At 37.7% G+C, this 427,761-nt stretch overlaps 2 protein-coding genes across 3 annotated transcripts; both read right to left on the reverse strand.

Annotated features, from left to right (window-relative positions):
* Positions 1–28,191: 28,191 nt before the first annotated feature.
* Positions 28,192–319,766, reverse strand: ADGRA1 (adhesion G protein-coupled receptor A1). 2 transcript variants are annotated; one of them, XM_064463875.1, is made up of 19 exons: positions 319,535–319,766; positions 271,282–271,353; positions 214,480–214,551; positions 210,611–210,682; positions 200,803–200,874; positions 199,852–200,015; positions 184,421–184,634; positions 170,564–170,728; positions 166,981–167,179; positions 165,483–165,632; positions 162,235–162,396; positions 157,325–157,540; positions 82,527–82,734; positions 81,388–81,596; positions 71,939–72,066; positions 70,871–70,994; positions 63,275–63,420; positions 35,499–35,594; positions 28,192–32,285 (listed from the first exon to the last, which is right to left on the reverse strand). In XM_064463875.1, exons 1-19 carry the CDS (start codon positions 319,753–319,755, stop codon positions 31,064–31,066), a joined length of 3,912 nt encoding a protein of 1,303 aa, XP_064319945.1. In that variant the 5' UTR covers positions 319,756–319,766; the 3' UTR covers positions 28,192–31,063. The 2 variants fall into 2 exon arrangements, with proteins under 2 accessions (XP_064319945.1, XP_064319946.1); XM_064463876.1 differs by lacking the exons at positions 162,235–162,396; positions 165,483–165,632; positions 166,981–167,179; ... (6 more) ...; positions 271,282–271,353; positions 319,535–319,766 and adding an exon at positions 134,784–134,866 and having other exon boundaries at positions 157,325–157,441.
* A 61,365-nt stretch (positions 319,767–381,131) lies between these two features.
* On the reverse strand, positions 381,132–421,240 carry LOC104046829 (gamma-aminobutyric acid receptor subunit pi-like). Its single transcript, XM_064464499.1, has 9 exons — positions 421,175–421,240; positions 414,542–414,645; positions 406,238–406,305; positions 403,831–404,048; positions 403,099–403,181; positions 398,542–398,679; positions 388,316–388,468; positions 387,267–387,460; positions 381,132–381,792 (listed from the first exon to the last, which is right to left on the reverse strand). The coding sequence occupies exons 1-9, from the start codon at positions 421,228–421,230 to the stop codon at positions 381,481–381,483; spliced, it is 1,326 nt and encodes a 441-aa protein (XP_064320569.1). The 5' UTR covers positions 421,231–421,240; the 3' UTR covers positions 381,132–381,480.
* Positions 421,241–427,761: the final 6,521 nt, after the last annotated feature.

A 427,761-nucleotide genomic window follows, 5' to 3' on the forward strand; every position in this document is an offset into this window, starting at 1 on the left:
CACTGAGCGCTTGATTTCCCTTTTTCAGATCTCTTTTAAATGTTACAGAAAAACTTAATGAAAAATATAAATTCCCCCAAAGGATTTGCATTTTTCCATATCAGTAACAGCTTATGAAACAAAAAAAGCCTACTTTAAGAACTTTGCACAACTAAGTTCTCACTTGCTAATATACAGTTTTGACCTCTTTGATTTCAAAATATATAAATCCACTATAAATGAAAACACGTATAAAAAGAATTATATGATCTATATACTTTCTATTCAAAGTTTAAACATTTAAAATGAATGAATTCTGAAAGGAACAGCTTTGAATGTTATTGACTGAAAAGCAGATGGTGCAAGGATACATTAGTGTCACAGAGCATTACCTTCATCCTTAGGAGCAGAGATGGCATCTCAATGGATGTGCTGGGCTTTTTTCATTGCTTTCTAGACGGTTCAAGTCATAAAACATAAACCCCCCTGCTTCTTGCTGAAGTTGTGTACTGAAGAAATTAATGTATCTCTGATTTACTCTTTGCATATAGATTGCTTCTCTAAGGGGAAAATTCAGCTTAAGGCTGATAAGTAATTTAAGTCTCACCTAAAACCTTAAAATAGAGTGTAAGTATGACTTAAATTATACATGAACCTTGAGCTAGCCTTTGCAGAAGGGTAAACTCAGTTTCTTTAACCCTCACACATTAGACTTGGCCTGTTTTCAATTATAAGGAGGATGAAGGTTTGGCACATGAAGACACTTAGTTGTCTTTTTCAACTTACTCTCTTTCCAGAGGCCCAAATCTTTTTCCATCACATACCCATGTGAAACATCCTCATAAAAATAATTCCTGAGTTTTCTGATCACAATATTTACACTTATCCAAATCCTGTCATAACATACTGTGGAAATCAGTGCCAGCCCCAGAGCAAATTCTCCAGGGGTCACAGCGCCTTGCCCCAGGCTCTGCCATGCTTCCAGGGGTTCCCCAACCCAGGGAGCAGAAGCCAGGATGAGGCAGAGGCAGCCACCTTCTCTCCTACCTAGCCAAGTATTTTTTCTAGAAAAAAAAACCCTAGAAGAAGAGATGAACAAAACAGTAAAAAGGATCCTATTCATCACAGAAATATATTTGATAAAAGTAAAATTATTTTCATTAAGCACGTTATCCTCAGTTTACTTTAGAACCGTCTCAGGACAAGATATTTTGCTAGAGGGACTGGAGGAGTATTAAATACTTAACTTTTTCTGGCTTCACTCTAAGGTCACCCTTGCCTCTTATACCATTATCCATCTTCTCAAACACACAGGAATGGACAAGCCTGTGTGGGGCCTCACTGTGCGAGTGTGACAGACCCAGGAAGCGTTCCCACTCCAGTATGACATTTTAGTCTCCATTAATTTTCACCGACTTTAAAAAAGACTCCTCTGGACCAAGTTCAACATTCAAAGTCTGTGTAAGCATTCCCTGGGGTTTTCTGTTCAGCCAGACGTTGAACGTGTGTCTGGATGGCACCTCATGGAGAACAGCTGTACGTCAGCAGGGAGAAGGAGCTAGACAATCTCACAAGTCTTTTGCTGGTCTGAGTGCTGCTTCTTGATCAAGGTTAAAGTAATTTATACCAAGCTGCCATCTGAGGCTGGGCCTTGGTCCAAGCATGCACACCACACTATCCTTTTGCTAAAGAAGATGCTGTGAGTGCAGAGACTTGGCCTCAGTATAGAGAAATAGTCCATGCTCCTGCCTACCTCTGAATTTCTCATGGCTTTCAGAAGAGAAGGGGACATACAAACATGCCTGTGGCTGCACAAACGCCTTTGGAACTGGGATGCACCCACTCCGGGAACCCTCAGAAAGACAAAGAGCACAGCTATCTTGTAGACATAGAAAGGGAGACGTCTGCAGGCTGTCCAGCCCTGCTCTGCACCATTTGTCTCCCTGCGCTAATTAGGATCCATTCACAGAGGAACTTCCACAAGGCTGTAGAGGAGAATCACTTGTTCCAGTATATCTGTCATACCTGACTTTTGTATCACAGCTGTGGGAACATACAGGAGCAATAGGGAGGAGAACTTTAATTTGGGACACTATCTTTGAAAATAATTTATTTACTTTAGCTGCAGGAACATGCTAAAGTAGAATTAAAAAAAAAACAAGGAAAGAAAAATTAGCAGGATTTTTGAATGATGACATGACTTGAGCAGAACTGTTGAGAAATGGTAAAACTGAAATTAGTCACCTGACAGAGCTCACTGGGTTCAAAATGGCCAGTGGCTTCATTTTATTTGGCAAAAATACTGAATAACTCTGGAAGTTTACAGACTTCAAACATGCTGTTGTTTATATATTACTATGCATTTACATGACGGCAGAGGATTTGTTTGCTTGCCTTTAAAGGTGTAAGTCGATAACACAGAAAAAAAATTATCAAACGAGAAAGCGTTCCTGTAATAACTCAACTAGCGGGTGCCAGATAATTCAGGCTTGGTGCAAAGTGTCCATGTGTCAATACATGGCTATAGCAACGTCTATGCATACGAGCATTACAGGCAGCCGCAGTGAGCGCAACTGGATACTCTTCTCACTGTTATTCTAATAAATGGAACCAAAACAATCCCCTTTGAAGCTGCAAACATACATGCTTCGAATAATCCAGTCAGCCCTAGTCAAACTTGCAGATGAGCTTTTGGAGTCTGTCAACACAGGCTGAAAAAGAGCAGCTTATTTATTTATTTAATATTGAAATGAGAGAAGGCAAGAAGAGAAAATGAGGTCCCAGATACCAATTTTTTTATGGGTCCAGTTATGACTCTGAAATTATGAGTTGCTGGTAAAAGGGAAGAGATGGGGAAATGTTTTTTTAATAGACACCTCTCTGAGTATCTGGTAAGCAGGCACGGACCCCAGGTTCTGTGTTAACCTCTGATTAAAGGTAGGATTCATCTCATCTACTTTAGCCTGTGGAAAGTCAGGCATAAGGTATGAGCCACTTGCTAGGTTGTCTTTATACTCAGTGGAGAGAACAAGGCTCTCAGGGAAGGCGATTAGTCCTGCGTATCTCAGGAAGAGATGAATTACTGATTGAAATTCCTGTCTTTTGCCTATAAGGTCAGCTGTTGTCTCTGTAAGTGATAAGCTTGGTTTAGATACCTAACATTTAAATATCTGTAATTAGTAGATATTAATCCTTTAAATGGTCCAGCTGCTTAATAAAGTAAAGGCTCTTCCTCTTCTAAAAGCCAGGTCTGTCAGTGACAGTATGTGCTACAGGTTTCAGCTGATGCTGAAATACATGTCAATGCTGCACACTGCCTGTCCATTGCGAGTCCCAGCTCAGGCACCAGGGGATGTTGAGGTCCAAAATGTTGGTAAGTGGTGGCATTCTGACTCCTCCTATATTGGTCAGTCCTGGAGGTAATGCCGTGTCACAAGGAAGTCCCATCTTATGTATCAAAAAAAACCCCAAACGCACGTCACATCAAGTATTTATAAATCTAATGTTTCAGGCTTGGTTTTTTTCTTTTTTTCTAGTGACAACTTAGACAAGTGGAAATTGGCTGGCCACTTGAGCAGAAATTAAATGAAACATGGTGAGAAGTGGCAGGTTTCCTCTTCTGTGTGGGTTAATGAGCCCCTGTAGGACAGCAAGAAGGTGGTTTTAACTGTTCTGATTAGCTTGACCTAAAAGCCACTTTATGATTCACACACAGAAAATGTAATTTAAAATGATCAAATTGATGATCAAATACAGACTAGTTAATAATAAAGATTTTAAAATACCCTCTTCACAGCATCATCTGCTCCTTCCAACCCCATGCCAGGTTTTATTGAATATAATGTCCTGGGCTGTGAACAACTCCCACCAGAAATCTTGTACGTTTTAACACACAGGATACTTTTTCAGCACTCTTTCAAGTGACATCTTTAAATGCACTGGATATAAATTCAGGACAACCACGTCTCACCCTTTCTTCTCCCTCCTTCCTGACCTCCAAAGAAGTGCTCTCTCCGGGGTGCCCTGTGCTTAGCTTGCTGGCACAGTCTGTCTGGGAAGGAGCTTGCTGAAAGCCTTCACTGCGTGGGAGTGCACTGCTGGATGTCTGCTTTGGGGGAGCTGTCCTAGAAACCCTCCGGGAATTCTCGTTATAGACCAACACTGTCCACACTAGATTTTCCCCCTATTGCTAGCTATTTTTGTTGGTGGTGCAACTTCATTACTGATGAGGAACCATTGGCATTTTAATCAGGGGCATCTCATTCTAATTTAACTGCTGGAGAAAAGGCGAAAAAAAGCAGAATTCTTCCTGTTGAATACTACAGAGCCAGAGAGGTAAGACTCTTCAGATGATTAGAGGGAGGATTTGAAACTCAATTCTACAAACAGTAGTTTGAAATGGAGCCTAAGCTGCAGGTTCTGCTATAATGAGACCAACAGGTTGGAAAAGTGAGAGAAAGATGCGAGACATATATGTAAGGTAAATCAGCACATTAAGTAATCTTTGCACTTGTAAAGGACTCCTTTTATATGCATTAGAAATGTATTTGGAAAAGGGATACCAAACAGCATAGGAGTCGGTTCCTCCCCCCCCGCCGCCCCTCCCAGTATGTAGCCTGAAGTCTTTTCTAAGCCAGAAAAAACACATCCCCTTAACGCAGTCATTGTCCTATAGCACATCAGTAGACATCATCAAATAATCCATTCTACTGAAGGCCGTTTCCAATCTATCTCATTAGCACAATGTTCAATCCAGTTAAAGTTGGGTCAAACCAAAGTGAGCGAATAACGAACTGAAACAGCGCAGGGTTTTTTGAATAAAAGTTTCTGAACTCACAAATGTAGCATCTCATATTCAAGACCAAATGATAGATTGTAGCATTTTGAGAAGGACTTTAAAAAATAGGTTATAATGTATCTAGACCTTATTTCTTCTGGGAGACAAAGATGGTATAAAGGGATTATATTGACAAGACACAGCAAAGGCTGAGTTAAATCACAAGTTATAACTTGGAAAAAATGAATGGGTTTTTTGTGAGTCTGAACATCATAAAAGTAGTGATAAAAGGGATAACCCCACCAAATACCTTCCAGGTCATGTTTAAATTTGAAAGCGACAACAAACAGCTTGTAATCTACGCAGAATTTAAAACAATACAGGCTCTGGCACACATTCCTATTTGCACCTACAATGCCAAGTTTACCAGCAAATCACTGACAAGACTTATATATCTTTACTCATGATATTTACTTGCGTGAGGTATGTTTTACACTTGCATGTGCAAAACAGGCACAGAGTCTCGTACTTCAGTCTGGACATGATCACACAGTGCTCTTCTGAACTCCTGGCTACTAATATCTATACTGGTATCACAAATGAGTGATCAGAGTTCTGCAGGGGTCCCAGGATATGTTTAGCACACATCTACTCACTCAGTTACAGGCAGACATTAGGTTGCTCTGCCAAGCCAGTGGGAGGCAAATGAAATCTCTCTAGACAAGCTGGCAATTTGCTTTGCCTGAGGTAGTAGACTGTGCAATTCACTCTGTGGACATATGCAGGGTGGACATATGCATGACCATGTAATTTCTCATTTCAGAACTGTTGCTTAACTTAAATAGCTTTCACAAGAAGAAAAAAAAAGGCTGTGCTGTTCTCCTTGAAATTGTCTTGAAAATTGGCTAAAACTGACCCTATAAATACAAGTTAATTAGTGAATAGAAGCATGAGAGTGTTTTATATCCAGCAAGCAATATGAGAGAGATACAGACTATTGTACAGTCCTGATGCCCCACATAAAAAAAAAACACGCGAAGCAGCTGCAAAACCAGAATCACAGTAATCATGGTAGGACTGCAGAAAATACCAAACAACTTAGTGAAGCAAATGTACTTAGCTTATCCAAAAGTAAATTAAAACTTTGATTTTTAATATGTTTACCTCTAAAAAGGCAAACTTCTGCTCACTAAAAATAGTCTTAGCAGGAATCAAAAATACTCACTGGAAATGGAAGAGAAAATTCACATTGTAAAGGCAGCACAGATTTGACATTAACTACTGCAACAAGTGATGCTGAAAAGTGGCAATTTGCTTTCTAGAGGATATCCTTTAATCAGAAATAATTATTGGACCCTGATGTATTTGTCAGTGTAGGTAGTCACTGCTGGCCTTCAGACTCTGAAAATATGAGTTATAAGCACCTGGTCTCAGGAGCGGGTAGTTTAGCAATACCAGCATTTCATTCTTTGCTAAGGGTGCCCAGAGTTTGGAAATGCCACAAATAGCAAGGAGGAGAGATGGCTACGCGCTCTCTCTCTCTTTGGCAAATTTGTGCAGATAAATCCTAACCTTAATTTATATAGATGCTTTCTTAAAACAGTGTGGAGATTATAACTCGTGGGTCAGGTAGGAAAAGTTGCACCTCACTTTGTCCGTAAAATATAATTAGAGCTTCACATAGTAAGAGGTAGCCAAAGAGCTGGATTTTTAGAGGTATTTGGTACAATGTTTCTCATCAGAACTGCTTTTGATATACAACTGTAAATTTTATACATAATCGTGATATTGGCTGAGGTCAATTGTATGAGGTTTAACAAGGCCAAGTGCCGAGTCCTGCACTTTGGTCACAACAACCCCTGCAACGCTACAGGCCTGGGGAGGAGTGGCTGGAGAGCTGCCCGACAGAGAAGGCCCTGGGGGTGCTGGCTGACAGCCGGCTGGGCATGAGCCAGCAGTGCCCGGGTGGCCAAGGAGGCCAACGGCATCCTGACTTGTATCAGCAATGGTGTGGCCAGCAGGAGCCAGGCAGGGAGGTGATCGTGCCCCTGTACTCGGCACTGGTGAGGCTGCACCTTGAGTACTACGTGCAGTTTTGGGCCCCTCAGTACAAGAAGGACATCAAGGTGCTGGAGCGTGTCCAGAGAAGGGCAACAGAGCTGGGGCAGGGTCTGGAGAGCAGGTCTGATGTGGAGCGGCTGAGGGAGCTGGGGTTGTTTAGCCTGGAGAAGGGGAGGCTGAGGGGAGACCTTATCGTTCTCTACAACTACCTGAAAGGAGGGTGTAGTGAGATGGGGGTTGGTCCCTTCTCCCAAGTTACTAGTGATAGGATGAGAGGAAATGGCTTCAAGCTGTGTCAGGAGAGGTTTAGATTGGATATTAGGAAAAATTTCTTTACTGAAAGAGCGATGAGGCATTGGAACAGGCTGCCCAGAGAGGTGGAGGAGCCACCATCCCTGGAGGTATTCAAAAGATGCGTAGACGCGGCACTTCAGGGCATGGTTTAGGAGACATGGTGGTGTTGGGTTGACAGTTGGACTTGATGATCCTAGAGGTCTTTTCCAACCTTAATGATTCTATGATATGTCAAATTTGGGGCCTTCCTAAGATCTTTGAAAATATGAAGCCGTCGGTATATCTGGGGTTTAATTAAGCATTAACAAATTCTTTGTGCAAGAAAACCTTCATGTTCCTAAAAGCTGATTTTCAAACTATAGCTGTAAGAAAATATTTTTGTCCTTGATAAACTTACAATGAAAATTTGCTTCTTAATTTAACGTGTTTTTCCCCACTTATTTATAACAACAGAAATGGAATGTTTTCCAGATGTAAATTGCCCACAGTATTTCTTGGAAAAATGTCTATTTTGTTCTAAATTTATGTTGGGGGAAAAAAAGGAATCCTGTGAGAAAAGGAATCCTTTGAGAAGGTCTAGTTATAATGTCAGTGTTTGTAGATTATTTTTGTGGTGTTTTTTTGTTGTTGGGGGGGGTTTGGTGTTTTTGTTTTCTTTTATTTTGCAGGACAGATATCCTTTCTTTGTCTTGAATAATGACCAAGTTGTTTGTCTCCATGTTCAGCTTCTATCGTTTGACATTTCAGGGGGAATGACTTACAGTTCAGAGGCATTAAAGTTATGATCATCACAAGCTTTTATTTTGGTGAAATAAACACATTTCTCTGTTCTCCCTCTCGCCTGCCAGCACTGACGACGATAGGTATGCCGACAACTGTCAGGACTATTAATGTGCTTTGGGGAAAGACAAAGGAAAGGACATAGCAAAGAGCTCTTTGCTATTGTTGTCAGAAAATTTCTTAAACCAGTATCAAAATCCAGTAAGTTAGAACCCCTGTTTTCACAGTTATAGCACTTCTATCATTCAAATGAAATTTGTGCAGTCTGCCTCCACGCTGGCACCTATCAAGACTAAATGGGGGAAAAAAAAAGCAACCCCAAACCTGATAGCATTTAGGAATGAGACTTTTCCCTGTGTACAATGGAGTTTCTTGCAGTGCAGTAAAGTTAATGAAATTCAAGTAACTTTTTAAATGACCCAGCCTCCTGGTTACTACACCTGTCCCTGTCAGCAAAGTCCAAAAGCCAGTGTGCTGGAACCTCCTGTTCAAATTTCATGCTTCCTCTGTATTTCCATCAATGTGACCTTTCAGTGTCTCACAACAGACTAAATGGCCTTTAGTGGACTAATATGCCACAGTCTGTAGGTTTAACTATGCCTGTACGTCACTGTGTAGCTGCATTACTCTTTTTACATACAAGATGCCCAGGTTTGCTCTTGATAAGTGTTTCAGCACTGTTCACTTTAATACTAACAACATTTTTTCCCCCCAATGTGTTGCCAAGGAAAAAAAGGATGAAAGCAAACCCAGTGCTTCCATGCCTGCAAGACAGACAGCACAGTCAGCAAGATACTGTGTTGGTGACAGACTGAGGAAACCTTGGCTGGATAATGCAAGGCACAAAACAAGCCAACATTCACCCTTCGCTATCACAAAACACATATATATGATATTTTTCCATATTCTACTCATCATATTGCGTACCTTAGTGCTTTGTTCTCTATAGCAGTTACCACCAGTGTTCATAAATTCTGACCTCTGTCGTATGACAGGACCGTGGGTTTTTTTTAATCCTGGAACAGGTCAGGTACCTGAGGGCAAAAAATAAAGGTCAATTGTCTCTTTGCATCATTCCTGTAAACCACAGTACTATTACAGCAGTCTAGGTAGTTTAAACCAACCATAAGGAGAGATTCTGCTAGAGCTGCTTCTGCAGTCCTGATTTCAGCTCTAGGAGACAAACAAATCTGCATGTCAGAGGCAACACACAAAAAAAGGACCTCTCTCATAATAGCAGTCTATTAAACTAGGCGTAAAATAAGAAAGGAAGGGGAATGGGAAGGGCAGGAAGAGAAGAAGTAGTTTCATCCATTATTGTATCTCCTCTTTATAACTTCAAGTTTGCATTAACAAAATACAGTTGAGCTCATCATTACTAAAGAACCCTTGAAACACTCACATAATTTTCCTCTCCCCTGTAGTTTCCATGAAACAGATGCATGTGCATATTAAGTTATATTTTACGATTCTTCTGGGGCAACTTAGCCGAGACATATCTTTCTGTTTCCTACAAGAACAGCCTGGACTGAATTTTTTCAGCAAATAAATTCTTCGTGAATGACAGAGTAAGGACTTTAGTTCCCAAAGCTGCAAAATTATTTCTTCTACCGCATGGCAAGCCAAAGCAATGCATAGCCAGGTTCTCAAAAGCTATCAGGGTACAATCTTAAGGTCACATGTCCTGACTCCACTTAATGCATTAACAGAAAACATCCCCATAGTATGGAGCAAAATAGGCTCAGCTGTGGGGTGGGATCTTCAATTGACATTTTGCGTGTGGCTCTCAAAGGGTTGCAGCTTCTTGCTAGCCACCAACTCACTAACTTAATTTTGAAGCCTTCCTAATGTGTCTGAATGCTCCACTTCTGCACGGTGATGCTGAAAGAGCCCAGACAGTGATAGCTGATGAAGTCAGCCCTGAGTTTTAGCAGTAAGATCATGGCTAGAATAAAAGTATAGAGGAGCTTCTGTAGTGCTACAGGGGTGATGGGCCACAGATGCTGCAAGGTCATCAGTCCTGGCCACTGCCCAGGGCACACCTGGTACTAACAATGTGAGATTGTTTTTAGTGAAGACAGAGTAAATTAGGTTGCCTTATTAACAAAGAACTTAGATTTAGATAAAGCACAGCCAGCTGAGTGCTGGGAAAGACCTAGCTGGTTATTCTGTTGCTCAAGTTATTTTCCCTGTCTCTAGCATTAGCTTAAGAGTCTTGAACAGCAGAGATTCCACTCCATTACGTTATACATCTGCAACATAAAAAGTTCCACAAGCAGGTCTGCAACAGACAGGTCATTAAAGTTTACTGTGATCGAAAAAGGCAATGGGTTTATAGACCTTGTCATATACTATAGTGGGAGTTATTTTTTGTATAGTATTGTTTATGTAACAAGTCCTGGGATGCTTCATGAAACTTCAAGGCTCTCGCACTTGATGTTTGAAATACTGTGTATACAGTCATATGCTGGGTAATTGAATTCCTGGTTTTTTGCAGATTGCCAGATAATTGTGCCACACTAGCTCAGCTTTCACTGAAAAATACTGACTCCTACTTCTAGGGGCAAAACTGCCTTTAGTAATGCTAAGTAAGTAATTCGGAGCTGTCTGAAGCACTGGTTCTAAAACCAGCGAGAATCACATCTGTTCATGTCCCATTTATTGAACTTCAAAGGGAAATAACAGCAATTAAGTAATATCTTTCTTTTACAATTATTTCCTCAGAAACATTACAGCCATAAGTGTATCCATTTTAACTCCCTTTTATTATATGAGTACGAGAGTGTTCATCTATCTAACCAAATGCCTTTTTTCTCTCAATAACATATTGTATCTCCATAGTAACATCATATAAATAAAAGAACATTACATTTTGAAAATTCTATTTTTAATCAAATAATTCTTTTTCCTTTTCCATTTTTCTTCTAAATGCATTCAAGAATATATAAAAAAATAAATTTGTGCCAAGATGTAGTTATTGTAAGAGCATATATTGTCGCATAGTCCAAATTACTGACAAGGTATGTAAGATCAGGGAATAATGAAATGAAACCACCTGACATCCAAACTGGCAATCACTCTTTTCCGTAAATTATGCAAAATCTCCAGATAAAATATCTCAATTGTTAGTCAGTGCCAAGAGTCAAAATCATCTCATCTCTCCTGGATGCCAGGGTCACCTGAAGTGACCGTCTCAATTATCAAATCGCAGTTTTACATCTTCATTGTGCTCTTTGCCTTTACCTTGGTGTGTCTGAGAAATAAAATCTTCCAGTGATTAAGGATCTTTTATCCTTTACTTGTACTAGCATTGGTCCAGTTGATTTTATGCCAATGTTATAATTTATGCTTCAATAATTCCTTTCTTTCCCTTGTGTTACTACCCCCTCCAGCCTTGATTTATTGTCTCTAAACAAGCCAAGATAATTTTTTTATCAAACCTTATTCTGCCTTCAAATGTTGTTACATATTGTCCATCTGTGCTCTTCAGCTCAAATAATAAAAGATGTCTACCATCAAACTGGTTAGCAGGATACCTTTTTTTTTTAAGTACGGGTAACCAGGACTGCTTATTGTGTTATAGATACATTCTAACTAGTGCCTGTGGGGTTTTTTTAGCTTGCCTGATATGTCTGAGCACAGTTTTTACTTTTTCTCTATTACACAAGGGACTCACAGATATGCTGTGACTGTCAAGTTTTCAAATGTTTAAGCCCAAATGCATAATTAGTGCTTTTCTTCCTAAATGCATAGCTTTGTCATACCTCCTTTGTTCAGTGAAAAAATCGTCTACTTACTATGGCTAGATATTCCTACATTCTGCCATTATTAGTAATATTTGTTCTAAAGCCTGTTTCTGGAAGGTCAAAATCTCCCATAAAGACAGTAAATCTTCCCTAATGCTAATATTTCTCTTTCCAATAACATTATGGAGATCTTTATCCAGCGCAAATTAAACTCTAGGGGCCTAAAGCAGACATCCAACATTATCCAAACCTTTTTATGATCCTTCCTTAAATTGTTTTTTTACTCAAACTTATACATTCTATCATGTTATCCCATTTTTTTTTAAGTTTAGCACATTATGAATATATAATAGTCTTTCACTACCCTGCCTTTTATTTCTAGCTTTTCTGAACAATGTGTACTCCTCCTGTTTATGTTGCAGCCTATTATTATTATCCTACCTCAGCTGAGTTACCCTAATTATACCTGGCATGACACCCTGCACCATAATTCCGCTTCCTCTCTTTTGTCGTCCACATGATTTTAATTCCTATACTGATATTTCCATTGCTTCTCAGTAGCCCCACATGATTTCCTAGCCAGATTAGGGATAGTTTGTTCATGGCATTGCTCACCTGACTATTGCTGTCACCAGCTTTTTCTCCTTCAGATTCCTCAAAAGACTCCTTCCTTGCAGCATCTTCACTGACCCTCTGTGTCACTGCCTGTGGCGTACTGAGCAGCCCGGGGTGGAGTAAAACTGCCCAGAAAGCGAATATCCACTCCCTTCCCTTGTGAGAGGCCCACATGTGTGAAAGGACCCACAGAAAGAAGAAAATATATTGAAATTCAAAGTCAGTCATTTCAAAAGGGTGTCACTTGCTGATAAGATAACTCATGTGAGGAGAGAGCTGGTGGCCTCCTCTCCCCCGCCACGTGATTCACCTGCTGAGGGTTTCCGTGGTCCCTGGAACTGGTCTCCTTTCATCCCCCGCTGCATAGGAGCTGTGTATGGGGGTAACGTGGGTTTGACAGAGCTCTGGCTTTGATGTTAGGAACAATGGAAACCCAGGTGTTCCCCCAGATTTCCTTAACACAATGATCAAGTATATTGGTCAGTTAATAAACGTATCTCTGGGAATACCAGGCTTTCAGAAACGAAACCAGTGCCTGTGATGCTGCATAATTGCATTGTAAGGGGCTACTTTAAGTTGCTCTCAGTAGGCAAAACCTTGCAGTGGCAGGAAAATGGCAACATGTGCAATGGATTTTTCCTGCCTAGCGTCCATATTGCTACATTTGAAGACGTGAGAAAGTTATATATTACAGATGTTGCATTGGCCTCAGAGCTGTGGTTTGGGTTTGGTTTTTTTTATTTATTCTGTAAAACTCTGTGACACAAATACCTTGAAATTGAAGTGAAGAAATGAATTCTAAAAAAAAATCCAAAGATCTGATACTGGAGCAAAATCTAACATTTGGGAGAAGAGGGATTTCTTACGGGACTTGCATCCCAGGGAGCAAAAATGAACTATGGAGTCAGATGAAGGCAAACAGAGAAGTTGTAGCTGACACTGAGGATAAAAATGGTAGGATTTATTCTTTGTGCAAACAGTCAAGCAAGAAATATTGTTTTGGTAGGAAATGAATGGGATAAATCTGACCTTCATTATTCCAGCTCCTCTGAACTATTAAATAGGATACGTACTGAAATAAGGATTAAGGCTATTTTTGCTGCCACTGGAGCAGCACAAAACTGTCTTAGTGGGGACTGAGATCCAGCCGTAGGACTCTGTTAATTAAAATAGCCACTATTAAGATATTTACTGTCCCTAATAATCAGAGCTATACAATTTGTACTACTGAGTAAACAAATCATGCTTTAGAAGTTCCCAACTGGCTATTACAGCCTAGTCTGTCAACTGTCATTTAGTTACAAAACCAATTTTCCATGTAGTTTATTTGCATAAACAACATTTTTTTTCAAAGAGCTTCATGGAAAAAGAAATCACATTAAACAAAATGAAAATTAGGTTAAAATAATGTTAATAATCTGACAAGCTCCCTAAAGCCAAACTAGTCAAAGATTTTGTTAAAATTTCATGCTGAGTTTTTTTGATGTGTTCACCTCTCTAGGCAGACTTACACTGTGTTGAAAGAATGATCATTACCGCGCCTTGAATCCTGTTAATTATGCATGCGCGCGTGTGTGTAATTGGTCCCTCTCCAGATATTCTCTCATCTCTGTCTGTTTTCATGAAAACTTAAAAAATATCCATGCCTACTATCATTTACTCACCAATATCTCTCTGTTTGTACGTCAGGTGTCCTGTACTGACATGGCCCAGATTGGACAGATATTAGGACATTCATTTTCTTTGGATGGACGGGTTGCACCTGCCAACATTGCGTTATTGGGTCATCAACTGTTTTTAACATATTACCACAGTAGACAAGGCAGTGCTTACACATGCAACAAACTTCTAGTTTAAATACAGAACACTTTTCAGAACTTGCATATACAGCTTAATATATTAAACCTAGTTGGATAAGACAGAGGCCTCGTACAAGGCACCTGAGGACCTTTCGTAGAGTCAGAAGCCACGGGGGTTCATACTCCACTGTAGGCCTTCAGTGAGCAAATCAGGTGGTTGCTTGCTCTTCGTAGCCTGTTACAACAGCTACAGTCTTCCCCTGGTCTTCATTAACACTGTCTATGTGCCTTCACATCTTGTAACATGTACTGTAGCTATCTTTTCAAGGTAGGCGCAATACTTCAGTCTCCTACATATAAGATTTATTTTATTTTAAAGTAATATAAGCTTTTTCTTCATGTATTATCCCAGTATCTTGCATTTCACCCATGCCATTGAAACACTATTGTTTTCACTGAAGAAAATTCTACCCCTGAGATATTAATCTGACCAAAGATTGTAGGTTAGGCAACACCGCGGGGAATCCCATTTCAGTTGGAGCAGCTAAAACATTGTTTTCCACTGAAAAAGACTGAAGGGTGGGCTTGCAAAATCTGCACATTTCTGCTGAAATCTCTTTTAATGTGCACCAACTGCCCTGCAGGACCTGAAAGAATTTTTAACAAGTAAGTTTTAGATAATATCTGATCGCTTTTATAAAATTTGCATTACTCTACAATCCCCAGTGAGCTTTTACATTTATAATGTCAGAAGAGGTTTACTGAAAAGAGAAAATATTGAAGCTGCTGACTAAATAAATACAGATAGGTGTCCGTGCACCTTTCTCCTGATGACACTGATACGATGAAAATTTGTCAGTGAAGGTAGTGTTTGCAGGTATAGCCGAGTTGCAGAGAACTAGAAAGGTCTTAAACTGCCATGAATGGCTTTACCTTTGGGGAAAGAGAGACTTCTGGTTTTTATAGGATATTATTTTTTCACATGTCATTCAGCATATACTTATGCAACCAAAACTGGTCTCGTTATTTATATTTCACGATATTTCATGCCAGCATTTTCTTTTCTTCCCCAGAGCTTTAGCTGAGCTGCTCTTGCTTGACTGCCTCTGAACCTGCATCTGATTCCTCAGTGAATGTGCTTTCAAACTGCTCAGATAAAGGGCTTTCACTGCCGTCATGACTTGCATGGGGTTGGATATTATACCTTTCTTACGTCTAGACTTGCAGAGATGACGACATGCTGATTCATCTATGAAAATCAAAATGAGCTTTCAGTCTCAAAAATAGACTTGCTCACTTCTGTTAACCCCAAGATGCCTGAACGATACTGAGATGTGGGAAAAAAAAGTCACAATATGCGCTGTGTAGAAATGTACATATGTGTTGTAAACGTGATTGGAACATAAGAATGGGGGGGATAAGGTTTAACTAAAAACTGCATGCAAAAACTGGAGTTTACAAGTCTCTTTTTGAGGGACACAGCCAGTTATGGCTTTCAGCATCCAGCTGAACAGATCATCCTTTCATTCTCATTGCTGCTATTTTGACCGACAACTCACCATTGAATCATATGAATTCAATTTTGCAGTATTAATTTCTCATTTAGACTACTTCACATGCATTAAAAATTGGAGAACTTTTTTTCTTAAACTTCTTTATTAAAGTCTACCCTTGACCTTGAATAAATACTTTTTAAAATGAAATTAAATGCTTGAGCATTGGCCAGTGAGGAGAGGGGCACGCTGGACACTTGCTGGCTTTTATGCAGTAGTAGCTTACGGCAGGACACAGCAGCTGGGCAACTTGGAACAGCTACAGATCTATTTCCCCACCCCCAGGCTACTGTCCCAACAGAATGAGGTGAGCTTGAATTGAAAGACATTTATTTCCATAATGTTTTCATTTCAGCATCAACAGCAAGGGATAAACTTTCACAATTTGTCTGGGAGACTGATGAGTGCCTTTTGCTTAAAAATCTGCCTGAAGACATTTCGCCCCCCCCCCGTACCTCCCAAGCAATGTGTCTACAGATTGATGTGCATCCTTAGTTTTATTGAAAAAAGTCATATCAGCCAGTATCTGGAATTTACTGTTTATAAATTGAAAGATTTTATCAGTACTTGAGGAAAAAAAAAAAAGCTAGATATGTGGGGTGTCACTTCAATTTTGTTATTACTTCTCAGATGATATATCTTGTATTCTTCTAATGGTCAGCCAAAACGATCGTTGTGTTTTTATTTACTGTTACAATTAGTTTTAGAAAAGCATCTTGTGTCCAGTACTTTTTTATATTAAAGTTTACAATTAATGTATTCTGAAGACCTTTAAAATAAAGAACTGGCCTCTATCCAAATTACATGTTTCTGTGAGGCCCTCTGCACTGCTGATTTTTTTCATTTGTTTTACACTTTACAGACACTGAAGTAACGTGACCTTCCATTACATAGACTGCGATGAAGCTTAGCGGTGGCCTTGGGCACCGGTATCAGCTGCACCTCAATTCAGTAATCTTATTGTCTCTCTCAAAATTAGGGCATCCGAGAGCCAAGTCCTGGCTCTTGCCTGTAGGGATATTACATACCATATATTTCTATACAAAAAGATTTAGATGGAACTCTCCACCCAGTATTTGAATAGACTCAGATTAACAGAAGTCATTTTTTTCTACAAACGCCGGGAAACTGCATTATTACTTGTGATGAAATAATACAGTATCTGGCTTATGCTGAGATTCCGTGCAGCGACTGTGTATCGTCCTTGTATACACGAGAAAAATACAAAACGATCTGCTGACCCTCAGCTTTGTACTTAATAGCCGTGTGACATATTCCATGAAAACTAGCATGTGTAAAGGATCATGTTATTATATACAGCTGTTAAAGACCTAGAAAGCGAACAATGTGCTACTGACACATAAATAATACCTTCTGTGCACAGTTAAACATTGGTGCTATTTTTGCCAGATTTTAAGCTCTTTTGAGGCCAACTGGAACAGCTGAAATAGAACATTAAAAAAATGTTTTGATGCTGGGGCACAGATGGCAGTAGCCCAATGTGTCAAAATAAATGTTTCATTTTTGGTCTAAAGCGGGAAAAATAGACCTTGTCAATTACTCCAATAATCGTAGGTGCAATAAATGCACTCTGTAGCTAAGAAGAGCTATTTCAGATGGGCATTCAGAGAAATTCTATGTATCCTACTTCCAACAGCCTGAAAAGGTAAATTACCTTAGGCCAATGACTTACTGCCTTTGAAAGGGCTCTAACAGCCGCAATCAAGCCTGAAGCTTTAATCCTTTATTTTGCACCTGAATTTTACAAACACAGGATTGCTTCCTTTGAGAGACAGTTTGAGAAGGTGCTGTAGACAATGGGTCTGTTGACTTTAAATCAATGACATCTCTATGTTTAGGAAATTTAGAATGGCATGAACAGACTTCAGTGCATTTTGTGGAAGGCTTTGATGGCAAGCAGAACAAACAGAAGAGCCAATCAAATGTAAGAAAATTGTTTTCACTGCTAACACCTGCCCAGACGTTACATGTCATTGGCATTGAAGAGACAACATCCACCTTTCGAAAGGGACAATCCACCAAGACACCCCCCTGAAATGTTCAAGTGCTCTGAGGAGAAACTTCCGACAACCCACAGATAACACAGCGTGGGAGAAGACACCAGCTAGTTACGGGACAACATTTAAAATGGCTTCAGCTGCCGATACTCTGCACTGCTTGGTTACAACTAAGACGCAGGGCTTTGTCTGTAAGATGGAGCGAAGTTACAAAGAGTGAATGATAATCCTTATGCTACAGCACAACAGTAAAATGAGTCACATTCTCTTACCCAATATTTTACTTCGCATGTGAAATTTAAATCTGCTCCAGCTGGTGCAGTCATGGTCCTCACAGTCTGCGTGGCCAGTGAGGAGGGCGAGGAGGAGGAAAGCAAAGTAAAGCAGACTTATAACTGCATCCAGAAGACATCTCTTATTTTCCCAGGACCGTGCCCTTCCAAGCAGCTCTACAGCTTGCTGTTGCAGAACTGTGGCTTTGCATTTTGTTGTCTGCAGTGAGACTGCTGCATTCCTGCTGAAGAGGCAGGATTGTCACTTTTCCCTGAGCACTGCAGCACAGACAGCAATGTACAGTTTTTGGCTATGAGGAACCTGCAAGGATTGAAAAGCCTGAAAAAGCCTTTGAATACTATTGCAGTATTCCTTGTCATAATCTAAACTGCCCAATTTCTTTCATGCCTCTTTTTTAATCTGCTTACGATGTTCCATGTACCTCAAACCATTACTTTTCAATGGGTTTAATTTTGTTTTCTAGAAAAAAAAATATTTGGACCAAAATCAGGTATTTTTAAATAACCCCTAGGGCTCATTCTCTGCTTGAGGATCAAGTGATAGGTGTGTGTTTTATATGGGTTACCCAAGAGAAAGGAGTAAAAAGAAGGGTGCACACAAGAGGTGACTTTTAGGCTTTTAAAGTGTCTTTCATGAGCGTAAAACCAGGATGATAACTAAAACTCTGGCCCACAAAGGTATTTCAAGGAGAGCTATGGATGTGTAAGAAGGTCTGGGATGTTTACTTCCTACTTTCAAAGAGCCAGCACGAGGAGGGACAGAAAGCAGTAAAAGTAGTAGACACCCCAATCCCTTATGTCTGGGAGATGGACATTCTCCAGAGGAGCCACAAATAGCAGAGTGCTTCAACTTCAGGTTGTCACGATAGCTGGCATGCATCTGCAGCCACAGAATCAATTCTGTCTTCATTCTGCTTTAATTCCAGATGGATAATTTAGGGTCAGCAGACAATGAAGCAGCAGTGACTGGTAAATGACCCAAATAAACTAGGCCAACAAGAAAATTTCCAAATGGAGAGTTGTTAGAGCCACAAAACTTGCTAGAGGCATAGTGAAGTTGTTGGGTGAGTTAATTGTCAGCATCCCTCAAGTTATTATAGACTATTCTAAAGTTAAGGTTGAGCAATTCAACCTCTCTTATGTATGAGAAACATAGCACTTACTCAAGAAAATTACAGCACTTATTCTGAGTACAGAATTTAATTTCCAAGGATTAACAAGTAAACACCTTAATTAATGTATGACTTTAAAATAATTAAAATAAGTCCTTTAAGAGATTTAACATCTTTTTCAGTCTTTTATTTGTCCTGAATGATCTTCAGAATAATAATTATGCAAGCATTTCATATTTGCAATCTTCTGCACCAGCCACTGTCAAAAGAGTGATTATAATCAAATTAAATTACTTATGTTTTCTGCCTCTAATTGTTATGATTAGATAGACTGTGGTCTGACTCTTTTAACTCTTAACTGGAGAAACTCATCAATATCTTATGGTTTATGGGGGAGAAACCATGACAGTAAACTACATGCAACTGAAATAATATTAATTTGAAGCATGAGGTTTCAATTCTCTATACATATCAGCCAGTAGTATTCTTTGCTAACAAATCAAGACATTTCCCTGGAAGAGAAATTTGTTAAAAGGAACTTAAAGTTGCTAATGCATATCAGAAACACAATACATGGTCTAATTTTGTCCAGCCTGTGCAAAATTGTGTTAAAAATATCACTATTAGGAATCTCCTGCTTCTCTCAGACTAATTGTACGAGTGGCAACTTTCCTGTACCTCTGGGGAGGTACTTACAATGCAAGTGAAAGAGCAACTACAGCCACTGAAAAAGCTTCTGAGGTTTTAAATGGTTTGTTTGTTTTACACAGAGTTGGAATACCTGTAACACTTGGAAAATTGTAGGTTCCATTTAAAACCAGTAGGACATACTGCAAATACCAGTAATACTTCAGATTCAGAACATATTCTGAAAACACAGGTGGCTTGCTCAGAACAGAGGGAGGCAGTAACAAGCACTAAGTTATAAGTTATAAGTTATATATATATAAGCACTCTAATATTCTCCACAGTTCATTTATATGTGTGTGTATCTCTGCACATACAAATCATATGTGTGTACACATGCATACGTACACATGTATATAATTTAGAGCCTTACAGCTCATGTGCCAGCGAAAGGAAAAATAACTTCTCTGCTTTGAACAGTCTTTTCAGGTCAGCTTCATCCTCTTGTGCGCGACAACAGTGGGGCTCTTTCCAGAAAGGACCGACTTCAGGAGGCGACCATCTGGATGCTGTCTGAGCCACACAGAGCAAAGTGTGAGAGGGAGAATGAAAACCAAGAAACAGCAAGAAGCTTTAGGGGCAACGCAGAAGTGGAAAATGAAGAACTAAGGCAAGTGCCTTAAAAGAGGAATGATACTTCTTGGTAGATTTGCACAGCACTGGTGCTTCTGCGGAACGTCAGCAGGGGACATTCCCAGGTTGGCTGTGGTGCTTATGTTTCAGTAGTCATAAACCATCGGTTACTAGAGAAATAGAATAATTACTGTGAGAAAGAGCAGAAATCGTTCCAATCACTTTGCCACAGGTTTGTAATCAGAACAGCCCTTCCTCTATGTGGATGTTTCACAACAAATATACAAAACCAAGCAGAGCTACATGCTGCGCAGCAGAAGCATTTTCAGAAGGGAAGAATAAAGAAGAGGACAGTGTGGATGCCTGGCACTGAAGTTACACAACATGCCTGAGAAAGGACATGGGTGATCATACGTCAGGACCCAGCACGCTGCAGCAGGCAGGAGGAATGGAGAGGGTGGGGGGAGCGCAGCGTAATTACCTCCCTGGATAAACCCACATCCAGGAGGAGAGAAAAAAAAGACAGCAAAGCGCATTTCAGATCACAGCCACGACCTGGGGCTGCCAGGTAAGCTGAGGGCAGCACTGAACCTGTGCTGCCTTTCCACAAGGACGAGAAAGAAGTGAGTGGAATAACAGCAACGTGTCTGAGTGCACAAAACAAAGTCGGGCAATGGGAAATAGGAGGATAGGAGAACCACTGTGTACGAGGCTGGAAGGGGGAAAAAAAAAGGTCTCGCACACAGCCCAGGAACAGCTTCATCCTGTTCATCACACTCTGAAGTACAGATCAGCACAGGTACAAATGCTGGGACTTTGTACAAACAGTATGTGCAAAATCAGGGCTATCTCTACCTAGAAAATGCCAGTCTCTGTGCAGTAAGTTGGGATCCTAACACACGGTTGCTTTACCTTTGTTCCCAACAGACTAAAGGCTCAATCATTTTACATCAAGATCAGGTAAACACACAAAATGTGGAAGATGAAAATTTGGACCTAGAAGCTGAAATAAGGTTTTGGGAAACTTTAGAGATCCTCAATTTTTCTGCTACTGGGAATGTGAAATTTGGATGTTACCAATTTTACTGGAAAGGCAGAAAAATAGAAGATTATAAAGAACATATTCTAGTATAGGCAACACCCTGGGAAGTTTGTGAGGAAGGAATTCAATTAGAAAGACCAAATTCTTAATGCAGCTCAAAGTTTGGCCATTAGGTGCTGGAGAGGAGATAAGGAAGAATTTGATTTAATGCAGACTGTTACAGGATATACTGATAACATCTAATTAAGCAAGCACCATTCTGGTTTTAGTCAACAGTTAATGGAGCTTTTAATTTAAAGCAGTAAATAACTTCATTATGTTGCAGAGTATGAAGATTTTCCATTCAAGTACACAGTTTACAAACAACCTGGAATCATAAGCATTAAAATGGTGCTTACACTGAACAGTGCCACAAAGGCCAAAGTCAAGGTGTTTGAGAGCAACACAATTTCCTAGGTTCTACGTAGGCAGGTTGAGACACTCTCCTTTCTATTCCCCTCTACAATACTTATCTGAAAGTAGGATTTCTCCAAGGCTAAGTCTCCTGAATATCAAGTATAATGTAAACTGCCTGGAAAATTCTACCCTGTAGTTCCTGTAGCACCAAGGTCAAAAATTTGTGTTTGAAGTGAAATGAATTTCTAAAAGATTCGCTCTCTTGAGCTAAAAATTTCAACTTACCATATCCCTAAAGAATTGTTATGAAGTTAATTACTTTTGCAAATTAAAGGGCAAGCCCTACTTTCAGTTTTCAGCTCCTAATCACTGGATCTTTTCATACCTTTGCTGCTAGATTAAAGACCCTTCTGTACGGTAGTTTCTGCCCTTATAGGTACCTGTGGACAGTGATCAAACCACTTCGCTATCCCCACCCCCTGCTTTTTCTTCACAACCCAAACACATTACATGCCTTTACCTTGAAGCATATTTCCAGTTTTCAGCTTGTCTTCAAAGCTACTTTCCAAATATCATCCAATCTTTCGGCATGTTCCCTGAATGAGCACCACAACAGAAACAGGCTCACCTGTGCATCCCTCTTAGTCCTACTCAATACACTCCTTTAGCCATCCAGGCCCTGCGGTCTCTCTCGTGCTCGCACCATTTCAGCAGGCACGCGTGCTCATTCAGTTATCCATCACAACACCCTCGTCCCCTTTATGCCCCATTTCTCCTTCATTTCTACCCACTTTTCCTCCAGGTCCTTCCCGCTCTGGATGCACGTCAGGACACGCGACCCCATGCTACGACAGAAAGCCTCCATTTAATGAGGTTTGCAGTTTGTCGGTTTTCAGATTAGTTTCTGAACCATACACCACGGCTTTTCTATTCGCTGTGCATTCAGCCTAGGACCCATGGATGGAAAGGTTCCTGCCTGTGATTTCAGCTCTACAGCTTATTGCTCTAAAGTGAAGAAAGTTTGACTAAAGACTGCATAAATGAAACATTTCCTTGCGTCTAGCGGTGGTTACACAAGGCGGGAAAGCCTGTGATGAGCTGTTCAAAATGCCACTTTGTTGGTCTCTTTCATCATTTCACTGATTTAAATTCAAACCTCCTTATATCCTACATAAGATATTTTATCCTTACTTTGTCTAAGTAAAAGGACTTCTGCTAAAGATTTTTCATCCTACAGCTCCAGGGCCTTTGAAATCATATCCTGTATGTTTTGTCTCTATCAGCAGTTTCCCCGCATCAATCTACAATGAACTACGTAAGCCACTTATAGCAGAGACTGTTCCAGTCACGCTGGATTTGATTGGCATATTCTGATCTCCCTGGTTTTGTTAGGCAAGTTGAACCTTAATAACACACTGAGAAGATAAATGGGCTAATGAAGAAGATCGCACGATCTGGAATTGTTCCCTTGCAGGTAAAGTTCTGAGCCGCTAACAGCAAGAGGATTTTTTTTCCCATTACTTTTTGCTCTTGGTACAATGCTCTGTTATGCAGCTGTCTGGCTCTGTTAGCCACATACTGAAGAAAAAATAACACTTCAGTGTAATACTGATGATTAACTTTTTGTGTAAGTAAAAAAAACAAAGTAACTTTCTGTCTTTCCACTTCAATATTATAACAACATTTTAAGTGCATGTCCACACTAAATGGATCCTTAGTCTAAAACAGTCCACCAGTGTATCAAAGGATGCAGAAAATACTTCCACAGTACAACTGTGTACAGCTTATTTTTACCCAGGGGAAAAGCACTGAAGCACTGTGGGTGAAATATAGTTACTTTCAATGTACTATAGCCCTTGACTGTATGTCACATTGCTTGCGCTGTGCTGTCAGGTGGAATACGACATTGCTATAATGCTAGAATTAAGGCTTCTGTACTAACGTAGAATGGCTGGGGGTTTGTTTTGGTTTTTGCAGCTCTTAAACTATTCCCCTTACTATCCCAGAAGGGATTACCTGGTTGTTTAACTCTCTCCTCCCTGCTTTTTTCTCATGTATGAGCACAGGGACAGTTTCAATAGGTTTTACACAAGACAGAGAGAAGCCAGCCCTCCATGCTGGTGTCGCATGCTCATGCCATCTTATCAAGGGGACTGGGGCTTTCCAGCTTCTGGCTTGGGCAGTGGGCTCAGGTTTAGCAATGAAGTGTGAGTTTTTGAAGGGAAGGGACCTTCCTGGAGCTCACAGCAGAATGGCCTTTGTATAATGACAGGGGCTAAAACTCACACGTGCATTGAAACTCCCTCCTGGCGCATAAGGCTAGCCAGCGGTTGGCTTGAGGAGGCCATTGTGCAGTGCCAGAGGCAAAAGTACATCCATCCCTCACCAGCCAAACCGGCACATCCTGTAGTTGGGAGGGACTGGGTATGTGGTGCCCTTCTCAGCAGCCCCAGGTACCTTCCCCATGGGAGGCTATACAGAAAAGGCTCCATTGCAGGAGAACATGGGATTTACAGGCAGCCTGTACATCAGTGTGAATTATCATAGTTATTGTACAGGCTTCCTACAGAAAGTAATACAGCTGCACAGAGCCAGGGCAGGGATTTCTTGACTTCAGCCTGCTCCTTCAAACACTCCTACATCCTCATAGCAATGACAACACTTGGAACAATTATACCGCTACTTAAATATTTCGGAAAAGAACCCCAAATAAGGGGAAGCTCAAAGGAAAGTCTTTCAAGCCACTTCCTTTCTAGCACTCAGCAAGAGTAGAAAAGCAGGGTCTGTGTCATTAGAAGGCTTCAATATCAAAATTCTTCTGAGAAGGCTTTGTTTAAAAGTTCCAGAAAAAAACATGGAAAAAAAGATGGAAAAGAAAGCTTACAGTGAAATGACTGGCTTAACTCTAGGTGTACACAAAACCACACATTTCAAGACCACCAAATACACAGCATCAAAGCAAAGGTGTTAGAAAGCAGTGTGCACTCAAATAGTTAAAAAATGACATAAAAAGACAGACCAAAGCTGTAAAAGGAAGTTCCACATTTATATTAACGGAATAGGGACAGCACTAATGCACTTATTTTCTACAAGGACCAACATTACAAGCTAATAGCCATTTTTATGGCTATTATTACGGCAGAGGAATCATAAAGCTTGGCTTACATACCCAACCTGGAAACAGACATGGATGTAATTGTTTCACCCTACTCCCCCTCTCCCCCATGACCAATTTGGTCCTAGTTTCTTCCAGCCTTCAAGTCCCTCTTTTCAATTTTGTGAGCCTCCTTTCCCTCCCAGCCAGCCCCAAGCCAGCTTGTTGCAGCTTCCTGCTCTTACCAGACTCTCTCCTTCTGGCCAGCTTGTTCCATTCAACTTGATCCACTGCTAGAAGCTCAGTCTTTTCTTTTTGGTGTCCTCTAGTGCAGCATTTGTCTCTCTCATACAAATCAGATAGTTCCCTCCTCCACTCCATCATGGTGTCTATGAGGGAGAGACAAGCTGAGAGCTTGGCAGAGAGCAGAAGAATCAAGGCTCCCTGCTTTCCATCTTAACCCTAGCTGAGAGCAGCTGAAGTCAATCAGTTATAGGGCAGGTCCTTTACAGCCCCTATGGCTTGCATCAGCACATGGTCAGTGAGTGTAGCCCCAGACAGGGCCTACACATCCCAAGAAGAAGGGAGACTATTCACAGTAGTATACTGGGATATTTTTAGTGGCTAAAACTGGCAACTATACTGAACTGCTTACTTTGTAGAAACAGCAAGAAGTGCCCATTTCTCTTCTTAGAATAGCCATCCTTCTCCAAGTTCTTAAATACTGGGTCTTGAAGATGGAACTATTAAAAAAAAATCACGGAAAGGTGTTAATCATGGACAAACATACTTTCCTCAAGTCTCTTTGCTGAGAACGTTGTGACCATTTTGGCTGAACTCTTTAAAATCATCCATCTGAGGGCAGTAACTGCTGAGGGTATAAATCAAGCTAAATGCTTAACTTTCAGCTATGCTCTAATTAGTAGAGAACAAGGGCTTACAATAGAAAGAATCAGGGAATAAATGGCTGTAACTGCTTACAGCTCAGTAACGAATGGGCTACAACAGAAAGTACTGCGAGAAGAATATGAATAATGTGTAAACTCAATCAGGTTTTATTGCTTACTCTTCTCCCAGAGTTTCCCCCTAAGCCCAGAATAAGGTCCTTCTGCTGCCTTCCTTAGGTGTTATTGAGTAGCAGGGAAAAAAATAAAGGAATGAAAGAAAACACTGACTATGCTGGTCAATCTCAGTCAAGTGTGCTGCAGGTTAAGGGGAACAGTTGGAGCAGAGTGACAGGCTGATGGGAACAGTTGGTCATTTTGTTGCTCCGACTGCAAGGTGCTACAGCATTCAAAGAGATCAAAATGTAAAGAGGCAGTAGCACCTATGGGGTACATAGACACCATGTTTACAAAAAAATACCCTTACCTCTCAGGCATGGCCAGCTGCATAACCTTAAGGCAGGGTGCTGTTCTGAGGTTGAACTGCTCTAGAGTTTGCAAACCAAATTTCAGCCCTCCTTGTGGAGAAGTGAGCCCTATAACACTGCCCTGAATTCACTGCTGCTTCTTTCTTTGGCTCCTGAAAGACTCAGGCTGGTAGGATAAGGGAATAGGGGCTCACTCGAACCTTCTCACACCTAGTAACAGGAAACAAAAAGCCATGGTTTATATAGTCAAGGTAATTTGCAGAATAAGCTGTTCTAGCAATTCAACTGCTAATTAAAAAATGGTCAGCTGGGCACAGCAAGAAAACAAACAACCAAAAGCTCCCTTCTCTGGAGAGGTAACTAAGCAAGTAAAAGCTGTCTAGAGCACCAAGTTACTACTGGAACTGCTTGACTGAAGTCTGCCAGCCAGCCTTTAGACCCAGCTAACGGATTCTGATTGATCCAGCTGCCTCCTACAGCTTCTTTCTGAACTGGAGGATGCTGGTACAGGAATGTGAATCTGTTCTGGTAAGGAAGCTGCTGAACTGCTAATAACTTCATAGGCCTGACATTTGTCATAGGTAATAAAAACTTAGTGAGAGTACAGGTGATCTTCTTTACAGAGAACCACACCCATCTCTCTTTTTCCTGTGTCCATGCAAAGAAGGTCCTATGTTAAAAAAGTTACTGGCCGTATCCCGATGGCAAGTTTTCTTTTTTTTTTTTCCAAATAGTCAAGTGGACAAGTGTCCTGTGTCAGACAATCTCTTCATTGTAAAAAGGCATATAATTTACAGAGGAAGTTACCTCCAAATTTGTGGCGTTACAGTCAGCTTTGTAAGCTTTAACAGTGTCTGCACAAGAGCAATTTCAGATCTTAAGGGCATCCAGGATGGTTAGACCCATGTCCACACACATGATGACCCTGAAGCAGCTTTGTGACAAAGCACCCAAAAAGGTTTCCTCCAGCTTGGCTTTTCTCACCGTTAGCTCCATTGTGCCGTTTCACTCGCATTTCAGCTAACCAGGAATTTTAGGTAAGCTGACTAATTTTGCCCGGATTTGTCCGGACGTGGCAGATGTCTGTAGGCAGCAGGCCTCCTAGGCCAGTAGTTTAGGCAGAGAGCTGGAGGGAGGAGGAGTTATATTGCTTAAAGCCACTTCCATTAGGTTTATCTGCCTTCAGCCCTTAGTGTTTGCATGGAGGTTGCCCAATTGCCTGTGTTGTCTATCAAAGGTGGCCTTGACTTTGCTTTAAGCACAGACTGTGTTTTTGGTTTAGACAGCAAGAATGCTTTAGAGCCGCAGTGAAGGCTCCCTCGGTGGGTTAACATCTGGATAGGGTGCCCACAGGGTAGCTGGCAGACAGCTGTGTGGTGAAGGAGAACATGTGTTTATGGCCACTGACAGAGGCTGCTCGGTCGTATTAGTGCAGACACAACCAACAGACTTCTGGGGAACTGCACATATGATCAGGCATAACGTGCAAAAATGTATGCTTTATTTTGACACCAAGGCTCTTTATACGAAGCTGGGTAGGAAGCCTTCTTGTAAACAGTCTATGTCACTTAAAATGGAGTCACTTAGATGATCATGAAAACTGGAATTTCTATATGCAGAGAAGAACACTACAGCATCAGAATGTATTTTTATCCTGGTAGTACTGTAATAACAACCCTTCAGATTTCTGTTGATTGCATCTTTCTCCAGCAAATTATCTTTTTTGGATGAAATTTCTCTTGCTTGATCTCAGATAGAGAGTGAACAGTAAAAATCTGTTCAGTCATTTTTATGTTATCGATGAATCACCAAAACTAATACTGTCTTTGAAGCATGTTACGTGTGTATGTCCAAGAGGAATTTACTAGGACAATATATTTCTTATACTCCAGTTATTTCACTGACTTTATTTTTATAGGAAAGAAAATCAGGTAAAGTAGTAATGGTTCACTGACTATAATTGACCAAAACCCCACAAGAAAACAAAGCCAGACTCCCAAAGCATTGAAATTATCTCATTTATCTTAAGGGAAAAAAAAGTCAAAAGCACAAAAAGCATTTTGGTCAAATTTGATGTTACAAAACATTTTTATATTTATTTAATATCATGTTCTCCTACTCTGTAGTTATACTGTATATTTTTCTGAAAAAATAATATGCAAACAGATTATTGCATAACACATCTCTTCCAAATTAGCCCAGAAATATTCACTGAATTAATTTTTTAACACAATAAGAAAAGTGTTTTAATATTTTACGTTTAAATTCCAAAGAGGTTTATCACATAAGATATTCTGTGGAAAGCAGCACCTATTTACTTCTTTGTAAGCCATTATGAAGATGGATCTAGCCTCTCAGACAAAATAACAGAGGTGATTAAAACACAAGCTGAATAAAGAAGCTCACCGAGTGGGTTCTTGCAGAGTGAGTATTTCACTTGGCTCTGTGTGTGGAATATTTTGCATAATGGTCTACAGACCTCCTAGGATTTTGCTATTACAGAATATACATATACATAGTGCTGAGACACAGAGAAGTGGTATTTCACATTATGTCTATGCTTGTTTAGGGCTCACTGTCTACGTGGAATGAGTAAAAGTAATATTAAAAGAAAATAATTATTAAACGAAAATATTTCATTATGCAAAAAAAGAAAAATACTGTATTTTAGTTTAGAGACAGTTCAAGCATATACAGCATATACATAATAAAGCTCAGGCATTTCTTTTTTTCGTATTAGCTAAAGCAGTCATGAAACTGTTGTATATTGGCTTAAACCTTGACAACCACCTAGTGCATTCTTCTTGCTCACCTTTTAAAAATACACAATCTGAGATGGATACATTGCACTGCTGGAGTTTACAATATATATTTCAAATTTACAAAAATACAGAAAAACAAGATTTCTTGCACTCAGATACTGAGCATTAACCCTTTGAGTACTAATTCCCACCTGCAACACTGCAGAACACATTCATCTGACTTACATGTTTTTACAACATTCTAACAATTGTAATTGTCGTCTTTATGTACACTATTAGGAAACGTATTCCCACATACTAAAAAAAAAAGGTAGACACTAATAAACTGCTAATAACCGAAGAATAATGAGTTGAAGTATGTGAAGGTTTCTGCAACATATACACAGAGCATCGCAGACTGATGATCTCTCAAGGGAATTTTCTATTCCTCTCTGCAGCGATGTAGCAATTACATAAGCCTGTGTAAGACACAACAGCAAACTTCCTCATGTGGCCATACAGAATTGTGCTTTTTCTCTTATTTCTTCTCTTATTTATGGATGCACTGCTCACTTTCCACTGTAGACTTTTTCCTCTCTCAGCTTTACGCTCCTATTCACTTTCTGCGATCCCTTATTATTCTGCAGCCTTCCTATTGAAAAAAGTGGTTTTATTTCATATAGGGATAATTAAGATGCAGTTCTGTACTGTGAGTTGCTGCTTTGTGTCCAGATGTTCATGGAAACATGAAAAAAAATTCTTGCCAAGAGGCCTGTTAATAGAGGATGGTACTGACCCTGGAATGCCCTACAATTCAGCAGAAATCACGAACGTAAAGAACTTCTCTGAAGGTCAAATTTGCATTAAAGGATGAAGGCAATTGGAAATTTGCTAGGGGAGGAAATGGGTTTTCAGAAAGCAAGTGGTGAAATAAATAGATGGACTCTAAGAAGGTGTGTTTGGAAAATGACTGAACTTTCTCTTTCCTGACAACTCTGGACTACATTGATCATGTAACTAAATAGACAATATCATATATACAGTGTCTCTGAACTAGAATAAGCTATTTTAAGAAAATAACTGTAGTCCTCAAAGAGTTAATGATAAAACTGCTCTACCTAACAGATGTGGAAGGGTTATCGAGAAACAGCTTACAGCTTTGTTCAAAAGGCATACTTTACAAAGAAGTGTAAAACTTGTTGAGACAATTGCTATTACACTGCACGGTGTCACATACAATGAGTAGTGCATGCTCTGTAAAGACATTAGAGTGGACCCTTATCAAAGCTATCATATAACCTTATACAAAGGATTGTGCCACTTAAACTAGTGCAGAGTGATTTTTTTTCTGTAGATTTATAATGCTCTAGATTAATATCAATAGGGTTTTTCACAGCCTTGTACAACACTTTTTTTGTTCTTTTTTTTTAAACACATGTAACACTAGAAAACAGCAAATGGTATATCCTGACATATGTCATGCAAAATACAACCAATACAGCACCATAGATGTAACAGAGACATTACCGAGCACTTCTCTCCAACAAGAAAAAGGACAGAACAGAGACTGTACATTACACGACTTTACAGGCCATATGCTACAGAAGGTCTTTAGAGGCAGTATCACTTTTGTAGATCTAAAAAGCTGTAATTTTATAAAATCCTATTTGTCATTTCTACCATAGTCACTTCTGATTAAAATCCATGGCACAGTAATAATATTTTGCTACAAAAATAAATAAGTAAAAGTTTAAGATGCTGATATGTTTATAAAAAGTGTCTGAAGTCACTACAGAACAAAAGTGAAAACAATGAATGAAAATGATGTATTTCTAAAGAAGTGTTGTTCTGTGTAACAAAAGGATATTGCCTCTCATATTCAATTGTCTAGACTTCATTTTCTAATTATCCTGAAAGGATAATTGTATGACTTTCTTTTAAAAATAACTTTGCTTTAAAACTGTCACTATCTCTCTCTCTCTTAGACTCTTATTAAGAAAACGGAAATAAAGATGGAAAAGCTGTACAATTTACTGTAGAGCTACACAAATATGTCGTCTCATTTAGTTTGGAGTAAACACAAAGATAATGATGGTTTAGGGGGAAAAACCACATTATGATGGCCCATGAACTACACAGTAGTTTCATTTTTCCAAGGGCCAGTTTTGATATTTCCTGTACTATCTGAGCTGTATATCATGGCTTCATGCATGTTTCCCTTGAGAATTCCATTGTGATTCGTCGTATTAAATGGCAATGACTGTGTCCGTGGGTGCATTTCAAAATGAGCTGGATGGTGCACAGTGTCACTTTCTGGCATTTTAGCACAACTATATATTACAGTACTTGCGTCGCTACTTTCAGGCTGGTTGACAGTAGGATATGGATCACTTTTTGAGCAGCAGGCCCGTCTGTGACCTGACTGGCTATCATGCGTACTGTGGGGACTGTCTGTGTGTGAGCTGTGGATGCTGCCATCAATACTTGAAGGAATGTGATAGGCGTATTCCCTTTCACCTGCGGATCTATGCCGACTGAAATACCGTGGCTTAGTTCTGCCTTTCAGACATCTATGAATGTGCATATTGGGTCTGAAGGTTCCCTCGTTGTGGACATGAACGTGAGCTTCATCATCGAGTAGCTGATCGCAGTGCATTTTTGCACAACAGGGTGTCACAGGCGAAAGGCAGTTAACATGATTTTGAACTGCTTGTAGGTTAGTAAGTTTGCAGTGGCTAGCCGCTGGATGATTAAACACAGCTGTTTTGTTGGGACATGGTGATTCCTGAAGACAAGGTGCGTGAACTTGAGTGTCACCATTGACATTAACCTTTGGGCGCACATTAACTTGGACGGAATAGGTGTTTCTTCTAGATGGGCAACAGGACCACCAGCAATGCCACACATCATCTCGCTTTGCACAGTGATGGATCAGGATAAAAAGCCCCAAGGTCACACAGAAGGCTCCGTAAAGACAGCTAAATATCATATCCAGGAAATGACCTTGAGATACTGCAAGTGCTCCGAAGGTCCAAGTGGCAGTAAACAGGAACAAAGTGAATGCTGCGGCTCGAAGCTGAGCCTTAAATGAATGCTCGTTTTCCAATAAGGACGAAGAAATCATGGAGCAGGTTGCCTGGGGGACGGGCACAGGGTCTGTAATATGACCATGGCCCACCTCAGTACTTGGCATTCTCTGCGGGTCTTCTGTCTTTTCCTTTAACTCATACTTGCGTTCAGGATGGCGCTTCAGTTGCACGTACGTGCAGAGGAAGTAAACACAGGTGACAAGCACAATGAATGCTACTGGCCCATAAAAAGCACCAAGACTAGGCTCCCATGCCATCCAGCAACTGAAAACAACAAAAAAAGAGAGTCAAGAACATTTTATAGCCCACATAGATGTGATGGACAACTGACTGACGTGAAACTGGGCTTTCTGACTAACTTGCATGACACAACAGTGCCTCAGAAGTTCAGATATGTTTGTTGTGGACAAAGGGAGCGTGTCTTTAATATCAATTAAGCTGAGGCATCACTTTCATATTTCTTAATAGAATAAAATGTCTTGTATAATTTACAGGATATTAAAGCTGAAAATTTCCAAGAAATGTAGGTCAGTTTAGAATCTAGGATTGCAGTGAAGTATTAGACCATTTATGTCAACCCTTTTTTCGACTATTAAAAATGTCAGCAGTAATACTTTGATTAAAAAGCAAATGAGGCATGGTTTATACAATCTGTGTGAGCAATAGAAATGTACAGATTTCAATGGCTTGTATCAAAGAACACTGATACAAACTCTTAAGCCTGAAGATTGTTCTTGACTTTTTTTTGTTGCCAAAGTAGAGAACAGCTTGAATAAAAGAGAGGCTGAAAATAGACTTCCAGTTGAACAGTCCTTTCTGCAGTGAGCGGACCCAAAAGATATATGTCATTTCTGAATTTTCCACTGTTTCTGAAATTCCTGGGAGTTAATTTACATCAATTTGAATGTCCTCAGAAAAATTAAGGAACCTGGTCGTCTCTTTGTGGTACGCCGGTAGCATAATACTATTGTAACATGGATCATTGTTTTCTATCCTTTAAGTAATATAACCATAACTGTTTTAGAGCAGCTTAAAGTAGTTCACAGGCCAGTATGAGCTGAATAGGCCTCAGTTAGCTGCATAATTTTGTAGCAGTCTTAACAGGACTGTCCTGGGGATGAATGATCTAATGAAATAAACATGGGAGAAGAAAACACTTCTAGCTAATGAAATCCCAGATGGAAACTGGGAGAACTTGGGTCAGGGGGAGAATAAGTATTTGCCTAGTTTTTACTTTTCTCTATGACCTGCTTTTAGCCATGGTTACAGACAGGCTACTGAGTTGGTGGTATAAGCTAGTACAGCTGTTGTTAGGTTCTGATATTCTAAATGTTGTATGGATTTCTGGAAAGAGGAATAAGTTACTTTCCTTATCTGTTGAACTAGGACAAGAGGTAATGGGCTTGAACTGCAGCAAGAAAGATTTAAATTAGATTTTCAAAAAGTTTCCTAGCTGTTAGGATTATTAGGATAATAAGCCGTAGGAATAGTGTCATGTAACCATTATTGGAGCATTTAAAGCACCTCAGATAAATAACTGTCAGGAATGGTTTGGATATAGCTAATTTCCCACTGGGTCAGAAAGGCAGACCAGGTGATCTGTCATGATCCATTCCAGCTCTAAATGTGATGCTGTGTGGCACTTCATACTCATTTCGGTGTGTGTGATTGGTTGCAATCCCTCCAATACAGTGAGGAGTCTTCTGATATCATATTCCTGTCAAGCCAGGAATCATCTACCACTTACTATGAAAAGGGTGGAATGAATTTTTCTCCCAGGCTGAGAGCATCTCAGCTAAAAAGAGGCAGCCCCCCTGGGTACTTATCACAAGAAACTGCCGCATAACTGCTTTAAATTTTTAAAATCAGAACCTTAAATAAAATCATACAGACATTTGTTAATGAACTTAGAAACACTTCAAGGAGTATATATTATGCTGTCAGACATGCGCATGAAAAGATTACCTGAAAAAATCTGTGAAAATATAGGTAAGTCACCACCGATATTTAATGGGATAAGCAGAGAGCACAAAGCTACAGGAATACTTGAGTACATTTGAATGCTGCATATCTGATGCAAAGTGGAGAATGGAATGCTCCCCAGTGGAACAGTCCCTGGGGATGCTCTTATTTCAAGTGGAATCTCAATGTGGATCACTTAAAAAATCAGTTCCGTAAAAATAAGTTCAAGTTTGTGCATCTGCATTTACTTTACTAATACTATTAAAAATGAATAAGGCATATGACTCGCTATGCTGTTGTTGAGCTGTCTTTTTACCCAGTCATATAACCATCCCTCACCTGTGCCTCGTTTTCTGTATGGGCTGTTGTACCAGGTATTGATTGGCTACGATTAACATGATTAAAGAAGTATAACCTCTGTAACTGTGCCAAAATGAAAAGCATCTCACATTTATGAACATAAATAATCGAGTCTTTTAATATACTGTTGATTATAAGTGATTGTCTAATTGGATAAGTTTGAATAAATATGTGAATATGAGTTGAGCCCTAGGCAGAGCAAACAGTTAGCCACGGTATGTACTAATTTATTACCAGAATTTAAATTTCAATTACCTATAAAAATGCCTTTAAGAAGCCAAATGCGCACTTACAAACCATTATCCTTTGTTTCCACTTTTCTGACCCAGAACATAATTATTTTCAAATGTATTACAACAGATGCTCAAAGCACAAACTAAGAGTGATGTCCTCCTGAATACTAGTGCTGGCAGAGTACTCGTGCACCCATTAGTGTGCCGGTCATTGCCATGCTGATCTTTTACACAGAATGTATTTAACTTTGCAGTCTGATTCACTTTCTGCTACACTTTTATGGAAAGACTTATTGTATTTTATTGATATCTCATGTTTCATGCCAAGAATTAATAACAACGTGATGCCTGGACAGCTTGTGGAGGTATGCTGAACACTAATGCACTAGTACACGAGACGGCTATGTCAGGATTGCAAGACATTGTGACTGGAACATTTCCAGGTGGTGAAAATCCAAAATAATTGGTTTTTAAGGGAGGGATGGGGGTGGAGGAGGTGGGGGAAGGATTTCTATTTGTCCTTTTTTCACATAATTATTTGTAAATTACTTTAGCTAAGTCACCTGAAGGACATCAATTCAAGGTAGATAATGAATTGAAAGTATGTAATTAATCGGTAGCTCCATTAAATATGCTATTCATTATGTATTTTTAATATCCTTGCACTTACGCAGATGTAAATGAAGAGTAAGCCTTTAAAGGAAAAGTGATTCTATTGACAGTAATAGAGTCAAATTGGTAGAGGTGAAGCAGCAAGCCCCAGATTAAGCCATTGCTCTTTCATAGCTATTATTTAATAAAATTTCGTAACAAACGTCATCCCAAGTGGCATGCCTGTACTCTTTATGAAGTCAGTTATATTTATCGGCATAAGAAAAAGAATGTTTTCTTTAAAAGTTTTATGACAATAGTTTATACTTACTATGGTGCATTGCCTTCAATCCCATAATTATTGATATTGGTTGCTGCTGTAATCCCACATATAATGAAAGGAACGCCACCACTAATCAGGTAAAATCTGTTGAGAGATAATAACTGATATTTTAATTTGTCTGTCTTGTAGTTGAGTACTGCTTTTTAAATAATTGTATCTTCTTGAAGTATTTGGAATATACAATATTGCTCAAACATTAAACATGTCCCTAAAGCCAGAAAAGAAAAGAATGAAGTATTGTCACAATAAACACTTTATGAAGCAAACAGCAGAAAGCTTCATATTTAATATTTATATGGATGAACTCTTAACAATCTCTTGACTTTCGTGTTTAGTAAATGTGGTTACCCTTGCAGCCATACGAAGAAAAAGCCTTGCCTAATGAAAGAACCTACCTCCTAAATAAAGTTATTCAACTCACCTAGATACTTATATTTAATAGTTATTAAATATGTAAGCATTATAAATTAAAAATATTCAGGCAGAGCAGCTATATTCACTTTAGCCTGAAAATGTTCCCAGGGAAATTCAGTGAAATCACAGAAACATTTTCCTATCTCCCGGAAGAGAAGAGAAACACAGTTCAGTTAAGCAAAGAGAAAAGGGGCAGTCCACTTGGCAAAATGTTGGTGGTTTTTCTTTTTTTTCCTGCACAGAGGAGCACTCTGGACAAACCAGGAGGATTAAATATCTTTTTGCATACACCACACTTTCCTTCACTCATTCAATATCCAGCAAAATCAATGCAAATGCATTAAAATGTGAGGGCCTCTAAGACTTCAGCAAGATCTCATAAATATCCAAGAAGAGTGTTAACCTAAGTGTTAATCTTTCCGTAAAGACTTGTATTCTAAGACTGAAAGCACATATTTTCATACCCCTTTAACCAGTTAAATGCCATTGAACTACTTGGAAGCAGCAGTCTTTCCAATGTATGATCATTAGTCTACATTAAAGTCCATGGGGATGTCTCACTGAAGTTGGCATCCTGCATGCCTATGTCCAAATTCAGCAAAACAAACTATCATCATATTTGCCATTTATACAAATCCTGACATAAGCAAAACATAGTATTATTCATGGAGCACAGCACTTCCACTGCTGCGGCCTCTGAGGTGGAGGGCACCAGCCCCGGTGTATGTGAGGCTACAGCTGGAAGGAATGCTGCTCAGTGACAAAAGGGAAAATGTTCCACCACACCTAGAAGCTCAGCTGGTTCTCTGAACATCCTGACTAATTTCCTGGTTTAACCAATGCTTTTCTGTCAGTAGACAAAATTGGGTTCTTTTCAAGCCACTCCTCTGGTGTGGGAAAGAGTATGCAGGGATACAGATGCTTCTCCATCACTGCTGTTATGTTGTTCATCAGGACTAGGAGGAACGCGGCAATATGCGGGACACGTTCTGACCAGCAACCGGCTGCTAGTTTTCTATAAGTGTTATAAATATTGGGAAATTTCACAGTCACTGCAAGGCAGGATTTTTACAGAAACAGAGTTATAGTAAGATTAAATCAATCAGCATTTAAGTCAAACCCAGAATCGGTGTTAGAATTTCTTAACCTCTTTTCCCCACCTCCTTCCAAAGCAGAATTAGAGGCCAGGCCTCAGAAAGTTTCATGCTAACATTTACAGTCAATCTTTGTCCTAATGGCCTAAACTGTAAACAGAGCAGAGAAAATCATCCTCCACATTCATCAAAAAGCCCTTCAGATTTTATAACTTCAAAGTTATTAAGTATATATATTTTTATTTCAAACTTGGCTTATTCTGTAGAGCTCAACAAATTCCAATGAACAAGCTGCCTCCTTACAAAATCCTTTCATTCATTGCAGTTTAATGATTGTACGTATCTTTTGACTTGAGCATGTTGAATAAGCTAGTTTGGTAGCTTATTATTATTTTTAACAAAGACATGTTCAATGACATTTTTGAAATTCAGGAAATGACTAGGGTAAGCAATGAGGCATAGAAAAGTTAATCCCAATTTATCTAAGAAATAGTAAAAAGCAGAAGTATAGGAATACAGAAGCGTAGGGAACTGCACTTCGAACTCAACTGAAGTGATTACACCATAGAATTTACCTACAATGCAACCTATAATTTCAGTTTTTGCAGTGCCACCACTTTCTACAGATTGGATACATGCCTTCAAATTGTATCCTTATCTCAAGTCACATACAAGCCAGTATTTGGGTGTTAGATAATCTGCTTCATTTCTCACACTTTCAGCAGGCTGCTGAACACTACAACAGTAGCATCAGATGGTCTGGAAGCTCTTAGCTACACAGTGCTTCAGAAATGTGGCAAAATCTAGCCAAATTCCTGTTCTGGCTCATTGCTAAGAGAAAATACATTCTAGAAGCGACATAAGGTGAAGTCAAATGGTTTCAGTGTACCTGAGGTGCACTGTACTGATATCCAGCAAAGCACACTGCCTGCCCTGTCTCATTGGAAAAAAAAAGTAAAATAGCAAATAGGAATGACAGTGTATACAAGGATTCTTCATTGGTGGATTCGGGTTTCCTGAAGGGTGAAGGGAAAAATAGTCTGCCAAATAGAAGAAAAGTCAGCAAGAGAGGAATGGGATTAAAATAGAACAAACAGAAAATATAATCAAAGACATGGAAGTTAAATTGTAAGAGCAGGAGTGCGTGGTCTTGCCCATTTGTGTGAGCTCATGGATACCTTAAACAGTATATAAAGAAGAAAAGACCACACTGGAAAGTCACCAAAGAGAAGAAATATTGTTCAAGAAGGTTCATATACATGTTATTTGTGAGGAAGTACACTTAAAATTAAGACATTTAGACCAGTCTTTCCAAACATTAGTTTCTATGCAATCATTAGTTTTTATCAATTCCTTCTTTTTCACCCAGATGGGACAATTAGGACAAATAGTTTTGAAGAAAAAGCTGATGTAGAATTGATAGGGCATGAATAAAAAATGAAGAAAATGCAGATAATAAATAGCAGTGCTTCATACTTCTAGAAAACCTTTTATCTAAGAGAATCAAAGTACTTTATAACATTAATTAATTTAGCCTTACAGCCCCCTGTGTGGTCGATAAACATTATTATCCCTGTTGTACAGATGAGAAAACAAGCAAGGAAAGATTAAGTGTTCAAGGTCACATAGAAAGAAAATCTGTTTCAGAACCAGACTTCTTAATTCCCATCCTATGTTGAAACACAAGGCACCTCTCTATTACTGTAAATGAAGGGACTGGGCAAATCATGGCATCCAGGAGTTGGTCTCCAGGCCCAAGACACACGATTGCCTCTGTGAGTTTGAGCAGGAGCAAGAAGAATATCATCTTATCTGAAGGATCCCCTGGTTAGTGGGGGAATGTCTCCCAGTATTCACTAAGCCTTGCCAATACCTGTCTGCCTGTTACTCCTTACAAAGGAGGAGCCTGTGTGTGCTGTTCCCTGTGCAGCCCCAATACTAGCATCCACTGATGTTTCATATAGCACTGCCTGGGCATATACACAGAGCAGATTTTCCAGACCAGTTAAAGCGGTCTGAGTGTAAGGACTGTAACTGGAGAGGCACTGGGTTCTGCTGCTTTTGCTGCTGCAGCCGACTTCGGCTGTCTTTCAGTCATACAAGAGCAAAAGTAAGGGGTGATGCTCCTGTCCGGTAATGCTCATTCACAGAACAACAGCAGTAAAGGAGTACCCGAAGGATAAACCTTGTAAATTGAGCAAGTACATGCTTTTCGACCATCTCCTTCGCTCCCAACTATATTTTCTCATTTTGAAAATTATTTTTCCTACACTGCCTAACTTACAGTTACTGCTTCCTCTCATGACTACCTTTTGCTTTTAAAGCTTTAAAGGTCTGTATCCTTTGGTTCAGTAACCAGCTCTCGCCTTCCAATTACCTTTTCTTCTTCTGAGTGAATTTTCTAATTTTTCTCATTAAGCCAGTGGGCTGCCTCCCCTTCACAAAAGAACATGCAGTATCTCAGGACCCAGAGTCAATTTAATCTACTTGTGTTACTCTTTTACCATTCAAGATTGAAATGGTGATACTCAGGCTACCAGTAATGGAGCTCTGTAGGCAGCGGTAAGAAGCCTGCTCTGACAGATGTGACTGTTACGATGGAGCCAGCTAACGCCGATAGGAAGACAGCCGTGCATGCAAATCTTTAAAGACTGGGAAACCACAGGGAGGAAATTAGAACTTATTTTCAGCTAAAATTTCATCTTGACAAGCAGTTAATTTATATAATATTTTAAAATTGTTTTACAGGGAAAACTGTAAACCATCTGTGGGATGATTTGGGGCTTTGAAGCAATTGCCAAGATGTTGCTTCAATAGCCCTTGGGAAGAGTTTTTAAAATTTGTACGCTGTTGTTGCTGGCCACCCAGGGATGTCCTGATGATACCTAGCAGGCTTTCACATCAGCATACATTTATTTACTGAAGCTCATTCTATCACATCTTCATTAATATTGTTATCCAAGCTAATTAGATTAAAGCTAGCCTGGTAGGCCTCAGCACTCTGCACTTGCACCTCTTAGCTGCAGCATAGGCAACACCTACGGCCTGAAAACCAGGCTCTGCAGACACGCTGAAATGACATGCAGTAATTTGTGGGGGGAGGAATCATACTCATTGACCATTAGAGGGAACCCCTAAGTTCCTGCTGCAGCTGCCTAAGACCAGTAAGTACAATGTGTCTTATTACATGCGCTGACATAAACACAAAAAACCCCCCAACAGAGCAGCAGACACTGCTTGAGGTGATGCCCCTCCATTGACATCATGGCTTACTGTTTTCCAGCTTCCTTTCAGCAAGAACTCCTCTTGTAAGGCAAACCTTACCACAAAATACTGGGAGCTACATAGCCAGTCTGAAACAAACAGGATAATGTCAGCAAGAATGACTGCAATAGCCTGCAGACAGCATCCATTCTGCTAACTTAACATACAGCCTACTTGTTTATTTCCACAAATATTACTCAGTAAGTCAGCATGTAAAAGGAGAGTTCTACCCAGTGATGAACTTCTTGCTTGAGTGTCTGGCTATTCTCTAGCCCAAAATTGCTTCCAGATTAAGAACCTTGACTCTGGAATGAATTCTTCCAAAAAGGACCTGACCTTGGCTTTGTGGGTGTAATGCAAGGCTGATTTTAAGTTGTTTTTTTTCTGCAGAGGTTGGAAGAACAGCAAGCAATGTATGAGTAAGTGATTTAATGCCTTCAAATAGTCTTTATTGCAGACATTACTTGATTAAAACGTATTTATATTTAAAAGTGTTCCTCTCTGCATGCATAAGTCTAGAGAAGTACATGTTAGATATATAAAGATACCAGTGAAACACTAATTTCTTTCCTTTTCCTCAGTACAAAAAAAGATTCACCTATTTAGCTCTACTTACTTCTAGGGCATGCTTCATACAGGAAGAGATGTCTATTAGCCACTTGCAAAATAAACATGAAAATAAAAGATGAGTCACAGCAAGATGACTTTCCCTTTTATTTTTCCTTGAGCTGGGATTTGATTTTAACATCTTTGTGAAAATAATCCATATAGAAAATGGTCATTAACTTCTGAGCTAACCAGATGCCACAGTTCAAGTACCCGGCAGGCAGGCAGGCAGGCAGATAAGTAGCTGCTCTGTAGAAAGCTGAATTTATGAGACTGATTTTCAAATTATTCTTCCTGATTTTTCATGCATCACATCATTTCATGGTCATTTTTCCTGGGAATTTTGATAAAATAAAAAAAAGACTTTGTAGAAATGATGGGATTTTGAAAATGTACTTTTCATTTAAGAAAAAGAAAAAATTGTCATTTTGAATCCTATTCCCAGATAGACTTGACTTATGAATGTATTCACAAATACCATGTTAGTTTTGCTTCATGGCCTTGCTGAAGAGGAAAAGCCTATGTTTCTTAAGTGCTTTTTCCATGCCTGCAAAGCAGAATATAAACACAAAAAAAAAAAAAAGAGAAAACCAATCTACTAATAAAGCTAAAATAAACTTTAATATTGCAAGTCAGACTCTAAGTAAATAATAACAGAAGTAACAACTGTGTGAAAACTCAATTTGGCACCTTTATGTGGCAATATTGTTATTCTTTTTAACTGCCTGTTCACAGTCCATTTTTTTTTTCCATAAGGCACTTCACTCATTCAGCATGGAAGGAACAAAGATCACTGGATAGGTAGTTATTAATTTTTTTATATATCCCTTCTTTCTACCTCTTACTGCAAATTAAGAGATTCACAAACATTAATTAATTAATCTTCATAACGTCCTTGTAAGAATATGTATAATCTTCTCCATTTAGAGGCAGAGACTAACACACAGAGAGACGAATGCCGAAACCATTAAGAAATGTCTCTGCAGATTTGTTTGCTCAACTTAAGATGTGCGGGCCTCCATTTGACAAAACCTGGCTCTAATTTTTTATTAAAATTGGCCATGACATATGACATAGGAGTTTAAATACTTTTCTAGATCTGCTCTTAGAGACTCATAATATGGGAACCTGGGCAATAGAGTGGGAGAAAGGTAGTCAGTGTCAGAAGATATGAAACCTACCTATCAAATGGCTTCAAAAACACTTGCCTCTCTCATGTGAACCATTGCACTAGGTATTCTTACTGAGCTTCTCTTCCTTTCCATCTATGACTGATGATGTCTCACGGACTGCCATTTATGTAGTGTTTTAGGCCCTGCTAGTGGAGGAAGTCAGGAGGATGTGCTGAAGCTATTTCCATTCAACTTCCTTGGTTAACGCCCTTCATGGCTAGTGCAGCCATTATGTCTACTGGAGCATTTTGCAGATGAAAAGGAATTTACAGACTGGCAGTACAGTTACAGTTTGCTTTACCATGACCCTGTAAGACAGTCTGAGTCAGCAGAGAGAACAGAGAAACAAAAATGCATATAACAAAAAAATAAATAAATTCAAGAACTCAAAAAAATGTTTACAGAAAATTCAAATGAAAAAGAATGGCATTTCATTTACATAGGGATAGCTCTATTGTCTCTTGGTAAGCTAGATCAAGTTGAAGAGCCATTGTATCCAAGACCTTGCCTTTTTTTTTTTTCTTCCTATGTTATTTGACAATGCCTTGGAGGCTGTTGGAAATCAAAGAGAGAGATGATTCTTACAATGCATTCCATGCTGCAGTTTAGCTCTATTGACTTCTACTCCTGCTCAGGCTTAATGAATAAATAACTTAAGTCAGGCTAAGGAGGTACTCAAGCTGAATATACTTCTGAAGAAAAGCAAGTAAGTAAAATATTAAGCAGCGTGTAGAAAGAAAATGTATTTATTAGCACTCTTCAAGAATCTATATTTTTAAAAGTTTAAAAGAGCATGGATGTCACAGAGAGAAAACATTTTGTTAGTGCTCAGGTAGAAACTATAAGAGGATAAATAATCTCATGCTTTGAGTATTTTCTCTTTACACAATCATTTTATCCCTAGGGAACACAACAGGCCTTTCTGTTTCCACAGTTAATTTCTAGTAGTGATGGCTGATGCTCTTGTTCTGAGCAATTCATTGCTACCTCTTTTTTCCATGCATTTGACTATTCTGGCGTAGAGCTGTTAGCTGAAATTATTTTGCGGTTCCAGCCTACTGAATCAAACCCAACTGCTTCACCGAGCATTGCAGTACACCTTTAGAAAGTAATTCACCATCAAGATGTCCTTCTGACTTTCAAAGGGGAGAAAAGAACCATTAACCCATCAACCCTCATCAAGACAAGAAATTCTGATAACAGCCTATATATGACAATACCATTTTATATAATATGAAAGTGAAATGAAAAGTAAAGCATGCAAAGAGAGTGATAATAAGTCCTCTACCCGCATATCATCACATATTTAGTACTCGATTCACGTTATATTAGCATCAATGTTTTACGACTGTCAGTAGAATCACCTTGAATTTTAAATAGAAAATATGGATTTCTTTCATTTTACTTGATGTAATATTTCATTAAGCCTGCCAAAGGAACCAAATGGAACTACTAGCAGGAGGAAATATATTTTCATTTAGATCAACTGTGAAAGTCACTGACGGGGGGGGTTCTGGTCTATGTTCTCCTATGACTAAATTTTGAAAAGGAATTTATGCCAATCCCATATTTTATAATTGCAGTCACCAACACAGCCTCCTGAATCCCACTGTGTTTTATGTATTGTTCAGTTTGATGCTTACTTGCTTTGTAGGCAACTTTTTATTGTCAAGAAGAATTCTTTTTCTTCTGCAGTAATTTTTTACAATTTCAAACACACCAGTCAAGTCCTTGTTTTGTAATTTTTACATCACTAGAAAACACACTATTTTCAACATTCACAGGGGGGGAACCTTTGGAGAATTTATTCAGAGGTCATTTATTCACTACTTGGTATGGTTTTGGTTTTAGGTATGAAATCTATTTGTTGTATTAAAAAGAGATAGTCTGAGACCTTATTTTTTATTATGAACTATATTGCCAATTTAGAGCTAAATAATTTCTATTGCATGAGTTTCACAGGGAGTATGTGGAACTGCCCATTTTCTAGAGAATAATACACTTAGTTTTATTTTCTGTGAAGTTCTTTTGCTGTACATGCACTGAATGATTCAGAAGATATTAATGACCAAGCAATCAATGTCATGAAGATAGGGACATTACTGGTGGGCCCAGGTGGCTTGTTCTTGGATTTGCTCAGTTGAGCAATCAAGACAGATGTGTGCAAACAGGCAATGAAAAGAGAATACTGGAACTCCTGGGAAGTATCTCCAGGGAGGACACATTAATTCTCTTCTCCTAAATTCATGTCTTCTTTTCCTTTTTCTCTTATATAAATCAATGATCTTATATGAAGGGCAAGATTTTTGCCCATAGTGCCAGAGGGAGCTGAAATTGTTCAGAAGAAAGAGAAAAATAGAAGAAGTACTTTGGAGATGTGAATTTCCACAAAAACTACATTGTTAATTTGCACTTTTTTTTTGCAAGCCTTGTATCTTGTGACACAATATTAAGCCCCAGTTTCAGATGGGAGGTGATAAAGAATCTCAGCTTTATTTGCTGAACTTTTATGTGGGCACAGAAACAAATGAAATCTGATTTCCTACAGATTTTTTCTTATGATTGTCTTTGGCGTCTATAAGGGTACAAGGTCCTCTTGAGATATTTCCCATAGTTGTTCCATCTCTATCATTTCAGCATTCCCTTATTTTGAGATATTTATCTTTGTCATTCACCTGCCCATCTAGTCATGTGAAATTTACAGGAGCTTAATGATCGTTACCCATCTCAGGTTGACTAGCCAGTTATTAGACAAGGAAAGTCCCAGCAACAGCCACATACTTAAACAAACTGTTCCTTTAAGGAGATCATAATAAGAATAAATTTCCATTTTTCCATTACAGGTAATTATAGGCAAAATGTGAAAAATGTGAACTTTAATGGTTCAAAAAGACTACCAGACAAACAGGAATCTTAAACTCACTGTTTTTAAAAAATGTCCTGTTTTTTACACTGATACCACAAGTTTTGCTTCAGTTTACTGATCCTTGAATGATGAATGTTGGTGTTACTATTTACAGAGAGAAAACAGTAGCAAGAAAGCACAGCTCCAACACACTAAAAAGCATTTTTATCTTCTGCTGGCCCTGAAACATTTCAAGCATCTTATAAAGCCTGTTGGATTGATATAGGCCATTAAAATAATGTGTTTAGGAAATGTAATGTTGCCCCATGAAACCTGCCATTTCTGAAAGAAAAAAAAAATTGCCTTTCTTCAATGTAAATGAAAATTCCAGCTTCACACAGAATTGTATGTAAAGCTGCTGAATGCATCAGCTGGTTTCTGCCACAGAACAGTGATTGGGTGGTGACTGTTATACAGAGTGCTCTCAGAAATATGTTAAAGTTGTACATGTTCTGGTCACCGTGTAACATACATATTTTAATCTTTAACAGATTAATATTTAATATATATTCATGTGTCCTTACAAAGTGCTTTGTTATGAAGTTTACAGAACAATGGTAAATTCACCTAGATTTGTTCAGCATATCCTATGCATATTCTTAAATGATATCCACCAACAATACTCAAGACATATTTATACCGTCTGTGTATAGAGAATTTATGGAGGAGCTCTATTGGATTTTAAATACTAAAACTTCAAGCTATGAAAGCATTCTTACTGTTTCTGAGGATTTTACCAATAAGGTAATAAACCCTCCATCTTTAAAATATTTTTAAGGATTAGGTGCTACATCACTAAAATTAATCAGAACTAGCATTTCAGGCTTTTGCATCTCTGGCTTTACAATTATGTGCTAATCACAATTTACTTCTACCTTCCATCTATCTTGGTAATTGGGTTTATTTTCAACTGCATGTATCTAAAATCTAATCACACAGCTAGAGAAAGATGTAACCTCAGGCAAAGTGAGAGAACAAACAGTCTTGTTTAAGACATGAAGAAACCACACACTAAATAAAAATAATATCATTTTGATTATTAAATCTTCTTGGTCTACGAGAAGTATTCAGTCACAAACCCAGAGGGCCATTTAAAATCAAAAAGCATTTACACAGAAGATCCATGGAAACCACAAAACCCTTTCTGCTGAATCTTTCCAGCTACCAAGCTTTTGTCATCGACAAATCAAACCCACATTTTTAGAGAAAAGAGGAAACAGTTTCCTGAAAGGAATTGTTTCTGATTTGAAAGGCATACAACCAGATTTTGAATTCCTCTAAAGTCCATATTCAGTGCACAGTAAAGGAAGGGTCTCTGCTTTATTTTGGCTCCCATTTTAAAATATTTCAATTAATTTTTTTGAATAGTTCTAATATTTTTAGGGTTTGCCACAGGTCATCAGTTAATGAGGGGGCATTCCTGAAAGTTAAGAAAAATTAGTACCTCAAACATCAAAGATATGATTTTCACTCATACAGAATACTGCTTTCAATTATAAAGAAATCCATACAGAAACATTTTCAGGTGAAGTCAGTGCAAAGCACGGGTGTTAACAACCTAAGAGACACCCTAGATGACTTGATATATCGATTCTGAAGGCACCACATTTTTGCTTTATTTACCAAGACCGCACAACAAAAAAAATCTAAGAAGAAGTATTCTGTGGAAGGTGTCTGTAGAATTTAAACACTGGGCTTTTTCTTTTTTGCATTTCTACTCTTACATTGTCTTTGTTCAGAAATATGTGCTGGGAAAAAAATATCTCAGTATTTATATAGAGCAGCAGAACAGGATAGAGTGCCTACCTCAAGAATTGACTTGCACTCCACAAAGAATAGAGTTACTGAGAAATTTAAAAGGGAAGCTGCAAAATATAGCTCAGGTAAAAAAACCAAACTATCAAGATGAAAAATTTCCATTTTTTTCCAACCAGAAATTCTTCTGAGTATCTATTACCTAATCAATTCGAAATATTGTCTATAATTTCCTTTTCAGAACAAGAAGATATACAAAAGATGCTGGCATCTCCTGTGAATGATAATTCAGTTTTACAGCTGGCCACATTTGGACAGGCATACATAGTATATGCAACCACTACTTACACCTCTACAGACTCGTACAGAAAGAAAACATTAGAAATCCTAAACCTATTAATTTGATTAATTGTGAATAACTACTCGCCTTGACTTGGTAATTAGTAACATTTAGTAACATTTTTTAAAGCACATTTTATTACTTCCTGTCGTTTTTCACTGAGAAATCCTTAGTAATGGCAGCTTCACTTTCATGTATTTCAACACTGTAGTATATTTCTCAGTTTTGCTATTTGAAAGAAAGCTGCATTTCCTTTTCTTCATGGCTTAAGATTAGCTGGACCAAATAATTTTAAACCCATGTAACAATGATTAATGTATTCAAACAACAACAACAGCCTTCACATAACTGAATACATCACATTTTTGTTAAGGCATAACAGGAGTTCCCGACCTTCTCAATGCTGCATGCATTGACTGCTCAGTGTGCAGTGACCAAGGTGTGCAAAAAACCTGCTATTCATAACAACATGTCCCAAGGCAAGAAACAATTTTAAGTTTACTTTGGTATAGTGAACTATTATACCAAGTGAACCTGCTACTTTCAGTGATAGTGAGAGAAAACCATCTCAATAATCTAAATACTCAATAATCAGGTGCCTGGACTCTCTTCTGTGGCGGGAAAGGCAAATTCTCTTTGTTTGAATTAGATGATTGAGGGTCACACCTGACTGCTGTGAGCGCTAGATATTCAGTATCCCATTATTAGCACAAATGATACTAACTTCCTTATGAGGTAGAGATACTTTCAGTTGCAGGAATGGAAAATCACTTCCATCACAACTCTATTTTATTCTTATTTCTGCAGTTTTTTAGAAATCTGTTAAACTTCTGGAAAGACTGAAAGAATCGGGACTAGAGATCAGAATCAGAGTCCTCATGGACTGCAGCAGAATGAGGTGGCCACCACATGATGAGTTTCTTTTGCTATCCCTTATATTCTCTCATCAATAGTTTAGATTCATCAAATAGCACATAGTGTGAATTACTTGTGTTTATAAAGATGATATTTATATACTTTACACTATGTAGCTATGAATTTTAACTTCATGTTATATACCTATGAATTTTAATGATGTTCTGTTAAACTCATGGGTTTTTTCAGGGGATTAAGAGTGGTTTTTTGTGCTTTATTTCAGAACAGGTTACAGCCCTTACATTTCACATTTGTGGTCCATTCAAGATGAAAGCTAAACGGAAACAGAACTAGGATGTGAGGAGGAAATAAGGTCCTCAGAGATTTGCAAAACTTGACTGGATGAGGCCCTGCACTAACTTTTAAGTTGGATCTGCTTTGAGCAGAGTTAAATTAGATGACTTACAGATGTTTCTTCCAAACTATTATCTTTATGATTCTATGATTAACTTATTATTCACTGTTATTTTTCAGTCTTATGAGGATACATCCATACCAGCTGTTGCTGCCAAGAGAAAGGCTCTTTAGACCTACTGCTCTTCTAGCTTATATCACTCTGTAAATTGACACATATGCACTACTCAGAGGAGACTGATTCAAGGTGAGCGAGCATAGCTTGAAAATTCCTATAATTAGAAGTCTGTGCCTAGAGTTCTTCAGAAGAGTACAATGCATTATTACAGCGTAACTGAGATAGTACAGGGCTGAGGTCAGAAAAAGACCCCACTTCACATCCCATCAACAGTGCCTACAGCTGTGACTGTAGCCAAGAATAGTTGTGACAAAAGAAAAAATTGTTATGTATAAAATCTATTGTATCAGATAAGTTCTGCATCCATGACTTATGTAAGTGTTCCCACTGACTTTGGTCAAGCTCCAAATGAGTGAGGTGCAGACTTGCATGATTTTGTACTACACAATTGCATTATTCTTTTGCAGAGACTAATCTATGCTCTAAAGAATCTTAGCAAAGTTACATCCTTGCAGTTGGGTAAAAGGAAAAAGCTTACTTTTCCATGTTTGTTTTCATGGAGGGAAATCTTATATTAGGATTTATCTAATGTTACCCACTTCTACAACTTCCAATTTATCATCTTGACTGATATCCAGGTACCCATGAACTTAAAATCTTACCAAGTAGGTGTTATTGAATGTAACAAGCAGCAGTGAAGCATTAAAGCATGATGGAAATAACTTTCCCTGTTGGTTTTAGACTTTTGGCTTCTTTCTGGAATACTTTCTCCTTCATATTCCACAGTATATAATTCAATATGCTAATCTAGAGGCAGCAGAAAGCACTCCCTTTTAATGCTATACATAAAAGAAAGATAATGGATTATCCTACTATTAAATCATAGGCAAACCGTATTCAATTGATGACTTGACTCCACAAAACCATGGAAATTTAGATTTATTGGTAAAAAATTCAGGTTGACATTTGGTCCTTAATTCACCCTATTGAACAGTAAGAAACAAAGGTACAATTGCATGAGATCATGAGTGTCAACCCCAATTTTTATCTTTAATGTGGAGGTTTTTTTGCTGTTGTTGGTTTTAGTCTTACTAAGTTGGACTATGGGAAATATTATATATATGATGATGGCATGAACATTCGCTTTTTCCTGTTGTTTAAAACCTGACATACACAGTAATCTATTTTTGGTGTTCCCTATCCTGGATTTTAACCAGAAGCAAAAACAAAGCTTTTTCCATCCACTATAAAAAGGTCAAAGGGTAAGTTTCTAAAAAATCACAGGGTTTCTTGCAGCACTCAGCCAGAAGTGATCATGAAACTTTGAAAGAAAAGGACAAGCAGAGATAGAGGAGAGTTATCTTTATAAATAAATAATAGAGGAAATATTAATTAAAAGCTAAAAATGACATGTCATTTACAGAATGTTACTGTGTTAGTAATGTAGAAAAAGGAGACCTGAAAAGGAGTGAACAGCAGTCATTGCCATCTTCACAAAACTGTAAGAGCATCTCGTTGCTCAACTTTCCAGGTCAGAAGGCTGCCTAGCTGTGCTAGGTACAATCATCGTTATTGGATTTGGCAATGCCAGAACCGCAGAAAGAAGTGAAGTGGTCTCTCTAGTCGGAAAACACTCTCTTAAATGAATGAAGAGGGAATATAGCTAATTGGTTGCTTCTTCAATATCACTAGCGGAAGACTAAGAGCCTAGATGAGCAGACAAGTTTAATGTCATTCTTATGATAGGTATGATAAGTCATATTAAATAGTCCAAAATGCCTTACATATGAATTACAGCCAGCATGCGGAACCATTTCTGAAAATAACAGTGGAGTAATTTGCCCCTGATTGCTGTTCCTTACCTTTCTGATTCATCAGAATGAGTTTTGCTGACATCAGCAATCCCAGAAATCAAATTCCAAAGTCGTATGCATAAATATTTCTTGGACATGAACTCTGCCTGTATAGGTATTTTTTTCTGGAGATGACTGTAAATTCATCTAATGTGAAGATGCAGCAAGATCCTATAATTGACCACTCATGACTCATGTAGTCAGCAAACACCACAAATTCAGTATCTCTCCATAATCAACATATAAAACTAATGATTGCAAAAGTAAAAGACTGGGAGATAAATTAAAGCAATAATTATATCTGAAGAAATTGTAATCTGCTCACGGATTTATAGGCATAAATTTGTGGATAATGTTCTTGGTGAGTTACCTCTATCTACTGACGTAACTAATTGTAATAAGTATAGCTACCAGTCAAGGCATGTTGGAACAGGGAACTATTTCTTACATTTAATATATTTTCCACAAAAATCATATAGAATATTTGAAGGAAAATCTCTGAAATCTCCGATTTCTTGGCATTGCTCATAAATATTGAGAAGCAAACACAACTGATCCTCAGTAATCATAGTTCTCCTACCTCCTAAATCAATAGGTCAAACCATAACTAGGTATCTCTCATAATCAATAGATAAGTCAGGTATCTCATGGGCTCAGGTGTTCTTCCACAGAAAACCTAAGCTAATGTTCATTTTCAGATAAACTATTAATCTTCAGTGATTCCCTGAGTACCAAGTGTGATCTAATAATAATGGCACCATCCCTTTATCTGAGTGAGTACTTAATCAATACAGGCACAAAATTTAATCTGGACATTCTATTTTGTTAAGGTATATTAAATATATATTTAAATTCTTTTAATATCTATCATTAAAATTCCAGGGAATTTACTGAATTTTATTTGTAAGTAGCAATAATTTTCATCTATGAACAAAAATCTTCCTGTGATTATATACGTGTAACTCCCAGCGATTCACTGAAAACCCATTGTGGGTGTGGACATTTCAGAGCAGAAGCTGGCCAAAGTTTTTGTTATGTTTCATATAGTAATGCGGTACCTGAATAAAAATACCTGGAGGATCAGCAGCCAGTTTCTACAAGACTCATAACATTTCCAAACACTAAAGGCATATTTGGAACACATTAGTTTCAAAGTCTCTTCTGTCAGAATTTGCTTGCATAATAAAACACAAGAGTTCTTACGAGACCAGGAAGGCTGTAGGAATTCAGCAGTAAATAAAGGTTTGAAAAATGAGAACGCTGTTAGGAAAAATGCTTGTTTTAAGAATAAAAGAATTGTAAGGTGCGAATGAATGTCAAGAGGTCATTCAGTCCACTCAAAAGCTCTGAGGCAGGGTCATGATAAACACCTATCATGACTGGCTTAGGTTTGTCTGATCTATGGTAACAAATTGCGTCCCAGGTAACCTCTTTTAATTGTCAACTATACTTACAGTTTAAAATCTTTTTTCCACTATCAACCTCTTTACCCCTTACTGCAACTTAAGTTTATTATTTACTGTCCTGTCTTCAGTAATTCCAGAGAATTTTATTATTAATACATTTTAAACCTCTTATCAGTGTTGTTATTAACACTCATAATTAGCAGTGAGGGTCCACGCTTTCAAGTGATTTGAGTTCATGTATTCCTTCTTTATTCATGTTTACAACTATCATTGCAAACAAGGAGTCAGAACCTTTCCTTAAAATGTTTAGGATGAGGGTTTCAAACAAAATCACACAAGTCCAGAAGGTCAAGCTCTAAACAGAATATGAAATATCGTGATTTTTCTGATGGTACTGCAGAGATATTATCTTTTTCCTTTCCTGCCCTATCAACTATGGAGCCTCTCAAAGGGTGTGTCTCTGTCTCACCAACAGGGTGGTGATTTACTATTCCATTAATAAAGATCAGGAATAGGGTTGGAACAGAAGTGACAAACGACAGATAAGGATAGATATATACTTTAAAAATACATGATAAATTTTTTGCCTAACTTGAGTTTACTTGCCTCTTACCTTGCTGGAGGCCAGCGTTTTTCCCTTTCCATCTCCTTTATTAATATTATCACCATCTCAGATGTCCTTGTGACTTCTCCTTTCCTGTGTTAGAGTCTGACTGATCGCTGAGATTTTCTACAGTTCTCTGAAAGTGTGTATATTGGTCTGCACTTTGCTTCAAGACCCATCCTTTGGTTAGATTTCTTTAAAGCTTTCTTTGGACACTTTTTGTGTCATTTTCACACTGATTCCCTATTTTATCCTGAGTCAAAATTTCACCTCCTAATGGACCTTTTGAAGTAGAGGTACTTTCAATCATTCCACTCTCATTTATAATGTTTGCTGTTCTCCACAGGCAATTGTTCAACTACCACTGTAAGACACAACATATACTCATAGCAACACATAGCACTTTATACCAGTGCAAGACAAAGGTAGAAAAATCAGAAGATCAATAGACAGGAAATTCAGAATGCAAATCCCGAAAACCTTGGCTGTACTGGAAGTGTAATTTTTTCGATGGAAAAATATAAATTTTAAAGTGTTCAGTAGAAACAGGAGAGAAAATACTATGTATGTACACAACCTGTTCTACAGATAAGACCTGCCTCCCCTCCCCTATCATTTATGAACCATTGTAGGGAACTCCACGGTAAGTAATTTTGAAGTAATTGATCCAGAAAATGATACTTTTACCCCAACAGTCAATGGCTGGCTTTTAATCTAATGTACGAGAGCTCCATCTACTCTGGAAGTGATTCTTAGTATGTACCTTATTCTTTACTCAGAAAACTAAAATTATAAAAGTTACATAGGAAATCTTATATTTCCCAGTCTGCATTAACCGAGCCACTGTGATTCGTTCTTCTGTTTATGTTAAAAGGAAAAGCGGTGATAAAAGCAAAAGGTAAAACTCCGAGGCACTGCTGTACGAGATGTAGCTTTGAACAATCTTTTACTCTACAATTTATGCACCCTGCTCCTGAAGATGATTTCACTACTTACAGCCTTAGCAGTTGAAAGACAACTAAAATTGGTCCAAAGCCTAATCAAAGTTCTGAACTGGTCTACTTTTATAGCATTTTGAAAATCAAACTAAAAATACTCAGTCATACCCCAGGAGGATGCTAACTTTAAACATTCCTTCTTTAAAACAGTGTGATTTTCTCTTCAATGTCTTTTCATTTGGAGTTTTTAATGAAGGCTAAGTTGAAAAGAATCATCCATGTGTCCAGTAACGGCTTTCAACTATTTAGAATGTACAAGGTCAAGGAGATCAACAGAAGTGAAGGTGATTTTTCCGTGGTCTCCCAACAAAAAAACAAGTGAATTAATCTAATGCAATGTTTCCTCCAAAGACTTTTAAGCCCTCCTTCCAAACAGGCATAAGCCAGAGATTATCACACATATTTGGCAGGAAGTATGCATGGAACGAGTCAGGTCCAAAGCTGAATTTACAACAGCTACACTTAAATTTGCTACAGCGTATTTAATTTAATATCCATATCTGTAGATTTCACCAGTCTTGTTTGTCCAAGGAATATATTTTTATTTCCCTGAACCTTTCCATTCATTAGGAAAGAAAAATATACTGAAATGTTAAAAGCATGCATTTAAAACTATAATTGCTAAAAACATTTATATGTACATAAAAGGACATATTTGGTTTTTATTGATAGTTTATTTCAAGATAACCCACGTGCTTTTTATTGTTATAATTTGCTTTCGGAATCTAATATCTTTTAGCCAAAATTACTTTATGGAACAGTGGCAAAGTATTGCTAAATGCAATAACCTAATAAGACCCATGCCATGCTATAATGTAAATGCATAGTGGTTGTACTGTGCCGCAGTTGTTAGGGACTGTTGACTAATTCTATATTATACTAGTTGGTTGCCTGCAGGCTTCTAGTTTCTGTGGCATCGCTGTTCATCAGTCTGCACAGCACACTTCACAACTCTTCATGTTATGTTTTCTTGCAACACCGCTGTTTTCATTACAGTTAAGCTGGATGTACACAGACACCCTCTTAAAAGAGAGGTGCCCTGTAACAAGCTTTAAGTTCTGTCTTTCTCATATAACAATTTTCATAAGAAAGAATTTGTACCTAATGTTACTCTGCCTTTATTTAAATAAAACAAATTATTCATTTTTAAATCTTCATAATAATAAATGAGTACAGTCAACCACAATGAAAAGTCAGATAGCCTTTTCTGTGACTGTGGTGAATATTATTTCATGCAGATGGGAATGCTTAGTACTTTGTCCATACTATGGCAATAGACACATTTAAAATTATTCTATGCATTTCTCTTTACAGATTTTTGCATAATCAAGTTTAATCTATATGACACCAGAGAATTATCTGAGAAAATACTAGCTCTTTCAAATCTGATAAAGTTTCCTACAAAGCCCCAGTTGGAGTTTGAATATATTATCTTCAAGGATTTTTAGAACTTACAAAATTTCCAATCAGCGTTTTACATTTTGCCTGGAGCAGCATATCAAAGCATGGAGCATTTTATCAAGCTTACCCTACCCTCTAACTCATCCTCTACAATTATGTATATGACTAGCTTGAATTCTAGAAAATGTTGAGGCAAGGAATAGTGTGACAAGAATTCTGAATTTCCAGGAAATACCTAGATGTGAACTCATGATAAAAGCAGCTGAAAATTCAACCTAATACAGTTCTGCAGATCAGCATGTTACAGTTATAGCCTTTCAAACCTGAAAATATCATAGGAATCATTATAAGTGTCCCTGAAGCTCACAACTTTGCACGCTTGCAAATGCCATAACTCATGTTCTTAACTATTTTTAAATCCCAAGATATTAATTCCCTCATTAAGTGACCAGCTATCACTCAGATGTTGTTTTCTTTTTTTGGCTATGTTTGTCAATAGCTTTAACACTGGGGGGAGATTCTATTGAAAGTCTTGATACATGACATGCTATGCTGTTTAATAGCTTATTTACAAGTAATAAGTTGCCATACTTTTCTTTTTCAAAAACCATAAACCATTTCTTTTCATCTATGCTAAGTGGCTCAGCCCCTGTTCTTTAAACATAGAGGACAAAACTTCACCTTCTACATCAACATCTCTTAAAGATTTGGTATTATTGGATTTCTACTCTGGAAAGTATCAACATCATCTGTATGTCACCTGTACCCTAGTTAATGAAGTTACGGCAGTAACAAAATCCTTTTCTACTTTGTAACATACTCTTCAAATAAGATCAAATCAAAGAGGAACCTCTGTTCTAGGCATCATTCACTTAAAGCACTTGATACTGCATTAAGGGCAGATTTGAAAAATAATTTTGCCAACTAGAAAATGAGAACAAACTTTTGAAATACTTCCAGTTTGATGCTTGATTCACAAGCCAGATGAAGTGAAGCTAAAAGTAATGCAGGTGGCTCTGTTACCATTTTGCTCTTAAAAACACAAGAATTCACTCACTCACCTTGAAGGTGGATAAGCAAAGTTCTAATCACTTCGCGTTTGATTCAGAGCAAGTAGGAAAATACCTCCACACTATGACACCATACGCTGGCAATCCAATGCCGTCTGCAATGAATATTTACATGGCCTATGCAAAGTGCAACGGTATTCTCAGGGTAATACTGACAATATATTGCCACTATGAATCTCCTTACCGTTTTAATATTTTGTTTTACTGAAAACGGTCTTTTGTGGAACAATTAATTCAAAGCTGGTTTAAACATTTTCTTTGACCTAAGATAATTTTTGCCCATATGATGGAAATGCATTTAGCTTCAGGCTGAAATTGAATAAGAAGAATTCATGAAAATGTTTCCCTTGTCACCATTTTATACCCTTTTTCACTGCAGATCTTTCAGTTACATTGCTAGCTAGCAATAAAATGGCTCTGGCTATAATCCATTACTCCATCTGACCATGTATCAGCCTTTTAAGAGCAGTCATATTAAATAGCTTGTAATATCAACAGCTTTTATACCTCAGGTGGCAGAATATTTCTGGTCATTCTGGCTAAGGTCCCAGCATTACAATACTTTTTTGTTTGTTTGTTTGTTTGTTTGGGTTTTTTTTGAGAACTGGCCTAAATTGGTGGGCTGATAAGACACAGTTTAGTCTGACAGATAAGATCAGCATTTCTGGTGGTACTGTTTTATTATTAGCTGTGTCATCTTTGAATGTCAGAGTTATTAAGATTGTCTTCAGAATACAGCATTGTTCAAGAGATTAGCGCTATAATTAAACCATACTAAAATTTTGAAATGGCTCTTATCCTTAGATTATTTTAATAACCAATATAATACATATTAACTTATTTTGATGTTGAATATAGGACTTATTTTGGTGAATAAAACTAAAACATTAGCTAGAAGGAAAACATGGCTTCTCTTATGTTTAATTTTTATCAAATGCAAAATTTAAAAAATGGTATTTTAGCAATACGGCCTTTCTCCTTCCTGGAAAATATAATGAGTATTAAAACCAGAAACATGGGAATGATGATTTGCAGATAATATGTATGAAAGCACCTGTTACACACTATGTTCTTTACAGGAACTGACAGTATTGATGCTATACAGCGGCCTTGCAAATACATGAGAATTGCAAAAAACTGCCATTGTTCAATAATGAATCAAACTGATTACAGCACAATTTGAAAATTATCTAAAAATACATATTGGAAAAGATAATTCTTTACTCTTAACTTTCAATAACTAAAATAAGAATAATTGAGGATAATATCAGAGATATTTGTTAAACTTCCTGATGACTGACCCAGGCCACACTGAGATATTCTGTCCTCTAAGCAAAGAATGCAATCGAGTATTTAAATTATGGCCAACCTCCCTGAGCATGGTACAGATTTTCAGTGACACTGCTGGCTTATTTTACCACAGCCCATCCAACTGGCAAAAACCTCACTCGCAGGGAAATATAACTTCCACTTTCTCTCCAATGACAGAACCGCGTCTACGCTAATAGTAAAGAGTGAACTACAGAGATTTCCTCAGGGCTTCTGAGAATTCTGCCCTGTGGCATTTCCCATTTGTTTCAACATATACAAACTATAGGCAGTTGTTAAGGAAAAGACAGATAATCCCTTGTGATAATCAGGCCTAAATTTAAACTTTATAGAGGAGGTTTAGTATGTTCACTGAGGGGAGGAAAAATTGGTTTCTATGGAGTAACATTAGGGAAATCAATATTTAAGGGGATACTATAAAGAAGAAAACAATAGACTGTAATTGATACTTTTCATCTGACCTCTTCCTCTCTCCCCCTCTCTCAATCATTATTTGATACAGGAAGACACGAATTCATGAAAGCCAGTGCTAATGAAAAATGCACTAGAACTTAACTGCATTTCAGAGCTGCTGGTGTCAAGGGAACAAGTAATGCCTGTGTCTGTCAGAATGTAAATTAAGTTGCTTCATGTGATTCACACTCAAGATCCAGAGAAGAACACGGCCAAGAAAATGACACAACATATTTGGCAAACTTGACATTTAATAGAGAATTTATCTTGGTCAAATTTTGATCCCCAATTACGGTGCTATTATGTTGCAATAAATTACTGGCAACTTATTATAACCGATAGGGGAAATTTTCTAGACCCTGGGAGTAACAAAGATCATTTTCTGAAGACCCTTTCAACCTCAAGAATATTAGAAACCATTAGTTCTTTTTATTCTAGGGATTTTCCCTGGTAAAGAACATAATAATTCTTTAAAAAACTAAATGTAAGAAGTCTTTAGTCTTTATTACTGGAGTGTTTTTATTACCTCCATTATGGTGCGAAAATATCATGTGCCAATTTTCAATGACACAAACAATATTGTTGTGTGCAACTCACATTCAGGAAATAGCCTGCTTTATTGGTAACTTATTCAGTAAAAATTGCCATATCATCAATTTGTGATGGAAGTCACAACCCTTCCAGCCAGGCTCTCTTGGGAGCTGCAGTTAGGCAAATACAGCACTACATAGCAGTAGGTCCATTCGTGCCCATGAGTTGGTTTCCAGCTTGTGAGAATTCAGATCAAGCACCTAAATGTTCATCCTGAGACAAGCAGGGTTAACACTGTGAGCAACGCACTAAGCAGATGCCATGACTTCTGTGTTACCATGCAAGTCTGTAATATCTCCTCACTTCGGGGCAAGAGGCTCATCGCAGGATTTGTCTCCACAAACGGAAGAGGAGGATTTTCCTGGATGTGAACGTTTAGTGTGGTTTCTCTTTTTTTTCAGTGAAATAATTTAATATAATTCAGTGTCACAAAGATACTTAGCTACTGTTTAGCTGGATACTACTGATTAATGTTTGAGTGGCTGACATAACGAGCAAGGCAATGACTGTGAAGAGCTGCCACCACCACATTCACAGGAGAGGGGGAGGATGCATGTGATCAGGGTGTAGGTTGTTAGTCATTGCTATACCATAAACACAGCCCACAAAGACAGACCCCTGTTGTTGCTACTTCCAAGCCATCACTCAGTACCATGTAAGTGTATGGGTGACGCATGGCTACTTGCCCATATAGAAACACATACAGAATAGCACACAGACACACAAGCACACACATTATGCATGTGCACGTCCATTAGCAGACATTACAGTTCAGCTGAGCTATTTCAATTCTGACCTGCTATTTCGAGGTCTGTTCTGTGTGCAAGTTGAAGGACAGTTTCTAAGAAACAGTTAAGACATTTCAAAATATATGAAATATACAAACAGCTTTCTTGTTCTAAAAATAATTCTTAACTTTTAAAATTATTTGAAGTTAAAAACAATACGAGTTTTGGAATTGAAGCCAGTCATATTGACTGTAGGTGATGAAAACTAATTTAATTTGCCTGATTTATGATCTTCCCAAAATTCTCTATGTTGATTTTTAATAGCCACAGTACTAAGCCTAGTACTTTGAATACAAAGGGAAGGACGCACAATCCATTCCTGAATTGCTACAACAGCTAGATACACAATTTTCCTAAGGCACTGCATGAGGTACTTTTTCTAGAAGCTCCACAACTTTCATAAGAACCTTTTAAAAAGCTTATCAAGATACATTACATAATAAACAAGATGAAGTTCAGCAGAGACAGTGACATCACCTGTTACCCACTTCGCAGTTGATTCTGCAGCCCTTATTTATGTACATTGGATGTTTTTTCATGACAGATATAGGATATTGGATTCTCAGTAATCTGAAGTTTGCCATATTAGTTGGCCTGCAAGATGCTCATTGGATAAAAGAGAATGGAGGAAATTAGGGCACATATTTGTACCTAACCCTGAGATCACATGTAACTTAATTATCTCTCTCCTTAACACCAATCTCTGGCCCAGCTGGCAGCTTATTTATTTTTTATTTTAGATGTTTACAGTGCAGTTGTGCTCAGTAGTTATCTTACTAAAAATTGTATTAGTTTAATTTTTTTCTCTCTTTCTGGGAAGGAATGATTTTAACAGAATACCTTTCAGGAATATTTTCTGCTCTGTCTGTGCTCCTGTCTAATCTGTATGTGCACACAGCACCACATGAAAAATGCATGCGCATATCGGGGATAAAAACTAATACTACCTGTGCCTCAGCTTGGGCTGGTGAGAAGTTCTGTACATTGCAAGTAATAGCTGAATTCTACATGCCCCTTTGCCTTTGCTGGCAAAATCTGACTTCAGATGAGCCAGAAGACAAAACTCTGCCAGGATTAACAAATGTCCACAGAGAATGAACAGACAGAATTATTTATTTCTATTAAGAATACCAGAGAGTATATTTACAGGAAGTAATTTCATTATCTGTTGAAGTGCTAGGGTTAAGCATTTCAATATACAAAATTCAATGATGCGTTAATTTGATCCGCCTCATTAGTGTCCAGGCACATTTAGTGAAAAATACCAGAATTGTTACAGTTGGTTCCAGTCATCGAAGTGATAGGCCCCAAGAGTTTTAACTCTATAATTAACAGATAATACATACATAAATCATGTATAATATATAATGAAACATATAGTGCATAAAATATATAAGGTATCATGTAATGTATAAAAAGAGGCAATATTCAAAGTCATATTGCCATGAAGAACGAGTTTCAGTAAAATTACACTGCAAAAAGATTTCAAGTTTGATCACTATCTAGAAACAGAAAAAGCTAATGGAGAACCACAATTTTACTTAATAGGATACATCTTGCCATAGCTCAAGGAAAACTAAGAGGAAAAGTTCAGGTGTACCTCATCTCTCTTCTGCAAATGAGTATGCAAAGAGCAGGCAGAGAAACTGAAGCAACTGTTCAAGCAAACATCCTTTTCTACTAGCAGGTAAAGTCTCCTTTTAGATATTTTGGTACTTATTTTCACTGTCTCAGCTACTTTTTAGAGTGGATCAAGCTCCTTGGAAAGAAACGTGGTGAGAGAATTTTTATAATTTCTTGGTAAATCCCATGTCATAGATCTATGTATTGATTTTTGGCAATAGTCCCCACTTACTGACTTGCAAAAGCTATCGTTATGTCTCATATAGCAAGTGCACATACAAGGAGTACAAAACCACTCCATTACCAGAAAAGACCAAGGGAGAACAGCAAGCGGTACAGTTCTTGCCAAACACATTCATATATTTATGTACAACAAAACTTGAACGCAAGTCAAACTAGGTCTATAGACAGGGAATACTGGTAAACTACCTCTTGTTTAAAAGTGTCTTGCAGTCCATATTATATGCTTCCTAGCACTGGTGGTCCTGATATATAAAAAAGCTTAACTCAATCTCCATTTGAACAAACTTTATATCGTTTAGCTACCTGCTGGTGTCAAATGGAGGCCAAAATTAACATTCCCTCACCCAAACCCAGACCCAGACACACTGCGAGGTTATTGCTTATGTGCCTGAGGCACAATATGTATAAAGGCTGGCATCAGCTCATAGATACAAGAACACTGTCTAGTTAAAACATTTCTTATAAATGACTACACTGAAATATAAGCATCTTAAATGGCTTTTATGGAAATATTATGATACAGAATAATTCTGATTTTAATTTTATTAAAACCAGGAAAGTTAAAATGCCATAAAAATGATCATTATCATGCTAAAAGAACAACAATTACTAATTATGTGTTTGGCATTCTCTTGCTTAAAGCGATTTTTAATTTTCCATATACTATGCCCATTTTCTACATGAAATGAAATTGATCCTTACTACTTTGAATCTAATACTAATCATTATGAAATCATATTAGACATTTCAGTGCCTGTGTCTCTAGGACATATGGTATCCTGAGTGAGAACAATAATTCAGAATCATTTTACTTAGCTGTTATCAATTATACTCATGTTCTCTTACAGCGAAAAGGAGGTTTATCATTTATATTACTAAACTTAAAATATCTACTGTTTACTTTCACTGCCCAAGAACCTCAACGTGACTCATACAACAAAGATTCTAATTAGAGTAATCTTTTCTACAACCTGATTGTTGTTTTCTAACTCAAACAAGATTTGAATTTGAAGATGATATACTCTGCTGGGTCTTTGTAACCTGTAACAATTTTCTATCTTAATAGCTACACTGTGGCATTTGAAAATTGGCAATTATTCATTTTGCCATGAGCTAGTAACTAAAAGAGTGAAACTCCTATCTGTGAGGAATGATATAGTAAATAACGGATTAGCAAAGTCAGGCACTCAGTGACAGTATATCCTCTTGCTTACACCTAACAAAGCAAATGTTCAGTATGGCTTTTCTCTTCACTATACAAATTTTATGTTCACTTTAATCAATTCCATCTCTAGAAAGAAAATATTTTAAAAAGCAGAAAACTAATCATGTTAATAAAGATTTCACTCAGCAGAAGCAGAGAGCAAAACATAATTCATCTCCCTCTAGATTTTTAACAAGTTGTGACAACCTCACACAGCCATCTATAAACGCTACTTAATAAACATTTTGTGTTCAAAATAAAATAAGTCTGTTTATAAGAATACACTAATCTGGATTTTTCACAGCAAAGACATAAAAAGTACAATTTGTATTTCTTGTCCTTCACTATAAAACTGAGGTCTTTAGTCTAAATTGACCATTCAGGTTTTTCCATGAGCTGTGGGGAAAGGCAGCCACCTCCATAAGACAATTCATCCTGTCCTCACACAAACATCCAAGACAGATGGGAGGAACTGTTCTCTGGAAGTAGCTCTCTGTCTCAGTCTCCCTCCAGATCTGTACAGGGACACTAGATAACTTTGACCAATACCTAACTTTTTGATAGCTAAATTCAAAAAAGATGAATCCATCTTCTCATGCCTTTCGTTGGAAATCTTAGTTTGTGGTAAGTTTTTTTTTTTTTTTTTAATCAATGCAGACTGACTGTTTTGGCTTGAAGCTTCAGCATCTCATAGGCATCTGGTTAAAATTCCTACTGCATTACACCTGCCCTGCTGTCAGAGACACGTTAGTTAGTCTGCTCCATCTAGAAAGCTGATAGGGAGTCCAGATTTTCAGTTGCTCCTGTAATAGTATTAGATCTCTGATGTGGAACGAGGAAAGTTGCTATCAGGTTACTAGGCAATCAATACAAGTGTGGGCAAGATTTACAGCAGAACAGATAAGGGTAAAGGGAGAGCCATTATAGCATAGATTCTGATGATTAAGTAGTGCCTTAACCCGGAAGCAAGCCAGGTTTTTTTTCCTCCGTAAGAAACCAACAGAAACATTTGCATTGTTTCTGTTCAGATAAAGGTGTCTGAACCTAGCCTGCCAGTTCCGCATACTTCCATCTCCTGAGTAGAGTTAACTATTAGCAAACAATAAATGTACAGATTTTTATATACCCTTAAGTGACTCAATTCTTTAAGGATCCTATTTATAGTCTTTAAAATAGTAAAGAATACAGAAATAAAAGTGAGAGTTTGTTTAAAATTTATATGTTTTAGGAACACATTAAAAATAATATTGCTGACATTCCATACCTGAGTAGTGGTTGCTTTGGATAAGAAGGTTGGTCACTGTTTTGGCATGGTTGAGGTTTTTTTGTGACTTGCTTATAAATATTCCTGGCAGTTACTCCAATCCACAGCATAGTAGAGAGTGTAGAATAATGTAGTACTATGCCAACCTAAAAAAATAGAGTGGACAGTTAAACAAGTCAGTAAATGGATCAGTAAAACAAGAGTTCTAGAAGAATCTTAATGCATAAGTGTGCAAGCAGATTTTTTTTTGTTATTGAATTTGTAAGTGCATCAATTTTTTCTTTCTCTCTGGTTATTTCTAACCAGGGAAAACACTTTTAAAAAGCAGATGGAATCTGTTATTTAATCTATCATAGATAATATCTGTGATACCAGATGGTATGTTATGAAACCGAGACTGTAAAGACATTTGTTGTCCAAGAACCTGATTAATGACAACTTTTTACACCTGGATTTAAAGTGATGTGAAGCTTAGTTTGTGTTGCAAGCTTTGTTAGCTGATCAAGACAATGCAATTTAAAAATTAATGAGGTCAGCATTTTTGCTTGCTATTATGCTCCTATTTCCTTTCATTTTTCAGGAATATCCTGCTGCAGTTCCCTCGCAGCTGCATATAGCCAAGGTTAACTTCTTGTTATGGGATCAGTTCTATTTGCCTAAAACCAGATTACTTTCAGACGTATTTTAAGGAACTTATAAACTTGGCCATAAAACTTTTAAAATTAAATGACAGATCTTGGTATCCTCACTTAAAAGGAAATACCAACTCTCAATAGTGTTGTTATAATTTTGTCTCCAAGAAACTGGTGTGTTTAGCATTGAAAGTAAAATAAAGTACAAACACCTCTAAAATATAACATCTTTGTTATGTCAGTAATTGTTATTCATTACTATGGAAACAGTAATTGGAATTTTATCCAATCTCCAATGCTTTATTACATCAGCTAAGTCTCCATCTGATTATATAAAATGAGGTTACCTTTGAAGCAATAACCTGACATTTTGCAGTGACAAGTAAAATATTGCTATAATTGGAAAGCACATAAATGTTTAACGAATACAGAGAATTGCTGAATAAAGCTAACACAAATCTATTATAATGATTTATTTGAACCAGTGTTCATTTTTGCTCTACTTAAAACAAAATAATTGATGAATAAAAAAAAATTTCCATGAATTTTGTTTATATTTAGTAATAGAGCACAAAACTTGAAGATAGCAGCAAATATCATCAACAGAAAACCCTTTGTAATTTTCTCTGGGACTTGTCTGACACATTAGACAAGGGAGTATAAAGCCTTCGTAGCTGTTGTCGCTTGAGGTAAAAGAAGCAGAAGTAAAAGAATGAGACAACTTTGTACCATCAGCTGGCAGATGTTGCCAGTTCAGTGGCTAGTGCTGTCTGGAGTTAGTTCATATGCAGTTTGCAGCATTTCTGTGGGGATACAGTGAACATGACTATGAGCTGGGGCAGGGGGGTGAAGGAGTCAGGCAGGAAGGAGAGGAGGGGGAGGAGAAAGGCGGAGAGAAAGAGGGAGAAAAAGGAGGTGGGAACCATGAGAAAGAACTGGAAAAATTCTAGAGGTTTAGTTCATAACCTCTTTCTCATTTCAGCATACCACTGCTACTACGTAGTGTATAATTATTCTACAGAAGTATGTCAGAGTCCATAGGAATATGAACAGCATGGATTAATTCCCTGTGAGGAGGCACCTACATGTGAAATTCTAACAACATATATGGCCATATATAGAGAAATGATCAGCCACTTAAATGAATGAGATTCCTAAAAATAGACCAGTAAAACAATTGTATTGAACTTTCAAGGAGGCAGCTGAACTGAAAGCACCATTGCTATGCCACACCTTAGTCACATTAATTTTCATCATAGTATGGTCATATTTCACCAACTTAGTTCCTTCTTACATATGGACAAATTGAACAAACATGGACAAGAGAGAAATGTTATCATCTTCTGTACTAACTCTTTAATAATATGCCTCTCTCTCAAAAAATATATCCATTTGCATTTCTTGCTTAAAGGAAAAGAGGATATATCCTGATCATCCAGGACCTTTTCATGACAGATTCGGAGGATAATGGTGACAATCTAGAGATAAAACATATATGATACCACAAAAAATGTGGAACTTGGAAGGGTGTGCTGAGCTGTTATACTAAATTCCAAAGGAAAGAATACCTTTTTTTCCTGTGTGGTGATGATTTTGTTTATCACTTCCCATCACAAAATATGCTTTCTGGACTAGAATTTTTGTTCTTATTCACTCCCTAATAATAATTAGTAAAGAAATGCTTTTCACACCTCGTCTTGAAAATTTAGTGTTTCAAAGCAGTGGGCTTTGCTCTCTGCCTCTTCCTTCCCCATATCTCCATACTGACATCAGTCATGCCACAGAGATGCATTTTCCTCACCGCTGCACTTAGGGACTGTAGCTGCATGCTCTTTTGTCTCCTTCAGTGGGACCACCTCTTTCTAGCTCTCTAAGCCAGGGGGACATTTGAGCCCTATGCTAGAAATACATGAGATACCAGCTCATGACATGGAAGGGGAAGACAAGGCTCGACAGAAAGAAGAACAGGACAAAGACAGTTTTGCTCAGTAAACTCTCGCTTGACTCTGTTAGCAGAGGTAAACCTTAGCTTTATGCGCTAAAGGTCCAGGGTACAAATGTATCTGTGTATATCTTGTTACTGTATTTGTGCCTCTGTAAAGTCTAAGAGGCCAATAAAAGATATAAATTAAATATCCAAGTGTTCACTTACAACTATTTTCACTGTAAGTAGAACTTTTGTATTTCACATAAAATTGTGCGGGAAGGGTCGAGCTTTCCACACAGAACAAAGGGTTATGATTGAATATATTAAAGTGATGATTCTTAATCATAAGAAGGTTTTCCACTGACAGGCCAAATGGTACAGAAAGAACTGTCAGGACATGTGCATTGAAGACAGCATTGCACCGAAAGCTATTTAATAACTGCAGTTACATGGTGAAAATTTTCTTGTTTCCTTGGACTCCTTTTTTCCATGCATTTGTGTTCTTAGAACTCTTACCTTTGGGAATAAGCACCAGCCAACTGAATAGAAGGTTATGGTGTTATACAGTAAGAAGATGATGGCTGCATGTGCTCCTTCAATAAATTTCAGCACGTTAGAGGTAACTTAAGTTCCACACCATGCAGTTATCACAGTAATGACTAGAATACGCATTTATGCAAAGCATTTCGGCAAAAAAATCTCTCTTGATCAGCTTTAAATTGTGCGTAAATGTCTTTGTTTTCCCCTAGTTTTTAATGTCTTTTTTTTTTTTTAAAATTGTAATAATATTTCAGATAAGATTGTCCTTCTTCAGACAGTTCTATTCGAAGGAGGATATGGATATGCACTGACATTCCATTTAAACTAACAATCCTACACTGAAAGTGATTCTTTTCAGTGAGGTGAAGGGATCCAGGAATTTCTTTGTGGTCTATACCATCACTGGATGGGAATATTTCATGATCTTCAAACATGTAGCCTCAGAACAGCCCCATGCTCCCTTCACAGGTGAAAAAAATTCGAGCAAGAGGTTGAGATCCACAAATCAGGTACCTGAGACCAGGAAGGACAATCTTCAGCACAGCATGCACACCTAACTCCATAGCGTGCAGAGTCTTTAGTTGTCATAGGTTGCTGCTAGTGAAGTTTCTAGCCACCTAAAGTCCTGCTTGTGCATATGACTAGCTCTGTTCCTGCCTCAGCAGAGCTGAACAGTGTAACACCTTCCTCACCAAAGACCACTCAAGCTCTTAAATAGCATTCTTCACTTGCAACATCCTAACTGGCAAACTTGATCACAGTACATTAATTTTACACCCATGCTTTAAAAAAAATATATAGCTAGAGCAGAAAGAACGGCTTCTTTCTTCCTCTTTCTATATTATTTTTGTTTCCACAGCTCTTACCCGAGATGTGGTGCATAGCTCTAGGACCTCCTTAGTTCAACAGAATTCAAATCCAAATTTCAAGCTTCCAAGGGTAGTATTCTAACTTCCAGGTTACTGGCTAGTATGGAACTGGCTTCACCTTTCTGCTGAAAAATTACTGCCCTGCATAAAGGAATTCACAAGCAGTTTCACATATGACACTCATCAGGAAGGAGGAAGATTTGAGCCTTGCCAAATTTTACATGGAAACTTTTATTTGATAAACCGTGTAGGAGGTTCTTGGAGATGTGCTGGAAGTGATCATGCCACTCAGTGACTGGCTACTAGGATAAAAAAAATTATAATTCTGTCTCACTCCCTAACTTTTCTGTCTCCTCAGCCTTGTGCCCCTAAGCCTATTCTTCATGCTTCAACATATTGAACTGATGATTTCACCCCCTAGCATCCATAGCCTCATGGCTACTGTGCTGTCCTGGAAAGCAGGGGCTACGCGACTGAAATCTTTCACACTGAGGGTACAGAACCAATGCCTTCCACACACGGCACATCCAGCTAAAACTGTGTCTCCTTCTGTCTCAATCTTACATGAAAAGAATGAAAGATTTTGCCATAAACTCAAGACCCTGGATTCTACAGCCAGCATTCAGTGACAGAGTCAGATTCATGGATAATCTACACAGTTCATAGATATAATAATTCACAGGAAATCTGTGAAGAAGCAATCAACTCTTCCAGACCAGCACTCTAACACCAGTTTTCTTTATAAATCATAAAGACTGCATACCACATATACAAGTGAGACTGTCTATACAAAATCCTCTCTGAAACAGGGATGCAGGTTTAAAAGGGAGTTTTAGATTTCAGATAAACATAAATATCTTAACCATCTCTGAAAACACTTTTCTTTTTTGTGCAATTACTTTGCCTTCAAGGGGATATGAAGGTTCTTCCAGCTATTTATCACAGAAAATGGGTACCTTCCATAGCCCTAACTCCTGCTGCTTAAAATTAGCCTGGGACGCCTCATTTAAAGGGAGAAGGCAATCCAACTGAAGTTATTTTAGAACCACCAGTTTTGCTTAATTATGAAGAATAAAAGTTAACTCAGTCTATTATTTCACTTCAGTAAGGAGGTTGCAAGTGTGTGAAATTTGTGTGAAATTTTTAGGGACAATTACAAAAAGAAAGGCGGAGGTGCACTAGCTTTGACACCACATTTCCGTGATTAGGACAGAAAATGCTTGCACTTGGAATCTTCCTCTATGCACTCCAGAAACAAAAAGTGCAAATTACATCGCTGCAGGGTGAAGCTCTGTTTTGAACTGTAGCAGATGGAAAGATACCTGTGCTATAGCAACACTGATAGTGTTACACACCGAGTATAACTAATACTGCTTGAAGCAGTAATATTTTCACAAATATATTTTTAAACTGTAATATGACACTTTCTTCCCAGAGTTGGAGAAAAAAAAACAAAAACAAACCATGAGAAGGAGACAAAACTTAGACTTGAGGGACACACAAGCCGAAAACAACTATATAAATATACCTTTCATTAGGCTGAGTGATTTAAAGAATTGCTATATTCCATACTCAGAAGAAAAGGAGTGCTGTCCAGCCCACCACCACTTATGCAAGCTATGGGAAATGTTCAAATAAATTAGCTTCTCAGGAAAGCATTAGTAGGTCTGGCCTCCCTACCTCCTAGCTGTGGCACCCTGAATATTAATTCACAGAGTAATCCTCTCAGGGTTATTATCACAGGAAGAGACAGCCACTGGCACTCAGAATTTTGAAAAATATTGCTGTCGGTAGACAAGAAAGGGTCTGTGGCGGGGTACAACTTTCTGGGAGTGAACATTTCTTTGGCCTGTGTTACCAGCCATAGGAGTCTTGTCTTAGATTGTTTGGACTGTTGCATCCATTAAACCTACCTAATTACATCAGACAATTTCTACCAGGAAATAGAGGACTGTGTGTGTCTTGTATGTCCTGTAGCTTTCCTATATTGTAACTGTTGATGATATTGTCTGTTGACGTAGCATGGTGTCAGGTAAATAAGTGACTTTATGAAACTGATTAGAAGCCATACGTGAATGGATCCATTCAGTTTCTCTAAGTGCGCATGCTTCTCAGCAGCTCTGCAATCTGGCCCTATACCATAGCAAGAAACAGCTGTCGCTGATAATGCATTTTATGAATATACCCCAGTAGTATATGTATTACTCGTAACGGATTATTAATAAATCATTTATCTCAATCAATTTCTCATTATTGCTGTTAATACTGCATTGTTACCATGCAATCTGCAAAGTAAATAACCAGACAATGACTGTAACAACAGATGGCCGTTTGTGATCGTGTAATTACACAGCCATGGCTGCCCTACAAACTAATCTGCTACCCTTACTTGCAAGCTGCAGATAAAGACAATGGAAAGTGATATTTCAATTTGCTAGAACTCACAGATTAATTATGAGACAATACATTAGACATTGTGAGATATTTATCTCAGAAAAATCTAGTGGACAACTGTGTCATTTAAATGAATACTATGTAATATACATAGGTAGACTTTGCACGTGGAATGTTCCAGGTGCTTACAGATCTACATACGCTGTTTATTGATGGGCATGCACAAGTATACACAAAAGGCTTCCAAAGCATCTCACTGAAAATTAGAGTAATAACTCTTACACTAGTTATGCAAGTTTTGCAAAGACTCTGCTGTTGGCTGGCGACTCCTGCTGTTTACACCCATTCAAGCCCATCAAAAGAACGAGATTAGTGACAGGTAAAATATCTGGGAGAATGTTGGCTTAACGTGGGCTTAATTTACCACTTTATTAAGTGGTAAATACCAACAACATTCATGAGAACTGGAGCAATTCTACAAAATCCAAGAGGAATGAACATTTAAGACAGACAAATTGCAACTAGCCCTTATCAGGTGTTACAGAAGATGACTGAAATGACTCTCTTTATGCACTGTACAGACTTGGTCTCTATATTCAGAGCAGCTGAAGTCATGCCCTCTCTGTCCATGTCATGGCACTATATATCCAGAAAGGATGAAACAAGAGATGTGAAAGACGTGAAATAGTCCAGCAGTGCAAACAGGGGTCCATAAATCATAAGTCTCCTTAGCTTGAGTTGTAATTAAAATCCATAATCATACTATAACCATTAAGCTTCCCAAGTATATATTTAGGGATCACCCAGTAAAGCTAGGGCCACCCTCAGGAAAAATGGCATATATATTACAAAAAAGCAGCAGTAATTTTAGTTCCACACATACAATCCAAAGATCAGAAATGACATTAGAAATATTTGGGAATCATATTTTTCAACTACTCTGTAGAACAGAGAAATAATATGATTTTCAGGGATTTTTTTTTAAAATAAGGAAATCTGAGCTGCAGAGAAGTTAATGCACTGGTCAGCCTCTCACAGAAACTCAGGTGACAACCAAACACTGAACACTCCCAGTGCTGATCTTTAAAAGACGTGCCTATAATGATGACTTATTTTGAAGAATTTAAGGTCCAGGAACAGTATATGAATAGAAATAGAGCCATCAGTATTATGTTAAAAGATGCAGTTTCAGGTTTTAATTCAATTAGTAAGAATTACTAAGACAGATACTTACAGCTTGACATATGATCGGATATTTAATGCGATTGATTCCACCAGCAAAAACAGCAAACGTAAGAGCGGTATGGAAACAAAAGTTGAGAAGCATGTGCCATCCTTTTCTACTTATTCGGATTGTGCTGTTGAAAAAAATTACATTTTAAAATTAAAAAACAACATATCTATTATGAAAATTATGCTTTGGAAAAAAATGCTTAATATGATAGAATTAAATTGTCTGATTCTTGAATACCTACTTGGCAATTTACCCATAGGACGGAGTCTGATTTATACAGCATTGAAATCAATGGTAAAGGGTAAAATCAATAGTAAAAATTGTAGAGTCTACTAAAGGAGTCTACTGCCTCAAAGTTTCCTCCATCTAATCAAGCATTTAAAGTAGAGTAATAAAAGTAAAAGGCTTCTTGCATAGCTGCAGATATGCGGAACCGTAACAAGACATCTCTAAAGGATTAAATGGAAGCTGAAGATCAGAAGTCATTGCATTAAGTTCACTTAATTAATATTTAGCAGCTTCTACAGTACAATACATTCCTACTTTTAAAAATTGCTAATGGTCTTTAACAGAAGTACGTAGTTAAAATGGCATTTATATAAATCTTTCATATAAAGGAAAACACAAGTTTTCTAAAACAAAGAAGATTTAGAAGTCAAAGAAAGTTTCTTTTGCCCAATGGTAGTTACCAAGTCTTTCAACCAAACATGGTGATAGAAGCCAAGAGTGCCAGCATAGCTGCCTGAAGTGCTCCTCTTTGACTGGAACTTGCCAGACAGCAAGTTGGTAGTGCTCGTAGTTGCATATTGAGTTGTCAAGTTTGAAATCTTAGGAACAGCGTGAAACCATTTAGAGATACATCTCAGGGAAGATACAGCTGGGGAACAGCTTGAGAAATGTTGACATAACCTTTTTTTGATTTCTCTGGTGTAAATCACATTGCTGATACTACTATCCAACAGTAATTCAGATAATTTTAATTTATCTTTTCAGTGAGGGTTAGAAAAATTGAGGTACCTCAGCATAATGCCGACCGTTTAACACAAGTGCTTAAAATTGAATTCTTACCTGTGATGGACAATGTAGGTGATAATGGAAGCAAACAGGCACAACAACATAACTGCAGTACATGCATATACCACAGGGTGCAGAAACTCCCCTGGGTACTGGGGGAAAGACAGCACTGTCTTAAAATCCTATGGAGAAAGCAAAATGATTTAACATTGTTAGGCATGTGTGAAAATCTGAGACTTGTTTTCAATACGTCCTGTCATTTCTAGCTGTTCCCTTTCAAGAGCAGGAAAATAAGATGATGAACTTTTTATGTAGGTATAGTTTGTGAATTTACAATAACACTGGACTGCTCTTTCCTTATCTGCGTACACTTTGCAAGACAGAAATTAACCTTTTTGAACAAGCAGATATATCCTAATTGAAAAAGTGGTCTGAAAAAGTACACAGAACATTACATCTTCCAGGCATTAGCAATATCTGTTCCTTCTGATAACATGAACTTTATGTGTGTATTTTACTAGGATATTAAGTACAAAATATCAAATTATCATAAAGGTCTCTAAATGGCGTATACACGGCTACAGAAGAATGACTCAAAGAAACAAGTCATGAGAATACACCCAAAATATTGACTGACTTGCTCCTATATTAAAATGTAATTCCCAGTTGATACAGCTCCTCTGACCCCATGACCTTCACACTTAGTTGCAAATTCTCTACTACCTACGTCAATACAAAAGCAGCTTGACAGCTATATTAACAGCAAAGATCCATGCATTCCTTTTGGACCTGCTAGTGCCTACTGACACCATTCTTCATGAAAAACATAATGGAAAACTTAATTTCTTTGTAAAATTAACAGTATCAAATTCCCATTCTCAGTTACTGGATCTCGCAAGTAAGAAGTAAAGAGAGCTATATCTGCAGGTATGATAGATGTTTCCATCTATGGAAAGGATGCAAAGGAAAGGCAAAAGGAGCCCATTACAGAACACAGTATGTCTTCAGACTACCTGAATTAAGCCAAACATTAGAGGCTCACTGTAATACATTAAGCCACATTTGTTAGTGGCACTGTATTTTCTGCAAACAAGTGCTATAAATTAGATACATAAACTATCACCTGGGTGCAAACAAAGTGTCCTCTACCTGCCGGTATCCATGTGCAGAGGTGCTAACTGTGCACACAAAAATGTAGATACATCCGAGCACACAAAAAGATAAAATCTGAAAAAGTACTGAATGTGACAAGCCAGCAAACTCTAACACTAAAAATACTGGCATAGATTTAAAAGACTTTTTCTTACTTGTCAGTTTTAGGGTCTCCTGGAAGAAGTTTCAATACATTGTTTTCCTGAGGTGAAATCTCCCCTTTGGAGACTGGGATTGTAACGCTAATACATTTTTTAAATTTCATTTGCATGCAGGGAGCTGATTTCCAGCACCATTGTTTATGTATATGAACTTGTCCATGTACAAGCAGCTAATGGTCATGAGTGTATGCAATTATTAAATCAGGGGGGAAAGGTACTGTTCTGTTTACCTTCCAGAAAGATCCTTACAAGTAACAGATGCCCTAGGACTCATTATTTTTCTTCATACTAGCTTTAAAGTTCCTAAGATTGATTGTACCAGTTTCTCCAGATGCATATTAATGTCAGGTCTAAAACAGAGCAGCTTATGACAGATATCAAATAACATATGAACAAGATGGCAAATACATGTCATCGCATCCCATTTCTCCAAGTACTTCCTCAGCTTGCCTGTGTACCTCGGTTAAACCTCCTTAGTCAGCACTTGCCCCACACAAGTCCCCTCTCAGCCCTGCTGAGTTCACTAAGACTTCAAGTCAGAGGTGGAGTCACTTGTCACAGGGGTACTCTTACACTGTCCCCTAACATCTCTTGCTACTTTACCCTCAACCTCAAGTGGAATAGAAGAGGAAAAGAACTCTGTCTTTTGATGTGGTAGCTTTTTAATGTGACAGAACTATGCTCTTGAGGCCTTCTCTTGATTTTGTGAATTTTAGTATGCATGAATATACATTCAGGATATACTGAATTAACAAATTTCAAATAATTCTTTAAAAGTCTATTGGCTCAGAACTGCCACTGAATGTCTACTCAAACGCCCCCCTTTTGATCATGTTTTCTCCCATGTCTTTATTTGCATCATCTCCCCATTAATTCTTTTACAGGCTGAATTTCTTGAGGTAGACTATTATTTACCAGAAATGTTCAGAACAATTTTGGCTCATGTTAGTAGGGTAGTAATGTAAATAAACATAAATACTCTGCTAAAAATGATAAAATATTTACTCCTAGCTCTTGCTCATACAATCATATTTTGCTATACCAGTAGTACACTTTGTCATAATTTTATGCACACACTTGCTTCAGTTCTGTGCATTAAGAAAACTGTTATTGTAACTAATATAGTAGTAACAGTGCACTTATTTAAAGAAATTAATATATTGAATATTTCTGAAAAAATACTCTGAAAAATTAACGAAGTTGTGAAAAGGGAAGCACAGAAAAGCTACGCATTTATATAGCAACAAATTAAAGCCATTTTACTTGAGTTAGCATCATTCAGTGTACTAAAGAACTAGCCTTTAATAGTGTAAATGCAAGGATCAACGAATCACTGTGTTTGAACATCAGTCTAAAAGCAAATGCCATATGCTTTACAGGAATACAGCCATTTTCCCTGCAGAAGAATTAAGAACAATCAGCATCTTACAGCTAATTCTATTTTAAAATATTCATTTTTTTATTATTATCTATTTTCTAATCTTGTACAGTAAACGAGTGGTAAAACTTTTGCATCATAATACATTATTGCCAACATAGAATATGCTTTTTAAGAGTTTTGTATATTGAAAACCGATTTCATTATAGATATATAATAAATTTATCTTGTCTGCTTGTTGATGATAATTAAACCTTATTGATCTGCCAACCTCCCCTGAGTAATCCTCTGGGGAAGACAGCATGCAGAAAACAAAGTTGTTTTTTTTTTTTTCACACTGTACACAAAGCAGCATAATTGTATGTTACATTTTAAAAAGGTGGGTTTGATTTTATTTCCTAGAGGGGATTCAAATGATGATGATATTGAAAATGGCAGGAATATCTACAGGAAAATTAATACAGACAGGACTTTGATCATTACAAACCGCTGCCTACAACTACAAGGCCAGTAAAGTGTTCTCTAATGAGGAATTGTCATTCATTCACCCTTATAGGAAGGTGTGAAACCAGCTTCCTTCAGCTGCAAATGCCACCATAGTATGAAAGGCATAATAGAAATTAGTGATGGAAATTAGTGACAGAAAAGGCTTTTTATCAGCTATTTAATCCAACAATCAGAATTATAAAAACATCAGGGTGCAAATGGGACTGTTTCACTTTTACTTCAGACTCCATTCTACAAATCGACTGAAAGACACATCTTTACTGATCAGTTAAAACTCAATATGAAAGTATAAAGATGTATAGACAAACTACATACCAAAGGCAGCCCTGAGACATCTAGTAGGAGATGCTGAGAAAGCTGAGGGGAACATATAGTGAGCTAATACTAAATATCTGGTACTTTCACAAAATCACAGCTGCTAAAAACAGTCTAGCTTGTGTTGTAAATTTTTGTAATCCATCTACTTATATTGGCAAATTAAACATTATTAATATATTAATATTAATATATAGAATGACTTTAGAGAGTGTAGTCTAACTGGTTTCTGTGTTTAAAGCAGGACATCTGAAATTATGTTCCCCAAGAAGGTGGTATTGAAGCACCACAGAGACTTAGAAATACAAGTGCATTTGAGAAATCAGTCATGGTGAGATTTAGATTCCTCCTGCTTAAACAAAACAAAACTTAAAAACTAGCAGCCAAGTATTAGGATGTTTAGGAGCACCAGAATATGGAAATTATCCATAGATTTGGGTTTCTGTGGAGAGCTGAAAACACTGCAATGCACATTGAGTGGAGCAGTTGATGTGCTGGAGGGCAGGACTGCCATTTGGCAAGATCTCAACAGGCTGGAGGAATGGGTTTACAGGAACCTCATGAAGTTCAATGGAGAGAAATAAAAAGTTCCTGTCTCTGGAACAAAGTAACCACCCCATCAGCAGTACAGGCTGGGGGACGACTGACTGGAAAGAAGCTCTGCAGAAAAGGATCAGAGGGTCCTAGTGGACAATAAACTGAAAGCAAGCCGGTGGTGAGCCCTTGTGGCACATGAGGTGAACCTATTCAGCCATAGTAGCAAGAGTGCAGGCAGCAGGCTGAGGGAAGTGATTATTCCCACCTATTCACCACTTGTGAGACCAAGTCTTGACTAGTGTGTCCAGTTTGGGGCACTTCAGTATGGAAAAGACATTGACAAATTGGAAGGAGTCCAGTAGAAACCACCAAGACAATAAAATGGCTGAAGACCTGGATTCTAGGTCTTTAACTTAAATCTCCATTCTCCCAAGAATCGGCTCATTTTACTGAGCTCCTTGATAGTCTGGATCCCTTTACCCTCTGGTTGAAGCTGCATCCCCAAGAATGCAAGATCCATTAAGCCAAAAGAAAGCAAGAGCGAATAGAAAGAAAGAGCTTGAGCCAGAGGCTTGATTTGTTATGACGTTAGTGCATTTTGAAGGAGATGAGCCTGGATTTTTGTCCCCAGTACCAAGCCAGTTTATGCATTTTACAGAGAAAACAACACGTCATTAGGTCTAATTTAATAAAAAGTAGATATAATCCAAGGAGAAAAATTAAAATATTGATATACAGCTCAGTTCACAAGAGTATAATAGTATAAAAGCCAGATCTTGCTCCTATGAGTACTCTAACTCCAAGGTTTTATGCAAAAGATAGGCATGTTCAGGAACTTTCTGAAAAAAGCAACCTTTTCTGGGAAGCTGGACTCAGTACTGTCCACATGGGCTAAGTATTCTCTGTTAGATGAGCAGTACATGCCAGCTGAGGACTGAGGTGAAGAGTATGTACCTCTTTTCCAGGTCGCTGAATGACAGCAGAGCTTAGAAATCTAGCTCTTCACACTGGGAAGCATCTATGCGCGTGCAGAGGAATCTAATTCCAGGAATTTTGCACTTCCCACTACAACAAATGTTAATTTTGCAGATAGCAGGTAAACTTTCTGGATCACTTTCATAGTCTTTGGTGCTTAAGCTCTGCTAAGGTCTATTCTGTCGGTGTAAAAGTGGTGTTTAGATGCACACACACAAAAAAGTTCATTCTTAAACCTCTCTTTATAAGCAGCCTGATTTTTTAAAGTACTGAAACACATTTCCACAGCCTGTTATGAGAAAACTCTTTGTTCTCTATAGGGAAAATGTCAAATACTATAATTATGTCAACCTTCTAAATGACATCTCTGTAATACTTCCCCATCTTATGAATTAATTTCTCAAAAGGCTTAGACAGGCTGTTTAATTTGGAGACGACCTGAAACGTGGAAGTTTAGGAGACTGTTTTCAGAATCGAACTTCATGAATAGGCCTAAGAAATTCTACAGTTGTCTCCAGTCACGCTGAAAATATTGAAACGTAGCTTTTGTGGGACTGTGATCCTACCAATTTGGAAAGACTTAAAAGATTCAGGGAATGCTTTTAAAACACCAGAAGAAAAATCCTGTTAACTTTTAGCATGATCCATTCCTACTATCTCGCTCCTCCTCAATTTCTCATTCACAGTTTTCCAAGGTTTACTTCCAGAATAGTTTCAAATTTGCTGTTTTTGTCAGCTCAGCCTCCTCAGCCCTAATTATCTCAAATAGCCATCCACTGAATGTATGCTACTTTTGCATATGACGACTCCTTACACTCACAAAGAAAAAAAAATCCAACAAAACCCCACCTACGTTGTTTGAAACAGAGATACATTGTGACAAAACAGAAAAGGAGTTGTTTATGATTTTATGTTCATTTAACCTTCAGGGTTACAATTAAAAATGCTAACAGTATTTATTAATCCATTTGATGTGAATTGAGAAGTAGATCCTTAGATGTAATAATTTTACTAGTGGGTTTTTTTTGTAGATTTGAGGAAATTACTATTGACAAAGCAGTCAGAGGGGGAAAACAAAGTGCTGTAAACAATTACAGACATATCTATCACTATTGAATTGCCATTATGTTCTAAGAAAAATGAAAGGAAGAAAAAAGGACAATGTATGTCAAAACATATTCAGCAAATTTTGAAATACAATGTTGCTGTTGGATATTCTTGTTATCCCCTAAAGAGTTTTTACTCAGATATACTATGGCTACAGGGCACTACATTGACCATAACATACATAAACATTGTCTTGAAAAATGAAAACATTGCTCTACAGCTCAGTTACGTATACCAAAGCTTCAGAATACATAAGATCATGATTTTACTCTAAACCAGAAAATCATGTTGCAGAGGTTCATGGTTCAAGACCCTAGAGGGCTTTGGCCACCTCCAAAAGAAGCTGGAGTGTGACTGTCTCTCTTCCTCCTACAGATAACAGGAGAGAAGACAAAATAGGGGACTGGTCTAAACACACATGAAGGGAAAGGTGGGAATATAACTCGAAAGTCTAATTCACAGTATTTTAGTCTCACCCTTAGGACATACCATTCAAAAGCTGATCAGGAAAAGATAATGCTGTATGAGGTTTGACGCTACTATTTTACTTCCATCCAGTGGCCTAACCCAGAGCAGAATGAAAGTGTGAGAGCAGTGTCAGGGAAGGAGCTCATACCTCCTTTCCACCCCAGCCTCCAAACCGTACTCTCTCCCTCATTGACATCACTTGAACAACTGTCACAGACAGAAATGAAATGGCTCTACATGAATACTTTCACTTGAAGTATGCTGATGCTTATTAATTATCAATCATGGTTGATAAATCCTTGATTACTGCCTTTCTAAAAAAGGACTCTACGAAACCTTTATTTTAACCCTTTCAAGGTTCATAGGCAGAAACAGCTTCTATAAAAGCAGTTCAGGAAACACTGTCTTACTATTTTAAAAGACGACAAATCAGAATACATGCTGACTAGCTATAAAATGGACAGTTGGATTAACTGAGGCTTCTATTTCATCTTGTTCCACAGCGGGATATACATTATTCTGATGGTAATGTAAACCTTCATCACTCTTGCTTTATTGCTGCTCTTCAGTTTACAGATGCTACTTTAGATCTCTACTATTACCCCAAAACATAATAATGAACTATGAATTTTTATGGTTTAATAGATTAGAGAATTATAGATTAATGACATGTATCATGATATTCTAGCTAAATTCATTGGCTACATACCATATGCTAGCTATTTTGAATTGGCTGTCAGTTTGTTAGTATTTTAAAATTCATTAGGCACTCAGGTGTGAATTAAGAAGATACACATGGGCACTTCATATTGTTCATATCATAGATTAATAGCTAAGCAGAACAATAAAATATTTTTCATTTCTGGTACGAGAATTGAACTGCCCAGAAAAGGGTAGTCTCTCTCAAATGAAACAATCCCTGACTTTATACTACAAAACACTGATTAAGAAATAACACTTGAATGAAAATGATTACACATAATGAAGCTATAAAAGTTTTCCAACAGCTGTTTAGAAAGACAGCTGTTGGAAGATACATTTGTATGTGTGTATTTATATATATTAAAATGACTTACGGTCAAGCACCTTTTGTCTTAAAAGTGACTGCGAAACAGGCTAAGGAACACATCACATTATTTGCTACCATATCAGTTGCAAAGCAAGGGTGAGGCTAAGATTCTATTTTCTTGTCTTACACAGATAAAAATGGGAGATGCACACAGGAAAAACTGCAAAGTTGAATTACTGCGACAAAACAAACACAAGACCTAACACAGAAATACGTACCAGATGCAAAAGCTGCAGTAAAAGGTGCCTCAAGTTGCCTTTACAGTTGTAGAAAAACCAATCTGCTACATCTTATCAGAGATAAATGTGCATTTGGCTTTACAAACCAAAAATTAATTGTAGCCCTTATGTCGCTACACGATTTTTGCAAACAAAATGAAACCATGTAATTTGTTGCTTGCAAGCAATTAGTTAACATTTAGTAAGTGCCCAAAGTTTAAGAAGAACAGGCTGAACCCAAGCAGTTGAAGGGGGAGGAAGCCATTTTGGGTGTGGCACCTGCAAAGTCAACAGGTGCTTTCTTTAATTAATTTAAAAAAACACCCTCAAAGCAAAATTATGTTTCACATTTGGGGAAACAAGCGGCTCAGGGAAAAAGGGGAACTCAAAGAAACTGTAGAAAATGAGGTATATTTGATGTCATCAAACCTTAGGAACAGCTCTTAAATTCTGAACAATTCTGGAATGGGTGAAAAAATGTTCAAGTAACTCTGAGGGAAATCAGTTCTTACGAAGTGGACGATAATATCCGCATTTAACTCGTGGGTACCACAGCCTTGTGCTATGATTGGCTGCCATCTGGGCTCCATCTGACAGCAGCAGATTGGTATTCTCTGCACATGTCCTCGCAATTCCTGTCGCCTATGTTTGCTGTCCCTTACACATACACACAATACATTATTTACTCAACTATAAACATTTCTCTAATGTACACAAGCAGCATCTACAGTGCAATCATGCACCAGCATTCAGGATCAATCTGGTATTGATAGTACACATCTGGCTAATCTTTTTACAACTGGTTTATAAAAAATATTTTAAATTGTGCAAACATTTTCCCACCTATATGTGTTAGAAACCTCTCATTTTTTTGTTTGCTTTCCTTTAATCCCTGAATAACAACAGGTCATTACTGCATGCATAATATTTTTGCTTTCATGAAGGTAACTTTCTGTTAAGCAGGACAGTTAAATAACTGCAATGGGAACTGTAAGTGTGACTGAGAACAGACCAAAGCAGGCTGATGTGTTAGCACTGCACAGAAATATTTTTCTTCACCAACAGCAATTTTGCAAGAAGGCTATCAGCATTGGTATAAAAAATAAAAGTCCTACAGGATCAACAAGGACAGCACTGTCCTTACTTAAAAGAGCAGAAGATGTTATTCCTCTCCATTTATTAAATGATTCAACATTGCGGTATGCCTGCAACTAATTAGTATGATCAACACAGTGCAGGGCAGGAACAAAAGCAGACCAGCCTCTGAGATGTGCTGATGTAAAAGCACACAGGAGTATACATTTTTAAATCCTGTCCTATAATTTATAACCATTACATACTAATTGTTCCTTGATGGAACTTTCATTTGTAAGACTGAATTTAATGTCATTTCTGATTAGGCCTGTCTCTGGATATTAAAACTGACCACCAGGTTTATTCACTTACTAGCAGTTAAATAACTAACTTTCTTTAAGACTGTCTTATACTAAACATTATAGAAAACGGAAGGTCAGTTACCCACAAGTAAGAATAATACAGATGCATGTAAAAAGAATAGATATGTGTGGCAAAAGAGAGAGAGAAATATAGGTATATTTGCTAAGTCATATACTTACCATTAGCACTGCAAAGTTACTGAAGCGTGTACTCTGAATGGTGGTAATATTGCCTGCAGAACTAATTATGTGGCACCCTTCTCCCCACCAGCCTCCATGTCCATCTAGAAGGTCAAAATCCCAGAAGGCTGCAATGGGGTCTATACCCCGTGCAAAGTGCCTCAACCCTATAGTAAGAGGGCTGGTGAGGTTTCCGAAACTGCACCCATCTGCAAAAGCAATAAACTGAATCAGAGATGGAGTGGAAAACCCTTTACTGATGAATGCTGTGTAAAGAGATCAAATGGAGTGAATTACGGGGGGAAAAGCAATAGACATACTCTTAATGGTCAAAATCAAAGGTAGTACTCCCATTCAGAAAAGTTTGCAATAGTATAAATAAATCTTATCATTTCAGTCCCATAATGTGTCCAAATAATCTAATCATCCTTCACAAAGCAGACTGTTTTTTGTTTCAGACTCTTCAGTTACGACCAGTGTTACACTATTGCCCATGTAACTGCAGAAATGGCTCAGTTTCACGGTATGATTAATAGCTGAGGCAATTCTGCACTTTGAAAGTCACATTTAAACCTTTAAAAAATGTTAATAGAAATGAGAGCATCATTCAGTATTAAACAAAATTAGTAAAATTGCCTGGGTGAATAATTAATCAAAATAATGACTCACTAGCACATACAATATATCACATTTAGACAAAAGCCTTTAACAACACCTGTTTTACGTCCATCGTATCGGAAAGTATACTGGTGAGTATCGATACATGCAACAGGGCACTACTCCCACTCCAAAAGCCTTATTTTAATCAGTGTCTAGGACGTTAACGTTGCAATTTTCATTGTAAAGAGTAAAACAAGGTTCTTTCCTATAGCACCGTGCTTTAAGAAACAAGCATCTGTAACAACGCTGTCAACAAACAGTAGTCCAAAATTTGAATTCTAGTCATACAGCAAGTGCATTTCTTTATTTGCAGGGTAATTTGAATAAAATCATGCAGATAGGAACAATTGCAAACATTTGTACTAAAGAGACTGTTTCCAGCCTCTCTGCACACTGTACACTCTACTCCTCTATTCTCTACATAATCAAGTATACCATAGCTTTTAGATTAAAGGAAATAATGCATAACAACTCCTCACCTATTTTAGCAAAAACAGCTGGTGTGGCAACCGTCCTACGTTTCCCATCATCTGCAAGATTTGATGAGTTTCCTGTGCTAGGAAAGAGTTTTCCATTCCGAAAGACAATAAACTGTAGCTTGCAAGTGGAGTTATCAACAGATTGCCAGGCTGAAGACTGAGAGAAGACAGACTGTGGCAAATGAACTGAAGCTACTGCTACAGCATTCTGTACAATGAGAAAAAAAAAGAAACATTTAAAATGCAAATCACAACAGGGTTGCTTTCATGATGTTTAAAACTCCTGTACAAGAAATGTATGCTGCCTTCCTTTTCCAACAGACTGGAAGCAACCAAGGAAGCACGAGCTGTAACCATGGGAATAGGATTGGTACAGTGCATATTAAAAGGGAAAACGTTTTGATTGAATGTGAGAGTCTATATGGTCAAGCTCCCTGCTGCAGAGGTGAGAATGGTTCTTACCGTGCCTGCTAGAGGGTCCATCAACACTGCAGATCTGATTTAAAGAGACAACCTCTACCAGGTTTTCTCCTTCACTTAAAACAGAATCAGACAACTTACATTACGACATTTCTCTGAAAGGGTACTTAAAGAGTATAAAAATAATGTTATTAATACAAAAAATTACATCAGCAGAGAGCTGCAAGCGCAGTAAACAGCACATTTTATGAATATGTTTTTCTTGGAAAAAATACAAAGAAAATCAGTTAACTCTGTTTTAGTAATGTGGAATTAAAAAATATTACAAGCGCTAATCTAACAGAAGAAAAAAAGACAGCACTAGGAGAAAATGAATGAAGACTGTCAGCTCACTATAATGGCTTTGAGTTGTGAGTGTGTTATACACCCTTTTACAAGCAGATAATTCGCTTACAGCAGAGCTATAAAATACACCAAACATTATGTTCTGAGGACTTCACTCATCAAGCATCTTTTTCCTGCCGAAGTAGCAAACTAATCATTAAAGGCTGAGATATTTACAAGAAAAAACAAGTGATGAGCAATGGGAAAATAAACAGGGAGTCTGTCCTGAGCCTTGAATCGAAAAGTGTATGTATTTAAAAACAAACAAACTACAAAATGTTCTAATTTGCATTTCCCCCAAGGGCAAAGTATAGCTTCTGTGCACATAATTTACATAGATTATCACACAGCTTCATCACAGCACATGTGCGCTACCTCTTTGAGAACTAAAAAAATAGTCTCCACGATCATGTAAGCAAACATGACATTAATATATGTCCATGTGCTGGGAGAAATACACATGTGAGAGAGATAAGGTACAACCGAGATCAGTGAACTAAAATGAATATGAGAAGTATCTAGTGACCTCATGACAAATATGGAAGAAAAGCATGAGTAATCCGTGATGTCACTGGGATGCTAAATAAACAGATAAATGCTTCTGTACAATTTTCTCTTTATTACCATGTATATTTTGGAACAGTTTTGTGATTTTTAATAATAAAACCACCCAAAATTCCTGTTTAAAATAAGTATGCAATCTAGGTGATGCCACTTATTTAAAATACTCAGGAAAAACAGAGCAAATAACAACAGGACATTTCTATATTAGATTTTAAAATTACTATGAAGGCTGTAATTGGAATTAACTGAGCTAAACATCAAGCACTCTTCCTTAGATTGTTTCCACTGCCTAATTCACTAAAGCTGTCATAACTGGCTTTATCTCTATGCTTCTGAAAAAGACGTATTTTACTCTATGATATATCAAAGTATCTGTATATGCTGAACATCTGATGATACCATTTTGGCTGTAAAATTGTTATCAATAAGTACGTACAGAAATTTTTAGGAGTGTCATTTGCCAAACCACAGGTCACTGTTGAGGACTTATCTGGAGATGTACAGAAGTGTAAGAGAAGTTACATTGTGATTAACTTTATATTTATATTGGATTTTTATTATTATTCTGTGCTGGAAAAAGCAACAACAATGACATATTAAATTACACTAATTACTTATTATACACAAAAAGAGAAAGCTAGGAGCATCTGAATCAGCTTATGATAATGAAACCAACAGCTAAAGGCGCTGGGATAAGCACAACGTCTATGAGTTGACAGAAGCAGTCCTACACAAGCCAGAGAAAACAACAGGTTTACAATGCTTTTGCTAAGGGGAAATTGTATAATTCATTGTGGTTCTCCAATTTCTTCTCCACTGGGACTTACTGATACCAATGGGGAAAAGTAATAGAGTAGACAGAGTTTGGCGGGGAGGCTGGGGAGGCGCAGAGAAGAGGCTGCACACATCTGAGGGACAGAGGGTTGGGCGGCAGGTCTGATGACAGGTTGCACAGCTGGTGAAAGACCGAGGTGATGTCCACCCTTCACCTCCTCACTATCGCCCCATCTCTGCCCACGCAGAGACCCTTCACTACGTAGCATAAAAGAAAGGAATCCGATCATGATGCCCCAAGTCTTACCCACAAATTACAGCTTCGCCTCACAGGGGCAAAGTAGAACGTAGCGAAGAAAAGCTGTGCACAGCCTAAAAATGGACTTAATGTGGACTGGTTGCCCTCCTCGGGCTGACTGAGCAAATCTCACACATGCAGCAACATCAAATTACTCACATGACAAAAAGACACATTTACAGAAAATTATTTCCTCATTAGACTTCAGGAAAATGTTCCTCCCTATTTGTCTCCTCAAAATGTACCAAGAATATGAATACCCATAGCATTAACTATTTAATAATCTCCGCTAAATAATGTCTACAGTCACTTCCTGGGATACAATTTAATTATGAATACTGGCCTTTGTATGCCTGTTATTTCAAACAATTTCTTTTGAGTGCAGGCAGTCTTGCAGAGCAAAAGGCAAAGGGACAGGGCTGTCTCTTGACTGGACAAATGTACACTTAAAATCAAACTACTCACTGTGCATCAAATATTTACTTTATGTAGAAATTCCTCAGAATTAAACATCAAACTGTCTGCCACAGCAACATGCCTGCCAACAAGCGCCTGTGCTAGGATACTAATTGAAAATGCACACATTGAGAGTGCCCACACATTCACAATGCTGTTTAAAAATATGAATAAATATTTGTGAACAATTTTTACATATAAGATATGTGAGAATCTTCTTTTCTAATAGCATTAGTCATTATTCACAGGAGAGAGATGATCTGAGCACTCAGGCAATCCCTGTTATTGTGGTAGAGGATGGACAGAGCCTGCCTGGATGCTCAGTCTTGGATTCTGCTACTCTTATGTGTGGTGATGAATAAGTCAGTTCCCCACTCTTGCCTCAGTTTCCCTCTCACTTAGTGAAATAAAAATGATGGGTTTGTTTTTTTGTTTTTTTTTTTTGCTCTGTAAGGTGCTCCAGAGTCCAGAGATGAGAACAGATTATTATAAAACCAAAGACAGTAACATCAAATTCTGAGTGAATGACTGTGCTTCACATGTTTCAAAGTCCACATAAATCACGTAATTTAAAAATATTTTATTTGGACACCACATCACATAGGAAGTGACATTTCCAAGCGTGCTAGTGGCAGCATCTCAGGAAGCTGCTCCACCTCTAAGAGGGGAGAAAGAGCACTAGAGGCAGAGCCACCATCAAGTGTCCTGCAGAGGAGCTGCGGCTTTGCAATGACACAGGTCAGCACTGGCATCTCATATTTTCCCTGGAAAAGCTTAGAGTCTGTGTCAGCAATTTACTAAGTTAGGATTTAGACATTCTGTGAGCGTTTTCAAAACAGAATGTCAATAATCCCTTCATGACTCCATTTCACTTTTAGTCCTATTAACTGGATTGGACTGGCATTCATTAGAAGAAAAGGAAATCCTGAACATACTGTAGATTTTTCTATTTTTCTGCTGGAAAACACCAATGTTTTAAAACAAAAACTATCCACAGAGATCCACCCATTTGTGTATAAATAAGAGAGAAACAATGCAAATTTCAAAACCTCCTAGTTATCTTCCATGTCATCTACCCAGATATTAAAAAATCTGCTGTGTGACCTGCAGCCAGAGAAAGAGGGCTTATCAGCTCTAAGCCAGCTCTGAGGATTTTCTGGGAGGGCTGCTAGGACTCCTGGCTTCCAAGACTTCTTGGAACCCAGGAAACTTTCCAAAAAGCCAAATGAAAGGTCATTTGGAAGACTCTGAATCATAATTTGGAAAGTACAGTTTTGTAAGTACTTCTAAAGTTTCAGTTTTTGTTTCCATTTAAGAGCTATTTTTTATGTGTGTGTGGAATTTTTCAAAGTATCTGAGGAAGAGAAACAGCACAAATAAATCCAACCGGATCCCAAATGTGTTAAATTTGAATGGAAAACCTAATTGTAAAGAGGAAATTGTCCTCAGGAAATTGTGAGCTATGGACTTTTGACATGTTTGCAGCTTATGCATGTGTGACCCTTATTAAAAACATTTTAAGGGGAAAATAAAAGATTTAAAGTGGAGTTTTTCCCCAGGTAATTTTATTCTGGTCAGCAGTCCATTCCTTATAATCAATGCTAGCATTTACAAGGAGTTGTTAAGTGTTTAGAGAAGATGGCCTCTTGACTTAGGTGCCTTTCTGATATGTTGGCCCTTCTACTTTCATTGTTCTTTAAAGAGACCTGCTCCCATTTTCAACATTGCTTCCCCCATTATCTCATTCTACCTGTCTAAAATTTAACATAATATTGAAAGAATATACCCAGTATCAGACAATCATTATCAAGGAGGATACTTGGTAACCACCATGAAATGACACAAACCAAATTATTTCAGTAGCTATTATTTGCATATGTCTTGATACTAGATTAATTTGGAGTTCAAGCACAGTGTTTCTATTTGAGATAAAATATATTTCACAGGGGAGCCTCCAATTCTGAGATCCCAGAACAGTCATCAGGTATGTTTTTCCAGTTGGCAATTTCCTTACCTTAAAAACAACACCTTAACAAGAGGTCAGAAGAAAACTGGAGGGAAAAAAAAAAGGAGTAAATGAACGCCTGAACACTTGGCAGAGAACTGGAAAAGCAGCTCCACTGCTTCCAGATCTTAAACAATCTGATGAGGTGTTTTATAGATTCAGGTGCAAGATGCCATGTACTATATTATTAAAGATCCAAGGGTGTTGCCAAAATAGGCACAAGCTAGATAAGGTTACTGTAGCAGTAAAAAAAGAGTAGAAACTAAGATCTACAGATAAAAGCCTATATTACTAAATAGGTACTGACTGAGTTAACAGAGTGGTCATCATCATAAAATCAAGCAAATAAAGTATTTATACATATACAATAGATTTTATTTAGGCCCTCAAACAAAACAGCACCCCCTTAGAAGCAACTGAAGATTTCAGTTTGGAGATTATGTTAAAGGTTTGGTGGTTAACATAACAGAAAAGGTGCTAAACTGTTTTTTAAAGCTGTCTCTCCTGGTAGATAAATAACTCTCCTTTGGAATTATCTCAGCACTTGACATATGAGATAAGGACAGGCATTTGGCCCAGCGCTGTGAGGCTTCAGGTAGACTGTACATGAGTACTGATGTCTTTTTCTGATATGAAAGGTATCAAAAAAACCCAAAACTAAACCCAAAACCAAACCAAACCAAAATTGAGACTATCTGGGAAAATGCCAAATAAAGGTTCTGTAAAAAGAATGGAAACAATGCCAGCCTGAAGAAATATGGTTATACAAGACACATACTCAATGATAAACAATTTGACAGGTCCTAAAAGAGATAGGATTTGGGTTTTTTTTGTGTTGATATATTTTTGTGTGTGTGGTGTTTTTTTTGTTTGTTTGTTAAAATGGGAAGATACCAAGCAAGGGAAGTTGGAGATCCCCAGCTGTGTAACTTTTCTACATAACCTTGCTCCTGATTTGTCACAGGTTAGACTGCTTTTTAGATTGCTGTTTAAACAAAAGTCTGGAAAGGCTCAGGGAAGACTAGCAAGTGAAAAGCAAAATTAATATAGATTCCTAGAACTTAAGAGGTACCTCCAAAAATGCAACCTAAAATCACCTGGCTATTGAGATAAAATTGCTAAGCATGTTAGGATTATTGTGTGATAAAGTCATTACGTAGTAATGCTGCAGTCGACATCCATCTCAATATCTGGAAACCTAAGTAGAGTCCAATATATCTTTGTTCGAGCCAGGCATAAATGCTGTTTTAATGAATAGTGAAAATATGGCATCAATAACAAATCTAGGCAAATCATATGAAAAGGTACAAAACCATGTTAATGGGTGTTTAAAGTTATCACTAATTAATAATAAGGGTTTTCTAAAGTCATGCTATAGAAATGTTAGATTTAGCAAATAGCATGGGAATTTTAGAAAAGCTGGTAATATAAAATGATCTTGAAAACCTGATCGTCAGTAAACCTTTTCTAATAAAAGTAAAAAATAAATGTCTCCATGTTAGGTTTTTGTATTTAAAATTTGAAAACTTGGCAAACTCAGGAAATTCATTGATAAAAGTTAACAGGGCTTACAAGATCAAAAATGGAAGGGCATATCAAAAAGGACAATGAGTATAATCAGAAAGCTTATGAAAAGAAAAAAAAAACCAAAAATCACTGATCAGTGAAACAAAATAGTATTTTAAGTTTTAAGAAAAGGATGGATACAATGAAAATTGCCAAAACCATTTTACATGCAGCAGTAAGTTCTTCAGAGCTCTGTGAAAAAAAGGACAAAGAAAGTAGAGCTGCCATGTCGAAAGAATCAGGTAGAGACAAAACAAACTAGAAAAAAATCAGGAAATACATTTTTTTATTTAACTCCAATGAAAGTATTGGTGTTTACATGGAGACAATGGTAGGATCAATAATGAGAAGAAGAATATGAGAATTACCACAAATGTCAAGGCAAAAATTCAATAAGAGCTGAATATTGTCATACAAATCTTTGAAAGAACTGACATATAAAATCAAAAGACCATTATAATTTTTTTTTTTTTTTTTTTTTGGAATGTACCAAGTCGGTATTAGAGCAATGATGACGGCTCTGTAAAATGATCTACAGTTAGGGTGAGTGTGTGAACCAAGTTTGGCATGCAGATAATGGTATAGACCAATGCACAAATGAACAACTTCATTGCACAGGTCACAACATCACTCACAGCTGCTGCTGTCGTATTTTCTGCTTCTGTGTCCAAAGACAGGCCTCTTTTAATGAGTTCGAAAGAGTTGACTGGTAAATTGCATGAAAATGTAGTGTCCTTCAGGCACATCTATATGGGCCAATATGTCACTATTTCTGTGTTCCAGTGTGATGCGTTGAGGTTGCTTATGCATTCATGCATTATTCCTCCAAACCATAGGTCAGCATTTAGGACTTCATTATTAATGCATCCATGAAAATATGGTCAGAAAATGTAATACTTTATTTTCTAAGAAAAGGAAAATGTGTGGAATTCTGCAAGCAGTAACTGACCTGCTAATTTGATATTGGGAGCGAAAAAAAGAGGAGGAGAAAAAAAAATCAAAGACGAAGATAACACAAAGGGAGAGAAGGTAGGTTTACCAAAGGTAAATTATGCCAGACTCACATGATAGTCCTCCTTGATAACTGTTTTTCTGGAGACAAGGCGATACAATTCCCCTAGTTTCTTTGGTCTTCAATAAAATACTGGATGCTACATAGAAAACTGTTAGCTGAGTTGAGACATTGAGAATTAGTAAGAAATAGTGTCAGATGAATAAGGGACAAGATAAAATTGATAATACAATTATTTACTTTGAAAGGGGAAGAGAGGCTGGGGTGAATATATCCAAAGTTTCTATGAAAATCAGTTTGGGGACTTCCAATTTTCATTTGATGACCTTGAAGAAAAGAGGAATGTCACTTAAGACAATGTTCAAAATCATATATTTTACAGATTTATAATGAGAATTTCTATTATAAGCTGGTGAAACAGACCACTTTGGAAAGCAACAGACAAGGGAAAGGACCTGAAAGCACTGGCTGATCACAGGATGACTCAGAGCCACTATGATTTAACAATAAAAAAAAAAAAAAAAAGACAAATGCAGTCCAGAATATACAAGATGATGCATTTCCATTAGATAGGGAAACACTCTGATTTTAAAGGTCTAATCAGAAATACGCTACATGATATAGATCAATGGGGCTCAGGAAAAATCAGTCCAGAATAGAATGGGTGTAGAGGATGGTTAATAGGGTCACCATTGGAATTACTACTTTGTTTCACAAGTGCAGAGTAAAAGAGTTTAGCTTTATTAGCCTAGCAAAATGAAAGAGGCTGTGCCTGCTGTCTTTAAAAATACCAGCGGAATAGCATGTAGTGAGGAAGAAGAGTCATGTGAGCGAATAGCCAGCATGAGCACAAGGACAACTAGGATGTTGGTAAAGAGCAAAAACACAGACTTAGAAGTATGAAAATGTGTCCTAGCCTTTGTAACAGAGAGGACAGGGTAGCTTTCAAAGACTATAGACACACATACACACAAAAAATTACCTACTTTTGAGAGAGTATTCTAAAGCTTTATGATAGAATTACACAATTTAGTTTTGGTTTATTTCTCTGTTTTACAAGAAGTGTCTAACATTTCTTTTGAGAACTCATTACTTCCCTGAATAAAGGAATTCCTGAACTTCTTACTTCTACTTACATCCCCAGTATACAGTTAATAGAGTTCATAAAAATCTCACTAAGAAGAAAAAGAGTTTTAAAAAACTATACAATCATGGTAGATTCAAGTGACTCACATCTGCAGTAAAAGAACACTGAGCATGGTAATGATATCATTTTTTTGAGAAAGAAGAAAAAATTCTACACACATGTAAGAGCTGCAGTCAGCAAACTTGAAAACTGAACCACTTATTTAATGTAGACACCTATTTTAGAAATCTTAAAATAAATGTCTAAAAACAGAACAATTAAACATAGATCTCACATAGAATAGTAAAAATGAAGACATAGGTGTATTTCTATTACTTTTCTTCCCACTATTTTTCCTTAAAATTGAAGAGATGTGTAGTGCTTTAGTTTCAAGAGCTCAGTCTCCTATACTGCGTGATGGTCAAGACAGCAATACCCATCACGGATAACCATTAACTACTGACACTCAGATGAACATCCCTAATATAGGATCCCATAAAAACAGAACCACCCTAATCACTACGCTACCATTCCTAAACAAGAACCCCAGATTTATGATACCTGAAATAGAATATAAAATGAAAGTATCATTCATTTGTGGTAGCATCAGTAGTAGCACGAGTGGGTAACCTTGTGGCTCTGAATAAAAGACAAACCCCTTTCTTCACACTGTTGGATCGGCTAGCAATCTCCCATACACTCAGGCTGCACCTATAGGTAGGGCCATAATCCTTAACTCCAAATTGTGGTGACTTCAAACAAAGGCTTTGAAGCAACTTGGTGTCAGTTGAAAGAGGTGTTTCTGCAAAAGCCTCAGAAAACACAGTGAATCTGGAGGCAACCTCAAACATTATTGCTCCTGTAGATACATTGTATGAAAAAGGATTAAGAACCACATTGGTAAATTATTTACTCCTGATAAGTTGTCAGTATACTTTCCATGTATTCCAAAACTCCACATAAGCAATGTCATTTTAAAATTTCCAAATTTTATCCAAGTTTTCACCTTTTATGACAACGTGTCTTTTATGGTAATCTTTCTGTTGACAACAGAAAACACACTGTAAAGCACAACAAAAATCAGTAATGAGGGAACAACATTATATCAATTGAGTTTTATATAAGAAGCACAAAACAATTTTGTTATAAAATTAATTATTTGTTTTTATATTTAATTTAGATTGGTTTTATTTTAAGGATCTTTTTAGATTTCTCAGACAGTGCTACATGACTGCTCCAATCCAGGGTGCCCTATTACAAATCAAGCACAGTCTGCAATAGACTTTGAATTTGAAGGTTTTTTTTGTGGGAAGGTCCTTGAAGTCTTAAAGGATTTTGGACACACCCCAAAATTCACACTGTAGCTTTCCATTGTTTTCCGCTGGACCTACAGAGACTCACTGCAGCTTCATTTTTAAAAAGGATGGCTTCTGGCAGTGCGTTCTACAGGAAGAGTCACCCTCTTCAGAGTTTGGTTCACTGGGCCCTTCAGCGATGCATTAGCTCCTAGAAATACTACATTTTCCTCTGAGCAGCCTGGGATGAAGTAGTATTTTTCCTTTTTATTTAGAAGCTCAGTTTATCTTCAGGCATTAAATATGTGAGATCTTTCTGGAAAGATGATAAGCATATTTGATTTTATTATTACATTGATGAGACTGTGGTTTTAACTGTTGCAGATGCACTCAGAGGATGGGATGGGCATATGCTAAATTGTTAGAATTTTTAAATATAAAGTCACAGTAAATAATCTCATGAGCTGTCTAGCTGTCATTCAGCCACATAATTACAAAACTATCACCATGGATCTTAGGAAGGGCATCATAATTATACAGAATACCTAACTAACCAAATACCTTTTACAGCTCATTGACCACTGAATTAAATTATATGTAAGTACTACCAGTTTAAAAGAAGGAATCGTGTGAATTCTAGCTTCTGGCATACATGAGGGTTTTTTGCCATGACCACTTTTAATTTATTTTTTGAACTAGGTGAATTGTGTTAATATCGGCCTCACAACAGTCTTAGTTTCTGCATGGTCCATAGCTTAGTAATTATCATACATAAACTATTAGGAATGGGAACAAAAAGAATATTTCCCACTCCTCTGACATAAAGTGTTAACAAAGATTTTTCTAAAGTTGGAGAAACACAATTTGATTAAAAGGAGAAGGGATATTAAATGGCTTACACACGTAAGAAAAACTACTGTGTACTAAATGAAATTCATATGCATTTTGATAGAGTGTGGTACATACCATTATGGATTTTATGTCTTTTCTAAAGTCTTAGAAAATTTGTGTATATCCATTTATTGAATATGAGTACACAGTGATGCAACCATTACGTAATACAGTCAATCAAATGACCGAATATTGCAACTATTTAATCATACCAAATAATAGGATTTCTAATTTCACTGATGTGGTATTCACACTTAGTTAAGCTAAATAAATATAAAGTTCATTTAGTAACATAAGTAGGAATGTAGTGAAAAAGGTTCGTTCTGAAATTTTTAATAAACTATTTTGATATAATTTTCCTGAGGCAAAGTGAGCTTCTATATTGCATAAAATGTACAGAAATCCAAGTATTAAGTGTTTTTCTGGTGCTGTCTTTTCAGAAAGATGACTCAATGAAATGCTGACATTGCTGCTTGATGACTACTGAAACATTGCCCCTGTCTGATAACGGAGGACAGCTGAAACTGCTGAAAATAATTTTTGCAATTTAGGTCTTTTAGGAAGTGAATTTAAAAGTTCCACACCATGAAATGACTCAATATTCAGCAGATTTTGAATGATTTGGATGTTATCCTCAGGAATGATCCATATTGCCTATAGCCACTAATCAGTTCAGACAGACCCAGCATTACTCTTGCAAGCCATACCTTGGGCAAGGCTCACATTTCTAGAAGCGATGCGAGATCACTACATTCCTTTGCTTTGCTATATAGAGACAGTTACGTATTTGAAAAAATGGTAAGACTGCTTTTTTCTTTAGTTCATGTATGCGCAATCGCACTTTCCTTCACTCTATTACAAGACACAACTTCGCTATCCTCACAATAGCTGAGAAAATACGCCTCCTCAAGAAGAGCAAATATGATTTCTTCCCTCCTTCTGTTCCCAAACTCAGTTTTCCATTTTGAAAACCTGATATATTTTAGTCTCCAACTTGCCAAAACAATAATCTGCTTCCTGAATTTCAGTCACTCAGTCAATTTATTAGCTTCTACAGTACAGTCAGAAAGCATGTGTCATAAGAAGAAATGTAAAAGGAGTGAGTATAGTTACACTGGCAAGAGAGAGGTTCTGAGTCACAGAACTGTCTTCGCATTTGGATGAAACTGCCCAAGGTGTCTAGACCCTTGAGTTGCATGGTGGTAAAGTGGATGTATATCAATGATGGCAAGTGACATTTTAAGAGAATTCTTACAACTGAGATGTTGTGCATGAAGGAGAAGACAGATATTCCACTACTGCTAGTGCCTGTAGTTGTTAGTAGCTGCTGCTCCCCAAAGCTCCCATGCAAAATCAGGTACCCTGCTCTGCAGGTCTCACACACATCTTCAGGATTCTGATGCACCCAGTGTGGACACAAAAGACAAGATATTGAGCTCATTATGACAATGAAATGCTAACGTCAGAATTTCACCTTTGAAGTTCAGTTCTGGCCAAATGCCGTGCTCAACATCTAGTTATTGCCAAACCAAACACAGGTTTGGTACATGTGTTTGTGTGTGAAATAAGAGACCATAGATACTAAAGTAAAGGGATTTATCCAAGGCTGCACTTCCATGAGATAATTATCAGCACTAGTGGGTCCAAATTTGTGCCACAGTGCTGATGTAAGCCTTTGTTTCTGTCCTACTTTCTTGACAACTGAACAGAAAAGGAATGGAGGAAAGGAGTCCATCTGGAAAGTAAGCTGTCAATTCGTTAAGAGTATTAACATACTTTAGTACTACTTAAAAAGAGTACCTTTTCCCAAGCCATTCTAATTTTGGCTTTTATATAGAAAACGGTTATTGTCTGATGTATAGTGTATTCCCCCATTCCGTTTTAAAATAAACCATATAAGTTGTTCTCCTTGCAAGTAATATATTTGCAGATATGTTTTCACCAACAATCCAAACTAGAGTCATGAGGAAGCTTTTAAAATAAAACATTGCGGGATGTGTATGTAAGTATATTGTATGAATACTTCATGTGAAAAATCTGTTGTGTTGGTCCCTTGGTTCAGCAGAAAGCATTCAGAGCTAAATAGAACACTTCCACCTCCAGCCGAATCACACGTACTCTCATTGTCCTCATCATAGATTACTAGTTTATCTGGACAGGCTCCTTAGCCACCTGTTCTAATGAGTGCTTAGGGACAATCTATCTTGATTCATTCTACGAAGGTTTTCTAAGGGATTTGCCACAGAGTTATGTGAACATCAAAGATATTTGCTGGCATTATCCACAGTAAAATCCAGTAACAACCACAATGGAAGTGAGGTCAGAGTGAACCTTCCATCAGACCACGTCTCCACTGATCTATTGATCACTTTATACAGTCCTTTTAGTTGGAGAATGTTGGAAGAAACCTAACACTTATTTCTTAATATTTCAGAGATGCTAAGAAACCACCTAGACACGTGTGCAAATTTTGCTTTGTTACTGCAAAAATAGTCACTTGACATAGTAAATCTTAGGCATTTCATTTCTGAAAGCTGACTGAATCAAAATGTTAATCCTCTAATCACATCAAGTTTTGTAGCTCAGCTGCTATGAAACAGTGATGACGTTCTCCTGATTAAGATTTTAAAATACTAACATACATTATCAGTTCTTGCCATCAGTCATCACTACATGAAAACTCATGGTTTATATTGGGTGAGGATGGTTTTATATTTCTGAGGCAGTACGTGCTGTATTGCTCTCCCTCAAGCAAGCACCTTTGGGCTGAAATGTCAGAGGTCACTTTAGATTTTTTACATAGTGCATGAACCCAGTTGAGGTCTGAACAAACCCCAGGAGAGCATCCCCTCATTCCCATTCAGTGACTGGTGAGGATGAATATTCCTAGTATAATATAGTAAATTGCTAATATAATAGATTCCTTTAAATATTCAGATAGGTGCTAACCTAGGCTAGTTAGATGGGATGAAACTCAGTAACAACTGAAGACTGAGAACTAAGAACTTACATAAGTCTTCTCTCCCCATTCCTTTGATAAACAGAAGGGAATAACAATAATCCTAATTCTTCCAAATGCAAAGCTGCTTTCAGTTTGCAATGTACTACAGGAGTGGATGGGAAAGCATAGCCTTTTTGTTTTGCTCATGGCTTTTGAACTAACACAAGTTTTCAAGTATTACTGCTGCAGGGCCTATATACTGAAAAAGCAACAGCAACATACTCATTAAAAATAGCGGTCTATATGCCATGAAGTGTTCACTTTTTAAATCTTGTAAACTAGTTATATAAGCATCAAATTTGCAATTAAATCAGTAGAAAATGAATTGTTTTACATTGTTATATGTAAGCATTCACAACGGTTTGAATATTTTTGGTCTTCCCCTGATTTTCTTATCTTTTTCAGTAAAGGTCAATTCTTCTGGCATCAGTATATTTAGTGTGCTCACAAATTTGTACCAAAGGCCTTTGTTCTAAAGGGCTTCATTTTTATCAGTCAGACACATCAACAGTGTGTATATTTCAGACTTTCTCAAGGGCTTCCACTGCCAAATTTGAGTGATTTTTTTTCCTAAGTGTGTTATCGTTCTTGCTGAATCACTTCCAGTCTCCTATTAACTGATATGCCTTTATTTTAGGCAGTAGCAATGTTCGTTTTCTAACATAAAAGCTTAATACGTTCACCATTGCACTCTCTTTCTCTTCTGGACTCCCCAGCTTTACTTTCTGCATTAAATAGGATGGGAGTACTTTGCTGAATCCCACACATGCATTTCTGGACTCTTACTACTGCTACTACGAGATGCTGATATGAGTACCTGAGTGTATGAATTAATTATTTAGGAGCAAGGGTCTGAAAGAAATGTGCTCAAGGAGGGAAAAGGAAAGAAAATCAATACAGAAAAAAAATTGAGTCTCTTATGCCAACTGAAGGACTAACATCATGTACAAAATTAATAACTAACATTATTAGCGGAAAGACAGTGTACTTGAGGAAAAATGGCACAGTCTCAAATTTTCTATCTCAGCAACGAGAAAGACTTCCTGTTTTTTATCATTGGGAATTCCGAGTCCTGGAAGCTCTATATATCTACAACGATATGGAAACACGGCTACGAAGGGCACTGACTCTCCTAAAAACTGTATTCCCATTTTCCTCTATTGTCCAACATTAGGAAAAATTATTTTTATAACAAGTATGAGGGCCTAGATAAAACTATAAAAGACTAATTTAGCAAACTAATGAACTGATTTTGATCCTACTTCTCCAACTACACCTAGACTTACTGTGTTTTGTTCCTTTCATACAGGATGCATTACCTGAAAAGCAAAGGTCTTCTCTTGAAAACAGCATTAAGTAAATGTCTCAACTTTAATAAAATGAAATAACTTCAGTTCATGTCCTATTTTTTCCATACATAAACACAAAAATAAAAATTGATTGGCCACTTTGTGTTTTTCTGCCTTTCTAAGTTTTGCTATTCCCACATTTCTTCAATAGATCTACATTAAAAACAGAATGACAAATACATTCAATAAGAAAACAAAACAGTATTCACTAGCTATAAATATCTTACAGTCTGTCTCTTAATTTTATCACCTTGTTGGGGCTTTTTGAGGGAACCCACCAAAAACATATTCTTTGTATAGTTTTGATATCCTCTAGCTTTTTAGGTTATTTTTAAGTCTCTGTTCAAAAGCAATAAGCCTAAAATGATGCAGTCTGCATGTCTGAACAGCATCATTTTCTTGCTTTGTAACCTTGACATGGAGAATGCAAGATACTTGTACTTGCTAAGCCATGGTCTGCTCAGCATCATTGTGTTAGCATTACTCACCAAGTGGAATTAAAAACTGCACTACAGTTACCATGACAACCAGCTGTCTCCCACATACAGCATCAGTTTGCATTTGTGCAGACCATTTCTAACAATGATTTAAGTCAACAAATTCAGTATTACCCTAAGGTAAAAATCTGGTTTAAGAACAAATAAATATTTTCAGTTTCATAATATTACTTAGCTCAATACATTAATTCCAAGTATGACTTGGGAGATCTTCAGAGGGCTGCAGTGACTTTTCTCAGAAATTAAAGATGAATGGTAATCTTCTGGTCAATATACAGTTGAGGGCCACTGAAATTCTTGACCCAATGAACATGTAAGAAGCAATATTCTATAGGACGTTCTATTATAAGCAATATTTTAAAATTTCTAGTAAATCATCTTTGTAAAACTGACTCAATATAGTAAGTGATGGAAGAAGAACACTGTACTCTCTTAGACAGATTTTACATTTTTTTAGTTTTGATTTTATGGCCTTCTTTAAACTCTAAACTCCAAAGAAGCAGCAGCGTATGATTTGTTGTCTGTTGCTTATGGAGAAGAGAAGGTGTAACATTCATAGAAGAGTTTGTGGGGAAAATGCATTAGAATATTTATTTAATCATTTTCTAAAATTTACATTTGAATGAACTGGTTGATTACCTTGGGTAGTATAACTACCATCATCAGCGTATGCTCGCTATACAGATTCTTACTAGAAAATAAAGTATAATCTGCATTCATCCAAAAGTATCAGCTGGCAATTCTCCATTGGGAAAATAATCTGAAACTGGAATACAGTTTATGGGCCGGGGAATTCTAAAATAAGTTCATTTTCTAGTAAACTTGCAGGGTTTTTTTGGTTTTGTTCTTATTTTGTTTGTTTGCTTGTTTTAATAATCAGTTTAAATGCAAAGAGAAGGCCCAGTTGCTTTTGAAACAGATGAGCTATAAAGGAGAGAGAGAGAACAGGAGTATACAAAATTTATATCATATTTACAATGTCCGGTGAAACATCATACAATTGCATACTGGCCATCAGTATGAAGTAGCCACCTGGCAGTTTTCAGATCCTTTTGATCACCAAGCATGCTTTCGGCAGAGAACGGTTGGTTTTGATTGCCATTGCACAAACACATAACGGCAACGATGGCCAGGTCTTCTTGCAGCACAGTAGGATGTATTGTTATGAAGAGAGGGCAAACAAGAACCTCCAAAACAACATAAAAACCACATATCAATTGTGCGTTTGTATAGTGAGCGTGGGGAGAGGGGGGAAAGTAAATGCTGAAAAAAAAGATGGTTAATCTATTAAAAATGTAAAAGGTAATGAAGTAGTAACTATTTTTTAATGTAAGGAAGTATTAAAAAATTCAAAGACAGGAAACTTAGAGTCTGTATTTACTAAAGAAACTGCTAATGTTACATATGAAGTATATACATATTAATGATACTTCCCACACTCACTCATTTTTCTGGAAGCAAGTGCCACAACTAAACATTACTGCACATTTCCCCATTTGGTACCTGGTATAGCACTTGTTGCATCACAGAACTTAAATACTGGACAAAGAAATGTAATGCATTTAAAATTAAAACATTCAGAGGCTATAAGGAATCTGATGCTGTTATAAGAAGTTTTAATCTGTGATTGAGAGTTATTGAATCCTAACCCTGAGGAAAATACATAATAATAAAAAGTTTTCATTTGAATAGAATGCTTTCAGTTTTAAATAAATTCATTTATGTGGGAATGCTGGTCAGAGGACAAAGACAGCAAAATAAGTATAATCACAGAATCATATCTAAAAGATTGAGGAAGGAAGTAGCACGGAAATGCATTCAGTCCTGGATCACTGTGGACACATTTGTTATCAGTGACAGGCAATGTGAAATCAAGCACAAACTGAAATCAAACCCTTCTTTAAGGTTACGCTAAACCGAACTGACAAGGAACACCACATGCAAGAAAGAAAAAGAAATGGATTTCTATATAGCACTTCGACCTTCAGCAATGGGAGTGCATAATGTTTAAATGTAAAAACAGAAGAATTCAAGGCAGAAAAGGGGTAGAAAACAAAAGAAGGAATAAAATATAACCTGGGGCTCCAAATCCACAAACCCAGACAGGAACAATTTTTTTGCTAGCAAAAAGGCTGCAGTCAAAGGTAAATGACAATGGGAAAACAAATATGATTGTAACTGAAATTTAACAGATCTGTAACAATCCATTAACTCCTAGATTGAGCTGCAATGTAATATCGTAAAATAAAATACAAATTAAAAGTAAATCAAGATGACAACATAGGCAGATGTGAATCATTTTGCCCTGAGGCTGAGTCTATACCCTTGTGTCAAAGATGCCTTAATGGGGTTAAAGTAGCATTTGCTAACAATTAATAGATGTTTTCTTGTTACATTTCAAAAAAATTTTGATGGCGCCATCAAAAAAAATGAAGACGGTTATTAATTCTAGAGTCAGGGAAAAGGTCTTTCAGATAGTAATTTAAGAAAAAAATAAACAGTCTCACCACTGTGTTCCTCTAAAATAGGACTCACCAAATTTTTTCAATCAGCTTGCTAGATCCATGCTTCTTGAGTACAGGAGACTTGTGGGTGTGTCTGTATTAACATTTTAGTTTAGATCTGGAACACTTGTCTGATATTCAGATATTGCTTTCATCCTATCACATTCGTATCTGACTGCCAGTTTTCAGACAAATAGAGATGGGATCTCTATTGCCATGCTTTCACAAGGTACTCTCACATCCGTTTGGATGGAACAGTCACAAAATACAACTGATGAGGTACATAGGACCATTCTAGAGTCATGGAGTTTCAACACACCAAAGTTGATCTGGAATCACAGAACAAACGCCCTCAAATACATATAAAATTGCTGTTGGATTCTCAGGACCACCTGTTTGCTCCACAGATTTGCACCTATTGCATTGCACTACTTACTAAGGTGGGATTAATTCTCACCTTTTACAGATTTCTTCCCTTCTGTGACTCTAGTCTCTTCTGGTTCTCTTCCTCTTAAGAGTAACTGATATCTGTCTTCATCTAAGCCTTAGAATGAGCTAAAATGGAGCCCTTGCTCTTTCCTACAACATAACCCTCCCCTTTTTCTCCTTCTTTCCAAAACTACGGATAACTCTGCAACCCCCACAGTCATTTAAACCACATATAACAACTAGAACTTCTATAGACTCATCATTATGGCTTATAACAGGTAACTTCACCTGTTGTTTCATTCAAGGACAACTAACTGAACTGCAACTGAGTGGCTTTTCCAAATCAAAGGAAGTCAAGAAACCTAAACTGAGATGGAAAGCTTCATGTCTAGAAAATAGTGGCCAGTAACTCTCCAGAAATAGATCTCAATCAGGCAGTTAAAACCTATTGAAAAAGACAGTATGAAAAAGAAACAGGAAACAAGCCATGTGTGGCTCCCCAGATGGTATAGGGACAGCTGATCTGACCTGCTTGTGAGAATGATTTTATTAGAATAACGGCATTCTGATGCAAAACCTTCTACTCTACATATTCAGGTGACCAATACAATACAAGCTTCTTTAAGAAAAGTGCCTTAACAAGATCTTGTCTAAGCTCTCATTTCAGAACAAATTCAGCCCCCTTTTGTGGGCCCTGAAGTTAACCAAATGTGCTGTAACTGCTGCTTTTAGCTTTAGATGGAAGAACTCAGATGGAGAAAGGGAAAGCAAGCTCACCACTCTCCATAAGAAACATCATGGTCTGGCTTTAAGATAAATGTAGGATAACATTTGAAAAGGCCTGGTTAAAAGCTGGAGCAAAAGCAGCTTCACTCTGTTTCTCCTGATTTAGATCTGCAAAATGCAAGAAAAGGTCTCCCCTTTCCACAGAATACATAGTTCAATAAGAAGGAAATAACATGTTTATTTGAACGCTAAGGAAAGAAAAGCTAATGCTTGACATTCCAGCAGTTTTTCACCTTGTACGGAAGTTCTAGATTTGTTTCTGAGGCAAAAATGCACTCCAGCAACCCCTGCTAACCCAAAAGCTGAAGAAACTTGCAATGACTTGAGTTTTTGTCTTCACTCTATTCGAACTACTATTGTTATGCTGTTCAGCAAGCAGAGATTTGAATAGCCCTCTTTTGTCTACAGAGGCTAGCATTTCCTCTCCAAATATAAATACTCTTAAAAAAAAAAAAAAGCTATTTTCATTGCTGATTAACTGCTGAAGGTAGACAGAGTGCCTCAATCAGTCTCAGAGCCCTTAAAAACACTAAGCTTTTTAATATTTTAAGGTATGTATTTGTTTGGTCACATTTTAATCTAATCCTGAAATATATTTTCTTATGAGGCAAGGGAATGGCAATAATTTAAAACGCACATTTTGAAAGAAGTTGTGATGTCTGGCTACTTAGTAGATTGAACCAAAGAACTGAGTAAACTAAAAATGTTTATTTTCTTCTGACCAGTTAACCTCTTCTCAGATATGCTTAAAGGAATTGATACAATTTAGTTTGGCACTTCCACTCATACAGTGAAAATAAGATTTTCTGTTGTGGACATAATCAAATAGGATATTTTTAAGACTTGGCTGACTGAAGCAATTAAGCCAATTCAAACATTGTGGTTTAGATAGGTGAGTACATAATGAACTGAGAGCTCCTGAGAGATATCCATAACTATCTAGGGTGGGGAGAAGTGGACAGTAAGACTGAGTCTGCAGGCAAGAATTGTTGTATGTACCAATTTGAAAATCTAACACAAAACTTTTGCGTTTATTACCTTTGCGCATTTCACAGAAGGTTTAGAACAGAATGTTATAAGGCATTACAAAGGTTTTAAAATGTGTAATTATTTTTTCTTTTCTATTAGGCTTCTATATCCTTTTTTCATTCATGGTTTTAGGAAGAGGTATCGGAATTTGTCCCCTTTTCAAGAGCTTAATTAGTCTTTTCAGCCTATTATTGTTCACAGTGCTCTTCTGCTACTTAACACATGAATATATCTGTTGGTTATGGTTAAGCTAAAATCCCCACCATGATGTAAAACACTTGTTTCAATGCAGCCCAGAGACATTTGCTCCACAACTTGCTATCTGGCAGTAATCCTCTCCAAATAAAGGTCCTGCAACAAATGAGGGTCTATAAGGAATTCCATCCATGGCTCATTTTTCTCAAATATATTTTCTCTTTTTCTTCCTCTGAAATAATGTCAGATATCTACAATAATATAGCTGTGTACTCAGGTTTTAATTCTGAAACACTAGAAAATATTAATATCTAAGACCTTTACTTTATACAAAAGGAGAGTCTTAAAACCAATGAAAACTTATTTTATGAAATCTAGGGTTTGATTATCCAATGGCACAAGCACCCAGCACCACTGCACTCCTGCAATGACCCTTTGCAAGCCAAACATCTATCTACCGGACAACAAACTAATGTTTTAGGCTTTTAAGACTGCATCATGGTGTTCAGGCCTACAGAATTTACAAAACAGTGTGCTTCTTATTAATGCAATCATTATTCTGAGTTATTTAATTATATTTCTTGAAAAAGATTCATCTTTTCACATTCTAAAGTATATACATGAATAATAGGATTATATGTCTACTTAGATTGATTTCTATAATCACATTTGATAAGTATATAGGAAAATATTATACTAATACTTATAATTCCATGGTGCTTATTACAATAATCTTGTCAACTACATTCTTTTCAGACAGTATTGCTTCCTTGGAATCAATTCAATGAATAAAACAATTGGTTATGAAAGTAGCACAGCATTATTTAACAATAGACTTCACCTGAAATTTAAAAAAAATAATTACATGCAAAGCCCTACTCTACCTCTTTAAAATACATGTAGGTAAACATTTGTATAAAATAGCATATTAAGTTAAAATTGAAAGTTAAACAACAGAAAACCTGCAAATAGCAACTTTTTAAATTGAAAAATATGTTCTTAGAATAGGTGAAAAAGCACTTTTTCGAACATTCAATTGAAAAAAGCAACAGAGAAAGATCTTGTATATAAAAGGCATGTACCATATACATTTTGCAGCAACTCGATACCCTGCTGAAAATGTACCATAAGCTTTAGTTAAATAATATAGCTGGATTTGCACCAAGCAAAAGCTTCAGCTAGGTGTAAATCTGGCGGAGTCTGATTCATAAAAAACTTTAATTTTGCAGTTTGCTGTATAGCACACATCCTTTCTGTTGGGTGTGAAGAAGAGTTAGCAATTTCACACTGTGAATGTTAATTATCACTTGCCTGTATATATACCTCATGGAAACAAAATCATCTAACAAAACGAACAGAATACATGCAAGCTCATATTTGCCTATTTTTTTAAAAAAAGAGAAAACATGTACTGTCCACTCAGGAAATACTGACAAATGGCACCAATTCAAGAAAGTATGCAGCAGTTCATCAGCCACTCAAAACTACACTGCTGTGCTAATTTACAGCAGTTAAGGGCTTGCTGCAGTCTCTTTTCTGCTTTTCAGTGAACATATGGGAGTTTGGAAAAATGTTGCATGATTTCAAATCCAGACTCTGTATTTTCACTTGCTGTAATTTTCAGCAACAAGTAGGACGCTTATCCTAAACATTGAGGGTCTTTCCTGCTTAATCAATGAGCAACTTCCACTGATATTGAAAGAGGCAGAAGCACTGAGTGTAGGCTAAAGTTTATGTAAGATAGAATCATTTATTGTTGAAAACCAAATTTCTTTACTTCAGCGAAACAGTGATGGAGGGGATGGCTACATGGATTATGACAGGCTAGAGAATAGATTTACTATCTATGTTTCAATCCAGGAGAACCTCCAGTGTGCATCCTTTTGCTCGCATGGTAAATGACCAATTGATTTTCTCGTCTCTATTCAGTAGTAAATAACCTTACATACACCACAAGGTAAGGCATACATCCAGAAAGTCACGGTTTTGTGCAGACATTTGTGTTTACCTCACAGTAATCAGGTGTCAGAGTCGCACCACGAGCAGCTGAAACAAATCAGGAGCGGAGGCTTCCTCTCAGTACTGCAATAGGGTAAAAATGCCTGTGATATGAAATAAACCATCCTTTGAAATAGTTTTTCTACAGATCTAAAAAGGTTGTAATTTTCATACATTCCATCATACTGGATATACACATTGGCTCTGCTAGCCTCTATGCTGTCATTATGTCAATTCATTGCAGATCACACCAACATATGTCCAGTATTACAGAGGCTCAGCCCCTTTCATAAGCTCCAAAGCTCCCAAGCTCCCCACCGTTTAGCTCCCACAAGCTAAACAACAGATATTCATTAAAATAAAACACACTGAATTTAAGCGGGAGATGCAAAACCGCAATTTTAAAGTTCATACTTAAAACCTATAATCCAGACAGCGAACTATACAGTTTACTAGCTCTTTAACAATGGATCAGTTAGAAAGGACAAGTGCTCCTATATTTATATATTGTCTCACAACATTCTGATTTTTTGAAAACATGTATCAAAGGATCACTGTTCTCATAGGAATACACAATACCGAAGCTCAAAATCATGGGGTAGATGTCAGAAAAAAATTTTCCCTACTGCTCTTTTAGAGTATTTAATGTGTTGCATGGAGGATTATATGACAAGAGATAAAAGAGAGGGATCGTCTCTATGGAAACACAATGGTCTACTTCACCGGTAATGGATAGCTCAGAAATGAACTATCCAAATATTACAAGGCAGTCCAGTAATATAATGATTTGAAACTAGTGCCTACATAACCAAACGGAACTATAAAACGGTTCACACAAATTGCCTGGGAGATTTTACCAGCCATAACCACCACAGAGGTGATTAAACCTTTAATTATTCTTTGGCCTTACAGTGCATAAAGCCCCTGAAGTTCCTTTCGCTATACTGTCTGTTTCAAGAATTAGAAGTAAACTGTCATAGCATCATTTTTGACAGATGACTTCATTTTACACATTTAGTACAGTCTCAGTTACTGACTAGCTAATTTCAGCTGTAAATTATGAGTATTTGAAATTAAATTCCACTCAAAGAATCAAAGAATAAAAAAAAAAGGACCATGCTAAAATGGCATTGTTCTAATCAACAGCTTGACTTTTAGTCATGCTTATTCAGGATGCAATTTCTTAGTCTGGTGCCAAGGCGTTATTTCTGATTTTGTATTTTCATCAGCCCAGATACAACACAGGAAAAGAGAGCAAACTAGCTTCTGCTTCTCCTAGTGCATCACCAGACTGTACAGTAGTGTCTGATTAGCTGAAACTACAAAAAACCCATTTAAGACAGCAGCATCAGTAGAGGCCTCATCTGTGCTGTTAAAAAAAAACAGGTTTTGATTTAAATATACAAACCCATATTTTAAAGTACTTCACAACTGGCAATGGCTAAGACCAAATAAAAGTTTAGTAATTGGTACAGATTCAAAGTGCTGTACAAGAACACATTAACTGGTCCTTATTTTTATAAGGACTAGCTAACATGTCTGAAGATTGGGATGAGTTAAAACAACAGAACTGGAAAAAGGACACCCAGAAGACAGAAGCAGGACTTGGCAAAGTTAATAGAGAAAATGAGAGCTAGGAATAGACGAAGTATATTCAATTACATGCTTTTGCTGAATTAATTTTGGTCTTGTCCCCCATATCTCTTCCATCTGTCTGCTGCACTCAGTGATAGGTTCTGTAACTGATATACTGCATACTGTTTTTATAGTTGCCAGCAAAGATGGTGATTATAGCGTGCACAATTATCTTAAATCTCAAATCCAAGATTTAGCATAACTAAATTTTACTTCAAATGTTAACTAAATGTCCTCTTTCTTTTTCACTACATCAAACATTTTTACAGGTCTGCAGCTTAGGGATAATGCTACTTTGGCATAAAGAACACTGCAACTATTTCACTTTCTTGTATTTGTGTGGTGCATTTAAGGTCTAACAAATTTATATAATGATAGAGTTTACTAAAAGAATCGTAGAAGAAGAAATCCTGCCTACACTGAAGTTCACATGAATTTTACTGTGGCTTCATCCAAAAGTATTTCATCCATTCTTCTTCTGTTTCTCAAGGTTTAAGAATACCACTGCATAGTTAGCTTTCTTCTAATCCGAGTTCAAAACCAGCTACTTGATGTTTCAAATTTCAGTTATCAGTGAGAAACATATCTTTATTATGTTCAATGATAATTTGGTATGAAGGTGTTGGGAAATCATTCCTTTATAATAATATAAATATTAATAATAAATTAAAATAATAAGAAAATAAAAATATTTTTTCTGAAGATGTCTGAATGCCTCTGCCTTAATTAAGGGTCTGATGAAAGGTAAACCTGAGCTCTCTCTACCTTAACACTGTTTCAATCTCTTGCACTATTTATTACAGATTACATATGGGTTTTAGGTCTGATATGCACATCAAAAACCAGAGATTTTTATAGCAGTTACAGATAAGTAGACTGTGCCTTGGGGAAAATTATCCTGCTCATACAACTGAAAATTTTATTTTCAAATTATCAGTTTACAGTGTTCCTTTTCTAGGAATTTATAAGGAATTTAAAAAAACGTTACGGAACACATAACATTCAAGACCAGGAAAACAATGGCAGGGTGAAAAACCATGTTCAAGTCTTCCATCATACATAGTAATTAAGCCCATTAAATAAATATGGCATTTCTTAAGAAAATCAGAATGCTGACACAAAGTTAATAGCAGAGACCTTCACAAAGAGAGATATTTTCTATTACAAATCTGATCAGTACTTGGTATCCAAGGATTCTTAATTATAATGAAGCATAGTTAGAATGGGTATTTGGAGACGTTCAAGTGCTCACATTTTAACTGGAAAATTTTGGACAGAAATGAAACTCTGAGTTGCAGTTATATCCCTTGTTTATGAGAAGATCTAAATTGATGGGCAATCCACACCCACATGGTTTTCGGGTACTTAAAACTTCAAAACTCTATTGAAACAAAAATCTATTTGAGGCCCACAAGAGTTCTTTGTGAGCTGCAGTTTGACTTTGCATCAGTTTGCCCATCGCATTTACATTGTGCCAATTTAGTGGGCATACATTGGATTCAAAGCTTTGCAGATGCAGATTTAGACCTATATTTATACTACGATTTTTAATTTATCCAATAGGCTGTATGAAATAACCAGTAAGTTGTGTTGGCGCTTTCTAGGGTACTAAGTTGACTACATCTGGGTCAGAAATAATCATCTATGCGGCTTAATTACATCTTTCTGTACATTATATTCTTTTTATATGAGTTGCTTTCTTGGGAATTACAAAATGAAAACTGGATGCCATCAACCGTTTCTGTTTTTATTACTTTTGCTGTCATTTACATGATGCTTTTTATTTTTGGTATAGTTTCTATGTATGTTATCTATTTGAACGGGTACTTACATGTATAATCAGTCTATGCACACTATCAGTCTATGCATTCATAATTAAAGTACTCCTCAATTGTCTAAGAGATAATGGTTATGGAATCTACATCTACTTTTAATTAGGCGGGGTACTAGATAGCCTGCTGTGTTCTTGACCAGTTATCCTCTACCTGTGTCCATCTTAAGATGGAGGATCTGATTTCTGATTGAATCTCCGTACTATATGGTAAAAATCAGAGAAAACTGAGAGGGCATCAAAAAACCAGACTCCAAAGTTGTCAAACTTAGTGCTGTCAGCGTGACATAACTGGCAAGCATTAAAACACCTGGGGCAATTAGAAGATGTGATACCGAGTAGTTCCTAATACACTCAAGCAAACCTGCAAACACCTAGCATTTAAAAAGACCAAGAACATGCTGTATGTAGTCTTGTTTATGATGGAAGTATCTGGCGTGTGATAATCCATCACAGAAGTCCAAACAGAACCATATGATATGTTTAAGTATAAATAGCAGTAGTAACGAAATCCGAGGATAGAAAGGTAAGTGGCACAAAACATAGTTGCATGTCAGAGAAGTACTGGCATGCACCCAGTTAAAACCATGATTCAGTCAATCACTGAAGCAAACAAGACTATGAATTGCAGGTAGCTGGTATACAATGTGAGTAAACCAGCCTAAAGCTATCTGTCATATTGACAGAAAAAGTCTTAATCCAATGTATGAATGGTGTTAAAAGGCATTTGCAGACCTTGTGATACATCCTTCCTCATTGGTACTATGAACAGGTGCAGTAAGTGATGGAACGGATACCGTCTTGGGCATTTATGAGGCAACATCAATAGAAGATGCAAGATGTACAAGAAAGGTTTAATGTAAACTTTCACTTTGGGAATCCAGGTGCAAGTCACAAGAAATAAAAGTGGAGACAAATGTATAGGAAGGCAAGGTTCACTGAGCCAAAGGATGGTGAGAAAAAGGGTTCGTGGGGTTAATCCATGCAAAAAATCTTCTTGAACCACCGCTGAGTACCTCTGATTTCACCTAACTGGAGACCACTAGTATAAATTAAACTTCTCAAATAATCTCAAGAAGAGGAAGACACATGAATTACTTGCCTTGAATGTTGAGTATAGAACAGTTCTAATCACTTCTGAAGACACTAGTGTCTTTGCACTTTGCCTTCAGTTCAGTAATGACACATCTGAGTGAGAGTATCAGGTAGTTATAACAGATAAATACAGAATACAGAGGCACTGATATGGAAGCCCTCTCACTTGAGATGATACGTCACTGAGCACTGACTGGTCTGCACAGCTCTGGCATTCAACATTGTTAGTACTTTTGCAGGTGAGAGAAAGACGCAGGCCTTAAAAGCTGTGCAGGAGAAGTAGCAATATCAAACTTTTCCAAGATGGAGGCTTTCACACTTTGAAAAAACTCACATGCCATATATATATATATCTCTATCTCCTCAGAAGACCAATAATTGATTAAAAAAAAAATGCTAACTTACCTGTGGCAAAAAAATGTGACTTACTTCAGTAAGCATTTGTTAAGCAAAGACCAATTACTCCAACATGCACTGTGTGCAAGCTATCGACAGGAAGAATTCAAGATGAACTCACTCTATTGGATTCAAAAGTTAAAAATAATTAAAAGCTAAAAAGAATTTAGCATTTTGTAGATAATGAGATCACCAGCACTCAAACCTGTCTTGAAGCATATGAATGCTAAGTATCCTCATTCCTGAGAAGTCAAAATGTATGTATTTAAAATGAAGCGCATAGATCAGATAATAATGGTGCTGTTTGTTTAATATATATGTGTTGCATTACAAGTGCCTTAAAACGTCAGTAGCATACTTCCATCAAGGAAAACATTATCTTATTTGCTTGTGGTACATTTAAACAATGAACATAATTGTTAGTACCTTGTTTGAACTTCAGATCTCATTTTGAGGAATAAATACTTAAAGTTTACTTAATTTAATACAAAATAAATTTATCACCACATTAAAGAATGTTGTCATTACACATGCAATTACCGATACTCAGCCATCATTCAGCAAAGTTTATCAGAGCTAAACAAATTCAGTAAACATAAATGTTTTCAGAACAAATTTTCCACTCCACACAGTACCAATAATTGAAATTTCTGATCTTGGCTTATTAGCTGCTAGCAACAGCAAGCGTGCATCCAAAGGAATTAGTGTTAAAAAACCCTTTTTTATTTGATATGTGGCTGGCAGATATAAACCTAATTGTACATACTGACATGTCTTTCTCATCATGCAACATGACTCTGTGAAAGAGCATGTTATATAAATTACACTGGCTTTCAACATACTCCAGCATTTCAGACACCATTTAGTCAACTGATTAGTTGTAATTTATGCAAACTGATTGTAGATATTTTTCATCTGCTATTTGGCTCATTATGATATTAATAATAACACAGATATTTGTTAACTTTATAATGAAAGGGTCTAGAGCAGAATTAATAATACTAATAAATAAAAATACTGAATAAAAGAAAATTAAGCCTTACTTGTTTAGGGCTTGGTTTTTTTGTGTGGTGTGTTTTGTTTGTTTGGTCTTTTTCCCCCAGAATTTATGCATAAGATGAGAAGTATTCTATGAGTTTTTGTTTGACCAAAGCATTACTTTGTTGGGAATGATGGCAAATAACAGCTTTTATGATTGGGATGGCATGGGACATCTGAAAAAAACCAAACACCTTAAGAATAGGGGTTTGACTGAAGAAAAGAAGAATAAAATACAAATCACTCATATAACCAGTTTGAACCACCACGCAGAGCCAACGTGAAGAATAAAAGAAAGACACAGAGGGAACATGGGAGACACACATTTTCCTTTGGATATATTCCAGATTTGAACAATGCTTTTAACTGATTAAAAGGGTTTTAACTCAGAACTGCTAACTAGCTTAGACTTATGTATGACATAGTTTAGGACAATACATGCTCTATGTGAAAGAAAAATACCTCAGTTTAATGTTGATTGTAACACCTTTCTCAGCAATGCAGTGAAACCCAGTGAAACTCAGGAAAAGGTGAGATGACAGCTCTAAGTACAGAGATACGGATAGAGGAATTCCTTCCTGACTCTTTTGTGAAATCACAAATTAGCTTTTGCAAGTGAGTCCTTAAGATGGGAGAACAGCAGCACACTGTGGGAATGTGCCAGGTCAGATATTCTGGAAGATCATGTGCTTCATAGCAAAGAATATGGTTTTGCCAATTTGTTTGCAAATTATGCTGAATTTTTGCATGGTTATGTTGGTGCAGCCAATTACTCCCCAGAAGCAATAAAACCACATGTAGCAATTAATCTTATTAGAAGAAGCTGTATTGATATACTACAGATAATATCACAATTGCAGAATTATGCTCTTTAAAAATGTTAATAGAGAACAGAAATGACAGGTGAAACAAAGTGATTTGCTTAGCCAGCAATGCTGAACTTTGTCTTTTAACAAAGGCAAAGTCACAGATCAGAATATAAATTTCAAGCTGCGAATGTTGCTGTGCTTTCTTCACTAGTGGGAAACAAAGCCAGTCAGATTTTGGATCTTTTACTTGCTGGATATTTTGGTATTTCAAAAATTCTTTTGATTCTCTGTCATGAGAATCACATTTCTTCCTTAAGGATCTCCAAAACTAACAGTGGCCTAAGCAGCTACAATTGGTATGAAGATGATAAAGATTCAGGACAAGATGAAGAAAAAGCACTGATGAAATGGTCACTCACATAAGGACAAATGTACAGTTCGAATGTGGAGCCACCAAAGGTGATATATTTGTCAAGAGCCAGAAAAGCAACCTACATATAAATCTTTATGATAGTGGTTTTGGTCCTACTCCAAACCTGTAGTGCTCTCACTGAGTAACTTAAACAAATACATGAAGCACTTCATGATGAAATCTCCCAAACAATTCTGGAAACACAGACAGAGAAGACGGAAGCCAAACTTCAGAATTTACATCATCCTGTTACCGTGTTCAACACTCTCATGGCTACAAGGGAACAAAGTGTCCAACCTTTTCTGGGGGCAGGAAATTGGAGAAAAATGATTATTTTCCTAATAACACTTTAAAAAAACCCCACTTTTATTGCTCCAAGGTAGAACTTCCTAGCATGAAATTAGAATGTTGACAAAAGACATTGACTCAATATAGAAGACTGAGCACAACTGTGGTTTGTTAGAAGTCACCCCAACTCCTATACATAAATAATGAAAATCAACAACACACATTTGGTTCCAAAGACACAACATAGAGCTTTTTTGGGAACTAGTAGCATATATATTTTAATACAAGATGGGGAGATTATGCATTTGATTTCTAGGAGACCTTAATGGAATTTAAGACCCAAGATATCTGGTTAATTGTAACTTACATCTGACTTCAGGGTGCCAGATCTACAATGCTGTATAAAAGTAGTCATGAAGCTGGATTTGAGAATGGATTCACAGTTTGTCTGCACCGTTTACCGATCAGTGCATTTTTGCGGCAAGCTTTATCAGGAGACCCAGCCAAGCTCCTGGGCACTTGGCTAGGCAACATGCCTACCTGCCTCACCATGTTCCGCCTGTCTTTTTGCTGACATGATGAGACTGATGTCACAGATAGTGATTCTGGCATAGGCAGTCAGAGTAGACATAGCTAGAACAACACTGCTTTTATAAAACACAGGATAAGGGGATCTGCACTTAATACCAGAAATCCGTTGATCCTTCAAGCAGAAATATCTCCCAAGTAGTTGCCTTGGTATTCAAGACATAAAAGCACAGGTTTAGAAAAAGTGAAATATGATCCTAAAAATCAGACTACAAGCTCTGCTTAGGATCCATACTGAGCAGGACCTACACACTCTAATGTATGAATGTGCAGAGAAAATTCTTGAGTGACTATAAAATAATAATGATATCATTCTGCTGAGTGAGGTGTGTATTCTTTCGATTCACACTTCTTTTCACTTGAGAGAATTTGCAACTTGCAGTCTCATATTTAACTGCAATAAAGCAAAGTAATTCACACCCCTATATCTTGCTATCTAAAGATAACCACTGGCAACAGTATTTATGCAAAATAAAAAAAGTTAGGCAATTTTAGCCCAGGACTATCTTAATTTAAGGCAGTTCATAGACACTGGGAACAAGCATAGCACAAATATAGGCAGAAAGCATTTCCTCATCTGACAAAAGTGTGATCAAATAGGAATGCAAAATTTCTATTACAGAACTTTACATGCCTAATACATCTGTTTCCCTTGAAGTCTTGCAGTTGTCAGAGAGCATAAATTTATGTCATTATCTGAATTACTGTAGTTGTTCTTACAGTGAAGATAAGGAAGTTCATATTGTATATTCTGAAGTTAAATTATTTACATAGTTTTATGAAGTTTTGCAAGACTGGCAAGCGTGACCTTGTAAATTACTTTTTATAAATATTTAACTGTCATGAACTCATGGATTTGTCCAGCATCTCAGTGGAATAATTTGCAGTCAGACGCAACAAGCACCGAACACCGAACACCGAACTTCAGCACCACAAAAATCTATTTATATTGAAAGAATACTTTCCATCCCTATAGCGTATTCTATTCAAACGTTTGAAAGTGCTTCATTAACATTTCACATAATCTTACAGGGTAATAATTATCCCTTAATTGCTCAGTTGTAGAACTGAGTCTCAAAGAACTCAGGTGATTTAAGCAGCATCATCCAGAAAATGGTGTGCAGGCAAAATTACAAGCCAGCCCACCCGTGTGCTAGTCTGAAGCCTTACCCGAAAGCCCACATCTGTATTTATCTTGTGCCTTGTGTTAAACTAAACAGCTGAGGTACTGAAAACTATCTAGCCATAAAGCTCTCTATACATACCATTAGTACTGCTTTCCTATTGCTCCCTATCTTTTCCATGGCCAGTCCCTTATTCATCTTTACCTGTTGCCGACTCAGTATGTCGATGTTCTTGTACTGGAGAGCCAAGTCCTGGACGCAGCACTCCAGCTGTGGTCTTACTAGTACTGAGAGGATCATATGATGCAGACAGACAGTAGTATCTAGCTGGGGCATTCATGATGCCTCATACAGCCTAATGATCCTAGTCCTGCTAGAGTGTTGAGCACACTAAAAATACCTCTACAAGCCTCCTTAGGGAGATGGCTGACTAGACAATGGAAAATTTAAGAGGCAAATGCAACTAATGCTAAAAAAAGTGCTAGCATTCAAGCACTAAACTTCATCCCATTTTTACAGAAAAGTGCTGGAATGGGCACGAGGGCTGTTTCTGCTTAGAACAGTAAGCTCCTACTCTTCTAGTTAAGTTGTCATAAAAGAATCATGGGATTTAGCGATATTTCTGTCGTTGATCTTTTAAATGATGAATGTAGATGAAAGACCATCTTCAGTCCCCATACTCTGGAAGCTTGGAAGGAATTTGCAATAACTATCAAATATGCACTCAGATCTGGAGAGAAATGGATGATTATGAATATACTGTATATAGGTTTTCACTCAGTCCCAAAAGTTTGAGAACATACCCCCTCATATCTCTTTGCTGTTCATCAATGTTTACTCACTGTTCAGTGCTATTTGTTAAAGTGTTGCTTAAACAAGAATGTTAAAATGTTACAAACTGACAGCTATACAATTAAAAAAATGCATAATAAATGCAGTGGAAAGAAACATTGGAATTTTTTAATAGATATTTTGAATATACTGGTATTTGGTGAATGCTGACATACTTTTTCTTAGTTATGTATATCATATAACATTTTTCCCAAAAAGCCTTTCTCTTTTTTTTAAAAAAAAGGAGGGAGGCCCAAAATTTGTCTGAGACTGTAGTCTGGAAGTCTATGTTTTGATTGAAAAAATATCTCTTTGAGTAATAACTATGAACAGCCCTACTGAAGTCACTGGGTGGTATGGGTTTGTAATGATAATGCAGCATGGCCTCTAATGCACAGGAAACAACATAAAATTCCCTAGATTGAAAAATATTGTTAATAAACTCCTGAAGATAAAAAACCAAGTAAGTGGGGAATGGTAGAAGTAAGGATACTCAAGTCTCCTATAAAACCAAAGTGTGTGCTTTATATTTACTATTGAAAAAAAGAACAGTAATTCAAAAAGCTATATGGCTTCTTATCTGATGAGGTGTACTACATATGTAATATGCGATGCAGCATATATGTTATTATTCTTGAATTATACATTTTGTATAGTGAGATTTTCACAGACTAACAATCTGAAGTAGTACACACATTATTATGTAACAGGTCCCCAAACTCTTATTGTTAGAGAGACCTGTAATTCTTAGGAAGCACTTCAGAAAAAGGTAACGAAGGCAATAAAAAGTCAGTCTCTTCACCACAGTAAAAACATACATATTGGCTTCAGAGATATTAAATAAAACCATATATAAACTATAAGAGAGTCCCTTTATGACCTTATAAAACAGATGTTTACACTTCAAAGAATATTTGTGGAAGGAAACAACCACTGATATAACCACATAAAGAATTTTGAATGGCTATTACAAATGTATATGACGTGTACGTGACCATGTACAAATTTTGAGTTAATTTTCTGTTCATAAGAGAAATTTCACTTTCAAGTAAGTATTTAGAAGCAAACTCCAGATAGCCTTGCAATCCAAGTAAATTAGCCCTACGTACCGCAGAGTAAAAGGAGAGAGCAAATTCCTCCCCTAGGGTTCATAGCACTAGAGCAGCTGTTCTGCAGTCATTACTGCAGTCCATAAGCAGCAGCAGCCACAGCTGTTATACATTACCCTAAACAGGCATCTTGGACAGTAGATTCATGTAATCATAGACTTAACGGTCATCTTCCCTCCCCTCAAACTCATTAACTCCTCCTCACTGTTACATTGGGGAAAACACTTAGAGATTATCCCAGTGTAAACAAGGAACACAGAATTCCTGGTATGCTTTTGATGGCTTTCTCTTTAGCAAAATATTCCACACGTACTGCCACGTGCATTGCACCAAACAACGGAAATTTGCTTTCTATGCAATATCTTCAGTCTACATCATCTTAATTTCCCCTTTCTTTTTCTGTATAAGCAAACTTTGTTTTTGAAGTGTACATACATTTTTTTTATTATGTACTGGAGATGTATTTGAAATGTGCCCTCTAATCTGCTCAATAAATGGAATAATTAGCCAATACTTATTGCTAATCTGCACATGCATTTCATATCCAATCCTATTTAAAATTCCTGTCAACAAAGCAATTCTCTTTCAGATTTCAATTCTATTTTTTAATTATTCATTATAATAGACTCCAATAATTTAATGCCCCATATTCAGACCTGTTAGAATCTTTCTAGCTGATCTTACAATTTCTAAGCAGTGTCTTCGTACGTTTCTAGTTTCTGCCCTTTTCTCAGTATTGGACATGCCCTTAGAAGACTAATGATGTTCTCTTTCCTCAACCAGGCTTCTTTTCTCTTTTCTTTCTCCTGTCACAAATGCTGTACTCAACACATTGATCATGATATACTTCCCAGTCATTTAGCACAGTTCACTAAAGTAACCAGATTTCAGTTCATGAGCTCAGATATTTTTTCCTTTTAAATAAAATGTAATAGCATTCTATCAATATATTACTGTGATACAATATCTCTTCAAGTTATAAATAAACCTCTCCTTAAGAAAGGACATATGAGTGACAAATGGAGGCAGAGATGCACCATATAGGTATGATGAATATACAGTCTCAGCTGTTTAAGAACAGGTGTGCTTAAGACCTAGTAGAGACTTTTGGATAATGATAAAAGGGAAGGAAGACTGGATGAATCTCATGATAGGGATCAGTGATATATCAAATCCAGTCAGAGGGTGAATAACTTTTCCAGAGCCGTTAACAGAAGCAATCAAATGATAGGAAGTGGTGACGATGGCAAACTGACTACCCTAACTCTGCTAGGTAAGTAATGCTGGAAGATATGAATTGTCTAACAAGTTCTTTGTATTTCCTGGAAATAGCCTCAGAAAGCCTAACAAGTAAGTAGGTACCAGTAAGGACTGCTGTTTCAATTCCTATTTATGTAGAGAAGTTGGTCAGGAGTATAAGGGACCATGTAGTTTGAGTGAAAGTTACCATAAAACAATCAGAGATCTTAAATACTAGGAAAGGAAGGAATTGCCACAGAGTCACAGAATGGTGGGGGTTGGAAGGGACCTCTGGAGATCATCTCATCCAACCCCCTGCTTGAGCGGGCACACCCAGAGCAGGGGGCACAGGAACACATCCAGGCGGGGTGTGAATGTCTCCAGGGAAGGGACCCCACAGCCTCTCTGGGCAGCCTGTGCCCCTGCTCTGGCACCCACATAGGGAAGGGTTTTTTTCTCATATTGAGGTGGAACTTTCTGTGTTCCAACTTGTGCCCGTTGTCCCTTGGCCTGTTATTGGGCACCACTGAAAAGAGCCTAGTCCCATCCTCCTGACATCCACCCTTTAGATATTTATAAGTATTTATGAAATCCCCCCTCAGTCTTCTCTTCTCCAGGCTGAAAAAAACCAAGTCTCTCAGCCTTTCCTCATAAGGGAGATGCTCCTGTCCCCTGATCATCTTGGTAGCTCTCCGCTGGGCTTGCTCATTCCTTCTTAAACATTCCTTCTTAAACTGGGGGGCCCACAACTGGACACAACACTCCAAATGTGGCCTCACTGTGGCAGAGTAGAGGGGTAGGATAACCCCTCTCGACCTGCTGGCCACACTCCTTTTAATGCACCCCAGGATACCGTTGGCCTTCTTGGCCACAAGAGCACAGTGCTGGCTCAGGGTCAACTTGTCTTCCAGCACTCCCAGGTCCTTCTCAACCTTCTCAGCTTCTTTCCAGTAGTTCAGCTCCCAGCCTGTACCAGCGCATGGGGTTGTTCCTCCCCAGGACCTTGCGCTTGCTCTTGTTGAATTCCATGAGGTTCCCCTCAGCCCAGCTCTCCAGCCTGTCCAGGTCCCGTTGGATGGCAGCATAGCCTTCTGGTGCATCAGCCACTCCTCACAGCTTGATATCACCAGTGAACTTGCTGATGTAACATGAGGTAATGTGGTGAGGTAACATACCACATTAAGAACAATGACATTCCAAACCCAGACTTTAACAAATGGAGGAAACAGAAGATAAGATCTCTTAGGCAAACTTTTGAAACCTTTTTTCGTTTTAATGAAAAAAGAAAGGTTCAGGAGAATGGGAAGTTTTAAATAGAACCAGTTCTAGAGGCAAAAAACCCAACCTATCCCAAACAGGAAGATAAAAATGAAGTACATGAAGAGACTCAAAAGCCTAAATCAAGATCTCTTGAATGACCGACATTTAAAAAAGAATGGTACCCAGACCGTAAACAATATCATCTATAAAGGAATAGCATCAATTTCTCAGGTAGGGTGGTGGATTAAGATGCTAAGTAAGATAAGTTTAATGCACCTAACAACAGGTAAGGTACATTAAACCAGAAAGCTAAAACATTTGCTAAATACTAAAGCATTTTTTTCTCTTTAGAAAGCAACTAATTGTGCCCAAGCACTTAGCATAATTTTAATAAAAGGGACAGCACAGCAGACAAGAAAAAGGGGAAAGGAAAAGAGTAAAACAATATTTAGATTTCCAATTCAGCAGGACTTAGCAATTTAAGAGAGGTGCCATCAACTGAAACAAAACTTTAGCTGTTAGGCCTGACAACATGTGGAGGAGGGGGAGGTCTCAGTATTAAGGCAGCAAAACTAGTACTTATATTTTTTCCCCTCCTTTTTATATGTATCTTGGGATTCACAGACTAGCTGATTAAACTGGGATATCTGAAAACTCACCAGAACAAATTATTCAAAAATCAATTTCCAAGCACCTGGGGATAATAAGATAATAAACAGACAACACAGATTTGTCAAGAACAAATCTTATTAAACCGACCTAATTTAATTTTTTTTGGTCAGAGTAATAAATGGATAACAAGGAAGAAATATTTGCAATGTAGCTTAACCTAAGCAAATAAGGGAGCTACAGTTTAGCTGAAAGTGCTCTAAGATGAGCACACATGGGCTGGAAATAAGGAATGCGAAGAGCAGATTTTGACACAAGATTACAGCAGAGAACATTTCTGCCTGAATTCCAAAAGGCCTGTTTGGGTCAGTCATCATTATGTACTGGCACGAATGATTTAGATATTGTATAGAAGACCTCAACATTCTAAATAATTTAAGAATAGATTATTCTAAGAATATATAAAATTATCTTGATAAATTCTGGAACAAGAAGTGAGAAAGTTCATGAAAGCGTATGTAAACTATTACATTTTAAAATAAAACACTTATAAACACAAAGGTGATTTAACTGGTTAATTCAATAGAAACAAAAAATGGGAAGTTACCTTACACCTGAAACAGGTGACATTAGGTATCTGAAGTGTCATATGAAGATGCAAAATTGCTATTTCACTTTGTTTGAAGTTTTTGAGGCCTCAGCTAGAGTCTATTGTGGGGCATCCCTCTTCCAGAAGACAAATCATCGGATAAAATGACTGTTGATGTGATTTGATTTGTTAAATCTAAAAAAAGGGAAGGCTGAAAAGCAACATGGAAATAAAGTGTGTTTCATATTGCACGTGATAAATAATTTCCATTATATGAAGGGAAAGCTGGCTTATTTGCAACAAAGACGATATAGTTCTGATATCAGGAAAACCTTTGCAACTGTTAGAAGAAATAAGTTCATCACTAGTTGGGTGAGGCTGTGATCTTCAATGGCTCTTATCAAAATAAATAAATTTGTCAGGATAGTCTACATATACTTGAAGTTGCCAAGAAGGAGGAATTATGTAGACGTAATGTCTCTGAGGTCACTTGCTGCTTTCTTTTTCTTTCTCTGTAGTCAAGAAGTTTGATCTTAGCTAATTTTGGGTTTTTTTAAAGATTGTTTCAGCAAAAAATGAAATAACTTCTCTAGAAGAGCTTTGTACTTTCAAAACCAACAAATGCCATGGTCAATGGACAGATCAACAGGCCAGAGAGGGAGAAGGAACTAACTAGCTAGCTTTCAGGAAGAAACGACTTCTTCAAAGAAGCATGTAGTACTGCTGAGTTGAGAAAGACTCCCAGCTGGGAGCTCCATACTCTCATCGCTCCCTCCTGCTACAGCATCTAGAACCAACATACTGAGAGTCACTGAAGCTGAAACAAAGCCAGACTGCATAAGAAGTACGGTCATTCAGCCTGTGGAATGAAATTCATACTGCTTGTTCAACTGTAAATTTTTTGAGGGTGACATTTGGAATGAGGCTGCTACAGCACAGAGTACTTTGGTCGTATGATGCACCTTTTCAGTTTACAAGTAGATGATATGCTGTGAAACCATTAACAAAAATTCCAAATGCCCCAACTCCCAATTAGATGTCTGGAATTCTTTTGTAAATTGAAATTTTACAAAGGAACAATCCAATTCAGAGAGATACAGAATACCTCACCACCTACCTACTGGTCAGCTCAGGCTATTGCTTGTCTAGCCAAAGTATGCTTAGACGACGGAACTAAAAAAGACTATTTTAAAGACCTTGTAGCTGAGTACATGTTCAAAGTACATATACTCATTAAAAAGAAACAAATTAAAAATGACAGGCATTTTGTTAATGCTGGAAGTGAGTTTTGGTAACACTATTTAAAGATAGAGATATAGAGATTGGAGTATATATATTGAAAAAACTGTTGTGCATAACAAAGATTCATGAAATGAAAAAAGAAAACTTTCAGCTTTAAAGCCTAAAGTTTTGAATAAAGCATATGTCTGGAATTTAAACAAATGGAACTCCTTTGTCAGATTTTGTTAAAATATTTGAAGGTCGTCCTTTAAGAGACTGAAGACAGCATGTGTCAAATTGAAACATCAAAAAGCTTTGATTGTATTTAGGTCTACTAGATAATCAGATGACTTCAAGAGATCTCAGCATCTTTATCCAATGCACTCAGATCTTCATCAAAAGTATTTATTTTCAAAAGTTAATCAAATGACAAAACACAGAGTAAACTCCAACTTTGAACATAAATAGTCTTACCATTCTATAGCTATCCCTCTACTGCATGAATAAGCGCTGTGCTAACTGCTATGACAAGCTCTTTGCTTTATGGTTCTTACCAGTGAAACATCTGTATTCTGACCATAAAGACTAAATCCTGTCCAAAAGTAAATTCAATTTATCCCAGCTGCAGTGTGGCTGTTTATGAATTTGTGCCAGCTTGTGCATAGGTCTGCACTGGAATAGAAAAACTAACACAATCAGAAGTTTATATATATTACAGATTTTTTCCAATATTTTAATACATCAGTTACAGCTGATAAGAACATCTTAACGGTTTAAGAGGCATGTTCCATACCATGTTGTATTGCCTGAACATGAGAAAATAGTTTATACCACTTAATTACTTCTTTGTAAAAACTGGGGTGCTTTCAATACAGACAATTCTAGACCTTTTATTCATATCAACTTTATGTGTTTCCTGGTCACATTTTGTAATCTTACAGGTCTATCTTGCAAATGGTTACTTAACACAAATTAGTCTAGGACTCTCTTTCTGAGTACAAATTACTCAAGGAAGAGGTAACAGGGAGAGAAACATATTATTATTACATGGTAATAACACCCCAATCAGCCATTTCTGCATAGCAGGTAAATACACTTTATTTTAGAAGGTTTACAATTGCTTTATTGCAATCCATATATTTATCAAAAGCTAAAATACTAGCTTTTTAGAGGCTAGCTTTTTATTCCATAACATTTTTTTTTTTTTAATTCAAGGAAGCAGCATTTTTTAACATGCCATACATTAAAGAAGGATCATTGTCTGTTCTGGGAAATATCTTCACAGTATTAACTGTGCACTATCTATATTTTGAGTTCTTATCCTGCACAAATAGTTGCTTGCTCCTTTGATTAGAAAGGTGGATTTGATTACATTTCAGATAGGAGTAATCTAAGCATTTTGTCCCAAAGAATCTCCATGCCTTACTGGTTAAGGATTATACAACAAAACTATTTTTTTTAATTGTTTAGTTCGGCAGAGAAAACCCTATATTTTTTCCTCTGGGTCTTTCTGATATGATATGTAGCTTTGGTGCTAATTTTATTCAATGTTTATTTATGCATTAAAATGCGAATTCTATGTTTGTGTGTATATATATATTTAATAATTTGTAGATAAGAAGCAAAAAATTATTCTGAAGGTACAGCTACAGGACAATGTAGCAGAAGACCTAGATATTTCTAAACCATAGTCACTCCGTGTCAGTTAACAAGCAAGTCTGTGTGATTAAGGAAAGTTCCGCTGGAGAGATCACAAACCACATATTACCAAAAAAGGCAATGGAATACAGAAATAAGTTACTTAACTTGAGATAACATGCAAGCAAATGATAATTGAGAATACTCTGCAACATCAACAGGATTTGGCAGTTAGGGTACATTTTAACAAATCTTCAACTCAGACAATGTTCCCATCATACCATATGGATCTCATAGCTAGAAATTCATCAGCAGTGCCAACAGATGTCAAAAAGCTTTCAAAGCAACTGCCTTAGAAAAGATTATATGTATTAACTTAAAACAATTTATAAACATGCCAAAATTTCTCAGAGTTCATCAACCTTCTCTCCTCCCTGCGCTTGCAGTGAAAGACCATGAAAATATTCTGAGGCTCACATGAAGAATGAAGCCTAGGTATTTTCAACTGCAGGGCAGCAAAATGAAGATGCAATGGGCCAAATGAAATTCTCTACAAATGAGAGTTCTTGGAATAGAAAAAATAAGTGAATTTAGCAACACATAAAAAAGATCTCAACAGGACAGAGGTGGCATGACCTTATTAGTGCCATAAGCAACATTTTATTCTGTGGGAAAGACTGAACAGAACAAAAACGTTACATAAATGCTAATATTATGCTGGAGGAATCTGCACTTTTCAGCCTTTTCAACAAAACTTTCTGAAGAAGAGTGTATTCAGGCAGAGAAAAAAAAAGCCAATTTCTCTTTTTTTGGCTAACACCCAGAAATGTTTCTCTTAGTGGTGTATAAATGTTCCCTCCCTCCCACGCCATGCAGACCAAAAACTTTCTGACCAATTTAGTAGCCTCAGATGGAAAAAAGTAATTTGACATCAACTGAGAGAAGACAGAAATGTTTCCCCCACTCCCACCCCCCCAATCTATTCACTAAAATATGGCTTTTTGTCTCATGAGAAAATATGGAAAATTCTCCTGAAATATAATAAAGTATTTCTAAATACAGCATTTCTGTTTGCTGCATAAGACTTCACAATAATCTTTGTATTAATTCTATGGAAATACTGAAACCTGTTTTGCATCTGCTCTTAAAAGAAGAAATTCTTAATAAGTCTGTGGAAGTAAAATATAACATTAAGATACACTGGTGTGACCACATGGAACATAACTGAATAATCTAAAGTAATTAAATCTTTGACATTTATCTTTAGAATAAGATGGACAGAATGAAAATTTACCTGTCTTAATAAAATACAATAAAGGAAATACCTGCCTGCACAGAAAATCAACGCAGAGGTCATTGTAGTGTTTTTGTTTTTCCCTTTCTCTGAGAAACTACTGTCTTACCTTCTCAAGCAAAGGAGATAAACAATAATATTGTCAGGAGACTATTTTTTTACAATTAATGGATGTCTTTTGATAGCAGTCTTCTCTATATAGGACACTTGAGGTTTAGGATATGTCATTCTCACAGAGTGGAAGCTAATTATTAATAATTACAGGCTTCCAATATCAAAATCTACGTTTCACTCAAATAACTGAAGTACTTATTAATTAAATAATGAATGATATAGAACTAAGCAATCATGGATTTTGGGAGGGGGAGCATTCCTTTTAAAGAGACTTTAGAAGGTTCAGAAGATGACAGTCAGAAAAGACTAAGGATCTACTGTTACATGAAGAACAATTTCTAGTAATAATCCCTGGGTAAGAATTTTATATGCTCTTTACTGGGACACTTACTCTTCCTGGACAGAGAAGACCACTGTCAGGGTATTGTAACTCAATATATACAACTTATGGCCTACCAGAGTGAAGTGCAGTATTTTGCAGTTGGTTGTAAAATGAATTTGTCAAAGGGTATCGAGAAGAGTTGAGTCCATTTTTATAGAAAAGCAATTGTGTTTTACGATTCATTGAAGCAACCATCTATTTGATACAAAACATGTCAGTTTTATAAAAGGCAAGCTAGAGAACTAAAAATGCTCCATCTGAAAGTACGGAAAGCTTATAAAAGCTGATGTGTTTTAAAAAAATATTGATGCTGCTAGTCCAAGAGAAAAAAATATGAAGAGAGCTAATTTTGCCTCTTCCCTATCAGCCTTCTTCACAGGCAAAAAGCCTGTGAAACCTAAGTTTCATTGCCTGGCTAGCTGAAGAATTATGTCAACCCTATTTAGTCAACAGGTTTGAACACATAGACTCTGGGTCCCTAATAATCTGTGGGCTATTTCTGAGAGGTCTATAAAAAAGTACTAAGAAAAATAAATTCATAGATACTGTACACCAGTAAAGGTTCTAAGTTTGTCTACACCACCAGTGAAAATATACCAAAGTCACCGGAACCAGAACAGCTGAAATCACTGGTACTTGAACCTGAAGGGTCACATCATAGGATTGTATATATGATGCTTGTACATAGCATTAAAATTAATTTCCCAAAATAATAAATAGTAATATAAATATTTTAGTCTATGTTTTCCATTTCCTGATCTGCTGAAAGAGAGTACAATCTTGGAGTATGTCTAAAATGCTACCCAAATAAAATCAAATAGTCAGATTATCCAAAAGAGTAAGACCTCATCTTAGCTACCAACAAATCATGATGAAATATCAGTGGAGAAAGTGACTATGACATCAATATTTCTTAAACCATGAAGCTATTCAGGAGCATATTTGCGAATGGTCAAGATTAAGCATAAGTTTTTATACTTTTGCTATTATCATACTTACATATATAGGTATTTAAGTGTGTGTGTATATATATATGTGTGTGGGTGTATATATATTTCAAAAAGCCCAAGTCAAAATTCTCAGGGAGTGTTACACAGAAGCAAAAAAATTTTTACAGAACACAGGAAACAGTGTGTCATTGAATCTTTACCATATTTTATAATACAGAGTAAGCCTTGTAAAATTCAAAATAGCCGCACTGGCTTTGAAATATTTCAAAGATTATTTTTAGCTACCCATGTTAAGTAGTCATTTCTAGAAGCCTACAAGAATGGCACAATTAGTTCTAATGTAATAATTAATATTTTAGTGATATTAATTTAGTGATTATTAAATTAATTTCTCAACACAGGAACACTATAAGGTTTCTTTAGGACCTTAGGTTCTAAAATAAGAAAAAGTAAGTACATATGAGAAGCAGCTCCTTTGGCATAGTTCTGTCATGACCATTTACAGGCAGGGCAGGGTATATCAGGCCCTTCAGCCAAGTGCATCAGATCACACAAGATGCTGAATACTAGACCTTAAGTATACTATTTTGGCAGAATATGCAGTATGCAATACTGAAAGTACTGTAACCTTCATCAGTAACAGTAAGACTTTCAGAAATCTCCTCATTTTCTATCTGTCATTTACTGAAACACAAACATTATTACAGATTCGATGTCTGACTTTCACTGAAGTCCGGTGTTGTACTGCCTTCTCTTGCTGAGCTGTTATTAGTACAAAAGAGTACAACAGTAAGCCTGACAGTCACGGACCAAATCTGTGCTTCACCTGAAGTTTAAACCATAGTTTATTCTAAGTCACAGTTCTGCCTTTTTCTCTAAGAAGAAAGCCCCTAATAATAACAACTCATTATACAATATTTCCCTAGTCAAGACTGCGCAATAAAACCTAGTGCTGCAAACTGGCAGAGGCTGGAGAATTGTTCTGGGACACCCTTTCTTCAGGCTAGCCCTGTTCTGACACCCTTCCCTTAGCGCTTGCTTTTAGCCACTGACAAAGACTACATAACAAATTGATTAATCTTTAGTCTGGGCTATTTGTATGTTCTTAGTTCTTTACTGATGTATCCTAGGTTCAGCATCAGTTAGTTAAGGATGATATTTATACAGTCTAAATACTGTATCTTTAGGGAGGCCTTTGAAATTCATGAGCTGTATCCTACATAAAGAAATGAGCACAGGCTGCTTAGAAGACCTACCTCCTGCCATAGTCTACACACAGGTTGTGATTTCTCAAGATCTTCAGGGGAGCAGGAGGAGGATATGCTGTTGTGAAAGAGCTGAGGCTGTTTTCACTCAGGCTATTTTCACTGTCTGTACTCCCCAGTGCAGAAAAACATGCCCAGACCATGACTATGACACTCAAGCGTGTTTGTAGTTGACAGGCATTACAGTGCTCTAGACTGTACTCAGGGAAGGCTGTAGATGTAAACAAGCTATCTGTTAAGTCATTTCTGAGGGAAACGTGGATATGAAAACCATTAGCAAAAACTGCAAAGGAACTAGTGGGTAGATTTAATTTTGTGAATATTATTAATGTTGGGATATTTAGACTGTGACATTAAACACAAACCTGTCTTTTACTTTTTTGCTTTCTTTTTTTTACTGACAAACCGTTACTTCTTTGATTAGTATTTCCTTCCCTAGATATGGGGACACATTCTCCAGTCAGCAGTATTTTTGCATAGGTGTTTAAAGTCCAGGAGGAAGTTCAACTTCTAGCTACACTTCACATGCGTGTATGCCTGCACTTGACTTCCTCAGTACTGACACCTGCAGCTCTTTCTTTTGGAAACTTGATCAGTTTGAACCTTCAATAAGATGGTAAATACAGCATGCATTTACGTTCTTAACCATTCACATAACTGAAGGTCCAGCCTATGAGACTCACTTCAGGTCGCATCAATTATCCCTACCATTGAAGGTGATGTAACTACGATTCCAGCTAAGTCTGTAACATTGAGATAGAGTGCTTAATAAGGCGCAACATGGGAGAATCGTTAACTCTGTCAGTCGTCTTTGTAATAATGCATTTTGTCATATAAACAGCCCAACAGCCTAAGATCTGCAGATTTGCATTTGGGTGCCTTTTTCTTATAGGCATAGACAGATGTGTTCCTCTTGTGGTAAAATATCCTTCAATGGCATTGCACTACATATATCCTAATATTGAAAAAGGTAAAGCTTATTATACATTCTAGAAATAATTTATCACCTGCAAGCAAGAAAACCAGAGGAATACCCTCCAAGCAGCATCTAGTTAATAACTATAAACAGAGGAGTATCTGTCCAGTGATTCCTAGCAATCAGTGTTAATTTTCACTGTCTTTGCATAGCTGTAGATAATCACATTCTTGTTAATTTACAGCTATGTTCTAATCCTTAATTTAAAACTCTACTGAGGTTTTGATTTTAGCACCTGGACAATCATTTGACAGTGTGCAAAGTGGCAGAATACCACCGGAAAACCTGAGACCTAGGTTTTGTCCAAGGGTATTCAATGTATAAAAGCAAACAAATTACCTAACTAACGGGGCATCCCAGCAACGACCCCATATAAGGGTGGCTGGTCATAACCTAGCCCATGCATGTGGTTATACAGCCTTCTTCCATCTTTCTGGTCTCTGGTCACACCATCTGGAATGATATAGATGCTGGAGTTTAGAAAAGCTGAGAACACTTTTTTTCCTTTCTGGGGAGGACTGGGAAAATTCCTGCACTTTTTCTTTGTCCCAGAGCTCAGGAATCAGTTATGCCAACTGACTGAGGTAATTAGATGCGGACTCAGATCTACTTGAAATACATATTAGAGGTGAGCTGGACCACAGCACTATATGGTTGTCCAGAGTTTCAAAGCTGGACTACACTGTCTTGTAAGTTATGGTTAAAGTTTTTTGAAATTAAAATGGGAACAGTTTGAATTATGAATCAAACCCAGAATAAACCTAAATTTGATGTATAGTGTAAATGTAGCAATCACAGTTTTAGTCTTTACAGATGGAAATTCCACTGGTATAAACAGATTAATATCATTGACTACATATACGAGTTAAAGATGTGGTTCTAAAAATCTACAATGAAACAAGATCTGACATGGGAAGTTCTACACATTCTATTGATGTATTTACATAAAAGTTTTCATTTAAAATCACTAGGACAGGCGACCTTATTTTCCTATATTTTAATGATGTCTGCGCAATAGTATTAATATTAAATATTACTAATTCAGTAATTTCTAGTTAATGAGGCAGGACTTTGTGCTGTCTTACTCATTTGGGATGTTATTCAACTGACATTTAACATGAAATAGTAATTATATCTTCTAAACATAAATGTACTTCTACAGTAGCACTCAAGTTAAAGTACAGGGATTGCAAAACCCTTCTGTCAAGCTTTCTATGACAAATTAGCATTTGACCCTTGGCACCAGCAGAGTGCCATTAATTATGCTTAGACAGCACAACAAAGACAACAGGTGCTTGTAGGAAGGTCATACAAAGGGCTTCACAGGGAACTAAGAAGTGATTGTTATTATAGCGCAAAGCGATATACATTCTGAAGAATGTATTTCCTGAAAATTGTTAATGGTTCTAAACAAGGAAAAATTAGCCAGTATCCCCAAGAATATTAGTGGCTTTTAGATTAAATGTACTACTAATAAAAAAAAAGCACAGATGTACCAAGCTGATCCAGCTTGAGGAAATAAAACATTTCATTAAAGATGTTGCAACTTTGTCTTCTTAAACTGGCTTTAACTAGAACTTTCTTTAATGTACAGAAGAAAGTCTTACACTATGGATAAACAGCAGCTTTTAAGATTTATTCTGCCGATCTGAACATGTTACAAAAGTGATGAGCAGTACTTACCAGCAAGAAATAAGGGAGGCCTACTTTGCTACTAAATTTTTACTAAAGACGAAATGATTAGTTAATTCATCTGTCCATGAGACAAGAAAGCTTGAAAAAGAGGTTTGATGAATACAACTGTGTTTGTATAGCTGGGGGAGACTCCTCATCAAAAGGCAGAAGGGACACCAGGAATATTATTGACATGGCTACAACTATATTATGCAATTAGAAGTACTTGGCAGCCCTTCTCGTTTTCATCTGTTCCATGTTACAGTAACAGATCGCTCCTGTTCCACCCATCTCATGCCCACTGCAGACTTCTCTAAATTTATTTTCCAAAAGACGTCATACCAGATCTTTTTTCTAGTAGTTATAGAATTTGACTGTTATTTGGCTCCTTCTTATGCTCAAGCTCCTGTCCTGACCATTTTCTACAACTGTGATGAAACACAGCTCAAATACCAGACTCATGTTTAAAGCATTTTGTGTTGCCTGTTGTACAGACAGCACAACAGACATTCGGTTGTAAAACCAAAAGGCAACTTCTCTCTTGCATCCCATTAACAGGCATACAGAGATCATGATTATTCTGGTGATGCTAAGTCACAAAACCAGTCTGTACGATGGTATCTTGCAGTGGAGCATGATTCTGAACAACCAACTATGCCTTTATAATAAAGGCCAAGTTGTACTTGGAATAGCCAAGATGATGTGGTTTGTAGCTCTACCTTATTAGTCCTCTCAATTTTTTAGCAAGAATTAAAAGGAAGAGATAATAGGCCAAAAATTTTCTTTCCCCTGGTGACCCACACAAATGACTACCCCATCACCTCCACCTCTGACACCATGGGCGAGAGCACATTTCTACCCTGTGAATGAGCAGGCCAACTTTATCCTAACTAAAGAATGAGTATGCCATCTTGATTTCCTAAGCAGTGAGACTGGCTAGTATGTTATCACCAACTGGTACATAATATGGGCTGCTAAAATCCCAACACTACCTTCACTTCTGTTTAAAAAAAAAAAAAAAAGAGATTGTCTTAAAACAAGTATTGAATATTTGTTAAAAATCTCCTCTTTATAAACAGATTAACATATTTAAAATTGTGAGTCTGCTGCCCTCCTTCAGGCAAACCACTTTCAAAATCATTAATATTAAAGTGTGAAATACAGCTGAGCTGATATTTCAGCAGATAACTCAATTTTAAAAAATGAAATATACTTGTCCCAGTTTAGATGAGCTTCTAACAAAAGCATTTTACCTTTCTTCAAGGTTCCTGGGACACCTGAGATGGGAGAGCCACCAAAAAGAACTGCAAGTCTACCATGCATAAAAGTACAGAGATCCTTACAAAGGATCCCTTATTAAGGTCTGGTAGACTCTTGTTCACTTGGAATCTTATTCATTCTGTGAATAAACAGGCCACAACAATGGAAATCAAAGGAGCTGTGATGGTAGCAATGGGAAAATAAGGACTTGAGGAGTAGGTGATGTGACCCAAGGTTACCATTATGTGGTAGCTTTTTTCTGAAGTACTTTATCATATGGTACAATCCCACTTTCTAGAAGGATGATATTTAAGGTTCCTGTATCTTAAACCAAGAATGCAAGCAAACCACCACAGATCCCTAGATATTTCTGTGATTTATCTACTGTACTATATAAGCTCTTGATCTGGGCATTTAAAATAATCACAATAAAGCCATGACCAATATATATATATTCATCTTTCATGACTATATCAATATTAAACTTCTGTTTTTATGCAGTGATGATGCCCAAAGTATTATTTTTAGTGAACTATTAAGATATATTTTTAAATCAATAACAAGACTGACATACAATATATATTATAAAAGATCCATAAAAACATATTTGAGATTTCACTGTCTTTCACCAGGACAGTAAATGGCAACTAGTTCTGCCATTAGAGCAAAATATGTGCAAGTTTAATTGAATGCATACTAAATATTCAATTTCTATGAAAGAGAGGTGAAAGATAACATCAGCCTTTATAAATTAGTGTCCCTACACAGAAAAAAGCAAGGTTATTTGTAAGGACTACAATGGCTATATAAATGACTTTATGGCTACTTATGATTTTGTTATATCTCTAGTATTTTTATGACCTATAATCATTCTCATCATTCTTTCAAACTTCGGAAGCAGAAGTTCCAAAAAAACCCCCTTCGTCTTGGCTTTAGTACCAGAAACATAGGAGGGACAGGAAGAATTATGTCCTCTCTTCTTGAGTATCTCTCATTTAGTCTTGACTGGAAAGCGCTTGAACCCTTGATCACTTACGTCAATCCTCTTCGTATCAAACAGGCTTCATCTTCTCAATTTAAAAAAACAAGGATAAATAACACTTACTAGCATCCCAGAGGTATTTTGAGACTACCTGGTTAACCCTTACATAATGTCTTAATAATTAATATATCGTTACATGTTCACTTACTATGCATAATCACCACCTACATTAAAGGAGGTTTGCCTACTGGCAAAATAGTTATTTCTATGTTTAATGGAAAGGTAAATGAAAGCAAGAAAATGCATAAACAGCTATTTCATATATGAAAGATGGAATATGAGAATTTAAAATCACTCTGATAAAGATTTGGATTGCAACTCAGTGATTCACCCCCACTTATTTCATTTTAATCCACTTTTAAAGCACATTCTACAAGAAAGGAAGCTCTTACTCCTGTGGGAGATAAGAGTAAGAGCAAAAATGGAACAGATCCTGGCAACATTAAAATTAATGTTGTCTGAGAAATCATTATGGTTATAAACCCTGAGCCTGACAGTTTTAATTCAAGGCTCACAAAAACTGAGAAACAGTTATATTTAACTTCAGTTTATTAACTGAAGGACCAGATGGTCTGAGCCTTTAGGGGATTCACTACAGACAGATAAATTGGGAAACAGGAGTCAACAGTCAGAAACTAAAGATATTCTGAAGTGTTTTGAAGGGTCTGATTTCTGATGAAAAACTTGAGAAGACCATTTTTCTAGAGAAAAAAAAAATCATGTTCCTGGAGACTGGTTTTCTAAGATGTTCTTCAAAACTTATATTCCAAAAGGTTCAGTTTTTATATCTCTATGGCCAAGTTCATATCCCTGAAAGGAGTTATTTTCATAAGAAAAGGCATCAAGACTTATATTTGTAAAAGGAGGAATAAAATTTCTTACCTCTTTGGTTGGATTTGTAACTGGTTTAATAAATAACATGATTAATGACCAGGGTGCCAAGTAAGAAGATTGAAACACTGAAGATTTAAATTAAATGCAGTCTATTATTTTATTAAGTTAAGTAGCTCCAGTGAAGGACATGTATAGGAATTAGTTTTAATTAATTACCCCAAACTCTTTAGCCTTGAAAGGGGAATTTGCATATTACCTTGCCTCTCCTATTTAATTTCCAGCTGGATTTAAAAAAAAAAAAAAAAAAGAAAGAAAGAAAAACCAGAAGTAGTGTCACACCTGCATATGAAGGATTATTTACTTCGTGGTTGTGTTCTCACTACAGAAGAGAACCATATTCTACTGAAATCCTTCAGGTTGCATAATGCCATGGAAACTGAAGATTAAGGTAATAAGACTCTGACTTCCTTTGTAAATATGACAGCTAGCACTATCTTTTGAAAAAGTTACTTTTATTTTCAAAGTAGCTGAAAATAATTTGAAATTACCAAATTTTATTTTTAATTTGAAAAGGATATTCTGATAACAATGTGGCATTAATTTAAATTTTGTCAGTACACTTTGAGCTTTAAAAAGATTATTTCTAGAGTCTATATCTTCAAGTAAGAGTAGGCCTTTCAGAGTGTAAGTAGCTATTCTGTCATACCTCCTTCTTCACAGGGGAGCAGAAGTGACAAAAAGAGACAGCCTCTTTCAGTATTTGTCTGCTAGAGATGAAAATATTCAGGAATTCTCATGTTCATACTACCAGACTGAATCTAGCTTTAAAAGTAGTAGTCAAAAATCTTAATCACCTAGCCTGTTCTATCAATGTTCCGTATAAAATTATTTACATGTTTTCTCATGTGGCTTTTTTTTTTTTTTTTTTAATTCTTACTGTTCATTTGTCCACACAGAAAGAAAACATTGTCACAACTGGATCTGGCAACCATACTGCCACTCTTGTCAGAAAAAACAAAGATTAAATGGGTACGAAAACTGAATTACCATTTCAGTCTTTAGGGGGCTCTCTTCAGGTCAGAACTCAAGCATTTTAGTGACAGTGTTGGGAAGCCTCTATTCTAGGAGCTTGCCCGTGGGCTTTGTCTGTTGTTCCTTACATATGCAAATTATTTCACTTTCTAGGACTTCAGTTGTGACAAACTTCTCTGCAGTTGGAACATAACATAAAACTTAAATTTCGTTCAACCTTTAGCACTGATAATTATAGGCAAACAGAATGTCTTTAAAGTCATTATAATCTCAGAAAAATATGTGAGACTGGAAAAATTATGCTACATTTTCCTGATGAAAAAGAAAAAGAGAGTAATTTAGTTCAGATGTCTAAGACAGGTCACTAATGATAGATAATGCATCAGTGACTCATTAAAAAAAACCAGCATTTTTTAGCAAATGTAGTCTCACCACTGAACTCTGATAACATCATTCCCAGTAATAAAAATCAGTCAATAAGAATATCTACCCAATTTTGTTCCTAAATGGTACAGACTGAAACAAATTCTCTCCAATACATTCTTCTGTCTCTATTGAGAGGCAAACAAAACAAGCTGTGTATTTAAACTTTCATTGTGTCTTCTGACTTATAAAACTATGGAAAAAAAGTCAGCTAGTACAAAAGCTAATATTTTAATTTTTCAATCAAACTTACCAGGAAGAGATTAGGATAATAAATTCTGGTATATATGTGGTCATCTTGCCTGGACTCCTCCTTTGATGCAACTGCTGTATCTATTTATCTTCCAACAGTTCAAAAAAGCAGGTTATTTTCTGTTACAAGGGGTGGGGTTTTTTGTTTATTTGTTTTTGAACATGCTGTCCAACAGCTCAAAATTCACAAAATAGCACAAGCACGGAAGATGACTTCTGGTTAGTGGAATATAGGGTAAGAAAGAGGGAGTCTGGGAGGAGATTCACCAGTCCCTTTGTAATACTTTGAGCTTACAGCAAGAATAGACCAAGAAATAGACAAGGAGTAAGAATTCCTGCTAATTCTGCAGACTTAGAAAAGTGTGAAAGGAAGTTGCCTTTTTAAAGGAAGCTATTCTGTTATGTTGTTTGTGACCAGTAAGAGGAATAAGAAGCCAGAAAACAAAATTAAAGCATGGGAAGACTCACCCCTGTGATGGCCTGAGAAGTGTTACAAGGGTGGCACAGGAGCCCAGATGGGTTCACCATCAAGAAACATTATCTACACCATTCTGGAAGACATTAAACATCAAAATGAAAGTACTCAACTGTTTATTTCAAAACTGGTGAACAATTTGACCAGTTAGTAAGTAGGGCCGATAATATTGAAATTCAACCACAGAAAGAAGAGAATGGCCTGAAACTAACCACTAAAGAGTATCCATGACTTTAAATAAATAAAAAAGAATCAAGAACCACCAACCAAAACCCCAAGCCCTGCAAACAAAACTAAAATTATACTAGCAGAAGCCGAAATGCAGAAAATCCAAGTTAGGGTAAACTTTTTAATTTCTTTGGGGCAAATGCAGATGATCCAAAAGATATAGGGCAGCCCTTAATTATTCTCTGTTTTGATTTTTTGGATTATTTTGTTTGTTTGTATGTGGTTTTGTTTAAAAAGAAGGATTTACCAGTAAGGTCATCTGTACTGAAAAGGAACACAATAGCACTAGTGAGGTCCCTCGTGTTCAGTATTGGCACAACAGGGTACAAAATTATTAAGATTTAATTTAAATCCCTGGAACAGACTTTTCATCAAGTATCTCTCTTGCACATACACACACACATATATGTATACAAATACATATTACATAACAAAAATCTAAATAATTCTAAAAATGAAAGTTTTGTTACTGCTTCCCCAGTTTAGTATGACTGCAGGTAGACAAATATTTTATTCAGTTTCCAGTCCCTGTGTTCCTTATTGTCACTAGTAACGTCTACAAGTCTGTCTCTCCTAGAGGGAGACAAAATCACGTCTCTTCCCCTGCCTGCCCCCCACCCCCCACCCTACTTGCCTGACAAGTAAATACATGCTGCCATAAGATGCTAACCAAAAAAGGAAAATCAATGTCCCTTGAAGTGTTTAGAAAAAATGGTCCCCAAAATTTATAAATCACTTGTGGTACTTTCAGACTTCAACATCAAATAGATTTTGATAAAAGGGACTAATTAGTTTTTCTTTTCTTGGTGACTTTTAAGACAGAATTTTGAATTTTAATATATTAGGACAGATATGTAACTGTTGGTTCCTTCTCTTATCCCACTATGTTTCTCACAACTTCTTTATGTATTATGGTAAAACACAAAGCATTGAATAGTGAATATGTTCCAAGCTTTCAAAAAGCCATGGAACTAATCTAAACACATGGAAGAAAGGGTAGCAGTAAAATTTCCTGTTCTATGAGATTGTTAGCTGCTCACGGTGTTAAAGTAGATAGGGCATACTATAATTCGTATTATATAAATATTTTACATCAAACCTATGCCAACCACAACAGTAAGGATATTATTTACAGAAAACTTAAGATAAATTCTAATGTTTTTTTCCTGTGAACAGGCCTCAATTTCATTTGCATATCCATCATTCACCCCTTTCAAAACGAACACGTTCGATGCATCATTTATAGGCTAACTACTGCAAGAATATTTCAATACTTTCAACTCCTATTTTCCGTTAGTGCAAACTAATTTTCTGTAAGTAGTTTTGAAAACAGCTGTCTGACAACAGACAGGCCTAAACCATGTATAGATATATATGATTTCACAATAACAGGCCTGCTCACACCTGAGTCCCTTGATTCATAATATGAAAAGGAAGGTAGATATTTCTAGAGACAAAAGGCAGTGATAAATATCTCACTTCTTAAAAAACTGTGGGTATCTAAAACTCAGATTTATTTCTCTGATAACAGTTAGCAATATTGAGGCTTTAGGAGAGGTTATATTTTACTTCATAACATAATTTTGTCCGTCAGTTGGCCTCACTGATACTAAATCTCTTTGATCCTGATAAGGTCAGCACAGAATGCATCAGCCACACCAAGTAAATAATTATTTATTTCAGCCTCTCCACCTAAAATTGATCTAGTGAACATTTCAGAAAAAGTAGAAAAATTCAGACCACTTCTAACAAGATTAATGACACAACAGGCCTCTATTTTCTACAACCTGCAGTGGTAAGAAGAGCAGAAAGCACCAGCACAGTTATTGCTTGCTGTTCATGCTAATGTCAACAATGCAAACAAACCAAGAGCAGGCACACCTTCATCAACTGCAGGCCTTTCAAGAAAAGGATTTGTGGTTTATAATGTTGGGAATATGAGTAATTTTTCCCCACACATTACTACATTACCAATAATCAGGAAAATAAAAGGTTTACTATTTCTCTTTAGCCAACTCGCATGTATATCTAACACTTGAAAATTATTAGCCTGATATGAAGTAACCTCTGTAAAAGAAAAGCAGAAAAATATGCAAGTGCTGATTATCATAATTTACCACATCTAAACTGAATTGTTGCAAATAATCAGAGATCAAAGTACCTACAGAAGGACTAGTAAATTACAAAATAACAAAAGAAAGCTCTTCTATTGTTTAAATACATGACTGCAGGAGATCTGACTGGCAGAATGACATGTCAGATGTTTTCAATAACTGTACAATACATGAATGCTTGTACTCTGTTGGTCAGTTCTTGTAGCACCTGCAGAGGGCTTTTTACGATTATTTTCTAGTAAACTATGCACAGTAAATGCACTGTGAATGTGCACATCTTTTATCCTATTTCATGACAATAACACATTTGATTTATCTGTATATTTAGGACTGCAACATGTTATTAAAAAACTCTGAAATATAATGAGTGAAGTTTTATTTAGCTTCTCTTAACTTATGGCAGTGGTAGTAGTTATTGTAATTTAGGTATTTATAAAACTTAATGGAACAGTTGCTGAGATACCTGTACATTGTTTATATTGCACATATTTAAATAATGCAAAAACTTTGCTGAGAAAAAAGAACCGATAGCAATTCAACCCTAAAAAGAACTTCTGGCTCAATATGTACTATGTATCATTTTTTTCTAATTATCTAATCTAGTTGTTTTCTAATTATCTAGCCAGTTGTTACTGAGATGGTCTCCAAGGAGTCTGTCTAATGATTATTTATTAAATTTCTTTAATTTGGAGGAAAATAATTATTGCTTTCACAACAAAACCACCAGTGATGCAAAAGTAAAAAGGTGAATACTAAAGACATGAATTGAAGGCTGCTTGGTCAATGTTGTACATGACACGGGTGTAATATTTTGGCTGGTTTTCCAAGTTGGCGGCAAAGATTTCAATGCAAGCTGTAAAATTTACTTTACTTGTGAAGCTTGAAAGTCTCATCTACATATTGTTATCTTGGTTGAACTATCATGAAGATCATGGAAAAAAGAAAAAGAATAGAGCTTCTACAAAAGGGAACTGAGGAAAGATGTAAAGGGTAAAATATACTATAATTTTCATTGATCATTAGAATTTTGATATCTGTCAAAATTCATGCTGCCTTTTCTCTTTTTCAAATGGAAGCTAAAGTAAATTGCACACAATTTAACGTTATTACTTGTATTTAAGTTTTTAATTCCTTTATTACTGAAATATACTTTGCATATGGCTCCTACCTCTCCAGTTCTCCCAAAACATCTGGAAACACCACTTTCTATCCATTGAAGTCCTTCACCTGAAGTCCTGGAAAGGGGTATTGCTGGTGCACAGCAACAGCAGTTTCCCCTTTTTTTTCCCATTATACTAGACATGCACGATTTCTCATCACACTGAGGCCACAGGTCAATCTTTATATAAAATTACTGGAATGGTATCAGTAGGTTAAACTCTTAACTATTTTGCTAGGAGATTGGTCCATGCCTCTCTCACAAACTTCTTGAATCAGAATGACATCCTATTTCCTGAATTCAGATTTTAATCTGAAACTGCATTTTAAGAAACCTTGTTAAACTATGCTTAATTTGAGAGTGTGATTTGATAACCTAGGCAGCTAATAAAATCCTCCTCCCTTTCTCACAGTGATGCATGTTTCTTGTCAAAAAAAATGAAGTTGCGTCTCCATTACTCGAAGCTTACCATATATTTACCAGAGGTAAAAATGGACTCATTCTCTTGAAGCAAGAAACTTCCCTTGTGTCCTCCAAGCAGCAGTAGCTTTTATCTCAGCATCAATCTGTTTTCAAAGCACTTGACAAAACCAGTTAAGACTTACACCTTTAATCTAGTTTACACGCATTATCCAGTGCAAGTACAATTTTAAAAGCATATATACATTGCTGAGTAGAATGCTAATAAAGATATTGCTGTGTTCAGAGATAATTTGATTCTTTTTCTTAAAGACACAGGTCATTTATTGTAATACCAGACCTGTATGCTTTCAACATTTTAATAACTTTGTCAATGATATACTGGCCTTTGTCAATATCTTATATTGGCTGTGAAAAGGAACTCTTGACAAGATTCATTACCTAACAACGTGTATGAGGTTTTCATTGTATTAAAAAAAATATAGTATTAATACTAGAGTATAATGCAGGGTTCTTTAATTTCTGTCTTTTGAAAATTGAGATCAGAATGATGAGACAGTGCAACTATTTTATTTGGGAAGCTCAAGGAAATGGTTAGGTGACATGAAGAGTCCTCTGCAGAGATTTACACAGAGGCAACTGTGTATTACCTTGTTGCTGTTACTACCATTGCTTGTCAAGGGAAATGTCTCTGCTCAGTTAGGAGGAGTCTTCCTGTTCATAAATTCTTTTCCAGCAATGACATTGTTTTATTTTGATTGTGGGCTAAGCAAACACTCAAGACAAGAAAAAAGCCAAACTGCCTTTCACCCCCGCCCCCCCAGCAACCAGACATCCTTTTACTTTACCAAATACAAACATGATACACAGTCTGCCTACTATTTTGTATAGTATTATATTTGCTCACAGAATCACGGGAAGAATATTCAAATAATTAAAAATTATTGTAAAAACTTTTGCCGAAATATTTCATCTATCATGTCTAAAATTGTTTAGATTTTAATTTAAAAATCCCACGTTCAAAACGATTTTAACCTTGGGCAATCACAACTATCAATTTTTATAGTTACTGAAAATATAAATATTTTAGCAAACATTCACTTTTTATTAAGAAAAAAATCAGAAAACCCCATAACATAGACCTCTCAAATACTTTTCTGCCTAAGGTAGCTACACAGCAGTCAACAGATGACATTCTTTCTTTATATGATAATAAACCACCAATTCCTTAAAAATTTCTGCACTGCAAAAATGGAAATTTGTATTCAGCCCTTACCAGAACCAGCTTTATCATGAGGTTTTCTGCCTATTATACATTGGCAGTCACCTTATCTGCAGAGCATAAGCAGAAGCATCACAAGCAGCTGAAGGGCAAGATGTGCCTGACAGCTTCTTTTGTCAAGAGACGAGAAAGGAAAAATTTAAAACTGGCCCAAAATATAAAAAGATTAGTTTAAGTGATAAGCAGTGCATTAGTACATTATTGGGAAAAGAAACACATTACCTGATTAGTTTCTAATGCATTGCCTTCCTCTAGAGAAAACAGAATCAATGGAAAAATGAATCCTAAGAGAAGGGACATAATAAACAATAAAGGAAAGAGAAATAAAAATGTCATAGAAGAGATTGAAAAAGTAGTGAGAGAGAAATGGGTGAAAACAGTCCTGATTGTATTAATTTGTAGTGATTTCTTCTAGATTAGCTCAATCAATAAGCAAATTCCTCACAGGCAAGGCTTCAGAAGGTCTGATTTAACTTCTAAGGAATTCTTAGGCAAAAAAAAATAGTGACAGATTATTTTTTAAAAAGACATTATTCAAAACATTGTAAGGAGTAGTATTTAAAAAAGAAAGAGGATGACATTGTGATTTGCTGTCAGAGCACATGGATTTCACAGAGTAGATGGTCTTAAAACAAACTGTAACTCCTTCATACAAGATTATTCTCTTGTTATGGATTTGTGTATATCCAATGCTCTGGGAAGTCAATCAGGAGAGATGGCCTGTCCATCCTCTGGCAATAATCACTGAAGCAGGATTTACTACTGTAATGCTCCCGTACTTTGCCATGGATTGGATAACAGGTACAGGTCTGATGGCTTCACTACTCTAACTCTCTTCCTACTCTACAAGTCTCACAACCTGTAGGAATACAACAAATTCCAACAAGTTTGTCTGACTACACTTAGATATGATCAACCTGAAAATGCAGACGCTTCTTTCAAACAGCGTGAGATTTATGCCTTTTAACAAAACATAGCCACATAACCAGCAAAGCTTTCTGTGATCAGGCAGGCAGGAAGAGGATTTACTCCAACAAACAGTAGTCTAACACTAAACATTTATCTTGCTGCTTAAGGGTTATAAGGTGCTTGTACTTCAAAATAAGTACTTAGGAGCCAATACCATAGGAAAATATAAACAGATATAAGATGACAAAAGCAGCTGGGTATCTTGACACGTGCTGTCAGCAGCTTTATGAAAATTTTATGCACCTGAGGCTCCTCACTGATAAGTTTTTCTTCATTCAGCTCTGTAGACTTACATGCTTGTTTACTCTACAGAGATAATATCTGAGGAATTAATATGTATTTTTATTAAATTTTATGCTGCGCTCTGCCTGGCTTGGCTGTACAACCCTGTTATGGGACATAGTTCCAGTAAATTTATACTCACTTCATTTCAATTTTATTGCTGTTTATCCATCATAAAAAATACCTGAATAATTTCTCATATCCTTTCATTTTATTATTTTTTCATTTTAAATTTATTTTTGTTTAAGGGTGCAAAGGACTGTAGGATAATTACTAAGAGAGCTACTATTATGTAACAGTACGAAACTGTATAAAGACATCTCAAAGATGTCATGGTCAAGCAAATTACCCTAAGTATGCATTTAGACTCTGAAACCTTCCTAGCAATTTCTGCACATTGCATTTTGCAGATGTCCCTTTCAGCTGTAACACAGCTTTTGGAGCTATAGCAATGCCATGTGATAAAAAGGGTACAGCATTTTTCAATATGTAGTTCCACAATTAAAATGATCTACCTTACTCCTTATTGGGATAATGAGAGGTCAGCCAGTCCTCCTGCATGGCTTCACAGAAGAAAACACTCAACCAGAATGAAATAACAAGGTGAGATGGAGAAAAAGGGAGAGGAAAAATGTCTATGTTTTCAAGACTGATTAAGCAAATAAAGACAAAGTTATTCTACATGGCAGAAGTATTATAGAATGAGCCTCTTACACTCCACAGGAAAATTTTTGGGAAAATCTGGAGAGTGTACATGTGTTAAGAATGTGTACAAGGGACAATCAAGAAAAATTAGAATAAGTTATTAAAAGTCTTAATTTAAAGTAAATGAATAAACTGTACTCAGACATTTCTGTTGATACTTTTCTTCATAACTAAGTGGCCTGAATTCAATTTGGCTGAGTTAATTCAATTCAGCTGAACTGAATTAAAGCTACTTTGATTCTGGATAAAGATGCCTACTTAGGGTTTCATTTAAACACTTTCAAAATTCATTCAGGTTAATCTTCCCCAGTGTCTGCATGTAGACCATACCCTTAACCTGAGTACAAAGGGAAATGAAGCAATAATGCATGGAGTGCCACTATAAACTGTTATGTCTAAAATAATCTCTTCAGCAACTCAGAACTTATTGCTTTTTAATGAATTTTAATGCATTATTTTGATTTTGATGCATTATTTCAATACATATATACATATATGACACCTATAGAGGGGAGAGGGGAGAGGCTTGCGCTCTCTCAAGCCCTTTCAACAGTTAAGAAAAATGGAGTTGGTTCCATTATTTCTTCTTTGCAAATCAGCATGGTCTGCTTTCACAACAGCACAAGAGAATGCACTAGCAAAGCTCATGACATGAGAAAAGGAGTTCTTAAGAGTTCTAGCACTAGAAAAATGTTCCTACACTTTTTTCTTCTTCATAGTTGTGTGAAGACATCACCATAGCTGTACATGAAATCTGTAGCCTGTTCCCTTCTTGCACTGATGATGATTAATTTAGTGTCCTAAGGTTGTGAACCTCACTCCAGTACTTGTTCACTGAGCTGAATAAACATCTCCTCCCTGACTCCCCAGGTTATATAACAACTACACATGACACATCTGCACATTTTGCCTACAGAAGGTATATTTAATTTTTTGATTCTCCTACCCACAGCCCAGTTGCAGAAAACCCATTTCATTTCAAAAGAAGTTTATTCTCAGATCCTAATAATTATAAAAGCTTCCATTATTTCGACTGAAATATAAGGCCAATCAATTTTACTATTGTACCACTTAAAAGGATACTGCAAAATCAGCAAATACATGGTGGCTTCTATCAACTGTATCCATGTTCCTGAAAAAGGAAGGCATATTGGCAAGAAAATCATCATCTAGGTGCCTTACTCTTCCTAGTGGTAACAGTGTTTTAGAAGAAACAGGATTGCCAGGACATGTCTGCTACATAAACAACTGCTACTAGCATAAGCCTGATCAAAGACATTATCGTCTATCAAGGATAAGCAGATAATTATGAGAAGCAACTGGTTACCAGTTCACGCTTATAGTGTCTCGATAGTTACTGAATTATCTAACTTTCACTGATTTAAGTTTGACATCCCTGAGCCTAATGCTAGGAAAAAAAAGACAACCTTTTAGAGTTTTTAAAATTAAGGTAAAAAGCAGTGCCCTAGTCACTTTATGTTTACTTTGTTTTTTATAAAGTGATAACAAACTGGGTACGATATTCCCAGGAACTCACAGATCATTAGCTAAACTAAACAGAAACTCCTTTTTCAGTGCAGTGATTCCATTGGGATTATACAACAGTAAATCAAGACAAAATAGTACAGCAGTAGGTTTTCTGAGTATTTATTGCAGATAGTCAGCTACCAATAGATTTTAACATTCACTGCTAGTTTTCAATTATATCTAGAGCGATGTTCCACGCTTAAATGAATCACCAAGATAAAAACCACTGAGAACCACTGTAGTAAATGGTACCCAGTGAGTCTGATCCTCTGAAAGTTCCTTCCTTAAAGAAACTCTAGCAATTGCACTGTGGAGAAAAACTTAATGCTGAAGCTTGATTCTGCCGTTTGATTTGATTTGTTATTTGGCAGAATTAAGCTAAACTACTCTAAGGGTAAGATGCACTTTATTTCAAATACACTACATACATTCTCACATACACTCCCATTAGACTTTTACTTACTACAGACTTCACTTAAATCAAACATGAAATTTCTGAAAAGGAAGGATTAAAATATAGATGCCAAATCAATCAAGTACACTTAAAGCCTACAGAGACTGAAAACCATCGTTCTAGTGAACAGGAGCTGTTAATAAATAATAAATAGTTTGGAATGCATGTTTAATCCTATTTTATGTGGAAATTAAGAATGTACACATTTAAATGATCAGTACCACTTAAATAGTGTATTTGATGTTCTGTGGCATTTCTGTAGATGAGTGCTATCATCGGAAGTGTGGCAATAAAGGCCGAAGAAACACAACGTAGCTGTAAATAACTCTTCAGTTCAGCAAGTCTGATAATTATATGCAACTTGGATAGTCTATATTTAGTAAGAATTTCAAATCTGTTAGACACTTTACACAGTACTGATCAAAGTGGGCTTACGAAATACAGGAGGCTTTCTGTAATAAAATGTCACAGGAATGGGATTTTTTTTTTTTTAAAGTGTCAAGTCCGAAGTTTACTCTTTTTCTTTCAGAGTAGCAGCATATGCTGGTCAGTGAAGCATATACTACACAGCTGTTACATCTATGTCTGACCTGTACATATTGAATTAGCCATTGTGTTTTTCAACCCTGGTTCATCAGAATTTTGGTCTGAGGGGCTGTAATCTACATTTAGCAACAGAAAACAATTCAGTGTTATCTTGCCTATCCATAATTCATAGCCTCCAGTCTGTTTTGATCTAAAACAATTGGCCAACTTTTTTTTTTATTATTTTAAACAGTAACACAGGGCATATGAAAAGATTCAGTACAAGGATTAATGGCAGAAAACATTCAGGACTGCAGTTTGATATTGTATAAATATATATGTGCACGCACACAGAGAGGATGTTAACAGTGTGGGATTTTTAACAATCACTCAGGTTTCTACATTTGCATTCATGGCACATTAAGAAAGAGAATTATTTCTATGTCTAAGAACAAATAAGAATATACAATAACTCAGTGAATAAATGAAAACAAGTATGGTACTGTAAGATCTGGTCCATTAAGATGTCTCAAAACTTCAGATATTTTTTTTTTCCCAAAGAAGGAACCAGTTTCCTGTATTGACAATCTTCCGGATATAGTCTGTTCAGGAAATCAATAAAGCATACAAAGGTGGATATAAAAAGAGAAATACTACTGCGTTTCCTTTTCTTTCTATGTTTTTTTCCCAAAGCATCTAGCCTACTAGATTCCTACTAGAGGCAGGAAACAAGGCTAAGCTGAGCTTTGGACTGACCCTTTGTGTCTCTGCTTATATCCCTAAATTCAACACCTTTCACAAACATTTAACAGAACATTAGATTCAAGTTTCTTACTGAAGTACTGAATATTTCTAGCTATCGTAAGTACAGTTGTAACTTCTGATTAGTATTTTTTAAATTACTTTTTAGTAACTCATCAATAACAATAGAAAAAAATGGTGCAAGGCCTGGATGAAGAGTAATTTAAGATCTCTCAAGTTCATTAAGGAAATCTAATTGTCTGTATTGCATCATTAAGTTCTCTCACAAACTCTCAGAAACAAAGCAAAGCTGCGTATGAGTTTCAATCCCTAAAAAAAGGTAGAGAAGCAAATTAACTTCACTTAGAATGGCTGTGTATAAATCCATACAGTTAATATCTATTTAGAATTCCTTCCTCTGTAAAACAGAGCATAAGTGCTTCATTAAAAACTACTCTGGCATTAAAACCAGCAAGTTCCTTCGCTGATGATTTGGAAACTCAATTAACACCTGTAAATTCCTGCACTGACAGTTTGGGAGTACAATAACAATAATTTAGAATAAGGAATGAATTCTTATGTAGAACTATGGAATTTTGAGATGTGATTTTTATAACTCACAGTCAGGAAGTTATGCTATGATCAGACCTGTACTTTTTCAGGTCCGTATGTACTATGTTAAATAACAGTACAACTAATTTACAACCTTTCCTTTATCTATTTAATACATATTATGCTAACCTTATATAAATCAATAATGCGGGAAGAGATCCCACTATGATCATGAATCAGCATATCAACATTCATTAGTTAAAAGTCAATTTCTCATTGAGATTTGCTCAAGAAATGCTATGCACAACTTTGTGAGACGCCCACTGGGACAGTAGTCGTGCAGTAACACATGGCATTCAGTCTAAAATGGCAGACAAGAATGAACAATGACAGTCTCAGTCAACCCTCCTAATAACACAAGTCTTGTCATCAGGTTTTGTTTGTGGTTTTTTTTTTTTTTTAAACAAATAAAAAACTCTCTCCTCCCCCATCACCAAACCTCTCCATCTTCCCACACCCTTCAACAATACACATTTTAACAGAACAGAGAGCGATCTCATGATGACTGTAAACCAACAAACTGATTCAACTGAGATAACTATTTCCCCCCTCTCCTTCCCTCACTCTTTTCTGTTCTGTTTCCCCTCTTTATTTTTTCAGGATACATCCCCAAAGTTCAGAAAATAGATCAAACTCAAATACCTTACAGGCACCATAAACACATAATATTACTTGTCCATGTGTGCACGATTCCTTCCCAGAATAACTTGTGCTAACCTCATACACACAGGAACCAGGACTCCAGTCCCCAAAACCATAAAATCTGCTTAAAAATGCTGTGATAAAATTGTTTATAGACACGGAGGTGTATGTGCATATGTGCTCATAGATGCACACAAGTTTACCATTCTTTTCATACAGTAGAGAATGCCAGAACTTTACCTTGATTTTTAAAACACTTTTAAAAATGTCTCACATCATTATTTCATCTGTATACTTTTAATGACTATCACTGTATTACATCAACAACTACTGCCAGAAAATTTTTTACTTCACAGATTTTTATATATGTTTTTAGACTGATGAGTCAGAATATGCTAGATACTTCTGGATTCACCATGATACAAAACATCTCTCAAGAACTACAAAGTGATAACAGTCAATAAAATAAGGAAATATTGAATCCTTTAACCCAAAAAAGAAACTTGACAGATTTCTACTAGTATTGTCATGCCTTTTTTTGGAAATAACAAAAAAATAGGGGAGAATTCCTTCTCCCAGCTAAGCTCACCAAAAACACAGAAACAGCATTCTGCCCAATTTCCTTGTAAGCAGGAAGGCAATATTGGCAGTAGTATTTTAACTCCGATTTCACTTCCAGTGTCATGAAGACAGTTCTGAAACATACTAGTCTTTTCATGAATCAACTCATTGATATAGTAGTCTCTTCATAAGTCAGTTTAAAAGAGGTATTCTACGTAATTGCACCCCTGGGTCTACACTGTGCTTAAAATACAGAGATAACACACCCACTTCCTGGACTGAAACATTGCATTCTGTTAATGACTTCAACTACATATTCAGTAATGACTATCTATCTGGATATATATATATATATATATATATATGTATATATATAGCCTCTGGAAAACTCACACAACAGAAAAATTATAGCATCTTAACTACCACATAGAAAATGGCACAGATTAATTTCTCTACATCCACAAAACCCAAAAAACAATCTTTGATACATGACCTCATATACTGTTGCATTTTCCCTGAGCAGGTCAGATCCTTAAGAGGAGCTCCAGCCAACACTGTCACTTTTGTAAGGAAAAAGACTGTACCTTTCACGTGAGCACCTTTATGCCATGTGCAGGGTTTGAATCCTCCAAAAGGAACCTCCTCACCTCTGTGCCACTGGCCATTTTCCCCTGATTATCATATACAGCTGGAGACTGGAAAGTCAGGAAACAATTAGAGTTTCTAGGAGATGAACCCACATTCAGAAAAAAAATTCCAGCCATATCACCTGCTAATCATCAAGGCAATCTATTTGAGTGAACTCTCTCTCATTGTCAAACTATTTGTAGTCCAACATAAGCCAACAAGAATCAAACCAACCCAGAAAAAAACCACCACCTTTACACACACTTCTACAGTTACTAAAACTATCCCTTTAGAAACGTGAAATGCCATCTGTAACAACAAAATAGGTAACAATTAGCTAAACAACCGTGTAGTAAAAAAGTTTTTGAGAAACAAAGTGTAATGATTTATTTTATGTTGAAGTATGTTCTCTTAGCCAGCATCAATTTCCTCAGTGAAAATAAAATAGGCATTAAAACAAATAATTTAGAAAAGAGTAGCTGAAAATATTCAACTGATATACAATTCTATTAAAAAAAGTAAAATGTTGATTAACAGCATAGTAAGAAAATTAGAGTTGGGGTATAATTCCTCAAATGTCAATTCAGACATGGGAATTTCACTAGTACTCAGTATTCTGCTTATTCATTATTACTTTTGTACCATTAAGTTAACTTAAAAGACATTCTAACAACTAATGTACTGTGTTATTAACTGTTACAGTGTCAGTGTGCTTTTGTTATGAGATTTATCTTAATTACTGTACAAACTATTATTTAACAGAAGAATGCACACGAAGGACTCCGATAGTTTATAACCAGGAAACTAATCTTACAGTGCCCTTTGGGAAATCCCAAAGAGAACTTTTCTGTAACAAGAGCAATGGTGCAGAAAATCAGAAGGAAACAGTCTTTTACCCAACTACTGTGGATGAGAGAGTGACAGCATATCTCTCAGATATATATTGACAGCATACATAAAATCAAAATGATTCATGTCTGTCCAGGAACAGAGAAGAAAGCAAATGTGAGTTGAAATAACAGAATTTTATATCAAATACAAGTTGGTAATTTTCACAGGCTTGTATTTAATCTCTTAACAGTCCAAACTGTACCTAGCGTTAAAAGAGAACCAGTTAAATAACTTTAAGTTTTAAACATAATACATGTCTCTGAAACATCAATACCATAAACAATGAAATTCAGAAAACATTTCCAAATGGCTGATGTTATTTGCAGAATAAGCTTTTTTTCTGCTGAAAGAGAAGTGGCAAAGGGCATGATAAGAAAATAAGGGACATGAACTTGTAATTACACATTTTAAAGTTTGTTCTAAGCACCTATGAAACAGAAAAAAATGATACAATAAATTTTTCCTACTTTCAAAAAACATAATGTATATTAATTTTTACATGTTAAAACCTATGTTAAACAAATATAAGAATTGTAGAAACCCTTCTGTATACCTCACATAGTTGACATTTTTCATACATGCATGCGTAGTATTTTGGCAGTCTTTCATTTTCTCAATGTTTAGAAAGGTCTGCAGGAGCAGGGGAGCCATCCACGTTATAAAAGACTATGGAACCATGTGCAGAGAAAAGAAGGTACATTGAACACAGAACACCAAACTACAAATGCTGATGATGTCATAGTAGGCATAAGTATATAAAGACATTGTTTGAGAAGGAATAGTAGTAAAAGGTACATATACACAAATGTGTGATTTCGTTATTCTGGAAGAAAGAGGGGCAGTTTGTCTTGTCTGATTTTGATTTTGAAGTTAAACCCTTCTACTCAACTGAACGACAGACATGTCAGCCTTTTCCATAGCTAGTTCTCAATGGGCAATCTAAATACACCTGCAAGCAAATTAATGCCTGCACAGAAAGTAGTAGTTTATATATCATATAGCAGTAATTCAAATAAGTGGCATTTCTTCCCAGATCTTTTCTTAATATTAAATGCTTTTACTTAGTTTAAATTTATTTTAAAACAAGGACTCAATGGCTGTAATAAGAGAGATGCCAACAGCTACTTTCCTATACCTCCTAGATATTATGTCTAAGAATGAAGAAAATAATGTAAAAACCATAATTAATACGATTATTTAGAATATTGAATAGACACTATACGTCTAGATAAATTCTAAATCATAATAAAACCCATTATAGGATACAATTTAGAACTATATTTTAAAGATAAAAAATAAATATAAAAGGGTGGGACATGTAAAATATAATAAACTTTAAAAACCCTACATCACACAGGGCCAACAACCTACCCATGGAGAAAGAAGCACAGACCTAAATTCCCAGAGCAAATTCTGAAATTAATATCAATATCCAATACAAAAAGAGCAAAACGCTTTGGGCGCTAAGACATACAAAGAAAAGAACAGGGAAAAGAGAAAAATGGGCAAAAATAGACAGTTCCTAAAGGAAAAGTAACAGGGCAAATACTGATGTGTAACACGAAGTGTCTTGGTCTGGATGCTTAATCATTACATCTTTTACGATACTTGGAGGAAAAATATTTTGAAACCAAAATAAGCTATGTTGTTATGTGTTGTGTATGCATTGACCCCAGTGTCTCACTATAATATGCCAACATACACATATAAAACTGAGAAAATAACTTTTGTTTGGTGGTGCCCAGCCTCACTTGGCAGTGTTTTTTTTATTGCATGTTTTCTGCAGTTGTAAAAACTACAGTTTCAGAAAAAGAAAACGATAATCTTGTACTAATCTGTATGACACAGACATACTCAAAGTTCATCATGTTTGATGAGGGAAGTGCTGTAATACTCTCTAAGAAGCAATGTGTGCTGGGAAATTAGAGGAAGTCATGATGGAAATGATGATGCCAACATTATTCATGTTACATTTATGACAGCTATCAATTTACTAGTTATTAAACTCTAGAGGAAAAAAAACACACAAACTACCCTAACGAGATACTGTGGCACCCTGTAGTATAGTAGTATTTTGTTGGGTATGTTGCCTGGTATTTTGTTAAAATGGTGTATGTGGTTATGGAACATTTCAGTGTGAAACTTCTCAAGACGAGACTGAAAAACATTTGTGCAATTTTTTAGTGTAGAAGTGAATGAAAGAAGATCTGGACTGGGAACATTTGGTCTGATAGATTGGACTAGAAAAATTAATCAAAAGTAGCCATCTCCTGTGCAAGCTGCAGGAAGTATTTTCATTTGGTTTTACTTTTTAATTGTGTTCACAAATTCTATACATCACTTTGAATTCTAAATTTAGCTGATCTTATTGCCTTGAAAAATTCTGTACACGTGCATCCTGAACATGGAAAAATGTATCTTAAATGGATAAGCAACTCAATGAGATGAGTAACAATAGGCACATGCTTAAAGGAAAGTACTTTCCTAACCAGGTTCACAGGTGGTTAGAATATACATACCATTACTAATTGCCAGTGCAAGAGGAAGGTCCCTGTTAATGAAAATGTATGATATAAGTAGGTAGAAGAGAAGTTTTTAAATGCTATTATTGCTTTTGTTTCACTGAAAGAGGACAAAGTATCGCTCAAATCTTAGTCAAAACTAATTGGTTTTGCTGAAGTACAGTAGGAAACCATTTTGAAACCTATGGCTGCATAACTGCACATCTTACACCCTGGCTTTGACACTTCCAATATAAATTTTAATCATTATTTCTATAAGAATTAGTTTTTGCATTAATGAGAAAGTTATAATTATTGCACACTCTACTAAGCAGCTTCCAGATGGATATAATTAACTATTTATACAGATCGTGAACATTTCACATATAGTGGATTGCAGGACCTATCTTCTGCACCTTCAAACTTTCCTCTTCACAATTCCTTTTTGGGTTTTTAATTTTGTGCTTTATCCTACCCCAAATGCTTTGTCACTTGTTGGTGGAAATTTTGCATTAAGTTCTTTTCCACACTCCTGTTAACTTTTACGTATGAATTTATTATAGTTTATACATTATTTGTATGGTCTGACATTCAAAATTTATTTTATGCTAGAAAAAACCTTTTCTTACATACTGATTGTATATTTTCCATTAAGTATTCGAGACAAGAATATTTCTAAAATTATATAATATCTCAAAGCGGCATAAGCAAGTAAACATAGGATTTTGTCAAAGCCCTTAAGAATTTTTTTTGTGGTTTGCATGTCTAGTAGCAATCACAGTACCGATTTAACTTTTAACATTTTATCAGACGGACATCACCTGTAATACAACCTGACAAATCAAAAGGTCAGTCTGGATCAGAGCAAGAAATAAATAGAATTGAAAAGTTAAATGGAATACATGGAGAATATTATGAGGAATTCAAATTTCAGAAGTCAGGGATTACATGTGAAAATAGAGATTTTTGAAACTTTGAAACTTAACTTGCTAATTCATTCATGTGTCGGAAGAATAACCAAAGAGAGGAGAATACTTCCTTTTTGACATTTTCAATGAAGCTGAAACTGTAAATTATATTAACAAAATGCTTTCTTTTAAGTCCAAGCATGAACACTGAATCTACGGTCCCCTCTAAACTACACACTTCATTATGATAGTACAGGAGGTCTAAAAGTTCATTTTATGTTGCAGTAATTTTAGTGAGTCAAAGAAGGGTTAACTGTATATAACTGATTATCTTTGCACTGGAGATAGTTTAGAGGATGAGGCTGGAACAGAGATTAGGTTCAAAGTATGCTTCAGGTCTAATATCAAATGGGAACCAGACACTGGATTCGTACTGAATGGCACTAAAATTTCATAAGCTGTTCTCACATTGTCTGAGTGCAAATGTTACAGCAGCCTTGTTGGTGTGTCATTATTGCGATGTCCTTCCACCACAGCCAAGTCACGGGACAGAGCTGTGCCTTGGGAGCATTCCTGTGACAGGATCTCTGTCCAGAGTCCCAGTCTGGGAAGATGCCCTTCAGCCTACTTAAACAGAGGTGAAAACAACCACTGTGTCAAAATACATCACTGTATCAAAAATTAGGAAGATATATCAGCCATTTTTTTTCACCCAGTAGAGTCCTGTCAGGCAGCAAAAGTCCTTACTAACAGCAGAAACGGGATCCACTAGAAGGCATCGGGGTCTAAATCAGAAGAAACTTTTGATTTGCAATAGTGATAAATGATTCTTTTCAAAGTTTAAGAGTCAGCATTAGATTTAAAGATAAAAATTTGCATATAAAACTGCAATAATATTTTGCTTTAGGGTATTTGGAAACCCTGCAAGTTAGTCTATAAAAGACCTACCACATATTTGAAAAATAAGTGGATATACATATATTTTCACAGTTATCTCCTGAATTCCTCTGAATGGTGAATCTCTTTCAGTGCCTTTTAAATTATTTAATTTTCAAAGTTTATTCTTTTTCAACTGTTTTTTTACCTAATTCTTCCCTTTTTGGGGGCCCTCTATCCCATAATAACTGGATCAGGTTAAATTGTGTAGACACCCACTGACTAAATTTGTATCAGTTTCCTACCATTGCCAGGAAATATCACTATGGGTAAACTAAAAAAGCTTTCATTGTATTATTAACATAGTTTGTGATCATCTGCTTCAGTCTTCTCCCAACAACTACCCACAAATTGCTTAATGAGTATTCACTTTTTTAAGTTATTACTGTAATTGGTTAGCAACAGACAGATGGCATAAACAATTGTTTATGCTTAGGAGCAGAAGATTTACAATATTCTGTATTTGAAGAGGGCTACGCTTTTTAGCACAAAAATATAGAAACATTCTCTTTTATTAAGGTTTTTAAGGACAACTTTTCACATTTTTATTAGAAGTAAACTAGATTTTTAATTACCATTTCTACTTAGTGAATTTCATTACATTTTTTTTCTTCTTTATGATTAATCCTATGCTAAATAGTGGAAGATTCTAAGAATAATTTCAGCATCTAAGATGAAGTTCTAGAGAGTCAGACATAATAATGAGTATTACTTTACAATATAGTGACTAAATGTTGGTAAATATAACAAGCAACTCCCACCTCCATCTTAAATTCTCTATTTTCCTGAACTTTACAATGGACAATCAAGTAGGTTTAATCTTTGCCTCTATTGAGCAAATATAGAAATCATTTTGCTAGTGGATGATGAAAGAATCCCATTTTTTGTTATCGTTACAATTCTACAGATCATTCTATTAAACAATGAAGAAATGCAACCCATTTCAGAATGAATTATAGGAGTGCTTAGCCTAAAAGTTCCAGAGAACAACAGTGAATGAAAACATCTTGTTTTTCAGGATTAAGTAAAAGCAATGTATTCAGTCTGTTTATTCACATATCACATTTAAAATCTGAGTAAGCCTTAGGGTTCAAACCTAAAGCCATGCAACTAACATTTAGCTGAATCTAGAATCTCCTGTATAATATTATATTTATAATATTTACAATTTCATATACAGGTGATAATTGGTGATCCACCTAATAAAGTCACTTCTGTCAGAAGATCCATCACGTACTTCAAAATTGCTTTGCATTGTAATAAGTTTATTTTCTTTCTTTTAGCTTCTTTCTTTGTGTAGCCAGTAGAGTTTCACTCTACTATTCAGCTAGGTTCAAAATACATTATGAAAGATTTTATTAAGATCTTTATATAGTGACATACTGCCAACCTATTAGAAAGCGGCTTCAAAGAAATATTCTAACTTATTCTGTGTATTTGACACATGCATGCTGATAGGAGAGAAGAGAAATTAGCATTTATGGTAGAACTCTTTATAACAGGAGAGAGACACAATTGCTTGACCAGCAAACTTTCAAGACATTCATTTACTAGAAATTATGGTACTCAGTATTTGAAGGAATACAAAATATATTAGTAGCGCTGATAAAGAAAACTTTCCAATTCATAATCTGTTGGACGCGGAGGGGAACATCTCCACCGAGGATGAGGAAAAGGCTGAGGTACTTAATGCCTCCTTTGCCTCAGCCTTTAACAGTCAGACCAGTTATCCCCAGGGTATTCAGCCCCCTGAGCTGGACGGCAGGGATGGATTGCAGAATAAACCCCCCCATAATCCAGGAGGAAGCAGTTTACGACCTGCTGCTCCACCTGGACACGCACAAGTCTATGGGGCCAGATGGGATCCACACAAGAGCACTGAGGGAGCTGGTGGAGGACCTCACCAAGCCACCCTCCATCATTTACCAGCAGTCCTGGTTAACAGGGAGGTCCCAGATGACTGGAGGCTTGCCAGTGTGACACCCAACTACAGAAAGGGCCAAGAGGAGGATCCAGGGAACTACAGGCCTGTCAGCCTGACCTCGGTACCAGGGGAGATTATGGAGAGGTTCATCTTGAGTGAGCTCACCAGGCCAGTGCAGGACAACCACGGGATCAGGCCCAGCCAGCAGGGCTTCAGGAAAGGCAGGTCCTGCCTGGCCAACCTGATCTCCTTCTATGACCAGGTGACCCACCTGGTGGATGAGGGAAAGGCTGTGGATGTGTCTACCTGGGCTTTAGCAAAGCGTTTGATACTGTCTCCCACAGCATCCTGCTAGAGAAGCTGGCAGCTCATGGCTTGGACGGGTGTACTCTTTGCTGGGTAAAAAACTGGCTGGATGGCCGAGCCCAGAGCGTTGTGGTGAACGGAGCTAAATCCAGTTGGCGGCCAGTCATGAGTGGGGTTCCCCAGGGCTCAGTGTTGGGGCCAGTCTCGTTTAATGTCTTTATCAGTGTTCTGGATGTGGGGATCTAGTGCACCCTCAGTCAGTTTGCAGATGACACCAAGTTGGGTGGGAGTGTGGATCTGCTCGAGGGTAGGAAGGCTCTGCAGAGGGACCTGGACAGGCTGTATTGATGGACTGAGGTCAACTGTATGAGGTTCAACAAGGCCAAGTGCCAAGTCCTGCATTTGGGTCACAACAACCCCTGCAATGCTACAGGCTTGGGGAGGAGTGGCTGGAGAGCTGCCTGGCAGAGAAGGCCCTAGGGGTGCTGGCTGACAGCCGGCTGGGCATGAGCCAGCAGTGCCCAGGTGGTCAAGAAGGCCAACAGCATCCTGGCTTGTATCAGGAATAGTGTGGTCAGCAGGAGCAGGGCAGTGATCGTGCCCCTGTACTTGGCACCGCAAATGCTGTGTTCAGTTTGGGCCCCTCACTACAAGAAGAACATTGAGGTGCTGGAGCATGTCCAGGGAAGGGCAATGGAGCTGGGGCAGGGTCTGGAGAGCAGGTCTGATGAGGAGCAGCTGAGGGAGCTGGGGTTGTTTAGCCTGGAGAAGGGGAGGCTGAGGGGAGACCTTATCGCTCTCTACAACTACCTGAAAGGAGGTTGTAGTGAGGTGGGGGTTGGTCTCTTCTCCCAGGTCACTAGTCATGGAATGAGAGGAAACGGCCTCAAGCTGCATCAGGGGAGGTTTAGATTGGATATTAGGAAGAATTTCTTCACTGAAAGAGTGGTCAGGCACTGGAACAGGCTGCCCAGAGATGTGGTGGAGTCACCATCCCTGGAGGTATTTAAAAGACGTGTAGACGTGGCACTTCAGGGCATGGTTTAGGAGACATGGTAGTGTTGGGTAAACAGTTGGACTTGATGATCCTAGAGGTATTTTCCAACCTTAATGGTTCTATGATTCTATATAACCCCATATATATTTCTGTATTGATAATACTATCCCTTACATTGCAGAGTGTTTCAGGGTTGCGTCTTGCAGAAATCTTGTATCTTTTAGATCTCTGACATTTGGTTTTCATCTTATGGATGTCAAACGCTTCTCTTTTCAGAGGTAACGTTCTCTTTTCTATGGATAGACATGATAACAGTGTACACAGAAGAAATGATCTGCATTGCAGGAAACAAATTAAACCTGTTCTTCTATTATTAAGATGACTCCTTTTTACCAGAAGATCCTGAGAGCACAAACTACCATATCACTGACTGCATAGTCCATACAGAAGATTAAAATGCACCAAAGAGAAAATAATTTCAATCAAAATACTTGCAAAGTTCAATAAAATAGTAATATTATCCAGAAAAGTATCATTTTGTCATAGGAAGTGTTTCAATATGCCTATTAAACTGAGATTTAGCTGAAGGATAAAAAAAATTCAACTCTGCAATACTTAAATTTAATAACATGCTCAGCCAAATGCAAAATTCCATTTCCTGGTAGATCAAAATTTAATTGTTCCACTTCATTATTTGATAATAACAATGTATTTGATTAAAAGGCTTATTTATTATTGGTTTTCTTCAGCTACTACTCAAAAACTCCAATGTAACACTCTCCCTCCATATAAAGCTCAGAAGATAGAGAATGTAATATTATTTAGTGGAAGTAAAGATAATTTCCCTAAAAAACCACATTTTTGAAATGTAAAATCCCCTGACAACACCTCACTAAAACGAGTATTTCCAAATTATTTTAAAGAGCTTGCTTACACAGAGAATTTTGCAGAACTGGACCCAGAGATAGAAAGAGCAAAACATTTACTCATTTCTATTCACATCCTGCATTCCTGCATTCTGCCTGATTGCATCAATGGGATATCCGTTAGCACAACAAAATATGCTACACCAGTTTAAGGCCACTTATATGTTGGGATTATTCACCAGTTTACAATGCTAACAACACATGAAACATACGTTTTCCAAATCAGTATTCTGCTTAAAGGTACTACTGAAAATAAACTGAAATAGATAAGTTATATTCACGATTGTACTGACTTACCCTGGTAGAAGAATTCACCAAGGAACTGTTCAGATTGCCAGTGTTGCACTTGAAATTCAAATGTTGCTCAGGGTGGTGATTTGCTTCCCAGCTTCCCAAATCATGCACCACTGACTTGTCAGAATTTGCAGATATTTTCTGGAAGGCAGTGCAAGTCATTCCTGTGAAGCTAGATGGCTTGATCATAAAGGCCTCCAGAGCAATATTACGAGATACCTGTGAAAACATTGAAAAGCAGATATGTCGCTAACTCATTAAGCATAATTGCATTATTATATGTGCGTTGTGTATTTACTGTATATACTTTATAAAGGACGGTGCATGCACACACTTCCATACATATTCATAGGCTAAGAAAGAAAACGGAACTTATTTCAAAAACTGACCTAGATTTCTACAACAACATAGTGGGTTTGCTTGAATCTTCTTTAGGAATATATCAGTTAATATCAGTCACTATTATATCTGTTTTGCAATTGTGTCATTATCAGCTTCAATTAAATCAATCCTGATTTAAAGCAATACAGTTATAAAGATAACTAGCAACAGCAGCAGTAGGAATGGTTTAAAAAAAAAGAACAAGGATGTGCTTTGTACCTCAGAAATGAAACAGAAAGCTTCTTAGCTATTTGGTGGATGGATTGGTTTTTTACAGATCTTGTTCCATTAGAATATTGAACAGGAATGACTATATGGTTCAATGCAACACCACGTTATAGGTCTTTGACCTGCCGTTTAGTGAGGTGATGTGTCTAGATGGAGATTGTAGCACAGGGCAGAGATATGCATCTCTATCCTTAAACTAGTATATTCATTCAGCACAGTCCTGTGCATGAGATAAATAGCTCATGTTATAATCAGGTTGACTAGCTTAGACGGGCACCACACTGGTTGGAATATCTGGTTTCTGCTTCCAGGCATAGATTGTTTTGTGTTCTGAGTGTATGTATTTAGCACGTTGATTGCAATGCAATGTAAATGTAACCTAAGTTAAGCCACAAACTAGCAGGTTTATCAGAAGGATAATGTACAAACATAGCAGTTTTATATTGTACTTTCCTTCTGTTTTGCAAGCTAGCAATATAGAAGTACCTTAAATCCACCTAGTAAAAACTGGTGTGAATCTTTCAGAATTTGGGGCATCTTACGAGTTGTGCTGACAAGAAATTACTTCACTGAAGAAAATCACATTAATTCATACTAGTAAATGAATCCGACCAAAATATTTTGCATTAAAAAATGAGGGCAGGGTAGAAGGTAGCCTAACTGCGTAAAAGTCATGGTACCAGAACAAATTAAACCTTACTATGAGACACAGTGCATGACTTGCTGGTGTTCTTTTGAACTTACAAAAAGGTTTTTAAATACACTTTCTTCAGTCAGTGATGACTTGCTGGTGTTCTTTTGGACTTACAAAAAGGTTTTTAAATACACTTTCTTCAGTCACTGATGACTCTGCATATGTCCAAAATGAAAGTACTGAAGTCTCATTAAGCCATTTGTTTTACTTTTTGTCAAAATCAGACAGATCCAGAAGCTTTCAGTATATTTTTTATACTTGACAAATAAAAGTTATATATCTATTATTTTTATATAAATTATATGTATATAAGCAATATATATATTACTTCTAAAGTAAAAGTAGCCTGAAGATTCTTTTCAACTGTTTATAAATTCCTAAAACATCACTTCTTTAGATTAAATTTCCACCTCTTCTGTCCTTGCCTGAAGGTGATTTTTTTTTTTAATATGCTTGAATAAAAATGCCAAAGATCATTAAGAATCAAATAATTTTTGTATTAAAAATCCAGTGGCTGTTTATTAAAAAGTCCTAAAACCTGAAACTAGGTTTACATGGATAATTTTTTGTACCATTTGCAGATGGCCTTTCAAGGAGATAAAAAATTTACTGCTTGCAGAATACTATTATCCATGTGATGGGAATCAAGCTATATGACTCAGCTAAAACTCCTGTATGGTAACAGATTTTCTTTAATCTTGGGAAAAGCCACTTAATTATTCATAACTTCATTTTTTATGCTGTAGAATGGAACCCTAGTTCCTTATTACACATTTGTGAGGTGATGGTGAATAAGATGTTTGCTAGATAATGTTGTAATGAGGATTAAAGTGATTTCACAAGAGTAAGCCCTATTTTTAAAATTTTGAATATTAAATTCTTTAAATACTTGGGGTTTTCTGCTCTCAAAATATACCCGTAAAGGCTTGACAATGTTCAAACAGTGTGAAAATGCCATTCTTAGCATATAGAAACAGATGGGTAAAATGCAAGGTAAAACTGTTCATTATGTAGGACTGTAAAATGAATACAAATGGAAACAAGCCATGGTCAGGTACATGTTACAAAAAGCCACAAGCTAATCTTGTCTCTAAGCCGTACAGATACAGAAAATGATGATTTGGCTTCCATTTCCTAAACCTTGGATAAAGGCACCACTCAGTAGAAGGGCCAAAGGGGATTGTTACCTGGGTAAGCCGAGAGCAGTGCCAAAGGCTGCAAAGACTGAGAACACAAACAAAAAGCCATGTTGCTTTAAATATTCTGACAGTCTCGCTGGCTGGAGAATGAAATGAAAACTCTTCAGAAGTGGGTTTGAAAACTACTGCACGTGCCTGACACAGGACCGTTGAGATAAGTTTTATAATCAGCTGGAAATCTTCCTTTTCAAACTGCACATCTGACATGTATACACAGAAATAAAATAAAAGCAGGAGCAAAGAAGCACCTCCAAACAATACTGAAGGGAAATTAATTTGGGGGTGCTGAGGTATACAGATCCACCCTGGGAGCTCTCAGTTGCCCAGGGCACCCCCTGCCTTTCTGGCTGTGCCCATTACCTCTGAGGGGGCTCCATCCCCTTCCCTCTGGCCCAGTGTCAAGCTGAGGCTCCTCCAAGGCTTCACTTGCACTCTGTGGTGGCTGCATTGCAGCCTGGCCACCGGCCCTTTTGCCCCAGGCCCACCATTGACCTGGGGCCCGCCTCCTCGCCACGGCCTGGCCTGGCAACCACCGGGCTGTGACTGGGTCTGGTCACCACCACCAGACCCGATCCCCACCTTGATCGGCTGCCTCGTGTTCCCCGCCTGGCCTCATCACCACCACTGAGGCCGTGCCCTGGGCTGGGCCTCCTGACAAGAGCCTTCTGTCTATATGACTTATCTAGGTTTTTAAATACCATATAGTAAAATAACATCTTCTTTGCTTTACTGTTCTATGGTTATTAAATGAAACATTAAATATACAATATTGTTAATATGTGTGTGTATATATATAGGAAATTATCTAGCATTTGAAAGCTGCTACTGGCCATTCTTCCCTCAGCATGTTTTTTCTGCCATTTGACAGCAAGGGAGACTTAAGAAGATCTAAACAAAGGCATCCATCCTGGTGTTTTTCTGACTTTGAAATTAGTCATTACACAACCTTATGGAACTGGAAAAACATTTTTGTCTTCCAAAAATGATGTAAAATGACAGTCATGGCTCCCAAGTAGCCTGTCAATGTGTAAGAACACAACCATGCATAAGTTGTGCGACTAACAGAGTTTACAGAGGTTCCTTTTTTTCAGGAATTGTATCATCAGCTAGCAGCTACCTAAGCTTTGAGGGTTTTATTTGCTGTAAAGCATGGCAAAAAGGTTAGTGACACAGATCTACATCTGAGTACACGGAATTACCGTTTACAGTAATGTCAACAGCTTCCTGAAGCAGTGACAAGAAAAAAATCACCTTTGGCACTTGACATTTAAACAACAGAGCCCCCCTAACTGCCACATTGCAAAATACTTCTAAAAGGCACATTATTGTCTCTATGTATTTAATATAAAAAATAAATATTTTCAGCAAATTTCATTCTTTTATGTAAATAGGAATTAATTAAAAAACTTTCTTTAGAAAACAGTCCAATACATTTTTGTCTTTGTCTGAAAGACTGCTTTTCTAAAAAGATACAGTGAAGGAACTAGGGCTATTTGGCTCAGCCTGTAATTTGGCTTAGCCTGTAGTTCCTTATACCTTATTGCTGTAATTGAAACTAGCACCGAATTCACTTTTAAATAGTGTCTTCATGTAAATACAGTGGACAATTGAGAAAATAATAAAGGTTGCTTAAAATCAAGCAAGCAATGAAACCAACCCAAGGAGCGATAAGGCTTTAAAATATTTACCTAAAATTCTGAAAGGATAAGCTTCAAGCTTCTTATTTAGATTCACTTCTGCTGTTTAGATGTTGAAACTGGCAAAAAGACAGTTTCTCAGTATCCACATGACAACCCCTCAGTATATAAATGACAAATTCATGTAGGTGGAGGCCAAGGAATAAGAACAATTGCTTCATACTGCTACAGCTTGCTTTAAAATCTAAAACTAACCACAAATTAGTAACCTTTACGACAAGATCATATTTTGATAATTTTCTACATGATAAGCAAATATTGTCTAGAATCCTCTCTGAAAGGCAAAAGTCTTCAGGCAACAAGGGAGCATGTTGTCTTTTATTAAAAATTTCACTCATTCAACGTAGACCTTTCAAAATTAATCCATATACTATAGGGAAAAGAACAGAAACTGAGTGAATGGTAGGAACACTAGAAAGATAGTGTTGTGAACAACCTATTGTAAGAATAAATACAATAAATCAAAGTCAAGAATAAACACTTTTTAATACCATCAGTGATACTAAAAATATATATTTTGGTCTTCTAAATAGAATCCAACAGAAGAAAAGAAAAAATAATCACAGAATCCAAGGATATCTATGGAAATCAGCTATGCTGTGTATCTGGTTTACACAATCATGTTTCTCTAAATTAGTTGGTTGCAAAATTGTGAAGAAAAATGACATTTTAAAAATAAATTCTGACAAAAAGCTTTGTAATTTTATGAAGTACCTTTGATATTACTTGAATATTGCTGGTCAGTATTTGACTTGCAATGTGTTCCACACATCGTACAATCCTGGTGCAGGCTTTGTCTTCCTTTTGAGCCATCCACAACACATGGTCATCGACCAACATTATATTGCTGGCAATTTCAATAAGAGCGTCCCCAATCTGGAAGAGAAAAAAAAAACACATCAAAAAAACAAAAAATGGTATTGTCTGGAAAACTCACAAAAATAGAAGAGTACACAAGAGTACCACTGAAAGCAGGCACCTTATTTCTCTTAGTAACCATCATTCAGAGACAGTTCTGATTTTATTAAGAAAATTAAATGGACTGAAAAATAAAGACCATGAAAAGAAAAATGCAACTGAGTTCAAGGAAAAGCCTTTTTATTCACAATTTTAAAGCTTATCTTCAACATACACCACAAAAATTGAGTCTCTCATTGGGCAATAAATGGAATCCCAGAATTACCACCCTCTTTCTTAAACTAATTAAAATTGACCATGCCCCTCTAAAGAACTGCTTCATGTTTAATCAAAGGGCCTTTTTGGGGAAAAAAATTAAGAGGGAAAAAATATATGAAAGACATTTTTGTTAGAGACATAGTGGGGTAAATCTGAGATATAACTCAGGCACTGATACAATCCTGTATCATCTCATTGGCTATAGAGCAAGTGTGGGCTTATAGCTTTGGATGTTTTAATTCACACTTGTGGCTAACCCAAAGTGATAAATCTTTGTTTTGCCAGATAACATTTTGCAGATTTTGGTAAGTATGACTATGTGTTTCAAATTTGTATTAGCATTTTACGTTTAGAAGAATAAGCATCACTGTGAATATTTTTGGTGATTATTTAAAATTAAAATTAAAATTAAATTTTTTTAGTATTCTAAAACTTAGTCTGAGTGAGATTTCAAAATTAACATTACCATTATTTTTTACAGCAAAGATACACCAAAGATATACAAGGTTGTCACAACTATACCTAAATAAAAAGATATATAGAAGAGACAAAAATGACCGAGAGAAATATAGCTAAAGAATAGTTCAAGAGGCTAAAAAGTCATACTAATAGAAACAGAAAATAAGGCAAATCTACAGATAATTCAGTGGGAAGGAAAAAAAGATTCAGCAATGGTGAAAAGGTTTAAGGAATGACTGAGGTTATGATGTTAGTCCTGCATTTTCAATAAAATATACATAAATTTCACATGCATAGCAAGGGACACAAGTAATTAGACTATATGTGAAATTTTATGTGACTGTTTTTGAAATACTCTATTTTTGAGAACATAATTAGTAGATAATTCTACTATGGCTTTTGACAATGTGACAAACAGAGTTATGGATACAATGAATAATAATAAGAAATTATATGAGAAATTATAGGAAAAAGATGAGAAATTATTAAAGCATACACCAATCAGCCACACAGTAACTTGCTGAGGGCAGAACAATAGTCTATAAATATACAAAAGGAGAGGAATCAGAAAAGAAAGTAATTAATATTATAATTAAATGCATTAATGAAGAGTAAAGGCATGGCATTAAAAAATACAAAAATTTGGCCTAATAGGTGTACATCTTCCTGGCAAAATGTTGTAGGATATTGCAAATATGTCCCCAGTGCAGCTGTTGCACCTCTTTTGTTTAAGAGGTGAACCACCAGGTGGGACAAAGTACCACTAAGTTGTATAAAAATGAATAATCCTGTGCTGACTGGGAGAGGCACTCCCCAGAGGAGATGTACAGACACTGTACTAGTTTAGCTAAAACAGTTTTTAAATTATTTTGACAAATCACAGAAAACCACTGTGTATGTATTTTCACTACTTTCTAATGGTTTTATATGACTGTAGTTTCAGATGCTAGTCAACTCCAACCTAATAAACCTTTGTTCATATGTTCCCTTATTCAACAAGGAATGAAGTTCAATCCTATTTACAATTACATGAGTTCAGCGTCATGTGTGAAACTACTGAAACTTTAATTTCATGTGTATTTTTGTACCTTATGAGTAAGAGTTAAGAAAAGGGTGTTAGTAAAGAGCTCAATGAATGAGGAACCTACTTAGTGAACTTGAGATACAGGAAAAAGTGTAAACTTCAAAATAGAAGAACGAAACTGAGACAAATTTGGAGAAATATTCTAAATCATGAAAACAATAAGGGATTACAAAGTGAAACATGTAGAGATAAGTGGTGGAGATGGAGATGTTTTGAGACCAAAAACCAGAAAATGAAACCTATCTGAAAGGTGGAAGAAATAAATTAAAAGATTAGAGATGGCGCTCAGTTTTAACGGATAATGAATCAGCTGCTAGAAAAATGAAGAGGCTTTATGGTAAATCCAGCTGTTTCTGTTGGATGGTAAATTTTTGTTTTTCAGAAAGCAGTAAGGTCTTATCAGGATTTTGAGCCGAAATGCAGTTGTAGCTTTGAAACATGATTCTTGGAGAGCACTTAATAATACACTTTAGGTCTGTCGTATAATGATGAAATTGAAGTTGGAGGCTTTCTCAAATTGGCACTAAAATGTTAACTGTTACAATCCCCAGAGCCAGAATGGAACAAACATTGCCAAACCAAAAGAAAAGAAATGTTTGAACTATAGCTATCATGTGTACAAAAATTACAGGTTATGAAATCTTTATGCAAGCAGTTACTCTGAGAATTAACAGTAAAAACTATGATGAACATTGCTGTTCTCTATAAAACCTATTTTTCCCATAGGATTTGCATAACTTTCTGATTAGATGTCCCTGTAAAAATGCCATACATTATGCTAAAAGTTTCTGTAGGAAGTTGCACTTAAAGACACATTATCTTCTCTTCACATGAAAGGATACATGCTTTCAAAACTCAGTGAAAACCTCCTGATGAAATAGAGAAAACAAAAGAAGCATGTGTAACTCCAGTGGACAGATGGAGAGGCACCTTGAGTTCATTCTAATAATTTAGACATGGTGGAAATTAAAACGAAAAAGACAATTAAAGAAGTGGCTTATTGATAACCGACTTTTATTCCTTAGCAGCAATGGCTTTGCCAGTCAGATGAGATGTCTTTAGCTGTCCTTTTTGGCATAAGAAAACATATCACAGTATATGCAGAACATTTGCAATCAGAATACCAGCAATCAGTTTTAGAAGCTACCCTTCAGTGTGTGCCTGCATACAGTAAGAACATGGCCATATGTGAAGACTTCACTTCTAAGTGATACTTTTTTTCAGCATAGAGAAGATATCTTACATCTTCAACTTCATCCACGAAGACAATTAACTTTTCCATTATATAAGCCAAATATATTACATCCATTTTATCCGCAAAGTGGGAAGCACCTCTTGTGTAGGCTGTCAGCTGGCGGGAAAATTCAAGCACGGTTGTCAAATTGATGTGCATCTGAAAATACATCAGAATTGTTAGGTGTAATAAATTAGATAGCTTCATTCTCTTTTAAAAACTGGAGATCACGTCCATTTCTATAATGCTTGCTATAATTTCACATGTGTTTATATGCACCAGTAGTTCCACGGACATGAATTTCAGGGGCATATGAATGTGTCATCAGCCTTAGGTCTTAGAATTCACTGCTGTTATCTGAAGACACCAGCACAACAGGCCAACAAATTTTGAAGATTTTATTCTACTTTTTCTAGACTGCAACTAACTGACCTCATAAAATATTATGCCAAGCTACTAACCTTGCCTTGCCTATATCTTTAGATCATCATGACAACAGTATCAGCGAGGGTTCATATATACAGTGGTTAATGGTGGGAGAACAAGGGACAATGGTAGTCGATTGAAAGAAGAGAAAGTCAGACTGGTTATGAAGAAGATCTCTTCTGCCATGAGGATAATCAGGCATTTGAACAGGTTACCCCCTGAGGTTGTGTAGAGTTACCTCAGAGGTTTTAAAGACATGAGTGGTTAAAGCCTTGAAAAACCTGGCCTAACTTCATTGCTTACAGAAGAATGGACTAGATTCTAGAGACCTTCCTAATTATTTTATTATCCTGTAACTGCATTGGCTCTCTTAATAGAATCATTATTCCTATTTAAGTAATTATTCTTATTTAAGTATCAACACATCTGAAAACAAACTTCCTGTGGTATCTAGCACTACTGACTGTGAAGAAATCATCAAGGAAACTGAAAGTTGTAAAAGTTAGTATGGCAGTTACAGGTCCGTGCCATCCTCCATGCTGTTCCCTGTTATCCTCTTTTTTTCTCATTAACTTCTATCCATTTACATTTTTATCTCATTCTCCCCTTTATTTATCCATCAGAACCCATTAAGTACTGCTTTTTTTGGAAGACATCAAAAAGACATTCTGAAGTGGGCTTCATTTCTGCAGCTCTTTTAAATATGTTACAGACAATGGCAATGGGGAAAGGCACTTCAGCCGACAAAACTCTCATACAGGACTTCAAGAGAAATTAACAACTTTCTGGTGAAAATGCATGAGGGGAAGATAAAGAAGGAACTGAAGTGAAGCACTGATGACCTTGCCAACATTACTAATGGTCGTCTAGACTCCAGGCAACCAGAAAAAAAAGAAAAAGGCAATAAATGTGTGCATTTGTTCCTACTACAACTTCAATTACCAAGCAAACATTGTTTTTCAAGTAAAACATTTTATTAAAAGTCCAGCTACCCCAAACTTGTGGCTGAAGAGATATTTCTTGCAAGCTATTCAATAAAATCAGTACTAGAGAAGGGAAGCCCTAGAATTTGTAATGTTACCTGACTAAAAGCATGAAGAACTTGAGTTACTTCCTGTGAATAAGGACATTCAGAATAGTTTTCTTCATCCCAACGTCCAGTTCGATTACATTTACGCCATGCCTTAGACTCTTCTGCACCATTGTGAAAGGCAATGGAGTTAAATGAATACTGGAGACAGGGATGGTAAGCAGTTATCCCGGCCAAAGTTTTGGGCCATCTATGAACAACATGATAAAAAAATTACAATGTGAAACTTCTTGTTTAAAGACAACTTACAGTATAGCAACAACATACAGAATACATGAGAAAAAAGGCTGTTTTAAATTTTACCTCATTATGTTCTATAATGAAATACTTTTTTTCCTAGGAAAATGTCAAAATTATACAGGTTCAACTCTGGCTGGTTACACATTTATTCTGCATTAATTCCAGAAAGGTGTTTGGTGTTAAGGAAAAAAATATGTATGGCGTTTTCCCTACATTCATCTTTGCAGACTGCACAAAGCAGAGCAGTAAGTCCATAAAGCAAAAAAACCCAAACCCTATTACTAAATGCTGTAAAAGGTAAATGCTAAAAATGTACCGGAGAATCTTTGCTTTGAATTTTGACCCAACACTACAAAGCCCTCTCTGCCACAAAGCCCCAAAAAGCAAAAATCCCTGAATGTATCAGAAACCAATAAGCAAGATTTCAGCAGAGATTATGTCTCATAGAGGGGGAAGGAACTAGCCCTCAATAATTAACCATTTAGGTATACATGATTTATGTAGTGTGATTCCAAAACAGCCTTTGAAAACAAACTATAAATCAAGAGCAGCCAGAATTATTCTATTTAGTTCATGGGTCTATTAAACAATACTCTTTTTCTGTATATCTGCTGCATTCTCTAGAATGACAGAACAGGATCTGTTTCTTTTGGTACAAAATCTATTGTCATTTCCAGGCTGCCACTGACATAGCAGGATCAGGTAATTGGAAGAAATCAAACAAAACCAGAAATATATTGTCAGCCTGTCTGGAAAGGATATGGTTCTTACTTTAATCACACTGATGTAATGATAAAACCCAACCCATCGTAAAAATATTCCGCCTGCCAGTGAACCCACACCTTGACAATCAACCTTTTCTCAAACATACATATTGGCCCCTCTTAGTTATACAGTGCAGGTCCATTTGGACATTGTTACACAATATACTGACAGGCTTTGGGCTACGTAAGTTTTCCTCATTTCAAAGAAAAGGTAAGAAGAAAAATATTCTTATATGTCATAGCTAACTGTCACTGGTTGTGATGTAAAAAGAGTTGATGCAAAATGAACCATGAAAGGAGCTTCACAACAAAACCAAAATAGGTACAGTAGCATATTCTCCTTTTGCCTCTGGGCTGAAATATTATTTTTAGTAAAATGTTTGCATCAATGCAATTGGGCCACACTGAGTAGCAACTTGCCTCAAAAGTAAAGCTAAAGAGAGAATTCTGAAACCAGTGTTAGCACAGGTAGCAGAACCTGGCCTTTACAAAAAGGAATGACAGGACAAAACATCATACCATTTGCATTTCAGAATGATCCTACAGAGAGCTGAAAAAGCAAAAAATGAGCAAAATATGGCCATCATAGAGAAAAACTCTTAATACATAAGGCCAGGTCATTCTGACTCACAGTGCCTAATTCTTACTGCAGTTGTGCAATTATAAATACCACCTAGGCTGGGCAACTGAAAGAACCACACTTCCCTAACAGTTGATGCTTTTTTCCTTTGACACAATGAAAGAACTGTTCTTTTTAGCATTGCTTTTATGGTTCAACTCTTTCCACTTACATACTTGCTATGTTACCGAAACTTCAAAGGCGTCTGTAAGAAAAATTGCTGGTCTGATAGCTGCACCTCTGAGTGTAAGCCTATGGAACAATTTCAAGTGCTAATGCTGAGTTTGAGCCTGATAAATTCTCTATAATTGTAAACTCGTTCCCTCAAATGCCAAAAGAACCTATGGGCTTTGCATCCTTTTGATGTACATTTTAAAAGTAAATTTATATGGATTTCTAGAAAGATGATCAATAGGGAGAGAAATGTGCACTCCTGTTCTTTTGATGTGTATAAAATGACAAAAATGCCCCTGATGTTAGTTTGTACAATCTGTAGCTTTTATATATATTTATTTATGAAGAAAAGGATATTATATTATGGCAAGAACATGGACTTCATAAAGTTGCCATCTAAAAGATTCAGCACGTGTTATCTGATAGGAAGTATATATATTTTTAAAAGATCTTATTAAAATACATTTAAGCCCATCCAATATGAGAAAATACAATGGCACTTTTTGTGGTGACAAAAAAAAAATCTATAGCTGAGATTGTCAAAGATCTTTAATGGATATATGGATTAAATATGGAATTTAAATATATATATTTAAATAAAAATATCTATGGATTAAATAGGTACATAAATATATATTCAGCAAATGTGGTGCACTCACTGGAACTGAGGTTAACACATAATAAAATAGCTTCATAGTAAAGAGAAAACGTATTATGTGAGTGTGTTTCTCCACTTCTTTCTAATTCATTCCTTTATTTTTATTCAAACACAAGAAATATTAATAAAAGGCCTTTGAAAAAGTTTTAAAGGTAAGTTAAAAATTAAGAGAGGCTTTCAGGTCAGAAGTATTTGCAGAAAGTTCTAGTGTTTAAGAGAAGCTTCCTCTCACGTCTACTTTTCCTTTCATTAACTGTTCTGATTATAATTCACTTGGTAACAAATTACCGTCTTGATTTCTCAATGGGAATGCCATCATACATCAGTGTTATTGTCAAGCAGGTAATTATATTTTGTTTAAGAGCTTTATGCATATCATTGAAGTATTTTAGAACTAACTGAAAACAATACCAAATTCCACAGAATCCTTAATTTTTTCTTCAGTTCCTGAGGACTAAAATTATAAAAAAACCCACCACCGTATGTAGATAAAAGTAAAGATGAAACAAAAATTACATTTAGTCAACAAAATTGTGCAGACTCTACGATTCGGATGTATTTTCTAATCATGTGATATATTGGTGGAACTCTGTGTCCTTTAACTCACCTCAAACGATGTATTTGTTTTCCTAGTGTTACTCGCTATTTTGAGTCTCTTCAGTAAAATATTTTACTAACAGTTTTATGTCATTTGTTACCTTTAATCTCAGCTGAAGAAAACTAGAACTGGAACAGATTAGAAAAGAACTGAAGATTTAAGCTTCTAATGCTTTAATGCACTGTTATCACATTCTAAAATTTACAAAAGACCAATAACAGTTCTGAATCCTCTCTCATTTAGCTGTAAAGAGCCTACATCTTTTGAAATTTTCCATAATCTCACACTGAGGAATTAGAAGAAAGATTCTATGACTTTCACAAACCTCTGCTGATCTTGAAGCACTAACTGCCATTTGCCACAAATGTTCCCACACAGTGCCCCTCCTTCCTACTATATTACATTAAAATGACAAGTAAAATAAATATCTTTGTAACTGACACTGAAGTATCATGTAAGCATGAATATAATCTGTATCTATATTAGTACATGAAACACATTCCAAAACCAGAAAATCATACCTGAAATCTCCCTTGTTGTTAATAACTCTTTCTGCAGGGCAGTAAGGTGCAGCTGTTTCAAGTACCACAATTTCTACTTGTTTAGTGCTATTCCCATAGGAATTGTTGACTAGACACTCCCAATCTCCAGTTGCATCAATGTCAATGCTGGATAGGATAAGTTCACTGTAAAAATAAAAGATTAATTATTGTACATACTTAATTATATAGAGATTGAGTCCTGGTTTCGGCTGAGATAGAGTTAATTTTCTTTCTAGTAGCTGGTACAGTGCTGTGTTTTGCATTTACTATGAGAATAATGTTGATAACACACTGATGTTTTAGCTGTTGCTAAGTGCTTACACTAGTCAAGGACTTTTCCAGCTTCCCATGTTCTGCCGGGTGCACAAAAAGCCGGGAGGGGAGGGGGCACAGCCAAGACAGCTGATCCAAACTGGCCAAAGGGATATTCTATACCATACGATGTTATGCTCCATATATTAACCAGGGGGAGTTGGCCGGGGTGGGGGGCAGCGATCACGGCTCGGGGACTGGCAGCGTTGGTCAGTGGGTGGTGAGCAGTTGCATCACCTTTTTTTTCCCCTAGGTTTCACCTCTCTCTCTTTCTCATTGTTTTCCTTTTCATTACATTTATTATTATTATTATATTTTAATTACTAACCTGTTCTTATCTCAACCCATGAGTTTCCTTACTTTTGCCCTTCCGATTCTCTTCCCCACCCCCTGGGGAGGGGGGAGTGAGCAAGCGTCTGTGTGGTGCATAGTTGCTGGCTAGGCTTAAACCACATTTACCTTCAGAGATTTTCTATGAAAATATAAAAACAGGTTTTCTTCTGTGTTATTATAGGAACAGACAATACGTGAGTGATTGGCATTAAGCTTTTAGCAGCAGCAATTTGGACTGACCACTCAAGATCATGACAGGCTATAACACAGATAACCGATATACTTTTGTGACGATTGGTAACGTATCAATGCCCCATGTCCCCTACACCCAGTATTGTAAAATGGATGGGTTTGTTGCAGAAAAAAACACTTGAAAGACAGAAATTAATTTCAAGTTGACAACGCAGCCAATTCAGAGAAAATGCTTCCCTTCAGCTGCAGCTGCAGCTCCTACGGCATTTCAGTAGCAGAACCTGCTGCTCCTGTGGCAGCATGGGAAAATTTTTACACTAGCCATTGACTTCGGAAGCCGTATGTAATTTTCCTGATGAATGCAAAATGAGATGAGGCAAATGTTGATACCTCTTTCAGTACCTATCTACTCACAAACTTCTTTCACACTGTCCCCCACTGAATATGAAATGTAGTTATTAATATCAATAAATTAAGGTTGCATTAACTCTTTATAATGAGTGTTAGACAAGTTAAATATAGGCACACTTTGTGGTTCTCTTACAATACAAACGTTCTGCATGACTGCACCACACCAATATTTAGCTGCCTGAGCTAAATATTCTATGTATAATTAGAGAAGGAGGAAATAATTTCAGAAACATTTAAAGTTGTCTAGAACTGCTCTGGCTATTATTTTCTGTATATTTTAAATCAGGTGAGAAGCTTTACTTCATCTAATGGGTGTAACCCAGGCCCTAATGAAATCCATAAAGTTTAATTCTTCAATTGACTTCGTCAGGGATAGAATTTTCTCCAATTACTGTAACCCCATAGATCTTATAGACAAAAATAATGCTAACTACTACATTTTAAGAAAGTAATACATTATATCTTAAATCTACTATTGGGCTAGTAATAAATTTTACTACACTTTTAAAGAAAGTACAGCTTTTCAAAGTAGTTGGCAGAGGAAAAAAAGTAGTAATTATGTAAAATATTTACTTTGCTTTACAGAAATGGCTTGTTTTTGAATATGCCTTGTGGCTTAGACAATTAGAAATTATGTGGGAAGAAATGGAGTACAGTCAGAGAGGGGAAAAAGGTACACTATAAAAAGAGCACAGAATTCAAAAGTTACTAAATTGATTTCAAATCTCTATTTAAAACATAGATCTTTAAAAATTGTACTTGTGGACTTGGCACTTCTGTAAAAAGCCTAACATTTTGAAAAATACACAGAGAATAATTATATATACTTTATTTTTATTTTTCGGTCTTTTAAACTTCTCTAAAAATGTCATCCTTTTTCAGCTTAAACCTCTATATTATACATGCACCTTTATTAACTTAGCTACAAGAAAGGATTGGATCTTATCTCCTTGTATATAGACTACTTCTGATACACATGCAAGTAGATGACAGTCAAGGTAGGAAGTGATTAGGCAGCTGCATATGTAAATTTCCCTTTGAAATATGCACACAACGAAGGACGATTTTCTCAAGTACTTACTACAGGCCCATTATCTTGATCCCCAGAAAACAAGCAAACCATGGTAAATGGCCTTTGATTTAAATTAACTGGCTTCAGAATTTGTGTGCAGTTCTCCAGATATTCAGTCAAATTTATCATCAAACAGTAACTTCAAAAATCTCGCACTGTTCCTATTTATCTTGGCTTTGAGCTCCAAGTACCTTGGAACCTTCACTTCTACAACAAATTCTAAAAAGTTTTTATTGCAGAAAATATAGAAAAAGCCATTCTTAGACAGAGTAGCTGAATATTTTCATGTCAAAAGAAGCAATTGTTCTCTTAAGAAGTCTCATATGAGAAAGCCCAATAACAGCAGCCTGTTAGCTAACGTTATGTCTTACATTCAGGTTGAAAAACTTGAGTGAATTTAGCCAGCTGATAAAATTTTTTTAATTAAATCTTCAATTTCATATGTCAAAACAATCTCACATCATCTTTATAGACATCTGAGAAAGAATAAATTCCTAGAGCTGATTAAAACATTTATCCATTAAAGCTCTTTTTCTCAGAAACTATAGGCAATATAAATATTAACCTGGGGCATCAACACCCGGAGACTTCCCAAGTAAATAGAACGTATGGAAGATGTGCTGATCTTTTGGTATATTCCATGTAAAGTATCTATAATCGTCATTAAAACTACATATTCGATAAAACTGGGATTTTAGGTAAATGCAATACTTGAACATATCCATTTTACGGGTAATCAATATGAAGATAAGTAAATATGAAGAAAATGAATACATTTTCCAGTTATTTAATTGCTGAAGTGTGTTCTGATGCAAATTTCTCTGCCACTGAACAGATCTCCTGCCATTTGATGAAGTTTCCCAGTTTCAGAAACAAATATTTATTGATACATCAGTACTGCTTCTCGTAGAGATGCAATACTTGAACATGGGTTCAAGTTCTCTAAAATGATGAGTAAATCCTCACATTCACACTTTTAATCTCCTATGGCCCTTTCTTCAGATGGTGAACCAAAATAAGCCAGAATAGGTTTCTGCAATATAGAAGAAGCTGCATAATGACTAAAACATGGAATTGTCTTCTGAATTGCCATCTGGCCACTGTAAATGATGCATTAATTTATATTCCTCTAGGAATATTTTGGGTAGCACGCCCAATGGTGAAACTGTTCATTTACTTACCATCTGGATATGACAAATGACAAATTGATCTTATAGCCCTGGAGAATTTGGGGGACTGGATTAAAAAAAAATAAAAAGACTTTTAATTCTCAAAAAGTTGATCCTTTAACATTTTCTCTGATAATAATCCTTGTTGACGTCACAGTCCTGGCAGACCAAAGGAAGGGTGGGCCTGTACAGAATTTTAAACCTCTTTATAGTTTTCTAGTAGGTCAGTTACATATTTTAAGGCTGTGCCTCGAGTACTGTGTTCCGTTTTGGGCCCCTTGGTACAAGAAAGGCATTTAAGTGCTGGAGCGTGTCTGAAGAAGGGCAATGAAGCTGGTGAAGGGTCTGGAGAGCAGGTTTTATAAGGAGAGGTTGAAGGAACTGGGGTTGTTTAGCCTGGAGAAGAGGAGGCTGAGGGGAGACCTTATCATCTCTGCAAATACCTGAAAGGAGGTTGTAGCAAAGTGGGGGTCAGTCTTTTCTCCCTAACAACAAGTGATAGGACGAGAGGAAATGGCCTCACACTGCACAAGGGAGGTTTAGATTGGATATTAGGAAATATTACTTCACTGAAAGGGTCGTCAGAGATTGGAACAGGCTGCCCAGGGAAGTGGTTGAGTCTCCATCCCTGGAGGTACTTAAAAGATGTTTGGATGTGATGCTTAGGGACATGGTTCAGCAGTGAGCTGGCAGTGTTAGGATTACGGCTGGGCTCAATCTTAAAGGTATTTTCCAACCTATACTATTCTGTGTATTCTGTGTAAGTCTTGGAACTGTTACTTTATCATGCCCAGAAATTCCATTGTTTTTCTTACTCTTAGTAAAATGGCATTCTTGATCACTCTGGGCCATGGCAACAAGCCTTGACAAAAAGCAAGAACTCTCTTGTGACTTGCGAACACGGCAGGACTCTCTGGTTTAGGAGCTTGACAAGCACAACAGAATTAAGAGAGGATGGCACCTTTGACTGGGTAATTTCCTTGATTATCCTATCTCACAGAGCTAATAAATGTCAGGCCACAAGTGAAACAATCTTGCCTCTACTGTGCAGCTTTCCTAAGGAGGGAGTATGAGTCAGAAAGAGTTTCTACTTCCTCTACATTAGCAATCATATCCTGCTCCTCAGAGGTATGATAGTTGCTACTTTTGTGGAAATTTTTGACCTACGAAGACATAAAACAAAGTCAGACATTCATGAGATGTGTCAAGGCAAACGGAATATGAAAATTGCTGCCTGATGAGAACAAAATGATGACTAGCAAGCTTTTCTCAAGTTTTCTTTTGAAATTATAGCAGCCTTTTCAGTGAAAACATTGAAAAGAAGAAAGAGAATATACATATTTCTTCTTTATACTGGGGAATTTCATGCATGGTAGGATTCCTTTTTCAAATACAATTACTGGCATATTGAAACATTAATTAAAATTTACAGCTGATGCAATTGTATGAAAAAGTTTTTATAACATTCAATAGAAGACCATGGCGTTGGTCATTACAAAGAGAGGAAGCATAAAGCAGGCGGAAGCCATGCTCATGTAATCAAGTAACCTGTGACAATAGATTTCTAATTGAGGCATAGTTTTGCATTGCAACAGCTATGCATAACTAATTAGACAATCAGAAGTAGGTCTCATTATGCAAAGTTACTCAACCATGTCTTGAAGTAATACCTTAGCGACATTTACTGTATGCCCCAGCAGTCATTTGCATGCCAGGAAAGAGAGTAACAAATAAAGAGGAGTCTTTAACATCATATTTTGGTTGGCTTTCCACAAGAAAGGCTTTGAAGTGTGACTTGAGTTGCTGTAAGACTTGGGAAGAACCAACTGCTCTTCCTGAAGAAAAATAAAAATTTATTACTCACACACAGACAACATTTAGGTTTCTTCATGTTCTTCTTCAGACAGATAAATAGTGAATGCTTTTCTGCAGCTCAGGCAGAAGTCCTGCATAACCTGCCTCCAACCCATGCCACCTTAAATTGTGAATAATAACACAGAATTTAAAAAATGAGTGTCAGTCTCCAGAGTACACTGCTGCTTGGAATGTAACCTTTCACAGGGGATAAAAGGTTAAAACATGGAAAATGAAGAGAGAATGTGTAAATCTAAAGTTAACTGAACTTAAATTGTAGTCTGATCTCTCTGACAAAATTATTTATTTACCCATGAAAGAAACAGCTTTAGAAGGCTGGTGGCCTTTAAAAAACTTGTGTCCAGGCAACAGCAAGACAAAAGGCAGATTAAAGATTAAATTTGGTACTCATTTTATGCCAGATGTCTAGCAAATATTTTCAGGTGTAATTAACTTGCCATATATGTGAAAATTCAATACCCATAATTTTCTGTTTCTTCTGATTGAATATAAAGACAAGGTATAACTTGCCATTTAATGCCATCTGTAGCTACCTAAGAAACATAATGTGCTATAATGTTCTTTTACTATAACTTATCTATCAGCTAATTTGTTCATATAGGCATGCTAGGACCATGACAACACTTTTTGATTTGACTTCAGAGATGTCAATGGAGAGGACCTAATTTTAATGACAATATATCAACAGAAAAAAAACCCAAGCCCAAAACCTACTTCCAAAACAGGAGGAAAAGACCCATATGTCAGTTAGAAAACCATCTTGCTTTATTTTCATTTTTGTTGCTCAAATTACTTTGACTGAAATGCAAATGTTCAAAAAAGTTGTCACAGGCTGATATTATCTATTTGTTATGTAAACGTTCGCCCAACAGTGAGGTGTGTTTTCTGTAAGTGGATGTCAAAGAACCTGTGAGCTACGTTTACATGCCCTCAGTTTGTTTCTTAAAATTGAGAAAACAAATACTAGTAAGAGTGGCTAAACCAAATCACCTTCAGAAACGGAGCCAGAAATCTAAATAGCTCTACAACATACCACAACAGGTTTGGTTTCTTGTATGATCCTTTTCCCTCTCATTGAGGTTGTCTCAGGTAGAGACAGGCTATCAGCTACTGTGCTGCATTGAAGGGTGTGCATAAAGATGTTTGCATTATCTTCATACTCCCACAGTCCTAGAGTAAATACGTGGCAGTCTAGCTGAGAATGTAAAGTGGGGAGGGAAGAGGGGAAAAAACAAAGGTACCAACAGCTCTAGAGCACTCAAAGCTTCTTGCTGGAGAAACCTTCAGCCAGCTGGCAGGTCTGTGATGGCACAGTGCTAAAGAGCTATCTGAAGAGAGTACACATGGGCCAGGACTTATTTAAAGTACTTCATGCATCAGTTGTCTATCATCCAGCTGCTTTGTCAGGTGGTGAAAGGTTTGGGGATGCTCAAACCTATTTATTGTTATTAATTTTGTTCTACCAGCAAACTGCTTGACTGCAGGATGTATACAACCGCGGTCTTCTGGGGAAATGGTGCTACACCTGCGGTGTGCCTTTCATCTGCCCTTAAGTAATCTGTACGCTGCAATGTTATATCCAGCATTTAAAGCATTTAAAGCAGAATATTTCCCAGATGATTTGGAAGTGATAACCTCCTTATGACAATTCTTGCTTATTTGATTACGTGCCACCGGGACCAGCAAAAAAACCCAACCCAAACCAAAAAACAAAACAAAACAAACAAACAAAAAAACCCAAACCCAAGCCCCACAAAACCCCCAACCAACACACAAAAGAAAACAAACTAAAAACCTACTACATTAGTTTTACAACCTCAAATTATTTGTCAAATGCACACTACTTCGACAGAATTTTCTACTCTCTCTAGTCAGTGGTGATGCTACAAATTCAGAAATTAATTATTTCATGAATACTTTATGGGGCAGAGTAGCTGTATATTAGAGCTAGAATACTGACCTGTTTCATCTGCTGACCTGCATGAAATTTGGGAAGATCTAAAAAAGAGGTAAAACACAGTAGATTCCTACATAAGAACTTCAGGAACAATCTCTATTCTTTCTCCAATATATGGTGTATCTCCAACAGTGGAGATTTTACTTTGTGATGGCCAGGTGTCATCCAATCAAAATACCACAAACAATTAAAAATAGGGTTCTTTTATCCTGTAGGGAGAAAGAAGGGGAGGGGTAGGACCTATTTTCATGGAATTCCATCATGCTAATGGAGTAAAAATATTTCTATATTTTTTCTTTCTTTCCTTTCCTTTAAGTCCATAGGAATACATCCTACATGTTCCCTATATTGAACAGATTGAAATACATGGAAAGATGTAATTCAGATATTTGTTTTAATAGTTCTAACATGTTTTGCTTTAAAGAAATGGTTTGCTTCACCAGTATCCAAGGTGGTTGACTTGGTAGGAGTACATCAGAGTCTGGACATAAGTCAGAATGCTCTGATAATCAGAGCTGATATGCAGTAGCTTGTAAGCTACTGCCTGGACTGAGAGAAAATGTATAATTATACCTTATATTGGTGTTGATAGGAAAAGTAATTTAAAAAAAAGCCAGTCCTGGGATGTCCACTCCAAACTGCTGCTGCAGTGCAGCATCTCCTCAGCTGTATAGCTGCAGCTGTTTGAAGGGCCACATTAAAATCATTCTGGCCCTAAAATGTCAAAGCAAAACTCTATTGATTCCTCTTTACGGGGTGGTGGGGGAGTGCAAATTTTTGGTCTTAATATTGAGCTTAACATTTCATTTCAGTGGTCTGGCTGGATGGACACATACATAGCTGCAGGAAATAAGCAGAGATGGAAGTAAGAGGTCAACATGTAGTGCCAGGCATCTTGTCTCAACATCACAAAAAGGGTACTCTCTTAAAGTTCTTCAGGAAGGACTCTGACAAAATTTTTTTACAGTTCTGACTTACTATTTTTCTAGGGCCCAAAATACTTAAATATGTTTTCTGTGAAGATATCTATTTCTCAAACACTTTTCAATAAGCAGTTACCCCAAGTGAGTCTACAATTTTTATGGCACAGCACAATTCTTACATAATTATCTGTTCCTTTAATGGTAGAGAGTATTGTAGTTGCTGCTTATGCTTTTCATAGTATTGGTATACTTTTTCACAGGTTATATTTTAAATTATTCCCCAAACTGATTAGTAGTAAAACTGTCATTGGGTTTTATTCAGATAATCGAAAGATTTTTAGAGAAAAGGCCTATGTTTAATTAACCTTCCAAATTAATTCACATGAATATTCTCTTAATCTCAGATAATCAAACCCTTAGCCTGTGCATTTAATAATATTCTGCAGTAATTTAAAATATTATCTTCCTGTTGACATATAAGAATGTTGCTGGTAAAGGTGCATCTGTTACTAGGCTTTTGTTGCCTACAATGCCTGAAGTAAGCTGTAGACCATTGAATACTGCAATTAAAGTTATCTCAAAACAATACAGAAACATCGATTTACAATTTAAATGGTTATTTTGCTTCATTTCTTTCCTAGCTGTTTGACTACCAAGGGTCAAACACAGTCGGTTAGGTGAACCAACAAAATATCAGTACTAAACAATTTCTGCTGATTTCCCTGGGCTTCTCAGTATGACCCTCAGCTGCTCATTTCCAAATCTCATGACAGCAGAACACAAAGCACTTGTGAAACTGCATTTCTGAATCAGATTCCTTGGATTTGTTCTAACATATTTTTAACCTTGCACAGAGTGACTTTCCAATATTTTGCCATGAACTGGGACATATCTGAACATCCGGTTGTGTGTCCAACCTGGTAACATGTTCAGCAGCAATATACCATTTTCAGACTGTTCTTAACCTACTATTGGTCCAAAACACTATCACTTGCGTCATATCTTTTCCAGATGTATTCTTGCCACAAACCATTAAGAGAGTTCAGGGGTCATTCAGGTTCTTTCCAGGAAAGAACAGGCACAGAATTTCTGCCTTTCTCCCAGAATTTCTGGAAGTTCTGTTCTTTCTTACATGGTATGCCTGCCTGGATCTCAAACTTGCCATGATACCACCTGTCTACTCCTGGAATCGATTTATACTCATATTTATTTATCTCAGTAATCATATCTTAAACTACCCTGATTCTTTTGGATAAGCCATGTCTCAGGACATAGTTTAGGAAGCACATTGGTGTTGGTTCGATGGTCTTTTCCAACCTCAATGATTCTATTCTATGATTCTTTTAGTGAACCCGTCTCAGTCGATCCAAATTCTTTACTAACAGCTGCACTGATAATTTCAAACACTTAATTAATAGGATTCAAAACTGCCTTTCAATTACAAAAATTGTTATAAGAATTTTTAATCCACAACAGTGCATTCCTTTTGATTTTTCTTCCAGTTTCTTCACTATTTCAGTACAAGTGGATTATGATTTGAAACTCTTCCTTGAAATCAGATGTGTCTTTTGCAGATGAAAGTTTTGAAGATTTTCACATAATCACGTACCTCTAAAATCAAATTTCAGAAATTAATATACACATCTCATAAATTTTAAAATCAGTTTTCTTACTACTTCCCCTATCCCTGTTATGCCTAAAGGATCGGACAGAGTTTCATAATTGTCTTATTCATTACTATGCCTTTCATTATTTACTTATGACCATCCCATATTGGCACTGACCACTGTCAACATGTAAGGAACTACTAGATGCTTACGCTTACTTTTGTTGTTGTTGGTTTTGTTATTGTTGTTGAGGTTTTGGTTTGTTTTTTGTTTGTTTGTTTGTTTTTTTAAGAACTGCATTTGGCAGCCGTATTTGGAAGACTGAAATACATAGGACAGAATTTAAGAGAAAAACACTGTTTGTTGGGGATCACAGCTGAGAACTAATAGTCTGTATTTTCAGTGGCAAATCTATCTACATAACATAACAAAAATTAAATCTGAAAAATACATCTGGTACTACACCTTCTATCCCAGGTTTAGTTAAGAGCATGCTAGTTACTCCAGTTGTAACACTCCTTTTCATGGGCTCTTAACTTTCTGCACAGTTTAATGTTTTCAGAAAGAGCACTTGTGAACTGCAATGGTCCCAGAGCAGCCATTACATCTGTCAGAGACATAAGCACTGTTAAACGCTCTACACCAGTATTTACGGAATAGAACTAAAAAGACTTTAAAATTGTCATTATAGTCTATGTGGTAAATAAGAAACTTCCTGAAAATTAAAGTCTCTCTACTGCTGTAGAGTTGCTTAGTTCATAAAACCAAAATATTTTCATTTTTTAGTTTAATAGTCTAATAACTGTCCTGTTAGCCTCTCCAAACACTGAAAGGGAACACTGGGGAAGTTGGGAAAGATGCTGTGCTGCAGACAATCATACACAATCTGCCTTCTATGTGGCTTCGGGGATATGGATTGTTTCATTGCCACTTATTGTGATCAAACTGATAATCTAATATTCCAGGATTAAGAAATTAGGTTGTCTTCATGGAAACACAAGTCACAATTTCAGCTAGATCCATTCACAGATGTTAGGAAATTAGTTCCACATTACATTTACATTTTCATGTATGACTATGACATTTATACACAGGCATAATGACAGAAAATTCAACATGAGCAAAATCAAATATTATTATCATTGGCAAGAAATGGTAAATGTGAGCTAGCAGCAGAATTGAAAACACCTTCTCAAGATCTCCTATAAGGGAATACCATTTGCCAAGAAAAATGCCACAGGCCGGAATACAGTTCAAAACTTTAGTTTAATTATTGTAACAAAAACATTTATTTTAGTTTATTCTGCTTTATCATAGGAGACAAAATATACACATTTGGATATTTTATCCTTTTACTGTGGCAGTTAATAAAACAGAAGGGTTTAGTATGATATTTGTGTTATAAATCCACATCCAGAAATATCTGGAACTACCCAATAAAATAACCATCTAAGAATGTTTGAATAAGCAGCTTTTGGAACAGGGCTTCACCTCTTTGTTCAAAACTAGCTTCAGAAATCTTTAAATTGCTAAGCAGCACTAGCCAAAGCCTGTCCTTTAGTGCATCGCAGAAAGCCACAGAGAGTGGACATTTGCTGTAAGGAGTAGGTATAGGAAGGCAAAATCAGGCACCGCAAGAACTGATTTTAAATTACCTCTATTTTTACTCCAAATCTTATACTTAACATATGACAACCTCAGTCCTTCTGATGTTTCACAGTGCCTCATACAACTGTGATTTAGCCTTAAGAACTACCACAAATTAGTGTGTAACAGCATGTAACAAGCATATTAACACATACCCTTGCAGCAGGTTGCAAGCATGCTATTACATATTATTTTAACATGTAATAATATAACTGGAGTTACAGTAAACATGGTCATGATGATAGGATTAAAATTAAGAAATGCTGAAGAGAGTTTTTACAATCATAACTTGACCAATGTTTTCTCATTTTCACCATGAAGAGACAATACATCTCTACAATTTCTAGTAAAAAAATAATTGGCTTCAAAATAGTACATTTTTTGAAAGCTAGTTTCAAAAGTATAGGTCTCTCAAGCCTTTAGTTACTTTGAATCAGTTGCTTCATCGAGGCAGAGGCATGATTTCTTGAGTATTAACATTTTTGACTGGATAAGGCCCATGTTATATCGTAAATGCAGCGTTGATGCCCTACTATATTGTAATGTGAATCAGACAGCTCAAATAAATGAGAAATTAAAATGTTTTAGACTTTTCAATAGCTGTTTAAAGATTGTGAGTTTAATTCAAAAAATATTTTGTCTCATTTTGACAGTCTGTGTCATGTAGCTTGGACAAGTCAAAGTATTTTTCCAGTCTATAACAGCAAATATGATGATGTATTTAGAGACCATTCTTTCTGAGTACCTGGTCCCAGTGCGTACTGCAACATGAGAATCAAGGTCACCTATTTAATGGCACAGTAAATGATCAACCATCCTTATTAAAATATTCCTATGGTAGATGATGATTTTTTTTTTATATTCTGGCAAATATTAAGCAATATAAGGTAAAATTCAGCCAGGCTACTTTTAAAGTAGCTTTTTAAAATGGATAGCTATTTTGAAAATCTTAAAATTTTTAGGCAATTTATTTCAGTTTATTACTATGCTCTACAAATTACTTATATAGTGCAAAATATAGTTCAGTTGAAAAATATAATGAGATTAACAGCATGTCTTTTAATTTTGATATCACAGAAATAAGAAGAACATGCTTTAATTTAAGTGACTCGGCGGTTATATAATAGCTCATGCAGTTGGCATTACCATACTAATTGGTCTAATAGTCTTTTTCATTATCCACTACAGCCATACATATTGGTATTAGAAGAAAGCCAGTAGCTGTGAGAATAGGTCAGATCTACGCCTCTAGGTCTAGAGGACTCCAAAAGGGATCAATTAATCAGAAAGTAGATGACATCAAAATCAATAAAGCCAAAAGACCCCAGTGGAGAGGAATTAATTTGACTCCCTTCATAACTTTCATTTGATAGTTCAAGAAGCATTTCAGGTCAATTATATTAATAGAAACTCAATGAGTGAAAAGATGTTAATGATGATCCAGAGCTAATTAGCATAGCAGTTTTCAATCCATCTTCTACAAAGAGAAAGGCAGAACACAGACACAGAATCAGGCTCTTTTTTTATCAATGATGGAAGTTGGCAGAGGACAAAAGGATGTGCGCAACAGCTTAGCAGCTTTTAGTGACAAGCCCATACTCTATGATGAAAACCAAAAATAAACACAGAGATTTATAACAAATTATTAAATTAGATTTAAAAAGGAAAACTGAAGCAGAACTGGAACGGTATGTTCATTCCCAAATATTAGTCGCTACTTCTTTCATAGAAGCCTATCCTACCTCATTCCTCTTGCATTTTTCACATCAGCAAAGGTTTCTGTAGATCACTGTCTCTCAGGCACGCAGAGGCACACGGATGGTAAAAGCCATAGAAAGTTTTTAATTTAAAAAATTTAATAAAAACCAAATATGAGATTACTTAACTAAAGAATATAGGATCCAGTATATTGGAGCCTACAAAAATTAATCCAAGCCTTTTAAACTGATAGTTCTTCCCAGGGAGATCACTATGGTAGATCAATGTTCTAGATGGTGTCAGGAAGAAGTAGTTTGGCTGTAAGTCACTCTCATATGCTACTGAAGCTATCCTAAGTTCAGGATTTTTCACAGTTTACTGTATAAGAAACTCTGGTTTTATCTGTTTCAAATCCATAGTTGCTCAAATGTGGATACTTAGGCACAAGACACATGGTTTGGAACCACAGTCATTCATAGCCATGAAAAACCTATACCTCTGTGTGTTCTGATTCAAGCTTGCAACTAAATTACTTCAAATAAAACAACTCCTGATATATGTTTTAATGAAGCTTACTGTAAAAATACTGCATTTATTCACCTTGCCTACAAGTCTGATTATTACAAGGAGTATACTTTACCGTGTAATTAAGCAGCAGTCATGAATGATGCTGTCCTCTACAAATATGCCACTCTCTTCATCTGTTTCGATCAGGTGACCAGCATGGTACCAATGTACTTGGGTGGTATTGTCAACATATGTTGCAGTACACTGAAACGGCAAGCGGTCCCCATGAAAAACCACTTGTCTCTGCGATGGGATCAGCTCAAAAAGAGGAAGTTCCAGAGGCCCAGCTGCAGGGAAAACAAAACAACAACAAAAAGGAAAAACCCCTCACAATTAATTCCTCTCGTGAATATTGTGAACTAATTGTATACAATTCCAGCTTCCTAGATCTTAGCTTTCAAGCACTAACATAAGACATATGCCCTCAAACCACCCACTTAAGTCCGATCATGTTGTTAATTCTAGAGATCACATTTCTTTCATTAGTGTGAGCCCAGATAATTACAAGATTACTAGAATATCTACAAAAAATTAGTTTCACAGAATAGTTCACAGTACGAGTGAGGTTGGAAAGGATCTCTTTAGATGCTCCAGTCCAGCCTCCTACTCAAAGGAGGATGCTTTAGTCCAGAGGAAAAAAAACCACACCAGTCTTCCAATTAAAAAAAAGGCAGCTATTAACATAGGTGTAGTTAACATTTATAAGACAACTTCACTGTCAATGGATGAAATTCCCACTGTGCTCCAGAACAAAATTTACTTGCTGTACAGAGCCTAAAGTATCTTGTGTGCTGTGGTGGGTTGACCCTGGCTGGATGCCGGGTGCCCACCAAAGCCCCTCTGTCACTCCCCTCCTCAGCTGGACGGGGAGAGAAAATATAATGAAAGGCTCATGGGTCAAGATAAGGACAGGGAGAGATCACTCACCAGTTACCATCATGGGCACAACAGACTCAACTTGGGGAAATCAGCTTAATTTATTAACAATCAAAGCAGAGTAGGGTAATAAAAAAAACCCAAGTCTAAAAACACTTTCCCCCACCCCTCCCTTCTTCCTTGGCTTAACTTTACTCCCAATTTTCTCTACCTCCTCCTCCCAGCAGCACAGGGGGACGAGGTATGGGGGTTGCGGTCAGTTCATCACACGCTGTCTCTGCCGCTCCTTGCCCCTCAGGGGGAGGACTCCTCACACTCTTCCCCTGCTCCAGCATGGGGTCCCTCCCACGGGAGGCAGCTCCCCACAAACTTCTCCAACGTGGGTCCTTCCCACGGGCTGCAGTTCTTCACAAACTGCTCCAGTGTGGGTCCCTTCCATGGGTGCATCCTTCAGGAACAGACTGCTCCAGCCTGGGTCCCCTGCGGGGTCACAGCTCCTGCCAGCAAACCTGCTCCAGCGTGCGCTTCCCACAGGGCCACAGCCTCCTTCGGGCACATCCACCTGCCCTGGTGTGGGGTCCTCCACGGGCTGCAGGGGGATATCTGCTCCACCGCTAACCTCCACGGGCTGCAGGGGCCCAGCCTGCCTCACCATGGTCTTCCCCACGGGCTGCAGGGGAATCTCTGCTCCAGCGCCTGGAACACCTCCGCCCCTCCTTCTTCACTGACCTTGGTGTCTGCAGGGCTGTTCCTCCCACATATTCTTATTCCTCTCTTCGGCTGCAGTTCTGCAGGTTTTTTTCCACCCTCCTGAAATACGTTATCCCAGAGGTGCTACCACCGTCGCTGATGGGCTTGGCCTTGGCCAGGAGCGGGACTGTCTTGGAGCTGGCTGTCATTGCCTCTGTCGGACATCAGGGAAGCTTCTGGCAACTTCTCACAGAAGCCGCCCCAGCAGCCCCCAGCTACCAAGCCATGCCACTTTCCCCTGAAGTTCAGCTGTCCCTATGATTTCTCCTTTCCCTGTCCCTACTTCCTTCTGCCTCTTCCAGAAGTCATCTTTACTCTCTAGATATTTACTCAACATTAAATATTTATCTAAATAGATCTTCTAATTTTTAATAGTGGAGTACATTTCACCATCTTTATTTTATTAATTTTATCTCTCCTGTCTTTCTCCAATAAATACCTCAATAATAAGGATATAGCATATTCTTATTCTAAGCAGAATCTTATAAAAAACAGCTGCCATCATCACATACCCAAATGCCTAACCACAATTAAAAAATAGTGTTGTAAATTTGGAAGGCATATATCTTTTTGGGAATGCTGAAAGTCTGCTAATTTCATAGATTTGACAGTGATTGAAGGCTATATCCTTCAATCCTACAGTCCCTGTAGAGACTGAATCTCTAGACAGTATTCATTTTCTTCCATTTCTATTTCTAGATCCTGAAACTACCTTAACACAATTTCTGTCAAATATTTTCTATACATTGTGAGATTAATACTATTTCCTTAAATTGGTAGCATTGAAAAGGAGCATTTTAGGAAAGGTAATTGAAATAGATTCTCTCCATCTAAAGAAAGAAAATAATCTTTTATAGCATAATAAGGAATAAAGGAAAAGCTTATTTTCTTTTTTTCTGATACAGTCTCCTTAGGCAGGACAAGAAAATTACTACCTGTGATACTTTGTTATCATTGCACAAAATTCTAATGGTAATAAAAATACTAAGGACTCACATATGTGATTGTATTTTAGGAATTATTGTCCAAGATGTTCATGGTAGTGTGTTCATCAACCTTTTGACCTCAGCCTACAATGCCAAAAGAATTGAGTGAGCCTGGGTCACTTTGTAACTTCACTACTGCAGTTGCAGACACAATGTCTACAGTCTTGCACCTTGGAAACCCTTCTACCTTGAGGAAAGAGAATTTTTAAGCTAGATCATCTTCTCCCATATTTTTCTTCTGTTTTCATTTAAAGGCCTCTCATCATCAATATCTCTGAATCTTTCAGGGCTGTCAGCTGAAAGGTCACCCTTCCACAATTGCACCACTAGTAACAATCTCAAACATCTATTTTTCTGACAAGTACTTGAACATTTTTTTTCCATTTCACTGCACACCATTTTATCTTCCTTAAACTTTCTCCTCAAAATCCTCCATTGCCCATAATAAATACAGATTAACCTAACCATGCATGATTATGCAAGCCATAATCACTGGTTCTACAATTGCTAAAATTTGTGGACAACCAGTAGTGTTTGTTCCTCTCCTTACTCAGCATCGCACCCCAACATGCTCCTTTATGTCGTTCAGATGTTGTCTTTGGAGCACTTAAATTGTGAGAAGCTGCATTTATAAACCTGGCTTTGGGGCCTCAACACTATCGGGGAATTTAAATATTAAATATTATATTCATCACCTGCTTTGAATAAACAGTGAGAGGGATCACTTCTACATTTTGTAGAGGAAGAATGCTGGCCAGCGTAATACACAGGATTTGTACGTGAGTGACTATGTGATATTGCTGTCTGGGAGAAGTGCACAGAGGATTAAGGGGCTAGCTACTATCTACCAAAATGCTGTAAGTCTCTGTGACTATGAAGGGCAGGCTTCCAGATATCCTTGCTTGTGTATACACCCTGTCATTTAACTTCTGATTGCACCTATTATTTGTGGGCGTGGATGCATTACTAAAAATTCCTTGAAATATACCTAGTATTTCCATATGATCTTTGGCTTCTAACTTCTTTTAAGAAGAGAAGGTAAACCAGATTAATACCTCATTCATAATAGCTGCAGGCTTGGTCTCAGTCATTTACATTAAAGGTTTCTACTAGAAGATGGAGAGAACCTCTCTGTCCAAAAGGCTGAAATCTTTGTGTTGCATTATGAAGTCAGTTATGGAGTGTAAGGAAAAGTTATGTTTATTTAGCCATAAATTAACTGAACGATTATGAAAATGGAGTCCAGAAAAATTAAACATACTGTCAGGAGTACAACAGAAACATACACTACTTACAGAAATAAAATGTTTCTCATGAATACAGTACTTTTTAACGGAGGATATTGTATCTTGTCAAATGTTTTTACTCACGCATTGAGTGACACATTGTGTCATGAGGCTATGAAGTAGTAAGAATGTCAGCTATAGTATCAATATTTCTTAAGTCAAGCTAGATAACTTGCCGGGCATACAGATGCCGTGTAACACTATCACTTTGAATTTATCTCTGCCTTTATAGCTAGTCTTTAAGCTCTCCCATTATCACTTCTGTTGCTCAGCCTTGGGAATCACCAAACCCAGAAATGGAGTAGGAATGACGCATTCTGTGAAGATTTTGTCAAGTAATGACCAAAAGTCAGTGAAACCTTTTTTAACTGCAGCATGTCAGAAAAGGATAAATTGACCCTTTGATTGACATCAGTCATATCAACAGCCTGCTCACTTTCTTTTTCTTTGCCAGTTCTTCTAAGTTCCAAGAAAGATGCAAAGTGAATGAAACACCCTTGGTTTACCATTAGGGTGGGATACCCTTCTGACAAGCTGAACCCTTTCACATGTACATATTTGGGTTGGTCAAATTGACAAATAATGTTGAAAAGTCTTTTTCAAAGTGAAATGAGTAAAATTTCTATGGATTATGACATTTGCACAGCAAGGATGGTACACTTAGGTATCCTACAAAACATCTGCTTTTGATCTGTATGATGTCTACAAAAATTATTATCAGAGCTAATTTTCAGTTGTTTTTCAGGGATAATCATGATGTAAATGACTGAGGCTGGTTCTGCAACTACTACTCATGCAAAAGTTCCAGTTGACTTTGGTAACACAGCTCACAAATGTAAGGATTAATTGCATCAATAACAGTTTCAGGATTAGGGCCAATACCCTTTATCCTGAATGGCTATAAAATGATGGCATAGTTCCATCAGCATCAGCTGGAAATACTTATTTTAAATCCATAATCCAACAATCCTTCAAATTCAGAATAAAAATAAAAGTATTTACTAATGCTGTTCACATGTTTTCAGGCTTGACTTTGAGAATAAAGTAAGAAATAAGACTTAAGAAATTCTGAAAGTATTTGGAATGGTTTTGGCATTGATTTGGCAGCACTTGAAATATAACAGCTCTGGCAAGCATAACCTTATGCAAGAGAAATTTTGTCTTTGAGTATGTGATTACCGAAGACCAAATAAATACATATAATCTCTGACGCTCATACATATATAGATATGGGTCTATGTGTATATGTGTATACATATGGCAGATACAATAGCCCCATAAGATTAAAAATAATTTATAGTTTACTATTACATCCTGGGAGCAAGGGACTAACTTCAGGGGGTTTTATTTGTTTAGTTTTTTCACATGTGAATAATATTCCAAGATTCTCCTTCCAAGACAATCTGCTTTGCTGCCCTCATGTTTGGAGCAGCACCACCATCTGCAGCTGAGAGGTGTGTCTCCCCTTGAAGGCATTTAGATCAAGGGCTGCTGAAGTGTTTTACAGTCTTTACCTGTCTTGACTCTCTAGTCATTGCTAAACCATGATTGCAGCAGAGCACAGGAATCACTGATTGCAGCACGAATCTAAAGATCTAACCCGTCATTACAGTAATTACATCTTTTTCTTTATCTTTCACTTCTCAGCAGAAAAGGGTTTTGTTGACTGAAGGCCAGATTCTTTATGCAATTCAGTCTTGCATTGCAGATTAGCTCTAGACTAGAATACTGAGGACATATGGAGGAGGATTTAGGTTACATCAATACCACTGAATTAGAATATCACTTAAGAGTCCCTCTCACAGAAGGTATATCCATGCACATTTTAATGCATGCAGTGCCCCAAGATGTATGTAAAGTTGAAAAAGAAAATAGAAATTATTTCAATAACCATTAGCTAAAACAGAAAAACAGCAAGGTGCACTGAAGCTCTAAGGAAATTTTCCAATGTGTATGCCCTTATTATCTTTATAAAACAATTTATCACATACACATGCACACACATTAAATACTTCCTGCCTTTTTCCTTACAAATCAGTTCTTGAGATTTTCAGAATAGTTCGATTTTGGCCTTTGTTTCTGTTTACTCTTTTAAAAGATGGAAAGGAGAAGAATGTGAAGGGAATACTGCTGTCACTGGATATATGTGGAATACAAATGTTTGTAAAAGATGTCACATACAAAGCACCTCTAACCTGTACTTTAGTTACATTTTAAATATAATATGATCACATTTAAAATGTATGCACTTACAATGAATGGACACTACCATTTTCTGGATGAATGATCAGAAGCAAATCTGTAAGCACAGAAGTTGGCCCATGCAATAGGTTTGTCTAAACACTACAGAAAGTTGGTTAGTCATTGGCCAACACGACCAGGACAAGATACTGGAGACATGATCAGAATAAAATGAAACTACATCCTACCTCCGGCCAGATTTGTTGTATTTCCTCCTGCAAAACGAATAACCTGGGCAGCACAACTCCACAGCTAAGTAGCTACTAAGTTCATAATCCTGGTTATTACACTAGAGCATTCTGCAGTTCAGTTTACCATAGATACAGTTTTCTGCTACACATTTTGCACTCCTCATTAACTGGCTTTGTTTGACACTGGCAGTTTTTACACAGTCAGAAATAGGAAAATCCACAGGTTCCTCCACGCTGCCCACACATCAGTGCAGTATTACAGTGCTCATGTCTCAGGAACCACCACTGACTTCTGCCTCTTGGTAGAAAATTCAGTCTGCTACAGTGCACCACAAGCTTTTGGGACAGAAAAAAATCAGAGGTTGGCATTTTCCCTCTTGTTAATCACTTGATTTATTGTCTTGCCAATGGGCTTTTTATCTGAACTGAGTGTGCCTACAGAGTGCAGCACATCCTGCTGACAAAAGTGAGAGTTAGAGCTCTAATATTTGTATACAGTCTCAGTGGGAGAGAAATGTGCATGGAAAGCACAGTGGGGGGAAGCTGGAAGTGAGGATGAAGTAAAGGAATCGGTCCAATAACAAGGGCAAATGAAATGAGGAAAAAACAATTGAAAAACATTAGCTAAAAATTTGAATTGCTGACACAGCAAATATATCTGTTGATATTTACTGAATGGAACTGAAGGAAACAGAGTGATCTGAATTGCTCTGAAGGCCAGTTCTGCCAAGAAGGGGAGGTGCCAGTACACCAATGCCAATTTCAGTATTGTAAAATCTGCTGACAACAACGAAAGGTTTGGTGTAGAAGGTCACAGACAGTGCTATATGCCAAGGAAGTCAAGAATGAATACAGAACCAAAGCCAAGCTTCAGTTTTAATAAAAGCTTGCCTGGCTCCAATTTTAACATAATATCAAGAAAATACAGATGCCAACATGTACTAAACACATCAAAATAAGATAAGTCTCTTGGGCTTGGGACAAGAAGGCTTTGTACTGCATTCGTTGACTACACACTGCAGAAGAAGTAGAGCTTCTGTTTGTGTAACAGCTTCTTATTTCCACCAACTTCATAAAGCTGGCAGGGCAAGGAATATTGCACACCATTTTATCAGTCCCTTTCACCCTCATACATGCTTTTCAGATAGGAACATAAAGTAGATGTAATTTTTGCAGCATCTCATAATTAAATCACAGGTCTATGTTTATTTTGTAATGTTAAGAGCTCCACTGAAATGTTAGCTACTAACCAAAGAGCAAGTCTTCAGACATGTATACTGTTTGTATTATATTTTACTCCTGCAAACTTCTGTAAAGCCACCAAAGCTGAGAAATAAAGAGAGAGAAAGGGTGCATGTTTCGAGAGCAGGCATAGCAGAGTCAGTGGACTGAGGCACTGATAAGAATGTAGATGCTGCTGCAGGGAGCTGGACAGAAGTAGCGGTCCCAGGATTTACCCTGAGTTAGAAGTACAGTGAGCCCAGGCTGTCACTGCCCACTGCTACTGATGCTTCAGTTATCTGGGTTAGCCAGCCTCATAAATATACTCTATATCTACAAAACAGAAGATTAAAGTCAGCACAGTTATGCCAAGAAGAGCTACCATCATAGCTCTGGATGACAGCCTCCCTGAGAAGCACTTGGATTCCGTAACTTCTCACACTTATTTAATTAAAATAAGTTACACCTGTGTAGAAACTAAGGACAGCTGAGCTGGAAAATGTACAATTCAAATCTAGTCACTTTCAGCAAATCTAACTCATACGGGTTTCAGCCAGCACTCAGCAGTTATTTAACTCGTCTTTCTCTACTGCAGTTTCCCCCGGATTTTTAAGCCCCTGTGAAAATAAATTATCAGTTGTGCACTGGGTCTAGGGACTGATGCGTGCTGTGTCCATTACAACCATTTTAAGTGAGGGAGCAGTGGTAAAACACTTTCTTATTTACTGACGATAGCAGTGACTTACTTGGTAGGAAAGTAGAGGTATAGAAATACTGAGGCAGTAGGATTCACTTAATAGCATTTAACATAAATGCTAAATATCATAACATTAATTTTTAAAATGGGAAGAGCTACTTGAAAATGTCCACATTAGGAAATTCAAAGTTTCATTCTAGTGAAAAAATTAATAAAAAATATTATCGGCATGCAGGCAAAATAAACTCCACGTCTTGCATTGGCACATCTAGCAGAAATTTAAAAGTATAGGCAAAGAGTTTTTTCATCACTGATTTTTTCCTTATCAAATAAAACCGCTGCCACTTTTCAATTTCTTATTTTCAAATTGTCCCATGAGTCTACTTTAGAAGCTGGGGAGCATTTGATTATTTACCACATCCTGAAACTTGAAGACCATGACATATTGACAGTTATGGTATTGGAAGATTCATCAACACAAATCCCTTCACTGGCAAGAATCAGGAGCCATTGCTAGAAAGCTAATTTTTATTACTCAAATTGTCCTTATGGCAAGCAAGCTGGCAGGCTCATGGCTATGCGCACGAATTAAAGGTTGCAGTTAAACTGGCTGAGCTGTAGCTAGCTCTGCAAAATACATTGATTAGCTTTATCTGTCTGAGAAGGGCAGTGGTAGCACTCATCTTCCAAACCTTAAGCACCACTAGCCACCTTCTGTTTATCTTCATATGATTACTGCACACTCCGACCAAGGGAGCATGGCAGCAGGAAGGTCCCAAGAGTGGCAGTGATTGCCCCTAATTGCCCGGAGTCCAGCAGGCTGCATGGGTACCCACGTATGCTGCAAAAGTGCCAAACTAAAGAGAAATGTAAAAGTCATGAAAGATGCTGAAGTGACAGTTCTGTTGAAGTAAGAACTCATCCCCATCATTGTACGAAATTCCATTCCCAACTCCTCTCAGCTCAGCCCACACTGTCAGAAACTGCAGCTCCTACAGCCATTTTTATACATATATTAAAGAAAGTGATGTATAATTAAATGTGCTATAAAATGTGAAATATCACTATGGTATACTCCACTTAATTAGAACAGAGGATGTTAGGAGGGATGCTTTATAAGGAACTTTCCCATGAGACCAATTAAATTAACTACAACAAACCATAATCAGTGCTCTTAACTGGACAATATTAATACAGGTTTGGCAAAGAAGCTTATATAATTTTATCTAGGAATTACCAGTATAAAATGTAACCCTAGCCTTTTAATGTACGTGTTACCATGTTAAGAATAAAGAATATATCTTCTGGGATACTCCATGGGCCTTAGTCAAGGCTAGCTGCCTTACCATTGCTTTGCTCATGAGTAACTAGCTTTTGGAGATGGCCAGTCAAGTCTCCAAGGGCAGAAGTTTTGAAGATTAAAGAAGCTTCTTTTCACTGATATTCTCCTCGCTACATCTTGGCTAATTTTTCCTTTAGTTATTTTGCATGCTTTTTGGAAGAATCAGGCAAAGACAATGTAGAAAATCAGACAAAACTGTACATTAAAAACTGCTGATGTAGTTTAAGACAAGCTATGGGAATAAAAATAAATTTGGTACATTTCCAGCATCTAAATCAGCAAGATTCCAGGGGTGAAAAGTTCTGTTGAACTATATTTTCATGTGTGAGCACAGATGCAAGAAAATACATAGTAAAACCTCATCCTTTAAGTTTCTCAAATGACTGTTTTATTATTTCTGTTATTTCACATTTATAGGTCTTAAATGTTATTAATTTTGTGCCCCAACCTTGCAGCAGTGTTCTAACAAAGGAACCAGGAAATAAATTAGATAGTAATATTTAATATTAAATGTAGGACACCACATTTGGGCTTGTGGGGTTTTTTTGTTCGGTTCCCCCCCCCAGTTTGAGACTGATCATATTAGGATGAGAAATCTTGAATTTGGAGCCAAAAGGTTAGAGCATTGCTGGTTTCATACTACCAAATGGTTATCTATTGAAAACTAATCCTTAATAACTATAGCCCCTCCCTCCCAATATATTATTTACATTTCCTATGAAACATTTAATAAAATGTATTGCAGAATACAGAAGCCAGAAAAGGATCTATCCCTCTGAGTTTTATCCCTCCCATAGAGGTACCCCTCCTAAGTAGGGAGTCTATTATACCAAAAAAGGTGCATTTCAATAATATTTTATGAGTCATAACTTGCTAATTTCACTCATGAACTAACACTTTAAACTAAGGTAGTTCACAGATTTCAGAGACTGAGTATTAATTCAAACACCGTTGGATGCTCACAACTTCTAGCTATTCTCTTCCACTGTTTCTCACCTCTATTTTCAGTGGGGTGGATTTTTATTCTTCTTCAGTGTTAACACTTTTCTCATAGACAGCCCCCAAAGGCATGCTAGAAACCTAATCTTACAGATCTTACACAGATAAAAATCCAGCTCTATTTTTGAGTCCTCATTCCCTGTCATCCATAGTGAAAGTCCTAACTGACTATTAAAGCTATGAGTAAATTTTGAACCAACCCAAACAATTTCTTACTATAAGTTTGATGTAAAGAGTTACAACTCTATTCTTCACAACCAACAGGCACACTACCTACGAATAGCATAAACGTTTTGTCATAATACACACTTTCAGAATAATGTACTGTAACAACCCCTCTAAGCCAGGCGAAACACCTGCAGTTGGTTTCCATGAACGTGGAGCACCCAGAGCAACAACAGAATTTGAAAAAAGTTTCTGGACGCTCACAGGCTCCTGAGCCTAGGGAGGCCACCCTACCCCCATCAGGGTAGATGAGGTACTACATAAAACCAGATGCTATCTCAGCCATGTTAATACAAGAAAGGAAAATGACTCGGCTGGCGTATTTTGTTTCCTGTTACCCTGTGCTTCGCAAGTTTCTGACATATCTTCCCCTGAGACTGCATCTTAAAATGAATGTATCTAACATTTGAGCTTATGTCTGTTTCCTTACTCTGGAAGTTTCTTGACTGAGGATGGTATATGAAGAACATTAACACTAGCTTTTCTAATTGTATCTGTTTGCCCTTGTTCGTTGTAATCATTGAAACAGCACAGTTTTTCAGAGATATGCACAATATTGGTGAATAAATAATGCTGTATCTTAGAACTTCTTTTCGCTCTTGTCCTACAGTTCTGTGTTGAAGCAGTTCAACCTGCAAGGATATGTTCTCACATTCAATACAACCTAGCAAATAAGGAAGTGGGAAACTAAGAAAAATTTGGGTCGGAAGCAATAAAGATAAAAGCAACTGATTCATTTCTTCCAAGGAAAAGATTCGTGTAGGTGTTTCCATCACAGATAAAGAGGGTAAACATAGTTTTGGGGGACTACATTTAGCCCGTTCCTCATGAAAGGGTCAGACGCAAAGGGCTGGAACGAGCTCTGCGAACACGGCCTGAGAGCCACCCAAGGCTGTTGCACATTGCTTTACCAGACTCCCTGCCAGACTCCCTACGGCACACTGCTGAGGAAGGTAAGGACAACAGGAACAGGAAAGGTGACATGTGGCAAAACTAGCTTGCCTGAAAGCCCTGTGATGAGGTGGTGCAGACGTGTGTGTATCAAACCACCTGCTCAAGTACAGAAAAGAGGCTTCGGAAAAAATCTAGGCTTCTCTACATTTAGACTTCCTGAGAACTGACAAGATACTACATCTAGTTCTTTTAACCTGTCTGCTTTATAGGAAAAAAGTCCACACAACAATATGATGACCACGATCGGACAGAAGACAAGCCGAAAAGCTACTGACACCAAGAAAGGAACTAAACCTATCCACTCTCTGCACAGAAAAATGCATAATGCTAAGGAATAAAAATGTAATCAATTATGTTTAAATGCATTACACTCTAAGCAAAAAAACGTATTTTTCAGTATGCTCCTATATATTCTTACGTTTAAATAATTTTTTTTTTTAATTCAAAGAAGGTGATAGCATGGTCCCAATTATTTATTTATAAACATCTGTAGAGAAAACATATATTAAAAAAACAATATTTCACTTTCTAGGAGACCTGCATGAGAAACGATATTGTGTCCCAGGAGAATTATGTCATTTTCTTTGTGGTGGAAATAAATAAATAATTATGTCTTAAAGCACTATAACATTATTTTTATATTTTGACCTTCGCAATATTTTTTGTATAATTTAGTAAATTTTACACCTTTTTCAGCCAAATCATTTATTTAAAAAATATTGATATTATGCCAACTACTTTCTAAACTTTAAAAAAAGTCTAATTGGGGGAGACAAGAAAGTCAGCACTCTTTCAAACATCTGTTTTGATGAGTCAACATTTTCTAACAGAAAAAGGCTTCATCAGAATTATATGTCAATTGTAATTTGCAGAACAAATGAACTTTTACTGCTTAGTGCTGTGAGTTCAATAGATCAATACAGCTTTGAGACTGAGAAACTAAATTCTAATATCTCAATTCATCAGTGTAAGTAATCAAAACCCAGCTTTAAGAGCAATCTTTCATAATCTCCTTAAGACAAAACCTCATACAGGTCTTTCCTGAGTGAAGAATTTGGCCTACAGAATCCATTTCTGACGCTGATGTGTGCAAGGGAAAACCACTGACTGCTCTCAGACCTCAGGTGGAATTTATAGCACTGGTATTCAGGAAAATGTAATTTTCCTCCTGTAAATGGAGTAAGTTTATCTGGAGTCATGGAGAAACAGTAATAAGGCACTGCATGAAGCCAATTTCACAATCACTTTCCAGAAATATACTCGGTCCTTACTGTTGTGAATTCACTGCAGTCTCTCGTAATTAAGGCAAAGGCAAAACTATCTTTTATCATCACATTATTTTTCCTTATTCCCAACATTGTCAAAAACTGTTTTCTAGCTGAACATTTCTGGGAGTTGGAAAGTTTTTTAAAGAATATTTAAGTAGCTCTTATAATCTGTTAATGAACTACGCAAGCAGAATCCTGTGAATTTCAAAATTGTGGAGTTAAATTGACTCTTATAAAAACATCAAAGCAGGTTTTTAACTGTTTTCAATGGGTGATTTCTTTAACTATCTTGAGTTCTCAGATGCATGAGAAAGATTTGCCAGAGAGAAATTTGAAAGATTATTTATTCTCCCATCAAACTGTAAAATAAATCTAAAAAGCTCATGGCAAACTGCCCCCTGCAGTTATTCAGAATTTTTTTTTACTGTCTTGCTTCCTCTTCACATGGACCCTGCCTGCAAAGATCTTTGCCATTTCCCTTCTATTTTTATTTTTATGTTTTCCCTTCCATTCTTCTTTTCTTTGCTCATCCTGTGACCATGATACCTCATGACCTCTTATGGCATGTAGAATGAAGACCAGTAACAATAAATACAAATGTCTGACAGTATTGAAGATGTTCACATGCAGGAGTTTTTCATTTTTAAACCACTTCCTAATATTTTCTTTAAGATATCTTTCATTTTATTAGTTCTGTATATATTTCAACAGATATTCATAGAATCATAGAATGTTCTTAAAACCTTCTCAATAGTTGCTATTATTTTGGTGCCAGGCAGCCTTCTATTATACCTAAGTTCAAATTAAGTTACTGAAAATGAAATTGCTAAATGTTGTGGGTACCATGAGCTGCCCAACAGATATTTGAGCACCGTGAAGTACCTGGCAGACACTACAGAGCTGGTGGAAGGCTCAGCAAATATAATCACTGTGAAGATCTCTGTGGATATTAAAAGCGGTGTCAAGCTATTGGCAGTCATTAGAAACCTTGCCAAGTGTTCTGTGGACATTAAAAATAGCAGTGGGAACTAGACAGGCCTTATAAATTCTGTATCAGAAGTGTGGCAAGGAGTCCTATTAGGAATTAAAATATGAAATTCTGAGAAATGGCTTTCATTTCCCCTCTAAAATTCACAGGCTCATATTCATTGGCAACCTGGAAATACCAATTAACAGTCCTTAATTGATTCTTCTGATCACTCCAGCATTTTCAGAAAGGACTTTTCCTGCTGGGAAATGGATCTCTACAAAGCTGCCCATGCTGGGTCTCTATAAAATGGCAGCTTGATGGTTGAGATGCATTGCAGATTTTCAAATGTTCAATAATACAGGCTACTGGAAGCTCCTCTGCCTTTTGCTGGCAAGAGCTCGTTCCTTATTTGCCTCCAGACACTTATCTGTGTTTCCTTAACAATTCAGCCAATGGAACGTCTGTAGCTGGTATTCACATCCTTTCACGTCTCTCCCAACTTGTAAATATCTGTAGTTGTTGTTGTTAAAACCAAATTTTTTGTTATTGCTCCAGTCAACCCTCATCCCCCCTGTGCTATAAATGTGTTAGCAACACACACCGTTCCTCTTGTGGTTATTAGGATAAAAGCATGACTTTCCTTTTGTTTCTGTAAGTCATTAGCAAAGTCACAGTCCCAGCAATTTTCTGTCATTCAGGAAAGTCAAAGATTCAAAGACTCTGTGATTAATGAAGTATGTGTGAAATTATACTTCTGATTACGGAGCCTACCAGCATCATCTTAGGCAAAGATTTTTTCTCTGCAGTATGTGATACTTTTAGAATTTCTGGGTTTGTCTGTTCTTTGCTAGACAGTGCTCAGTGTGAGAGGAATTTTCTTTACTCGTTCATATTTTTTCTGTTTCCTTCCTCACACCATATCAGTCAGGTTTGCTATGGTGCAAAATCTTTTTCAAAAAGTGATTCACTTATAGATCTTCAAACACAGAATTCGCCTAACTGAAGCTTACTGTAAAATTCTTATCATCTCCAGGATGCAATGCTAAAATGTATAGCTACAGGTTTATAAAAATGAAAAATACAAGAATGAAATCTGACATTTATGCCGCACTGTCAGAGACAGAACCTGAAAGCAACACTCTGTAAATCCCCGTAGGAATCCTCAGTTTTGTGCAGCACTCAAATGTACAGCTACCCTCGTGGGTTAACGTTTTAAATCATAATTACATGTTACCTAATACATAGACAGGACAGTGGTGTTCTTGCAATATATATATATATATATCATATTGTGTGAAATAAGAAACTTGTATTTTTTTCCATTCTCTTTCAATCTTAGTTGTATTTTCTGTGCCATATAGCTGAATTTCTTGTTCCTATAAGCAAGTCAGATTTATTACTCTTTCTATTTTTTTTTTTCCCCCACATCATTTCTGGTTTTTAGTATTTGCTCTGGACTCCACTTCGATCTGTAACGTTAAATGAGAGTACAGCTTACCACATATCAGCTGGTTTTCCTTCAGGTTACGAAATGACAGTCCTTGTAAAGCGCTGGGGTAAGCACAAACTGTTTCCTCCGCTATTCGAACGGAAGCATTTCTGGCCCATTGCAAGACCCATTTTAGATTACAGTCACAAATGAGTGAATCGGTGTTGAAATGTCTAGAAAGGCAAAGAAAGATCACAAGTTGTACACATGCAATTTTCATAAACGTACGTTCTTCTGCTAGATTCAGATTATCTAACTCCAACGAGAACTAATTCTAGATAGATGCATAACTATGGAAGTATAATTATAGATGTAAAACTATAACAATGTCCTAGGAGAACTAATACACACTGTCCCACTGTTAATGACTTCCAAGACATTCTGCCAAAATTCTGCTTTTACTTACAGAACAGCATCACCGACCACTGAATTAAATTTGAGTATGTGCTACTGTAGAAAGTCACACTATAATATACTTTCACTTACTAAAAACTCTTTTAAGTAGAAACTTGACCATGGAAGCACCCAGTATACATTTTTAGATCTCAGAGAGGTACATTTAATATAAATAACTGGGAATTGTTATTATAATTGCAGGAAAAATATTTAACATGAATGGTTTTGTGTATTTAGAGTTATTATATGATGTAATGCATTAAAATATGGACAGGTAAAAGATCATAATGGAAAAAAAAACCCAGGGATGCTAGTCAGGATGGCTAGGCTGGGCTAGTCAGGAACAGCGTCAAGTCGTCAGCACTGTCCATTTCACTGGACAGGGAGAAGATGGCAGCTCACCAACAGTGAGACAGACGTTGATAACAAAATGCCACACATTTTGCAGCTGGAATTCATTGCTAGAAACAACCTTTTTGATTTCATATTCAATTCTGCTATGTTTATTCTAATGTCTTTCTTGAATATTTCAGAAGATTTCCGAACATAAGGAAACATACTTACAGTGCTTTCAGAGCTAGCAGCTCAGAAAAAAGTCCATTCATGAGACTTGAAAAAATATTCCCTGACAAATTCCTAGAAAAAAGCAAATTACAGTCAGTTATGACAAATACAAGAAGAAAACAAAATTGTTATAGAGTATAATTTTCCCAATGCTAATTAAAAAATTCTGCTTTCCTGACAAGAGTAAAAACATTTAAATTTTTACATTGCTTTCTTGTAAATGACAGCAATATTCAAACCAAATCATACACTTTTACTACTTTCATTTTCAGAGCAGGTATACATACAATTCACTTAGTCTAACAAACAGGAATATTTCTACATATTTAATTGAATTCTAGGAGAGACTATTCTAGAATTTAACTGAAAATGTTCACACAATGATCAGTCAGTGAGACCTATGTTGTATTTTTATAGCGGATGTAGAATGACACTTCAAGGTAAATAAATAAAAACAGTGTCTTAATTTAGCAACGCTCAGAAGAACTCAAGCAATTCCCTAAAACAGTAACGGCTTTTCAAAGTAACTACACAAATAGTTTTATTACAAAGGACTATAACCAAACTGACTTTTCCCTTCCTTAAATTAAGGACGTTTCCATTTTAACTACCGTTTTATTATTTCTTGTCCTGATGGCTGAATGGATTAAGCTGAATACTTGCAAACAGATGCAACTTAAGTTTGCCTGGTTTAATGGTGTTCCTCTGCCAGTGCCTTAACAGTATAAAAGGTAAATGCTTACTGTCAAGTAATACCGTCTTTTTCTATGCCAGTCAACTGAAAAATTAGTGCAGTATCCAAGACTGATATATGTTGCTTTCTATCCAGTGCCTGAAGCCTACATTTCTGAATTTAAGGATTGCTACAAAATTCATCTATCAGCGAAATTTCAGATCTCTTCACTGGACGTTTGTTGTTACATATAAAAAAAATTAATGTAGACTGGCAAAGAAAACGGTTTCATGACTTTTTCATTAAAAAGGGTGGTTTTATAATTATCGATTTTAATTCTCTTATGTCTACAAAGTAAAGAACGTATACCAAATTGAAGTTAGAAACTCAGATTGGGAGCAGTGTTCCACCAGTGAGGAATCTACCAAGCTGCAAAAGATCTGAGGCAGCTTCGTAAAGTAAGGAAGAACAAAAATCTCATAAACCATGCATTCTACAGAAACCTGTACAGATACATATGAATCAATGAATTCAAGAAAGAAGATAAAATATTGCTAATTCATAAATTACTTTCTTAAAGTTCTGGAGCATTCTTGAAACAATAACTAATCTTATTTTTGTACACAATTAATTTTTCACCACTGAAATAATGAAAAAAACTAAAAGGAAAATTAACTTTGAACACTTCAAATTTTCATGGTAGTTTAAAGCAAAATTCTACTAATACAGAAAAATGAACTGGCTCAGCAATGTTAAGTGAAATTATTTCTCATTTTATTGAGTGATGATGAGATGTGTTGATATGATTGACGTTGTGGTGCAAATCTTTTGGGAATGGAAAAGCTTTCAAGTGTCTCTTCAAGTGTAGTTATGTCTAAAGGTGGAAAAGAATGTTTGCGTGTAGCTACCTATCCCTATAACCTTTAATATTTTGGATTTACCACCAGGAACTAAAAATATTGAGCATTTTACAAAGACTCAGTTACCTCTTTACTTAAAATTAAATGGATCTACTCATGTGCTTATTGGATATTAGCTCTGACCAGGCATATGCTGATGCAGCTCAGTGAACCGGGACGTTATACGGACTAAATCAGAAACTGATAACCCTGACATTTACACTGAGGTAAGTCAGAAGCGTTTCCACTAATAGGAAAGCAGTTACAGCAGTATAAACCTTCTGACAGAGGACAATCATGGGGAACTGAAGGATGGGGAAAGTAACCTGCCCAGGCTTGCATGGACGGCAGCCAGAGGGCAGAAATACGAGGGGTTTCTTTTCTCTGCCTCACCCCACTGCAGTAGGACAACACTTCCCATCTGATGCAAGTCCCCTCTTTTCCATTAAATAGCTATCTGGGCTTCATACAACAAAACAAACGCAACACCAAATCTGAAGTTTGGTAATTCTGTTTGGACCAAAGGAAGGCTTTACGTCTGGTCAATATTTTGGGAATCAGGAAAAAACTGTAAGCCATTTCCACAGCTGATGTAGCAGTGTTCAGCAGATGTATGGTAACTATGTGCCTGCCAGTGATGCCCGTTCTGTATCTACTGAATCTATGTACCTTCCATACGTCCTGCCAAATGCACCAACATGTCTAGCCAGAACTGACCTATGCTGTGTTAACCTAAAAATTCCTGACTGATGTTCCACGTACAGATTTATGGTTTCTTTTTATCATGACAGAGAAGTATGTAACCATTTTCTTCGGTGGTTTTGCCAAGTGCTGGAATAATTGAGTCTCTGACAGTTCAATAGTCAGCACAAAGCCAGCAAGCCAATATTCCATATTCTTTCATATTCTTCTAGCAATGACCTGGTTTCAAGTTTTTGTATTGATACTAATAATTAGCAAACTAGGATCATGTTCACAGTGCTCTGTAAGTCATAAAGGAATACATTTCTATGCCCAAGAAACACATAATTACAATATCTGGATCTCCAGCAGTGGGAATAGATTCTTCTCTAACAAAACTTTCAGAAATCTTCTCAAATCACCCCACTAACACATGCATTTCTGACCTAGATATCTGCAGCACCCTGCAAATGCCTGTTTCTGTCAGTTCACGTAAATTATGTTATATATTAAAATATCTCCAAATGCAGTGTTGTGAAATTCTGCCATTTCAGATATCCTAAAAACCCAGCCTAGCTTGATTTAAAAGGACATTTGTTCTGAAAACATCTGTATCACCTAGTTTGCAAACATTTCCAACATAACAAATTAATGCACTCTAAAGCTGATAGCACTTACTGTGCCATTAACTTACTCCATTAACAGAACCATGTGCTTTCTGTTATATCAGAGGTAAAACATTTTAGTCTTACGTATAAGGTCCTACACTTATTTTTTTCATATACCAAATACTCCTGTGCTTTTACAGAAATTAATAAAACACTTTTATGAAAAGCTTTAATATAAATGACAAATGCCATAAAACAGTCAAAGGGAGTTACATGTCTCAAAGGACTGTTTTGAGGCAAAATATGTGTTTCTGCTGGTTTTGGCTGGGATAGAGTTAATTTTCTTCCTGGTAGCTAGCATGGGGCTGTGTTTTGGATTTGTGCTGAAAACAGTGTTGGTAGCACAGGGGTGTTTTAGTTCCTGCTGAGCAGGGCTTACACGGAGTCAAGGTCTTTTCTGCCTCTCACCCCACCCCGCCAGCGAGGGGGGGGTGCACAGGGAGCTGGGAGGGGACACAGCCGGGACAGTGACCCCAACGGACCCAAGGGGTGTCCCACACCATATGACGTCATGCTCAACGTATAAGGCTGGGGGAAGGAGGAGGATGGGGGGTGGGGGATGTTCAGAGCAATGGCATTTGTCTTCCCAAGTAACCGTTACGCGTGATGGAGCCCTGCTTTCCCTGAGACAGCTGAACACCTCCTGCCCATGGGAAGTAGTGAATGAATTCCTTGTCTTGCTTCGCTTGTGTGCGTGGCGCTTCTTTACCTGTTAAACTGTCTTTATCTCAACCCATGAGTTGCTTCACTTTACTCTTCTAATTCTCTCCCCCATCCCGCTGCAGGAGACTGACTGAGCGGCTGTGTGGGGCTTAGCTGCCGGCTGGGGTTAAACCACAACAAGGTAGAAGCAGGAGTATATGACTATGAAGGATGCTTCACTCTTATGAGCAGTATTAAAAAGCAAAAGCTGAATGCAAGGGTGACAGACTGATCTTCTGTGCAAAAAGGCTGGGATAGGAGGGGAGAAGAATGACAACAGAAATACAGAGAGGGCAGGTTACGGTGCATATATTCTTGGGGTCTGTTTGATTCGCTATGTTGCTGGTTTTGTACATTATCTCTGGCACCAAACAAAGTGGTTAGTTGCTTCAATGACAGCAAGAAAGTCACACAAGAATTTATGGTATAATATTATCATAAAGCTAACTGCTGCTGCTGATTCAGAGGCAGGATGAAGAATAAATCAGATGTACTTTAATCAAACAGTTGGAAGGAAGGAGGAAGTCCTGTTTTGAACTTCCAAAAGGAAGATCCAGCAGTACCTGCTTGTTGACACAAGTTTAAGGCTGCAGCATTTCAAAACCTGAAGGGCTAGCTTATGGGGGACTGAAAAAAAATGAAATCTGGTGTATCAGTACAGTGGCACCATCTCAGTATTCCACAGCTCCTGATACTTAGATTAAATATAAACAGAATTAATGTGGATGGCAGCTCCATTACCTAGCAGAAATATATTTGCATACATAACTCTGGAACAAAGCACTGAAACATGGCCACTGAGGGGCCAAAGGAGATTTGGAAGATTTGTTGCATTCAATTATGTCACTCCTAGTTAGAATATGTGCACCTCATCACAGCGTAAACACAGCCAAAGGGTAATATATAAACAAAAAAAGTTAAGCTAATATCTTAGAAGACATAATAAATCTTCTCTTTACACTGTCTGAGGCACTGTCAGCAGCATGTGCCATATGATATGAAAGCATTTTGGAATCATCTTCCAGAGTACAAATCACCAAATCCAAGAAGGTGTAAAAATTAGATCAGTCTCAAGGAACATAATCACAACTCACTGGCTGCAGTAATTTCAGGAGCAGTGTGAAATTTTAGATTTCATTAGTAACTTCAAATTCAATTCGTTTTCAATGAAATATGCATCCTGACTGCAATCTGCATAAAACTCCCTTTCTACATTATCAAGAAGCTTAACATTTTTGTGGTTTCTCTATGTGCACATGTTTTCAAAACAATACTAGATGATTCAACTAATTCATTTTTTATTAATTCAAGAATCCTGGAGGTTGTCCTGTTCTAAAATAGACTGCACAGAATCACCAAGCCCTTTGAAGAGTGTTTGCATTATCCCTGGAAGCTGAGGCAGTTCTCATCCTTCATTTTAGTGAGTGTTTAAACATACCTTCACCCTACTCAGTTTAGATATATGCATCACAGCATTTGGTTAAATATCCTATGTCGGTTTGGGCACAGAGCTGATATTTCAGCTCTAATTCAATTTTTTTTCAAACTGAATTAGACTTATAAGATTGAGTGAAACGTGTTATTTTGTTTCACCTCATTTTGTGCTTGTAAACAGTATAAGAAAACCTCACCTCTGTACTTCACAGAAGGTGCATGAAAAGATTTATGTCCTTTGCTCCTTCCAGCGGACTCACGGCTCTCCCTACTGGTTTTGATAACAGCCTGCAAAGATCCTTCTGTACTTCATCTCTACACTAAAGTAACACGGGAGAGCTCTAATTACCACAATCAACAACTACATAAATCAACGCATTTGTATATATCTTTATATTGCTCCTTCAGTAATCTAAACCACACTTGATGGCTCTAAAACCAGTTCCATGTTTAAGAACTTGGCATCTTTCCTTGATTCAATTAAATACACTGATGTTACACTAAGCAAACGCTTATCCATAACCTTTTCCAAGAATAGCTTCCTCATACCCCTGAAATGACAAGTAAACCCCATGCAGAGTTATCAGTAAAAATGGAAAGGTGACTTATTGTATTCTAAAATGATAAAAAGTTTCACGTGGGAAGTTTGTATGAAATTCCAAGGGGAAAAAAGCTAGAAGGTGTTAGAGAAGTACCAGGTGGCATTGGCTTACAGGCAATGAGCAATCACCAGTTCTTACACCAGAGGCAAACTGAGATCCCTGCTCAAATAATTACTATCAGCATTATTATACGAGATTTCTGAGATCGAGGAACAAATGATACTATGAACAGCAGGGAACAGTTCCTCTTGATTGAGATTCTGGTTGTATTTCTTCACAAAATAATCACTGACCCAACAAGAGTAATGGTAGTCTTGACTTTGGTTTGGTAAGGAGGACAGTCCCTATAAAAGAGAAAGCCATAATTTTTCACTTAGCAATCATGAACTGTTTTACTCCAGATGAAAGGGGAATTTAGATTTATCTATTACCATGCTTCTGATTTCCAAAGGACAGACTTTTGAAATAAAAAAAATAATAAATGAAGTAACTAGTGAAGAACTGCTAAAGTACATGAACTGGAATGCAGGATGGCTCCATTTGTTAAGTCGGTGGTAGGAAGGCAATTTGAAACCCAAATAAAAAAAATGGAAGATAGACTAAATGGATCGATAACCAAATCTTAAATCTTGAAAATAAAATCAAGTTTTAAAAAGATCAAAGAATTAGAGAGAGTATAATGAACAGGAAGAACTTAGCAAAAAGATACGAATCATAGAATTACCAAAAACTAAGCTGAACATTGAGAGTATACTAAAATAAGGTGCAAAAGACACTTTAACAATGCTACTATACTATAAGTAAGAAAATGAATAAAAAGTAGGTATTATATATGGCCTTAATATATCCCATTACTACTGTTTTCTATTCTGTTCAGTAAGTTGGTCATTTAGACTATAGGTGTTTATGGGAAAAGCATTCATTAAATTCTGGAAATGATCCTTCCCAAGACCACCTACAGTATAACTACTGATCTGCAGAACTAGTTAAAATCCAAAAAATACCTGGGCAACTAGAGGCCTTCTAGGCTAATTCCACTCACACGAAAACACTTGTATAAATTTTCATTGGTTTTGACTGCTTATGCATTATTATGTTAGGTGTATACTAAAATCAGTAAATTATTTTCCTTGTCTAGAAAATTAGTGATCTTTTTATATGACTACATGATACATATTCAATAGATGCATATTGATTTTTTCCTCATTTGCCAACCTCTTTTTCCATTTTTCTTTCTTTCAAAACTCTCTCAGTTACTGCATCAAATACAACTAGGCCAGACTAACAGGTCTACAGTTACCAGAATCATCATTTTTTCCACTGACACGTGGTCATAACATCCATAAAAGTGTGAAGAACCTGGCATTAAATACATTTATTGTAAGGCACTGTAGGATAATGGACAGGATAGAGGGAGGGGAGTGAGCCATTACTGGTGTTTTGTGGAGACAGTCTTGTGACGGATTGAATTTTGTGCTTTCAGTAATGACTCTGACTCAGCAATCTAAGCATGTGAAAATGAAATCTGGTAATAACAAAACCAAGGACTGGTGAATCTTAAGAGAAATACAAGAAGAGGTGAATGTTCTTGAAGATGAGAGGTCTACTATTTTCATTAAATAATATTATTAAAATGAAGGGTGTAACAAGACCGTCACTTAAGTAGTACCTTTAAGAATGGTGTAATTTGAATTTCTGCTATAAACTGGGGCCTCAGAAGGAAAACGGTACAGAAAGCCCTGGAACTACACCCACTTGGAAAGGAAAGTCAGCCCCAACTTGAAGAAAAGGTAAATATTATTTAGGATACACAAAAAGATTAGATGAAAGAAAATACAGCGCTAAGGATAGCGTAGAGGAAACTGGTGGGACTTTCTCTGGATCTACATGCTCAGAAAAGATTCACCAGCACTGGGACAGGTACAGGTTACTAGAACAAGCAGGGATATGGCAAATCGGTTTTACAAAATGAAACTGTAATGGTGTGGGGTTTGATCAGCCTGGTAACTAGACGGCATTTCGCAAGCTTCTCGTGCCTCTTTCTGACACCTCTGGTATCAGTGAGGGATGCAGAGATGTCCTGGCCTTCAGAGGAAAGGGATAGTACAGCCAAACACTGTCACAGATGACATGTTGTACGCTCACTGTGACTGAATTTGTTCCTTACCATCTCCAGTCTGAAGTTCTGTATTTAACTTCTAATTAGTTTTTCAGATGGAGTCTGGAAGATTCACGAATGGAATTTTTTGACATGTTTTCCTGAGAGAGCAGGGACTTGAACAGTTTCTACTGAGGTTGTTCCTAGCATCTAGAAGTACCTTCTACTTAATAAGTTAACTTCACCATTTTGAATTAAACATACCTCCTGTGGTAATCTGGCTATAGTCACAGTCACGTTCACTGTGCGCAACAAAAGGAGAGCCAGCAACCCTCGGTAGGTGAGTTGGGATTGCCCGGTTTGACAACTCATCCAAGATGAGTAAAAAGAGGGGCAGTCCATACCTGTTCATCAACATGCCATCAAGGCTGTTCCCATCATCTGTTCTCCCCTCTTTTCATCAGAGAAGATTTGGCATAGTTACTCGCCAGAGAAGATTTGGCGATCAGTAAGTATGCCAGATTTCAGCATTTTACTTGGTGTTATCTTGACCTCCTGGCAGATCTTTCTAGAAAGATTTCCCTGTTCTATCCAGGAAATGCCAGAACTGGCGGGAGAGGAAGACAATAAAGGATGAGATTTGTAACGCACTGTGATGCAGTATAGGAATTTATTTCCCATTCAGGAATGAGGACACATGTGAAAGAAGATACAGAGCCTTCCCGGGTCTGGCCAAATGTCCATTTAAACCAGGACCCTTCCTGCAAATTGTCCCTTTCCCAGCCAGGAAAGTTGCAGCCACCTTACTCGTTCCGAGTATTTACCTATGCTGTACCACAACTTCGGCCATTCCTTTTTGTCCTTCTCTGAACCCTTTCTAGTTTTGGCCATCTTTTTGAGATGAGCAGACAGGAATCTCCCACATTATTAAAAATGCAGGTTCTTTGCTTTTTGTTGTATAACAATGGATGCTCTCTGATTTGTTCTCTCTTCCTTTAATAATACTCTCTAATATATTTTTAAATGATACTGAGCAGATGCTTTCATGGCATTATCCCCTATAATCTCAGAATATCTTTCCTGTATTTTAATGGTTAGCCCAGAACAGATTGGTTTTTCTTCCTGTCATCACTTAATATTTATCTTCATTAAATTTCAGCTGCCATTTTACTGCCTAGTCATGGAGCCCTGTATGTTACTTCTGTCCTTTGAAGTCAATCCTTGTCTCTAATTCCCTGGTTAAGTTAGTATCTACTAGCAAACTTCGCCATCGCACTTTTTACCTCTTCTTCCAGGTCATCTGATTCTCCCTAAAACTGAACAGCCTGGGTATACTATCAAAATCTCATGTTTTCTGAGTGCTCTTTCTAGAATAACCTGATAATCTACTGATCGCACGGGCTCTCTGGCATGCTTATGGATATGTAAGTTGATTGCTTTGCTCTCTAGAGCATATTCCAGTGCAGCTGCATGCAATAAACTAATGACTCAGAAAGTACCACGACAAATAAAGCATACAACACAATGAACAGTCTAAATTGATATTTTTAAAGCAATTTGAACTACCCTGATATGCCAAATTTTTACTTGATACTTCTTACATTGCTTTCTCAGTATATGCTTACTTTTTGCTGTAATACACTTCAGAAAAAAAAAAAGTTATGAAATTCTGATTTATCTGTAATGAATCGAAAGAGCAGCGCAGTCTTTTTAACCAGTGTAAGTCTCATTTGTGTGCTTGACCGCTGATTGTTTCCAAGACACAAATAAAGGAACGTGTTCAAACAGAAACGTCACATTCAGCCTCTTTTCAATATGGAAACAAAATATATTCAATTTAATTCTTTCAATTCTGATAGCTTTTACAATTACAAATAGAAACAACAGCTTTAAAATACCAAGTTATAACAATTAAAGGCTCAGAGAAGGGGGTTTTTTAGTACAAAACCTATAATTATCTTAAAATGAAAGTCTACTCCCAACTGTACTCAGGTAAGTCATGTGACAGTTTGGATTTCTCCTGTTTAAAACAAAAGTGGTATTATACTCACAGTTTGTGGAGGCTGTTAAGTCCAACAAACATTTCTGGTGTTAGGCAACCAATTCTATTATTTGAAAGGTCTCTGAAACAGACAAAAAAAAGTGAAACTTTAGGTCTGTCTTATTCATATACACACCTACATACTCATATACAGCCTCTATTTTTAACAATTAGGGATTTAGAGACAAACGAGAAATAACACCTTTGTCTGTAACGTAACCTACCTGAATTAAATAGATTTAACAACTTTTATAACATTATTGAGCAATGTTCCACAATTAAACATACCATACTGCAACTTATACTAATTGCGTTGAAAAGTGATTTTATATATGTAGCAAATAAAAAAAACAACCAAACAAAAAATTCCAACATAAAGAATTTTCTTTATCAAAATTACTCACAACTGTTTGTTTACTTATGAAAAATACTATGCATTTTGTTGCATGCAATATTCATCCAAAATTGACACATTTTTATTGTTTACTAATGCCTCATCTCACCGACGGCATCCTTTCTTGCTGAAGAAATCACAGAAACCAGATGGCAATTAATTTCTGAGCTAGTAAGAAGGTCAGTCTTGATAAGCACTTGGCAAGCTCTTCTAAGAGCAATACTGTGGCTGTCTCAGACCACAAATTGTACAAGGTATTATGTTTCATAACTCTTGTCTGCAGAAAGGTGAGATGTCTTCTGTACCCATCATGCTTACCACATAATGTATAGGTTACTTACAGGAAGGAGCAAAAAATACGTATGAACAGTTATATTGTGATAATAAATTAATACTGTCCCTTGGTGCATTCTGAACTAGTGTTTAATTGTCACAGGTTTTGTTTTCGACCTTGACTCAAATTTTCCTTCTTATCAAGTACGTTTTTTTAAATAATTGCAGTAACGTAAGTATTTTAAGCGATTATACATCCATTAAAATGTTAAAATTGTTCTGACTATGTTTTTGTTTTAGAATCAGTGGTAGTCATCTGACTCCTTTGTTACACTGTGCAGATGCCCTACTTTTCTATTGTTACACGAGAACACTAAAGTAACCAAACAGGAGAATAAAGATTGTAGTTTGACAAATCCAGTTATTGCTTTCATGGTGACATACCCAATTAGCCAGAACGTGAAGGCAATATCTTTGAATTCACTACAAAATCTTCTTCTATCAGATAAAGAATGTATTGTTGTACAATTAAACGATGAAACATTGCATTAGAACGAAAATATTTCTTAAATGCTTGTCAGGGATACTAAGTAGGCAACAGCTGAGAAAATAGTGTGGATAACAATATACGCCAATAATTGCATATAAGTGTTATTCTTTAAGTTTTCCTAATGAAAGCTCCATAGAAAATCTAAAAATGCAAGTTTAAGACAAACATTCATACATATATGTATAGATCTATCTTTCTTTAGAAGAGGTAAATGTTAAGCAAGAACCTACCCAGACTTCTTAGATGGGTAATGCTTTACTTCTGCCTAAGCAAAGTCTGAGCACGTAAGGAAGAAATGCTTCACTGGGTGGGACATAATTTGTGTAGCAAAAGTAAATTTCTCTAAACTAATCAAAACAAGTGCATATTTCTCGAAGTGTGGCACACAGTGCAATGGTATTTTTAACAAAGCAAAAGGCTACACCCCCTTTTCTCAAAGTTTATTTCAATGGGTGTTATTTTCACAGTAAGATATATGTCGGCGGCTGAAATCTCTGTATTGTAAAGCACGTTTTCTAAAAAAAGCATTAGCTAAAAGGAAAGACGGTTTGCTGCACATTCCTCAACACTAATACACGTTATATTGGACATAATTCAATTTGTAATGTACAAAGCTGGTGTTCCTTTTCAGTAGTAAGACATTTAACTTACTAATGCTGACTTGTAAAATCAATGTCAGAGAAAAAAAAATTCTCCCCTGTTGAATAACCAAGTACTATAATTTTAGTGCTTCATAAATTTTCAGTTTTCATCAATTTTGTGTGTACCTTTTTGAGTAAACCCTTGAAATAATCCAGTTTGTCATTCAAATACAGATTATAACAGTTTTCCAGATCATTCACAGAAAACATTTTGATGTTGACAGCCTGGGGTTTGTCTGACTTGCCATAGCTAGTATCTCTAGCAGTTGCCCATATTACAACAGCTTCTGCTTTTCACAGCATCATTTTTATTTTACATGTGAAATAAGAATACGTGAATGTAAAGTATGCTTTTAAAGTAATTACTGTATTCAGCATTCAACAGGAGTTTACACTATTCATTCCTTTTGCTCAACTGCCTGCTGCCCAACAGCTGCACAGTGAAGGAGTGCGGAGGTATTCTTGTTTACCATGAAATGACACCGGTTTGTACCAAACATGTGGCAGTCTAGTAATTAATCGATTTCCTGTCGCTAGATTGCTCCCAGTGTTACTTGTTCATACCAGTAATGAGGGTTTCTCTGAAATCTAGCATGATAAATCTCAACGTTGCCATTGCCAGTTTGCTGAAGGGTCTTTTCTTCTCACTTTTCCCCGTGCCTAATGACTTCCTCTGCCTTGACTTGTCTCTCCTGGCTGACCCAAGGCTCCACCTGTGCCGTCTTCAGATGTGCGGCCCATGACTTGCACAGGTTTCCTGGTTTACCCACAAGAGGTCAGGGTTGTGTTATTACAGTATGCGGCCAAAGCAACAATTAGCGCTCATTTTGATCATTTCGTTGTATTGTCACCCCTGTATACACAGTGAGCAAGGAAGTTTCAACCTAATGCTTTCGTTTGTGTTAAAAATGTCCTACTCTGACTTCATCATTATTATGTCATTAGCTTTCTACCCAAACGCACTAAAACTTAGTGGCTGGTATTAGAAAATACTGCTACCTGATCAGAGATGGAAATCTTTTAGTTAGGTTGTGCAGTGCTCCCTGTACGTAGCAGTTCGGGAATTTAACCTCAGAGAAAACCAGGGGGATTTGTAAATTTATTTTTCTAGGGATTTGCATTCCTTCTCATCTAAATCTTCCCATCCCACAAAAATGATCCTTTTTTTCTCACAGGCTTTCTCCTCACACATAAGCGAGTGTACATGATGGCTAGGCAGATTTCTGGCGTGTGCTGTCAGCCAGCACACAGACCTTTGGATGCTGTCACTTGGAAAAGTGTGATTAAAAAATGGGTTGATCTCTCTTTTCCTTTAGGCTGAGTAGAACTTAGGAGGGTCTGTAGCCCTTGTTAATTCAAAGCAAAAAGGCCCACTTGTAGGATCTTAGTAACTTAGATAACATAGCTTAAAGGTCAGCCAGTGCTTTCAAAAGTACTATGAGAATATTTTCAAAGGGAGGAATGCGAGAATGATGGACAGGGAATATATTGCATAAGTCTCGTTTCCTTAGATAACCATGCTAAAACTAAAAAATAACAAGCAGAATCAATGCGAGAGGCATGAAAATGGTAGACGGTATCTAAAGCATGAGAAAATTTCCTTTCTAGGAATTTATTTTATAGACCTTGTCTATGATAAAAGTAAAGCAGAACTCGTGTAACAAAAAAACGTAGCATAGCACATATATTGAAACCACTTAGGCTTATTTCTGATTAATGTCTATAGTGATATATTGTCTGCTAAGTCATTAATTAAATGTGGTTTTTAACTTTGTAGATGTACCTGTTAGAACATTTATTGGAGAGCAGACAGATAATTTTAAATGGGAAAAGGTAAAAAAAGAAGGGAAAGAAGAAGAAAAAGGCACGGTAAATTTAAAAAGCACAGTGTGTGATTTTTTAAATTTTACTGCCAGTGTCCTTATGTGATTATTGCTTGGTGGCATATTTGAGTTGCCCAAGGATAGAAATGTCGATACAAACACAATTTTCAGAATAATCCAAATGGAATTAACACTTACAGGCGCTTCAGTTCTGAAAGTCCATGGAACGCCCCTGGCTCAATTGTGCTGATCAAATTATTCTTCAGATCTCTAGAGAGACATAATAGGAGGAGCAATTAATTACCACTTTACCTACTGTACTACTGCTATATACAAGGATTGTGAAATGCAATGCAGTTCTGACCTTTGTTTCTCCCAGCTAAAACTGAGAATTAATTTATTTTAAATAGTGACACCAAAAGCATTACATTGTTTGCAGTTTTTAAAAATGTATTTTTCCAAGTAAGACGGTTAAGATTAGATGTTAAAAAGAATTTGCTTGTTTTAAATTCTGTCCTATTTGTACTTTTCAAAACAAGTTTACCAGCCATTCTTGCCCCAGGAAAAATGTTTTAATCAATGAGTGAATAAAATAATCAGTCAGCAGAGCAAGAGCCTTTTAGTTTGCTTATTCATTGTGTTGTGCACTTTACACTTAATAAATTTATCATTTCCACCTAAAGCAGGCAAAGCAGCTGGCATGTGAGACATAAACAGATAGGTCAGGTTTCTGTCCTGAAATACAAGCAATTTCTCATATTTGGCAGATAAGTGCTTCATTCTGCACTTGGTGACAATCCAGAGGATCGGTTGTTGTGCAGATAAAGAATATTTCACTGGCATTAGTAATCTCATCTGCGCTTGGCACAGCGCGTGGGGCCATGACATTGCTCTCAGCTCAGTCCCCACAGAGATTTACTACTGAATTGTCTCAAGACCCTTCACGATGTGAGCCCCGAGGAAATGCCTTCAGTGCAATTAGATAAGCAGGCCTAGTAGATAAGTGCTGTAAATTCTCGTAGAGTCAGTGTTCATCTTCTGACAATTTGCAATTCGTAGTGAACGACTGGTGCGCAATAATATCGGTGCTGTTTCTCAGACTGGCCACTTCCAGCATATTACAGCGCATGCATTGCTTGACTCTGCCAAAGTATGGATGTATCAACACCCACATGAGTCATCTTACCTATTACTTTTTATTTTAGTGCAAATAAAAAGCACAGTAGGTGAAATCTCGGTTCCACTACCCGCAATTGCCCTCAACGGGGCAAGATTTCATGCCAAATGTTTAGTTCACTGTAGGATATATAATAATTTCAAAGTCAAAATCATAAATAAATATTTCGGTGTTGTGGTAGTCATTTTTTGCAGATCATTTGAATAGTTCCAAAACTTTGTGTGTCATACCCATTTTGGTTTAGTGACGATGATGACGATGAGTGATCTGTCCCTAACAAAGATCTCAGTCAGACCCTTAACAGTCAAGTTCAGCTTTCAGCTTGCAACATGCAACGCTCAGAGTCCTTAAGAAGGCGATAAGAGATTCTGATTCCTTATGTACAAGACCTTTTGTCTTATATATATGAAATGCAGAACTATCAAATGCACAGCAGACCAAGATTGCAGTTTTGAAGGAGAAAAATCCCAGAAGTCCTTATCATCTCAGTTTAGAAAGATACCTAGATATTCAGTTGCTTTATGTTGTAAAATCCTAACTGTAAACAAGGTTCTAGATAATCACTTCACGTTTTTTAAAGTCTAGTAAGCTCAAAGCTTATGCCGCATAATTGCCAAGGTATGACGCGCAAGTATGTCACATGGCAACATCACTTGTCCAATATTTTTAGATTACCATTTCTTCTTTGTTCCAGCTTGCTCTATTTAGCGCTTTCATCATGAATATGTGTTGCTCCTGATCTTGTGACATGATTGAAAAAAGCAAAGGTCCAGGAGAAAGTTAATAAGGGAGCTATTTATTTAAAATTGAAATCAAACCACAGGCTATGCTTTAAGTCTTTTAAAATGCAAGTACTGCAAAGCACACAGGTATAATTATTAAGAGTACCTGCGATTAAGTAACTTATCTGAAGTTACAAGCATTCATAAAACTTTGAAATATATTAGGAAATTTTTCAGCCATGCATGTCTGAAACCCAGTGGTTTAGTTTCTTACTGGTTTTATCTTACTTTGCTTTAGATACCTCAAAGTTCCTCTTTTTTAGTTGCTATTTTTAAAAATAAACCATTATCTGTTCATTATGCAAATAAAATTCACTTGATAAAATATGCTAATCTCAGCCCAACACAAATACAATGGATATTACAAGAACATATTAGAACTGCACCAATTATTCCAGTTGTCCAGTACAGATGTAACTTTTGAACAGCGATGCATGAACATATGCATATACAAATACTTTAAGCATACGCATTACATGCCATGTCATGCCTATTTGCCTAAGCCACAATGGCAGTAGCTCACTCGTTGCTAAGCTAGTAAAAAGCACAAAACCCAGAAATTCTCGCTTTTCCCTGCTACTCTGCAGCACGGAGATAAGTATGTCTATACTGCCGGGGAAAAGGAGTCAGTCAGAGCCCGTGAAATTCCCCATAGTCTCAAGAAAACACCAACACGAGCCAGAGCCAGGAGAAGAAAAGGTGGCACAGAGGAGGGAAATAAAAAAGGACGGTGTTGGTTCAGGAGACAGGTAAAGGTGCCAGAAAGGGGCAGAGCTTAGGCAAGGACCTTGATGATGATTTGAGCATTCATAAGAAAGCTGCACAATCTATGACTAGTTTTAGGCATAGGCCTAAGCTCTTTCTCCTGGAAAAATTGTAAGCAAAAAAATGGCAGAAATACAGATGTCAAGGTTGATGCTTGCACCAATTCATATCCGGTAAAGCAGACGACAACCCCATGGACAACAGAGGGGAAGGCTACAACACCCCCTCCATGACAACAGGAGGGATACAGCCATCTTCCTGCGGGTATTCTGCCCTTCTCCCTATTCCCCAACCCAGGCAAAGCAGTTTTCTCCCTTGCTTTGTCCTCTTCTACTGCATTTGGATGAAAGTGAGAGTAACTGATGGAACCATAAATGAAATACAAAGGATGATGTTTGTTATCATGAAAACACTCTCTAAGAATTGGAAACATTTTTCCAATTCCAGTATTTTTCAAAAATTTTGTCAAACATTTTCACCTTAGTTCCCTGGTACCAGCAGTAGCTTCTAGATTCGTCTTTCTTCTGCCTTCATCTGGTCAAGAAGTCGTGACAACTCCTTCAGATAGAATTTCCCACACCCTCTCATAAAGAAAAAGGTTTGTACAAAAATTCTGCAGTCTCTTCTCCAGAGTCCCAACTTGCAAAGACAAGTCAATATGTTTGGTAAATATTAATCTACATGAGTGTATTTTCCTTTGATGGTTTAGGATGAGGCAAACACCTCTTTTTTTTTTTTCTTTAAACCTTCAAATACTCAACACTAAACAGTTTGGTCTACTCTGATTCTGTTCACACCAAACATCTGGCCTTAGCTTTCTCTGGGCAGCACTACTGTCAATATCTTCATGAATGAAATGTAGGTCCTTTTGCTTGTACAGTATGTTATATGTAACTACTCAGGTTGAAGGAAGTTCTTTAGCTTGCAGAGCCCACATGGGTAAGACTGAAAAGACACTGTCTCATGTGAACTTCTTATTCTGAAAACTTGAAAGACAAACAAATGAAAACAAAACAAAGCCTCACACCCAATATAGATCCTTTGGATGTATGCTGACTTATCTCAGGCTTTACACTGGGACGCATTTGAAAACCACTTAGAGGCACAGGTCAGAGCAAATGTCCTCATTTTAGGCAGGGGAAACTGACAATTTTAACAATTAACTTTTATAACAATTACACACATTCTGCGTTAACTAACAACTCATCTAAGTGCTCTGCAAGTCGTAATTAGGTGAAGTGATCATCTCCTCTATCCAAAAGTGGTAACAGTTCATGACAAATATAAAAGAGTCAGTACAGGTGACAAACTGTTGGCAGGTGAGTTTTAATGCCAGTCAAAATAACCAAGCAGACAAAAGGTCTTCCATTTACTGACATCCTCTACGTTCTAGTTTATGGAAACTCTGCTGTGCTTCCCCGTAACTTGTAACCGCATAGGAAAAAACAGGATAATCTTAAACTATCACCTACAGGAAGGAAAAAGGCCAGTTTAATGTTAGTAGAAGCCAAACCATTTCAAGGAACAGTGTCCATCAGTTGCACTGTCCCAAACAAAGACATCTGTTATCCTTATTTTGGAAATTACGCTTAAATTAGGGAGGTTATTTTAGTAAGGATATTCTCAGAAAATTGTAGATGATTATACTACCCACAATCCTGGCACTTTCTTAGTAATTAGTATTATTCCATAACGTTTCCATATACTTCTGGCCTAACAAAATAGGCATTTTCTTCCTTGTTGTCCTTTAAGACAAAAATGTCTTTAAAATAAATAGATAGAATTATCAGATGTGTTAATCATGATTCTTACTTCTACATTACAAGAACCTATTGCCTAGCCTCCCACTTGTATTTTTTACAAAATTACTGTTATTAAAATATTAAATGAGCTTCCCCATTTTTTAATTTAGCAAAGAGTTTGTTATACCCAAGCCTTATAGCAATAAGTATCAGCTTTCACCAAGCTAAATAAAGAAACCAGGGTAAATTTGGTTGTATGTTTACATTTTTTCCCCAAGAGCTACTGCTGAGGTTTGGCAAAAGGTTATGATCCAAGGCATGCCAAACAGCAGCCCAGGCTGGGCCACACACATGCACACATGTGTACGTACCATGCAAGTGATTTTATCGTCAACCAAAAGTAAAAGAGGGAAAGAACCCCAGTATCATAATATTGAATGACCACAGTGTGACCCAGTTAAAGCCCATAAAGAAAGCATTTTCTAACTAACAGTTATGGTTTTGCATCATTTCTGATGCAGCATTCTAACTTTAAAGTATCTATTCTGAATCTGAATGACGTGTCATTAGTGGTGTGGGTGTATATATCTAGTGGCGTGACCTGAAAATAAATCAAAACCAAGTGCCTTGTACACGTACAGATAGATGGAAGCTACATGAAGTTAGCTGTAGTCATAACAACTGTAGCACTTATATCAAGGCTTCACAGCTGCACAAAAATAAAATACTTCAATATTTATTGAAATATGTTTCCCCTAATTTTATTACAGTTGCTAGATATACTTGCTGCATGGTACTCTGATCTCAAATAGACCTGAACAGGAAAAAGAACAACACAGAATGGACCATGTTGTCATTAAAAACAAATGGAAAATGATTACAAGTAAGTTAATAGAGGAGAGTTTCCATTTCACTTACAAGTCTGAACTTACATGAATTACATAAAACAACCATTAAGCACTGTCTTCCTTCAGGTATGTATATGCAAATAATAGTCCCACAGGTAAAAACACTCAAGGATTCTTTTACTAAGTAACACGAGCTGCTGGAAATTTATCATCTTACACATTAATCTTTGAATTGACTTTTACTTACTAAAGACATTTAAGAGGAGTTACCTCAACGAAACAGCTGCCTTACAGAGGGGAGATCTGTGTTTGAAATACTCACTTCCTGATGGCTTAGCTGAGAGGTAAATGAAACAAGAGGAAGAGGCTAATATGGGACTTTGCAAGAACATTTCATAGGCACTCCAGGCCTTTCAGCTATTACACATCTTCTGTGGCCAAATCCCTGATTATCTAAATGTGTTCTTGAGATTCTTGATGCTTTAAGTTCACAGTATGCACTTACACAGTACAAAACATAGTGGGAAAAATCACTTAAAATATACACAGTCTATTTACAAAAGAATAAATTTATCTTAAGCTACATTCTCACATTTTGGGCATTTTGTATCGGCATCTATGCCTTCAGACGCTGCAGATTCTTCCCCCAACTTACAATATATGTACTGTAGATATTTTGAATACATATTCATAACAAGAATGTTCAACTAATTCCAGTACTTCGTTCAAATTCCTGACATCGATACATCTTTCATAAAAAATTATAGGTTGTACCAAGAGGACATCTGTGTTTAGAAAGCTGTCATTATGGTGCTGCAAACTTTCCAAAAAAGCTCTGAGAAGAGCAATCAGTTGTTGAGCAGACGCCAAATACCAGTGAAATATGACTGACTTTCCACATTTTGCGTATTACTATGAAACAACAACAACAGAAAAAAAATAAATAAGGTCACATCTTCCACTTCTTTCTCATGTGAAATATTCCAGCTAAACTAAATGGCATCTTTGCCCAAGATATGAATGTACAGTCAGAAGCCCTAAAGAAGATTCACTTTTAAAACATCATTATGGTCACGGTGGTAGGAAAGAGGCATAGGCAATGGTGAAAGACCACAGTTAGCACCTATCCTGCAGTCACGGTAGTGACTCTCAGGGTTAGCAGCCCTGGACGCAGGAACAAAGAGTTAAGATTATATTGGTAACTGAAGACACTTAAAGCACACCCATCTCTACTGAGCCTATCAGGAGACAGTGACTCAGTATCATACTTTGATGGCCTCAGTATAATCAAAACTATTTTCACCCCCATCGTTGGTGAGTGCATTGCCAGTCACACACTGTAAACCAAGGAACAGGCAGGTTAAGCGATACCCGTTACCTGGTATCATCATCAACTAAAGCGCTCCCATGAAACTCCAGAACTTATTTGTTGGTTTTTTTTTATGATGAGTGGATATTTAATCTATTTTCCAGAATCCGAAAAATTATGGTTCATTGCAGTTAAATTTCAAGACATAAGGATAAATCTTTCCTTAGATTATTCCCATGAGAACATACACACGCATATAAACATGGACAATAATTGTCCAATAATCGTTTGCCTTTGCAGACACAGAGGCTATGAGTCTTTTGCTTGTTTAGCATGTAGATGCATGTTGATTACGTATTTTCCTTTAATTTTCCTTTTTAATCCAAGCCATGACTGGTTGGATTACCTGAAACAATAGACCCTAAGGACAGGACAAAAAAAATAACTGCTGCCTGTTCAAGGTACTAATGAATGATCGGAAGTTTCAAACCGGTCACTTGATGGCAATAATCACATATAGAACAACAGAAAGGTCTCCACATTTTTGTTTTTTAATTTAAGGATGATGACTCATTCACATCAAATGTGCTTTGGTAATTTGGCAGTTATACATTATTTAGGAACATGCCTAAAAATGTTAAACAAAGTGCCAATAAAGGCAGCTGAACCAAAACAGATACAGGCTTTATGGCAGTTTGCTTGCTCAAAGTATGCACAGAATGTTATAATGTGTTTCATTTTAATGGTAATAATCACAGAGCAAGAATATAAGGCTCAGAGTATTTTAACTGAAGGAGCAGTACGCAAATACGGAGAAGCGAGTAAAAAGCTTGGTAAAGCAATTTTCATTGCAAATTTTTTGTTGATATATTTTTCTACATGTGCATATTAGAAAATAACATTTTAAAGGATTCATTTATCCAGTATAAACTCAAGTTTTATGCTAGATATAGCATCAACCAATCAGAATCTGGGATGAGGATGCAAAGACATTTGGTACCTACCTTTGGTTTAGCATTTTGAAACTGATAGCTCAAAAGGAAATGCATTTTCTAATAAACAAAACTCACTACGCTTTCCAGATTCTTTTTATTTGGCCTGTTTTCAAGAAGAAATAATTCAGCAAAATATTCAAATTCCAGACTGACACAAATGTTCCTATACGTGTTTTCTTTTCCTTGAAAATGCCACAAAAGCAGAGCTATATGGCAGGGTCGCATTAGGTCTTAAAGTTGTCGGCTACGTAGGTGCAGAAGTACATGCTCGGCAGTTGTAACGTGGGGCGTCGAGTCGGAGTGGCTGTGCTGCCCAGCAGAAAGAGTCCTGTGGATCAGTTCCATGGGGCTCAAACAAGACTGAAAGGTCAGAAGCCATAAAAGCTGAGGGAAGCACATAAAGTGGATCTCAGCGTCCACGGCTTTGCGGGCAGCTCTGCAGTGCCAGCAGCAATTCCGTCCCTGAGCGCCGGCAATCATGCCGCGATGTACAGCGATAGACTCAGCGTATCACTGATCACGATAGCAGAGCTGGTGCCTACCCATAACTGTGCAGAGTTGTGACAAGCACAGAAACCTTTGGTGGCTGAAGAGAGCCAGAGAGCCAGGGACTTCCTACACCATTGGGACTTCTCTGTGTGCTCATGCCTAGAAGGCAGCTCAGCATGGGCTAGGCTTCCTGACACGTGATCCACTCCTTTTGAAAGAAGGGTAACCGGTGGGCGGGGGAGAAGAAAAAAAAAAAAAAGAAAAAAAAGTTGTGAGCAGAATTCCAACCTGCGAGAAAACTGTTTGCAAAGAAAGTGGAAAAATAGGGGGGAAAAGTATACTCAATTTTTTTTTAAGTGAAGTGCACAGCCAAAACAATATGTAAAACAAACACTTTCTACTGAGAAAGGCTTAAACGCCAGTGTAGGAGTTGTTATTCCACATTCTAAGACTGCACTTATTTGCCTGTTACAGATTTCCAGCAATGTGCATTCAACATCCCTAGGGTAAATTTCAAGCTCTGCAATCACAGTTTAACAGCATAATTACAATTTTGGAAATGAAATATTGTATATTTATCCAGTATTTTCAGAAGTTCATCTGATTTAATTTTCCATAGTAGTTTGCATTTTTACACTAAATTATCAGAGGTATCTGGGTAATGAAAATGTGTTTTATTAGCTAGGAGTACCATAAAATATACAAACCATTGTACCCTGGAGTTTTGGGTGGGATTTTTTTTTTAAAGGAAATATTCTGTTACTTGGAATATTGACTTGGAAGAATAAACCAATTCTACATTGAATTTTAATTTGAACTTCAGATAAATATTTTCTTCCATGGCTTAAAACATCCAAGGAGAAGAAGAAAGAATTCCTCCCTGAGCTGTAAAGGAAAGATAAGTACCTGCAGATGGCCCATAGGTTAGCTTAGAGTAGTTTTGAGCCAAAACCAGGATAGTTTATTACTCAATGTAAATCAATAAAATAAAAATAATCTTTCGTATATTGTTTATTTTATTGTAGTGTTTTCATAAGACAGAAGTAGAACACTCTTAAAAATAAGGTGATTCAATTATAAAATGTCAAGGAGGGACTCCATCTTTCTGCCTGCTTACTACTTCTATGTAATCTCATTAAAAGAATAAGAAACTTAATTAACAATATCACAGAGAACACAGTCACTGATGATACGTGGAATCCTGAGCAATCTGCAGTCATTATTTAGCTCATGCTGGGGGATGGGCAGGACAACACTGCAACAACCTTCACCCATCTCCAGGAAGGAGCACACTCAAAGCCATTCTTCCTACACACCTGGGAATATAGCAATGCCCAGATACATTCGAGCATCACCTAGAGCAGGAAGCCTTTTCCAGGTAAGGAAGGGAAAAAAATTAAAAATAGAGTCCATCTGAACATTTAATTCAGCCAGTATTAGAGGGAACATTAATTACACAGAAATCCTGTCACTTTAAGCTGTCGATACGAATTGGTTTAAGGGTAACAGAGTAAAATTGTCTCTAAGCAGTTTAGCTCAGAGGAATTAAATCTTGGTGAAAGAGTGGTCTGAGAATCCTTCCCCGGAAGTCCCTGTTTTATATAAACTGGGGTTTTGGGAATAACTTACAGAAATTTAAGTAATTTAAAAAACAGCCATGTGTGCCAATAAGAAAACCTGCAGAATTGTCCTCTGCAGAAATCAGGGTTAGTGAGTACCCTCTTCAGTGACTCTGAAGGATTCCTGGAGCCTTTTCACTGCACAGTTTTTACATTTACACTTTCCTGCAGGCACTTGCAGAAATTAAAATAATTTTTGCTAAAATTTCATATGAAATATGGATGAATGATAAAGAAAACTAGAAGGCTGAAAAGTAAGGAGACCAGACTATCTACATGAATGTACAATTTCTACACATTCCTTAATCTCACCGCCATACACTTTATATGCTATACAATGAGTATGTTTTAAAGTAAAAATTATTTTAAACAAACAGAACAAATTATATTTCTTCTACCTCAGAAGTGCCAGACTGATATTAATTTCAAGCCAAAATCTCTGCTATTTAAAGTAATAAGAAGTTGGCACATACTTTAAAACTTGTCCCTGGTGGTCTCACTTGAAATGTCCTTCTTCAATGATTTCCATGCTTTGTTGTTTTTTTCATAGTGTTTCAGACAAAATTACAGATTTTTAAAATAAATTTTCTTTTGTTTATATAAATGTCTCAGTTATTCAGCTGTAGAATATGCAAAGATTATTAAAACACCCAACAAAAACCAACAGAGCCATAATAACAAACAACAGTAGCTGGAGCCACAGGAACACCCAACAGGTCTTCAAGCCCTGAAAGTATACCAAAAAATGGAGGAAACAGGAAAGACAGTAGAAAAAAAGGATGTGGGGAAAGGAGAAGTACGTTACTGTTGGAGATAATTATTGCTGAACACTGTTAGTATGTTTTATTTAGTTAGATATCACATCCTTTTCTATCCTTCTCACCACATAGAGCAATAAAACATCTTTTCCCAGCTTGTTTTTTTCATACTTTCCTCCATGGCATCTCTTATCCTACCTTCTTCACACTGAATCTCCCTCAGCCCCTTGGAAACAGTGCTTTGTTCCCACAGATCTCCTATGGGCCAGGGACCCACCTATTTTCTCACGTAAATAATTCGGTTTATTCGTCAAAACCTCATTCAGGCATGAAGGGGCCAGAAAAGCTCATAGGTGCTTTGGGGAGCCACAACCCAATTTCTCTGCTCCCTGCCCAGCCAGCTGTGCCGTGCCGGTTTCCTAACAGGTTATTCTATTTTCAGTTAGCTCTGTAAGTGAATTCAGGACTGTGTTTCTCAGTAAAGTGCACAAGCTGTATTAAGAATAAAAGCATACAGACAGGGGATTAATCAGTAATGGATATCTCACTTTAAAGCTCAGAATCACACCCTTGTACGATAAATCCTAATACAACTGTTTCCCTACCAAAAAAACCTGTTAGTACCTCCTGGTGCTGCTCGAGCTACAAGTATTAAGGAAGAAACTTGGGTGGCAGCAAAGGTGCTTTCTGGTTGCTATTTTAACACATATATTTACAAATCTGCACTTGATACGTCTTCTTAAAGGATGACAGCATCTGACACAAATCATGTGTTATCGTAATGACATCACTGTATAACACGTCAGATGAGTATATCACACAGCCGAGATGGCTGGCTGCGCAGCAGACTAACCGAACTCTTTGTGGCCCTAATGGGAAACAGGAGCCTAGATGCTCATAAATTCAACTAAGTGACTTCCTAAAATACAGCTAAACTTCACGTTACATAAATTAAAAAAAAAAATTTAAAAATATTGTCTGTGATTTAAACATCTCTATAAACTAACTTTACAAGTTAATTTTATATTACTGTCATTTGACTACTAATATTGACTTTTTATATAGAGCACCTTATATAATTTTTCTAATGTGCAGCGCCCTAATAAATCTATTCATGACTGTTCTATGGCAAAAATAATCTTAGTGTCTAATCAACCAGCTTGTTCAAGTATACGAGTAACAATTTATATTGCGACAAAATGATGGCTTAACAGCAAGCGTCCAGGCAAGACTCCTAAATACAACGCAAAGTGTTTTTACATACCTGCATTTTAAGAGATGTATAAAAATAATTCCTTATAACAATAACTCTTACATGTAATAAATGTATCTAAACTGGCAGGCCCTGAGACTGTTCTGGGTTAGGAATACAGCTGCGGCTGACCCTGAGGAGCTGGCATTGTACTTAAATGTACAGGTGCTTTGCACTGACTGACAACACAGGAAAGATGCTTTTCATTGACAGCAAAAGTGATTTGCAAATTATGACCTTTCATTCCAGCCTGCAATTGTCTAATACAACTTACTTTCACTCTGTTTCTAAACAATTCGCTCCCTTTCAATCACTAGCGATTTTCCCAGTATTTCTTTCCCTTTGCTTACATTGCTGTCCACTGAATTTCAAGCAGAAGTTCCTGGCTTTTGTCATGTTCTGCACATTTTGTATTCACGCAACAACAACTGCAATAATTTTGAAGATGTTTTTCCAATAAAATTTTTCCCTAGGATTATATTTATTAAAAATGCCTTACATTTATTCCTCCCTCTTTGAAACACTTTTATCTTTTACACCGGGAAAGATACATAAAATATGTTTTGCCTTTTTAAGAAGGCAATACCTACTCATAAAACACATCACAGTACTAGATGGTGATCTAAATGCTTTTTAGCCAAAAATTTAAAAAGCTTCTTAATATTTTTATCCAGTAAAATGAATTATTGAATTGTGGATTATGACCATCACTTGCAAATATCATTCTTACTAAACAAATCTAATAATATTTTCTGTAGTCCTGTTATGAACTGTTTCAATACTAGGATAATTAATATAATATAAGTGACTATATAAAGGCACAAATACCTTGATTATATGACAGACATATGGAGCACAAAGATGATAACCACTGCACCAGTAAAATACGATGGCATGGAGAACTCATTCCAAGTATTTCAATTACATACTACAACCCATTTGAATAATTATTTAAGTACTGATCAAGTCAAATCAGACTTTGTATTCCAAATGTCTCCTGTATCTCTTCATGAAGGAAACTTTTGCAGATAAGGCTTTACTAGTCCTTTGTAAACTAAGCTTCATATTTCTGTACATCAACAGGACTACACCTTCCTTATCTCAAAGTCTCAAATAGTATGACCAACAGAATAACATCCATCTATGGAAAATTTAGAAAGTATTGTAAATTTTATTATTTTATGTTGATTTAGTTAGAAAATTATATTATTTTATTTGAAAAAATATTTACCATTTAGTATGTAGTTTGCGTGGCAGTACATAAACCTCTCAACTGCTCTTCTGCAAAAGCATCTCTCTTCAATGGCTATTTCACTCGTCAAGAAAACAAAACCTGACCCTGGACCCTGCTGTGTCTCGCTCTCATGCAAAAACACTAAAATATTTCTTCTTTTAGGAGAGTTTTATTAATGGGGAAACAACACTGTGTTAAACCAGCATTTCCTTTCTACGTTGCCATTTGTTTAAAGCAATCTCAAACCTTCTTAGCTGATATCCAACTAACAACTCTGTGCTTCATGCTGATTCCAGTTCTAGGTAATTGTGAATTAAAGTTCACTATAATTATTTATGAACTAGCAAAATATGACCTTTTTTAATAAAAGACCACTGTGAATCTCCCTAATAGATGGCCTAACGTGAAACTGGTTTATAGGGGAGCAGGTCACTCTGGCTTTTTTAAGGTCAATATGGAATTTTGAATTCACCCTTTTCCTGAGAATGCTGAAAATAACTCAGCTCAACAGACCAGCAACAGTTGCCAGAAAGCTCAATAAATAATGCATATGTTGTTCTTTGTAGATTCTTCTTTTTGTTGGTTATTTTCATTTAACCACTAGTGAGACATAAAAAATCTGTTGTATTTCGACAAGCAGTACCAGTAAAGAATGTGGGGGGACAGCTAGTCAAATCACGTAACGTATTTACAAACAGGAGTACAAGCAGTTCTGAAATAAAAAGCAGGACTGGATAATCTCTTCTTCAAATCAATTGACCTGAATGGCAGAAGTAGTTTTCAACACTTTTAAATACTCAAAGCATGTCAAACTCAGAAATGACTTAACGCCTAGCAGAACCACAATAATATATACTGGCCACCCGAAGCATGATGGGAAAAGCGTTGGCCTAGGTCCAAAAAAGCACTTAGGCCGTCTAAAGTGAAACTTAAGTGGAACGTAGGTACTGAGTCCCAGAGTGCAACTCACAGCTCCCTCTTCACCTCCCACATGTCTGAATGGCTGCAGGTACCTTAGTCTTCACTTTTCAATTTCCCAAAGCACAGAAATAGTGCTGGGCCTGCCAAACAAGTCAGAGCTGGTCCCGTACAAAAGCTCTTTTGGGATTTGTAGGCAAGACCTGCCCACACCACAGCTCTCTGCGGGGCCAGGCAGGCTAAGGGGATGCACTCAGCAAAGCCAGAAAAACAAGGCACAGCCCAGCATCCCAGAGAAGAGCGAAGGGGTGAGGAAGTGTTGCCATCCATCTTTTCTATGACAACCTAGTGATTGGAGCTGGGGAAATGAAAGACACTGTTTCAGTGCCACCCCTGCCCAGAAGGGATGTGTACCTACATTTAAAGCACACAGGACCCGAAGAAACCAACAGGAATCTCTGTTCCTACAACAGTATTTCTGTATTTTATCAAATGAATGTTTATAGCAAAAACCATTTTCTCCTTGTTGATTAAATACCCTTGGCATTTGACCGCTATGGTTTTTTTTTGTTTGTTTCTGGCATCATAAATCTTAAACGCTTGACTGCGTATTGGCACAATTCCACTTCAGCCAGTTCTACACCCCAGTTAAGGCCTTCCCCACAGAGGCAGCAAATGTGTGACATGCTCAGGCTGAAGAGGATGAACTTGAGTCCTTCTCTTCCCAAGCAGGTACTCCAGCCAGTAGGCTAGCAGAGAAAGAACAAAAGCACAATTACTTTCTTTTATGACCAGGTTTCAAAAGAAAATATGGAGTCAGTTATGCCTATGAAGAAGAATGGCTTCAGAAGAAGCATTAGGTTTCAAAACCCCGTCCCACAAAGGCTTCTACCTTAGGGCTGCACAGGAGAAAAGGATTCAGCACTTATGTAAGCTATTCAGTGCCTGTTTAGTCCCTCAGTACGATGGCTGGTTTGGATCCTCTTCTTATACAGCTAATTCTCCCCATTCGTTGTATGAAGAGCTTCGACCTCCAAAGAATAGATGAGAATTATATTTTGGAAGCTAAATATCTGCATTACACATGACAGCGCTGAGAACCACTAAGTCTACTATATCTTGTTACTGATGAGAGTCTTAGTGACTTCCTCAGCTAGCAAGCTGCTAAATCTTCTGTTGAAGAGATGTATGTATTATTTACTATCCATTTGGCTGAGGCTTAGTTTGTTTTTAGCTGTTTTCAGATGGCTTTGAAATAGGCCAAGGCTAGAATCAACTGTCTCTTCAACCCAGCAACCAAAAGCCAAACAAGACACTAGTAGCAAACTGGAGCAGAGAGCATAATTAATGTAGCACGTGCTCCTTCCAGTGCAGAGAGCTAAGGTACACGTTTGGGGTTGCAACTCACATCTCTAAGAGCTAATGGCACAGTGCACTACCCCGAAGAAACACTGCAGGCAATACTTTGAAAACAAATAATTCTTTTTTAATTTCAAAAAGACATGGAGCATAAGGCTAAATATGATTTTGCATTTCCTTTCCCATATAGAGTATTTTAAAAAGGTTAATACTGGACAACAGTGTTTTCCTGCGGAACAATATACACTGTGCACGTATTCCACTCTTATCCCTTCCCCTCTGCCGATAAGTGGTGGGAACGGGCAACTCAGAAAAAATGTCATCCCATGTCTGTCTCCCACTCAGCACACACTAACCCAATTCTCCAAAATCTCATCACTGTATTACAGCTCATTAAATTCAGCTGAAGGATGAGAACCGAGCTGCACCCCTAAATGTGCACAGTTTGTGTTTACCAGCAAGAACACTGTATGTAGTGTTGCTTACAACATACCCTGTAATATGGAAGCATTCTTGTTGGCAGCTTTGACAATTTATGTATTCATATCAAAGTGAAACAGAGGCTGCTTTAAAACTGTTGCTCCTTGTCCTAATCGGGAAAGAAGAATATTAAAAACTATTACAGTGAAATCTCTGTTGCCATCAAAAGGTCGTTGATTCAACAGACAAACAACCTAGTGTTAACGATTTAACAAAACATTTTTCACACAGATTACATGCTCATCCGTCTATATATAATATTTTTCACATCAAGAAAATAAAGATAATTTCCTTTTAAAATGCCAGTTACAAAGAATTGTGTGCAAATCAAATACAATGCTTAAGTAATTATGTTTTTACCTAAATAAATTAATTAAAAACACAATTAAAAAAGAAAATGTTGGTGTTGTTTGAAAGTAGACTCATTAGCAAGAGAATTGTCCTAAAAAGAGAACGATATTGTTTTACAACTTGTTCAGCAGCCCCTTGATTTGAATAGAGCTATATTCAGGGAAACATATAGGCCTGGATTTCTTCACTCCCTTGTCTCTTTTTTGAGCGTGTACACATGTGAGGGAGAGAAACTAAGAGGCTGATTTTGACTTCATGGAAGTAAGTAGACCACCACATTCCTGCCAAGTAGTATATGAAATAAAATAAACATTACATGTCATTTCAACCATTCTAAATTTAAGAGAAATGAAACTCACACAACAACCAAAACAGTAAAAAGCAGTTGACTTTCTAACCTACTTTGAAAATGAGTTTTTGAGCTCAAGAAATGTATGTTAAGAATACGGTGACTCTGAAACCGTCAGCATAATAAAAAAAAAAGCGTATGGACATATCTGCTATTGTACGTACAGAACCACAAAATGAGAAGCTTATCTCTTTCTCTACCTTGAAGCCTCAAAACAAAATATCCCTCAAATTTTCTGGAAATTAAAAAAATATATTTATAAATGTGTGTTAATCACATAATAGCCTCAAATGCAACCTCCATATTATTTTAACATTATATTGACAATATCCTGCACTATCTCTGATATTATATTGTTTTCAGGAAATTAAAATGTAAATGATTTCTCAACACATGTGTAGTCAACAAGTGAAAGGGATAATGGGAATGTCCTTATGCAGGCTTCAAAAATACTTTGCAGATAACAAAGTCAAAATCGATAAGTTAAAACCCATCATCAGTCAAATTTAGCCGTTTTAGCTGCAACCGTGTTTATGAATTTCTCCATAATTGATGATGGCAACACGCTTGTTTATTATGTATGAAATATAAGATTTATGGTGTATTTAACTATTCATTTTATTGCTTTTAAGTGCTGGGTTGGTGACTGCTGCTATTAAAAAATTGTAAGTGTTGAAAATGTTAGGTGAGGTGGTTCTTTTTTGTTTTCTTTTAAATGAAGGCTCCTCGCATGTAGAGCTAAATATAGATAATAATTCCAGCTTTGAATCTATGTAACATATGGGTGACTGATCCAAAAAAAATGTTATATAGGTGGTATCAATTCAAAATCATTCCCTGACATACTACCTACAAGTGCAGAGAGATACAGAATTAAGTAATTCAAAAAAGTGATTTCCACACACCAGTAGACTCTGAAAGAGTATGAACTGAACTGTGCATGAATTTCAGCACAGAATTTAAATTGTCTCTTGGCAAGATATTAGAAATAACCCATTTCCACCTGTGATTTCCCGCTTTTGTATTTTGATCGTTATTTCAGTGTGGGAAGTTTTCAGGAGGTATAATACTTCATCTAGAAACGTTTGTCAACATTTGGAGTGAGTTGTTATGCTTGACTTACAGGTTGGGGTAGTACTAGTCTTGTACAAGCTAACCATCTAAAACCACAGGGCTAGACATGACTAGAGACTGCTACATTCTACTAAGCTGATAACTCTGGCCATTCACCTATTAAATAAAATACAGAGGCTGATATCCAGAATAATTTCAGCATTTGCATCAATATGAGTTGAACTGGAAGCATTCTTGTACCGTTGCATATTTTTGGCTCAATGACTTGTTTCCAGGAACAACAACAACAGAAAATATTTTATCTTACAGAAGCCTCCAGAAGGTCCCAGTCAGGGCTGGAGCTCTTGTGTGCTGCACAAACACTTTTTTTTTGTGATTCTGGATATATATGGAATGACTGGACATAAGCTCACCCATATACAGTCATTTGCAGGATCAGACACAGCTGTTATGTTCCCTGCCCTAAAGAGATCAAATTCATAGGAGTTTTGTCACAGACCTCTGAGAGACCAGAATGAAATAAAAGATATTTCTGTTTTACAACTATTACAAATGCAACGGAAATACAAACTAGCAGTTGAAAAAAAACTTAAATAAAACATAATTTAAACAAATGAAAATGGCCCAGAGTGCTCTGATGTTGGAGGAATGCTCACTCTGTGAGCATTTGTCTGGGCACAGACTCCTCGTGATACTGATTCTACTAAAAATCTCCTTCCCAACCAATCTGCTCGTCCTGACTTAGCTAATGTATTTATGACACCAGTATTTAAGGATCTGCACAAGATTTATAGGCTACCACAGCATGATCTCTTGCCAGTAAAGTCTTAATTACTTTCAGAAAAAGGGGGAATATGATGACCATGTTTATTGTTATAACCTTTTTTCTTTTGAACTAATCAAATACAGCTTAAAGCATTCACTGGGAAGACAAATTATTCATAAAAATTCTACAAGACAGTAATTACTGAAGAAAGTATCAGAAATTTGCAGCTGTCCCAGTAGCAGAAAATGCCTGTCTCGTTTCTGGAGAAAAAAAAAAAACCCAAACGAAAAAAAAAAACCACACAAAAAACCAACCCACAAAAAAAAATCCCCACCACAAAACAACTGGCATAGACCAACATTTCTGGCATTTATAAATGTCTACAGTGTCACCCAGAAAACAGATAACTACTGTATAGCGTATTAAGATCCTTCGTCCAGCTGGTCCATTTTTTCTAAACTTTAAAAACCATTTCCAAAAATACAAAGCATTTTTAATGGATTTCAATGGTCTCTTTCTTCTTTTACATAAAATCACTCAGAAGAAGGATGTTTTCTTAAAAACAATCTGCTATCCAGGTCCACCCTCCCAGGCATGTCCCTTGGAGCTGTTCCCAAACTATCCCCAGAGCACTAGCATTTCGGTGACTGGAATGACAACTTCTTTTTAATTGTTTGAGATCCTGCAGGCTTCTATCTGAGAACAAAGCATGCTCATAAAGCGCATTCTATGGCTATGATTCAAGTTCTTTTGAAAATAAATGATATACTGAAACAATGCTATGTTATATAAAGCAGTCTATCTGACACCGGGTGCTCAGCGTTACACCAGATCGCAGCCAAGTTCATTTCCCACCCATGCAATTGGACATACTAGAAGTGCAATAAAACTTGCATAAAGCAACTTTTTCATTATGTGAAACATAAAGTGTTTGGTTGAAGTTTGAAGGGACTTTACCACGAAGAAGAAAAGATGAAGTCTGTTTAGGAATAGACAAATGAATCAAACACAACAGTCTATTTGATAGTTGGTAGTGATACTTTTTAATATGACAAGAACAAGGAGTATCTGAAGAAGTTCAAAAGCAATATATTTAAAGCTGACAGAAGGAAGCACTCTAACACAATATGTAATTAACCTGCAGTCTCATTACCGAAACATATCATTGAGGTCAAGAGCTTAGTAGATTCACTAACAGTATTAGGAATTATAAGCCTAATGTGGACATTCACATGCACATAAGACAGGGTTTCTGAGGACACAGTATAAAAAAAGAAAGTATCTTTTATAGATTTGTTATTCTTTAATTGCCTTTTCTGAAGTTTTGATCTTATTATACATCTGAGCTGAAATCCTGACTGCACAAGATGGGTAATGGAGCCACTAACTTCAGTGGGGTAGGATGCTCATCGCTGGCACTGGCAAAGGGCAAAACCTTGGAGAAATTGCACAAATGTTCTGATTTACAGCATGATGACTTAAAATCTTGTAATCCAACCAATAAAAGCCATAATGTAAATGCATTAAGAGCACTTGATAACTGCTTAACTACATGTAACTTCGTAAGCAAATTACAGAATTAACTTAAGTACATTTAAACAATTTCTAAATGAAATTAAGTTTGTGTATTTACAAAGACACAGCATTTCTTCCACACAGCCCTTCAACAACAGCACTGATGTACATCATTCATTCGTCCCTTCTTAGTTCTTGTATCTATCCATCTACCAGTTATTAATACTTTTTACAGGACAAATGGTTCAACCAGAATGTAAACTTGTGATAATTGATTTTGTAATTTAAAGCAAGGGTTTGGGCTGTTGTTCTTTTTTTCTTTTTTCTCAGAGTTGGCATGCATTTCCCATGCAATATAGTGAACATCACATTTATTAAATTAAGCCTTAGGCTTTCAGAAGACTTTACAAAAGGTTATGTTTGTAATCTTCAGTGTTTATTTTACTATGAAACCAACACATTCAGCAATAAGTCAGATTTATTGTGAAAATAAACACATTAGGACCTTATAAATAGCTGTTAGAAAAGTTCCGTATGGTCTGCCAAAAGCCCCAAATGATTGGTTCATGAACTTTTCCTCTGTATGCTCTAATGGCTTAAAAAAATTGTTTATTTTTGACTGGTTATGAATAGATGAGGATTATATTTCATCTACAGCCTACATTAAAGTAACAGAATTTAGAAAACTTCCAAACTTTTAAGAAACTCACATTGAAAAAAATAAACTGTTGACAGCAAATATACATAATGAAATGGCAAAGTGGAGCGTTATTTTAAAGCTGCATTTACACAGTGAGTTTCTCAATTACCTGATCATATCCCCTAAAAAGAAAAAAATAAATTGTTCCTCAAAAATACTGCAAGACTAACAGTTTATCTAAATGCCTATAGCAATTGCTGCAGCATGGGTTAATGCAAAGGACTGCCTCCACTTTATCAAGAAGGATTTTACATTGCCTTATACTTGCAGCGAATATGCTTTAACAGGAGTAGGAGTCTTTTGGTGAGAGGTTGGACTCATACCTAGCTGCTCATGATCCCTGAATCCTTTGGTATGCACTTGGTTCCGTGGGAATGACAACACTTTCCCCAGCATCAAGGAGTCAGCTCTGATTTCCAAATCACTCAGACATTTTCAGGTCTTTCCAGCACACAATCTGCACACAGAGGCCAAGATGCTGCCTTCTAAAATGGGGATGGAGAATTGTTCCTCTAAAGTGCAGCCATCTTTCTACAACTGTACAGAAAGATCAAAATCCTCATCCTCAAACCTTAAAAGAATAGCTGCAAAATTACACCCCAGTGTTTCTGCAAGTATGAAACCAGCCATCACTACTTTAATAAAAAGCACGTCTGGGTGGACACTCTATTAGAGAAAGGTTTCTCAGTAGTGCTAACTAATACAGTAATGAAAGGGAGGGCCAGGAAAACATTTTGATTTCATGAAAACTGAAGGCTTGGTATTATTTTTCTCATTGAACAATAGAAAAGGAAATCAGTTTCTCAATATTTTTGAGGGAAATAGGAGAGATGGAGAACAGCTGAGAGCCCAGCAGGCAGGACACGCCTTGTGACAGGGAAGGGCCACTGTTGCCCAGTGTGGAGCAAACATTTGAATCTAACACTTCCCTCATCCTAGGCAGTTTTAGTTGTCCAAACTGTTCCTTTTTCTGTGTACAAAATAAACACTGTCTGCACTGGACTAGTTCAACGGTACCTCAGGTACAGCAGTGAGTCCCAGCGACCCGCTGCAGTTCCAGCCCTCGCACTGAAAGTGCCACCAACGCATATATAAAAAGATCTTCAGTTTTGAATTAGAAAAAATACCCCTCCCTAGTTTTGAAAACAAATGTAGGACTCTAATGTCACCTGATATCCATCAGAAATTAGATGACATTCCAACTACGGAAAAAAACATGCAGCAGGATTCCTCATAAGTGAGCAGAGTTACCTCCTCCTAAGTAAAAGGGTCTTTGTTGTTGTTGTTTGTTTAGTTACTTTTGCATGCTACAGCAGATGTACCACATTTTGTATTGGTTTCTGCCTGAATGAGTAATGGAGACATGAGCACTTGTATAAACATGGAAAAGTATTTAACGAACATATTATACATACTAAAGAGGCTGCTTTCTGTTGCAAGAGTGTAGAATGCATTCCTCCAAGTGCATGAAAACCCCATATTAATGATGCATGAATTTTCTATGAACCGGGCCAGGCATAAACTGTCAACTGCATTTAAAACACTGAATCAAACCTGATAATTGCTCATTTCAACATTAAAAAAAAAAAATCCAAACCCCACAGAAAACAGACGATGTCTAAAATGATACTATTATTTTTACATAGTTTTTCATTAAAGATCATTTGTTTGTATTTCTATTTTGAAAATTCAAGCTTGTGGGTCCCAGATGAATGCGTTCCTCTAGAACTGCAATTTGTTTCATCATGTTTTCATTCATTTTCGTTCTCTTCATGAGCAACAGTGACATGTGCAAAACCAAAAGAAAAGGACAGAGTTGTTGGAACCTTGTATTTACAGCGTATTTATAGCATTTGGCACGTTGGACACAGTTTTCTGAAAGATATTATTAGATTTGTCAGTGAGCGTCCTACTGCTTTTTCAGGACTCCGTGGGTTCAATCTATGACGGCAAGTGCTGAGGCTTTAAATGCCCGGCTGCAGCCAGAGCCTCGAGTGGAGCGCTTTGGCTTCCTATGCAACAGCAGCACAAGAACTACCAGGCAGGACAAGGCAAAGTCCATCTAGCCAAGAGTCCTGTATCCAGCTGTGGCTAGTAGTGGAAACTCATAATAAATGTTTACGAGAAACAGAGTGACGCTTCCCTCATGTACTCTCCCAGCTTAGAGCTGGATGCACCACATGTATTTCATCACCGTTTAGTCACTGAGAGGAGACAGCGGCATGCCCGGATACAGGGATTACAGAGACAGCATGCTGACATGATGAAACAGAGCTGGCTGATGCGATGGGAGGTTGCTATGACTTTTCCTGTGGTTACTGGGAGGTCAGAAGTATGGCAGCAAGCACAGGAGGTGGGAGCTACATCGTCCCACTGAAATGGTCATCAGCATTTCAGACCTCGCGCATGCATGAAGCTGTGAAAAAAACTTCTCGAGCACCAAGTTCACAGGTAAGGGAGGCTGTCTCAGTTTTGAAGGCATTTTTTTGCAACCTACTGGCACAGGCTACCAAAAACAATGACATAAATTTGGTTTAGTAGTTTGAGACTAGCAAGTCAAACAGCAGGCGTTGTGTGGACAGATATTTGGGTGACAATGACTTGTGGCTTTCAAACCTAGTGAAAGGAGAGGAAATACTAAAATCCACAGCTGGCATTCCCGAACTATGAGAGCTTTCCAAAGTTGCTCCCGCAAAGTGCAAATACTTTGGTTAATCAGAGATAATACCATTCATCATCACACAAACTTCCCTTCACACTGGACCGCAGGGAAGGTAATTCCCCATTCACAGCCTTTACGCACAGCTTTTCCCAAAGAGAAGACGGTGACAGCGATGCTCTCTCCCTTCTAGTTTAGCAAACGCACACCTATTTCCAATACATAAGATCTCAATTGTCATCAACCTTCCAAATATCCTCCTTAGCCAGGTATTTGATGTCCTCCTTATGGGATTTCTAAATCCCTGTCATTGAAGTTTTCCACTCTAGCATTAAACAACTCTTCATCAAATTAAAAAAGTAAAGTAGTCATAACCGTATTGGTGATGCATTCAACAGCCTTTCCTGACTTGCACACAACCACAAACTGAAGCCTTAAGGTTATAAATTGCCTCTGTCACGCAAAAGAGTACCTCTAAAACCAGACAGAAAAGCTCAGAGATAACTCAGCAATATTTCATTGCCTTTCTTTTTCTTTTTTTTAGCAAATATGTGACAAGCACAGCAGATTCTCCACCAATTGGCTGAACAGCGCTGTATTTCATTAGTACAGCTTTGTATTTCATTTTAAGTCTTCAAGGAAGTGGTTACAGAATTTGTAATTTGTAAATATTTTTTGTAATCTGCCAGGATTTCATTGCAGACAGTTGAAACTTCAACATTAAATCTGGGTCTAATCTGCTGGTTAATTAAAAAAAAAAAGAAAAAAAGAAAAAGAAAAAAGTTGCTAGATGGATATCCCCAAACCATATGCATACCCTAGTGAGAAAGCACCATTAAATATGTAAGAATATACCACAGAGGCTGCTACTGAATCTAAATGAAACTGTAAAAATTATAAAATAAATAAAAATTGTTTAGACTTGTAAATACTTTCCTAAGACAAGAAACTATTAATTAGCAGCTTGAGCAAACAGTTCAGGAAGGTGATAATTTGCCTTACCCGTCAGAAAAGACACTACTGAAAATATTTCACGGGTGTCCTCAACTAATTTACATATTAATGTGAGATAAAACACAAGAGAAAACACAAGTCTTTAGACACAGGGACTATAAATACCTGGTGTAGCTGACATTACCCAGCTATATAAACTATTAAAATAATGGGTTTCAATCCTTTTTTTTTTTCCCCTCCTTTCCCCCCAAAGAGTCTGTTCAAATTAATCTGTTCAATCAAACCCCACACAACCAAAAAGCTCTTGTATCTCACTTCTATCAGACAGACAAGTAGGTTGGACATAAAACTCTTTGAATTAACATCTTGTTTTTGATGCTTGTACGTAACAAACTTGCACGTGGTTTGGCAAAATTTACCCTTACTTAATACAACACATGAGGCAACAAGAGCAACCAGAGACCCAGTACAGCAATGATTTATCCTGATTTCATGATTTATCTCGCACAGGACTTTTCTGCTTCTTCTTAAACCCATTGTTCATTACTTTTGCACAGAGACTTGTGCATCTATTTTAAAGTCCAGAAGTTTGATGTATATAAACAGCAGCCCTGTAACAGTTATTACTGTGACCTAGAAACAGAAGCAAAGAGGTTCATCACAGCAATTAGAGGGCAGCAAATGAACTTCGTTTAATTCGATGTTTTATTGGAAAGAGCAGACTTCAGTGCCTCAGTCATGCAGCAGCAATGTCTAGGAAAAAAATTGCTAGAGGCCCATTAACTAAACAGTTATGAAGGGGCAACGTGACCTTTTAGTTTCCAAGTGTTTATAATTATTTTTTTAAAAAGACTGAATAATAATTTAATTATATACAAATATATAGAAAATATGATCAGTTGTACATACTTTATCATAACAGAAGAGCAGCAGAAATGTTCTAAATTTTATGTTGCTCTCTTTCAATTACGAGCTATCAGCTGAGAGTGAGAGACCATCATCATTAACTGAATCCAATCTTACATTGATAAAATCGATCCTATTAAAATAAACCTACTGGCACAAAAGGCAACTTTCACTGCTTCTTTCCAATCAGCCACGAGGGAAAGGGAAAGGAGGCTCAATCTATTTCTACTTTGCTCAATAAGCTCTTTAAATGGCATCCGCTGCGTTCCGCACCGAGGCTGACCTCTGGAGAACCATCCTGCAATTTTAATCACGCAGAGACCAAAAGAAAGCCAGTAATTTTCTTTACCCCACAGAGCTCTATGCCTCTTCTCTGCACCATCTTCTTAGACCTCACCACCATCAGCATTAACCAGATATAAGTAAAATTCTCTACATGCCTCAAAGTTTTGCACAAATAGTGGAAGCAGTAGATCTGTTCTGGTCAAACATGCCAGCAACATCAAAACAGATTTTAGACTTCAACTGGTTAGGAGACTCTAAAGGCTAACTACTGAGTGACAAGAAGCTATTAAATCAAAAGGTTTTCTTTGCCAAACTGTCATCTGCATGAGCTCAGCAATATTAAGTCATGCACTTATAAACAGTAATTCTACTGTGTCCAAAACCTTTGCAAGAGGCAGTTAAGAAATGTATCAGGACCAGAAAGTGGTTTACTCAGCTGCTCCCTTTAGTGGCTCTGCCTAGGGAAGCACAGTTTAAGGCTTGGACTTCTTTTCTAGTATTTTACATGGTCATATCATCTTAAATGAGCAACAGTTACACAACTCAACTCTACGCCCCACATCACTTTCAAGAACTAACTGCCTGGAACAGAAGTCTACACTATCAAACGAACAGAACAGGTTTATATATGCACAACTTCCCAATTTTACTTAATTTTAAAGAACCAGACAGGCTATTCTACAATGTAAAACCAAAACTATACATAGCAAGTTTGACACACATCTATTGAATAGTTAGTGGGTGTTTTCAGAGTAGAACTACTAAACAGTACCAAAAGTATTCAAAATATTGTGGTTCCAGGCATTTTTGCAGGCTTGCATAAAAGAGAGGGTTACACCCTGAAGACCTCTGAAATTTGTACAGATGTTCTTACTTCTTTCTATTTAACCAGGCCATGCCTATTACTTAGCAGAAAAGATAATGTGAGAGAAAGTATTTTCATGCCTTAATCACATTAGCCGAGTTCCAAATTAATTGCTACCTCTAGGCATTACTTTTAGTTACAGACAACAGAGTTGCTTTTCTTTTTTTAACATGATGCAATCACATGTATCAAAATATTAATTCATTCATAAAGTTAATAAATAATAAGTAAATAATAAAATACAAAGCACTGATGCTAAATAATTTTTATAAATACATTTAAACCAGTACAAAGTTAAATACAAAAGTTTTAATAGGCAATAAGGAGTGGGTATATGGCACATCTAATATAATGTCTACTATTGCCACAGATGTATCACCCTATTCACAGGTATTTACAAATGTTATTGCTATTTCCTAATGTTTCTCTGTTTTTATGCGAAAATAAGAATCTTCTGTATTAGTGTACATTTTAATAGTGGAACAATTTTTATATGCCATTTTCACATTAAAAAGTCTTTATCATTCTAGCCATTAGAAAGATAGTATTTCTTTGGTCCTCTGAACACTGACACAGTGCACAGAGTTAACTGACACATTTAGGGTTCTACTATAACTCTTAATCAAAATAAAAAACTGATAAAGGCTTCTCCATTAAATCCTGTTCAGCTGTGGCTGAACATCACTTAGACAAAGCCAAAACATCTGTGGCATTCGGTGCAGGATGCAACACTGCCCCTCACCTTGACCTTTTTCATCTCTGCTGTATTTACAGAAGGAACAAATTTCAAATATGATTAATTTTTTAGTTTAGAAAAAATCAAAGGGAAGCTTTTAAATCGTAAGTCTAAAATGTGTGGTATGGATGAAAAATCTATGGTGGTGAAAAAAGTCATATTTAGTCAAGTTTTTAAAAAGCAGCAAATACAAAGTATGTTGCATAACGTGCTGGGGTGTGTGCTTCTTCCTATTATCTGAAACCCAACCTGCCGAAGGTTATTAAAGCCGAGATGCAGAAAACATAACTATCTCATTTGGAAAGCTGCAGATAGGAAAAGTAGAAGCTACCATTCACTTTGTCTGAAGATGTGCAGGCATAATATCATTATGAAAGGAGTTAGATCCAAATTTCAAAAAGAGCAGTGGGCGGGAAGTGAAGGAAGAGTTTTCTAAGTAGAAGGTGGATTAGGAAGAGAAGGTAAATAAGCATTACCAGGTAGCATCAGGTCGTCACCTCTGAATGAGTTAAATCAGTGAGATGCAAAAAGTCTGATCTGCAGTCAAAAGATGAAAATTCAATAGCCTGAAATATCCTAGATTGCTGTGCAGCATAATGAATTTATATCTGTCACTACCAGGAAATGGGAAACATAGTTGACACCAGGTGATAAAGGTCAGGAAACACAAATCAGTCTAATAGCACTTTTGTCATATTTTCCATATTACATACTATCAAGAATTACTTCCCACACAGTTTTTCTTCGTTACTGTAACATTCCACGTCTACACAATTTCCTGCCCCAAAATCTAAAATTTTGCTTGACACAATGGAAAACGTGGCATCTGCAACACCCCAGTAAGATTACTGTTAATGAAAGGCAAGAAAATAAAATGTTTCAAACTCTTTGAGCTATTGTAAATAGAGCATAGCTCCAGAATAAATAGGTTCACTGATAGCTGCCCTCAGCGCACATACATGAGGTGCATTGACACGTTGAGTACCACTGTCTTTCCTTACTGCATCCTTCAGAGTTTTAAAAGACTAATTTTATATAGTTGTAATTACTTTTATTTTTTTAAAGCAATCCTGTTAGCTGGTCTCAAGAGCATGTCCAACACAAGGTTTTTATGGGAGTAGTTAACTCTGCATCTCCACTGCTTTACTACTGTGTGTGCATGCACACCACACAGAGAAAACTGCCCCCAATCCTGTTCGTTAACTAGTAACATACTTGCTCTTCTTACCTTTGGGTGAACTGAGAAACAAACATAGTTAAACCATCATGAATATTCAAGACTATGACCTTGCATTAATCAGCTAAAATACTTAAGGAAACGGAGGAAATTCCTGTATTTTTAAACTTCCAGTCTTAAATTGTGTGTCAGTTCACAGACAGTAAGATCTGCAAAACTGTATACAAGTTTTTTGGAAAACACCAGAAATTCCATTTCGTATGAGAAACAGAGAGGCAAAATGTGGAATATTTTTAAAGTAAATTGAAGCTCGGTCTCAACAGGAGACTTCCTGGGCAAACATTCATTAGAACTGAAAGACATACTATCAAGCAACATCACGCCTAAGAAAAGATGAGCTTGAACAGGTTCCCACATCCCTTCCCCTTTCCTGTATCTATCCATCTGACCACCATGTGCCATCAAATTCAGTACAGTCTCTAATCCGGGGCAAAGGGGACTGCAGAGACTGCACGATAGGAAATTTGGCTAATAAGTGAGATAACGTGTAGTTAATACACAGAAATGCAGTTCCATCAATTTAGAAGTCTTTGCTACTCAGATGTCTTTGCAATGCCCTTCCCAGGACGCTGGTTTTCAGAAAGACTGAGTATACACACAGTACTGTACTTATCCCTATGCGTGTTTACTTTGCTGTCACACACTTGAAAATTTATTATCTCTGAGTCACATTTCTGAGTGCTCCCAGGTCCAGCAGAGATCCAGCACACATTCTGAGCTCCAGCTTTGTGCCACACAAAACTATGATGGTGCCTGTGAATTCATAGCTGTCAAAGCCATATAGCTGCAACCCTACACTGCTCTGCTCAAACTAATACATATTGCAGAAATAATCTGCAATGCAGATTATCTACTCATGGATAAACAAAAGCTGTCCGTATTTAAAGAGAGGAGCGTTTTCAGGGATCAGCAAAATATTCTACAGGAGTCCCAAAGAAGGAAGAAGTTGCTTAATTGACAAAAATCTCATTAAAATAGTTAAAATGGAAAGGCTAAAAGTGATAAAGAGCTATTTTCTGATTTTCTTCAACATTTATAGCATTCACTTGAAGCAGTGCTTTCTGGAAATCCAGGAGCAGAATATATCTTTTATGTTAAAAGCAACACTTTCCATTACAAGTAAGACCCCAGTCCAGTGAACAGGGTGATTGGTACACTGTCACGTTGTTTCATTATAGCAGTGGGGAACCTACCTTAGAGCAATACTTGGTGCCTGTTTTTCTTTGTAGGCTTTTGAGAAACACTAATCATTTTCACTAAAATAACATTTTTCTCTTAGCGACAGTTTTCTCAGGGGATGGAAGTACAACAACATAGGAAAAGAGTTATTTCTTTAGGGAACAGAAGGTGGGGGGTTCCCCCCCCAATAGCAAGGTAACATGACAGATTTCATAAATTGAGGAAATGAACATAAAATTCAATCTGTTTTCCCATATAAAATACTATTAATGATATATTAACTTATATAACCAAGACCATCGCAATAAACTTTCCAATTATTTTTGAAGTATTCTTGGAGATTGACATCATTAATACCAATGAAAATTAATGGGAATTCCACAATGTTCTTTAGTGCATCCACAGAACATTCCCCAAGGGAATTATTAAGGAGTACTTATATTTAGTAGTAATATAAAAGAAAATGGTTAGAAAAGATCTGGCACTTCACCAGTCCTTCATAATACTAGAAGTTCACTTCCTCCATTTTTCTTTAAAGGTCTTTCAGTAGGAATACAAAGGGTAATTTTTTATTTGTTAACAGGGCAACTATAAATTTAATTTGGAATACATGATTCTAGGAAAGTTGGCTATAATCAAAACGTAAGCAGCAAAAGAACAGATGGCATACAGTGCTTCAGCGAATAATGCTTTCCTGTGAGTGGAAGAATCTTTAGCAACTTTAACTAAAGCTGAATATGCATTACATCCATCACCCTGTTAACGACTACAGGGAAACAGGCACACGCTTGTTTAGGTCCGAGGTCTCCTGCCTAGAGACTTTTTCCTTCTTTCTCTTTCCTAATTTAGGAAAGATTCTGTTTTCTATTAATTCCAAATTAAATTTGACCAGTAAAACAGCAGAATATGGGCAAAAGATCCTGCAGTGCAAAATCTATCCGAAGTGGTAACTTCAACAACGTGTGAGGTAATCTAGCAGAGTCTCCTGCTTTCCAACTGTAAAACTACTATTATTTTTTTTTTGGTAATCAGTCACTTCTCCCCTGGGACGTCAGTAAAACGGTGAGTGCACTGAGAGGTACGAGAGGGTGGCTGGGAGCACAAAGAAGGTACTCACACACTCTTCCACACTCTGTGCTCCCATGTGCTTCCCCAGCTACATTCTTTTGCAAGTCTGTATATATAGCTAGCCAGGACTAATTTAAAATTCCTTACTTAGACAATGCATTCTTGCCCAAGTGGCACACAGCTGCTGCAGTCAGTCAGAATATTTCGCAGGAGGTTGGTTTTGCTTACACGTGGACATCTTCCCCGATGTCTGCTATAAATTAGCCTATGAGTGTAAATAAAGGGAGTTTTATTGTATTATCTTTGGTGAGTTTCCTTGTGAGAAAATGATCAACAACAAAAAAGAAAAATTAGCCCAACAATAACACCGTTTTGAGTGTATGTATTTCTGGGAATTGTATTTGCAAGCGTAATAATGAACAGCAGTCTCTGTCAACGCAAGTCTTGCTTCTGTTGGGAAACCAGGGAATGGGAAATGGTAGGTGGGTGTATTTTATCTATAAAACCATAGTCTCATAGGTATCCGTAAATATTGTTATACATCATTAACATATTGCATTATATATATTACATTTTACATTATTTACATATACATAATATTATTAATAGAATGCATTATTCCTGTAATATACGGGTAACTGAAAGCTGTAGCTAGGCATTCTTAGTGTTCATATAATCAAGATTTATTTAGTAAACTTTTAAAAACATATTTGCTTGCAATGTTTTGAATGGTTAAACAGCTGCTTGAATGGGAAAACATGTAACTTCCTGCTACAGTGGTGCATTTTAATTCACAAATTCCTGATTTTATTTCCTTGGATTCAGAGCACCACAACTACACTTAAAAAAAAAAATAATCCAGAGCTAATTAGTTTTTAAGCCAGAGTCTTATTTTAAATTTCCACCTTATAAAACTGCTTTGTAATATGAAAATATAAACAGATGAGAAACTATTTAGGTCAGTTAACTGTCCAAATACCTTTTTGCAAGGACAACAACAACAGTGCTCAATATCATACCAATTAATACCAACATAGCTGTGTGGCTCACAAGTAACAAAAAAAAAAATCAGATTTAAAGCCACCCACCGAGCTGCAAATATTTAGAATTACAACTGTAGCATGCTATAACGAAGGATTTCACAAGCTTTATATCCTTATTGCAGACAGCTCGTACATTAAACATTTGATGATGTGAGAAAAACAGAACGCACTGTCTGTGCAAAAACCTTCTGTCTAGCATAGCAACAAAAATAAATATTTCATTGAAAAACCCTCAAACCTGTAAGCGAAGCTACTTTTACTACTTATACAGTATCAGCTTTATCTTCTGGGTGGCCAAGTATGCACTAGGCAAAAGAAAATGAAGAAGTTTTGCAAAAAAACCCTAAACTTTCTCATTCCTTTCAGTTGGACTGCTTGGAATACTAAGCCCTCCCTGAAAATATGGGTTATATTTCAATACCTTGTAAAACACTGCGTACAACCTGGCACAACACACACCAGAGAGGGTTTGTCACACACCAAACTCTTTGGCATTTCAAAACCTTTAAAAGGCAACCTACTGACATATGACAAACTTCCACGGACAGCAGCAGCTGCACGGCCTGGTGCTGTTGCCACTATTAACCTCAGTTACAATCTGATGGCTGAATTAAGTTGTCTGCCAGCAGTTCCAGCTGGCATAATACATTACTATTTGGTGTCACGCTGCTTAGCTATGGTCAGTGTTGTGACATGCTGAGCTCCATGTGTTTATCCTCTTTTTACAGATAAAGCTTAAATCCCGGAACTTCATGCAAAGTAATGATTTCAAGACATAGCAAATCCAAGTCCTATCAGGTATGGTTTTATATAAATTTCAGCAAAATAAACTTACAAACAAATTAAATTCTCTCATCTCTGCGCACTCTTGTACCATATATGACAAGACTTGGGAAAAGGATGGTCCAGAGACACAGCTAAATGGCACGTTGGGGGCACATAAAGTTTCATATCTTTGTGTTTGTTCAGCCTGGAGAATATGTTTATATTGTTCAGCCTGGAGAAGAGAAGGCTCCAGAGAGACCTTATTGCAGCCCTTCAATACTTAAAGCAGACTTATAAGAAAGATGGCGATAGATTTTTTAGTAGGGCCTGTAGTGGTTAGACAAGGGGTAATGGTTTTAAACTAAAAGAGGGTAGATTTAGATTAGGTATAAAGAAGTGGTTTTTTACAATGCAAGTGATGAAGCGCTGGCACAGGCTGCCCAAAGAGATGGTCGATGCCCCATCCCTGGAAACACTCAAGGTCAGGCTGGACGGGGCTCTGAGCAACCTGATCTAGTTGAAGATGTCCCTGTTCACTGCAGGGGGGTTGGACTAGATGGCCTCTCAAGGTCCCTTCCACCCTAAACCATTTCCAGGTTCTATATTTCCAGGCTTTCAGATTGCTGCAAGAGCTGAAACAGTCCCTGGGAGAACAGTACAAACTCAGGGTAATCTCCTGCAGCCTAGTTTTGGATGACACCTAACCTTGATCCCACAAAGGTGCACAATCCCATCCCACCTCCAGCTTCCACGTGTCCTAGATTTTAAGTATTATTCAAAGATGCATTTGCAGAATACCAAAAAGAATATAATTTGAGCAGAGACAAGCACATATGTAAAGTAACAAATGTCGTTGCTAATGCCCACCCTTTTAAAGCAAAGGTGCCCGATTTATTGTTCACAGGCACAAGCAATCCTCCCCTGGAGTGCTGTTTTCTGAGGTCAGCACCTGCAGGTGGGTCAGGCTGTAGACCTCCTCGTCCCATTGTCACAACAAACAAAAACTAACCTGCTTCCCTTCTCTTACCATTTAATGGATATCTGCTGTAACACAAATAGGAGAACCCTAAAACAGTGTGTTTTGTTGTATTCAGTATTCAGAGCAAAGCTGTATTGCTCTGAATATTATATTTATTTCTAACACACTAAGTCTGAAACCACATACAGCTATGACTTCAAACAGATTTCAGAATCTGAAGAATAGTGATAAAGGAGCAATTCCATTGTCATGGCTCATTTTGAGACACTGGGAATACTTCACAGTGGTATTTTTATTAACAGCTTGTTGTTTGAGAAACAACTATTTCTGGTCCTCTCCAGAGGCAAAACTAAGCTTAAGGGTTTTTTTCTAGATTTCATTGTGTTATACATCCATCTTCACGAACACTATTATGTTTATTACTGGGAAGCTTTATTAAGGACAAAAAAACCCCACAAACTAAAAAAATGTTTCTTGTTCCATTTCAAAGTGTATTAATTTCTCTAGTTTCTTTCAGTTTCCTTTCCTCAAAAATAGAAATACACTTTAATGTCAATGAATTCTTGAAACATAGACAATGAAGCAAGGACAACCTTCCTGAGCAAAGCAAATTAATAAAAAGGCTGGGATTTTATACAGTCCTGTGATTATTGATCGTATTCACCACATAGTTAGCTCCAAATACAAGGAAACCCTTTCATCACTATTATACTAAAATCACAAATTTAGCAGGTTTTGAGATTTTTCCTGCAAGATAGCTTTTTACCCGTGCACTATTTTTAATGGCATTGACCTGTATTATTTTCAATACTGAATCCGAACGAGGCGGCTGTTACGTGCGGTCCCATGCGGAGTCAACAGGAAGCATCCTCGCCCCTGCCATTTCGCTGGCCTCCCGGGACGGGACTCGCCGATTTCGCCTGCTCTGAGGGTGGGCACGCTTTGTCCCCCTCCCCAACCACAGCAGCAACTACAATGAAACATTATAACATTACTAGCTAGCCCTGCCACAACACAGTGCCTCATCACTTCTAAAAGGTCACCTTCTTTGCAGTTACAATAATTGTCTCTCAGCTGTTCCTCAATCCATATCAAAAGCCCAGAGAATAATCAAGAAACAAACTCTTTATACGTTTTTCTGAGATCAAAATGAGTTTTAAATGGAGTTTTGGTTGTGTTATGTGGGGCTTTTTTGGGAGGAAGGGGGTGATGTCTTTCAATTAACGTGAATGAGAGTCTCTCCCAAGCAAGCAAAATGTGTAAGGAATGCAGAACGGAGCCCTTGAGGTATTTGGGGGATGGTGAGGGAAACAAAATTAAAAGTGACTGAGGTGCCTCTGTTAAAACCATCTACTTTGTACGCACAGGAACATTTTCTCATTAAAGATTCATAAGGACTTTATAGTTTTAATGCACATGTGGCCAGTGTTACAGTTCAATAGCCAGAACTCTTAAAAAGAAAAGGGGAAAAAAAAAACCAAAAAAGAAGATACTCTACTGTTTTTTAACTGATTCCCTTTTCAAGGGAGATAGAAACTTCCTTTTTTAAACACCAAAGCACAAATGCTGCAAAAGCCTGCCATTCTAAGAAAGGTCTGAACAGATGAAAAACAAAACGGTATTTCTGTTGTCATTCATATTCACAACCACTGCCCATTTCCTACTTCTGAATTTCTGCATTTTCCTGCCCCAACAAAGGATGAAATCACGTCCCTTAGTCACAAACCTTTTCTACAGTCACCAAGCTGTCGGTAAGGAGCACCCTGAATGGCTCCTTAGCTGCAAAGGATAATAAGGCAAAAAAGTAGAAAAGGATTAGGGAAGGGAGAGAAGAGCCTTGTCTGTATCAAGTTGAACGTTTGAACACGGAAGGCTCGGCACTGGATTTCTGTAGGTCAGCCTAGGCTAAGTGCGACTTCAGCAGGATCCACCTGCTGTTTAAGAATGCACTGATTGTTTGCTTTATGATCATTTTTTCTGGTGCAGGTTATACTGCCGTTCTGCTACAGCCTTGAATTTCAAAGGCGGAGACATCTTTTCAAGGGTGGGCATAACGGGGATGTGTCTCACAAGCTGGGTAAGGTTGACATCTCCCATCCTATTACATTATTTTTGCTGGAAAGGTGAAGAGCTTTCTGCTGCCCTTTTCCTTGTCATTTTCTTTTGTGCTCCAAATGACCCATCTGACTTCTCAGGGGTTCCTTTATTTTTCTCTTTGCCAAGAAGATATCAGCACCCGGTAAAAAGCACTGACTTTAGGCAGAAGACAGGCAGGCATCACCAAACCCTCAGCAAACTACCCAAGCTTCTATCGGGGACTGAGGGAGGACTGAGTTACATGTCATCAGACCTCTGGCGTAGTTTTGCAAAGGAAAAGTTTTGCAATGAAGCAAATAACTGTGTAAGGATTGCCCTGCAGAGGAATTAGTTTTTAACTTGATTTTTTTCCCCCCAAGACACTCCTAAACCATTTTTTCCAATGCAGCGTGGACCATCCACTCATTGGCCAGATTCCCCCTTCAGTGCCCTGCAAAGCATACCAGAAGTGTATTATTTTTAAGCATTGTAAATTATTTCCTCCTCCTCCTCTGCTGTGTGGAGCGTGTGACTCCCTCTGCAGTATTCACCACTCATTCCAGGGATGAGGAACACAAAACAAACATCTATACACAGGTTTCCTAGACCAGGCCTAGCCAGCCCGCTCCAGTAACGCCACATGCCTGTGGTTTAAGCAGATTCAGAGCAATGAATTTTTCTCCTTTTTCAGCAGCTCTTTGGTACTCCCACTGTGTTAGTGTCAGCATCCCATCACTCAGTCACAGGTGTCCTGTATTTACATCTTCTCAAGCTACCTCCACTGTGGCACCAACCTAAATTTTCCAACCCTGCTCTTTCCATCTTGATTTTCATTTAATCTTATACTCCATTTCTCCTGCTCCTATTTTTATCTTCTCTTTTACCCTTTCCACTAATCTTTTTAAAAGCAGAGGTCTTAGTCAGCGTACTTTAAGTCTTAATAACAATATTACCATCTATGAAGATCACCTTCACCTCCAGTTCGTTGGAGCACGCGTGGTTCCCTGATATTGGTTAATGTGCTACTTGGCTTAGTGCTGTGACACTTCAGTGCAGATCAGCAGTTCAAAAGGTATTGCTCTGTGCTACATCCAGGACATGTAAATCCCTGCTAAAATAAAGCAGCCTTCCTATACACTGATTTCCAATTCTGTCCAGCTTCTTATTATAATAAATCCAGCGCTAGCATCCCTACATTAGTAAAATATTTAGTGTTCTCTGACTTTCATTCCGCAGAACTATTTGGCAAGAAAAGTCTCTATATCCCAAGACAATTATCTCACTGTTGGCTTCAGGAAGACAGAATATTTTTATAATGAATGAACACATCTCTACCATGTCAGGCTTTGTTAGAGATTAATAATAGGTACAACTATTCTACCTCCAAACTTTCATGTTATCTAACGCAGTATCTAACAGCCACATTAAGGGTGACAGATTAGCTCATATACTTACGATAAATGCCAGTTGCAAAAGCATGCAACTTAGCTGGTAGCAGCAACAAACTTCTGGCAAGACAGGCAAAGTGTAAATTTGATCAATGTAAGTTTATTGTATTATATTGCTTGAACTTTGGCTCAGTATAAGCTTACTTTGTTATATATTTTTCTAATTAGAGCTTGTTTTATTATTAAGTATTCCATTGGATTATACAGAATTTATTCATGTTCTTATGCCCACATCTATCATGGGCAAAGACAATCAGGCTGACAACTATACTGACGGATACCATAACAGCAAGAGCAATTCCCATTATGACACCTGGACTTTGGAGGGGGGGAGGGGGGGAAGGTATTTGATACCCCTCAGTATCAGGTATTTGACACTTCACTATGAGGAAAATTCCCAGGTTTCTCATGATGACATTCTATACCCTACAGCCACAGAAACCCTTAAAACACCATTTCTTAAAAATCCTTTAATAAGTAAAATCAACATGAAAAGACAGACAAATCTATACTACAACTGTCTTTTTTTATCATCTTACGCGTAATTTTTCCTAATTCATTCTGTTAAGATCAGAGGCGCTGCTGTCATTATCTAGTCTGACTTGCTTATAACAAAATAATTATTTTAACAATTGATTCTTATGTTGTTAAGCTCAAATAGGTCATGCAACACACTGAAACTGAAGCTTTCTTAATACCACAAGACCAAACCCTGACATATGGCAATCTTGCAATTGTATTTTACCTTTCTTTTTTTAGTTCTTCCTTGTTTTTATAAAAATAAAAAAAAGGAAAATTTTTGCCCAATTGGCTAGGTTCAAAGGCTCACTGCACTTGCTAAATTTATGGGTTTTTTTTAATGAAATGACATATGATATTAGTTTTTCAAGTGAGAATTTTTTTTTAATAAATGTTTTGTATTGAGTTCATTGTACAACTGATATTCATTTATAAGCACTCTAAGCCACTGATATTATAATTCCATTATCATGTGCATCAGCTTGGTAATCAGAATTCTCCTACTCCAGTCCCCAATTAGTGAAGCTACAATTTTTTCCATCAATATGCTTCATTCACATATGCTATTGTTAATCATAGTCCAGAGCCCTGTACATTTCTTTGAACTCTTTTCCCTTATTTTCTTTAGGCACACAAATCCAGCAAGTTACTCTAAGAATGGCTTTTACTGGGAATTTCCACAGTGTTTATATATGATACACACGCATATAAAATGTACCAAGTGAATGTTGTTAAATCATTGATGTCATTGTTTAATATAAATCTTTGCACAAATGTAACATATATTGTTTAAAAGCTTGCATCTCAGCCAAATGAGCACAGATCATTATTGAACTGTGCAAGACCACATCTGAAACAGAGGGGAAAATCTCTGCCAGATTTCAAGTCTGAGTATTTCAAATCTCAACATAAAAGTGTTAAGGGAGGAGAGGGGAGTGGATAAAAATCTCAATTTTGCATAATTTCTTTAAATCTTGGCCAAAACACTTTTCCATTTGTCCTCAGAAAGAACACAGCTGCTTTTTAATGAATCTCTGTAAGAAGTTAACCCCTGGCTTAACCTAAAATGAACCAAACAACAACCAAAAGATCTGGTTAAATTATTCGGACTAGAGATTAAAAATACAGAATTAGAACAAATCTGTACTAAGCTTTAAGAAGAGACACTTTTGTATAGGGGAAGAGAAAAAAAGATCTCAGCATTGAAGTTTTAACCTTTTAAATGTTTTCCTGGCATTTTGGAAGATATTTAAAGGAAAGGATGGCAACACTACTTTTAATAAAAGTATCTGTTACATTCTAGGAACATACTGTATACAACTCTACTGAAGAGTTATAAAAATAGTGCATAAAACATATTTAGAAAGAGTTCTATGGTAGAGTAAATTAGATACTTTTTCTTAAAAAGGGAATTTATGACCCATATTCATCACGCAACCAAGTAAACCAAGAATGTGTACCCAGACTCATGACTGTTTAGAGTATATAAAAAAGCAAAGTGATTCAGAAGTATGAGAAACATGTAGAAACTGGACTGTTGAGCATTATTCTAAGCAAAAATCATGCAGATCAAATGATTCCTGATGTACTTGTTGCTGATGAAAATTTTGTTACATCAAGAATAGACTGACCTCCAGCATCACTTCAGAGAGAGGTTTGCATAGGTTAAGATAAAGGATACTACTTTGGCTCTGGTAATACCCAATTAATTTTAAGACGACAATCACTGATTGGCTTTCAAAAAAAAAAAAAAGAACAACCAAACTTCTGATAAAGGTTACCTGCCAACAACAGACAAAACAGCCACCTTCAATTTAGTTCTATAAAGTCAGGTAAGATAAAACTAAATGGATACACTTAGGCAAATACAACAGTAATAAAAAATAACACTCAGTAACCCCTTGTTTTCAGCAATACAATAAAATGAAATAAATATATGATTAGGAAAACACAAGCGAATAAGCCAGAAAACAAAGCTTACACATTCCCAACCTTCACATACAGAAAATGCACAGAGCAGCCAACAGTCAAAAGGAGAAATGCCAGTAAAGAACAAACAATTGCTTTGACATTGAGCATTCTGGGAGGCGGATAGCTTGCTGGGTAACTGACTGACTGTTCTGCTAACTTTCTGGGCGAGTGGTGGAGCAGCCAAGCTGCCCTCCTCCAGGCTCACCGCTGGCAAATTGGCACCAATATTATACACACATGCACCTGCATTCCCTTTTTAAAATTTCTTTGAATCCATGCTCATTTCTCTTACACAAGAACTTGAAACTTCAATGGGAGGTGAAAGGCAATTGTATTTAGGAGAAATATTGCCAAACGGGCAGTATTGTTCTGATCTATTAGTTCATACTTAACTAACCTGACTTTATCCTAGCAACTGATGTAAACAGTACACTCCTGTGTAGCTCTAAGTTAGAAATTCATGATGATTCGTGCTATTCTTAATGTCAGAATGCAGACTTAAGAGCTAGAGGTAATACCACCAAAATAATATTGCATACAAGAGGATTGGTCAAGATCAATACAAGCTGCCCAGCACTACCTCTATCTCAATATTGATATTGAGAAAGAATATTGAATTGAGAAAGAAAAGGTACTATTTCTTGTTTCAGTTCAGCCTGTAGATTGAAGTAGGAAAGTCAGCAGCTGCTGCTCTCGCAGCTTACTCTTTTTATATTAGCACATTACTAAAGCTTGACAGTGAAACCTGTAAGCTAGTAGAAAAGGTTCTTTCAGTCATTTTGTAAGACTGATACTACTTGTGTGATCCTGTCTGCTTTTTGCTGTCTCACTACACTTCATTAGGGTTTGTTTTTCATACACCACATAAATCATCTTTTAAGTGTTGCTGAACTACACAATAACTTAAGTAGGTCATCAGAAAAGCTTTGGATTCAGAAAATTTTCTTCATTTCATAGAAGTCTGACTATGGATCATGAAGAACTGTACATGCTGTTTAACCTTCCCAGCTATTTTATTAGTTTTAAGTGTTATGTAAACCCAGTTAATAAAAACAGTATCTACACCTGCTTTTATATGTGGCTAACTTACCAGGAAAATTGGGAAATCAATGGGACTTCTTCGTAGTGTACCACCAGTGACTTCAGTAGTGCACACTAAAGCAACAGATTTACCACCTCTGAAACATGCAAGCGTTAAAACAAATAAATAAAAAGCACACAGCTAATGCTCTACAGTTCATTAAAAATGCTAGCGTTTTAGTCCATTGAACCTCAACCTCACTAAGACACATCAAGTATTTAAAGAAATTAATTTGCCAGGTTCATTTAGCAAAAGAAGGTGTGGTATGCCACGTGTTAGCACGTTACACACATTGAAGCAACAGCAGCAACAATGACACGCCTGTATCGACTTTTGCACACATTGGCATGGGCCCAGAGTCCTGAACAGTTCATGTTCTGGTTGCTGGCAAATGCTCAACTTCATGTGTCCAGTATACATCCTTCAGAAATTATGGTTCTATATTCTTTGCAGATATCAGCCAGAGTTTCCCTTCCCAGCCTGCACCTACCTTTTTTGCTAAAATGCCGGCTATGAAATGGCTGCCCCGTGGCATGCCCAGCTATCTTTTCTGAAGAAACATGGGCTGTTCCCGTGAAAAAGAGCGGAGCATTGGGGAATAGCACCTCCATAACATGGAGGCGTAGAAAGCCACAAGGGCTACTGAGAGGCATAGGTGGGCTGAAGAAATGAAAACTTGGCTGAGCTCACTTATGTGCGAATTAAACCCTAACTTTTTCATTGAGGAATTGTCACATGAAAATGTTTTACTGAATTTGTGGGGGAATGGGTCAAAAGTAAGTAAGAATATGGGCTTTCATGTGTATTTATGGAACTGTTGTCAGTATGACTGAAAGAAGAACATCTGCATGAAGACCCTTTTCCAACACATGCTATTGCTAAGCCCTTCCAAACACTTAGGTGCCTTCCCATGTTCCACGTGTGTCCTCCATCCCTCTGCTAATATTTATGATTTTATGATACCATTTTTCTACTTTTGCTAAATTTTTTCCTTTCATTGTCACTGCTTAACGTAAAGTAGGATGAGGCAAATAGAGAAGTAGGAAATGACTGAATGAAAGAGAAATTATGTCAGAACTATTAGTTAAGATGAATTTTCTTCTCTGACAGTAAGACAGGATCTGAATACATGAGTAGATAGGTATATGAAACCAGGAGGCAGCTGCTGTGCAATAACATAGTTGATAGGAAAAAAAAAAAAAATGTCTTGTTTTGCTTCTGAAGGAAAAGCATTTAATTTGATTTATACAAATAAACTACAAAGAAATCATCACAGACCACCACATACACCTGAATGCAAGGAAATTGGGAGAGAAGGCCTGCAATAAAGGTCTATATTTTACCCCCTATCTCTGTGTAGATGACAGTTTGAATAAAAAAAAACCAAAAAACCAACACATCTGAATTCTCATTTCTAGAGAAGGCAAAAAGAACTGAATCTTGCCCACTCATCCAGTACTCTCAGCACCTAACCTGAAAATTGGGACAACAGAAATAAAAATAGGAAGAAAAGCAGGAATCAATTCAATGTCATCAGCAAAAGACCTTAAAGTTTCATTGGGCTTCTCTAAGTGACAACTCAGTCAGCACTGGCTAGTTACACAAGACCAGAGGAAGCAGCTTTATACAGACTTTCTAAGGCCTAAAATCCCAGTGATTTTCCCAAGGCTATTTAGTGCATGTAGATGCTCCAGAGGGTTCTTCCTTCTATTCAGCCATATGGGAGTTTTACAACATGAACATCACTTCCGAATGTTAAACTGAGCTGAAATTGTACTTGTCTGAGTATTTAATAAACTGCATTCAAATCCATTTTTTAGACTATTAAAAAAATAGAAAGTACATTGTCATTACATACAAAATAAATCTTTGCAGATAACTTTGTTTTTAGATACATTTCAGGCTTTGTGCCCATAAACATTTTTTTAAGGAAGTATATATTTCATGGTTATTTTCATGATGTCACTAAGAGATTATCATATTTTTGGCTTGCTTAGACAAGCAAAATCAGTATTACACCATTGTTTGTAAACGGTGAACCCTACAACGAGAAAAGAAATAGTTTAGGTTAAAGGATAACAGTACTATACAATCATATGGATAAAAATAGGCTATGAATACATTTAGATCACAGACTAGAAAAAGCAGAAATTGAAAGAAATTTAGCTATTACAGAAATAAAGATTCAGAGCAGCCTTCAAATTGTTTGTTCAAAATTGTTACAGAAACGGTTTTATGCCTGGACAGGGCTTACTAGATCAGAAATGGCAGCTTGTGACATGAATTTTTGCAAACCCAGAGCTGAATCCTCTCTGGACATCTGGAAGGACCAGCAAAATTTTTTTGTTTCTTGCTTGATGCAGAACACAACTTCAGGAGCTTCCCCCGCTCCTCCCTTTTCACCAAAAAAGGCCGAGAGAGGGAACATTGGATAGGTTAAGACGGCAACCTGAACTGGTCCAGTACTGAAAAGATTTCAGGTGTCTGAGCTGGTGTACCTTGCTGGCATACTCACAGTTAAAGTAACTGTCAGATTTGGACTGATGAGGATTTATTGGTTACAGTGGCAAAGGCACGTAAAAAGAAAATTTAAAAAAACCCTGTGACATATTACAATTTCTTCTCCTCTGACACGTTATAATTTTTAGGGACATTATTTTGAACTGAAGTTTCAGTGTTCTTAATGGAGTGCTGGAAAGCAATTAATGGAGTGGTTAGTTTATGGTGTATATGATGGGAGGGAGAGTTGAACAAATTTTCTTTTTATCCCTGGAAACTCAGCCTGGCTGCAACCCTTCCTGGTCTTACATTCCTAAATATTTTTGTAAGTTCACACAACTCTGTACAGTAGGAAAGCTTAACACAGTACTCAAACTTCACTCAAATGGGAGAATTGTCCCTTGTGAGGCACTTGCACTTCTCAGAAATACCTAAAAGCATTTAATGGTACAAAGGGAAAAAAAAGCTATCAAATTCTCAACTTAGCTGCTGACACAGTACAGAAAACACTGTTTTGTTCTGAACACAATGCACTTTAAACTCCCATTTCAGCTGAAAAGCATGTCTTTAAGGTCTTTAAAAAAGTATTAACTTACTTTGCATTAAGAAAAAATGTGAATATTGAACATAAAAAAATTGAAAGAACACTTGGTGAAAATAACAAATACACCATGTGTCTGGGGAATGTACATTAGCTGTAATAGTTTCTTTCGTTGGCTATTAGTTACAGCATCATAGCAAAAGTGTTACAGTTATGGTTCAAAGGGTATGCTTTTTAAACAAATCTGGTTTTTTCAGATACCTACGACTACAATCTTCTTTCCTCATTTAGCATATTTCTTATTTTTTTCATAGAAAGAAATTAATTGATTTTAAGAGTGTCAAGCTCCCCTTTTGGCAGTTTTCTGAGTTATAAAGGCAGGATAAAAACATTTTATTTATGCTTCAACAAGTTTCTGCATTATGCCAACTCAAGTGGCCTATTTTTAACTCAAACTGCTTATTTCTGCAAGATGAAGCTCACTATCATTGCGTAGAACAATTTTATTTTATTCTTTCATGTTCACAAGCAAATAAAAATACACATTTTTATTCCAGCACAATGTTTCTCTCTGTATTCTCCTCAGAAAAACGCTTTCTAAAGCAGAGCATAGAGGAATTTTGTAATTCTTTTTTTCACAGAATATGTGCATAGCTCAGACTATACAAACATCCTCTATAGCTCTCCCAGTCACTTTCCATTTCAAGAACGAGGCAATTTGTGTTAACACAAGACAGCTTATCATGTGCTAAGTCTGCATGCAATTTTCTCGTGAGAACAACCATTTTGTACCTACTTGACACACCACGCAGCACTATACTACACCCAACTAATCAATTCTTTCTATATTAAGAAGCGGGGAGAAAAACTGCCCACAGCTGTTATATTACATCAGCTTTCCTAACTACTTCAGACAACCCATTTTGGGGATTTGTTTTTTTAAACTGAATTGGCATAAAACATAGCCCTTCTTTCTATTTCTTTTCAAGTACATTCTTTTTTTTTTTTTTTTATTTTGCCTTCTCAGAGATTATTGGTGAAGTACAAGTGTCAGGGAATAAGCTATGCTTTCTGCTGGCACCCCCAGAAGTTCTGAGGGCAACAAGCTCCCAGGGTCATTGGGTACCCTCGGAGGACTCATGGACCAGCATGATATGAACGAGTAATACCATGTTTTCATCAGAGATCTCACAGGCTCGTCTACAGACATGAACTTTTGGAAGAGACTAACTGTATATATAATTTTTTTTCTTTTAAGTAAGCAAATAAGAAATGTCTGACAATTGATATTGAGTCAGAAATAGGCAAGAAAAGGTATCAGTAGGCCCCAGAAAACTCTCTGGGAGGGAAGGATGGAGTTTGGAGCTTTTCTTCTGATACTGACTCTTACCTGAGCACACCGTGACATTGAGGAGATGCTCCTATTCAGAACTTGAGGTCTGTCACATTTTAAGTCTAGATACTATCAGATGAGGCATCAAACTTTGTTCTTCTTAACCATAAACATGCTGAAGACCACATTGCATATGAATACAGGAAATATAATTTTTTTTGAGTTTGAGAACATTATTCCATCAGTAGCTTACAGCTGAGGGATCAAAACCATAAAATATTGAACACAGGGACCCTGCTATCAACTTACCTCACAGCTTACTTTGCAAGATTAGCTCAGTTATTGACCAACTGACACTAATTTTTACCAGCTTGGCTTCCCAGCATGCTGCTCTGTGAGTTCATACAAACCGCCTATAAACCACATTTCTGTTTTATCTACTTCTCCAGCCAGTCTGCCATTTCTTTATAGAAAAGATATACAGCTTGCATCAGTCCTAAGTGCAATGGTTCAGTTTTATCGTTCCAAAATATTCTATTTTGTGAACACAAAAGAGTTGAAATGAAATACTGACATCTGACAAAGATGTTCCCAAAACTGTTGTGTCCCCAGAAAACGTTTTTATTTTGTTATGCTAGCATTTCCAACAGCAATCTGTTTTGTGCACATGATTGGGAAAAGCCAACATGGCTTCACTAAGGGCAGATCATGCTTGACAAACCTGGTGGCTTTCTACGACAAAGTGACTTCCCTGGTTGACATGGGGCGGGCAGTGGACATTGTCTACCTGGACTTCTCCAAGGCCTTTGATACGGTCCCCCACAGTCTCCTCCTGGAGAAATTAATGTGTTATGGCCTAGACAAGTGGTCTGTGCAGTGGGTGGGGAACTGGCTGACAGGCCGCACCCAAAGGGTGGTGGTAAATAGCTCTTTCTCAAACTGGCAACCTGTCACTAGTGGAGTCCCCAGGGATCAATATTGGGCCCAATGTTATTCAATATCTTTATAAGTGACCTGGATAATGGCATCAAGTGTAGCCTGATGAAGTCTCCTGATGACACCAAGTTGAGTGGGGAAGTAGACACTCCAGAAGGGCGAGCTGCTCTGCAGGGAGATCTGGATAGGCTGGAGGAGTGGGCCAGCAAGAACCTTACGAAGTTCAACAAGAAAAAGTGTAAGATCATGCACCTGGGAAAACATAATCTGGGAGTGCAGCACAGACTGGGATGCACCTGGCTGGAGAGCAGCTCTGTGGGAAGGGACCTGGGGGTCCTGGTGGGGGGAAGCTCAACATGAGCGAACAGTGTCTGCTGCGGCCAAGAAGGCCAACAGGATGCTGGGTTGCATCAAAAAGGGCATCGCCAGCAGAGATAAAGAAGTCATTATCCCGCTCTACTCAGCGCTTGTCAGGCCACACCTGGAGTCCTGTGCACAGTTCTGGTCCCCGCTGTACAAAAAGGATGTGGACAGGCTGGAAGGGGTCCAGAGAAGGGCCACCAAGATGATCCAAGGACTGGGAAGCTGCCATACGAGGATAGGCTGGGAGAGCTGGGTTTGTTCAGCCTTGAGAAAAGGAGGCTCAGAGGGGATCTCATCCCCATGTACCAGTACTTAAGGGGTAGCTACAAAGAAGATGGAGACTCCCTTTTTACACGGAGTCCAATGAGAGGACAAGGGGGATGGACACAAGTTGCTCTTGGGGCGATTCCGACTGGACACGAGAGGAAAATTTTCACAGTGAGGACAGTCACCATTGGAATAATCTCCCCAGAGAAGGGGTTGACTTGGCCACGTTGGACACTTTCAAGAGTCAGCTGGACAGGGAGCTGGGCCACCTTGTCTAGGCTGGGCTCTTCCTAGAAAGGTTGGACTAGATGATCCCTGAGGTCCCTTCCAACCTGTGATTCTGTTGGGGCAAAAATGCAAATAGTTACACTCAAAAGTATGGCAATGCAACCTGGCAAACGCTGATGTCTTAAATACCATTACGGTACCAAACACATACCAGCAGTTGACAACTTTGTGCCTAAGCTGAAACCACGGTTTCACACCAGAACTGGAGGCATGCAATCCCAGCAGCACATTCAGAATGTCATAAATGCCCATCACGCCAACGAGCGGTGCCTGCAAGGGAATGCAGTGCTGGCAAGTCTTATGTCTCATTATAAAGCATGGAATTAAGAGCAAAGACATGGCCTGGTAGGCCACGTTGTTTCTGACAGGGGAGAAAAAATACCAAAGGAACCAGAGAAATTAATGTGACAGTTTAGAAGACAAACAAAAGACAGGTTTAAGGTAAAAAGAAAAGATGGGGAACACACTTGGTTCTGGACCCCCACACTAAAATTATGGGATTGATTTTACTTATCTGTTTTTCAGAGTTTTAAACAGCACTGTAATATCCAAAAGGAAACATCCTCTCTTTTTACAATTTCTCGGGGGTTTGCACATTATGGTGTAGCAGCTCTAGACATGTCTACCCTGTACACATGCAGGGTATTCTTCTGTTGACTCATCCTCTAAAATATCATGTGATGTCTATAGTCTGTATTGTGACTTTGTACTGGAAAATAACAAATGACTAGATGAAAAAAACCACATCTTTGTGTCAGATTACAAGTGCCTTGATAGTTCATTCTTGTAAGACTTATGGTACGTATGCCTATTAGAAAGAGGGTAATGTAATTTTCCTTTTAACTTCCAGTGCTTCTGTTTCTGATAGTCATACTAAGAATAACAGTGATTTTATATAACGCTAAATCTCTCCTTGATACTGCACACTAGGACATAATAGTTTCTGCAGTGATGAGTTTGGGGAGGTTTTTTGTTTTCTTGTTTGTGGGTTGGGTTTTTCGGGGTATGTTAAAAAAATGCATATAGTCAGCTTTTGCATTACTAAATGAGTAACTTATTATTAGTCACAGGATGTAATCAAGAGATCCATAAAGGACCACAGAATTAAAATGAAAAGGTGATTATTAACTAAGTTTGCCCAGTTTGACTAGTGACATTGATCCTGCCTCTGTTTCTCCTCTGCTTTCTCAAAATCTTTGTGCAAGAATTGCAAATTAGATATCCTCCTTCTGTGCAATTCATTAAATACTGCCTGCAGCCAAATAATATTTACTTTGAAATACATTTCACCTTTCATTGCTTTACTTCTACATGAGAACCAACAGTGGTTTTTCTAAGTCAAATTTTCTGTTCTATGATGTTTTCAAAGGATCCCTCAGGTCGGCTGTTGCCCCTTGCTGCTTATGTAACCAGGCAGGTATTTTCATCAAGCTGTAATAGTCAGGGCATCCATGGCACTCTCTCATTTTATACTTAGAACAGTGAACCCAGAAAATACACTTTTATATTGGTTTTGATGACAGTACTAGGAAAAGGGGAGTAATCAATTCTGCAAACTCAAACTCCTAATGCTGGGTCAGGATTTTGTTCGTTACGTTAACTCTTACCTGGCATATTTCTAATTTAATATTGTTCACAGAAAAAAAATTACATTCAATAGGACAGCTACATCTGTCTTCCATCTATTTAAAAAAAAAGAAAGAAAAAATAGAAATGTTTACAAGTAGACCTATTTGGTAGCAGGATTCTATCAATTTTTAATGACAGTATGTTAATACAAGTGTTTTATATCTGGATCTATCTTATTTGTATTTTTCCCTGTGATACATGATTACCCCAGATTATATTACTGGAAGAATAGACCAAATTTATGTCTGGACTAAAACTGAGCCCAAAAAGTCTATCAAGAAGACAGCGAGAGGGTGACCTCAGCCACATACCCTGCAGCCCTGCTAGCATTTGTCAGAGTCCTCTCATGTACAGAGACGTGCCAGCACTGCCTTGGTCCTGTCACTAAGACAGCCTGGTTACCAAAGACAACAGGCTAAGAATCGTCTCCATCCTTGCCTAACACCGATGCACACCCTATGCGATTCAGCCCACACCATGCTTGGATTGGCTCCATAGGATTTAGTGAGAGTTACTTCGATTGCGGTCAAAGCTAAAAATTTTTTCTGATATAGGACAATTTTCTGCTACCAAACATGCCTTTTCACTGTTTACAAAAAAGCAAGGCTTATATTTGCTACTAAACTTAGCTAACAACTGAATTTTTGCAATGCATGGAGCTGCACAAAATACATCAACTGAGCATCAGTACCCTGTATCTGAACTCATGTATTTGTGTCCATTAAGACTGATTCCCAGTCAGACTAGAAGGAATGCGTCCAAAGTAAATAAATGACTCAATCTATAGAAAAGTAAAAAAAATTGATACTACATAATCATCATTGTACTTTTTCTTAAAACATCTTTTCTCTCAAGATCCATTGAGATCCTCCAGTATTACTAGATTTGGAAATACTAGCTAAGCAATACTATTTCACAGACGAAAAACACAGAGATGTAGAGAGAGATCAAATGATGTGACAAAACTTGAATGAAATTTATGGCAAAATTAATGAGGAATCCATATTTGATGCTAAAAAAAAATCCTCAAAGTGAGGAACTGAAGGTATTATGGTGCTACAAGGATCATTTTTGCATCTCCTTTCAGCCTGATATCAGACTCATACCAATCTCACAATTCATGCCATTAATATTGTAAGGTATTAAAATGATGTTATAGAAATCGGATTTTATAAAACTAAATTTATTTTATGGGAAACACTTTTTTTCTGACATGCATTTAATTACTTAGCAATAACTCCTTTAAGTGTTACAAACTTCATTGACAAATACATGAAGTTGGATATTTCATGAACACATTAATTTAAATGGACATGTCTATATTCTGTCTGTATCAGAATAAATGTGACATTGGTGTTACTGAATAACATGACCAAAATTACCATAATGGCAGAGGACCAAGAACCAAAGGGAGGCAAAACCCCTGGGCAAGCTGGGCTGTTACCTCCACAGAGGAAGACTGGCAGCAGCAGATGTGGAAGGAGCCCCAAGATGGGTAAGGAAGCAGGTCCTAACCCAGGGATATGGTGCAAGCCCCTTGTCCGATCTCAGCAGGCCCTACCAAAAAGTTTGTCCCCATCTTTCTTATAAGTCCACTTTAAGTATTGAAAGGCCTCAACTATGTCTCCCTGCAGCCTTCTCTTCTCCAGGATGAACAATCCCAACTGTGTCAACCTTTCCTCATAGGAGAGGTCTGATTATTTTTGTAGCCTCCTCTGGACCTGCTCCAACAGATCCATGTCTTTCCTCTGCTGAGGACTCCAGGTGGGGTCTCACCAGAGCGGAGTAGAGGAGCAGGTGGCCATGATTCTTCTGATGCAGCCCTTTCTGGGCTGTGAGCACACATTTCCTGGTCCTGTCCAGCTTTTCATCCACCAGCACCCCCAAGTCCTCCTCCACAGGGCTGCTCTCAATCCCTTCATCCCCCAGCCCTCCCAGGGCTGACCTTTCCCAGGTGCAGGACCTTGCACTTGACCTTGTTGAAATTTAGGAGGTTCACTTGGGCCCACTTCTCAAGCCTGTCCAGGTCCCCCTGGGTGGCATCCTGTCCACCAGGCATGTCAACTGCACCGCTCAGCTTGGTGTCATCTGCAAACTTGTTGAGGGTGCACTCGATCCCACTGCCTATGTCATTGATCAAGATATTAAACATATTTCTCTGTTTAGACAATAGATGTCTCTCTGGAAGCACAGTTACCTGAACTTCAGTAATTAATGAATTTTCAGAGCTTTCCTTTTTGAGCTCAATGTTTATAATTGCCTTAGTACTGAATATATTGCAGCAAGCATACTTAACATTGATTTTAAAAGTTCCAGCTATATTAGCTGCTTCTAGAAGTGACAAAGGAAACTGTCCTGCTTCATGCAAACACTAGCATCACTGTAATTAGAAAGACAATCTCTTAGTCTGACACTGAAACCAAAAGGGTAACTCAAAGTTCAATGAGCACCAAGAGGAATATGAATTGTTTTCAGTCTGGTTTAGAGTATGTGCACAAAGTGCAGATAGTCTCGCTCCAGGAGGAAAATCATTCCCCATGGCTACCCTCATCCTTCCTCACCTACTGCAATATGCTCAACCACTTCAAATCGTAATGCAGTGTAATTAGGGTTTTTGTAAACAATTAAAACAAGCCAACACAATAAGAAATTTAACACGACAAATTGCTTAGATTTCCCCAGGACTCTTAGACATATTACTAGATGAGGAAAAATAATGGTTGGAGCATTTGTATTTTTGTTTTTTTGAGAATATTTAAGGTGAAATTAAACAAAGAACTCATTTGTTATCATTATCAACTAGATCTAGAGAATTTACTAAATCCATGTACAATACAAGAAAAACAAGAAATACAAGAAGAAGCGGCAAGAAAATGTAGATGTTTGAAAGGCACTTGTACTGATTTTCTTTCCTCCAGGTTTTTCCAAATAAAACAAAAATAGATAAAACCAGACAGTTTCAATCATGCCAGGACTACTTACACAACAGACAGCTCTAAGAAACAGATTTTAGAATGGCCCTTTCCCTAAGTAACATCACAACATTTCTCTAAACATGACTACGTGGCATTTGAGATGAATTAATGTGGTCATTTGAGGTCTCCAAGATTATTAATCTGTTTTCTGTTAAAAGTACTTGGATGAAGTTAGGGGCACACTCCTTAGCTGCAACCCTTCAGACAAAAAAAAAAAAAAAAAGTTGTACAATTGGCGTCTGAAATATTGGTTAACAATAATTGTATTTTTCAATTTTTAAAGCAATCTAAAAGAGAACAAGTAATTCTGAATTTAATTTATAAAGTTTCTAACTTTAAAGATGTCATACATATCTGTTGAAAAGAAAATTGTTTAACAATTTCTTTAAGCATATATCCAATCCTTCATGGTGCCTAGGAAGAACATCTCTGGTTTTTCATATGTGTGTGCACGCGCACACATTTCAAAAGTATAGGCAGGGAAAGAAACGAAGTGGCCAGTAATTTAAAGAACTTAAATTGCATGTTTAAAGAAGCACATAAGTATATAAAAATGCAAAACCTTTATATTTTACCATTTCATCACCTGAGTTTTGCTGGGGAACATCTAAATACCATATTTTTATACCAGCTGTTTAACAACATGGTTTTTTCCTATGGTCTAATTTTTGCTTGCCTTTCCTGCCCTTTCATTCCCTCAAGTTAATGTGTTATTACTTCAATTGCACAGCACAATATATAGTTCAGAATGCCATACTGAAATCTACAGAAAGTAGGTTTTATGCAATCTTATCTAATAATAACTGAGGACAACATGTGGCTGCATAGCACTGCCACACAGTCAGTAACTTTAAGGTACAGCACCACTTAATGAAAGGACACATAATCTAAGTGAGACCTGGGCGGGTAAGACTGATCTATACAGCTAAAAAAAATGAAGTCAAAACAAAAAATAAATTCAATACTAAATTCTTACAAATACTTTGGTATTATTTTCCTTTGTCTAGAAACGTGTCTAGGAATATTGGGAAAATGTAACAGCAAGTTTCCGTAAGACACTCATTGTTGAAGCATTAGTGCCTGGCATGCTTTTCTTCTGGGTCAACTGTGAAAAAATATGTGCAATCTTGCTTAGTGATCTTTCACCCTGATTTCCCAAGGAAAAACTGCTTATGCCGTCAAGGTCTGTTTGCGTATGTTATTTTTTTTTTATTTGCTGGTTCCCTCCAAATAACTTCTGAACCTGCTAAAGAGTTTCAGCCACAGGGGAAAAAGGAGCAACAGTCTCAGAGGTAATTATGCTCCTATAAACTTCATGAAAAAGTACATTTGGTTGTGAAATAGGGAGCGACAGACTTCATACACCCACTTTACACACACTGCCAGATCAGCTCTATTAAGCACCAGGAAGCCCACAGCAGAGAAGCTGCTATGAGAGATTGCCCCCAGCTAGAGGTAACATGGGGAGTTAGTGCAGGACGGGGGCTACCCAGGCAGTCGTGATGCAGTGGTTGCTGTGGAGGGTAAGAAAATGAGTACTGTGGATAATAGCTCAGATACACACTTTTTTGTGCCAGCTGACATTGGGATGAGGGAATAAGATTTAGTTTCCTTGTCTAGATCTTGACTTGGGGTCCAGCACTCCTTGTCCCCAGAAGCAGCGTGTGGACTGCGCCATTTTCCAGAAGAGATATTTAGAGGCCAGATATTCTCAAGCATAAGCAGACTTGCCACAGCTGTTACTACTGATATGACTTTGACACACGCTGTTGAGAGACTGCAATGTCTTTGGATCAGAGTCCCTACCATACACTGCCTATGATACCTTGGGTAGTAGTAATGGTTAACCCCACTGCCCATAACTTTAGAATAAATAAATATTTATTTTTTAATCAAACTGTAACCCACAGGCTTTTCTATAATTGTACCATCAAATTACACAGGCTCCTAATTTTTCAGTTGTTCAGGCCCTCAGGATTACTATAAGTAAATGAGAGCTGCTGAATCGCTGAAACTTACTTGAAAGGACTATCTTACTGTTTCATGGCCTCGACAACCCACTTCCCTTTGTCTACAATAACTGACACTGTCCTGCTTAGATCAATGCATCTCCCAAGAACATAAGACACTGACTACAAACGGGGAAGGTACTGAAATGGAAACCATTACACGCTGTCAAGTCTTTGCCCCAAGCTTCAAATCTAAACTGAACTCTCAGCCTCCTGAATATGAAGCCATCTCTACAGGATGCATCACAGAAATGGGTTCAAGGCTCACTCCCATCTGTAGAACCTGTGGTCTGTAGTTCTCCTCTGATTAAATTCCATAAAGCTCTCCACATTTTAAGAGACAGTTTCATTACTACACTTGCTTCAAAAAAGTTTATTCAGTTTCTTACCTACGCTTCTGATTTTCATCCAAATCAAGTGAGTAGTCAAGGCCAATATAACTCAGCACCAAACCCAATTTTACAGAAAGTTTTTATTTTCACACGGTATTAAAGGAATGGTATTCACTTCTTAATGCCTCTTGTTGGTACTACAAAGTAAGCCCAGTGGCACAGAGGTGCATCATGATCCAGACCCCATAACACACTTGTGAGTCAACCTTTCCAAACCAGAACGAGGCAGTAATTCTTAGTTTCAGAAAACTCAAACTCAGTGCAGAGAGAGTGCCATCTCTACAGACCACTCGTGGGTCGCTGTTCACATACATACAAAACACAGAAAAAGTACCTCTTTTGAGACTGTGTTTGTCAAAGCATTTTTATAAACTGCCCGGTAAAAATACTAATATTTTATAAATTTATTTTGATCACTATTAGTTATATATTTTTATTACAGACATTACTATATGTTTCATTTTTAATATTAATAAAGTATTAGTAAACATAGGATTATCTTTCTAGTACTAAAAGGGAAATAACTGTATCCACAAACACGTTTTTTTTCCTGGCTGGCTGGTTGTATCCCCTGAAAACCCGATTCCAGATTTCTTTTTACAGCAGTAGCACAAATTCAGACAATCTGAAATAAAAACCTTGTATTATTCATTCTATGGTTGGAAAAAAAAAAAAAAAGCTATATTCTGAGAAGTCTGCAGAAACAAGTACAAACTAGGTCCAACTATATTTTGAAATAATGGCATTTCATGCACGATATAAGAGTTCTATGATAGTCTTAGCTTTAGAGAAATCAATTCTGTCTTACTCTTAAAATGGACAGTTAAGGGGCAAACAACTTATGTTTCGCAGTTTGTTTGATTACAGTTGCATAAAATGAGGAGTCCTAGTCTGAGACAACTCTTCAGTGAGGTCTCTCACTTGTGTAACACACTGTTGAGAAATCACCAGAACTTGGGAAGACTGACACTTCTGTAATCCGATTCCTGTTGTGACATGCATTGAAAACCAAAATAATAAGGGTGAAGTTGTCACTAGTTATTGGAGTAGGGCTTCAAATTGCTTTCTGCTCAAAAAGTGGGTTTGAGCACTCCAGGACAGGAAACAGCCAGAATATACAAGTCACTCAGTTCCACCTGAAATTTTACTTCCCTTCTAAAGTTTTCAAGTTTGACATTGAATGATTTCATTTTCCACATAAGCTAACACTCTTCTGGCTCATGATCTCATGGTAACCACAAAAGAATTACAGACAGGCATGATTCTTGTCTCTATGGCATTCACATTACTAAATTTTTTGTTCCGCAGGACCACAAGGAGTACAAAGCCAAATTAAATGAGTAATCCTTAACTCCAGCACACCCGCATTTCTAAGCACCTGATCTTCTAAACTTAATGTTATCTTAAAGGAAGCTGGATTTTCCTGCTACTGTATTTCATAAGATTTTCTCTACTTTCCCTTTCAGGCAAGGAATAAAAATTCTTTTTGGTCCATTTTGATGAGCCATGAACATCAACAGCATTTGCTGTCGTAGTTCTCCACTTTAAGCACCTGAAGTACCACTCTGAACTGGCTTGTGTGGAGAAGGCAAAGCTGGGAAAACTTTTGTCCAAGGGTCTGGAGCACTCATTCGGCTGTAGTTCATTCACACCCACTGGCTTCCACATCCTAGTAGACTATTCCTCTGTTCTCACTACCCCCAGCTGAAACAGAGCCTTTGCAGATATTGATAAAAAGCATATGGCACCAGAGAACAAGAGACAGAGCATCTGAATGTGATGATAATGTCATCACTTGAATTGTAGTCTTTGCTTCAAGGATCGCTTATGGATTTTCTATTAATGTCATGGCCAAATAGCACCATATACAGTGATACACACCGATTTTATCTGTAATGTTGCAAAACCTCAATACAATAAAATTAAGAAGGTTTAGATGGCAATGATACTTGAGGGGACACACTGTTTTTAATATTGTTTGCAATGTCTCTTCAGGTTGAAGTATTTATCTAACCAGACACCTGCTCAGTATCATTCCCCAATGTAAATTAAACCTAACATCAACAACAACATCAAAAACCAAAACACACCGCAAAACCAACCCACCCCCCAACCCCCCAACAAAAAACAAACCCAGAGGAAGTGTTTTCCTGTTTCTAAACACTAATGCTTTACTTGCAGTACATAGAATTTAATTTAGTAATTTTGTTTCTTGCAGTAAATTTGTAAACTTATCCCCTATTTTTTTTTCTAAAATATTTGTGAACTTCTTTATAAACCTCACATCATTGTTACATCTAAGATTAAACCAGGTAGTAAATAATACACAACTACTCTTCATTCGATACAATGTAATATTGCCAATATTAAAGAAGTGCTTGTTACATCTATAACTATATGCAGAGAAAATTCAGTATTCCTTTACATAACTGTTCAGACAGTTAGCTTTACCCTCACTCTTCAGCGTGCCTAAGGGATTCCTCCAGACCTTGAAATACATTATTTTTAAATTGCAGTTAGAACATTCAAACACCTCAGTATCATATACTTACCCACCTCATTACACAACCATGAACAGCATGCATGTCACACACATATATAGCAAAATATCAGCTAAAGGTGATTTTAACATGTAATTTTTTTGCGTATGGAAACAATCATACAACATAGAATATATTCATGAATGTAGCAACTGCTTTAAATCAACAGCTCTACATAATGAATGCATTCTTAGAAAGCAATATAAAAATAATTTACCTTAAGCTGCATGCCTACTTTAAAATAGGCATGATACAATTACTCATTTTAGGTGCACTGGCAAAGTAAGTTTCCCATAGATATAAAAAAAATACAAGCTTTTGGACTTTTTCATGTGATTATTCTCAGATGGGTGACCTATGTATACAGAAAGAAGTGTTATTGCAGTAGAGCTGTTACTGCCCATTTATTGCATCGAAGTTGCAAAATGTTTTCTTCCTTACTCAATAGCTGATCCTGAGCAAACCATATGGAAACCTCGGTCCTTTTCCCTCCTCCAAATATTGACTAGAAATACACTGTCATGGAGCTTTATCAATATCATCATCTGCTCTGGTGATAAATGTTGTCCAATTTCTTTAGAATATAATTAAAATAAAAAAGAGAATTAAAATCAGAATAGAACTGAAGTGGAATTTTCGGGGACCAATGAGTTAAATAACCAAAACTATACATCGGGTACATTAGTGTTACCATTACATATACCAGCCTTCACTGTGATAGTGTATATAGTGTAGTACAAGTCTTTGACTGGATGTTTATTTTAGTTCCAGATTGATGGCAGTGCTTTCCTGTATTTTCCACGTCCATCCCCATTCACTCATTTCTATGCTGCTTCTTAACTTGCTGACTGCCTAGAAACTCTACTGTGCCATACAATTCAGAACATTTCAACTTTATTATTTGATGTTTGTTTTTATACTTAAAATACAAAGACTTTCTAATTGAAGGTGGAATGAGCGCGATCAGTTACTCACAATCTCTCCAGGGATCTCAATCCAAAGAAAGAGCCATTCTTCAACCATAAGATCTTGTTGTTACTCAGAATCCTACAAGAAGTCAGGAAAGAATCTAGTTAATGGAACAGCGTAATTCCACTGATTAAAAACATGTAATTATAGTAAATGGCTGCTCTGTAAAATACTAATCACAAAATTCTCTGCTTCATTTGCATTTCCCCACCATAGCAGTAAATAAAGATTACCATTTCCTGAAGTGCATAGTTTCATCTTTATTAAATAAAAGCACATTCAAGAAATATGTCAACACAGGAATTTTGGCTTCAACTTGAAAAGTATAACACTGATAAATGCCCACACCTCACTAGTAGATTCTAAATTACCACTGCCAAAGGTACTTATTAGGCTTCCCAGACAGAAAAAAGGCTGATGAAGCAAGGGACGTGTTAAAAACTGTTCCACTAGATTAGAGGACAAGCCAGTCACTTTGCAGTGGCTACTATAGCAGGGATGTACAAAGAATGGTATCATCAATGGCTGATAAATACGGAGAAAGTATTTAATTTTCTATAGGAGACACAAAAAAACCCCCTACCCCTTTACCACAAAAACAGACTAGTTCAAAAATGTTTTCCTGTGGTAACCTCTGCATAGTAGAAATTCAGTATTTAAGCTATGCCTGGCCCATCAAGTACCACCACCATCGAGTACACATGCAAACTGGCCCTACATGCACGCCGTTGAAAAAGTTGTCTATTCTCGCTCTTCTTGTTAAACTACTGTTGACGTCACAAGTGGCTCTTTCTAGTTTAGTGATTTCTCATCGCTATATTTTCCCAGCTATTTCAGAAGCAATACAATATGCACCCATTCTGAAGATGTTACCACTTAAAAACCTTACAACAAAAGAAACGCAATATTTTAGAAGCTCAAGAAATCTTTTTTTATAAACAGATCTAATGATTATGCAATGTGCAGAAGAAATGTTTGTCTCTGGAAAAAATCTAATTCCAACTGCTTGAGAAATAAATCTTTTAATGTAACACAATAAATTCTACTTCTCTAGTGCACAAAATTAAATTTCAAAATGAGACAACTTCAATGAAGATAGAAATAAAACAAATTTTCAAAAGAAATTTTATGTACTTAACTAGCAAACTTGAGACTACATGAATCAACTTTTTACTTTTGTGAAGTTTTAAAACAATATGTTGCACAAGACTATCTTAATGTTCCTCGCTCTTAGCATTTCCCATTGTATATGAACAGTAAGGGCTTCGCCCCAGCATACACCTATTACATAAAATTGGAAGTCTAGGTGCAAAAGACAACCCATAACACTGACCCATAGTGAAACAGAAAATACTTGTTGACACAGGAAATTTAAAATACTGTAATGTTAGTAAGATCTGGAGATTTTTGCATGTTATTTCTAAAATTCATCAATAAACATGTGTAAATGTATTTCGATGAGATATGATGGCCCACTGTCAGAGAACATGGACAACAGAGCAGCTCGGATCTGGCCTGTATGTTGTTACACTATGTTGTTACTGAATACAGTTGTGCAGCGACATTACTCCTCACCCAGAACCACTCAGTATAACCCCTAAGTGGCAATTTGGGATCAGTCATCAACCCTTAAACCCAAGCATCTGAAAGCACACAGAAGCCTACGTTTACGACAAAAATTAAATGTGGTTCAATATATGCATAGTCTATTGCCATCAACTACGAAACTCCACATCTCACAAGGTCTTCCTTCTATTTCTCAGACTAAAAATCATATGTATGACATTAAATATTTCTCTAATCTACCAACACTTCTACTACCATCTTAGCAATATATTTCAGCAGTGACTTGATGAAAGACCACAAACTTTTCAATTTGTCTTGTTTGTCAGATTTTCTGAACTTTTTAGGTGCCCATACAGTGACTAAATTGGAAAAGTCTTCTAAAATTCTGAATATATAAACTAGAAAATGTAAATAAATTAGATGTTCTATTTTATTCTGTTCATTCATTCACCTTGTATTCTGAGGCCACACAGAGCTTGCGTCAGTTAAGAAAGAATGAAGTCCCAAAATTAAAATTGACTGGGCTTGGAAAGACTAACATCAGAAATTCCACTTCATATTGGGTCATTTGGTTACATGCTCTGTTACAGAGAGACCATCCTTGAATTCTATTACAATGACATTAGATATAAATATTATATTTGGACTGTTCTGCATAGCCTGATTTGCAAAGATATGCGCACTTCAGAACTCTCATCTGGCTTAGATACAAGTAGCTCTGTCTTTGAAAAATTTTCATGGTGCCAATTTGTTTTTCTAGCCTTCTATTCATTCTGCCCAGAAAAAGAGGGCAGTCTGAACTTTGCTGGCAACGGCATGAAAACTCAGCACACGTCAGCAGCACATGGGTCTCCTACTCTGTGCCTCTGGGTTTCCTGTACAGCCCCAAGCACGTAGACTGAACCCAGTATCATTAATCCACATAAAACAAACTCCTAGAAATTAGAGAGAACTATCTAACAAATAATAAACTACAACATTAAGCAGAACATTTAATTCACAAATGGAACACTCAGTAAACACAGCTCACGTTCTGCAATGCTGAAATCTCATGTAGTCATTTGCTTTTATTTTTCTGAAGGATAAACTGAATCTTGAAAAATATAAGAGACACCACAATTTAAAAAAAACGATTAAAAATCATAGAACTTAACTATGCAAATTTGAGTTTCTAAATGAAACCTTTTGAATCTTTATACCAGACTTCTGCAGAGACTTTCACACAGAGATCAGGTTTCAAAAATTAAGTTTCCTTCAGGGCCTTCTCTATTCTACAGTGCCAACTAAAATTCAGGTTTTATAAACAAAGTAATACGGGTATTATAGTTAAAATATGACTCTTCTTCAGATCAGAGCCACAACTTTAGAGAAGCCTAGCATTCCAATAAGCTCTGTGGGGGAAAAGAAAAAAATCTTCTCTAACAATATAAGTTATCTAGATTTCATTCAGCTGGTTGGTACACTCCATGGGAAGAATCCACCTGTTTTTAATTAGCTTTAGTGATGTCCAAGAACTTGCAATAGGCTGTTATCAAGAAGGATTTGGTTTGTACTGAAGACCAATTCTGTAAATACTACGGACAACTTCACTGGCAAGCTGAAATCACATTATTTTTCATACAGTAATGAATCAGTTGTTAAGCTTTTGATGCAGCTCATAAAATCTTCCCTTCTGAGGACATTTGCTGTGGGAATGAGGCTAGAAGGAAGGAAAGTTTTGGTTACAATGTTCAATATACTAACTCATAAATGAAGCTTAACTACAGATGACAAAGAATACGCAAGTAATCAATGCCTGGTCAAATTGTGGCTCTTACTTTTGATGTTGAAATTACACTAAATAATTTTGTGTATTACTTCTTCAGAGAAGTAGCAGAATGGACATGAAATATATGAAGTATGGCTGTAAAAGGTCTCTTTTCCCTTGAATATAGTGCGTCTGCTTACAGAGAGATTTTTTCGATTAGAGACCTGCAGAAATTTTGCAGGAAAACAGAGACACGAAGAGCATCCTTTTCTTGTACTTACAGATGCAAAAGTTGGTGGATAAATACATGGAAAAAGGTGCTATTCATGTATTTGATTTTGGATAGCTTATAATATAATTATAACATTCAGATGTAAGAGAAACTGAGTCATTTATTTTAATAAAAGATTAAATATTGTTTGGATTCTTAAAACAAATCACCACGATGCACCCACTATGATTAATTACTTCTCAGATTTTATTTATTCACAGCATTTTCACTTCTCTTTTTTTTCTGATGTGCTAGTGAATCACAGCAATAAATAATGCTACATATCACAACTAGGCAGCTGGTTTAAATAATTATCAGTTTCTAGCCATGTGCTGAGAATCTCACATTTTAAATATTTTATTCTGAGGATAGAAATGTTAAGAGAAGGAGCACGCTTTATCTCAGTGAAGCTATTTTCCAAAATCAAAATAAGTTTTACTTTTGTTTAAAAAAAATCCTGGAGAAGCCTTCTGAGAAGGTATTTATTTTAAAGTTCAGATAGCAAACTGTCCTTGCGCTACATATAATGCTCCAAACCCTAATTAACTGGAGGTTAAAATGGTGGTAATTTCAGCCCTAGCCCTCATGGGACTCATCTAACTAAAACAGTCCTGGGGAGTAAGCCACTAGCCAGCACCACTCTGCGGATCAGATGCATTATGAACTGTTTGCCCACTTCTTATGCCTCTGCTGCCTCTTCTCCAAGACACTTTAGGCAGCAGTTTATCCCAGGGAACATGTTCAGAAGACATTAACTCTACAGCAGGTTTGTCCTTCCTGGCCCTGTGAAGCCCTCCAGGACTATTCCTGCAGACTCTGAAGGCTTATCCTCCAAACACTCTCTCATGACCTACCATAACACCTTAAAGTATGTAATCCGTATGTTTCACGATGCAAACATAGTTCTCTAGGGGGCTGTAGCACAGGCTGCAGGCTATTTCATTCATCCTGCACTGGAAACAAACCAACCAACCTCACGTGTACACAGGACAAAAATCAGGCTAAGGAGCATGCTAACAACTGAGAAGAATAGATGGTCAATGAGACAATGCTCCCACTCTCTCCTGGATGTTTTTCTTTAGCAGTATAGACATACCTAAAAGGATTAATTGTTCTTATGGGCTACAAGCCACCTCTGATTTTCTTTCTGGTTCTTCCAGAATCTGAGTCACATGGAGAGGACAAGGGGGAATGGACACAAGTTGCTCTTGGGGAGATTCTGACTGGACATGAGAGGGAAATTTTTCACAGTGAGGACAGTCACCATTGGAACAATCTCCCCAGGGAAGGGGTTGACTTGGCCACGTTGGACACTTTCAAGAGTCAGCTGGACAGGGTGCTGGGCCATCTTGTTTAGATTCTGCTCTTCCTAGAAAGGTTGGACTAGATGATCCCTGAGGTCCCTTCCAACCTGGGATTCTGTGATTCCATTAAAAATAAACACTCACAAATCTTATCACTGTTTGCTTAAATGGATGCTATGATTTTTGCTTTAGTGAAACTATGAAAAAGTGCAAAAAGACATAATCCTGTGCAACAAAGTCTCATTCAGGTATAAAACAAGCCCACTATAAGAGAATCAACTGTAGCATTTTAAAAAGTATCAAATAAAAAGCTCTTGATCATAATGCAAACAAACATCGACTTCCTACAACCCCTCAAGCAGAGAGGAAGAATCTTTCTACCATGCCTTCAAAGTCAGTGGACTTGGGTTCACTCAAAGTTAGAGAGGAAACAAATTCTACATCTGATGCTTCTTCAGTGAGATGGTACTGCATCCCACCCAGTACAGCCTAAAGATTGTGAACTCACACAGCAATGCATCCACAGAGAATTTATATCTCAAATAACCAAATCTAAGACACACAAGACATTTGGACGATGCCTGCTATTCCCAAATACATAGTGAACATAGAAGGCAGTGTAACACATTACTGAAAATATGTATTTCCTCTGATAATATTCACAGGAGAAAATAAACAAAAACAAACCACTAACGAAAAACCCCACACAAACTTCTTGAAAAAACAGTAACATGTCAACTTCCACCTGATTTTCTGAAGGGCATCCCAGGAACTGGTTCAGACCAGATTCGACCCAGTCCTGTGTCTAGCAGATAGAGGAGGGCTTCTGTCCACTCTGAGGGGGACAGAGGGCCCAATATGCCAACCAGACCCATCCCACAGGGAAGGATGCTGCCTCCCTGGGGCTCAGGTCAGAGATGTCACTAGGAAACTCCCTGGTCTGGTATGGCCCTCTGATTACTGCCCGCTATTGGTTGTGCAGGTGGGCAGAGATGAGGTTGTGGAGACAAGACCAAGAGCAATCAAAAGTGTACTGAGGCAACTGGTTGAAGGATCAGGAGCACAAGTAGTGTTTTCCTCAATCCCATCAGTGGCAGGGAAGAATAATACTGAAAGGAATAGGAAGACTCGTCTGATTAACACATGGCTCAGAGGCTGGTGCTATCAGTGGAATTTTGGATTTTTTGATCATGGGGAGGTTTACCTGGCACCGGGCCTGCTGGTGGCAGACGGAGTTCACCTAACTCAAAGGGGGAAAAGGATTCTTGCAAATGAGTTGGTGGGGCTCACTGAGAGGGCTTTAAACTAGGTTCAAAGGGGATGTAGCCAGGCCCACCAGAGAGGAGCCTAGGGGTGGCATGCCAGGGCTGGAGGTGAAACTGATATCCCAGCTCAAGTGCACCTATGCCAATGCATGCAGCATGGGCAACAAACAGGAGGAACTGGAAGCCATTGTGCAGTGGGATAGCTATGACTTAGTTGCCGTCACAGAGACACGGTGGGATGACTCTTGCACTGGAGTGCTGCAATGGATGGCTATAAGCTCTTCCAAAGGGATAGACAAGGAAGGATATGTGGTGGGGTGGCTCTGTATGTTAGGGAGTGCTTCAATTGCATAGAGCTTAGCGTATTTGATGACAAGGTCGAGTGTTTATGGGTAAGGATGAGGGGGAAGGCCAACAAGGCAGATATCCTGCTGGGGGTCTGTTACAGACCACCAAACCAGGATGAAAAGGTAGATGAACTGTTCTACAAGCAGCTGAAGAAAGTAACACAATTGGTTGCCCTTGTTCTAGCGGGGGCTTAAATTTACCTGTCTGCTGGAAATACAACACAGCAGAGAAGAAACAGTCTAGGAGGTTCCTGGAATGTGTGGAAGATGACTTCCTCACACAGCTCTAAGTGAACCTACCAGGGGAGGTGCCTCGCTCAACCTCCTGTTCACAAGCAGAGAAGGACTAGCGGGAGATGTGGTGGTCGGAGGCCGTCTTGGGCTTAGTGGCCATGATATGATTGAGTTCTTGATTCTTGGCAAAGGAAGAAGAGGGGTCAGCAGAGCCACTACCATGGACCTTCAGAGGGCAAACTTTGGACTGTTCAGGGCACTGGCTGGGAGAGTCCTTTGGGAGGAAGTCCTGAGGGCAAAGGAGACCAGAAAGGCTGGGCTTTCTTCAAGAAGGAAGTCTTGCCGGCGCAGGAGCCAGGCTGTCCCCAAGTGCCGCAAGACGAACCGGTGGGGAAGACGACTGGCCTGGCTGAGCAGGGAGCTTCTGCTGACACTTAGGGAAAAAAGGAGAGTTTCTGCTTTTGGAAGAAGGGCCAGGTAAGACAAGAAGAGTACAGAGACCTTGTTAGGTTTTGCAGGGAGAAAATTAGGCAAGCAAAAGCCCAGCTAGAACTCAAACTGACCACTGCTGTAAGGGATAACAAAAAATGTTTTTACAAATATATCAACAACAGAAAGAGAAACAAAAAGAATCTCAATCCTCTACTGGACACGGAGGGGAACATTACTACTGAGGATGAGGAAAAGGCTGAGGTACTTAATGCCTCCTTTGCCTCAGCCTTTAACAGTCAGACCAGTTATCCCCAGGGTATTCAGCCCCCTGAGCTGGACGGCAGGGATGGATTGCAGAATAAACCCCCCCATAATCCAGGAGGAAGCAGTTTACGACCTGCTGCTCCACCTGGACACGCACAAGTCTATGGGGCCAGATGGGATCCACACAAGAGCACTGAGGGAGCTGGTGGAGGACCTCACCAAGCCACCCTCCATCATTTACCAGCAGTCCTGGTTAACAGGGAGGTCCCAGACGACTGGAGGCTTGCCAGTGTGACACCCAACTACAGAAGAGGCCAAGAGGAGGATCCAGGGAACTACAGGCCTGTCAGCCTGACCTCGGTACCAGGGGAGATTATGGAGAGGTTCATCTTGAGTGAGCTCACCAGGCAACTGCAGGACAACCAGGGGATCAGGCCCAGCCAACAGGGCTTCAGGAAAGGCAGGTCCTGCCTGACCAACCTGATCTCCTTCTGTGACCAGGTGACCCACCTGGTGGATGAGGGAAAGGCTGTGGATGTGTCTACCTGGGCTTTAGCAAAGCCTTTCACACTGTCTCCCACAGCACCCTCCTGGAGAAGCTGGCGGCTCATGGCTTGGACGGGTGTACTCTTTGCTGGGTAAAAAACTGGCTGGATGGCCGAGCCCAGAGCGTTGTGGTGAATGGAGCTAAATCCAGTTGGCGGCCAGTCATGGGTGGGGTTCCCCAGGGCTCAGTGCTGGGGCCAGTCTCGTTTAATATCTTTATCAGTGATCTGGACGAGGGGACTGAGGGCACCCTCAGTCAGTTTGCAGATGACACCAAGTTGGGTGGGAGTGTTGACCTGCTCGAGGGTAGGAAGGCTCTGCGGAGGGACCTGGACAGGCTGTATTGACGGGCTGAGGTCAACTGTATGAGGTTCAACAAGGCCAAGTGCCGGGTCCTGCACTTTGGTCACAACAACCCCAGGCAACGCTACAGGCTTGGGGAGGAGTGGCTGGAGAGCTGCCTGGCAGAGAAGGCCCTTGGGGTGCTGGCTGACAGCCGGCTGGGCATGAGCCAGCAGTGGGCCCAGGTGGCCAAGAAGGCCAACAGCATCCTGGCTTGTATCAGGAATAGTTTGGCCAGCAGGAGCAGGGCAGTGATCGTGCCCCTGTACTTGACACTGGTGAGGCCGCACCTCGAATGCTGGGCTCAGTTTTTTTGAGGTGCTGGAGCGTGTCCAGAGAAGGGCAATGGAGCTGCTGAAGAGTCTGGAGAGCAGGTCTGATGAGGAGCGGCTGAGGGAGCTGGGGTTGTTTAGCCTGGAGAAGAGGAGGCTGAGGGGAGACCTTACTGCTCTCTACAGCTACGTGAAAGGAGGTTGTAGCAAGGTGGGTGTTGGTCTCTTCTCCCAAGTCACTGATGATAGAACAAGAGTAAATAGCCTCAAGCTGCATCAGGGGAGGTTTAGATTGGATATTAGGAAGAATTTCTTCACTGAAAGAGTGGTCAGGCATTGGAACAGGCTGCCCAGAGAGGTGGTGGAGTCACCATCCCTGGAGGTATTTAAAAGACATGTAGACGTGGCACTTCAGGGCATGGTTTAGGAGACATGATAGTGTTGGCTGGACGGTTCGACTTGATGATCCTAGAGGTCTTTTCGAACCTTAATGATTCTATGATTCTAAACTGAACAACTAATGTTTAGTAAATTAATCCCTCTGAACTCCTTTAAGGTCCAGTCACTGAGATCAGCTGAAGGGGCACTGAAATACTACAGGAGGGACCAACCAAGAGACCAACCACACCTGTCTCTGCTCTTCAGTTTTCCACTTCTCAAGTAAAAAGGTGTGTTAGATGGATATCCAAGATAATTTGACAAAAGACAGAAAGCTCAGTCCATAAGATTATGCATCTGGGACCTCTCTGTTGTGGTTAAGAAATTGTATTTCAGGTTCTGCTGTTTCTCTTACATGCTAATTTCAGTTTAAGCAGACGGGAATATCTTCTCTTTTAAAATAAAAATTTAAGACTTTTAGTAGTTAATCACTTCACACAGAAGTCTCTTAGCAGCTGATGTTGCAGTTTAAGCTGTTTGTCCTCTTTACACAAGGTCTGTGGTTAGATATAAAAGGAGTGTAAGCAGACATCCTAGGAAATCCTTTGACACAGTGGTGGGAAAAAATGTATTTAATTTCTTTATGGCATCAGAATAAGACTAGAATAATTTATATTGAAATGCTGCAGTGTAAAATTAAAAACTATTTTTAAGGTTTTAAAATCCTTCTCAGTAAACCAGAATATTGTTTATTCCCACAACATCCATAATTCAGTGAAAGTTGCACCATAAAAACAAATTAAGAAGGAGCTTGCACCACAAAAATGGCAGGAACAGAAAAGAAAAAAGAATGCCTGCTTTTTGTGCCACAAATATAGAGACATATGGAGCTATCATAAAATACAGGTAGTAATTGCACTTCCCCCCCCCCCCCCCCCCCAAACTGAAGACCACAGCTCAGCAACTACCTAGGGCTTCAACAGATGTCAGAACTATAGAGATTAACTGGGAGCAAAGTCATAGAACAATAATGAAACTGGCTAAACAAGTGAAGAAAGAAAAATGGCTGAAAACAGTACTGACAGCTCACTAGATGAACTGGGTATGGCAGATGCCTACATAGTTTGATAACCAAAGAGAAAGGAGGAAAAACATGTAGAAATATGAGAATTGTTTATCAATTCACTATATATCCCTATTTGTGTACAGTAATTCATAGTGCCTGCTCCTCTGTCCAACTTTAAGAATATCAAAACTTAAAAAAGCATAAAGATAAGTTATGCTTCTTTAGTGTTCTGATAACAGTCTCAAGTGACACCTCTCTTCCCTAAGGTGATTGTGGCCCATTGTACTGTCCTTTTGAACTAAAGAGTGTTGTCAACATCCTTAAAAGGAATCATATAAAAATCCAGTAGAAAGCAGTAAAACCTAGTCATTTAGCACCCCTAATTCCAGCTGGTTTTATCATTATCTTCAGTATATACCAGCTTTTGTTAAGCCCATTCACTTGCAGCATAGCCAATCCCAACCTTTAGTGAAAACATAAAAGTATGCAAAAGTGACCTTCCATTGTAGATAGTGTATTACACACGGCGAAAAGCCCCGAACAGCTAGAGCCAAAGCAGAAACAACAGTGTACTAATTATCCTTCTAATTAGAACAGTACCAGCAGAACAGATATTTCCAGATCTTGACACTATTTAATGATAGCAAAAGAAGCAATGAAACTATAAGCACCAAGAAATTTCCTTGTAGGTAATTATTTATTTAAATGAAAGACCTTCCAGAAGTGCAATGAAATGCTAATAGTCTGTCACACATTTAATGGAACGTAGGAGAAACTGTAGCTGACCACTCATGTTGTGGAAACACGATATGATTCTTCTGGAAAATCACTGCTCGATAGCCTCACTTTCAGTAATTCAAATATAAGGTAAAACTCCTATTTTTGTTGCTTTGGTGTTCCTACTGGTAGCTTTTCATCAATAGTCCTCTTGGGTAATACAAGAGATGGCTAAGTCACATTCAAAATAACAAAGCCAGAGACTTCTTGCATAAATCATCACACCAACCAATTTCATTAACTAAAATCATATTCCAGAGTACTTTTGTGTAAGCAACATCACAATTCGAACAGTAAAACAAAACAGTATCATCACTAGCAGGACACACAACCCATCCTCTCCCTAATACTGCTTCAGTGGGATTAATGTAATAATAAAAAGAAGCAGCAAGGTCACCCTCAAGTAGAAATCTTAGTATGAATTCATAACAGTGGGGGAGTTACAGAGCTCCCAGCTTTTGAAATGAGCCCCCTCCACTACAGGGTGATATTCAGTGAGCAGGACAAGAAGCAGCAGGAATCAAAGCATTACTAATAGGGCTGTAAGTACTTCAGAAAAGAAATGTGGTTGTCTATTTTATGACTTCTGTCAAGCACCAGCAAGTTTCTGAACTAGATGATCCTCTTAAGTAAAACATTTTTTTCCACAAGAATTTTAAGAAGTAAAGGTTACATCTATAGATCAGCAAAGACTCAAAGTATCACACAGGATTCTATGCTCAAAATTTAATCAATTGTACTCAATAAAGTCAACACCTGCAAAACTTATGTCAGTAGTGGATGACTGTAGAAAAAGAGTTGATAACAGTACGTAGAATAAAATTGTGCAGTGCTATTTCCTGAAATCACAGAATATTGAACAGCTGAGGATATAAACATGTGATGAATCATTACTATTTTACTACAACATGTACATGTATTTATAACATCATTAAACTGTCCAGATAAATCTTGCTTTTAGAGGTTTTGAGATAGTTTTTTTAGATTACATTTGAAAAAGTTAACACATGATCTTTCGATAGGCAGCATTTTCATTACATCTTTTGAAAAAGAGATCATTTTATCTAAGTGAACTTTTGGCCTCTGTCACTATACCTACCATGTGTATGGTCTTTAGTTGAGAGATAGTTATGCTGTATTTAACTTTCCGTGATGGATCCTACTGAGCCTAGCAGAACTATTTACATGAATTAAATTTATCATGGGCATTAGTTTTTGAAGATCAAAGATTCTATTGTCAACATTTTCTTTGGAGAAAGGGAGGAATTGTTCAAAGCTCTCTCTACAATGAGAAGGAAATCCTTAGGTCTGAACTTTCAATAAAACACCATTTCTAAAAGCATATGCAGGCAATTGGTGACAGCACGGGTCTGCCCGCCTTGTTGTTCCTGGTTTTGCCTTTGACTCTCTGCACAGCCTTCATTCAATTAACATATATTTAAAATGCATTTTTAGTGCAAAAAAAATGAGACTGATACAAAATATAAAAAAAAATAACAAGTTCTTCACTGAGTAAGCTGGTGTACTATGCAAATGGATTTAATGAAGTGATTGTTTACAGGAGAATTAGCTTTTGATTTGCTTGTCATTCAACTCAGTTGATATTATGGAGAAATTACATTATTATATGTGTTTCTCATTCAAACTTTTATACAATTCACTGATAGCTACAGTGCAAACAACACCAGGAGGAGCAGAGCAGCTGAGTGAACAATGTACAAGAACAATGTGCAGATTTGAGCATTTCAGTGTGCTTGGCACCAATTAGACAGACAAGAGCTCAGAAGCATCTTTATCCTGTAGGACAGGAATTTTTCCACTCACTTCAGTGGGACTAAGGAGTTCATTTAGGTTCCCCATTTCAAAATGGTTACTGCAAGTAATTTGCCATGATGATTCATGGCAAGGTCGACGTAACAGCACGCCCTTCCTTTCTCCTGGGTTTACCCTCTACTGCTCAGCCAAATAACAATCAGCGTCCCAATCTGCCTTGCAGCTCTTGCAGGTGGGTCAAACCTGTTGTTTATGTCACCTGTGATACATTCAGGTAGCTTTATTCTACAAATAAATTCTGAATCCTTGTTTAAGTTGAAGAATTTTAATAAGATTAATTTAATTTTAATAATTTATTTGGTCAAAATTTGTTAAGAAATAATTCACCTTTATTTGGATTTTACTACATCTTACTTTCTTCTAAGTAATTTTGGAAAACGATTAACAATTTCTGAGTCACCATTCCTTGTTAATTACCATTTTTATATTACCTTTTACTTCCTTCATAAGATCTTTCCAGCATTACTCCTATCCAGTCCACTGCTGCTCTTCTAAACCCTGAAGCACCTGTTCTGCTTTTCCCAGTTTTCCTGGTTTTGTATGTATTTCTAAACTAGCATCGTGAAGTTTCCATATTGTTTCTGAAAAATATGCTCAGAATTGTCTTCAAAATACTCATGTGTTTCAGTTACTACAACAGATAAGCAGTAACAATTGCTGAATATAAATCCAGAAGAACAGTGAAAATTTTTCACTGTAGTAATTTATTTTTATTTCCCTCCAAATTGGTTAGTTTTTATAGTGGTTATATCTTAATTCATAGGTTCTGCTGGGACTGTAACTGTGTTTTGTGAAAGAGATATCTGCAGTAGTATTTTTTTTAAATGATGATGTATATCATCTGGTAATTCAATAAAATACAAAACTCATTCAGGATCCTTTGGGTAATATATCTGAAGACTGAAAGCCTGAAAAAAAGACTGGTCTGACAACACAAAATAATTCCTAACTGAATTTGAAGAGAAAGTCTTTTCTCATAAGGAGGCATTTTAAAGAGCTAGGTTATTAAATCTAAATTGTTTATTCTATTTTGCCTCAACCAGTGGAACTGCATGTCAGAATGCTTCTTAGTCCTCCATTTGGTTTCAAAGACTGAGAGAAATGGAGATTTAATAGCTAATAGGGAGTGACAAAGAAGTTTTTCTAAAGTACTTCAGACAACTACTGATACATGCTCTGGCAGAATGAGATTCCCTAAATTTGAAACAGTTGGTGATTACTCAGATTTAATTCAGGGAGCAAGCGACCCCGTGTAATGCGTACAGGCCATCATATCAGTTTACAGTTCTTTTGGTGGTGCTGCAAGGCTTGAAAATGGTTTTTAAAACTGAGATTTGGATCGCATCCAGTTGAGGTAGAAAACAAAGGGCCACAGCTAACTTACAATCTCTGAGTCACCTAGATCGGAAGGCACCTCTAGAGGTCATCTAGTCCCACCTCCTGCCCAAAGCAGAGCCGGTTAGATCAGGGCACCACTTAGAGTCTTGAAATGGTGACATTTTTTTGTAATGGAGACATTAGCCACTGTGGATTATTTTGGCCTTAAGCACTATTTATAAAGTGGACTACAAGAGATTAAACAATCCCTGAAGAACTCAAATTCAGAAGTTAAACCTAGGCAGCACAGAGGTACTCTGCTCTATACCTACTGCAGAGACCAGACATTTATGGCAAAAACCAGGATTGTCACAACAAGTATCAGACTGAGGAACCCTAAACATGAAGATGCAGACCTTAAGCCTTACCTGAATCTCATTCTGCTTTACCCAACATGGGTCCCTAATCAGGCCAAGAATATTTGTACAAGGGGTTATAGAGCAAAACCACCAATGTGTAGCCTTCCAGTTGGATGTGTTTTATTTCTGTGACAGTGCCTTCCTTTTAAGTAGTCTTTTTCAGAATCCATATGTCACCAGTGAGACCATGACAGCAACCTCTATCATATCAAATTCTAGTTCTATATTGCCCACCAAGTCAAACTGGAAAACTCTCAAAATGTAACATTTATTGCAAATAATCTGTATAGAATTTCCATTGTTTCAAGTACTAATTCATATTATTAAAGGGTTCACTTCAAAAAGTCTCTCTGTTATTACTGAATATATATACAGAAAGGAACAAACGTTTCATGTCTTCTGAAAATAACTAAGCTGTAAGCCAGCTTTTTATTTGCAATTTGAAATATATTAAGGTGTACCAAATCAGTAAACAGATTTAATAATTAATTATTACAGGTAGAAGACTCAATTTACTTAGTTAAAAGTACTAATTTTAAGCCTAGGCAATGTTCTTGTGTCCTATCTCTCAATGAGATTTTGCACTGGTGAACGACAACATGGTTACCTTAAGAAAATGGGCTAAAAGATAAGATTCTCATAAGACATTTGGGAAGGCAGTTCTCACCCCATGTAATGAATGTAACACAGGAGCAAACATCTGCAAGTGCATCTACCCCTCATCTTCCAAGCTAAAATGGTCAACGACAATCTCACTAGTGATTTGGCTTTTTTTAATCTTAGCCTCAAATGCTATCTATCAGCTCAGGTACTTAAAATTATCTTCCCAAGGCTGTGTTGTTCAATATTTGATGTTCTTTCCATTTTAGTTATATCTGCAATCTTTGAAATAAAGCTTTCAGCACAACTGTTCAAAACACCAGTATAAATAATACAAACAAAGAAACCTAACATTTGATCCAACTTCCACCACACAGCTAATTTTTTCCTACCTTGCTCTGTCTTTGTTTCTTTCACATTAGTCAATGTTCAGCCTATTCAACCACCTTTTGTTTGACACTTGATTATGAATATTCAGCTTTACCTCGCAGGATGCATTTCTGCCAAATGGCTCCTAAAACATTTAGCTGTAAAATAACTGTAGCCGACTGCATTGCTTTTACACTAATAAACTCTGGCAGCAATATCCACAAGGAATTCCAAAGCCTTTGTAGGGAATAATGTCCTAAGCTATCACAGCTATGTTAAATGATGCTCGGTTATTCCTAATGGTTTCCCAATTCATTTATTTTAGTGGTTTTAAAAGTTTTCCTAAAATAATGATGACAGAATAATTTATTCATTTTTCAGAAGTGTATTCAGGTCCTTGAATAAATAATGAGAGTGATAGCACCTTTTAGGGATGCCTGAAATGATACGAAAGGAGCTTGCTTAAGTGAGACCAGTTGCACTTACTTATTTTTTAAAAACAGAGACTACCTAAAGGAAGAACAAAAGAAATAAAAGGCACAAAAGACAAAAAGCATGCACAAGGAAGAGAGTATAACTATGAGTATTAACGAAGAAAAACAACTAAAGGAAAGTAAGATAAAGATTGTCTCTTCTAGTACACATACAATTAATCAGATATTTATTAAACTGGTCTACAAGTGATACACAGCTTTTGTTCTTTGGGAAAGCAGCGTGACCTGTTTGAAGTTAAGCAGAATGACAAAAAAGGAGCAGGTCCTTAAATATTTCCTAAAATAAATAGCACAGACATTCATTCTTTGGGCAAGCCACTGTTAGAGCAATGGACAGTTGGGTGTACCAATATGGAAAATGCATCATCCATCAAAAACAAGAAGGTCCGAGAACCTACAGACCACAACAGACAGTTCTAGTAACAGCCAAAATCAGCACAATCATCCATTTCTTTTCCATTAAAATGACGTTTTCTCATTTATAACTGTACTACATGCAACACGCAGTGATTATTTCTTTACTGATCACCTGCTGAAGTGACACTCATCAGATCATCATCTGGGGCTCACTTGATGGCATATGAGATGACTAACGTATTTCAGGCAGCACGTTCCTAGGACAGGTACGCTAGTCCCATTATTGGACTTTGATTGAAAACTTGTAATATTTCCTAAAGGCTGCCAAGTGCCAGCCAGATGACAAAAAAAAAAAAAATATTATCTGTATTAGAAAGAAAAGTCTGTAACATACACTTTTGGGATTATCAAATAATATTTGCAACATTAAGCCTGAATATTTCAATGTTGTTTCAATCTGTTTTCCCCCTACACTCTGGTATTACAATGACTAAAGAGAGAGTAAATATAATTTTCCTTCATATTCATTTATGTATACATTTCTGCTGTGTTTTCTGTATTGAATTTAGCTAACTTTGGTATTTCTTGCTAGTTAGGCCCCTTTCTCTAAAATTTGTTTACTTACCTATCATCAGGTAAGCTTCCATTTAGCTTCAATAAGTGCCACAGAACAGTTAATCAATATCAAAAGATCTCTACAAAGCTTTCTGGATGATGTGTATTAAAGATTAGGTAAAAGCAGGAGTTTCATCCCCACAAATAAACTCTTTCAAAACTGTAACACTAGACCCAATATATACTTCAAAAATGGCTACGCATTGGAATCTTTGTATCAGGCATTTTTTTGACTAGTAAAACCAGCCTCATTCTAAGGCCTTCACAGAAGTCAAGCAAACACGAACTAATTGCTCCTGAGCAAAACCAGTTATATTCAGTATAGACTAGGGAAAAAATGAATAAGAATAGCTCAATGTCTTAATTATATAGGATTCTGGTCTAACCAATTTGAATCTATATGTAGAATAAGAGAAGAGTACCTTAAAGCATTTCATGGCAAGATAATCACACACTCCCATAACAACAATATACCTGAAACCAAGCTTAACACATCCACATCAGCTGTCTACCTTCAGCAATATTATCTACTGTGTCATGCTCTGATTTTCTTTTCCATTCATTTTCAAACACTTTTCTATACATATAAAATACATCTTATTTCAAGATGACAACTGTGGAAAGGAATTATTTTTTGAGGGATTTGGCACTTTTTAAAATCTCCATCTCTGAGAAGTCTGGTTGTCAACTTTCTTTAAAACATGAGGTTTCCAGACATCATGGATACACACACAAAAAAAGCAGCAGCTGACCCAAGTGTATGATGAGGTACACCAGAGGAATCCTTGGAAAAAAGAGATCTTTTTGTTTTCCAACCAAAACCTGACTCCTGACTTCCAAGCGATGGATTCGACAGCAATGTTTCCTTCCCCCCACCTTCAAACTCCATCACCGTAAGGACTTATTGTAACAGACCCTGGAATCACAAAGCACGATAATCTCCTTGAAATAGCAGGGAGCTGTGTACGTCCCTGCCGCAGGAGGGCACAGGCAGTTACCTCTGCAGTATGCTCCATTCCTCTGGAGCCCACAGCAAACCTTTGGGGTTGCCACCTCTTGTGAAGGGAAGGAAGCCAGGGCTCCCAGACTGGGCGAGCAGCGGTGCACAGCCTCCATGGCTGTAGGACTGGAAAAGCGTCAGGGAGCTGCTGATGACTGAGCCCGCATCAACAGGACATTCATGATCACCCTGAGCTTTCTCCAGGTAGCAAAAGTCAGGAGAGTAAGAATTTGGGAATCTCATCGAGCAGCTTCATTTTGAGTGCCCACGGTTCCCTGAGGGCGCTTCTTACAGCGAAATATTCAGATCATTAGCTCCAAAGCACTTCTCAACTAAAAGCTATACAATTGCTGCTAAATAATGTGATACTCTATACAGGCATGACTTTATATTCCTATACTAAATAAATAGAAAATAGGTTTTCCAGATGCTATTTTTACAGTTCTATCTACAAAGACTCTATTTGTAAATTTACTTCATTTTGGAGTTTCACATGCTGTTGATGAACAACTCGGAAATGTTCCTTTATCAGACTGATCACTCCTAGAGAGGGGATGTTTCACCTTTCAGACACTGTTGTGTAGATATTCAGGCACTATCTTGGGATCCAGCAGAGCCAAGATAACTGGAGTTTTAAATTGCTTTTGAGGTTTCTTACATCTACAGTAATGAATGACATATCAGCTATCTGGTGTGATACACGTGCATCTGGAGACCATTATCATGCTGTGTGTACTGAATTTTTTTCTGTATGTTAAAGTGCTAAACTAAACTGGCTTCGTCTAGGCAGGACCAAAAGGGAGCTGTAGATAAACAAAAGGCAGTATCTTCTTGTGTTCTTTTCTATGATTCCAATATCCATACTAGAGGATGTATAAACATACCATTCCTTACTCTGAAAGGTATTTTCCTTGGCCAACAGAATTTTCTTAACCTTCTTTAAGGCAACAGATTTTCAGATATTTAAAATGGCAAACTGTTTTATGAATGATGCTGAATGTCAAAGGTTATTTTTCATTGCAGAGCTTTCTCCCACTGGTTTTAGAAGAATGGAACTAAGTATTTTTATTTTGCAATAATCTATCTGGGTGAGAGCACAGGACATGAATACACACAGGATTTCAAGTTCCCTCCACTTCCAGTGCAAAACAACACAGGTATAGAGAACAGTGAGATCGCAAGCAAAGGAATAATGGAAATAGAAATATTTAAACTTTCACACAGGCTTTATGATCAAAGACAAAATCCAGAATGGTGTAGTAGAAACAAAAAATGAGATGATCTTCATTAGGGCCCTACCACTAGAAGCTGCATTGTGCTTTGTTTTATAAAGCGCATCTGAGTATTCTTTACCCTTAAAATTACACCCATTTATGTAAGTATTATTATTTCACAGACAGTGAATCAAAGTACCAGAAAGAGAACTATTCATGTGGTTTTGGACTTGTGGCTGAGTTGGCAACAAAATCAAATTTCCGGCATTTCAGGCTACAACTCTGAGCAAGCAATTCTCCTTCCCACTTCACTGATTTCAACCTGAGCATTCGGTTGAATGAGAATTACATAGCTGAGAATTACCACGAGAGCAAAAATTGTGAGCAAGAATTAGCTGAGATGCATGAGTCAACTTAGGAAAGCTTAAGACAACTCCAGCTGCACTTTTAGGCAAAGCTAATTTCACCCCTAAGACTGAGCTTCTTATTAAATCACTACATATGAAAACCAACACACACATATACATTCATTTTACAGATTCCATTAAACCAGTTACGTTTCAGTAAAGCACTAGCTCATCTCTCTGGGAAAGCTTTGTTGGTGCTTTTCCTGTTAAGCGTGAAACAGCTGAAACATCAAGCTCAGTTGATTTTCACAACACCTCTCTGAGCAGAAGGGCAGTGAAAGTAGTGATTCCTCCCAGGGACACCCAACGACCCTGCGATGGATGGGAGGGGGCTTTTCTGGGCAGAGACAGAGAAAACCTCAGAGCAAAGACCAAGTTCATTTTGTCTGTATACCACCATCCAACATGAAAGTTAAATACCTACCTTAGGTGTTTGCTCAGGTGATACACCTCAGAGAATAATATACCACAATAAAAACTGCTAGCATCATTTCAGCAAGCATCTGTATTCCTAGAGGGGAAGATGGTCACTTCAGTTTTGTCAGCATTAAGCTACATACAGATCAGTGGCCTTAAAAACTGTTACACACAAGGTATCTTGCCAGATAACAACTCCGTTAATGCCAGAGAACAAACGTTTTACCGGCCTCTTTAGAAAACCAGTATCTTCTCTGTGTTGTCAAACCCCAAGGAATATTTGACTGAGTTTTAAAGGTGCATTCACTAATTTTAACTGGTATGATTTGATAGAAAGTCAGGGATAGCTTGACACAATCTGAGCAGACAAGATTAAAAGGATGGGAATACACCACAGAGAGTATTGACTTGGCAAAGTCAAGCTGTAAAAAGCCTGAAAACACTTCCACTTAACAGAGGTTGTGTACCAAAAGACCTAAAATCCAGTACAAGAAAATCTGACCGCTGATCCGCACAGTTCTTCATAACCTTAAAGGCAGCAGCAAACAAATCCTGCCTGAGAACACATCTACAGAACTCCATCAAGGTGTCAGATGTCTGCTGTACTCTCAGCTCCCTCTTCGGTGTAGGACATAAAAGAAGATTGCTGGACTCGACGGCATCTTTAGAGAGTGCTTTAAGTACTTGGGTTTGAAAGGAGGACTTTGACTGTCAAAATTTCTTTACATATAATCTCTACATATATTTAAAGGGCACAAGGCTGGAAAATTTATGGCCATTCCTGTAGATTAAGATGACAACTGAACCCAGCTAGCGATGAGTACTTTCATTTAATGGGTACTGACGGAGTTAGTTTCACGGCATCGGTGCCACAGCTCCCAGCAGTGACTGAATTTGGAACTGGTGCAGGAAGGGTTCGATCAGTTGCCACTTGGTGAAATTCTGACATTGACTTTTATGTAGATACTTGGTTACCAAAAGCAATGAAAAACTGTGGTGGCGTTCATTCACCTTCCATCCACACCTAATACCGTCTGACAGAAAGACTTAACTCAGTCTGTCAATTATAAATTGCCACTCTGATCAACAAAACCATTTTTGATATTAAAACCAAAAAAGATCTCTCTATACCTACAGTGGCATTAAGTCTCATGAAAACATTCACTGTTGGATAAGGTTTTGAGCTTGCACCAACCTTTTACAGCTGTGATAAATCACTGTTACTACGGTTTGTCTGACCGCGAATTTATCTTAAATGTAGATGAAATTGCATTTGCAGTTATGGCTTGTACTCGAAAATAAGACGGTTACTCTTGTAAACCTTTTAAAGACTATTTCTATAGTTGATTTCAGAACTTTAAGGACCTACTACTAGCACCGGAGCCTGAAATCAGATACCTTCACAGCTATAGCATCTGTTTGAATTCAACTATCAAGACAATGGGAGGGGGAGAATAATAATAACAAAATAGCAAAATGAATGCGTAACAACGTCCTGAAATACCTTAGACTTGATCTGAATAAAACAGTTAAATATCAATCTCATTTGGAGAATACCAACAAAATATAAAAACCATTCAGAATGCAGTTAACACTACCTGACTGAGCACACAAATATCTTCAAGATTTTAGAGATTTCACCACAAACACTGATTCTGTCTATAACGGATTAGTGCTTTTCAAAATACCAAACTTGGAGATATATTTTTTTCTTCAGTTTATCTCTATATTATATATTTATAAAGCTATTGACATTATTAAACAGCAAGCAATACAAGTTACAACGTTCCTTTGCACATGACTATAAAGCAACAATGCTAAGGCTGCTCTGTACCTTGAACTTTGCTATTTGCCATTTTTTTTTTAACCTTTTTTTTATCTTGGGTATTATTTCTGCTTTTGTACTTTTACAGACTGAAAAGAATCATTTTAAAAAGAGATTTAAAAATTACAACAAGAATTACTTCGTTCCTGAACCTGCCACTTTCAATCATGATAAATTATACTGATTTAATACTTGAGTCTGCCACTCTTATTCACATTGAATATCACCAACTAGCTATGCAAGTCTCACTGAAACCTAGAAGGTCAGTTTATAAATCTCTTTTTCACATATCTAGGCAATTGCTCACCAAAATAAACTCATCACAGAGCTAGAATATTCTCAGAGTACCCATTTTATCAATGCCCACGTCACCAATGCAGAGTATCAACGTATGTGCTTTAGAAACCATCATCAGAGCAAGCTCTCGGTTTAGCGCCTGCAGAAGTCTCTCACCACCTACAGTAAAATGTGGAAGACAGGTCCTGGTCTCAGCAAACAGCCGGAAGAGGGTGAGGGGAGAAGACCCAGCACAGAGGTGCCTAAGGAAAATACTTAACTGGATCAGATTTAAATTAACTTTTTATCACTTTCTCAAACATTTTAGATTTCAGTATTCTCTTCAGAAATGCCCGAGAGATAGACGTTTCAATGAAAGTCCCAGCAGGTTTCACCATATTCACCGTACTCAAATGAAGAACAGATTTAGTAACCTTACCAGAGGTACCCTACTTTAACCGCTTGACCACCCTTCTTCTAAAGTATCCATGGTTGTAATTTTATCCAAATGATATACCAGAAGTAGGAAAAGCTCCTTGGCCTACAATCATCTCACTCCCATCTGTAAATCATCAGCTAACCACTGACCAGTCAGCAGTTACACATTTTAGGTAGCAATTTATTACATAATTTTTTAAAAATATATACAAAATTATTGTGGGCTTTAAGAGGCATGCAAGAATAAGATTAAGAGATTTCTTATTTAGCTTGAATATAACTTAAATTACATGACATCGTCTGTATCAGAATAGAACTTGAATGACATTATATCAACAAGCTTATAGAGTACATGTGATATTATTTCATTTATATTTCTTTAACCTTGCAACAAGATTTTATAATCTGTATTGGCCCAAGGCACATAATGTTCATAAGACGAGTAAAATTTCTAGCTGCACAGTTTCTATTGCCTAATTTTGTAGCTGCACAGTTTCAGAAAGAATGAACGGCAAAAATCAACTGCAAACCACCCCTAGCCTCATTCATTCCCAAATAAGTTATGGTTTAAAAAAATGAAAATTCCAGTATCTCACTTTCTAACATACAGCGTAACTTAACAATACACTGTTTGCTTTCCAACTGGACTCAGGACTTTACTGCATTCACTCTGTCCCCCGGAGAAAGCTATCGAGCTCCTAATAGTTCCATAAGCTCAAAATAAAAGTGGAGCTCTTGGCCATACTGCCTTGGAATGTTAAGTCTGTAAACTAGGCAAAGATTTTGTATACTTAGGGGTGGTTTTGATTCTATAATAAAAGGAATTCAAACGCCTAAGTCCTATGGTGTTATTATGAGCCTTCAAGACAGTATTCTAAACTTCAACAATGCGCCTTTATCTTTAAATTCCTTAAGCTTTCCTACTACGTTTAAAGAGAAAGAACTTTCATAAGGCTGATTAAAATTTTCCTAAGATATATAGTTTCATAAATATGTTTTTATGAAGAAAGAAGAGCCCTTGAACTTGAGATGGGCAGCTTTTGAACCTAGAAATTCAATTTCCTTAGAGAATATCCGAAAGCCACATTACAGGAAGCTATCGTTCCTGATTTAAGGGAAGTGGAGGGAAGGAAAAAGTAAAATAACAAAATATGCAGCTGATCTCAACCTGCCAAAATGCAAAATAAATATTACTGTGCATATATTGTCCTGAGCACACATTATATTAAAACAGCAGCTGACGTGCACCAATAAAAAAAGAGAGTATGAACTTTAATATGCCAACACTTAGCAAATTATCAAAAGAAAGGCAGCAGTGTAAGCTAACTACTTTTATCAGCATTCATGAGGGTTTTCTTGCATTTTCTTAGCATTTAAAATACATTTATGATTGCTTTTGGTAGTAAAAAACACACAAATATAGGAATTACCTTGCTGATCAATATCTTTTATTGTACATTGACAGCCCTGTTTCTGACCGTGTGAAGTACCGCATGCTTCAAAGGAATGAAAAAACCCACATTGTTTAAAGTCTGTCCTCAGTAAGCTTATTTCTCCGTAACATCAATTAATGGATGCCTGCAGCCCTTTAAATCTACTCCAGTGTAAACAGATTTTCTCATTATACATTTTCTTTTCCAAAATTCCTTTTAAAGCATTACATGACCTGCTTTGACAGTTTCACTCCCTGCATTTAGATAACGTTTATATTAGTTGGTTTTACCAATTTTGTCTTTCATATCAACTAAATTTACTGTTTCATTTAGCTATTTCTACTTCATTCACAGAACTTTGTCTCAGACTATTTCACTTGTTTTTATTATTTTATACTGCAGTGGTAAACTTTTTGAAAATAATGTTGTTTTCATAAGTAATATTTGAGCCATACTTAAATTTTACTTCCTTCACCTCCTCTCCAATTTCATTAAAAGCTCCCTCTTCAGTTCAGTGCTGATGATACCCAGTCAATGTGTGTGTTTGCTCTTTATGCTGATGCATCCACGTTATTCGCTCTTTGCTTACTGGGAATTATGTTTCTAATCACACTCCAGAGTTCCTAGTATTGAGGTTTTCTAGTTTCATTTGTGTCAAAACGAGGTATGAAGAGCAAAGTAGATGTTATATAGTCCAAATGTAAAAATGATCAGATGACATTTTTTGTTAGAGCTCAAAAAAATATTATCACAGCGCAGACAAGGAAAAATGGCAGCTTTGTCTTTTCTAGGTAACTGATCCAGTAACATTATTTAAACGGAGACTTGTTTTTAAAAAGACAAACTTATATTCCAAAAATTGTATATAAAAAAGTTAAAGTAAAGGTTGTTGTGTTTGGGGTTTTTTGTTTGTTTGTTTGTTTGATTTTTTTAATCCAAGAGTGCCTAACAGGCAAATACTAATTTTTCATTAACTCTCAGTAGATACAAGTGCAAAACACGAACAGTTTAAAAATACCAAGTGTGGACCAAATCCTGCCAACCCTTATGCCTGCCAAGGGTAACATTTGGCCCTGCCTCATCTCTCCTGAGGAATCAAAAAAAAATTTTACTTTTTCTGGGTTCAATGCATAAGCATCTAATAAAAGTATCAAAAACAATATATGACATATGATAATGAATCGTGTGTTAAGAAACAGCCCTGCCACTAAAGTATTTTAAAATACATCCTTCATTTAATTCTCTCTCCTAATGCAGACAGTCAAAATCCATGTTCTTACAATTGTATCATAATAAAATTAAAGCTAATTTTTATATACCAGCATCCAGGAGGTTTCTTATTTCTTTTTACTTGAATTTTTTCTTTGAAGGTTAATTCATTGGAACTGTCGGCTTCCTTCTCAGAATAATTTTTTTCTGGTCTCCAGACTTTCACAATATTATTACTGTAATTAACATGTATTTGAAGACTTGATATTCCTGCATTGCCTTCAAAGTCTACGGAATACCTTGTACCAATCAACTTATTCATGGGATTAAATGACTGAGGCAATCTCAGAACCATGTTGATCCAATACAGCAATCCAGCAGCTCTCATATATAAATCCACCCAAAAGAAGATGTTATTTTGTTCTTCAGTAAGAACTGCCGAACTGAACCAGTACTTAAAAATCCTTGATAATTTTAGCAGATTTGCCTCCCCTTCTACTTCTCAGATTATTTATGAAATCCAGCACATCTTCATGGTACTTTATAAATAAACAATAATAATGACTTTTCATGCAGAAACAGTTGAATCACCATAGCATATTTCTTCACACCCATTACATTCTTATCCTTAACTGACACTGAGGACTGCACCTGTTATTTTTAATACATCACTGACCATCTGAAGACATCACTGTCACTCCCCTTATGCTTATTTTCCCATCAGAAGCTGTCTCCAGATCAACACTTTGATGCACAGAGTGGCCACACAGAGGGAATTCAGAGGCCACACAGTCTGGATTCAGACAGTCAGGAATGGACTTCAAAGCTGATCGAGGAGGACTCAAAACCTTATTGAAATGGGATGTGATCCCAGTTTCTTCAGAAGATGAGAACAACTGGCCAGCAAACACATGAACTGGATAAGAACTTCCCAAAATGCAAAACAGGGCATAAGTATTTCTCTTAAGTGTGTTACACAAATTCTAATGGACAATTACCAAGTACTCCTGTGGCTGGCAGGTTTATTTTTAGACTTACTTTGCTGCAGGTAGTAGGCCAGACTTACAGTGGCTAGTGCCAGCTACAGCTAGAAGACCATCTAGAAGTGTTAGATAAGTTTCAACTAAAACCATTCCAGAAGGCAAGGAGAAAAAAATGAAAGAAATGGGGGAAAATATACTTGAAAAAGAAAAGTGCTTTCCTACCATCTTCTATGAAATACAATTCTTTTACAAATGGAGAAATATATCAGCTCCCTTTCCCAACTAATGAAACTTTGCAAGAAAAGCAGCATGTAACAACTTGAAAATGAATGTATTTGTTTAAATGTTATCCATTTAAAACATGCAGCTCTAAAGGTAAAGGTCCTATTTCAAAAGTGCCCTGCAGGGCAGGTTGAGAGGCAACAGTGACTTTTGAGACTCTGTCCATGGCTTAAACAAACTAGGACAAACCTAATCCCCTGAATTCTTGCCTGGAGTAGTACAAGACTTGAATTTTCCAGTGACATAATGCTCCTTACAATAATTTATTTTTTTCAGTAGAAGGATGTTTAACATATACATGTCAGTTCAAATACTCCATGTACCTTGTATCTGATGTAACATGATGTTAAAATTAAAATTCACTGTAGTAAATCAAGCTATTATGAATTAATCTGTCCTAAGAATCCATTAAGTGTCAAAGTCAGAAGGTTGTCAGAGGTCTTAAGTAACAGCTGTGATTAACCTGTTCTTTGTTTTGCTGTTCCACACTTTGTTCCTTTTATCCACGCAGCCTTTTAGTTTATGTCCTGGTCATAATTACTTCAGCTGAAATAATAGGAAATAATGCTGTTGCCAAGACATAAAGCATTTTGAAAATAGAACTAGTTCCTTCCCTTTTCAAATACCTTAATAATTTCAAAATGCACTATCCATAATACTGGCAAACAAAAATAAGTTAGCTGAAATTTTTTAAACATTTCTGAGCGCCTGTCAGTGCTGCTATTTCTTATTGTATTCAATAAAACTTTCTGTGAACATTTCAGAATTGATGCTAGTAAATATCCAAACTTATTTCATCCCAGGCACTTGCAAGGTATATGATTAGTTCACTTTCATGAGCTCAGTCATGTCATAGCATAAACCAGAGATGCACAAAAATACCACACAGGCTATCAAGAACACTGAGGAATTTTGTGTACAGTAATAATGTAGAATCCCTCTGAATTTCTGAACTAATATATAAAACAATTTCAAGTAATTTTCATGTATGTGTGACAGGGCTGAGTTGGCCGGAACTTTGGAGATCTGCCTAGTCCATTCGCTCCCCAAAAAGAACTCAAAGGTCTTTTTACTATGGAAGACAGAATACAAAAAAGAAGGGGTTTAAACCAGACCTCCCCCTGGTCTTTGCTTCCATACAGTTAGTTGGGGAATTTGGTGCAGAATTTTCTTTTTTCTGTTTGTTTGAGAATCGGGTTTTGGAAATCCATTGCATTTGGCTTGCATCAAAATCTTCACCATCCCTTCTGGTCTTTCAGCAACCACCACAGCATCTCCATGCTGGTGTCCTCTTGAGTTCAGTACACTTTAAAGGGAATCCTGCTTGTCCCCTCTTCTGTGCTTTGGTTTGCAGCACAAAGCAGCCTCCAAGCACATTGACTGGATTCCCGCTCTAGGAATGCACCTAATACCTTTCAGAAGGAGAGGAGCATTCAGTCTGTGAGACCAGACTAGAGCTAGTCTGAAATTAAATACAAACACGCACTCCCTCTCGTCCCCAAAGTATGTATAATAGAGTTCTACAGCAGCATTTAATACTCCAAAGTAACAACTGAAACCTCTCTAGGAGGGACATCCAGTCCTCAGCACCAGCTCTTTCACCCTGCGGATCCACAGCACTGCCCACCATGGAGCCCTGCACAAACATCCTGGGCCGCCAGGTGCCTGCTCACTGTCACCCCTCCTGCCCGGCTGCCAGGTACCTGGAAATCCAGGAAAAAAGCCAGTTTTATCTCAGAAAAAATTTCCAGGCAGATTAAGGCACTACACATTCCCCTCCTCAGGCATCATCACTGCAGCTTTTACATTTTACGTAGTGATGAGGGCAAGGAAATACTTCCTTCTGGTCATCACCACCCCTATCCTGGGAGATGTCAGATGAAAGTACAGACAGAGCACGGCAGATGCTCAGTTAATTTACTATTACATTACTGAGCTTCTGTGCTTGGCAGGAACTTCTTGTAAACACTGAAAACTCAGGACAACCGACCTCTCCAAACCCACCCCCCCACACACCTCTGCCACGAGCCCTACAAGCCATTCGGGCCTGGGAAAGCAATGCAGCAATGCATCAGTTTGTTCATCATCAGGAGCTACTGCCATTTTATCATGTTATCCATAACTTTTCATGCATAAAAGAATAAATTTTTTGGCCATTTCCCTTACAACATGTGCAAGAAACCCACCATAATAATTCTTTCTATTACTGTAATGGAAGAAAATGGTAATAACGTGGTAGGTCGGTGTGAAAATGCAACAGGAGTGAAAGGAAGTGCAGACAAATCATTAAGCATTCTCTCTGCAACTAAAGAAATTTCCATTATTTACTTGAAGGATGGTATTTTACTGCATTGACAACATTCATCTGAATCTGTATGATATTTAGCAGTTTACTGCTTTCCTACAAGCTACGCATCATATCACTGCTTCCTCTGATTTTTCTTTTTTTCCCCCCATAATCTCAAAAATTATAATTCTGCAACCTAAATTCAGACTTTTCAAATGACAGAATTTAGAGGCATAACATTTGCCTAGAGGACCATCAGTCTGACTCAGTTAGGTATTTTGTTTTGTGTGGCTTTTTACTGTTCCTAAACATAGAATGTCATTTATGAACAACTTCAACATGTATCTTACTAGCACAAAAACAATAGAGTGAGCTATCAAAATACAACATGAACTTTGATCCCCCAAATCATTCATATCATAAATACAACAAAATCATAGAATGGGTTTGGTTGGAAGGGACCTTAAAGATTACCTAGTTCCAACCCCCCTGCCATGGCCAGGGACACCTTCCACTGGACCAGGTTGCTCAAAGCCCCATCCAGCCTGGCCTTGAACACTTCCAGGGATGGGGCAGCCACAGCTTCTCTAGGCAACCTCTTCCAGTGCCTCACCACCCTCAGAGTGAAGAATTTCCTCCTTATATCTAATCTAAATCTACCCTCTTTCAGTTTAAAGCCATCACTCTTTGTCCTACCATTACATGTCCTCGTAAAAAGTCCCTCTCCAGCTTTCTTGTAGGCCCCCTTCAGGTACTGGAGGCTGCTATAAGGTCTCCACAGAGCCTTCTTTTCCCCAGGCTGAACACGCCCAACTCTCTCAGCCTTTCCTCATCGGAAAGGTGTTGCAGCTCCCTGATGATCTTTGTGGTCCTCCTCTGGACTCGCTCCAACAGGTCCATGTCCTTCTTACGTTGGGAGGCCCCAGAGCTGAACGCAGCACCTCAGGCAGGGTCTCACGAGAGCAGAGGGGGAGAATCACCTCCCTCGTCCTGCTGGTCATGCTTCTTTTGATGCAGCCCAGGATACCACTGGTTTTCTGGGCTGCAAGCGCGCATTTCCAGGTCACGTTTAACTTCGCATCAACCAACACCCCCAAGTCCTTCTCAGGGCTGCTCTCAGTCCATTCTCCACTCAGCCTGTATTTGTACTTGGGATTTCCCTGACCCATGTGCGGGATTTTGCACTTGACCTTGCTGAACTTTATGGGGTTCACATGGGCCCACACCTCAAGTTTGTCCAGGTCCCTCCAGATGGCATCCCCTCCCTCCAGCATGTGAACCGCACCACCACACAGCTTGATGTTATTGGCAAACTTGCTGAGGGTTCGTTCAATCCCACCATCCGTGTCGCCAAAGGTGTTGGACAGTGCCAGTCCCAGTACTGACCCCTGAGGAACGCCACTCATCACTGGTCTCCTCTTGGACATCAAGCCATTGACCACAGCTTTTTGAGTGCAACCATCCAGCCAATTCCTTATTCACTCTGTGCAACCATCCATCAAATCCACGTCTCTCCATTTTAGAGATAAGTGTGTTGTGCAGGATATTGTCAAATGCTTTGCACAAGTCCAGTAGATGACATCAGTTGCCACTTGTTTTGACTCCTAAATTTTCACTTCTTTTCAACAACACACTCAGAACAAATATTGCAGATAAAAACAGCATAAATTTCTCTTTAGACCAGGCTACAGATTCTGGTAAATTCTAAAATTGACTTGCACATTGTCCAGGATACTCAAACCAGAAAACAAATACTATAATATTGCATTTTTGTCACAGACTACACAAAATATTTCTTACGGGTACCTTAAAATTTTAGTATCTTCAACAATAGCAAAGCAATGAACATTATTTTAAAACATGGATCTTAACTTTGAATACTGGACCAATTATACAGAGCTGATTTCTTACTATAGAAAATGTGAATTCATCTCTCACATACATGATTAAAATGAATCAAGTACCACGCTGTCATCTTGCACTAAAGAATCTATTGATGTATTTCTGTCAGACTTGTATGAGTTTCCCCTTTCTATAGTCACTAAAGTAAAATAAGATTTTATTCACCTTGAAAGAACACAGAACATGTTCTCCGAGCTCTGTTCTTGACACAAGTCCCAAAACCTGCAGTTTCTTCAGACTCATAATTTAAAAGCCTAAATAAAATATTGTACAATTGATGTGACCTGGGTATAATTAAATTCACAAAAAGATTGGTTTAAGTCATTCAATATCTTTTTATTTTATTAGAAATCCCCAGAGTATAAATTTTGCTATTCATGTGCCAGCTCCTCTTGTTAGTTTGTGTTTTCTCAGTTTGGCTGTTGTCAAGATTTATTGACAATAACATTTGGATATATACTCCATCAAAATGCTGTATATATACATATTGCATTAAAGAAGGCTAACAACCTTTGATCATACGTGCTATACCATAACCCTGTCACATACAGACCGCATTAACAGTGCCGTTAAACTGATGCGACTTAGGCTTTTTCTGTCAAAATGCTACCTGTTTGCAGAAATGGGCAGCAATCGTTTTTACCAACGTCAGAGTATGAGGATAGCATCTGGAGACGCTGCAGATGAAGTGAAGAGCTCTGAACAGAACAAGGGAACAGCAGCTTCCTTTAATGCCTGCAGCACGGATGCCATAAAAACATTTCAAGATCTTGCTACCAAATTCTGGCAAAGGACTTCGCTCTTGAATACTTTTATAATAGTTTGCACATTGTCTAGGTAAGCCAGTCATGCAGCCTTAAGTTACCAAGGAGAAAAAAGCTCACTGGTTTTAAGTCTTTTATTTATAAGCATAACGCCTCCTCGCAGCAGCTATGCATCATATTCTGATTTAATTCCAAATGATTAGTGGTGCTGTTTTACATAGAAGAAAGCTGAAAGCTAGCTGCATTGGGAAACCTCCTCCAAATATCTTTACTTTACAAATTGAAGCAACAGTAATTTAACTGTCTAGAACTCATCTGTGATTAAAGAATTGTCATCATGAAGATTTCTCCTTTCCCCTAATACCTTGGATTACTCCTTTGGGCTTAGAATTTTGGTGTAATATAATGTATATACTTATACCTGTTACACAAGAGATTATCCATCAATAGTACAAAAATAATCCTAGATTACATAAGAATTTACCAGTGAATCCTCAGGCCGATTAATATGTTCTTTCAAACAGTTGTCATTTCAGTAAGTAAAACATACTCATTTCACACACACAAGCTGTAGCTGTAGGTTCTCCAGCTAGCTGTAAACTTGATTGAAAGTGATGTGAAGAGAGCAGACTTGTTTAGCCTGTCTATAAATTGTAACATACTACTTTCATTGTTGTATAAATTATATAAGAAAAAAAAAAAAACACTAAGAAAGATCAAGAGGAAATCTTTTTAATATGGCTGAAAGGTTGCACTTCCTAGTACAGGAAAGAAACAGTGCCAAATTACAGAAATCCCTTTTTTTTTTTTAAGTTTAAAATACAGGGTGCAGGGGAAGACTTTAAAAAACAGTAGCTACTGAAACATTAAACTTAATGAGTAACTTAAAGATCAAAGGACGGTAACATTCAAATCACAAAGCTCTTCATGACTTTCATCTCTGCAATAAAGCTGCTATACACTGACTTAGAGCTATATCGGTTTTTAGTAGCATCCCTTTTACCAACACCCACCACCCAATAAAAATCCTACTGGCAGCAACAGACAGGGAAAACGGAAATACAGTTCATTAAAGAAGCATGCAGGCACAGTCTGATTATTTTTAAACTGCAACTTCTTTTTTGTTGTCAATATTTTGTAGGTAAAGTGGTGGGGATTAAATTTGAAGGAGAAATTGAATTAGTTGGGTAACATCAAATAATAAACACTAAAATCACTGGGTTCAACATCAAGAGTTAAATTAGAATCAGAGTATTTGGCAGAATTCAAAGCAGAAGAGCTATTCACAGATGAAGTACACCTGGTGAACACGTTTGCCGGTGTCAAGCCAAAAGACACTTAGAAACTACCCAGTGTTGAGTATTTCCAAATGTACAGCGTACTACTGTACAGTCAACAAAATTATTTTGAAACTACCATGATTCTACTTCTGTATTAAAAAATAAGTGTATTTTTACAAGTATTATACTAGATGGCAGCTTCTCCCGTAAGGATAAAACATTGCGTAGATTCTCGTGACGTTTCTATGTCCATTCCCAAAACCACTTAAATCATGGTTTTGATGGTATTCATATAGTCAGAATACATACTAGAAGTAGATTTTCACCAGTTCATTTATTTTAATGCCCAGAAGAGACCAATGTGATCATGTCACATAATGCAAAGAAACTCTCCCAGTAAAAGCCACGTCAAGCCACTAACTTCTTGTTGAGCTTTTACAATATTCAGTCTTAAGAAGGAATGAAGTATCCATTACAGTTGCTATGTCTTCCAAAGGTTAATTACTCTCACTTAGATTTCCACTAGCATTCTTATTCTGAAAGCATTTGGTTTGAGCTCTCAATGACTGTATCTCATTATTTTCAAAATTAAATTATCTTTGATACCAGACATCTTTTTTCTGTGTACACACCTATGGGACATGATCAAATAACCTCTTAACCTCAAACAAGTAAGAGAGATTTAAGAGAACACACGTATGGATACAGCACATATTTTCTAGTTCTTAAATCATCCTTGAAATTTTGAAATATATTTATAACATCTTTTTCTAGTCATCTTTTTCTCAGTAGCAGCAAACAAAAGTAATAATTACTCCTTAATTCTGTTTTTTATTCCCTGCTTTGGGATCCAAGACGATATTATCAGTGCACTTCTAGTAATATCTCACCAGGAACAGATGTTTAACTGATTATGCACTATTATAATTAACTGCTTTTCTGTGACACAATCTTGGAACTGTTCTCTGGAACGTGCAAGTGCAAACTACTTTCTTTGTTCTGGATACATGACAACGTTCTTGGCCATGTTAAAATGAATGTTGATCTATCGAGTCCAGCTCGCCAAGTGATCCCGGTTACTCTACAGAGCTGCCCCAGGCTGTAATCATTCCTCCCGACTCTGTCTTCTGAGAACTTTATATTTTCCATCTGGATCATGAATAAACTGAACAGCAACAAGTCGTCAGGAGCAGGTCAGACAGGAGTCTGTTTAGCTCACTGTCCTGTCTTTGACATGTCAAGAGAAGATCCATGAATATAAAAACAACAGCAAGAAGCTCTGCAGAGAGCCTACTTTTTATTTCTTATGAAACTCCAATCCAATAATTTGTTGCCTCCTTGGTCCTATACCATGGAAAACAGTGAATAACATACCATAGCAGTTTTCAGGATAAAACTCTCTCAGCTATTCATCATTCCTCACACGCAAGTTTTTCCGTATCCCTGCACATTTCTGTACCTCCTTTTGTCCAGTTATGCCCTTTTGGACATGGAAGAACCAGAACTGTACGCAGCATCCAAGATGCAGATGCATTACTGTGGGCTTACACAGTGGGAACAGGATGTTTCGTCCCATGACATGCATTGACTACTGCTGAGCTGTCATTTTCACAGGGTGCATCATACCTCCAGAGTATCACTCCTGCAGATAACAAGTACCTAGTTCAGAGTCAATCGATGCATAAGCGAAGTTCAGATGTTCCACACACCCTTTTTTACTTAGCATTTATCAATACTGAATTTTATCTTGATTTTATAGGAATATTCTTCTTAATCACAGAAAATCACAGAAAAGTAGAGCAGGAAAAGACTAGGACAGCTAATGGAGTATTCATAAGTTCAAGACCAGCTCATAGTCTCACCCAATTCATTATCCTTTCAAGCACTCGCAAACTAACCTTAATAAAACATTATTTGTTCAATGATCAATGTCTCTTTCTGCAGAATAACTTCTATTACAACACAGCGCAAAACCAGACAAAAACTGCTATTTGAAGCTAACAACTGCAAGCTCAAAGTGAGTAGCCATTTCCCTATAACCACATCCTCATTCAGGGCTGGGGAACCCATCAGCTTCCCACAGCATCCTACAGGGCTGCGGGATAGCCTTCGGCTGTGACTCACTGTCAGCAATGGACACATTTCTCCAGACACGTAGAAAGTGTTTGGCAGAGCAGATCTGTCTCTGATGACTGGGCAGGATCTCCTCTGTGAGGTCTGTAAATCTTCAAACCAGGCACACAGGTCGATACAGGGAAGAAGTAATCAGAAAAGCATTTTGCCCTACTGTAAGAAGTCCTGATCCAGTTGATGGGGTGTAAGTATCTTATAACTCTGTCTCTAATCATCTCCTCTTTCAGGGTCAATCTGGCAGACACTGGACACCCTGAATGGTCAACAATGGCAAAGACTTTCCTACTAAAGGCTGAAGGAAAGGACTTTCCTGCTGGGAAGGTGGATCCCATAATTTCCAGGTTAAAACAAAACAAAACAAAACCCAAAACAAAACAAATTAAAAAAACACCACGCACCAAACCCAGATTAAAAAGAAACAGTCAGCAGTATGGCAGGAAATCAGCAAAATGGTGCAGAACAAAGTAACAAATGAAAGGAGAAAGCATAGTAGCCTGCCCTAAGCCCAGAGGCAGGGATGAAACACAGGTTTTGTGGCCAGCCTACACAAAACAATGGATGTTCAGAGAGCATCAGCCTCATGCATGTCCTGCAGATATAATGTGGAGAGACTGTCTCAAAGAGAGAGCATTACAAAAAGACAACTGCTAGATCAGCTTAAAAAAAAAAAGAAAAAAGAGTAATCCAGTTTAAAATAATATTGTCAATATTTTTACCTTTGTTTCCTCCAAATCAAAAAATTCAAGCTCAAAATGTGAATTTCCCATTTCCTTCTGGTCTCAGATTAATGGAGTGGTGACCCGGACTCAGTAAGTAACAAAATCTACTAAACTGTTATCAGGATGTTACAAGGCTCAGAGCTGTGAACTAAAGAATACACAGAAAGACAAAACTGAAGCTTAACTCAAGCGAAGTGGCTATCAAGCAGGAGAGCCATGCTGCAGTCTTTCTGAACAAATGCACTACCAGCATCAATACCAATGAAAATTATTTTTTAACAGAAAAAAAAAATTTAACAGGACCAATCAACCAGCACTCGGTACCTTTTAAAGCCATTTACCTCCTCCAAAACCTTTTTTCACTGGCATGATGTTATTACAATTTAAGTTTTTTTCTCTTGGCCAGACCTTTTCCCTCTCTCCTTTCCACAGTGCCAACAACTAAACAAAGCACAAAATATTGGCCTCAACACACAAGGAAAATTGAAGATGCACTTATTGTTTAGGAATACAGAGGAAGCAGGAAAATCTATCAATCTGCCATGAGAAAACTAGGCCAATGAGAAAGCTGACTTCAAGCTTTTATTCATTTTTCATCAATCCAAAATGTTAAAAACAGGAGTAGAGCTTCCTTTTTTTTCCCTAGACCACCAATGCATTTCCCCATGGATTGAGTTAAATGTAATGATTTTGGTTATAAAAAAAAGTTTTATTACTGCTCTCTTTTCATAAAGTTAAACACAACATTGATTACAAACAAGAAAGCATACTATTAATACTATAAATTAATTTTACGTCTTGAAATTTCATCACGACCCTGTCGTTCAGCTTACTGACATAGACTAAAGGTAACAAGAAAAAGCAGAGAGGCGGGTTCCCCCATTCAGGGCAGAACCTGGTCCATTTCCCTGAGTTTGATAACCACGTCAGCTTTGGCTGAAACAAATCAGAAAGAGTTTTCAGCTCTTAAACCTCAAAAATAAACAGGAGGACATTCCTTGCCAGTGTACAACTGACGGGTGGTACTTCTTGCCACAGCAGGCTCCAAATGCAGGGATCTGGCACGGGTTCTGAGGGGGGCTGGACTGTGGAAAAACAGCCCATTTTGATAAATTAAGTATACAGGAACAACAACTGTGAGACGGGATGGAGGCTAGAAGATCCTGGTGAGAAACATCACACTGTTACTCTTCTACCCTAGGCACCTGCTTTTAAACACTTTCAAACTGGGGGCACGGTTCTGGGTTACATCATGGCTGTTTGGCCTGGTCCAGAAGAGCCACTTATATTTTTATTGATGGTCCAGACTGCAGAAAATGAAAAGCTGTGTAACCATAAACATTTTTAAGGTTTATGTATCATAATTTACAGATTCCAAAACAACATCAGTAACTGAAAATTCATACAAAACAGCAAAGCAGCAAGTGAAAACAGACGGGAAACCCAGCTGCCCAAGTTCTTCAGCCTAAAGCTTCTTCTGAAGCTTTATTAGCTATTCCAATTTCAAAAAAGAAACACCAGCCAACTGAAAAGTCTTATAGACTAACTAATCATATGGAACCACTGGCTCAACATATAATTCAATACCACCATTTTGACAGCTGCTTTCAGAGAAAAAAAAAATCTTGACTTCAGTGCTATTTAATAAATGATTACTTGAGGGATTTTATTTGTTTAAAACAATCACTCTGCCTCAGCTAAAGCAGTATTCTGGAAAGCTAGCATTAAGAAATTATTTGCTCTAATCTATTCCAAACTGGGGCTTGGCATCCAATCCCTCCTCATTACCAAATAGCTTGGTAACCAAGTATTCCATTTGTAAAGAAGCCATAATAATGATACCAAAGAGTTGACCTGAGTTATTCAAAGGTACCTACAGAAAATAACTTCAACAACATTTAATTACAGGGAGATTCAAGCAACCAACTCCCTTAGTCTTATTAACAATACATGAAAAAATATGGAGGATATTTTCATTTAAAGTAATTTTGTCCAATTAGCAATACTGCTGTATTATTTATACAAAAAAGATGTCGTCTTCATCAGCAATTTACTGTTTAACTGTGTAAAATAGTTATGAAGACCATTTTAGGGGCCAATTCACTAATGGACTAGCTATTAAATATAGGCACGAATCAATTCATGAGAATTGATTCAGAAAGAATAGTTTATTAGAAACAGGTTTATAATGATAATCAATAAGCACGAAGTACTTTAAAGCGGTAACTTCATTTGCTCTATATGCAGAACACTAGGATTTATTACATTTACTTAGCTCTTAGAGTTATTTTTTGCTTCATCAATCTATATTGTTGACTCTTTACATCATTATTTATAACATGTAATTGTGCATAAAGTGGAGAGAATTACGAATAGTAAAACAATAAGTGACCATTAAGGGGGGGGGGAGGGGAGGGTCCACATTTTAAGCGTTAGGGATTTTGTTATTCATCCTTTTATTATAGAAGTAAAGGGAAAGACAAAGAAAAGTGTTAGAAAAAAATCACTTTCCCTTTTTTTGTAAATCTCACTGTTTCTTTTTCTGTTTCAACTAAAGACATTAGCGCTAGAATATCTGCTATAGCTCCACGAGGACTAGCAAGTATATAAATATTCCAGGTAAGTCTTTATTTAACATGAACAGCAGTTGGCATTCATTTAATACACATGTTAAATCATACGAATACATAAATACCAAGCACCTATGACTTACAACATGTCATTTTCTCATGTTCAAATCTCAAATGTGTCCTCCTCTGCTCTTCCGCAGGTATGCCTGGGGGCCACAAAAAACAGATCCTCAAATCATAAGAACTTAATGTGACCCTATCAGCACTGTTGCTAAAGAAAGGAAAGGAAAGCAAAGGAAAGAATGACCATCAGGAAAAAAAAAAAAAAACCTTAAAGATGGCTTTCTGCTCACACTGGATGGACTTACATTTTCACCCAAAGTCTCCCAACATTAAAGGAAGAAATTATGGAACTTCCCTTCACAAGACTCCTATATGATATAAGCAAGGGAAAGAGCAGATAAACTTTCTGAGTGCCTATTGTTACCAAACATGGAGGAAAAACTCCCCATAAAGAAACTAACTACAGATATTTTTCTCATGTGCACCAGTAGTTTAACAGCTACCTGAATATCTGGTGTCAAAAATCCCACAACTTGACTCCATTTTCTGAACACCATGTAATCCAAATTCCTTTAAACAATCATGATAACTTTGAAGTTACCTGAAGCACAATATGAAAAAATTTTACCATTCTGCCTCTAAAGATAATCACCTTGCTATAGATGAGATGATATATGACTCCATCAGGGACTCTAGTAATAAATAAGTCTAATGATGAAAGTGGTGGTACAATACGATACACAAAATGTGTGCCCAACACAAAAGCCTCATAATGAGGACATTCGTTACCGAGGGAGCAACGTGTTGTTTTCTTGTTTTGTGCATTTTGACTGTGTTTCCTTTCCTGCATCTCATATGAAGCAGGGATGGAAAACTGTGGCTTTTGCAAAATTAGTATGGGGTTTGTCAACTGCTACAGCCATGGCTGAGAGCAGTTCATTAACTTGATCTAATTTAAGATAGACCTATATGATAAACTCAAAATGTGCATAATACTAGCTATAACACAGGAGAAAGGAATACAGTCCCTTTCCCTTAAGCTTAGGTTTGCATGCATATTGAAAAGTCTCGTTTTCTGGCTCAGGAACTGCAATGAGAATAACAGCACACATTAAGATTTCATCTTTATCACTATAATTATTTGTGTTATTTCACAGTTCTGGAAGGACAGTTGCAGTATTGTTTGAATGTTGTCACAAAGGTGTAGAGAAAACTGGAAATTAAGCTTTTCCTCTTCCCTTCTAAACAATACACAATGCTGAGGATGGAAAACAAATCTGATCACCACGACCGTTCCCTCTGATCATCAGCAACATGTTTGGTGAGTCAATATAAAATTACTGCTTGACAGAACCACATTCGGACTTCACTCTGCTGGCTGCAGTTTTAATGATTAACTCTGTAAGGAGGTAGAGCTGAAGATTCAAACGCTTTTCTTGTTTGTAAGTTGTGTAATAGGATCAACTCCTGCCTGGCCCCAATTCCAGGCACTGCTGAACTCCAGGACTTAATTCAAACCTCTCTGAGGGCCCATATTCACTCATTTCAGTTCCACTCAGTAAGTTCAGAAGAGAAGGATAAAATGAGTCAAGGATCAAAGGTGATGAGGGAAGATGTAATGGAGGGTTTTAGAAAAGGAGAAGGAACTGGAAAGTCATGTAAGACTAAAGTGGTGGAGACCGTGAGCTGGAAGCAGAGGCTGCAGCACACAGCAGCGGAAGGGCAGAGGCTGCCAGAGAAGTGGAGCATGCCAGAGGACCAAGAGCAGAGCTCATGAAGAAGGAGATAAGTTTTTTCCTTTTTTAGAAATGCATTTGCATTAAAGTGTGCAATACATGTAAGCAGTGAACAGAAATAAGACACAGATGAGAAGAAAAAATGGGGAGAAGTATCAATGTAATAACAACAGTAATAATAGTAATAAAAAGGAAAGTGCAGAATCAACAGGTTCTGGGAACAACAGGAAATGGGTCCAAGCACAGTCGATGGCCCACGGAAGATAGAGGATTAAGCATTTTTCTGAGTGTGCAAAGCTCCCCTGATAGGACATATGTTAATGTGTAAAAATTCAGTTACTTAGGAGTGCTGGTAAATTTGATCCCTCAAAATTGGTAATAAATTTTATTTTTCTTCTCCCTCCCTCTTAAATGCTGGTAGGTTTTCTGTTGCACCAGATTGTTAGCACGTTCCATTAGAGGAACCTAACATTTCAGTATACTTCCTCGGAAACACCTATAAAATCTACTGTACTAATAAAGTTGCTCACAGACGGGTTATGCTCTTCTTCCACCCCTCTGCTCTCAAACAAATTGATACCATGCACATTAATTTGTAATGCAGATATCAAAATAACTTTTGCCAGGGAACTACTAATGAATAGTAGTGTGAATTGTTCAATTCTTTCAGTAAATCTATGCTTTTCTTCAAAATTTCCAGGCCTAATTTATTTATTACTAGTTTTAACCTTCTTTCCATTCTTTTTTTGTTGTTGTTCTTCAGTTTCTGTAGTTTATTCTTTTCTCAAGTTACAGTACACATACAACCTCTACCCTCCCAATTTATTCTTTTGTCTGTAAAACATGCACTCTCTGGGACAGTCTATCCCATAACGTAAAGGTAAGGGTTTTATGGGGAGACACTGTCTTTGGATTGCTATTCGAAGGAAGAAATCACAGTAATTCTGGGAATAAACAAGGAGAATCATAGATGTCCATAATTTAGAATTTGGAGGCCTTGACTTATCAGGTTACTCAAAAACCATAATGATACCTTAATAACGCAGAAAATCCATTAAACTTCATTTTGTGTTATACAACGCCTACAGTATATATGCTGAAAATGCATGCCAGTGCCTTTATACCTTCATGAGCTCTGATGAATAGCCATTTCAGAAGACAGCCACTCACCAAGTGAAAGCTTAAAATACATGTTTAAAAGAATTTGCTTACTTATGCATAGCTATCAGCAAATCTAAATTCTATATGATCTAGGAATAAATCTCAGGTTTTTAGAAAGATTTATAGGTCTATGAGCATAACACCCATAAACCACTGTGTGCTGACTTTATTGGCAGAACAATTTATACGTTTGACATACTGCTGTTCAGATAAGATTATATTCAACCAAGTACAGAAAAGAAACTGTCAACAACTCTGTAAGACTATAATAGAAACTGCAAAAGAGGAGTTTTCATATGTCTAGCCATACCTTCAGAGTACTCCCAAATCAGTCCCAGGCATGAAAACACAGTTGGAACTGCTTTTAAGAGAAGGGTGAAGAATGGCACGTTGCCACAAAAGAAAGAACTGTGTGTTCCCTGAATTATGTAATTGCCAAAGCACATGGAAAAAAAAATGTTAATATTATAAATAATACAGAGTTTTTAGCCAGATAATATTCAGGAAGGCTAGAACTAGACGGCAAACTTGTGATTGACCAAAGTTAATCGTAGTTGATTAGAGAAGCGCATACCCCACCTTTTCATGTTTTGTACACTTTTACTGCTGTGAGGGTTTGGATATTCTACCAGGAAGACAGAAAGGGAGGAAACTTAGAAATCAACAGGCAATTTTTCCTCAAAAATCTAAGTCAAATAGTATAAATAGTGATTCTTGAAAACATGCACCAATATTATTAAGTAGAGAAAACCAAGCTGGCACAAAGCTCTGACTCTCAAACGTGCACGAAGGAAGCATGTAAGCTTCATTTATATGAATGTATGTTTCCTCCTGGCTGTTAGAGCAGAACCTCTGCCTCAGTAAAGATACTCTGCCCTTTGACTTCCAGATTTATGCCAGCTCAGTGTTACAAAAACAGAACAAAAGACAGCAGTGAGGAAAGTAGGGGTGGGTTATCTGGAACAAGGTTGGATCCAACAGCTGTAAAGTTTGTGATGACACGGGGTCCCAAACAGGGAGAAACTTCGCACAAGAAAGCAGTGTTACCCTGGCTAGTTCCACCCGGAAAGTTTCTGGGTCTGTGTTAATGCCAAAGGAATAAATGGGCTTCCAGAGTCACAGGGGTTAATATGACCCTATTATTGTACAGCATCAAACAATTAAATAAGATTTGTGATCTTAAACTTCTGAAGATACAGAAAGAGGAGAATGTATACAATATTAAGCCTTTACAGCTTCATTTTAATAACATTCTTCAGACCCTTTCCTTCTGGCTATTCAGATCTGTTTTAAGAACGTCCTTTCCTCCCTTCTTCATCTCTCTCCCCACCGCTCCGACGCTTCCCCCTCTTCACCTGACCTCACATCTTACAATGCTGTTGGGATATTTAGAATGGGACAAGGAAAGAAAAATGTGTTTTGAGAAAACATTTCAGTATGCCTTCTAAAAAAAAGAAAAGCTACGTTTTCAAATCTTTACAGAACAGTCCATTTTAAGGGCTGACAGTACTTCGGTCCCGAGGGGCAGCAACTCATAGAGCTTCCTATAAAGGCAAATTTCACATTCATAAATCGCCTCCTCCCTGGACACTACCTCACTGCAACAGATGAGAATACCTATACTTCAGAAACAAATGTAGGTTACACATATCTTCTGATAGTTCAAATTAAATAGGTTTTATGAATATTAGGCCAACATTAAAAAAAAAAGAGCCAATGACATATACTAAATCTCTTCCTGCTTAAGGCAAACAAGGTCAGTCGCTAACCAACTGACAAATTATACCATAACGTAAAACCCCAACTTCATTTAGGACTTCTCAATAGGTATCACATATATACTTATATGATAAAACTCCCTTCCCACATACATTACTATCCTCACCAGTTTATTTTTACCTCTGGAATGAAACTAAGTGTAAGATCACAATACTGCAAATTTCCCAGTTTGCAGCAAAAAAAAGGACTTGTTTTCTACATGAAGGTACCAAATTAATAAACTGTGCAATAATGTAAAATAAATGTATCTGTTTCCAAAAATTCTCATCCCATTCTCTTGCACAAACAGCTTTCCTCAAAGCAAGTTACACTGAGGACTAAAAAGCACCAGGATGGTCTATGGCACTGTTTTAACCTATGACATTTAAAGATTAATAATAATAGAGAGAGAAAGACACTTCAGCATGATTCATAACTTTAAAAAGTTAATCTGGTAACTACTAAAGCAGCCTTTATTGTATTTTGGGCATTATTTGCAAAGAGAATTCTATTTTGCTTAACAGAATTTTCTTCACCCTCCTCTCACATCAAAACTTCCAGTAATGCCAATGCATCAGTTTCATTCAAAGAAAGTCACCACCTGGAAGCGGCCATAGTCCTTCCTGCTACTGGCAAGTAGACAAGAGAATCCAGGTGCAGGTATTTCCTCGTCAGAAATAAGATGAAGAAAAACAATTTTCAGTTAAGGTATTTTATGGCTGCTATAGCTGAATCTATAACATGAAATGTCAAGGAAGGTTAGACTCATATCTAAAGACTTTTCGTCTCTAGTGTTCTTCTCTTCTCGTTATTTTGCTGTCCCCAACCATCTGTCCCAGACCTTCCAAGTCTTATGTGTATTTTAACGTCTGTTTGCTTTATGTTAAGAGTTTCTTGCTTTTTTTTTTTTTTTTAATAGTTTTGGAGAAAACATGTATAAATATGTATACACACATAAATAATGGAGCAGAAAACCTGGGTTTTATTCTTTTTTTCTGCCACTTTGAATGAACACAGGAAGCTAACCAAGGTGAAGATGTTTGGGAAAACCTTTATCATCAGAATTAGCCTACCTTCTTTAATAACACCATTTTTTACAAATTAGCATTGCTACTTGAGTTATATCAATAAAGAAAAAGATGTGAGTTTTAAAATGGGGAAAACTAGTGAATAATTTTTTTTTCATCCTTTCTTCAATTCTTCCTTGTTTGCTTTGGCTAGCTTAAGCTCTACGCTCTCTCGAACATAAGGAATATTTTTGTGATCTATTTTTACAGCAAGATGCTTCTGTTAAATAAACCATATTGATATATCCTAAACTGGATATAGGAGTGTCAAAGACAAGACTGGACATGAAACAAATACAGTAATGTAATAACTTTGAATAAATTCCAGTAGACGTGACATAAATGAATGTGACATAAAAGTAATTCAGGGACAGAGAAAAGCGTGGCGATGCTGCTTTCAGAAGGCTACTTAATGTTTATGAAGTGCTTTGAAGATGAAACCCCTACATACGTATTATGGATTCCCACTGGAGTCACGTAGTCTCACTCTGAAATTGAGAATCTGAGGCATTTGAGACAACCTTCAATTTAAAGTCAGAAGAAATGCATAGATATAAAACACATGATGAGTCCTATATGATATGGAATTGCTATGAGCCACAAACCACCCTAAATTTTCTCTATTTCTATCATGACAGTTAAAACAGCAGATTTCCATAGGTGCACCTGAGGGTAAAATTTGTAAAATAACAACCTTCAGTATAAATGTTGGGCTTCATTTTGAATTGAGGGAGGGAAAAAAAATAGCAATGCTACTATCAGAAACTGCTGGCATTCATAACCTCAGAGTGTGTTCTGCCCAGCGATGTCAAGACTTCTGTTGAACTGAGAACTTTTAAGACCAAAAGGATAAACTTTTTAACACCAGTTGACAGGGGAAAATAAAAATACAGAAAGCAAGTAACCTACCAGCATACTGTCTAGTTTACATGGAATAACTCAGAAGATAATCTAATCTGCTAATTCCTGAAATTTCATATTGTGGGACTTCTGTATTGCAAAAAGCGGCAACACAATTTTCACTATCATATTCCATATAGCCCAAATTTCAGCAAGTCAGTCAAAAAAAAAGTCAATACAACTAAAATTTCCATTAGCATAGAAGACAAAGAAAATTGCAAATAATCTTTTTCTCTAGAGTTACACTTTAACAACCCAATCACACAGTTGGAAAAAAAAAACGTGTAAAATATTGATTCAATATAAGAACTACCAAGTGTTTAGCCATAAAGTCTAATTATATTATCCTGAAGGGATATGACTCTTACTTGTTGGGTCTACGCTTCCACACCTACCAAGAGCGAAGTGGGGAGATCAGATCCCATAAACTAATGATTCAATAGTTGTGTTCTTCATGGGGAGGAAAACAAAAAAAAAAAAAAAAAGAGGAGAAGAAAACTCCCTTACTCCACCCCTGCCCCAAGGCACAGAAATACATGTTGCAAATCAATAAGGGCTAGAATTCCTTTTAACAGGATACATGCAAATACTTTGTGAAGCTACAGCTAAGTTCTTTTCTTTTGATCCACATCAAGCACCTGAATCCCATTTCCAAAGCAGTAAAATACTAAATGAAGACAGTGAAACAGAGTCCAGAGCAAGGGTTTTTTTTTTTGTTGGCTTTGTTTTTTAATATAAAATAAAGAGGAGGGGATAGTTGCTTTATCAGCTTATATTTTAATTTTATTTCTAGTGTGATTCTTTATTATTGGGAACATTCAGACAGTACTGAATAGCTCTAGTGTTCATATGATTTCAAAGAAACTATGCAAACTTCCCCACCTCATAGATGGAAATAATTGGTCTGGACCTGTCAAGAATAAGCAGTTCTTCAGTGACTTCACACTAGTTTGTAGTCACTGTGTGTGACTGTGTCAGAAGTACTTTCAGTAGCGACACTTTTAGTACATATACACTGTAACGAGCCTAAATCATCAAACTCAGCCAAGGTCCATGGTCACTTCCATGAAAAAAAACCATTAAGCTAACAAATCATAACTTCTTAAATTTGCTGATAAGCAACATTACCTAGCACATAAATGAAGTGCTACGCATCCACAGCTTCATTTCTTAATGGCTATAGAGATACAGCAGAGGTAATTCCTCTGTCATCTTTGCAGAACAGTTAGAAGAGTTTGGCTTCGATCTTCCCTTCCAAAAGGAGACAGCACTAGGGAAGCAGCATCCCTACATAATAAATGTATATATATATACACACACACACGAGAAGATTACTTAATCTGCCCAAAACCCCAAACTGTTTGTTATATTGTTTCGTTACAGTGTTGCTGCATCTGAATATACATTCCTCTTATTCACCTCTGTATTGCTTAATTGTTAAAGCAATCCAAAAGGTTATATTCCATATGTTGAAGCTCTCTTTCTCTCCACGGGCCCATAAAACTGAACGGAAGTAGGCAGCATCTACCAGAATATTCTATTTTGCCCAAGTCTTCCATGCAGCTACAAAAACAAATGTAAAAGCACTAGTGTTTGAGCTTTTCATCATTATTTTCTGCAGCCATCCAAATCTCACAAGTGTGATCTAATTAATCAAAACCAGTTTCTCCTGGAAAGTCTTTGACACATTCAATCAAGTTGTCATCTGTGTCTTCCAGCTACTAAAAATTATTATGTCCCTAACACAGACTTCAAACTTTTTTCCTATTTACCTTCAAGATTTAGCCCTAAATTTACTTACTGAGAAGAAAAAAAACTGAGAAGACAGACCATGAGAGGAAAGGGATAAGTTTAGGTGATACATGGTACTGCTCTTGTCCACATGAAATACAAAAAACCCCAATGTTTTGTATGTTTTATATTAACTAATAGCAGCTAATCAGCGCTCAGGTCAATGGGTACTTGTAATGAAGTTAAAAAAACCCTAGTGTGGTATCGTTCTAATGAGTATGAGCAAGAGTTACCTGAAATGCACGTGTTTAGGGTGATAGGATCAAATTTGCTACTGGTGCCTGAAATCTTATGTGTAAGTGAGCAAATCCTCCCACCTACCACTTCAAATGCACCACCTCTCCCGTTCATCTTGTCTCACTTCTGTTTCCAATTCAATTTCTTTTCATTACAGTGAATACATACTTCTGTTGATCTTATGGTCAGCTGGATTCACCTACTGGTACTTACCCCATTAAAAGTTTCTTCGGGGAAAAAAAAAAAACCCAAACCACTAAATAAGACTTTGTAAATCAATTCTTAAGAAGAAAAATCTTTGCAGACATGCTGAGTGTGAGAGTTTCTACAGATCTTTAACCAGTGGGAAAAAATAGTTTCTGCCTGCCCAAGATGTTGACATTTTATACTTTTGGGGGAGTACAAGCTATAACTATACAGCCAGTTAATAAACCAGAAAAGTAGCAGTGAATTTATCACCTAAGTCAAAACTTATGTTGATGGAACAATTTTATTCTAAACCAACCCATTAAAATTTAGCAGGAAGTGGAATTAATGTATCTTGCATAGTAACAAGCCAAAGTTTCCCAAATGCATAATCTGCACACAGCTAATCTGCATCAGGTCACTCAACAGTTCTAGCTGAAACTGAACGGCAGCACAGGCAGCACATCTGTACGTTTACAAGCACAAGCTCCCCAGATGTTATAAATTACTATCTTCACCAGTTGTCTCCTAAAAGTGTTGACCTAAAGGAAATGCAGCGAACAGTGGAGATGTTCACAGCAGGAATTGTCAACAGAACTAAATTCAACAGTAAAAGGTCTGTTGATACGTGCGTGATCTAAAGGGTAAATGTCACAGAGCTATCGCTGCTTGGGTCCATTACAGGGATGTTACTTTCACCTATACTTGATGATACAGTTACAAAAAGTTCTACTACTTCACTTACGATCCATCCCATTTATTCAAGTTTAGCTACGTGCAACAGGCAGCAAGTCACTTTAAAAAAAAAAAAGGCAAAACAGGATGAGTCATTTTCAATTGCCAGACGACTGGAGATTCGGTCCTTTCAAATGGTTCTACACAGGCGCTTGTTCACAAAGGAGACATCAAATTCCCAACTTTATTCAGAAGAGACAAGAGAGAAGGGGGGCACCAGCTAACCACACAGACCTCCAGAAGAGAGTTTACCGTTATCGATACCATTCATTTATTGCCTGGGTAGTTTGAGCCCATCCCGTCGCCGGCGGAAAGGTGCACCAGCGAGCTCCGTCAGCTCTGCTAGCACTGACATTTTCCAAACCACCGTACACAGCAGCGTGCCATGTACAGCAGGGGAAGCCCAGCTGCCCCAGACCGACCAACACGCCGGCGAGAGTTTCCAAACCGAGTACAAAAAAAAAATAAAAAAAAAAAAAAAGGAAAAAAGAAACCACCACCCAAACTCTCACATACTTTTTAAAAGCCGGAGCAGGGTCATAATCTGCGCGGCGCGGTTCTGCCCGCTCCTGCGGCAGCGGGCGCGGCCGCGCCGAGGGGTCCCCCCGCAACCCCCCGCCCCGGGGCACCCCCCGCGGCCAGGTGCGCGCTGCCCCGCGGGCCGTACTCACAGGGACACGGTGCGGTTGGGCAAGACGGCGGGTTGCAAAGTTTCCACCAAGTCGCCGCCGCTGCAGACCACTTTGATGCGCAGGGCCGGGCGGCCGGGGCCCTTGGCGCGCTCGGCGGCGCAGAGGCAGCGGTCCACGATGAGGTCGGGGCAGTTCCTGCTGCCCCCGCACAGCCCCAGCACGGCGGCCAGCAGGCAGAGGCGGCGGCACAGCCCGCGCATCCTGAGCCTGCTGCCGCCGCGCCGCGCAGCGCCCCGCTCCGCTCCACGCCTCCTGCGCCCACCCCGCCCCGCCGCGCCTCTCGCTGCGACCGGCTCCGCTCGCAGGGACCCCCCCCTTCCTCCTCCTCCTCCTCCTCCTCCTCGGAGCCGCCGCTCCTTTCCTGCCGCAGCCCGCGCGGCGGCGGCGCGGGGCGGGCCCCCTCCTCCCGCCACCACCCACCCACCCACCCACCCACCGGGCCCCCGCCCCCCCCCCCCGGGCAGCTACCTGCCCCGACCCCCGGTGCTGTCAGCCCGAGGTGGGTCTCCGGTAATTAAGGGGGGGTGGAAGGAACTGGAAGATGCGCCAAGGACGAGGCTCGCTGCGGAGCGGGTGCGATCAGTCTAGGCACAGGTTGGAGCATCAGGAGCTCGAGAACGTGTGCTGGGAATCTAGTTTTGAAAGTAGCCACCTCTCCATCGCTCTTGAGGAACCCGCGTGCGAAGCGCCATTCGCACGCGTGGCGGTGGGCAAGGGGTTTCAGGCCGTGGGCGAAGGTCAGCCCAGACCGGGAGACAGGACCGTCCCCCAGGCAGCTCCGTGCTGACCGGCCGCGGCCGTCACGGAGGGCCCACACACCTGCCTGACTTCAGACACCTCAGCTAATGCTGTGGACGTGACCTAAACCAAAGGTTTCATCTGTAATCAATGACTGCCTCATCATCCAGGTCAACGAGCAGATTTCTTTCTTTTCTACTTGTATTTGTGTGTTATTTATGGCAGTCTACAGCTTTGGAGGATTCTCGACAATATTTTATGTAATATGATTAGTAAATCTTAGGGCAGATTTTCAGCATCAACTGCGAATTACCCTGTCTTTTTGCTAAAAGTGAACTAAAACTCCTATTTGTAACAGGGACTTACATTTTTAATGGGCTTTTACAAAAAGCTCAAGCTTTTGCCTTCTCTTACTCAATGGAGCCTCACAATGCACATTTTCATTGCAGGATCTAGGCCAAAGTTAGTAATAGCCTGCCATGGCTGTAAAGCTATTTTAAGAAATTACTAGATTTTTTTATAAACAATATTGTATTGTAGTCCCTTAGGGATGATTTGTCTTGCACATTTACAGCGCCTGTTATCACTGCATTCTAATACCTAATTGGAGCCTTTAGGCACTAAGTTTATTAATAAAGTGGGAGAAAGGTTAGTGCCCTTGTGAAATTCCAGGCTAATAGGAACTTTCCCAGGAACAATCTTTTTCTTCACAGCTGTTGATTTAAAGAATCATAAATATTACAACCTCTGTTCTTCTATTTTTAAAGGCAAAGTTGAATAAGGCTTACTGGCAAACAGCAAAACGGACTGTTACGCGAGACCACTCAACATTGTAGTGGTTGCATGCGGTTCTTTAGCATAAAGAAACTCTGTAGCATTTAAATTTGCAAAAACTTTTTTAGCTTTGAAGAACTCTGACTTATCTATACTGTTTTTGAAAGCACAAACACACACATTGAGACATAGCGTGGGCTCCATTCAGTGTTAACCTTGCTGAGGAGGAGCAGAACTTTGCAGTCAAACTCAGCCCTAAACACACGCTAGCAGAATTTTAACATTTTTTCTAACTCACTGATCCTGAAAATTTTTGAAAAGTATTGTTTTATTAAGGAACAAGAAGGTTTACACCCACATTGAAGCCATCTAGCAAATCCTACAGTAAATGCAGGAGCTGTTATTCCTAACACTAGAGGTGAAAAGTAAGGAGAGTTTCCTCTCCAGTTCCCAGTGCATCTGATCCTTTTTTTTCTTGCTTTATTACAAAGAAACAAAAAAGTCTTGCTCACCTTCCCCTTCCTTCACTGTCATCTTCAAATATGAAGTAAAATTTGTATGATGATTTACAAGCACAGGGGAATCATTCCTGCCCTGAGAGGTCACAGTCTAAACAGGTCTGATGGAAGAAAGGACCTGGGCACCTACAAAGCTCAGTACTGCTTCAGTTGTCACCAGCCAGCACAGCAGAGCACAGTCTTGGTGGTGGATAACCATTTTTCCAGACTTCAGAAGATGCAACTTCAACCAGCTCATGACACGCAAGCAACTGAATTTCCCCGTGTCTTGGGGCAGGGGCACAACCCCAGATTCCCTTGTAATACGGGAAGAAAAAGAAGCTGTGGCACTACAACTTGAAAAGCAGCCAACACTGCACTCTCTGGGTTCCAAAACTGCCAGTTCTAGACAGACTGTGTGCCTGCAGCTTGGGTGCCTTTGCACACTTACACAGCAGATAGCATATGATAGGGTGTGAGCTCCTTAGGTGAATTTTGGTGTGTGCAAAAAGATTTATGGGTTTACAGTGTATATTAAAGTCAAAGATACTTGGAGAATTCAGGTGTCTGTGCTGTTAAACAGAACTGAGTGAGGATTTTTTAATTTATAGTTGACCTTGGACCCTTCAATTTCTCTTCAATCTTTTTAAATACAGCCCAAGGCTATTGCATACGTATATTAGAAGAAACACACTCTAGGACATCTCTCCTTACAGTTTTCTCTCTTGGTTTGGTCAGCAGCCAGAATGTGATTTGTGCTTTTGCCCACAGAGCCAACCAGGAAAACTTAAGAACCACTTAAGGAGTCCTAGAATGCCAGGTCCTGCTCAGATGAACCTTCTGGCAGGCAGAAGACCAGAGGTTCACTTAAAACATTAAATAATTCTTAATTTTAATAATTTCTTTACAGTTAAATTCTTTCCTTACTTATTTGATTAAATCATAGAAGTGAGGGATACATTTTCTTAGATCAGGGAGTAAGAAGATTACTATATGCAGCTATTTTCTTTTTATTTTTATTTCTGTACATCAAAAGTCTTAAGGATTTTAAATAGGCCTGTCTGTGTATGCATACTCCATGACCTTACAACAGTACTTGAGAGAGACATTTTATCCTGTGGCTGAACGTGTAAGTGTTAAAAAGGAATGTAAATAAATTTAGGAAGATAATCCTAAAACAGTACTAGCCTGAATGATTCTGAACAATATAGAAACGAATCAGAATTTAGAGATACAGGTGATTCATTAAACTACAGGTTTACATTACATTTGGATCATGTTCGTAAGTACAAAACAGCAGCAGCACCTGCTTGGCATCACAGGACATTGCACAGCAATTAAGTAACGAGCATGTGTTATACAATAATAGGAAATATGGGGAGGCAGAATGTAAATAAGTCAATTTGAATTTTGTCAGGATTTCAAAATTGTATGTTAGTATTGGAAGAGAGCCATGGAAACTTTAATAACCGCAAACTGTCAGGGCTTTTGTTTTATTTCTTATCCAGAAGTTGGCACTCTATCAGCCCCCTAATTCCTTGAACATTGACCCTTTATTGACAGTAGTGAAACAATGAATCATTCACCCCATTTCCTCCAGCACCTCTGTATCCCAACACCGTTATGCCGTCATGACTGTATCTCATGCTGCTCTTCACATCAGCATAACACCATGTTATGTCTGTAAGCCTTTGCAGTGAAATGATTAAAAAAACAAGCCTAGAAGAGATTTGGCCTAGAAAAAGAATAGGTAAAGTAACAGGGAGAAAAACAGTCCAGAGCAGATTTCCACTGGGACGCTTGGAATTCTGTGAAAAGACATTATTTGAAAGGTGATAGAGGAAAACAGCAGAATGCATAAAAGCACACGGTACAACACTCACATCGAGAGAACCCAATGATTTTTAGCTTCACACATAGTGAACTAATACATCAGTATTAGAGGTAGGATAGTCCTGTTCCACAAAGAGCTCATATGTGGCACTGATTATTTCAAAACAAAGATAATAAAACAATAAAAGCAAAATTGTTCAGAATTGTTATCAATCACTAGAATTAATTGGATAAAACTAGGCGCGGAAACAGACTCTTGGCAAAACGGTCCTGAACCTATTTCACAGGCTGAGCAATCATTTAAGGAAACGTGGAAACTGTGTCATTCAGGACGGAGTAATCAGAGCAGGGAATTGCGTACCAGGGGAACAATGCTGTGTTAGGAAGAACTGACAAAACAGGATTTCCATTTCTGCTATTCGGCATTAGCACAGTGAGAAACACCTCTGTGTTGTTTTTATGTTAAGAAATCATAATGTAAGAAGCCTTCAAATATTATTGCATTGTTTTCCCTCCACTTATATTTTGCATCATATTTACAGTTATAAATATAGTATTGTATCTGAAATCAAAGTGGTTTTGTCCACTTCTGTCCTTGCAGGGTGACAGGTTTCCAAAAAAGTTGCACTAAACTTCTCATTGAAATAAGGAGGCCCTTGAAGTTAGAGACCTCTTGTGAAAAAAATGTGCCTTTATTTGTTCCGCAGCAGAGCGGAGACCAATGCAAAATTCTGTTAGAAACTGAGAATGTAGCTCCAAAGTCATGCACAAATAATGATCGGCTATCAGTGGGGAGTAGAATAATGATCACAAAATTATCAACAGTGAAATAAATAAATAATATTTGGAGGAAAAAAAGCTAGTGTGTTAGCTGTTTCTCAAAGCTGAGACAAGTTTTTTCCAATGAATAATTCAGAGTCATTGCAAATTATATAAACACACACACCCCCACCAAAAAATCATACCTTCATGGGAATATATGTCGGTGTAAATTTCTGATGACAACCAAGCACAACTCCAACTGTTAGAGATTCCCTCAGCTGCCTCAGAAAATAGACTGAAATTGTTGAGAAATGCTAATAATGGCACATATTTTTTAGCATTCTAGCCTTCATCTCTTCATGCTGTTTTATTTACTTGCACAAGAGCAGAAGGATCACACTTTTGCATGGTCAACCAAAGGAGAAGCAGCTTTTTTAAAAATTTGTATCTTCCGAGGTCTCACATGGCACAAGGTTCATACTGCAAAACTGCACAGAAAACTGAAACTCTGTCGGGCAGAAGGCAGAGCACAAAGTGCAGAGGGGACAGCAGCTGCTTCTTGTCCCACAGACCCAGGCATCTATTCCTGCACGAACATAGGGCTTTTGGGAGAGCCACCCTCTTTCTCTCACACCGTTTTAAGAGGAACTGGGAGGACATATTTTTGGATGTTGATGTACACATGCCAGTGGTCCCTCTGCAGAGCCTTCCTACCCTCGAGCAGGTCAACACTCCCACCCAACTTGGTGTCATCTGCAAACTGACTGAGGGTGCCCTCAGTCCCCTCGTCCAGATCACTGATAAAGATATTAAACGAGACTGGCCCCAGCACTGAGCCCTGGGGAACCCCACTCATGACTGGCCGCCAACTGGATTTAGCTCCATTCACCACAACGCTCTGGGCTCGGCCATCCAGCCAGTTTTTTACCCAGCAAAGAGTACACCCGTCCAAGCCATGAGCTGCCAGCTTCTCTAGCAGGATGCTGTGGGAGACAGTGTGAAAGGCTTTGCTAAAGCCCAGGTAGACACATCCACAGCCTTTCCCTCATCCACCAGGTGGGTCACCTGGTCACAGAAGGAGATCAGGTTGGTCAGGCAGGACCTGCCTTTCCTGAAGCCCTGCTGGCTGGGCCTGATCCCCTGGTTGTCCTGCAGTTGCCTGGTGAGCTCACTCAAGATGAACCTCTCCATAATCTCCCCTGGTACCGAGGTCAGGCTGACAGGCCTGTAGTTCCCCGGATCCTCCTCTTGGCCCTTTCTGTAGTTGGGTGTCACACTGGCAAGCCTCCAGTCATCTGGGACCTCCCTGTTAACCAGGACTGCTGGTAAATGGAGGGTGGCTTGGTGAGGTCCTCCACCAGCTCCCTCAGTGCTCTTGTGTGGATCCCATCTGGCCCCATAGACTTGTGCGTGTCCAGGTGGAGCAGCAGGTCGTAAACTGCTTCCTCCTGGATTATGGGGGGTTATTCTGCAATCCATCCCTGCCGTCCAGCTCAGGGGGCTGAATACCCTGGGGATAACTGGTCTGACTGTTAAAGGCTGAGGCAGAGAAGTCATACAAAAATGTTTTTTCTCTCTGTATCTCCCTGCATAAAGAAAGTCAAATGAGTCTTTTCCTCACCCTCCTGAATTGTGAGGGTCTCTTAATACCCTCCTTTGTACTTCTAGAGGTGGCAGGTTAGGTACTGTCTTCACTGCATAAGAGACAAAATCGTATAGTGGATTTTCTAAGGTCAGGAAGATGACAGTGGTCATAGACGTAAATAGCAGAAGCAATACCTATTTGTGCAACATCATTAATGGCCTTTAAATACAATTTATAGTCACTGTTAGTATTTTGAGTTTGAAGCACAGTCAGAGAATGACAGAATGATTTATGTCATAAGGGAGCTCTGGACATCACCTGGTCCAAGACCCCAGTTAAAACAGTGCCAGCTTCAAAAGTAATTGGTTACTCAGGCCTTGTCCAGTGACATTTTGAACTGCTACACAGACAGGGATTTCATATCCTCTGGGCCCACTCCAGTGGTTGGCCATTCTTGCTGCAAAGTTTTTTTCTTTCCTTAACTCTTAAAATAATTTCCCTTGCTGCAAATTGTACCTATTCCCTCTTTTTCTTTTGCTGTGTACCTCTGGAAAAAAGTCTATCTGCCATCCTCTCTTCAACTGCCCATTTGATAATTGAAGGTAGCATTAAGATCCTCCCTTTGCATCCTCTTCTCCACGCAGAACGAAACCCTACTCTCTCCCCCTCCTTACGTGTCGGGTGCTGTAGCCCCCCAGCAATCTCACTGACCCTCCGATGAATTAAAGCCAATTTATCAATGTCTTTTTTTATATGACTGTACCATCTTGTGACACTATATGAATGGTGCAAAATAAAAGTAGTTATTACTCTATTATTTCCCTTCTTAATCAACTTAATGGCAATGATATTCAGTGAATTTCTGGGTTATTTGCTCTCATGCATTCAGTGAATTAAAATGACATACTAACCTAACCTGTACTTCACTGCTTACTGTTTTATTCACTGGGAAGAAAAGGGAAAATAACATTTTAATCATTGCCATTCAGATTATAAATTAAGAATCCCATGATACAATAGATGCTTAAGATAGTAAAATGTTGCATTGTCTGTTTCATTTTGTCCTTGTCACTCAGTTATGTGGAATCCTATCTGAATGCCAACAGTAGCATTATAGAGAAGATTTCATGCATAGCTAGTGGTTCTAATAACTAACTTGTTTTTAAATGGCCAATTGCAAACGTAGGGAAAGCAAATAAAGACTGAGAACTCTCATTTATGCATGAACAGAGTTTTAAAAAATAAACCATAGCATGGCTTGAACTAATTTTGTAGAGGATTTAAGTAGATTGGTATTTTGAGGCCAAGTTAGAAAGTCCATCGATAGACGCCCTAACATGAAAAGCCAACAAATCCAGTTATCACTAACAGCTGTGCAACAATTCTACTAATATCAATAATCCTGAAGTCCAACTAAATTCTAACATGCTTCCATCTTTCTCTAAAGTCCTTCTGTCAAAACAAATTTTTGCCCCTGATGCCTTACAAGCAGAAGGTTGCATCTATTATTTTCTGTCTGCATATTCCCATTTTAATTTAATTTCCCCACTTCAAGCCACTTGAAATTGTGTCAGTCACTGTTACGTACTGTTTCTTTCAAGGTCCTTTGGAGAACTCGTGTTTTCCTCAAACAATTATTTTCCTCAACCTAAAGGTGGCTTAGAAACCAGCCTTCTCTTCGATCAGGTGGATGCATTCTTCCCTCTATTTCCAATGTTTTTCAGGTTTGTCAGTAATTCTGGGGTTTGCTTTTATGCTTTCTATGCATTCTTTGAGAACTGGAATGTTGCCTTGGTCTCCTCATGCAAAAAAAGAATAACACATCCCCTCCATAATGTTTTAGTCACCATCCTGTTTTTTTAAGATGCATTATGCCCTTTTATATCATTCATCTTGGTACTTTTAGAAAGGAAAACCTTCAGCGTTAAAACACAAAGTACTATGTAACTACAGTTCTACACACAGCACCAGGAGCAAATGTCAACCAAAACAACACTTAAAAGTAGTAGTATTACAGGCATGAAAAATAGAAAGCATGTGTATTTGCAAGTCTTAATTGCTGTTAAGCATAGCATAGAAGGTACATGAAAACATTAGAGCTTTTAAAGGGATCCACCTACATCTCAATGTTATGATATCAGGACTAGATGCTAAGAATGTAGCTGTTGCCTTAAAACTCAGAAATGCTGATACCCAAAAAGCCTACTGTGAAAACAATGTCACCAAAAAAAATCCTTCTAAAGCTCTGTAAAACGGGGTGATAAAGAATATTAGAACCAATTTAAGCATCTATAATTAAAACCCCATAACTATACTACTTGAATAAGGATAACATTCAGGAAAATAAAATAACTGGCAAAGATCACTGAAATTATTTCTATTTCTAATTTGTAAAGCTCTGTGTTGCACAGGTATTAACTAGTATCAGACACTAAACCTACCACAAAACAAGCTGGTGAGGGCTGGTTTTTAAATGAAGACTTCTAGCTCCTCAGAATCACTAAGAAGCTATTATTCTTTATTCTTTCCTTGTAAAATGTACTGTTTTCCCACTCTGTTTCCTAACCTCCTCTCTTAATATGCAAGCACATTTGGAATACTGAATCACACTCCAGAATGGCAGCAATTGGTATGCACACGGTGTTAATTGAGTCAGGAAACATTCCTTACCCGATGGATATGGATTTTTGTGAATGCATAATGGTCCTTTAAGAAGCTTAATAGAAAAGTATGAAACCTTTTACAAACAGCATTCCAAAGCAAGATTGCCAAAAGCAAGTGCACATAAATAGCTCAGATAATTGGAGCCGTATTCCTGCACCCATCGCCAGCGACGGAGGGGGGCTGCTGACCATGCCCCGTGGTTTGTATTAGCTTCCTAGTCTGGGTTGATCCTTAAGTTGCTCTCGTCTTCTTTCAAACATCAGAAATTTAGGTTTTGCACTCTTTGCCAGAGCTTTAGCACTGGTCAGTCACTGAACGTAGCTTCCTGCTTTCACGCAGGAGGAGATTTCTTTAAATCCTGCACTTGTTACAGAAGCAGCTACAGGCTGGTCGGTACAAGGACCTGGGCCCACCGTGCTACACATGCCTTCTCCAGGCACAGCGAGTCCTGTCCCCAAACCAAATAAAAGAGGAAAAGGAGATGAAATCCAGCAGGACAGTGGTAACACAAGCACCTTAATTTTACATTCTTCACTGGGCAAAGGGACACAACTGCTTTCTGATACTATTAAATGATAATGGTAGTTTCGATGAGTCTCCTGTAAAGAGGCATCTACATAGTACTATTCATTGTCTGTTTTCTTTATCTACATTTTCAAAAACATGTGCATGGCATATGTTTCTCATCATTGACTATGATCTTTGTTTATTTATAGTTTTGAAAACTCTGACTACTGCCAGACACTATTAAAAATAAACACTTTTAATTGTTTTCATGTTTTATCCTCTCCTCCCCTTTCTACCCAAGTTTGACAGGATGAAACATTGTTTTTGCTTGGGATATAGCTACTTCTGCTGCGAGAAGGAAGAGGACTAGAAGGAAGTTGTATACATATTATCAGAATAGTTTTATATTCAACAGTCTGGAGACAAAGAAAACTACCATCTCCCAGCCCCCGTTCATATAGGTCTCCCCATTCCCAGGATCTATCTTCAGCTGAGGGGGCAGAAATGAGTCCTGAACTGCTCTCCTGCCAACCAAACCTAGCTCCTCCTTCCCAGCAGCACAGCCTCAACACAAGGGGCCATCTTCATTCCCCATATAAACAAATAGGCGGACTGTTCAGTGCAAGGTGGGTTTTTGTTTCCTCAAGCATAAAAAAAACCTTCTACATCCAAAACGAACTGCTTTAACAACTAGAATAAATGATGAGAATGTCACAATGGTGCCATACCTGGTTTTGTCTTTGGAAACAGACACTTCTAGTTTTTTTGTTCTGTTTTAGTTTGGTTTTTTTCATCGGTTTAAGAATCTGATGCCAGACCTAGACAAAAGGGGTACAAAATACCTGGAAAAAGTTAAAACATAACTTTTTTACAGTCTCTCTGACCAGCTGACTTTTGTGATTTGTCACTGAGATCAGTCTTTTCTGTAAACCTAATTTTGGGGTACAAAGTCATGTTCAGGAAACTGGGATGCCTCCTTGGCACCATGCATTTACTGCATGAAATCCACCACTCTAAGAGATTTAGGCTCTGCTACACTATTAGGCAGTATGCTGGTGAACAGGATAGAAATACATTAAAGGTGCTCCTAAATCTCCTGCAATATTATCTACAATTCTTGGTGTACCTACCATAAACAGCAAGTACCAGACTTTTTCGACACCTGCCATACCTCCTTTTCTAAAGTAGCTTTCTACTGTATTTCTTAGTCAACAGTAATGACAATGTTTTAGAGAAGCCACTAGGCTGAATCAGTTTCCCAGTGTGAGCAGGGGTAGATCATACTATGCATCTCAGTTTTCCTTTCTTCCATAATTCTTCCATTTGCTTTTTTAAATTTAAAGCTCCTTAGACAAAGCCATTCCTTAGTAGGTCTTTGTACACTGCCTGGCACAAGGGACCCCAAACAGAGTTGGTGCCCTGCAGCAGGTGCAGTTTTTGCAAAGCAGTGTAGGAGCAGAATCACAGAATCACATAACATGTTCTGAAGCGGAAAACAAAGGACCACAAAGAAACCCCTTACCTTTGGGGGGAGAAATAAAAAAAAAAGGGAGTGGAAACAAAGGATGTAGGTGACCCTCATGCTCCACCCCTGTTACGGTTTCCAGCTCTTCCTTCTCCTGCTTTGCAACTGCATGGTGAGGTAAAACCTCCCTGGTGAAAACACCAAGTGAAGGAAAAACAGACAACTGACTGGGATATTGACGGACAGCTTGTCGGATGGTGAAGAAGTACAGTCCTGATGAAGAGATGATCCCACAAATAAGGCTACTAACATGCATTTTCTCCGGAAAGGTTTCTCCCTTTGCTCCCAGACAAAGAGGGGGGACAAACATTCTCAGCCCTTAGTAAAAACTAAGAGTGAATGAGTGTGTCTGGGGCAGTGGGGGTGTTCAAAGAGGGAACTGATGGAAGTTTTTGCATTCCTCCTGACGTGTCTGGGGACTAGGTAGAAAACAGAAAGAACAGTTAAAGACAAAGCAATTACATGTTTCTTTGCTCAGTTTTGTTTTGTTTGGATGATTACTTCTCTGTCTGTGATCAGAAATTCCTTCTGAATATATTATTTCCTTGCTCCTTTTCTGCTCTCTATGTTAGATCCCTTCTTACAAAAGGCTGCAAGTGGAATTTCTGATCTCTTCTCTCCTTCTCTGTCTTTAGCTAGATCTTGACATCAGAAGTAAGTGAAATCAACCTTCTCTGCAGGTGGGAAAGTCAATGTCCATGGCCTAAATTAGCGATCCATGATTCAGATATTTGTTCCTCCATCTTATCTCAGCAGGTGGTACAACGCCAAAGTACCAGTGTCAGCCTTATTCCCTCCTGGGACAGCAGTTATGCAGTGTTGATGGATCCAGCCTTGTCTATGCTGACTGGAAAGGTAAAAATTACTCCTCAACAGGAATAGTAGAACATTTGACTGCAGAAATTTCCAGCCTATGGCACCGTCAGTACCACTGTGCTTGGGAACTGCTGCTGTGGTAAGGTAAAAGATAAGCTCTGAATTTCCAGAAAAACTGCAAAATTCAGGCACCTTCATCTGCTGATGCTGCTGTTCACACTTCCTCTCTCAAACGCACTGAATGGATGTTCTGGATCGCATATGCCCCATGAACCACGGCGAGCAGCACGGCTGAATGCAGCCTCCTTGCTGTTTGCAGAGGAGTAAAATCCTGCTTTCATCTCCTGACTATACCATCTTTTAAAAAATAATAATTTATAATCCCATTTCATAATCCAGAATAACTACTGGGTATTTTACTCCCCCAGGCAAATAAAATGTTGCAAAGTTATGGTATAATTTAAATTAGCGACAGTATTTCCACTGAACTCAACATAGTCAGGCTTTTGCCCGCTAAATCTTGTCAATATAGCAGAGCATTTATTAGTAATCAGGGAGTCCACTGGTGCTCTGACAGCCTGATCTCCTGCATAAGAGAAACTCTAGGAGTTTCCTGAATTATATGCTAAATCGAAAGAAAATAACCATTCAAGAAAAGAAAGATATCCAAATTTTTGTGTTCCCTGTAATGGAAAACCTATTCTTGTCTTTACTAAAATTGGCATAAAGGTTATTTACTGTCATTTCTAGATAATATGCACCTTCTTTACAATAATTTCCTTAGCTTCACACTGCAAATATTGAACTTTGTTCTAATTAATCAATAAGAGAAGCATATCTATTTTCAAGACCCTATTTGTTATAGATTGGAAAAAAATACCTTTAGCCTACACATGACAAAGTAAAGAGATTGAACTTCTTGAGGTTTTATATGAAGTTTTACATCCTCTTCTTCATTCTTGTGATTCCTGTCTGACCATTCCAACATTTTCCTGTAGGAACTGGGAACCTGATATTCAGGCAGCTAACACACAAGCTGATACTGCTCCTCCTTGAAACCACACATTTCCGCTAACTTTGGTGCGGGCTTGTAGCAAACTGGCTCGAGTGATTAAGCAGATGTTCTAGAAATAAAGTGCTCTTAAAAAAAACCTGAAAGCTTAAACCAAAATTAGACCATTGCAAAGGAACTTCATTGTGCTTTGCTGAGGAAGGCAGGCAAATGCTAATTCAGCACATCTTATCAATACAAATATTGAGTTACATTAAGATATGATGTATTCTGGAAAATTTACTAAGTGGAAGACGAAAGAAGCCAAAAATTGTTCAACTATAAAATAAAGTAAGTTTTTACTTTTTAACCAAAACCTGATCTTCCTGCGATATTTCCCGTGCAGACAGAATTATGCAACGGAAGTAAATAATTAGATGCCTAGATTCTGCATGGGTGTGTTTAGAGAGGATCTAGTATTTGTCAAAAACCTCAAAGTATTATTGGGTGTACAAGACTTCAATTCTCATTAGTTGCAAACAAGTCAAATAGGTACAAACAGCTCTGACTCTTGTAAACAATCTAGAAGTTACACATACAAATTTTTAGAGGCAGGGTAAAAGTTCTCCCACTTTATTTATAGAGGTGGAGAGAGACAAGGATATCCTTTGGACTACTGCAGCTCAAAACTCAGAAAGAGTTTCCTGCTTCCAACTGTGTCACTAGGAAACAGGAAAAGCAAAAAAGAATATTTAACCAGAAAAATATTCTTCTAGTTTTTGTATATGTTATATCAAACTTCTGTTCCTACTGGCCATGAGAAAGAAGTTTAACATCTAGTCTTTCTTGACTTTAGGATATTTATTATCATAGATTTACACTTCTTAAAGCATAGTTAACAGCAGAGTTCCTCTGTGTTCAGAGCACATTTATAGGCTAGGAATAGCTATTGTCAGAGGAAATAAGAGGGTCAGGGGACAAGCAAATTAAAAACAAACCCAAAATAACCCAAGGATGTACTGCTTTGGTAAATATAAACCTGTTTTAAATGCTGTTCTTGTAAAGAGCATGTCTATATTGGATCAATAAAAAGATATTTATTGAAAGTCACATGAATCCATGAGGTATTTCTTTTCATGTGAAACACAGGCCTGAAATCTGTGAAGGTGACAAGGAGAATTAATAATGCATTCCCCACCACCCAATGTGTGTTAATCCCAATTAATCCCAATTTTAATGATATTTTACAGCCTGAATTTTTTAAGTTGTTACCACAACACTCAGCAAATCCTTAGCATGGCTGCCAAATTGATCTAATCCTTTACTTCATTTTAAGTAAAAATAGTAGCAGTATTCAATGTTTTCTTCCATTACAGGAAACAAACCTAGCTACCTTTTGCTGAAGATGCACAACTATATTAAGGCTCATTAGGAGGATCACCTACTAGCCTGTTTTCCAGCAGAGATCACACAAGTGGTATTAGATTATTTTCAGAAACCATTTCGTTATGTCATTCCAAAAGGTACCACAGTATAAGTAACCCTCGATATAGGCGAACTCATTCCATATGCAGTAGGAAGGTAGGTTTCATGATTAATTTTGTAAACTTGTGGTGAGTGGTTTTCTAAAACCAATAAAAAATAAACCCACCCCAAGCCCAACAGCAAACCACAAACAACTTCCCCCCCTCCCAACACACACACCAAAATGCCACCACACAATCAAAAAAACCCACCACACCCACACATAAAATGTCAGAATTATCTTTTTTAAGAAGTCAGGTGCCAGAAAAAAAAAAAGACAGTTTTTTGCTTAGCTATGGCCTAATCTGGAATCTTCAGACAAAGTTTGAAAGAGACGTTATGCAGAAACATAAGCCAGGTGACATCTTTCTTCTATTTTCCATAGTAGACACAAGCACAGCACCACTGCAAGAGTGTCAGATAAGCTTATCTCAGCTGGAACTGCTGGACCGCCACACACTCACAGCTTTGCTGCAGTTCCTTCTCTGTAAAGGCGTAACCTTCCCACATTTCAAACAGGTATTTGAAGGCACGTTACTGCCACCAATATTTGGACCTAAATTCATTCAAAAGGTTAATTCTCCTGGCCAGGCTTTCAGTATGGTATAGTAAAGTATGCTCTAAAATAAGCCAAGTGATCCAACTTGCTTTGAATGAGGTAAGCAAACAATATTTTCTTATCAGTCCATGCTAGATAAAGAACTTGTTTGACATTTAAAATTATTGGATACCTATGTAAACTAATGGTTGGCTGTGAATACTGATCATGAAGAAGTTCAAATATTGTCATAAGCGATAAAACTTTTAGATGGTTGTATGGTTGGGCTGTTACAATAACAGTCAACCTTAAAAAATAATACTTTTTAAAATATTCTCTTCATCTACTCTCCATTTCCCCCCTCAGTCTAAGTACTTGTATATTCCAGAGAATGGTTTAAGCATTAGGAATGCCTTCTGAAGCCAATTTTCTTGTCTTTATTTTCCATACTTAAAAAAGTCTACAACTTCAATGTATTATTTCTCCTCTTGCGCAATGGGCGTTCCTACTACAGAACTGGAAACCTTACCAAAGCACTGCCAGCACTGTCCCCCAGATTAAGCCTTTTGTCTGGGTAGCTCCATCACTAACAGTTTCAGTCACCCCTCCATCCTTCCTGCCAAACATTTCAATATTTCATGGCAATGTCAAATATCAGTTGAACACATCTTTGCAGAGGGAGCATGAAAGTCTCCCATGTCTTCCCACAGGATGTTAGAGTCATCTGGTCACTTCTAAAAGTAGAAAAAAAGCTTGCCCTCTTTGATTCTTTCCTTCCCCCCCAACCGCTTTTCTTTTTCCCCTTAATGATCAAGGCAGCGGTGATTTTGCTGATATACCAATAACCTGACATGGCATAAACTCCAGAGCAGGAAAACATCTTCAAGACATGTTAGGTTGAAAGGTAGGGTCTCTGCTGGCAAAGGCAGCATAGCCCCAGTAGGGCACCCTGTGCTTCAGCAGAGTTGTGCTGAAATGCAGACTGTGCAACAGCACCACGCAGTTGTCCTCCTGGTCCATTTTCAGCCTATTTCCCAACACAAAGCAAAACACCCAGCATCCCTAGGAGTTTCCTCTAACTCTACAAAGGGGAGATCAGAAATTAATATCCTTTTTTCAGAAGGTCATATGTGCATTTCACCACATCGCTTAGGAGCACATTAAAGAGTAGAGTCGAAAATTAATCCAGTACTCACTTTAGTAGCCAACAAAATAAAAAAGGAGGTATACATTTTAAAACTTGCACATATTTCCTGAATGCTCCTGAAGTACAGTTACAGTAGCAAGAATAAAACCACTGAGTGTGGTGATTAAGCATTACTTCTCCCTTCTGTTTTCTGTAATCATTTGGAGGAAAGGGCCCATAGGAAAAATAAAGGCTTTTTCCCTAGAGTCTGCATAACATGAACAATCAGGTTTTAACTTTCTCACATGATTTGAATAAAATTTGGTTTTACATTATTTTAAAATAATGGCCTTGTGTACGACAAATGTATACCAAGCAAACGCTTGCAACAGTCATCAGTATAGCAGAGGCTTTGCTTTCGAGTATCAAAATTCTGCAGGATGGTTATGGAAGCTGGAGACATCTGATGCTCCTGTTTCATAATTTCTTCACAGGACTACCCAGGAACTAACTCAGAGAAGCCCCGACCGACTGACCTAGCCCATTTAAGATTCAGTCAACAACTTTGTTAAGTTCCTATTTGTCTAATGTCCTAAGGCAGCCTGGTGTTCTGCTGGTTACCAGAAACTTCTTTTAGAAGCAGAAGGAAAAAGTCTACTCCGTGAAAGACAGAATAAAATGGAAGTGAGTGCTCACAGGGCCCTCAAAGGGAATTAAAATAAATGCTCCATGTCACTCCACTTACACCGAGGAATAAGACTCTGGAAGTAAAACAGCAAGAAAAGCTTGTCCTTTGCCCCTGTTTTTACTTACTTGCTCCTTCTTACCCAAATGAATTATTTCTGAGTAGGTAAATTGATCTCAAGAAAAAAGATAGTTATAACACATAGGGTGTTTATAATAAAACTGAATTACTGAATACTTAAAACATATAAATCATAAATGCACCGTAACTGTGACACACACGGTCTCCCATACTAACATTCAGAGGCTTCATCAGTATTGCACCAGATTAGATAATGATTCCTGCTGTCCCCTTTATTTACTAATGCAAAAAGTATTAAACACCTTACAATTGTTTTACTCTACTGGTAGGTAGTTTTCTAAGTCCACTAGTCACACATAGATCATCATCTTGCAGCAGATTACATTAAAAACAGTTATTTTAGAGGATCCAATTTTTCATCTTTTTTTTAATAGAGTAACCTTTTAAAGAAACTCAAATCAAGATTATTCCAAAACAACAGTAACATCAAAATCTAGCCATCATCATTTCAGTTCACTTTACCCTTCCCTACTAGCATTAGGCTTCCTTGAATTTGTGCAAAAGGGAAAGCTTTGGGGTACCACCTAAAGGCAGTTAACTCTTAGTGTAAGAAAATAAATTTTATTCCAAAAGAAGTTTAGGACTGTGGATCGGCTGGAGTTCATGAAGTTGCAGAATAATTGGGAAATTCAAAACGGTCAGACTAAGCTGGCTTCTCTAACTTGTCCCCTATTTTCCATATCACCCACAGAATGTATATGCAATTGTATCAGACCACTGTCCTTTCTCCGAACCAGACCATTAACAGTAACACATAAAATATCATAAACCCAGGAATTATAAAACTCTGTAAACATACTAGTTTCAGAGAGGTGATCTTCTGCTCTAGGATATTACAGTGAAAATACTTCCCCAAGAAATAATTGGCCAATATAGATGTGTGAATTTCCACACTAAACCTTCCTGAAATAGGTTAAGACACTTGTTAAAGAAATATAGGATGAAAGACAGAATTGCTTTGCTTTGTTAATTCTTTGCAGAAAATTACTTTGAGGGACACTCATTCAGATATTTTACAGTTGTATGTAATAAAGGAGCACAGCAGGGCTTGAAAGAGCTGCAATCTATCCCTGGCTTAGTGGGAAATCTTGCCACATAGCCTTCCATGTCTATGATTTAGTTCCCTTGCAGGTCTTTTTTAAGTGCTTTGCAATTTACTAGCAAGAAGATATCAGAGTTGTTATTTCTATTACACACTTGGTGATTTTAATGTTAATCCTTCTTCCAGTTTGAGTGTCAAAAGTCCTCACTGATCTCAGCAGAAGCAGGATCAAGACTTCTGGCAACAATTTTGGGGAGCTTAGGGTTTTTCTGATGCTGAGCTAACAGTTTCCATCAGAGTTGAGGTAGGCCAGATAAATATTTGTCAATGGGTCTTTCTAAATGAGTTGTATGATTGAGGCTAAGGGGTTTTTTGTTGGATTTGGGGTGGGGTTTTTTGGGTGGTTTGGTTATTTTTAAATCCATTGCTCTATCTGTAGAAGATGGACAGACTCAGATTTTTATTTCTACCAATCCAGCATCCACCATCTGTAGAGGTAACAACTACTTAAACTACTGCCCTTTAGCTTTCTGAAAACTGCTATTATATCTGTTGTCTACCAGCTAACCCAAACTTATTTGAATGTGCACTAAGTGATTTTTAGAAGCAGGCAGCAGTGCTTTATTTTAACTGTTCCTTCACTTTCTCAGCTTTCATTCTATCATTCAGTAATTGGTTGCAAGACCTGTTGTACAAACTACAACTTGTCCTATACTGCAAAAAATGGCATTACATTACTTAATTTTGCACTATATTCTTATGGGAATCCCAGCTCATTTGGAAAGGATGCCTGCCTGAGAGCCACCACTTTCTTTCTATGGTGTAGCACAATTGGTCCTTTTCGATCCTCAGTGACAAAACCTGCAAATTTAAGAAATAAAGCCTACTTAGAAATTAGTTCAGTTTGCATTAGCCAAGCAGTAGAAGAATAGAACTTAAAGGTGCAGGTGTAGAATATCTGAAAAGAAAATAGCATAGACTAAAATTAAGCAAACAGGTTATTGGAGCTGTCTGTGTCCTAGGAAATGCATGTACCTCCTGGCATTCATCGTTAGCGCTATGGATTAGCTGAAGTTTTTAAAGCACTTCAAAATGTCAACAGCAGCCGGTTTCATAACTAAGACATAGGTGAGAAATGCGGGGTGGGGAAGAGAAATCCATTCAAACATTCAAGCTACTGTCTGCTCATTCCAGCAGCTCTCCCTGCTCACGACCCATAGATCTTTAAAATGCTTTGTTTAAATATCCTCAAATTTATTTTAAAAAAATAGTTGTCAGCTGGCCACAGACCACACATTCCAGAACTGAAGTAGAAAGGAATGTGAATGGGTGGGTGGGGGAGAGGAAGGAAATCAGATTTAGTATTGAAAACAAGACTAAACTGAGAAGCAGCTGATGTGCACTCAAGCAGTTGCAGTGTGCAAGACTATTTTTGTTCATAGTACCTCATGTTCAGAAAAATAAGTGGTGAATAGCTATTTACTCTTTTCTTTGGAGGTTTTATTTTTACTTCATCAGTATAACATCATTTATGAGATACCAAAGACAAGAAGTAAATTCAGATAAGCTGCAGGCCATCTACATGTCAAAATGATGGTTAATATTTCTTTATTCAGAATTAAATTATATTTCAAGAGATATTGATAGATTAATTCATTTAACCAAAGGCTAAGCAAGGATAGACTCCCAAAGGCAATGAGAAGCATAAAAGATTATGAAATAAACCAGTCAGTTTGAAGATGGAGACCAAAGGTTTGCCAATGTAAAACTATTCCAAGGATTTTTGCATTTGGTGTTAGACTATTAGTAGGTGTGTTGGAAAAATGACGGTGCCTAACCCAGCTACTTTTACTATTACCTATCTTTACCTTGGGAGAAGAGAGAGAAGTAGTCAGGAAGATAAGAGCCTTATTAGCTTTTCAGTTTGATCAGTATTTAGTCTATAAATTTATTCTCTAGAAATTCTGTAGATGACATAGACATAAAAATACTTCTCACTTTCTACCACTGCTTCTCAGATCTAAGTCAGCCTTTTTTTCTATTGCTGGAAGAATCTCAGTGTAAGACCCCAGCTGGTCTGTAGTAGAGTCAGAGAAAGGCCAAGAGAAAAGATCTAGAAAGGTCTGTAAGAAACAGCCTAGGCAAAGAAATGAAGCCAGAAAATAAATAAATTAGAAGCATGTATTGCTACAAGGACTGTCAGGGTATTTACTTGGCTGACAAAAGAAGGAATTGGGATTTTCAGAAGAAACACTATATTTTCTTTTGTGCCAAAGACCTTAATATGTTTGAAAATATACTCTGCCTATCTTTTTTTTTAAAGACTTCTAAGATTAAATTGCTACTGTTCGTCCAACATCTGTGTTGGTTCAGCTGGTTCTGGGCCCTCATACTGGAGTCGGACACATCACTCGGTATTGGGCATTATAGCACACTTGATTGTGGGAATCAAAACTGGAAAGAGTGGGCCAGACATCCTGTGATGGGAAGATTTCATTAAACTAAGGAGGAAAAGGTGGAAATATCTTCTGTAGAATGAGGTGGCAGGGCAGCCCTCTGTCCCCAGAGGAGGAAAGCTCTGATTCGGGTAGGGAATGATCACAGAGTCAGCTCTTCCGTGAACCCAGTTCTCTCTGCTATTCAGCTGGCCACAAAGTTCTTCCAAGAAGCCAGCCCTTTGATCTGGTCAAAGACGGGCCATCAGTCTCATCAGCACTAGTTATATCAACTGGACTCTTAGTAATGGGGAAAATAATATAAGCCTCCTTCACTGGCTAAACAACAGGTCACTGGAGGGAAGACAGTCACACCAAATTGTCCCAAAAATGGTAGTTCTGAGGAAAGGCTGGTCCTAACTAACTACTCTGCATCTGAGCTTTCTGTATCACCCTTCCTCATCATTGTTTGTAGATTCCTCTTCAGAAGCCTTTATAATAGTGACAGCATTATATTAGTACTGTTAAATGCTTCAGAAATGCCACAGCGAATGGAATGGGAAATTTGTGTTTGTTTTTGCTGGCCTTGTTCCCTTTTTTTGGGGTGGGGCGGGGGGGAATCATCAACAAGGTTTGAATTTGGAGCAGGTTTATGTGACCATCACCACATTTATCATTTTAAGTTCCAAAACATGGCTTTTGCATCTCCCTTCCCTCAAATCTCTAGCATAAATAGTTCTGAAAAAGGTTTATAGAGGAGCCAAAGTTTCCCTGATTATGGGAAAAGTAAACAACAAAAAAAAAACCTCCAAAACCAAAAAGGCAGAAGGAGTTGCCTTATTTAACTGTTCGTGGATAGTTATAAAATGTTTCACACACACTTTTTTTTCCCATTCCTGAAATTTCTGTCAAACACCTCCCATGAGCAAAAAATGAAATACGGTGTTTAATTGACATTATTATATTAAAACCTACACATAACTCACATCCGTAAAAAAAAAAAAAGAGGTAAATCAAATATCAAACACACAGATCTCAGGGTTTATACTCTTAGATTGTAGGTACCATAATAACTGCACTTTCCTACTTTCATCCATTTCTCATCATAAAATTTAAAATAAACACGTTCATATAAGATAATAGGAAGTTAGGAATATCAAGCTAAAACAATAGGAAGAAAAATGATACCGAGCAGAGGAAATGTTTTACTCAAGGAAATATTTTGGTTTGCTACTGTTTCCTGTATGTCATTCTACTGTTCTCCTCAAAGATTATTCAGAAAGGTAATTCTAGTGTTCCCTCATAAAAGTCTATTAAAGATGGTGGGTTTTTGTCATTCATTTTCTCCTACTAATGGGATTAATATAAAGATTATCAGATAATAGAATAGATAAAACAGGCTGAAGGAGAAAAAGTAGGAAATAAACTCACGGTTTGAGTTGCGTAATTCTCCATCCCCATTATACAGCATTCCATCAATACCCCAAAAGCTTTCCTCAGCCTTGCTCTTTCCTAATAAAAGCTCACTTCCCTGCCCCTGAATCAAACTTCAGCCTAAGGCACCTGAGATTAATTTCCTAAAATAAGGAGCACCTTACAGCTCGTCTCTGTGGCACACAGCTGTAGCAGGCTCATGCAGTAATGTAGGAATGAAGTTAAATAAAGGTGTCATTGTTAACAGGAGAGAAGCATTAGGCTTTGCAGAGTATAGGGAGATAATTATTTAAAAACCTTATTTTTATTACAAGGATACAATGCTCAGTTGTGTGATTTTGTACTTTATAATAGGAGCCGTATACATGTATGTTCCTTATTCACCTGCAGACTATGTCTATGCTTTGTGAAAGTCATCTTGCCCTTTGTTTAAATAACTTTAAAATGCTTCTACTTTCTATCACAACTGCAACATATTTAGTTGTAAAATTATACAATCTAAAACTACCTCTAATAGATTGTAATATTAGATTTTACTGGGCTTAGGAGAAAACAAAATTAAAACCACTTAGACCTGATATGTTTTGATGATGAAATGTTTCTAACCAGATCAATAAATCCAGGAAAGAAGCTAACATAAACATGGAATATTCTACATAATATATTGTAGAAGCTAATAAGAAAATAAAACACAGTAAAAAGAGTAGATATTATGCTTAAGTAGGTAAAACTTCTGAATTTCTAAATGTTTCCTAAGCAAAAGCCTTAATGAGGCAACACAGTATAACTAAAAAATCCTATGGTAGATTTTTTGTTGAAAGGAGGATCAAATATCACATATCCAGCTATGTCTTCACTTTCTAATTGTTTAATTTCATCATATTTCATGGGCCGGTAGCTCTTAACTCATTAGTATCATTAATTATTATTTGGTGTCTGCAGTCTTCCTTTCACCTGCATCACTTTGTGCATGAGCCTCTTATAATTGAAACCAGTCAGCCTCCCATGTGGGCTGAAGGAATTCAAGGCTGAGAGTTTTCAAAGTAGTCTAGGGGATTTAATTTCAATAACCAATATGCATCTAAATCCCCTAGAGTGAAGTGAATAGTCTCAGCTCAAAATCCAAGCGTGCTGAATCTCAGGTGAATCTATTAATTACATTGGTCTGTTTGCTTAAGGAAGGGGTATTCGGTTTATTACAAATAAATACTTTCTCAAGCTTTTTCCCCTGGAATTCTTCTTCATTTTAATTTTGGTACTATGTCTTTGTGTGAATCAGATATTCAAAAGTTTCCAGAACATTAAACTTGACATAAGTTTAAACAGCAACTGTGATTCCCAACAATGGTTACTAAAACTGTATGGAATTACCTCTAGTTTTAATACCATCCATTTAGTTTAGTTCTCTACAATCTGAGCTAAAGACAAGGTTAAAAGACTGTATTCTAGGTTCAGCTGTTATCTTAGCTGTGATCATTTCTTCTGCTCAAGAATGTAAGCAAATGTCACCATTTTCTCTACAAAGTGAATGTAACTGCCGTGGAGATCACTGTTCAGTACACTGCATATCTCTTCTGTAATCTGTACATTAAAGCAGCATCTAGAAAGTGTTACATAAAAATTTTGCTGTCGCGGCTGAATGCATATTGGATGCTGTTAAATGTCAGTTGGCAATATAACGTGCATTCTACTGCATGAGTGATCACCGGAGGCAATGCCTTTCACCATCAATCTAAAAATGGTGATAAGATAAAGCTAATACTTACACGTGTAGGTCTGGAGACAGACCTCCTTTTTATTTACATGGGGAAACAAATGATCTCAGAGCATGTGTATATTTCAGAAAAACAAAGAGAGGAATCTTTTTTCCAGTCCTTGCAATGAGACTGGGTTTGTTCACATTAAAATATGACCCTACAACACATGCCAGTGAAATCACGTTTATTTTTAATTCAGTAAAAAAGGAGGTACTTGTCTTTCCGAATGCAGATATTTTTTGCAGTACATTCTGACTGCAGACAGAGACTGGAATGGATTAGTTATCTAGGGACTATGGAAAATGAAATGTCCTTTAAAGTGTGAGTTAAGTACCACAGAGGTTAGGATAGCGTGTAATTGTAATGACTCACAGCTATTGCTTGTGATAACTCCACAGTGCCATGAGATGAAGAGGAAAACTGTTGACATTATTATGGCTTATCTTGAGAGGATGAAAATGCATATGTTCAGATTGCTGTTATTATTACCATAACTATCGTTGTAGGGCTGAGTAGGCATAACCATTTTGTGCTAATCATTGTACAAACACACACAAAAATATCCTTAACCAAAGTGCAACAGTCTTAAGAAAAGAGAGAAGCAAAAACTGTAACGGCAGCAAAGCAGAAAGACACAAAGTACAAGGATGACAAGACAACTCAGCACTATAAGGTGGTTGTTTCAGGACATCAAAAGCATAATTATTTTCAAGTACCTATTTTTTTAAGAGAAGAAGCAAGTGACTTGTCACCTATAGTACTTTATAGTAGAAATGGAGATGCATAAGCCTCTTGTGAGACCTCCTCTAGAAGATGCGAACGTTTCTTGCCACAAGTGTTCAAGATTATCCTGAGGATAATCAAAGGAAAAAGATCTTGTTTCATGAGAACAGATTAAAAGATTAGATCTTTGTTTGTTTTGCCTAATAAAACGTGGGGGATAGTATTGCTGCCTATAAATATATCATGGGTAAACGCTAGAAGAGAGGGAAGGGTTTTACAATATTAGACACTGTTAGTACAGGTATAAATAGTTTCAGAGTTGATGGGCAATCTGTAGCCATGAGTGAAGAAAAATTCTGGAATAGCTCCCCAAAAGAAGGTTAGTTGGAGCCTGAACTAATTATTTTTAAGATTGCATTCAATCCATTTTATATAACATGACTTCGATAGCGGTTTGGTTGCCTATATTTAATATCATAAAGAGAAGTGCCTTCCCTTCACTTTTTGCAGTGTGATTATTGGCCCAGATTTTACTTGGTTGAAATGGGGTGAAATTAAGTCCCTACTCCCTTCTTTATATATACACAGTTTTATCATCATATCAACAGTAGGAAAACTATACTGGAGTTAGACATGAGCAGGCATCAGCCACTGAAATCAATGGGGCTCCATGGGATGTAAATACCTGCTTACATGGATTAAAGTGTCGTGCAGGATTACAGATTACAGTCTCTGACGTGTTTAAAGGGGGGAAAAAAGCTTACAACATATCCTGCACTTCCATGGAATTAGTGACGTTAATGTTAGGCTTCCACAGACAGTAATTCATCATTTTTCCTTGTGAATGAATGGGTTGTATATGATTAATGATGCTTACAGATGACCTGCGATGCATGTTACATAACACAAGGTCTGGTACATTCCCAGGGATTGGCAAAATCAATCATTTTACTTATGCTTCATTACTGCTAATAGTTTTATAGCCACCTTGAAAAAACTATGAAATAGTAAGGGATAACTTTTCAGCTTGACAGAATAGTTTAATAATTTAAGAATAAATACTTAGTCATGCCCTCCAAGCTGTAATGTTTATCCTTTAGTCCATTTATTTGTTTTTTCTCTGCTATATAATTTGTGTGCCCCAGGTTTTACACTTTCTCCTAACTTTCTAGGACCCTATAAACCATGAAGAAGAATGGCATTTCAGGAACCACGCTGCGTACCTTTACCATGCAAAAGTTTATTTTAAACAAATCCTAGCAAAAAAATAAATTCAGTTACCTAAATTTTTAGCTTTTTCTTCTGCTTAGATACGTTAATTTGTGATCGTATGAATAACAGTAGGCATCTAATAAACAAAGTGTAACAATGTAGGTATGTCTTCATGTTTCCAGAAGTACAGAAGTAATCCTGTACCTTCTAATCACTTGAAATATGGTTTTCACTAAAATCCCTTATTATTCCATTGAAATATTCATGACCAAGTTAAAAAAATGTATATAATTTTTTAGATATGAGAAATTATTCTGAAAAAAATAAATTATCTGTGTCCAGGAGGTTGTTGTATTTTAGGGTGGGAGGGGTTGTTTGTTTTAAGTCTGTGTTCTATTCACGCCCAGATAGAGACAGTGAATTTCTGGTTTAGATGCTTCCCTTACTGAGAACCCTTGCTCATTTATACTGAAGGAACTAGGATTTTTTCTTATGACTGTAGGAGAAAAAGAAAGTGCCTACAGGGGAAAAAAAAATACAAGAAAAAAAAAGAATACATGGAGTGGAAGGGGACAGTTTGAAGAAAACACCAGGTGATTCATTGGTGGTGTTCACTGGTTAATGTTCTTTTCTGCAATGGAGGCTGGCTCCCTACATCACTCACTGACTTAAATGGTTTCATTAGTTTGACGTTTATGACACTACGGCATTCAAAAGGCATGTTTTGATGCTGAACTCCCAGCTCCACATAATCACGATGACCCAAATGGCATCAGATTTGACAGTTTATCCCCCTTGTCTCATGTGTTACAAGGCCTCCATGAGTGGATTTTCGAGTTGATAAACCTATCTGTCTTTCATGATTACTTATTTTTCCTTATTTTACTGTTGATTCATGTCTGAAATGTCTACATGTGTTTCTCTACCAGACTGATTCAAATTTAAAAAAAAATTTTAAAAAAAGTGTTTCAGGTATCTGGGATGTCCACAAAAGCATTAGAAGTTTTTGGTTAGTACTGTTTTCCCCTTCTTAACCTCAGCTTATTAGATATTTTCAGGATGTTGCAGATCAATTCTCTTGTGGATTATGACTAAGAGCATTCATTAAATCCAGAAGATCACCTCTAAATTAAACATTGAATAATGTGTCTTTTGGATCCCTCTCTGCAGGTGCCCTCTGTTGACAGAGGTATTTTATCTCTGCATAGATTTTTGTTAGTCACTTTTTCATTTGGATGTATACTTTTCAGACTGAAATTCAGAAGAGGGAATTTGTTTGAGAGGGGGCATGGCTCAGCCTAAGTAATAAACGAAACACAAAATGGACGCTTCCTCCCACTAAATTTTGTGTTTAAAAGCTAGAGCATATGTGGAATAGAGCAGTATGGAATTATTGACTAAGTGCAATAAGCCACACAGAACGGCTGAAAAAAATCCCACGCAAAACCTTGGCTTTTAAGTTTATGTTACCTCAGTATTTTTCTAGAGGATGCCAACTTTTCTTCTATACTTGTTTTATGTATCTCTTCGTCCAAACCCTATTAATGGATTGATGTGTCTGACATCTGGTATAATGCTGCATCAGTCAGAGAGAGCATCTCCTCACCAGTTCTCCAGCTGAATGTGATGCGGTTGAACATAGTTGAATGTAACGGAGAGAAAGAAAAAGGAGAAAAAGGTGAGTTAAATAACGCATGAAGAACCACTCCTTGAAGGATTTCTGAAATGGTATTATAACAATATTCTCAAGGAATTTCTGGCATAATGGGCAGGTAATAGTTTCTTACCTTTCTCTGACCTCTACAGTTTATTAGTTTAATGCTGTGCTTTGCTGACATTTCTTAAAAACTCAATGAGAAACTTCCATGAAAATTCTAATCATTAGCACACGCGAGGTTGGAGGGTGGTGATAACAAACAGGCTTCCAGAGGCCACTTGTGTCTCCTGATCTCTGACAAACAGCCTGCAACTACCTCCTGGAGCCATTTCCAACAGCATTTGCAGTAATGTCTACACCAAACATGCAACAAGACAGAGAAGGAGTTTGAGCGCTAACACCAGTCAGTCGAGCAAAAAAACTGAAGGTTCTCAAGAAAGAAATAGTTAAAGTACTTGACAGAGTGAAGAATTTACTGATGAGTCTTATAATTTATACAGAATCCTTTTCACGTTACCATGGAAGTTGCAGCTGGAAAATGAACCTCGGTGTTACTTGCTGCCACGAAGCCAAAGGACAACACAGAGCATGAAAGAAATGCTTTCCCTGAACACAGCACAGCCCGAGTACCTGCAGGATCCTATTAGACACAGCCGAGTTTTCCCTATATGCACAGATCCTGGATACCTTTTGTTTGGAGCGTGTGCCAGTTTTTAAGAGAAAAATCAATCTCCATAAATCAACAAAACAATTAACTACAGCAATGGGTAAAATTCATTGTAAGTAAATGGCAACTGAATAATACCCTCACCACGGCTCTGCAAAATATCGGTGCTCTTACAATCCCATATGAAGTGGTGTAATAAATGGCTACGTGTCGCAAGGGGCAAACAGACATTGTGCATTTATTGAGGAAACTGGCTTCCAAGTGGCAGAGGATGTGGATGTCCTTCTGTACAGGAAAATAAATCTGAAGAGCGGATCTCATATAGAGGAAAGCCAAGATAGCCACACAGTGACGAATTTCATTGCAAAAGTTGCAAGTTGTGGTTTAACTGTAGTGTAATTGTATGTAATTTTGTTTGAGACCTTGGTCTCTGGTGTCCGGTGAATATGCGAGAGTCTCGACTCTCATTTTCACAGTAGTGCCTTGTCCTGACCTGATGAGAGCGAGGTTTGAAATTGTGGACTCTGAAAGTGCTGAGATAAGACTGAGTTAGGTACTGAGATAATAAGACATGTTCAAATAGCATAATCTCAGACTACTTTTATTATTTTTTGTATCGACTCATAATCATGAGTTTGATTAGTTCTGATTATTTTAGGTCTTAATAGATTGAATCAAGAACATAAGAGCTGATACTGAGCTGTAAGAAACGGTCTTCTGCCTATTATAATCTTCAATAATGTTGAAAAAATAAAGAAAATACATAGTTTTTACCGTTAATCAACAGAGATTAGATTTCTTTTCCTGAGATAAAATGAAATAAATCTCAGAGGACTCCTACTTTGCTTGTTCTGGAGGGCTTGCATGGTAATATAAGAAACTTGTTTTTACTTTTTAAACATCCCCCTTTTTATTTTTATGGGAACCACAACACAGCTATGGTAATGTAAAAATGCCACTTCCTCACAGATAGGAAGAATTGAAAAAAAGTAAATTATCAGGCAAGATGCTGTCTCTAGCACTTATCTCTCGTCGGGGAACTTTGCAGTTGCTTTTTTCACCTAACAATAAGCTAGAAGGCTAATTCGGTTGTTAGGAGAGAAGCACAGCTTTCTGCCTGGGTATCTAAGATGCCACCATTTCCCTAATGAGACGTTAGTTGATGTCTCCTTTTCTCAGATTTTTGTCTTTTGAAATCAATGTCTTAGCAGCAAAAGGTAGCTTAACTACTCATAGGAAATTACAGTATTTTATGAATCATTAAATGAGAATGGCAGAGGCTGAGGTTTATTAACTAAGACAGCAAATGCCTTTGACAGTAAATATTTATGACTATACTGAATTGCAACAAGCTGAAGGAAAAAGGGTTCAAATAACCTTCTGTCCATTTCTTGTAAGAGGAGATACCAGCCTAGCCTTAGTCTGTGTGTCCTTCCTGAACACATGCATGGAGATAAATAATCCCTTAGCACAAGTACATTAGAACTGTCAGCAGTCCCGAGAGTAACTGAGCAAAGTCAGAGTCAGGGATTTGTTTCACATCCATATTGATCTGCAGAGTCAGGGCAGAGCTAAGGAGAAAAGCTTTCGCTCTCCTACAGCTTTCCCCAGCCACTCTTGAGGGCACTATTAAGGTTTATTGCACGAACATTTCATTTCTAAATGTTCATTTGACTGGTCATTGTAAATTAAGACCACAGAACCCCTTTCAAAGAATAATATATCTGAGCTTTCGTGAACAGATTTTAAATATCCATTTAGAAATAGTCTTTATTATTTAGGTTATACATTCTTGCTCAGGAGAAAAAAACCCTCATTGTGGATGCAACATAAGTACAGTCAAAATTAATTTCGTGGTCAGATCTATTTAAAAAACATGTTAAAGGATACCATAGTATTTATATGATGGTACAAATACAAACTTTCAAAAGTCAAACAGCAATAAATTGCTATAGGATTTGTAAGTCTATATAGCAAGACAATTTTTAATAATATGAAATATATTTTATTTTTTATTTTGTTTTATTCTTGCAGTCTCATTCATGAATAAAATCAAAACCAAAAAGCTGAAATTTATGTGCATGGTTTCCCATTGGGCATTTGCTGCCCTTGCTACTTGGTTTTAGTTATTCTGGAGTCAGAAGAGAATAATTAATTCTTTTCTTGTGATAACCCTTTTAATGGTCATCTCTGTGAGAAAGCCAGATGGGTAATATGAGTCACAGCAATGACAAAGAGGGCAAGATGAATGGTGAAATTGCTACAGATGCAAAGAGAAGCAGATTTTAGCATGCCAAGCGGTAATACAGGAGATCATGGAGGATACGGTGCCTATAAAAATGGGCCATGAAAAAGGGATCACGTTAACATCTTTTCCCAGTGTTAAAAACAGGCCATGTATAAGCCATTGCATATGAAATCGTGTTAACAGCTGTCAGAGAAGGGGAGGTGGCAAAATATGAGGTTTAATCTTCTCCTTCAGCTTTGCTTTATGTGGGATTTGACAATAAAGACAGATCTTTCCCGAACACCTGCAAAGGCTGATCACTGTGCCTTTACATCTGAAACTTCCAAATAGCTCCTTAAATAATCTTTTTCTTTATTGCCTTTTAAAGTTGATTGATGACATACGAGTCTGAACTTACGTTCTGATTAAGCATCAGAACAGATGATACACCAGGCGATTTGTTTAGCTTTTTATTAATACAAACACACCCAGACTGCAGAGAGGACGGTAAGACCATAGGATTCAAAAAGTGGCTTTTTGAAAGCCAAAGAAGAACTTTAGGTACGCAGAATTTTAATGAACTTTTTTCTGCCAGACAGTAACAAAAATTTTGGGCATTTTTTTTATGGCCTATAAGTTAAATTGTCCAAACTACCCTTTGTTATCTGAATTATACCGCCTAAGTGATTTAAGTGCTTTTGGACCTTAGCCAGTAGCTCTACAGGCTGTTTGGTCTCTATAGCTTGCAAATACCAGAATACAGCCCAGAATTTCAGACAATGAATAAGGGTGAGATTAAGGAGCATGTACATTCACACAAGTATCTTGAAATTACCAAGAGTTTTTTATAAGCAGTGGACCTAGTGAAGCCCATCTTCTTTAGGCCTTCCTGCCCTTTAGTCTTACACTTCCTGACCTTCCCAATAATTCCAGCTTGCTTTCTCATTTCTACTGTGGCATCACCCTCTGCAATATTGACCATCCCTCTGGAAGTACCCTAGCTCTCAGCACCTTCCTTGACTCCTATCTCCACAAGAAGCAAGGTATGCTTCTTTTTTCACCAGGAAGTATTGTCTTGTCTTTTTTTTTTTTTTTTCTTTGATGGGCAAAACCTTAATCTCTCCATATAATCTATTATTGCTGTTCTACCATGTTGTTTATTATCCTACAAAGTAAAGAAGGAGGTTTCAGAGCGCACATGAAGATGCTGCAGCCATGGAGGCAGTCAAAAGCAGGGATCTTTGCTGACTCATTGTTCCATCCATCATTAGGTTCATTCTGGACCTGAAGGAGAGAGGGAACAGTAAGATAGGAGTGTTCTCACCTCCCATGAGCATCTTCAAATTGAGAGAGCTCAGCTCCCTGGGATCAGGGTGATAAATAAGCATATGTGATTTGGAAATGTTGGTGAGGTGGATAAGCAGTTCAGTGAGACTAATAAACATTTCATATTGTCATTTAGAGCTAAGTATGACAGATGTCGATGAGGCTGGTGCTAGTTTTCAGTCTATATTATGATCAATTGGATAGACAACCTACTGGTGTAGTAGCGCTAAGACATTCATTGTGGGTGGTCATTTTTCAGGATTGTCTCCTAAGCTTTCGGCTTAGAAAAGCTTCCAGTAACCTCAATGGCAGTGTAAAGGAAGAACTGAATAAAGCACCAAGAGATGTAAGTTTCCTTTCTCCTACTTATTGAGAGTGCCTAAATCTTTAGAAGAGTAACATTCAAGAAGTCCAGTGTGTTCTTGTTTGTTCTCAATCTATGAAAAACCTTCTCTAAGATGTCTGCGCAGTTTGAAGAGCAAGAGCAGGAAAGAAGCAGATAGGTTTTCTGTAAATCCTGGGGAGGAAAAAAATATGTTAATAATGTACGAAGACTTGTTAGTTCCCCAGTGGTTTGGATCTCTGCTTACAACTTTCTCTGGAGCTTTCTTGTATGGTGGGTACCTTGGGTAACATTAACATCATAGTCTCACCCACCTAGATTGCCCAGCAGCTACGGTGGGTGTGAGGAGTTCAAGAAGAGAGCTTTTCTAAGTGAACTGTGAACCTTCATGTGTCCCCAGGCTTCAGCAGGCATCAGATGACTGACAGTTATGAAGGTTAGACTTTTTGCTCTGCTTTGTTCTCTTGTCTAGAGATACAACACTTTTTTCTCTATACATATGTAGATTATTCCCATGTAGGAGAGGTCAGAATTATTCTTCTGTTACTATATTATCTCTGTGCAGGATTTTTTGTTAAATTATAATTAAATGCAATCAAAAGTTTTAGAAGTGCTTATTTCAGCACAAATATTGGATCTCCCCTCTGATAGAAGGCAACATTTAGTACCTCCACATGCTGAGCAGGAGTCAATGTTTAATCACGCACTAAGCCAGTAAATACTGTTAAATTCCCTTACATTTACTATTTTATATACTCTTGATTGAAATGTCCCATGTTCTAAAATAGAAATCATTAGTGAACCTGTTAGTTCCTCTGACCTTAATAACGTGTAACCAGAATTAATTATCACATTGAAGCATTTGCTGTAACTTGTCATTAAGTGATTATTGCAGAGCAAGAATGCAGAATCCCAGTGAATTAATCAGTGACCTATATTTTCTGGTGCTTCTGCTTAAATTTAGCCTTGGTCAGAATGACGGAAGATCTGTCCAATTGCATTCTTGTTAAATGTTCTCAACTGAATAAGTCTGGTTATTGTCATTCAGCGAATAAAGGAGTGCTTTCTTCACAATGCTGTCACACATGGATTGGTATATTGATGGGAACTTTTAATTCATTCAGCTGTGTCCACACGAGTCTCCCCAAACCCTGTGTAGGAAACAGGACCCTGCTGTCCTTACAGCAATGAGAGCTTTGCCACTGAGTACCCTGGGAGCAAGTTTGAAATGTAAATTATTAATCTACTTTTACTTCAGGGCACTCAGCGATGGAAAAAAATGTTTCTCTGGGAGCAAACCCGTTTGAATACTGTGATAGACACCAGTAATTCAGCAATTTAGAATCAATGTGCTGCAGCAATTTACTTGCACGATAATGTATGCCCAGGAGGATGGAAAAAGTGATAACCTCATGGTAAATGACAGTTTCTGACAATAAACAAAAAGGTTATGGTTATTCTGAGAGAGAACTTTTTCCTCAGCCATATTTAATACACAACCTATCAGAAAAATAAATTACATCAGAAACAACAGGAAAGCAATTTTTAAATAAAAACCACTGCACGAGTGTGGTATTAATACTATATAGTTATACCTCCCCCCAGCAGAAAATATAAGGACCATCATCAACAATGAGGTACATTTTGAACACTGAAGTATAAGATTTAGGACAAAATAACCATTTATTTGGATCCAGTTTGTGTGTGAGAGGAGAAAAGATGTGGGAAGAATAAAACAGGTTGAGGCAGGTTATGGAAAGTGGAGACTACATAGCTAGGAGAGCAAATCTAAAAGGTAAAATGTATATATACTGCTGGCTCTTTGACCAATAAAACTGCAGAGCTGCAGAAAAAGAGAGGGCAAACATATAGGACAGGTTCACATTTTGATGTCATTTTAAGGTTTTTTTTTTAAATATAGAGCCTAGATGTAAGGATCAAGAATAAAATGGACAGGTTGAGGTTTAAATGGGGAAGTTGAAGGTCAAGATTAGAGGTGCAAGAAACGGGATTTTTCTGCATCTTTTATTTATCAACCTTGAAGCTAGAAAATATGTTAGGTGGGACCCATCTGACAAAGTGGGGCAAGACCATTTTTTCCAGTAGGCTTTACTAACGTCATGAGCCTGGCTTTAAACAATTTGGGGGGGGAGCTTTAAGTCTGAAGAGAAATGGAAGAACAGGGGATGAGAAAGGGTGACTGGGGGACCACCCAGTGGGGGAGGCTGTCGTACACCCCCTGAGAAAGAATCACGAGCAGGGACCATTTTCAAGTGCCGGTCCGCACATGCCCACAGTGTGGGAAACAGACAGGAGTTAGAAATCTGTGCAGAGCCACATAGCCCAGTATTTCTGGAATCAGAGCGATACAGCACTGTGATGGAAAGACACAGGCTTTTTAGGTAGGACCTAAAGTTAGGTTAGTTTAGGATTCAGTCAGGGAACTGGTAGACAAGATCTCTCAGGAGGCTGCCCTAAAGGGCAAAGGGCCCAGGAGATCTATTTGGTTGAGCTCTAAGAACAACCTCTTCAGAGCAGAACAGTGTCCTGATGGGCAGGAAGCTGAGGATGCCTGGGAGGAGAGACAAGGAACTCCTGACTGGGCTCCAACACAAAAGGAACCATACAGGGGGTAAACGTGGGGACAGGCTACAGAAACATAACCTGGGCACGCAGGGCCAGAGCCAGGCATGCCAAATGTCTCCTGGGGACAAAACTGGTGAGAGATGAGAAAGGCAGCAAGGAAGACTCCTACAGGGTCATTGGAGCAAGAGGAAGGCTAAGATGAGGCTGCTCTGTCCTAGTGACAAAAGATACAGAAAAGGCTGAATTGCTCAGCACCTCCTTTGCCTTTATTGACAAGGTTTTCTTTCAGGCCTTTCAGCTCTAACTGGCTTGTCGCAGAGTCCAGAGGGTGACTTCCTACCCACAGTAAACAAAAATTGTCGGGTTTCTGGCGGGTTGTGGCAGTCAGGGGGATCCCTGGTGACTGAGTAAAGAAAGACGTCACTCACATTCAAGAAGAAGAATCCAGGAAACTACAGGTTTGCTGTCCTATTGCTTGGTCATTGTTGCTGAGCAAAAAGTCAGTTTAAAATTTAATTAAACTAGCTTTGCTTTTTAAGAGTTAAAATTAAATCAGTGTTTTCTTTAATAGAGTGAAAAAACCCTGTCACCAATTGAATTCCAATTGAATTCTGCCTTCAAAGTCTCAGTAGAAACCTTTCAATATTTTGCACATTAACACAAAAGTCACGAATGTCTCCTATATTCGTATAGATCAGCCGAATATCTGTGCACCTCACATACTGGAACACATACTAATTACACAAAACAAAGAGTCATCCTTCGACTACAGATACTGAAAAAAATCTGATAAAATGAAACAGGGTGGAGAAAGAAGAAAGAAGCTTGTCTCCTCAGAGCATAGAGTTTACATTATGTAGATTTTTACTTTTTTCTCAGCAAGTCTGTTTCCTATTTCACTACATACTTATCTGCTTTGTTGAAACAGCTGTATCTTCTCAGCCCAGTGTGAGGGAAGATCACAAATAATATTTGCACAGCAATTTTTAACTACTGTACAAACAGAAATAATCACTCTCTTAATTGTCTTTTTCTTTCTTTATGTACAGTACATTCTTTATTCTTAAAAGAGGTGATGGCACTATGAAAGCCCACCAGAGTGAAAAAGTACATCTTCTATTATTAATTACGTGAAGATTCTTTCTTTCACTGATTTGTCTTGCAGTTAAAAATACAAAAAGCTTCTCACTTTATAATAAATAACTTATGCCCGTATCTGCAAGAATGATGGTACCATCTACCACTTACTGAAGTACCTGGAACACAAGAGCAGCTGAGGTGGATCAGACCAAAGACCCACCTAACACGCAGTCACTACAGATGCTTAGGAAACGGTGCAACTATAGAGTGATTATTCTCGTGGTTCATACTCCCAGCTTTCATGTATCTGTAAGTTTGTGTCAGTATAACTCTGCTTAATAGCCTCAGTGGGTCTTCTTTCATCGCTGTGCTAATTAGCCTATGAACCCATTAATAATTCCGCATTTACTAAGTGGGGTGACAATGAGTTCCAAAGTTAAATTGCACGTTGTGAGAAACAGTGTTCCTTTTGCTTATTTGGGGTCTGCTGCCAGACAACTTTATTAGGCCTCCCTGATTGTCAGGATTTATTAATACTCTTCTTGTTACTTTCTTCTCAAAGCAGTTCTGTGGACACTGCAGTCGGACAGCTCCTCAAATATACCCCCCTGCGGTCAGAATTTCCTCAAGCCCCTTTTTTCTTAAGCACCAATGCAAAAAGATTAATTTAACTCCTCTACTTGCACTTTTTCTTTTGTCCTTTTGAGATGCCTCTACACACATTAATCCTTGCCATCCTTCCCACGTCTCCAGTAGGTGCGCTGCCTTGTCATTCTAGCTGCCTGCTCGCCGCCCCCAGCGGGTCACGTAGTACCGTTACTATACCTTTTCTACATTGGTATGGAATTTCGGTCCACGGGGACGGTGCATAACTGATGCACAACGTTTAGAGCCATGCCAACTTTGTTACTTTGTACAGTACATATACATCCCTGACATCGTCCGTTGCAGTTATGGTAATACATGACCAACTTCCCGTGATAACAGTATATCACACAGATGACAGGAGCCTGCTCATCAAAATAACATATCTATTCTAAGGATGAAAACCCACTGTAAATCTATTTGCACATTTCCTGTTAACATCAGTAAATTATGCACGGGAGTAATTATTTTATGGTCTTTGATATGAAATAGAGATAATTGCTTTCTTAGAGTAATTTAAAGCTTCTCTCTACTACTAAAGTAATACAGGGCTCCACCTGGTAGAGTGGGACAGTATTTAGCTATTTGCAGCCTCCGATGTAGAAGGAAATATTTTATATGGGTTGAAAGGGACTGGACAAGTTAACGAAAGGGAAAACAGAGAAAAAATTTAACAGTCCATCGAGGATTACAAATGTCTGATTCAGAAAGGTCCTGAATTGCAAGCGGTTAGAGACTCTCAGAGGGAAGTATCCTACATGCTTGCCCTGCCTGACGTTATATTCTGGACATCTGCTTTTTCTAGGCAGTGTGAGACAGATAGGGAACTTTGATCTGACCTAATGCAGCTGCTCTCATGTTCCTGTATTTAGTGGCAACCTGAATATTAACACAACCAGTCTCCAAAATGCATACAGTTGTACAAAATAAGACAGCAAATCCTACTGGCAGGTATAACCTACAGTGTGGTGTTGTGGGACTCTAAGTGCTAGTTATATTTGCTTCAAGTTTGCAAATATGTATCGTTTACTTACAGATGTCTGATCATTTTTGCATCTTTCCATCTCAGGCTTCGTTCTACAGACTTCCATTGTCCTCTAACTTCTTCCAGGAACATGATGCTTTCACAGTTGTCGAAAAAGAATTTACTGTTGGGCTAACGCCATATGGGGCTTGGAAAGTCCCAATTCTTAAACATCTGCTCTTTTAAAGTAAAATTGGGCACATTTTCAGCTTAATGAGTGTGATACATTTGTAATATCAGCTGAAAGTGGAGAGTGTATCCTGCAGACAGGTGCTGGAATCCATAACCTTTTAGATTTTAAATCCTCATCAGAATAGAGGGAAAATTTCTTAAGATAGAAAGATATCCATGAGAGAAGATGAAGCAACTAAAACTTGTCACCTTACTGCCAATTTATAACTAGGTATATCAAAGAGTTATATAAATATAAATTAAATCTCACAAAACCTAATGATCATGAGTGTATCTGGTCTACAGATGGGTGGAAGACTTGCACTTTGAGTAGGACGTATGTTAAACCTCCCAGCTGTTGCCTCTGTATTTCAGGTGAAACTATAAAAGCTTATAAAAAACTGAGTCTGTTTTAGCTGCAGTGTGTATATATATTTACTTTTCCTAACCAAAGGGTTATGTGACGGTTTGGTGCTCATTTTGTGGAAACCTGTGGCTGTAGCAGGAGGAAGTGTTCAAAAATAATTTTCAGAGGAAAGTAACTTACTAGAGTTTAATTTTGTTCCCCAGCTTATGGGTGAAGAGAGGGATTGGATTCTAGAAGGGATGTGTAATATCTGTTAATGATATCTGTGATACGTCACTTGTGTAGAGATCTATCTATTTGTGTAAACATTCATGCATTTGATTCAGCACTTCTTTAGTCAAACATATGGTTCATCATGCATACTTAGGGTCCTCTGTTTGACTTAATGAATTCACACAGATTTGGTTCCCTCTTTGAGCAAATAACTTGTGGTGTTTCTAAGGAATGGCACATCTGCACTTGAGATTTAGAAATCACATAACAGGATGCAATTTTTCACCAGGATTGCAGCTGAGGGACTTGGTCCAAAACCTGATGAAAGTGTTAGCCATGGAAATATATCTTCATAAGCTTCCTTTCATGACTTTTTTTTTCCAAGTTCACTTGACATTTCTGTTACCTGATGGAGAAAAGTACAGTCTTTCCCAAACACTTTAAGCAATTGCTGTGCAAACACACTATTCTTTGTAGCTGCTTGTCAGCAGCACACAAGCGCCAGCTACAAAATAACTTTAATTTAGTTGACAAGAATCCACTCCAGAGCACTGTAACATATTTAAACAAATCAGTTTTAAAACACACAGAGAACAAAACATACCTCTGTTAAGCGCCCCATACACACATTTTGAATTATTTTATACGTAGGGAGAGATTTCTCAGTTGCACTGGAAAATGTGATTCCAAATAAACACCAGAAAATCATGCTGCCCCAGAAACGATTCACTTGGTATTTTAGGTATGTATAAAGAAAATCAGGGCTACAACTCTTTTTCATGTCATGGTGTACAAAATGTAATTTCTGTTTGCGTTATGCTTCCTGATTTGTGACCCATCCACAGAAAATATAACTGTCGCCTAGTTCTTAGGGACACTAATACCCATGAATGTCAGGGCATTAGGTGCTGCTGGCCAACACAGTAAGAAAGTGTCTGCACCCTTAGAAGACTTTAAAAAACAACATTAGCAGCTTTCTGCTAAATTAATGTTACAAAATGGGTTAAAAAAGGAGAAAAGTATAGATTCATTTAATAAATTGTCCTTTTATAGGGCTGTGAAGGGTTCTAACATTTATTATAAAATATGTAATCCTGATGACAGGCTTTTGTCTGAAAATGTAGCAATCAAAGTGATGCACAAAAAAACTCAATTTAAGAAACTGCAGTAAAAATGGTGCTGTTTCTGTGATGATTCACATTCTGAATTTTATTCACAACAGGTGTATAAACTAAATTTTAAAATAAACATACCTTAGCAATTAAGGTACCTAACTTGAGCTATAGAGGCCATTTGCTCTAGTCTAAGCAACCAAGGAGAAACTCTTCTTGAACATCTATATCTTAGGTCTAGTCCCCTTAGTGTCCAGGAGCCAGGACATCTATTTGAGTTTAGTTTGAGGAAGTTGCTGGAAAATTTGCCTTTTCTCTTGTGAAGGAAAAATAAACAAGGGCCTCTATAGGAGTGTGTAACCTGTAAGGTCCCAGAGTACTTTCTGCCTCTGATTCTGGCTTGTCTCCTGCTTTTCTGTTATGATACCCCTGGCGTGTGCTTTGATTTCTGCATGCCTACTTTTCCTGCACAGGCAAGAAAAGGAGTCGAGATGCGGTGTCGTGTCCCTGTTAACAGACATGAAGACAAGGACAGCAGGATACATGGAGAACATTTGTTCCACAGATTCGATGCAGCCTATGGACATTATAATGCTTAGATGGGTAGCTTGGCAAGTTTCATAGAGTTTGGTCCTTCATGGTCTATACCCAGAATATCATAGAATCGTAGAATGGTTTGGGCTGGAAGGGACCTTTAGAGGCCATCTAGCCCAACCCCCCTGCAGTGAACAGGGACATCTTCAACTAGATCAGGTTGCTCAGAGCCCCGTCCAGCCTGACCTTGGATGTTTCCAGGGATGGAGCATCGACCATCTCTCTGGGCAGCCTGTGCCAATGTTTCACCACGCTCACTGTAAAAAACTTCTTCCTTATATCTAGTCTGAATCTACTCTCAGTTTAAAACCATTACTCCTTGTCTTATTGCTACAGGCCCTACTAAAAAGTCTGTCTCTATCTTTCTTATAAGCCCCCTTTAAGTATTGAAAGGCCTCAGTTAGGTCTCCCCGCAGCCACCTTCTCTCCAGGTTAAACAACCCCAACTATCTACAAGTTTGCCCTAAAAATCTAGGAAGAAACACCTAATGGAAAGCTTTACCCCAGTGTCTCCATGCAACTCAGCACACTGAAGCTCAGACTTTAGTCTTCTCCAAGGAAGAAAAGCCAGAAGAGGAGCTGCTCTGGGCTGCAGGGTAACTGCTCCCAGGAAGGACGGATGGCTCCAAGTGCAGGAGGCAGGTTAGAGCATTGCTTTTGTGTCTGCTTCTGTAGTATAAATAAACATAAACAGAGAAATAACAACAAGAGGAAGTAAAACCAAAATGAAACAGTCTTACAAATTTTTGTTCCCCTGGGGAGACACTGAGTGTACAAACAACACAAGACAGATGTGGGGATGCTGGATTTTTTTCCCCCTCAGTGTGGTTCTGAAAGGAGCTTCCAAAATTATGAACCCAAGCATTATATAGGAAACCATATAGAAAATGACAGAGGAAAACCAGTTTCCTGCCTGTATAACTGCATTTCACTGCCAGTTTTGTACTGGATGGTTATACATAGATGCTGCAAGAATTTGGTCCTGAAGCTGGTTCTTTGCCAGCTGCAACAACTGAAGAATTAGATCAGCTTCAGTACAGTGCCATAAAATGAACAATGGCTGTTGTAATACCATATCTTACAGATTCTTCCATGTGTTCATTTTTTCTGAACGATGAATTTAAATATTAAAATGCCGTGATATTTTTAAACTTGGCTTTAGAATACTGGAGTGGCTCTGTGGGAAAATCATTTGTCCCTGGCTGTGTAACAATCGCTTTCCACCAGTCAAAACTCTGGCTACAATCTGTTTCTAATTAATCAGTAAGACAAGACAGGGCGAGTCTTGTACTTAGCCAATGTCATGTATAGTGGACTCACTGTAAAGCACGCCAGACAAAGATGTGTTTAGTGCACTAAAAGGAACTGTCTGATTATCAGCTCAATGCTCAAGTCTTAATTTTTTTAAAAAAAAAAACAACGCACATTAAAGCATAGCAAATAATCTGGTTACAGTGAAACATGTAAAGCAAAATAGCAATGCCTGGGCCAAACCGGAATATATAGAATTTTATCATAAAATTATCTAATTCTTCCAGAAGCCCTGCAGAGTACAGGAAGTTCAGAACTGTTGAAAATCTAGCTCCATGTTCAAAGCTAGATCTTTGACTATTTACCTTCAATAACTTTTAGAGCTGACAGAGCCGAAATAGTTTTTACAGCTTGCAGAGTAAAAGATGTGATGCTCCAAAAGATAATGGAAATAGAGAAGTTTTAAAAAAAAATAGTGTGTGAAAGCTGCTTGTATTTTTTTGGCCAGCACTAGCTCTTAGCTGCTGAATAGAGCTCTCTCTTGCAAACCTTACTAACGCAGATGGTTCAGCTAAAGTAAGGGGAAGCATTCATCTATCAGCTATGTGCAGGGGCAGATCATAAGAGAGAAAAATGATTTACTTTAGAAGATGGGAGTAATGGAAAGTCTGTCCATGTTCACTTCTATTTTGCTCTTGTTCCTTTTATTCCTGATGTGAGGAGCGCTGTAGCAAGTGCTGTGTGTCATTGCTCTTTGGGATGCTGGAAATAGAATAGGAATTGTTCCAGCAACTGAGCTTAGAAATGATAGTCAGCGAGTGTGTTTGTGAAAGAGGAGTTATGTCTGTTTATTATTCTGTCTTCTTTTGATGAAGACCAGAGCTGTCCTATAATCTCTTAAAATTAAACTCTTTTCAAGCTCTTTCCAGAAAAGTATTTCTGTTTTTATTGTAAATATGAATAGATGTCCAGGGTACTGTTTCTGTACTTAAAACAAAATAATGGTCTGTTATTTCTAGATGGATAAAGCGGTGAAATAACCCATAGGCTTCTTTAACTTCTGTTCATGCTATAGCACAGCTCTGTCAGATAGAGGGACATTCTGAGCGCCTGAATTTAGCTGAAGGGTTGACGTTATGTTGCAGGTTAAAATCACAGATGAAGGGAAGACCTACAGGTTGTTTTGTGTACCACTGACAGAGAGTTCAGCTGACTTTTACATATGAAGCAGTTCTCGTGAGTGGGTGGGCTTTGTGGGCAGGAACTCTCACAAGTCTGAGATCTCACTTGATAAGCTGGCTCCGGATGGAAAAATGTTAGCCATTGGAAATTTAATCCAGCAAGGGCCTTCTTTTTCTTTCTAATATTCCACCTATGCAGGACATATGCTTTTCCTCTACCCTTTTCCTCCGACCCCTCAAGGTCTGCTTCCTTGTCAGGAAAATACACAAAATGGATTTGTTACAGGTTTGTTTTGCAAGTTTCTCATCATTGACATGAGCACATGAACAATATATATCTTAATTAGACCACTCTGATAACTTTTAACTTTTGGTCTTCAGTAACTTTCCCTGTCGCTGCACTCTGATCAGAATTAGGCTGTATGTTCTTTGGGGATAAGAATTTCTATGAAAATACTAGTTACATTGAATATAAAGATAGTTTTGCACTCTAGGATATTACTACTTGCTCTTCTACCTGTAATGCAAGGCACCTAGTCTGCCTTTGGGCTATAAAAATGTGAATAATAATAGTAATTCACAGGGAAAAAGTAATTGTAACTGAAATTGGAGAGTAAAACCATAATAAGGTCTGCTGAGGCTAAACTAAATTGCATGAGTCATTTTTCAACAGGAACTATTTCTATGATGCGCGCTGAGCACAGGATGCTAGGGCCAAGAAAACTCATTGTGGATACCTGGGAGGGATCAGCATTGTTGCAAGACAAAAAGAAAGTTTTACTAAATAAAGTAAAGTTTTCACCATCAAAAAACAAAAAACCCACACCACCATCAAGCACCAAAAGCCAACTGAGAGGGTCAACGACTGCCAGGTACCTTTCATCAGTCATTCTCAGCTATGGCTGTGACTCACCAGTGGCCTGGGAAGTCCTTCCTGCAGGTTGTTGAAAATATGTTAGTCTCCTGGGGTTGGCTTTTTGGGTTTCAGCTTCTAAACTCAATTAAAATAGAATAAAAATAGGAGGGAGCACCTCTCCAGTGCTGTGACTGTTGCTCTCACGGCGTGGCTAGCAGCCCTAGGGAGGCAGGCGCAGAGAGGTCACAGCAGTCTGCGTCGGACAGCCCCGCTCCACAGAGCGCTGCGGGGGCTCTGGCTTTGGTCTGTAAGATTTTCGGGGCAGGGACTTTGCTGCGTGTGTTTGCTACCTCTGAATAGCATACCTGTTTGAAACTACTGACGGTATTAAGCGGCAAGACCCTGTTCCAAGACAAAGTATTTACATCACTTATTAAGTTTTATATACAATTCCTACAAAGATTTTTATATGGCTGTTGTAATTAAATACAAATATAATAAATATTTTTCTTAAAATCAAGAGGATTATGGTTTTATTAGAATTACATGAGCTTCTGAAATATGTGCAATTATATTAATTGGCATTGGCTGTGAAATCCATACGGGAGGTAAAGTTTTCATGAACAGAAGCACAATCAGTACAATTTCTCAGTTAAGTAATAGTAGGAACTTAGGGTTTCATTGTAATTATACTACATTTTGCTATCAGAAACATGATGTAAGTTTAATTTTAAAAAGTTTATACCCAATCATTTCACTTATTATATCTTCACCTGGTTATTAAAAACATTGCAAACAAGCTAGACATTTTCTTCCCATAATGGACAGACTTGGATACTCTTGTTTCCATTTCTAGAATACGCAGATATCACGGAAAGGAGTTCACCCAAACACAAAAGACTGGAACAATTCTTCTTTTTACTGACAGCTCTGTTGCCTCTTTCTCTTCTAAAGACCTTCTGACCCCACGGCAATTATTATCTCCTCTCCCATGCTTGATAAGCATATTTCAGATTAGACAAAGATACTCAGTTGCCTCACTGTTTGTAACCTAAACCGCAATTCATGGTAGTTGAAGCACATACTCTAACTTGTTTTAATGTATTTAAAAAACAAAACAAAACTCACGGAGGGCATTTTATGATTTTATATTTTAAAGAGGGATAGCACAATAAAAAAGGCAGCTATCTGAATAGCTAACAAGAATGTGAAAATACAATACCAAGGAAACAACAGCCCCACAGAACTAACCCTGCCAAACAGAAATAGCATGAAACTCCAATGCTAGACGAGAAGTTCACTGTGTAAAAAATTTGCTGTGGTTTCCCCAGGAATTGAACTGAGCATCTGTGGCTTGAACTTTAGGTGTATGGACAGCCAGTCCTCAAATAGCATTAACAGACAGTGCGGTGGGGGGGGGGGTGTGGATTGTTGGTAGGCTGTTTTGGGTTTGGGAGGTGACTTTTGATGGATTTATCACATTTATTATTTCATCTCTTTTTTAAGGGAAAGGAATTGAGGAAGAAAAACAACAGAGGAGAATGGGCTGAACATGGAGAAATGTTGTTTTATTCTTAGCTTTATTGTGAGTTTTCTGCTGTCCTCAAGGCACAGATAAACTTCAGCAGCTCTGCTGTGACTGCCCAGGTATGTGTCCTTGCACAGTAACGAATACAAGGTCATTTGAGATAGTGTGAAACCTGTTAAGGAGAGAGAAACTGTGAGACGTCGTCTTTCCACCAACATTAACTGTGCTCCTGTGTAAGCTAACTTGTTGACAATTATGTTTGCCAAGTGCTGAGTAAGTTTGTTCCAGATCTTATGGATTTACAGTCGCATATCAGCATTAAAACAAGTTTATACAAGTCCTTGAAATTAACCTTTTCTTTAAAATTTCTCAGTGGTATACTTAAAAACAAAATGGTTTTGTAAATCCATTAGGCTGTACTGGCAAGAGTACTCCTATGTCTGATAATTTATTGTTTATGTAAACAGAAAAGAGATTTCACTGCTTATTTTTACTCTGCCTTTTAAAGCAGAAATAAAAATAATTATTTTAGGAATTCTGAATTTACTTACTGAAGCCCAAAGTCATCCTGTGAAATGCTATCATAAGCTTTCGGGAAAGTGGGAAAGCCTATAGGAGATCCTGGTATCTTCTCAATAAAGTTTCTGAACAAACATGTCAGGGATTCATTAATGCAAAAAGAAAAGAGCATGTTTGCAATTATTCTGAAATTAAGTAGCCATGAGCATTACTGACTGAAGTTGCACTTTTCCGTGTGAATCAGTTGTACCTGCACTTAAACACTGTACGTGCCTGGTTAACTGGCACTTAAGCAGTTTGTCAGTAACATTTTCGGTCTGCAGCTTGTTTTCGTCTGCAGTAGTCCAGCTAAAGGAGAAAAGAAGTGACATAACCACTCAAGTCCTTCTTACATGCACGCAACAATTAATTGTTTGAAGACTGATCTTTGAGCTAGATTCCTTCAAGTTCATTGTAACTAAACAGCATTTTTGTATTGTTCACAGAGGACCCATTGTGGACTCCTTCCCAGGAAAGCTGCACAGCGACGCCATGTGAAAAACCCACAGGCTAATGGGATAATTTCCTGTTAAATTAAATGACATCACAAACATAATTAATATCCAAACAACCTGAAGCCGTCAAAGTACTGGCCATTTAGGAAAGTAAGAGATTAGGCAATTCCGCTGAACTTTCATGAATTCTTATTCCTGATTATGACAAGGTACTAAAAAGGAAAATTTGACAGTCTCTAAATTGTTTCATGAAGATCACGCATCTATGAAACAAGCTGTAATTAGATATTCACACCTAATTACAGAAGAGAAAGTGTGTTAAACCTATGGATGTGCAGACCCTGGGAGGAATGTCTTTAACCCATATCCCTTCACCTCTTGATGCCGGCTACCTGGATTTCCCAATCCATCAGCAAATTTCACTGCATTATTGTTCATCCTTTGGAAATTCCAAAGGCTAAATCCAAGCAATTAATGTGAAATGTTGCCTTAATTATATTTCTGCCAGCCTGAGCAGATCCAAGAAATTGAATGCTTTCATATGTTTCAAGCTGAAGTAGGCAGGCACATGCGTCTCCTCTAGATGCTCAATTATAAAGCTTTTGCTTTATATTCAGTTACACATGAATTGTTACCCAAATGCTACTTCTCAGTGTCTGTCAGGTTGAAAAAAATGCCTCGCAGCCTTAATTTCCTCAGTGAGTTCACTAGTGGGTTAATTAACATTTAGAGACAGAGACTAACAGAGATATTTAACGGTGGCACATACTATTGGGTATTAAGGGTAAAAAACAGTTATTCATTTTAGCACAGGGGCAAAGAATGGCAGAGAACGTGAGTACATAAGCATGCTAAGCAGTATTTCTACCACTACTAATAAAACTGGGTATAAGAGAGACACAAAAGAAGAGTTTCAGAACTAGTGCGATGCGTGGCACTAACTCTCAATGTCAATGCATTTGTGCGCACGGTAATTAAAAAGTGATAAACCAAGGTCTGTGAAGCTTTCTGTTGAGCACATTTCACATCAAGTGGTGCATTTTCGAAATAAATTCAGAGTAAGTCATGCATGGAAGTCTTTGGGGCATGCAGAATGCTTTACAGTATGGCTCTCCTCATGTCAGTCTCTTGCACGTGGGCAAAAAGGGTATTAAGCCTGATAGGTTCTGTTTATCAGATACATTTAGTAACATCTGTTGTTGCAGATATATTTCAGACCTTAAACTTAAGAAGTTTAAGCAAGAGCTTGCTCATTCACATTAACATACTCCTTCCACATAGGTTAATTTGCTTGGAGGCTTGAGAGTCTGACGAAACTTTAATTGAAGTCAAACAAAGATTTCCATTACCTCCATTGGAAATTCAATGAGGAATTTGGTCTGCAAATAACATGGATCTATGCATAATCAGTCGTATTTTTCTTTACTTTACTATTTACCACATGTCCTGTGACTAACTTTTAAATGACTTGTATGAGAAACAATATTTGAAAAGGATGTGATATAATAAGCAAAACTATTGACATTTTTCTGGAATCTTATTACACTTGATGGCTTTCAGTAAAGAGGATGATCTATATTCGCTCAGTAAGTACACTGAGTTATGTATGTTAGAAGACTATTTAAGTAGAATACAGCGAACACTCTATAGAAACAGTCTTATCATTAACACCAAGATGGGTTGCAAAGATTTAAGTGCTTATCTCGGTATACACCAAATACATACACAAAAGCAAATAAGAATAGTGACTTATATCAGTAGTCCAAACCCTTCCTTAGGCAGACTATGCTGCAAACCCACCCCTTCTCCTCCTCGGTTCCCTACATAACCTGCTGGGCATCTTACCATCTCTCCCCATCCGAAAAAAGAAAAGAGATGATTCCTGCACCCAGTGGCAGAACAAAAAATAATTAAGTTCTTATCTTTAATAGGTCATTGGTATCTGGAAACTTCATTCATTAAGTGTTGGGGGAAGCATGTCCTGTGCCTCACATGGCACAGGAGGGATGGAGGGAAGGGGGATGCATATCTGAGATTGGGTACAACGAATCTCTGCTACACAGGTCCTTCATCGACAGAAGGGCACCAAGCAGCTGCGTCAATCCGAACAACCTACTCAGCAGCACCAACCTGGCCTCAGGTGCAAGGGACAACTGAGCCTGTGATGCCATCTTCAGAAACAAGAAATATGGGCATAACTGCAAAACAACACTACTTTCTTTCCTGAGAGAAGGAAATTTTAATTTATGCTCATCCCTGTAAGAAACCCCCAAATTAAATTTACATCCACCTCTGCATAGAAGAGGATAATACACCACTCCTTGTCCCTGTCAGGACTGTTTGCAGTCTGGACACAAGCACAGAGTGAGCCAGAGGTAGCATTATTGGGAAACACCTGTCCCAGTCGACTGGGCTAGCTGACCGGCAAAGCACCTTCCCTGACTAGCAAGCGAGCTGCAGTGTATCGTGCATCTCTCTCCAAACTGGCACCTACTAAATGGGAATAATCACATACAATCCCAGGTTGTTTTGCTGTTGGGGGGCAGGGTGCAGTGTTTTAATAGTGTCAATTAAATCATTAAAAACAACAACAAAATATTAAACCATCATGCATTCCAAATCAATACCGAAATTCAGAGAAAAATATTACCTGCTTCTGCAGCTTGTCATTTGGAAGAAATAATACATGATCCACTAACCAAGCAGCATAACCAAGATTATAAATCAGTAAGATTGAAATCCCCACAGCATCATCTTTCTGCCAGCCTTTCCCCAAGACTCACAGCATTGCAGGATGTCTGCCAGAGAAGTAGCATAAAATGCTGCAACACAGATAAATAAAATACAGTTATCCCATCTAAAAGTTCAGATATTTTTTTCCTCTTTCTAAAGTATTGTTCCTAAAGAGTTGTTTATATATCTATATCTATATATCTCTCTCTGTCTTGGCTCAACATTTCTTAATCTCTCCATTCTGTGTTATCCCCCTGCTTCTTTGATTTATCCAGCTAGGCAAAGTTTCAAGGAGAGAAAGGGAGTGCGCAACTCAGTCACACACTGCAGTTATCCCTCCAATATCTTTCCACAGACCTTTTCTTAGATGTTAGTTGGAAGGTTTCAGGTCCTGCTTCACACCTGGTTACAACCGCTTACAGTATTTCCATTGATGCAAAGAAAAAGTGTTATCCGTCATTCTAATGATTCACTTTCAGAAGCATCCAACTTACATGCAACTCATCTATCAGGGTAGAGGAAAGGAAGAGGAAGGAATTGTAGACTGTTAACCGAGAAACAGGTGTGCAAGGAAAAGTCTTTTTGCATTTGTGCAAAGATTAACTATGGCTCAATCACTACATCTTAATATTGTAGGTCTTCAACAGTGATAACAGCTGAATCTCTCATTTTTAGCCCCTTTAAATCCTAAGTCTCTACTTCCAGAGGCATTATCGGTATATCATTACCAGTATACTGGTTTTACTAGTAAACTAAAACAAGTTAGCATTTTACTTCTTTCACCTGACAATAGACTCAGACTCAGTTCCCTCACTGGCAAGATTTCAGAAGAAATACTTGCATAGGGACAGCAAGTTTTTTAAACTCACATCACTGTTCATCTTCAAGCAAAGCATCTAAGCAACCTTCAGTCCTCTACTCGAGCAAAATTCCCAACATGCATCACATAGAGGTTTTTAAGTCTTTAGAAGCTCAGTGCTAATTAAACAGATCTCAAAACTGAAAAAAAAAGGACATATGTATTGATAAAAACACAACTTTTGAAAAGTCTTTGCAAATCAAATATCTTACTTGATGAAGAGTTTCCCAAAACAATCCCATGAATAGCTGAAATCTCTGTGTCAGTATTGGGCAGGATTCTGCAAACCTTCATTCAGTCACTTATTCCCTATCTGTCAGCTGTGATAATTCTGTAAAGGACTGAATTCACATGGTACTGAATAGTTCTCTGTCCTAGAGAGATGTCTGTGGGTTATCTGAAGCAATACAATTATAGCCATTGCAACGAGGAAATAACTTTGTGGTTCTTTATATGTAAGTGAATTTTAACTATAAAATATTAATTGTATTTTTCTGTTGTTAAAATTTGTTAAAACAAATGCCTGTTTTAAATCAAAATGCAGCTGCTGCTGTTTTTAAAGTTTCATTTTCTTCCCTTTAAAAATCTGAGATGGATCCCCACAGACTTTACCAAGAAGGGGCAAAGGGTGCAGGATCAGTCATATATCCTTTGCTTCAGTTTTATTGCAGAAATCCATGCTGATTTTTAAAATACATACTATAATCTGAATTTTTTTCAAGGATTTCTTCAGTTTTCTTGCTTGTCTTTTCCTCAGAGATCCAAAACCCTACTGGCAAACACTGGCTGTCCAGAGGAGCAGGACACTTTCCAGCTATTCTGCTGATACGCCACCTGCAGCGGTAGCCACTCAAAAGTGGGTATTAAGAATTGATCCAAAAGTTGGGTCCATGAAATAAATATAGCGGTGATCTTTTTTTATGTAAAATCATTGACAATCGATGTAGGTAAGTCGGCTTAGTAACAGCTTTCAGACCATGGATCTTTATGAACGGTAAAATATTTTGTAGTGAACAATAAAAGCTACACAAAAATTATGTGAGGTTAAATCATTAGCTGAAGAGCAATAGGCAATAAATAGAGATCTACACTTGTACGTACAATCAGGTCAGTTTTTCAGGGGCAGCGAGAAGAATACCAGCAACAAATGTGAATGTTTAAGAATATGCACGGCCATGGCAATTTACAGCTCGCTTCTCCTTCAGACATTGGGACCAGAGGAGCAGCTATTCACAGCTCATTTGCTAGCTCTGAAAGTGCTGGTGGAGGTAGAGACAAAACAAGGCAGAAATATTGAATATAAATCCTTTGTTGTGACCTATAAAAAACAGCCCATTGTCCTTAGATATTATCAGTAGTGGAATAATTCAGCTTGCTCTTTGCAGGCTGAGGCATCAAACAGAGAAAATGCTAAGATGACTTCTTGTCAAAAGCAATTATCTTTTTCCACTGAACTAGAAAAACTACACAGAGATATTTGAGACATTTTATTTAAATTTGCTTAAATACAAGGTAGTTTTTTATTGCAAAATATTTTGCAGCTAATTGTTCTGCATAATATACTACATTTTTGGTCTTCCACATCCAAAACGCTGTGATTCAGAGCTTATAACGATCAACTGTGTCTGTCTGCTTTTTATTGACACTGTTTCCTATTGAGAAATATTTCAAACCCTAATAGATATCTTCATCATATGATTTTTGACATGTCTTTGTTCCTTCACTTACCCTCATAACGAAGGTCATCACAGAGTCAAAGAAATGAGGCCTGAAAGATACCCCAGGGGTCTGGTGCTCCATCCTTTTCCCCATTCCGGAAGACTAGGGTGCCTGAAGTCCTACTAGAAAATCTGTTCTTTTATTTTAGGAGTAACATATAGTTACTCTTACAGTTATAGTCTGATGGTTACAGTCCGATAGCAGTTTGCATTATCAGACCGAGGACTTTTATGTGAAAGGTAAGTAACTTCCATGAATAAGTGGGGAGGTTCCAGCTGAAAAGGACACCAACAGAGCTGGGACTAGTACTAAGGTCTCCAAAAATCTCAGTCCAGTGCTCTGTGAGGCTACAGTGCTCCTTATGCTGGTTTGTCAGTGGGAAGTAGAATCTATTCAAAATCAAAGCTTCAGACTCTTCTTTTGTTCAGCCTGCATCTCATCAAATGCAAAGGCAATCAGACAGGGAAATTGTAGTGTTCTGGAATGGGATTGTCTTCCCCTTCTTTACTACAGTAGACCCATTTTGGGTGGCAACTTATACTGGAAATAGGTGAAAAAGATTGATATTTTCCAAAATGTCATCTTATGGGGCTTTCTTTACACCTCTGCTAGTTTTCTTCCAGGCATTTAGAAACTGAGTGATTGTTGCTATCATTATAAACCCTTAGCTGAATCTGACTGAATTTGCTAGGCAGCAATGGAAGCAGTGTGTTGCCAGCTCTCAGGTTGTGTTTTACACACATTTGTATTTGTAATACTTGCTAGATCTTAAGGGCAAAACTCAGTTCTCTTGTCTGCAATGCAGTGTTTCAGCTGCAGTGCAGATCACTAATATCTGTTCTCCCTGTCCAAGTCTCAGAGAGGTAAGCTATGATTTTGTGAACATCCCTCTGCAATTGCTTTCCACATTCACAGTCTCTCACAATCAGTGTGATTAGAGGGTATGTATTGCCTTTCTGTCTGTGCTAACTTATTGCTGACCCAACAGCTCAGCTCCTGCTTTTTGCTATGACTTTTTAATGCACCCTCGTTGCTGACCCTCCAGACACTCTCTCAGCCTAAGTGGCTGCAAGGGTGACCTCTGGTCTTTGACCTCCCTTCTTCAATATGTAGTGAATATCTAATAATTTGTATGCTTTAATCTCTGATATGCCTTTGGGTCCCACTTTACACTACTTCATGTGAGACCAGAAATGAGCTTCTCTCCTGACAGCTGGGACAGTGCTGCCCAGCTACGCAAGTCCTTCATTTTTAACCTGTCATGTTGAGCAGTGCAGGAACAGCAAGAACTTGGATGGAAATCATTAGAATAGCAGTGACAGGTTACCTCCTTGTAAAATGGTGCTTTCAGATAAATATTTTATAAGAAAACTGGTTTTGTTTTTGTGTTTTCTCATTTTCATTTCTTCCCTTCCCTCTGAAAAACAAAGCGTAAAATGGTGGAAGACGGCTATTCCTTAATCAGAGTCCTGGCAAGCATCAGCCGTTTCCCCTCAAATATAAACAGATTCAGTGTTGCAGGGACTCTATTTTTGATTCTGCTTGCTTTCTTAACTCTTTCCCAAAAGGCCACTCTGATGAGTAGCTCCTCTCTCCACGTGGACCTGCAGGAGCTCTGTTTATTACTTGGTTTGATTTTTGGCCTGACCATTGATGCACATAATTGAAAAGCAGTCCCTTAAATGCAGAAGGAACCAACCCATAAAATCATGCTTTTTCAAGAAATATTTGTACGGAGATATATATAGACATACATACACATGCACAGAGAGTGAGAATCCTTTTACAAGCCATTTCAACCCCTGCTGTTCTATGCAACAAGCATGAGCCTTCCCCTCCAGGCAGTTTTTATATGTGCCCGTAAAAGATGGCTACACAATACTTTATATAAGTGTAAGCATTTCTAGAAAAAGTGAGGTAGTGGGGAATCAAAGTCAGCGAGGTCTCTTCCATGAGCGGGCTGGACCAGAGCTAAATGCTGCATTGCACCAATTAAAAGAGGTTACCTTCCTTCTGCCTGAATATACCCTCTGCTACACCGCTTCAGACGAGAAAACTGAGTCTGCAAATATCTAGGATTATAGCCATAACTGATTCCTGTGGTCTTGTGCTGTGTGCAGAGCAAAATTTCATCACTTTAAAAGACTGGCCCTCCAAAAAATGAAGAAATTGCACACATATATCAACTAACTTCTAAAAGGCTTATTTTTATCCATGACATCAACACTGCCTTAATAAAACTTATCAAACGTCAGGTATTTTATGATGTACCATGCTCCCTGAAGTGAACTCTGTGCTCAAATGCTTGCTAAAGAACTCATTTTTGGCAACACTAAGTTTTCATTAAATTACTCTCTAAATATCGATTAATCAGTTGTTTGTAAATACTTATATAGGTGGGATATTTCAAAAATTGGAAATCGATCACTGAAGTTACATGTTACTGTTTCTTTTTTATGCCTGGATAAAAAGGCAAGTGTTATTGGAATGAATTGCTGCTCTTGAAATTTTTTAAGTTTTCCATAGCGCTCAGTCATGGGTGCTAGGCGCTCAGTTCCTGTAAATGTCAATGTCACCAGAGATTGACTCGATGAGAAGCATAATATAGAAAATAGTGTGAACCCAAACAGAGCAAGTTCATTGTGGAATGACTTAACTTAATATTACAGAAACCCTTCTAACGCATATAGACAAGTCTAGATTCAAAGGCTTGAGCCTATATTTTACACATGGTGCAGTACGAAGGGCAATCTATTTGGTGAAAAATCCCACGAAATATTTTACAAAAGGACATTTTATTAATCCTAACAAAGAGAGAAGAAAATTCTGCAGACTCCCACCAAAATGTTCAAAACAAAACCAAAACAGCATGAGCTGAGAGCACCCTCTTCTGATCATTATTTTCTTTTTCAAGTTCTAGATGAAATATCTTCTGTATGTTTTGTAAAATTCCAGTGACCTACTCTTTAATCAGGATTAAAAATGCATAATCTGCTCAGGAGCTGAATACCATAAATTTGTTTCAGCTACAAGCCAACATTTTTACTTTAGATTTTTTTTTCTTTACAAAGGTGAAGAAACTACTTCCAGTAACTCCTTCCCCTTGTATATTCCAGTTTGATTTCCATGAGGCCACGCAGAGCCAGAGGTGAAGGAGGCAGGCTGATTTTTCACTTAGCTCATGGCATCAAGAGAGAGATTTAAATTCAGCTGAAAAAAAAAAAGCTAATCTGATACTAAAACAGTGTATTTACAAAGATGAAAGAAGGAGGAAAGGGTGGGGGGAGAATGAGAGCAAGAGGACGATTAGAGACATAAATATTCTTTCTACAGCTATAGCAGCATCATTTGTTCAGTGCTCTTACACAGGCCAAGCTGAAGCCATAAATTCTAACTCCCGCTATTATTCGGGAAAAAAGCAGAGCGCGCCATGCCCCTGCCCTTCTACCTCGCTTTCAGTCTCCGAGGACCACAGAAGGGAAGTAGCTCATGAATATTAGAGCTAATGAAGCCTGATTTTCTCCAGATTTGTGTTTTGGTGTTGATTGACTCTCATTTCTGGAAGATGTAAATTGTGACTGAAGATTGTTCTGCCTTTGAGGCACTTAGATGTGCTCTCTTTAGTGTGTATTCTCTAGGATCTAAAAAGACTCAGCCTCACACGGTAGTGTTTTTCTCAGTGGGTAGCAGTCACATGTCTCTCTGACCTGGACATCTATTTTCAGAAAGCTTGTAGGAACTTCCTATCTCTGAGATTTTTATTCCTTTATCATATTTGGTAAAAATAGAACAATGAGTTCAAAAAAATAGGGAGCATGGATTAATGGGCAGATATATTGATACATCTAACCTAATACGCTCTTAACCCCATCTACTTAAGTCTCTGAAGCTTTTTGTTAGAGACCCCTTGATAGGCAGAGCTGTGGGTGGAGGTTCCCCTTGGTGTAGGTAGTGATTCAAATCAGAAACGAAACCAAAGAGACAGCAGCCATGGCCAATAAAGGGTCTCCCACACTGCAGATGAGGCAGCACATTTTGCGGCGAGTGATCCCACCTCTCAGCAAGAGAGGCTTATGTACAGGCGTGCACTCTCAGCATCTCACACATTGAAAGCCAATAGAAATGAAATTGGTAGATACAAGCACAATCCTATTATGTGATAAGGAAACCAGGGTGGACAGAGACAGCACAGAGATAAGAGGGTCATGAAAACTAACAGAGCAATTTGGATCTGAGAAAGTGGATGCACTATTCACCAGATGCACTCAGCCACACTGGATTGCCAGATGAGGCTTGTCCTTGTCAAAATAAAATAAATTAGCCTCTTCAGCCCTCTCTACATTTAAGGTTCTGGCATGAACCATTTTAGACAAACATAGATTGATGGCTGCAATGTACACAGGAATGACACAGGACCAGGATGATACTGAAATATCATTAAAATTGATGATTTTGGCTTGTTCTTCTGTCATGTTTAGTACAGCATGGCAGTGCATCTGGAGACCTGACATTATCGCAGAACAATGTAGAGCCTTCTGGGAAGGGAGATGCTAGAGCTAGGATACAGGCATACGCAGAGACGCAAACGATACAGAAACAGTTTTTGGTTCTGCTGGTAAAGAGCTGCATGGCAACTCAAGTAATCTGGCAGGAGAGAAATCCAAGTCAGGCCATTATGTGCACTCGCTTGCAGAAAAGGTAACCTACAGCTGGGTTATAGAAACAAAGGTTCAGGTACTCGCCGAAGACTTTTAAGGTTATGTGTGGCAACTCAAGGCGAGCGCAACTTTGAAATTTTTAGCCCAGAAGTGGTAAGTTAGAAGTTAAGATTTTACGATATTTGGGTAGAAAGAAAAGAGTTGGCTCTTCTTCCTTATGGGCTCTTATAGTGTATTTGGTTGGAGGTGGCACTGATCAACCACAAAAAGCCTTTACCGTTACAGCTGTTGTATCACCTCATTTTCCCAAACTTTAGCCAGGCTTCACCCAGCAGCTGGACTGTGCTGGAAAGGACAGTCACAGAGCAAGCAGTTTGCATTTTTGAGTCTGATCATTTGTCCCACCCGAAATAAGACCCTCGCATCTGTGTGCATATGTGGTTTGAAATGGTGCAGTGTCAGCAATGTACCAGCATCCCTATGGGATCCTCTATGGAAATATATGGAAATGTCCAGAGATATCAGTTCTTGCTATCAGGATTTACAAAAGTGGATCAGCAGTGCATGAAAAGGTTGTTCAGTAGAATTAAAATTATCCTGGGGCATAGGAAGCCTCAGACTTCAAAGTCTTCAGTTATTTGCACATCCTACTTCAGTTTTTTTCTTTTGAAGAACAAAATTTACAAGGATATCTGAATCTTTCATTATGAAAGAACCTCAAAAAGTACTAGGAATGATACTTGAGCACAACACTTTTACAAAGATGATAAAGAATGATGGGGAAGGAGGATAAAATGATGCTCAGTCTCTTATCTTTCTGGGAAAGAAGTTGAGAACAAGGTTCAATACATATTTAGCTACTTAGAAAATTTCTTCAGACCTTAATCGGCTATATTATTATTTCAAAGACTGTGCCATTTTGAGAGGTCAAGACTGCCGGTTCTTCTGTCCTCAGAAGTGCACCAAAGGGTTGTCGAGGCAAGCCTTATAAAACTACAGCAAAAATTGGACCAGATCCCTGTGGCCAACTCATACACTGATAGTGTAGGGTAGAAGCTTTTCTTATAGGTCTTCTTTTCTTCACAAGGATGGAAAATAGCACTGAAAAGGACAGTTGTATTCATGGGATATCATCAAAAACATATTGCTGTGATTGGAAAGTGCTTTGATTAGGACTGAATTAGCTACATGCATAACATAGTTCAGCATATGAGTCTAATGGACTCACATTTAAATGCATATAATTGAACAGATGGTTCCCTTAGAAGAGACTAATGCAGTGTTACATGATTCTTGTTCACCTTGTTGTGGCACTCATCCAAAGCCAGTGCTTGATAAACCAAAACTGGAAGTGGACTGAAATGGAGTGGCTCCTAAAGAAACTGGAACATAGAAAAGGAGGAGACAATCCCTTCTTCTGCATCTTTCAAGAATATATCACTGGTGCAGTGCTCGCTTTCCCCACACTGGCAAATCTCACAAGTTTGTTACTGTTTCTGAGACGCAATAAATGTTGTTTGTAGCAACACCATTAATACCAGCATGAGGGCCGGGGCACACAAGCTGAGAATGTGTATATGTAACTCAGGTTTGAAATTCATTTTACACTCTTATGTGATTTTTTTTCTAGCTTTGCCAGCTTGTTTGGATTCCAAAGTGGCCAAGCCCCAGTTAGAGTCAGTGCTGTGAGAGCTGCTATTCTGGATCCATTCTTGACCTGCCTTTAAAGCAGAAAAATTACATTCCTCTCTGTTCTGAGAAATCAAATAATCCTGGCATCAAATCCTTTTACTGCCTGGGTTCCAAAAGTTACCTGCTATAGCAAAGGAAGCAACAGCAGTGCAGCTGGTTTTGTCTTAACACCAATGAAGTTATCTAGTGGTTAAATCTGGATTAAATATAAATTCAGAGCAGAGTTTGAAAATGAATCAGGGTTATGGTTTGTATGCACATGTGATGATGTTAAAATCTTATGGGGTATTTTTGTCTTCTGAAGTCTTGGATGTGTTTGATTTGGAATGGGAAAGTAAGGTCCATTCCAGTTTGGAAAGAAACCCAGAACCGAAATTATATGAGTTAAATCACATCAAGAGACAGAAATGCCCCAAATCTCCCCTTATCCTTCTTTTTCTGAGGGTGGAAAGTTTGACTGTCAGTTGGGACTGGGGAAGACAGATGTCTCCAGATGGAAACTGATGAATAGCTGAATGTGGCAATATTATTAAAGTGAAACCCTGGTTTTAATTATAAAGTTATATAACAAGTAATGGCAAATCTATTACAGACTTCGAAATCACGTCAAGCCTATCTGCTTTAAGCACTGTCAAGCACCCACTTCTCTACAGTAAGCTGAATCCACTCAAGTCTTTAGCTCTCAGGTTGAGATAGCTTGTTCTTGCAGCAACCTGTTTAATCAGCCCGGAAGGCTCCCACGGCTCACTTTCCCACCATTTCAAGAAACCCTATTTCAAGGGAAATTTCTCCAAAAGATTTGAACTAGCTTTTAAAATTAATTTGATCCTTGTGTCAACTGTTAGCATTGTGCCAGTGAATTACCTGGGAACATTTATTTAGGATTCATAAATATTTATAGGAAAACTGTTGGTACAGCCACTATTCTGCCTGCTTTGAAATACTGAGCTGCTGTAATACTTCGATTTGAAACATAACCTGCAGGAGAAAACCTTGACATGAGGATAGAACATTCAGGCTTAAAACACAAGATATTGTGGTCATGAAGTTACTTTGCAGACTGGCAGAATATGTTAATGATTTCAGTGGCTAAAACAATCGAAACAACAGACTAGGTTTGAGAAACCTGAACTTTACTGTGAAAAACAGAAGTCCTCAACAGGCCACCTGACAATGCTGTTTTGTCTGATTTTAATTAATCTGTCACTACAAACGTGACCTAGTTACCACAGTACAAATGTCAGCTTGTAATAGATTTTCCCTAGAGTCCCTCTTAACTAGCATTTGCCATTTACATTTGCTCATTCAGTCATGAAGAGTAGTTAATTAGCTCCATCTACTGCTGCATGGAGTGAATTGTACCAGTAGCCCCAGCTCTCCAGCAGCCTGTTCAGATTGCATTTGCAGTGGTATTTTACATGCTCAGCTGCACCACGCCACTGGCAAGAGCTGTTAGCAGAAAGCAGAAGGTTTACATCTCCCGGTTTCTTCTTCTGTCATCAGCTTTACTGTTACAGAGGTTTTCTTTAATCTCTAATCTTTTTGGTAATCTCTTTTTGAATTGCAGGGTGACAATGTGGGGCATCTTTTTTTTAATACATTTTGCCATGCCAAAAGACATAACCGTTGTCTTAAAATAATTAGCACAAAGGGACTTGCAAGGACGGAAACGGAGCTGTTTAAGTTGCTGCTGCACTAATAATAAAGACGGCCACTGTGCTGAAAAGGGTACTCAGCTCAACAGATGGATGCCCTTATCTTATGTTTTCCATATGTGTTGACTGGAGTATTCAGATGGGGTATTTAGTTGTTCATGTTTTAAAATAAATGTTCTGATATTGATTTAAAATGCCTTCTTATAAGAGCTAATGAATGCCAGTTCTAAAATGTCATCTTTCTTAGTACTTCCTTTTTGATTTAGGTGGAATATTTCAAATACTCTCAAAACATCCCTACTAGCATCCCAGTAAGCAGGCCGCATAGATACTTACCTATGACACAGCCGAATCAGAGAAACACACCAGATAATTGCCAAAGTGGAAATGTAACAAGGATTAATATCTTCAAAAGTCTAAATTCTAAAAAAAAAAATATTATATTTAACAAAATAGATCAGCAAAGGATTTTATTTTCATAATAAATTTACTTTTCCGTCAAGAAAATAATACCAAAGAACTTACTAAGGTCAGAGATGTTGTTCTAGTCTGCACAATGCTTAAACACCTGTGAGATGGCTGCTAAACAGAAAGAGCAGGCTTGCAGGCATTCCACAGTGGAAGGAAATTTATTTCTTGGGCTGGCTGCTGCCTTCAGATACATCCAGAGTAGAGCACCTCCTACTAACAGCAAAGTTACAGGAAGGTGCACCATCAGTTCACACCACTAACCCCGTCACCTACCTCGTGTCCCTAGTTGTACATCTGCCTCGAGTGGCCTCTCAATAGAACCGGGCATTTCTGTATACGGAGTCAGAGAAGGTCCCTGATTAGAAAACATTAAAATAGAAGTAAGCAAAACAAAGAGAAGCCAACTATCAACCAAAAAAATGATTGCAGCAAATCCTAGGTCTTTCCCCTTTACTTTTCACCAGATTTGGAAACAAAGCCATTTTCATTGCGGAGGCTAGGTTTGAGTGCCTCAGCCTCAACTTTGGCCCCTGTTTTTAGCTGTAAAAGAGACTTCTCCATCTCTAATTCACCTCTGAGTTGTGGCCTTCAATGCATCATCTGTGACTGCCACTTACTTGGAAGGGCCTTTACAGCTAACTCCAAGGAATTAGATCGTTTCTGGGGACAGTTTTGTATGTTTGAATGGGATAATTTAAATGCTGTTATTCATTCTTCATACAATGCGCTGAAATTCTGTTCCCCTGTCCCCTGGAGGGAACATCTTCTACTTACACAAATTCATGTCAAACCGAGTTTTGTTTTTAAAATCTGTAATTAATGCAGTGCTTTGCAAAGCAGAATAATAAATAATCTGGCTGTGCAATGTATTCTTTCATGAAAACGTGGGGGACTTCATTGTCTAACTCTGCTCACGATTAGCACGTGAGTGGGAAACCAGACCTTGTTATCAGTTAATGCACTGTAAATAAATCTGTCCAGACCTTCAATGACTTTCTGAAAGAATATTTAAGGTGAATTACCTCCAAGTTAATTGGAAGCTAGAGAACTCTAAATGCCTATTTCATGCTTATAGTAAATGTAAATCCCAAATTTAGTGTTAACACAACATGTAACTTGCAACATGTGGATGAACTATTTGAAGAGATTGAGGATTAATGTAAACGTCAAGCTTAAGAAACTAAAGACAGAGCTTTACCATATGCCTTCTGTGGATTTTATGGGAGTAAGAACTAGAAAGAGATCTCAGAGTTCAGTTCCACACCTCATTTCCAAGAAAAATCTCATAGAATCTCTTCTTGAGTAAAGGGTTTAAGGCTAAATCTGCAATACCAGAATGCTGAATAAAAAAAACCTGTACTTATTTTTTGGCTTGTCCTTAACAAAGGTAGTCTTGGTTTGATTTCTTGAATGCATTTCCTTTTATATGAACATCAGAAGAGCCACAAGGAGCTAAAAGCCACTAGACTTTCTTGAAGTCGCATTGCCTCAATAAGACTTGCAAGAGGCATTACTGATAACAGTAGAGAAACAAGCTTTCAGTACTCAACCAGTTTATAAAATAAAATTACTGAGAGGATTTTATTGATTAATATTTGTTTACCAGTGTGAAATGATTATACCGCTTTCATGGATTTAGTTGTGAGCAGGGGCAAATCTAACCCACTCTGGTATTTTGTGCTTTCCTTCTCATGTAATGGTGTTCTTCACAGGCAGCACGCTGGTAGAAAGGTGTATCAAAGACCCTCAATATTATGGGGGCTTTTAAATGCATTTCTATGTGTGCAGTGTGTCAGATCATCATAAATGTCAAGGTACACAGTATATAAAAGCACACATACACATTTATACATATATATATACACACACAACCCGCACGTATATTATGGTCAGGAAAAGCGTATAATAATAAGTGCTTCTAAACTTCCAGACGGCAGTATAAGAAGCAGGTTGCCATATCAATAACTTTTGTAATACCTGTCAGTGAAGTAACTGCTCAGAAACACCAGTATGGTTTTTCAACAAGTGTAGCCATTCTCTCATGTGGGTCATAATTTCATCTGTGTAAAACTTTCCCCTTTTTCATCAAGAATTATTGCATAGCCAGGGTTTTCTTTTCAGTGCAAGAAGTAAGCTTTTTCATCTTTATGTGAAATTCTTATTGGCAAGTGACGCAAGAGGAATTTGCTAAGCTGAGAATTGAGCATATCACGTTTTTCCTCTGCATTGTAGTTACCCAGGCAGTTGTGACTGGGCGAGTACAAATGTCAGGATAAATGGCCATATTCCATTAAGGATTGGCCAACACCTAAGTATGTCCTCACTTGGAAAAAACAGCTCTCTGGATCTAAACATTTTGGCTCCAGTCCATTTCTGTGTCCTGCCCTGCACTTATTCAGAAAAGCCATTGATGCCTATGGGAGTTCTGTCCAAAGATGTAGGGAAGAGTCTCAATACATATTTGTGACCTTACAAAGATTAATATATTGTTTGGCTTGTATTGGTAGCCCACACCTTCAAAGCTGTTTCTTGCTGTGAAGCAAAACCACTTTGATCTGCAATTATACATTTTCTTATATAACCTGGAAAATTTATGCATTATTGACAAAGCTAGAAGGAACTGAATACTGAAAGCATAGCAGGAAAACAACTCCATCATTTTTATTTTTGAAATATATTCAATGCAGTTCAGAAACAAGAGTAATATAACTCTTATTTTACAAAGTTGACCATTAAAATATTTTAAAAGGACTTCTGGGCTTTGATAAATAGTTTAATACAGGACATGCATGCTAATAGGAAAGTCAGTTTTGGATGACAGTCATTTAACAGTGGAAAAGTAAGTTAACAAGAAACTTCGTAGAAATGCTTGAAAAAACAGCATGTCCTTTCATATCCTTTATCCAAATGCAACTTCCTCATTCTTCCGCAATTTCCCCTTCCATATCCACTTTCTAAACTTTAAACAAATTTTACACATTAAAATATTTAGAAATACAAATAATATACCCAGTAAAATACATTTATTATGATGAATGATAATGGAAAAGAAAATCTGGCATAGTTGTCTATGTGGTAAGGATTTTTAACGCGGAAGCAACCAAAGATACAGAAAAGTCTTTTCATTACTGACATTGGTGAACTACAGCCACTGCATTTACTGCTCTCCTTTTTCCCATCGATGCTAGTTTTGCTGCTTTTGTTTGAATCAATCTTGTTCATATTGTCAGGGGCACTGCAACTGTTAGTGACGGCTGCCAGGACTCCATTCCTCTCTTCTTCATCATCTTCATCCTCATTCTGATAGGGAGCAAAACAACAGTTACTTAAATGCATGTTTCATCACCTATTTGCTTTAGAGCTGCAGCAAATAATAGGATTTTTCTTACGCCTCCTCCAGTAGCTCGCGCTTTGATTTCAAGGGTGAGCACCTACATGCACCAGACAGCTCCTTTCAGCTTTCAAAGCCTCTATTTACAGGAAGAACATTGACTTAAACAACATTTTAGTGCAAAAGCCTTCATAGGACTGTCGAGCAAAGCTGGATTTGTTCAAATATGGCCCACTAAGTTTTACTTAAGACAGCATGAAATTCATGATATGCATAACAATAAGCTGTCTTCTGCTCAGGGAAAATACTGGCAAAGGTCAGGGTCTAGAAAGCAGGTAAAGCAAAGCCCCAGTCTGGAGATGGAGAAGGTGAGGGAGCTGCCAGCCCAGCTATCCAATCTGGTTGCACCCCAAATCCAGCACCCTAGAACGCAAGACACTTTCCTTCCATGCAGGTGGCTACTCTATTCCCAGTGCTTTGTGATAAAAATCAAATTACTTGAAAAAAAGGCACCAAAAGAAAAGGGAATCATAAAGAGGAACAAGCCCCACAAGAAATTCAATACTAAATGGCTCATACTACTTTCTTTCAAGCCCTGAAACCCATGCTTTAAGTTCAAAGTTATGCTAAGGTTAAGCACATTTTTATGTGCTTCACTGCATCAAGACAACTCTTTGGAGAACATTGTATAAGCCTTCTGGTGGGTTTTGTTTCTTTGATTAGAAATGGCTTGGAGCCATGGAGTTCACGTATGAAATCTTCATCCTTTGAAGTCAGCCGGTTTTCTGTTACTGACTCAGAGGACACAGGATTAGACATCAGCTGCAGCTTCAGCTCTAAACACAAACTTTCTTGAAAGTGCTGGGGTGTTTAGTTCGGTTTGGGATAGTGCAGAGATACCAGCAGATCCAGGCTAGAAAGACTAGCTCCAACTCTTCACCTAAACTAAACATGAAGTTGTACAGTTGGAGGAGGGGTCATTTTAGCTGGGGCAGGTGTACGCATAATCTTCATTTTCTCCTGATGATTTTATTACCTTCCAAATCAGTGAGTGGCATACAAGCAAGAAAAGGTTAAAAATTTATTTGTGAAATGTAGAATGCAGAATCTCTTTCCTCTGACCAATTTGCTTTTTCCATTTGCATCGTGAGAAGAAATATATTAGACAAGGACAAACTTTAGAAAAGTTAAGATGTACAGCCTGATATGTAGCCACACAGAAAGCTCATTTAGAAATACCCCAGCTATTTAAGTCAAAGAGAGCTCATTAAGCCACCCAAGTGATCTCTATGCAGAACAGAATTGCTCTTCTGCCCAGGGTACTTGTAGACAGCACAGTTTTTGAGCCTTTCTTCATCTAAAATTAGTAAAATCCTTGAAACGTAAAGTGGAGTCTGGACAATGTCCTCAGACTGCTGTGAATCAGCGAAGCAGAACAGATGGAGCTAGAAAAAGGGACTATTCCTGCTTTTCATTTTCAATTTGCCAAAAAAATCCAGTATATTCTATTTGAGAGAGATAAACAGAGCTCAACACAACACATCATCCTAAAAATACACTGACTACAAAACCTTGCTCATCCTCCACTTGGCCTCCCACAGCTACGTGAGAATTTTGAAACCAAAGGCCAGGATAAAAATCTGCCCATACAGCATTAACAGGATCAGTCCATAAATTTCCAGTCTGAACTTGAAACAGTCCCCAGGATAGTACTAAAACTCAAACCTGGAGTTTTACTTGGGGCCAAACTCTGTTATCAATACCTAGCTCTTCTGCTTGAAGAAGTTCAGGCAGCTGACGGAAGAGCTGGGGATGGCGGAGGAGCCTTTGTCAGCAGCACCTGGGGCTTGAAACAAGGCACTGGAGGGACAGCCTGGTGAATGCACTCGGCACTTCAAAAATTAACAGAATAAAGAAACCTGTCAGGAGAGTCCTGACTTTTTTCCACTGCTCTCATTTTTCAGAAAGGGAAAAAAGAGCAAAACAACATCTGTACTTCCAAACTGGCAGGATCTGGGGCATTATTCAGCCTAAGAGCCTATCTGTCTCTCAGGTAGAGCTAGCTAAAAGTTGTACAGAATTAGTTCTACTGCAGAGCATGAAAGGACATTGCGTACGTGCCATTTTTTTCTTTTCACACAACTGCATGTGAACGATTCGCAGGAGACAGATGCTTTATTAGGCTGCTCTTAACACCTTTCTAATCCCCAAGAGGCAGTTATTCCTTGAGAAGAAAATATCATACATGGTGCATATGTACTTGATTCTGTTTCCAGTGTTACGTTACAGGGCTCTCGCAGAACAGAGACAAATCTACAGCAAAACCGCTGCATCACATTGCTTCAAAAGGAGAAAGCTAATCTAGAGAAGAACCACAACTGCTAATTCATAAAAAAACTAGCCTTATAAACTGAGACTATCAAGGGTCTTTTCCAACTTGCTATGGAGAGCTGAATGTGATAAAAGATTAAGCTGGTTTACATTATACAAAAAAATTGTGTTGAAAGTGTTCAACCGTGGCTCTAATTTTAAATGTCACACTAAGTTTTCTCTGGAGTCCAGCTGCCAATGAGAAAATGGCAGCTGGCGCTAAGAAGGGCTTTGCTTGGATACAAGTCAGTAGCGTCCAGGAAAGGTACAGTGCATCACCTGAAAAGCACTGTGTATGGCTCATGCTACTGCGGCTGCTGCTAACCGAAGTGTTTGCTGACATCTAACAGCCAACAGAATAGAGGAAAGTTGCCACTTCCATTGAATAAAAAAGATACTCAAGACTAAAAATATTCCTGCCTAAAGTGTTGCACACCCAGAGCGTCTTTGGTGATCAGAAAGACTGCATGATGTTTGCACAGCAAAGCCGAGTAGGCTGAACCCTGCCCTTGTGACCTTATTTTCAGTTTTCAAACTTTTCTCCTTTCTGACCAAAGGTGAGAGGTTTAGGTGAAAAACAAAGGCCAAGGAGGAATTCTCTGTTTTATAGGAGGGCATGATTCACATCTTTATATAAAAGAGAAGAAACTCAGCATTTTGGAGAGGCAACTTCTCTGTTTAGACAGTCTGTTACGCAGCTCCTGTGAATGGCACATTTTGCCTAACGTTCCTTTACAGTAGGTGGTTCCTCTGCTTTTGCCATTAGCTTTGAAGCTGCCTCTGTGGGTCCTGGTTCACGTGATGTGAGACACTGCAAGACTGTGGATATGATGAGTGGTTTCACCAGTTTATATTCTAAACTGGAGACCCCAAGTGCTTCAAAAGAACATGATATGCCAGTGCCCACCTGCTTTAAAGAGCAAAGCAGAAAGCAAACCGGTGCAATTAATTCCTGTGCAAGGCAGAGGGTTACCTTTTCAATGCACTTCCTACATTTATTTACATAATCCTGAGTGCAAATTTTGTATCAGGTCGCATATGGGAATAACAAACTGGGAAGTGAGATTTCTAATTAACCTATGTCCGTAAGAGAGTATGATAATGAGGAGAACACATTTATGGTGACAATACTCATACAGAAGTTTGTTAAGTACCTGCTAGACAGTGACATGAGATTTTAGCTGCCTCTTCTGTCCTTGCATTTTTTGGTTTTCACAGTGAGAAATGAGAAATACAAGTCAAGTGTGCTTTCCACGGCACCCTGCTCAGTAAGCGGTGCTTGCCCTTGGCTACAGTAGGAAAAGGACATGACAGGCATTTTCCTTTTTCTAGTGTCTTTGGCTGATCTAGGGCCAAACAACTGCCCCTTCTCTTATATACTTGTGTTCGTGTGGGCAAGAAGCGAGTTGGACTGGCTTGCTCACTCCTGATGCACAGAAGGCGGCAGGAAACATGCCTGAGGTGGCAGACCACTCGTTTCAGTCATGAAGTCCACCACAAAACTGTACCATAAGTCTTCCTCCCTTCCTCATTTTAGGGCTGTACTTTCACTAACTTGTATGCATGTCTTTCAAGTCCACAAGTTCCCATGTCTGCCCCACCTGAAAGCACCAGTACATGTGCCCCAGATGAAAGGGAATCCGACACAGGAAGGCAAAGGCAAGGGCAGTCATAAGTGCCCTTCACGGATCCAAAGATGTTTAATCATCCAAGCACTGAAACACTTTATTTTCTTGCCCAAACCTCCAATAAGCTTTTTTTCTTTTCCTGTTCTTTGAGCAAAATGACAACCACTTACTTCACAAGAATGATATGCTCAGAGGGAATTGTCACCGATGCTACCTTGCCAAGAAAAATCACTTTCAGGCTTTCCACTCAAATCCTCGTTCAAAACAAGTATTTGCCCATTTACAGACATTCCCCGTTAGACGTTGTCCTTTAAAACCCACTGAGTGGCTCGGCTTCGTGTCCGTTTTTCAGTCCTTCTCCACACACCTAGATCTAATGACAGCTTTGAACATATTCCTGTGCATTTACAGAACCTCTCTCTCAACCAAACAGCCAAAATTTGCCTTAAATAGTTAAGAATCTTTCTTCTTCTGGCTGTTTATCCCCACAGCACCCAACCAAACTTTTTCCTGCTTTTTTTTCTGTTATTCTCACTTTCCATGTTTTACTTCTTCTCATGAAAAAATTTCATAAGCTGCTTAACATTTTCTCTTTTAACATGCATATGAGATTCAATTCTGTAATTAAAAGCTGCAAGAGAATCAGCTTCCAACTTCCTTGTGATTTCTTTTTCACTGCTTATGAAAACAGCGCTAAACACTGGAGATGGAAGATGTGACAAAACTTCTTCATGAACCTGCCCTGATTATTTCAGCAAGATGGTAACTACCAGACTCAAAAATGTCCATGTTGATTTGATCCGTTTTTATTTTAAGTATATTTCGCAGAATTTCAGAGTTGTGAGAAGATCATTAGAGCGCAAAAAGCACTCCAGTAATAATGATGCAGAACAGAAAGCGAATCCCGGTCTGACCTTCAGCTGCAGCTGTTGAAAGAGAAGGTGTAAGTGGAAGGTTATAGGGGTCAGATGCACCTAATACATGAAGCTGTCTGCTAGGAAACTGACTCATGTACCAGGCATGTGCAGAAGGTTTCATAAACGGAATGTGATAAAATCTTTTCTTTTTTGCTGTATTGCAACAAGATCAAGCCACCAAAGTGAGTCTAATTTTTGAACTGTAAGTAAGCATATGTCATTGGGGGGAGAGAACAAGTGCTTATGACTTTTGTGGTATGTCTAGCACATTGTTTGATAAATAGCCGTAAAGTCCATGCCAAAAGAGAGAATCATGATAGAAGGCTGTTTCAGTTTGTTTGATCTCTTCCAAAAAGGTCTAGGTATACAAATAATTTTTCCTTTTCTCAAGGTTATGTTTTCACTCTCCTTATTCTAAAATAGAAACTTCCTTAAATACACTTACCATTAGTGCTAAGATAATTCATTCTCTCTAGCAGGTATAATGGAAGCCGGTTCTGTAGGACAACAATCAAAGAATTAAAATACCTTTGGAAGTTCCTTTGAGCTGAGTTGATGCAGAGTGCAGAAATGAGCCACGGCATACTCTAACAGTGCTCCAAAGATGAAACTGAAGCAGATACCAAGGTACACATCAATAGCCTTAATAAAGCAGTTAGCATTCGGGAGTGAAGTCCTGGCTCCCATCATCAGTGTTGTCATAGTAAGGACTGTGGTAACACCTGTGGAATGCAAAAATATAAGTTCTGATAAATCACAGATAGCAATGAGGGCCTCTACTGCTACAAGACAGTTTTTCCTGGCTCTGTGCACTCTTAATATGCCACAGCATTTAATGTGTCATGTTTTGGAAAAAAAACTTTCAAATGAACTTGTGAGTCTGAAGTTAAATGCTTAAAAACACTCATGAAAACTGTCTGCAAAGCTGAGAAGCCTGGAAATTAAAATGAGAGAGGTTTTGGTGTCATAGAATGTACACTTATGATTAACACGTTCTTATTGCAATACTATGCAAACGCTCCCTTTCTAACATCCAGATAGCATTTCGCTCAGTGCAGTTGCCCACTGGCCACATTTGTTGTGAAATCTTTCTTTCTTCCCTATTCTGTAGGAGTGTTTTTCCCACCCCACCTGCAGTCTGATCAGAACTGATTTGCATCCTTTCCCTTTCAAAAAGTCCTTTATTTGAAATTACTTATTTTTAATCTCTTATAATTCTCTCGTTATTCATGTGTTATTAGTATGTATCATTAACCCTCACAAAAGCCTCACAACGCTGTCGGTGCATGCCATGTATTTGAATATGTTGAAATTATTTCCAAAATGACTGAGTTTTCTTTTGCTTTCAGCAGCCTCCCCTGCCTCCAAGTCTCCTGTAGCTCCCAAAGACGTTTTCTTCGTTAAAAAATAGCAAGGCTTTAAGGGGAATCTGCATGAGGTACCGCAGATGGCAAGCCAGATCATTCCATAAAATAAGAAGTGTTGGCAATTTGTGGAAATGGATTCCATGTACGTGAAATAAAGACAGCATCTTAATGATCCAGCTCTTGGTTTGTTTTGTTTTATCAGCTTCTCACCTATGCAGATTCTGGCTGGCACTGATGACTGGCTTATCCAAAATGATACCCAGGAGAGCACAACCAGTAGTATTGATGGTACATATGTCTCTAGTATGAAATACAAGATGTTTCTCTTGAGTTCAAAGTGAAACACCAGTTTTGGGTAATGTCCTGTGGAAAGGGAAGGAAAAAAATATTGTGAATTTGCAATTCATAAAAAAGTTCTTCAAATTAGCAACCTGTATTATTTTTGAACGTTATTATGCAGTAAAATCCTAATAAATAAGCTTTAATAAATTAAACACAACGCTGAAAAATTCTGTCATGAAGACTCTAAATTGAACTGAAAGAAAAAAATCAAAATATATAACACCAAGTCACCATATCAAGAGTTTCATTAAAAATGTCTTGAATTGGAAATTCATTGAGGATTAGTGAAGGAAAAAATAAATCCATCAATGTGTGGAAAGGATGCTTCATTATGTAACACAATGCAAGGAAATTTGCACATATAAGTATTGCATATGTGGTTATTCATAAGAATAACTAGCTACTGTATAAACTAGCATGACAATAATTGTAATTTTATGAAGTTAGCATGGGTCCTTATCTTTAACTGCCTCACATATCTAGATTATTGTGGGTTTTTTTTTTTAATTTACTATTACTCAAGATGTGGATCAAAGGTACCTGCTCTGATACTGCTGACCTAACGCTTATATTCCACTTAAAAACAAGCAATGTCGTTGCATCACCACTACCTATTTTTTCTTTATGTTAGTGCATTGCAATGCTTGCATCATTCTGAGCAGCATCACTGTTGTGGCACAAATGGTTTGCTTCTGCGTGAGCGATGCCCAGAAGATGAAACCTTGGGCTCACAGAGTCAAAAACAGAATTAGATTTCATGAGGAGAGAGCACACAGGTAAGCAAAGTCTGAATTTGTTATCCAGCTCACTCACTGAGCGAAATTTGGCTGTGTTTGGGCAACAGAAGCACAGGATCTGACATTGTTACCAGTCCAACAGATCAAAGTAAGGCAAAAGCTTGCTTTGCAGTAACTTAAATGCACAGGACAGACTTTTTATTTGGAAGTTCAAAGTTCAAAATTAAGTGTTTAAGTTTTTAAAATGTTATTTTAACAAAATTTCTAAACCAGAATATCAGTGAGAGATATGATTAATATCTCTCATTCAGAGAGAGACGCTTTAATATACTGTGGTCAGATAGTTTTGACTTCATCTATTTTAATCCAACAAATTGTGATCTCCAGGACCTATGCTTGTTTCCAATGCCGAGTGCTGTGACTCAGGACAGAACTCCAGAACAGTGAATGCACTTTAGTAACAACAATATATACATAGGGAGGCCATTTGTGCATCCCTCAGGTGTACTGTGAGAGATGGAGTCAAGGAAAAGAGTACTTTTAAAAGCTTGAAGTGCAACTAATGGATGCCAAGAAATGTCTTCTTGCTCCCAAGAAAATGGACGGTTAAATTTCCATTTTGAAAAGTATCGTATAAACTACGTCCAGATAACTATAAAGGTTTCGTAGAACTCTTAAAATCAGAAAGAAACACTAGATTATATAGTCTGACTCTATTCACAAGTCATTCAATTTCCCCAATTATCCCTTGCTTTTAACTCAATCACTTTGATTGGAATAGAGTCCACATTTCACACAGACATCTAGACTTAATCTGAGGATATCAAGACACGCAGCATCCACCATTTCTCTCTGTAATCTGTTACTATGATTAAAATGATTCTATCTGTTAAAAATAAATGGCTAATTTATAATCTTAATCTGATTTAAGAAAGTTTAATCAAACTTTCTGCCATGTTGACTCTGCCTTTTCCCTAATAGACTAAATAGTCCTTTGGTAGTCAACGCTTTCTCCTCCTGCAGGTAAAAATTCACTGTACTTATGGTTCTTCTTCGTAAATTCTATTGAGTTCTTCAGGTTTCTGACTGATAGAAAAAAGGATCTAAAGATGGGCAGTAGTCTTTAACTCTCTCCATGAAGCAGGAGATACAAAGATGATTTATACCGTTACCACCACTTTACGTGAAGAGAAACAATACATTAGCATACCTCTATCGATACTGTGATTTGTAACAACGCAGTTGTTTTACTAAAAATAAATTTGCCTACCAAAATTGATTTTTAAGTGTAAGCAGACCAAAGTAAAGCACTCAAAAATTAGGAACTGCAAAACTTATGGTTCACTGTGCAACATTACTTCTGCTTCTGTCTGCACTCATCCTTGCACTATATCAAGTCCTAGTGCTACAGAAAAACACTGATTCTGTACAATAAAAGTCAATAGCATAAAGCATATTTAAGGAAAAAGAATTACGGTTGTACAGACAATTGTAATTCTGTGGCTTCTTAGTGTGCAAGAGCAACCATTTAAAACCTTAATAAAAACTGTTAGGGATTTTATTAATTTTGCTTGTGATCTTCTAGGCTGCTATTTAACTAGGAGTCAAAACATATACTTTTGAATAGACGACAAGATTTTCTCTGCAGCGTCTGTACCCCAAACTGTCATTACTGTGGCATGGTTGCAACTACTACACAAAGGACGATGGCACAGCCACCATGACTGAGGGAAGGGTGTCAACCCAGAGCTCGTGTGAGAGTGCAGAGGGTGCAAACCATCAGCAGGAAACTGAATCCTGCACAAAAGTCGTTTGTCTTGTGTTTCTGAGCTGCTGACCGTAGGGAAGGACGTGGTGTCATGTACACAACAAAGGGGAATGAAGAGACTGGACTATGCCTCCTGTAGAGTACTTGGGGGTTCCTGTGGTTCAGCCTTAGAGCTTGTCTTAAAGAAGGAAGACTCTGAAATAGCCAATACATAACAGCCATACAGCAACAGCCTCTCCTTGTTAGCACTCTACAACTATCTCCATTCACCTTAGTATAAAAGTCAAGTGTGTACATGGGAAGTTAGTTCAAAATATCAAACTTGAAAGTCACACTTTGCCATTTTGCTGCGATTTCCAAGTGTAGATTCGCCCTTTGAATATTCCTGTGTTCTTTCATGTTAGTTTTCCTGATGCCAGAAATTTCTGAAACAATGTGAACAACAAAGAGAAATAGAGATGTAACAGCTTATAGCTGCATGGTTGGGGGGGGAGGAAAGAAAAGGCATTTCTCTAACCTGAAGGCTTTCTACTTGCCAAGATCCAAAGACACATCATGGACATGATAATAATAGTGTCAGCATTTCTCTAAAGAGTTCAGAAGAGCTTTTATAATGGAAATTTTGAAGCAACCTATATAAAGAATTCAAATGAGCTCCTCCTGTAATAAACTGAAGGAAAAAGTAGTCAAGAAGAAGTATGCAATGCATACTTATCATCCTAAAGAGATGAGCAGTGGGACAAAATGAAGATAGGGAAATATTACAGTCCTTTTTTCATCTACACTCCACATGTACCCAAAGTTATCATCTTTAAAAAGAAACAGATTTGCTACTCCTATTACGTGAGTTGCATATGAAATGGAAATGCTGTATCTCACTGCCTTTCACTTGCACGTCTGAGGCTATACTGCCACCAGTCAGATCAAAAATGAAACAAGTTCATCTAATCCTAGTCCTGGCTTTATTAGAGTTAGCTCAAGTGCAGGTCAAGTTAACTCCTCAAAACTTGTTTGCCCCTTGCTTGAGTCTCACTGAAATAAAATATTTGCGTTGAAATGAGAAGACTCCTTTACTGCAAGTTTCTGGCCCGTGATGGATGGCATCTCAGTGTATGGCTGCTCAGATTTAAATTTGATAATGTGGTGGAAATAATCTCTGTGCAGATAGCTAACTCTGCAGCAAAGGCAAAGTGTTAGTGCTTACCAAAGTATTGAATTACTGTGTTTAACAGTTTCTCAGATGAACCTGAGCCTAAATGACTGTCAGTATACATATTCTAAACACACCAGAAGGTGAGGTATTCTACTTAGGTCACCCTACAGTGAAAGATTGGGCTGAGTTACTTGAGCTTTATAGAATTTACTATAAAGCAGAAGTACAAAACTAGACAACAGCTCTAGCCTGTAGATGAAGAAGCCGCCCAGATAGCAGACTATAGTCTCATACCTACTCTAACTCTCTCTACTGCTTTCAAAAAAAAAAAAAAGTACACTCAAAGGTAGTTAGAGGTGAAAGAAATAAAGTTTCAGGTAGTTCCAGCTGACTACTTTTGTTTCAGTATCAAAAATTATACCAGCATAGATTCTTTCCCAGATGTAGGTCTAGGCCTAAGGCAAATCTTTCTGAAGGCAAAAAAAATTAGTTTATTCCTCTTTTTAACCTGCCCTTTAAGTTTGCCTTTTACCTTCTAAAAACAATATTCTAATTTACAGCACTGCTTATCTGACACTTCATACACATCTTGCCATAATACTTATGATTTTATTCAACACTGACTATAGCTGCGCTGCCTGAGAAACAGACATAAACCTAAAAAAACAGGCTTCCTTATCACCCTAGGTCATCCATTTTCTGATTATCCCATCTTTCTTTGGCATCTGTTCCCAGCTGATGGCAGAACGCTGCACCTCTGCTCTTTCCTGCTGCCCTCTGACCAGCAGATGGTCGCAGCAGAGGCACCTGAAGGAAGGATGGACACTCTGCAAATGCTGTCGGTAGTTCCTAACTTCCACTCTAGTGTGACGGAATAGGAGCTTCTTCCCCACAGATACTTCCCGTGGACTTTTTGATGAACTCTACTCCAGTAAAAGCCTATTCCACATGACTCTTTATGTAAGAAGCACTTTGGTATCCTGCGCAGGGGTGTGCAGTCAGGCACAAAGAGCACATTCTTCTTTATCATGAAATATGTATGCTAACCTCTTGGGTGCCAGCTACAGCTTGTGATGTACATCTCACACAAGTGCGTCAGTGTAACTCTACCAACGCATCATTTTCTTCTTTACTTGCACCTTTTAAGGGCACAGTACAGGAAAGCTTTATATAGAATTTTGCTGCCTTAATTATTTGCTGAAAACGTAGTTTTCAGTATGCAATTTTTTTATTGCTCATTTACAATAAGCATATGCATTAAGGAACGGGTAGTGTCACCGCTTTTACCCAACAAATAAGTTGTGTAACTGGAATGCAATTCTCTGACTGATGCAGGACACCAAGGGTGTCAACATATATTAATATATGTTAATATGTTATTACAGCTCCTTTGTCCCTTCCTCAGAGAACAATCATAGTCTTCTGTTCTTCACAGTCAAGATCTTATAAAGTACCTATTTTCCTACTTCTTCCGAGGTGAACTAAAGGAAATGAAAGATCAGGGCAGGCTTCTTAACATGTGCTTCATCTTCACAAAAATGCTTTACAAAAAATTAGTTTGAAATTCAAATTTCCCAAGAATGAAACAAACCCTTTCATGCAGTGTTTGTGTGCAGATATATTTATCCATTTAGCTTACCTGTAAAAAAAAATTAAAACCTGACAAAACAATTATGCCACAGAAAGTTTTCTGAGTTTTTATATGCATTTCTGTCTATACTACAAAGAACTTCCCAGAAGTTAATGAAAAATGCCTCTTCTTAATACCCTTTATATTATTCCATTCATTGCCTTTCCATATCTTTTTATGGTACTGTAGCTTTTTCAATGCATTTTCCAAAACCATTTTCTTTCTAAACTGTTCTACATTGCAGAAGTATCACAAAAACAACTTACAATGGAAAATTTTCAACGCCAACTCAAGTGGAAAACCTTGCTTACAAAGATTATATGAGCTCAGATAGGTAAATTGAACATAACATGGTAACGGATCTGTATACCTACATAACTGCTTGAATTTTAGGTGAGGCTGACCAAAGACTCACCAGATAAGATTATACTGAATATGGTTCTGAGATTGTTTATAAGACCTGTATGGCAAAGAAGATGGTCTCAGAAATAACAATTGGAGAGCAATTACAGGTTATAAAAGAACAGATAAAGGGAATGAGAGAAGTTGCTCAGTGTACTATACCTCAAAAAAGAAGAATTGAAAAATCCTAGAATAGCTAGATTGTTAACTAAGAAATCCTCTCATCCTTGGGAAACTGCAGGTGGGCCTGTATGACAAAGCAAGGTAACGCCTCCATTTCAGGCGAAAGAGACTGTCACTGATGAACAGTCACTCTGCATCGGAGTCTTATATTTATACACTTTTATACACCCTTTATAGTTTATATACAGTTTATACTTTTTTTTTTTCATTTTCAGATCTCTATTATAAATGAGAGCAACTCATTACTGGTTTAGTCATGAGCTCCCACCTGAGAAGCCAACAATGTGGAGTCAGCAGAGTTTCAACACGTCATAGCCAAATGAGGTCTGACGAGGCCTCTAGCCCGAGGAGGCTAAAGCAGGATTTGTGATACACATCAAAATCCTGGCAGTGAATGCAGACAGGGAACAGCAGCCAGCTCCCTTTGCAGTCTTTTTCAAGGGGGCAAATGTCTTGTCTTTGTGCATCAAGGAGAGGAGACTGACTTTATCCTTCTGTCTCTTCTCTCCCTCTGTTCTGCCAAAATAATACCACCTGAATATGCTATTTTGCTGACTTCATGGTTTCCTCAGCAGGGAAGGGCGCTGAGGGCCCTGACTGCCTGACATAACTCTCCCTGCCGTCTCGGTTCAGGCTGAAGACTTAGTGTTAGACTAGACCTGAGCAAGCTGAGCCTTTTCATTCCTGCTGCTGCTGAAGACTTGGCAGAAGGGTTGCAGCAGTAAGAGCAAGACTAAGAAAGGTTCCTGGCCAGAAGTAAAACTATCAACAGGCAATTAGCCTCAAGTATTAAATTCTTTTTTTGCTTCTTTCTCCAATCAAAAAATACTTATTGAGATTAATTAGCTATCATTTGCTGTGAAAACAGAAGCATTTATCGAGTGGGAACACATGGGGTCTGTCCTGTGCCCAGTACTGCTCACTAACAAACATCATGACATACTTTTGAAAGGAGTGTTAGCACATCGGAGAACAGGATTAGCATTCAAAATTGTCTCAATAACTATCAAAAACAGCCTCAGTAAAACAAGATGCAATTCAACAAAAGCAAGTACAAAGTCCTACACTCACATGCTACACATCACTAGCTCCCTAAACAGAGCACAGGGGATATGTGGCTACAGGTCAATAAAGGAGGTGGAGTGCTAGAAAGAATCGCATACTGAACAAGGTCAAAAATGCACAATAATTTTCTGCAAGGAAAGCAAATATCAACCCAGAATGGATAAAAAGGAAGAGAGTTCATGAAATGCATTAAGCAAACCCTTCCCTCTGTGGCAGATGTCTGATGGGATATTCTACCAGGGTACCCAGGTTTGGCTGCTGCACATCAGCAAATATATGAGAAATTTGATGGGAGAACAATAGCAAACACAGGCTATCTAGGAAACTGTTTATATGAATTAAAAAGAGGTAAAGTGTTGGTCTGAGGAAAAAAATATCTGTCCTGAAATCGTGAAACAGCTGCTGAAAAATAGCAGGAAATTCATCTTCCATATCCACATAATGGGTTTGAAATGCAGCAAGGGAGATCAAGATTAGCCAGGAGGAAAATATGCTTGTAATAATCACCAGAAAAAAAAAAAATTCATCTAGGGAGGTCATGAAGGAGACACTTTGGAGGTTTGCCTGACTTACTTCTAAAACATCTGTCAGGAAGTAGGCTGTAGATACAGATGACCTTGCCTTGCGACATGAGAATAGATTAAATTAATTCCTAAAGTGTATTTCAGCCTTATTTCTATGATTATTTACACAAAAAGCTAGATTCGAGTAGTCCTTCATTGCTTTTATGTTTTTCCAATAAGAAAGGCAAGCTTTTTATATCACTATTTATTACTCTGAGAATGCAGGTGCTGTTGGCTAGGCAGCTAAAATAAGAAGCCAGTAGGCACTGATGGCAGATACGTGTTTTTGGGGCCCAAGGGTATCAGTATATGCAGAATAAGGACTGTAGTTGAAAAACATGTAGGAAGTGGTTCTAGCAATTAATTTACCCAAGTCCAAAATGAAATTGGTCTATACCAAAACAAAATCAACACCAAATCCTAGCCAGCAATCTAGCTAACGTTATTCAAAGTGACTCACTATTATGTAATTACAATAATGTGATATACTATTATGTGATACATGCTGTCCTATAAACAAGATTAATCCAGCGCCCTTTTCTTAAATTTACTGAAGGTACTTATGCAGGAATATTGCTGACTACATTTTAAATTTGGCTCTGTCAGTGGCTGTACGTGAACTGGGGCTTTGCATTGTTGTACAATATTTCACTTGCACAGCAGCTGTACTGCCTGTGCAAGTTCACAGAGTATCAAATCCTGATTGCCTTTTTTGCTGCGTTAGGAAATACTACACACAGCTCTTGTCTCGCACCTTTAGCTTTAGCCTTTTCAGTCGTAACTGTTATAAATAACTGTTTTTTATAAACTACTCTCAGGTATCTATCAACGGTGTTAAAGAACTGCAAAGCATCATTTTTCATTTCAAAACTGATCACATAGTTCCATAATCTAGTTGCTTTTTTCTTTTAATATGGGCTACATTAGGCACTGCTTTCCCAAAAAAAAGTCTGCAGAAAATAGCACCTAATTTATAATGACTCAAAGAAAATTAAGAGGATTATGAGATTTCTTTCTAAAAGTACTGTGTAGTACTTGATAACGTAGCTTTCTTGAACATGAGAATTGAAACAAGCTGGTGTGGAAAGTGTTAATCAAATTAAGATGCATGTATTAAAATGTATAATTAAAAGAAAAAGTGGCTTTTGCCTTTATACGTATGTTTCCTGCCAACATAAAGAGAGGAAAACAGCATCATTTATTGATGAGAGCAGCACAGTTCATCTGTTAATGCCTCTTTGGTTATAATTGGAACTTGGTTTTATTCTATTTGGTAAAAAAATATTACATTTTTTGGCTTTAAAGTCTGGAGTCTATGATAGAATGTGGTAAGGATTAGGCAGATTTCCTCTTCCTCTTTCCTGTATGGTGAACAGGTCCTAATAGCCTCTGGACAGAACAGCAGGAAAGGATTATTCTCCTTTGATTGAACCTGATGTTGCTTACCCAGAAGCTGCGAAGAGGAGGAAGGCAAGCAGATGTCACTTATATCAGTAGCAAGATACTTTGTGATCCTGGAGCCTGCTAGTATGTATTTCATTTCTACTTCTATACCCATTTAGAGAATTTTGACTTTTAGCCTGAATTAATACCTGAAATTAGATCAAACAATTTCCCTGTTCAAATTATTAAAGCAGAAATACCCAACAATGGAATAGAGAAACTCTATTTCTGTGATTCAGAATTAGTAACATATCCCTGGTAAAACTACAGCTTTGAAGGGTGTGCGTGTCTGCATTTAAAGATTACCCTTGCGGCTGGCATGTTTGCTTGGGCAGAAGAGAAACTGAGTATGCAGCAAAGAACAGCAACAAAGGACCAACTCAGTAACTCAGAGAGCATAAAGCAGGTTTGGCACATCTTGAACTCTCTGAAAGCCCTTTTAAAATCTCTGGAGAATAAATAGGAGTAGACACTTTCATGAGGTAAAGTCCTGCAGTTAGAGGAAACTTTCTACAGCCATTTCCTAAGATCAGCAGGAGAGCAGGTCTGTGGAGATGCTTCTGACCCTTCCCTGGGCAGAGGAACCTCAGGTTGGGCAATCTGTGCTCTGCTGCCCACCAGGCTGGACAGTGGCTGCTGTGGATAAAGAGCAACTCCGGCAAGCACTAGTCATGAAACCCAGCTTCTTGCAGTTGTAAAAGCACCCAGCACATTCATGGAAAATTCCATGGCTGAATAGAGGCTTTTGACTGGCCTAATAACACTGGAGTGGCTATTTCCAGGAAGGCTGGGAACTGTTCTGGGCTGGGTACCCAGCATCCCTGGTCTCTCTCACATTTAAATGCTCAGCTTACAGGCTCTTCTTCCTTCACAAGAGCTCTCCCCAACATTACATGGAAGAAGCAGTACATCTTGTCCTTGAGATAATGCATAGCCTCCAAGAAAACCCTCAAAAACTCTCAGCCTTTACATTAGCTGGGTCTCTGCTGGTAATACCTGGAAAAGTATGTATGGTTTCAAGAATGTAATCTAGCAGAAAACAAAAACTTTCATCCTAAGAGAAAGCAACGTGTGCAGTTCCCTAATGCTGCTCTGTTTCCAGAGCCATATTCCAAACTGTACCTAGAGAGTGTTAGAAGAGTGTTTTTACCTGTCTCATACACTGCTTCGGACACTGAGGTAAAGTGGTCTTCCACTGTGTATTGTGCCAGTCGGAGCGTGTCCAAACCTCGAACTGAATCATTTCCTCTAGTCCAGTAAAACATGACATCATTGATGTTATAACCCCCTGTAGCAATACACAAGCCAATGCAAGTGTTTATTTTACACAATAATTAATTTGTGTTGAGCACACTTTGGTTCAGCTGTTTCTGATTTATGTGTCTGAAAGTACAATTAGACATAAACAATGCCTTTTTTGGCAGAACATAATGCCTGTTTGCAACAAAACTCCCAATAACGTGGTAAGCCTTATAATTTAAAGGCTGACTTTTTCAGAGGTGGTCTTTTTATCTTTTATTTTAGTATAGATGACAAACTAATAGAAGAGATTAGTTCCACATGGTATTCTAAAGGCAAAATCTGCTAAGCTTTAAAGAAATATAGTTTTTATGAATTACAGCACTGCCAACATTTGGACTAAACATTGAGCGTGCCCTTCATTGCAGCCCAGGCTGCTGTTTCTTGATGCAGTGCATTTGGTGCTCATTCCCATAGAAACGGAGGGGTGAGGAGAGCAGCAGGGCTGCTGCGCGCTGGCACTGTGCCCGAGCTGGGCTTGGGTCGTCACTCGGGACGACATTTTGGCTTAGGAGCTTGGATGCTTCCCAAGGACACCAGCTTCGATGCTGGTGTTTCTGCAGGCTCAACAGTGTGGCATGCTTCAGGGGCCCCGGGAGACTTCCTCTTAACCTTCAAGTAGTAATTCGGAGCCAAGACAGGACATGAATCATCTATCAGAAGGCGACTGTGTTTTGCACACGCTTGTCAATACGCAGCACAATCATAGCTAAAATACCTCTGTAGCTTTTTCCCATTATATTAAAAGGGAGGCAATTTTCAGACTAGTGTATATGATTAATTCAAGATTATGTTAATGTAATTTACATGTTAACAGGGAGCATTTGAACATCTTTTCCCTTAGCATACTTAGATCAATCATTCTTGTATTTGACAGACTTATATTGTGCAAGTTAATAGCTAGGCTTAGGGGGCAGAAACATGAACTGATTATTATTTTTAGACTCCAGTCAATTGTAAGTAAATTACAGTGAGACAATAACGCAATACATTGCACAAGGGTATATGCTGCAAAAAGAACAAAGCTCTAGAATAACAGAAAAAAGATGCATTAAAATAAAGAGAGCATTTTAATATTTTTAAATTAATGGCTTGTTTTCTTGCAATGACAAAAAAGAACTGATTTCCTACAGCCATTTAATGTAGGCAAAAGTTCAGAAATTTCATTTCAAGGAAACAGTATGTTGGTCACCAATTAAAATGACAATTTCACACACAAGTCCTTTCCCTGACCATTCTTTAAGCATAAATTGCGTTTGCACCATCACTGGCAGTTTTCTGAAAAGGTATCATGACCAGGGATCTCTGCTCACACTAGCACATTTGTAGCAGTTAAAGTCAAAACACTGCTGTGTCAAAAGACTAAGCCAAAAGCATGCACGTCCAAGATAAGTTCCCGCTTCTCTAAAACCACATGCTGGGAAATTCCCCAGGAGATTAAAAATAAAAGTAACATTTCCTATAAACAAATGATTTCATTGTCTTCAGTCAAAACAAAGAGGTTTGTAAAAGCAGTTCTTATGCATGACCCCAGGTGTGGATTCATTTTACTTTCCTTCAGTATAAACGAACTGCAGATATTTCAATGAAGTCCCAAGAACTAGAGAGTACCACGATAAATAAGAATTGGTTTTTTTAAGAAGATATTCAGTCTTCCAAGTGGTGTGAGATGGGAGAAATTCTCAATGCCCAGATGGGTGATAACAAGCATATTTCTAAATGGAGGTTGTTTCGCCTTAATAGAACCATTTTCATCAGCTGAACAATTAGTAGGTTTTGGTGATCTTTCCTATGAAAATTCTTTGAAAATACTAATTCAAAAATTCTATGTGTGAAGCATTTTCATGGGGACAGTCTTATCAATAGCCAGTAGAGTTAAATAGCACAGTGCTCCCTCCGTGCAAAGTTGTTCTTTATTCAGTGGATTAATATTTTACTAATTATAAAATGTTCAAAAAGTTTATAGAGACAAAATTCATAAGCCATGTTACTTGGCTTTTAAAAGTAATCTCTATTCTCTTTACATGACACTGAGTTTTCATTCTAACTAATTCCTCAAGCCCAAAATGTCTCATTCCTGTACTTTGTTGATACAGTATTAGCAGTTAATGTCAACAGGGTTAACTACAGGAATAGTACATTTGGGATTAAACATTCATAATATCTAATACAAATGAGTTTCTTTACTTTTCTGTTGCTAATTTTAATTTCCCCTGATTCTCAAGCACAAGTTAAGTGCCTTCACATGGCTCTTCACTGAATAAATGTTAAAGGACAAGTTCAAAAAGGATATAAGAGTTCAGAGATGGGCCCAAACATGAATATGTATTTGGACTGAAGGCTTGGGGGGGGGGGGAAGGGGTGAAGAAGAGGGAAATCGCCCTCAGCCCAGTGTGAATGAATGGTGGTATGAACCCCCCGGCAGCACGAACCAAGACAGGAGCCTTCCAAGTCCCCAGATGTCACATCTACCATATCAGCTGAGACTCGGAGTGGCAACTCTGTCTCCCAACACATGCCTGTACTGCCTTCTAAAATGTTGCAATAACAGGGGAAAAAACAATAGACATTTTGGCGGAAATGTCTTTTGCTGTGTAGAAAGTATAAATCAACTGATGTTATTAACTAATAGCAGAATAGCATGTTGTAAAGGCCACTAGGGATACTTTACTGTGTAAAGCCATTACTTGATAATATTGATTGATTACATTAGCAATCACTTAATAAGCAGCCTAATACTTTTTCCAGATCACATACTTGCCATATATTTTACATCTTATTTATACACCTTGGTATTTGTGTGGATCTATATGCATGCTTGCATTCACAATTCTTAATTCCAGGTAGTGGTATTTGCAAGCATTATTCTAGGATGATGTCATTATTGATCTATACACTGTCATAGCTTGTCTCATGAGGGCGCAAACACCATTTCCATCATACCCAAAAAATTGTATTACAGTGCGCTGAAGAAAAAGGGCCACAGTTAAGGGCACATTCTTTCCTTTTGCATTTACTGCTTGTAGCTTTTTTCTTTAAAACTGAATACCAATGTCATGGAAACATTTGTGATGACGTGATGTTTTCCCCTTGGACAGGACACACTTGTGTGTTGTTGAAAAACAGATGGAATCATTCTGAAAAATGCTTATTTTTAATTACATAGGGAATTTTCCTTGTTTTAATCCTGTCAAAAAGATCTAAGTACTTGTTGGACATACATGTCATTCTGGAACTAGAGAAAATATTAAATGACTCATTAACCAATGCCTTTGATGTAAAACCATATGCGTTGACTTACCAATATGTTTTTCCAAAGGAAAATAAAAGATATATCCACATTCTAAATCAAATCACTATTTACTAAACAGATCTTATAAAACTGATAATTTTGGAGGGAATCCTGTGTCAGAAGTGTTTTGGGGTTGATTTCCTTTGTGGTTCTGTCTAAAATGAAACTTTGCAGCAATCTTCTAATTTGTCATTACCAACAGGAGATAAGGAACACACACATGACCTGAATGGTAAAGAATAAAACTTGACAAGTACTGAAAAACCTTCCAAAAGATTTTGAATAGGTATTGACATATTTGAACATATGTTTTCATCTTAGAGGACTGGGTATCCTTTTACATTATCCCATGTGAAAATATTTTTAGAGAGTCTTATTGTATGAATAATAGCAAAAAGCTATCAACATGCACATTTGGCTATTTGCAAAGCAACGGTGTCTACAAACGATTAGCATATTTTAATGAAAATTATGAGGACATCAATAAAATGAGAACCTATAAAGGTTTATTTAGTCTTGGTCCATCAGTTGATTACTTTATTTCCGAGGGCACTGGCACAGAGACAGTTAAAGAAGTCATTGAAAGTTCTGTATATCTCAGAACAGTGTCTAAGCAAATACTCTTTTTTCCAGTATGAAGACAGTAAATTAAGTAAATATGAACTCTGTGCCTTACAAATAAGCCTTATTCTAATTTCTTTCTTTCCTAAAGGAATTGTGCCTCAGGGAGAAAAAAATACAGACTATCTGAAAGACAAAAACAGATAAAATATCATCTTGGCTGTGCTGTAAAATGTCTGCTCGCAGAACTCCCCCTGAAGACTGACAGAATAACTGCAGGATGCGCTGCAAAACCAGGCCTATGATAATCCCCTGAGATTTTGCTTAATCATTAATAGCATGGCAGCTTTTTGGTACTGCCATGCTGTTTTCAGTGATACCTTGTGCATTTGTCTTTGTATGCAGATACTATTGTAATTCAACAGGGAGTGGTCACATACCATCCCTTGGCTTCTTCGAGAATTCCAGCCTCTTTGACAATAATATCTAGCAGCCCTTGAAAAAAAAATTCAGATTTTTTTCTAATTGTATAAAAATATGCATTAAGCATCTTACAGCTTTCCAGTTGCAAAGTACACGTCTGCTTATCCATTGGATATTTGGTCAGATCCATGCTGCATGCAACCGTCGTCGTGATCCTTGAGAAGTGGGGGGGGGGGGGGGGGGGGGGGGAAGAGTATTGTTGATTATTAATGGGATAAATTTGTTCATCAGTAAAAATAAAAATAAGCCATATATCCTTCTTGAACTAATATTTGCAGGCAAATATCTATTGCAAGGAAGAAAAAACAACTAGTGTTTACTGGTATCTAATGGGGAAAAGTAATAGCATCCAAAACAGGAAACCACTCCAGAATAGCTGAGTTTAGTGGCAGTCTAAAAAGGCCACCCCTTGTTGATGTTTTGCAATATATTTTAGTTTTGCTATATTTATCAAAACCTATTATAAAGCATAATCCACAATAAATAATGCAAATCAATAATAACCGCTTGCTTTCCTCTGTGATGACTTCATTGCAAAACAACAGGAATGGCAAAATGCGAATCCTGCATTTGGCCTACATGAAAGCAAAAGGGTCTGTTTAGGGAAGAAAATGAGTCTTACTTTTAAATTTAGGAATTTAATCATATTTGTCAATAATATTACATATTCATAAAACTACAAGAACATGCAAATTCTACTTTTGCAAATAGATCAGTTTCTTAAGCATAAAATTATGCTAACGTGGAAAGATTAAAAAGTAAGTAGAAGCCAAATATAAAGGCTGATATGCAAGATATACATACCGTAGAGCATACAAGACTGTTCCATTCGGGTATATTCTTATCAGACGATTGTCAACCGTGATATCGTGAAGAAAAGACTTTTTTGAATCAACTATGAAGGTATCTGGTACCCAAAGCATTTCCACAAGCCGACCATCTAAGCTTAAACTCTTATTGCCATCAAAACAAAGTCTCTCATCAGTCCACCGCTGCCTTAGAAATATGGTAGCAGTGTAGTCCTGAAAGAGAAAAAACAAAGTTGTTATACGGAGCAGGCCTGTATTCTATTCTGTTTTAGAAACGTATGTAGAAACAGCTGTTGGGCACAAATAGCGTGTGACTCTCCATATCCCATTCTTAAATGCTGGCACGCCGATAGCAGTTGTACTGGCTCTTGTACTGCCAAATTTTCCAGCATTTGATGCGAGGTTGACATCATTAAGAAATATTATCTTGAATAGATTTTGTTACAGTCATCGGAATTTTACAGTAAAAGCTGATGGACTAAGTCTTGGACTATAAATCAGCCGAAGTCAGAGTTTTTTAAGGAGATAATCTGGCTCTGTAAATCTTTAATCATAGAATCATAGAATCATTAAGGTTGGAAAAGACCCTTAAGATCATGGAGTCCAACCGCTAACCTAGCACTGCCAAGTCCACCACTAGACCATATCCTCAAGCCCTACATCTGCCCTTCTTTTAAATACCTCCAGGGATGGAGACTCCACCACCTCCCTGGGCAGCCTGTTCCAATGCCTGACAACCCTTTTGGTGAAGAAGTTTTTCCTAATATCCAACCTAAACTTCCCCTGGCGCAGCTTGAGGCCATTTCCTCTCATCCTATTGATTATTACTAGGGAGAAGAGACCAACACTCACCTTGCTACAGCCTCCTTTCAGGTAGTTGTAGAGAGCGATAAGGTCTCCCCTCAGCCTCCTCTTCTCCAGGCTAAACAGCCCCAGTTCCCTCAGCCGCTCCTCATAAGACCTGTTCTCTAGACCCTTCACCAGCTTTGTTGCCCTTCTCTGGACACACTCCAGCACCTCAGTGTCCTTCTTGTACTGAGGGGCCCAAACCTGAACACAATATTCAAGGTGTAGCCTCACCAGGGCCGAGCACAGGGGCCCCATCCCTGCCCGGCTCCTGCTGGCCACCCCAGTGCTGACACAAGCCCGGGGGCTGGTGGCCTCCTTGGCCACCCGGGCACTGCTGGCTCATGCCCAGCCGGCTGTCAGCCAGCACCCCCAGGGCCTTCTCCGCCGGGCAGCTCTCCAGCCACTCCGCCCCAGGCCTGGGGCACTGCCTGGGGTTGGTGTGACCCAAATGCAGGACTTGGCACTTGGCCTTGTTGAAAAATGTTAGAATTATTTATGTGTTTGCAATCGCCATTTTGTTCACATAAACTCTTAAATAGTGCATTTTTAAGAAAACTAAAAACAGTTGTATAAATTTAGATACACAGAAAGATGAAAGAAGTTAGTGAAATAGGAAGGGAATCATCATCTTTTAGCAGAAATTATCCTTTCATTACCACAAGGAAAACAGCAGTGCCAAATTCATCAAGACCTTCACCTTCAATTCATATATGCCTTGTAGTCTTACATTAAAATCACACTATTCCTTAGCACCTTTTTAATCAACTTCTGATTTTATGGTGTGTTTTAATCAGTATGATAAGTTCATCTTAAGTTCTAACCTTACTTCACCCTTTCTCAATAATAAGTAATACTTACTAAGTACAGAGGGATTCTAATATTCAACCTCTGTGGAAACCTGAGTGATAAAATGATGAGGTACTTACATATATATATGCTTTTTCATATATATATATTTATATGTGTACATGCTTTTATATATATATACACACAATTTTTTTTTTATATTGAATATCTGGTTAATGAATTTTGCCTTTTATTTCTATGTACCAATGGAAGATCTTTAATTAGAAAAGTATATTCCATTTCATAGTTTGTTCAAAAATAAATGATACAAATGTAAACACAGCTGGAATAATTTAATGTGTGACAGTAACAGGAAAAGAGACAAACAATATGAGTTCAGCTGTGTCTAATGACAAGGAACAGGAATAGCTTCAAAGTCACATTAATACATCTTGAATTTTCTGAAATGAGTAAAGATTTAGACATTTCATCTGGAAAATAAATACCGCTCTACAAGCCTTTCATTAAGATTAATACTCAGTAGCAAATCTCTGTTTGTGTCTGAGAGAGGTGTGATTTGCACCTGCATATCTATACTTTATTGTAGTGCTATAACCACTACCTGTAGTGAAAAAACAAAATTCCATCTCCTAACAGACATTGACTGCGCAAGGAGAAAAGCCCCAAAGTCACATTGCCAGCACCTGTAAACACAAGACATTGGCTTATCAACATGCAAAACAAAATATTTGCAAAGGCTACAGTACCATATTTATTTCTGATATTGTATCAATGCTTGCAATATCCAGACTCATTCCAACTGACACAGGACCATCTGCAAAAAAGAGAAGGTCAGAATCTAGCACATAGTTCTTTAATACTCCATGTTCAGGAGAACCGGCTACAAAATATTCCACAATATGATCTAGTTTTTTTCCTAGATCGAGTAGCTTTTTTAAAAGGAGATATTCCTCAAACTTAGATTATGAACAAATTTTAACAATTTCATAACCAAAGTATAATACTTGTAGACTAACAGTATCTTAGTTTTAATAAACATGCTTTATTTCCTAAATATTTCCAGGTTCATATGATATCTGTCCCCTAGAAAGAAAAAAAAAAGGGCTGGGGAAAAATATTGCACAACAAGGTGCAGAAGGTACAATCCCCATGGTACATCACACCCTCCTGCTCCGAGATGCAGAGCAGTGGAAGGAATTCTTCCAGTTGTAACATCTGGTCCATCAGATGTTAGTGAGCTAAGGAGCCGCACCTGGCAACATCGCATGGTTAACATCCAGATGGGAGAGCTGAATGACTTTATTTACTGCCTACTTGAGAATATATTATCTATATTGTATCACTGCATTCTAATGTCTTGCTTTTGTCCGTTAGCAGTTAACTTCTGATTTAAATACTTGCATTTATAAAGGAAAACTTGTCATTTTATTCTCCTTTTAATATTAATATCAGTTGAAGGTTTATTCAGTGTGATTAAATACCTTACCTAAATAGTTGTCATTGTAGTATTAGTATACTCAGACTCTTGCTTCTTTGTGAATGTGCATTTTACAGTGTCAGAAGGAAGATCACCAGCCATGTGTTTTATAATGCAGAATTTGTGCAGAACTTTCATGACCTTACTCCTGGTTGAATATGTGCAGAATACAGAGTACATATACAAGGAAATTCATGTGAAATAAGTGCATCTTTCCAAGTAACTGAGAAGCAGAGAATGTAGTAGTGAGAAATGCAGAAATACTTTAGGCAAGATCTACGTAGCTGATGGTGCAGGTATATCGCAGGCACACTACAGAAACCCGCTCTTGGCCCCTTGCAATGCATTATGTACATAGCTCTTATATGCCCCCAAATGGCATCTAGATGCCATCTAGGTGAGTCTAACTCTACCCCACTGAGTAACACTCAAGAAAAAAATGTGTCATTCTAAGTGTATAAGTGTATTAGTATTTTTTTTTCCAAAATAATTTCATTTTTAATGCATTTGTTAAAGTTGTTAGATGTTGGGCACTCCTGAAAGAGTCTATAAATGTTTTGTTTTAGACTGAGTTGAAAGTTCAAATATAAAGCTCCAGCTTAAAGCAGGACTGCAGGCTTGCAACATCCCAAGAGTAATCTGTGTGTTCATTATATAAATTGTACATAGAGATTAGAAGAAATTGTTCACCTATTGGAAGACAACTTTGGAGGTTAATTTTGGAACAAAGTTATTTGACTGAAAAGTTCTCAGACCACTGACAGTTTGTTCTTCTGTCTCTTTCCATTCTTTTGGGGTTTTGATACTCCAAGAATACATTTATGTTTGTCCTCCAGTGTTAAAAACCTGACCCTCTAGGAAACTCAGCTCAACTTTCTAGGGTGCCACAGGGTCAATTGATACTTATGCTTACCATGGTACTAGATTCATTATTACAGGTACAATATTGTCAGCCTCAAAAGAAATGTCACACCCTCAAAAATAATTAAGTTTAAAAATAAGTATTATTCATAACCCATTTTCTGATTTTTTTTTTAAAGCCTTGCTACAGATTCCTGTGTATGACTGTAACAGAGCATATTATTGCTAACTGTCGCACAAGAATTTGTGGGGAACCTCATCTTGCAAGGCATAATGCTTGATGACAGACCACCCTAAGGAGATGACAATGCAGTGTTCAGCTGGCTATGTGGGAAATGTGGCTGCGAATAATCACTCTTTCCTATTATATCGTATTTTATTGGTTGGAACTACACTTGATCCTTGGCTAGTTAAGGTGATACAGATGAGGGGAAATGTTCGTTAGCAGCATTTCAGTATCATCAGGGTTGTTGTTACACGTCTGAGAGGAAAAGCTGACTTTCCAGAAAAATTACTGAAATTAAATTAGGTTTAATTTTTCTGGAATCACAGAGACAGGACTTTGTACATCGCTTCATTCTTTCTTTCCTGTTGCAGTATTTCAAAATATTAGCGAGTAACACAACAGAATTGTAGTGTTGGGCAACTCCCAACCACCAAAAGACTTCTAGCTTAGATTAAGAGGTACTTCAAGCTCAAACTGATTGTCCTAGCACAGACCTGCCTTGTGGTGCAAGTGCTAAGGAGTGGTAGCGTAGTCAAGACAAAGTCATCCTGCTCTGCTAGACCTGACAGTCTTCACAACCCAAGTGCTCACGCGGTGCAGCCAGCCTGTCGAGCCAAGCACATGTGAAAACTCAGCAGAAAATTACATCCCCTCAGATACAGACACATGCCAGGGAAGAGGTCTGGAGGGAAAACAAATAAACCAACCCTACAATTATGGAAGGGGTCTTTATTAACACAGTACAAGCTGCTGAGAACAGCTTTGCTTTAACAGTTAATAAATTCAGAGCAATATTAATAGTGAAATCCTATTTTTTTTTTCATTTGTGAGGCTAAATACAATTTATGGTACCTTACTAAATAAGCAAAGTATTAATAACAGAATGAGTCTTCCCATAATTATCCACCAGGGTTTCCCCTGAACTTCCTCTGAACGGTCTCCTGCTGACAGTGTCCGAAACAGGGCAGTGTACCAGATGAGGCAGTCAGTTCCTACGTGTCCATATGTTTGGCAGGAATTGAACGTATAATGACAACTTCAGAAGAAATACACCGATCTTCAGAAGAAAACTAAAGTCGGTCTGTCCTGCATTAGTAAAGCGCCTCCTCAAAACATGGCAAAGAAACACCAAGGGGCGTGCCTTGTTACAACAACGGGGGCACAATCTAATTAACATACATTAACTTTTACTGAAATGTACAAGGACTGTTGCTTAATGTACTTTACAGATATGCACAGTAATCCCTATAGAAAAAGCAGCCAGGAGAGTGGCAGACAGCATACCTAAAAATTAAGTTTGAATCACTGCAACGATCACGGTCTGTTAACTTTGTATTAACAAAGTAAACCACAACTGTATAACGTATGTATTCGTAAATCTGAATACCTACTAATAAAATCAGTTGCCAGCATCATAGAGAGCCCCTGCTGAGCTGTTAGTACTAGCTCATTTTCATTTAGTTTAAGAAAACGTAAACCAATTCTGACATTCAGAATGGAGAAAAAAATGAAACTACTTTATCATCTGTATGCTGAAATGCACAGTTTTGCACCAAGTCTTTGATTTATGAAATCACAATTTTAAAGATTCAGGAGGGATCCAAGAGATGCTTTGTTCCAGTCTACAACTGACCATACATATTCTGGGCTTTTTGCTTTTCCCTGGAGGATTAGATATTGGCTAGCTGGCACTTACAGTAGGCTTTAGATGATGATTATTTGGTATTTTTTTCATGTAGCCTGTGAGCTTACCTCACTAAATCAAAGGGTATTAGACACAGCTAACATTCTGATATCTCCTGGTCTCTTCTGGGGGTTAACTGTAAATTTCTAAGGACTAAAATGCCTTCATCTAATTAAACTCATAGAATTTAATATAAACAGCATTTAAGAAAAAAAAATATGATGATTGGTCTTACATAGAAGGTTAGACTCAAGATTTAATTTGCTTTCTTGAATTTGAACCCTAAGACCATGAAACATATTACTCATTAGAAAGGTAAGGAAAATATTCTAAACCACCCTTAAGATTAACTGATTTAAGCATGACACTTTTCTATACCACTTGAAAGCAGCTTCCATATTCAAATATACTTAGCTGTGACCTTTTCCTAGTCTCTCTCTTTTTAATTAGAACACTTAAATTATCACCTAATCACAGAACAAAATCTATTTGTATAAAATTATTTACAAGATTTTATGCATCCCTTAACAACTCTATGAACCTGATCCAAGGCTCACTGAAGTCAGCAGGAACTGTTCATTAATTCAGAGAGGTTTGGCACGGCCCCTCAAGTTATAAAATTGGTCTACACAGTTTCAGCAGAGAACCTGATGTTGAAATCAGCTTGTATTGCTGAGATAAAGTGTCAGGGTTATGTAGCACATTTAAGGGGAATGACTGTGCAATTTTAAATACTTTATAATCAGCTTTTCTAAAGACAACTTTCACATCTATCTAAAAGTCTAGGATCGATATTACTACATTAAAGGCTACTATCTAGTAACACTAGAATACGAATATTTCCTATTCCAGTACAAAGAATGGCTAAAACCATTCTAGACTCAGTAATCTTTTAATTCACTAGTGGAACTTCCAATTAAGACTTGCTCGATGAACCAGCTCAAGGAGGGACATTAAAATGTTATAGTTAAGGAAGGAGAACATTCTTAATATTAACATTCAGATGAGGGCAGAGCCAAGTAACCAGTCCACTGGGATTCCTCTGTATGAAACACTGTAGAGTACCCCCATAACTTGGTAACTGGTTTGTGCCATCCACCACAGAAGAATATTAAATGCTCAGTCAATTTTACTTGTCTGCAAGCCTTTGACATACTAAGACTGGCTTCAACTAATCTAACTTTAGGCACCTAATTTAGGTGCCTAGAGATGGGAATGACAGTCTGTACTGGGCATAAACGTCAGCGTTTGGGTAGCGAGGGCCTGGAGGGGCGACCTGTGGGGGAGAAGGTGGCTAAAGTGAGGTGAGAGTAACCCAGGCTTAAAATCTAGAAGTTTGTTAGTTCCAATCCATGCAGAGAAAGAAAACTGTTTGTTATGCACAGTCATTGGATTCAAATGAAAAAAATACCTTCATAATCCCCTCGATAATGACACTAGCTGGGCTGTATCCACTTCGGTAACGTCTCGTCATCTGCCAGTCCCAGCCCACAGGCCAAACAAGCAAACAGGCAAATGGAGAGTTTATTAAACTAAGAACTTCTGAGCTGCCATAAAATTTTCGCCTGGCTTTAGGGAAAAGGAACCTTCAGTTTACAGTCATTTGTTTTGTTTCTTTTTGTTTTTTGTTTTCTTTTCAGGATTAAAAAATACATTTTGCTAAACATTAAGAAGATCAGTGTCACTGATTTTGTAAGAGTGTGATTGTACCTTGGCAGTAAGCATCACTTCAAAAATCCCCATTTCCTGCCTGAAGAAAAATTTCCAGGACAAATAATTTTGAAATTACTTTTAATTATATTTTAATTATATTATTCTAAAATTCAACCTAACCTCTGACCCTCTCACACTTGATAGAAGTCACATTTCAGTTGCTTCATAACAACTAGGTAACATTAAGCTCAAAGCACTGTAGATGCCAACAAATAATATTATCAAGTTTTAAGACAAATTTCTTCATGCATATTTATGAATGAATATCTAACTGACCACACAGACAGAAATACACACACTTTCACAAAAGGAATCTTGGCCAAAAGAAAAAAAAAGTCAACTGTCTTAAAGCTGCTGACTTTAGGATATTATTATTTTCTGATATTTCTGCACATCAACATACTAGGTCCCCATTTTATGCAAATCCTTTCTTGCACTTCAGACAGAAAATATACACCTCTGGGTTAACATACATATACATCCTTTTCTGTTCATGTTTCTAGAAATACAAGTTTCTTTCTCAGAGTAAATCTGTACTGATAGGCTGACACAATCAGAACTGCGCAGGCTTTTATAGTAGCTGATGATCTCCACCAGTACCAGAACACCCTGGTTTGTTTTTATCATGCACTTGTTCATCATCCTACCCAAGTCTAACCAGCACTTTGATCTTATGATATATTTTTGATTGATCAGTCTCTTACTATAAACATGCAAATATCATACTAAATAAATTAAGGATTGGGGGGGGGGGGGGGGGGGGGAGTAAAAAAAAAAAGGGAGATTAAAAAAATAAAGTCACAGAAGAGGTAAAAATTACTAGATTGATACTTTGGCTTCATCGACTATTTAGCAGGTGTCCTGTAGCCATTGATATAATACTGAGTAAAGTCAGTTATACTGAAATCTTTCTCACAAAGACAGATACAAGGTATTCCAGCTGCAGGCAGATAACATCCACAGAAATAAGGAAAATACTACATGGAACAAAGCTAAGATAGCTGTGGTCACAGATCAGTATAATCCACTGATTTGTTCAACTAAGGGTTTGGGTGGTTTATTAACTCTGCTTCTGAGAAAATAAATAGCTTCTCCTGGACCTGAACCTCACCCAGGCTGCAGCCCACCTTGCCAGTAACCGAGAGGGGTCAGGGCTGGGCAGGTACCACCCCGAGTATACATGCCTCCATCACATGGAAAATGACCCCAAAGGATCTTTGAAAAAGCAACAGGTCCAAAAATAGGGATGAAGGCTGCCTGGGTCATCCTAACCTAAACTATTTCTACAAAAAAAAAAAAAAAAGTCATTTCTTACAGAACCACCAACCCTGCATTTAGAAATGGCATCAATAAAAGGTATTTTTCAGAGTCTTATCCCATTCCTTCAGCAGTAGGGCTAATACAGATCCATAACAGATTTCTGAGACACAGTGTTCACATGCCTGAGCTGTGACAACCATATGCAGCAATGCTGGCACTGTCTGGAAGTGCTAGACTGGCTCTGCATATGACACAGGCCTGATCTGTGCTTGAGCTCCACTGGGATTTCCACATAAACACAGAAAGTCCTTAGCATCCCTTGGAACAAAATCCCCTGGCAGAAGAAGAGCTATAGCTTTGCTGCATTACAACAGCTGAGAAAAAAATTGGCTTACATTAGCAAAGGGAGATTTGTAACTCTAAAGTGTTTTATTGTTGGTCTTAACTACTGTCATAGGACTTTGCAATGAAATTCTGTTTGCTGTCTACCAAAGCACATCCATCATGGCAGTGCCAACGTATCTCTAGTACTAGCATGAGGCAATGAATGAAATATATTAATGGCCACTGAACATAGAGTTACTTTCCGTTATGCATCATCTCAAGTGAGAAAGGGTTGATTTATTAGCATTACTTTTATTTTGCTGAAAGTCTTCAACCATGTAAATACTTCATAGCAGTTATATCATCAGCTGAGACAATTACAATAAAACCAAACAGATGACATAGTCCTCACTTTCTCCTAAACCTAAAATACAGATTTTATTTTAATATTTTTATGAAATGGATGCAGAAATTGCACAATGTAGACTGCCCTTATTGAACAGGTGGATAGTCTCACCAGGTATTTGGATGGAAAGAGGTAACAGTATTGTCTGAGGAACTCTTCAGTCAACCATTTTTAAGCAGGATTTAAAGGCATATAAAAGTCTTCATTTGAAACCTCTGACATATCTGAATATCTAAGTTAGGAACTATTACCTAGCATTGACTCTGTAAGTTTATTTTCTGACAGACACATGGTGCTGAGCATCTTTTCAATATGCAAAATACTTTCTTCTTCACAGCTCTGCAGTAACTCCAGGCAGAGATCTTCACCCCACCTCGTAACTCCTTGGTATTTCTGATACATGCAGTAGCCTGATTCAAGCAAGGAACATGTTTGTCACTGAGATTCCAGGTGCCTAACGGTGACTGCACTGCAGGGCAGTAAAATCAGCCTTGGTGCAGTAGACTGTGAGGGTCTTCCAACCTGGTGACCGTGGCCTATTCACACAGGGAACTGACACTTTTGATTCATTTTTCCCTCACAGTTCTGCAGTGAACCACCAGTTCAGTGACCTTTGAGACCCAAGGCAAGAAGCATTTATTAAATAATTCTCTTGCAATCTTATAGTAGATGCATGCAATACTTGGTACGGTAACAAGATATGCCTGTGCTTTTATGAACAGTTTGATACATAAAGCTTTCTTATCTTTAATAAAAAAAGGTTATAGCTATTATTTAGGAAATTAGGGGACATTACGCTTTTAAATAGGTATGGTGTTACAGCTTATTTCACTGAGGGCACACGAACACTTATAGCCAAGTTTCTAACAGAGTCTGGAACTTTTGCTTGTAAGTGCCTGCAACATAAGAGTTTCACCTTGGGCCATAAAAGCTATTACCCTGTATCTCATTTCATAGTATATCACGTATAATCAGATCAGTCACTGTCAAACACTGGAGAAAAAAAAAAGTACAGCAAAAAAAACATTTGCTCTCATTGCAGAGTCTCAGACACTGCCTTATGTTATGGCTCAGTCATTAAAACAGCTTTTCTACTTACTGTCAAAAAATGGACGTAAATACTTGTTGTATCCTTTTATTATTTTTTGTATAGTCGGAGGTAGAATTTCACCTTTTCCTTCAGCTTCAGAAATTTGCATTGACCTACAAGGAACAAATAAAAGTGAGAATCTTTTAAAAGTCATTACTATAGCAGAGGTCACATTCTAGAAAAATACTGTATTCGTTTCAAGGCTACTGACTGTTACTGCCTATCAGATAACATATCATGAAACATTTGTATGTTTGTATTTCACCACTGTAGAAAAATAGTGTTCCAGAAAATATCAGATTTTATAACCTCTATTAGTCTCTCATTAAAGAAAGAAAAAACACTTTTATACTTTAAAGTCTATAACTTCTTAACACTTCACCTGAGAAAACAGTCCAGTCTTCTTTAATACCTTCTCTGTAAATAGGACACTATTGTTATAACCTAAGTACATGGGAGGGGTGTTGATTGTTTGTTTCAACATTTAAAATTAAGGGGTTTTTACATAACAAAATATATTCAGTTTAGCTCCTGGAGAGAGACAGAAGTGAGTCTCAGAGATTAGTGCATAAAAAAAAAAGCTCTTTAAAGCCTACTTTTACAACCCAGTTTTTAAACAGGTTATGGAAATAACCCTGTTAGGCAAATTTAGCGAAGGACAGCGAGAATGCAAACCGCTGCTTTGTTCAGAAACAGCTAGAAGTATGATCCATAGAAATCAAATATAAATAACCTATTATAAACTCCATTTTTACCCTGGGCCCGCGCAACAACCTTACCCTAAGATTTACTGGGAGGATAAGCAAAGGGACTAGGAAAGACGCATACCCAAACTGCAACTCTTTACTCAGACCACACCAGGATTCATTTTTATGTATTCTCCCCTTCATCTGTTATGTGTCTTGATGGTTAGCAACTGAGGGGGGGACACCTGGAGCCACTAAGGGCTGTTACGCTGTAAGTAGCAGTCCCATAGCAAAAGATCTCATAGCTTTGCTCTTTATTTCTGCCTAACCCCTAAGGTGAGCACCCCCAGAGTGCAAGCAGGGTATGCTCACCCTTCACAGATTTAGGCTATGCTCTGCATAAATTAAAATACAAGTGGTACTGACTGCTCATTGCTAACACTAAGAGAAAAGTGGGGATATAACTTTGATTATGAAGGTGAGAAGCAAATAACTGATTGACTCAAGTAAGCTCAGCTGGCTGCTGTCATGGTTTAGCCCCAGTCAGCAACCAAGCACCACACAGCTGCTCGCTCACTCCCCCCTGGTGGGACAGGGGAGAGAATCGGAAGAGTAAAAGTGAGGTAACTTATGGTTTGAGATAAAGACAGTTTAATAGGTAAAGCAGAAACTGCGCACAGAAGCAAAGCAAAACAAGGAATTCATTCTCTCCTTCCCACAGGCAGGCAGGCTCTCAGCCATCTCTGGGAAAGCAGGGCTCCATCACACATAACAGTTACTTGAGAAGACAACCACCATCACTCCAAACATACCCCCCCCCCCCCTTCCTTCTTCTTCCCCAGCTTTATATACCGAGCTTGATGTCATACGGTGTGGAATATCCTGTTGGTCAGTTGGGGTCAGCTGTCCCGCTGTGTCCCCTCCCAGCTTCTCGTGCACCCGGCAGAGCACGGGGAGCTGAAAAAGTCCTTGACCAGTGTAAGCGCTACTTGGCAACAACTAAAACATCTCCACATTATCACCACTGTTTCCAGCAAAAATCCAAAACATAGTCCCATACTAGCTACTGCAAAGAAATTTAACTCTATCCCAGCTGAAACCAGGACAGCTGCAGGCAATCAGTCTGCTGATGGAGAGCAGCCACCTATATATTCACCAGGAGAGGTGTTTAATGCTTTTGTGCATGAAAGGTGACTGGTTGCGAAGAGTAACTGGCTCTACCTTTTAATTCTCCCCCTAACAGGTACTGTAGCTGTGGTGGTTAGTGCTGGGGAGAAGGGTGTAAGTACAAGCTTATGGCTAAGGGGATACCAGTGTTTTGTGGTCTTTCCTAGACCTGATAAATCCCTGCTGAATTTCTTCTTCCCAACTTCTCCTAGGCCTGCTCATGGAAACTCTGCTTTTTCTTCCTAATGATATTTCTGTGCCTTTTATAGCTTTCCAAAGCTCATTCCTTCAATTTTAATTTTACTATGTTTTTGAGAGACCTTGAGCTGTTCTGTCAGGAAACTGTGGTTTTCATCCACTAGGAATAATCCAGTAACTTAAATTGGCATAATGTAAACGCTAAAACGATCTCACTGACTGCATGTGGCCAAATTACACTGTGCTTTTAGATATGGTATCCACTGTCTTGAAGTACTGCTATTGCTGTGTGATTTTTCTGTTCACCAGACTCTATTCCCACATAAATAGCTGGTTTTCATTAGCAGTCTTGTAACCTATATAGCTTAGATATTTGAATAATCATATTTATTCCCCTTTTGTTCCTGTTTTTTATTTCTTTACTGCTGGAGAACTATGTTATTGTTTTATTTAATGCTAAGCATGGTCTTGAGTAATGTCAGCATTGGAATTAAGAATGTTTCTCCTGTAAGTTGTGTCCTTCAGAAACAAGTATGGTCATGTCGAATTGAAATATGAGTGTAAATAGAAAGGCCAGTTTTATGTTGCACAAAAGTGTTGGAATTAGAAATGTACTTGAATTTAATTTATTTCTAACATACTGTACTTGCACTAGATATTTCTGCTTTTGTAATTCACATATGATTTTAGCTAACTGTTCGGTGAGCTGCATGAGTTTAATTTCACAGCTTTACTGGATTGTTCCTGAATAACTTTCAGATATTGTGAAATAGTAAAGGAAAACTTGTCCATTTGTAAGGCTATAATATTGTTGTCCTGATCAGTAGGCAATTGCAGAATGGTCTGGTGTGTTATCATTAACAGCTATTTCCTGAAATATGTCTTAAATGTTTAGCATTATGGTATGGAAGTTCTTCCTTTAAATCACCTGTGGTACCCTTTGAGGTAATTGTTGATTTTCCTTACATGATGTGTGGCCTCCTAGCTTTGATCTCTAACTTTTATAGTTAAGTAAGAACTTGGTGGCATGGGAAGGCTGTTAATAAATGGGGCACGGTCCCTTGTGTGCCACTTTGCCATGCCATCTTTGAGAATTCCTATCATAGTAAAACAGTATGTGAGGGGAACCTGATGCCTCCTAAATGTGAGTGTGTGGTGTTACCACCCTAGTAACTTTGGGGATACTCAGTAGCAGATTGTCAGTGGTGAAAGGCGAGGAACCTACAGATGTTCTGTGCCTTAAGTGGTTTTGCTTGCCTACGTTTTAAGGGAGGACGGCCTGTTTCCTTTGAAGTGCTTCTCAATTCGTGTGCCCTGTTCTTCACTAAGCAAGGGTGAGCTCACAGCTGCACACATTCCTGTATCCTGGCATATATCCTTATGCAGGGATCACAAAGGATAAAAGTAAAAGCTGTGACTCATTCCTCTTACACATGTACATCTCTTCATCAATGCATCTAAGCCTCTTTTACCCAGTATTTGTGTTGTTATATTTAACTAACTACATATGGTTTAGTTCCTCCATTTTCTTAATATATTTGAAATACATGGGCATGCATCTAAGTACAGAATTGCCTTGAAAAAGCTGTTCCAGCCACAGAGGGGAGAACAGGCTTTTATAGAAGAAAAACTGAATATATATTTGACAGCTGGGAATATTTATCTGTTCTAGGCTGTCAATGTCATACACGTGTTAAACTCTTCAGGTTCAATGACCCATGTTTGCTTTTTTAAAAAATGAATTATAATTATTTCATTTCCTTAGTTATTCTTATGGCTCAAAACATTGGTATTTTTAGAAGCTAGGCTGAACTTGGAATGTACAGCAACTGCTTGTTATTTAAGATACTTCCAAGTTAGTGTCTTAACAGAATTGGGTAACTGGAGGGGGGAAAAGGGAACATCTGCCCTAAGGAGTAATATATATCACCTCTTAAAACAAAAGTACAGTCTAGACACACGTATAGGAATATTTTTCCTGGCTATTTTTTGTCAGAAGTCTTGCGTTACGAAAGAGGCAGAAATACCTGAGAACCAAGAGAAGGGGCAAACAAAATGCCAAACACTGTCTGAGGAAGCTTTTGAAACGCTGCCCCTCAGGACAAGCTAGGGGGGGAAAAAGCTTTATTTTTAGGCAACGCACTGACAGGCAAAGGGCTTCCAGATACAAACAGAGGTGTTACTACTTGTTTCATACCTGACCTGCTCAAGGATACAGGCTTTTGTACGGTCTTTGTAGATAAAATGCACCAGAACCACCTACATCATCACTGATTAATTCTCTGCTTCAAAACAGCCACTACTGTTATAGGTTTTTAGTTAATGGGTGAAGTTGAAACAGTAGCATTATGTTACTACTTACCAGATACAGGAACAAACACTTAAATAATGTTAAGTGCTCTTAAATTCAGGGGTGGGAGGGGGGAGAAAAACAACCCACAGAATTTTTGGGATCTCTTCCTATAAACGCAGGCTGGCATTCTTTAATTTGCAAATACCCTTCCTGATATAAATGGGAGCCTTTCTTGGAAGCGAATAGCATATATTTACTTAAGATGGTTCCTGATAATTTTTTGAAGTGTAAGTTCTATTGATTACTCTGATAAATTTGGCTCAGTTTTTTCCTTTTCTAATTTTTTAATAAAAGATGTTTCTGGGAAAGTGACTATCCAGGCAACCTGCTGGATAGAAATTTTAGTCTGCACGTTCGTAGAGGTGTGGTTGTAATGTAATTTAACACCAAGTACTAAAAGTGAAGAAATGTCATTGGGAAGGGGAAACTAGGAAGGAGGATTCTAATGGTGCCACACCAGGCTATTAGCACATGTGTTGTGACAGGTCATGTCCTCGTGTATGATGGGGAAGACAAGGCTCTGGCTGCCTCTGAACTTTTAAAAAACACCAACACCATTATTGATTGCCAAGTACTCAGCAGAGGAAACTCTCATTACACATTAGCCAGAGCTTATACAAGTGGGATATCTAAGGGGCCATTTGGGGATTAATCCTGGCCCTTGCTTCAGTGCAGCTCAGGCTCTTGGATATTGCAGAGAAATATTTTTCTGTTTCAGAGCTAAGCAGGATAGTTTTTGTTTTAAATGGCACTTTCACCAAACCTTCCTGATTTGTGCACTGGGAAAGGCATTTGTGTCCCTAAGCATCATCTTGGCTGTGAGCTGGCCGAGGGGCAGAGCTGCTTCTCAGCCTGTGTTTGGATCTGGGTACAACATGACCGGGTCAGCTCAATGGTGTGCACTTGTGTCCAAGGTAAACAAGTGCTGTGCATGCACATAACTCCCATGGGTACTGTACAGGAATTAATTGTCTGTGCTTCTGGGCACTCTTAGCCATGTGAAGCTGTAAGAGAGGATTCACAAAGTCTGCCTGATAATAATGAAGGCCATTATACACCACAGGCTGAACTTCTCAGGGAATTTTGCTTCCTTGTTACTTAAATGCTTCTGAAATTTTGTGGGTCTCTTAGGAGTGTTTTATTACTGCAAAGCCATGAATCATCCCGTGACTAGAACGTGGCAAGTCATAGCTGACGAGGAAGGAAGGTGGAACTAGAGCAAGTGTATGTTCTGGGCAAAGATCTCTTTATAGCACTGGAGAATGTAGGGGAGATGGATGTGTTTAAACTCCCTTTCAAGGGACTGTTCCATCTGTCCTCAGAACCAGCCTGAGGCTTTATCTAGATATTAGTTTGCACACCCACTTGAACTAAAGCTCAGGCAGAATCTTATCTTGAGGAATTTTCTGGGAGACCAAATAGGTTAGGCAATTCTACACAGAGAATTGGCTAACAGACTTTAAATACTTCAGTTAAAGGTGGCAGTGATAATGTTTAACATGTCCACGCTTGCATTTTCTTACTAAATTACTTAAAAATATAGTCCCTCTATAAAAACGAGGAAAAAAATATTCTTAAGTGCTCCATTTCTATCTTAAGTATTTTTGTCATGGCAACTGCACTGGTAACAGGGTTACTTGTACAGAGAGGGGATCAGTTTCACCTTCCCGCTTAACACAAATCAGCTTTCCTAAGGACTTCATCATTTGCTCAACAGAGAACAAGAAGGCAATGTCTTAACCAGGTAATGCTTCTTAAGACATTCTCATTTAGTAACAAATGCACAAAGATGATTTTACTACCTCAACCTTACAGTGCACCTAGGTGAACTCTGTGCTTCTGTCCTTGGGCAAGGTGCTATGCTCCAGGCAGGGACCATGTGCCTTTCTAAATTTGCTAAGCATCTGATAGATATTCACACTCTCTTTGCAGTGATCCTTCGTTTGAAGGATCATTTGCTTAAGTTAAATTTCTTTCTTCCCCCGTCAGTCTTCTCAGTGAAAAAAAATCCATAACACAACCAAGGCAGCTGAGATGATTCATGAAGGAGTTCAGTTCTATATTTCTGTTATTAATATCCAGGCTCTTTAATCTTGTAAGAGGCAAGATTCAACTGTCAAGTAGATTCTGGCTTTGTTACCTGGTCAGATATATTTCTAATTAAAAGAAAATTGATTATAAACCTACTGGTATTACTATACATTAAAGAAATCATAATTTTTAGCAAATATTTCTTACCTACACAGCATCAGTAGAAAAAGGGCTCTGAGACTGCAGCATCTAAGATTGTACATTCTCAGGTGTGGTTTCAAAAGTTCTTGTAGCTCCTTAAAAAAAGAGTGGAGGTGATGTTTGGCAACACATTTACATTTCAAGTACACAAATTTCACAAGGTTATTAACACTAAAGATATTGTATCTTGAATAGCTGCCTCGATAAAAGTAGTATTAAATACCTAAAGCAATAAAAAACTCAACTTCAAAAAAGACCATTATCATCAATATCATCAATAATATAAATTATCAAAAGAATTTCAGTATACTACAGTTCTTTCATTTTTCCATCTGTCCTTTAAATAACAGGAAAATTGTTTTGAAAAATAATGCAATCATGTGCAGGAGAGTCATAAACACTGGGTTTTGTCTCTGCTATTCATGCCTGTAAATGAGTACTTCTCTGGCATATCAGTGCATTCCTCTGGAAAATACATAACCCTGTCTTAGAACAGAGCTGTTTAAGAGCAACATCTCTGGTGCATGGGTTGTAACAATACCTATGATGCATATCTTTGGTAAGCTTTTTGTTAATGAGGAAAATTGAAATGATATGTTTCTACCTCTAGCTCCTAAAAAAGAGCCTTTGACTGTATATAATCATGTATAACCATCCATATTCATCAATGTTTGGCTGAGGCAAGATGTTTTCTTCTGAATGGGATTTCTTTGCTTTCGTCAGTATGAGTCACATCCATAATGGTTATTTTAAGTAATCTGGCAGCTCTGTAATCCACGTCTGGATGAAAAGAGTATCAATCAATAGTTTAATGTAGTCATGCAACAGTTCTGAAATCCATGGGCTGTGCAAACTCTCACTATATTTCATCGAAGCAACAAAATGTTATTTGTAAGACTTGCTTCAAAAATTCAAAGAGAACCCAATGTGACAGGAACATTACCTACACAGAATCTGCAAGACAACTCTTAAATGTTAATAAATACAAATATCTGTAAGTTTTAGGAAGAGACAATCAATACTGGTTTCAACGTCCTGATTCCAGAAGGAATTTTACAGGAGTATATTGCACTTTGATTTTACAATAAATTCCTAACAGTAAAGAATTTGAAGCTTCACAACTTGAAGCTTTGTCTCACCACCTGTTAGTGATGAATGCAAAATGCTAGCATACTTTTAGCCCAAAATTTTTCTCTCAGCCTATAGTTCTAGTAAAAACACTAGTGGTGTTAATTAAATTAATGCAGCGTGAATGGTATCTGACTTGTATGTAACAGTGGTGAAGTGACAAAATAAATTGTTACTGTCTCCAAAGAAAAATGAAAGCTATTTCAATGGCTTTTTAAACAAGAAAAAATTCTCAGCATCTTGGATACTTTAAGAGTACACCAGCCTGGTAAATATTAATGTCAAAATAAATCATACACTCCTACTGACTTCCACAGAAAATCATGCATGAGACATTAAGAGAGCCTGTAATGGGAGGATACAGCACAAATGAGCAGATGGTGTTGTCAGAACATTGCTCTCTAAATGCTGATTCTGTAACATTCCTGGTGAATATTGTGGGATCTCTTTGCATATCTCATTTTGGGTTTGGATGGATGCTTTCCACATTCACTGCCTTTATCTACAGGAAAATATGCTAAAAATAAGTATTATCTTTCTGGTTTCCCAGAAAACCTCTTACTGACTTTAAGTACTTCATAAAGCTTCTTTTATATTTAGCTTTTCAATTGCTACTATAAGCTCCTAATGTATCTGAAGATCCCTTATAAACAGATTAAGGAAACCTATGGACTTTTCTGTATTTGGTTTTAGCTTTTACGTTACTGAAAATCAAAGAGAATGGGTTGATTACTAATCTCTTTCTAAAGCAACTGGTTTACCTTCAGATCTTAACCAACATCCAATTTAGCAGTTCTGTGGGGTGGAGAACTTTCTCTTTAACCCATGAAATACATTCTATGGTATGTGGATTAATTTTTGTGTGCTCGGGAGGAGAGAGCATGGAAATAAGAGGAAGGAGAGGATCTCTTATTCCTATATAAGGAATACTAATGAAGAGACCTAATTGCCATGTGAGCTGGCGGCCCATCGCTGCAAAGGGATGCTGCATGCCAGCCAACAAATAGAACTGGGTAGCTATTGAAGTATTAAGCAGTTTCACAGATAATACTTAAGCTGGATATATAAATCATGGCTGCATGTGCATACACGTGTGCATGCACAGGTCTTCTCTGCTGTCTTTTTTTTATATGGCTTACTGAGCTGGCTTGTTCCATTGAGAAACCTGCCTCTTGGCACGTTTGCACATCTGGACCTTTCTGTCATGCATTTCTTCATTCAGTGCTATACACTCACAGCAGGGTTCCTTCCTGCATATGTAGACCTTATTAACTACTGGTATTTAAAACTAGTTCAGCAGGACCCATAACATTTCCCTCTTTCCCATAGTCTAGAAAAATATACATAACCTGGTCTCTGCATGGAGTATCAAGCCATTTGGTTTTACCAGACAGGCTACGTGCTGTCCAGATTATTGCGCATATATTGACACATATTCTTGTTCTAAATATACCATTAAGTAATTGAGGTGAAGGTAACAAGTGTCTGCCCCAGCTTCCCATATGATGAGACAACACTTTCTACTTTGAATCAGATCAGATTAGGACTGTAAAATAGTATCTAATGTTTTGACACTTCTCCTGGGAATTCAGTATCTATTATCTTCAGCATGAGAGGAAAAGTGAATTATGCAAGTTTCACAGACCTCAGACTGAAATGGGATGAGGCAGGGGTAGTAGCAGTATCTTAAAATTGTACTGGAAGTCAATTTTGTGTGAATGGATCAAAGGATGAAATTCCTGTTACACTGAAGTATCCACAATGGACACATGGAAAAGACTAAAAATTATTAAAGACATTTTGTCATATGGTAGTGGCCATATGCCTGAATTCCCATGGCTGTTGTTGCAGGCATCTAAAACTGCATGTAGAATTATCTTAAAATAAAAAGTCAAAAATAAAAGTGGTTTTATAGATGGTATAAGCTGAATTAACATTGCAGTTGCATTTGACTTCTGATTCCAAACTGTGGAATGACAGCGCCTTTAAGTGCTTGACTGAAAAGCAGCTAGGAAGTCAGGCAGAGTGACAAAGTAGTGTAACTACCCTGCCTGCTCTGCATTGTCCTACTTGTGTTGTCCACAACTGCAGCATAGCCGATGAGTCTGTCTAGTCTTTGCTCCGTCCTCTGGTGGTTAGATCAATATGAACCAATTGGAGGGAAAATGATGGAAAGCTGAAAATACTAAAGACTCAGTAGGAGAAAGGGAGTGGGTGTACAGAAGGCAGTCACAAGGTAAGATTCAGAAGTAGAGGGGCAGAGAGATAAAGAAAAACTCCTGCAGGGTATGGCCCCAGAATGCCACTGTCACTTCCAGATTCTTTATTCATTCTTCACTCCTGCCCTTGCTTTTAGCAAATAGACAGCTGACACTGCGTTGCTGTCTTCATTGGCTTCGCCAGTTCTTTCTTACTCTTCTTATTTCCAAGTTGCATAGGAAATAATTTGTCTCCCTTCAGCTGTCCACAGCAAAATGTGAAAACAAAGGGGCAATGACTACCTTTGCGCATCACTCAGAAAAGCCAGCTGCACACAACTGATTGACAGTAGCCACTGACAGATAGCATTTTGTGGAATGAAGTGATGTGTATCTGTCTTTGTATTAATCTGGACACCTGTCTATAATAGCCCTAGGTTTATGATAGTTTTTTGTGCCTTCCTAAAATACATAGATCATGAAAATATAGGAGATACAAATTTTCACACATGAAGATTATTTTTCATGTTAAGGTTGATAATACTGCAGCAAGTATGGTCTGAGTGAAAAGTAGCAAGATAATTTTTTATAGGGCAAATTAGAAGGAAAAAACCCAAACCTATCAGCAGCAAAACTCTGTAACTGGGGAAATGTCTGATGAAAGCAGATCAATGCACGTGTCTGCATCCTATTATAAGGGGCATCATCTTACTTGGCTGACAAGCTGGCTCTTGGCGTACCAGCTAGCTCGTTTCTAAACCCTAGGCATATCTGATCTTGCCTAGCATGGACATAAACCATGCAAAGTCTCCTTGGGCAAGTAAACCAAGCTAGATTTACTTAGTCCCTGGAAAGTAGCTGTCTTGTCATGTTTTCTTTGCAGAGCCAGGCATAGAAGTGGCCATCTGTGGTGACAGTGCTATGTTAGCAATTGGACAGATGTTAAGTTTCTATGATATACCTAGCAATAGCTCAAAGTGAAATACTGGGTTCTAGTTATGCGCTGTTCTCAACAATACAGTTGTCACATGTGCCAGGTAATACAAATAATAGCTGAAAATGTCACTTTCTCACTGAAACATGCAGGAAGCAGGGAATATGTTGCAGGGCAACATATTTCTCAAGTTTTGTGCTCTGAGATGTTTTTGTCAAAGATATTGTTCAACAGCAGAAGGTCATTGTTAAAATAAGTAGAAGGAATTTAAGATTCCCCAGAAAAGAAAATCCGTTCCTCTGGTGTAGCAAAATGAGCTGTAAGAGAAACTTCACAATTAAACATTGCTTATATACGTATAGGGCATTTTATGAGAGTCTTAAAAATGAACCTGCTTGTCATACAGATTTATTCAGGATCATTTTTAAAAAAAAAAAACCATAAATTAACATGACAAGATTACAGACTGTATCAGCAACAACTCAGTGACGTATTTGAATACCCCAAATAACATACAAGTTAATGGGTGAAATCACTGTCCTCAGAATACAGTGGAAGATCATAAGCTACGTCAAAGAAATCCCTTGTTGCAGCAATTCTAAATTTTTTTTTTTTAGTAGCAGTACTTTTAACCACAAAAGGAGTAAGGACTAGCAGTATGCTGCTGACATGTAGAGTACTAAGTTATTGAAATGTCTCAAATTGTTAGAGACATTTGCTGTTCTGGGTTGAGGTCTGTATTTCTCATCAAGTCCTCTGCATTATTTTCATCAACATCAAAGCTTTAAAGTAACTTACATAACCTATAATAGGATTATTTTATGTTTATCTGTTGTTTTCACTCTCTGTATTTTAAATAGATTAGTACGTATCTTGGCTTAGCTGGGAAATAAGTTAACTGGGCAGAGATGTTGTTAATATTATACAGGTCTTGTGGAAAATGAATTTCAGATCTATAACAACTGGGTGTTTTGGGTGGCAATACAATTCTAGGAGTTCCTGCAAGGAACAAGTGTCAGATGTCCTACTTCCAACCAGCATAACACTGAACTGAAATGTTTCAACAATGTACAGAAATTGATGTGAATAAACATTCACAGAATAGGTTTTCATAAATGATTGTGTTCATGGACTGCTTAAAAATAGCACTGCTCGTATCTATTACAAAAAAAACCACTATAGAAAGTGTGCCACACAGGCTATTTTCTGGTAAAAAAGGCAATGGATTAAATAAATTCTCTCTACCTAGTTTCTGAATATGTTTTTAGGTAGCTGACGCTCAAAAGTCCAGTGGATCAGTAGTACTGGAGTCATGGTTGATGATTACTGCCATTTGTAATTATCCAAAATAATAAGAATTTGGGGGGGGGGGGGTGGGGGGGGGGTGGGGTGGTGTGTTAATGGTTGTTTATATGTGTATATAGACTTAAATCTTTTGCTCTTTATATCTCAGTTCTGTTACATGTGCAGCTGGAACTCTGTATACATCTGCAAGTGTTTGAGTCCTCTTGTACCAAACTACAGGTCTCTCAGTCGGAGACATTCGCTGGCTTTTTAAGGTGCATGTTGACACTGCGTGGTCCTCCCACACCCAACCCCACAGGCCGCTGGGCATCACCTCCTGCCACACAAGTGTGTTTGACAGTCACAAGTCACAGCCCACCCACGTGGCTACACCAGAGCAGCAAAGAGCAGAGAGGTGCTCAGTTCGAAGTTTAAAGACTGAATGTATTTGAATCAAGTCAAAGAGACTGGCAGCCTTCAGAGGCTGCAGATGATGAATGAAACCTCAAAGGCACCTTAACAAAGTCTTTGACTTTGCAGGAAGGTGCAAACATCTTTCGTGGGGCTGACACTGATGGCTAGGGCAGTCTTCCATCTCCCAGCTGAGACCTGACAGTTCCCTGGGTGAGCGCCTTAGGGCACCCACAAGTGAGGGGTGAACACAGACGCAGTGTTACCGCAGCATTGATTCCATACTTCACTACTTACACAGACCAGGCTAACTTGTTTCTACAGCCTGTAGCAAACTGGAGCCATGGTTTTGTTTGAGTGCTATCAAAACAGATGTGATTAATATAAATAGTTGAAAATCCAGGAAGTTGGACAGAATATGCTGGTTCAGATTAAGAAAGTAACAACTTGATTTGAAAAGAGAAGTGAAATCGTATCTTCCTGATGCCAACTTAAATTATTGTTCCTTGTGAAAAGTAAACAGTATCTTCTAGCCCTTAACCTGGAGGAGAGTCTCCCTGCAAAGTCCCTGACATCTGTGAGCTTTGCTCAAGCATTCTCATGTTGTAGAAGCTGTCCAGCACCCAACTAATCTCCCC

This window comes from Phalacrocorax carbo, chromosome 12, assembly GCF_963921805.1.
Source record: "Phalacrocorax carbo chromosome 12, bPhaCar2.1, whole genome shotgun sequence".
Taxonomy (NCBI): Eukaryota; Metazoa; Chordata; class Aves; order Suliformes; family Phalacrocoracidae; genus Phalacrocorax; species Phalacrocorax carbo.

Bases quoted from the DNA above. Each gene is read 5' to 3' on its own strand.
- ADGRA1 (XM_064463875.1), bottom strand. From the start codon at position 319,755: ATGCGCGGGCTGTGCCGCCGCCTCTGCCTGCTGGCCGCCGTGCTGGGG. The intron at 170,729-184,420 runs GTAAAGTATACT...TTATTTTTACAG, and splicing joins GACTGCTGCTTAATTACACG to TGAACTTATCCTATCCAGCA. The intron at 72,067-81,387 runs GTAAGTATATGA...CTTTCTCCATAG, and splicing joins GTAACTTTGCAGTGCTAATG to GATTTTAAGACAGTGCTGTC.
- LOC104046829 (XM_064464499.1), bottom strand. From the start codon at position 421,230: ATGTACAATCTTAGATGCTGCAGTCTCAGAGCCCTTTTTCTACTGATG. The intron at 403,182-403,830 runs GTATGTATATCT...CCACTTCTCAAG, and splicing joins ACAGTCTTGTATGCTCTACG to GATCACGACGACGGTTGCAT. The intron at 387,461-388,315 runs GTGAGAAGCTGA...TGCATTCCACAG, and splicing joins GCCAGCCAGAATCTGCATAG to GTGTTACCACAGTCCTTACT.